This window comes from Drosophila serrata, unplaced genomic scaffold, assembly GCF_035046125.1.
Source record: "Drosophila serrata isolate PLE 108 unplaced genomic scaffold, ASM3504612v1 contig_240, whole genome shotgun sequence".
Classification (NCBI taxonomy): Eukaryota; Metazoa; Arthropoda; class Insecta; order Diptera; family Drosophilidae; genus Drosophila; species Drosophila serrata.
In genome coordinates, this window is record NW_028257138.1 from 1471082 (window position 1) to 1959862 (window position 488781).

At 39.6% G+C, this 488781-nt stretch overlaps 23 protein-coding genes, 7 long non-coding RNA genes and 1 pseudogene across 69 annotated transcripts; 13 read left to right on the top strand and 18 right to left on the bottom strand.

The window, feature by feature from the left end:
• Positions 1 to 9275: 9275 nt before the first annotated feature.
• On the bottom strand, positions 9276 to 10965 carry JMJD4 (jumonji domain containing 4). Its single transcript, XM_020945182.2, has 2 exons — positions 10124 to 10965; positions 9276 to 10060 (listed from the first exon to the last, which is right to left on the bottom strand). The coding sequence occupies exons 1-2, from the start codon at positions 10753 to 10755 to the stop codon at positions 9406 to 9408; spliced, it is 1287 nt and encodes a 428-aa protein (XP_020800841.2). The 5' UTR covers positions 10756 to 10965; the 3' UTR covers positions 9276 to 9405.
• A 215-nt stretch (positions 10966 to 11180) lies between these two features.
• LOC110178081 (ionotropic receptor 21a-like) lies at positions 11181 to 13927 on the bottom strand (annotated as a pseudogene). The gene is made up of 6 exons (XR_015271103.1): positions 13470 to 13927; positions 13042 to 13325; positions 12554 to 12984; positions 12305 to 12497; positions 11678 to 12245; positions 11181 to 11622 (listed from the first exon to the last, which is right to left on the bottom strand). The product of XR_015271103.1 is annotated as an ionotropic receptor 21a-like (transcript).
• Positions 12716 to 305062, top strand: Fas3 (fasciclin 3). Of its 11 annotated transcripts, XM_086830399.1 has the most exons (11): positions 12716 to 12995; positions 59366 to 59523; positions 94504 to 94833; positions 142930 to 143055; positions 180021 to 180378; positions 293393 to 293713; positions 294485 to 294844; positions 294944 to 295378; positions 298656 to 298686; positions 302517 to 302874; positions 303822 to 305062. In XM_086830399.1, the coding sequence occupies exons 7-11, from the start codon at positions 294625 to 294627 to the stop codon at positions 304026 to 304028; spliced, it is 1251 nt and encodes a 416-aa protein (XP_086686525.1). In that variant the 5' UTR covers positions 12716 to 12995; positions 59366 to 59523; positions 94504 to 94833; positions 142930 to 143055; positions 180021 to 180378; positions 293393 to 293713; positions 294485 to 294624; the 3' UTR covers positions 304029 to 305062. The 11 variants fall into 11 exon arrangements, with proteins under 11 accessions (XP_086686525.1, XP_086686521.1, XP_086686522.1 ...); XM_086830395.1 differs by lacking the exons at positions 302517 to 302874; positions 303822 to 305062 and adding an exon at positions 299788 to 301344; XM_086830397.1 differs by lacking the exons at positions 12716 to 12995; positions 302517 to 302874; positions 303822 to 305062 and adding exons at positions 22361 to 22376; positions 299788 to 301344.
• Positions 14820 to 22077, bottom strand: Zir (dedicator of cytokinesis). Its single transcript, XM_020945111.2, has 13 exons — positions 21917 to 22077; positions 21761 to 21842; positions 21533 to 21702; positions 18992 to 21477; positions 18352 to 18938; positions 17101 to 18297; positions 16308 to 17039; positions 16101 to 16232; positions 15856 to 16036; positions 15619 to 15797; positions 15191 to 15561; positions 15082 to 15120; positions 14820 to 15015 (listed from the first exon to the last, which is right to left on the bottom strand). Exons 1-13 carry the CDS (start codon positions 21955 to 21957, stop codon positions 14994 to 14996), a joined length of 6219 nt encoding a protein of 2072 aa, XP_020800770.2. The 5' UTR covers positions 21958 to 22077; the 3' UTR covers positions 14820 to 14993.
• On the bottom strand, positions 22383 to 162746 carry LOC110178111 (uncharacterized). 6 transcript variants are annotated; one of them, XM_020945125.2, is made up of 15 exons: positions 162204 to 162746; positions 157057 to 158065; positions 126469 to 126577; positions 85925 to 86000; positions 79949 to 80803; positions 79482 to 79858; positions 72771 to 73992; positions 70275 to 70373; positions 69771 to 69897; positions 69581 to 69677; positions 57370 to 57502; positions 51712 to 51932; positions 27188 to 27449; positions 26072 to 26147; positions 22383 to 24161 (listed from the first exon to the last, which is right to left on the bottom strand). In XM_020945125.2, exons 5-15 carry the CDS (start codon positions 80253 to 80255, stop codon positions 23933 to 23935), a joined length of 3150 nt encoding a protein of 1049 aa, XP_020800784.2. In that variant the 5' UTR covers positions 80256 to 80803; positions 85925 to 86000; positions 126469 to 126577; positions 157057 to 158065; positions 162204 to 162746; the 3' UTR covers positions 22383 to 23932. The 6 variants fall into 6 exon arrangements, 4 of the variants coding, with proteins under 4 accessions (XP_020800784.2, XP_086686512.1, XP_086686514.1 ...); XM_086830386.1 differs by having other exon boundaries at positions 160983 to 162740; XR_015271102.1 differs by having other exon boundaries at positions 24021 to 24161; positions 24254 to 26147.
• Ptp36E (protein tyrosine phosphatase 36E) lies at positions 44931 to 51694 on the bottom strand. 3 transcript variants are annotated; one of them, XM_086830391.1, is made up of 2 exons: positions 48467 to 51694; positions 44931 to 48226 (listed from the first exon to the last, which is right to left on the bottom strand). In XM_086830391.1, exon 2 carries the CDS (start codon positions 48140 to 48142, stop codon positions 46085 to 46087), a length of 2058 nt encoding a protein of 685 aa, XP_086686517.1. In that variant the 5' UTR covers positions 48143 to 48226; positions 48467 to 51694; the 3' UTR covers positions 44931 to 46084. The 3 variants fall into 3 exon arrangements, with proteins under 3 accessions (XP_086686517.1, XP_086686516.1, XP_020800772.1); XM_086830390.1 differs by having other exon boundaries at positions 44931 to 48229; XM_020945113.2 differs by having other exon boundaries at positions 44931 to 51694.
• LOC110178108 (uncharacterized) lies at positions 77602 to 78913 on the bottom strand. Its single transcript, XM_020945123.2, has 2 exons — positions 77887 to 78913; positions 77602 to 77836 (listed from the first exon to the last, which is right to left on the bottom strand). Exon 1 carries the CDS (start codon positions 78604 to 78606, stop codon positions 78046 to 78048), a length of 561 nt encoding a protein of 186 aa, XP_020800782.1. The 5' UTR covers positions 78607 to 78913; the 3' UTR covers positions 77602 to 77836; positions 77887 to 78045.
• Positions 94934 to 124434, top strand: LOC110178105 (serine/threonine-protein phosphatase alpha-2 isoform-like). 2 transcript variants are annotated; one of them, XM_020945119.2, is made up of 2 exons: positions 94934 to 118139; positions 118202 to 118323. In XM_020945119.2, exons 1-2 carry the CDS (start codon positions 117326 to 117328, stop codon positions 118321 to 118323), a joined length of 936 nt encoding a protein of 311 aa, XP_020800778.1. In that variant the 5' UTR covers positions 94934 to 117325. The 2 variants fall into 2 exon arrangements, with proteins under 2 accessions (XP_020800778.1, XP_086686533.1); XM_086830407.1 differs by having other exon boundaries at positions 94934 to 124434.
• Positions 141381 to 142839, bottom strand: LOC110178110 (uncharacterized). The gene is made up of 2 exons (XM_020945124.2): positions 141722 to 142839; positions 141381 to 141657 (listed from the first exon to the last, which is right to left on the bottom strand). Exons 1-2 carry the CDS (start codon positions 141724 to 141726, stop codon positions 141483 to 141485), a joined length of 180 nt encoding a protein of 59 aa, XP_020800783.2. The 5' UTR covers positions 141727 to 142839; the 3' UTR covers positions 141381 to 141482.
• Positions 172648 to 173541, bottom strand: LOC110178106 (transmembrane emp24 domain-containing protein 5). The gene has a single exon (XM_020945121.2). It carries the CDS (start codon positions 173447 to 173449, stop codon positions 172748 to 172750), a length of 702 nt encoding a protein of 233 aa, XP_020800780.2. The 5' UTR covers positions 173450 to 173541; the 3' UTR covers positions 172648 to 172747.
• On the top strand, positions 189791 to 192655 carry LOC110178082 (non-specific serine/threonine protein kinase). The gene has a single exon (XM_020945086.2). It carries the CDS (start codon positions 190518 to 190520, stop codon positions 192507 to 192509), a length of 1992 nt encoding a protein of 663 aa, XP_020800745.2. The 5' UTR covers positions 189791 to 190517; the 3' UTR covers positions 192510 to 192655.
• LOC147643963 (uncharacterized) lies at positions 209242 to 210569 on the bottom strand. The gene is made up of 2 exons (XR_015271108.1): positions 209866 to 210569; positions 209242 to 209667 (listed from the first exon to the last, which is right to left on the bottom strand). It is a non-coding gene; the product is annotated as an uncharacterized LOC147643963 (long non-coding RNA).
• On the top strand, positions 219454 to 230453 carry LOC147643964 (uncharacterized). 2 transcript variants are annotated; one of them, XR_015271106.1, is made up of 3 exons: positions 219454 to 229917; positions 229982 to 230077; positions 230134 to 230453. It is a non-coding gene; the product is annotated as an uncharacterized LOC147643964 (long non-coding RNA). The 2 variants fall into 2 exon arrangements; XR_015271107.1 differs by having other exon boundaries at positions 230187 to 230453.
• On the bottom strand, positions 261905 to 274024 carry Acp36DE (Accessory gland protein 36DE). Of its 2 annotated transcripts, XM_086830385.1 has the most exons (2): positions 262905 to 274024; positions 261905 to 262814 (listed from the first exon to the last, which is right to left on the bottom strand). In XM_086830385.1, exons 1-2 carry the CDS (start codon positions 266110 to 266112, stop codon positions 261997 to 261999), a joined length of 4026 nt encoding a protein of 1341 aa, XP_086686511.1. In that variant the 5' UTR covers positions 266113 to 274024; the 3' UTR covers positions 261905 to 261996. The 2 variants fall into 2 exon arrangements, with proteins under 2 accessions (XP_086686511.1, XP_086686509.1); XM_086830383.1 differs by having other exon boundaries at positions 261905 to 274024.
• Positions 279797 to 293026, bottom strand: LOC110178107 (uncharacterized). The gene has a single exon (XM_086830408.1). It carries the CDS (start codon positions 280499 to 280501, stop codon positions 279899 to 279901), a length of 603 nt encoding a protein of 200 aa, XP_086686534.1. The 5' UTR covers positions 280502 to 293026; the 3' UTR covers positions 279797 to 279898.
• Positions 305063 to 325831: 20769 nt separating the features above from the next.
• Positions 325832 to 326570, bottom strand: LOC110178179 (uncharacterized). Its single transcript, XR_002319333.2, has 2 exons — positions 326154 to 326570; positions 325832 to 326089 (listed from the first exon to the last, which is right to left on the bottom strand). It is a non-coding gene; the product is annotated as an uncharacterized LOC110178179 (long non-coding RNA).
• Positions 326571 to 367248: 40678 nt separating this feature from the next.
• On the top strand, positions 367249 to 368253 carry LOC147643966 (uncharacterized). The gene is made up of 2 exons (XR_015271109.1): positions 367249 to 367389; positions 367791 to 368253. It is a non-coding gene; the product is annotated as an uncharacterized LOC147643966 (long non-coding RNA).
• A 4747-nt stretch (positions 368254 to 373000) lies between these two features.
• RpS26 (ribosomal protein S26) lies at positions 373001 to 373705 on the bottom strand. The gene is made up of 2 exons (XM_020945139.2): positions 373635 to 373705; positions 373001 to 373548 (listed from the first exon to the last, which is right to left on the bottom strand). Exon 2 carries the CDS (start codon positions 373541 to 373543, stop codon positions 373199 to 373201), a length of 345 nt encoding a protein of 114 aa, XP_020800798.1. The 5' UTR covers positions 373544 to 373548; positions 373635 to 373705; the 3' UTR covers positions 373001 to 373198.
• A 799-nt stretch (positions 373706 to 374504) lies between these two features.
• Positions 374505 to 379355, bottom strand: ncm (pre-mRNA-splicing factor nucampholin). Its single transcript, XM_086830410.1, has 3 exons — positions 378658 to 379355; positions 377093 to 378401; positions 374505 to 377024 (listed from the first exon to the last, which is right to left on the bottom strand). Exons 1-3 carry the CDS (start codon positions 379225 to 379227, stop codon positions 374692 to 374694), a joined length of 4212 nt encoding a protein of 1403 aa, XP_086686536.1. The 5' UTR covers positions 379228 to 379355; the 3' UTR covers positions 374505 to 374691.
• A 1329-nt stretch (positions 379356 to 380684) lies between these two features.
• Positions 380685 to 383103, top strand: LOC110178138 (uncharacterized). The gene is made up of 3 exons (XM_020945166.2): positions 380685 to 380907; positions 381049 to 381214; positions 381309 to 383103. The coding sequence occupies exons 2-3, from the start codon at positions 381207 to 381209 to the stop codon at positions 382687 to 382689; spliced, it is 1389 nt and encodes a 462-aa protein (XP_020800825.2). The 5' UTR covers positions 380685 to 380907; positions 381049 to 381206; the 3' UTR covers positions 382690 to 383103.
• Grip128 (gamma-tubulin complex component 5) lies at positions 382899 to 387416 on the top strand. Of its 2 annotated transcripts, XM_086830412.1 has the most exons (4): positions 382899 to 382966; positions 383426 to 383594; positions 383653 to 384738; positions 384797 to 387416. In XM_086830412.1, exons 2-4 carry the CDS (start codon positions 383532 to 383534, stop codon positions 386846 to 386848), a joined length of 3201 nt encoding a protein of 1066 aa, XP_086686538.1. In that variant the 5' UTR covers positions 382899 to 382966; positions 383426 to 383531; the 3' UTR covers positions 386849 to 387416. The 2 variants fall into 2 exon arrangements, with proteins under 2 accessions (XP_086686538.1, XP_020800755.2); XM_020945096.2 differs by lacking the exon at positions 382899 to 382966 and having other exon boundaries at positions 383388 to 383594.
• Positions 386957 to 391959, bottom strand: bsf (bicoid stability factor). Its single transcript, XM_020945095.2, has 4 exons — positions 391708 to 391959; positions 389477 to 391314; positions 387684 to 389396; positions 386957 to 387627 (listed from the first exon to the last, which is right to left on the bottom strand). The coding sequence occupies exons 1-4, from the start codon at positions 391845 to 391847 to the stop codon at positions 387083 to 387085; spliced, it is 4236 nt and encodes a 1411-aa protein (XP_020800754.2). The 5' UTR covers positions 391848 to 391959; the 3' UTR covers positions 386957 to 387082.
• A 664-nt stretch (positions 391960 to 392623) lies between these two features.
• LOC110178186 (uncharacterized) lies at positions 392624 to 411977 on the top strand. Of its 6 annotated transcripts, none has more exons than XR_015271111.1 (5): positions 392628 to 392843; positions 395363 to 395497; positions 411506 to 411568; positions 411650 to 411691; positions 411752 to 411977. It is a non-coding gene; the product is annotated as an uncharacterized LOC110178186 (long non-coding RNA). The 6 variants fall into 6 exon arrangements; XR_015271110.1 differs by having other exon boundaries at positions 411506 to 411563; XR_015271112.1 differs by lacking the exon at positions 395363 to 395497 and having other exon boundaries at positions 392624 to 392843.
• On the bottom strand, positions 392632 to 393335 carry LOC147643967 (uncharacterized). Its single transcript, XR_015271117.1, has 2 exons — positions 393105 to 393335; positions 392632 to 392840 (listed from the first exon to the last, which is right to left on the bottom strand). It is a non-coding gene; the product is annotated as an uncharacterized LOC147643967 (long non-coding RNA).
• A 775-nt stretch (positions 411978 to 412752) lies between the features above and the next one.
• Positions 412753 to 414786, top strand: LOC147643968 (uncharacterized). The gene is made up of 2 exons (XR_015271116.1): positions 412753 to 413066; positions 413131 to 414786. It is a non-coding gene; the product is annotated as an uncharacterized LOC147643968 (long non-coding RNA).
• Positions 414787 to 414842: 56 nt separating this feature from the next.
• On the bottom strand, positions 414843 to 426703 carry LOC110178116 (uncharacterized). 6 transcript variants are annotated; one of them, XM_086830414.1, is made up of 10 exons: positions 425931 to 426703; positions 418330 to 418392; positions 418119 to 418257; positions 417606 to 417720; positions 417212 to 417550; positions 416125 to 416355; positions 415942 to 416061; positions 415412 to 415878; positions 415243 to 415346; positions 414843 to 415172 (listed from the first exon to the last, which is right to left on the bottom strand). In XM_086830414.1, the coding sequence occupies exons 1-10, from the start codon at positions 426016 to 426018 to the stop codon at positions 415060 to 415062; spliced, it is 1779 nt and encodes a 592-aa protein (XP_086686540.1). In that variant the 5' UTR covers positions 426019 to 426703; the 3' UTR covers positions 414843 to 415059. The 6 variants fall into 6 exon arrangements, with proteins under 6 accessions (XP_086686540.1, XP_086686542.1, XP_086686541.1 ...); XM_086830416.1 differs by having other exon boundaries at positions 417473 to 417550; positions 425931 to 426619; XM_086830415.1 differs by having other exon boundaries at positions 415235 to 415346; positions 417473 to 417550; positions 425931 to 426619.
• A 1117-nt stretch (positions 426704 to 427820) lies between these two features.
• Positions 427821 to 430414, top strand: grnd (grindelwald). The gene is made up of 3 exons (XM_020945191.2): positions 427821 to 428614; positions 429261 to 429581; positions 429649 to 430414. The coding sequence occupies exons 1-3, from the start codon at positions 428377 to 428379 to the stop codon at positions 429834 to 429836; spliced, it is 747 nt and encodes a 248-aa protein (XP_020800850.1). The 5' UTR covers positions 427821 to 428376; the 3' UTR covers positions 429837 to 430414.
• Positions 430415 to 430688: 274 nt separating this feature from the next.
• Positions 430689 to 449493, bottom strand: kon (chondroitin sulfate proteoglycan 4-like protein). Its single transcript, XM_020945167.2, has 11 exons — positions 449158 to 449493; positions 445768 to 446469; positions 438877 to 439073; positions 438577 to 438807; positions 438311 to 438492; positions 436627 to 438247; positions 434921 to 436320; positions 434708 to 434861; positions 433988 to 434651; positions 433011 to 433914; positions 430689 to 432938 (listed from the first exon to the last, which is right to left on the bottom strand). The coding sequence occupies exons 2-11, from the start codon at positions 445853 to 445855 to the stop codon at positions 431219 to 431221; spliced, it is 7161 nt and encodes a 2386-aa protein (XP_020800826.2). The 5' UTR covers positions 445856 to 446469; positions 449158 to 449493; the 3' UTR covers positions 430689 to 431218.
• A 3951-nt stretch (positions 449494 to 453444) lies between these two features.
• LOC110178164 (uncharacterized) lies at positions 453445 to 455474 on the top strand. Of its 6 annotated transcripts, none has more exons than XM_020945198.2 (8): positions 453446 to 453641; positions 453705 to 453772; positions 453848 to 454207; positions 454277 to 454505; positions 454578 to 454651; positions 454704 to 454872; positions 454932 to 455134; positions 455193 to 455474. In XM_020945198.2, exons 2-8 carry the CDS (start codon positions 453762 to 453764, stop codon positions 455266 to 455268), a joined length of 1122 nt encoding a protein of 373 aa, XP_020800857.2. In that variant the 5' UTR covers positions 453446 to 453641; positions 453705 to 453761; the 3' UTR covers positions 455269 to 455474. The 6 variants fall into 6 exon arrangements, with proteins under 6 accessions (XP_086686549.1, XP_020800857.2, XP_086686548.1 ...); XM_086830422.1 differs by having other exon boundaries at positions 453712 to 453772; XM_086830421.1 differs by having other exon boundaries at positions 453447 to 453641; positions 453836 to 454207.
• A 1292-nt stretch (positions 455475 to 456766) lies between these two features.
• Positions 456767 to 461677, top strand: Ugt301D1 (UDP-glycosyltransferase family 301 member D1). Of its 2 annotated transcripts, none has more exons than XM_020945142.2 (4): positions 456767 to 457091; positions 459636 to 459885; positions 459943 to 460389; positions 460444 to 461677. In XM_020945142.2, exons 2-4 carry the CDS (start codon positions 459636 to 459638, stop codon positions 461334 to 461336), a joined length of 1590 nt encoding a protein of 529 aa, XP_020800801.1. In that variant the 5' UTR covers positions 456767 to 457091; the 3' UTR covers positions 461337 to 461677. The 2 variants fall into 2 exon arrangements, with proteins under 2 accessions (XP_020800801.1, XP_086686550.1); XM_086830424.1 differs by lacking the exon at positions 456767 to 457091 and adding an exon at positions 457575 to 457782.
• A 532-nt stretch (positions 461678 to 462209) lies between these two features.
• On the top strand, positions 462210 to 485615 carry LOC110178113 (uncharacterized). 2 transcript variants are annotated; one of them, XM_086830426.1, is made up of 9 exons: positions 462210 to 462437; positions 479381 to 479961; positions 480026 to 480764; positions 480824 to 481099; positions 481163 to 481380; positions 481468 to 483000; positions 483064 to 483472; positions 483560 to 483713; positions 485045 to 485615. In XM_086830426.1, the coding sequence occupies exons 2-9, from the start codon at positions 479763 to 479765 to the stop codon at positions 485282 to 485284; spliced, it is 3768 nt and encodes a 1255-aa protein (XP_086686552.1). In that variant the 5' UTR covers positions 462210 to 462437; positions 479381 to 479762; the 3' UTR covers positions 485285 to 485615. The 2 variants fall into 2 exon arrangements, with proteins under 2 accessions (XP_086686552.1, XP_020800785.2); XM_020945126.2 differs by lacking the exon at positions 462210 to 462437 and adding an exon at positions 469035 to 469829.
• Positions 485616 to 488781: the final 3166 nt, after the last annotated feature.

Below are 488781 nucleotides of genomic sequence, written 5' to 3' on the forward strand. Positions count from 1 at the left end.
TTTGGTACAAATCGAAACTTAAGAAACTCATAACTAAGCCAAAAATGCATTAATTTTGATAATGAAGCCTGTTCTGTGCTAGTTTAGAATAGGTTAATAAATCTGCATACCCAAATTGAACACTTAAGGTATTACAAATTTTACTAATTTTTGAAAATTTTACAGATGTAATAACATCATATATTTTTTAAGTAAAAACTGACAAAAAAAGTATTTCCTTCCTACATGCCTAATTTTGATAATGAAGCCTGTTCTGTGCTAGTTTAGAATAGGTTAATAAAACTGCATACCCAAATTGAACACTTAAGGTATTACAAATTTTACCAATTTTTGAAAATTTTAGAGATGTAATAACATCATATATTTTTGTAGTAAAAAATGACAAAAAATTTATTTCCTTCCTACATGCCTAGAAAGTTTCGCCTGTTGCTGCTGATCAAGAATATATATGGTTTATAGGGTCGGAAATGACTCCTTCACTCGTCGCAAGCTTCAGACTGAAATTACAAAACCCTGAATATTCGCATTCTATGTGAATATTTATCTATATTTTGAAGACAATTTTTTGTACAAATCGAAACTTAAGAAACTCATAACTAAGCCAAAAATGCATTAATTTTGATAATGAAGCCTGTTCTGTGCTAGTTTAGAATAGGTTAATAAATCTGCATACCCAAATTGAACACTTAAGGTATTACAAATTTTACTAATTTTTGAAAATTTTACAGATGTAATAACATCATAAATTTTTGTAGTAAAATATGACAAAAAATTTATTTCCTTCCTACATGCCTAGAAAGTTTCGCCTGTTGCTGCTGATCAAGAATATATATGGTTTATAGGGTCGGAAATGACTCCTTCACTCGTCGCAAGCTTCAGACTGAAATTACAAAACCCTGAATATTCACATTCTATGTGAATATTAATCTATATTTTGTAGACAATTTTTGGTACAAATCGAAACTTAAGAAACTCATAACTATGCCAAAAATGCATTAATTTTGATAATGAAGCCTGTTCTGTGATAGTTTAGAATAGGTTAATCAATCTGCATACCCAAATTGAACACATAAGATATTACAAATTTTACCGATTTTTAAAAATTTTACAGATGTGATAACATCATATATTTTTGTTGTAAAAAATCACAAACAATTTATTTCCTTCCTACATGCCTAGAAAGTTTCGCCTGTTGATGCTGATCAAGAATATATATGGTTTATAGGGTCGCCAATGACTCCTTCACTCGTCGCAAGCTTCAGACTGAAATTACAAAACCCTGAATATTCGCATTCTATGTGAATATTAATCTATATTTTGTAGACAATTTTTTGTACAAATCGAAACTTAAGAAACTCATAACTAAGCCAAAAATGTATTAATTTTGATAATGAAGCCTGTTCTGTGATAGTTTAGAATAGGTTAATCAATCTGCATACCCAAATTGAACACATAAGATATTACAAATTTTACCGATTTTTGAAAATTTTACAGATGTTATAACATCATATATTTTTGTTGTAAAAAATCACAAACAATTTATTTCCTTCTTACATGCCTAGAAAGTTTCGCCTGTTGATGCTGATCAAGAATATATATGGTTTATAGGGTCGCCAATGACTCCTTCACTCGTCGCAAGCTTCAGACTGAAATTATAAAACCCTGAACATTTGCACTGTTTATATTTATCTATATTTTGTAGACAATTTTTGGTACAAATCGAAACTTAAGAAACTCATAACTAAGCCAAAAATGCATTAATTTTGATAATGAAGCCTGTTCTGTGCTAGTTTAGAATAGGTTAATAAATCTGCATACCCAAATTGAACACTTAAGGTATTACAAATTTTACTAATTTTTGAAAATTTTACAGATGTAATAACATCATATATTTTTTAAGTAAAAACTGACAAAAAAAGTATTTCCTTCCTACATGCCTAATTTTGATAATGAAGCCTGTTCTGTGCTAGTTTAGAATAGGTTAATAAAACTGCATACCCAAATTGAACACTTAAGGTATTACAAATTTTACCAATTTTTGAAAATTTTAGAGATGTAATAACATCATATATTTTTGTAGTAAAAAATGACAAAAAATTTATTTCCTTCCTACATGCCTAGAAAGTTTCGCCTGTTGCTGCTGATCAAGAATATATATGGTTTATAGGGTCGGAAATGACTCCTTCACTCGTCGCAAGCTTCAGACTGAAATTACAAAACCCTGAATATTCGCATTCTATGTGAATATTTATCTATATTTTGAAGACAATTTTTTGTACAAATCGAAACTTAAGAAACTCATAACTAAGCCAAAAATGCATTAATTTTGATAATGAAGCCTGTTCTGTGCTAGTTTAGAATAGGTTAATAAATCTGCATACCCAAATTGAACACTTAAGGTATTACAAATTTTACTAATTTTTGAAAATTTTACAGATGTAATAACATCATAAATTTTTGTAGTAAAATATGACAAAAAATTTATTTCCTTCCTACATGCCTAGAAAGTTTCGCCTGTTGCTGCTGATCAAGAATATATATGGTTTATAGGGTCGGAAATGACTCCTTCACTCGTCGCAAGCTTCAGACTGAAATTACAAAACCCTGAATATTCACATGCTATGTGAATATTAATCTATATTTTGTAGACAATTTTTGGTACAAATCGAAACTTAAGAAACTCATAACTAAGCCAAAAATGCATTAATTTTGATAATGAAGCCTGTTCTGTGCTAGTTTAGAATAGGTTAATAAATCTGCATACCCAAATTGAACACTTAAGGTATTACAAATTTTACCAATTTTTGAAAATTTTACTGATGTAATAACATCATATATTTTTTTAGTAAAAAATGACAAAAAATTTATTTCCTTCTTACATGCCTAGAAAGTTTCGCCTGTTGATGCTGATTAAGAATATATATGGTTTATAGGGTCGCCAATGACTCCTTCACTCGTCGCAAGCTTCAGACTGAAATTACAAAACCCTGAATATTCGCATTCTATGTGAATATTAATCTATATTTTGAAGACAATTTTTTGTACAAATCGAAACTTAAGAAACTCATAACTAAGCCAAAAATGCATTAATTTTGATAATGAAGCCTGTTCTGTGCTAGTTTAGAATAGGTTAATAAATCTGCATACCCAAATTGAACACTTAAGGTATTACAAATTTTACTAATTTTTGAAAATTTTACAGATGTAATAACATCATAAATTTTTGTAGTAAAATATGACAAAAAATTTATTTCCTTCCTACATGCCTAGAAAGTTTCGCCTGTTGCTGCTGATCAAGAATATATATGGTTTATAGGGTCGGAAATGACTCCTTCACTCGTCGCAAGCTTCAGACTGAAATTACAAAACCCTGAATATTCACATGCTATGTGAATATTAATCTATATTTTGTAGACAATTTTTTGTACAAATCGAAACTTAAGAAACTCATAACTAAGCCAAAAATGTATTAATTTTGATAATGAAGCCTGTTCTGTGCTAGTTTAGAATAGGTTAATAAATCTGCATACCCAAATTGAACACTTAAGGTATTACAAATTTTACCAATTTTTGAAAATTTTACTGATGTATAACATCATATATTTTTTTAGTAAAAAATGACAAAAAATTTATTTCCTTCTTACATGCCTAGAAAGTTTCGCCTGTTGATGCTGATCAAGAATATATATGGTTTATAGGGTCGCCAATGACTCCTTCACTCGTCGCAAGCTTCAGACTGAAATTACAAAACCCTGAATATTCGCATTCTATGTGAATATTAATCTATATTTTGAAGACAATTTTTTGTACAAATCGAAACTTAAGAAACTTATAACTAAGCCAAAAATGCATTAATTTTGATAATGAAGCCTGTTCTGTGCTAGTTTAGAATAGGTTAATAAATCTGCATACCCAAATTGAACACTTAAGGTATTACAAATTTTACTAATTTTTGAAAATTTTACAGATGTAATAACATCATAAATTTTTGTAGTAAAATATGACAAAAAATTTATTTCCTTCCTACATGCCTAGAAAGTTTCGCCTGTTGCTGCTGATCAAGAATATATATGGTTTATAGGGTCGGAAATGACTCCTTCACTCGTCGCAAGCTTCAGACTGAAATTACAAAACCCTGAATATTCACATGCTATGTGAATATTAATCTATATTTTGTAGACAATTTTTTGTACAAATCGAAACTTAAGAAACTCATAACTAAGCCAAAAATGTATTAATTTTGATAATGAAGCCTGTTCTGTGCTAGTTTAGAATAGGTTAATAAATCTGCATACCCAAATTGAACACTTAAGGTATTACAAATTTTACCAATTTTTGAAAATTTTACTGATGTAATAACATCATATATTTTTTTAGTAAAAAATGACAAAAAATTTATTTCCTTCTTACATGCCTAGAAAGTTTCGCCTGTTGATGCTGATCAAGAATATATATGGTTTATAGGGTCGCCAATGACTCCTTCACTCGTCGCAAGCTTCCGACTGAAATTACAAAACCCTGAATATTCGCATTCTATGTGAATATTAATCTATATTTTGTAGACAATTTTTTGTACAAATCGAAACTTAAGAAACTCATAACTAAGCCAAAAATGTATTAATTTTGATAATGAAGCCTGTTCTGTGATAGTTTAGAATAGGTTAATCAATCTGCATACCCAAATTGAACACATAAGATATTACAAATTTTACCGATTTTTGAAAATTTTACAGATGTGATAACATCATATATTTTTGTTGTAAAAAAATCACAAACAATTTATTTCCTTCCTACATGCCTAGAAAGTTTCGCCTGTTGATGCTGATCAAGAATATATATGGTTTATAGGGTCGCCAATGACTCCTTCACTCGTCGCAAGCTTCAGACTGAAATTACAAAACCCTGAATATTCGCATTCTATGTGAATATTAATCTATATTTTGTAGACAATTTTTTGTACAAATCGAAACTTAAGAAACTCATAACTAAGCCAAAAATTTATTAATTTTGATAATGAAGCCTGTTCTGTGATAGTTTAGAATAGGTTAATCAATCTGCATACCCAAATTGAACACATAAGATATTACAAATTTTACCGATTTTTGAAAATTTTACAGATGTAATAACATCATATATTTTTGTTGTAAAAAATCACAAACAATTTATTTCCTTCCTACATGCCTAGAAAGTTTCGCCTGTTGATGCTGATCAAGAATATATATGGTTTATAGGGTCGCCAATGACTCCTTCACTCGTCGCAAGCTTCCGACTGAAATTACAAAACCCTGAATATTCGCATTCTATGTGAATATTAATCTATATTTTGTAGACAATTTTTTGTACAAATCGAAACTTAAGAAACTCATAACTAAGCCAAAAATGTATTAATTTTGATAATGAAGCCTGTTCTGTGATAGTTTAGAATAGGTTAATCAATCTGCATACCCAAATTGAACACATAAGATATTACAAATTTTACCGATTTTTGAAAATTTTACAGATGTAATAACATCATATATTTTTGTTGTAAAAAATCACAAACAATTTATTTCCTTCTTACATGCCTAGAAAGTTTCGCCTGTTGATGCTGATCAAGAATATATATGGTTTATAGGGTCGCCAATGACTCCTTCACTCGTCGCAAGCTTCAGACTGAAATTATAAAACCCTGAATATTCGCATTCTATGTGAATATTAATCTATATTTTGTAGACAATTTTTTGTACAAATCGAAACTTAAGAAACTCATAACTAAGCCAAAAATGTATTAATTTTGATAATGAAGCCTGTTCTGTGCTAGTTTAGAATAGGTTAATCAATCTGCATACCCAAATTGAACACTTAAGGTATTACGAATTTTACTAATTTTTGAAAATTTTACAGATGTAATAACATCATATATTTTTATAGTAAAAAATGACAAAAAATGTATTTCCTTCCTACATGCCTAGAAAGTTTCGCCTGTTGATGCTGATCAAGAATATATATGGTTTATAGGGTCGCCAATGACTCCTTCACTCGTCGCAAGCTTCAGACTGAAATTACAAAACCCTGAATATTCGCATTCTATGTGAATATTAATCTATATTTTGTAGACAATTTTTTGTACAAATCGAAACTTAAGAAACTCATAACTAAGCCAAAAATGTATTAATTTTGATAATGAAGCCTGTTCTGTGATAGTTTAGAATAGGTTAATCAATCTGCATACCCAAATTGAACACATAAGATATTACAAATTTTACCGATTTTTGAAAATTTTACAGATGTAATAACATCATATATTTTTGTTGTAAAAAATCACAAACAATTTATTTCCTTCTTACATGCCTAGAAAGTTTCGCCTGTTGATGCTGATCAAGAATATATATGGTTTATAGGGTCGCCAATGACTCCTTCACTCGTCGCAAGCTTCAGACTGAAATTATAAAACCCTGAACATTCGCACTGTTTATATTTATCTATATTTTGTAGACAATTTTTGGTACAAATCGAAATTTAAGAAACTCATAACTAAGCCAAAAATGCATTAATTTTGATAATGAAGCCTGTTCTGTGCTAGTTTAGAATAGGTTAATAAATCTGCATACCCAAATTGAACACATAAGATATTACAAATTTTACCGATTTTTGAAAATTTTACAGATGTAATAACATCATATATTTTTGTTGTAAAAAATCACAAACAATTTATTTCCTTCCTACATGCCTAGAAAGTTTCGCCTGTTGATGCTGATCAAGAATATATATGGTTTATAGGGTCGCCAATGACTCCTTCACTCGTCGCAAGCTTCAGACTGAAATTATAAAACCCTGAATATTCGCATTCTATGTGAATATTAATCTATATTTTGTAGACAATTTTTTGTACAAATCGAAACTTAAGAAACTCATAACTAAGCCAAAAATGTATTAATTTTGATAATGAAGCCTGTTCTGTGATAGTTTAGAATAGGTTAATCAATCTGCATACCCAAATTGAACACATAAGATATTACAAATTTTACCGATTTTTGAAAATTTTACAGATGTAATAACATCATATATTTTTGTTGTAAAAAATCACAAACAATTTATTTCCTTTCTACATGCCTAGAAAGTTTCGCCTGTTGATGCTGATCAAGAATATATATGGTTTATAGGGTCGCCAATGACTCCTTCACTCGTCGCAAGCTTCCGACTGAAATTACAAAACCCTGAATATTCGCATTCTATGTGAATATTAATCTATATTTTGTAGACAATTTTTTGTACAAATCGAAACTTAAGAAACTCATAACTAAGCCAAAAATGTATTAATTTTGATAATGAAGCCTGTTCTGTGATAGTTTAGAATAGGTTAATCAATCTGCATACCCAAATTGAACACATAAGATATTACAAATTTTACCGATTTTTGAAAATTTTACAGATGTAATAACATCATATATTTTTGTTGTAAAAAATCACAAACAATTTATTTCCTTCCTACATGCCTAGAAAGTTTCGCCTGTTGATGCTGATCAAGAATATATATGGTTTATAGGGTCGCCAATGACTCCTTCACTCGTCGCAAGCTTCCGACTGAAATTACAAAACCCTGAATATTCGCATTCTATGTGAATATTAATCTATATTTTGTAGACAATTTTTTGTACAAATCGAAACTTAAGAAACTCATAACTAAGCCAAAAATGTATTAATTTTGATAATGAAGCCTGTTCTGTGATAGTTTAGAATAGGTTAATCAATCTGCATACCCAAATTGAACACATAAGATATTACAAATTTTACCGATTTTTGAAAATTTTACAGATGTAATAACATCATATATTTTTGTTGTAAAAAATCACAAACAATTTATTTCCTTCCTACATGCCTAGAAAGTTTCGCCTGTTGATGCTGATTAAGAATATATATGGTTTATAGGGTCGCCAATGACTCCTTCACTCGTCGCAAGCTTCCGACTGAAATTACAAAACCCTGAATATTCGCATTCTATGTGAATATTAATCTATATTTTGTAGACAATTTTTTGTACAAATCGAAACTTAAGAAACTCATAACTAAGCAAAAAATGTATTAATTTTGATAATGAAGCCTGTTCTGTGATAGTTTAGAATAGGTTAATCAATCTGCATACCCAAATTGAACACATAAGATATTACAAATTTTACCGATTTTTGAAAATTTTACAGATGTAATAACATCATATATTTTTGTTGTAAAAAATCACAAACAATTTATTTCCTTCTTACATGCCTAGAAAGTTTCGCCTGTTGATGCTGATCAAGAATATATATGGTTTATAGGGTCGCCAATGACTCCTTCACTCGTCGCAAGCTTCAGACTGAAATTATAAAACCCTGAACATTCGCACTGTTTATATTTATCTATATTTTGTAGACAATTTTTGGTACAAATCGAAATTTAAGAAACTCATAACTAAGCCAAAAATGCATTAATTTTGATAATGAAGCCTGTTCTGTGCTAGTTTAGAATAGGTTAATAAATCTGCATACCCAAATTGAACACTTAAGGTATTACAAATTTTACTAATTTTTGAAAATTTTACAGATGTAATAACATCATATATTTTTGTTGTAAAAAATGACAAAAAATGTATTTCCTTCCTACATGCCTAGAAAGTTTCGCCTGTTGATGCTGATCAAGAATATATATGGTTTATAGGGTCGCCAATGACTCCTTCACTCGTCGCAAGCTTCCGACTGAAATTACAAAACCCTGAATATTCGCATTCTATGTGAATATTAATCTATATTTTGTAGACAATTTTTTGTACAAATCGAAACTTAAGAAACTCATAACTAAGCCAAAAATGTATTAATTTTGATAATGAAGCCTGTTCTGTGATAGTTTAGAATAGGTTAATCAATCTGCATACCCAAATTGAACACATAAGATATTACAAATTTTACCGATTTTTGAAAATTTTACAGATGTAATAACATCATATATTTTTGTTGTAAAAAATCACAAACAATTTATTTCCTTCCTACATGCCTAGAAAGTTTCGCCTGTTGATGCTGATCAAGAATATATATGGTTTATAGGGTCGCCAATGACTCCTTCACTCGTCGCAATCATCAGACTGCAAGGGTATACAAATATTTTCGATGTTTTTAGGCAAAACCCATATGACGATATAGGTATATTAATATATACATATATATTCAAGTCGTCCCACGAATCTTGAGGACTTGAGAGCCTAGTGACTACAGGGAAAAAAGGCACAGAACAGAAAAGAAGCCCAAAACAAAACCAACTCAATCAGATTTTTAAGGCCCTAGAGGGAATAGCAGTCTGTTTAAATATTTTTATTAAAATATTGCAGCTATTGTCTGTATACTAATACACAAGATTTTTGGTATAAAAATATTATGCCAAGGCCTTTACGTGTGACCCCTAAAACTCCAATTGGCAGAGTAATTGCTGGCAGCGACTGTGTAGTGGAAGGGTACTATTCCGGATAGTTTGATCCTCCGTCATTGTTTTTATTATCTTCTTCAAGCACTCTAGATCGTGATGCACATGCCAATCGTTCATTGTATATCTATTGAATAGTAAAAACTTAGTAGCTGAGTTTTTCTCGGCCAACCGGCGAGCGGTAATGAACTCCAAGAGCTCTATAAAATCGAGGTAGTTAATGCCAAAACTGGCCCTCAGCATTGTCTGGCTGTGTGCCTCAAAGTTTTCCATTTGCTGGCAATCCGAGATCTCCTTCCACACGGCCGTCAGGTTGTTTTTGAGATTTTGCCACACCATAAAAATGTTGCACGCATTGAACCAATTGTGATTCACGGATATGGTGTCCGTCAAATTCCACACTTGGTGGAACCAGCCGCTGGGCACAAAAACAGCTTCGTTGGCCCTCTGGTTGATGGTGTAATATCGGACATTGTGTTCATCCAGCATTTGTTCATTGATGTTGAATGGCGGATTTCCCAATCGATCCTGGAGTTTGAATTCCTCGCCTGGTGGCATTATCAGCCATTTTTTAAGGCCCACAATATTGGTTGACCAGCTAAAGGAACCAAAGACGTCCGAGTGATATGAGGTCCTAAAAATAGTGGGTTAATTTTATTATAAAATAAAGTCTTAATAAGAAGTCCTAACCTCTTACCAAGAATTCTTGGGCCCCATATAGACGAATCTGTAGTCGTCCTTGCCCTGATCAATGAGCTGTTCGTTGAGCCAGTCGGAGGCAAAATATTTAGGCACCTGGTAGAAGCTATAGCTGGGCATCTGGGCCGCCAGATGCCAGTCCTTGAGGTAGAGATTGTCCCGGTTCGCTGTATCCGCGTTACTATTTACTTCTGGGGTATCGGTTTCGATTCTGCTCCGCCATCTCTCGAGGTAATCGTAGAAATTAAGCTCCAGCTTCGTATGGCTGTTAAAGTACGCTGAGTTACAGTCGGCTACGGGAACGGGGGTATTACCAATTTTGGTTTTGAGGTAGTCAAAGTTAATGGAGCGGAGGAACGAGGATTGTCCGGTATTAAAATTCACATCTATCGTGTTCTCTGGGATCTTTGTAGTCGTCCACTGCTGGCACTCCCAGCTGTTGGAGACATCAGTGATGATTACGGGCAAATTCTTGTGCATGTAAAGCCAGAAAAAGTCACTGTAACTTAGTTCCTGGGCACAACATCGCAGGATGTCATCGGGCAGCTGCTCCAGCTCGTCTTCGATTTCCTGGTAGGGCTGCAATTGGAGAATGGAGATAGCCCCGTCGTCCAGCTCCTGGGTAGCCATTTAATCTGGCAGTGGGGCTTCGATATCCCTAAGCTTCGACTCATCCACCGGCTTTGTAAACTATATTTATGTATTAATTTGTTTACAAAAGTCCAATTTTGTTTGGTAAAAGTTTAAGCCGTGTGCCCGCCGGGCTGTCCTTTCAAAAAGTCAACCATTCGTCGAAGAAAGAACGGATTTTCCTGGCACTGCAAGTGGTCACACCTAAAGAACACCAATTAATCGATACCTATCGTAAGTGAAGACACAACCTTAAAAGTAGGGAACTTTGCTAAAACTTGGCGCTGCCAGACTGATAGGAGGTTCGTGGCACCGAAAATCGATAACATATTTATTTCTCCCGCGGAAATCGTCTCCATTTTCTTATTGGCATTTTTTCGGTAGTGTCGCGACTTTGACGGAGCTCCCAAAAAAAGTCTAAAATGTGATAGTAATAGTCTAATTGTGGTGTTCTTTTATATTTTTTAAGTGCGGGCTTTCCGGTACGACTCGTCGCGCATGCCGAAATTCATGTTATGGCAATTCCGAGCGCCGTTCTGTCCTGCCGCCTTCCGTTCGGTGTGCGCCCACTGCTCAGCCTCGGTGCTCGGACTCTCCGCCCACGTCGGCAGAACTGTGGAAAGAGGACCAGGAACTATACGCTGACTGTCGGGTGCGACAGTTTGCCGGCGCTTGTAAGTTATGAGCACGACTTTGGACCTGCAGGCTGCGGCCCCAAAAAAAGACAGCTGATCGCAATGCGCAACTGGTGGAAGGGGTAAGTGCGATCGAATATCGATAAACTTATCCGCGAAAAGGATTTCTTATTGACAATTTGTATGTAGTTTCGTGTAACATCGCTGGAGCGACCAAGAAAACGTGCGCAAACTACATATACACACATAAATAGTGGTACTCTTTAATAATTAGGTGCTGTCCTTACCTATTGTGTTTCAGATAAATCGCGCGGCTCAGTGTGTGCACCAAACATTTCGTCCCGCAAAAAGTGCGGAGAAGACTCATCCATCTGCAAAATATAGTCGTCTAAACGGTGCAGCGACTCGATGGCCTTCCGGGACGACTCGTCGCCTTCCAAGGAGCTATATCTACTAGGGCATTCGAGTGGCCATGCTCGGTGAGCGGCTCTCCACCCATGTCGGCCGAACTGTGGCGGGAGGACCAGGAGCTGCAGGCCGGCTTTCGAGAGCGCTTTATGATCTGCCGGCACTTGTTCGTTATTCCGCCCACGATTTCGGACACGAGGGCCGTGGCCCCCAGAAAGAAGCCGAGCGCCATGAGCAAGAACATCCCTTCCGTGTCTGCCGTGGTCAGGCTGCATGGCCCAGCTGACCTCGTTGTTTACTTTGGTAATAAGACCGCTCTGTTGCGCCAACAGGATCATCGAGTCTATCTTGCTCTTGTAAACGGCCTCTCGGGGAAAGAGCAGTCCTATTTGGAAGAGAGCGAAGCACTCTTCGCTTAGATGCAGCGCCGATCGTCGTGATATGTTTCTAGACGAGGAAAAAATTACATACTTTGCAGCAGCAGAGGGGGGCATGTTCATGCTTACTCATCCGAGAAGTTCGACTGTACCAAGTACTCCAGTTGAGCCTTAGAGCCGAGAAAAGCGTAGTTCCAGAAGAAGCTCTGCGTGACGTTGCCGATGCCTACCTCTAGGGTCCCGACAAACTCCATCTTCTTGTACAGTCTAGAGGTTGGAATGTGAGTAGAGTTTTGGAACCATGTCTCCCATCCCCCATTATCTATAAGTTGCTATGAATTGAGTCATCCTTAAATTTCCTTTTTCTTCTCTGCTCACCCAGGGTGCCCACACGGAAGAACAGACCTAGGAGGTCCATCACAGAGTCCACCGTATCTGGAAAAGCTGGCAAAGTTACAAAGGCTATGATGGAGCCGGTGTAACAGGAAGTAATAAGTATCGTGAATAGCCAGTAGGCGCCGATCAGGAGACGCGTTGAGTTCTTCTGCGTGCTGCTCCATGAGTATTTGCCGCTGAATGTGAACGCGTTGGTAAACATGCCAAACACATACCAGAACATATTCTCCATCTCGCCCCAGTTGCCCCAGTTGGAAGCGATGGCCGGCGAAGCCCATTTGGAATTTTGGAGGAAAGAGATTGATGTGTGGTCGGGACAAAGCTCCCTTTATCCAGCTGGTGAGCACCACGGGAACATTAGAGCCGAGGCCATCTGCGTATAGCTTGTGGGTGTACAACACGTATGGACGTTCCTGTGGCAGGGGTAAGTGGACCTTAAATATTTCCTAAATCTTGGTATTTATACTTACTCGCATTGGGTCGGCCATAAGGGATTCTCCGATTACTAGCAAATTGACAATGTTCGAAGACAGTTCCGAAGACAAAAAGTCACGGAGCTTCCACTGTGTTGACCTAGAGACGAGAACCACCCGACTTTCTGTTTGGGCGCCCAGAATCTTACGCGTCATCAGTGGGTCCGAAAGGAATAGGATGTAACTTTTCCAATAACTATCTATAGGGCTTGTGAAGTGGGAGTTTTTTGCTTCATAGCGAGCATTAATCTCGCCATGGTAAAAAGTAATGGGGAGAGTCTGCGAAAAAACACAATGCTATAAGTGCTATAAGTATTGACTTAAAGCCTAAACTTAAATATGTGGGGTTTTGCAAAGAAACAAATCCTTTATGAATATATAAGTAACTTTTTTAAGCTAACCAGAGGCTGAGATATAACTTTCCTTGAATAAGTTCTCTAGAATCAGGCCATCTGATTTTTCGACAAAACTATCGTAATATATGATTGGCGGGCATTTTTTAAGGTACTCCTCGGCTATTTTCTTAACCAAACCCACCAAAGAGTTCGTCTGATCGAAGTTGTACGAATTTACGTGAAATTTGCCAGCCAAAAGATCTGCCCGCGGCTTGGGATTGCCATGGAAAGTTGGATCGACACGGCGCTTATCTCGATATTTCGTCTGATGATTATTTCCGCACTTCCCTTGTCCGTAGATTTCCTCATTTAACTGATAACGGTTAATAAGTCGCCGACTAACACATTTTTCTGGCAACTCAGTCTCGAAGGACGCTCCTGTAGCGGCGTCCCATTGGAGGGCCAATAGAGCTGCAAATAACCAAGCATTCAGCATAACGACTTCAAGTCCTCCGCTCCAAATGTTGGCAGTGGCGGGACTTGCAGCTTTATTTATACCATCCCAAAAAGTAGAATGGGGCTGCACGCTAGTGGTCGTCACCTCACCAAAGTATCGGCCTCCAAATCGAGTATAATAATTGTAACACCTGCGTCAAAAGCTTATCATAAAACCTGATGGGTTTACTTATAATTGTTTTGTTTTGGTTCGAAACAACAAATTCGATATGATTTTAAATAGTTAATTTTATTACAAGCATACGTTCACTCATACATACACTATAATTTTTTATAATCAATAGAAGAAAATACTATATTCACTCGTTTCTTGAAATATTTCCTATCGTGTGCCCTGCTGTGAATAGTTAATTTCTATTCCTTTATAGTAAATTTAGCTTGTTCGTATCAATTATCATCTTATTACGTTATTCCATTAAATCAATTGTGATTGACGGATATGGTGTCCGTCAGAGTCCATACTTGGTGGAACCAGCTGCTGGGCACAAAACAGCTTCATTGGCCCTCTGATTGATCGTCCAGCATTTTTTCATTGGTGCCGAATCGGGGGTTTCCCAATTGATCGAGCAGCGAAACAACCAAATCGCCTCTGACTGGGTTTTATACCCTAGGAAGGGTATTTTTACTTAAGTCTGGAGCTTGTGACGCTGTGAAGAAATCATTTCCGACCCTATAAATCCCATATATTCTTGATCAGCATCAAAAGCCAAATCTAACCGTCTCTGGCAGAAGAAAATTGTCATACGACAATATCAGTTAAAAAGAATGCGAATATTTAGAAGTCAGATTTCGGATTACAAACTGCTAGGGAAGTTATAAAAAATAAAAAATAATTTTGCTGAATGCTTCTCAGGCGAGCCAATATCTTAAAAAAAGTCGTTTTTATGTTGTATTTTCAAACGATTTATAAGATATAAATGCATATAGAATGAAGTGTATTTTATTATTAGTCACTGTTAATTATTTTTGGTAATAATATTTGGATTTGGACCTTATACGAGAGTTTAAAAGATTTGGTCTTATATGCCACCAAAAAGAGAGATCAATCAGTCAAAATATTAATATTGTCCAATTGAACTTTTAAAGATGACGCGCAACTTACTTAAAATAATCCGCCACGCTAGACATGAAATAGCAAGGGTTCTTTTAAAACAAAGTTCTAACAACTGTGTACTGCAGAATTTACCATTTCAGCGGAGTGCTTTTGTTATTGTTTGCATTAGCCCTGAAAGTAAGTGAAGGTACAATGGTTCGATTGAAGAAATAATAATAAAAAAAAATATTTTGAGACATACTTAACGATGCCATTGTTCTGAGCTGTTGTCAGAGTGATAAAAGGCGTCAAGCGCTCAATGAAACGATCGTTGTTGCGCTCCAGTTCCCGCTGGTAATCTTTCTGATCGGAAAGTATTAGGTTGCGATTCTTCTTCAAGGCATCTGCACAACGCTTCGAAAACTCTCGGAAGCAGAGCCGCAGCTTGTTTTGGTGCTTGGTTGGCACGGTGGTGCCGTCGGATAGGTTTGAGAGAAACACGCTTGCCATTTCCATGGGTCCTTGATTCACGGTGGTTCCTATGCACCCCTGCAGCACCATTTGCAATATTTTTGGGTCCGCAGGCTCTTGATTCGTAGCCGCCGCCAACTCCACTGTTTTCTTTTGGATATCCTAATTAGAAAATTGGTGTTAGAGATGTTTGTAAGGTATGGCCTTGACTAGACTTGCCTCTATTGCCACTTCAATGGGTTCCAAGACTATTTGCTGCCGGCTAATAACCATTATTCTAGTTTTCACGTACGGAAAGTGGTTGGCTGTGGTCAGAATCGTCTTCCGCTTGCACTGCTCATGGAGTTCGCCGTGTGCTTTTCCGTTTTTCGTGAACGGCGTCGCATATATGAAACGTTCTATTTAAAAACAAATAAAGCATTATTAGGAACATATAAAGATTAATCAAATACTTACTGATATTGAAATTCCTCTCAAAATATGTTTCTCGATGACGCATCTCGTAGGTTTCAAAGTATGGCTCCACATATGTTATCTGAATGTACGCCTTATCGGGATCCAAAGAGTTTATGTCGACTGCATTTGAGTCCTTGATGATATGAACTGAGTCCGGTCCGAAGCGTTCGGTGTAGAAGTTCTGCGGCATATATTGAATAAGAAATTAAGTTGGGTTTTTTTGTTTGCTATGGCTTATTGCCTACCTGGAGGCGGCTGAAAATCTCTGGTAACTTTGTTAAAGTGGGTTCTTTGTAAATAAATTCCTGCTGGTCCAGATCTCCGAATTTGCCTCCATAAAAACCCACACGAAAGTATGTGCCGAAAACCCTTTTTCCCTGTTGTACATATAAATAAATAAAATAATAAAATATATATGGCTGCAAGAAATAGAAAATCAATAAATTATAAACCTGTAGCTGGGCTATTCTGTTGAAAGCTTCCTGCAGCTTGCCGTGCACTTTGCTGAGTTTCTGAAAATCCCTGTTCGCTTCGTAAATGGGAATCAGAATCTTGTACACCTCGTTCATCGCTTCATACATGCCAGCAACTTGAAACGAATTGGAGGCTTCTTCCAGCAAAGCCTTCAGTCCAGTTTCCGTAAAGTGGTTTCCCAGGCAGATGCCGTCCTCCCCTGGACTGAGGACGTCATCTGACACCGCTGACTCCATAAGAGTGTTCGGTGAAACGCGCTGAAAAGTGACGGCGCCAACAGGAAGGTGGGTCTGTGACTCCAGCATGCTAAGATATTCAGAAACTAAAGCAGCTGCGTGCACATAGCACATTGCTGCCTCAGTATGGTTCGCACGCTCACGGTGCTTCTTGGCCATATTCTCCAACCAAGTCAACCTTAGATCAGGATTATTCTGGTAACCCTTTGCAATACGATTCATGAGATCAAGCAACATTTCTGGATCTTCTTGGTACTCCTTCATCTTCACAGTATCAGACAGTATCATGTGGAGATTGAATAACAGGTCCTGCACTTGCTCTGGGAACGACGTGTCCTGGAGATCAGAGTCTGACTCGGCATACACAAGAACTGTTTTCAGCGCGCGCCGCAAAGACTGTTCACTGAACACCGTGCTGGTACCAACAAGCGAACTTAACGACATAGTCACTTGCATCTTGACGCGGGCGAAATTCTGAAAGCACACGCGCAAACAAGTCAATTAATTAGAATCTTTAAACTAAACTTCAACTTACATTGCCGATTTCGAAGTTTTGTCTCATCAGGAGATAAAGGGATGCAGCTGCTTGTGAGCGAATACCAGGCAAAAGAGACCCGCAGTGCTTCAGTAAAATCAAACACAAGTCGGCACATATGTCGGTCTCCTCATCAAATAGTAGGTTCGGAAATTTGAAGATTAGAGCGCGCTGCGAGGCGAACAAGTTTTGTAGCGCTAGAGTTGATTGATTTCGGGACAGGGCATGCAGCAACACCTTGAGCACGGTCCCCAGGAGATTGTGGTGGAGGTTAGCGGCCACGTGAACAATAATTTCAAGGGTGTCCAGGAGTACAAGTGCTACTTCGGTAGCCAGAGAACCTTCAATGAAGTGACTCAATTCAATTTCATGCTCACTTTTGCCCGTGCCGTCCGCATACTGTGAGCGGTAGGGCATCTGATCCTTTCGCCAGCGGAACTTCTCTGTCGAATTGCGATCTTTCCGCCTGTTTATTAGATCGTAGCGTGCAGAGTTGGTGCCTCTTATACATTCCTCCAACTTCTCCTTCACGTCTGTAGACACATTTTTCCTAAAGCTTTGAGTATTTGTCCGCTTTAGGGTGGGGACGTGTCTCTGCCCCGTATATTCGAACGTTTTGAGGCCAACGTTTACAACCTGCAGCATTTGGTGCACTCTATGCGGGCTCAGGCCCAACAGCCAACGGTAAAGAATACTTCGCTCCAAGTTCTTTAACACCCAAAGAAAGCAGACCATTAAGTGCCGGGTGTTTTCTGAACTGAATGGAGACTTGCTCTTGACTTGCTCACTCATATAGGAGTAGGGACGACTGCCGGATATTGCATATGCCACTTCTGGATTTATGGTGGTTGTCGTCATGGTTTGATGGGGGCCTTGGTAATCTTCGAGCTGTCCGATCTGCTGCAAGCGGTCCTGTTCAAGTCCATGCTGATGCAACTGCGGAATGCTGTCCATGACTATTGAGAGCAGGGGGATGTACAAAGCCGCCACTCTGGCACGGGCTTCGGTATCGCTGTACCGAGTGTCCAAATCGTGCGATGTCATTAGGTTACGAACGCAGCGAATAGCCTTTCCGTGTAACTGGGGATTCGGAACCTCCATTACTGCAGCCAAGTCGCTGAGAACAAGTCCGACTAGAAAGTGTTGTTGGAGGAATTCCCGACTGAGGTCCGCGTGTAGAGCTCGTTCTAATGATCCCTGTCAGATAATATACAAATAAGGACACGTTTTTACGATTTCGAATCAACTTACGCATGAGGTCTGACTGTTGCACGATGTGGTGCTTGGAGTGGGGCTACATGGCGCAGAAACCATCGTGTACGAAGTTCCAAACGGCAAGTTAAGAGCTACAAAGTGTTCATGGCTACACACAATTCTCAAGAAGTCTAATTTGTAGTTCATTAAATCTGGTATGGAGGCGTTTTTAGAAATCAGAACCTTCGTGTAGGTCTTAATCAAGCCAAATACAAATCCCCGGTCCATAATGCTCAGGATGTCGAAAATAAAAAAGCCTAAGCTGGCATTCAGGGATTGTGCCAACTTGGGCTCGCTGCAATGGTAGCCAACTACTTTTGTAGTGACTAGATGCACCAGGGTAGACAAATCGTCATTGACCTGGTGTGGGAAACGATTCTTACGCGGCCCATTCAGGGTGTTGGAGTTGTGCAAGTGCTCAATCATTGACTTGATGATGAGCTCAAATAAAAACCATGAATTCGACATGGCGAACTCGGCCGCTTTCCCACTGGCAACGACCCAGTGGAGGGCCAGTTCTTCGTGTAGCAGGCGCACTTGAACATCCCGACCCACGATTGAGTGAATAATATCCATTGAAGGGTCTGGAATAAAAATATTTTAATAAATGGCGTGTGGATCTTAGAACCCGTTTTACCTTTTCGGTCTAGACTGCGACCACTAGTTATCACATCATCATACAGGCTATAGGACTCGCTCACTTGCAGCTCATCTGTTGTGCTGCGACTACACGTTAATCTCTGCTTGCTGTGGAAGGGATGGGGAATTTTACACTGAAATTGCACGTAAGTCGAAAGCAAACTCTGCCGTCCGTATTGGTCAACTACGAGATCGTCGTTTAATATGGACAAGAGTGACGAAACCAAGCACAGAACTTCGAAGACCGTAGAGCCCAGAGACATGGTTTGGCCACCAATCTTGTGGGTCATCACCAGCAATTCGATAAGTTTATCCAGGACCAATGGCAAATGCCTCACCAACGCCTCCCGACTTGCATTCTCGATGTCTAGTAAACACTTCTTGAGTTCCGCCTCTATATTTCCCTCACCGATATGGGACGGTATATTACGAGTGTCCAGATACTCGCAGATCAGAAAGAAACGATCCAGAAAAGCATCCAACGTATGAATGGCAGTCACTGCTTCTACATTGATAGTGAACACTGCTCTGTGATTGTCCAGCCATTTGATACCGGGGAGATGCACATTTGGAGGTATAAAGGAGTAGTTTTCCGGTGGTGATTCCACCATAACAGGCAGATTGAATTCTCCAACCTTGAGCTTGCCATCCTCCAATAATGGCAGCCATGTATAACCAATAGGTGTCTCCACCGACGGTTGAACGTCCTGAGGCTTCTTTTGACAGGACACATGGTAGATGGTGAAAAATAAGTGATGATGCTGCTTTATTGAGGCAGGCAGGGCAATTTTTATCTCATCATAGAACGATGGGCACTTGTTGTGGTAGTTGACAGCCGTGAATGCCTCTGTTGAGAATTTCGGGCAAGAAGACTTGCCGTAAATGGCATTTACTGCATCCTTTGGTGTTTCGCCCGCCATCAACTGTATGCGTACGGCAATATTACGTGCGGAACCAGCACGCGATGAGAAATTGAGTTCTTTTGGCGAAACGAACAGCAGATTGCGATAGGTGTAGTGTGGATTAAAAATAGCCGAGTGTGGAAATTCCAGCACTTCTTTAACAGGGCGTGTGTTCTCGGCGCTCTGCGGGTTTATTTTGGCCAGCTCTGGCGTTAGGGAGTTCTTGGCGTCCTCAATGCAGGGTGAGATCTCCAGTTTAATGGAGCCTGGAATGCATTTGTATTTCTTCATAACTGAGCTTGGTCGTTTTAGCTCTGGCAGAATTTTATACAAGTCCTCGTCCTTCATCTTATCTGCCTCTTGCTTGAAGAAGTTTGGAACCGTTATCGTAATAGGGCGAAAGTTTTCAACAACATTCGCGAAATCATCTGGCGACCACGATCGCCGCTTCTCCTTCCGCTCCAAAGAGCCGCGGCGAGTCAAGGTTCCGCTCACATAATCGGCTTTTCGTCTGAGCTGGTCAAAGCTACTTGTTGATGACTTCCGATCCAAACTATTAGAGCTCGGAGCTGTGCCCAATCCGCTGCTGCCGGCCCCGCTGGCAGCGGAATCGCGGTCATTCCCCCCGACGTCCTTGCCTTCAAAATTGTCGCCATTGAAAACGTCCGTCAAGTAGATTCCGGTCCATGCAAAAGGCATTCGATATTTTCCCAAACGCTCACAATAGTCGGCGGCGTTCGACTTCACCTTCTCTCGGTACTTATCCTTGTCCTCCTTCAAGTACGGTTCCACCGAGTTGTTAATATCGCCCTGCAACACCTTCTCCAGACGAATTACGAGGAAAAGGTCGTTGCTCGGGTATGAGATTTCAAATATGGCCGAGTGGCTCTGGGTGCTGACGTCGGCACACTGGACGTGAGTTGACAACATCCGCTTCAGACTATCCGAATTCATGTCGAAGTAAAAGTTCTCCGATATTTTCTGACGTTCTTTGGCGTCATATATTGCCATAGAGGCAAAGATTGGCTCCACCTCGAGTTCAAGACGGAGCTGAAGGCACTTGACTTGAATGCGGTGTCCCATGTGCTCCATGGGAATATCGGCCATCAACCTCCGCTCGATGCTTTCTTCCAATTCTGACTCTGGATACAGCGAAAAGAGAGCCACTTGACGGTCCTGCTGCCGTCGCGCTTCGTTGGTCTGATCGATTTGTTCCGGCGGAACGTTGTCCAGTAGGTTCGGTATGAGGGGATCATTGACCGAGCGCCGCAGATCGAAGCTGGCCCACGAGCCGCGAGGCGTTAAGGTATCCGTGCAAGAACTAACCGAAGCTAAACTCGCTATAGACTGTCTTGAACTGGGAGTGCAGCTTTCGCTCTTGTAGGCAAACGTCTCCTCGAAGGAAGCGAAGTCCTTGTCGATCTCAAACTCCTGTTGGTATGCCGACGGGCTAATGGCACCGCGATCAATCCGCTCGCGAATGTAGCACGAGCTGGAGAGGTGCCGCTGCGCGTACTCAACTGTCTTCCATGGCCGTGTGTAGCAGTTGACGCACTCTTGGACATGTTGCGGCAAATCCGTCCTGAAAAAGGTTCATAAGTGGCGTTCTTTAACTGGGCAATGGTTCGATAACTAACAGTTTTTCGCTGGGGACAATGTGATCAACAGTCCGGATTTTTCGGGGAATGACTTTTACAGTTACATCTCCTTGGGGAAAGTCCAGGATGTGCTTCAAGGGATCTCGGCTGATGATGTTCATATGCTGCGAGAGGAACTCCTCATAGTCGAGCGGCTCTGTCGGGGAAACCTGTGCCAGAGACCGGATTTGTCTTTATGTATGAACAATTAGCTCAAGCTTAACTCACCGTAGAAGAGCACAACGACGTGTCTATGGTCTTAGACAAATGGCAATTGGAAACATTTTTCCGTACATCAGCCGCCGACTGCCTTTGAGTATGAGGAGAAAATTGATATAGACACAAACGTTGGGCGTTGTTTGTAGCCGGTCGGGGCCAACTTACTTAGAAACCTTTTGCACAAACGAGCGCTGTGCGTTAGACATTTCGTGTGCTCGCTGTTGCCTGTTTTTGATTAATACTTTTATTAATTACTGATTACAAGAAATAAACAAAGCGTAGCGAAAATTAGAGATGTGAAAACTTCGATAAACGGATTCACTTCTGGTCACACTTAAATCGAATAAAGACCTGGTGGCGCTAAGAAATTGGAGAAGAAAAAGGTGTCTAACTTTGTTAAAAAAAGGTAGAGAACTTTGCTATAAACGAGCAAACGACCAAATCGGCTCTGACTGGGTTTCATACCCTAGCAAGTGTATTATTACTATAGTCAGGAGCTTGTAACGCTGAAGGAATCATTTCCGACCCTTTATATATATATTAGTATATATGTATATAGTTGAGTGTACGTGTGAAATACCAGTTACCTTTTGCGCATCCCGTACCATAATAATAAAATAAATCAGTAAACTTTTCTTTAATTGTTTTATATTTATCGCAATTTTTGTTTGCCATTTCAGTTTTTTTATTTGCTAATAATTTTACCATTTTTCAAGTTTTTAACTACAATTTGGTTTTACATATGCGTGTTTCTGTGTTTATGGCTTAGTTGAAAAAATAAACCAAAGATCAAATAAATACGGGGATATTAATGGAGGAGAATCGAGTTTCAGTGTATATATGTATGTATATGCATGTTGTGTATGTTGAATTTGGTTTAAATACTATAACTAGGCATATTTCGTATATGTATAAACATTACAGATATATTTATTTTCGCGGCCTTCTAGGTCTGACTAAGAACTAAGGGTGATTACCAACAAGTCTGCTTATTCTGATCCAGTACAATAATACGCTTGAATTGTTTGCTAGAAAACTATATAAATGAGAGCATAGGTAAAAATGCTATTTACAGATACAAAAATTGTACAAAAAACGTAACAATCGATTTTAATATGTATGTATATATAAATCTTTGTAGAGGATTATATGTTGTTCGTTTTCGGTTTAGAAAAATGTACAATTATTGAGTTTGTTTTGGGTCTTCGCTATAATTGGTTATCGTTCATGTATAATTGGTTTACTTAGGCTACAGACGCATTTGGCTAGAATTTTCTTTAGAAGGTACAGAGACAGAGCGATGTGGTTTTATGGGGAATATGTTGATAAATCGTGACTTCTATATGTGTTCATGTCTATAAATTAATACTATATTTATTGCATAGGGGTATATTTACAGATTACTGTGTGGCAGGCAGTGCCACGCGCACGCTTTGCTTACTGTCTAATTTAGTTGTTATTACGCTATGCATTCCGTCAGTTTTCTGTCGCCTTTAAACAGCTTAGAAATATCAACTAAGAATTTATTAAATTATTAACCTTCATCGATTGGTTCTCCTATGATTATTTTTTAATTTTAAGTGTATGCTTCCCCACTCGCAAATATTTGCATTGTTTTGAAATGCAAAAAAAAAACTAAGTACTCTTCACTAATTCAATATAATTTTTTGGTTTCTTTATTTAATACATACTTGATATGTAGTTTTCGTGTAAATTAGTGGAATATAATTCAAATGAAGAGGGGTACCAAATGAATTCTTGTTGGTCCAGTTTGGATGAGAGTTACAACAAAGTCTGGTTTACTATTTTCAGGGTATAAAAATGGTCATAGAAAGTTTTTTGTGGGCTTCGTGTGCTGTTTATAGTAAAGTTTCTAATTTTTTTTTGGTTTGTTTTTCTGGCAGTCTGTAGATTGTCACTAAAATGAAAAGAAATTCGTCTTCGGTTACCAAGGGGGAAAGGGGAGGAAATTACTTTGTCAGCCAAAGAATTGGGCTCTTAAAGATCCATATATATCTTACAATTACACGTACTTAAAGCTTATACAAATCTTAGCTTACTGGAAATTAGTTTTTAGAAAGTTGCTGTTTCATATAAGCCACTATACATCATATGAAGCGGGATTCATTCGATTTCTTGCATCTCTGGTACGACCTGGTGCTTAAGTCCGGTACTGATCAATTAGCTGGATGTGCAGTTGTAGGGGTCATCGGTGCGGAAATTCGGATGATCCTCGAAAGGCTTGACACCCGACGCCTTCTTGTCATCCCTCAGCTTTTCCACCTGCTGCATGACCCGGAGAAAATTGCCACCTGCCAGCTTTGTCAGTTCATCAATTGTCCAGCCACCGCCAAGGAGTTCGGCAAAGAGCGTCGGATACGACGAGACATCCTCCAGCCCCTTGGGGGTGCTAAGGAGCAAGATGAAGAGATCAATCAGTGTTATTCCGTTTTCTACCATGAAACATTTTCATAAAATGCACATAATTAAAAAAATTCTCACCACGCAAATTAAATCAATGTTAATTGCGTACTGAACTTAAAAAATAAATTGAATCGACAGAAACCTAAAGGCCGGGCCACTGGCAGAGACAAATACAAGAACTCGTGTGGGCAGGACATCATCCTGAGCAGAAAAACAAATAAATAATGAATATCATACACAAAGGGGAATAAATAATAAATAAACATTTTGCTGGCCTAACGCTCTCAAGTGCTCGGTAATCATATTTTATGAACAGACATTTCATACAAATAAATAATAATTTAGTTTTATATGCAGGCGTTTAGACCAAACACATTTAAATGGCACGAGCAAAAGCCGCCTGCGAATGTGTATATAATATATCGGAATATTACTGATGAAATAAATGAAGGCTTGAGCTTTAAAATATACATAATAGAGTTGAAAAATTTGGGAATAGCAGGAATGATAATAATATGTTGTGTGAATACGACAAAATATAAATGGGTAACCTAAAATAGTAACTTTTAAGTCGTTCCCTTACATGTCTCAGAAATAAGGGCAAAAACTTAAAATTAAATGCCCAATATACATATGTGTATGGTCAGCAGGCAGCGAACCTTTAAAATGGGAACTTATTTTTTTAAGCATTTCCCCTCTAACGGAATTAGGAACCAAACCCATTTGACATGTACTAATTTCATAGAATTTTAGATTATTTATTGTGTCATGTTGGTGTTTGTTTCGTATTCTGGTCCATAAATATTCATGTGTGTACACAATTTCAGTTTTCTTGTTTTTATTACCGCCGTCAGGCCTCCCAAGAGCAGTTTGTTGTTGTCAATTTTTGTGGTCTCCGCCAAAAACAAATTGTGAAGTTCATTTCAGTGGAAATTGATTTACATGGACACTTTTTTGTTGTTCTTTTATGCAATATGAAATGCCGTGTACTCGAAAATATTTAATTAAAAAACAGTGCGAGCCCCAAAAGGGGCACACGCACAAGTGGGTTTATCCACAATTTTTGCTTCACATTTTGTTTGTTTGCCCGTTCGGGCTTCCCTTCCTCCGATGGTGCAATGAAATGGAAATCTATGCAAATGCATTTTCCACCAGCATCACGGGAATAATTACAAGCGATAATGAAGACGAATGACGCTGATGGTCCTGATGATGATAAGGCTGATGAAAGAGGACCTCAAACTAGAACACTCAGCCAATGGGGCCGCTCATTGAGGTAATGCACATATTTTGGATGCAGCAATGGGCCACGTGCTTCAATTATTTTTGAGGAAAACTCGAATATTTTAATGGGGAGTGGTTGAAAAGCTTTAAATACTGAATATATAAGGAATATAAATGAAAACCTAAAGGAAATTACATTTACACTCTTTCTTATTACATTCTCTTAATTCGCATCCGATAAAGAGTATAAACTCGATATAATTTGAGATCCTTGTGCTCGTAGGTCTGAAAGCTTCAGATTTTCATAAGTTTTCCATCACAATGACTGGATAATCTTTTATTGTTTTTCCCTGATGAGAGCTCCTTAAATTATCTTAAAAATCTCATAAACAGACTGCACAAGTTTGGGGGAAAACGGGCCGCTCGGAAAAAGTAAAACGAACAAAAGTGGCCGTAATGAGCGGTAAAATAACGGTCTATCTACTTCCATCGCCGTACCGCTGGCAATATGCCAATGTTAAGACCTCGGCCTTAAATATAATCAATTAATATCTGAAAAAGTGAAGAGAAAAAAGAATGGCAAGCACCTGGAGGACTATACGGATACGTACAGTTCGAGGCGAAAGGGAAGAGGAAATGTGAATTTAAGTGAAATAAATGACTTTTACTTACTAATTAATGCCATCGTAGCCGGCGCCCAGTCCAACGTGATCGATGCCGGCGACTCGCTTAATGTGATTAATATGCGCTGTATCCCAGAGTGAATAAGTTTTTTGTTGTTTTTTTTTCGGTGTGAAGGATATCGGTTGGCAGTAGGACGGCGGATTGGCAGGGTTACCGAGTTCATTAAGGGCCATTGTTGGTGGTCCGCCACGCCATTGTTGTCGTATTTGCCATCATAAGTCAGCCGTTATTAAAATTTTGTGCCAATTTGAGATGTGTCCACGGCAGCCAAAAAAAGTGACAAAGACATAAAAGGAGAGAAAAGAGGGAACATTAGGGGATTATCTTACACTACAAGCAGTGGCAGAAAAAGTTATACATTACTTTAAAAAAAAAAAACGAAAGAGTTAAATTAATATTAATTTTATTTGATTCAAGACAGGAAACTAATTTCGAGAAGTTTATATACCCTTGCAATCGAATTATAGAATCGTATCGGAAATATATCATAACTAAGCTTGAAACATTCTCATTTTAATCAATATTTATAGATTTCTTTATTTAATTTATTTTTTCCATATTTAATTTTCATAGAATAAAAAAAGTTGTTGCAATATTAAAATACATATTATTATTTTAAACAAATATATTCTTTATATAATTTATTTCCCTCGATATGTTTTCCAACGTAATTTTTTTATCTGTTAAAGTCGAAAAGAAGTGGGGGAAAGTCTGAGGTGACTCGAAGGGATGAGAAGAAAATACAGGAAGTGATTGCGAGACCCATTTTGATGGCGCGTCAAAGACAATGCCAGAAAAATTAGAATAGGATCAGAAGCATTGGTCCTAGGAGGACAAAAGGGAGTGAAAGGGAGGAGGAGTTAATGAAGCAACTAAAACAATAGCCTGACAATCAGGGGAGCCTCTCAACAAAAAGCAACCGCGACCCAGTCAGTGGCTTTGATTGATTTCGGATGGAAGGGATATTTTTAAATTTATTTGCTAGCATACTTTTATGAGTTTCACAGATTTATTTAAATCTGTATAGAAAATGAATACATTTTTAAAAATACAACCTAAAAGGATAAATTCATTGGTAATTGGCAAACTTTCCCAACTACTTACCGACTGCATCGTGCACGGTGGAGTTGTCGCTGCAGGAGAGAAACTTCGAATAGAAGTTGACCATGACCAGGCCGCCGTTCTTGGCCAGGGCCTGCAGGATGTCGTCCTGGACATTGCGGCTCGTGTTGCATAGCTCGTAGGCTGAGGAGTGCGAGAATATCACAGGGGCCTCGCTCACCTCAAGGGCGTCCCGCATCGTTCCCTTGGAGACGTGCGACAGGTCGACCATCATCCCCAGACGATTCATTTCGCGGATGATTGTCTGCCAGGAGGGGGGATTAATCGGGAGGTGTGCATTAGTTACTTAGTTACTGATTAGTGTGCCGCTACTTTTACTATATGTGAGTGCTTACGCTATGGCTTTTCGCTTCGGCAGCTGGAAGGAAATGAAATGCCGACGGATATAAAACCCTAAGCCGCATGTCATAAAACATAAGTAATGACCACGACGACGAAGCCAAAGGACATCTGACTGCGAGCGATTTCCATTATGCATGGGATTTTATTTAACCTTTGACTACGCCGCTTGGCCTCTTCTTAACCCTCTGCCCCCGCTTTCGGGGAGTAAATTGATATTGCCGCTGCTTGTCTGTGTGTAATTTGTATTTATGCGCGGATTTATGGGGATTCATTGGGGCGAATCTATGTGTGTGGGTATGTTGAGGGTCTTACATAATTACTAATCTGATGCAAGTTTCCCCCCCTTCCCCCACAGCCCCCACCGCAAGCAGTCCCACAAGTTATGTGGACAAAATATATTACACTGTTAGACTCTAAATCAGGGAACCGCGATTAAACATTTCAATGGAGAAGTAATCGCTACATGCCACGTTTTTGTAGCTCCTTTATCAGGGACATGGACTTAAATCTAGGTTTATAAGAGAGTACAGTGCAAGGAAAAATAATCAGTTTTTCGTTTTGAGAAATTTGAGAAAACGCAAAGCTATGTGGAGAACTTGGATTTATAATTATGTGATAGCATTTGTTGAATTTCTAAACGAAATAATAATACACAAATAAATTTTAAACCTTATTTTTTTTTAATTTTAAATGTGAAGCGTTTTGTAATTTGTCTGCCATTCCTTTATCGTAGATTTTGCGATGTTTACTAAAGCCTGGGGATAAAGAAAACCCCACATTGAAAATTCCTTCCCTTTCCCCACTGCTCCTTAATTTCCAGACAGATTTACAGTGTATTTTATACCCGATGCCGTCTGGCAGATAATTTTTAATTGCAGGCACACATATATATATTTATTTACATATGTATATGTACGAATAAGGGCCGAGCTTCAAATATATAAATATGTATATAAATGTGCGCGTAAATATATATATGTATATTGAATATATAACAACCATACAGTCCATGTCAATTGAAGCCGCTTGGCATTTTGTTGTTTCTCAAATTAACCAGCAATTTGTTGTGTGTGTGTGTGTGTTTGGGTGTTGTTGTGTACTTAATGGGCGTGGCATTAAGGGCGTACACAAACATACACAGATACGCCGCCGAACTAATTGCAACTGTGCGAGGGTGGGTGTGGGTGGTGGTGTGGGTGTGTATAGGAAAATGTGTATTAAATGCTTATTGTCGCTTAATTACGTATACAAAATGGCAAATAGAAAAGGGATAAAGGGGCGGCGGAAGGCGTTCCCGATCGGCATTAAATCTTAATTAACGGTGCATTGGTACAAATTGGTTTCATGCCCTTGTCCGCGAGTGTGTGCAGTAAATTAAAATTACCAAATTATTTAGTGATTAATTACTTAGCCCAGGGAAGCAAATTTGCCAGCCAAAATATTTACCAATGTATATACCCACGACAATCACGTATTTATTGATATTTATTGGTGCTTATTTTGCATTTATGGAATGAATATATATAATTATAATCAATTCAGTTCGAAAGCGTTTTATTTCCTCTTCCGCGTTCAGGTTCAGGTTTCGTTGTTGTCCGTCCGAGGGGGAAAACTCGGCTTTTCAGTGTTTGTCGCACGAAATGATAGCTAAAAGCACTCGCTACACAACTTTAATTTTGGCAAATGTGAAGAATTCAAATTTTAATATTTTTGTGCAAATATTTTTACTTTCTTTACTTTTATTAGCCGACTTTTAGCCTGGGGCGTCGGCGGAGACGTCATGTATTTAAATGGGAATTCGAACAAAGCTCCTGGCGGACTCGGACATTTCAACAATGACACCGTGAGGCCATTTTCTTTCCGTCAAAAAAGGACTGGGGAAATTGCATAAAAAAATGTGCAGGAACTTTTCCCATTTGTTCATTAATGTCAGAAGCGGGAGAGCGGAGCTTCCGGCATAGTAATTTAACGTTTTCCGACAGGCTTTGTCAAGTGTCTGATAAATTGGCTGCGAAAATCCTTTATTTCCCTCTCTTGGCTCTCAATTGTTTTTAATTTTCTATCAACTGATTTTAAATGATTTAAGAGGCATTTGTTGTGTTAATTAGCACTGAGCACTCCATTCCTGTTTCTAACTCATTCAGTACATCGAAATTATCCAAGTTGAACCACGATTTCAGAAAATATTTATAGTGCAATTTTCGGTTCGGGGAAACATAAAAATTGCATGCACGTGGCACAGAGATTTTGTCTAAAACAGAGCAGTGGCAATTAGTTTAAGCCAAATAGCAAGAGCCGCATTTAAATTGAATTCGGAAATTAATTTAAAATTTGTTCTCAGAGGGGAAAGGCATGGCGAGAAGCTCGGAAACAATGGCAAGGGAAACTCTGCTCAGAATAATCGCTGTAAAGTGTAAATAAATAAACTCCACACGGAATATAAAATCCCAGCAAGTTTGTAGCTATAGCCTTTTTTTACATGAGAGGGCACACAGTGCAAAAACTCATTAAAACTTTTAAATTGAAATAAAATAAAATGCATATCGCATAACTCATGTGAATAAATATGGCAGTGCACAAGCAATTGTCCGTTTTTGTATTAAGATTGGGAAAAAGTATAAAGATGGATTCAATTTTAACTGAACTTAAACATCACAAATAATTTTAAGGGAAATATAGGGAAGGTTATTTCTCTTGGAAATAGATTTCAATTTACTCATAATACAAAATATTCATTTAAACGTGGTAACTATAATTTTATTAAGAACATGTTAAACAAATAAATTGATTAATCCCAGATATTAATTGTTCCATTTAAATTTATATCACCCTTAGAGAATTGCTCTCATGTGTAGTTCCCCTTTCATAATGCAGAGAATGGTGATTGTCCTGACCCAGTTATCAATTATCAATTACCGCTTATGCATGGCAAACAGAAGAAAATTTCCAATTTGTAATTCCATTAGCCCGGGACCCATAACATTTGATTTATATGTGTATGTATGTATGTATGCATGTGCCCTTGTGTCCTTTATCGGGATGCGTAAATGTGTGTGCGAATGCATTTAGGGCTAACCGAGGCGAGGTTAGGGAAACCGCCGTCGTCTTGGGCCCTGCTCTCCGGCTCTCGGTTGTTTAAATATTTGAAAATCCATTAAGCATATTGACAATGCCGATGTGTCTGTCTGTGTTTCGTATTTGGGATGGGTCTGGCCTGCTCTGTGTGTGTGTGTGTGTGTGTGGGGAAGGACAGTCTGCATCCCGGGTTCTTATTTAAATATGGCCGCCGTGGGGCTTTCCTTCTTTCGCGTTCCGCGATTTCGTTTTCCCTTTTCGATTTTTTTTTCTCCTTTGATTTTGCCCCTGCTGAATGGATCATTAGTGCAGCTAATGGCGCAGACATTAAATGGCGCGGCCACGCCTACAATTTGAATTTGAATATGAATTGAAAAGGGCACGGGAATGTGCACTGCGCGATAAAATGGCAATCAAGTTCAAAATTGCTTTAAAAATGCATAAGAAAATATTCCTACATCGCTATTTTTTTTTCTGATATGCGGGAAATGAATGTGTATTAAGAATCTTCGAGTATTATAAAAAGTCAAACCAATTATATAATAGTTTCAAATTACTATGCATGTTTGAACCCTGGATTTTCTCAGTGCTTAGGCTGAGTGTTGGGGAAGTCGAGAACGGGAAACGGAGGCTGTGTCTGAGGGGCTTTACCACAAACAGACGCCGCTGGCTTTTCCGTCCACGCGATTGGAGTCGAATGAAGGCGGCGCCAGGACCAAGACATAAAACGGATTTATTAGGTCATTGCTGGTTGTGGCTTCCAGGGCTTGTGTGTGCTTGTGTGTGTGGAGGGTCTGGAAAAGCGGAAGGAAGGGAAAGCCCTTTTTGGGGCGTGGAGCCTCATTATTTTGGCTAATAATTTTTGCAAAATGCCAAACAACTTTTTGTGCTGACACTGAACTTGTTATTTCCAAATTGAAAAAAAAAGAAAAACAAAAACAAAATACATTAGCGACCATTGATGTATGAAAATGGCCTCTACAACAAGCTAAGGACAATTTATTAGAAACAATTTTCTTTAAAATGTATTTTGAATAATTCGCTTATTTGTTATCAAGATCAGTTTCATTCCTATGAAAATAGGTCAGAGTTTTAAAGATTTTCTTATGATTTGTTTAGTGTTACTTAAAGTATTTAAGATTATTTTGTAGCTGGTTCCAAATCAGTAAAATAATCAGCAGAATCGCCTCTCATCTGCTTCATCCTTATCATCCTGATAATCTCTGATTCCCGCGGGTACCTTGCCCGGTATGATTACCAATCAAACGTCAAACTGCAGCGAAGCAAACTATTTACCGAGAGCTCAATTGCAGGGCATACAGTCTGGCTCGCTTCGGGATACTTAAGCACTGCTCATAAGCTGCTATCGTGCTGAGGGGATATCTCCACCTTCAACTCTGGCTTCCAACAATCCACGGTTTTCACGTCTTAGCTGAAAAATTCCCCCGTATTTGCTGGCCTGTCTCCCTATCCCTCTGTCTGTCTTTCTGGGTCTATAATTGAGGCGCTTACTTAGGGGCAGAAAAGCGCGGAAAAATGGCGGGGAATGAAAGAGGTAGCTGGCTGGCAATCAAAGAGCGTGGAAAGCGTGCAAACTGCAACTGAAATAACAGCCGAGGGGCACAAGGTGCAGACAGCTGTGGGAACATCGCTGGGAACTGGCAAAGATAAGCAAGGAAATTGAGATATAGGAGATGCGATGGGCCAACGCAAACAGCGAGCGTCGGGCGCCGAGAGCCGAGCAGCGGAGAAGCGTAATGAAAATGTGAAAGTTGCAATAAATTGCTTGGCAACCGAGGTAGAAATTAATTGGATAAATATTTCAGCAATGCCACAAGCATTTCCAACTAAAGCGGGGCAAGTTAATTACGACTGTGTAGCAACGTATTAAAATAAGGTTTCCCTCTCAGATTCACTTTAAAATCAATAGAGCTAAGCTCAAAAATTAAACAACTAAGTAAGGGGAAAGTTAGATATTAAAATTTAGAGAAACTTGTTTACCGATTTAATCAAACAAATATTAGTTTAAAAAAAAAATTGACTTGCACTTGTTATAAAATATTAAACTTGTTGTTTTGCCAAACTCGGCTTTTATACCCTTACACATTTCAGTCCGGTTCTATTCCGCATATATCCACCAAGTGGAAAATACCGAATTTGCATTGCAAATTTGATAAGCATGTTACTATATCCACTCTCTTGCAGACATGAGAAAAAAAGGAAAACTCTTCATACGCCTGGTTGGTCTTTGCAGTGGAAATTTCCCACTTTTCCGACTGTCTGACCTTCTGTGTGAGAGCTCCGACATTAAAAAGCCAAAGTAGAAGCTCCAAAAAGGCAGACTTCATTCCGCAAAACGAATCTGTCAACATTTCTCTGCGACATTGCGCATACGACGCGTTGAACACACGTGCCGCACGTTATTTAATGCATTTTTCAACTAACATTGACTTCGATTAGCTTGCTAAAAAATTCATTAAAAACTTTTAGCTGCCAAGCCAGCGGCAACGGCGTCCAACTAGCAGCAGCACACTCTGGCAGTCAAGCTGAATATTTTATAAACTGTCGTTAGTGAAAACCCCGTGCACCTTCCTCGCTTTTCCGAGCAGAGCAGAGCACACAATTTGTAGCAAGCAAGCAAAAATCGAGCAAAGGAAAATCAAGAAACGGCTAGATAAACGTGCTGCGAGGAAAAAATCCAGGAGCTGCTGTTGGCCAAGATTGAGACTGGGAAATGAATGCTCCTGTTGATGGCGACGTCTGAACCCGCAGGGAAAACGGTACCAGGGGTTGGAGCAGGGATGTAGGTAGGAGCTAAAGGATCGGGACGAGAAACTGGAGCTGCAACTAATAGACAGCGACGTGGCTGTGTTTGGGCTCCCGGCCCCAAGATGGATGACAAAATGTTTGGCCAAAGTATTTACAGGCAGAGGGACGGAGTTGCAGGTCGGGCGACAGCTCGGGAGGTCGTCGGGAGTTGAGAGGTCAGCCGGTTGCACTTGTCAGGTGCAAACGTGGGTCCGCTTAGAAAATTGCCAATGTGGAAATCAATTTCATCAATTTTCCCCAGCTAGGCTCCTTGCAAAGAAACTAGCTCTTCGTTGTGGGCAAAACATATAACCTCACTTCCCCATCCCTGTTAAATGGCATTAAATTGCATCGTCTGATCCCTGAAGTTTTGAATGGATTATGTAACTGGAACTTAAATGAAAACCAAAGACGATTTATGTGTACGATTACTGAAATGGAAGCTGGAATTGGGCGTTTTGAGGGTGACCAAAATAATTGTTATCCAATCGGAATGAGTATTAATCGATGTGGAAGAAACAAAATAAACTCCAGTCGATTTAGGATATTATTAGTTCGGGGAACTTGATGCTGCGTACAAAGTATTGTTATAATTTTTATGAATATAGTAATTTTATCTTTGGGAAACACTGCTCACGTATTTCCTTACTATTTTTTTCCTCGGGGAAATTGTCACAGTTTGGCCATTTGATTCGTCTCTAGGGTACTTCCTGGCACCATACTTAATCATTTCGACCTGAAAGGCGGATGCCTTCCAGCAAGCCCCAGAGATTCCGCGCTGCTTTTGGCAGCTGATTGAAAATGAGGAAATTGCTAAATGGATTTCGGCTTCGGCCTAGGCCCCCTTTCGTTTTTTGGGCGCACTTCAAAGGGCCCGGGGCTCACAAATCTTTTCGAGCAGACTGAAATTGTGTCTTAAGCTCGACTCAACATGCATTAGCAACACGCTAGGTCCTCGGAGTGTTAACAGCGGCCCAGGGACCGGGGATCGGGGATGAGGCTGTGTAGGGTTAAAGGGCCGCAACTGGGGGGCGAAGGATGCGCCGGGTTCTCGGGGCCAAAGGTTCCAAACAAAAGCAGCTTTTGCAGTTGTTGTCTCTGTTGAATTCAGAAGCAAGAAAAAATAAAAAACCAGCCAGGTGAAAGAGGCCGGTGAAAGAACGGAGAAAGGAAGACAAAGCCGTTACACATGTGTCAAGGTAATAACGACGCCTGAGCCTTAGCCAGGGAACCGTCGAGGGAGGGGATATTACCCATCCTTTCGGACTATTCCCATAGCCATCATTACCATCAAGGTCAGGATAATAGCATTACTTTCTAACATACTGCCTTACATATCTAAATGATTTATATTATTTAAGGGCTTATCTATTATATATGTATGTACATCAACTCAGGAACTATTTTTCAATTTAAAGCAAATCTGGATAGTATTTTAAGGGGATGTGCTACTGTACAGGCAATTGGCAGAAACAAAAAACGTTGTATTATCATTTTTTAAAATACTCATCATTTTGATACATATTTTTGCGACCACAGCTGTCCTATTGCCACATTTGTCCGTCGACAGGTGTGCACAATTTCCAGTTGAATCTCGGCCAGCTTTGGAATTGCCGGATTGGGCTGCAAGCGACCGAGTGAGTGGTCTGAAATGGGGATAGTAGTTTGGGAGAGACACACCTAAGCCCAAGCTGCCCATTCCCGGACTGTGACATTTTCAGCTCACTCCTACGTGCCCAGACAATGGCAGAAGGGTCAACACTATTTCGGGACCTGCCCCTCCTCGTACACCTTTTGCGGAGGGAATGTCCTTTTGCCCCAGCACTCCCAGACTCGCTCAGATTTGAGCTTTACTTTCAGCGCATGTTATTGGCCAGACAGAAGCTGTGTAAATAGCATTTAAATCCCAGGGAAAATCCAGCTCTCGCCTTCTGGTTGGTGTTTTGTTGTCGGCTAAGTCGCTGCCTTTGGCTTGTTGAAAACGTCCGAGCCAGGGAGCACAAAAAACGTGTTTGTGGGCCGCAAATGGAAATAATTTGAAATTGAAGTAGGTTCGACAGATTACAGCAGCAACTTGGCTAGCAGAATAATTTGCAAAGTTATTCTCCAAAGGTTGCACACGAATATATCAATATATATTGTTGCTTAGAGTAGTTTGCTCTACTATTCCGACCAGTAAGTACTGGAAATTTGTAACAAAATGCTCTGTCCATTATGCAACAATTTGCATTTAGGCCTACCTGCAATGGGCAAACAATTAAAGCCACACAAGGGACAACGAACGGGCCGGTGAAATGCGAGAAACATTTTTAATTGAATATTTGTTCATTTGACACGGCCAGCCGACCGCAGTCCAGTCCTGTCCGGTCCGAATATCAATTTAAGCCACCCGAAAATAAAAAGAAGCAACGTAAAGGAAATTGCAACGATACATTCCGGCAAAAATAAATGCAAAGCCGAATTTTCTTTGGGGAGCGCACAGGGCACACAGTTTATTGATTGTGCATTTAAATATTTTATTGCATTCTCCGAAAAAGCCGCAAACTAAGTTGCAAATAGATGTCCAAATATTTTACCATAGTTTATGGCATTCTTGCCGTCCCATTTTCTTTTCCCTTCCCATTACCACTTCCAATTCCATCCCAGCACTTTGCATGTGCCTTAGTGTTTTTAGTGGACACTGCCAAAGTTTTGAAGCCATCATGGTTTAATTAAAATTCCTGTATTCACCTGGCATCCCCTATGTACTGGGACAAAACGGTTTTGTCAGCTACCTGCAACTCTTTCGTTCTATTTGCCAAAGTAATCAAATTATGCTGCATGCTAAATTCTAGAAATTGCTTTCATTGTGCTGCCCAAATTCTTTTTAAAAAAGATAAAATGCGGATGCAAGAACACAAGACGGAAGGAGACACCTGCAGCAGCAACGAAAATCTTTCAGTGAAAAATTTCAATAATGCTAAAAGTTTTCGGCGGTTGTGCTGCCGAGATTACGTATACAACGTGTGGGCCAAATGGAAAATTAGAGCTGCTAAAAGTAAAGGATGAAGCATCAATTTGTAATGTAAAATGAACTTGAATACATATCACAGACCAATTAGTTATACAATTTCAAACATCTCCTGCGAACTCACATTATACTAGCTGTGAGATCTTATTGCTTTCTTATAAATAAACAAAAATTCAACTGACAAATACGAAGAGTGACAGACATAAACCCACTTTTTTATTCCACCCCAAGGAAATTCAATATTTTAAACCATTTCGTCTGTACTCTCTGTTTATCTGCGAACGAGCTCATTATTTCAGTGCCCAAAAATAAGCGGCAAGATCTAATGGCGTATACATAATATTTAACCTTTCGCTGGAGTGAACCCTCTAAGCGGCCGCAAAAATGCTTTCTGTGACGCCGGTGGTTGGCGACCTTTAAGGCGGGCGTGGCACATCCTGCGCCACCGCCAACGTCCCCTTAGCCAGCTCTGCAATTAATTAATGCTCATTAGTGGCGCCAAACAAAGTCCCTGGCACACACGCACACCCACTCGCACACACACGACCAGACAAAAGGGGCGACGCATAAAATTTGATAAGCATTTAAGCATGTAACTCTGCACTTCCGGTTCCTAGGGACAGACAGACAGACAGACAGACGTAAGAAACAGTCAACTAATGCACAGGCTGCAATGATTTATTATTAGGTAGCTAAATTATTCACGCGCCCGGTTTTTGGGGAAAAGGGAAGTGGGGAAATGGGTAATGCCGTGGGTGGCGGAGCAGTAGGCGCAAATAAAGATTAATGATGGCGTTGCTGAATTTTTGCACGCCCTGGCCAACCTGTCAGCTCCGTCTATTTAACTGTCTAACCGAATCTGTAGCCCCTCACTCGAGCTTTTCCTAACACACAGGCAAAAAGTATCACAAGGTATATATAGTACTTATACTTTTGCAGGTTATTATAATTTTATTCAGAAGCTTGCAACGCCTCAATAGAGTCATTTCCGACCCTATATTCTTGATTTGCATCAAAAGCAGAGTCGTTTTAGCCATCTCATGCAATTTCAACATAGTTAACATTTAAAAAAAATGTCAAAATTTGTAAATTGTAAATTTTTAATTAAAATTAAAATTAATTTTAATAAGTTAAGAATTAAGAAAGGAAGATGTACTGCAAATTGGTAAAAAGTCTTGGGCAAAGAAATATTAAAGTCTGAATTTAAGAAATTAGAACCAGAAAATGGTTCTAGAAATATTAAATAGTGTAGTAAATTTGTAGTACTTTTCGTAAATTTCTGATGATTCCCGAGTGTACGATCCCCCCTATCCCGCAATTCCCTCCCCCATAACTCTGTTGTTTTTGAACGCTCCTTGTGCAGATTTCCACATCCATCGCGGAACATATTACATTATATACAAGGCAGCCTCGTCATCATTCGCATCGTAATTCAGTTGTGCGTGAAATTTATGCATGCGTATATATATATTTTTTCATATACGTAGGTGTATACGTGGAGTTTTTCCATCTGGTTTTTCACAGTTGGTTTTTGATCCGCGATATGTTTCATTTACATATTTCCCACAAACCCTTATTCCCCCTCACTGCCGTTTCACCTTTGACGTTTTTAGCTGCGGTTGGTAATTCATATTAGAGGCAAAGAAGGTAACTAGCTCACCTTTTATTTTTATTTTTACTAAACGCTTATTTAAATCGTTTACAAGGAATATTATTCCATAAAAATGGTCAAAAACGTACGTTGAAATTAAACAAAATTTGAAGTATGATACAACTTGTATAAACTTGTATAAGCACACCCAAAAAGATTTAAAAGAGAGCTTCAAATTCGTATTTTTAATATGCACAATATGTTATAAGGATGGAAGTGATAAACATTTCAGCTATTTGCTAAATTCTCACATTAAATGTGTTGCACATGTTTTCCCAGATAGTTTACCTTTTCCTTTGCGCAACAAGAAAACATTTCCTCTTTGGGAATTACCTTCCTGCGTCTATATTCCATTAACTTGCTAACCAAAACACTATTTCCTTCATCTCTCATTTTGGTCTAATAAGTTCTTGAATTTTGAGTTACCAACCATGGCCAAGAAATACTTCAAACATGATGATAGCTCCCCTTTGCACCGAATAATAACAAACAATAAGGGGGCAACAATGACTCATTTTCTATGCCAATGGGCAAATATACATATGTATATACTTAATACAATCTGGGCTTATTAATTGTGTGGCATGAAGTCCCATGTTAGGCATCGAACCTCCGATTTGATTTGATTTTATTTGATTTACATGACTCGGAACCAGGCTTGCCCTCTGTTTAGTAATCAGTGCTGAACTGACTACAAATACAATAATTTTCAATTAAATTCGAAAAGTGTTTTCCCACATATGTCTGTACGTATGTATGTATCGACGTGGCCAGAAAGAGCAGCAATAACAATAAGTGACTGAGTGAGCCTGCCATGCTGGCAATTTAGGACACAACTCCGGTTTCTGACAGCAGCTGCCTCTGTGTCCTTGTCCTGGCATGAGCTCTGTAATTTTAATTAAGTGGGCGAATCTCTGGGATCGTCCAGCTCCTTGCTTTCTGGCTAAAATATTCATGTAGCTGGCCAACTGGCTGATGAAGATGGATGGCTGAAGCTGACTCCGAGGCTGGCCAAGCCAGCCAGTCAGGATTTGTGGGCAGTGTGATAAGTGGAGATTTCGCCAGTGAATCTCAGCTTAAAAATTAAGTTTACACGGCAGCCACTTAAATTCGTTATCGTGATCAGTAAAAAACCCCTCTTTTTTTATTAACGTTGCATAAAACATCGGTCTTTCGTTGATCGTGAAGTAGTTCACCATATAGACTTCAAAGTTCAAATTATTTCCCGTGCCCTCCAAAAAAGTTCGAGTTGAATTTAATTAAAAAGTCTATGAAGCACTTCGTCTCCTGACACCAAACAAAGAATCTTTTGTCCCGCAGTTAATTTTCTAGCGCCGAGGTACAAATTTCCAGATGCATTTCAACAAACTGCAGCAGCAACTGCTTTTGTTGTGCCGCTCACATAATGAGCTTCCGCTGCTCGGTTGTTAAACAAATTTTGAAAGGCTTTTTGTGCCTTCTGGGGGGCAGAGTCCAACCCAGCCCATATGAGACACATTTGATATGCAGCGAACTCGGCACCCAGTCCTCGCCGCTGCTTATATTTTGTTTGGCTCTTGTTCATTATGTATTTAATTACGCTTTTGTGCATTTAACAACAACCAACCACACGCACACACTAAGCCGCAAAAAAGTTTCGAATGCGAGTAGTTGTGCTGGGAAAAGTTTACCTGCCACGCCCCACATCCGCTCGTCAAATGCTCCGGCGACACACGCCCTCCACAAAAAACTCCCTTTGTCTACCTAAATGTCATTAACAATTTTTGTAACGCCACGGACAACTTGAAAACTTTATGTGTAGAATAATCAAATTATAATTTTATATTTAATTAAATAATTTGTTGAAGCTTAGTGTGCGAAGGGAGAGAGACCGCCGGCAGGCAGTTGTAAATAGGATAACTAAAAGGAGATACTGGAAATCCCTTCAAGTTGGGTTTATTTTATATTTCTTTTAAAGTGAAATTGTTAAAAAATATTTCAAATATTTGACATTAACTTATATCTCTGGTTACGAATTAACTTAGCTTGATGTCAGATCAAAAATTGTTACCCGACTGTGAACTTATAAAACATTTTTTTTCTCATGCTTTAGTCCCCGTAATCTGCTTAAAAAGAGAAAATGATAACAATTATAATTAAATTTTGTGCATTGCCTGGCTGTTATGAATGCATATTAGCAAAAACCCCTTATCTCTGCCTCTCATTTTTGCTATTATTTGAAAATATATTTTATGCGGTTTTTCGCATTACATAATTGCGACTAGTTACCGTAGCTTTGCACATATGCTGGTATAATCGATGCCGTTGCTATATAGCTTTTATTGATGGCATGTATGCCTGACATTAGGCAATCAATAAGTATTTGATTATAATTGTTGATTTGCAATTATTTGGTTGGATGTAATGAATAAATTACAAATCGCCAATCAATGCATTCAACCAGAAGTGCGTGTAAAAGTAAATAGAAAATTAAAATTCTTGCCTATTTGGGTTTCAATTGCCCGAAATTAAAAATTGAAAATTATTTATTGCAGAAGATTTTCGCCTGCCAGTTGACGAAATCTTAAATGGCTAAACATTATTGTGCTTTTTAATGGTATTTATATAAAATGGGAAATTTCAGCTAAAGTTTGTTTGGAATTATTTTAAAGTGTAAAGTAGAAAGTATAAAATTGATATTTTTGAATGCGCTGTATTTCGCTTTGATCCTTTAAAAATATGTTTTTATTTATTGTTCCGTTTTTCGACATTCTTCTGGGAATATTTCCCTGTATTTTTGTGCTCCCTGTGTGCTCTGTAGTCTCTAAAGTTGTCAGTAATTTCCGCTGCTGCCACTTTGATTTTCCTTCACTCCGCCTCCACCGCTGATTGCCATTATAATAAGCCATTCTTCATGGCGTTTCTGGTTCTGTTCACCACTCCTTGTTTAGCTAATTCAATTATGCGCCGGTATATGCCATGGTTTCCTCACCTGAAGGAGTGCAATTGCCATTGCCATTGCACTGGCAGTGGCTGTTGCAGTTGCAGTTGCAGTGGCAGTGGCAGTGATGCCTATTACACACCTGTATGCACACACTTCCCCTCACTCAGTCACCCAAAGGCAACCGCACTCGCACTCGCAACGAAACGAGTTTATAATATGTATAATAATAATATTAAAATGATGGCAGCATATTGCAAAAGCATGCCGCCATTTATTTGCGCCAGGAAAAAGGGGCGGCACGTAATGGAAATGAGTTAAAAAGTGTTGGCCTTCAGCCTTTACACACTCAGCACACACATAATGGCAGGAAACGGGGCCAGAAAGGTAGACGGGAGCTGACGCTGACTCCATGTACTCGGAGTGAAAATGAGTGGCACTAATTTGATATGACATGAAATTAAATTTAAATAATTAAACGAATGCTATATGTGCGCTCCTGGCATCGCTTTTCATAGCAACGATGACGACTAGTTTTCAATTCATTTAAAATAAGCCTGGCTCTGGACTGGAGTTAAGACGGAAAACAAAAGAAACAGATTTTCTCGGGGAAAGGTTATTTTTTAGAGAAAATAACTTAATTTAAGCTATAAAACAATGAATGCTGGTGTAGAAATAATACTGAGTATTTACGAATACATATAAAAATTAGTAGCTATTTACAAATAATCAAAATGGCTTGCAGCTCAGATTTCTTGATTATTTATTATTGAAAACACTACTTGCAAGGCCCCTCGGGGCCCAATTCAGCTCACTTCACTTAAATGTTTTTGAAAATGCTCTCAAATAAAGCCAAAGCTACTCTTTTAAGAGGAGCAAGGCGAAAACAATTATGTGAATATTAAAACACTTGTATTCGATTATTTTAGCCCCGGGGGACCTGGCATACTTTTCAGCGTGAGCTCTGTGGTGTCAATTCGCAATTAATACAAATGCGACTGTATAAATAATTATTTGCCAAGTGTGTCAATCAATATATATATTTAAATAGCTGCAACAAACTCCCCCTGGTTAGGCAAAAAATGGCAAATCAAAACCAATAACTCAATGCGGCGAGCCATCGACAATGACCTGTGGGAAGGGTGTAGAGTTGGATCCGTATTGTTGTGCATGTCAGGCCATAGATTTAATTAATGTTAACACGACGACTTTGACATGCACACAATGCAAATAGTTCGGATGCTCGACACTCACACAAAGGGACGACGAGCAGTGCTGACTCTTGGCTCTGTTGATGACTGACAAATTGAAATGGTCGCTCCTGGCCGCCTAAGAGAGTGACTTCGGCTCTGAATATAAAGCTGCAGCTCTGCAGTATATTGCTCTTGTGTGCTGCACTTGTCTAATAATATCTATTGTCTTGCACCCATACAAGGAATTTGTACAGAGAAAAACTCGGGGGAACCCAACATTGTTTTTTTTAGATTGTTAAATTATGTTCCCTGTATTGTATAATTATTTCGTTTTTAAAGTAATTAATTATATATTATAAAATTTCGAAATAATTGGTACATATTTTTCCACGGAGATTGCTTGATTGACTCGGCTATATCCGCCGATCAAGAATATATATATGATTTTTAGGGTCCGACTAAAATTATAACACCTTGAAGGGGTATACAAATTCTTTCTCTAAGTGTAGACTTTCTTTGGCTCAACGAAAGCTAGCTTGTCATGTCTCTGGTCCTTGCAGCTGCCATTTGGTTTGTTGGCACTCTCAAGTTGACTGGCCGGGTTTATTGTAAACATGTGTGATAACAACTAAGGATGTTTAAGGCAACAACATCAGTAACAACGCAAACGCACACTACGCTCTCATCCATTAAAACAGTGATTTACTATCACTGGCAATCCCGAGCAAGGCTAAAGTGTGACCAACCAGAAAACATCGTCAATGTATCTATGCCCAAGGAACAGTAAACATTGCTTTGTCTCACAAACTAATCAATCAAAAGACCCTCAAGCTTTTAACCTTCTTTCTAACATGTAAAAAAAAAATTAACTCATTGAATTTCTCATATTCCCTAACAAAAGTTCCCTTTAATTGTTATAAATTAATAAAAAAAAACCCAAATTTTGAACAGATTTATAAGCTTAGCTTGGCTTAGCTATGAATTTTCAAAGCTTTGGTTTGTAGAATAAATTGTCATATAAATATATGATCAGGAATGAGAATTTGTATACCTTTGCAGGGGATTATAATTTCAGTCTGCAGCTTGTAACGCAGGGAAGGAGTCATTTCCGACCCTATAAACCATATATATTCTTGATCAGGGTGAACAGATGAATATTTCTAGGCATGTAGGAGAGAAAACAATTTTTTCAATAATTTTTAGGGGCTAATTACGTTTTAAACACATTTGAAAAATCGTCAAAAATTTTAAAATTATAAAACTTATATTTGAGTATGCAGAATTATTAACCTATTAAAAACTAACGCAGCACTGAATACCTTATCGAAATTAATGTATTTTTGGCTTAGATATGAGTTTTTGAAGCCTTGATTTGTAGAATAAATTGTCATATAAATATAATAAATAATAAATAATAAATATATGATCAATTTTAGTCTTTAGTCTTTTAGTCTTTAGGCTTTCCGAAGTTAGTTCGCCTCTTGGTTTGGGATACTATCAAAAACTAATAAAAAAAACTTGTTATAAAACAATTTATTTAAACTTCTTTAACAGACTTATATTTTATGTTCGTTTTGTTCAGTTTCCGGTATTCGGAATTGCCATAAAAATTCCAATTTTGGCAATCCAATTTGATTCACTTTCATAACTTTATGTGTGGCCCCATAAATTTTCGAGCAAAGCCACTAAATTAATTGCCACTGACTTTTTAATTAACTAAAACTAAATGTCCTCCTCCTCTCCTTAAGCCCGCCTGCAATTTGCTGCCACGCGCTGGCTTTTGTATTAATATCTCGTAAAGATAAATTTTCCAAAACGAAAACCTAATTGGTTTATTTGTCTTGCATAAAATTTCGCCCCGCCATGGCAATAATTTCCGAACTGCATGATATTTCACAATTAAACAACAATGGCAAAAATTTTGGGAATATACATATATATTTAAGCGAAATGAAAAAAGAAAAATATTTTAATGGCAATGGAAAACTTTGTGCCAGACAGGGTGATATTCATTTTCGATTTCAGCTTGAATCGTTTATTCTCAATCGCTTTGATTTGTACACAATTTTTCAATTTCATATTGCGGATTTTTCCCGTTTTCCCAACCTCTTCCTCTCCGTCCTGACTTTTCCGCTGATGTCATTGCGCGCCACGAAGTTTTACTATTATTGCTGTTGGTTTTTATTGCCGACTAAAGCAAAGTGTGTTGTCATTTATCGATTTTATAGCAAACGCACCTTCCCCATTCTGGGTTCTGTCACCCCTTACCTCATCGGTTACCCGCCGTGCGCTCCGTGCCTTATCGAGAGACCATATCTATATGGACATCGCCTCTGTTTGATTTGCACGCATTAAACTGTAATCTGGTCAAGGTTTTATATGCCCTGTATGCGGCTTTTTGAGTTGTATTCCCTTCGGGATCATCGCTTAATGCTTTGTTTACACTCATTTCCATTTGCCAATTCATCTGGCCCCATTCATTGGCCAAATAATTTCAGTCGCTAAGAGCGGAATATATTTTGATTGATTTTTCGATTTTATGACTCAGCTGAAGAATGCCAAAAATTGTAGAGTATCTAGATCATCTGTCTGTATCCAGATGTATAGGCTGGGAAGGAACATTTTCTTTGTTTTCCTGAAGTGTTTCAAATATTTAAAATTCCGTTATTGGACTTGTTATATAAAAGATACCCAAAACCAACCCAACCAAATAATACACATTTCTATTGCATTTTCGTTTCGTTTCTTATATATATATTTTTCTTGGCTTATTCGATTTAATTCGTTTCGCCTGATCCAATACGAGTTTTGTGCTATCTGCTCACACATGTTGATTGGTTTATACAAAGGATTAACATGGACATACGCTCAACTATACACAGTTAAAAAATCAATTAATTAAGAGTTACAACAATATTTATAAATATATGTTTGTAGGTAGGTCTGTGTGTTGAATGAATAAATGCGAAAATAGTATTTTCAAAATACAGAAAAATCATGATACAATCATACATAATTATGTACTTTTCTCCGAGTGTTTTATATGTGTGTGTTTTTGTTTGTGTTTTGTTTTCTAAAAATAAACAATATATAAAGTTTGTTTACTTCTGTAGTGCGAAGTTGCCCCTTTTGGTGCTATAAATATTAGTTTTGTGTTTTTTCTTGAATATTTTTTGGATTTTAACATGAATAAAAAATAAAGTTCTGTTAACTGTTACATAGTACATAACATTCATATATGTATATATATTTTTATGTATAAATAGATCATTATAGGTATATGTAGTTTAGATATATATCAACAATTGCCCAGGTAGCAAGTTCTTTCTGTTTTGTTCTTTTTAAAGAGTAAACGTAATAAACTACAGATATAAATATAAATTGTAATGGTAATTGTTATCTTTCCTATAGTTTCCTCAGCTCCCCCGATATATCCCCAGAATCGCCATCACACTGTTCACTTCCTTTCTGTTTATAACAAACAACAACTAGGGTTACAAATGGCACATACATTTCAGATCAAAAAGCTTATACGGGGTATATATATAGCATATATATACCCGTAGGTAGTAGTATCATGTTTCGTGGTCATAAAACAAGTTTAAAAACTGGCGCGTGAAATTATATTTCTACGCTCATAACAAAAATGTATCCCTTCCTTGACGCACTTGCTCTCTCTTCCTTTTACCTCTTTGTGGACAACAAAAATACTCAGTATTATTGCTTTAAGGCGGCGTGTGTGTGTTGCTCCTAGGATTTTAAAAAGAGAACCCAGGCTTCAAATATATGGACCACAAGTATCGTTTTGTATCGTCTTCTGTTAACCATTAAAGCACCTTTCCAGGGCATCCAAAAAAATAGTAGTGGCCGACAGCCTCACTCACTCCTTTTTGTTGAGGAAGTGCAGGACGTAGTGCAGGACCAGGTCGTAGCAGTACTTGTACTCGGTCATGTTCTCCACCAGCTGCGGACGATGGCGGCGCACCGTCTTTACCGCTTGGAAGACATCGACCTCGCCGTGTTGGATGACCTGCTCGATGCACGCATTCGCGGCACAGTAAACACCGGCCCGACTGCGACCATCGGGCGAGACAACGCACACGGGTCCGTAGTCGACCTTGTTCCGCCAAATCTCCACCATGTTCATTAGGTAGACCAGCGAGTTCGTAGAGCTGGGCACCTTGTGGCCCATGGGCCAGCACGTCAACTGGAACAGTTGGACGGTTCTCGTGGGCGCCTTTACGCCGGCCATCATCTCTGTCAGCGAGACGATCTTCTTGTTGATCTTGAACTCCCACTGCTTGATGTTCGTGTAGCTCTTGGACATCACATAGTGCACGGAGAAGACAGGGCCGTACTTCTCCATCTTTGACTTGTTCGGCCAGAAGGAGGGATATTGTTGCGACTGCGACGGTGGCTGGCACAGGACCACCACTGCGGAGCACTCCTGGTCATAGACCAGGGACCAAAATTCACCCAGCGTGTGCTTCATAGGCCACTCCGTCACTATATACTCCCGGGGCTTCGTGTAACCGTCTACGAACACCGAGTTTATATAGTCCGTGAAGGCATTGCCCTGGAAGGAGGTCAGGTAGGGTCTGAAATTATCCGGCGGCACGCACAGGACGTCCCGGTTCTTCTCCCGATTATCCGCTCGATGACCGCCTGCACAGTCGCCGATGGTGAACCGCGGGGTCTGCTTGCAGATCTGATCGTACTCCGCCTGGTACTCGTTCATCTTGGTGCCCGAGTTGCGCCTGGCCTTGGCCTTCAGCCGATCCGATAGCTCAGAGACGGGAAACCAGGTTTTGCCGCAGATGATGTGCTCCTCCAAAGTGTCGTAGATGAACTTGTACTGTTCCACGTTTTCCACAAGGCCCTTCCGTGACTGCCGCAGCTTTTTGAGGTAGCCAAAGACATTAAAGCACTCCTCTTCCTCGGCCAGTTCCAGGTTGGCATCGATAGACATATAGACGCCGGACCTGCCACCGCCATCGCTGCAGTGCACCAGGATTGGGCCGCGCATGTCGTCGCCGTCCTTGATGATGTTACCCACCACCAAGCGGACCCTCCGACGGAACTCCAAAAGGGCATTGGAGAAAGGACACGAGTGGGAGTACCACTCGGTGTAGTGGAACTGCAAGATCAGGCGCTCGTCGGTGACCTCCTGTTTCTCGTTCATCTTGTACAGCCTGAAAGTCCTTATGTGGAAGTTGGCCAATTGCTCCTCCCTCACGATGTTTATGTAGATGTCGCCGTACTGCTCGTGGACCTCCATGTTCGGTGGCCAGTACTGGTGGCACATCACCTTGGCAAAGTCGAAGGTCTTCGTCAGCATTACGATGGCGCTGATGTTCTCCTGCCACACCATACGCCAGTAGGCCTGAACGGTCTCCTCCACTGGTCCCTGGGTCACAATGTAGGCATTCGGCTTGAGTAAGCTGTCAACGTAGGAGGCATTCACGTAGTCCGAGTCCTGCAGCCCACCGATCTTCTCCAGGACAACGCGATTGTAGTCGTAGGGAATGCACTTGGGGTTTTGGTTCTTCTCCTGGTTGTTCTTCTTCATGGCATGCCGACAGGTGTTCGTCTCCACCTTGGCGGCAGTCTGAAACTCCAGTTTGTAGAGCACCGGGAACTTTCTCCTCAGGTCGCAGAGCTTGAGGAAGTGCCTGATGTCGATGGGCCCCATGGGTATCGTCTTGGACAGGGAGTTGTTCTCGTCCCGGGCCTCCAACTTGATGCGATCGAAGGAGAGCAGGCCGCTGTTGAGCATGCTCAGCTTGATGGTGTTCGGGATGGAGACGATGGCTCGGCTCTTGCGCTGCTGTTTCTCCACATCGTCGTATCGGGCAGATGACCTCGACCTGTGCTTTCCACCACCAGCTTTTCCGCCGGCCGATGCCGAGCTGCCGCCCCCAGAGGTCGCCGCCGTCATTTTTGCACCTCCTCCCGCTGTGTTTCCCTCGTTTTCCGCCTCTGCTGCTGCTAACTTTCCCACAAGCTGCTGTTGCTGCTTCTGCTGCTGCGTTGTCATCATCAAATCACGATGCCAGAAAGTGTCGTCGTCGTTGTTGTTTTTCGATTCGTGTATAGAGGAGGAAGTAGTGTGTCGATTAGTCCACTTGCCTCTGCATTTTGAACATTATTTCCCTGACTTTTTCTTATTATTTTCTCTCGCTTCGGGTTAGTACATTAGTGGCATTCCAGCAAAACTTGGGGGTTAGTAATGGTTGCTAGTTTTGTTAGCTAATTTGTTCACCTTTTTTCTTGGGCTCTATGTGCGTTGCGATGCGCGTTTTGGTGTGGTTTCGTTATAAAAAGAATTTCGTGTATATTCTGTGTATATTCTTCGTATATTCTGCTGGTTTTTCCTTCCTCCGTCTCGTTCTCTCGCTGCCATTCACATTCACAATAAAACACAACGAGGCGATTTTCCTCGTTGCTGTGGCGAAAATCGTTCGGCGACTAAAAACTGCTGCCGATTTGCGTCGAGGAACTGGCGATTTTCCTCCACAGCAACTTCGTCGTTGTCGTTGGGAGCGCGGAATGCCGAGCCAGAGAGCCGAAGAGTGGGAAAATGCCGAGCGGAGAGCGCATTTTCACCATACAGCATTTTCACCCATGTGACTCTGGCGCCCCTTGTTGGGCGCTCGGAGCTGGACGGTGGGGTGCGCCGGTATTTTTAGACAGCGCGGGCGGACAGCGCTAATTGGTCACAGTGGTTTTTCTTTTCAATGAAAAATGTATTCCATTAATTTTTGGGAATTTTGTAGGTTAAAAACAAACTTTTGGTTAGCTGGAAAATCTTAGAACAAACATTTCTATAACTATTAAGAAATTTGATAATAATTCTTTTAATTTTAGATTTTTTTTTTTTGTCAAACATGGCAAAATCGATCCGGTTGCTAATGCCAATCAATAATATGACTTCTTCACTTCACACAAAACTAAAATTATAATAACCTGCGAATGTTTTTTTTAACTGTAAAAGTATAATAAAATGTTTATACAATTTTATAATTGCATTTATTTTAGTATTTAGCATTTCATAACATTGAAAAACCATTTTACAAACACTGTTCAATTCACTCTATAGTATGAATGAAAATTTCGATTTTCCCATTGCCTGCTCATTTCGAGCAGAGCTAAAATTTTCCATCTATATGTATTTCTCTCCTGATTTTTCAGACACTCTCTCTAGTTTGGGGAATTTCTCCTGGCGCCTGCGCCTGGTCGAGTTTTTCACTTTTTATTTTGCGTATTTTGTTCGTTGCCTATTGTTTTGTACGAGGCGATGTGTAATTGAAAATTCCGCAGGTTAAATGAGGAAGTGACGTGGATTCTTTTCGGTTAGCATTTAACTTTCCATATTGGCAGGGCTGGGCAGCGGAGAGGCGGGACCAATCACTCTCGAAAAATATGTATAAGTTTTGAGCGTAAATATTCGGAATCAGTAAATTTACATTTCCTGCCCGCAGCCAGCCAGCTGTGTGGTTTGTTTGATATTCTCTGCTGCCAGTGTTATTATCGCCCCCCTTTGTTGTTTTGACTTGACTTTTTCCTGTCTTTCTGCTGTTTTATTTATTTATTTTTTTTTTTGTTTTTTTTTTTTTTTTGTAAATTTTGTATTTCCGCATGCACTTTGTCTGCAAATAGCATTTTGGCACTGGCCCACGGAAAAAACAAGAGAGGAAACGGAGGCCCGTGAAGACCAAACAACAAATTGCAATTGCAATTTCGCGTAATCTTGTTTGAACCCCATCCCCGCGGTGGGATTCGAGGTGGCCAGTGGCCACCGAAAAAATTCGAATTTCAAAATAATTACATGAGAATCCGACACGAGTTTTAAAATAAGCCAAAGGAAAATAAATCAAATCGAGTGCCTGTGCCTGTGCACTGACTGACTGAAGAAGGTACTCTGGTTTTTTTTATACAAAAATTTGATTGTCATCTGGCCTTGATGCATGACACATTCAAGTTTGATGACCTCACGCTGATTTAGCGCCCAGAAATGCGACTGCAAATTCAAGTTCAGATGCGTTTGCATCTGTAATCTTGATTGGAAAAATCTTAATGGTATTTGCATATTGGGGAAAATTTATAAAATGTATATTATATTATTGGTGGAAGTTCTGTTCGAATAAAAAAAAGGAAATTTTTGATTGAGCATAAATTTGCCACGAAACAATATTTCTCTTATGCATTCAACTATCTATTTGCTATGCATGAGAAATACCCCTTTCGGGCTGAATTTTTGGTTTTAAAAACATCTAAATTGGGAATATACAATCATTCATAAATAAATTTAATCCTTGAATTAAAGATTTCATTCATATACACTCTTTTATTTTCATATAAATGAAATTTTATGCCTCGGATTTTTCAAGAATAGGCTTTCTTAAGGTAATACTAAATGTTATATACTTAAAATTAATAATATAATAAAGTTGTATAATATATTCTATTTTATTAAAAATACTCCCTTACAATGTTTTTAAAAATGACGATTAATTGTAACGGGTTTTATCTTTGTTTTATTTTATGGCTTGTTACCATTTCTCATCGAATTTCCTCTCTGTTTACCGTGATATCATCGCCAGATTTAGTCACTCTTCATAGATTATTTGGCAAGGATATTTGCATATATAGCCAATTAGCATCTTACCATGAAATCGATGCCTCGGCCACCCAAAATTCTCTTTAGTGCAAATCCATAATAGATTCAAGTATTCGCCCCATTAGGTCCAGGGAGTTGGCCACAGCCATCGAAAGCTCTCTGCCAGAGAGGAGTTGAGGGCCGGGGTGGGCCTAATTTAATATATATGATCCGGTCGGTCGGGTCACACGAAAATCCCGCAGCAAAGCCGCTTGGCAATTGTAAACTGTAGTAGGCACCTAATTTGCGAACTGTTGAGCCATTAGAGGGCACAAGGTGCCATCAGAATCCGCCCACAGACCCATTGCCTCGAAAACCCCTCAGAAAGGGCACTTAAGTACATAACTGCCGAGACACGACCACCTCGTCACCATTTTCCCATGGACACTGTGGAAAAAAAGGTGGGCAAATTTCTAAAGGGAAACCATTGAATGCATGAGACAAACATTAGTTTCGAAACTTTGTAACTAAGCATAGAAAAATGTTATAATCGTCTGCTTATTTGTGTGTCTAAAGCTTTTTAACACGTTATAGGAACTAAAAATATTATTAATACATTGAATTTCTTTCTGTGCCCACCCATACTTTCCTCTGCTGCACATGTTTATGGCTAAGCCAACAAAGCGTTGACTGCGGTTGACCGTAGTTACGCGTACAATGGAGTCGGGAAACCTGAGGAGGGCACCCGAGCGGGGGCGAAAAGGGACGGGAAAGGACCTCGCCTCATCAGCGACCAAAAGCCCCATGTAAGCTCCTCAAAGGACAAACAACCCTCGGACCCGGGGACCGTTCAACTAATTAGCATTAAATCAGCTGCAAGAAAGCGGAAAGAGTGGCTCATGACTTACCTTGCCAAATATGGTGAGGCCGCCGTGCTTCATGTTAAAGGTCGGGGCGTCCGCATAACTTGAGTCCGCCCAGGGGGTGTGGCAGGTGGAGGTGAGCGTCATGTACCTCACTCCGATGGCATACAGGGTGCGTAGTACTGCCAGGGATCCTCCGAGCGAATGACCGCCCTCCACGCCGGTCAGAGAGCAAAGTTGCTGATTCTTGTGAGCTTCGATAATGTCTGTAAAAGAGGTTGTAAGAAATTGTGTATTCTAGCTCATCTTTTTTTTTAATTTCCCTTCATATTTATTCTAAATAGAATTTGTCAGAAAAGTTTCTACATAAATTAAGTGCTACTTTTTATATCAAAGAGTTCTGGCCAAGAATTAAACAAAAAGCTTTTTAATTTCATGACATGTCTACTGATTTCCATCCCCCTGAACTGCACTCCCTGGGCAGACGAGTGGCTAAAGTGCTTGGGGTTTTGTGGATAAACTTCAAACTTGGCCACGACTGGCATTGTTTTTTTTTTTTCGGCCATGAGTAACATTTGTTGTTCTGCGGCCTGTCACTCGCTCGACTGCCCTGCCTCCCATCGAGGGCAGAGCTCTCAGGGCACGGTGCATTGTGGCTGGTCCTACTCCGGACTGAGCTAGCCCTGGTCCTTGTCAGTTTATCCGTTGGCCAACAAAGCATTTCGCTGTGCCATGCAATATTCACGCTTGTCTTGGCCCCAGAAAAGCCTTGATCCGTTTCTTGACATTTTATTCAGCTGTCAACGAGCACTTGTCAAAATCCTTGTGCATTGCTCATTCATTCATTGCATTCATTGTTTTAAGCCATCGAGAAATGTTATGCTTAATTTTAAAGTATATAAAATAACAGAATATTTGTTGGAGTGGTCAACAGTCAGTGGAAAAGACTAAATGACTTAAAATAATCATTTAGTTTAGAAAGGACTTCTTCAAGAGCCTCAACGATTTCGTTTTGAGTGTGTTCATGAACTTGAACTTGTGGCCGAAAGTTTAAGGAATTTTAAATATTAAAGATGATGTTCTGGGCTCATTTATACATTAAGAAAAACGATTTGTAATCGTTCGAAACCTTTTATTTAATTTAATGTGTTTCGTATTATGTACAAACCTCTTATTAATTTATTTCCAAAAGTACATGGAGATCCTTTGGAAAAAGGTCCAAATATGTCATTGATTGATGTGTAAAACATTCCCTTATTTTAATGGATTTGTCAATCACCAATGTTGTTCCGTTTTATCTGCAACTAATTGGAGAACCATGTTTCTGTACCAAGCTTTGCGCACTTTTGGGTCTCCGCAAATGGGTGTTGTTCCCATTCCCAGAAGCTATTCAAATCAGAGGTATTTTGTGTGCCCAATTTTGATAACATTTCGAATGTCTCGCACACACTCCACTCCCCTCCAATGCTCGGTAAAGGCCAAACGGAAAGCGGGTTAATAAATTTTGCCACATAACGAAGGCCAACAGGCATTATTTGCTAGGCGGGGGAGTCGAAGGAGCGGGGTAACTGGAAACTGGCAACAGAAAAAGGACTCAAAACCAATACACAAGGACTGGCGAAGTTTTCATAGCTATAAGCAAATAAGCTGCAACCAAAATCAAAGGCAATGTCAGGTGGAAGGAAGGAAGGGAATTGTTACCACGGATGCTGCTTACTATAGCATTCACTGCGCAAAAATCTAAATTTTATGTCGTTTAAAAAATAGTTAAAATTTGACAAAAAATTTATGTTTTTGTGATTTTAAAAAAGTGATTTCTTTTACCATTCTTTACAATGCATAAAATGTTGAGTATTTTATAATTTACTGCCCAATATGCTGGTATCCTAATACAAGTCAACAAAGAAAAGCTTTCGAACTTAAAATTAATGCATTTTTGATCGATTGTACTTTCGTACCCGATGATCTTATGGCAACTGTAAGGGTATACAAGCTGGTGCTCTAGAAGTTAGCTTTATTTCTTGTTTTATAATTTTTTTAGTGCACTTTTCTTATACATTTTCTTCGCTTGCTGTGCATTGTTGGGAAAGGCCAAAATACCTGCCACAAGAAGAACCTGGTCGATGTCGGAAACGTCGTAAAACCCTAAAATATGGGGCAAATAAACAAATGTACCAGAAACCAATACCAATACTAGGGAATCCTTCTCAGGAATCCTTCGCTGGCAGTCAAAGGCACTAAAATACGCCACGTGAGCTGAAGTTCAATTTTGTAGCCGGGGCTTTGACTCCGGCCTTTGGTTCTGCTCCTGCATGTAATTGTCTGTGACTGCGACTGTGTGACGGTGACTCCTCTTCTGTTGTTCCTGCTCCTTGTCCCCATCGGCTCCTCGATTTCTGGCGACCGGGGCCGTAATGTATAATAGATGGCCGTCCTCGAATCGGATGCGAATTGAGGCAATTCTTGCGGAGCATTCGCTCGCCTGCACACGCACACAGGAGAAGTGTTCCAATACATTTCCAAATGAAAATCCCTACCGAAATGCCACTTGACGCAATAAACCAAAAGCAATGGCAACAGCGAGCAATACAAAAGGGGAACAATGAAGGCAGTAGAATTCAGATTGCCGAAGCATTAGATACTCTTCAGTTGAGCTCCATTGAGCTCTGGTTAAAGTTTTGTGAGAAGCTATTAAATATCAGAGCTATTAAATAATACTTGATAATGAGATAATTATAGCCCTCGACTGACACTTATAAACTGTACTACATTTTAGTGAGTGTACTTTCGAGGGTGCCAAGCTTTTTGCGACCAAATGCTTCTTTCCTTGTTTTGTTTTTTGTTTTTTCTTCGCTGCAACTGAATGCAATTTTCTCAATATCCTTCTTCTCGAGGCGCTTCAGTGTGTTTGGACCTGTGTAAATTGAAGTTTACACTTTTGAAGGTGAAAATTGAAAATTGCAAATAAAAGCGATTTGCACATTGGGCTGTGCCAAATGTTAAGTAGCTGCAATGCTGATGCGACCACTGGCAGGGGACAGGAACGAGAAGGACAGTACTGCCACAAGGATATCATCCGAGGGATATGCAATCGCATTCCCCGAGCACTTTCTGCATGTCTGCTATGTTTATGGAGCGCTCATTTGTTTAGTTGGACAAGAGACAGGTGATGTGCACTTAAAGAAAATAATTAAAATTAATCAGGAATGAACCTAGTATTATCAAAACGTTTTGAAGCTATAGAATTAATAACTACAAATTTATATTTCTTTCTCTTAGGGAATTTTTGTATCCCGTGTAAAATGGGAACAAATTCCCCTAAAAGCTCAGCATTTACTTCCCATATTTAAGGTTATTTTTTCTAGTGCAACACACCAACTTGGACCAGGCGTGGACTTGGATTTGGATTCCAGATTCCGCATTCCGGAGCGGGAGCCAGTGAGTGACGCTGCCCGTCACTCGTCGCGTTGTATTTCGGTTCGTTAGGTTTGCATTTTTTACAATCACTTTGGCAGGAGTTGCTCCAGAGAGGACCCTGCCGAAAGGGAGTAGAGCACCGTCCTGAGGATAAGCACGCTTTGCTGCATTTGCTCAATAGTCACTCAGATTCGCATTTTATTTACACGACATGTGAGCGGGCGGGCCAGCGGACACAACAATTTCAGCTGAATTTATTTGCAGTAGTTAAAATAAAATGCTCGGTTTTATTTTATGCAGCGGCAGCTGGGATTTCACGAACCTCGGAGGCGAGGTCGGTTTATTTTGATTCTACTTTTATTTTGGTACTTTGCCAGTAACAGAACAAGCCAAGGTAGGTCAGTTTTTGTTTGTTGCCCCTGTGCCGGGTTTCACTTTGATTTCTTCGATTTCCGAGCTGGTTTACAGCCTGGGCTCAACGGGGATTTCCGTTTGATTATATGGAAATGTGGCGGGGATTTGTTTGGCAAGTAATTGGGAATTTTTCGTCTGCCAGTATAAAGTCGATTGCTTATCGGTAGTGGGTTAAAAATATAGGTTTCCACGGATTTTAATACGAGAAAGTCGATTTAAATCAACATTAATTGTGTTTGTGGCTTAAGAGCTGACATAAAACCAAATATTTTAAAAGTTGAGGAGATTCTGATGGGTAAAAGTAGTTTAGCATATGTTTCTTATCACACAAAAATGTTATATGAAACAATTAATTACTCTCCTTTAAAATCCAATACATTTTTGAAGGTCTGTCCCGCATCCTTTGGCTTATTGTCTTTTCTCTCCACTTTATGAGATGCCCCTCCATTATTTTTCACCCATTCTCCATGCTCCAATTTTAATCAAATTTATTGCTCAATTTGCCAGTTCACTCGGTTCACTCAATCCAATTTCCTTAGCACGAAAAAAACGGCATCAATTAAAAGGAAACATTTTTCTGCTGACCTCAACGGAGGCGAAGATCGGGAGAGGGATTGGGATGAAAATGGGGCAAGAGGCGGCCATCACGGAGATTGGCACAAACTGCTCGCTTTTATATGATTCCCATAGAGATGTTCATATTTGCAAGGATTCAAAGTTGTCTTTTGGCTTCTTCGGCAACTATCAAAAAGCACGGGAAAACATCCTTGGCCACTACTCCCCCTCACACATCGTGTACATATGCGCTGCGATTGTGCTAGTAATATTTCTTTGCTAAAAGTTTTCCTGCTTCATATTTCTTGTTGGGTTTTGCGGATGATTTTCCTTCTCAGCCATGATTTATTGACATTTCCATTTACGGCTACATAAATGTTTCAACGCAAATGCCGGAAGCGATTTGTTGCTTTTGCAGGCATTTCTTATTTTTATTTTTGTAGTTTCCTCTGTGCCATTTGCCCCGATTCTTTGTGTGTGCAGCAGCTGCAACACTAAAATATTGCCAGGACCTCGGAACACCCAAGGACCTTAGAGTCCGTGGCGCGGAGTGGGTGCAAATCAAAATGCAAAACGGAAAACCAACAAGGAAACTCAAATGCTGGCCGGGGAGTCAAGGCATAAGTCAAAAGCTGCTTCTTGCAACTCAGCTCCATTGCTCTCTATTTTATTCCATGCTGTTTTCTTTCACTTAAGAAAATAATGGATTAAGAATTGAGAAAATTGAGAATTAATTAATTTCCCATTTATAATAGTAATCATATAATACTAAAAATCCATTTAAACACGCAATATTTGATCTTGTGAACATATTCACAATTTTCTTTGAGTGCACGTCTGTTTGCTATTTGGCAAGTGGACCCCTTGCGGCCTCCGCCCTCTTTCCAACCTCACCCTTCCTCCACTCCGCGTACACAAGGAAATATGAACTGTTTTCCTTTCGCTTAAACGAGGCCTCTCCTCCTTTCTTGTGCCAACTAGGTGAGTGAGCAGCAGCGTATCAAAGGAAATGGTGCAAAAATATGGCACGCGGTAAGCAGCGGCACGAAAGCCGCCTCAAGGGCCGCCATCTACTCCGCCGAAACTGCTTTTTGGTAGCCGGCCAAGATACTTTTCAACAACTTTTTCGCCAAAGACTCGACTCGTGCCAGTCCAAGTTTTCCGGCAGAAAAAAAACTAGTGAAAAAAGAGCGGCAGCAGCAGTAGCGTCTGGAATTTTTCTCGTTCCCGGAATACTTTCAGTTTCCCAGCTGCTTTCCGGAATGCGCCCGTGTGCCTATGCGGCGTATGTGCGATATTTTTCGATGTTGAACTCACCCTGAGCCGAGGTGCAGGTGGTTAGCTGCGGGGAGTAGCGATCCGTCAGCCGCTTGATCACATCAATCTGCTCCAGAGTCAGCTGCACTGCATCGCGATGCTGCGCCTCACAGGGGACATAGGCGGCCCAGAACTGCAAAAGCGGGGAAAATAATTCAGATTAGGTTTTTGGGGACTTGAGTGGCACTTATTGCTGCAATATTGTTGCTTTTAAAAATATATATTTGATTATATTTAACGCTTATTGTTACTTAGTATGGGAGCTTGCCAATTAGTATTCAAAATATATTAAAATGTCTCAAACACTAGCCTCTTGTTTCATCAGTTTTCTTCTTATGTCCCAACAATGTATCATGTTCTTTTTTTTTGAGTCTGCGAATCTGAAAGTTTTTTGTTAATTGCACATTATTACGAGGAGTGATATACAACCTTCTATAAACAGAACCTCCTTGAAGAGAGCGTGGAAAAATAGGAAACAAGAAAAACTGAGCGGAGGCAGGAGCAAAACAGTTTTATCACGTTATATCATTAAAGGAAAATAAAGGCACGTACGTGTCTCCATGGAACTGAAGCCAGAATGAGGAACGAACGAGGACGAACGAGCTGGCAGAAGGCGAAAAGCGATTCGGAAAAAAGAGCAATTAAAAAGTTTTGGCTTTTTGTGCTCTGCACACGGAAAGGAGGAGCCGGGAAAAGTGAGGAAGCCCCAGTAATAAATAATTTTTAATATAAATTCGTGAGAGGCCTGAACCAGCAAACCCGGAAGAAAGGCCCTATTTCTCCAGCCACATTTTTCGTTCATTTCTTCTCTTTTTTCGACGTGCTAAGCACGTAGTTTAAAACCATTTCAGTGCCGGGCAGTAAATTAAAACCAAAAACAAGAGCCATACTCTAAATGTTCATTTGTTTTGTTTCTGTTTCGGTTTCCCTACCCCCCAGTTGATGATGATGATGATAAAGTTTGGCGTAATTCAGGGAGGAAAATTCGGTTTGCTTCCAGGTTTGGCTCTGATGTGCATATGAAATATGTAAAACTTTTCAATAAACGAGTCACAGAAAAACAATTACGGACTGAGATGGCATGAATGAATGGTTTGGAGTGTGCAGTCGCTCTGTGTGAGCTCTGTGTTAGTTGTAGAATTGGATTTGCGAGACTCGGGCTGTCGGACTCTCCTGGGAAACTCTTGGCCCCTGCATTTGTGCAATTTTAATTGCACAACAGACGAGGAAATTTTGTGGATTTCCCAGCACCTGCTCTGCGCCGAATAAACACTGAACAATAACAAGGACAACTGCACATGGAATTCCATTCCCTGCAAAAGGCAAAAGTTTATCCACAAGGCCCCTGTCCCCCACTCTATCCCCCGTCAGTGTTGATTTTTAGTTGAATTTTTCCGGGCAGCCCTCACTTATGCATACCGAGAGGAAAGCCCCGGAAAACCCCAAAAATGGGCGTAAGTTCCCGACTGCCAGACTGGCTGACTGCCGGACTGGTGGGGCTTATCAGGTGGCCGAGTACAGGGGCATTAGTTCAATTCGGGTTAATTGTATGGACCATGCAGTCGTAACTATGGCAATGCCACACTCCTCTATATTCATTACCATTTGTGTTCATTTGCGCTCCTGGACTTTGGACTCGAAGTTCCGGATTCGGGTTTCGAGGTGTGCCCCGGTGACCCCTTGCTGAAAAACTGAGGCTAAATGATAACCGTGCTAATGGTTGTGCTTGTTTAACGGCAAAAAATCCAGGGGAAAATATGATTGCAGCATTCGTATGTTTCTGGTAATTAGTTAATTACAAAGAATTATTCGACAGAATTTCGGCAAATTCAAGAACGGGTATTTGGCATGCCAATTTTTGATTTATTCTGCGATAGATAACTGACTTTCCACTAAAGTCTTAGAAGATAGAAAATACAAATATTAAGATTATTCCACATTCTTATGATTATAACATTGTCATTTTACTAAATTTAGTATTCGTATATTTTTTTAGATTTAAAAGAATCAAAGCATTCCACCAATAAAGTTCCAGTCAACAGCAAAATATTCCTATTTACGTGTTGTGCGAGATCACTAAAAAGTAACAATATCGTGATAAAAAAAAAATACAAGAAATACGCGAATAAAAAAGACATCACATTATAAAAACCGGTAAGTGAAAAATTCATTTCATTTTTATATTTAATATATTGTGATTCTGTCGAGTTTTTATACTCTTGCAAGTATTATAATTTAAGTCAGATGAAAGAGTCATCTTCGACCTTATAAAGTATATATATTCTTGATTAGCATCAATATCCGAATCGATCTAGCCATGTCCGTCTGTTCCACCGTCCGGTCGTCTGTCTATCCTTTTTCACAGCTTAATACCTGTAGCTAATCACCTTCGTGCTTTTCTCGGGGGTTATTTTTCTACATTTATGCAAGGGAATGAATATTTTACCCGTCAAAAACCTTGTTTTCTTTAGTTATTGGCATATTTAAAATCCCATTCTACCTATTAACAAACTAACATTCATCGATTAGAGGACAACTCTTTTTTGTGCTCATTAAATTCATAAAAGAGCAATTTATTAAAAGCTTCACCAAGTGGAAAAGGAAAATGCCCTATCACCGCAGACAACAATCTTGTGCCAAATGCGAGGGTCTAAGAGAAACCCATGGAAATCTCACTTTTTTTTTTAGCTTTTTTTTTAGCTTTTTTTCTGTTGCTTTGTTTGCTTTTTATACCCTTGCAGGGTATTATAATTTCAGTCAGAAGCTTGCAACGCAGTGAAGGAGGCACCTCCGACCATATAAAATATATATATTCTTGATCATAATCAACAGCCGAGTCGATCTATCCATGTCCGCCTGTCCGTCTGTCCGTTTCTACGCAACCTAGTGTCTCAGTTAAAAAAAAAAATTATAACATTTGAGAGAACTGAGAATGGCTGTGGCTGTTGTCGGAAGACTGACAATCGAGGTGGCGATAACATTTTCAGTTTTCAACAGAATTTAATCAAATTTGAGATATAGCCATTTTATGGTATTCTACAATTTTGTGTTTAATTTTATGAAAATCGGACTAATATATCATATATCCCATAAAAACGGTCGAGAAATTTGAGAGGACTAAGAATAGCGGTGGCTGTTGTCGGATGACTGACAATCGCGGTGGCGATAACATTTTCAGTTTTCAACCGAATTTAATCAAATTTGAGATATAGCCATTTTATATTATTCTACAATTTTGTGTTTAATTTTATGAAAATCGGACTAATATATCATATATCCCATAGAAACGGTCGAGAAATTTGAGAGGACTGGGAATGGCGGTGGCTGTTGTCGGAAGACTGACAATCGCGGTGGCGATAACATTTTCAGTTTTCAACCGAATTTAATCAAATTTGAGATATAGCCATTTTATATTATTCTACAATTTTGTGTTTAATTTTATGAAAATCTGACTAATATATCATATATCCCATAGAAACGGTCGAGAAATTTGAGAGGACTAAGAATAGCGGTGGCTGTTGTCGGATGACTGACAATCGCGGTGGCGATAACATTTTCAGTTTTCAACCGAATTTAATCAAATTTGAGATATAGCCATTTTATATTATTCTACAATTTTGTGTACAATTTTGTGAAAATCTGACATATATAACACATAGCTCCCATAGGACCGATCGCGAAATTTGAGAGGACTGAGAATGGCGGTGGCTGTTGTCGGCAGACTGACAATCGCGGTTGCGATAACATTTTCAGTTTTCAACAGAATTTAATCAAATTTGAGATAGCCATTTTATATAATTCTACAATTTTGTGTAAAATTTATGAAAATCGGACTAATATATCATATATCCCATAGGACCGATCGCGAAATTTGAGAGAACTGGGAATGGCGGTGGCTGTTGTCGGAAGACTGACAATCGCGGTGGCGATAACATTTTCAGTTTTCAACAGAATTTAATCAAATTTGAGATATAGCCATTTTATGGTATTCTACAATTTTGTGTAAAATTTTATGAAAATCGGACTAATATATCATATATCCCATAGGACCGATCGCGAAATTTGAGAGAACTGGGAATGGCGGTGGCTGTTGTCGGAAGACTGACAATCGCGGTGGCGATAACATTTTCAGTTTTCAACAGAATTTAATCAAATTTGTGATATAGCCATTTTATATTATTCTACAATTTTGTGTAAAATTTTGTGAAAATCGGACCATATATCCCATAGAAACAGTCGAGAAATTTGAGAGGACTAAGAATAGCGGTGGCTGTTGTCGGAAGACTGACAATCGCGGTGGCGATAACATTTTCAGTTTTCAACAGAATTTAATCAAATTTGAGATATAGCCATTTTATGGTATTCTACAATTTTGTGTAAAATTTTATGAAAATCGGACTAATATATCATATATCCCATAGGACCGATCGCGAAATTTGAGAGAACTGGGAATGGCGGTGGCTGTTGTCGGAAGACTGACAATCGCGGTGGCGATAACATTTTCAGTTTTCAACAGAATTTAATCAAATTTGAGATATAGCCATTTTATATTATTCTACAATTTTGTGTAAAATTTTGTGAAAATCGGACATATATAACACATAGCTCCCATAGGACCGATCGCGAAATTTGAGAGGACTGAGAATGGCGGTGGCTGTTGTCGGAAGACTGACAATCGCGGTTGCGATAACATTTTCAGTTTTCAACAGATTTTCATCAAATTTGAGGTAAAGCCATTTTATATAAGTTTGAAATATTGTGTCAAATTTCATGAAAGTCGGACGACTATATCACATAAGTGCCAAACAAGCGATCGTTTGATTTAGAGGAAAAATGCAAATCTGTGAATGTTAAACTGCAAATATAATAGGTACAGTCGAGTCCCGATAATTCGTACCCCGCTAAATCGAAAATCGCGATAATTCGTAAAAAATTCTGTCCCCTTGAAAAAAAACTCGTTAATTCGTAAAAATTCCATACATTTTGGTCCCCTCGTTAATTCGTATTATTTGGCGCAACGCAAAGAATATTGAATTTCTTATAAATCGTAATTTTGTTTCGTAACCACTTATAAATCGTAATGCAATGCGAAATTTTTTGTAGTTAAAGTACCGTTAGATTTTGCAGACAGCTATTATATTAAGGCTTGAATTTTTATTTTTTATAATTTAATGTTCCTGCTTAATTGTTTAATTTTTTGTTATTTTAATTTTATGTTATTCTTTAATTTTCCTTTAATTTGAAAAACGTACAAATGAATGTACATACTTATAATGTTTGTTTAATTTTAATAAAGTTAAATACATATGCAAACATGGTGTGAAATGTAAAAACCCCGGTTATTCGACTCTTTCATTTTTGAGCCCCGTTAAATAGAAATCTCGATTAATCGAATTCCCGTCTAATTCGTAAAAAAAGTGATCCCCTTGCCATTTCGATTTATCGGGACTCGACTGTATATATAGGTGCATGAAATTAAAGCAGGTATTACTTATTTGTTTTTAACACAAATATATATAATTTATAATGTATGGATTCCTAGTCATAGAAGTTCTATCTGCAAGGGTATATAAACTATAATAAATAATATAATATAAAGCGGCGTGCCGAAGTTAGCTTCCTTTCTTGTTTTTAATTTTTTTTGTTGCTTCTTTTCTTCGCAAAAGCCTCTTAAAACATTTGGTTAGACATTAAAACGGGGTCCTGGAGCCGATGGGATGAATGTCCGTCTGGATTTATGATTGGTGGCAACAGGTACACTGCGGCGTATACTCAATTTTCTATGTAAATGCCCACGTTTCTCAAAAGATAATTGCTGTGGGCCATTCCTTACTTTCCTGCACAATTTTACTTTGTACGTTATAAAGTTAAACTGGTTTTACACAGCAGAAGTCAATGTATTGTGAAATGATTAGTTTTTCAAGTTTTCGTTTTCCAGGTCTAATTCGAGAAGTAAATCAAGAACGAAACCATTTTTACGAAAATATTGACAGTAGAAGTTTTTATTGAATGCAAAATATATTCAAAAGCTATATGTATATGTTAAACCGTGGGAATTTTTTCATTTTTCTTTTCCCCTTTATATCCCCATTTTTCTGTGTATTTCTTTATTTATTTTTGTCCCCATTTTTTCTTATATCCCCAGCTCTGTTCTGCACTTGGTAAATTCAATGGCAGCAGTTGGCATTCATTTCTGTTCTCTCCGGGTAGCGAAAACATTTCATTTATTCTTTGGGTCTTCGGCGGGGCGTCACCTGTTGATGGTTGATGTGTGTGTGCCATTGTGGTACTGCTTTCAGTCTTCATTTTCGACCATCTTTCAGCCCATTTTTAGCCCCACTTTCCCCAGTTTTAAGTCCAGTGTTGCCCCCTTTTTCACCTGAGTTATCATCCACCTTTTCCACTCCTACCTGTTTTTGCGCATATGACTTCACAATGGCCAAGCCAAGCACCTTTGTTTGTCGAGAAGTGAATATGAAACTCGAGGGTGGCCTTTTGTGTATTTGGCTTTCTGAAGGCGCCTTCAAGTGTGTTTAAGCACGGCACTTGGCCATTAGCCCACAAGGCCGAGTAATCCTCCTCCTTACACCAGCAGTGCCATCATTATCGTCATCATCGTGGCCAAAAGTGTCGTCGCCTTTGGTGTCCTCGAACCAGGTCCCGTCCTCGTCATCGCCCCCAGTCCCCATTATCATCGTCACACATACACATCCTGTGCTGGGCACAAAGTATATTAATATTTAAACTGCTTTTCGGTGGCAGCAACGAAAACAGCAACTACAGTTCCCTGAGGGACAACATTTTGGCTTTAAGTTAATTGTGAATCTGGCCATGTTGTTTTCGGTGTTGTGGAGACGGTGGCCATATGCGTGATTTGTTGTCAATGGGCGACACGTGTGAATGTGTTTGCCTGATATGAACAAGAGAGTGTGTGTGTGTGCAGGGTAAAAAGCGAAAATAAAAACTAATATAAAAAAAGGGCCTAAACTAAAACAATGAAAGGCCAAGCCCTTAAAACCCTTGTGCATTATAATCCTAGCTATTAGATTTACTGACAATAAGTAATTAATTAATGACCTGCAGATCACAAGCTCTGTTCTAGTAATTTTCCTTTGTGTAATTTTACGTGCCCTTCTGTGGTTATTTGTGCAACCTTGTTGCTATTATTGTTTGAGCATTCATATATTTAAGTCAGCACACAACTTACAATAACAAAGCAGCTGGGACCAGAAGTTGCTCCAGAGTGGTCAGACTTATTGGTAAACATATAATATATACACACACCTATTCTTTGTATATTTAAAGTCAGGGTAAGGGCTTTAAGTTAGTTTCCAGAAGGAATTTCAGCCTTAATTTAATTGCAGGTCGTCATTAAATAATTTATTGGCTCGCTTTAAATTAATACCTCTCTCAGCATGACTTTTAATTAGAAACTATCACGCCGCAACTATAATAAATAAATTCATAGCTACATTTTCAAAGCAGATCTCGAGGCATTTATGCAACTCTATGCAAGGAATGTGTTCTTTATGAATGTAAAGTTATTTCCGAAGGGCAGGTCTGTTTTTGATTGCTTTGCGGCATTGCATTGCATTCCATAATTACTGCGGGAAAGTAGGAAGTCCAATTCAGGGAAATCTGGTCCATAAGCCCAGCAACAGCTTGTAGGCAGCTAGTAAAAACCGCAAGTCCAACACCTTTGCAATCCCACAAGAATGCAACAAGGGGCACATAACCAAGAGTCCGCAAAACAAATCCCCTGAAAATCCAGAATGGTTTTTTGGCCACAGAAAAAATTGTGTGGTGTTTCCTCTGGTTCCTGGTTTTATTTCGGCTTTCAGTCAAGAGACCCGGTGTCAGTGGCTACTTCCGTCTGTCTACCTGAGTGTCTGTTGTCTAACCAACACTAAATACATTTTTTATCCATGCATGGTATTTTAATTTTAGTCAGACGGTTGCAACGGTACACAAAAAAGTCGATCTACAAGTGTTGCTTAGAAAACAAATATACTAAATTTGTTAAAAAAATCGTCCATTAACAGTATCAAAAATTAAACAAACCTAGGAGAGAACTTTACTTCGGGAAGCTGGAGTTTATATACCCTGCAGTGGTATCAGAAATCGAGCATAACTAAGATTAAAATCGTTATGTTAAAAATGTTACAATTTTCAAATTTTTGACGATTATTAGCAATGGTTTAAAATGTAATTAGCCATAACAAAATTTTAAAATTTTTGCAAAACATAAATTTTTTCCCTACAAGATTCGCCTGTTTACCCTCAACAAGAGTATAAATGGTTTATAGGGTTGGAAATGACTCCTTCACTGCGTAGGACGCTGTAGGCTTAAGTTATAATACCCTGCAAGGGTATACAAATTCCCATTCTGGATCATATATTTATATGACAATTTATTCTACAAACCAAAACGTTAAAAATTAATAAATAAGCCAAAAATGCATTAATTTCGATACGGTATTCCGTGCTGTGCTAGTTTATAAAAGGTTAATAATTCTGCATACTCAAAAATAAATTTTACAATTTTCAATTTTTTGACAATTTTTAAAAATTGTCTAAAATGTAATTAGCCCCAAAAAATTGTTGAAAAAATCTTCAAAAAATTGTTTTCCTTCCTACATGCCTAGACAGATTTGCCTGTTCACCCTGATCAAGAATATATATGGTTTATAGGGTCGGAAATGATTCCTTCACTGCGTTGCAAGCTTTTGACTTGAAAATGAAATTTATTTATTTTTGTGTATTTTAAACTTTAGACTCAGTCTAATTATCTACAAAAAAACTAACTTTAAGGGTATGCCAACCATGGCTTATCAAAGTAAGCTTTCTTCTAATAAGTTTGTTTAAATTTCAGTCCGAAAAGGTCTTAATTTAATGCAACACAGGGCTGGAGGTTAAGAATTAAATACCTTTTACTGATAGTATGTCATGAAAAAAATTCCGTTTTTTTTAATATGTGCTGAACCTAAACAATTTAATTTAAACAATTGTGTTTCAAAATATGGTGAACAGAATGCCCTTCGTTTACCATAGAGGGTATGAAAACCAGATGCAGAACAACAGTCGAGCAGCGTATTTCCCCTACCATAACGATGCCATGTCCTCCGTGTCCTGCATGCCCCAAATGTCCTGGATGTCCTGGCCCAGATTACAGCCTTCTCGTCGTCGACGACGACTACTTCGTTGCGGCCACTTCCGCTCCAAGCGCGTCCGTCGTCGCCATTGTTTCCCCTTCAGCCGCTGCATGTGCACTTCCCATTAGGCTGTGTGTGCGAGCGAGGAGTTCAAGGATAGCTGTGCCGTAGAGTGGAGCAAAGGAGAAGCGCCGAAATGAAGGAAGTAGAAGGCAGAAGGAGCAAAGGATGAATGCAGGGCAGTCATGCAGCCGGACAAGGGTAACACGGCGTTTCCGTGTCCCGGCCCCGAAAAACAGTAGCCAACTTTTTGGAGCTTCATGATGTTTCAACATTGTTGCTACCTGTTTCTGGCTATCTTCTTACCGCTTACACGAAGAAAAATATTACAATTCGATAAGTAATCGTAAATCGTACAGTACTCAGTAGGGTTTTTGTTACCATTTTAAATGGAAAATAGTAAAAGAATTACATAAGTAGTTATTGTTTTTCAATATATAGTCAAAAACTCAAATTTAGTTTTTCTCTGTATATTATCTTTTGATGTTCTCCATTTCTCATCAAGGCCTCCGCTGTACAAGGGGCACAGATGTTTGGGTTTTTGTTTTAAGGAGAATGCCTGAGTCTCGGCCAAAAAGTGCAGCCAACATACAAGATTTTGAGTGCTTGATGGTTTCAACGTGATTCTCCCCCAAGTCTATTAAATGGATTTTTTTCTTCAAAATCCCTGCTCCCTTATATTTCTTAAAACTCTTTGTTTTTGGCTTTCAAAGCGCATTCGTTGCACGTTTGGCATTTTGGGCAACAAATTGTTGAAACATGTTGTCAACTAGTTAGTTGCCACGTTGTTCTGTTGTTGTTATTGTTATAAATTTGGATGTTGTTGCTCTAGTCGCTGGGTTAGTCAGTGGGCAGAGCAGGCTTATTAGGTTAACTTGTTTGCGGGGAACGTGTACATTTTTTCCTTTTCTCTAGGATACAACTAGTAAAGATACCCGTGAAAAAAAGGCATTCCAGTTATCCCCAAAGATTTGTTAATATACCAATTTCGAAGAATAAGGAGAGTGTACTTCTAGTGTGTTGTCTAAACTCAATATTGAAATTATTAAGTCAAGCATTCAGAAATAACTGGACAATTTTATGTCGCCCATAAATGATACTTTGAAGGGTATATATTATTTTACGCTCCCAATTAAGCGCAGCGAGTTACATTTTCCACTTTCTGACTGGCAATTAACTACAGCTTCTCCCACGTTGCACAATATTTTGCTGGCAGTCGACTGCCGTCTGTCGGAACTGTTCACCGGAAGCCATTCCCGTCAAGGCGTCAACAAGTTCAATTAGCTAACCGAAGGAACCAGAAATTGCCGCAATAACTTGCTGCGCGTTCATCGAACATGAAAATCAAGAAGTTTTCTCTGGAGTGTGTCTATGTGTGTGTGTGCAAGTGGAGTTTTCTCAGAAGGTAAACTGAAGCCATAAGAGTGGGGTGCATCGCACAGCTGCTAGAAGTGTGAAGTTTTAATAAGCATCACACGTTTAGTGCGCCATAAAAGCAGCCGAAGGTCCTCAAGGAAAGTTGCAATCTGTGCACAGAGAAAAATATCTCTTATTAAAGTGAGTAATATTTTTTCTAAAATTAATTAATTCATCACACTTTCCTTATCCTTAAAGATGACTGATTAAAAGGTACAATTTAATTTGATATAAATTATACTTATGCCGCAATTTCTCTATTTAAATCATGTGTATATTTTCGGTATTGTTCTCGGTACCTGCTCATAATACTCACTTCCTGCACTCCTGTGATTACAAGAGTCAGGACTCAAGCCATTTGGCGGGGTAATTAAATTGAGTGCTGCATAATTTTACTTTGCGGCTGGTTGGAGTTGGCAAACTGGTGCAATTACCTGTTAGCCCTCAACGGCGAAAAACACACACAAAACTGCAGCCAAATTTATGGGACTGTGGGGAGGGACATCGAGAATGAAAATGCATCGGGAAAGTTAATTTTCATTATGGTCGAGGCAGGTGGAAATGTGTTGTTTTCCCTTTTCCGCTATTACCTTTGACTCGTTCGCGGCGGACGTGAAAAATCGTCCTTGCGGTTACGAAGAGAGAATGAGGAAATAGAGGAAAATTCTCTGGACAATTTGAAATATTCAAGTGGTTTTCGGTTTTCCCATTGATTTATGAACTTTTCGCAGGTTAATCGTTTCTCTACTTCTACTATTTTCTAGCCAGTTTCACTCATTAATCCTGGCTGCCAGTCCCGGTCACGTCAATCACGCGGGGGGAGTACATTCTCCACTCTCTCTTTTTATTCTCAATTAGTTGAGCAATTTTCGTGAGTTTTAAATGGCAGTCACTCTATCTGCTTACTCACTTTAAATAAAGCTCACAAATTTCTCGCGTAATCGAACCATAAGCGAATCAATAACGGGCATCAAGTGGATATATTCCACCACTCCTGGTGGCCGGTCGCCTGGCAAAAAATAATTAAGAGCCTCATCATCGACAGCAGAAAGAAGAAGCTGTTATAGGAACATCCCTCGGCTCCAGCTGCTGGTGCTGCTCCTTTGCTCCTTGCCAGTGCTTCTGCTCCTTGTCGAGTTTTGTGAGTGGTCTATAATTAATATTTTTCTTGCCTTATACCGGAGACTCAAAGCAAAAGTCACCTCGTTGTCTGGACAACGACTTGCCTCCAGATAAAATATTAAAAGAGCATTTTCGCCCTTTGGCTAAAGACAATGAAGTTGGAATGCGTTTTTTTTGTGTTGTTATAACATTTTTAGTTAGATGTTTATTTTGTTTTTAATAGATTGAGGAAAATATTGTAATAAGAGCATGGGTATATGCTTGACAATTACAACACTTATTTATTTAAGCTAGATTAAGGTTCAAGTTATATGAAAGAATTATATAAACTTATCCTTGAATAAAATAAAATTAATCAATCAATTATTTATCTAATGGAAATTATTGAGTTCCTGTTTTTGTCTATTAAAGTGTTTTAAAATTTCCATAAGACTTTGCAGGTGGGGCCAAGGGGGACTTACCTGTGCTGATATGCGTCCCTTCTTCAGTCGCGTGAGGTCCGTGTGACTCCAATGGCTGCGGCCCCAGGGCATTACATTGCGCAAATCCTCATCAAAGCTGGTGGCGGGAGAGAGGCGACGGGGGATAATAACACAAAATTGATATTAAATTTTAATTGCATTTCCATGTGCGATGGATGGTCATGCTCACTTGAAGTCGTTGAGTTTGTTGTGCAGGAACTTGCGGATATTCCAAGGTAAATCGTTATGCCCATCGATTAAGGGCACTTGATCCAGCAGCTGAACAGCCACGCGCAGTCTCTCCTCGAATGGGGCACCTGCAAAGGGGGTTATGTCATGAGAAGTCATGAGAAAAAACTTATAACTTCTATTTACACATCTTTTTTATGTTTTTTATAAAGGCCTTTTATTGAAATTCCTTTCTTTCCCGAGTTATTTGGCCCAGTGCTTTATCAACAGTTGCTAACCAAGTTAAATACATCGTCACTCTGGCACGCATTCCGCATCCGACACTGGGTCCCAGGGATCCCTTGGACTGGCCCACGTGTCGTATGCGTTATGGTAATTGAATTATTGTCCATGGAGTGTCTGTGTCTCCACCAGGACAGAGTCTGTGGAATGCTGAGCTTCTGTTCAGTTCGGTCCGGGTCTGCTAGGTCTTTCTCTCCCCCATTCGATTCGAAGCGATACTCACTTGCTGCCACACGTAGCGCCAGTGGCACGGCCACACTGGCAGCGCCAATTATCAGGAGGATGGAGCTCACAGCCAGCCAGTGCTTGGCAGCATCGAATCCTGCAGGAGGAGAGCAGCGTCATCAGCATTCATGATGACCAGGGGTTCCACATCGGTTATTGTTGTTGCCGTTGTTATTGGCAGTTCAATGCCAAGTCGTTTGCAGCATCGTTGTCATCAACATCATCATCATCATCATCATCATCAGGGACAGGAGTAGGAGCAGGAGCGCCAGCATTGGGCGTCATAGTCGCAGTGGTTCCATTGTTCATTGTTCGATGTTGTGTTGCATTTTGTGTGTGTGCAAATTGCCGTGACAGTGGCATTGATTACAGCACCAGCAACAACGCCGCAGCATGAGTAGAAGCATCGAGAAAATCAGAAAAAGCATCAGTGGCAGCATCATCGACATCAATATCAAGTTGCGGCAACGGGTTCGCATCAAGGAAGCACAGAAAAGAAAACGATAATAAGGAAATATGGTTAGTTAAACGTTTAAAATTGAATTGCTGCACTGGCTTTTCGGTCTACGAAAAAAGGGGAAAGAAAAACCATCTTGGAGTTGGTTTTTCTTCTCCCCCCTTTCGAAGTAAATTGAGTTCGATCAAGCAGAACAACTTGTTGGAAATGTGCTGAAATTAGCTCAGAGCGAGGATTTCGGACTTCTAATTCAAGCAACGTTCTCTTTCCTTGAATAGTTTGATTAGGAACTTTACTTATTTGAAGTACAGGAAACTGGGAAAGTTATTTGCTACACTATGTGTGTCGTAAATACGATATATTTAATTGCTTAGCCAATAGAATTTAGAGCTAAAAAAAAGGAATGTGTTTATAATTATCAATGGATTTTTCTATATATTTCATTCGTTATTTTTTAAGCCACAACTACCATTTAGCAACTTTTTGATTATAATTAACTTACAAATTACGAAACATGTTTACTATTCTGTTGTCTGATTATTAAGGAAATGCAGTTGTAACCACAAATCCACACTTAACTCACATTATGTGAAGCTCAAAGATTTTCCATAATACTCACAGATATAAGCTTCTTACTTCTCCCGGGGTGAAAATCAAGACCACACAAGTCTGAAGCACAGCAAATCGACGAAAATGCCAATCTCATTATTCGATTTCGATTATGCGAGCTATCAATGACGAGCTGCTTATTTCTAATTGTAGTCCAAATTTTGATTATGCAAGTAAAATAGATTCAAATGGAGTTGGGAACTTGAAGCCGAAGCTAAGCAAATAAGCCAAGTGAGGCGAAAAACTAGCCCTGGGCATGGACTTGAGGCAGGAAGGGACGGGGATTGGATTCAGGCACCAGCATGAGCGATGGCTGCAATGTATCCATTTGATTACAGTGGCTGGCACTTGGGCGATTCCAAAAGTGAATTACCGATAAGCAACTGGAAAATGAAATGAAAGGCAATGTGCAACCTAACGAGGAAACTCTGCTCAGAGCGGATGAGTATAAATAGGTGTGCGGTGTTACGGCAACTAGAAATGTGTGCGAGCACTGCGACAAAACGGATTACGAAATATACATTAATGTGAAGATATTACAAGAAAAATTTGGAAATATAATAATTAAATAGAAGGTCTTTTGAAAATTGAAATAAATTGCTAAAATAATACAAGTTAATTGCTGTTTTTGGAAAACTACCACTCCTTTTTTTTTTTTTTTTTTTTTTTTTGTGTAAAAAAGGGGGTTCAGTTGGCTGCAACCGCAGTCAGCGATTTGCATAAATTTAAGGGAGGGGAGACACAGGACATCGTCCGCAGTTACGCAGTTTTTGACTGCTAACGAATTGCAGTTGCCAGGAGACATGACGAGGATGGGAATGAGCAGCCCGAGACTGATGATGATGATGGCAGGACCAGGACCAGGACCAGGACTAGGGATAGGACCACGACCAGAATGAGTATGGTGATGAGGATGACAAGGTTGGTGGATTGGTGGATGCTGTTTCTGCTGATGATGATGAGACCAAAGTCACGGGGGCATTGGCAACGTTTAACATTTAGCAGCCATGTTACATGAAGCGCAATCAAACGGCTAACGACTAAATGGCAATGTTCCCCGAAGGACGGCCAACGGGCGGCGGAATATTAAGTGCAATGTCATGTACAATGTCTGGGAGCAGGCCAGATCCAGGCAAATACCCAAATACCATTGCATACTGAATGCAAAACGTCATAAAATTCCATCTTAAATGAGTTCGGGGGGAGTCACTGAAAAGCCAAAAAACAGTAGCGGGATTTGCCGTATTTAAAAACGATTACTAGTTTCAACGAATCAGACAGCTAGAGATTTGTAAAGATACTTGTCCTATAAAATGTAATGAATTTAGATTGTCTAGATGACTCATTTATAAGACTTTTTTAAGCCTGTTGTTTTAAAAAAAAAAACATGTTTGTAAGTCCTGAAAGAAAATCCCTCCCGATACTTACGGAACGAGTTTGTGCCGGAGCTGGAGGATCCCCTGCTGGGACACTGGCGGTGCTTCCAGGGCATGATGCTCGTGACGCTCGAGTTGAGCTGGTGATGCTTTTGCGGCGTAACCGAGCCCGAACTGGGGCCCGGACCAACTCCTCCCATTCCGCCCGCGTGATAATGATGAGGATGCTGATGCTGATGCGCGTGTGGATGCGAGTGCAGATGATGCAGTGAGGTCTGCGATTCGCGCTCTTTGAGGCCATGCCCCATGTCACTGTCGAAGGAGGAGAGTGTGAATGTGGAGGATGCGGCCAACCCCGATGCATTGGTTGACATTTTTTGGTAGGGAACGCGGCAAGAGCCGCTCCCAGGTACTACTCCTCCGCCACCCCCATCGATGTTGACCAGGTTGTTAAAGCTGCGACTATTAACTGGCAGCGTCCAGTCCATGCTGCTGGTGTGAAATATTGCCGGCTGTTGCTGTGGATTGGGGTGTTGCTGTTGCGAGTTCTGGTGAGGATTCTCTTGCTGCTGCTGCTGCTGCTGCTGTTGGGGAAAACTGAGCAGGGACTGGGAGAAGCATCGACATCGCTGCTGCTGGAAGTGTGCCATCTGCTGCTGATGATGCTGCTTCTGCAGGTAGCGACTATAGTGCGCCAAGTGTCTGGCATAGTCGCTGCTAGGCCCAATGGTATTGTATTTCGACGACGACAAAAAGCACAGACTGGGATCCGATTTCTTCGAATGTGGTGAAAAGATCTCGTCCTCTTCGTGAGCGGCAAAGGGGGGCGGTGGCTGCTGTGGCGGCGGGTTCTGTAGGCTCTGTAGGTTCTGATGTGGGTTCTGAGGAGGCATCGTCTGCGGCAGCTTGTGCCTGTGATTGTGGGCATGTCCCGGCGGCTGGCAGAGATCTGGCTTGGCGGCCGACTGATTGTTGTTGCCAAAGCTACTGCCGCTGTGGTTACTGGTCGTGGTGGTGCACTTGAGCAGCGTGGCGGTGCATTCGTCCAGCGCCGATTTGGTGCACTCCTGCAGGAGATCGCTGCTGCACAGCTGGGACAAGTGATTGTTGTTGTTGCCACTGCTGCTGCTGCTGTCGTTGCTGTGCTGCTGCAGCTGCTGCAGATGTTGCAGCAATCGCAGGCTCCGCATGCTGCCATTGCGCTTCATCGAAATCGACGGCGGTGGCGGCACAGGCGGTATGACATCTACATCCGACAAACTGGGCGTGTCACTCTGCGGCACCGAAAAAAGAAAAGAAAGAGGGCAGGATGTGAATACAGTTGGATGTCATGCAAACAGAGGGGAAATTCGCATTAAATCAATATGTGGACATGAGCAACTTCCGGCGGATATGAGGCTACGGTTGGGTTAAATTCTATTTCTTCTATCCAAATGGTTTTTCTTTAAATACACTAAAAGCTACAATTAATTTGTCATGCATCAGTTTTATATTTCAACAAAGTTCTTGTTAAGAGTACAAATTGAAAACATTTTCATTCTTGTCTTAAAATTGTCCTATGAATATTATGCATCCTGAAGTACTAATCATCACAATTTTCCTTTCCCATTTTATTCAAGTAGATTAAGTTCTCCCTAAGAAAAAAGGGGTAATAAAAACTGGCCTTTTTAATATGGTGAGAATCAAGAGGAAAAATATGCAATGCACTTTTTTGCCGAAAAAAATTAGCAAGATGCTGGAAGATGACAGAGAGAAAGAGAGAGATTTAGAATTATCAGGCATGGCTGATGGAGTGAAGACATTCCTCTTTAGGAAACGCAGGACGATGCCTCTTGGCTACATAAAATTTAATTATGCCATAGACACCGAAGCAGACTAAGGAATTCCCACACTCACGCACAGGTTCACATGAAGGGAGCGCAAAAAAAAGGGCAGGAAAAAGGTTTATCCCGCACAGCTCCCTCGCACAATTTTCCGACACTTTTCCCAGAGAGCCGTGGCCATGCCAAGTGCCCTAATTGAATTTGCTTCGGTCAGCATCATCATCGTTCGTGTCATCATCATAATCATCGACAGGAGAGATGCTTTGGGACTTGAAATTGAATTTCAGTTACGGGAAATACATTTGCATTGATTTGCTTTCTCCATCTTACATTTTTTCCTTTTTATTTCTTTTTGTTTTGTGTATTTTTTCGTCCTTGGTGGAATTATTATTTTTATGCGTCTGGGGGCGAATCGAAACGCATTGCTATTAATAAAAATTTCCTTTGAATTTTGATTGCTTTATGCTTAGATTCAAAAAAAAGAAAAGTGTGCTGTTGTTGTCTGTGTGTCTCCTTGCTGATTATATTTTATTTACTTTGTCTTGTCCTTTTCAATGGCCGTGTCGTGTCCCTCGTCGCATCCTGCCCACTGCTTAAGTGGAAATTGAAATTTTCATATTTTCATTTGGTAATTTATTTATTCTTTTGGGCCCACCTCCTGTCCTCTCGTCCTCAAATAATTTATGCAAATATTTAGTGGCCGGCGTGTGCTGAATATTTTAAGACTGGCCAATTTGTGAACGCTTTTCTTTTTACAATTTTTCTTCTCTTTGAATTTTTTTTTGTCATGCGGTACTTTGTATGGGATGAACACCTTACGGGTTTCCTCATTTCAAACGAGATCGAAGTTTAAATTGTGAAATTTTAATTGAAATTGGGGGAAATTGTTTTTGCAACTATAAATAAGTGAAGAACACTCATGTAAATCTCTTGGTTTGAAAAGAGTGCCTAAATCTTTTTTTTTGTTAAATTTGAAAGAGGTTTCTCATAAAAAAGACAATATTATTCAAACCACATAATGTAATGCAAGAGCATTCAAGCTTTCATAATCCCGGAAGAAATATGTTTGATGATTAACATGTTCCTTTGAAGTTCTTCTTCTTCCTCATCGCTTTTCAGAACATTACCTTTTTTTGAACCGTGCTTACTATAAAAGTCTAGTGCAGCTGCTTTGACTGCGAATCAGTCTCTAATTAATCCTTGTCCTACTTTCTTCTGCTATCCTTTGCCCCTTCAAAAACTTACGTATTTCATTTAAGGAATAAATTGCTGCAAAATTGCATGCAACAGTATATGCTTAGTTGGCGTTTATGTCGCAAATTTTACGACATGTTTATGGCGGGGGAAAGAGGGTTCAGCGAATAGCAAAGAAATGGCGGAAAACTGAAGGGGTTCGGGGACCCGCGGGGAACCGCATCTCGTTGCGTTTTTGAGCATTAAATTGCTTGATATATCGCTTTAGTTTCTTCATCGCGCTGTTTTTTTTCGAATGGAAATTTTTCGCATTCGCCTCATCCCCGTCGTGTGCTCTTTTGAATTATGCTTTGCGTCTTTGTCTCGTTTTAAATTTCATAATGCACATTTTATAATAATTTTTCGTCTACTTTGCTGCAATTTTGTGCAATTTTTTACTATAATTTATGTAACTATACCCTTCTCTGCCCTGCCTGCAACTTTCTGCTACACTTACAGCATTTTCGTCATGGAAAAGCGAAGGGAAAAGGGTTTTCTGGAGAGTTTCTGGTGTGTCGGGCGTAATGTTGAGTTATGGCAGTTTTGTAGTTTGCGAAAAAAAAACTTTTACGAACGTTTCTCCCTCTTGCTCTGTCTCCGTTTCTCTGTCTCGGTTTTTCCCAATGCTGCCCGGGTATTTAGTTAAATGTTCGTAAAATTGAGTGTTGGTTATATTTTACTGGGAACTTTTCTCTTTCCCATCTCCTGCCCAAAAAGAGAAAAACAATCGCCTTTAATCGATTTGGGGAAAAGCAATAAGCAAAAAACTTTTATAAATACTCAAGTTTGTTTTAGTTTTCTGCAGCAGTCCAGGAAAAACTCTCCTTCCTGCCAATTTGTAATTATCCATCAGAGCTTTTAACTTTACGACTTTATCAAGGGCCATTTCGGCTTTTGTTTGTTAGCTTTAAAAGAAAGTTGTCCAAAAAATAAAAAGGAAAGTTCCCAATTATTAGGGCTGTAACGTGGCAAGTTTGGCCATAAAAACAGCGTGTGAGGAATTCGGTATGGCATAGGGAAAGATGTATGGCTACTTTCCATACTATATTACACATTTATTAATTTCGGAGTGTAATGATATTTAGGTGTGCTAATTATTTGTTTTATGCTTCAAGTGTGCACTGACCAGATCACAAATACTTGATACAAAATACACACATAGCTTTGCGTATTTTTTTCTAGTAAACTATTATCTCTGAACGGCGTTCAACAAAATAGCTTGAATAAACATATATAAAATTTGTCAGAATTGACTTTCGGTTGCAATTAATAAGTGACGATTGGCCAGTGGAACTTTTCATTGTCACAAGAAATTTCTGGTCACTTCGCTCAGCCAGTCAACCATAACATATATCAGTGCATCCATCTATCAATCCCGACTAGAAGGAAGTCGATAAATTTAAAGTTCAGAGGAGCGACTAAACAACTAAATGGAGCTAAATGTAACGCATAGCGTAAATAACGCCGCTAAAAACGATGCCGCTACTAAATTATGTTTGCCGTTTGAGCACTGAAACGGAGATACACTGAAGAGTGAATAAAGGGACAGATAGTCCCAAAAGCACAGGGAAAATCCTTCCGGCAGTTGGAAACGCACCCACGCATGCCGCCAAATTGCAGCCACAATTTGCTGCAACAAACTGAACGGAGAGCCAAACTGAAAACTACAAAACTGGAAACTGAAAACCAAAAGTGGAGCACAGGCCCATGGAAGGACATACATCAAATGTGTCAAAGAGATTTGTTGTGCATGACAGCGGCCCCTTTCCAGAGTGCTGCAAAAAGTTGACCAAAGAAAATAATCAGACTAGGGAATGCCCCTTTAAATTAATATTATTTGACAGACTTTTATTTAAAGTATTAAGTAATTTATAGAAAATTTGTACTTAAAATATTAAAAGGGTTAGAAAAGAGGTCACCAAAGTTTACTCTTTTCCATAAGTTAAGACTGTTTTTTTTTTTGACACCATACATATTTATGGTTATAAAAATTGAGTACAGAACAGGAGTGCGCAGAATTTTACTTCTAGAGGGGCTGTCATTATTGTAATTGAAGGACAACCTGTGATGACAAATCCAGGATTAATTGAAAGGGACAAAAATTGCATTTACATTGCCTTGCTTTAATGAACCGAAGCATATCCAAACTTCATCTAGGTGTTGTACTGTTAGTGTTGGTATAAAGTGGCTGTGTCAGGAAAGAACTTCGTTTCCCAGACATAAAAGGATAGACAAAAAAAAGAAAAGAAAAAAGAATGAATAATAAGCGTCCTAGATCAAGTTGGTTGTCTTAACGAGATTGAAGAACTCCTCCTTGCTGACTTCGCCATCGCCATCGGTATCGGCCTCGTCGATCATTTCCTGCAGCTCTTCGTCTGTGAGATTTTCGCCCAGTTCCTTGGCGACACGCTTCAGGTTGCGCAACGATATCCTTCCGGTGTGATCGTCATCGAAAAAGGAGAACGCCTTCATCATGTCCTGCTTCGAGTCCTTTTCGGACATTTTCTGGCGCATAAGATACAAGAAATCATTAAAGGCAATCCTTCCAGTCTTATCTTTGTCGATCTCATCCATCATGCGCTTGATATCCTCCTTTTTCGGCTCAAATCCCAAAGCGCGAATGGCCACGCGCAGCTCTTTGGTTTCGATAAATCCTGAGCACTGGGTATCAAATAAATCGAAAGCCTTCTTAATGTCCAACTTCTGTTCCAGCGAGAGGTCAAAGGTCGGCAGCTTTTGCTTCTTCGGTCGCTTCGTCTTGCTGTTCAGCGAGACCACCGAAGGCATAGCGCTGCCCGAGGACATTTGACTACCAAACATTCGAATGCTCATGGTGACCGATTGCCAATTAATGTACTAAAATTGTTAAGATCGACGTTCGTTGTTAGTGTGACCGTTGTCACAGTGTTAGTGTTAGCAAATTTTGAACACGATCTATTTCGTCGCAACAGTTTTTCTCTCACAATTTCACTGTAAATAATTATTTATTTATCAAAAACAGTAGGGAATGTCACGGAGGGGTTATCGAAATGATCGAAACTAGTGTTTCTAGTGTGAATGTTGGAAGTAAACTGATAACTTTGTGGGCGGGTTATTCAAACTATTCTGACAATTCGGAGAGACATGAGCCTTGACCTACTTGGTTGCGATTGTTTTCATGTTGTTACTATAGAAACTGTGGAAGTATACTAAAAATGTCAGTTCCTGACGATATTAAATCTTCATTATTCTTAATTTTAAGTAAGTAATAATAAAGTATATTGACGGGTAGTATATTAAGGAGGAAGTATATTCTACTAAGTTTATTTTCTCTGTCATTCTTGGCATCATTTTTAATAATTTTATTGATTTCGCATGAGTCCCCATGCACACCATTTGCCATTACAATCAAATTTCGAAGGTTTGTGTGTGGTACTCGAGGTAATGCTCAGTGAACTTCAACTCCTCTTGGTCCTAGGAGTAGCAGCTTGGGGGATGTGGCAATAGATGGTGTCGGTGTTCTACTCCCTGAACCTACACCCTACACCATGGTACGTGCCATGCTCCGTTTGCTTATCGCATTTGCCTGTTGCAGGAGCTCGAAACTCGGCAGAGGCTGAAGTACAGGTGGAAAATCAGGAGGAAAATCATTGAGGAGGCACGTGCCGTCGCTGGGTGCTCATGATTACAATTACAATTACACAAAGTGGTGCGGGGATTTCACTCACCTGGCTGGGGTCTCCGCCCCCGCCTCCAAATCCCACTCCAGATCCCGATCCTACTCCCAATCCGATTCCCAATCCCGTTTCCATGCCAGTCAGCGATAATTTACGATTACGCTCGCGCTCCAGTCTCATGAGTATCTGTGCGTTCTGCTCGCAGCTGTAGGTGTGCGTCTTACGCTTGCGTTCCAGACTGTACTCGTACAAGGGTCTGGCCGCATTCGGTTGCAGATCCAGCTGGGCCTCATCCCCGGCGTCGCAGCTGCACAAGGATTGATTGGAGCGACCCTTGCTCCGCTTGAGGGAACCGCGGTTCGACGACGACGGCGTCAGGCGCTGCTCGCTCACGAAATTAGAAAAGGTGACCACATTACCGGAGGAACCTTTGGAAAAGGCAGAAAATAATAATCATTAAACTATCTCTATAGTAGTTCAGAAGCAGTGAATTCTTGCATTCTTGGTGTAAAATCTACCTGTTGTGGCTCCTTTTCGCTTGGATGGCGAGACGTAAAAGATGTGCTCGTCAAACTCCACGCTGCGCTGGGCGGTGACCGCAGCTCCCTGGCCACATCCTCCACCGGAACCAGCTCCTCCTCCACCTCCGCCGAGAGCAGTGGTCGCTGTGGCCGTGCTGCTGCTGGTGGTGCTGGCCGCACTGTTGCCGCCGCTGCTCAGGTTGCAGCCGTGATCCGCCAGCGAGTGCAGCAGGGGATGCACCTGGCGATCGCCTCTAAGCGAGTGCTGCTTGGGGAGGCCATTAGCCCGTCTTAGCTCCGTCATCGTGTTGCCCGGTTTCACTCTTTCTCACTGTTTGCTATTCCCGGAGCCGGCTTATTGTCATCGAGAGGGGGGTTAGCTCGGGGTGCTCACTGCTCGCTGCTCATGAAATATTCATGCCACACTCGCTGACTTCTCCTTGGCATTAGCATATCACTTTGATTCCGATTCCGTCGCGCTGCTGCCTGCTCTATATATATATTTTTAATTTTAAATTTGGCCTCTTTGCTGGGCTAAGCCGGCTCTAACGATTTCCTTGTGTCAATATGCAGCTGATTCGCAATCCGATTTGCCAGCTAACTGTTTCAATTGCGGCGTTCGCGCCCCTTCTTGTCGTTTTGGCCTTCTCATTGCCGGCTTTTGGCTCACATTCTTTCGCCTTTTCGCTGAGTTCTGTTGGATTTTCCTTTTACTCGATTCTGGATTCTGGATTCTGGATACTTTCTGGTGATTCTGACGACTCCTCCGCAGTGGCTTTCTATGGCGGCTTGCCTTTGTTTGCTCTGTTAATAGACTTGGCTTAGTCGACGCCGGTTGTTTGTCTATAATAACTGCAAGAAGAGCAGAGAGCCAGAGATGAGATTAGGCTTAGGCGATATGTGTGTGCTTGCTAAAAAGTCTATTCTAAATTGATTTCATTGTTTGCCAGGACACAAGAGAGTGAAGCCTTGTAAATATGTGCAAATAAATTATGGAATGGGCTTTATTTAGTTATTTACGTTAACATTTTTCTCAAGCACCGAGCCAACTGAAGAGTTTGGGGAATTCTAGTTCGACATCAATCAAAATTCTATTTGGGTTTTATGAGTAATACTGAGTGCAGGAACTCTTTTGTAATGAATATAGAACAACTAAGAATTATTCTTTAATCTACGTTAGTGAATCGCCTTAAATAATTAAAAAGCTTTTGAAACAATCTTTTTAACATCAGGTAATGGGACCACCTTTTGCCAAATTACCGCAGACACCTATTTACCAATTAGCAGCTGCATTTTGGTCTATTGATTTTTGCGGCGCGTGTTGAAAAAGTTTTACTTTTTCTGGACCTCGCGCAGCTGATTGAAGTTTATATTTTATTTTTCATCTTTTTGCCTAGCAACCGTATTTCTTTAGTCATATTTTTTGAGGAAGCCTGCCCTTCCCTTCCTTGTTCCTTATATTTGGATGTCAAACTTTTCGCATAATCGATCGCAACTTTTTAATAAGCAAAAGCCAGGGTGAAACGAAAACAAAGCCAAAAACAAATATAATAATCAAGCGAACAGGCGGAATTTGTTTCGGAACGGAGAAAATAATGGGAATGGCATGGCAGCTAAGCTCCCCAAAAAGTATGCTATGTAATAATAACGTTAAAAGATAATGAGAACAGCCGAATAGCACCAACAAGTGCTTTTTGGCTGCGAACGAAGGAGAGAGTCTGGTGAGAATTTCATTAATTCTGGTTATAGGACGTACAGCTGCGGTCGAAATAATAGAAAATATGCGTTTTATTATATATTATGTATTTGCTACAGTTAATAAAAAAAATATTTTGTCCCATAAAATGACAAATAAGACTTAATATTTGTATATATCACATAATTATGGCATATTTTTAGAAACAAGTGGAAAACAAAGAATTTTATTTATTGAAATAGTGCTCTATTTGAATCACCACATCTGTTTAAAATGTGGGTTACGAGCATAAGCGAAACATAGGCAACTTGAGTCGACTTTCAAGAGTCAAATGAGTGCCACCCTTCGTGTGTGCGTGTGCCTATATGTATGTATGTATATTTTTGTATACATATATTTGCAATATTTATCGCTTCTTAAGTATTTAAAAAAAGTTTGCGATTGCCAAGTTTGCGTTGACAAGAAGAAGTGAAACAACCAAACACCGAACAAACATTTTTATCTTGGGCATATTTCGAGTGCCACTTCACTTGTCACAAGTCTCTCTCCCGCCAGGGAGCAAATTGTGTTTGTGTTTTTTTTGTTCGTCGGTGGGGAATTAGGGGAAACGAAATTAAGGGAGTGGAGCAGGAGAGCGGGACCTTCTCAAACATTCTTTTTTAACAAAGTTTCGAAGGCTTTAATCAACTTGTGGCACTTAATGAGCGCCTGCAATGAGTTAATTGTTTGCACATTGTTTGACGGCTCCCGAAACTGTTGAACGTTCCAGATAGTTGTCAGCGAAGCTGTGGGAATATTTCTTATTTTTATTGCAAGCCATAAGCGAAAGTTTATTAGTAAACGCACTTGTCTCAAGCGTAATAAATCTTACAATTATAGAAATTTCGAAATTTTCAACATATAAAGCTAAATTTTATACACATGTATCCTTATTTGGTCTCCGAATGATCTCATTCCACATATGCAACACATTTATCGCTCGGTTTTGGTTGACGGCTTATGACGGCTTCAACTTGACTGGATTAATTAATTTCAGCATTGATTTCAGGCCGCCCTTCCGGTAAAGGGTTTTATGTGCCGGTCGTAAAAGTGCGATAGTCCTTTTGGCTGATAAAACTAGCAAAGGAGAAAGGCTGTAAGAGAGAACTTCGCCTCCAAACACAAATGAAAATCTAATTTAGAGCAACACACACGCACTAATAGAGTGCGAGGGTATGAGACACGAAGAGCTACACAAGTGATACATGGGCTCTCTTGGCAGGCAGTAAAAGCTCGTCCTGCCTTTCATTTGCGTTTAAAGACCTCAAAAAGGACATCCGCTTGCACTGGCCTACAAATTAACATGCCCCAATCTGTGACTGTCTCTGTGTGCATATGTGTGTGGGTGCCAGTGGGGATTGTGTGTGTGTGTGTGTTTGTGTGTGTGCCGGGCATGAATTATGAGTAAAGCAGCTGCAAACTTAATGGGAAATTCTCCACCCGGGCTAAGAGTTTTTGGCCAAGAGCACACGCAAGACGAAAATTAGAAGTGTACCGAAAAAGAAAGCATCACGGGATTGTCGCTTACGTTATCAAACCGGCGTTCAAATACCCTCTTAGTGTCTAAAACTGTCAATTTCTGCTTTTTAACACAGTGAGAATATGTATTCAGAACTTTAACTAGTAATAGTAATATAGTTAGCATGTAGTACAATTTCAACACGCTTCGAGATGTCTTTGAAAAACAGTGCAGGCAAGTGGTTGAAATATATTCTTATTAAGAGATAATAAGTGAATTTTTTATGAAATGTAATATATTTCCTTAGCTAATGACACTGGTTTATTGGAAAATAAAACATCTTCCTGAAAGGGCTCCACAGCACCCACGTAATCACGCATGTGTCTATGTGTTCTGCGATGTAATAAGTTGTTGTAATGCTCGCGTTACTCATAAATTAGACACGATCTATTAGGGACGGATTTATATGCATGAGGAGTCAGGGACAACAGCAGGATATAACTTGATAAACTTGGCCTAGAAAGGACGAGTGGGTGTTATTTTTAATTTTTGACACGTAGCGTTAACACAAAAACCCAAGCCCTAACATGTGTTCCTGACATTGCTAAAATAAAATAAAAATACAAAATAAGGGAGCGTTAAAAAGTACAAGATTTTAAAATTCGAGAGAGGGATCGTATAATGAGTTCTCTGGCGGCGCGGCCATAAATACCATCTGGAGTGTATGCTGCCCCCCATAGGTGGCCCATAAAAATTTGTTTAACACGCACACGTACACTGCCACTCGAACACACACACTCACATACAGAGCTTATACAGAACCAAATCAAATTTATTTTATTCCACTTCTTTTTTTGTTTTTGCTGCTTCGCTTTTATGACAGCGCAGCAAATTAATGAAATTTACGCAATAAATCATTTCACCAGAGAAACCAGCAACAAAAAGTACTTGGAAACAGAGACAGAGATGGAAATCGGTGGAGGTGAGAAGGAAATAGTGGTAAAAGTGTGTTAAACAAATAAATGAATGGCTCATAGGCTGCAAAGTTAACCAAATATTTGCAACAATGTTATGTAAAACGTGAATTTAGTTACAAATGTTTGCCGTATGTCCTTAAATTTCTTTTTTACTGTTTAAAGCTTGTCACTTTAAATTTTAAAGTACTTATACCACTTTTCATTTTATGGTTATTTTTATAACAAATAAAATATATATGTGCATTTGTAATAGATAAATATTGAATAACTAAATATTAGCTTATTGAAATTGATATGTTTTAGAGATATTGTATTGCGGATACTGTAATTAAATAGTACCTTTAATCTTAGCATTTTTATTTAGATATGTAATTTTTGTGGCTTGAGAAACCCTCTGCTACTTTTTCAGTCAATATCAATTGTTAAACTTTGACGTCACACTTTCAAGGACTATTTCCATTTGGAAGCCGCCTCTAATCAATTTTAACGAAGCTCTCGCCACATTTCGCCTCATTACGGAATTATTGCCGCAGCCATCTAGCCGTCTGGCTAAGCTGCCACATTTATTTAAACGAAAACTTTCGCAGTTTTCGGCCGGCGAAACCCCTCTGCTTCCCAGCTCCCGTGGTCCAGTTTCTGCACATTTAGCAATCCCATTCGCAACTCATATTTTTAGACTTTGTTCCCCTTAAGTGCGTTGACTGCACTTTTGGCGCTCGCATAAAACTTTTCCGAGCTCACTGACCCCCAAGCCAAGGAAAGCCATCCCGAAAACGCATACCCCTCCCCACGAATAGTCATCTGGCTTTGTGAAGCCAAAAATACCCGAGGACTTCCCGAACTCCCCGCTTCTCTATCTCCAGTAATTCAGCTTGCAACCGTTTTTCCAAAAAGTTACGCTGGAGCCGAAAATTCAAGTGGTTGTGTGGACCAAAGGCTTTTAGCTGACTTAACACCAGCAAATGCGCATACCCTGAACCTCCTCGAAAGCACTCGGAAAAACTCTTGGTACCAAGATGTTGACTTATGGACATTGTAAAATTTCTCAAACCATAATTTAAATAAAATGAATGTAAAATATTAAATGCAAATTAATATAAATAAAAAATAATTAATATAAGTTTTAGGGTAGTTTTTTAAAGTGTTCCAAAGCACCCACACATAACACCCTCTAAAATATATTGCTGCTGCTGCACATCCCCTCTTCCTGTGCATCCACTTCCCATTTTTAGTGGCCTCATAAAGCTTGAGCTTAAGCATGTCGCCAAAGAAAGGGTTTCCTGCTCTTTTCCCTCAAAAATTTGCAAAAAGTCGCGCTTGAAAAATGTGCGTATATGTATGGGTGGGTGTGTGTAAGAGGTCAAAAATATAATAATATAAAAAGAATATTACTATGGAGAGCGTTCGTGACTTAAAATAAAGAAATAACTTACAGAATAGTTCCAGTTAAACAATGCGCGACATTTGCTTCGAAGCATTTCAAACACATTCACCCCCAACCCTCCAGAAGCCCCCTTTATTTCTATATATTTGTGGGAGTGGCATATACGCCACGCTAACAATGCACCGCACAGGGTCTTGGCCAGAGTTTTTGCATTTTTTAGCCACCAGAAATAGTCTGTCCCCTCTATGTCCCCTTCGAATGACAGTCAGCTCCAAAAGTTTAGCACTCGGCTCCGTTTTTCCCTTTTTGTCTTTGACATCTTTTGTGGCATCGGGCTTAGTTGAGGTCCTTGGCTCTTTGTTATTATATTTATTTATAGCCCTGCGCATTTTGAGTGCACTCTGACTTATTTACGTACCTTGAAATCGGTGGTCCCCCACTGACTCTGACTGCGAAATTGGTTTCGGTTGACTTTTTGGGTTTTCGTAACAGATCTGAAAATGGAAGAGCAAATAAATATTTAGTAAATTATTTAGATTTAAAGTACAGCAAAAGTACAAGAGTAAAATTCGTGAATGCTTCGCTTGCTGAATATTTTTAAGCATCAAAAAATAATTGCTTTTAATAGTTGTTCTGCAAACACCAAATATTTCCCCTTTGTTCACTATTTGTTTACCTTGTTTACTATAATTGGTTCAATTTCCATTTCCAATTCTACTGCTCAAGCATCTAATATCCGTTTTGATCCATTAATTAATTTCATTACGCTTCTTATTATTTAACCACCGCCCTTATCCAATAGAAGGCAAACAACAAATTTACCCAGATGGAGCTGACAAAACTCTGTGTGTGTTGCAATTTAATTTGAATAATTTTTGTTTGTTGGAGGAGTTGCCATGGGCTCTCTGGCTGGCTCTCTGCTGCATATTTGCATGATATTAATTTGCATAATTATGTTGGCCATAAAGAAATGCCTGGCCATGGCCAGCAATTACAAAGGCCACTAGAGCACACATGTACACAAACACACGCAGACACACTCGCTTTCTCGCTAGAACCGAATGCAGTTAGCTTCCAGAACACACAGTCGCAGAACTGTCATAACTAATACAGAGTTATTTATCCTCGGGGACCGATTTATATTACTTCCCCGTTAGCCATTCTCAGAGAGTGGGTGGGGGAGGGAGAGTGCAGGAGGTTAGGGCCACAAGGTCTCTGCTTTACTCTACTGCTCCGGTTGGAAATTTATCAGTGTCAAAAAATAATAGCGCGCCCGTTTTCGCTTTTAATAATTTCCCCTGCGAAGTAGAGCATTTGGAGCGGAAATTGCCGCTGCTGCTCGAGTTGGTTTTTGGGGCCATGGCGTTTGGGGCCTTGAAAACAATGGTCATTTCGTAGAGCTGCACTCGGATTCACTGGATGCCAGCCTCCTCTGATCCTTGAAGCTCTCTAAATTTCAACAGAGCGCCACGAGAACGCCTCCGAGGACTAAACAAAACAACATTCGTACCCTTGTTGACAGCATTAAAACGTTGATTAAATGAACGCAATTCACTGTCAGAGCTTGAAACTTTCTTGCTTAAGGACTTAATTGCATTGATTTTATTTTGTTGTCGCAACATCTGACATGCTTCAATAATAATATTATTGGCAGCTATTGACATTCCGTAAATAAATGAAATTATTCAGTTATTTATCTCCCTGATTAATGTGATTTTGTAAGCGGCAAAGGTTAATGGCGGCCCTACCTTTGAGCTAATTGCTTTCAGCTGTTGACGTAAAGCTTAAAAACAATTGAGTTTAAATTGATGGGTTTTCTCATTATTTATGTAGAACTTGCAGGATTTGCAACTGGTCTTGAATTGAATTGTTTCTTTTTGAAGATTTATTGAAAATTTGTCATATATATATAAACCTATAACCCCTATATAAACTTATAATACCTCAACTGACTAGCTTCCAGGTTATACTCCTCTTTTGGAAAGTTAAATAGTTTTTCGCTGCCTTTGGGCCATCCATTAAGATTTCATAATGTGGCCCGGGCCTTTGTTCAACTGTCTGCACATTAAGCGGGCTGAAACTTTCGACATAAATTCAGGACCTCACTCCCATAAATATTACCCACTCTCGTCGATAGGAGAGAGACGCCATGAAATATGCAGCCGGCATCGAAAAGTTTTTGTTGTTGGTCGGCGCTAAGCTATTGACTAAATACTTTGGCAAATTCATAAATTTAAGCATAGAGCGTAATAACATAAATATTTTAAAAATGCCGAACAAAAAATGTGGCAGAGCCAAAATTGAGTTGAAAACTTTCGGTCCCCAAGGGACGAAAGCGGGGGCATTTGTTCATGTTTCATCCCCGAAACTTTATTGGCTTGATTTTTGGAACGTCATAAAAGGCAGCAACTTGCCGGACTTCTTTCTTATTCATGGGTATGGCTCTCTCTCATCAAAGCCTACTTAATGCCCAATATTGGCCATGGCTTAAACAGTTTTGACCATTTCATGAGCTTAACTTTGCAGGCCGAAAGTTTTTCCTCTCACTTTTCTTTCTTGTTTCTTTTCCTTGGGATATTTATAAGGTTGTTTCTGGTTTGGGGAATCCGCATTGATATTAAATAACGGCGGCCAGCAGTGCCACAAAATTCAGGCATTAATATGCAGCGGTGAATTCGTTTTCAATGGCGAGGTGAGTCAATTAGGTAGGTATGGAGGTGCACTGGGAGAAACATTAGTATTTTATATACTCATTTTAAGTTTTGAAAATATTTTAACCAATAAGTTTTGGGTGCTAAAACTTTTAACATAGTTTTAAATATATTACTGGTTCGTTGAAAGCTTCAAGAATCAATTTGCTTCTAAATATTGCGGAATTATGACATATTTTTCGACCTGAAAACACATATACATCTATATTCGCTGTGTAGAAGTCCTTAATGGTTCATATCCAGTCGGAGGTGTTGTGTTTGCCCCATTAACACAAACACACGCCGTGCCGTGTAGCATTAGACTTTAATAAGCCAATAAGTTTGCTTTCAGGTATCCCGAAAACTGCTGAAGACATCCTTATCCTTATCCCTCCTTATCCTTTGCCGCGTGGCGTGGAGTGCATTAATATTTATGACCGGAGGACTACTACTACCCGGAGAGTTGTTCCTGTGCTCTGTCCATGCGTGCGTTATAAATAAAATTAAATGTATCAGTTAAGTTGAATTTTTTGTTAGTTTGAGCACCCCGATGAGGAGTTCGGTTCTCGGTGTCGATAATTTGCCTTGGTTTTCTCGGGGATAATGAGCTTGTGGGGTTGCAGATTGGCCGGAGAATTTCTACTTGGGTTAATAATGCAGTCGTTAGCGGGGGAGAGTCGAGAACACAAGTCCTGGAAGTAGCCTCCTTTGCCTTCGAATCGAAATCTCCACGGATGGGAAGTAATGTCTTATGACCGTAGCTGTAATTAGGTTTTTGGGCATAACTAAGTGAAATGCTGCATGCCATCGGTGATTCAAGGGGTTTTTCTCTTAATATTTAGGGACTTGGGCACTTAGGAACTTGGCTTTCCGAGAATCTTTCTTTCTTGGACGTTGATGCACTAAGTTCAGTACATTCAAGTGGCCCGTATGACACCAGGCACGTGCCTGTTAGGGTTAGGTGTTAGTAGGCGCGATGGAAAATATAGGACAGAATACGAGGAAAATTGAACTACCGGCGTGCTGCCAGATTGTTAGCTTGCATGCTTACTAAGTGTGTTAGTATTAAAGATTTTAATTTAGGAAGGGTATCTACATTGGAGATTAGTGTGTACAAATCATTATAATTTGCACATAGCACTCTAAAAGGTTCATGCAGTTCAAAGGAGGTCCTACAGTGGCGCAACACTAATGGGATATAGGATCTAGTAGTTCTACATGGTACATGGAAATTAAGCTGACTCAACAAGTCAGCACTTTCCACATCACCATGTATAAGGTTAAAAATAAAGGTTATCCCTAGCATCGTTCTACGATTGGCTAAGGACGGCAAGTTTATTAATAGGAGTCTACTAGAGTAGGAAGGTAATCTTTGGTTTGCATCCCAATTTAAACCGCGTAGAGCGAAAAGTAAAAAGTTCTTTTGAACCGACTCAATGCGTTTACTATGGACGCCGTACTGAGGGCTCCAAACGCAGCATCCATATTCTAGGATAGGACGAACTAAGGAAGTATATAAGGATTTAGTAACATAGGGGTCATTGAATTCCTTCGACCACCGTTTAATAAATCCAAGCACACCCCTGGCTCTATTCACCATAGACGAAATATGATCAATAAAGTCAAGTTTTGGGTCCAAGCGGACGCCCAAATCGTCAACAGAATTAATTCTTTCCAAAGAGCAGCAGTTCAGCGTGTAAGTAGCAAGCTTAGGAACGACACGTGAGAATGTCATTAGCTTGCATTTCGAGTCATTTAAGTTTAATAAGTTTACACGGCACCAAGTTTGAAAATTATTAAGATCTGTTTGTAAATCCGACTGGCAGGCAACGTCATTGTATTGCACGCAAAGCTTGACGTCATCCGCGTACATAAGTACTCTGGAGTTAGTCAAGACTTTGGGCAGGTCATTTATAAATAATGTAAACAATAAGGGTCCCAAATGGCTTCCTTGCGGGACGCCAGATGTAACCCTTAGAACATTGGATAAATTATTCTTAAAGAGGACCTTTTGCGTCCTGCCATTCAAATAACTTGAGATCCAATTAAGAAGATCACTTGGAAAACCCATTGAATCGAGTTTTCTAACGAGGAGAGAATGGTTAACAGAGTCAAAAGCTTTACTGAAATCAGTATAGATTACATCTGTCTGACAATTATTATGGAAGCCCTTTATAATATAGGAAGAGAGCTCCAAAAGATTTGTTGTTGTTGATCTTCGCTTAATAAAACCATCTTGACATGGAGAAATAACCGATCTACAAAGGTGCTGTAAATGAGGGGTGATAATATTTTCAAATAATTTTGGGATGGCCGACAACTTAGAGATTCCTCTATAATTGCTGGCATCCAATTTGCTACCTTTTTTGTGGAGAGGAATAATAAACGATTCCTTCCAAATAATGGGAAAGTGGGAGGTTTCTAAGGACAAGGTAAACAATTTCAGAAGGGGATAGCACAGGGCGTCGGCGCAATACCTGAGCACACAGCCAGGAATTCCGTCGGGACCTGGCGAATAAACTGGCTTGACACGATGAAGATCTAAAAGGAGAGAGCTTTCGTTTAGGCTGGGACAGAAAATTAAGTTTGATTTGGGTATGTCGTAGGAATAGGTCTGGTGTAGATACGAAGAGCTAGAATAGGTTGTTTGAAAAAACTGCGAAAATAGATCGGCTATTGCCTGATCATTATTTGCGGTAGTATTTTCAAATGAAAGCGAGGAAGGATTTGTTTTAGGTTTACGTTTAGTGTTAACGAAATTATAAAACTGTTTTGGGTCCTGTGAGAACTGGGCCCTACAACGAGTTAAATAGTTTTTATAACACTGCGCGTTCAGCACGGTAAAGTTTGACCGAGCTGATAAATAAAATGAAAGGGCAGATTGAGAACCGGTGATTTTGAATTTAGCATACAGTCTAGATTTTTTATTTTTAAGTCGGCTCAACTCTTTAGTAAACCACGGCGGTTTATTCGAGCTTGGCGGATAATATAACGGAACACATTCAGTAAAAAATGAATTCATGGCGCTGTAAAAAATATCCACGGCAACTGCCATGTCAGTGCACATGTATAGATCGGACCAATTGAACTCGTTTATAAAATTATTCAGCCGTTCAAAGTCCGTTTTGCGAAAACATAGGACTTTATTGGCTGGACGATCAGAAATATTCTGTACGTCACACCCAATATCAAGAGTCACATCGAAAGTTGGATGATAAGGATCTTCGGGCTGCGTCAGAGGCGCCACCCTTGCTAAACTGACTCTCGCAGGATCAGAGACGAAGCAAAGATCGAGCAAGCGCTGTAAGGAATTTCGAACATGGTTGACTTGAGACAGCGAAATGTCAAACAAGCCAGCAATAAAGTCATGTTGTGTAGGTGTATGGAGAGTATTGGTGGAATTATTTGAGCACCAAATAGCACCAGGGATATTAAAATCTCCTAGAACTACCAACTGGTCTCTATCCAAAAGTCTACTGGAAACCATCTGAATAGCGGAAAGGTGATTCCAATAAATAGGAAGTTCCGACAGTGGAGGTATGTAGGAACAGGTAATAAAAATGGAGCTACCTTTGATAGATAGCTTCACACAGAGGAATTCAACATCGTTACATTCCTCGAAGGTTAATAATTCTGACGTGAGTGAGGAGTCCACCGCTATTAGAACTCCACCCCCGCGTCTGACAGGGCGATCTAGCCGATATACCGTGAACACAGCTGGAAAAACTTCGGAGCTCAGAATCTCCGGCTTTAACCAGGTTTCTGTGAGCACAATAACCTGAGATACAAACGAAATAGAAATAGAAATATAGAAATATAGAAATGAGATAATAGCATAGTTATCCAAATAATTTTCTTTAAAAGGCATTAAAATAATCAATGCTATTTTATTAGCAGGAAATTTATTATTTTTTTTTTTTATAAATATGAAACTTCTCAAACCTAGAAGTAACCATCTTCTTTTATATTTAAATTCCTCAGAGCTTATATAAAGTTTCCAGTCACTTTCGGGAAACTGAATTACTATTTATGAACTTTCACATAGTTAACTTACTAGCTTCAGTTGGCAGCTACTTTTCTGCAATACTCACTTTTCACTTTGCCTTTATCTCTCGCACTCTCTCGGCAGCCACCATACACTCACGATGATTGCCCTTATAAGTATGCTACACTTTCGGTTTCAGACTTTTCTCCACTTTTCCATTCGCTTGCTCTGTGCTTTTCCCGCTGGCACAACCTGTTGTTGTTATTTCTCCTGTAAGATAGTCTGTGCAACTAATCTCAAATAACATCTTTGTCAGTCATATTTATACTCTTGCAGGGTGTTATAATTTTAGTCTCAAGCCACCGACGCACTGACGGATTCATTTCCGACCCTATAAACCATATATATTCTTAATTAGGGTAAACAGACGAACCCTTCTAGGCATGTAAGAAAGAAAAAAATGCTTTGCTAATTTTTTCAACATTTTTTAAGGTCTAATTACATATTAAAGAATTTTTAAAAATGGTCAAAAATTTGACAATTTTTATGTTTTAATCTGAGTATGCATATTAATTAACCTGTTCAAAACTAGCACAGCACTGACTACCGTATCGATATTAATGCACTTTTGGCTGAGCTACGGGTTTTTAAAGTTTTGGCTTGTAAGATAAATTGTCATATAAATACATGATAACAAATGAGAATTTGTATACCCTTGCATGGTATTTTAGTTTCAGTCTGAAGCGTCATACGCAGTGAAGGGGACATTTCCGACCCCATAAACCATATATATTCTTGATCAGGGTAAACAGGCGAATCTTTCTGGGCATGTAGGAAAGAAATAAATTTTCGGCCAATTTTTTCAACATTTATTAGGGTCTAATTACATTTTAAAGAATTTTAAAAAATGGTCAAAAATTTGACATATTTTATGTTTTATTTTGTATTTTAGTTTCAGTCTGAAGCGTCATACGCAGTGAAGGGGACATTTCCGACCCCATAAACCATATATATTCTTGATCAGGGTAAACAGGCGAATCTTTCTGGGCATGTAGGAAAGAAATAAATTTTCGGCCAATTTTTTCAACATTTATTAGGGTCTAATTACATTTTAAAGAATTTAAAAAAATTGTCAAAAATTTGACAATTTTTATGTTTTAATCTGAGTATGCAGATTAATTAACCCGTTAAAAACTAGCACAGCGCTGAATACCGTATCAAAATTAATGCATTTTTGGTTGAGCTATGGGTTTTCAAAGCTTGGTTTGTAAAATAAATTGTCATATAAAGATTGAAAATTTTAATATTCTAATCTGAGTATGCAGACTTATTAACCTGTTAAAAACTATCTTAACACTGGCTACCGCATCGACATTAAAGCATTTTTGGCTTAGGTATGAATTTTCAAAGTTTTGGTTTGTAGAAAAAATTGTCATATAAAGAATGAGAATATGTATACCCTAGCAGGGTATTATAATTTCAGTCTAAAGCGTTCCGCGCAGTGAAGGAGTCATTTCCGACCCTATAAGCCATACATATTTTTGATCAGGGTGAACAGGCGAATCTTTCTGGGCATGTAGGAAAGAAATACATTTTTTGCCAATTTTTTCAACATTTTTTAGGGTCTAATTACATTTTAAAGAATTTTGAAAAATGGTACAAAATTTGACAATTTTTATGTTTTAATCTGAGTATGCAGATTAATTAACCCGTTAAAAACTAGCGCAGCGCTGACTACCGTATCAAAATTATTGCATTTTTGGCTGAGCTATGGGTTTTCAAAGCTTTGGTTTGTAGAATAAATTGTCATATAAAGAATGAGAATATGTATACCCTAGCAGGGTATTATAATTTCAGTCTAAAGCGTTCCACGCAGTGAAGGAGTCATTTCCGACCCTATAAGCCATATATATTTTTGATCAGGGTGAACAGGCGAATCTTTCTGGGCATGTAGGAAAGAAAACAATTTTTTGCCAATTTTTTCAACATTTTTTAGGGTCTAATTACATTTTAAAGAATTTTGAAAAATGGTAAAAAATTTGACAATTTTTATGTTTTAATCTGAGTATGCAGATTTATTAGGATTTATTATTTGGGGATATATAAACTTTGGCTTCCCAAAGTAAGTTTCCTTTCTTGTTTTCAGTGTATTTTCATTGCAGTTGCTCCATAAGTAGCTACTTTGCTCGCTCTCTTTGCATTTTCACTCAAATCACTCCCGCGTTCTTTCGCTCTAATCACTCTTCCGCTTATTACTCATTATTGTCGAACTAAGCAAGGTGGTCTTATCTCTCGATCTAATATGTTTTGTTTTCTTTCTAGCGCCCTGAAAATGTTGTGAGCTGAGAAGACCACCTTATATAGGCTAAGCTTGCGCTCTCCCGCTCATCGAGCTGATGTAACGGCTTAAGCTCCTGTTTCCACCTTCACCTTGCTCTGCAGCTGTCTTATCTTGTCAAACGATCTTTGGAAGTGAACAAGTGAAGTGTTATAACGCGCGTCTGCATTTAATTTTAAATGCCAGCAATCCGGTAAATAAATCGATTGTACGGCTATTAATTAATCAGTGAAGAAACTATGAAATTTGGAATGCATGTGGAAAAATCTGAAACCGTAATATTGTTGAAGAAGACTGTGTGGCAATAATTTAAGGTAAGGTAAAATTCTTCTCTTTTCTGTTACACGCACGCGAGTGATATAAAAATAATGATTGGGCCAAGAGCATCATGAAATGGAAAACGAGAGGTGCTGGGTGGGGGGGATTGTTCGTGGCTTTCCTACTAACAGAGAGCAACAACAGCAATAAGACAATAACTACAGCATCCTCAACAGTCCAAAGAATTAACTCACATGCCCGGCATAATAAACATAACGGCTTTCAGCCTGGGGTTTTGTTTTTGATGCCGCCTATGTGCCAGAAATTGTAGGGTAAAAGGGGGATATTACCTCTTTTAGGTGATTATTGCAATTAAATAAATTTCAGGATTTTTAAAACTATACAAAAATATTCTAAAATTCTCTTAAATTCTTATTTTATATTTACTTATGCTTTTTTATATAATAACAATAATCTATATTAAAATATTCCATTGGAATGCATGTGCACCTTGTTGTGTCAAACCCTATATAACTTTCTTCATCTTAGTTTTCCTCTGAATTATTTTCTTTTCAAGTTAAAGGGTATCAAATATTGCGTAGCGCTCATCTCAGTCTCTGCTGACTGCTTTATGTTTACTTTACTGTCTTTGCCTTTGCCTCTGTTGTTGTTTATTGTCGGTGGTTCTTCTCGGCTGCCTTTGTTTGGATGGTTAACATGCTCGTCTTGCTGTACCACCGGCCTGATATCCCTCGGTGTCTTGCCGCCACCCCCAACCAGACTGCCTTGGGAGCCAAGGCAAAACATGTAGGGAAATGGCAGAAACTTGTAGCCTTTCGGTCTCGCTCGAGCAGCTATCCCCAAGAGCCTGAGCGAAAGAGCGAGCAGTGCTCAAACAACATAATTAGTGAAGAGCCTGGGGGGAATGTGCCACCGAAACGCACGTCTTCAAAGGCTGCTCCGCTCTGTTCTGCTAATTGAGCAGATTGTACTGCACAATCGAATTAATTTATTCCGAATTTCTTTTGGAAAAACTTCAATCAGTTCGCCCCTGCAATTTTCCCCACTTTCACAGCTATCTACCACGGAAATTATGACTTAATGCAGGCGAAGATTTTCGCCGTTCGGCGTTCGGCGATCCCAATGCTGAGCCAGAGCTGCAAAATTAATTTCCCAAGTGCATTATTTAGCGGGGGCGGGACTCTTCCAGTCCCAGCAGCGCATAAATCGACGTAATGGCAAATTGTAGCCAGCAGGAAAAACAGAAAAGTTTAAGCCGAAGCTTCGCGCATAATGCGAGTATGATGGAAAATGAAAGCCAGCCGGGAATGTCAGAATTTTTCGAGGACTCAAGAGCTCGTTCGACTTTTATGGTTAGCTAAAAATCAAATCAGGCAAAATCTTGCCGGGATTTCGTGGGAAGGCAAAGACTGTTAAAAGCTCATCCAAAAAGAATATTTAATGGGAGCGTGTAAGATTGTTAAATCTTGATTTTTTGATCTTTGAACAGTATTTATGATTTTTTTAGTTACAAAAATGTGTGTTGCTCTTTTAAACTGGAATTTTACAGGTTTACTTACTTGCCAAGGAAATAAAATTAAGCAAGTGTGTTGTCAAATGATAACAAATCTCATGAAGAATAAGTAGAACACTATATTTTATTAGGAATTCTCTATGCTTAACGTGTGACAATAGGCACAACTTCAATATATCTTCTTTTTGACAGACTAATTTTTTATTACCCCATGTCAAGTTCTATGTCCTATTCCCATCAGGAGCTTCTTAACCATCTATCATATTCTTTCCTTCCCAGAGTGTGGTTAAAAAAAAGAGGAAAATAACTTTAACGCTCATTTAGCCCGGAGGCTTTAAAAAAGGTTCTCCCAGGACAGACGCCTTCTTTGGTTTTTCGCCGGCTTTTCCCTTGCTTTTCACGACTGAATCTGTCTATCTGTCGCATTGTTGGCCTTTTTTCCCGGCCCTTTATATGTGTGTAAGTGTGGATGTGCATAGGAGTTGGTCTCACCGACTGACTCATTGACTCACTGACTGACTGAATGTGGCAGCCATTTTGCGCCAACGTACTGTGGCAAGGCACAGATAGACAGAGAGAGAGAGAGAGAGAGAGAGAGAGAGAGAGAGGGAGCATGCTCCACTTATTCGACTCTTGGTAGGCTCATAAAATTTTATGATTTCGATCAACTCGAGTGCGGAAATTATTAAGAGTCGAATCTGTTTCAACATCCTGCCATCCTTCGCCATCTCCTTCTGTCTCGCTTTCTGTAGGCTCTGCTCTACATTTTCACATGGACATGTATATCCTTTGTATATTTGCACAGCAGCGGTCGAAACGATAGCAGCTGGCCTTTAAAAATGTGATTTATATCTTAAATAAAAACGGTTTCACGTCAGGAAGCTAAAGGAAGGAATAGCTTACTATATTTTTATGTATTTATATTTTCTTATATATTAATATTTCCTTATGTATTAATATAATAATGCTTCGATACATGTACATATGACTTTGTAAGAGCATACAAAGACAGGTTCCTCGTTAAATTTAATCTTTAGAGATATAAAGCTATATATAAATTACTAAATTACTACTTGCTATATATAAATTATCAAATTATATACATTTTTTTTCGACATCTGTCACTAATACTTAACCCTCAACTGTTCATCTGTGTGTGTATGTACCCTGGATATATAATCTCATATGGCAGCTGCCAGGGGGCAAAGTGCACGGTATTGTAGGGTGCAAGGGAGAAGGGCTTGGGTTTCGGGGATGATTTCGCGTAAAGTGCGCGGCACATAAACTTCATTGGCCCCGTACCTGCCGTAGAGTGCCCGCCATTTTAATTTATATTGTAGCCCTGTTAAAGTTCGCAATAATATAAAAACACGCACACAGAGGGGAGATATGTAGCAAAAGGAAAAAGCAAAAGCTTGCATGTGTTTTCCTTTGCTTTTCCCACAGCGAGCCTGCACCTTTACTCTCCAACCATCGCACATTTCCTCCCCGTTACCTGGAAAGTGCGTTTTTATCTGTTTGGCAGCTGGAAATGGGGAAATTGTTGCCAATTTTTTAGGGTGCACACTGAGAACAGTGCTGTTGCAATATAACATTAAACACAAAACATATACAAATATATATTTAAGACCCTTTAAGATATTATTTCTGTACGCTAGACTCTTCTATACAACTCGATTTCATGTATATGTTTATAATATTTCATTAAATTAACAAATCTGTGATTTGAAACAAAAACAAAAACCGAATAAAATTCTTGACACCCTTGTCATGCACTTCACTAACTTTTAACACCCGCCCCTCTAAAGGTGCGTGAATAATTATCGAATTTAAATACCTATTAATAAATTGTACGGCGCGTGAGACCGAAAACCAGTTCAAGCTGAAGGGAAACGCTAACGGAGTTGGTCCTCTCCCCTTGATTAAAAGCCAACCCCTCCACTACCTTTATCACCGGCTTAGTATTTTTAACCCTTATCCACTCGACCACGGCCCGAACATTTAGTGATATGACCCCAAAAGTTATTTTTAAAATCATTTCCGAGCAAACACACGTTCGGTGGCATGGAGGAAAAAACTTCGGGCCAAAAGATAAGCCAAGAGCAGTTGCAAAAACGCTCATAAACATGCGTGCCGAGTTGGGTCGGTATGTATTTTTTTATTCATTTCGGGGGTCAAAACAAGCTGCCACGCCCCTTATCCAGAGAACCCAAAGAGCAACGCCTTCTCCTCTGGTTTTGTGTACTTTTCACTTTCGCTGCTCCGTTGTTTTGTTGTCCTTTCTGAGGCTACTTTGAAGCTACTTAAGCCGTTTTGAATTTTTTATGAGGCCCTTCCCCCTTTGGTCATAATGTTTTTTCGTGTATATTGATATAAATGCTTATACATGCTCAGGTGTATGCAGGATAATGATGATCGGGCGACGAAGCAGGAACTTCTTTCAATCGGAAGGGAGTTTTATGGCAAATAAAGGCTTTTAAAGAGGGGAATATAAGTTATTAAAACTAATCAATAAGGCGAAACTCCTTTGTGGATTATATGAACCAGTACTTGAACAGTTTTCTCGATTAGATATTAATCGAGCGTTACCTTAGAAAGGTTTCCCGCTAACAAGTTTTTTTATTTCCGAAAGTTTGCTTTAGTTTATTTTCTACTGTTTATCTTAGTTAACATAAGTTTATGTTTTTTTTTTTTTTTGATAAATTGAATTGTTTATCACAGTCGCTCAAAAGCAATTTTTCCTCTATTTCTCTCAGAATGCTCTATCACCTGCCAGGCTTTTAATAATTCCCTCTGCATGAACTCCCATGCAGGTGTATATATGTATGATATGGCATCATCAAATATTTATATTGTTTGGCTTGTATCTTTTGAGAGTTGGTAAAACGAGATGCATTATTGATTGACTTTGTCGCCAAAAGCACTTGCTTTCGACGGAAAGCTTTTATTTTTCTTGATTTCTTTGCCTTGACGGAAAAGCCTGGATGTACGGAAATGTGAGATAGGAAATCTTGAGAAGTATGGCTTTAAACAACATGTGTAGGTATTCTTGTTTTCATTTATTTAAGTCTCTTTTTATTTGTGAGCATTAAAAGTGTTTCTCCTTGAAGTAGTGTCGGTCGGGCTTAGTTTTGCATTGAGTTCCGTAGTTATTTGTGATTGTTCCTCCATTCCATACATTTTTCAATATTTCTGCCATGTATATCGAGCTGTTCTCGTTTCATTTGGCGCCCGTTTTGAGTTATGCATTGTTTCGCACATTTGGCGCGTCGATTTATTTACGGCACTCATAAATTTCCATGGGTGTGTGTGGTTCCCGAATGGTGGTAATGTGTGCTGTCCTGTGTTTCAGAACGCTCTGTGGGTCCTGTGGCAGGATTCTGTCACGTGTTGCATCACCCGCACAGCAGTTGGCATATTATTCATTTTTATTATATTTTGTCGCCTTAACGACCATAAATTGCATTAAAAACACGCTGCCATTGAATGGTCAGGTGGGCGGGAAGCTGTAAGAGCTAACCACTCTTTTTGGCCAGTGTAATTTATGGCCGAAAAATTTTAAATGTAGAAGCATATATGTAAAGCATTAAACCCAGCGGCGTTGACAGCGGAAATACTGCAGCATTCAACTGTGAAATATTTAAAATTCATTTTACCCTTGGCGGCGTCTATTTATTTACTTTTTTATGTGTTTTATCGTCTCGATTTTCATGGCTTCCGGAATTGAATAAGGAAGAAGACAGCAAAGTCTAGGCAAAGCCTTACAATATCTCTTTGATATGTCCACCAGACGTCAGAAATATTTTGGAATATCCTCCGGAGCCGAAACGCCAAAAGTTGGCGGAGCACCAAAAAAGAAAAAAACAAAAAGAAATCCCAGGCACAAATGAGGAATGAGCGGGGAAAAGTGTAACTTAACCCGCATCAAGAATTTGTCACGATTTGTAGTCATCGTCGTCGGCGTTGGCGTTGGCGTTGGCGTCCTCCCCGTTTGTGCCAGCCATGAAAAATGACCAAATCCAACGCTGCGTATACGTAACGTGGCAAAAAAAAAAAAAAAAACACCCCAACACCAGCCCCGACCCTTAACCCATCAGACCCCGTGACAATTGTTCGGTTGGACTTTTTGCTCCTTCATCTTAAGGATTTCTTAAGCAGCAGGAGCAGATTCAGCGACTCTTCACACATCGTTTGTCACATTGTTCGCAGTAGGATCTGAAAATCCCTTGCCAAAGTGTTTGATGTTGTTTCTGGGGCATAGTTGCTGCCAAAGGCAATGCCATTACTATTTGCCATTGTCACTGTTTTGTTTGTTTGCTGAATGCGAATGCGAATGTGAATGCGAACACTCGTATTTGTTGTGATTTTTCATCTCACTGTAGTTTGCTTTTTGCACATTAGTGCGGGTGGGCGTGTCATGTGTAATCAATTTTCCTTTTTTCCCTGGCAGCAGGTGTCTAAGAGATTTCCCCATTTTGAAAAGCTTTCGCTTTCACCAAGATGGAGAAACATCTTGGAAGAATAGACCTCAGAGGTATATCATATTGGTAATGCCTTTAAAATGCCTGCTGTTACTACAGAAACTCGGTGGTTTAGGCTATTGCATGGTAAATAGTAATCTTTACAACTTTAATTACCAGAAAAACTTAATTCTACGTCAGACAAATACTGCGAGGGAAATTGAAAAACGCGAAAATCAGTTTGCATATATTACATGGCACACAGTGCGTATGATTGACATTAAAACATTAATTATGCAAAGCGCAAGGAAACTTTTTTGCTGAATTGTATTTGCCTGTTAGAAAATCGAGCAGACTCTCCTTGTTTTCCCCTTTTTTCCCCACTTGCACCCCTTTACAATTTTCTTAACTTCGTTTCGCTTTCTGTGTGTGACGCAGCACTGAGAAAAATACTGGTTAGTATAAGAAATGGCTAAAAGAGGTCTATAGATTAATTTTTGGTTTAATAACAAATTAATATGTATATGTATATATAATATATATAATTTGAAAAGACATTTCAGTAAATCGAAAAAAAATACACATAATTTCTCTGCACTCAAAACAAGTGCAACAATTTCCCCAAGTGTCCATGACAATGCTTTCGAGGCACCCAGGGAAAAACTTTTGAACGCAGTTCCCAGCTTGGGCCACATGTCGTATGCGCAATGTCGGCGCATTGCTCGCTAAGAGACGGATCGCTGGGTCGCCGCGTAAGGGGGCGTGGCAGCGAAAGTCAAGTTTTTAATTGTTTTTGCGAATTGATTTAAAAAGCTTGTTGCTGCGGCAACTTGTTCCTGCGCCACCCTGAACTTCATTAATATGTCAGAGTTTCTGTGGCCCAGTGCTCTCGGTCGAGGCTCTGCTGCTAAATGGCCCCGACTTCCAGTAATCAAAAACAACAGAGGCAACAACACGAACACGAACTTTTGCCACGGCAAACCGAACTGCGACAGCAACTGATGAAAAGCCTGATTGACAGACGCCAGGGGTGGGGCGGGACGGGGCAAGGCGGGGCCGGGGTATACCGACCTCCATGGTCAGGCCATGGGCAGGGCATTAAGACAAACTCTTTGCCGGCTCACTTGGGCATATTTTATTTATGAGAAGGAGACGCCGGGCCAAGCTGATTGCGGCCTGTCCCCCAGCGGGTTTCAATTAAATGCACAGATTTTTCAACCTGCCACGCTTCCCCGCTCTGCGGTCCCCGCACTTTGCTGTTTTTAATTATGTTCTTTTTCGGGCGGGGCGGGGGGCGTGGCGGAAAAACATGCACGGGGCGTGGCATTTAATTGTCGACACAAGAGCGAAATAATTTTCATATCAGCTTAAGTTGTTTGCTCTGCGTTGTCCGCCCAATCGAGCATCCTTAAGAGGACGAAGCTGCAAGACTGGGAAAGCGTGACGGAAAATGGCGTATCAACTGTTTAATTAAGGGGCCAAGACAGCCAAATATTGATGATTTTAACCAGCTGGCGGTAGGGGATCGGGGTTGCTCTCAGGTGTTCATTAATGAATTTTAAATCCTTCATTGTGCTGGGAATTTATCTTCTGAGCTGCGGTTCACAAAAGTAAGCTCGTTCCTTCGGTATTTCCTGGGAAATAAGCTAATCCTGATAGAGAAACCCTTTGGTTATGGGACTACTTACCGATCAGGCTTTTGATAATTAACGAAAAAGTGTGCTTTAAATAAAATAAAAAACTAAATGTATTAATTTAACTGCTAATGCAACTTATGCTGTGTTATAAAGAAATTGCATTTTTTAGTTATTCGGACAACAAATTTTGCTTGCTACATGAATTGTTCAAGTGATTTATACATTTAAGACCCCTTTAATTCACAACAAACAGAGGCTGTCACAATAACTAACCTTAAAATACGGCAACTTTCTTATCATCCCCTCAATTAGCACAATTAAGTTTTGGAAAACCCACCGTCACTTATACACAATGACAACTGACCTAAATGTTGGGGACAAAGTTTCCGGTCGGGCCAGCTCTTATGTGCGAACCCCGGCACTTTGCGATCCCCCTCTCTCCCCTTTCTAAAAAGTTGACTTGGCCAAAAAATGAAAATTGTGTAAGCATTTTGAGAGCATGAAATATTCATAAGTTGCGAATTAAAATTTCATAAGGTAAATGAAACAAGGGAAAGACATTTAAGGTTCGCCATTCAAATTTTAATAAACTCAATTATGCAGCAATCCCCAAACCCAGCCCCGCGTCTGGTGACATCTTTTTGCGGCCATCAGAGAGAAATGCAGGGAAAGCGAGGCAAGAATAAATGCCTTTGCACTTTGCTGATTTCAATTAAAAGAACCGACGTGCTAAAGTTGTTGGCCAGCCCGAACCAATCAAAGTGTCAAAAGTTAATGCAGGCGACGATATTCGACACGATTTCGGCTGCCTGCCACTTAAGCTGCCACACGGAATGCCAAATTGAATAAAATGCAGCGTGTATCCTTACGTCAGCCGACCTCCTGCCTCCGTAATGAGTTTCTGAAAATTTTCCCCCGTCCGTGTTTTTCTGTTTCCTGTTTTGGCATCCGCTTGTCACACACTTCAGTCCCTTCCTCGCTCGGCCCCTAACTTTTGTTTATGATTTCCATGTGCCAGCCAGCCAGTCACGCCTCTGTATCTCCTGTTTCCGCCTCCTGCCAACACTTTTGCATAAATTCCTAGAACTTGTCCTTGGAGAGCGTAGAAATCAAAAATGAAACAAAAGCCGCCAGCCGGGTGACTTTGTTATTGCTGGCAGCAATTTTTATTTATCTTATAATTATGTAAATGACTGCGGCGGAAGCGTCGAGTGTACAGCAATGTGTGGTACGCAGGGGGAAAAGTTTAAGAGGCCTTGTAAAATTTAAATTAACTTTAAATATTTTGGGTTGTTTTAAAAGGTATTGTGAAATGTATATAAATTTAGCAAAATATCATATTACTTTGGGGAACACTCTTCTAGTGAAGAAGTAATTTCCGACCATTTATGCAAACTGCAAGAGTGTACAAGCGTCGGCTTCGTAAAATTAGCTTTAATTCTTGATTTGTGTGTTTTTTTCTGTTTGCCCTACAGCCTTCCACAAAATGATTGTTTTGCATGATTTCCCGCGCAGAGTCTTGTATTAAAAAGGGCGTTAAATAAACCACTCTCACTTTAAAATTGAAAAATCCCAACGAACAAATCTTAAGGAATTCCTGGGAAAAATGGCACCCAGAGAGAAGGAAATTTCAAATCAATCAGAAAAGTTTCCTCTTAAACTGCGCCCCTGTTTTATTTTTCGTTCTTCTTTTTATTTCCTGTATGTGGCTTCTGTTTAGGTTGACCCAAAAAGGAAGAAAATAAATAAATGAAATTATTATGCTCAAACACAGGCAGACGATAAAAGATGTTTTTTTACTGTGGGCTTCCTTGTTCAATTAACCGAATTTCAATTACTGCCCAGCAATTGTCCTGCTTCATACATATGCATTAGCAAATTAATTAGGACGAAGGCGCGCTGAGATCCTGATTAGTCGTCGCCGGTCAAGGCTTTTGTCAATCCAAAACAAACATTAACTGCCAAAGGGAAAGCCAGTCAAATGGAATTTGAAATGCAAATGGAATCCCGAACCGAAACGAAACACAGGAAAATGTGAGGAGAAATGACAAAGTCATTGGGGAAATCCAGTTGGGGAAAGCCAAGCCAGTTGAGGAAATTTGTTCAATATGTGCTCTTCTCTGCCTCCTGTATAATATTCTGTGTCAGCTTTAGTTGCGTTTTTTTTTTAGATTTCCCTCAGTTTGATTTTTCTTTAAATTAGGAAGCTCCTCTTCTTTTGTGACATGTCGTGTTTATGGGGATTTTGTTATTTCTTCTTCCTTCGGTTCTTACTTCTTCTGGGTCCAAAGCTTTTCATTTCATTTCTCGTATTCTCCTGCGAAGTAAGATATTTATTTGGTTCTTAGTTGCCTTCCCAGAGGCTTGCCTTCTCCGAATTGACAAATAAATAGCCGCTCAGTTGTCCAGTTCTTACTGGCTTTTTTTTTGCTGGACATTTTCAGGGAAAAGTCAATTGTTGTTGCAATGAGTGAACGAAGAGAGAGGCTTAGGCCTAGTCAGAAGGTTTGGCCCCATTGTCCGAAAACTTTTCCAGGGATTCGGGTTTGAAAATTAATTTTGCATAATATATGGGCAAAGCAGGCACTGGGGAGAAGCTATAGAAGCCAGAAAGTGTTGCAAAAAAGGATTTTCTTGTGGAGAAATTTGGTTAGAACAGAATTCGAAGACTTTAAACTCTACCTAGAGAATTTAGGAGCTTGGACTTATTAAAGAGCTAAAAATACATTAAAGAGGAAGAGAATTACAGAAAACAGTAGTTTGAATGAAACTGAAACAATAAATAGGACTTTTCCCATACTCTACCAAATACAAACCCACAACGAAGGCAAAATTGCATAGCAGCTACCCATAATTCATCCATTTAAGTTTCTGGGACTGCGCAATCTTACCCTCGCTGGCAAGCAGGCCTCTTGTTGAAAACGCAATCATTTCTCCCCTCAAACTCGCGCAGAGCTCCAAATAATTATCGCTTAATGATGTGCAATGGCAACACTGAAGCCGGCGGCGGAGCGAACATAAATTTTCTGCGTTTTTTGGCACTGCTTGAATGTAAAATCTCAGTTCAACGAACTCGCATACACTGTGGTGCACTTATTTGTTTATTTATTGCAACGGCAACGGCCGCCGGGGCCAAAAACGTGGAAATTGAAATTGTTTCGCAAATAAATTAAATTGCTCAAGTCGGGACTGGCCTGCCAACGCGATTTCATCAGGGCTCGTAATTGAAATGTGATTTATGGGGCATTATTTAAAGCAGGGACTGGCCGGGCGACAAAAAAACTCAATTAGAGCACTAATTAATTTATTTGCTCAACAAGCCATGTTTGGCCGCAAACTCATTAACTTGTCACATGTAATCAGTGTCCGAATTGTCCAAAAAAGAGGAGCGAAAACGGAGCAGAGCTGGGAGCTAAAAAACTAAAATTGAAACTAACTGACCGTCGACGAGGCAAGGACATGGTATCCAGACATGGACATGGACATGGACACTGAGCAAACTTTGCAACGTTGCAGAGTAGCCCCAACTTTTAAGTGAGTGACTTATTTGTTGCACCCTCTCACCTCCCTCCAGAATTTCCGGGCTGCCGACGAGGATGAGAGGGCGAGGCTTGAGATGCGAAACTTTTAAATCGATGCCCGGCCAAAGTGGCTTCGTCATCGTCATCGCCATCGCCATCGCCATCGCCATCGCCATCACCAACGCCATAGTTGCCCCTGACATCGCAAACACAAGGCTCTAACTTAATTGAGCTGGTCAATGCGGGCGGTTAAGCGAGGGCGGCTTGGTTCGTAGCTAACAGACCGGAAAAGCCCAAAAATAATACTCCAAACTATGCAAGGCATAATTAACATTAACAATATATATTAAAAATGCTATTATTCTCTCTGAGTTCAATCCCTCCTATTGTTATAGATATATCTGCTCACGGAGATGAAACTGTAAAAACTAAGAAAGGACCATAAAAAATGTTCTTTCCTCGATCTCCTCTCGCATTCTTACCTACCACTAAATATTCCTTTCCATTTGCTATTATAATTAAAAACCTACAAGTTTTTTGGTGGCATCGCATAAGTAGTGATGTCCACGAATGAAGCCTGGCAACTGACACGTGTAAGCGGGGACTTCACTAGTGACGGCGGGGGATAGAACTGGAGGCTGCGACAAAAAAAAAATGCCTTGTCATCGGCATTGAGTTCATCATCATCAGAGAGTGGAGAGTGGAACGAACATTGGAGGAGCTCCAGTGACGGCATCGCATGACCACAAAATTTAACCCCGTCCAGGGATAATTTTGTCAAAATGCAACGTTCGGTTATTGGAGAGCTCATGGCGAACGGAGGGGCATGGAAAATAGGGGGAGGGAATACGAGGGGTAAATATGCCATAGTGGGTGCCTCTCCTGCATATTGATGGCGTGATTTGCATTTGAATATGCGGCCAGCATGGCGACGTCCTCTCTCCCTCCCTCGCTCTTGGTCTTTCGCTTCCCCAACTTTCCCCTCAGTTTCTCCCCAACCCCTTCTCAGAGTGCTTTTCTTTCGCCTGTTATTGTTGTTGTTGTTGTCTGTGCATATTGCGCTTCGCAATTTTCACACGTTGATAAACTTGTTTCAACGTTGAACAGGCGCTGCAGAGGACCCAACAATAGCACTCGAAGAAAAAATGTGTGTACAAAATAAAGTGCGGTAATTTGCATGTTTTTTGTTTACCATGCAATATGATAAATTTTCTTTTTTCCTGGAACACCATCATAAATATTATGGCAGCAGAAAACTGACTATTTATGCACTATATGTAGTTATATTTTTAAGTAGAATATTTACGCGAACAAAAAGAATACATTGGAAAAATTTAACATTCAAACTTTGGTTACAAATCTATAACAAACGTTAAAAATAATATTTTACTTAAAACTGATGATATTTAATTAGACCTGTATTTTTCAAATATTACAGAGGACTCTCTGATTAATTCCTTCTCCTAATGATATTAATTTCACTTAATTTTTTATATATTCTGGTTCTATTTTAAACTATTTTTTATATTTTAAACATATTTTTGCATCTATAAAAATCCCCTTTTTCCGCAGTGCACCTGCAACAAATGAGCGAACTGTTGTTGCACCTGCTCTCGCACTCCTCGCTTATTGCTGCCTGCCTGTCCTTCGGTGGGTTCCATCCTTGGCACTCTGCATACTGCATCCTGTATCCTGTGTCGCCCGAATCCTGCTGCCAGTAGGCAGCATCCAGCTTCCTGCAACAACAACAGCATCCTGTGTGTGGGTGCTGTTCTCTTTCTGCTCGCAATTAGTTTTTTATCAAATGCATTTAATTGGCCAAGAAAAATGGGGCGGCGTTCGGAGCGATAAAGAGACCTCGTATTGTGTTGCATAATTTCGGGCGCTCTGTTTTATCGATGGCTGTGTCTGCGTGTCCTGGCCGTGTTTCCTGGCTGTGTGTCCTGGTAATATCGCCTAATTGCATTGCTTTGTCGTTTGTGCGCATTATTTCCGAGATTGTTTATTGCCTTCGTCGTCCTCCTCCTCCTGTTCCGTAGCTTTTTCTGCTTTGCACTCTCCGCCCTCTCTTTTTTGGCAGTGATTGCGAAATATATCCTTGTGGCGGCCGTTGATTAGAAAATGCCAAATTGGAAAACGGCGGGGTAAGATCGAAAGCGGTTATTGGCCAAACGTTGTTAATGCCGCTAATTGTTGATACGACGGGTAGTAGACAGATCCTGAGCGATGCAAATGAGTTTGTGGCTCTGATTGGTCCGATATGTGATGGCAATTTTGGGAGTACACTGTGGGGCTCAGCTTTGATTCGAAAAAATAAAATTCTCATTTATTCACTGTTAAAACATAATTTAAATGTACTCTAAGCATTTCAAGACTAATTCTCTAAGAGTGTCCTTTCCCACGGCAAATTTACGAGTTTATTTCCTCCATCAAAGTTTGCCCCGCGCCTTTTGGAACGCCTGGCTGGGCCATTAAGTCATTGCGATTCATCAGTTGGCAATCGGCAGCCGCATTTTTCTTTTTTTCTCCATCCCCGTGGAGAACCCATGCTGAGTGCCCGCTTATTGTCCTTTTTGCCGAAGTGGAACAATGACGATTCATCAGATCCTGGCGCAAGGACTTCCCGGGCAGAGAGAGGGACTCGAATCACCCGTCGTTCTCATTCTTTTTGGCCCGCTTTGGCCCTTTACCCCGCAGGTGAGGTGCTCAATAAACAGCATAATGAGTATCGCTGACCGCAGCCTTATTATGGAGGGGCGGAGGTCAAAGGTTGCGGCGGGTATATATATGGCCAGCTGGGTGCCATAACTCATGACAAAGAAATTACGGAGCGCGAGCAATAAAAAAGTTTCGGCAAAGGCGACCCGAGGAGGCGCCATTATCATTGGGCATATTAAAACTTTTGATGTTGCTCAAATTATTTTCGGGAAATTGATGCCCAAGGATTAACTTTGTCGGTGAAAAGACACGGGACTCGAGACAGGCGCAAAAAGTTAAGGAAATATATTAAAGGACATAGCGGCCACATCAAACAGGAGAGCAAAGTGAAGCCATCGACCACTGGGGACTCCACCGGACTTTCTTCTAAACACCTCCGACGTATACGTGATATTTTAGACGACGACGACAACGACAACGATGACGGTGACGATGATGATGATGGCCATCATCGCAACGATGATGATGTCGCTGCTGGTGCTCCTGGCTGGCGATGAATTCCTTTGCCTTTTGCGGTTTGGAGGTTTTCGGGTGATAAATTTACCGCGCTCTAGCATCGCCTTCGCTTTTTGCGTTCACTTTCATGTTGGCACCACCAGTCAGGAGGTCTCCGCTCCCACATAGTTTGCTTTCGTAGTCCCCAAAGACACTGACACTCGACTACTCATCAGCTGCAAGCGATTCGCGTTATTTTTTTTAGCTCAGGAAAAGGACGAAATTCACAGAGAAATCCGATTTCAGGGAGCTCTTTATACACTGTGTATTGGAAGGTCGACTACTATATATCGGTTATTTATGATAAAATAATATTTTTTTAAAAGTATTCACCGTCTTTTGTTTTAATATTTCTTTAAATTTTATTTTGCAAAAAATAATTTGAGCCCATAAAATTGAATTCTACCTCAATCTGAAAAGATTTGAAATACCTTACCGAGTAGAGTATCCAAAGAGAAAGAGAAAAAGGCAACAAAGATGAGTAACCGTCAAAGGCCGAGAGTCATACACATTACAAAGAAGTTTTCATTTCCCAAAGCTGCCGCAGGACATTATTCCTTGGACGCGACACCCTTCCTATATTTTCTCGTCTACCCAAGCCCATTTTTAGGCACCCTTATATGCCTGTCATCCTCCTGCAATGAATATGTCTCTATCTTTTCTCTGTGAGCTTTTGGAACTCCGTTTTTTAGACATCTTTATGTTTTTTTCTCTGCCTCTTCATTTTTTTCCTCAGCCTTTGGATTTTTTTCCTGGATTTATACTGGCCTTTTTCTGGCTTTAAATGCTGTTTTTTTTTGCAGTTGCTTCCAGTCGGTTGATAAACTTGCGATAAAACTTTTGATAGGTACGCCTCACTATCATTGCCCCTCGGAGAATATGCAATTATTCATTTCGCAGAACTAATGACGCAATTAGTTGGGGGCATCTGTACTATCTGGCAGAACAAATGAAAGCTATTACAGGTGAATATGAATGAAGTGCCACGGCTGCCAACTTGATCTGCGCGGTCCCGAGGAGGGATACAAATTGCACAATTCAGCGATAATTCAGGCTCAGTTCAGAAGGGAAAGTTGAGTGGGTAAGAGGGAAATTATGCAGTAAATGAGAGCTTTCTTCTGGATTAAATACATATTTTTGAAGTATCTTTTCGCTTAAATAAAGTATGCATACTTACATACCAAGTTTTACTGCATAATGTATAACATGTACAATAACTTATGTAACTGTGTATTTGCATTTTAGCTGAGTGTTTTCTAATTTATTCCCATAATTTACAACGCTTAAGACGGTTACATATTTTACTAACGGTATTTATAAATTTTTCTCTTATTTTTATCACTTAATCACTTATTTATTGCGAAAACAAAAGAAGAAATTACAAATAAATTTAATTTTTGTAGGAGCTCAAAGTAAAATTGTTGTGCTAAAAATATCCACTTCATTTGGGAATTTTCTCTTGTTTGCCATAATTTTGCCATGTTTTTCATAGAATTTACGATTATCCCAGGACAATTATCAAGTCCCTTTGATATCAATTCGCATACACTCGGTTTTTATAGGAGGAATCCGATTGTTAATCTCCATTTCGCCCATCATATTCATTCGTTCTGGCCGCTTGGCCATTTTTTATTGCAATTCTTCTGGGGTTTTGGTGCTCTCTCCTCACTTTATTTTTTCCAGCTTTGTTGATCTGTTTTTATAGCTGGCTGGCTGGCAAGGCCGGGGCCACTTGTGACTTTTGCCCCTCGCCTGTGTATATTTTTCCCGCTCGCCTTTGTTTGGGATTCTCTTGGTTACGAGGTGCTAAATCAAGTCAACGTTTAAGTGGCCGTTTAGTGCCTATGCCTGGACTCGTATCTGTATCTGCTTCGCATCTGTATCTGTATCTGCATCCGCATCCTTGTAGCCTCGTTTAATCCCCAGAACTCCCTTCGACTTCGGTTTATTATTATTTCGCCCTTTGTCATAAAGAGTTTTCTTTTAGCGTCTCGCCTTTTGGCGCTTTTTATTGACAGTAAAGTTTATATATTTAATATTTTCTTTATGCGCGCGCCGTCTCTGGTTTCTTTTTCCAAGACTTGTAATTGTTTTTTAAACAAAGTTTATAACTTTTTTGTTGCCTCGTCACGGTTGTTCTTATTGTGATTTCCCCCGCACCCCCATTGTTGTTGCCGTCGTTTTGTTTTTTCAAAATTTTCTCCACGTTGTTATGTGTGCATTTTAATTTGCTTGTCTGCCTTTTAATAGCAGTTGTTATGCAATTTTTGCCGGTAGAACAGACTCGAAAAGCAATGCAATTCCGCTTGCCCCGTTTTCCATCCTGTGAAAAAATACTTTTTTTTTTTTTTTCCTCTCGGGCACAAGCAAACAACTAATTAAAAATATGTTTGCTGATGATGATGGCGATGATGACGGGGCTGGCTGCTGTCATTAAAGTGGAACCCATGAATGTCCAAGGCAAACGGAGATGGGCAAATAAAGCGATGGCCATGAAAATGTTTTTGAGCTATAACAGATCCTGGGCCTCTTTTATAACTGACTTTTATTGTAAATGTCTCTATTAGAGCTATCATTCTAAAAAGGGAATAAAGTAGGGATTTGGTTGGTATACAAGTTAATTCTGATACTCGAACTTACCCACTTAGACCAGATTTCCAACACATTCCTTGTGTACTCCAATAGTGGAAGTGGATTCCCTCCTACGCAAGGTCAACCCCACACCAGAAAAGGAAGATTCTTTGGGTGGGTGGAGAGCAAAGGCCTTTAGCCATTTGCAATTTTCAATTTCAATTGCAGAGTGCTCTTACATTTCAATTGCATTTATGTAATCAACAAACAAGCGACACCCCTCAAAAGCACTAAGAAAAATTCTAGTAAGATTTTAGAAATGTGTCGGAAAAACAAGTGCAGGATTTAATTATACAGAATTGTATTAGCAGATTGGCCTTGCAAATTCGTGCGAAATCGTTTCAAAACCATTTCTGCCCTAGTTTTTATTGGGTAAATAGGTATTCCTATACAGGGAATTATAATTTCAGTCATATGCTTGTCAAGCTGATTAGCAATAGCAACCGAATCGAACTATCCATCTCAAGCTGAAAAAAATTTACCAATGTACCAATTGTTTTTTTCATTATATATATTTTTTTAATTGTCAAATTTTGATAAAAATTGCAAATCTTACCATTTAGAAATCAGTAAGCAAATTTTGTAAGCTAATAAGAAACGAATTTAGATGTGATTGTTTCTTAATTCAAACAATCTAATCAAATTGCAAAATTTAAAGATATACATAATTCGGTCTTCTGAAGATTATATTTCCTTCTAGTTTTAAATAAAATTTGTTATTTTAGTGTACCCGGCACAGCATTTCAAGGCGAATCCCACTCGAGTCCTTGCATTATTGATGCGTTCCTCTCATTCTGTACTGTCGTTGTTTTTGCAGGTTCTTGTGCGTGTTTTTTTCCGTGCTGTTTTGTTTGTCAAGTTGAATGAACATATTTTGCCTTGACATACATTGCATTGTTAGCAAACAAGGGTGTCAAAGGACCCCAGTTTGCCACGCCCCCGAAATCCACCGAAAGCCACCAGCCCCCTCCTGCCATCCCCTCCCACTTCAATGTGCAGCCACAGAAAATGCTCAAGCTCCTCGTCATGTACACAGGGGCAGTGGGCGTGGGGTGTTGCATGGCGTGCGTGTGGTGTGTGCATAGTTTTTGTTCAAACAAACACGCAGCTTGTACAAGAAAACCAACAGCGGCAACATCGGCTACATCGGCTACATCGGCTACATCGGCAACAGCAACAGCACCAACAGCAACAATAATGACGTTTTGACTGACAGACAGCAAGAGTAACAAGTACACAAGACCATAAGACAGTTGGACATAGGGCTTTGGAAAATGGAGAAAAGAGTGCACAGCGAAGGAACAAAAAACTTTATTGCTAACAAGAGCAACAGCAACACCATGAACAGGATTCCGAACAGGGGAAACCCTAATGTTTTTCACAAACTTGTCCGTGTTGCTTGTTTGCTTAGGATGTTGTTGCTGTTTTCTGGAAATTTTTCCGGCTCAATGTTGCTGCTAGTTTGTTTTTTCAATTGTTGCTCCTGAGTGGTTGCTTTAGTGTTAATCATTTCATAATGTTTTTGCTCCTGCAATATTTCATTTCTTTTTTCTATTGTTGCTGTTAGTCTATAGATATTTTAAATAAAAGGTTTTCTTTTATTTTAGAGTTCTCATGAACTGATTTGTTGGCGAAGAACTAATAAAAGTAGTGTTAATTTGAAATGTTATGGAAAGCTACTGCTTACAGCTTTTGACTTATATGTCTGTGACAGAATTATTGTTTTAAAAGAAAAAATCGATATTCCTGTTGTAAGTATCAAAATGCAGACTTTAACAATATAGAGATGTCAAGAAAATATGTATTTTTTCAACATACTTTACTTTATGTTTACTTGTTAAATTTCCTGACTTTTCACACATGACTTCACTTTTTCAAAACAATTGCGCATCGAATATTTCGCCACTTGCCATTGGTAATATTTTTAATTGGTTATTTACCTGGAAAAAATATAAAATAAAATATAAACCCATTATTTTAAATCACAAAAATCTTTACTTGCTAATTGCTGCATCGATAAATTGCAGAGCAACCAAAGATGCATGTCCGTTAAGGCTCCACCCCACTTGTGTGCATTTCAGAACGAATATATGATTCGGTCAATTGCAGAAAGCAATCAACTCTAAAGGCTCTTTATGGGGCAGATGCGGCTTAAGTTTTGGGAAAAAGAAAGGCGAAAGGATTCGGGAGAAAGGCTTCAGACTAACAGTGAAAAAGTTCTCGTGCCGAGAATGGCAACTGAGGTTGACTGACAGCTGCACTCATTGAGGCAATTTGCTTAAGTTACAAATTGAAATATTTGCATTTTATCTTAGAAATGCAAATTCCCTTTCTGCGAGATTTGCCCAACTCTGTCCGCCCACTGAACGAGAACGAGTAGGATCTGCCCAATGGCAAACAATGCCAAACAAATTGGCTATTCAAATCCGCAGACGCCACATGAACAGGGGCAGGGAGGTGGGAGCAGAAGTAGAACCAGGAGCAGGCTGTCTAAGAAAGGTCGTTTGTTGGGGTTACAATTTATGCGTTTGGCCCCAGGAACGTTGAATGCATTTTGCAATTTTCATGGCCTGCCCCTGGAATTCTTTTTGTAGCCCTTTTTCTGCTTTTTGCTGCAACTGCAACTCACTTGGCAGTGGTCCTGCAGCGAGCTCTCCGGCTCCTGATCCTGCAGCAACAAAAAAGCCATTAAGATTACTTTCTATGGGCCAGATTTAAAGGCGAGGTTCGGTGTGGGTTCTCAGTGGGTTTGTGGAGGCGGTTTAAGCCCATGACGAGCCTCATGCCAACGACAGACGGCGACGACTTGGGAGATTTTGTGATTCCGCCTCCTGGTCCTCTTGTAACTACGAAGCATTCAGTCTAGAACTGCAGGCGAAGATGTACGGTGAAAAAATATAATCATAAATATTTATTATTCTATTTTTGTATAATCAACTCCTTTGACTTGAAGAATTTAATTCATTTTTAAGCAGGAGTTCCCCGGAGAATTAACAATTTTATTCACTATTGCTAGCTCTGCTAAACTTCTTTTTTTCGAGTGCATTAGAAGAGTGGTGGTGGTGGTGCTCTTGCTGGATGGTATATACAAAAGCCCTGGCAGGCAAGCAGCTTCAATAAATGCCAAGCCCTTCCACCATAAAGTAAACGATTGATGAGGTTAGAAAACTGAACAACACTTCAACACAATGCCACACCCACTTCCACTCACACACCCACTCACACACATGCACAGAGACCACACCAACAAAGATAGGGAGATCCTTGCACACTTTGTTGGTTCATTTAACTGCAATGGCAGCAAATTTTTTACTCACAAATTGTTCTACGAGCTAAGCAAACTGCTTGAAAGGAAGAGATACTGTTATGGTTTTAAGAGAAGGGGGGAAGGAAAGGGTACAGGGATAACCGGACTGGAGTATCCTTGAGTGATGTAATTAGAAACATTTTATGAGCTGGGTGGAAAAGCAAGCCAGCAAAGAGACATAGTATGTTTGAATAAAGATAATCTGAAAGTGGCTCAGGAAATATATAATCATGTTCGTGATTGAATCTGATACACAATATATCAGCTAAGTCAAGGGAGAAAAATGAGTTTCGATAATACACATTTCTCTACCAATCGCTATGACTTTATCCAACAGCTCTGCTTTGACAAAACTTCACCAAGAAATACGTATACAGTCCACATAATTATTCTTCTTCTAGGGTAAAACCACAGATTTTCACCTAAGCTCTACCATTTTACATTTTCCTCACCCCCTGGTGAGTTTTTGGTTGTGTAATTTCAGGAGAATTTTCTTTAATGGCTTTCTTTGGAAACAAAAGGCAGACCAAACGCCACCGAAAGAGAAGGAGAAATTTTCAATTCAAAAGCAAATTGTCTTTTATTTCAAGCTCATTAGCTTTTAATGCAATTTTATGCGGACCAATGCCTCTAAATTTTTGCCACGTGCCAGGCAGATATCTAAAAAAACAAGGAAACAAAATATCCGCACATCGTTTGCATTTTCATTTTCATTTCACATATGTAAGTGACTGACTGACTGACTGGCTGTGGGTGCTGTTGCTGTCTTGCACCATATGTTTTGTGGATTTACAAAATTGACTTTTGTCGTCATGAATTAATTTTTATTCTGTGTTCTCTCCTGGTTGTTTCTTCGCCTCTGCGGCTCATCTTCCTGGTCGTAAGTGTGTGGGTAGGCGGGGCAATGTTGATGGCATTTTTTTGCGCCTTTAACATTTTATGTAAATTTTCTAAAATATTTATGGAAATGTAGCAGATTGTGACTGGCGACTGCCTCAAAATGACGGCAGACAAGTAAATACATTTACATAAGCACACACGAGAGTAGCAGCCTCTGTCTTGCTCTTCCTGTATTTGTGCACAGAGGAAAACTGGGGGAAAATCTAAAATTACTAAATAGGGTCAGTTCTCGACATAATTTTGATAAATAATATCTCAATTTAGTTACAAAAATTAATGAAAATATTGAAATATGTAAAGGTATCTATGTATCAGGTCATTTTGATACTTATGGATATCTTAGCATCGGCTTCCAGTGTAAGTGAGTGTCATTTGTGTAGCCCACAGACAGTCAGAGACATCAGCATAAATTTTAAATAAATGCTACACAGAAAAGGGAATATTAAATGTTGTTTTTGGAAAGATCCCTCAGTCTAAATGCCTGCTCCAAGGTCCTTATATTTTATTCCAGCAAAATCTTGCTGCTGCTCTGCGGCTCTTCTTTCAGCTCCGTCTATACTTTTCTCCTTTTTTTTGGCGACAGTTGAAAGGTTAAACCAATTTAAGCTGGGAAACCTGGTACCAGAAACAAGAGTTCACTTCCACTCGGTGGAGACCTTTCCTTCTGTTGTTGTCGATGACGTTTGCATTTTCCATTCAAGAGCTTGCCACGTTGTTTTTCTATTCTTTTTTTTGTTTGTGGAATGAAGGCAAAGCCCCACTGAAACTCAAATATATAAATGAATATTTTGCACATTTGAATATATAGGGAAGAGACTGGCTGGCGATAGTTGTCTGGCTATCAGTTTACTTTGCGCTGATTTTGCACTTTTCCTTTGTACATTGTACGGCAGGGAAAAGCTATGGGGAAATGGCGAAGAATGGAAGAGCATATGTAAATGTGTTTGCCAAGTGGCAAGGCGACAGTTTTATTGAGCTTATCTTGGCTTTCGCATTGTTGAAGAGGAGCTTGCAGCAACCAAAAACGACCCACTGACGGACTGACAATTGCTTCTTGAAGCTCTGGGTAAAAGAAACTAAAAAATATCTTCTAAATATGGCAGGAAACAAAAAAATGTATAAACATATATATATATGCAACACAAGCTGTGCTCAGTGGAGAAAATTATGATACTTTAAGCTCGGATTTTACGAATTTCAACTTCCTGTTGCTCGGGGCAATGAGGAAGCACTGGAGAAATTTTCACACTATTTGCCTGTAAAAAGTACCCTTTTGAAATAAAACAAATTTCGAACCTTTTTCGGCACCACCAACTATATTTCGTGGCACTCGCAACCAGGAAACATGGGGGACGTAATGAATGTGGACAGCATTATAACGCGGCTTCTAGAGGTCCGCGGATCGCGGGCCGGCAAGAACGTGCAGCTCCTGGAGGGCGAGATCCGGGCCCTGTGCCTGAAGTCCCGCGAGATCCTCCTCGCGCAGCCCGTCCTGCTGGAGCTGGAGGCGCCGATCAAAATCTGCGGTGACATCCACGGCCAGTACTACGACCTGCTACGCCTCTTTGAGTACGGCGGCTTTCCGCCGGAGTCGAACTACCTGTTTCTGGGCGACTACGTGGACCGCGGCAAGCAGTCGCTGGAGACCATTTGCCTGATGCTCGCCTACAAAATCAAATATTCGGAGAACTTCTTCATACTGCGGGGCAACCACGAATCAGCCAGCATCAACCGCATCTACGGCTTCTACGATGAGTGCAAGCGGCGCTACAGCATCAAGCTGTGGAAGACCTTCACCGACTGCTTCAACTGCCTGCCGGTGTCAGCCATCATTGACGAGAAGATCTTCTGCTGCCACGGCGGCCTGAGCCCCGACCTCACCTCCATGGAGCACATCCGGCGCATCATGCGACCCACAGACGTGCCCGACCAGGGCTTGCTCTGCGACCTTCTGTGGTCCGATCCCGACAAGGACACCGCCGGTTGGGGCGAAAACGATCGCGGCGTCAGCTTCACCTTTGGCGCTGAGGTAGTGACCAAGTTTCTGCACAAGCACGGCTTCGATCTCGTCTGCCGGGCCCATCAGGTGGTCGAGGACGGCTACGAGTTCTTCGCGAAGCGTCAACTGGTCACGATCTTCTCGGCGCCCAACTACTGTGGTGAGTTCGACAACGCCGGCGCCATGATGTCCGTTGACGACACACTCATGTGCTCGTTCCAGATCCTGAAGCCGGCGGAAAAGAAAAAAAAGTAGGATCTGGTACGTCACGACGGTTGCCACTCCAACCAAATTGTTTTACATCAAAATTTTTAATAAATGTACCATGTTATACAAAAATTTAATTAGTATCGAAGCTCGATTTACTTAATATACAGATTAGTGCGGGAGCAACAACGCTCTTACAACAGAATTACTTTGGGAGGTGTTCGCGATCTCCTTCTGCTTCTCCTTTCTTTCTTAATATTTATTATATATATTAAATTAAATATACCAAAATACAAGTTGAGATATAAACAAACATTTTATTTGTTACTTTATTAAGTAAAATCCGTTCTTTTTTTCTTTTGCTGTCAGAAAAGTTTGAAATGTTTCTCCTAAAACAATTATTTATACAAAGATGTCACCAGCTTAGACCTTCTTTCATTTAAACTTTAACAACTGGAATGGACCTCCTCTTCGTTTCCAACTCTCTATTGTTTTTCATTATTCTCCGCTTTATTTCTGTGTATTATTCCGGACTTTCTCCCCACTCTCTCCGCTGGCTCCTGGCTCCTTGGAAAAGTCTTGACTTGTAAAGGAAGAGAAGTTCTATTGTCGTGGAGCTGCATTTAGAATGCATTTTAATTTACCATCAACAACTTTGCCATTTCACTGCCTTTGGAGTGCTTCGTGTCGATTTGCATAGTTGTTGTTCCCAGGAGAACTTCTCAAAGTATATACATATGTACGTGGAATCAACAGTATATATGTATACGTGTTTACATTTGCCGAGAGCCATGTTAATATTTCTCACATCTAATAAAGTTTTTCCCGACTTGGCTCCGTGCCATCATCAAAAGTTGTTTTTGCTTTTTGCAACTATCCATTGGAGGACGAAGAAACATTACCTGCAAGGATATCTCTTCCCTCTAAGCCATCATTTTTTTTACCTCTTGCTATCCTCCCCCTCGTCTAATACGCTTAATCAAATGTTTATCTTTGCAGAGTGGGGGAAAGGGTGGTTGCTGGAGATTCTTCTGATTTTTTCCCATTTATTTTCGTGCGCGTAGATTATGTAAATTTTACTACTTTCACTTCGACATTTTCATTATGTCGGACCCATAGACAGAGTCACTGTCTCACCTTCTTTGCCCCAAAGGCTCCTCCTTCCTCTGACTGTGAAAAATTGCGCTCTCATTTCGAAGGAAAGACAGCTGGGGCGAACAAAAATATACAAAAAATGCTGCTGCTCAGTGAACGTATTTAAAATACTTGCACATAATTTATTTTCGCGCGAATACAAATCATTTCATTTTCGTGCCAGTCACGATGGTGGCAAAGTGTAGCATATCTTACGGCGCCAGGCCCATTAAAGGCAACGCCTGATGATGGTTATATTACATTAGCTGCAGGCAGAGCCGAGAGCACAGCCACTCCAGCGAATAGTATAGTGACTCGGTGTGTGCTAAAAAAAATAAGTAAAATGAAAATAAAGTGTAGCCTAAAAAGGGGACGTACAATCACCCCCGACTACAACGCAATGAATATGTAAGGAGTGGAAAGTGAAGAGAAGTTCAGAGTATACTCGACCCGGGAGTGAGTTCTGCTCAGGTTTCTGAATATAGGTTAAGGGAGAGATGGAAGGAAGCTCCGAGGGTAAAAGATTGGCTCGATAATTCCATATGTGACCTTTATTTATAAAACACTATGTTATAATTCTAACTAGGTTCTTGTGAAACATCATATGTCCACTAAATGAATCAATGAATGAATGAAAAGTAAAAGCAGCTTTTTACGAAAATTTCTGAGAAACTTTCTCCCAGACATATTAACCGTATCCTTTGATTCCCCAGAGCTACCCTTGTTAGTTTGGGGAAAAATTCAGTCAGGCCTCTGCTGCGAGAAACACTTTGTGACGCCTTTAATGGTGTGTGTGTGGGAAAATATTTGAGTGTGTGTAGACACTTGTATCTTGGCAATGCTCATTAGGATAGTGCAAGTAATATGAAGAGTTTACTCCAAGGAGAGATGGAGCAGCACACTGCTTCAAAATGTTAGGGCTTATGGAGTGAATGCGTAATTAAATTCCTTGCGAAAAAAACACAACAACGAACGAACGTGTCACCGAACGAAACCAGGTTGTCTGTCAGGTGTAAATTCAACTGAAGTGTGTGTGAGTGCGTGTTGTGGGAGAGCCACATTTGCATAGCATTTAATGGGAACTTTAAAGTGAAAGACCTGTGAAAAGTTAAGTGATTGGAAAATCCCAATCTAGATTTCCACTGTGAGTTAGGGATGGACAAATAAATCGGGCTTGAAACTCGATTGAAAATCGAAGCAATCTCTTAAAACTTACATAAGCAATATAGTTTAATATTGTACATTAATTATATATACAATTGCATTTTTATTTAACTATCGTTAATATAAATAGATCATAACAACATAAAACAGAATTGATTTAATACTTTAAATGTCAATACTTTTTTCATAACGTTATAATTTTGAAATCGATACTAAATATCTATATTTTTGCAACGTTTAAAATGTCGCTACCTATTTCGGTAAGATATTTCCTTTAAAGTAAAATCTGACTCGCATCACCTCTTGTGAGTTTGACTCTGGGGTCCTCTGACCCGGACAAACGCCCACACATGGATATTTAAGCACACACAAATCAAAGTAAAAAGCAATGCCTGTGTGAAATAATACCCTTATCTGTTATCTTATCAACCGATAAGGGGGGTTTCCCCTTTCCATTTTGTTGGACAAGCATCCACAACGAATGTCTGGCAGTTGGACAGGCAGGCGCCTGTGACACTAATTGCTTGACCTTTTTTCCTTTGTTGGCCCGCCATTGTTGACCTTTGAACGCGGCTCGAATTTGCATGCGACGACCCACCATCATCGCATATTTGCCCCTCGCCGCTCTGAACTTTCTATGGGACCGAGGCACCGCCGAGACCACGACCATGGCTGACCCCACCAACATTGACAAGGCAGCCGTGTTGACATGGATAAACCACTTCAAGTCAAGTGCACACAAGCCCAAGTCGAAGAGCCCCGGCCCATCGGGCTTCCCTTACCCGTACCCCCATTCTATTCCTCCGGGGAAAATCCATTAGAAATTTTCAAACCAAAAAAAATCGAGGAGAAAAAAGAAGTTGGAAAAGTCATGGTTGATATAAAGTTGAAATAAATGTTGTTGCTTCAACCGCTGTGACTGCGGCTGGCGGAAACTTTTTGCGGCTGCAAGGCTAACAAGAATTGGTCATGAAGTTTGTATTGCGCTTAATAAAAGATTGGTATAAATTTTAAATTTAATATAAATGCGAAATACCACTAAAGTTTAGTGCTCTATTCGGAGAGAAGTTCGAGTTGGAGAATTATGTATTGATGTATTAAGGTGGTGCCACAATGTCACCAATTTTTTCAGAATAGAATAAGAATAATTTGCTGGAGGAGTCTGGGATAAATTCCTGATGAAACTCTATATATTAGTTTAAAAGTAAGTGTAAAATATTTCCTTTATTATTATTTTTTCATGTTTTTTTTTATTTCCTTAAGATTTACAAGTTTTGCTGTAGAATGCATAAGATTCAAAAAAGTCTCAGAACTCCTACAGCTCTTATCCCCCCGATTGTGATTCTAATAAGCCAAGTTCCTTCCTCTTCTTCTGCCAGCTAACTTGCATTCGCAATCTCTTAACCCTCTTTTGCCCCTCCGAAACGGAGTCAGCAGCGGCAGCTGCCGGCGACAATATGCATGGCACTTATTGCCACTTCAGTTGGCATGCGAACCAGGCTAATAGCAGGGGCCACGCCCCTCGGGCCCATCTGTTTTCCTCACCGAGCTCACCTCGGGGGCACACCTGCAGAGCTTGGCAAAAATTTTATTTGCTCAAAGTTCTGCCTGGGGAAGCGCAACAGAATCTGAAGCTTCCTTGTCGTGTCGGCGACACTTTTTGGTTTTTTATGCGGCACATGCCTCCTGCCCCCTGATGTCTCCGATTTAATACACTGATAAATAATAGAATAAAATATAATAATACCATAAGCAATCCGAAATTCTTTTATACATTTCTTTGTTACCATATTTAAAATATCATTTAAATTAAATGCACTTACTTGGCATGTTAAAACCATAAAAAGTTCCTTGTCCGATACACAATAATATTTGTTTTACCCTCCCTACCATTTTACGCGTGAAAAACTTAGCTTGCTGTTGGAAAAAGAGAAAGCGCAAAAAATAAAGAAGGTTAAGAAGCATATAAAGTAGTAGCCGGGTGAAAAACAAGGGGAAATGCAGTGCAGCCATGTCCAAAAATCTCGGCAGGTGTAAGGGCACACATGCACAACGTGTTGCACAATGGCAGCTGCAACGTTGATATTAAATTTACCCCAAGCTTCCCTCCAAGTTGTTGCTATAGCATTATAACCCCACAGAATGCGCTTGAAAATTTATGCACTTGAGGGATTTTTTATGCTGCCCTTGCGCTTCCAGCTTTCCACTTTCCTCGCTTATATCCTTTATTTTATATTCATAATAATTATGTTGTGGCACCTTGATATATGAATATGCTTGCCACACTTTTATTAGATTTATTTCAGTAGAAGAAGAGTCTGTGATGGGGACATAAATATAAAGTTCAGCTTAGTTTTAAGGCAACCAAGAACTTTAAAGTTCTTTTTCATTTGGATTTTCCATCAAGCATTTACAGCATTAATGAAATTAATTCCATGTAAGCTGCAGAGCTTCTTAAATTATTAATTCCTTTTAATAGCTTGTGGTGGCCCCTAGCAGGCGATTGTTCTGCAATTGCTTGACCCAAATTCACACCACACTCTATAAAAAGTATTTAAAATACACGCACATACGATATGCACACGCGGCCAAAAGAAAAGCGTTGGTTTGGACCCGGGCTGTTAAAATTTTAAACAAATTTTTGCACATTTCCTGTTTGCCATTGTTTTTATTGTTACCCTTTGTTATTGTTGTTTCCAGCTGCACTTGCAGCTTGACACAGTTTTTACAGTCACACCCATTTATTTACAATGTCAACGCGAGGCACGGGAGGGTGCGAGAAAGCCCATTTTCAGAGGCCTTTGTTGCTGCCACTGCCTAGCCTGGAAAGCCCACCCCTCGCACAGCAGCTATGAAATTTGCATGCAATTTTCAGCACAAAGAAAATAGCGAAACAGGCCGAACAGGCGTGGTATGAAGGTCCCTAGGAGAGTGGGAGACTGATTGGCTAACGCCTGACGACCTTGTCAAAGGACCTTGAACTGCCCTAACAATGGCAGAATCCAGACATCCCCATACCCGTTCCCGTTCCCATTCCCATTCCCAACTACCATTCCAAACGCCCCTTTGCTGTTTTGCTAGAAACCGAGTAATTTCTGCGGCTAATTAGTACGCAATTTGTGGGAGGGAATACTTCTGGGAGTGGAAATGGGAATTAACTGCCAAACTGGAATTAACAGACGAAGTGGAAATTGAATTTTAGCGGCCGAAGGTGGAAGTCTGTCATACAAATTAATGAGAAATAATTAGCATTAAATTCCAAGAATTAAAATAACTAGAGCTTGTAAAATACCAGAGTACTTAAAATCAATTTAGGGAAGATTTCTTTCGAAAAAAAATCTATAGATTTTACATTTAATAAGATTCAAAATATATTATTTAATCCTTAGGTTGAAGTTAACAGGTTAGTTAGTCTTAACACCTAAATACTCCTCAGTTTCCTGTATCGACAGCCCACTGTAACTTAATTTTTCACCAAGTTCGCTTGTGCTTAGATGTGCTTTTGTACTTTATTGAATTTTAATTTGCACTTTGTGGTTTGCGGTCACCACGCCCCCGTTTTTCCCTTGCTCCCCAAGTAACGCCCTTTTGCTTGGACTTTCCACTTGAGGCACATCGTATCGCTTTGATTTCTTTTGCGATTTTCTTTCTGCACTCTATGGGTCTGACTTCTCTTTTGGGGTTTTTCTATTTTTTTTTTTTTTTTGACTGCTGCTCGTTTGCCGAAAACCGCAGAGCGTGTGTGAAAATTGAAATGTCACCAGCTCAGTGTCGAGTATGCGAAGTTTTCCTCCCAGTCCATCCCTTTTCCATTCTTGATACCCCTGCAACTGCAACGTCGTTCTTCGCTTTTCTGCTTGTCTGCCACTGACAGTCATTGACAACTCTAAAGGGGGAGGAAAGCTGGTTGGGGGAAAATACTGGGGAAAAGGCGGTGGGGGAAGGGCAGCGGGACCAGCTGCATTGCACGGATGCAGTGTTGCATGCCGGAGTCTGCACTTAGTGCTGACTCAACGCAATATAAGTTCTTATTTGCCAACAGACTTCACTCGGAGGATTTGTAATCGGGGAATCCCCGATATTTTGTGCTCTACTTGGATTAGGTCCAACTCAGCTCAGTAAACTTTGAGCTCAATTAGACGGATCACGACAAGCAATTAAAAATAAATATAGGGAGTTTCGGAAACTCTAAAGTAAATCGATGCATTAAGTTAGTCTCGATTTTTTACCTAATCGAAATGATTCAATTCCAAAACGATTCTGGCTTCATTTATTTTTTTATTTAATATTAATAGCAGTAAGAAGAGGTTTTTGTAAACATTTTGTAATTCAAATTTCTGACGTACCAAAAACTGTTGCCTACTTATGCGGGTCAACAGACAAGAAAATGCCATCTTGAATCATTTGAGTTCGTTATGGCCGAACCACACATTTTGTATTTTTTTAAAGACGTCAGTCGACTGCCATTAGTTTTTCTTTTCCTTTCCCCCTCGGACTCCGGCCCCCGCTGACTTTCTCATTTTCCAGTGCTTTTTAGCACAAATCCTTTTTATTCGCCTTCTTTGGGAGTTTAAAACGTTTTGGACAGGATTTAGTTGCATGACTTTTTGCTTTTAGCATTTCACCCGACAAACCTCAAAGCCCCCTTCGCCCCTGCCCGCTCTCCGGTTTTCTAACTAACTGGACGGACGTTCCGACTGACCCCGGTGGGTGGTGGATATATCTGTTGTGCAGCTCCTCGATTCCCAGGACCAAACACGTTCCCCCATGGTAGGACGTGCACGGCATTTCCAAATACAAATACTATACATGTCCGGTTTTTTTTTTAGCCAAAATACCCCTTGGCTTCTGCTGTAAAATTCCACTTTAAAATATATTTTGGATTCGTTACTATTTTGCTTTGGCCATAGATTCCAGCCTAAATGAAAACTATTTTCGTTTGGTAAAATTTACGAAAAAAATATTTTTGCAATGCAAATCGATGAGTTAAAATAGTTGCAGTTTAAATGAATTTAATGAAATTGATATTCTTTTCGAAAATTTAAGACCTAAGCTTTGGGAAACATTAATTTTGCTATTGAAATGTATAGTCAAGTAACATTTTGAAAGCACGTTGTGATATTTTCTGCTTTGATTTAATTTCATAAAAGCGCTAAATTCTGCCTGAACCTCGACACCTTATTATCTACCTTTGCCGTGTTGAAATTAGCTTAGTGTCAGTCATAAGTTTTCCGTCTGCGCGCGGAGTTTTCTTGCTCGCCTCGTGCCAAGACATGTTGACACTTGCCAGGACAGGGGCAGGACCAGGATACCACTTACAGGATACGCGGGAGAGGAGAGGGCCGCATTTGCTCGCCTTTGTTTGCGGCGAAACTTTCTGCAGCAGCTTTTGTTAATTCGGTCAATATTTGCGGACGCACGAAATAAAAACGAAAACTCAGCGGGAAAAACTTTCAGCCAAAGTACAACAGAGCAGCAGAGGGAAAGCTGGGAAAAAAAAGAGGAACAGAAGCAAAAACAGTTTCTATTTAACCCCTTAATGGCAGTTGGGCTACTGGATCTCAGGCTTGCTAAAATAAACTTATCAACAGTTGCTCAGTGGGGAACAAAAAAAAGAAGCGTGTATATATTATATATGCGTTTGAGCAACAGTTGCAGTTGTGTCCACCTGCGAGGCATGCAATATTCATGGAAAACGCAAATTTTGTTACGCGTATTTCATTAAGGTGACCCCCAGCCAACCCCTTCGCACCTTCCCTTCCCTTTCCCGCCCCAATATTGTTGCTTTGAGTCTTTATGCAAATACTGACCAGGAATAAAATTCCGAAAATAGCCAGGAAAAAAGAAAACCCCCAAATGGAATGAAATTTTTTCCCGAGGGCAGCCGAATTCCACTCCCAGAATCCAGAATCCAGGATCCAGAATCCGTGGGGCTTTCAGCCCCTCGAGCGTTAATTGCGATTCGAGTTGTTTATCCAACTTACCTGCTGTTTAGTTTGGCCTCACGCTCCAATTCTCCAACTCTCCAGTTCTCCAGTTCTCCGTTGCTCTTCTCTATTTCTCTGCTGCTCCCCGGTCTCGACTGGGTTAATTCTGAAAGCAACAACGGGGCAAAGTTGGTTTTTTTCGGCGTTAGTTAAATTTGTTGAAAATTATTTGCTTTTTGTGTTGTTGATGGGCGTGGGGATGGGGATGGGAACGGTCTCTGCAACGGTCTGGTTTTGCTTTGGTTGCTTCTTCGAGGAGCCTTAAGTTAATTAGTTGAATTTGCGTTGAAGAGTTTTGCTCTGTGTGTGAGCTGTGGGAATTTTTTCCTAGTTTAATTTAGTGGATGCAAAAGTTGTGTCTAGCTTGCGAAAGCTGGGAAACCTGGAAAGGTAGCGAAGACGAACGATGGCTGAAAAACTTGTGGGGAAATTTTCCCCGATGAGTTTTAGGAATCTCTGGGAATTTTCCTTTTGGAACGGAGACGGAATTCACTATTGTGGAACTTGAGCTCAGTTTTTATACATCTAAACATGTATTTACTCTACCCTACTACTACTTTTGTTATTGATAGTGAACTGGTCAACACGAATTATCAATATTTGTAGTTGGTCTGATCCTAAATTGTTATCGATATTTATTATATAAACTTTTGTCAGAAATTGTTAGTTGCTCGTACAAACAAATTGTAAGTTTTGCCTGCATTGAGATACATATTTTTATTGAATGTAATTTTACATATTTTCACAAGATTTCCGCTTCAACTTTTGAGGGTGAAACACACAGACAAATTTACATAAATCAACTCTGGGCCAGTATTCTCGCTATCTGGTTCTTCGCCTCTCCTTTGGCCCCCTCCAGTTGCGCCTTCTGCCTTGTTTTGTTAGCCAATTTTCAGTGTTGGCTTCTGCTGGCTGCTTGCTGGCCATAACAAACAACTGACCATAAATAATCAAATCTTATACACAATCTGCAAACAGATTTTGCGTTTCTAATAAATTTCACTTTGCCAGCCACACAGAAAAAAATATGTAAAAAACAAATAACAAAGAGAAAAAACCCGAAAAGGCACCAATACTTGGGCAAACACTTTTTGTGCGTCAACAGACGGCAAAAAAATATGTATACAAATTTATATTTATGGAAGATGTCGGTCACATACCACACAAAGAATGTATATTATAATATACAGCAACGAGCAAAATATTAGGAGTTAAGATTAGCTTTAGGGAGAGATTAAATTCACGCATTGTAAAATCTTCATATTTATTCCGCTTTAATTTAATTTTCAATTTTCCCCAGTTACAGTATTCAATTCTTTTCTTCAGCTGTATATTGTATAGTAAACGTTCTCTAAGATAGATGTTTATCTATAGTCTGTTTGCCTCGTGCTTAATATTGGAAAACCAGATAGGCCAGAAAACTATAAAGGAGAGTGGGCAAGGTGGAACCAAAACAAATTATGGCTCACTGAGTTTCTAAACGCTTTTTCTCTTACTCTCCCATCACCCAGTATTTATCTCTGCCTGCTTGTGTGTGTCCTTTCCTGTCAAGGACACGTATATTTATTTGGTGTGAAAATGTGGTTAGAAGTCAATAACATAATAAAAACGTTGACGTCGAAGGTCGAAGCCGAAGCTGAAGCTGAAGCCGAGGAATGGCTGCGTTAGACACATGAAACCGCAACGGGAGATGGTGGGCCCCGGGAAAAATTTATGAAAATTGTCTGAGCCGGTTATTGGAAGACCCAAAAAGAGAAACAGGGTTGGAGAGGGGAGAGCGCTTGAAATTGAGGTTAAGGGAGAGTTTCTGTTCCCGAAACTTTCATTGCATAACAATAGGCGCAATGGCGAACCGCAGGGCGCATTTAAATTTAAATACCTGCAGCCAGAGCCGCAGGCCAAAACGAGAAGCAAGCGGAAAGGCGAGTAAAAAGTTTTCTGCGTTTTCTGGCCATGTAATGAAAGTCCAGGCATTTTCCCCCCCTCCCGAACCATGTTTTCCCTTGGAAAAGTGGCTCGTGGTCGTTGGCACGTGAAAGAAAAAGTGCAGGTGGCTTTCGTCCCTCTGTTTCGCATTTCCCCGTGTCTTTGGTCCACTCTCCTCCATTCTCGCCATTCCCCACACCCACAGCAGAATAAATAAACTTCAACTTTTTGCTGGCCACAATTTCTGTTTCTGGTTTTTGTACCCGTTACGAGTACTGCGTTTACGGGTATACCACATTTTAAAGTTTAAAAAATCGTAGTCTACTTATTTAAAAATGTAGATATAGTAAATACTAATATGCATACTTTCAAAAGACAGATAATTAAATCGAAACTAAATTTTAAACTAAAAGTTAAGCGCTTCAATTGCCAGGTATTTTGTAGTCGTTATGGTTAAACCTAACCATTCCCTTTTTTCCTTGACCACCGACCAAAAGAAATATCTAAAACTGCGACAGAACGGGAAAGTACGTAAAACAACAATAACAAATGGCTCAGAAAATGGGCTAAAGCGTAAGAAGCCACAGAAATGGTAATAAGAGCTGCAAAAATTTCGCTTTCTCTTCTTTATATTATGTATATATAAGCATACATTTTTATTATTATTTTCCAGCAGCCAAGTGGGTGGAAAAATGCTGTTAAGCTTTAAAAACGTTGGCGGCACTCACGATGTGAGAGTAATTGAGAACGAATAAATGCAAGTGAGGACGACCGGGTGAAGTGAGGGGGAAAATGGAGGGGCAGAAAAAAAAACAGCTGAATAATGTGGGGAAAATCAAGCGAAATATGAGAGAATGAGTAATGAAATGGACGTATTAAAGAACGAAATTCTTTTACATAAGACAAGAAATAAATCAATGACATTTCACAAGGCAGTTTTCATTTCAAAAACACACTGTGAGAAATAAGCCAAAGGTAATTTTTTTTAAATCGCTAACGATTTAAGTATTAATGTTTTGTGACTTTTCAACAATTTCACTCCATTTTGCTAATGACTTTAATATTTACTTAACTTTGCTTCGCGAAATAAAAATTCCTAGAAAAAACTACTGTTTCTTTTTCGTTGACAACTTTTTCCAGGCAAATTAAAGTTTTATTCTCTCCCCCACGAGGAAATGTGAGCAGTCACCCGACTCCTATTTCGCTTTCAGTTTCTTTTTTTTTGTGTTACTTTCTTCAATCAAATTAAGTAGAGCCAAGTTCTGGGAGATCCACAGATTTATTTGCATGTTTGCGCCTCCATCGAGTTTATCCATTTTCCCGCGTCTCCTTGTTCTCTTGCTCATCCTGAAACTACACAGGATGCGTCCTGATAAGGTTTACAATTTGCTTTCCATTTGCTTTTCCGCTTCTCCAATTCATACATATAGATGGACTGGAGCCTGCTGCTCAATTTCATTTTTACGCTCTCCAATTTTCAGGTTTCTTTTCGCTTTTCATTTCTGTTTTTCTTGTACATTTGCGCTCTTTGTTTTTATTTACTTTCGTTTTTTTACTTTTTTTTTTTTTTGGTATATATTGTTGGTTCATTGTCTGCTTCTACTTTCTCTATGTCGCCGCCCCGCATCCGTCTGCCCTTCGGGTGGGTGATGATGCTGACATAAATCTCTGATATATGGCCTTGCTGCTGCTGCTGCTGCTGCTGAAGCGATAAATTTCCAGCTCGACTGTTGACGCTCAGTTCTATGCATTAAAATCCTTTCATCTTTCCCCCGCTTCCCTCTGTCTCTTAAAGCTTCTCTGACTTTTGATTCTAAATCAAATCAAATCAAAAGTCGCTCGTTCTTTTCCGGGGGCGTTACGAGTGATGGTACAAAAGTCATTATGAAACAAGTGTTGGCCGCTTTCCCGGCGGACACTTGAGCATAATTAATGCGATGCCACGCCCACAGACGACGCCCCGCCAAACAGAGGAAGTGGCTACCGGAATGGATCCTCCTACCCTGGGATTTTCCCCCAGCTTCCACGCTGTCCCCTTGGTTTTTCACTCGCAATTGTCGCTCCCAAATTAATTTGTATAATTTTGGAGTAACAATTTGGGGTAGGGAGGCGAGGTTTGGGAAATACAAGCAGAGGAAACTTATTCCCAGGGGTCTTAAAACCCCGGCAGCATTCAGATGAAGTTTGGCGGCCCCAAAAAGTAGGCAATTATTTTGTAGGCCAAAGAACGACCAAGGAAAATGAGAAAAATACGGGGCAACAGCAGGTAACACAGTTCGCAAAAGTTGTAAATAAGAAAGAAGAAAACTAAAAAAGCTTAGGTTGAAATTTAATTAAATCAATAAGGTCATTAGCAAAGTATGGAACGTCGAAGTAATTAATAACTTCGCTTAACCAAAACTATTTTCAAGTGAAAATATAAAAGTTCCAGCTTAATCCCTGCCTAACTATTTACCGAATGGCTTTCCACTTTGTAAATTGCTTTCAGCATCAGCTTCTCCGCTGGCCACTTGCAGTCTGATTAATATTAAATAGGAAACGGCAGGCGCTTTTAACTATCTCTCGTCCCCTTTACTTGCACTTCCGACCACCTATCAATTGCAATCAAGATGTAAATGCCGTTACTCAGGGGAAACTCCGGGAAAACTACGGGAGAAAGTGCCCCCTGAAATTGCATCGGATGGAAAGTCGATGTTGCAACACTTGATTGACTTTCACAGCACATTTATTTTAAAGCCCTTAGAGCTTCCGTTGGCCGCAAAGCCAACTTTTCAACGACTTGGCTTAACTTTAAACTGCCAGCAATGGCTAAAAAGTAATTCGTGGCCAACACACACACACACACATACACACTCCAAGCTCAAGCCCGAAGTTTGCAAAGTTTCCTCAAACTGAGCTCTCAAAAGGAGAAGGAGCGCCGCCAAGTTATTTAGTGCACCTGACTTTATCTACAGAAAATGAGTAAATAAGGAAAAAGGGAGAAATAAAATATATATAAAAACCGCATGGCAATAAAATGTAATTTTCTGAGATTTCTCTTTTGTCTGCTTGCCGCGCTGCTTGCAATTGCAAATTGATAAATACATTTACTGCGGCAGAATGGGAGTAGTTTTATATACATATCCGTACGTTTATAACATGTGCTGATTATACACACAGAGAAAGTGAGTTTTCTAAAGTATTTACGCATTTAAAAATGCATAAACCTAAGAGATTAGGCTTTTAAATACTTATAAAAAATATCCTTTGATAATTACATCTTTAGCCTCTATTAGGATTTTTTTAATCAACTTTTAAAATCAATATAGTTTATATCTTTCTTTTTTGGTATTAAAAATATTATTATATATTATTATTGGTAAAAAAAATATATTATTTTCCTTCTGTGCACATAAAACCTAGTACGACCTTTGTACGTATAAAGTGTGGGCACGTTTTACCCTCATGATTTGGTATGCTTCAGCGATTTGTTTCGCTGCGGCTGAGTTACACTCTGGTTGAAGGTTTTTCCGCCTTTTCCCGCTACTCCTCCCTCCTTCAACATTTTCCCTACTGCTTTTTTTTCCTATTTGCTTCAGTGACCTAATTTACGGCGCTTTCGATCGGGGCGCGACACATGTGGCTTAGTTGCTGTTTCTCTCGGGTTTTGCCAGTATATATTCCTTATAGGCAGCAGGCAGCAGGCTCCCTTATCCTTGGCCCTACACACGCCCGTCAATTTTTATTGCTGCGGCTTGGCCGCTTCCTCTCGATTTTCCCCTTAGAATTTCCCCCAGTTGTTTTGAAGTTTTGCATAGCATAGTTTCGGATTTTCTGCCACCCTCGCCGCTCGCTTCTTTGGGTGGCAACTTTTCGGAGAACATAAATCACCAGAGCATAGTTTTCATTTCAAGTTTTATTTTTGTGGTGTTTCGTCGGTATGTGTGTATTTTCTTTTTTTCCTTTCCCCCCAAGTTCCTAACTAATTGTGTCGGTATGTGAGCTCGGGGATAATTTGTTGCTCTCAGTTCGGTCTGGCTTTAAATTTATTGTTGCTGCTCCCCGGCAGAAAGTGTCAAATGCAGACGATTTCCACAATTGGATGATAAATGGCAGAGTGTCGCCCGTCGCTCTCGTCCTTAGTCGTCCTTCATGCGACTGCAATTCCCACACTTGTACACTTGCTGCACTTTTGCCACTAATTATGTCTGCTCATTATTAACCCCGAATGTCGAAAGACATCTCTCTGACACTCCGGACGAGGAAAAGAGAATGAAAAAATAAGCAAGGTGAAAATAAATTTTACTCACTTAAGCAAATTTGACGGACAGGTTTTCCATTAGCAAACATGCTTTTGTCATTTGCGCAAATTAATGCATGACAGGTGTAAGGAAAAAGGAATGGACCAAGGACAATGGAAGGGTACTGGGCAGCCAGGGGGTTCTCTTTCGGTGTACAAAAAGCAGATGCCGCCTCTCAGGGAAGGTCAACTGTACGTGTTAACCTCGCTCTTGTATAATTTATTATCTCCGGGAAAAATGTAAAGAAGAAATTAAAGGCCTAACGCCTTGTTCTTACTCTTCTGGTAGACGAAAACCAGGTGTTATTTCTTTAAATCAGAAAAAGCGGTTTAATTTAATGTTCTGATTACATTTTCCTGTCCTTTATTACAAGATTTCTTCATTTTTCTCTTTCTTTTTAAATTAACTTACTTTAATTGTTAAATTTTGTGTCTTTTCCAACCAAGAGTAAGTTAGTAAATAATAATAAGAATAGTTAGAATTTCGTGGCTCGGGTGCTCAAGGCACTTATCTGATTTCTTATTTAATTATAACTGCCTTACAAATTCAACAAATTTATCGATTTTCCCCTCTTACTTCATTGTGCCAATTTTCTCAAATAGGGAAATTGTGAGGCAAAAAGCTCCGTGACCATATTTTATCATCAGTCCCAGGACTTTGATTTCGGTTCGGTTCAATTTTTGTGGTCGCGCTCTCGCTGCCCACATTAGACATTCAATTATCAGCCAACCATAAACCATAATTGAAAGATCAAAAGCACAGCACATACGGTGAATGTGTGTGTGCTTCGGGGGTTTTTCCAGCTTGCTGCCACATTTGTCGCAACTGATAAAAGTGGATCTAACGCACACACAACAGCAAAACCCCCAGCGAAGGCGTAAGCGAAAAATGTGTAGAGCGTAAATAAATTACAACAATAATGACCCCAAACATGATAACAACGAATGGTAAAAGGGCTGGGTGGAAGTAGAGGGAGGAAACTGGGCTGGAAAATGATGGGAGTGTATTGAAGCTGCAGGGGACAGGCGATTGTTATTGATCATCGCAATATTTTGCGCATTAAGCAGTCGCAACCCAAGCCAAACATATGCAGCAGCCACTGACAGAATCGGAGGATGTTCTTGTTTGGAATAAAACAGCAGGAGCAGGGTGGTTCAAGGAGCAAAGTAACTTCTTTACACTGGAGAAAAAATAGTATAAGCTTTGGTGGCAAAACAAATTTTTTGAGAATATGCTATCAATACTTAATGTTTCAATTATAACAGCATTTATGACGAGAAGATACACACTGTTTTTTTAACATATAATATTAAAAGGGTCTTGATTTGTGTTTGGTTTTTCTCAGTGACCCGACTGTTTGTCATGGCTTTTTATCCAACTGACTTGTTTACGCCAAAAGGCAACACACACATGCAGAGCAACACCCCACACACAGGCTGAAGAAAGGATAACATTGTGAAGGCAGCCATTCAAAGTCCTGAAACTCCTAAGCCATTAAAGCATATTAGTTTTCCACGCTCTTCCATATTGTGTGTCTGTATGCGACGAAGTCAGCACTGTCTCATCCACGTATTTTGTACTAGTATTTATTTTTGGGCGATATTTTTTATTAACGCTTGACTGCACAATAAAAGTTTTTAAACGGGAACTGACATTGTTCCACTTTGGTGTTCTGCTTGTAGTTGACGCCATTTTGGATTTGCATTTTCTAATCGCCGTTGTTGTTGTTATTGCTCGGCTTTTGTGTGTGGTTTTCGACAACAACGGAAAAGCCCTTCCAAATATGCAACAGTTTTGCAAGGCTTCACGGCGTATACGCAATATTTATTGTGGGCTTACACTACTAAATCAATTTAAATGGTTCGGAAAAGGGAGAGATTAGAAATGGAAAAAAATGGACTCTAGTTCTTATTTTTACTAAGCTAAGACTTGGTTTAAATAGAAAGTATGCATATTATTTAGATTATTTTTTTTATTTTTTAGTAATTTACTGTCCAAATATTAATTACGGATACGCCACCTTGTACGAATCGGCTTCCTTTTCATGGCAAATTTCTGGCCCATTGATCCCTAATAAAGTTTATTAATATTTGCTTGCATTCACCATTTACCAAATTATTCTCGATTTCCATTCTTGAAGAAATTTTTATACCCTTGCATGGTATTATAAATTCAGTCTGAAGCGTCGTACGCAGTGAAGGACTCATTTCCGACCCTATAAACCATATATATTCTTGATCAGGGTGAACAGGCGAATCTTTCTAGGTATGAAGGAAAGAAAAAAATTTTTTGAAAGTTTTTTCAATATTTTTTAGGGTCTGATTACATTTTAGATCATTTTTAAAAATAGTCAAAAAATTAAACATTTGAATACTTTAATCTGAGTATGCAGATTTATTAACCTGTTAAAAACTAGCACAACACTGACTACCGTATCGAAATAAATGCATTTTTGGCTTGGCTACGAATTTTTTAAGTTTTGATTTGTTGAATAAATTGTCATATAAATATTTGATAAAGAATGAGAATATTTATACCCTTGCATGGTATTATAGTTTCAGTCTGCAGCTTGTAACACAGCGAAGGACTCATTTCCGACCCTATAAACCATATATATTCTTGATCAGGGTGAACAGGCGAATCTTTCTAGGCATAAAAGAAAGAAAAAAATTTTTTTTTAATTTTTTCAACATTTTTTAGGGTCTAATTACATCTTAGACAAATTTTAAAAATGGTCAAAAATTAAACATTTGAATACTTTAATCTGAGTATGCAGATTTATTAACCTGTTAAAAACTAGCACAACACTGACTACCGTATCGAAATTAATGCATTTTTGGCTTAGCTACAAATTTTTTAAGTTTTGATTTGTTGAATAAATTGTCATATAAATATTTGATAAAGAATGAGAATATTTATACCCTTGCATGGTATTATAGTTTCAGTCTGCAGCTTGTAACACAGTGAAGGGCTCATTTCCGACCCTATAAACCATATATATTCTTGATCAGGGTGAACAGGCGAATCTTTCTAGACATGAAAGAAAGAAAAAAATTGTTTGAAAATTTTTTCAACATTTTTTAGGGTCTAATTACATCTTAGACAAATTTTAAAAATGGTCAAAAATTAAACATTTGAATACTTTAATCTGAGTATGCAGATTTATTAACCTGTTAAAAACTAGCACAACACTGACTACCGTATCGAAATTAATGCATTTTTGGCTTAGCTACAAATTTTTTAAGTTTTGATTTGTTGAATAAATTGTCATATAAATATTTGATAAAGAATGAGAATATTTATACCCTTGCATGGTATTATAGTTTCAGTCTGCAGCTTGTAACACAGTGAATGGCTCATTTCCGACCCTATAAACCATATATATTCTTGATCAGGGTGAAAAGGCTAATATTTTAGTTATAAAGAAAGAAAAACAAGTTTTTGCCAATTTCTCAACATTTTTTAGGGTCTGATTACATTTTTAAAAATGGTCAAAAAATTAAACATTTATATACTTTAATCTGAGTATACAGATTTATTAACCTGTTAAAAACTAGCACAGCACTGACTTCCGTATCGAAATTAAAGTATTTTTGGTTTAGCTATGAATTTTCAAAGTTTTGGTTTGCAGAATAAATTGTCGTATAAATATATTGATAAAGATTTACTCAAAGATTGCGAATATGTTAAACATAGTTATGATTGATTTTCTTTACGTTCGTAAACTCCAATTCCAAACAATATGATAAACATTGGCTTCCCGAAATAAAGTCGCTCTTTTGTTTCGTGAGATTTTAAATCGAAATTTGAAAGATATATCTCACCCACAGGTACTATCCACACAATTTGACAAAAGGGCTAGAAATAAATAAATAAAACTATAATACATACAGAAGAGACCAGCAGCAGCCGAAAGGAATGCAATTTATTTTCGTAATAAAAATTCATTTTTATTACAATATCATTGCCGTGAAATCTAGGGCACGGAGCCAGCGGATTTATGTGGCGTTCATTATGCTGCAGGCGCTCCCTATTTCCCATATATATGTATGCAGATATATGTGTGCATTAAAAAAGAAGAAACCCCTGTATTAAGCTATTTGCATTTGGTTTCGTTTTTCCGTTTGTTTGCGAGCTTGTTTTTGTGTGCAGCTGCTGCACCTGTGCCCACCACGCAACGTGGCTCAGAATTTATGTATAAAATATAGAGAGCGTCAATAAATGCGATAAACTGACCCACGGGCATGGTTTCCGCATCCCCTTCCCTGATTTTCCATTGCCCGCTGCAGTTTTCCAATCGAGTTTTATCCATTTAACCAAGGCCATAGGCACAACCCTCTTGTTTTTTCGGACGTAGCTTGTTTGCATTTAATCCCAATAATCCAATAATAATTTGTGCAAATTTATATGCGACTGCTTAGTGCGGGAAAGTCAGAGGGGGGAGGCTTTCCATCTGGCCACTGGCAGATATCGTGTAAATAAAACAAATTGCCATAAATAACCCAGCTGGCCGCCATAAATCTCGGTGAAATGGACATTTTTGCATCTTCAAATCGTCGAGCGGGAGCCAAGGACGCTGGACACAAGATACGCAGGACATAGTACTCTGGACCCTGTGACGGGGACTCGAGGCAGAAGAATAAAATACGTCTCTGCTGGTACTTGAAATCAGCAGAATGATAAAATGCCTCCAAGTGAGGCGTCATCGTACTGTTCTGTGTACGAAATCCTCTCAAGGTCGCTGCCAGAATAAACTAAGAAGAGTTTTGGAGTGTCTGATTGTGAGACGCCAGTCCCATAGTTCACTTGTCTTATCTTCAAGTATTCTTAACTGGGATATGTTCATTTGTGATGGGTTTAATTAAACTAAAAGCTAGAATTACTATGGTTTTATTGATTGTGTCAACGATTTAAGCATAGCTCTTAATTTATTTATTGTATTTAGAATTGTAACGTATGTAAGAAGTAGCTTTTTAATAAGCATATTTATTTAACAGTATGACCTAAGAACTAAATTGTTGGTCTATAACTTTAAAAATAATGTCATATCTGAAAAAGTTAGCAATATTATTGACTTAGATTATGTAACAAAGATAAAGACCACTGTGATACAAGATATTTTTGAAGAAGAGATTCATATGTAGTTTTAAGGGGCTTTAATGGTTTTTAGTATATTTCCGCTCAGACTCACATGTAATCCGCTGTCGAAACGGTTAAAACTCGTTTTATTTCGCATTGGAACGTATCCCCTAGCTTAGTTTTTAACATAACATTGTCAAACCATCGGTATGCACATGAAGTGCAATCAAATTCAAATTCCGGATCACATATATGTATATTAGACAAATCCGATTTGGTTAACGTGCATTCAAGCGCAGCTCCCAATGCCTTTGACGATTTCCCTTGATCTTTGGCGAAACACTAACGATATGCGAATTCAATTTGAAAATAATAAAAATATCTATTCAACTCTAACGCACAGCTTCTTCCTCTGACGACCGACTATGATTCCTGATTATGATTATGACTTCAGTGAGTGCGCTTCGTGGCGTGCGTGGAAATAAGGATATCCCCCTTTCGTCCTGGTTGTGTTGTGATGTCGTTACCAGACATTGAACCGCATTAAACTCTGCATAAATACACATTGCGTTGACGACGTCGGCACATATGGAGCCTCCATATATCCCTATCCTTTGGCGAAATACCCCCGAGAAAATGGCGGTGTGGGTGTGCGTGGTGTGTGGGTGTGGGTGTGCGTGGTGTGTGGGTGTGGGTGTGGGTGTTGCGACTGAGAGTTAGCGACGACGTGCCAGAGGCGTTGGGCAAATGCAATTTGATGCAGACATTACGACTACATGACGATTTTATCGTCGAGTGTAGTGCACAGACATAAACATATATGTATGTATGAGTGTGTATGTTTCTACATATGGCTTACGGAGCGACGGGATTTCCCTCTTGCACACTACTCCTCCATTACCGTTGAGTGGAAAGTGGAAAGAATCTTGCACTCGCCGTGCTTCGATGATGCTCTTAAATATTTGCATAAAAAACTACGTGGAATATGGTAAATGGTCTAGAAGTTTACACCCCTTTCTGGCTCTTCTCCTTCTCCATCTCCCATATGTACATACTTGTATATGCCATTAACCACAAAGCCAGAAGCTGAGAGAAAGATGTTGCTGCAAAAATAATAATAGCAAACATGCTCCATAATCAACACGTACTTAAGTCCGTCCGCCGCCATTCTGGTTAGGATTTGCTTTGGCTTAGCTTCCACGGATACCCTTAATTTGAGCTAAATCCTCCGAAAAGAATGCAGTTCTCAGGCTAGGAGAATCTCATAAAAAAGTTTATATATAGGTATACATGATTTTCTATTTTTTGTTGTTGTTTAACAATTATTATATATTATTCAGTAATAACAACAAATTATTCACGCAATTAAGTGCTCATCGTCAAATAAACTTCAAAGGAAACACAGACTATTGTAATTAAAACAATTAGCAGGGAATACGAAAAAAATCAAACAAAATATAAGCATTAAAACACTATCAGGGGTTTCAACATAATTTGCAAATAATTTTCCGATAAATTTATTTAATTTTTATTATGAGTGTGTGTGCTTTATATTTTATATTTATTATAAATTAATGCCATCAATAGACGATGACAATAAAATTTAGGGATTTGCCAACAGTGTAATTTGTATTGTAAATATACCTGCAATTACCTAGACCTTCAATAATTGTGCAAAAGGATTATAAATTATTTTGAAAACAATAGTATAAAGAAAAACTTAATAAAATAACCCAATAGATTTCGACAGACAAACCTAAAAATCATCGAATTATCACTCTGAAAAAATTGCTTTTATATTTTGGCCAATACTTTATTCACTCTCGCTCAATTCCATCGGACAATTGAATTCATTTCAATTTTGATTTGTCTTCGAGAGGACACACTTCATTCCGGCAATCAACGAATGCAAATTGCACAGGCAGGCACTGGCATCACCCGAGAACCATATTTCATTTCGATAAACAATAAACAATTTGCCGCAGCAGAATATGATACGAACACGAGTGTAGTGGGGGATGTCCAATGTCCAGAGCCATCAATAACAAAACCCAGCTCTCCATGTCTTGCCCCGCCTGGCCTCACATTGGATCGAATGTCCTGAGCAGGATGCGGATTTGGATTCGAACTCGGATTCGGATTCGGCTGCGACTTCTATTGCCACTTGATAGGCAGGCCAGGCTAAAACAATTGATTATTGTGTGCCATAAGCATACAATTTCCACTCGACCCAAGGGCGCCCTGGGAAACTCGATTGGAAATGAGAAGAAAATGTACCGCGCTCAGCCCAGGTCAACTGTCAGTTGCATATTCGAGTCGTCTGGGCCACGCCAAAAGCAAATTTAAATGTTAATCAAATGCCGCAACACAGCGAAATAAGCATAGCGTGGCCGTGGAAATTCCCATTCCATCCGATTCCATTCGATTCGATCCGATCCGAAAAAGATGGAAACGAAGGAAAATCTCGCATGCATGCACAGGAAAATGAGTTTGATGTGGGCGGAACTCGAGGAAAAATGTAATTGACAGTTCAAGTGACAAGTGGGTCGGCGGCGAGGAAAGGTAAAAAGGATTCTCTTTTTGAAAGCCACAATAAAAACTCACCGTACAGAATGAAAAGCAACAACAAGGCTTTCAAAAATGCAAAATGCGCGCCACAACCAATTTTTAATTAAAAAATAAAAATAAAATCGAAACACAACGCAACGAAAAAGTCGTTGTTTCTCTTTCCCCTTCATTCAGTTGTTTTGCAATGCATTAAAATTAATGTCTTTTTTCAGAGACTTTTTGCCCTGCTCTTCGCTTTTTTCCAACATCTGCTTTAGCTTTGCCACATTTTTCTCTCCTTTTTTTCGTTTTTGCGGTTGAATTGTTGTCCTGGCAACGCCATCATAATAAAAAGCTGACCGGTTATTTCAGAGCTCTGGAAATTCATGAACAAAACCCATAATTGAGATACGAGTGGATATTTGAAGAAAACTCGTACCAATTTTCAAAGTAGTTTCAAAAGTTGTAAACATCTGGTCATACAAAGTATTCGAATACAAAATACTAATATCTTATAAATATCATAGAATCAATATTTAATTAAAGCAAATGTTAGTGTCATAAATCAATAATTTACAGATTTAAAAACGTATACATGGTATAGAAATACATACATACATATTATGAAGTTAATGTAAAATTAATTTTCCATGTCGCAAGTCAATTAGTTATGGATTTCAAAAAGTATATATAATTGTAGCATATGAACTTTTCAGTTCAATCTGCGAAATAAGTTCAAACTCGAAATGAAGACCCTTTTTATCGCCTTATTGGGAATTGTGGGCATTGGAAGCTTGTTCCCAACAATAGGTTAGTATGCCACATAAAAATATATTTTCAAGTTTCTAACATTAATATTAAAATCGTTTTGTAATAGAGCCCGCAAGGCCTTGGGAATAGTTAAATGCCGTACTTATATTTGTATTCAAATTGCAATAAAAATGAAGTATAATGAACATTAATAAGGTCCACTATTACGAGTTAAGAATAAAAATCAGGTAAAGGTTTTAGGACTTCATGTGAGGCAGAAGTGATATCCGTAAAGTAGAGTTTTCTAAATTGAGATACTAGTTGATGTCGGAACAATGAAACTATGCAAGGAGCAATTTATTTAAGTAACGGGGTGGGGCAATCATTGCCCCCCAGAACACACATATTTGTTGATTTTGATTAACATCTCTAGATCTTCTCCCTCATGAAACGGAAAAAGGCATCGTCCTTGCCGTCATCGATGCCAATACGACGACCCCAGCGAACGCCTGTGGCTTCGAGATCGGCGATCTTCTTTGTCAGACGCCGCTTCATGTCGTCCAAGTCCTTGAAGCTTACTCCAGACTGCAAATCAAACCACTCACTATCCGGAAAAAGCAGTCTTAGAACGAAATTTTAACGTGACTATATCGAATTTATATACTCACAACATTGTCGCAGTTTATTTTTGTAAAAATACTTATAATAATAAGAAAAGCTGGAGATCGATGTTGTTTTGTCTAGTTTCGGTGTCGAACTGAACTATTCCTAGGGCAGCCCCAGGTATCTTGGAAGAATTTCGGATCAAGGGCTACTTGATTTCGGAAAAATTCAAAGATTTATATGAATGTAGGGTCGTACTACATGAAGTTCCATAACGCTTTATCTGAATGATTTCTAGTTTTAAATAGAGTTTAACTAATAATATCATTAAGTAGAAGATTATTAAAACATATATTCTGTTGGTTCAATTAACAAATTTGTTTTTATTTTTTTTAAATATTAATATGAATATAATTTTACATGGGAAAGGGGAGTAGACTTGAATGCATATATCCCCATTTACATTCGATTAGATTAAGTAGCCGAAGTTTTATAAATCGTTTGGAGAATCCACCCACACCGCCTTATAATTCATTGTTGGCTGAATCATTATTTACACTGTAATTGCAACAATTTCCCGATTTGATGTCCAGTGCAGAGGCAGCTTTTCTTGCTTTTCCGGCCGCACTCTCCGTAAATGCGATATGTGGGAGGCGGTCGTTAAAGCATTCATGCCAACATAAAGTGAGCCGCAGTGGAAACAATGATGGTTCCTCCAGGAGGAGCCGGAACCGAAACCGAAACCGTATGATGTTACACTTTTATGTTCACCGAGCACACCAAAGTCAATCCCTGGGGGACCTCAAACGAAAAAAAAGCAAGTGGAGCCCAGAGAAAATCATTGCCATCATCGCTCTTACCAGTTTGTGCCCGCCAGTCAAATCAATTGGCTGCAAATAAAAAACAAACAAAAAGCGACCGAACACATGCGGACACAAGCGCCGCATAGTGAGCAGAAAAGACTCTACAAATATAAATAAATCGCAGCATTTCCGCAACGGTCATGCTCTCCTGCTTTTATGATTATTATATAAATTTTCCCTTGAAATGTCATAAAAGCCAACGCAAATAAAAAGCATCGAGAGGGGGCAAGGAGTGGTCTCATCTTTCTCTTTATATATATTTTTTGGTTTGCAGTACATATACCGGGTATATTGCTTTACAGAACCTGTTCAGTTACGAAAAAAAAGACAAATTTGTTTAAACAAAAAATATTTCGAAACATTCGATATTGAAATATTCTATTAAATTTTTTGTTTTTCTATCTCCACAGCAAAGAACATATTATAGAGGATAAATCCATATGCGATCTGAAGTTTTTCTCTCTAATGTTACAATTTATTTTGATAAATAAGACACTCGGAATGCTTTAACTGCGTATATACGAAATCAGCCAAAGGTATGTCAATGTCGACTTTAATATTATTTAATTTACTCAATTTTTTTTTGTGCTACAACATTTTTCCTGGCGCAATGATGAAGCAGGAAAATACGCTCGTCATTCGTTTGGAGAAGTGGAAAATATATATGTATTTTTCGGGCAAACAGAATGTTAGACACATGTCTGTCCTGTATTTCTTATCCCCTGGCCAATATTCAAATTTTGGACTGACTCGACTTATTAAGTTGTTAAAACAGGATACCTCCGCCCCAATTTCCACCTATTTTCTTCCCCAGCATATAAAGTGTAAATCCAAGTGTTGCCGTGTGCTTAGTAGACATTCTCAGCCCGGCTGGCAGGCAGTTTATTTCTGCAGCTTATGAATTATGAAAGTTCCTTTTTTCGGGGCCTGGGGTTTGTGTGAGTGTTGGCCAACACGCGTGTTGGCCATAAACGCCCCGCTTTATGGGCCGCAGAGCCTGGCAAATTGAAAGTGAAAAGTTAAGTTAAGTTGAGTTGCGTTGCGGTGCGTTAGAAGGGGAGGGGAAAGCCTCATTGGGGTCGCGTTATGGGGCATGAAAAGCGGGCCAGCATAGCGAGAGGAAAAATAAGCGGGGAGAGTTCGAGTGGATGGGGAAAGCAAAGTGAAAGTAAGGCAATTACCCACTTCCAAAGAGGGCCTAATATATCAGCTGAACGATTTCCACTTAAGGCCCGCTCATTTATAGTATCGTTTTAAATAACCCAGACTTCTACACCTTAAATGCATAGTTACATATAGACTGAATATAGTTTTCGATGTTAGTTTTCCTTTTACAGCAACCCTTAGAGCTCAGCATAATTCTTCAATTTGGAATTTAGCTGAATGCAGCCTTTTGTATTATTGTTATTTCTTTGGTTCTTGGTTATTCATTTGCCTTGAAGTCCGCACTTCCAATTCATTAGAGCTGTCGCGCTGAGAACAACTTGGGGGAAAATGGTAATGATTTCCGTAAACATGGCCAAACAAATAACGTGGCATGGGGGGGGGGGGGGCGGGGTGTCAGGCGACAGAAAGCTCGCTGATTTAGCTTCTTTATAGGGCTCACTTGAGGGGAAACGGAAATAGTGAAGTTAAAGGGGGGGGGAAGTGGGGGGGGAAGTGAGGAGCGGACAGCGAATTTTTAACGTGTTAATGCCAAGGCGGCTGCTAACAAGTAGACAAACAAAGCGGGAAAAAGGAGGAAAACGCTCGGAAAAGTGGCAGCCAATGGAAGGGGATGACAAAATGAAAAAAAGGACAAGGCGACGGGAATGAGAAATGAATTCAACGCCCGTTATTATTTGTTGTGTTTTCCCCTCCGCTTTCCCTGATAGACTTTCTCCCTTGTTGCTCCCCGCTTCTTGTCTTGTTTTTTTTGGTAACTTCTTTCAGAGCAATTGCTTCTTGCTTCTGGTTTCCCTCTGGCATTTGCTTTCCCCGAATGAAATTTAATTGCAAAAATAATAAAAAAAAATCTTGAGCAGTTACAACCAGAAGAACAACTTCATTTGCATTGCGGATACAGGAGAAATAAATTCCAGTGACTTGGGGAAATTGCTGGGATTCGTTTTTGGTCCGAGGTAATAATGTGGTTTTCATCCTAAATGAGAGCGAAGAGCAGCGATCAATAAATACTCAGGATTCGTAATAGTCATATGTATGGAAACAAATTTTTAAATCGAATAATCAGAAAATATGGGAGGGTCTACAGTTTGTAATACAATTTTTCACAGCCACAAATAAATTAGTTACGGATTTTAAAACGTATAAATAATTATAGCCTGTTTGTTCTAACATAAAATTAAGTCCCATTTTATCGCCTTATTGATAATGCTCGGCATTGTTATGTGATACCCAACAGAAAGTGAGTTTTTCAATTAAAAATATATATTCATTCACTAATTTTCAATATATCGTTTTTAAATAGAGCCCAATTTAGCTGTTGCTTTGCACCCGAATTATGGAAATATATAACTTAATTTTCGATATTATTAAACAAATTTAAATTACATTTGTAAAAACGTTTATTGAAACTCGGCTGTCGAATCTCAGTTAACGTTTCTCCATTGGCCAACTTTAATATTTTTCTAATATTTGCACGTCCTATCGAAACACTCTAAATTGACCCACATAAAACGCAATTCAATTAGTCGAACTAATTAAAATTTAAGTGGCCGACCCATTAAATAGGGAATAAATAAAAATAGAACAGAACGCGGACTTCGACAATGTTGGAAAATATCGCTAAAATGGCCGGTGGCGAATTTTGTGGCATGCTCACTTTATGGACTCACTTCAAAGCGAAGCTGCCAGAGAGAATCAGCACATTACACATACGCCCTGTTAGCCGGCGTTGAGCAATTTGGCTAAAGGCCAAATAAGTGCCAAAAACGGGTCGAAAAACAGGACGTAAAACATATTTTGAAACAGAGTAGCCTGAGGGTGGGGGCGGCATTTTAGCCAAACGGAAACAATTTTCAAATTAGTTGAGAGCTTGCCGGAAAAAAGAGCTCCTCAACCGCTCACCGCAGAAATTCAATGCGTTATAGACATTTATGGAATGTTTTTTTTTTCTTTTTGTTTTTGTGTTTTCAACTCTCTCTTTTCCACAAGCCGAAAAATGTGGAAAAATGCCAGAGCTAGTACAAAAGTTGTTAGTTTATTTTATATTCTATGTTTGTTTGCTTTTGCTGAGTGAAAATAAAATGCTGGTTATAAAATTTTATGTCGATTGAAACGTTTGGCGAAAGCATATTTCCTTTATGGCTTTATTTTATTTACCTACTGCCGCGGATCCTTTGGGTCGTCTGTCCTTCGCAGCCTCCTCCCTCCCCTCCTTCACCTTCTCGCCGCCTGCATTTCCGCATTGCGCGCCAAGGACATTATTCATTGTCCCCTTCGCTTCTATATATTGTTCCCCGTCCCACTCTTTGGGGGCCACTTGAGAGTGCACGGGCAGATAATAATTCTTACATGTCGCAGCAAGTTGCAACTTCTGGGTCCTTGTTAGCCCGCCTCGAATGTTAGTTCCTATTGCCTTTCCCTATCTGGTCCTGGTTTCTTTATTTCGCATTCTCGTTTTTCCCGTTGCCCGCCCGGGCCTTTTGTCTTTTGTCTTTTGGCGTCTTTTGTCTTTCACTTATGCATGTGCGTTGGCCCCGTCTTCCGTTTTCTACGATTTCCACTCACAGTAGTGGTCTGCTCACTGAGGGAAAAACTCATACAGAAGGTGTGAAAATTTCGATTGCGAATGAAACTTTTTCGATAAATAATCTTGTCTTATCGATGTACAGCCATACTTAGTTAAATCAGTCAGAACGGATTATTTTCATCAAAATAAATAATAATTTAAATGTACTACACATAATTTTTTCTAACTGTGCCTTCTGTGGAGCATTTTATGACGAGTCGAGCCTGCCACATGAGCCCCGAAGGCATTTGGCGAACAGGACAACGACAACGGCAACGATGTCCCATAAAGTGCGAAAACTTAGGAGCAGTCAAAGCTCAAGATGAAACTGAGACTGAGTCCGGGAATCAGGAGCCTTGGATATGAATCTAGAGTCTGTAGAGCTCTGCTCTTCTAATACTTTTATAATCCTTGGCTCCGGTCGAACACTCTCACATGAACGATAACTTTTGATACATCGCGAAGACCCCGTCCTTTCCTCCTCGGCCTGCAAAAGGAGACAGCCACTCAACTTTGTTACTCGAGCTTTATCGCATTTGTGTTTCTGTATGTGTGTGTGTGTGTGTGTGGGGAAAATTATATAAGCATGATAATATTGTATAACGCATGGGGTTCCATGACTTATACAATGGCAACTGTGGTGGCTCCCTGCCAATTCACTTTGTCTAGTTTCAATTTCAATTTGATTTCGTGCCACTCGTTGGCATCATTTTGATTTGCTTATTTGTCTGGGTCTCTTGTTTATTTCCCTTTCCCTTGGAGTTTTCAACTGCTTTGCCCTCCTCGTTAAACTGAAAGTTTCTATCCCTTCTTGGAGAAGTTGTAAAATTGATCACACATTGTTGAAAGGGACAAGTTTCTTATCGAGCTAATGTATGTGTAGAAATTACGTACATTAAATTTATAGTATTTCATGTTTAAAGAGCTGTGAGCTGTTGACAAATTTAATGGATTGGGCTTTGGGATGTCCTCTTATGTTGTTCAATATTAATCTCTTAATATTCAGTATTTAACTCTTTAAAAAGTAAATGTTTGGGGTTCATTTCCAACTACAGAATATAATTAAATTCTTACTTTGTATAAATAAACTGTGGAGACACATTCCCTTAGTGCTTTTTTACAGGGTATCGTTTCCTGTTGCTGCCGTTGCATTTAAAACGAGCTGCGGGGGTGTTGGAATCGCAACCGCAACAGCCGCTCCCAACCGCAAACGCTTTTTCATGCCAGAGCCCAACAACACTTTCGATCCAAAAACCAGCAGTAGGTAAAGCGAAAGAGATGGCAGATACAGCAGGAGAAAGAGATAGAGAGAGAGTTGGATAGAGAGAGAGAGAGAGAGAGGCAGTGATTCTATGGCTGCATGGGAGCCTAAGCCCCACAGTGGCCCTCTAATTACAAATTGATAACAATTTCAACGTTAATCAGTTATGGGAGATATATGTATATGCCATGGCGCATAGAGCCAGCGGAAAAGGACGATGCACAGGATGTCCGGAAATTCGCAATTTGTGCTTTATTTGTTAGATCAATAGGCCACTGATAGACAATAAATGCACTTTACAAATTTAGAGAAAGGTTTGTTGAAAGGGTTTGTTTAAATTTTTACTTTAAACTTGAGCTTTAAATAATCGTGAACAAAGCTGCTGTTTATATAATTTAAATGCTATACCAAGAGATAAAATATCTTGATTTAATTTATCCTTCCTTAAAACACAATATATTTAATAAAAATGTTTGAATTAAAATAGGTTTTTGATAATTTATAATAGAGATTGACGTTTATATTTCAAAGCCTAGTCAAAAAATAATTAAAAAACTGCACAAAACATAATTTATCTAAAAGCAGCACACTAAACTACATTACAAAATGTTATCCAATCGCTAGCAGGATTTGGAAATTTGCTTAGTTCAATTTTCAATTTAGCTTCCACGATAATTCAATAATAACAATAAATGATAAAACTATAGCATTAAATATTCATATTAAAAAAGCATCAAAGGAAATATAACAAAAATAATTTGTTGGCCATTCAGAGACATGTGCAATTGAAAAAATATAACCATTATATATTTAGATGACAGAGGAAACAGCAGCTAAATTGAAATTGAGTTTTGTGTATTATGAGCTTTAGCCACCGATGCTTTCAATTTTGTGAAGGGATTTAAGCGATTTAATTCGCAATATTTTTACGAACACCAACAGCATGTTAGGCGGCCTCATTAGACGGGCGGGGGGCTGCCCGTTGGGCTCATAAATTTAATTGATAATATTGTTGACAGGCGTGGAGTGGTTGATAGTTGAGGCTTATGACCGGCGCCAAACCCGGGCACAAATATTTGCTTATTTGCCGGGCAAACACCGAGCGGCGAGTGTGCCAGTGTGTTCGTGTCTGTTTGCCCATTAAACATTTGCCGTTTGACTTATAAATATTTTATCGCACTGCAGTTGCAAATTTATGTTTAATGCGGCGTCGACCGGTGGCAGTCCGCATGTATGAATGTATGAGGCAAAGAAACCCCTTGGAAATCCACTCAAATTATGCACAACGCGTGCAGAGAGCTCCGTCTTCCGTCCAAGGATCTCCCCTCCTCAGGCAGATGAGGGCGTGTCAGCCCGAGAAGTAGTGGGAGCCGCAGCAGAAACGATGTTGTATAACTTTACATAGACAATTATTTACAAGTGCGCAGTTAGCAAGCCAAACCGAAATAGAGAAGAAACAGACGACAGGTGGGTTTTTGTGACCGAAACTAGAGACACTCTAGAGGAAAGCGTTTAGATGCAAAAGGTTTATTTTGCGTTGAAATATTTATTATTGTAGAAGTTGATTAAGTTTTCTGGCATATTGTAGGATCTGTTGTTGGCTAACAATGAATTTAATTGGAAAGTATTTATTTTCAGGGAGTTTATAATTATTTTTGATTTGTTTCCTTTTCAAATTAGTTTAGAACTATCAGAAATAAAATGCCAAGCTCAGTGATAGCCAGCTCAGTAATATAGAACGACAATTATCTGTACAAGTTCCCATTAATTGTACTACAAAGGGCATTCGGAGGCTTGGGCAAATTGCCCATGATTTCGGGCACTCCTTCTCCGAATAATACACCAATTTCCAGCCACATTAAGAATACCCCAAAGGAGCGTATAGAAGAAACATTCCGTCCTCCGCATCCATCTCCCAAGGCATCCTCTGCATGTGCGAGTGCCAAAGTCTCAAGCTTAAGTGACACTAACAACTTGTGGGGGAGGACGGGCCAGAAGCTGGGCGACACACCCACTCCAAAGTAACCCGAAAAGCGCCCCTGCGACCCCACAGTTTCCTTCAAGGCGTCGGTGTTATGTTTTGGCTGCTGCTGGTGCTACTTTTAGAGAGCAACTCAATCTAAATGCGGTACAATGACATCTAAAGTGTGTTTGGGCTAGCTTTTTTCCATGATGCCAACTTGTCAAGCTACAGAGAGGGAGAGGGAAAGAGTAAGATAGAGAGAGAGGGAGAGCCCCTAAACTACCCCAGCTTTTCCGCTTCTCCGCCGTACTATATATCTGTGAAGCTTGGTGACATTAGTTTTGCTTTCTCAGAAATGTGTCACGTAATTTCCAAGAGGAGCCCCGAGTGGAGCTCCTCCGCTGGCCTGCTCTGACGATTGTATATGGCTTGCATTTAACTTAAATGTATGTAGAACATTTTGGCATTAAGCATGGCACACACACACACTCAGTCGTTCTTTGTATTCTCTCTCCCAGGACATCGCATCCTGCGAATGTGTGTCAGTTGACGTTTAAAGATCGTTTAAACAGTTTGCACGAGGTGCCGAATGAAGTTGGGGGACTTGTGGCGCCCCACTCGATAAGTCGTAACAAATGCTGGTTTGATTAACAAATTGTGTCCCTGAAAAACTGCTGTCGGATTTTCATTTCCAATGCTTTGCACCGGAATCTATTTTTTTTTTTTTTTTTGCTAAACGGGGTATTAAATAAAATCTGATCGAATTTTAGTTAAGCGAAAAACGGCTTTTAATTATAAACAAGAAAGGAAGCTAACTTCGGCACGCCGAAGTTTATATACCCTTGCAGATAGAACTTCTATGACTTGGAATCCCAACAATATAAATTATATTTATTTGTGTTAAAAAAACAATGAAGTAATACCTGCTTTCATTTCATTCACCTTTACATATTATATTTGCAGTTTAACAGTCACAGATGTGCATTTTTCTCCACATCTAACGATCGTTTGTATGGCACCTATATAATATAGTAGTCAGATTTTCATAAAATTTTACACAAAATTTAAGACTGATATAAAATGGTTATACCTCAAATTTGATGAAAATCTGTTGAAAACTGAAAATGTTATAATTTTTAATTGTCTTAATTTCTCGATTGTTCCTATGGGAGCTATATGATATAGTTGTCCGATTTTCATTAAATTTTATACAAAATTGTAGAGTATAGTAAAATGGCTATATCTTAAATTTGATCAAATTCTGTTGAAAACTGAAATTGTTATAATTTTTTTTGTAAAAATTATCCGATCATTCCTATGGCAGCTATATGATATAGTCGTCCGATCCGGCCCGTTTCGACATATATACGAGTGAGAGTATATAGAAGGCTAACTACAAAGTTTCATTCAGATAGCTTTAAAACTGAGAGACTAGTTTGCGTAGAAACGGACAGACGGACAGACGGACAGACGGATAGAAGGACATGGCTAGATCGACTCGGCTGTTGATCCTGATCAAGAATATATATACTTTATATGGTCGGAGGTGCCTCCTTCACTGCGTTGCAAACTTCTGACTGAAATTATAATACCCTGCAAGGGTATAAAAATACATATTCTAAAAATGTGTAAAGCAATACATTTAAGATTCCCTATTTCTGCCAGTGCCAGTGTAATCATAAACTTATTTCCTCCCCTGTAATCGCATGCATATATCCATTACCGCTTTTAATGATTTTCCGCGCATGAAATAACTCAGCACAAAATCCCCCATGTAAATTGTAAAATGCGCAACCTTCAATCGAAGCCTTTTCTGATTAAACCAATCGACCACAGGGCTGGAAATGCACAATAAAAAAAAACACAGAAAGTTAAGGCGACTCCCTCGTATTGCCAACAAATCAGCACTTAACGTTAATTACGATTTTTTTACGCTGATATGGCATTTAAAATGATTTGCTTCGTGGCATTAACTGTGGGGCGGCGTGGGAGCAGGGAAAATGGGAAAACCCGGGCAGAGATTAATGAAATGCACGTCCGTTCCGTTGGGAAACAAAACTTTTGCTGGCAATCGACTGCCGACTGCAGATTACAGACAGGAGCAGCAAAAAAAAAGAAATACACATGGGGCAGAGAAAGAGAGTGAGACTGCATTTGACATTAACTGTACTCTGCACAGCGGTGGGATCCCCTTGTTATCCGAGTATATATATGTATATAAAAAATGTCGCTCCAATTTGCCCGTATTCCTGGCTGCCACTGGATGCAGGATGCTGGATGCTGGATGTTTCATATGCAAATTAGTGCTAGAGAGCGAAGGCAGCGGAAGCAAAGAGTGCCCCGAAAGTGGAGGAGTCCTGCCTGCCGCTGCTGTTGTTGACTTAATTGTGCGCGCACTAAATTGCTTAACTAAAGAGCCCTTGAAGCGGTGCCCAGCCCTAAGGTAACCCCTTTTGCAGCTCCATCTCCATCCCCCCCCCCTGCTCTATAATTATTTTGCGTCACAACAATTCGCTACTTTCTACTAGTCTTGCCCCGAATAGAGAGTCTTTTGTTTATTGTTTAGCTCGGTGCTAAAATTTCAATTTCAAACATCATATGAAAACAATGTAATGTATTAAATACATCACTTAAAAGCTAAATATTTTTTTTAATGGTTTATTTCTCTAGTTTCCTATATATTTTCACATTTTCTTATTATTGTAAATAACATTCCGTTATGACTTATCGAACTTCTTTCGATTTCCCAACAAAAGATAACAAATCAACATATGTACATTGTTAAGCTATATTTAAAAGCAAACAGCAAATACATTTAAATACATAGAGAGACGCCTGGAAACATAATCCCCTGCTCCTGCCATTCATTTCCATTGTAATATTCGCTACACTTTCCTTCCTCAGTTTACATATCAAAACTGCTGTCTAGGCGTCCTGGCATTTTCTCACTTTCCCAGGGGTTCGCTGCCACGCCCCCGGGACCAGAGGGGCGCCGCCCACCCATCATTACATTTCATTAAGCTTTATTCCCCGCAAAAAGGGGGGTCACCCACACACACACACAGTCAAGAAGATTCGGTGCTCTTTGGGCGTAAGCTTCAGTTTCAGTTTCTGTTTCTGTTTCTGCTGTTGTTGCTTTTGTGTTTATTAAACGCTTTTCGGGGCGCGTGTTCATTCAATTTGTTTCGGCTCCGGCTCTGTTCCTGTTTCTCTCCACTGAATGTTATGTCTACATGCCTGCGTCTAAATAAACAGCAAAAACAAGGACTCTGTGTGTAGTGTGCTGGGGAAAATCGTTTTAATTGTTTTGTTTAAATAACAGACGAGCCTGAAGCTACACAGAAATTTGGGCCAGCTCACAAACACACACACGCAGACACAGACACTGACACAGACACAGACACAGACCCAGAGCGTGTGTCGCTTGGGCGTATACTTAATATGACGCATACGCCGCGTGTTCGCGCCGCCTTTGTATGTGTCAGTGCCCTCTTTGTGTTTGATGTCGTGCGACCGCGTCACATGAACGCTACAAGGAAACAACAGGAAGCATATAGTTTGGGGAGTTTTGGGGCCAAAAATGGGATCTTTGGAGAAAGTTAAATCAATTGGAAATATAATCTGTTCCGGGGCTATCACAATATTTTTGCTATGAATTATGCAAGCAGCTTTTCCAAGAAGCCATGAAATGACTTGGATTCAAATATTTCAATGAAATATTTTTTGTTTTTGTTTATTATTTAAGAAAATCTACCAAGAAGCTAGCAGTTACATGAGTGGAAGAAATCTCAAGTGGAAAGAAAGCATCTTATATTATTATGATGAATAAAATGTATATTACAATTTAAGATTTAGTCTTTATGCATCTACTGCGTATGTTTATTTATAAAGAAAGGAATTTGGGGTTTAATTAAATAATAATAAACTTTAAAACTATTTTTATTACTTTTAAGTTGGTGAAAATAATTTAATAATGCCCTGGCAATAATTTTCTGTACATTTTTTCAACTGTTTTTTTTTTTTTTATTGTACAGTCTAAGCTTTGACCTTCTATCGCCAGACCAAGTGCAAAAGTTTCTGCCCTGTTTTTATTAATTCCACGAGCATAGGAAAATTTATTGAAAATGCCTGTTGGCAGGACACGTAGCAAAGTAAAACTTTTGCCAGCCAGGAAACGCATTTCTTTCTGTATTTCTGTTTTTTTATATTTCTGTACGTGAGCTCAGTGGAAAAAAACAGCGTAATTAAAAACGAGAAGTCGTCGTCGTCGGCGCTTGATATGTGGTGTTTCTGTAATGAAACGGCGGGGGCAATGCCAAGGCAGTTGTGCTGCGGATAAATTTAGACAGCTTTTGCCATCTGATATGATAAATCTACTTAATCCAATAAACAAACAGCGGGACGCAGGCCAAAATTGAAGCGTTGCGATGCGAGAATGCGAATCGTGCGTGCGTGCGCTCAGACAGCCAGGGAAAGTGCCAAGTTTTAATTGTGAAAGTTTAGCAGCGGAGGAAAAGCTAGGATTGGGGGCGGTAAAAGCCTGCAGGGGAAACTGGAGGCGGAAAACATGGCAGGGAAGCTGTCACATAGACACACAACACACACACACATACACCCAGCAGGTGTGGCAAATTGCTGCTGGGAAGCATTGAAGCCCGCATGCGACAAGCCATGAATTCAAGTTGTTTTCTCCCTAAATCCAAGGATCTGCACCGGCAAAAATAGGGAAACATCCTACAAGTTACTCTTCTTTCTTCTGTCAATGCGAGAAATCGGCAAATTAGAGTGATATTTTTTCCTGTGTGCTAGAACGTTAGTCCTGTTAGTTCTGCCATTCATGCCAGCCGACTGTGCTGTCATTTTGCGTTACTTGTCATCAACTTCATGCGTTTTGACATTTTTATTAGTTGAATACTCCTAAGCAGCACGCTCCATTGCCTGGGGTCCTGGTCGGAAGCTGTGCGAGTAGGGCCTCGTCCTGGTTCCCATACCCATTCCCATTCCCATTCTCGTTCTGTGACATCTAATAAGTGTTTACTGCGTCATGGAGCAGCGGCAGTGCTTTAAAGCATCCCTTTTGTCTGTAAGGGGAGAAAGTTCTGTTTTCACAGAGTGTCAATTTCTAGACGATAAATATTGAACAAATTGTAAGAGATTTTCATGTTTTCGGGGTGTTTTTTTATTTATGCCTTCAGCCAAGGGATGTAATAAATAGATTAATACATTTAATATAGTTAATTGACAATTTCCGAAACCAGAAAACTACTTTCCTGTCTTCTTAATCTCTCTCGCAATCTACAGAAGACTTTAAATGTTAATCCGAGTTTAACCAATTTTCCCCCGGTATTGAACACTAAACAAATGCTTGATATATTTGCTCAACTCTTGCAAATACAACGAGTTCTCCGCAATGCCACTTAGTGGCTTTAATTTATGCAATTAAACTGTTTAATTAGTTACGCACAGCAGAAGCAACGAAAACATTGGAAACAACAGATGTTAAATAAATATGCGAATTAAATGCAGCTGAGGTGCATGGAATAAAAAAGCAATAACACTGTTTAACAATTTACAGTGTTTCTGTTTGTTTGACACAACGAAAAAAACAAAACGATCGAGAAGCAATTTAATTTCAGGGAACAACTGTAACCAACTGTAAAAATAGCAACGTTGAAAAAACACTGGAAAATGGCGCAATGCCAACGGCACGCATAGCCCGACTCGATGAGTTGAAAATTAACTTTAATCATAAACAAAGGGCAAAGAGGTCACAACAACTAAGTACTTCAAATAGTTCAGGTTAAGTGCAAACTTTGATCTGAGAATTTCCTTTCATCGTCGGGATTCCCAGCGATTTTCGCAACAAACTTCAAAGGAACATTAAAACGTCGCCAGCAGGAGGTGAGATGATGAGTTCTCCACCTTCTACCTGCCCCGCAATGCTAATAGAGTGCCACGGACCTGGGCCGGCGATATTTATGACGAAAGAATACCGAACCGAAAGTCATACAACGACCTCAATGTCCATTTGCTAAAGTTGCCATAAAAGAAATGCTGCGGCCCCAGTGCCGCCCAGAATGAGAAAGTTTTAAGCATCTGGCGAGGGTCCAAATGAAGGTAAAAGGCAGCAGCGAGAGCGAAACTTTTAAATGAAATTTTTGTGTTAAAGTTTTCTGTCAGGTGGGACGGTCGCAGAGCAGGTAAGCAGGGAAGCAGCCGCCACGCAAGGCGACAACAGCAAGCTGGCTTAGGGTCAACCGAGCTCGGCCAAGGAGCCCCATGGAAACCGATGGTGGAAAACCCCAGAAAACCCTGAAGCCGCCCACTGCGGTCCACCGCAGTCGCACACCAACGCGCACCACACCGAGAGTCGGGAGCCAAAAGGAGACAAAGTTGCAGCTGTATTGTCACGTAAAACGGTGACAGATTCCAAAGACGACGACGACTATGGCAATGGCAGCCAGGCAAATAACATTAAAACAACAAACAACAATGGGCCATTCCAGGAGGTCTCATCATCGTTACACCATGCAAAAATTATATTTGTTTTAAGGGTATTTAATAATTGAGTCTTTTTTTTATATTACCAATTGTTTCAGGACTTGAAAACGAGTTAAAATTATGCTATGAAATATTTTGTAGCATATTTTCAGACACTTTAATGGCGGATTTTGATAACATGAAGGCTTTTCATGGCATATTTCCTTGTCTTTCTAAATATGTTATTTGTGATACCTGAAATTCTTAAACTGTTTAAGTTAAACCATTTCTTTGAGTGTCCCATTATGGCAGGTGGATGTGGGAAGCGTCAGCATCCCTCCCTCATCCCAGGACGTGAACGAAAGTTTCGTTCTGTGACTCCTACGACTTAATGGCGGTACACACACACAGCCCCGTTCCCTGGCATTAAATTTCACCCACTGCGACTTTGTTCCTCTGTCCGCAGAAGGAAATTAGCAACACATGCCGGCCCAGGACACCGACCCAAAGAAATAAAAAATCTCCATTCAGCGTCAGAAAAGAACAGCGCAGCGCGTACGTCTGCATTTAAAGCAATTACAAGAATTTTGCCCCTGCATATCGTGTGTGTGCGCCGTCCTAATGCTCGGCTTGAATTATGACAGCCTCTCCACGACGGCGGCTGCTTAAGCCCCGAAAAGAGCTAATGCGTTTTTAAATATGCTGCAGCGGAAGCTCTCGGTTTTGGCATTAATTAACAGCCGGCCGGGAGTGCCGACTACGGAGTTGTTGTGGCTTAGGATCTGGCGGATGGCAAAAGGGATTACTAGAATGGCTTGTAGACATTGCGGAGGATTGTGCGAAAGGGTTGTTTGAGACTGGGAAATTATTGTACATTTTCAAATACATTTCAAAGTATGGCAGGACTTTAAATAGCTTTTTTAAGTTAAGATCTTGGTTAGGAGAATATTTAAAGACTTATTTTTTATATGTAGAAATTATTAAATTGATTAGTTCGTAATTTATTGATAGTTTTCCCCCACAAAAAACAAACAAAACCGTCCAGAATAAAAATAAATAAAATTGGGATAATTTTGTAGAACAAGATAAGATCTTGTACTTACCTGTTGCTATTTTTCTCTGCTGTGCCTTCGATAGTCTCTGTGCCAGAGGCGTATACGCGATATTCGGCGTTTTAGTGTACAAACAACACACACTCACAGGACACACTGGCACACAAAATATTTATTATTTAGCCCGACGACACTCACACTCGCGACACTTAATTCCTTCTTTAATTTCAATTTCTGGCACGCTTGTATGTGCTGTTTGCTTATCTATTCCCCGGACCCCCACAGGACACTCCGAAATAGAGAGAGGCTGGCAAAAAATCCTTGGCGGTAATCATGCAATAAGCCGCACTTGTAGCGCACACACCAAGCACACACACAACACACTGGGGTCAGCCTTCTTTCCCGTTCTTCCTCGGTGTTGTGGCAGTCCTTACGCTATCCTGTCTGGTCCTTGTTGGCAAAGGGAAACAGCTTGAAATGCTATTAAAATATAATCTTCTGATAATCTGCACTTAATTTCGTGCTCTAGAAAAGACGTTTATATGTCCTGGCCGTCAGCTGCCACGTTCTTATTGTGCTCAGCTCTTCGCGCTCCTTCTTTTATTTGTGGCTTAGTTTTCCCCAGCTTAAATCTTTTAATTTTTTTCGCACTAAAAACTGTTCTCTCACTTTGTAACTCTGTGTTGTATTTCTGTTTTTATTCGTTATTTGCAGCTTCTATTTGTTATTTCGCTTTTTCGTTCACTTAGTTTTATATAGAGTTTTTGCGAGCTTTTGTGTAAGTTTTACACTCCGCTGATTTTTAATGTTTTACCATGGGACGCCGTAGCCGTGCTAAAAACTCGCTCATGTGCGTGCGTGTTGATTTCCTTTGTCGCTTCACCTTTGATAGACTCGCACTTTTCGGCATTTCCTTCGCCAACTCGTCGCGTCTATTGCCTTTTCGAAATTTATCAAATTTTTCTCTGTTCTCGCTTCCGTTGCTCCCTTTTTTTTAATCAAATTTCCACTTGATTGGAGTGACGACAATTTAGTTGATTTCCGGTTGATGTTTGTGCTTCTGTTGTGGTGTTTGTGGAAAATGGTTGCAGAAAAGAGCAGAGAAGAGAGAGAGAACGAAGAAATTGTGTTAGTGAAACATATTTGCTTGGGGAGTTTGTGTATACATAGAAAATGTGTTCTATATATATTTTCTCTATACAGACTTGAAGGGAATTTCTTAAAACATATAATATAAATATCTTCATAATTATTATAGTTTTAATCAAAATTATTGTATCTTTGAAAAAAACTGCAAAACTACAAAGTAAAATCACTTGTTATTGTTATTTCTAAATTAAATGTATGGATTTTAATAATAGCAACTTTAATAAAGTCTGAGTGCATCGTCTTGCTCGATATTTTTCTCCTGTGGGAAAGTATGGGCAGTTTTTCCTCTATGGCCGCAGCTTCATTTCCTTTTTAATTTAATTTCCAGCCCCTCGCATTTCGCTTAATTTCCCTACTTCCGCATTACAGTTTCTCACACTTTCTCGCACTCGCCGCTTCCCCTCGCGCTTTTCCCACTGATCCTCTTAACAGGACATTGCCAGTGTGTATGGAAGCATTTTCATAAAACCAAAATGCAGCGCACACACGCACACTTTTGCGGCGAAAATAAGAAACAGGCAGGGAAAATGGTAAAATGTTTTCCATTTTCGCTGATTTCATTCCGAGTATTTTCATCCTGCTGTCGCCTGCATGAAATTATAATTGTGTTCTCATCTCACCGCAGAGACAGTAAAACATTTAATTTCCTCTTTGCGGGCGGCGAGGAGGCCTGCTATAATTCCTTCCGGTTATTTTTGCCGCCAAATGGCGCTTCGTGTTTCTAATTCCTCGCAAAACCTATTTGCTCCGTCTCCCCCACTTCCGCGTTGTTTGTCGCTTCGAGATTTACAAAATACGAAATAAAAAAGTGAGGGGACCATAAAGAAAATTACAGAAAAATTAAATCACTTCACCCCTCGTCAGCGGCACAAGGAATTTTCTTGATTTTTTTTCTTTATTTTTTGGTGTGTACTTTTGGCATTTATGCTTCATTTATTTTTGATGGTTTTTCTTTTCTCTGCCAACGCAAATGTTTGAGCAGAAACGTAAATGGTTTATTTGGAAATTTGGGTCGCAAAATATTATATTCACTTGTGTTTCTTTATGGCCCCGAAATACCGTAAAATATAATGGGGATTAAGCGGAATATACACATTGTGCTTAAATTCAATATTTGGCCGAGCTGTATTCGTTGCAAATAAATAAATATTTTGCACAAATAAATCAATTTGTTGGCTCTGTGTACGCCAAATGAATTTATTGATGAATAATATTTCCCAGGGAGAATCAAAGTCAAACGGCAGGCAATTAGTTCCCAGTTAAGTCTCAATCGAATAATAATTTCCCAGTCAAATAAATCCTTTGCGGCAATTATTTTAGTTTCCGTTTATTTGCTGAATTTTGCTCACATTGCCGGCCAAAATCCCCTTGGAAGAGCTGCCTGTACTTGTAAACCATTTTATTTCAGCATTTACATACACATATGTGTACACTGACAGAGCACTTCAATCGCCCATCGAGTCTTTTGAGCTGCTAATTAGTTTTTGCCCGGCCAGCTTCAGTGCATATTTCATTAGCTTTTCAGAATCGCTGACATATTTCCAAGGGCCGCGCTAATTAATTAAATTATTTTAAATACCTGTAAGGCCTAGAGCCCGCTCTAGGCGTCAAAATCTGTATTATAAAAATTCATCAACTGTCGTTTTGTGAGTTCAGGTTTGGAATTTTTTAAAGCCATCGTTGAGCCAGAGAGAGCTGCACAAACACAGAATGCCGCTCTGCCCTGCTCGTCTGCGGTCTCATTTTCGAACGCATTTTAATGAGGTTTCAGCTGGAGAGGCGGCGAGGGGCTGCTGCACAGACTGTATTAATTAAAAAAGGGTTTCCATGGACTCGACGGCTCGCCCGGGCTAAAATGTCAACCAGGCGTTGACCCAGAAAGGCGAAAAAATAAAGCTGAAACTCTGAGCAACGTTTAAGGCTTGCTTTAAGGTCCTTTTCAGACTTTGCTGAAAGTGTTACACGTGTCCTTTCGATCTGTGCCCGGCGCGTGGCTGTGGCCTGTGCTCCACTGTTTGTAGATGAGGCCGATGGGCCCAAGGCTTCGACGAGAACACAATTTCAATTTGTGCGGTGTGAGCGACAAAAAAAAAAGCCCAGCGGCCTTTTTCGTTTCCCTTAAAGACACGGACAAAAAAAAAATTCAATATCTAAATATTCTAAATATTCCATCACTTTTTCCTGGTGGAGTAATTTTAGGAATCGTAATAGGAATATAATAATAGTAAGTTTCTATTCTTCTGTTGTAAAAAAAAATACTTCTTTATTTTCAAGTTTTATGTTTCTCTGCCTTATTATTCTAAAACTATATTTCTTTGAATTCTATAACTCATTTTAAGATTTTACTATAGTGGAGAACTTTTTCCAAATTTTCTTTCCCAATATCTTCTTGAATTTCTCGCAGTTGCCTTCAATTTCCGCTTGAATGCAAAGCAAAGGTTTTTGGCCAAAAAACCAGCAAAAAGGTTCGCCTTTCGCATGTTGACTTGTCTTGTGAGTCAGAGCAAGATCTTGGGAGGGCTGCCATAACAATAACACAAGACAAAAGGCAGCCAACCGCTCCGAAGCGAGCCAAACCTGAGGCGCAATCTTTTGTGGGCGACCAGAGAAGAAACCTTTTCAACTTGATTAATTTCCCACAATTTAAGTTGATGAGAGAAGCACTCTACCGCTGCCCGGGAATTTTCAGGGCCTCCGCCTATTTCCACATTTCCCAGTTCAAATATCCTGCAGGGCTCCGTCGCCTGTCGACTGTCGACTGTCTGCTGGCCACTTTGTGATTTCGGCCCGGATGGCTTTGCGAATGTGTTGCGATTAGGTAAACGAACCTGCGATTTGATTTATCTCTGGAGATTTCATCCAGAAACCGAGTCCCGGGATTTGGTTCTCCTGGGCCGAGAAACTAAACAGTCTTGGATGCACATCAATTACTTTCAATTTGCATGGACGAACTTGAGGCACAACAACACCAATTGCACGTAGTTCTTCACGATGAATCCATCTCTCAGCATTGCTCAAACGACAGGTTGTCCAGCCAATATCCCAAAACTAATTCTTACAGCTTCCTCAAGTTTTCCAGCTCACCGAAGATGTGTACATATATACGGACGTATATGAAAACAGAGAAATAAGTTTCATCTTCTTCACAAGTTTTGTTTCGGTTCAGTTTTGCTGCTGCTGCTGCTGCTGCTTTCCCTCAATGATTTATTGGCCGAAATGGTTTTTGTTTGCCAGTTTGAGTCTGTTTGTTCGCCTGTGCTGTTGTTTTGGGCCAAAACACTGGGCCAAAGGTAAAAGAACTTTGCAGAGAGTTTGAAATGTTGCCAATATGTTTTTATGGCCATCGACATCGCTCGGCAAGCAGGCAGGCAGGCATTTAGAGGAAAAACTATGCCAACTATTTCGGTTACTTGAAAATCGAACACATTTTTACGGGAAACTCTTCTCAATTTATCAATAAAACGCTGCACCAATAAAAGGAAACTCCAAAGTTCTCATACCCGAAAATCGTTATTTTTGTTATCGTTACTGAATTTGATTTAGAATTTTTCATTTTTTTTATCACTTTCCTATTGTGGAATTTTATTATTTATGTTTGTGAAACTAATTTAATTGTGGGACGAATTTAAGGGCTTCACTTTTGAGCAGCTCGGTTTGCTTTTATTAAGTTTAAAAAATAATTGGCTGCTTTGTGATTCGCTTTACCTTATGCGGGAAAAGTTTTAAATTTTTTAAATTGTATTTCAGTGTTTGAATTTTTTTGGAAGCTTGGTTAATTAAAAAATGCTTAAGAATTCAAAGAAAATTTCTTCATTACCCCTGTGTTTATTAATTTCATTTATTATTCGGCTATTTGTACTACAATAATTTTGGTTTTTCCAAACTTTCACAAAATATTTTTGGCTTGGCATATCAATTTTTAGGGATTTGCGATTTCTAAAATTTTGCTTCAGGAGTATACTTGGACTTGATTATTTTTTAGTGGATATAAAAAATATATTTTTTTTCATATTTGTTCGCACTTTCTGCATTCCACAACTCGAGCTTACATTTTTGCCTTGGATTTTCGCAACTGCCTTGCGAATCTGCTGTATCTTTTTTTTGTGCACTTTCGACTTTGCTCTCTGGCCGTGTGTTTATTCAATTTGTTGGAAGTAACCGAGACCCGGAGCTCGCAGCCCGTAACAGCTTTACCGACTTTGTCCTGTGTGTTTACCCAGCGACTTTAAGTTCCGCCCGGTTTTTGCAACACATTGGGTTCTGGCTCACCGAAAATCGCTCATACGCACTGTTTTCACCCACTGAAGCACACACAAACACACGCCCGGTTCGAACGCGGATTACTCGTCGCCGTGGGTTTTCGTCTCGGAGGAGCGGCGTAGCGGCGTCGGGCTCCTCGGTGAACGGATGCTGGAGCTTGACTGAATCGACGTGACTAACTAGCCAGCACTCGACGGCTGTTTGGCAGGACCTAGTACAACACGGCCCGAGGACGAAGGCGAGTCGGAGCACAGGCAACGGGGAAATGGGGAGTCGAGGAGCAAACGAAGCTGCAGCACAATTCCGAGCGCCTCGGTGGCGAACTTCTGCCTATTACAGCATCCCTGAGAGAGCTTCCCAGGAGCAGCTTTCCGCCTAAGAGAAACGGGTTCTCAGAAGAGTATCCTTGGCAGCTTGATTTCCACATTCAGCGGGGCTGAATAAGGAGAGAGCTTTTCTGTGTCGCTGAGCTTTGCCGTATGACTTTTGTGCACTTTGTTTACAGTGTTTTGGTTTTAAAACTGGCAGTTAACGGGGTCACTAGGCATTAGATAATTAATTCGATTTTTTAAATGTTAAATGATAAATCAATCCATTAATATTTATGGAAACTCACTTTATTGTAAAATTGTTCAATATTGATGATTTTTCTAGCTCGGAAAATCCTTCTGAATTTAAATGAATTTTTTCTTAGTTCGATCGAATGAGTAATTTACAAACTTTAAAAGTATAGAAACATTGGTTTAACGCAGTTAACTTCCTGTCTTGTTTGAGTTTTTTTTGGTTTCTTTTATGGTTTCAACCAAAAGTTTATCGAAAGACTTGAGGAACTCTTTAAGCGAAATCTGTTAACAGTAACCTTTGCACCATTTAACCCGAATCCTTGTCTGCCAATTTATTGGCCCCTCCTCACCCTGCACCGAATATATCGAAGAGCCGCAAATAACAACCTAATCGCAGTTGCCTTGAGAGCCAATCAATGGAACCTCTGGTACCTGGAACACCGAATCCGGACAGGCAGGCAGGCAGGTAGGCAGGACAAATGAAAAGCTGGCCTAAACGCTCAACGGTGGCCAATGTACAAATTTGTCCACATGGCTGACTGACAGCGCTAATTAAACCACACCGATGGCGAGGCGACCGGTGGCGACCAAAAACCAGGACATTAAAACTGATATAAAGCCCTGGAAAATCAGTGGAGCTGCGGCTGGGCAGGGACAGTGGAGCCTCCATCCAGCAACACTGGCGCGTTGTTTCAACTTGCCGCCCATTAACTGCTTTGTTTGTCGGGGAAGATGGGTTTTGGTGTCGGGATTCGAGCTTAGGATGAAGGGAAAGTGGCGGGAAAAATTGTTTGGACCTTGATTGTATAATGGAAGGACGACGTTGCCTAAATACAGCCCCCGTGTCCTGCAATTGACACGTAGAGACAATCGAAATGTGATTTGTCGGCGGAGGGGAGCGGGTAAGGATCCAGGGCTCCGAGTTCCGAATCCATGTCCATGGGGCACTCTGTCAAAGTGGCAGCATCCAGCAGTCGGCCCGCCGTCTGCTGCTCCACTTCCTCGCAACTGATTTTGGCCATTAAGTGGCGCACATGTCTGGCCCCATACTGCCACTCTCCGATGCCTTCACTCCAGACTCCATTTGGAGCTGCCTGGAAAAAAATCTGGGAAGCTGGCCAATGCACAGGTGTCTTTGGGCTACAGAAAGAGAAATCAGAGGTATATTATCCCTGTTCAGTTAAAATTGAATATCAGTAGAGGGAACTTGAGTATTCTTATGATTTTCAAGCTTAAACAAAGTAGTTAATCGTAAGTAAAGTAAAGTAATTTTGAAAACACCCTTCAAGATATTTCTCCCCATTAGCTAGACATTTTATAAATACTGCGAAAGCCAGTGGGATGAATTAAAAGCGAGCGGCCATAAAGGAAAACTGAAGCCGACAAGCTTGTCAAAATAATTACCGGGGAAAAGTCACATGGCTACGGTGCTCAAGGCCAGAGGCTCACTTAACAACTTCCTTTTTGGCGCACACAGAGTCTCGAGAGCCACTAAAAAGGAAGCTGCGCTCAGTAGTTGGCCCGTTAATTTTGGGGTGATTCGAGGGGTACGAGTGGCATCGTAAAAGAAAATCTTAGAGATTTGTAAAAGTAAAAAAGGAGGAGAAATAAACATCGCGAGACTGTGACAATCTACATAAAAGCGACGGGACTCGGCGACTTCCTCATCATTTTTTTCCGCCATCATTGCTTTATTTTCCCCTGCCATGACGCGGATGGGAGGGACGAGGGGGAAAACTTTTTTGTGTGCGAGCGAGCGAGCGAACGCCAAATGAAATAAAAGCCGGGACGAGCAAATCCTCACAGATGTCCTGGCAACTGACGCACAGCTCTCACTGTCATATATCATAGATATGTGTCTTTTCCAGCTCCCAGTCTCTCCCCTTGTCATTGTTGCTTAGTGGTCAGTGTTCTCTGCCTCGCTTTCCTCGTTTTCCCGGGTTTTTACTTCTGTGCGAAGTTTTCTTACTGTTGTAATAAACTTAAATTGTTATTTTACCTTGAAAGCGCTACAAAAAGATTTACGGTCGTCTTGGCACCTACTCCTGCTTCTCTTCTCCTTCTCCTTCCTCCTTTGTGGTTCTGTTAGCATTTTTATGCTCATTACTCCGCAGTTGTGTCCGTACCGTCACCCCACCACTGCCTTCCTTATTCTTCAGCTCACTTCCAGCAGCTTTAAGTTGTGTCCTTCTTTCTTTTGATGGTCGAAAAAAAGCTTATTTGATATCCCTTCTCTCCGTTCGCTTGTTGTTCTCGACGCATATTTATTAGGCTTTATATATTATGATGTCTAGAAAATGTCCAGACAATTTATATGCCTCTTCTGGCGAGGGAGATGAAAACCAAGAAGGCCGGGGAAAAGGGGCCTGTGAAGGGAGGAATATTCTGGGTTTGGGCCCTAAGCAATCGAGTCCTTATTGGGGTAGGCTTGCTCTTAGGCTGGAACCTTTAATGACATTAAACACCTTCGCTAATTTCCATCCTTAATGGTGCTCTTTATGCAACAGTTTAAAAATGATTTCTAAAGAGCAGTACAGCAGTTTTATTTAATTTTAAATCACAATCCTTGTATTTATGTTCCCATTATCGATTACTCCCTTGCTGACCTTGCGTCCTCAACTATCGTTCCAATAAATAATTTTTCGAGTCCTTTGCTGTCGTTGGCTCATTATTATCGCATTACAAACCACAAAGTTGGACCCGAAGTTGGTTGCATACTTTTGTGGCCACTGCTGTCAACGGCGCTCCGTTTGGCGCATTATTAATTAAATGCAAAATGTTTACACTAATAATATCAGCATGAAATTTCCCTTCCAAGAGCCCGAGCAGAATGGCAACGGAAGGAGCCATAAATTTCGTCTTTGGTTGCCGGCCGCGAGATGTGCGCGCGTTGCAAGTCGCGCGTTGCGGGTTGCGGGTTGCCGGTTACCGGTTGCAAGTTGCAAGTTGCAAGTTGCAGGTTAATACACTGAACGAAAACCTAGTCAGAATGATTCATGTATGAATCAAAAAGTAAATCTTCTTAAGTACACTTTAAGCAATAAAACAGCTTTGTTTGATCCAAACACAAGGTTTTTTTCCTATTTACATTTTAAATTAGGAAATGTCTGAAAAGCTAAAACAACTATCTTAATAAATAATAGTAATTTCAGGCTGTTTAAAATTCACTGAAGTTTTCATCAGAATCAGTTTATTCTCTTGACTTTTTAAAAAGATCGAACAAAATTGAATTTAAAACTTACCCATTCTTGTTTCATGTGTATTTCCAACTGGCTCATTGCAGCGGCCACAAATTGTGAGTTATCTGGGTCCCCCAGAACGGCATCCTCCTCGGTTGTTAAGGTTCTTGTTGTCACTGCATGCAAACACATTAAATTAAATTATTGTCACTGGTGTGGCTGCAGCATCGTTGCATCCTGCATTGGCATTGTCCTCGCCTTAGTTCGGCTTGTCGTCTGCCTTGCCTGCCAGGCAGGCAGGACTTTTCACAGGGCGGGAAATGTGGGCGGAGTGGAGAGCGAAGGGAGGTGAAGCCCCATCATCATGCTAAGTAGCCCGCCGTCTCCCAAAGGAAGGACTTATTTTCGCGTTTTGGCTGGAAGGCGCGTTTCATTAGGCATTTACGCATTAGACGAAGGACATGGACACGGCTGGGAACAAAAACAAGATGAATAGTTCCGCGGGAGGCATTACAAACTCTCTCCTTTGAACTGGCTCCCTTTGCCGATAAGATAGCAGAACAACATGCAAGAACGTAATGGTATTTGATTGAACAGGAAGCGAAGTGAGAAATCATGAGGACAAGAAGTACAGAGAATGTTAAGACAAGTCTAAAGGATGTATGTTTCAATTAACAACCTTTTACGACTGAGATTTATGACGATTTAACACATAATCTGTTTACGATGTTTAAGCCAGCAAATTAAGTGCGTTTGAATTGTGTTAATCAGATGCTAAACTTTCCGCCGCGTTTTTCACTTAATGTGGTAGAGTTTTTTTTTTGCAGCTGAACTCATTCTCTGTGGCTGGCAACATTTTTTAATAGCCGCTAAATGCTGGAGCTAACAAAGCAACACGCCCACATACATTTCCCATTTATTTATTTTTTTTTTGTACTGTATTTTTTATGGGGGATGTAATTTGGTTGACGTTCAGTCGTGCGGGTCGCTGACTTTGGTCACTATTTCTTGGGGAAATTTTCAGGACAAGCTTTCGACAGTGCAACGCATTAGCCAACTTTTGCCACTCTTCCCCTAGAGGCTTTTCGTGCGTTTTAAGCATCGCGCTCCATTAGCATCTTGACTTTGGCGACTCAAAAGCATTTTAATGAGCCACCAGCTGGGGGCACGGTTTTTCCCCACATTGTTTTCCATGTCAAACAGCAATTTCGGTTTGCAAATTCTTCGTGAGTGACCAGAAGCTGAAAGTTGCATATTCATGCTGCAGAAATAACGAAGAGCCAGGCCCTAATGCATTTGCATGTAGGAATTCGCATTGCATATTACGAGTCGTCGTTGGGAAACAGGGAAATATAAATGTTAAAACATAAATTCACTCAACATAGAAATGCACTTTTCCACCGGGTGTGAATGGAAGAAACCATCAAAAGGATCTCCTGCCTGGACTTAGGCCAATGGAAACCAAACAAAAGTTGGAAAATTGTTTGAGAGGGAAAACCTTTAGGAAAAACCCGCAAAGAAAGTCCCGGAGAATAAGTAAAATACTCGCCAATAAAGTGAAATGGAAATGGTACAACTAAGAAAACATTGGACGGCTAAAAAGTGGGTTAATTTCGCCAAAGGATGTGTGGAGTGTGTGTGTGTGTGCGTAAGTGTGTATATGTGTTGGCCCACTCACATAATTGCCAAAGCGTGCAAAGTTTCATTGTTATGAGCTGCCTTCTGCTGCCAAAGTTTCCCTTTTGGAGAGAGACCGAGAAACTGGGCGACTGGTAATGGAAATAGAGAACCAAGAGCGAAAGCTTTTTTTTGTGCATTTTAAAGCGTTCTGCTCTGCATCGGCATCGCACACTCTCACACACTCACACACACACAACACAATCGCAGGAAGTACGCTTTGACCGGGGGCAGGACATTCCGGCGCCGGCAGATCGGTTGAAAAAGGGTCCACAGCCCCTTGGGAGGCTCCTCCTGTGACAGCATTAATAGCAGGCAACACAAAAGCACATTCCAGAGAAAAGTTAAATTAAACCTTAAATATTTACTTTGTTTTTCCATTAATATTTAACCTTCAGATATTATTAAGTGTAGGCATATTTAAAAACGGTCGCTCCTGGTATGATTTTTATATGCATTGATTACTTTTCTATAATAAGTTGAGAAAATAATGTTACATATACATACACCAACGTATATATAAATTAACCATAATTATATCACTTCAGAATGCTGAAAATTTTCGAGCCCTTTGAGGTAATAATATAACCCATAAATACCATTTAAGAACATTTGATATGTATTTAATACTATTATGGTTGAATGTAATTCAATAGAGGTTTTTAAAATATAAATATTCCTAAAACTTTTAGTTTTCAACCCACTATGCAAGACAAACTTCATAATTTGCCAGCGGTAGCATCAATGCCATTTAAACTGTCATTTTCCTTGAGGGTTTTTATATTTCCCCGTCAGTGGCAGCGTTTCAAGGGGTCACCAAACTAATGGGTAATTTATTTTTAGCATTGGCCGCAAAACTTAATTCATGTTGGCAGGCAGCTGACCGACCGGAACTACCTCCCCCTCAAGTGCTGGAAATGGCCGCCAACATGCAATTAATTGTGTCATTGTAGCCATTAACCAGACAGTTGAGCAGTAACCCAATTTGCTCGCCTGATTCCATGGCAGATGGAAGGGTGACCGCCGCTCCTAATGGCCATGGTCAAAAGGCAATATTAGAGGCGACTGCCACGGCAACTCGAAAGTGTTCGTTGTGTGTGTGTGCCAGTTTGCAATTAAAACGTCTTCCAGCTATATGACTCCTTCACTACGTGGCCATCGTCTGCCTAGAATTAAAATACCCTGCGAGAGTATAAGAAACAAAATATACGGCTTCGGCAGATGGAAATGTAGTGTAGAGCTGTCTCGGGTGTTTGGGTTCGTGCCAGCTTCCGCCATAAGTCTTGATATGTCAGTTGTCATGCATAATGAACAAGTCTGGCCTCCTCTGTTTTTTTCCCCGCTCGTCGGCGTGTGTGCGCGCACAACTTGCATTCTTAATGGGATTGCTTCCAAGATGAAAGGTTAAGAGAGGAGCACAGCCTGAGTGGAAAAAGACACAACGAAACTTTTGTGATTAAATGGAATCACAAATTAGCTGCTTAAATATATTTGAAACGGATATATCCGAGGGCAGGTAATGCTGTCAGGGGCGGTGCAAAAGTACCATGCCTGGTCCTTGCTTTATTCGTTTAATAAATCTGCATACCATTTTTAGTTATTTTTAAAATTAATAACTTCTTGACAAATATGTTTATATGACAATTTTTGGATAAATTCATGCTTAAAAAACTCATTGCTAAGCCAAATAGGCATTAATTTTAATTAGAAAAATATTTCTATGATTTTTTTTAGTCTAATAAATCTGCATACTCAATTTAAAAATTTAAAAAATTTAAATTTTTGGAAAATTGTTTGACAATTCTGACAATAAGTACAATTTTTAAAATTTTCAAAAAATTAAGTTTTTTTCTGACATAGCTAGATCGATTCGGCTGTTTACTCTTATCAAGAATACATTTGATTTATAGGGTCGGAAATGACTCCTTCACTGTATTACAAGCTTCTCACTGCAATTATAATACCGTCAAAGGCTACTCCTCTGCGTATACGTAATTTTTTACCTGAAATTAAATTGAATCCATATATGGAGCTTACTTCGACACGCCGAAGGTTGTATTTAATTATCGTTTGCAATTAAATTAAATAGGGTCGTATCGAATAAGCATACAATTTTCCATTCTTTTAATCAATATTTATTGATATATATATATGGCAAATTTTACAACAAATTAATGCTTTAAAAACTCATAACTAAGCCAAAAACGCATTAATTTGAATTCGGAAAGCGTTCCTATGTTATTTTTTGTTTGCTTAATAAATCTGCATACTTAATTTAAATTTATAAAAAAATAATATTTTGGCCAACTATTTGTCAAATTTTGGCCACTTAAAAACTGTCGAAAAAAAATTTTAAAAATTTTTTTGCCGGAGACGGCTAAATTGATTTGGCTTTTAATGCTGATCAAGAATATATATGATTTATAGGGTCGGAAATGGCTCCTTTACTGCGTTACAAGCTTCTGACTGCAATTATGGTACTGTCAAAGGTTACACCTCTGCGTATACGTAATTTTTTGCCTGAAATAGAATAAAACTAGAAGGGAAGGTTGTATACAGTTACCGTTTATGTTATTTATGTTTTAGGCTTATATTGAGTATGAATCTGCTCCATTAATTTAGCAAAAACTTTTGGTAATGAAAATTGTATTACAAATTTCCCCCTTTGTTATTTGAACTTAATAAAATTTTAATTTAAGGTAATTTAACTTTAGTTACTTTAACGGGAAAATAGTAGAGAAACCTATGGTTACTCAACAAAGGAACAAAATTACGATTTAATCCGCAAAGTTTTCCAAACTGATTTTGCAAAATATTTCTCTGAGGCAAAAATATGCATGTGAAAGCTTTTAGTTCCTGCATCTTTTGAATGTCATCTGCCTGGAAACGTAATCTTACCAAAATTCGTGTTGGTGATTCCTTTGTTTTCCGCAAATATATGCCAAGCTCTGCCTTAAACTGAATCGTGTTCTTACATATTCATATGCTTATTGCTTGTCCAGCACACTAAGACTTTACCTTTTGACCCCCTGGTCGACCAGTAACCAGTATTTAATGCTCGTTTTGGTTTGTGTGTTATTTCGACATGGTAAAAAAGGAATATAGAAAACATTTTAATTCGCATATTTAAAATAATTTCCTTTAAGGCTTCCTAATATATATTTATCTATACTTTTTTAATTAATTTTAGTATATTAATATAAAGAGAATAATATAAATACTAATAAGTCATTAAAATTCACTTCCATTTATCTAAATTATTGTTATTCGCTGTGTACTCTCCGCTTCGACTTGTTTATTGAATTTCATTTATTTGACTTTTCCATTAATATTTTGTCAATCGAGGACCAGCTCCTGGAAATCATATACATGCACTGCTGGTTTTTCCTTATTGAGATTTTCAATTTGCGAAAACACATTTTATCTGTGTCAAAAGGCTATTACTTAGCCATAATCTTTTACTTCTGCTCCAGGTAGTATTTCCCTACTGGCTCCCTCAGCGTGGTGGGGGGACGAACTTTAAATACATTTGTCACCCGATTTCATTTTGAGGCTCTTCTTTTCTCATTAAGCGACCAAAGGGAGATTTAAGCGCTGAAGGACGGTGACAGCTGGCGCGCCATGGTCCAAATGGACAGGACATTATCTGGCGGGGGATTTCTGGCTGCAATTGTAACTTTACCTCGTCTTCTCCACCCATAATTTGATCGTTAAAATGGCCGACGACGGCGGCGGCATCGTTTGGCAGCTGCAATAAAATGTCCTTTTTTACGATTGTCCCGCTAACAGGCCGCCTTTGCTGCATTCGGTGTAATGAAATTAACAGCGGCTTTTCTTTTTCATTTTCCCCTGGGCCCGTGCCCCATTATAAACGATCCCGCCGACGTAGGAGACCGTCTGTCTTTAAAGCTCCACTTAAGTGTTAAGTAAAACTGCCCGTTAAGGGGGTTTAATTACCAAGAAGTGAGCATGACACATATGTGCCATGTTTTCTGTTTTTTGTTTTCAGGACTGTGGTGGCAGTTTTCCTTTTTAAGGCATCCATGTCAACCAAAGTCGGGATGTTTCCACCAAGTTAAAGTGTCAGGTTCCGTTTTTAATTCTTTAAGTTTTCTGCAACCCATTTTTGTGCGGTAGATAGTGTAATTTTTCATAATCTGCTGTTAAAGTACACTCAATTTTAATCACACACACCTGCCGGTGTTGTGGCTCTTCACTGGGCCATAGGTGGCGCCTTAATTTGTACCTTTCGGTGGTGTTGGGGAGCGCTGCCATCGCCTGCCACCTTATCGCCGCTGGCCTCGCCCAGAAGCCAGAAGGAAGGACTCGCTCGCTCGGAGCTGGAAGCTCGAAGGCTAAGTGAGCCACTGTGTCAGTAGGAGTCCCAGGAGGACCCACAGGACTCGCTGGGGTTAAGGGTCATATATATGTACTCGAAGACGGGACGCCGGGGAGTAATTAACACTGCGACGCTGGCACTGGCGCTAAGTAAACATTGGCGAACAGTAACTCCGCAGTTGTTAATTACGTCAACAATGCACTGCAGCGTTTGGGCGGACCACACAGAAAAAAGGGGCGTGGCACAGCATAGGTGTGAGTGCAAGAACAAGGAGAGAGGAGCAGCAGGAAAAGCAGGAGAAATTAAACAAGGGAAGTGCAAATTGGCATTAGAAGGAAGCCGCCGACAAGGAGTAAAGCGAAAACAGGTGAAATTAGGAAGCAGTTAACTAGCAAGCTTCAGGATCCTCCTTCTGACTTAAGGGTTGAGCGGGGACAGCACAGGATCAAATAAATTCCGAATAGGTAAATAGAAGTCTTTTTCACACAACAAGAAATTCAGCTTATTTTATTCCCGCCTGTTTTAGTTGATTTAATTTTTGTCAATTCACTAGTTGCATCGATTTTCTTTGAGGCTCAAAAGCGTTTCCAAAACTCATAGAATCTCCCGCTTAAACTAAAAATACTTCGCAGCATTATCACCTGCATACAGCCCACAATAATCATGGCCGATAGCTGCACGAAAGACCAAACGTTGACCCTTTCGAAATTGCATTCGGCCACATGGCGGTCCCTGGCCTCGATGGTGCGTATGAAGTCTTGAGTTTGCCGCGATCTGTGAAAGTTAACCCGTATCTTGGCAATGTAATTGTCAATGCTGGTATAGGCCAGATCGAACTGGTAATCGGTGAGCATTTCCTTGCCCAGGTGCCGAAGATCCTGTTCCTCCTTGTCCGCTGCAGTCACCTCCAGAATAAAGGCCACGATCTTCTGGTTGAACGAACTAATGGTGTTGTCGAAGCACAGCTTGTAGGATCCCGTTTCGCGAGCCACCAGGTTGTGTCTGCCCTTCTCCTGCTTGACGTCGGTGATCAGGAGGCGTCGACCCGGATCCATCAGGTTGAAGTTGATGTGCGGCTCGCCGTGGCCGCCGTGTATCACCTGGTAATCGATTCGTATGTTCTCGGAAGCTGCAATCGGTTGGTGGTAGCACTCCTGGCGGCCCGCTTCGGCAAATATGGTTAGCTGCTTGTTGTACAGCTCGGCCTGCGAAAATTCCAGGTCCTTCAGCAGCAACAAGACCAATAGAGCCCAAATGTAACATCCGATTTGAAACATTTTCGTGGGATATGTTTCAAAGTTTTCCCACACGAAACTACACGACAGATGGTTCAACGATAGAAGTGGTGTGTGGGATTTTTCTTTTTTCGAGGTGAGAGTAATAAGTCACACTTAAACTTATTAAGCTCATGAATAATAACTTCGCTTTATATGTACATTTTCCAGAGATAAATATCAGAGACTGATATCATACAAGATTTTAATTGTATTATTTAAATAAATTTTAATAATACATTTTTGTACATTTTTAAACCCTTGCATGGTATTATAATTTCAGTCAGAAGTTTATAACGCACTGAAGGAGGCACCTCCGACTATATAAAGTATATATATTCTTGATCAGGATCAACAGCCGAGTCGATCTAGCCATGTCCGTCTGTCCGTCTGTCCATCTGTCCGTTTCTACGCAAACTAGTCTCTCAGTTTTAAAGCTTTTTGAATGAAACTTTGTAGTTAGCCTTCTATATACTCTCACTCGTATATATGTCAGAACGGGCCAGATCGGACGATTATATCATATAGCTTTTACAAAAAAATTATAACATTTTTAGTTTTCAACAGGATTTCATGAAAGATATAGCCATTTTATGTACTATAGAGGAAAAAGGCAAATCTGTGAATGTAAAACTGCGAATATAATATGTATAGGTGAATGAAATAAAAGAAATGAATGAATGTTTTTTAACACAAATATATATAATTTATATTGTGTGCATTCCTAGTCATAGAATTTCTATCTGCAAGGGTATATAAACTTCGGCGTGCCGAAGTTAGCTTCCTTTCTTGTATTTCTGTGTAATATTGAGTGCATTTGAGAGCATTTTCTCCCGACGTCCTTTATGTTCATTGCGATACCCCATTATGGTTTGTGTCTCTGATATTTCCCCTTGAAAACGAAATGCAAGTAGATCGCGTAATTGGGTACGTATGTATGTGTGGTCGGCAATTTATATGTAGAGAAACGAAAAGCGCTCTCTTACGGATTAAGATACTTATGTGTGGTCTCTAAAATAGATGTAAACAATTGAAAAGCGCTCTCTCACGGGAAGTCGATCCCGGATTAAGGTACCTATGTGTGGTGTCCAAATTAGATTTAAACTAACGAAAAGCGCTCTCTCACGGAAAGTTGATCCCGGATTAAAATACATATGGGTGGTCTCCAAATAAGATGTAAACAATGGAAAAGCGCTCTCTTACGGAAAGTTGATCGCGGGTTAAAATACACATGCGTAGACTGCAAATTAGATGTAATCAAACGAAAAGCGCTCTCTCACGGGAAGTTGACACTGATATATCGATACTCAACTCCTTTAACGATACTCCCTAAGAATAAAAGCATCGATATACCAATACCATAATCGTAAATTCACGGCAGCGTAATAGCCACGGAAAATTTGCGGACTAAAAACGTGCAGAAAAAAACCAAGTTAGCTGGTAAAAACTGATCAAATTGTTAATTAAACACGAGTGAAACAAGTGGAACAACCTATTAATCCAATTGGATAACACAACCGGTGTGTATCAACGAAATCTTATTATGCAATTAGGATCGAAGGAGTTGGTGCGTTCGCAGCTGCATTAATGAAGTACACAACTCATATATAAGTAAAGTGCAATAACAATGAAACAAAATTAGCAGCTCCGCGGACTTTTGGTGTAGCACAAGTGTTTAATTAGTGCTAAATAATATGTATCCTTCAATACGTACATACACAACGCCAAAGATCGCCATTAAAATGTAGCAGCGTGCGAGGGAAAGATAGAGAGAGGAGAGAGCAAGAATGCCTGAGTGATGACTCATGACTCCAATTCGCAATTTTCGGTATCTGTCGAGCGGGAGAGAATGAAGGAGACGTGAGAGAGTGAAAGAACGAAATGTGCAAGTGATTTAAAGTCCCGCTATTTTGTGGCTCGCTTTTGTGCGCATCTCCTTGCATCGATCGGTAAAGCTGTTTCATGTGGCGTATGCCGACACAAGGAAAATAAGAAGGAAGAAAAGTAAAGCAAGGGAAAAGCCCTCTTTTCTTAATTTTTTTTCGGTGGTTCAACACGTGCATATATACATGTGTATGTGCATATTTTGTTTAATTTTTTTGTCATTTTTTTGTGGCGCATTTATTTGTGATGTTGTTGAGCATTGTTTTGAGATTTTTTTAAGGTGCATATTTTTGTGAAAATTTCTGTAAATGAAGAATCGCAAAAAGGCAGAGGAAAGGCGCTGTCTCAGTTACAAATTCCACAAACAAATAACAAAGTGAGTGACGATCTCTTTTATTTTTCTTTATTTTATTTCAGTGTAGCAATATTAAGTGAATAGCATTTTCTACCCACCTCCTTTATGTTCCTTACGATTCACCATTATGGTTTGTGTCTGTGATATTTCCCCTTGAAAACAAAATGCAAGTAGATCCCATATTAGATTTAAACTAACAAAAAGCGCTCTCTCACGGGAAGTCGATCTCGGAGTAAGATACCTATGTGTGGTCTCCAAATTAGATTTAAACTAACGAAAAGCGCTCTCTCACGGGAAGTTGATCACGGATTAAAATACATATGGGTGGTGTCCAAATTAGATGTAAACAATGGAAAAGCGCTCTCTTACGGAAAGTTGATCGCGGGTTAAAATACACGTGCGTAGACTGCAAATTAGTTGTAATCAAACGAAAAGCGCTCTCTCACGGGAAGTTGACACTGATATATCGATACTCAACTCCTTTAACAATACTCCCTAAGAATAAAAGCATCGATATACCAATACCATAATCGTAAATTCACGGCAGCGTAATAGCCACGGAAAATTTGCGGACTAAAAACGTGCAGAAAAAAACCAAGTTAGCTGGTAAAAACTGATCAAATTGTTAATTAAACACGAGTGAAACAAGTGGAACAACCTATTAATCCAATTGGATAACACAACCGGTGTGTATCAACGAAATCTTATTATGCAATTAGGATCGAAGGAGTTGGTGCGTTCGCAGCTGCATTAATGAAGTACACAACTCATATATAAGTAAAGTGCAATAACAATGAAACAAAATTAGCAGCTCCGCGGACTTTTGGTGTAGCACAAGTGTTTAATTAGTGCTAAATAATATGTATCCTTCAATACGTACATACACAACGCCAAAGATCGCCATTAAAATGTAGCAGCGTGCGAGGGAAAGATAGAGAGAGGAGAGAGCAAGAATGCCTGAGTGATGACTCATGACTCCAATTCGCAATTTTCGGTATCTGTCGAGCGGGAGAGAATGAAGGAGACGTGAGAGAGTGAAAGAACGAAATGTGCAAGTGATTTAAAGTCCCGCTATTTTGTGGCTCGCTTTTGTGCGCATCTCCTTGCATCGATCGGTAAAGCTGTTTCATGTGGCGTATGCCGACACAAGGAAAATAAGAAGGAAGAAAAGTAAAGCAAGGGAAAAGCCCTCTTTTCTTAATTTTTTTTCGGTGGTTCAACACGTGCATATATACATGTGTATGTGCATATTTTGTTTAATTTTTTTGTCATTTTTTTGTGGCGCATTTATTTGTGATGTTGTTGAGCATTGTTTTGAGATTTTTTTAAGGTGCATATTTTTGTGAAAATTTCTGTAAATGAAGAATCGCAAAAAGGCAGAGGAAAGGCGCTGTCTCAGTTACAAATTCCACAAACAAATAACAAAGTGAGTGACGATCTCTTTTATTTTTCTTTATTTTATTTCAGTGTAGCAATATTAAGTGAATAGCATTTTCTACCCACCTCCTTTATGTTCCTTACGATTCACCATTATGGTTTGTGTCTGTGATATTTCCCCTTGAAAACAAAATGCAAGTAGATCCCATATTAGATTTAAACTAACAAAAAGCGCTCTCTCACGGGAAGTCGATCTCGGAGTAAGATACCTATGTGTGGTCTCCAAATTAGATTTAAACTAACGAAAAGCGCTCTCTCACGGGAAGTTGATCACGGATTAAAATACATATGGGTGGTGTCCAAATTAGATGTAAACAATGGAAAAGCGCTCTCTTACGGAAAGTTGATCGCGGGTTAAAATACACGTGCGTAGACTGCAAATTAGTTGTAATCAAACGAAAAGCGCTCTCTCACGGGAAGTTGACACTGATATATCGATACTCAACTCCTTTAACAATACTCCCTAAGAATAAAAGCATCGATATACCAATACCATAATCGTAAATTCACGGCAGCGTAATAGCCACGGAAAATTTGCGGACTAAAAACGTGCAGAAAAAAACCAAGTTAGCTGGTAAAAACTGATCAAATTGTTAATTAAACACGAGTGAAACAAGTGGAACAACCTATTAATCCAATTGAATAACACAACCGGTGTGTATCAACGAAATCTTATTATGCAATTAGGATCGAAGGAGTTGGTGCGTTCGCAGCTGCATTAATGAAGTACACAACTCATATATAAGTAAAGTGCAATAACAATGAAACAAAATTAGCAGCTCCGCGGACTTTTGGTGTAGCACAAGTGTTTAATTAGTGCTAAATAATATGTATCCTTCAATACGTACATACACAACGCCAAAGATCGCCATTAAAATGTAGCAGCGTGCGAGGGAAAGATAGAGAGAGGAGAGAGCAAGAATGCCTGAGTGATGACTCATGACTCCAATTCGCAATTTTCGGTATCTGTCGAGCGGGAGAGAATGAAGGAGACGTGAGAGAGTGAAAGAACGAAATGTGCAAGTGATTTAAAGTCCCGCTATTTTGTGGCTCGCTTTTGTGCGCATCTCCTTGCATCGATCGGTAAAGCTGTTTCATGTGGCGTATGCCGACACAAGGAAAATAAGAAGGAAGAAAAGTAAAGCAAGGGAAAAGCCCTCTTTTCTTAATTTTTTTTCGGTGGTTCAACACGTGCATATATACATGTGTATGTGCATATTTTGTTTAATTTTTTTGTCATTTTTTTGTGGCGCATTTATTTGTGATGTTGTTGAGCATTGTTTTGAGATTTTTTTAAGGTGCATATTTTTGTGAAAATTTCTGTAAATGAAGAATCGCAAAAAGGCAGAGGAAAGGCGCTGTCTCAGTTACAAATTCCACAAACAAATAACAAAGTGAGTGACGATCTCTTTTATTTTTCTTTATTTTATTTCTGTGTAGCAATATTATGTGAAGAGCATTTTCTACCCACCTCCTTTATGTTCCTTACGATTCACCATTATGGTTTGTGTCTCTGATATTTCCCCTAGAAAACAAAATGCAAGTAGATCCCATTTTAGATTTAAACTAACGAAAAGCGCTCTCTCACGGGAAGTCGATCCCGGATTAAGATATCTATGTGTGGTCTCCAAATTAGATTTAAATTAACGAAAAGCGCTCTCTCACGGAAAGTTGATCCCGGATTAAAATACATATGGGTGGTCTCCAAATTAGATGTAAACAATTGAAAAGCGCTCTCTTACGGAAAGTTCATCCCGGATTAAGATACACATGGGTAGACTGTAATGATGTAATCAAACGAAAAGCGCTCTCTCACGGGATGTTGATCCAGGAAGTTGTGGACTGTAAGTCCTAGTGGGTGAAAGTTATTTGTAAATAGCAATGAAAAAAAAAAAAATGAAATCCCTTTAATTATTTTCTTTTTAATATTTATATTTACATTATTTATATTATTTTTATATATATTTTACGGATATATGGATATACTCTTGCCCAAATTATTACAATAAATGCTGATTAAGTCGTTGCTCGTATTAGTATTCGATTCTATAGTTTATTTGCAAGGTGCAAGGGTATTTCAACTTCGGCTTCCCGAAGTTAGTTTCCTTTCTTGTTTAAATTTTATTTGTTGCATCTTAATCATTTTTCAAAACTTTTTTTTTGGCCAATTTTTTCAACATTTTTTTAGGGTCTAATTACATCTTAAAGAATTTTAAAAATTGTCAAAAATTTGACAATTTTTATGTGTTAATCTGAACATGCAGATTAATTAACCTGTTAGAAACTAGCACAGCAGTGACTACCGTATCAAAATAAATGCATTTTTGGCTGAGCTATGGGTTTTCAAAGCTTTGGTTTGTAGAATAAAATGTCATATAAATATATGATAAAGAATTAGAATATTTATACCCAGTAGGGTATTATAATTTCAGTCTGAAGCGTCCCACGCAGTGAAGGAGTCATTTCCGACCCTATAATCCATATATATTCTTGATCAGGGTGAACAGGCGAATCTTTCTGGGCATTTAGGAAAGAAATTTATTTTTGGCCAATTTTTTCAACATTTTTTAGAATCCAATTACATTTTAAAGAATTTTTAAAAAATGCTCAACAATTTGACAATTTTTACGTTTTAATCTGAGTATGCAGATTTATTAAGATTTATTATTTGGGGATATATAAACTTTGGCTTCCCAAAGTAAGTTTTTTTTCTTGTTTTCAGTGTATTTTCATTGCAGTTGCTCCATAAGTAGCTACTTTGCTCGCTCTCTTTGCATTTTCACTCAAGTCACTCCCGCGTTCTTTCGCTCTAATCACTCTTCCGCTTATCACTCATTATTGTCGAACTAAGCAAGGTGGTCTTATCTCCAGATCTGATATCTTTTGTTCTCTTTCCAGCGCCCTGAAAATGTTGTGAGCTGAGAAGACCACCTTATATAGGCTGAGCTTGCGCTCTCCCGCTCATCGAGTTAATGTAACGGCTTAAGCTCTTGTTTCCACCTTCACCTTGCTCTGCAGCTGTCTTATCTTGTCAAACGATCTTTGGAAGTGAACAAGTGAAGTGTTATAACGCGCGTCTGCATAAATAAATCGATTGTACGGGTATTACTAACAATTAATCAGTGAATAAATATGAAAATAATAGTCGTCTCGCGAGTGTTGTATAAAAAACATCTGCCTACTACTTTCGAATCTATGTGGAAAAATCTGGAAACCGTAATATTGTAGAAGGAAGACTGTACGACAATAATTTAAGGTAAGGAGAAATTCTTCTTTTTTCTGAAACACACGTAATTATCGGTCCAAAATCACGGGGAAATGGAAAGCGAGAGGTGCTGTGTGGGGGGAATTATCCGTGGCGTTCCTACTAACAGAGAGCAAGACAAAAGGTACAGCATCCGCAGCAGTCCGGCATAATAAACATAACGGCTTTCAGCCTGGGCAAGAATTGGTAGGGTAAAAGGGGTATATTTCTGTGTTAGGTGATTATATCAATGAAATCAATTTTAGGTTATTCAAAACTTTATATAGCAAGAATAAGAATATTTATACCCTTGCAGGGTATTATAATTTCATTCAGATGCTTGCGACGCAGTGAATGAGTCATTTACGACCCTTTAAAACATATATATTCTTGATAAAAATTATAATTGAAAACAAAGTTATAATAATTCGAATTACACGGTTTACTTATTTTAAAGGCATAATATATACTGGCCCTATGAAAGAATTTAGCTTAAAGTCCGATTTAGGTTTCAATTTTTCTCAGTGCATTGATATATGCACCTAGATGGCGTTTAGAGAGATGTAAAGCGAGCAAGCTGCTAAATGCAGCTTTTAATAGCCGGCAGCAATTGCTATGGTGGCAGCGTAGTGACAACAACAACAAGAACAAAGTGCATAAAGGATCCCCAACCCCCTCAGCCTCCCCGCTTCAATCCCAACCCCCCCTCGCCAGCCCAACATCCGACTGGCAAAACTAAAAGCAACAGCTTCAAAAGGAATATGAATTGAGGTCGATGTGTAAATATTTGTCAACGGTAATGGAAATTTATGCTACCGTTGCTGCTCGTTTCTGCTGCTGCGAAGTGTGGGCGGGTCTTCCCTGGTGGGGGCGTGGTACGAGAAGGGGGTGTCAGGACAGGTCCCTTTTTTGTAAAAACTGCCGGCGACGCTGCAGAAAACAAAAAGAAAACCATAGTAAATGTGGTCATTTCTAGTAGAAGATTCGATTTCCTTTAAAATGAGCAAAGACTGTTTTAAGACAGTTTTAATTTTAAAAATCTATTTTTAAGATTTAAAAACTTACTTTTGTTCCGAACAAATGAAATAAACTATTTCTCTAAACTTGGATATATAGGTATAGAAAATGAGCTTAGGAGATAAAATAAAATGAGGTTTTAGTGAATAGTTTTTTATTGGTATTTTCCAATTTTGTTTGGAATTGTATAGTGTTCAAACCAAAAAACTCGCTTTAAGGCAGAGTATGAATGTAGCACCTCCTGTAGTTTAGTAAGAGCAAAATATGCTAAAACAAGAATAAAAGGTAAAGTCCGGAGATCGAAGTTCGTATACCCTTATTAAAATCTAAATTGAAATTTTGTTAGGTAAACAGCCCAAAATCTTGCTAAAACTGGTATAATTTTATTTCTAGCGGACAAAGCAAGATAGAATTGGTTATTGAAGCTGATCTAAAATATATTTGACTTATAGGTTAAAAATTGCCACCTGTACTGAGTTGCAAGCTCCTGAATAAACTACTAATACCCTGCAAAAGTATATTAAAAGAAGTGCAACTAGCAAATGCTTGCTTTTGGCCAAAGAAACTTTACAAATAGATACACACACACAACACCATGCATGCAAACAGACACACCAAACACCCAAACCCAAGCACACACTCTAAACACACCCATACATAGTTGCACTTGTTTGCACACGAAAGCATCGGTTTTCATTCTTTTTTAAACCGTTTTCGGTTTACGTTTTTTATTTTCAACACTCTTCCTTTACACTGTTTGCAATACATTTTTTAATTAAGCATTGATTTTGAATATGCTTATATTCAGCTTTAATGTATTTAATTTAGATTCTATTAGTCTTGAAGTAATACCAGTAATTAAATAAGAGTTTTATAAGATGCAATAACTTGGTACCATTTTTCTACAACCCATATACAATTTAAAATTATAAAATTACAAGCCTTTTCCATGATCACATTTTTCATTTTAAGGATTGCTCTCTGATTTTATTGAATTTTTCAGTGGAGGTATTTTTTTGTCTATTTTAGGTTATGCATTAAAATTTCACCAGCCTTTCTGCACTTCAGTTTGGGTTATTTACCCCTAAAAAAAAAGCTTATGAACACCCAGTAGCCTCGGTGCCTCGGTTAACACTCCTTTTCCTATCCCTGCTATTTTTTACGCCCCTCTCCAGCCCTAATATTTTTGCAGAAAGGGCAAAAACTTGCAACTTGAAAGCTGCAAATAGGACGCATAAAAAATGTTACCCGGGGTCGACTGCAGGTGATGGCAGTTAGGTGAAACGGAGGCGGAAAAATTGCAAGTCCAAGTGCACGGAAGAAAAATTGGGGGACTGCAAAATACTATACAAAATTGCTAAAATATATTCTATTGCAGGATAGTAACAGAACATAAAAAGAGTACTCTTAAAGTACTTCCCCATACAAAAAAGACAATTTGGTATTTACTTTAAACGTAAATATATAATTACGCTAAAGGTATTTAGAGCCTTGACAAGATGGCATTGCATTCACATTAGCAGGGAAAGTACATAAATTAATTTGCTTTAGCCAAAGCGGAGGGTTCATAAGCCACATTTGATATAAATTCCAATTCCTTTTTTTCTTCAGTGTAGTTCAGTTCAAGTGGTAGGGTGTCTTACAGCGTGAAATGTTGATGGCGTTGGCAGCTGCAAAGTAGCCGACACCGGAGTCTGAATCATTGGACCGTGTGCAGAATGTGTGGGTGTGTGGGGTTGTGTGTTTTCCTGGCAGTCTGCGTGTGTGCGTGTTGCTTTAGTTGATTGTTTGCTGGGGGCGGCGCCAGGTGTTGGGGCGTGGCAGGTGACGGTGGAGATCAAAAACCAAGCTGTCGAGGAAGCCAATTTAATTTGATGAAATTAAGATGGCGATAAAAAGATGAGAGCGGCCAAAGGAGAAAGCAATAGCTTTTAAATCTCAATTTGCCGGCATCTTTAAATCTGAAGATAAATGTTAAATTTTAGAGACTTTCCATCCAGAAAATACTTCTTACAATATTATTTATTATTTTAATTGAGCTTTTCGATGCTGATTGTTTCTGAATAATTTTGGGTATTTTATTAAAGAGTACAAACAAGATTTAAGCTTGTATTACTACTATTACTATTCTATAACCATATTTTATATATATATATTTTTAATAAATTAAGCGTTTAAAACTTTGGTTACTTCCCTTATATAATTTTAAATGTTTTTATTATCTTTGGTGTTTTTTGCAACGCTTTCCTTGAAATCATTGATATGCTCTCATCTGTCTCAGTTTCAATAATCCCCATTTAAAAAGGAATATGTTTTTCTCCAGAATCCCAATACTTCGTAACCGTAATCCTTAATATTTTCTACCACTTGCCAACTATAGCCGTTCTTGGCCTTTGTCCTCCGATATCAAAATCACAGTAAAGCATTGACAAATGCAACACCTACACAGAATTATGGGCCCGACTTTCTGTCTGCTCCGAGCTGAGCTCTTGAGCGACTTTCGGCTGACAGATGATGGCTCGAGGAGTGATGGCTGCCGGCAGGATAAATTGACCCCAAAAATGGCGAAGGTCAGCCACGGCTCATGAATTATTAAAGACACAACAACAGAGCCAGTTGACCCTAATCCTCAAAACGGCTGCGGCTGCTCCTGCTTCTCCTTCTGCTTCTGCTGCCAATGATTGCAAAATGTTTAGCCAAACGGAACTAAAATTCTGTGCGAGAAAGTTTTGGGCCTCCCAAAGAACCAAAGAAAACAAAACCGCAATGAATTGACGACAATATGCTGGGGTGAGTCGGGAAAATTCCTTGACCAGTTCGGCGTTGAAAATTTCGTAGGTCCTGCCTGCAGCCAGGGCAAGTAGCACTTTAAATTAATGAACTGAGATTAAGCAAGACAAATTGTTCGTTCGGCCCCTCGGTCCGGGCTTTGCAAATTGTTTTTCGGTCTTGAAAATATATTAATTTGTATTTTGTGTTTGTCTCCTCCCAAACCCCAATAAATCTACAATTTATTGTTATTAATATTGGTGTAAACAACAGAATTTTTATGCTTCTGCCAGACCCTCGCAATTAAGAATTTAAGGCAGCGGCGGAAAATGGAATGAATTTTCCAGGAACCCAAGCACAGTTGACAAGTATGGAAATTTAGTGTACCTGCAGCAATCAATTCTCTTCCAGCTTTCTGCTTCTCCTGTTCCTCCTGCTTCTGTGACATGCAAAATACAGTTGAGCCACTTTCACTTGTGGGGAAATGGTCCAAAATCTCATGTGGAAAATGCAGTCACAGAAAATGGCTTCCCCGTCTCATTCTAGTTCCTGGTCTGCAGCCAAGAAAATATTCATTGAATTTTGTAGTAACAAATGACAAGTTGTCAGTCAGTCGGAGTCAGTGTCGTTGCAGTGTAAAAACAGGGCCATTTTCAGGGAAAAAATTATTGCCACACAGGACACTGGGGAAAACTCCGGCTTCGAGCCGGGAATTATGCCATTAGATGCCATTGATTCAGTTTTTCTGCTTATTTTTTTATCCCAGTACCCCTTAGTTTAGCCAAATAAATAAGCAATTTCCAACTACAACTCGAAGAAGCATAAAATGCTATGAAGCAACAATTTTCCAGAGGCGGCAAGGACATTTGCGGAGCGTTCGGAAAAGCTCCTCAAAGTGCTTCTTAAGTAAGCTTAAAAGCAATGCCAACGGCAACAGTAGAAACTTCGATATGGTGTGGAAATGCAGTTCCACCCATAGTTTTCCCCCCTGATTTCCCTTAGGTCTTTCCCCACAACTTTTTACAGTCCTTGCTGTTTGTTTTTATTTTCCTTGTGGCCTCATTGCAGTGCGACAAAGTCACAATTTGTACAACTATTAGTAGAGTTTAAAGGTGACTTCAGAGGTTGTCATTGCAAGAAGAAAAGAAAAGTAAAATGGAACTAATTCAGTTTAGGCCGGATTTGGATAAAAGATTTCCCGTTCCCAGCTGATTTTCTGTAAAGTGCAGCTTAGAAGGGGGAAATCCTTGTCATCTGTTAAACTATTTTATATTGTCGTTATATATTAACGCCCAACATATGACAAAATATATAATAATTTAAAAATAATGTTAATTTACAGACGCCTAAACACATCTCTTTAAAACGATTGAAAAGTATCCTGGTAGCTCCTATTTGCATCAATCCAATAATTAAGCATTCGAAATCCTTTTAAATCCAGCTAAATTTCTAATACTTTTAACTAATTCAATGAGAACCAGAACATTGGCTTAAACATGAAGCAATAAGGACCTTCAGAGCATAAGCCGCAAAACACCAGCAGACACTCATCGCATAATCGGGGATCCGGGAAAATAGGAGGGAAAGAAAACCGGTTAAGGGGAAAATCAGCGGTGGGAAACTTAGTACGAGGAAAATCAGCGGGAGGAAGGAAAACATCAACTAAGCTCATTTGTGGCCGCCATTTGCGGAAAGTGCCTGTCCAGAGAGGTAGCCGCCGGAATCCTTGTCCAACGAAGCGCGACATCCTTTTCACCTGATTCGGCGACGTCGCCTTTCGATGGGCGAAAAAGTTCCACACATTTCCCCAAACTGTCCTCATTTGTGGTTAATTTTGTGCCACAGCCTCCGCGCTTATCCTTTGGCAACTGTCACAACTTGGCCGAAACACTATCGAGCTGCAGTTTCGAGTTTCAAGGAGCAGCTAAGTATGCACTGTGGTTTAAATAGTAATATTTATAAGCAAAGTCGAGGTTAACAATTAAATAAGGTGCAATTCTTAGAGCTGTGACGATTTACTATTTGAATTAATTATTATTTTTTGTTTAAAACTTAGTATCAATAGCTTTATTTTAAAATGGTTTTCTCTGTGCTAAAGTCACTCGACAAGTGTCTAGATTCCCCTTAAAGGGAATAGAGAAGACATTGCAGCAGTGTCCTTGGGCTTCGTTTTATTCGCCTAATTTCCGTCGCTTTTCCCCACCGCTGTTCCCGAGCCCTAATTGGGGCTCACCGAAAAATCTATAAACAGTCCTGGCAGTTCCGCAGTCCTTATCGCGTTGTCCTTGTACTTGGTCCGAGCGAGTCGACGAGTCTCTGTCCCGTTTAATGTGCGTCCTTAAGCACAATAAATCTGTTTATCTCCGGCAATGTGCTGCTCCTCCCCCGGCTCCTAGTTCTCTCAGGCTAGGGATCCGGGAGTCCTTGTTGGACTCTGCTCAAAAAGTTAACCTGGCCGGCGATAAAAAGTTTCCCCTCTCTCAGTCGTTTGTGGTCGCCTCCTCGGTGTGTTGGCAGGCAAAATTTGTTAGCTATTTGTGCGGCATTATCCTTGTAGCAAGGAGTGGCAGATGGAGGAAAGGCAAAGGTACGACGAGAAGCCAGAAGAGACACACTAAAGAGTGAAGCCTCCACATGGTAGCATCAATCATCGGCGGGGAAATTAAATTGCACTTCGACTTACCTCAGACTGAGGCGCACGGAAAACGACAGAAGTGAATACATAGAGTTTTTGGGTGGCAAATAGTGGTATCCTTTTTAAGGATACCCTAAAATATAACATGTTTATATGAAAATATACAACAATATGGAGGTTTTTATTAAACTACGAAGAAATAATATTCGGGAAAGGATTCGGAATGATTAAGCGTTTACAATTGGGCGAATCAATACTGAAAATGTATTCAAGGATATGTTTTCATGTTTAATAGATATTATAAACTTGGTATTTATCAATTCATTTATATTAAAGAACCAATATGCCGTATTGGTCTTAAAAAAGAAAGCTTAAATATTGTGCATATGCATGATATCCCGTTATTCCATAGGACCCTTTGAATTTTAGGGTACATTAACTGAAGCAATAGGAATGAGAGGACCCAACAAAGGGTATAGTTAGAGTTGGGTCCAAAACGATCCAAAACCATATCCGTAACGGTTACGTTGCCCCTTTCATTTCCCGCAAAGTCAGAGAAATACCTTGGCCAATGGCCATTTTCCATGGTTTTTACCTGCTGACGGAGCCGCATCCGCCGCCTGTTGCCAAAAACTGAACTTTGGTGGGCTTTAAGACTTTGCATTGTGTGTTCCTAAATTTTCAAACCAATCCCCTCTGCCCTGTTCCGCCCCCTTCCGCTGCAGCACTGCGGTCATTTCCGAGGCTGGGCAACATTCTCCGCCACCTGCGCCATCAATTGCAACCGCAAAATGGCAAAACAATCAACAAGCAACAACGCGCGACGGGTGTTTTGCCTATACAAGGTTTTGAGTGCCTCAACCCCGTACCCCCTGTATCCACGCCCTCTCCGAAAATCCCCTTGGCGCACGCCTCTGCCAAAACCGCAACGTGTTGCGAGCAAGGTAAGCGAAATTGTTAGGCCAAAACGGCAAGACAAAGGAGCCGACTGTGCGGCCAAGGGCGGGGAGTCTACACTCGCAAATATAATGCTAATGGAAAATTAAATTAAATTAATTTTATGAAATCTTTGGAGAGGCTTAGACTTGTATGCCTTTTCCCGAATTTGAAATCGATCATGAAAAGATAGATTTTAGAAAGTTCGTTCAAAGTCTTTTATTCCAAGTGCAGCTCAGTTTTTAATAGAGCAAGGAGCGAGAAGTGATATAGACGGGCGGGCAATTTCTTAGACGGCTGCCAATCGAAATTGAATCGTTAGTCATGTGAAATATTAGTGACCGACCACCTCCTACGGAGCATTGACTCTGCTTAAATATTGAAATACATCCCACTAGACAGGCAAATTTTGAATTTTTAAATATATTAATAAATTCTATAAAACAACCAATAGTTTTCGGAAAAAATGTCTAAGATAAATAAATACCAGAGGGATTTAACCAAAACAAAAAAAGGAAACCATGATTATACTTTTCTCTCCTGAAAAATGTACACAATTACTGCACTTTTAACATTAAAACTCATTACGAATGTTGTGAAAACTTTGATAATTCCTATCCTAAAATCAAAAATATCTAGTCTAGTGTTAGAAATAGCCTCATTACCCAGGCACTTCTAGCTACCGAAAAGCTCAGAAACTATTTGTACACCGGCCCAATCTAAGCAAATCGTTTTGTCGAGCTTAATTTGCAGTTTCCAACTTAAACAGCCTTGGCCCCTGCCCCTGCCCATGTCCCTGTCCCTGTCCCCAGGGCCATCATCTCAGTTGGCTAATCCCAACTGACTTGGCTGGAAAAGTTTCAGTTGGTTCACTCGGCGGAAGGCGCCAAGGAAATTTGGTGAAAGGGAGTTTGTTGCTGGCTCGGGGATTCACACCCGCGCCGGCGACGGTGGAGAAGGAGGAGGAGGTGGTGGAGGAAAGGAAGCCATGCCAAGTGTTTGGTTGTTCTCGGCATTGTGTTTTGGCCATTTGAGAATTTTCCGGAGCGCAATTGACAATAGTTTTGCACGAAAAGTTGCACAGAGAGGGCCAGTTGCACTTGACTGCGGCGAATGAATAAACACGAAGGATTGGCCGGAAAAGCGCAGAGGGCGGAGGTGGGCTAGTAAGAAGGAAAATCCAAGGCGGAGGCAGCGTCAAGGAAAGCATTGGGTAATTGTAATTCCTGCTCTTAAATGCCAGTTAACCAGTTTGCCTTGTTGGGCAATTACTCCGCCGACCGAACCCCTTTTTCTCTCCTTGGAAACTCCCGAAAACTTTCATAATGAGTGAACACATTCAATTCCCATTTATATATTTTCGACAGCCAAATGACTTTCTAAAAAGGCTATTTTAGCCCCCAATTGATTTATACAAATTTAATCAGCAGTGCTGCTGGCTACACAAGGAGAAAGACACTCTACTTTTATTACTTTTTTAGAGATTTTTCTTTTTAGTAAATTTCTTTAAGTTTGAATACAAACTGTTGGAGTTAGTCTAATTATACTATTACATCGTTATTGTATTTAAGTCAATTCTGACCCTATAAATCATATCTTTTCTTGATCAACATCAAACGCCCAATTAAATCTATCTCGATCAGATTCCCGGTTCGATTCAATAATTAATTTAAAAGCTGCAAGTGTATATAAACTTCTGTTCACTAAGTTTGTTTCCATTTTTGTTTTCAATTTAATAGAAATATATTTCTCATTTTTAGTAGCTTCGTTTTTGCTAGACGCTTTATTGAAGCTATATTTTAATATATTCATTGTGCAAACTTACCCTTCAAGTGGCGCTAACAAATAAATGGACCAAAAAAGCGCTGCTGCCTTTATGATGAACGCCAGCTACAAAGGGAGGTCCACGTTGTGGGTAAAAAAGGGGGCAGCAAAGGTAAAAAGTGGGCGTGGATTTTGAGCTAGGTTAGTTACGCTCGCAATGGCAGCTGTTGCCGCGGGAAAACTTCGGAGCATCAAGTGAAAAACAAGTGGACGACAGGCAGCTGATGTTGACACCGTTTCGTATTTTTTTTTTTTTTTTGTTCGGAGGGGGAGTTTGAATTTTGGTTGGAATTTTTGACTGCGACAATGGGGTTGCTAGGGGAAAAGGGTGGACAGTTTTAGTGCCGAGACCTGTACAGGTAAATTGCATACAGTCGCCTCTACTAAGGGCAATCAAACTACCGACGAAAGGCAACATCTGCGATGTTTGGTATCCGTAAAGTGATTTCCACTAAAAACAAAAAAAAAACGGGAATATGAAAAGGTAGTAAGTGAGTCGCTTGTCATGAATATATGAGGTGCAGAAAGGTATGAAGGTTGGTATACTCTGTATAGTTTTCATGCGCTTCAGCTTCAGAGTTTACGAAAATTGCAGATAAACTCAAATAAATGGTATTAAACTCTAGCATTTATTGTGTTCAAGGGTATACTAGGCATATTGAAACTTTGGATATGCTTTATTATTTATATCAGAATTATTCAGCCATCCCATAGACTCCATTTGCTCTATTTGTCAAAATTTATGCCGAAAAAGCCCCACATCTCTATAGTTTTCCTTGTTTTTAGAAACTCGACTTTACAAAATTCGAACACAAAAAGCCCCCCAATATAAGAACATTCGAAATTATTTAGTTTATCGCGTACAGACGGGACGCCATTCTGATTTACGATATTGTTCCGAAAAGCAGCCGCCAAATTTGTGTCCCCTTAAATGCGTATCAAAAAAAAACCCATATATCGCATTTAAGAAATGGACAGAAAGCCATCGACTCACCGCCATCACCAACACCACCAGCATTATAGTAGCAACATTGAGCACAAAACGACAGATCAAACGCAGTACTATCCCTTGAGAGCGGATACCCATCTTGCGAATAAAGGACACGCTTGTGGTCCTTTGGAATCGGTCCAATCCTCTCGTATTGCCCAGAACCCCCAGGAACCCGGACATGCCTATGCTCAGCAGTATTTTCACAACCGGCAAGCCGTGATTGCCAATGCATCGGGCACGCAACGACGGTACTATCAGCAGCAGCAGCAACAGCTGCAGCAGCAGCAGCAGCAGCAACAGCATCAGCAACAGCTGCAGCAGCAGCATCAGGCCTTGCATATCAATGAGAGACTGGCCGAAATCGATCGTCGGAACGCCATCAAGAAGCTCTCGGAGATGCGGATGCAGAAGAACATGCAAACTGTGGATAAGAACATCGAGGCTCTGAAGGAGCTGCACGCCAGCATACCTGCAATCAACAAGATATTTGATGTCCAGTGTCGCATCGGAAGCGGCACATTCAGCACCGTGTTGCTGGGGACTCTGCAGGGCGAACGGTATCTGCTGGAGACGCAGCGCCGGAGGTTTGCCATAAAGCACCATAATCCCACCAGCCACCCGGAGCGAATTCTGCGTGAGTTGGAGTGCATGGTTCGCATCGGGGGCGTGGACAACGTCATTGGCATTAACTGCTGCATCCGAAGCAATGACAATGTGGCCTTTGTCATGCCCTACATGACCCACGATCGGTTCCATGACATCTACAAGGTGTTGAGCGTCCAGGAAGTCCGGGACTACATGAGGAACTTACTGATCGCCCTGCGACACGTTCACAAGTTCAACGTCATCCATCGGGACGTGAAGCCGAGTAATATTCTGTTTAATCGTCGCACCGGCAAGTTTCTTCTATGTGACTTTGGCTTGGCCCAGAGGATCGCCGAAGATGGTTCGGTTATCCAGGCGAATGACTTTGGGGCCTTCTCCTTTCTGAAAGACTTAGATGCGGTGAGAAACATCATGTTGCAGGACGGCAACTCGGCTCAGGCCGAGGCGGAGGATTACATGGCGAATCGGAAGATGAGGGCTCTGGGCGGCGGTGGCGGGGTGGATCATCCGCTAAAGGGACCGCCCAGCTTCCTGAAATTCCGCGAGCCGCTGACCAAGAAGGACCTGGCCAACCAAAAAGCGGATACGCTCAAGTTGCTCAATCGCTTGCGATTCATGAGTCCCCAGACAAATCCCGATAACTATGTAGTGCCCTCGGTGTCGGTGAAGAAGGATATGCACGCATCGCGCGCCGGCACCCCAGGGTACAGGCCACCCGAGGTCCTGCTGAGACATCCGCATCAAACCACCGCCGTGGATGTGTGGGCCTCGGGGGTCATTATGATATCGATGCTCTCGGCCCTGCATCCGTTCTTCAAGGCTCCCAACGACTGCAGCGCGCTGGCGGAGATCATGAACCTCATCGGCGACATTTCGGTGCGAAAGGTGGCCTTTATGATGGATCGTTTGGTACTGCTGACGCAGAAGCGGAATCCCCTGGACTTGAGGAGGGTCTGCATGCGACTTCGCTACGGTGACTACTTCCTGGCTCCCGAGATGCAGCGGCGGCATCGAAGAGCAGATGGCAGTACCGAGATGTGCCGGGGCTGCGATCAGCCGACCTTCAACTGCCTCTGCCGGAACAGTGCTCACAAGCTGGAGTTGTACGACGGGCTGGACATATTTCCATCAAATGCCTATGACCTGCTCTCCCGCCTGCTGGAGGTCAACCCGGAGAAGCGAATCACCGCCGAGGAGGCGCTGAAGCATCCGTTCTTCAGCGATCAGCAGAGAATTGCCTCGGGCGTCCCTCTGCATCAGCAGCATCAGGTGGTGGCCAGGGAATCGATGCCTGTGATGGCTCCCAGGACCCTCAAGCCTTTCGTATCATATCCCGTGGAGCTTGCCTCTACGACCAATATCTGATTTATTTGTAATTATTATACGCATTCCCCTGGCTTCCGTTCATTTATATTTCACTCAATTTAAAGCGTAAAAAAAGGACACCAAAACCTTTGCCTCTAATTGAATTGAGTAAATAAGAAAAATTACCAGATAGCTCTAAAAAGAAAGGTGCAAATATTTTTAAAAAAAGTACATCGAACAAATAGGGCGAATTTACGTTTTGTTTTGTTGATGTTTAAAATTAATCAAGGCAACAAAAAAGGTTCATTTCATATCTTTCTTTTTCAATTATTTCGTTTTGTTTGAGTTCTTTTGTTACCTATTCTGCTTTTTATTCAGGTTCTTTTAGCAACAAATTCTGAAAATCAAATTGGGCATACTCTTGCAAAGGGTATTCTAGGAAGACATATGATGTCGATATATCGTATATTTTCACGCGGTAAAATATTCTATGAAAAATACCATTAATTTTCATATGACAATATTCGGATTACATATTATATTTATTTATATTTCATTATTATATGTTTAAACTAAACCTAGGTTTTTTTTTTAATATTAATATTTCTTCTTTCCCAGATTCAGAACATTTTTTCTTCCTTCAGTTATTCCCATTAATTTCATTGTTCTTCTATCTTTAGAAACCCTTCTCCACCTTCCATTTTCACTTTTAAAATTATCTTGTGACAACCATGTTTCCATATCTCTTCTCTTTTGTAATATTTTGCCCGACAGCCATTTTGCGAATTGGTTTTTGTGCGAGCCTTTCGCACATAGAAATTCATTTCCCAGCTGCCTTATCAATTTGCATTATTGACGCTTGTAAAAAAATATTATTTTGTTGTCTCGTACACAGAGCCAAAGGTTATAGGAATACTTTTTTATTTTTCTCTTGGTTTCCCGTTGCCCTTTTGTCATTTCTTTTTGCTGCAAAAAATTCATGGCTCACTGCGAATTATGTTGACAATTTCATTCTGTGACCAAGAAAAGAAATCTGATATTTATCTGGGAATATGCGAGTGTGTGAGCTGCTGGAAAGTTGCCAAGAAAGAATGTTCCAACTGTCGACGCGGCAAAATAGTTTATTAAAAAGTTACCCGTTTTTACAAAACTTCTTTTTCTTCCATTTTTTCAATCAAAGTATACCATAGTTCTTTTGTGCCAATCGTAATTTCAACAGTTTTCATTGCCTGTTTTTAGGCCGCGAGCAAAATTGGTCCAAATTATTCGTGTGACCGGGAGTTAACCTTCATTAATTTGACATATAAAAAGGCATATAAAATATTATATTAATTATATACAACTAAAGGGGATTATAATTTTATTCAGATGCTTGCGACGCAGTGATGGAGTAATTTCCGACCCTAAAAACTCTATATATTCCTGATTAGGGTGAACAGGCAAATCTTTCTTGGAATAAAGGAAAAAAAATAATTTTTTGTCAATTTTTTCAACATTTTTTAGGAGCTGATAACATTTTAAACAATTTTTAGAAATTTTTATGTTTTAAGCTGAGTATGCAGATTAATTAACCTGTTAAAAACTAGCACATCACTGACTACCGTATCGAAATTAATGCTTTTTTGGTTTGTAGAATAAATTGTCATATAAATACATGATAAAGAATGAGAATATTTATACCCAGCAGGGTATTATAATTTCAGTCTGAAGCGTCCCACGCAGTGAAGGAGTCATTTTCCACCCTATAAATCATATATATTCTTGATCAGGGTGAACAGGCGAATCTTTCTATGCATGTAGGAAAGAAATTAATTTTTAGAACATTTTTTCAACATTTATAGGGTCTAATAACATTTAAAGAATTTTTAAAAATGGTAAAAAAAGTGATCATTTTAATTTTTGATTCTGCGTATGCAGATTTATTAACCCGTTAATAACTTTCACAGCACTGACTACCGTGTCGAAATTAGTGCTTTTTTGGCTGAGCTATGAATCTTCAAAGTTTTGGTTTGTAGTATAAGTTGTCGAATAAATATATAATAAAGAATGAGAATATTTATACCCTAGCAGGGTATTATAATTTCAGTCTGAAGCTTGACATGCAGTAAAGGGGAGTCATATCCGAACCTATATATTGTACTTATTTTGGTTTCCCCTTGATTACATTTGTTTAGAGCTCTAAACCTAATTTGGTTTAGAAAGCCATTTTTACAAAAAAAAAAAAATGCTTCAAATAAAGATTCAAATTATCGTTTTAATTTGAATAAAAAAATGTAGAGCTTTGTTAAAGGGAAAACTACACAAAAAGGCGGTCAAGCTACGTTTGTTAACATCTTCCGGACTTCCACTGTCCGTCATTCTGTAGAAAGGACAGAAGGCACAAAGGACTTTTAGGCGCTTCGTTGGGGATGAGAATGGCCACAAAAACTGTGGCACGGCACTTCCACTCACACTTGCACCTTCAAGCTGCCACACGCTTCGCCACACATATTCTCACATAGAAAGACTCCTTTACACTCAGAAAAGTGAAAATGAATTTTGAAAATTTTATTAAAACACACATTTAAACTCAAAACCTTTAAAACAGCTTAATACATCTTAGCAAAGGTTTTTTTTATTTTGGCTTATCATGGATTATTATTATTATTATGGATTTTTTGTAAGGTGTGGGGCTCACTCCACACACACACAAATACATACTGAGCTCCAGCTCCCCATGGAGCCATAAACATTTTGAGCGCTCGCCTGTCCGCTCGGCCACAAAAGCCGCGTGCGCAACTCACCGGACACAATGCGGCTTATCAACACGGCAAAAACGGAGGAAAAGCGGTTCGGAAAATCGTGGAGGTGGTGGTCGTGTTGGTGAAGGAGGACAGTGAGAGGGGAAAAGTAAAGAGACAGCTCTCGTATTGCCCCTCGCATCGCATCCCGTTTAGCGCTTTATGGCACATGATAGATTAGTCTGGCCGCAGGTGTAACCAGTTGCGGCTTTTTCGGTGGCTCTCCTGTTGGCTCCTGTTTGGCTTCTCTTTGTCCGGCTCCGGAAAACTCACTCCTCCTCGCCACAGTGCCTATTCCCCATTCCGCGTGTCCAGCACCATCGGGTTTTCCGCGATAGCGGAGCACGTAATTAAGTAATTAGAGGAGGCAGCAGTTTAAGCTGCCCGGGATGATGGGTGTGCGAGGAGTGCTGCTGCTGCTGTGTGTTTGTGTGTGTGCTGGAATAGCTGTTGGATTTAATAAAACATTTTTGCAGTCAGCTCCTAGGGAGTCATTTCGGTTTGGTGGTATTTTTAGGCACTAACCGGTGGATGCGATTTATAGAGAGAGGTATTTATGGGTTCTGGGAAAATGAGATTGAGTTGAATTTAAAGTTGCAAATTAAGTAGAAAATCAAATTAAAAATAATAAATAATATAATAAATTAAGTAATCCTATGTTGTGTATATGGTATAAATGGTTAGCTTTTCCACACTCTCTGTATTTCTCACCTCTCGCTTCAAAACTTCCGCTGCCTTACGTCTTTGTAGCGCTGTAATGTAGGCAACACTTTAAATGCGAAAAATGGAAAGCAAATTCCGCAGGGTGCAATGTCCTGGAAGCGCGAGCTCCCCGCTTGACTATTGACTGCGTGTGCATGAAGTCCTCCGAACCTCCTGCAGGACCTCCTCCCGCTTCGTCACCATTCATCTGTCTCAGTGGCGCATTTCTGCCGTCAGTTGAATGTTTGTTTGCCCGCCTGTCGCGCTTTGTTTGCTTTCCGCATGCGTTGCACATTCAACCGCCTCCTCTTCCACGTCCTCGTCCTCGTTCTCGTCCTCCGTCTCATTCGTTCTCCCAATGACATCAGGTCTCCCAACTCGACAACCCCAACCGCCTTTTAAAGGTGGCGCCAAATGGAGCCACATCGATGACGATGATGATGACGCCAAAGCTAGAGTCAGAGCCGGAGCCAACAGCTGCTGACATCCTATGCCCGTGTCGGGTCACTAAATGAAGAATGATGGACACAAGGCGGGATAGTGGCGGACCAAAGAGTATCCTCGTCTCCTTCTGCATTCTTGGAATATTTTGTCATCTTCAAATGGGATTTATGCTGCTTGGGTCTCGGGTGTCCGGAGTGTCATTGTCATTGTCATTCAGTGCTGGTGCAGTGCATTCGTGCACCCCGTCCCCAGTTTACCTTCTTCAAACTTTAAAGTTAATTGGAAATAGTTTTTACCCGCTTTTTTTTTTAGCAATTTCCCGGGCTTTCCCACCTATGATTTGCTTGTGTTTGGAGTTGTTGCCCCTGACCAATCGTGAAATTTGCCGTACAAAATATGGATTTATGTCAGCAACAATAGCTGGGCGGTGGTACAACAACAATGTCATCGCCTGGCCAACATTGCAGCTATTTTTACAGCCCTTTTTTACACAACAAAAAAAGAATTGATTGTAAATCAATGATGGATGATGAAATTTAGTCAAAGTATTGAAAAATAAAATATCTAGTAGTATAGTATAGCAGAAACACTCTGCTGCTTGTCTTTGATAAGATCTTGATGATTCTCTTAATTTATAAATATGAAATTAGATATTGGAGTCTAAGTAAAGTTTATTAATTGAAAGTATTTAATCAGCTTTTATTTCTAGAAAATATATTCGATAATACATCACACCAATGTGTGTGTGTTCTTGTTCAAAGGGCTCTCGTATTTTCGTTAAGTGCAGCTCCTCTTCATGGTTGTCAGCTGCTAGCTGTTGGCAATGCATCACTGATTATGAAAAGCTGGCTAAAAGCTGGACTCATGATATATTGCCTTTGTTGTTGCCCCTCGCAGCGTTGCATGTTGCTGATGTTGCTGGTGTTGCTGTGCTGCTGTTTTGCGGTATCATTGCCGCTGATGCGACTGCCAGATGTTAACGGCATTCTATTGCCATCATCGCACGTAAGCGACACGACACAATAATGAAGTTTTATGCTTTGCCACCTGCAATACAAACTCATCCCACTATGGGTATGGCCGGGATGGTTGGAAAATGCGGGAAAAGGAGAAGTATACACACACACACACACTAGCACTAGGCGCAATCAAACGGAAAACGCTGGCGATTTCTTTTGACTTTTATGTGCACGATAAGAAGGTGTATGAGCACTAGTGGGAGATATGTGAAGGCGCTGAGCTGTCTGGGAGTTCGTTAAGGGAAGCCTCATCATCAATAATGCCTGCAATGCAATGCCGGTCAGTGAGACGATAGTGTATCCCAAGATGAGAGTGAAGCAGAGCCAAAGACAGCAAGATATATCTAGGGATAATGAGAAATAATAGCCTGTGGATGCAGTCTGCTTCTGTAAAATCCCCTCTCAGTTGTATTTATGACAGTTTCAAGAGTCTGTTCGTTTAATTACTTGCGGGAAAGGTGAATGGCATATTTATTTGTAAAACAAATGTTGAGAATTGTTGTGGGCCAGATAGAAAATTATAAGTAAGATACGAAAGCCATTGAAATATTAAGTTTCAACGAGTAACCATTTAAACCAATTTAACCAATTGTAATTGTAATTCTTTTAACTGAATTACAATTAAATTGGCAAATCCTTTGGGAAAGTGTCTAAAACAAGTCTACCAATAAAGCTATGCTATTCATTGTAAAGTCTTAATTCAGTCTTTTAAAATATACTGAAATACATTTTATAAAATTGCAAGCCCTTTTTAATATAGCTCAGGCATTTTATCAGCTGTCAGATGAGTGATTATGGAATCCCTGGGGACTCCCCCCAAATAGTATCCACCATGGCGTACTCCATTAAGGTCGCTTGTGGGTTAACTCTCCCACCGTTATTAATTATTAACCCACGTTAACTCCGCGGCCGGCCGCAGGAGTCCGTTCATAAATTAAACAATTGCGGCCGAGCCCAATCCAGCTGCAAAAGGTGTGAGCTGTGACATGACGTCAGGTGGCATTAATGGAAACGGCAAGCCGCGCTAAGCCAGAAACTTCAGGTGACAAGTGACAAGATTAATTAACTGACGCCAGCAGACGAGCAAAAAAGAAAAAAAAAACAAGGAGAGAAAAAAATAAAGAACATAACGACACGAAACGAGGACAACACTCAGGGACAACAATGAAACATAACTGAACATGGCCATGAAACAGTTGTGAAATCACAAAACTCTCCTAACATACACAGGCGTCACACACGGACTTGCCACGTCACATGACAAGGTCCTCGAGGAGAGCCGAGAGCCGGATCTGGAATGGAATCCGAAGTCAGACAATCCCTGCGCCTAAATGACAATGGCGAAAGTTGCCGCCTCTGCCAGGCTTAGCTATCCTAATTTTAATTTGCCGCAACAGGAGACCACAACAAGTTGAGCTAAAATCGTCTGCGACATGACCTTCAAGTGATACTCTTTCTATGGTATATATGGACGATTTCTTAAAACTTTATTTTTATTACATATTGAAACGACTTGATATAAAATTTGATCCCGCAATAGGCAAGTAACTGGATAGAAATGGATTTATAAAAACATTAAGATACAGCTTTGAATTCAGTTCAATGAATTTATATAATTTTACTTATTTATATCACAGATTCTAAAGATAGATATAAGTTCGTGTCAAATAAGTCAATTTTGTAGGGTATTTTTGGGCGAATGTGTCTCCGCGCTTTGTTGCCACATGGTTGTGGGGGTCGTAGTTGCAGGTGCGTGTAGCATTTATGAACTCGTTACACGTAATTAGGGTCAGTGTGTCTCTCCCGTTATGCGTTACCTCTATCCCCATATATCCCTCGCTATCGCAGGATCTCACATTTTCCCTGTGTGTGCGGGTACGTGTGCGGAGTGACAATTAATTACTGAAACTCAACTGCAGTTGCTGGGATGAACGAACGGCAATTGTTGTTGTTGTTGTTGGGACCTATTGAAATATAAAACCTCGTTTTTTCGGCGCCGCCAAAGTCATGAAACTTCATTTTTTGGGTTGACTTTAATTAGGCGGCTTACACTCGGCAAAATATATCATTGAATATAATATAATGTAGGCGAATTCCATTAAAAGATCCATGCTTAAATGCTTGCATGAGGTTTTAAATTATCAGAACTTATACAACTTTTAGAATTTAATATTATATAAATATTACCCTTTCAGGGTATTATTGTTCTCTACAAATCATATAGATCACATGATTAACAGCCAAATCAAAAACGCTTAAAAATTAATTTGAAATAGTATTCAAATTTTACTTGGTTGTAATTATTTAAGGTTATATAAACTTGGATTCTCGATGTTTCATTCTTTCCTGTTGTGCTCAAAAAGTATGGTTTATTTTGCTTTGATTACAGATTACATTTCTGAAATATAAATGAAATTATAAATTAAATGTTACCAATATTTTTTCTCAGTGCCGTGGAGCACATGTAAATTAGGAGAAGTTCAGGTGCCACGCCCCATCGCCGCCAACGAGTGAACTATTTATGATGAGAAATTCATGCATGTTGAGTGTGGGTGTGTCCTCCCGGTCCTCTTGGCCACCCTAATTGGCAGTGGCCGGTCGGTTTTAATTAGTTTTCGCGACGCTTGAAGCCTACTCCTGTTCGGTGTTCACTGCTCCTGTTCCCCGGTACCTGTGCTCCCGGTTTCCATGCGTGAATTATTATGCCCCGCGTAATATGGCACATATAAAGAAGGAACGCCATATCCTGTCCCGGGGAAAATTATGCAGCAGCGAGTATTTAAGCCACACTGTAGCCGTCGATGCCGCTGAACTTAATTGAGTTGCATGTGGCTCGCAGCAACTCCCTATTCCCCCCAACGGTATATTGGGCCATGGATTTTGGCCTCGTTTTATTCAGTTTGGCTCGAACAGCAGTTGAGCTGTTAATAAACCGAACCGCCGCACCAAAGTCCCCGTATCGGGCTCATTTGTCACTTGTGCCCTTCTGTTTATTCCCTCTAATTACATGGCCACCAATGGTTTATTGTTTGGGCCAAAAAATTTGCATTGCATTTGGGAAACAGCGGGAGAGGGAATGGGGAAAATGTTGGTACACATGTTTTTTAAATGCGAATGAGGGGAAATGCACCAAACTCATTGAATGAATGCATGAACTTGGGGAATAATGTATTTACTATATACTTGACAATATAAAGGTACTAGAAGTAAAAAATACATCATCATCATATTCAATTAAGAAATGTAATTAATTGTCATGAATTATCGAATATGAGATGTTATGGCAACTGAAACAGAATTGAATGTCAAATAGTCCGAATATTTTTTCTTGTCAGGGGTGTGACTTAATCAGAAGTCGAGCCAACTTGCCATGTCAAAGGTGAGAAAAAGAGTTGACTTCAGAAGTCTCTGTTTGACTTTAAAATACAACCAATTATTGGGAAACCAAATTACCAAGTAAACTGGACACAGAAGTGTTATTCCCAAACAAACTATCCTAGACAACAAACGAAAAGGTTTGGAAAAAAGTGAAAGAACCAAGTCATGAAATTTAATGAAATTATTTTCAACTGCAGCCCCGGCAGGCGGATGCTAGAATTAGAAACAACTTTCTGTAGAAGATGCTGTGCATTCAATTAGAAATATCTCCGAGACCGGAGGCCAGAGTCATCGTCCGGGGTCCGGATCCGCAGGCGATGTCAAAATGATGTGGGAAAATAAATATATTTTACAAGCAAATCAAAGCCGAGAGAGTTCTTGAACCATTTTAATATGGAAATTGATATGAGGTGAACACTTTGGTTCTGCCTTGCCCTGCTCTTCCCTCGCTATTGCTTTGCTGGCGAGCTTATTTATGCATGAAGATGACTTTACATTCCCTGGCAACGGCTACGGCACCGGCAACACTTTTACGGTTGTCCGTTTGCTCATCTGTTTGGTTACGGACTGTTGGACACTGAAATTCCAAGAGATATATATTCAGGGGGAAGAGAAACGAAGGTGGTCGAGGGGGAAGGGGCTTGGGGCCGATCTGAACGAGTTGTGTCTGTGAAAAAAATATTTATTTGACTACCTTGAAAGAAGACAGCCCTGAAATCCCTCCTGCACCTTATTATGCTGCACTTACAGTTTAAAAAAATATTGAAAAATTCGAACACAAAACAATCAACTTTGTTGTTTTTTGATAAAGAAATCATTTTGTTTTTTTATGAACCATAAATTCTTTATTAACCATTTAGAGCTAATACGGAAAAGTAGATAAAGGTCGATAGTTTGATAATGCATAGATTTGAAATTACTATTTAGTTAATTTCTCTTATTAAAACATATTACAAATTTAATTTCTCTTTACTTCCCTCATAAGAACAACTTATTTTTTCCTGTGCTGCTCCTCTCGATATATTTTTCTTGGGGAGCGTCGTCGTCTTGACCTTTTTGTGGTCAAAGTGCACACAAGCATGAATCGAGAGAGGTCTTACCTGGAAATGTTTTCCTCTCGGCTCGACCCTCAGCGCTGTCGCGGTGTCTGTTTGCTCTCGCATAACAGGTTTCCCGGTTTCCCGCTTTCCACTGGGGTTTTCTTCTAGGCTTTTCATTCTTTGTTCCCTCTTTTTCGACTGCTCACTTGATAGATGGTGGGTCGTCTGCTAGTCTTCTGGCTGCCTGCCATAAATATTGATTAATAATATAGTTTTACATTCGGCGGAATGCACTTTGCGGGCAGCTGTGTGTCCGGGGGTGAGATCATCATCAAAACAACTTCATTGTGCAATTGACTTGAGCGTTGAACAGTGGTCTAAGTAGCTCTTGGATAGAAAACCCTCTCGGGGGTTGCTCTGCTGCTCTCCATTCCATTCACTTGCAGGTGTCGTTTCCTTCACACGGTCTTTTCTTGAGGGTTTTCCTTCTGCCTTCTGGCCTACATCTTAATCCGGGGCTGATGTGTATTTATTACTCGATTCGGTTTCTAGCCAAATAATTGGCCCTGGCTTGTGGCCTGGCTTCTTAGGGAGTTTTCCGGCTTGGGTTCTAATGTGTTTTGGAAATGGATCTGGGATCTACGTCAAGGCGGTTTATGTAAGTGACCCTTTGTCTTGGTTGTCAGCTCGGTTTTCTATAAAATGCTCCTCAAGGAGTATTTGATTGCAAATAAGTTGTCTTTTTAAGGAAAAACATATTTTTTCCGCTCAAATCAACCCTGCCAGAAAAGAATTCCATTTACTGTGAAGCTCTTTAATTTCTGCAATTATTATATATTGCAGGATATTAATGCCGGGACTTAGCTTGATTTAATTTCCAACTGCAAACTAACTGACACAATAAACAAACTTTGATTTCTATTCAAATCCCTTAAATGCCAAGATCACTGGGAAATTCATGCGTCCTGAGGAGGTATTAAAATACTACAAAACGGGAACGTGGAGCATTGGCAAGAAGTGGAAAGGAGGAGAAATCCTGGTCAGCACGCATCAATTTATGTGCATTTATAATTCAAAGGGACACAGCAAACGGACCAAAAAAATAAAACAGCAAAAAAGCTAAATAGAGAAAAACCAAGGCGAGAAGAATAGGAAAGGATAGACAGACAGACAGACAGACACAGGCGACAACAGAACACAAATTGAATTGGCTAAAAAGTTTTAATTAATTTATTGTTACTCCAGGCAGTCGGCAGCCGTCGCAGCAGCTTGTGATTTCCCCCTTTGCCTTTACCCGAAAAGTCAACTCATTTAAATTGTTGTCCTTTCGTTAATGCATGGCTGCGAAAGTTCTCTAATTGTTTAGAGCTTCCCATTCCGAAGGGGCCAAGGGCCAGCTCGATTGGGGTGTTGAGTTCAGGGGTTCTTATTCCGACTCTAAACAGGAGGGATCTCAAATTTGGGGCTGGGTAATGGCCAGCAGTGAGTCAGCCTTTTAAACGGCCAACAGGAGCTTGGGGGAAATCTCGGGGAAGTGCAGCGACAAGTTTCATATGAATAGGTTAATAGTTTACTAAGCTGGGACAATTAAAATTAAAATAGTTAAAGGTTGTAATTGGAATTAGTCTTATTTTATTTATTCGAAATAACAAGTAATCGCTTGAACATTTATTTATTTCCAAATGCTCGCTTGTTTAAAAATCTTGCTTCCACTTGCTTCATTCTGCATTTTTACATTTTAAAATCTTCCATTTGTTTACCCTTTTTTTTGAGTAGTTTCGTTTTGTCATCCCAGTGGGAGCCTCAAATCAAAATGCAATTGTGTCTGGACTCCACAAAACCCAAAAAAAAAAGAAATCAGTCTGAAAACCCCTTGAAAAAAGGGTCTGCTGCAGTGTTTGTGTGTGTTGCTGTGACATTTTTATTGAATTTTAATTTATGCTCCGCTCTCAAGTGTCCGCCGTCCGACAAAAAACACACAAAGCACATCAAGTATTTATTGTCTCAGAGACCCGAAAAAGTCAATAACCTGAGCTAGATTTTCCTTTGGATGCTGCGGCGAGAGGAAAACCAATTCCAGCTCTTGAAGCGTGACATCAAATGACAACGAAAAAAAATTTCCATTGGACACACTGCTGCCACACCATAGAAAAAATCTCCTCTACCTGGACCCAGATCCGAGTGAATCTGGGTAGATTATTGACATTCTGTCTCCCATGGTGCTGAAATAGTTACCTCAGAGTTCAATCCCCCCGACACTCTCAGATCGAAGAAGATAGGGAAATTTATAGATACCCGGGGTCCAGGCTAGCTGAGAAATTAAATATCTATTCATTTCTTTGGGTAATTATGTAAATTTAACAAATCCATCCACTGGACTTTGGATTGACGGGAGGAGTTGGGAAAATTCAATTCAATTTTCACACTCTGCCGTTCTGCCGTTGTGCTGCTCTGCCGGACGGCTGGGCAAACATGTGGCATTGGCTAATAACCTAAGCAGCAAGTAAACAAGTGGCAAAAGTCGTTTGTACCGCCCTCGTCTCCCCTTATTGCTAAATCTCCTCATAGCTGACGCCTCAGCCCTCTGAGCGAAACCCCAAAGTATGTCCAATGCACTTTATCCTGATCCTGTTGCTGACACGAGAAAAGGAGACGTGCACTTGGGGAAAAGTCTTAATAATTCAACAGGAAACTTGCGTAAAAATATATAATAGTGAATAAGACTATTGTATATCATTTAAGTCCGTTTTAATTAAAAGTACATTTCTAGCGTAGTGTTAATAGATTTTTAAAGATATTATTTACCTCAGTAGATTTACGAGCAGTGCATGAGGAGACAGGAGCAAAACTCGTCCGAAAAACTAATAAAGACAAGTGGCAAGTCAGCACCAGCAACAGGACACATAGTCCTAACTGCGCCCTCTGATTTTCCCGCCTTATTTCCCTTCCTTTCCCGTCGGATAACACCCGTCCCTGTTTTGTGGCCAGATCCTTTGAGCAAACACATGACTCTCGGCCATGTTTCTGGGTTTCCCCCATTAGTGCCAAGCGCTAATCGCCATTGTCCACCCTTGTCAAAAAGGAGCAGCAGGACTTCCAACTTTTCGCTCCTTCTCCACTCCTTTTTTTTTTTGCACCCCTCGGTTGCTGTCACAAAAATCGCAGTTAGCTAGCAGAAGCTTCTCTTCACAAAAAAGAAAAAAATAAAAATAGAATGAGCGTGTGTGGAAAATTTATCTCAGTGTGTGGCGAGCTAAAAGCGCAAATAAATAATCAGCAACAGTTGCCAAATAGATCGGAACTTTTTCCCCATCAGTTCTCGGGTTTTTATACAGGGAACTAGTGAGGCATATTTGATTTGAGTAGATTACAGGACCAATAAGATTTCTTTACAAAATTAACAAAATACAATATTTGAACTCATTTTAATTTTAGGCTGTATAAAAAAATTTAAAAAAAAATATACTTTCGCAGTAAATATAATTTTAGGATATATATTTTGATTGATAAACATTTCATTTGGTTTTAAGGCCCAGGTATTCTGTAGTCGGAACCTTACAAGACATTCTGACTCCTTTTTTCTGTGGCGTGTCTGAGGGGAGCCACTTACTTTCTTACGCGACTTGTCCGGGCGGTTTGTCACCATCTAATCCGTGTTGCCCCAAGGCATTAGCCATCCCGACCAAAGCCCGGGCGCACATAATAAATTGCCAAAGATTATTGTCAGCAAGATTGCAGGAGCAACCCTCGCATTTGTCACACTTCCTCCTTCTCGTAATCTCTGCATTGCATGCACACACTCTGCGGAATACCGAAAACTATAAACCAAATATATAGTAAGCATCGTATATATTTATTGAAACAGATGTAAATCGGCGATAGGCGGCGCAGCGAAGCCACTTAAGGGAAGCCAATGGTCCATAAGAGTGGCTATCGGGCTTCTATGGCTTTGCTAATTGTTTCCATTTCGGTGGAAGCCCCACAATTGAATGCCAAACCCAAAACAAACAAATCTCTATTGAGTTTTCGTGAGAAATCAATGCTATCCAGCATTTCGATTTGAAGTAATTTCGATGGTTGAATGAATTTAGAGGGAAATTCCCAAAAGAGATTATATTTTATGATAGGAATATATGATGCCCCAAACATGTGATTTATGTTAAATACGATAAATTGAAGTATAAATTTAAAATATTTGACTTATGCCATAACAAAGAGTTGTTCCGTAATTTGACAATTTCCTTATATTTTCCTAAAACACCATTTGTTTACTATAAAAATAAGTCAAATATCTGCTAAGCTACAAAACCCATTTAAATAAATTATGAAAACTTGAAAAGCAATCAAAATAGTGAACATGACAAACAAAATTCTGGGCTCTACTTGCCTTTCCCTCCAATCTCTTCAAATATTCCAACCGGAAAAATAATGCAGGCAAAACTTTCAGCCTTAATACATATCATATTGTCCTGGAACAAACTTTTTGCAGCTGCTTATTCCGGGGGAAAACTTCAGCTACTTTAGCCACTACTCGGGCAGCAGCAGCAACTTTTTTGTTTTACATAAAATTGAAAGCCAAAAAGCAAACACAGTTGGCTAATGTATCGCCCCCGGATCAAAGGCACTCGCTCCCTGGAGCTGACCAGTGGATATTGGCCAGGCCAGATCAGGCCATGGAGCCCCTAATGCTCCACCCGGCCCCAACTATGTGGAACTTTTAATTGCCATCACGGATTTTCTGCCGGAATCCTGGACAAGACAATGGGCCCGGGCCACGCTTCTCTCGCAACGAAAGTTGGCGCGGAGGCCCTCGGCTCAACTTGAGCTCCTGCTAACTTCGACTGTGCGCGTAGACAAAACTACTAAATGTCAAAAGTGTCAAAATTTCTTAGAATTATGTCTAGCGAACATCAAAAGTTGCCCGGGAAAAGCTGCTTCATGTTGCTGGCCTGAACAACCCGTGGTTTCCGAATGCACTGTGAAAAACTCTAGAAGACTAAAGGACATTACTTAAAGGTTTTCTGTAAAAGATTTGTATTGCAAACTTCTCTTGATTCTTATCCTTGATTTTTTAATCAAAAATAGTGCCATATAATTTAAGATCCCCTATAATTTAAGATCCCCTATCCTTGATTTTTTAATCAAAAATAGTGCCATATAATTTAAGATCCCCTATTTTTTCATCCTTGGTTTATCTGCAATACCGAAAAAGAATTTTCTGTTTAGCTTAACTTTTTAAAGGCTTCTCACATTTCTCTCCTTCGAAATGTATTCAAAATTTGATATTTATTCTTTAGAGAAAAATGCGTTATTTTTCTCCAAAATATCGATTATTTTCCAAAGTGTGTTTTTTGGTATTTTGGTTTTACCGCTGTTCAGTTTGCTGGAACTTACAAGCCACATGTTTCTGTTCGTAACATTTTCGACACATTAAAGGAGTCTGGCAGGAGCAGGAGCAGGAGCAGTGTAATGTGGACTGTGACTGGCTAACAGGGTCGCGAGGTAAAGCCACCCGAAGGGCAGCACCATAGGATATAGTGGCATATAGATGTAGTATAGCATGTTGCAGGCAGCAAAAAAAGGATTCGATTGGATTGGATTTTTTAACCGCCCTGAAAAATAACAACAAGGAAGCCTGGTGTCTTTGGATTTTTCTTATATATATGTATATATACATATTTTTTTGCTTGTGCCATGTGATATATGAAATTGAGAACAGTAATGACGTTGTCAACGAGGCGGCGGCGGTGGGGGAGGCACGACAGTCATATCGGAGCCAAGCAGCAACACATCACATCTCATCACGTTCGGAGGCCAAAACCAGAAACAAAAGTCGGCCCAGAGCCCGGGCGAATCGAGAATCGGAGAATCGAGAATGACGAATAGTAAGTGGCATTGGCAACATGACAACTTGCCTGATTTTGACCGGGCTTAAAGGTAGATCCATCACGAATATTGAATGTTGCCGAAACAAGCTCGACAGTCTTTCACAGAAATCATTTTAAATACATATGTATAAATACAGCAATGGAATGATCTTCTGCAGAGTGAACTTCTAAAAGGATTTTACCATTACATATTGTGGAAACGGGCACAAATATTCTATGCTAGTCTCATTTATGTAAGCAACACGCACAGCCAGCAGAAAGGTCTTGCCACCAGCAGTCCTGCAACATGTGCCTAGTGCCCTTCAGCAACACAGCCAGAGGAGGAAAGGCGAGTGGGTGGCGGCGAGTCGTTGGTCGCTTCGATTATTTCTGTAACATTTTGTAAATGCGGCAATAAACGCCGCGGGTATCACCAAAAATGAGACACCTACGGTGCAGGGCGAAGCAATAACCAAAAATGGGAGCCCAGAACTCAGACCTCAAAAACCAGACCCAGACCAGACCCAGGTCCAGATCCAGCTCAGTGTTTTAGGCCAATAACCAAAGGGCAGAGGAAAACGCATTGAAAGCGAAGCTTTAAGAAAGCAGCGGGAGATCCAGAGTCTCTGAGGGGCAAGATGACTTGCTTGAAGATGGAGTTCCAAGTGAAGAGACTCGGCTTGCAACAGTAGACGCCTGTGTAGAGGGGGCTGGGGCAAACCTGTTCCACAAGGGTCCCGCGGGGGGCAGACTGGCGACTTTTAGTGACGACACAAACGGGTTTTTTCAGGGGGTTTTGGGGAGATAGGGGGACCAGGAGGAGTATAAAGTAAACTTCACACTGCCTTCTTATTGTTATGTTTTATAATATTTTTTAGAGAGACAAAAGACCGAAACGCAGACTTGGAGAGTTTTGGAGTAAGGGAGTTGTTGCACTGCTGCAAGCTGGCCTTAATGCACATATTTTGAGGAATTATGAATTTATATTTCGTTTTTAATAGAGTAATGTAATTACTCAGGTTCTCAAAAAGAGACCTTGTGACTCCAAAAAGGTACCTTTAAAGAAGATCTATTTGTTAGCTAGATTTTTGGGAATTACAGTCACTTCTCGACCCTTGAAATACTTGAAGTATTTGTTGAATTCCCGAAAGTATCCCTGATTTAATAGCGATTTATCGCAGTGCAAATGTTTGGTCGTTGAAGGTCCGAGTCTCTGAGGCGACACTTTAGTTATTTTCCACTTCTTGCTGCACTCCAACTCCAACACACTCCACACTCCACTTCACTTTTCAAAGGCCGCATTAAAATGCATGATAAAAACGAGCCCATGAGCCACACGAGTTGGATGAATAAAATGATGACGGCCTCGAGCATGATGATGATGATGATGATGTTGTTGATGCGGATGATGATGATGATGATGATGATGATGATGGAGGTGGCATAAGATGGAGGAGTGCTCCGATGATAATTCTCGTACTGATGAGGCTGAAGCCTGCCCCTAGGCAGCAACTGCTGCAACTGGTTGGACCTTGATAGTTGCATACACACGTCGTCCTGGATTGTTGTGGGTGCAGCCGCATATATATTTTATACATTTTACATGTGATACACGCTCCTCCTCAGAAGCCTCCTGCTTCTCTGATTTTTCCCCGACTTTATCCCCACTCTTCTCTTATCTTGTGCTCATTTTCCTTTGGTCTCGCGTAGGCGTGTTCCCTGGGCAATTGTTGAGCTTGAGCCTGACTCTGACTCTGACTCTGACTCCGGATCCCAGGCTGAGTCCAGGTCTGGCGTTGGCGGGTTAATGTCAGTGTCGGGACTCTTTTGGGTTCAGGTTCCCGGTCCCTATCCTAGGTCCTATCTGCCAGGCATCATCTCTCGGTGAAGTTTGCTGGCTTGCTCAAAAGGTTAAGTAGTTGGGACGGACGAGGACGACGCCAACGTCAACTCTGTCCGTTCTGTCCTCGTAATTCTTAACTTTTACACTGTGAGCAAATACAGGACAAAATAAATTGTTAATATATTAGAGTATACGTAATTAAAGTTTATGAGAGGATAAACTATATATATATTTGGGAATTTATTCTTGCTATTTATATATAATTATACAAACAAAATCAACGGAAAATGTTCTTTAATCTATTTCTGAATTGCTTTCGTTACTTTTCTTTAACTGCACTTACCCTTAGCCTTGAATCAACACATGACAGACTTTCCTCTCCGTTTTCGGCCAAGAACTTGGCTCAAGTTGTGCTTGTTTATTATTGTTATTCTGCTGTTTTTCTACGTATAATTATTAGATTGCATTTTAGTGCAAGGGCTTGAGCGCGTAGTCGCCGTGGGGCTATCGTTTGACCTTTTTCTTTCTCGAAAAAGAAAGAAAAGCAAACAAGCCACATGTAAGCAAGTTTCCCGCATCACTCGCATCCGTATCTTTGTATCTTTTGTATCTGCATCTGTATCTAATCTAGCATGGCGAGGGGAGAGGAGAACGTGAAGCTGAAGTGAGAGAGAGAAAGAGAAAAATGATACAAAGCTCTGGACAAAAACACGTTGCACGTAGCTGCTGAAAAGGAGAGTAAACTGGAGGCCAAGTCAGTGAAACAGTGAATAAATAAAAGGTTTCTTTCTCGTTTTTAAGTTTTGACCGTTTGCTGGCCGCTTTTGGTACAGAAAAAATACAACAAATATGTGGTAAATGGTAAAGAAACGTGTGCATGGAGGTAGCAGCAGAAAGAGCAAACAAACAAACGAACAAAAGATACAGATACAGCTGCAGATACAGATACAGCTACAAAGACACGGCTCACACAGATACGAAGCACACACACGGATGACGGGGCCAAAAGCGCGCGCAAAGAGCATTCGAAAAAGCCAAAGAAACAATAACAACAAATCTGAGGCAACAACAGGTACAAAAAAAAGGTACAGTCACAACTGACGTCGACGCACGGCGACTGCGACGCCGCCGACAGCAGCGGTGAGTTAACAGTGAGTTAACAGAGTTGGTAACATCGAGTTGTACTAAAAGCTCATTTAAACGGCATTGTAAAGCAGGTAATTTAAAAGTAACGATACTAATGGATAATGTATTTTATTCAAAGAAATATTTAAAGGAAGAAAAGTACTCCAGTGAATGAATTCGGGCCCTATGACAGCCTTTATTGCGTACTATAACTTTTCAAGGGGGAAATAACGTAATAAATGTTAGAGCCAGAGAGTGGGAAAGGAGAGAGCGATAGCGAAAAAGAGGGAGAAATAAAGAGAGATCACCTAAGCAACAAAAAATGAAATGTTGCAGCCTCATTGCTTATAAACACTAGCTGGCAACATTTAAGAAACAATGGAAGAGCAACACTTGGCAACAAATCTAGCAGAGGCAACAAATGTTGCGGCCGAACTTGTTGCCAAACAAAAACACTTGACAAATAGCTTAAATGAAATTCGAAATTATTGCCTGGTGATTATATAACTAATACAAAGGTAACTGGGATTTAAAGACACATATTTGTTTAATATAATTTATCAATATTTTATTTTGAGTGTCAGCTGTAACCGCGATGCTTTCACTTGAGATAAGTTCAGTTTTCCTTTCACAAATATCCATAATTTGCATCTCCTTGATTGCCTCGATGAAAGGACGACGAGTCCCGGCGATGTACTTATGCACTGGCCAAAAAGCTCCCTTAACCCCTGGCCAGGAAACTTTACCATGCCTTGCCCTTAACCCCTTGGTGCCGACCCAAACCCCACACTGAGCTAATGTTGCAGTGCCAAAAGGCGACAAGTTGGCAAAGTTTTTAAACCGCAGCTGAAAACTGTTAACCCAATGCCAGTTGCCATTTTCCATTTCCCAGCTTCCCAGACGGTCACCAGGCCACCGCCGAACTCACTGGGAAAGGGGGTGGGAGTGGGTGAAATTATGCGAGGAGATTGGGGAAATGCAGGCACTCACAGAGACACAATTGGGCTGAGGTTGGGCAAGTTTCGCTCACACATAAATCTCAATTTGTAGCAACACCGAGAGTGCGAATAGTTTGCAGTTTGCTGCTTCAGGGGCCGGAGGCGTAGAGCAGAGCGGAGGAGTGGGCAGGGGTGTCCACCGGCAAGGACAACCAACTCATAAGCTCTCTTTGGCGCGCGCTCCGAGGACGACGTCGCTTTTTAATTTATGCTCACTCGAATCCCAATTGCAGGCAGCCGACCGCAACATGTTGCACTGAATCAGCAAACTTTTGTTTCAAATGGGTGGCAGTGCTACACTCAGCGAAAAGTCCATACACTATTGTGTTTAAGAAACTAGGCTCAAAAACTGATTACAATGCTAAGACGAAGAATAATACGCTGATGAATCCTAGGAGAAATACATTTATTTACAAATGTTGTTAGATTTTTATTCTTGTTGGTGAATTGCCACGGAAACATAGACAAGTTTAATTAAATTATATTATCCCACAATGCCTTTTAATTATTTAAGGAGTATACATTTTTAGGTTTTTTGCCATTTATTTTTCTGGTAAAGAAAATTGTTTCGTGTCTGTAAACACTATTCTCTAATACATTCTTCTATCCTTCTGAAGTGTGTCATAAAATCCAAGCTCTGACCCGATACCTGTGCACACTCAAGCACAAGCATCCACACCCATTCCGCACAACAACAAAAGAGAGGGAGAGAGAGGTGTGGCTGGGAAAAAAAGCAAGCTGACTTTAATGTAAATTGCCACCGGCTCAATCCCAGTCCCAATCCCTTCCTCCACCCACACACATGCCACGCATGCTGGTTGCACCACCCCCAGAATCCGGTCCAACGATCCACCTCATCATCATCGTCCCCTCCTGATGATGTGGAGAACAGAAATTCTCATTACAAGGGGAGTTTAATCTGTACCCATCGGGGGCGGTATGATGAGGGGCAGTCGGGTGTTAAAGTGGGCAGTGCACCGAAGAAAAACACTTTGGATTTAAAATCCTTATGCTTTATAGGGTCGGAAACGACTGCGTTTTCAGCATCTGACTGAATTTTTGATACCCTAAAAGGGTATAAATATTCACATGTGACAAATTTACTACAACCATGAGTTTTAAAGCCCAACAACTCAACCAAAAAAGCATTCATTTCGATTCGGAAAGCTCTTCTGTGCTAGTTTTTAATAGGTTAACAAATCTGCATACTCAAATTGCAATTTTAAAGCATTTAAATTTTTGCCGATTTTTTAAAATTGAAAACATGGAAATAACCCCATAAAATTTATGAAAAAAAAATTAAAAAAATTTTGTTCTTTTCTATATGCCTAGAAAGATTCCCCTTTTCATGCTGATCAAGAATATATCTGATTTATAGGGTCGGAAATGACTCCTTCACTGGGTTTTAAGCTTCTTACTGAAATTAGAAGGGTAGAAATATTCGCATTCTTCGGGCCGATATTTGTATGACGATTTTCCTATAACCACAGCTTAAAAACTCCTAACTCGGGCAAAAAAGCATTAATTCCGATTCGGAAAGTTGTTCTGTGCTAGTTTTTAATAGGTTAACAAATCTTTATACCGAAATTGCAATTTTAAAGCATTTAAATTTTTGCCGATTTTTTAAAATTGAAAACATGGAAATAACCCCATAAAATTTATGAAAATTTTTTTTTTTTAATTTGTTCTTTTCTATATGCCTAGAAAGATTCCCCTTTTCATGCTGATCAAGAATATATATGATTTATAGGGTCGGAAATGACTCCTTCACTGCGTTTTAAGCTTCTTACTGAAATTAGAAGGGTAGAAATATTCGCATTCTTCGGGCCGATATTTGTATGACGATTTTCCTATAACAACAGCTTAAGAAACTCCTAACTCGGGCAAAAAAGCAGAGATTCCGATTCGGAAAGCTGTTCTGTGCTAGTTTTTAATAGGTTAACAAATCTGCATACTCAAATTGCAATTTTAAAGCATTTAAATTTTTGCCGATTTTTTAAAATTGAAAACATGGAAATAACCCCATAAAATTTATAAAAATTTTTTTTTTTTAATTTTGTTCTTTTCTATATGCCTAGAAAGATTCCCCTTTTCATGCTGATCAAGAATATATATGATTTATAGGGTCGGAAATGACTCCTTCACTGCGTTTTAAACTTCTTACTGAAATTAGAAGGGTAGAAATATTCGCATTCTTCGGGCCGATATTTGTATGACGATTTTCCTATAACCACAGCTTAAAAACTCCTAACTCGGGCAAAAAAGCATTAATTCCGATTCGGAAAGCTGTTCTGTGCTAGTTTTTAATAGGTTAACAAATCTGCATACTCAAATTGCAATTTTAAAGCATTTAAATTTTTGCCGATTTTTTAAAATTGAAAACATGGAAATAACCCCATAAAATTTATGAAATTTTTTTTTTTTAAATTTTGTTCTTTTCTATATGCCTAGAAAGATTCCCCTTTTCATGCTGATCAAGAATATATATGATTTATAGGGTCGGAAATGACTCCTTCACTGCGTTTTAAACTTCTTACTGAATTAATAAGGGTGCGAAGCCCATATAGGATTAATACAATATTTGCTTAAACTACATTTAAAAGTATATATTGCATGTATAGTTTGAATTTCTGTTCTTTAACCTTGTTTTTTGCTGTGTGCACTGTGTTAAAGTAACTTGCTGGCAACGTTTGAAAAGAGTCAAATGTGTTAAGCTGGCGGAGAGTGACCCAACTCTAGTATTTCATTCTTTCGCTCCAACTGCTGTTAGTAACTTCACTTTTCCAGCCCGAAACCCCCTCCCTGGTGTTTATGTAAAAGTACAGAAACATAACTCAAAACGAAATAAAAAGGGAGGGAATATAAATTCATTGTTTCGCACAATATGAACATGGCGCTCCTACAAACAACTCCGAACTTGCTGCTATATTTAACACCCTAAAACCCACAGGTCCTTTGCTATAAAGGCTGCACAACTGAAACCGTAACTGTAACTCAATTGTAATGCAAGGTCTTACTCGCTCATCCGTTCGCCCTCCGCAGCCACATTTTTGTTGCTGCCTGACGCCCCTACTGATGCTTAATTTACATGTTTTTCGGGTAACTTCATACGGAAAAGCTCCCTTGGCTCTTTGGCTTTACATGTTTGCCATATCACAAATACCAATGGACCGCTCTCCCACCTCCCCTAAACTTCTCTAGGTGCCTCGCATTTCATTAACTTGGCTCGCTTATTGTTTTGGCCCCGGTGTTAGGTTTTTCGGTAATGAAAGTGTCATGGAAGTGACTTGCAATGATAATTTGATAAGTTTAGGTTGCTCGTTGATAGCGTGTGAAAGAAGAGGGGAAATGTGTAGCGTCAGATTATCAAATATATTTTCCATTATATTTTTTTACATTTTTCCTCTGCTTGTTTCAATTGAGGCTTCCAGCATTTTTTTTTTATCAAGTTTCTCCCATTTAAGGTTCGAAGAAAATGTACTAAATATGAAAATGCTTTAAAATTTAAAAACAAAATCTGTGGAGGATCCGAAAAATAAGGATTCAAAGCAAAAGTTGAAAGGCAGCACAAGAAATAGCCTTAGTATGTTGCTGGCTGTTGCTGTTGATGCAGCCAACACATATGGAAAATACTCGTAGGAAAAGCTGAGCTCTGTAGAAATGGGGGACGACGACGACGACGAGTAGTTCCTGAAGCAGCCGGAAAATGGCAAAACCAAGGAGATGCCACCGGCTGGCGGCAGGGGAAGGTGGAGGGACGAAGGGACGGACGGACGGACGCCTGTTTGTTTTTGCCGTCTCTTCTGCCTGATGCTATTCCGGCTGCTTTTCCGGGGCTTTTCACGCCGCACTCAGCTACGTCGCCCCCATTTTGACCATTACACATTACGTGTAATCATCATTTTGTGCTGGCAATAAACACATGCTGTCTGCTCTCAGCAGCTCCATATACACACCATATACACCATGTAGTTCACTCCCCTTTGATATCCGCTCAGCCTCCTTCGGCAGGACACCCTCCCCTCTGGCACACACACACATAGGACTGGATTTTACAATTTCCAGTGCTCTGCACACTGAACACACACTCTGTATATCATGCGATATTTTTATTGCATGCAAAATGCACTACTCAAAAAAAAAAAAAAAAAGTAAAAAAGTTTGCAGCTAAAGGAAGACTGGAAAGAGTCAAAGGAATAGTGAAAGCCTGGAAGAAGGGTAAAATAAAAACTTAGAAGCGAAAGTTTTTATACTCTTACGTTAGCCATAGGACATAGGAAATTTATTTTTCCACCAATCATAATATATATGGAATGTAATGTCGGAAATCTGTTATAATGCCCTGCAAGGCTATACAAATTATTAAGTTAAAATTAAAAAAAAAATTCATAGAACTTATATTATTTTAGTTTTTGAAGAGTATTTAATTCCCCGGCGTTTGCCTTGGTCTACCTTTTCATACACAAAATGTTGGCCCCGAAGCTTATTGAATGTGTGCACTTTGATTATATTTAAAATGCTTGATACTATTTGCATCCTGGTTTTCGGTGGGTAGAGGCCAGAGCAAAGGGTGCTGGCTGGCGAGTGTAATAACGCAGAAGTAAATACATTATAGAGCAATGAATCGAGAATTGGGGAAGGGCGACAGCGGTGCTCAATTCAGGACATTTTGAGCAATTTAAATGCTCCCCAGTTGCGAGTTATTCGAATTATTCGGAGATGTGACATTTTTGGGCAGCAGCTGGTACAGTAAAGCACTACCCAATGGTTTATTTTTCCTGGAAAAAAAGGGATACATTTAATTTTTTTTATTAATATTGTATTAAATGTATTAAATTTTAATGAGTAATACAGAGACAATTTCCTTAAAGGACATCTTAATAAGAGGCCTTGTATAAAGTATGTGAGACGTTGCGCTCTTTTAAAAATAGACTTTATGTCGGAAGTCACTTAATTTTTGTATAATTTTTGCTTAAGTTTTCTAGATCATTAAATTTGTTTTTATTTACTTAACAAATGTAAGCCAGCGTGTCAAATAAATAGGCATTACTAATTTCCTTAACTTGACCGCTGTCTGTCCGTTTTGTTTGCGGACTTGGCCATAAATCGGTTTACATCACACTCTAATCAGAGTGGGTCAGGTCGTCGCAATTGAAAACTATTCCAGAGATCTGGGACAATGGCAAACACCCAGCGGGAAGCTCTCGATATTTGTGGTGGTGGAGGAGCGAAGAGCGAGGAGCCACTGTGCCAAAGATTCGGTCGGTCTCTCTGTCGGAAAATTGTGTGTCTGTCTGCCTGTCTGGGAGTGTGTGTGCCATTCGAAAACACGACAAGCAAACAAAAGCAGCCAAGGGAAGGGCATTGGTGGCGGGGTGTGCAGGGGGTAGATTATCAAACGACAAATAGACAGAAATCCGGCAGACGCAGGCAACATCGGCGACAGCAGGCAGCAAAGCAAACTTGGCCAAATCAACAAAAGCAACAACAACGGCAATAACAAGGGCGAAAACTACAACTGCAATACACAAGAGACGAACAAATTCAAATCAAACGAAACAACAATAACAACGGCATGCAAAGAATAATCATTGTTTAGAACCGAATGATACCTCTATTTTACTGTTACAGGGTAATATAATTTCATTCAAAATGCGGTAAAGAAGACTAAAGTCGATCTAGCCATGTTTTGTTATAAAAAGGCTCAATATTTTTAAATTATCAAAAACTGACCCAGAGTATCTTTTAGAATTGAAATGAATGCATTTTTTCCTTAGCTATGATTCGTCGAAGGATCCAATTGCTAAATGCAAGGGTATAGAAACATCGGCTTTTCGCTTCGATGCCTGTTTTCATTTGTCGTATTTTTGGTTTGCATTTTGTTTGGTTGCCCCAATTAGTAGCCCTTTTCGGCACTCGTGTTATATTAATTTATTGATCAGTTCCACTAGAACAAATGATGTAAATTGAGGTTAAATAAACCATGCGAATGTGACTTAAGGAATTTGTCAAAGTCCATAGGCCGTCTTTACTGTGTGATCTATGAGTTATGGTTAAAGTTTCTCTCTTATTTGTATTTTATTATAATGTTTTCTACTTCGCAAAAAACATAAGAATATATAACTAAAAATTCCTAGAACCTGCCTAAAGCTTCTGGTTTATGGATTATTTGACTACCATTATAAGTAGCCCATACACTCCTCTGATTTATGAGTACCTCCTAAAAAGGCATGCAAAGTTGCTGCAGAGCGTAAACTAGAACAGGCAGCCAGCAACATTGACTCCTGAATACAGCAACATGTACCCTAGCAACACTCAGCAACATAAAATGTTGCTAGCTTGTCGCGCATGTAGCAGCAGAAACATTTACAACTTGCTTGCAGCAACATTGCACTCTGATGCAGCGCAGTTGGCGTCGCACAGTGGGTCATTTGAGTTTTTCGCTACAAATGTTATACTACTACCTCAACCAAGTAATGATTAAGATTATTACGATACATACTACATAAGTCATTGTTTAATCTACACAAAAAACAATGGAAGAGTTGTTTTGTTTCAAAATTGGATAATTAATTTTACTATTAATTAACTGTTATTAATTTTATATCAGGAAGTTTAATAAAAGGTGTCATAGTCGGTGTTATCTATCTTTGTGAAGAGGTATAACTGTTAAATTTAAAATAATGTATATGTATGTCTTCTATGAAATGATTGTATTGAAAATATCGTACGCAAAAATTAATAGTTTTCGTTCAGCGATGCCGTTTATACTCCATAGTACGCCGATTGCTTACATGTTAAAAAAAAGGCATACGCAGAGTGTTCGCATATGCTGGTGGGCCAAGGGGGGTGGTTCTACGGCAGCCGACGTCGCTGCCAGCGTCGCTGCCATGCTCCATGGGCCTGTTGGCAACCTTATCAACACGGCGACTTCAGTCGTTTCGTATAGAGAGAGTAACATAATATTGCCTTACAGAGAGAGTAACAGAATGTTGCTTGTGGAAATGTACAGAGAGAGTAACAGAATGTTGCTTATGGAATCGTACAGAGTATCTTATGGATTGAAACTGCATTGTATCTGAGCCTCAGCTGCCAACTTCATTCAGTTGCCTGCCGAGTTTGGTAGCTGTTCATTCAACGCTTCGTTCGCTCCTCTACGAACCAGCTTCGTGTTTTCAGTGTGTTGTGAGTTCGTGAATTCTCGAGTTCGTGCGTCGCTCATTCGCTCGTCCGACGTCGTTCGTGTATCGCCCCCGTTCGTGTACTGGTGCATGTGTGTGCGTCTGGTGTGTGGGTGCCGGTAGGCAGTGTGTTTGAGCTCCATATATTTCCCGCAAATCTTCGATTTTAGTTGGAAAGCACACAGCGATCGGATATATAGCTCATAATCGAATTAATAACCCAACAACAAAATTATATATATATTGCTAAAAATAATAAAAATAAACAAAATCCCAGTGAAAGTCACACACCCCAAAACAACACTCACACACATAAAGTCTAAAGGCGGGCCGTAAAGTGCCGCTGGAAAAGTACTTCCACGTTTTATTTTATGCATGAAAAGCTAAAGCAAGTGCAACCGCAACAACACACAAATCTCACCCCTCACTCCTTTCAAGTCCCACAAAAAATAAGTCCGAATACGGAAAAATAAACCTGGGATTACAGCGCACACAAACAAACAAAAAAACACAAAGTAAATAAAAGGAAGCCAAAGGAAGTCAATACAAAATCATGTCACGGATCGTTTTTATATTTCTCGCAGCCATCTTAACAGGTAAGAATAACACAACAAATAAACCAAAGAAGCAACGAGGGAAAAAATCCAGTTAAGAGAAAACGTTAAGACCCAAAGACCCGCTCGTGGGATGATATCACGCGCTCGTTTAAGACTCGCCTCGCATGTGTGAAAAAGTTAGCTCACGAGCTCACAAATATTTAAATCTTCATATTTATAAATAAATAGTGAGATACAAAAAAAGTTTTCCCTAAAACGTGTTCTCACCTCTTGAGCTAAGAAATAATAATATCAAAGGTTGATTGATGAGACAAACGCGACACATTTCTCCCGGAGGGCCGGGTGAAAGTGTCCATCACAAAATCCACGAAATTGATAGTTATTCTTCGATTTGCGATGCTTGACCCCGTTTTTTTCAACCATAACTCCCATTGCGCATGCTCAGAGTGTGACCGAAGCTGCGTTTGCAACCTGTGCCCCCATCGCGAGCATCAAGTGTGACCTTTTGCGTGGAGAGTACAGCTGCGTCAGCTGACATTTGCCATGCGCCGACACCGCACCGGCTTAAAAAGGTCAACAACCAGCATCTAACACAAATAGAGTTGGGCTTTTCTAAAGATTTTTTGGCTTTGAGGTGAATAAAGGGTGTTTGCTTGATGGGAGCAGGTATTTTAATTGATTTCTTTTACAAGGTTTTGATTGCATAGTTGTGCTCAGTTTTTATGACTTTTGGTAGGGTCTATAAACAGTTTCATTGAGTTTTTTATAGGGGAATGTTTTATGGGTTTTGCCATTTTAATTGAATTCAAGATCGGTATGAGGGGCTTAGAACGTGAGTTTTAAAATTTATTATATAAATTGTTATTGAATTTCTGCAGTAATTTCTTAACATTGTATTTGAATCTATTTATTGGGTAAAGAATATATGAAGGGAGAAACATGATTGCATAGGTGGAGAGGCTACATTAATATTTTGATTAATTACATTCGTGAAAAGTATTTATTTCTTAATTTCCCAGCCTTTAATTAGTCTCAAGTCAGTTTAGAAACAATGCCGGCTACTTGTGCCATCATGCATCCTTGAAATTAAGAAACAACATCAACATCCACTTGAGCATTACTTTCATCTCAGTATTTGCGACGAATGCGGATATAAATTCTATGCCTCATCATCCCGGGGCCCAAAAAACTCCATCTATCTATCTGTCTGTCTGTGTGCTGGGTGGGTCGTGGGTCGTATTTAATTAAAATCCCTCAATGTCCCTACACACACACACAGCCTGTGCTTATTATTTTGTACCCTCTTATTACGCCAGCGAAAAAAGGACAGGGAGATGGGCCTGGAGCTGAAGCTGTAGCTGTAGCTGTAGAGAGAAACAGACAGATTTCTCATTAGCTGAAAAAGAAGATGCTGGTTTATGCTAAAGCCTAACAACATTAACACAACACACGGCACATGGAGCCGAGTCGAGCAGAGCTGTTGCGTTTGCTTTTGCTTCTGCAGCTGTCTCATTACCGCCACAACCCCTCGGCAGGAGCACCCACTCCCGCCCGGCCCCTCGAACTCCCCCGTGACGTGACTTTAAGACAGCGCAACATTTTATTCAACTCGCTAAGCCTTCTGCTGCCGCTGCAACCTTTCAAAGGTTCACGAAAATGTAAATGCAAAAACTGCACGAAAAAAGTGGTGGTGGGGGTGGGGCAGAATAAAGTCCTGCAGCAAACCGAAAAAAAATAAAGCAGGGATCCACTGCCCCCTCTGTCCCTCTCCTTTCTAGCAGGGCTTTGGCACTTCACACTGAATACTTTTACATTTTTATAGGACTGACGCATCGCAGACATCGCATCAGTTGCCGGCTGCCTGGCCTGGCCTGTTGTCTTGCAATTATAAATGTTTAATGCTGCTCCGGCCCTGGGTCCATGAAACCATTTTTCAGCTTTGAAACATAGCTAGCCGATCAATTGATACCCTAGAAAGTTCCCAGCAAGATACAATCATTGTAGTTCCTTAGAAAATAGTTTCAAAACATTTAATTTAATTTATTAAATATTAAAAAGAGTTAAAAAGGATCTTTTAATTATGGATGTGTGCTCTCAAGCAGTAAAGGGGCTCAAATTAAATATTTTAAATATTTAATGTTTAAAAATGTACTCTTTATTTTTATTTCATCTTCAACTGCCATACAATCAGATGAGATATATATAGCACAAAATTTTGATTTTAACTGCTTAGCTCAACCAAATAAGTACTTGTCCCATTATAAATCCACCCACAACATCTTTTTGCAAACTTTCCCAGCTTGGTTTTATAGCCTTTGTGCAGGGGGACAAAAAAAGTAAAATAGAAGACATGTGCAGCATGTAAATAAGGCATTGCATCCGAAAAACCCATTCACAGTAATTCAAATGGCCGAAAGGAACTCCATTCGTGACGTATTTAGTTATGACGAACAAAAACGGTTCAGCATTTATGCATTTTATTGGGCACCAATTGAGGCATGTTCCTATACTAGGAACTGTATGTACTAGGATATATAATACCAGCTGGTAACAAAAAGAACCAGGGCATTGAATTAAATACGTGCAATGTTTGCCCAGTTTGCCGGCATTTTTCCCTCGTTCTCGGACAGTGACTGGTGGGAAACTGTTACTGTTACTGTGACTCCAAATGTGACTGTGACTGCGTCTATACTACATATATATCTTTTTTGGACAATCCAATGCCACCCAAACCATACCCATGACATACATAATTTTCAACTCTTTTTCTACCTATGGTAATTGCAATGGGAATCGTAGAGAGATGCAGGCAAGAAGGGCTGGGCTGCCCCCGTCTCTCATTCATATTCATAACATCGTTTCATTTTGGCTTTTTGCTTGGGCTAGCTACCTGGTCCAGTGCAGAGTCCAGTCCAAGCGACCGACTGAACACTTTTGCAGTAACTGTGAAACGTTGCAAAAAGCGTACAACCAAAGCCAAAAGGACACAAAAGCTTTATCGCGCTGCGGGGCTATAGTTTTTTCGGTAGTGAATTCCCTTAATGAAAATCGGGTGGGAGAGCGGAGGAGAGTAGGGCATGGGCAGCGGCTCCTTTCAAATTCATTCTACTATTATGCCCGCCTTTTAATTGTTTGCTTTTGGATAGTGCCGGGTCTCTCATCAATCTATTATTTATTGACTGCTTGGGAATTTCCTAATAGAACTTCGGCTTTCCCGAAGTTAGCTTCCTTTCTTTTTTCTACTTTAATACATTTTTGTATCTTATATTTAAATTTAAACTAAAACAGAGTTTAATTGGCCCATTCTGACATTGATAGTTTCTCTGTTTATCTGTTTCGACAATCAATTGATTTGTGTCGGTAGAGAATTCGCTTTTATCGCCATTCAATTCAATTTTCGCACATTTCACACTATATTTTCGTGAACACGCAGTTTTATTTACGAATTGTGCCATTTTCGGCCGACACAGAGACAAATAGAAATGCACAATTTCATGACTAATTTGCTGAAAAATGACTGAACAATGTCAACAGCAGAGCAACAACATTTGCATGCATCCTTTGTAGATATATATTCGTACATATGTATATATAAATGCACATCTTCTATGAAGGAGTGTGCGGCGCTGCACAGGAAGTTGGCAACGCTTTGGGCCATGTTGGAATTTTCGGGCCAAGATAGCACGAGAGGGGAGTGGTGGGGCGACAAGTGCGATATTGACAAAGCGTATGCCAGGCAAATTAAATATAATGGGGATCTACCCTACTTATTCTGCTCCCTTTGCTCTCGCCCCGACAAAACAGTTGAAAAGACAATAAAAGAAAGGAAAGCGGGAAAGCCGGCAAAAAGTTGCCTCGGCTTATGGAAAAGTTTCCCATTTTCCCCTCGTTTTCCGCCACTGCTGCTCCTGTTTTTGGGGCTCTGAAAACTGCAAACAAGTGTGTGTACACGGGAGTCTCCGGTCTCTCAGAATGAGACAAACTTGTGATCGATTCTACGGCACTGAATTGTCTTTACGAGCACGTACTAACAACGTGGAAACGTGGCCAAAAATTTTAAGAAAAAATCCGTAAACTCTGGGTTCTCAAAAAGGCATTATGAAGCTGAAAAGTTATATCCAAGTAGTTCAATGTTTACAGAAAGATCCATGTAAACCTTTATCAGCACATTGCTGGGATTTAAATTATTTATTATTCATTAATTAAATCGCGAAAAATGTGTACTTTTTTTTAGAAGAAAAAGTACAGTTGAATCAGTGATTTGGTGACTCTGTATGTTCCGCTTGAAATCTCTTTCGTCCTTAATTTTTGTGGTTATCATCACGTACCATTGTGCTTCCCATTCCCCGGCCACTTTCCCGTTTTCCCTTTTTCCAAAGCACACAAAAACTGCAGCTCGCACAACCCATTTTGTGATGTCGATTGTTATTTTTAGTCGAACGTACGCGCTCGCTCGAGTACTCGCTTGATGATAATTGCAATTATTGTTTTTCTTTATATTCAAACGAAAATTATTTATTTATTCTGCTGGCGGGGCAGCTGAGCTGGCTTGGCTGTGATGGTGGTGAATCACACATAAGCTCTGTCGAGTTGTTACTCACCCATGCAGGTTGCGTACGGAGCACAGTTGGTCGAGCCAAGTAATCGACTAATTTGACGTGAATAGAAATAAGCTCGCTTGATTGACTCAACTTTCCCATATTCTCTCGCACGATTTCTTCCCCTTTCCATATCTTCTATATCTCTTAGTCGGTCGCAACGGATCGGATCGGGGGAATTGTGTCAGGTTTGTTTGGCCATTACACACATTTCCATTGCTTCTTTTTATTTGGAGCTCAATGCAGTTGGCTTTGATTTGGGTCATGATTTGGGCTCTTGATAAAATGCACACAGAAAAATTTGGCTTTCATTTGATGAGATAAAAAAGGAATAATAATGCACGAGACTAAACATTTTAAAAGAATATTTATTAAAACGATTTGTTTCACCTCTTCCAGTAATTAGAAAATATTCAATTTATTCTCTTTGAATTCTATGAATTTCTTACACATCTTAATTACTCTTTAAATATAAAATATTCATAAATTCCTTTTAATAACTATATGCTTAATTACTTAATTATAAAAAATAGCAAACTTATTTCGTTCAGTGCATTACTAGCTTACAAATCCACCTGCAATTCCAGTTGCATGAATATACATCCAGAAGTTGCGCTGGGTTTCTCGGTTCTGTGTTTTTGTTTTGGGTCTCATGGGGAAAATGCTGGCGATTAGATAAGCTTTATGTGGGTTACTGGCCGCGTGGGCAGGTGAGGAGGCATGGGCCACAGTATAGTATACAAGGTGTTCCTTATCAGTCAACACAACATACACATACGAACGCTCCACTAAAGTCTGATAATATTTCCCTGAGTTTTATTTGGTCAGTTATAGAACCGAGTGAAGGGAAGCCAACATGTGAGGAATGCAATTTGAGTTGGACAAATTATATTGTTATTTCGCATAGAAAATAAATGTTACAAAGATTTTTCTAGAGCACGCTTAGATGCTGTTGTAAAGTAATAAACCCAAAATCTTCTCAGATTCTTTCCCTCGTCACATTTATATCCCTTTAGACATTAGCTAATTGGAAATGTAAAATAATTTGCCACACACAATATGGCCGGAATTATGATCTCGGGGCTTATGGCCATCATTCATAACAGGGCATACCACACATGTTTCCATATTTTAATACTCTTGCAGAGCATTCTAGTTTTAGTCAGAAGCTTGTCACGGTGTGAAGGAATCATTTCCGACCCTATAAATCATATATATTCTTGATCAGCATCAACAGCTGAATCGATCTAGCTATGTCCGAAAAAAATTAAGTTTTTTCAAACTTTTTTAAAGTCGTTAAAATTGTCAAAAATTTATAAAAATTTGTATTTTATTAAATATTAAATCGAGTATACAGATTTATTTACCTATGGAGTTTTCCGAAATAGAAGTAATGCATTGTTTTATTAGTTATACGTTTTTTAAAATAAATTGAAGTTGGGGAAAGATCAGTCATAATACGAATAGTTTAGTTTAGATAGATTTCCGATTAAATCCTTTAAATCGATTGCAAACTGCAAGGGTATATAAACTTCAGCATGCCGAAGTTAGTTTCCTTTCTGGTTGGCCATAAATTCAATTAAAATTTCATCAATGTCGAAATTGCCGAACGCATATATACACTTACATCTCATTCTATTCAGGCACGCCCTGGTCCTTCGTAATTTAATCAATATTTGAACATCGTTTTTCTATTCTATTATGGTTAGCTTTCAAATGGCATTCGATTGAAGGAAGAAAATGCCCTGTAATTGCAGCATTAAATCATAATCAGTGAGGGGGCGTGGCGAGGTTGGCCTAACTGTGAATATTTCCGTATTTTAATTAAATGTGCAGTTTTAATTAAATTTACATGACTGACTAAATTGAATGGTCGAACCAATGCAGCAGACTGACTTATTGGCTCGGTTTTTGGGGCCTTCGGACTGGCTGTTTCCGGCTCTCGATTTTTTCGGTGGCACGGGGCTTCCTGATGACCCCGAAAGTGCAAAATAATTGAAAATAATGTTGCGCTGGGCATTATAATTATTAATTATATCAAATCATAATGCATTTGTGCACTGAACACACGGGTCGAGGTTCGACACGAACGTAAATAAGCATCGGTAAGCAGATGGGAGTGCGAGAAAAATTAATGACGGCAAAAAATTACTGCCATAAATTAACCAATCATTTAGGATGCAAAAACGGTTTAAATAATAAGTAATCAAGCCGTATTCACATGGACATTAATACGGCTAAGCAAATCAATCAACAGACAGAAGTTTTTTCTCCGAGATACTCATTGGAAATTCAACAAAAGAAAACTGGGTAAAAGGAATTATCGAAAAGATAATAATAATCAGCGGGGAAAAAAGCCAATCATAAAATGTATGAAACAGATTGTGTGTTGTGAATGAAAACATGTCTTGCTGAAATAAATAATTGCAATTATTAAATATTCATAATCAGCTTTAATTGGTTATGAATGCACTGCTTAATATAAAGTGAAACGTGCCTTAAATAAGATTTAAATGGGAGAAAATACAAGTATATAAATCGTTAAAAGATATACATTGCATTTTTTATAAATAATTAATCAAGGCAGAAATGGTTAAAGAGAAAATAAAGGTAGAAAAATAACTGTATTCCCTACAATGATTTATTTTTGAAATAACTATGAGTAAGCTGGTGTTGGAGGTTGACTCACTGTGGAAATATTTACTTTTTTACAATTTATTTTTGTGTAATTTATAGATATTCTTGACTGTAAACTTAACTGCTTAAAATATAAAAAATTACATTAGTTATAATTAAATTTATGTAATCCATAATTCAAGCTTCAACTCGCAAAAAACCAACCCCTTCCATTGTTCTGACCCAAAAATTGTGCTCATTTGTAGACCTTAGCAACAAGTCTAAGCCACCAGAAAAAAATACGAGTTCAGAGACTCGCATTCGTGCCATGTTTTTCTTGGTAGTAACTACTACGCCCTGGCTTCATCATCAGCTACCTGCGAACAAAAGCTTCGAACAAAACGAACAATCTTTGGTTATATATCTCTGAAATGCTAAAGTTTGTTCGCTCTCCGTTCCCCCCTCTCTGCCGGATTTTTAATTTCGTATCTCACGGATACAACACAGAACCGGTTTCTGTGTGTTTTCAGTGTTTTCAGTGCTTTTTTCGTATTTTATTTGACTTTTCGCTGTGTGTGTTGTTTCCAACTAGTTTCCATTTTAGTTCATTATTACTTGGCTGTTTTTATTTCCCAACATTTCTACAAGTATTTCTACGTTTTTCTTTTACCTTGTAGTGTTTATGTTGTTGTTGTTGTATATTTTTTCCCGACTGTTCTCTTTGAAGCGTAAAAAACCAAAGCACGCACACATGCGTAATGGCTGGCAGTGTGTTAATATCTTTAACTGTTATTATTGTTGTTGACTTTTGTTGCCTTAGCTGTTCTACATTATTGCCTTTTATTTGGTTCTGTTGTTGTTGTTGTAATTTTTCTCTCGTTTATGTTTTTTGTTTATTCAATGGGTGTTGGCGGAGAGAGAGAGAGAGAGAAAGAGAGGGAGCGAGAGCTGAAAAAAGAGAGGTAGTCAGCGACCGAGTGTATGTGTGGCTGTGTGAGAGAATTGTTAAAGTTAATTATTTTATATTTGTAGTGCTTGCACGTTGTATTTGCTCAACTTTTTTCATTCGCTTCTTGGCTGTTTGACTTTTAAAAAAAAATACAAAACACAAAAGAAGTAACCAACGGAAAAGGTCTGTGTGAAAAGCGAGTTAACACCCCGCACAGAACCCCCTCGAGGGAGCCGCCAATTTGACAGTTTCAGGTTTCAGGTTTGACCCATTTAATTTCATTTTATTGCTTTTTTGAGTCTGACTGGAGGGGGCGTGGTGCCTGAACTCGGATCCTCAACAAGTCTGACTTGCTTGTCACACAAAAAAAGTAAGGGAAAGGAAATGGGGAATAATACTAATTAATTAGTTAAAGAGAAGCTAAAGATTATTCATGAATTCATCATTGAAAGTATGGTGATTGATTTCTGTTGTTACTTGTAAGAAAAACACCCACCAAAAGGCATTAGCAATTGTTTCTTTATTGTAGAGTAATATACTACACTTAAAACTCTATGTATGATTATACGTCATGTGCGTTTACGCTTTTCCAAGCCATAACTAATATTTGCACACATCCCATACACATAATTAAAAGCTGTTTGTTGTCTTCCATATTTTTCTGCTGCTAATGATAATTCCGGGTGCGGACAGGCACTCACCATAAATGTCTAAATTTGTTTGGCTGGCAATTAAGACGGTTAGAGACACTGCCAATTTGTGGAGTGGGAGGACAGTGTATGGTGGTTAGTGGACAGTGTAGATGAGATGCCATGCCAGGGGCTCGTTATACGTCCATTGTTGGGCTTAGCTCTCATTTCACACAGTGGGCAGTGAGGGGAGTGTGGCAATCATGGGTTAACGAGGTTGGGAGGGGGTGTGGATCCTACACCTTGGCCACACACAAACAAGTGCTCCTGCGGCTAGGCAATCTCGGCTGCCATCTCCCTGAAAATTATGTTTAATTTGATAAATGTCTTATGTTCGTGCAACAAAACAGTTGTCAGCTGGCAGGCTGGTTACTGTTACTGCTGCTGCTGCTGCTGCACTGACCGAAAATTGTGTAAAAAAGATATCTTACAATTAAAAATATTAAGAATTTGTACAAGTTGTTTCTATGCAAATGAGATGAAGAAAACAATTTAAAAAAGAGAATATCTTAACTTAATTACTCTTATTTCTTCCTGTGAACAGGAATTGGATATCCCGAAACAATACTCTCTTTAGGTGTGTGTGTGTCTCAATGAGAGGGGGTGTGTGCCAGTCATTTACTCATTTATTGGCCAGACAATAGCCTCCATTGAACACAAAGATTGACAGACTGACTCGACCGAGATTAGGATTGATGTTAGCATATTAACATGTCAATTCGAAGGGCTGGCAGCAGGTATGTTGGCCTGGCCAACTCTTTATTCGGTTTGATTGGATGGCCTGTAAAGGGCTTGCTTCCCTCGACTTTCGTTCACGTCTCTTTATTAAGTTTTCATTACGGCCTAATGGCGTGCGTGACTAGGCCCTTATCACAACGAAAGAAATGCAGGAAAAAAGTGAAAAGCTTCGGCAATAAAAGCGGCCGAAAAACACATAGAATTAAAATTAAATTTAAATAAATTGCACAACACACGCACTTCTACTGGGAATAACCCTACCCCGCTTGCCCACACTTTTTGGCCATATTTTTTTAAGGTAATTACTTTCTAAGTGAGCGTGTGAGTGCGTGAGTCAGGCCGACAGGCAGACAGACAGGAAAGTTTTTCACTTTATGGCATTTAATATATAAAAGTTGCGGAAAAGGGCTTGCCAAGAAGACGGGGTAACTATAACTATAAAAAACTGTACAGAGAGAGAGCCAAAGTTTTTTCCCCTTAACCAGCTTTGGGCTTAGTCACGCCTGTTAACTTATCGCTCGGAATGAATATTTCCATTTATTCTAGACTCTTTTCTTTTGCTAGTCTACCCAAGTCAGATAGTGTGCGGGATTTATCAGTCAGCGACTTGACTTTATATAAATACTATTTTTTATTTGCCACTTTTGGCCCCAGTAGTAAGACGGTCTAAATAAAAAAACGTATTCTTGGTAAACAAAAATGGGGGGAATGGCTGGTAAAAAGTTCAAGTGTGTCGCTGTGGATTATACGAGGATGAACACGAACTGGAGGGCGGGGTGAAATGTCTCTAGGGTTAAATAGTGCCAATTAATTATTAATGCCAAGTTAAAGCTCTAAAAAGGCAGGTAAATAAACTCTGTCAAGGCATTCTCGCATGGTTTTCTTGATAACGAACTCACCTTTTGGGGCTCTCGGTGATAACAGCCATTAAAATAAAGTCTAAGGTATTGAGTAACATTCTCTGATTAAATTCTTGCATCATAACTATTTTATGTATTAATTTTCTAGCAACTTTACCACTTGAATTTCCAATTTCCCCGTTCTCACAATTTCGTTTTCTACGCCCTTCAAAAACTGGTAACTTTCACCGGAGCAGAGAATCATGTCTGTAATATAAATTCCCATATAGAGCGAATGAAATGTTCTCATATTTTATACAGACAAACATTTGACCCATCGCTTTCCATCTTTCTAATTTCCGCATTTAATTCAGTAATTAAAAGCGACGGCAACTCACAGAAAAACACACGAAAAACTCTCTTACACCCGAGAAGCAGAAACAACTTTCACCTATCCAGTCGCTTGGCATTTACAGTGTCGACGAAAAGTTTTTAGCACCGATCACGACGCTTGGAGTGAGAAAAATGTGGAATTAAAGCCATAAACGAACTTTTGCGTAGCAGAGCAAACTATTCGGCAGTCGAAAATGCATTTTCCCCCTCCGACTAGGAGTAATTAAAATGTTTACCAACAAAATAAATGCTATGGTGAGCAATAAGTGGCGCGTCATTCACAAATTTTATAATTTCACATATTGATAATGAATTTTATTTGTTCTATTAACTGGCAATATTTGGTCAAATTTGATTGTTGTAATTATGCCTGTAACACGATAAAATTATGACCATTACCACTGCCACACCGCCCTTTTCGTATATAAACATAAGTGAAAAATTATTATTTTCATAATCCAATTATGGCAAATTATTTAATGCATCCAGTCCCTGTGTGCAAAATTATTCTAGTTATAGCTCTATAATGTGTGTTTTTCTGATTTTCCATTGTTTGGCTTAAATCACGGAAATAATTCTGATTTTTCGCTTAATTTATGTATCCATAAACGAATTAATACCTATGTGTTTCACATAATTCTCTCTGTAAGCCTCCAGGCTAAAATCTTAATTTTGAATGCAATTATTTGTGTTTAATCATTGCGTATTTATACGAAATTGTTATGTTTAAGAATCGCTACTAGACTTGATTAAAGCCTGTCCGCAGATATTTCAAGGTCTGGCAGGCAGCATTTAGAACAAGTTTTGCTGCCTCTCTGGAAATCTAGTTTGGCTTAACTTGCTCTGCAATCTGTGCACTCCACAAGTTGCTTTTTTGTTGTATTTTTTGTTTTTCTGCCCCAGACAACGGATGCCTCGTAAATGGTTTACAACTTTGTCGCCAACTAAGTAAAAGCCGGCTTAAGTGAAAGGGCAAAGAGGGGCGACTGCTGACCCGGCCAGTAGAACGTCATTAGGCGCCCAAATTCAATTTTCCTGCACTTAAGTGATTGCAGATGGCTTAGAACTTGGTAGGACAAAAACGAGGGCATTAGCAGCACCAGCAACTACTGCTAAATCAAGGCCAGCCAGACAGTCGAATCTTTAAGCGGCTGCTTAAAACTCGACAAGCAGAAACACCAGCAACGCCAGCAAATATTGCACAAAAAATCGCTTATGGATCGCTTAAGCAGCAGCAACATCGCTTGTTTAAGCAGCAGCCGAGCAGAGCGGCAACATGGTTACCGACAGCAGCACAAACAGCATCAGCAACATCGGCTACACTTGCAGCAGCAACGCCAACAGCTGCAGTGGTAACAAAGCCATGCAGAGAGAGAAATTAGTGCTTATTTGCACTTATTAAATACTGAAATTTAGTATTTAATTGCTCGATTTTAAAAGAATTTAATCAAGAATTATCTCGTTTTCTGATTACTTTAACAATGATTCCCGGTTGAAGAAATTACAAATTGCAGGGTATTATTAATCACGGCAGAATCTTGTTACGCTGTGAAGGAGTCGTTTCCGACCCTATAAATCATATATATTCTTGATCAGCGTCAAGAGATGAGTAGATGTGGCTATGTAGAGTAATTAACACAAAAACAACAAACTTTAAGAAGTTCTCCACTTTGAAATTAATGATTTTTTGGCTTGTATTTTTAAACTTTAATTTGTCGTAAAAAATTGTTATAAGATATCGGTAGATATATACTCCAACAACAACAAAAAACACTCTATAATGATTCCAATATTTCCTTCAAATCATTCAAAAACTCCCTCATTATTAGTCAAAGTTTCGTTCAAGTGTTTCTTTCTGTGTAACCATTGCCTGCAACTGCTTCTACGCCATTCGAGCAACAAAACTCCGGCTCAAAAGCCATAGCCAGAGCAAATCGACCCAGTTTGAAGGGGCCCAGCCCAGTTCAGCCCAGCCCGAAGCCAACTACCACTGCTCCGGCGGTAGTGGCAACTGTAGTTGGCTCTTGACTGGGTCAAGTAAAACCTTTTTGTCAGCGATAAACAGCGACTGCAACCAAGTCCAATTTAACGGTTGGCCATAAACTGAGCGACCGGCTTGACAGCAGCCCAACAAAAGCCAGCAACTTGCGGACTAGAAGCACTTTAGTTGGGATTTCGGTTCTCGGTTCTCGGTTTCTGGTTTTGGCCTACAATTTTCGTGACGTTCTGTGGCGCCCATAAAAGAGAAAAAATCATAAATAAATGCGATCGTTACAGCTGGGCCCGGAAAGGCAATGAAATGTTTTTTGGGCTGCCTCCAAATTAGCAGTTTTTGGTGTAATTATTATTGCCACAGTTTGCGGTTATGCAAAAATGTAAAAATAAAGTTGAGACAAAACAAAGGCAAAGAAAGAGGCAAATGGCAATGACATAAGACCCTGCCTAAGCGACAAATAATTGCGATTCTCTGAAACCGTTTGTAGTATTCGAGTATTTCGCTTTCATTTCGCTGACATTGAGCATTTTTATGAATGGCAGCGCGACTGACTGACTGACTCACCCGCCTCAATTGCACTAATTGAAAATGATTCACGAGGCGACGAGTGCGGGTGTGAGTGTGAGTGTGGCTCGCTCTAATCAAACGGCCTGGTGGCCTGTTTTTGGTTTTCGCCAATTTCCCTCCCCTCTGAATAAGTCGCCACCGGCTGTGGGACTCGTTTTAGCCGAGATTGCAGGCCATGGAAACGTGTTCTTTGGCAGGGCCTTTCGGGGTTTTCCCAGAAAATTGAACGGTTAGTACGGCCGGTCAAATGCCTGTGTGTGACGATGTATTTTCGCTCCAGTAAAATTTCTGTATTGGATTTTTGGGGGAAATGTCTATAAATTGAACAGACGTCGTCGTTGTCGTCGGCTGCAAAATCAAATGAAATTTTGTTTGGCGCCAGAACGAGAAGCAGAGGAAATGCAATGGATTTTGCTGACCAAACTGATAGATTAGTGACAGATATTCTGAGTGAATTTTTGGGGTGCAGGCAACAAATTTCCCAAAACAATTTTTCAACCTACAAATTGAAGAGAACATTTGTGCTAGCAGTTGAACACTGTGACTCTTTAAATTGGAAAGCTGGGAAATTCGTTAGGTTTTGTAGATATTTCGACATTATACGGAATATGAAATGATTGATAATTATTTTGATGTGTGTAACTTGTGTAATTTTAGCTTAAAAACTGTATTGCTAACTATTTTTCTATACAGAACTATTTATATACTGAAATAGAACTTAAATCCTTAGTTCCTTCATAAAATTCCCCAACTAATTCCCAAATTTTCTCTGCTTTTCTCATTCTAGGTAAGTTTCAATTCAATCCCATGTGATTTCACGTAAGTCGAATCGAAATTTATGCATCTGAAGCAAACTATTCGGGATGCCCGGCACGCAGTCCCATAGACGTCACTTGTTGGCCCGCTCTCTGTGGCTGCCGGAAAAACTATTAAAAAAGAATTATCACCTTCTCGAAAATGTCATCAGCTTGCCGATGGCGACAGACACGCCGAACCATGAAAATTATAGATAAAAGAAAAACAGAAGCCGGGAAGAAAGAAGGAAAAGAAAAGAAAGTTGCTGTCACAATTGGTAAACAGAAAACGGCCTCGAAAGCGGAAGCCAAATTGTAAACAAAAGCCGAGAAAACTTTTGCGCTTCCATGCGTATTTTTATTTGGCTTTTGTTTTTGTTTTTAGAAACTTAATTTTTTTTATAATTTAGCGTTTAGTTATTCGTGCTGTTGACGGGCTCAAATGTTTCGGGCCGTTGACAGCTGGTGGAAAGGCACACCGAACTCCGCGCTCCACTCTTCGGAGTCAGGTTCAAGGCGATTTTGTTTACGTTTTCCGTAGGGAGAAGTTCAACCCGAAGGTGTGAGAAAAGTAAACAGACACGCCCTCCCTTCTCACTCCCCGGAGTAATAGCAAATGCACACACACCACACGCCCATAATTAAAGCAAAACAAAAGGCGTGTGGCCTGCACACAGACACACAGGGGCCGACAAGACAAGAGGGCAGGTCATAAATATCTTCTGCTGAAAAGTCGGAAAATCTTTTTGTTCATTTTCATTGACAGGAAGGTTGTGGCAATTAACACGTCCCGCTGGGAGTTTTCAAGAACTTTCAATCCACTCAAATCCGCAAATACCAATCGGAATTGGTAACAGTTAATGGTTGTTTAACCCTGAAATATACAAAGGAAAATAATTTAGGTTCATAATTTCATAATTTGGTTCAGAAAATATTTAGTTTTTTTTTACATAGCTTGCAAAGCGCACAGAAGTTTATCGAAACTATAACTATTGCTAAAATAAATTGTCCCACACAAAAAATGATTCCGTTTACAATTTTTATAAACTACCACTCAGTATGTGAATTCCAAAAATATTTTTCTTACTGTATATCAATAAATAGTTTATTTTCTGTGTTCCTTTTTTCATCTCGTGATCGCTTCCTACTTTTATATATAATTTTCTGGCAGTGCACCCTTCAATTACTTGCAGCACGTGTTTGTTACAAGTGCAGGCAAATTGCAATCCGATTACGATTACGAATCAACTGCAATCAAGTACAACAACTGCAAATGTCATTGGCCTCGCCTGAACTTCACTTCTCTCCGTTCACGCTGTGAGTGTTACCTTTCCATTTTCCCCTTACATTTTCCTGCCCTGCCCTGCGCTGCCCGCACTATTTCGCCAAGAGTTTCCCCCGCTGGTGCGCTTTCATCAAATTGTTTTCCGGCTTTTGTTTTTATTCGCTCCCTAGCCTGCCAATTTTTTTGTATATTCCACTGCTTTGCGGTTTTCGTGATTTTTAGCTTGTGGTATGGTTTAGGTACATTTTTTGTTTGGGGGCGTGGCCAGGACGAGATAAAACTTTAAGGCAATTTTCTGCAATTTCATTCTGGGACAAATCGAAAGGTACAAATGCAATTTCAACTAAAGTTTTAACGTTACAAACTCTAATTGAATTTCAAACGTTGGCCACTAACAGTGGGCTTGGACATTTGGTTCCTTTTTTTGGGGGGCGTTTCATGACAAATCAATTGACTTGCAAACCGAAATGAAATCAAATGTTTTGCGGCTCAAAAACCAAAATCCGCAAATGTTTTCCAATGTTGTGTGTGTGCGCCTATGTTTTTTTTCATTAGGTTTTTCATCTGTCGATCCGAATGCGACACAAAGTGCAAACCAGGCGAAACAAATCCACAGAATATTCTCCAATCGAGGAGATTTAGATATATATATATATATACAGCCATGGCTACTTTCGGTGGTGGTGGTGGGGGCGGTGTGGAACCACAATCTGTTGCACACATGATTTCATTTTTATTTCCCATTAAAAGCGCATAAAAATCAAACAATGGACAGAGAATAAATAGTAGAATTTCTAACTGAAAAAATATTTATTTGCTGCTATATAGTGTATAAATATCAGAGTAGCGAAATTGGTCCGGGATTTGTGGTGGCCTCACACTCCCTTCCCCAAAACTTTTTATTGGGTTAGTGGTTGGACGAGGGAGCGTCGTAAGGGGTCTATTATTATTTAAATTGAATTGTGTCCTCGTGTGAGCCTTAAATAGAGTTTGGGCGTGGTTATGCCTGATGTCTGAGTGCAAATTGGGTTCAGTTATGTTAAATAATTAAATTGAATTGCTAAATGAAATAGACATGAGTATTTTTTTAGCTCCTTTAATATGGATTTCATTTAAAAATGTTAAGAAAATACTCGTTCCTCATTTGAAGTGTTTGTCGTGATTGATCCCAAACACTTTCCCCTGATAAACTCTGCACACACATTTTCCTAGTTATTTATAGCAGAATCCCAAAACTGAAACGATCCCGAAAGTGTAAACACTTGAGGCAGACAGACAGCTTCCATTCTGCCTCTGAAGCTGTGCACCATTCAGTGCCCTTTTGTGCTCATTATTCTTCATTATTTGTAGTTTGATTGTTTTACTGATGCACCGCCTGTACCCCTCCCATAAACCCTGTTTAATTTCAAGAAAAAATATTTATTGATTGCACACACACTCCCAGGAAATGGTGCATGGAGTATACACAAAGCTGCCGAAGGGAGGATGTGTGGCATTTTTAAAGAATGCCAATTGTGACGGGTATTGGGATGGGTGTGGGTGTGGGTGAGGGAACGGGAAAGGGCAGGGGTTTGGGGATGGTAAAGGGAGCCAAAAGAATCCAGGAGTGATGCCACTTGAGTGCCAGACAAGTGCCGAGCTTTGCATGCCAAGTAGGGGTTTTGCATCTGTCAGATGCGTGGATACAGTGGGAGAGAACTCATAACTAAAAACAGGAGGGTAACCAAGTAACTCATATTTCGAGGTGATTTAAGAGAACAAAAAGTTTTTAAGTTTCTTTATTTTTTATTCCAATTAATACATTCAAATTAAATTAAATAATCGTCAAATATTCACTTGGAAAAATGTATATTCAGTGAGTACTGACTGTGTTCCATGGAAGTTATTGCTGCGAAAATTTATTACAGACTAATTAGTCATGCTGATAAATCTCAACTAGCTGCAGTCTCTTGAGCTCCCAAGTTTCTGTGCATTCTCCTCGGTATTTTGAGTGTTTTTCTTTTTTTGGTTTTTTTTTAGAGGGCGTATGCATAAATCCCTTAATAAAAAGTGGGGGTGATGACAATTGCAGAGGGTGGAACAGAACGTATCCACGCCCCAAAGAACCACCTCTTATCGTAGTGAACATCACTGGAGTTCCGCTTGGCAGGCAGCCGGAATCGCTTCTCGGATGCAGTTCGACGTTCACCAATCGATGTCGTTCGCATTTGCTCCATTTCTCCATCTGTATCTGTTTCTGTAAATGTATCTCTAGCTGTAGCTGTAGCTGGATCTCTCCAGTCATTCCAGCAGCAGTGGCATGTGTGGCACACACAAGTGCCTTGCCATGCCTTTCTCTCAAGTGGTCTTGTTCTTTTTGTTTATGCATCTCGCTGGCTGTCCCTTTTTCTGTGGCTTAGTTTTGCATTTCGCTTTGTTTATTCGTCAATGACGAGTGACAAGAAACATGCAACACCACTGCCAACAATGAGACCTACAACAAATAGGGATAAACAATGGCTCCTGCCTGCCTAGTGCCTTGTGCCTTGTGCCTGCTCAATTTAATTTCCTTTAATTCCTACGGCTTCTGCGGTCGTTGTCATTGTTTATTCAATTTACTCTCCCTCCATTGGGTTTTTGAATTTTCGTTTTATGAAAACGTTTGGAAAATATTTCCGTTTTGATTTGACAAGGCGTTGATTGAAATGGGTTACAGCATTCATTAGCCTCCTCAAATGGGAATTCGATTTTAAAGCAATTGATTTCTGTGCGGTTCAATCATCGAGAATTTTAAATGTGTGGAGGTGAAAAGCTATTAAATGTTGAGTTGAGTGATTTGCTAAAAAGAGAAAATCAAATTAGAATAAATCTAGAAATTCTTTAAACGTATCAACCAGTTGGGAACATAAAAAGGGCTACAATTGTAATAAATTTAAAATATTGTAGTAGAAATACTACAGTTTATTTTAGGAAAAACAAAACCAGAAACCCCACTAAATATCCATTAAAAATCCCAGGAAATCAAAGCTCTAAATAAGGGTAATTAAGATGGATGATATGTGGTTCCAGAAACGCACCGTTAGGATGCGTGGAAAGATCTCTTCAATAGCAAATAACATGACAAAGCCTAATTTCATCAACTAGCTACTTATGTGAGTATGTGAAATTGAAGTCACGGCTTTAAAAAAGAATACAACATTTTCGCCTTCTCATCTACACAAATATTGGAGGAAAAAAGAACACATCTCAGGCAGCATTTTCAGCTTGGCTTTCCCAGGCTTGTCCAACAACTTGATGTTTTCATTTTACCTTTTATTCTTGGTCAATGATTTACATTTTCATGTAAATGTGTGAGTTCAAAGAAAAACAAAAGTTAATTGTTAAAAATGAGTAAGGGGGGGAAGGGGGAGGGGAATGTACAAAAACCCATACAAATTTCTGCATAATAATTATGAGAAAACACAAGGAAAAACGACGATTTAATAACAAGGAATAAAAAATAAACAAGAAAACGTGCGGGGGAAAAGGTACAAGCCGAGAAGAGTTCCCCCCCTTGTGCAAAAGTCTAAACATACAGTTATGAATGATTTCCGCCTAGTTTTTTGAGAGGGAGAAAGTTGGTTTGTGCTTTTTATCATTTTTTTAAGTAATTTCGGAGGTTGACTTGGTTTCATTTGAAGCTTTTTTCTCTCTGCAAGTGACATTGATTAAGTTGACAAGTTGTTTCGGTCCCAAGAAGGCCAATTATAGGCCCTCTCGCATGTACATTTTAATTGACGTAAAGTAAACTGTTAGCCTTTTATTTGTTTCTGTCATCTTGGCACCCTGCGTAGGTGTTTATTTCTCTCTGCTTTGAGATCGATTAAAGCCGTATTCAAGGTGGAACCGAAAATGCTGAGAGATCTCAGCTCCACTTGACAATTTCCTGCAATTTTCTCAGTTGGTTTGTGTATTTTCTGCCTGAATGAAGTTTTGCGCAGAGCTAGGGAAAAAATAAGCAAAACAAAAAACTAAAAAACAATTAGGTTGTTTCGAAAAATCCATAGAGAACTCACTTTTAGAGTGGGGGCTGGGGGAATGTGTGATGTTTGCTGTTGTGTTAAACTTTTTCTCTCAGTTCGCTCGGCCGTTGTTCATGTTGTTTCGCTTTGCTTTTGCGCTGCTTTTGTAATTGCAACATAATTTGCTATTACATGCTACTTTTTGTGTTTTGTGTTTTGTGGGTCTCTGGGTCTCGCAGCTGCTTCAAATGGTCACGGAGAATCGGGGGCAGGCAGCAGGAGAGGCACCGGGGCATAGAAGACAATTACCAGCAATTAGAAACGAATTGCTTAAAGAATGAGGGAAAAAAGTCCAAGAGTATTCGCACAAGTGGAAACAACAACAGGAAATGGAGTGAGCTCAGCAAACCGAAATTTAAAGTTCAGCAAAAGAAATAAAGAAGAAATATTTACATTTAAGAAGAGTTTGTAAAGATAAATAATCAACCAACGTTAGTTGCTACAAAAATAGAAAAATAATAATAATAACACATAAAGTTTCGGACATTTATAAGTGAGTATGTCAATGTTTATTTTAAATACTCGGGGCATATCTTAATTCTTTGCTGGTCTCCAATATAATATTTATCTTAGAATATCCAATAAAAACACATATTTTAAAGTTACTTGAAAAAGATATCTGTGTTATGCAACCAAAGGACGTTTTGAATTTATTTAAACCTAGCATCATACATTATAATTGGAGGTATGTTGTTAAATATACTCATATATCTCTTGCTCTGCCTGGAAACTGCCAGATAATTCCCAATTAGCAACAAATTTTGTGCTGGTCCTGGCAAAAAAATCAACCTGCACTTGTATCTCTGACTTTCCGGAGGCCCGAAGGCAAGGCTGCAGATACGGATACCCCTACCTGCATATACGTATATATATGTTTGTACGCTTAGTGGTAAATACCAAAGAAAAAAGCCAGTTAAATGGCAATTCGTGTTTTGCGTTTTGTACAAGGCGCACTGGGACATACAAATTGTAACAATAAATGCAACACGGTTCGCCACGGTTTTAGTAAACTATTTTTCGCTACACACCAGCAGACTGTGTGTAAGGGCTGCAAATTGCTGTTGTTGCGTATGAAAACGTAATTAACAACATTTTACCGTATATAGTGCATATATTTTTGTAACTTTTCAATTCGCTGGAGTGAGGGCAGGAAAACGGGGAAAAACTGTGGGGGAAAATGTGAGGGAAACTGGGAAAAATTGCATAACTTATGGCCTCGTTTGCGTACTCTCTTTTTTCCCGTTGCTGCAACGACTGCTGCCTGCGACAATTAACTCACTTAAAATACTTTTGCCCTAGAGTCGCATTTAATGATTAATATTACCATTTTTTCACTCACTTTTTGCCTTTCTGCTTTGAGCGGCAGCAAAAAACAATTGCTTTGATTGCCAAAACAGGAATTAATAAAATTAATATGGAATGGCCCATCAAAGTCAATTGAGGCCCATCGTAAAAAAACGAAAACTATTTCCATGCTCAATTGATGAAGTTCATGCCCCCAGAAACGACTGCCTCGAAAAGGGAACTTGCCACTTGAACTGAGAGTAGAATTTTAATGAATATGCCAGAGGGCACAAGCCGCAAGCCACAGAAATAAAATACTTCTCAAGTGACTCAGTTGGAGATTAAGCCGATTTCACTTATGTTGTCCGAAATTCAAAATAAATCAAGTGTATATAGCGGCTTTTGACCATATAAATCTATTTGAGGTCTTAAAATAGCGCATAAGCATAACAACAAAATATGTAGAACAAATAGTAAATAATAATCTGAGTATGCAGATGTATTAATCTGTTATAAACTTGCACAGCCTGACTACCGTTTCGAAATTATTGCATTTTTGGGTTATATATGAATTTATAAAGATTTGGATGGAAGGAAAATTTGTTATAAAAATATATATTGATAAATAACAATTAAAAGAATGCTAATATTTCAATCTTGGTTATTATCTATTTCCGATACGATCCTTTTCAATTCAATGCAAATGGCAATGGTATACAAACTTTATTGTGCCGAAGTAAGCTCCCTTTCTAGATGAAATTTTATTTTAGGCATTTAGAGTACCAAAAAATTACGTATACGCACGTAAATTATATATATTATGGATCAGAATCAACAGCCGAGTCCATCTAGCTATGTCAGACAAACAAATTTTTTTTTAAAAATTTTTATAATTTTATAAGGGGTACATTGGTAAAGTTGTCAAAAATTTAAAATTTTAAATCGAGTCTGGGAGATTTATTAACCCTATTAAAATCTGACATGAAGAGCTTTCTAAATTGGAATTAAATCTTTTTTTGGCTTAGTTATGCATTTTTTATTTTTTATTTATTGCAATAAATGTAATAAAAATTCCGACTATTGTTCTAACGGTTAATTATAAAACTGATTGATGGTGAACTGATGAAAGAGATTCTGTCCAATATATAAACCTAATAATATTTACAGTCATAGGGTGATATTTCGTGTTCATGTTTTTAAACCAGCTTTAAATTTATTCAAAAGTTAAAATATTTATATATTCCACTAGTTTCTTGCCCTGAGGTTCTTTTTTTAAATATTTTGTTATATTATGTCCTGGTCTTGCCTACCTGGATATAATTATGCATATGTCCTATATGGGCCTTACATTGCTATGCCTGCGCTGCCCTTACCTATATATATGTTAATGCATTTGTATATTTTTTTAATGCCACTTAAAATACAAATTGCCTAGATCTCCGTATGCTGAAGGGCTTCAAAAACCCCCACGACCTGACTATATATGTATGTATATGCTATATGCGTAATTGTCTCAATTATTCACCAAAATGAGCCGCCATGCAAGCGGGTTGTGTGTGATTTCTGCAGAGCAACCAGCCGGGTGCCCAGCCACCCCCCTTAACCCCATAGTACCCATGCCGCACTCGTCCCCGTTAACCCTTCTCTTATCCGAACGGTTTGCATTTAGGGGCAAGAGCGAACGCGCGTTGCAAATTACATTTGTATGCGTTTTGTGCACGCATTGCAATCGCTTGCATATAAATTGCGCCGCAAATGCAAAGCCACAACAATTGTTGCCTCGTGGTCCCCTTGCAGCCCCCTCTATTGCTGCACCCCTGCGCCAAACAGTAGTGCACCCCTCATTGCATTTAGGGCCCCCTCCTGCCCCCTGCAAAATCCACTGCAGCCCCTGGGATCGCCGCTTTAGGCAGTCATTAATGCGCCCGCCATGATGATGACTATCTTATGCTTATGCATGTTGACTTCAACTTGGGCGCTTCGAACACTGAGAGAAATCTAAATATCGTTAAAAATAAATATTTCAAACGTTATAGGAGGAATACAAGTATTTAACAATATATGTATCTGTTGTGATTTATTTCTCGCAACTTGCTTGTTGGACTTGAAATCAAAGCGAAACAGAAGCATTCACTATATATCACCGCACTATTTTGCTCCTTAGCTTTCTTCGAATGGAATCAAGTTTATTTCACAGTGTATGGGTGGAAGGAGGCAGTTACAATTGCAGACGGCGCCTGCTCCACATTTGGCAGCTAAAACCGACTCGGAATGCTGTTTGCTGTTGGCTGAACGTTGATGACTTGATGTTGACTCGCCGCTCGATTTATTTGCTGAGCTGCGATTTACATGAAAATTTACCGCACAAAATTTAAAGCAACTCTGTGGCGGTTTCCCCGAATCCTTAACAATGGCACTACCTCAACCCACACCCCCTTTGGCACTGCAATTAAACCATTTTTTTGTGCCCTGACTGGCTTGCTAACTGGAAACTGGCCAAGAGTGGTCCGGACTTTGGATTACTCGGGGAATGTATGTAATTAGTGCGGCTTCGAAATTCCCCTGACTCCGAGGGCTGTGGCTAACTTTGTCTGATCTGCGGTTTATTGCCGGTCTCGAGCTTATGTATACGTAATTTATGAATTTTAAGCAATATCCGGTGGTGAATTTTGGGTTTCAAATTGTAGACAATTGAGTGTAATTCAGAGGGTGGATAGTAGGGAAGATGTGGGTTTTAAGAGAAAGTGTGGTGAGGCTTAAAGAATTGCAAGATAACACTTTAAGTGAAGTTGGTACGAAGTGGTTTCATTTAAATTTAAACAAATTATATTTTCATAGGGTTGAAGTTTAGATGAGGCCTGTTTTATTACTTTGCATTGCACTCTTTTTTTTATCACAAAACGCAAAATTGTATCTCTAAATACTTTTGAATTAATTAAACATATCTGCTGCTGTCAAGTACACTTTTGTGCGTAATTAATGTAGAATGTTTTGTTTAATAATAATTTTCCCCCAACAAGCGAGTTTTATCCTAACGGGAAATATTTCAAGTCTATCAACACGTGTCTTTGAAATTAATTGAGTTTCAAATTATTAACAGCAAATGCCACGCACATTGCGAACATTTTCAAAGATAAAAAGTATTATAATTAATATGTAATTAAAAGCCAATTAAAAGCCGCGGACAAACGAAGAGCGGTCAGAGCGGGTAACTTGTCGTCGTCGTTGACTTTCCCCTTAAAAGCCCCGGGACACGCCCGTTCCCCTTATAAAAGGTTAAATACATGAAATATGAATTGTATAATTTGCACAGCGCAAATTACTTTCGCCAGGTGAATTAATCACTGCCACAAGTATGAGCAGGCTATTTGCATAAAAGCCACCACCGTCGGCGTCGTAATCAATCTAATTACTGTCAATTTCCAGGGGGTTTCCCCACTTTGGAGATTTCGGAACCCGCATCTTTTTCTGGCCAGGTGAGTGCAACGCACCGAATTCGAAAACTGGAAAATGCTGTCAACTGAAAATGGAAAGCTAACATCAATTATGCAGCGGGCTCACTCGCCGGCCCGGCCAGTTTTGCACTCTCGGGCTCTCGGACTCTAAAAACTCTGCGAACTCGAACCGAGGCAATTAATTTACGAGCTCAGTGAGCATTGGCTTAGCTTTCACATCACTCTGGCAAATAGATAAGAGCCAAAGCCGAAGCCTGAAGCTGAAGCCTGGCCAAAAGCGTCGCACTAATCCATGGCCTGGCCTACACACAGTCTCACACAGATCTCGCGTCAGTTTTATGGCATTTAGCTGTTGCTTTTTATGATATTGCCTGGATATATATACGTATTTTCTGGCAACGGAGAGCAACTAGCCAACTGGCCAACTGGCAACTGGCAACTGCCATTGCCATTGCACTGCAGCCTGTGTAAGTGGCTCTAATCCTGTCCAGCAGTTTGGCAGCAGTGACCCGGCTGCCAGCCATATCAAAGTGAAAGGGGTTTGCCCCCCGTAACCGCAAAACAAACACTGGCCAACACAACAAAACACAACATATCACCCGAAACACACACGCAAACTTGGTCTGAAGTCACTTTGCATTTGGTAGCATGATTTTCCTAAAGCACCGAAGGTTCAAACCGTTTTCCCACTGCACTTAAGCCCTCTGCCCAGTGTTTTCCCACTGCCAGATAATCCGCTGCCATTTTTGGGGCCAGTGAGCACAAAAAGCATAAATAGCCAGCACTTAAATTATAGGTCTAAATCCATGAAATTAGTTAATAGCCAAGAAAATATATGTAGGTACCTTGACCTGAGGTCTGAACATTATTGCAATTTGTTTTGGTTAACGAAATGTTTCTAATTTGTAAATCAGGTTTGAAAAAATGATTTTTTTTATTAAAATTAAAAATCGTTTACGAAAACCCTTGCAGGGTATTATAATTTCAGTAAGAAGCTTCTAACTTGTGAAGGAATCATTTTCGACCCTATAAATCATATATATTCTTGATCAGCATGCACAGGGAAATCTTTCTAGGCATATAGAAAAGAACAAAATTTTTTGAAATTTTTACTCATAAATTTTATTATGTTAGTTCCATGTCTTTAATTTTCAAAAATCGTCAAAAATTTAAATGTTTTAAAATTTAAATTTGAGAATGCAGATTTGTTAACCTATTAAAAACTAGCACAGAACAGCTTTCCGAATCGGAATTAATTCTTTTTTGGCTGAGTTTGGAGTTTTTAGTTATAAAAATATCGTCATACAAATATCGCCGAAGAAGCAAAGAATGCGAATATTTCTACCCTTATAATTTGAGTAAGAAGCTTAAAACGCAGTGAAGGAGTCATTTCCGACCCTATAAATCATATATATTCTTGATCAGCATGCACAGGGGAATCTTTCTAGGCATATAGAAAAGAACAAAATTTTTTGAAATTTTTATTCATAAATTTTATTATGTTAGTTCCATGTCTTTAATTTTCAAAAATCGTCAAAAATTTAAATGTTTTAAAATTTAAATTTGAGAATGCAGATTTGTTAACCTATTAAAAACTAGCACAGAACAACTTTCCGAATCGGAATTAATTCTTTTTTGCCTGCGCTAGAAGTTTTTTAAACTTTGACAAGTAACGAAAATTTTAAGCTAAATATTATACCTTTTCGATACGATCCTATTTAATTTAAATGCAAACGGCAGCGGTATACGTGTCGAAGAAAGCACCGATTCTGGAAAAAATTTCATTTAAGCAGTAATAGTTCCAAAAAATTACGTATACGCACAGTTGAAATTTTTCTCTTTGCAGAGTACAATAATTGTATTTATATTTTTCAATATTTTAAAAATTTTATGAGGGGTTGTTACATCGTTGAAATTGAAAATTTCTTAAATTTATTAAAATTTTTAAAAGAGTATACAGATTTATTAGCCTAATAAAATCTATTTTAGGAAAGATTTCCAATTTAAAATTATGGCCTTTTTGGCTTATGCCATAAAAAAATGTCGGATCCCCGAAGTTAGTTTTCTTTCTTGTTGAACATAAATATTTATAATTTACATTGTAATAATTATTAATGATCTAATTGCAATCTGCAAGGGTGCAGAGTTCTAAAGTTAGTTTCCTGCCTTGTTTTTAAAGTGAATTTCAGGAATTGAAAACAATTTCTCCTCAAATTTTCGTGACCTTACAGTTTCAACCTATATTGTGCTGATCATGATGAGGACAAAAACTCTCTTTTGATTTCCTACAAAACTTTTACAACGGAACTCTCTAATACACCGCCGCCCCTTGAATTTTCCCCCACCCCGCCTCCTTCTGCATTTTCCGCCTTGGCAAAGTGTTGGGTTATGTGGGCGTGGCATCAGGTGGAAATGGCAGCCTTTGTTTTCCCATTTGGACATGCAATGCTGCACTTTTTTGTGTGTTGTCTCCCGCTCTTATTCGGTGTTGCTTTCAATTCTGTTTGTTTTGTTGCAGTTTATTTTTGTACTTTTTTTTGGCCTTAGTAGTTTCCTTTTTTTTGGCATGGGGTGTTGTAGTCGAGTTTGCCATTTCCGTGGCACTCATGCGTATAATTTTGCTTGAGGCTGTCGCCGAGTACGGAACAATAAGGCCAAAGCCAGAGCCAGAACCGGAGCCAGAGCCCTACCGAGCTCCTAGCCTGGAAAAGTTGAATGTCTGAAGTAAAGCCAAAAACTGGCACCCATACTGTGACGTATGCGCCATATGACAAAACAAAAAGCCAGCACAAGTAACCGCAAAAACAGAGACAAAAAATCATCGAACTGAAATTGGAAAAAGTGTAAAAGCTTTCCAGAGGAAAAGGGGAGTAAGCCTTCTTCTTCTGTTAAGTTTTATGCAGAAATTGATGTTCATTTTTGCATTTTGTTCTCCCTCTTTGATTACATTTTACTGAAAAATGTTGGGAAAATTCCCTCAGCGACTTAAAGCCTTAAATTACGGGCTCGAATTGACAATTGTCACATGGCTGGGCACAACACGGAGAGGAGGAGTAAAAATTTTCCCCGCTCGGGGTTGACGATTTTTCCACGCTTCAATGCCCCATTTCATGGGCTCCGTTCGTGAGTGGACAATGGACAATGCTGAAGAATCCAATCCGTTCTTCTTTATTTTTCGTATATTTTTTTTTCTGCTGGATTTTATTCGCCGGTCTTTTGTTCGCGGGCACAACAACAACGTGTTAATGCCGCTGCACAAAAATGTGCATTGGAAAAACCTTTAAATATTTTTCTTCGATTTTGCCCCTCTCTTTTTCTGCCCTCTTTTGCCTTCCGCTGAAGTTTATTTATCTAAGTTTAAGATCAACACGAAGGCAACCCCTTGAGAAAGTCCCACTGCTCGGCCACCGCCCCAACTCCTTTTGCAACATGCAATCATGCCACCACCTGCTGCTGCTGATGTTGCACGAAAGCCACATACTAAGGGCACTTGAAAAAATGTAGTTTTCTTTAAAATAAATCGTATTTATATACAGGGTATTTTATTTTTTAAATTGTCATCACTAAAACTATATATTGAAGCAGAGTTCAGGAGACTGTTATTGCATTATAAATAAACAACGTGTTGTGTATAGATCACATTATATATTTTTTTGTCAAGAACACAACAATTGTTTTAAAGATTCCCTTTTTCAAAACACTATTCCTGTGCAAAATGCAGGAGCAGCAACAACAAGTGCCTTCATCGCCATCATCATCCTCGTCGTCGTCATCATAAATGGCCAGTGCACAAAGCTCACGTTCTACTCGTTACGCGGGTCTGGTTTTTCCTTCTCAGCTTTCCTTGGTTTTCGTTTCTTTTTTCCATCTACTTTTTTTTGGTTTCTGCAAGCTTGGTTTTCCCTTTACTTGCGGTCCCATATGCCTCAAAGTCGTTGCTTCTGGTTAAAGGTTTTTAGCACGGAGCCACTCTCTGCGCACTTTTGCGGCCTGGAATTGCCTGTCAGGCAGTCAACCATTCTTCTGCTACCTCTTGCCACCTCTTTTACTCCGTCCTCCTGCACACTTTCCCCCCTTTTTCCGGCCCATGCTGGGTATTCGGGGGGCATTAGGCAATTTCTTGCAGGCGCACATTACACGATTTACTTTTCCATTTCAAATTCGAATTTCAAGCCATGCAAATTGCTGTGCGGCGCACACCGGGGAGAATCCCCTTAGAGAGAGAGAGTTGGGACGATGGCTAGATAGAGAGGACTGGAGAAAGGCGAGTAGGGCTCTAAAAATGAAAGAAACAAATAAGAATTTGTGGCTACCACAATGCGGCCAATGATGCATGCACAGTGTGACGAGAGCGGGAAACGTAAAAGTACAAAATAATTATGGAAAGTTTTTCCAGCTAAAAGTATGAAGTAATGTAAGGGTTTAACAAGTTATGATTTCTTGGTTTTGTGTTCCCTAAAACATATTACATATATTTTATGTGAAATCACAAGTATATGTCAGGGCTTAAACCACTGTTTCCGCAGTGGCTTTGGCTCGGCTTCCCTCGCTGCACTTAATGCACACACGCTTGAGGGAGTTTATTGAAAAGTCTGTCGTGCCAAAAGCATTTCCTGTCCCCTTCTGCCTGTAACGCGGCGTTATACAAAAGACAGGTAATATGTACGTCGAGCATATTTGGTCGGGGTTCATTATTGTTGCCACTCCAGCACACACACACACACACGAGGCAGTGGAAACGGCCTCACGTAAGTAGCTCTGCGATTTGGCGGCCATAGCTTTCGATTCAGAGATCTTATGAATGCCAAGCATGCCGATAAGATTTCCCCACGCAGCCCGCTCTCAGCCGGTGATAAGCGAAACGTGTTCCAGAACACGGCACGGGAGTGGAAAATGGGGGTTTGTCCATGGCAACGATGATGGCGATTATGAAGATGCCGCGCGATGGTATTGGAGATGGAGATAGAGATGAAGATACGGATGCTGCCGCTTCTGCTGCACTGGGGATTCCTTAACCTTCTCAGGACTCCACTCGTAGCACAGCTTCCTTTTTTTATTGATTCAGTGTAAAGTTTCCAGCCATTGTTCGGCCCTTTGTTCGCCATTCGCCATTCGCCGGTCGCCATCCAAAGTGATTGGCTGCGTATGGGAATTGAACGCGAAAATAGCTTCATTATTTAAAGTAGAGGTTCCCCAGTGCAGACTGCCGGGATGTGAATAAGTTGGCAATTGAGCTGCGCCGAGGGGACGGACTGAGCTGAGCTGTGACTGTTCCTGTCCCTGGCCCTGTAAATTGCCTAAATAATTTGTATGCTTTGGGGAAAACGGTTGAGAGCGTGTTGTGTGTGTGCTGGCCAAATGCAAGGTAAACTAAGCTGGGGAAAAATGGGTTAAGTGGCAAGTGCGTGGTGAAAGGAAATTGAGCGGAGAAAAGTTTGGGAAAAGCAATGGTAATTCAATTTTTAGAAACATGTTCACAAGGAGAGAATAAAATTAATTATTACTAATACATTTTAGAGTAATCGCAGCCGATAAAAGATTCATTTCACCAAAGCCTTATCGGTATATTTCACCATTAATAAATCACACAAAAATCTCCATTGCACATAGTCCATATTTATTATTAATAAGTATCTGGCATATTGTGAAACCACCGATACAAGAACAAAAAACTGCCTGCATTTCTGTAACCACAAAAAATGGAAAACTTTGGCCAGCCAAACAAACAACAAAAAAAAGTTTGTCAACATTCGAAGCCAAAAGTTCAACTGCCAATTTTGAAAAAATGCAACGTGCAAAAAAAGGAAATATAAACAGAAACAAAAGGGGGCACATCAGCTAAAAAACAAAAAATGTCGAAGGGCTTGCACAAAAATTTGTCATCACGGCAGGAAGCCGGAAACTAGCAACAGTTGCTGTATCTGTATCTGAATAACTTTTTTGTGTTTTGTTTGCCAGCAGCGAACACCAGAATTTCTAACACCAGCAGCCAGCTTCTGGTTGCCCAGAAGCCTTTTTTGCTGCCTCTGTGCTGCAATCATTGCAGGTTCAATGTACCTGCGAGATACACAGCGGCAAGAACATGCATAATGTATGTAAATTATGGCATAACAAACGGCAGAGAGCGCGACGTGGAAAATGTCTAGGAAACTGCATGCGACGCTAAGTGTGAAAGTTACCATATTAACCACCTGTGGCGGTTTTTCCAACTAGTGCTTCTCCCTCCTATCGCTGTGCAGCGAAAATGATAAAACACGAAATAATTGACAGTGCAAAACAATAAGAAACCCTGTTTATTGTGTGTGTCTGCTGTCTAATGGGGCGTATGTGTGATGTACACAACGTTAAGTAAATAAATGCTCCTTAGCGGAGACGGAGCCGCCTGCGGCACAGCATCTTAGCATAGAAAAATAAGTTTGCTTTGACACGAGATGGGGTGTAGTTTCGGGTTCTTTTTGTCCATGAATACTATATTAAACTAAAGAAATTACTTAAAGGCTATGGACGGCAGCAGGGCATGACGGAGCATTTTATGGGGAAACTCTTACCTTAAAGCAATAAACATATAAAATATCAGAACGTGTTTGGCCCAAGAAAAATGATTTTATTGAAAGGGTAGTAAGGGGACAAGGAAGTTTTGTTATAAAATTTTTTAAGAACAAACAACAAAGGAAGCTTAATACGGAAAGCCGAAGGTTATATATTCTTAAAGAGTCATAGGATCATTGGTTCGAATGTGCAATCAATCATAACTAAGCCAAAAATGCATACATTTCGATTCGGAAAGCTTTTCTGTGTTAGTTTTTATTAGGTGAACAAATCTGCATATCAAATTCAAACTTTTAAAGAAGTTTAAATATTTGTCACTTTTTGACAATTTTAACGATGTAACCCCCTAAAAAAATGTTGAAAATTTCGAAAAAAAATAAATTAATTTCTTCGGGATATAGCTTAATCGATTCGGTTTTTAATGCTGATCAAGAATATATATGATTTATAGGGTCGGAAATGCCTCCTTCACTGCCTTTTAAGCTTCTTACTAGAACTAGAAAATAGATAATAAGTAAGCATAAAATATTAGCATTATTTTCATACATTTTTATTGATATTTTTATATAAGAATTGAAATTTTAAAAAAGGTGATTTTGATCAGTTTTTGATAATTTTAACGATGTAACCCCTTATAAAATTAAAAAAAAATTAATTTCTTTGAGACATAGCTTAATCGACTCGGCTGTTGATGCTGATCAAGAATATATATTATTTATAGGGCCGGAAATGACGGCTTCACTGCGTTTCAAGCTTCTGACTAAAACTATGGTACTATAGTTACACCTGTGCGTATAAGTAATATTTTAGGACTATAAGTTAATGCTTATAAAACTCAAAACTCTTCCACACTTCCTTGTTAGTTTTTGTTAGTTTTATAAATCTGCATACTTAATTTAAAATTTAAATTTTTACCAATTTATTTATTTTATTTTAAAATCCTTTTCTTGCAGGTATGTTCATCATTTCATCTTATCTATTTCTCAAATGAAAAGCCCTTGCTGAATGCAAACAGATTCTCTTCAATTGAGTTAAATGTTAGTCAGGTAATCTACGCGTGAAACTCAAACATTTGCTCGTCGCAAACTTGAACTGAAACTTCCAGGTGAGCCGAAAAGCGGAAGCAAAAATCAAAATTGCAAAAAGGGGGGACGACAAAAAACTAGTAAGAATTATAAAGAGGAAATCATAAGTGCAGGGAGGCGGCAACGCCACTTTCCTGCCCGGAGGGGGCAGCGATAAAAGTGAAAAGGAAAGAAAAAGAAAGAAAAATGCTTAGCACCAACAATTAAAGCGCCAGGCCAAAAGGAAAAGTGAGGAGGGGGATTTCCCACCCAGACACTCAGAAGCTGCGAGCCATTTCTGGACAATTGGGTCAACAGGGGCCATCATCATCAGCATCGCCACCTAGCGGCGTTAAGCGAATTACAAGCTGAGGAGCCGAAGCCAAAGTGGCATAAAAATAGACAAAACCATTCTCAGACAGCGTCGACAGCGATTGCATACAAAGTGCAGTCTGCACTCCGCACTTCCCCCTCTTTTGCAGCTCTATTTCTGCTCTCTGCCCGTCTCTGTCTGTGTTTGCAATTAAAATGAGGCCAAGAATGGCGCAGCCATAAAAATGGGGATAGCCAGGAAAGTAAGTTTTCAGGTCTGCAGCTCGAACAAATGAAATTAGAAGAGGAACGCAGAAGAAATAGTGTATATTTTGTCTATCTCTGGTCATGCTTGACCGTAAAAATAGCGCTCCTGACACAGAAACGTGCCAACTGGTCCAACACGCATATTCTTGGGGCTCTTCTAGAGCCACGAACTCGAACACACTTGAAAAACTTTAACTCCGGCAGCAGCAACTTTGGCTATGATTGCGGCAATGACGATGGCTTTCACATTCCAGCGGCTGCTGCGACAGCAGTCCCGCTGCTCTTTACTTGGCCAAGTTAACTGCCATCCACTTGACAGGCATAGTTTTTTTTCTCCACAGGGAGAACTTGGGTCAGAGAAAATACGGGTTTTATATTTATAATTTATATTTATTAATGGAATATTAAATCAACTCACAGAATATGGCATCTTTTGAATATAAGTCATTGTCCCTAGATTTAGATTTTATTCTCCGTGCAAATTCCATTTGGGCCTGAACACTTGGCCTGAGTGCTTGCACTCTGGCCACTTTCCTTACCAATCGCCATGTCAGCCTCTTTTTTAACCATTCAACCACTCAACCACTCCCACAGACAGACAATTGCAGCTTATTGGATTCCATTGTCGCCTGTCGCCGGTTCAATTTTGTATTTTCTAAACATTTTTACATTCCATGCGAATGCCGTGCCGCGATATATCCGCGCGAAAACCGTTTAACACTCTTTGTCCGAATCAAGTTTAGTGGAAGAGTTCAGCTCGCCGGTTGGCGGTCAAACACTCTCTGTTTGCATTTTCCTTTTTGCACTGACGGACAGCCTTCCCCCCCCCCCTCGCTTAGCGTAATTAAAGTTTTGAGGTTTTCCCCGGGCCAAAAGGCAAATGAACATTTTCCTTTTTCCCCAGTTCTATGTGGGGCCGCTTGTTAGGGGAATTAAGGAAATGCGAATTGCTTTTTCGAGTGAGAACACACTTTCAATGGCAATGGCAGCGATTTTCGGAAGGTGCGGCCTGCATGTTATAGTGAGGCAGTAACGGTAAAAGTTGGTAATGAAAACATAATTAATTCAGTTTAGTTTAGTATGGTAAATGTGTGTACTTAAATCTGTATGCTAAAGTTCAGCAATTAGCTGTTGGCTTGATTAAAATTAATCATAGTTGGTGAACTTACTTTCAGCTCTTGTTATGATTTTAAAACGAGGTTTCTTTAGGGTTTCTTCAAGAGAAAAACTTGCCAAAAACTGTCTGCTCTTAGATCCCTCGTAAGGTTATGCAATGATAAATTACCTCATAAAGTGTACCAGAAAAACGCCAAGGAAAAATTAAATTAATTTAACTCCCTCGCTCGCTTTTTCATGAAGACGACCGAGTCATTAATTAGAGTTGCTTAGTTTTGGCTAGACACGCACTTTAATAAGAGACCAAGAAAAATGTACGCTCATAAATTAAACTCGGCTTAGAGCGCAGTCGCCTCGAGGAAATATTATAAGCTAAAAGGCACCGAAAGAAGAAAGAAACAATCGTCGCGGCAAATTGACTTTCACTTTAATGATGTCTTTTAGCAATAGTCTTGTAGATTAATAAGAAAAATAGTATTCATAAGGCGGTGCAAAAGAAAGGGGAAAAGCCACTGACTGCTAACTGCCGTCCATAATTTATTTATATTTTTACCCCAAGAAAAACTTTCAAATTTAAATGTATGTAATGCACGTGCATCGAATGCAGTCTTCTGTGGCTGGTTCCCTTTTTTGTTTACTTGGCCGCTTTTTTGTTTTTTGTTTCTTTTTCGAAGGCAGGCCATGACTTTCAACGGCGGAGAGTGGAGTCTGGCTTGGTTTTGGGACCGGCACTAGGGGCCTGCATTCGTTTCGGGTTTGCAATCGGAGTCGCCATTGTGCGCCAAGTTAAACATGCAAATGTTTCGCCCGGAGAGTGTCTGCCATGAGTTTGCCATTTGTCTGCCGGCTCTCGTTGGGCTTTCATTGGGTCTTCCGTGAGTTTGGGCCATAACCATAACCATAACGATAACCCCAAAGCCGGGCAGGCAGCCGGGCGACAGTGTCATAAATGTCTTGTCCATCAAAGTGCACAATTTGGGTCACAGTCCACAGTTCACAGCTTACAGTCTCCATGTCCGACTTTGAGGACGCGCCTTCCTTTGGCCCTGCCCCTGACTTCTACTCGGAGTCGGACTCGGACACGGACTCTCCCCCTTATTGTCAAGCATTGACGCTTGGACAATGCAAGAGAGTCCCGGGCTTTGATTCGGGCCTATTCAGTGGATTCCCGGGGATTCCCTGGGCCATAGACATGACTTTCCACCCCGCACACAAATTGAGTTATTAATGCTCATTTGGAACCAAACTTTGGTTTTTGTGTTCTCTCCGGGGCCCATATTTTGTCGAGATTTATGACTCTAATTAGTTAAATATTTTTCTCTTTGTTTTTGTGGCTTCGCAACATGCAATCCCCGATCCGCGTTCAGGATTTTATTTGATTTATGGGAATGCAAGGAGAACACATGCTGAGAGGCGCCTTTCTTCCATAAACGGTTCAACTATGGTTATTTTGGCCCGATAATATAACCCAAAAATGTTGTTAATTGCAAATAGCGCTGGAAATGGTCGGCGATAAAAAGAAACGATTTAAAAAAAAAAAGCAAAAAATTGAGAAGGAAAAATAGAAAAACATCTCTGACAATGCTTTGAAGTAATTTCGGGCAAACATGCCATTAGAAACTGGAAACATTTTCAAAGGTGTTTGTAGTAAAAGTAAATGGTAACCCGTTTATGATATTGGAAAATACTCTACAAGAGAGTCGGGTCTAAAAGCTGATTCCTGCATTCTATAGGCTTTTAAAATGTTGTATAAAATAAATTATTTTATTATTCATTTTAAAGATTTAATTAGAATGCATAATGCAACGTTTTCCTTATTTTCCCATCTTTTTTAAATAAAGGTTTCTATTATGTATGATTTAGTTTAAGAATTCACTTAATTTGAGCACAAATGCATTATTCACTTCCAAAGTTTATAACAAATACCTAAAATACCTGATAACTGACAAGGCAACAAGGTAAGCAGGAAGCATTCGCTGCAGCCGCCAGCATGCAACACTAGGCGAGCTGTGCCACGGGTTTTGCTTGGGAAATGCAGTCACAAAACGCTGTGTGAGTGCTGTGGCAGTTGTATTATTATTATTAAATTTTCCCTCGGCTTCATGACTTTTCGCGGAGCGTATCTTAGGGCTATTTGCTGCTCGCTCGCTCGCTCGCCGGTTGGTTACCATTATCATTTGTTGGCTGGCTGCATTTTAAATAATCGTTGGCTCTTCAGAAATTGTTTTGTGTTTTGCTGGCATTTTACTTTTATTTTGTGTCCGCTCCCTTCCTGCTACCTTAGCTGTGTAATTTTTATCAAATTTCTTGCCGCTGCTGCTGTTGCACAATGTTCGAGGGGGGACAACGGAGGGGAGAGTCTGACGTTGATGAGCTTTTTATGGCCAGGCCATTAGGGGGCGTGGCCGAAACAGAGAGGGGGCCTTGTTGCATTGTTTCTTGTTGCTTTTCTTTTTGTAGCACTCGCAGCCGCCGCTGTTGCAACATTAGCTTCTCCCTGTCATCTTGATGCATCTTTTTCCTCGGAACTGGTTTTGGGCGTGCCCCTGTGCCAGTGTGCTGCGTGTGCCAGCAATTTGCCCCGAACGTTTAACGATCTGTTTATGGATTCAGCTCCTATAAAATACCTTTATTCCACCCTTTACTCTTTCTTTTTTTCGTTTCGTGTTTTGTTTTTTTTTTTTTTTTTTTTTTGTTGCAATCAGCAACTCGAAATCTAAAAATCTTCTGGCTCTGTTTTCTCAAGTTCGCTTCGGCGTCTCCTTGCTTTTCTTATTTTGGCATACTCAAGTGGCAACGGCTTTAACAAAAAAACTCAAGCCGCATAAATTCAAATGAAGTACTTCAGCTTAGAGGGAAAAAACATATGTAGAGAGATTTCCTAGGGAGATTTCCAACAATAGTTTTTTCTTGTTCGGTTTTTCTGAAGCCCATTGCTACCTCTATATAGCCTTTGTCATTCAAACATTCCCTTCTTATTCCTTATCCTGTGATCTTTCTAAATCAAACGACTGGCAGAACATGAATTTCTTGCTAGTTGCCTGAGGAGTTTTTTACCTCTTTTCTGGGGGACTTTTCCAAACACTTTGTTGGCTAGTGCTGGGCCCAAGTCAATAATAATTCTTTGAAAAGAAAAGAAATCGGTTCAGCTCCAGGGTAGCGCCCACATCCAGTAACACGCTCGATTAAAGTTGCAGAGGATAAATATACAAATGTACATATATGCTGCATATAGTCCTGCTTTCCATTCATCTTTCATTTTCATGCACTTGGCATTTTTCTGCCTGCTTTTTTTTGTTTGCCTCCGATTTCCTCGGCCACCGCAACCCTTCCTACTGACCGCATTCAAATGCTCTTTCAATGCCAAAGCTGCCTCCTTTGCATTCCGGCGGCAACTTTCGAATGCCCGCAGTCAGACTTGTCGGCTTAGGCCGGCCAGCCCTCTTTCTATTCAGTACAACCCTTCGCCACACTTGTTTAGCCATCCCTTCTTGATTTGGTTCTGGCTCATTCCCATGCTCTTTGCCTCACGAGGGGCACATACTTGCTCTTCATTTCGAATGCCTTTCCGGCAGCCGTCTTACGTTTACGCCCTCACTCCTACACAGTGAAAAGCGAGGCTGCACTTCTTGAATAAATCTGAGTAAACTACTTACTTACCTAATTAATCAGAAAAAAATAATTAAGTTAAAAGTCAGAGAGAGAGCAACTAATAAATCCAACACAAGAAAGTTTGTATATCCTATCAGTTTGCAATTGGATCATGGGATTAAATTGAAAATCGATCATAACTAAGACAATAAACTATGAATTTCACCTCTGACTAAAATTATAATTCCCTGCAAGGGAAGACTTAAGTGGATATCAATTGACTGACTTTTATTTTTGAATTCTTTCATACATTTTTTTAACCTTGTCAGACTTTTTTAGATAACTGTCCTATTTGAAAACCCTTCTTTTTCTGCTCAGTGTTTCGGCTCAACCCGTTCGGTGTCGTGCAAGTTATGGCAGTGCCGTGTAGGCCTTGTAGGATTTAACTCCTGCAACTCGTAGCACTTCCTTCCTGGCTGAATTCCGGGCCCGAGGACTGCTAAATTCTGGTGTCTGTCCTGGCATGAGGGGCCTGAGGAGCCCGAGGCCTTCCAGCAGCAGTTTATTCGTCACTCGACCCAGAGGGGACTGCGGAGAGGCGGAAGCGTTTAAGTCTGTTGATTGATTGCAGTCAGCAATTGTTTGTTCTTTATGCAACATTTATTTGCCGTTATGCGGTTAGTCACAGGTCTCACACGAAGTCTTGTCGCATTTTTCTTCGTTTTTTCTCAGCTGGGCTTTTCTCTTTTTCGTCCAACTTTTGTTTGGTTATGCTAATGCATTTTTTGTTGCTTTTCTTTACGGAGTTTTCTTTTTTGTTGCCTCTTGTTATCTTTAATTGGCTTTCAGACTCATTTTATTGTTGGTCGTAACCACTTCTTGTTGTTGTTCTCTGTTTACACAACATATGTATCGGCATAGCTATAGATCAAGTTACACACACTCCGCACACAACAATCAAATGGACAGGAAGAATACGCCTTCGGAGTCCGCCCACAATATTTATAATTGGTTGAGGGGAGAGCCATCCCCTAGATTTTCGCTCGCTTTCAACGTGATCAATGATTCATGGCCTTAGGATTTGATTTTGTTTTCCGGCTCGGAAGAAATTTTAAAGATTTTCTATTGGCTTACAGAATTTTAAAACGTCAAGTGCATTTTGTAAAGTCAAGCCTTGGGATTGGTCTTTTATATTCGGATAAACTTTACATATTCAAATGCCAGGTCAAGAATCTGTTAGAATATGCAAAATAAATACAAGGAAATACCAGCACAAATGTGTTTTAATTTGCTTTCACATGTTAAAGTTGTGTTTAGCCTTATTGAAGGATATAAATAATTCTAAAAAATATATGCACATGTACTTTATAAAACGTATGCTACTTCTTTAAAATTCTTCCACTTTAGTTTAATGAAGCATCCAAAAGACCTTCCATTTCAATTTCCAACTTATTGATATTTCTCCTTCAAGATCCAACTAAATGAGTGAAAATAAATCTAAGGACCTTAGAGACCGATTAGCAAGGTCTTCCTTTTCACTGTTCCACTGTTAGCAGTGTCAGCCAATAAAGCAGCATCGATTAAATTCAAGATTTAATTAAATCCCGCTTCAACTGCAGCACCCCATAATTAAAAGGTGACTAGTAAAAAAACTAGAAAAACAAAGCGCACTAAAAAAGGGAGTGAAAAAATAGGGGAAATTAAACAGGAAAGAAAAAAAGGAGGACGAACTCTGGTCAGTAGCTCAGTTTATTGGTGACTTTTTAGTTACGGAAATTGATTGACATAATAAAATAATCCTTGAGAGTTAATTGAAATGGACGAGGCGGCAGCGACGAGTCATTTGACAGACAGCTGGATCCAGGTGAGAGACAGGTGCGCAAAAAGGGCATTCAGCAGAGAGACATAAAAACGGGGAGGTCAGTGAGGAACGCAAAAAAATTACAGCAAATAAATGAAATTAATGCGACTTTTATTGAAATGAAATTTGCCGTAAAAACGAAGCTAAAAAGGCGAAACAAAAAGCGGGAAAACTCTCCCGTGTCGGAAAAAATGGCGCTAATAAAAGACCAAGTCCGGGCTCGTAAATTCGATTAGTTGCCTGTTCGATTTCACTCTACTTAGCAACAATGTAATCTTTAATGCGCTCCTCCAATTGAATTTGAAAATTTATTTTCCCGCTTTTCCAAAAGGGTTTCCCAAATGGTGGGAAAAAATGAAATGAGGAAGCCCCGGCTTATTTACCATCAATCAACGGGGCAAACAAAGCCAATAGCAAGTTCCTGCGCCGAACTTGGCTATAATCTGCCCGAAGGCTTACAGCACGAAAATTTTAATTATGCCCGGCTTAATGCTGGAAAAACTTTTGCCACGGTCAGTTTTCCTCCGACGCTGCGTCCTTCGGCCGGCTCCACTCCGCCACTCTACATTTCCCATGACAACACAACTCAAATAGCGAAACTTTTGCAACATTTTATTTATTTGCCAAATAAGCGAAGGAAAAAACAGGGAGCCAGAGAGCGAAAAGTTTAATTTAGGTAACCCTTTTTTTGTCGGAGACTAAGCCCTGGAGATTTCTGCTGGGGAAAACTGTCAAGCAATTTTAATTGACTCGCAACCCCCCGAAAAGCAACTGCTGCTTAAACGAGACAATATCAAATACGCATTACTTTCTGCACCCAATTTTAATTGGCCCTCGGAATTGGCCCAAGAACAACGATTCGAACTCAAACTCTTCGACTTTACCCGGGGAACTGTGTGCTGCCCACTCTGGCGTTAAATTAAGGCATAAGAGCAGGCTGTCTTGTGCTCCTCATTTTTCTCTGCCATTTACTTTTTATTTCCGTCTCAATTGCCACACTAAATACTTTGCACAAAAGTGAAGCGGAGCGAATGCGGTGGAGAAAACCAGTTTTTGCAGGCTTAGAGACATATGTTAATTTCCTGCCCTCCACTGCGGACGCATTTAGGATGACATGGGAGGGATGTCTCAGTATATAATTAGCCAGATATGCTTATTCGCTGGCATTAGCCACGCCTGAGTGGCAAAAACCGTGGCTAAATCAACATTTGATGGGTATTTGCAAAGTTAACAAGCAGCTGCCTCGGAACGAGGGTTGGATTGCCATTACATCAGTTGTTAGTTGATCCGTGAGGACTGGCTTTCCGATGTGAGGGGGGTTAAGAGCTAATCAATTATCTTTGACAAACCTTGACATTGTCCCTTGTTCTCATTTCAGTTTAGTACAATATATTTAAAATATTATTTTTATACTCATGCATGGTATTATAATTTAAGTAAGAAGCTTGAAACGCAGTAAAGGAGTCAAATCCAGCCGAATCCGATTTAGCTATAACTGACAAAAAATTTAATTTTTTCAAAACTTTGAAAACTGTATCGTTAAAATTGTGAAAAAATAGGCAAAAATATAAATTTTTTTGCCTTTTAAATTAGGTATGCAGACTTTTTAGCACTAGGAAAATAAACATAGGAAAGCTTTGCAAATTAAAATTAATGCATTATTGGCTTAGTTATGACTTTTTTAAACATTGATTTATCAAAAAAAAGTCATCAAAAAATATCAATAAATATTGATTAAAAGAATACAAATAGTTCATTCTTTTTGTTTATCGATTGTTTATACAATCTAATTCAATTTAATTGCATGCTTCGGAATTGTTGATTCTGTTCCTGCTGTTGCACCTCACCTTGCTGTCGTTGCTGCTGTAGGAATTGTTGTATTGCTGCTGCTTTTGCTCTTGTCGCTGCTGCTGCGTAGTGCCTGCAGTAGACCAAGAACTTGCTGATTCTGCTGCTGCTGTTGCTGTTCGCCTTGCTGTTGTGGTTGCTGCTGCTTTTGCTCTTGTCGCTGCTGCTGCTGTCCTAGTGCCTGCAGTAGACCAAGAACTTGTTGATTCTGCTGCTGCTGTTGCTGTTCCCCTTGCTGTTGTTGTTGCTGCTGCTTTTGCTCTTGTCGCTGCTGCTGCTGTCCCAGTGCCTGCAGTAGACCAAGAACTTGCTGATTCTGCTGCTGCTGTTGCTGCTCCTCTTGCTGTTGTGGTTGCTGCTGCTTTTGCTCTTGTCGCTGCTGCTGCTGTCCTAGTGCCTGCAGTAGACCAAGAACTTGTTGATTCTGCTGCTGCTGTTGCTGTTCCCCTTGATGTTGTGGTTGCTGCTGATTTTGCTCTTGTCGTCGCTGCTGCTGTCCTAGTGCCTGCAGTAGACCAAGAACTTGCTGATTTTGCTGCTGCTGTTGCTGTTCACTTTGCTGTTGTTGTTGCAGTTGTTGTTGCAGTTGCTGTTGCAGTTCCAGTTGCTGTTGCAGTTGGTCTTGCTGCTGCTGTTGCTCCTGTTGTCGCCTGTTCTGATCCTCCAATCCTACAACAGCGTTCCGATCAAAATGATCAGAAGCTTCATTTAAAAAGAAGCTTCCGAGTTTGTTCATGTACTGCATAGCGCAAGCGAAGCAGGGCTCTGCATCGCTAGGTACAACTGAAGACCCGCAGATGAGTAGGAACGTAATGAGTTGAACAGAGGGGATCCACATTATGCAGCCGAGGGGTACTTTAGATCGTTTTAATATTGAAAAGTATCCGTTGCCTTATATAGGCTTCTAGACGTAACACCGCAAAATATGGAATGTCTCGCTCCAAGTGGATATCGTAAGCGGAGATAATGCGTTTGTAACGTTAAAAATATAAAATATAGGCAAAAATATTAATTTTTTACCTTTTAAATTAGGTATGCAAACTTTTTGGCATTAGGAAAATAAACATAGAAAAGCTTTGCAAATTAAAATTAATGCATTTTTGGCTTAGTTATCAGTTTTTTAAGCATTGATTTATAAAAAAATAAAGTTATCAAAAATATCAATAAATATTGATTAAAAGAATACAAATAGTTCATTCTTTTTGTTTATCGATTTTTGATACAATCTAATTCAATTTAATTTCAAACTTCGGGTTTCGGAAGTAAGCTCCCTTTCTGGTTTCAATTTAATTTCAGGCATTTATAGTCCCAAAATATTACGTATACGCACAGGTGTAACTATACCGTTGAAAGGTACCAAATTAAAAGAGGCACTTCCGCCTCTATAAATCATATATATTCTTGAACAGCATATCTGACAAAATTTTTTTTTCAAAATTTTCAATACCGCCGATTTCCCGATTTAAATTGACTGCTCTTATAGATACACATTGATTGAGAATCTGAAACTTAAATAATAATAACATGGTTATATAAATCATATGTATTCTTGTACAGCATATCTGAAAGAAATTTTTAAAACTGCCCGCTTATTTCTCGATTTAAATTGCCTGCTCTTATAGATACACATTGATTGAGAATCTGAAACTTAAATAATAATAACATGGGTATGCAATTGGGAACTCTAATTTATTAATTCCGAAACATTGTATAATGTTTATGCATTAAGAGTTAGCTGCACAATAAAACAAAAGTGTATTTATTAATTTGGCCCCAGTGTTTCTGCAGGACCTAATTTCTGAGCCAGTGCGATCGGGTTGAGATCTAAGTCCAAGCCAGAGAGCGGTAGCTGGGAGAGATTATGTGTTTCAGCCTGCGATGCATCCACAATATTAACTTTTCCTTGCTGGTGTGATTGGGAAAGATCCAGTAATGATCCAGAAAGGTTAAACCCAGTTTTAAGCTGTCCCCCCATCTGATGATTTTCCTGTCTCTGATACTGCTTCTGAGTCAGTCCCTGTATCTGGTTTTGAAATTGATTTTGACTTTGGTTCGAATTCAGAATCTGACTCTGAATTTGATCCTGACTCTGTTCTAGATTCTGACCTTGTTTTTGACGCTGACCCTGATTCTGTTCCAGATTCTGATTCAGGATCTGATTCTGACTCTGATCCTGTTCCTGATTCTGATTCTGACCTTGTCTCTGACGCTGACCCTGATTCTGCACAAGATTCTGATTCAGAATCTGATTCTGACTCTGATTCTGTTCCAGAACCTGATTAAGGATCTGATTTTGACTCTGATTCTGTTCCAGATTCTGATTCTGACCTTGTATCTGACGCTGACCCTGATTCTGCAGAAGATTCTGATTCAGAATCTGATTCTGACTCTGATTCTGTTCTAGATTCTGACTCTGGATCTGATTCTGTTCCAAATTCTGATTCTGACCTTGTATCTGACGCTGACCCTGATTCTGCTGAAGATTCTGATTCAGAATCTGATTCTGACTCTGATTCTGTTCCAGATTCTGACTCTGGATCTGATTCTGACTCTGATTCTGTTCCAAATTCTGATTCTGACCTTGTATCTGACGCTGAACCTGATTCTGCTGAAGATTCTGATTCAGAATCTGATTCTGACTCTGATTCTGTTCCAAATTCTGATTCTGACCTTGTAACTGACGCTGAATCTGATTCTGACTCTGATTCTGTTCCAGATTCTGATTAAGGATCTGATTCTGACTCTGATTTTGTTCCAAATTCTGATTCTGACCTTGTATCTGACGCTGACCCTGATTCTGCAGAAGATTCTGATTCAGAATCTGATTCTGACTCTGATTCTGTTCCAGATTCTGACTCTGGATCTGATTCTGACTCTGATTCTGTTCCAAATTCTGATTCTGACCTTGTATCTGACGCTGAATCTGATTCTGACTCTGATTCTGTTCCAGATTCTGACTCTGGATCTGATTCTGACTCTGATTCTGTTCCAAATTCTGATTCTGACCTTGTATCTGACGCTGAATCTGATTCTGACTCTGATTCTGTTCCAGATTCTGACTCTGGATCTGATTCTGACTCTGATTCTGTTCCAAATTCTGATTCTGACCTTGTTTTTGACGCTGACCCTGATTCTGCACAAGATTCTGATTCAGAATCTGATTTTGACTCTGATTCTGTTCTAGATTCTTATTTTGATTCTGATTAATTTTCTGAGTCTGTTCCTGATTCTGTTCCAAATTCTGATTCTGTTTCTGATTCTGACCCTGCATCTGTTCCAGACTCTGATCTTGTATCTGACGCTGACTCTGCCCCTGATTCTGTTCCAAATTCAGATTCAGGATCTGATTCTGACTCTGTTCCTGTTTCTGTTCTAGGTTCTTATTTTGATTCAGATTATTTATCTGACTCTGACTCTGTTCCTGTTTCTGTTTCAGATTCTGACTCTGATTCTGTTCCTGATTCTGAATTTGGTTTTGATTCAGATGTCCCGGTCCCTGTGGCTCAATCACATTTCCTAATTCTTCTTGCACTTTAACCTTCTCTTGTTTCAACAGTGTCTCTGTAAGCTTCAACCTTTCTTGGGCAACCTCTAGCTCTCGCAACCTACGCAGCAGTGCTAACCTGTTTTCTTCCTGAGTTTTACGCAAACCGGCCAGCCTTATTAGATTCTCCAGATCCCTTTGTCGTGTGCTCAGCTGATCTTGCACGGATACACCATCTTTTTGTTGTTCTTCTGTCAGCTCCAACTGGTATTCCAGTAGATCCAACTGGCGTTGATATTGTTGCTGTAGCTTTTGCTGCAACTCCTTTTGTTGCAGCAACTGTGCCCTCAGCTGTTTGATCTCTAGCTGGTGTCCGTCCCATTCCTTTTGCGTCTGATCTTCATTAACTGGAAGAATAGGGGGCAGTATAACCACAGGCTTGTTAGTTGTGGCTTCACGAGGAGGCAATTCGGGACTAGGATTAGGTAAAACAAGTAATTTTACAGAAGGTTGACGTGGTCCCTCTGAAGCATTGGGTAGAACGATCTGCTCTGGCGGTTCTTGCCTCTGTTTTAGCAGTGATAGTAGCTGCAATTCCAGTGCTTGCAGCTGCTGACTCTGTGGGTCCTGACGCCCCTGTGGCTGTTGCAGACGTTTTATCTGATCCCGTAGTGCGAGTAACTGCTGCTGCAATTGTTGGCTTTCTTTCTGCAGTTCTTGCTGTTGCTGTTGCAGTTGTTGTTGCTGCTGCAATTGTTGGCTTTCTTGCAGCAGTTCTTGCTGTCCTAGCAGTTGCTGGTTTTGCTCTTGTCGTTGGTTTTGCCCTAGTAGATGCAGTTCACCAAGAAAATTTTGATTCAGTTGGCGCTGTTGCTGATCTTGTTTCTGTCCTAGCTGTTGCTGTTGTTGACGTTGCTGCTGCTGCTGTAGGAATTGTTCTTGGAGTTGTTCCTGCTGCTGCTGTTGTTGCTGCTGATTTTGCTCTTGTCGCTGCTGTTGCCCCAGTGCCTGCAGAATACCAAGAATTTGTTGATTCTGTTGCTGCTGTTGGTTCTCCGCTTCCTGTCGTTGTTGCTGCTGTTGTTGAAATTGTTGTTGGAGTTGTTCCTGCTGCTGCTGCTGCGTTTGCTCTTGTCGCTGGTGCTGCCCTAGTGCGTTCAGTATACCGAGGTATTGCTGTTGCTGTTGTTGCTGCTGTTGGTTCTCCGCTTCCTGTCGTTGTTGCTGCTGTTGTTGAAATTGTTGTTGGAGCTGATCCTGCTGCTGCTGCTTTTGTCCTTGTCGCTGATGCTGCCCCAGTGCCTGCAATACACCAAGGAATTGTTGATTCTGTTCCTGCTGTTGCACCTCATCTTGCTGTCGTTGTTGCTGCTGATGTTGTCGTTGCTGATGTAGGAATTGTTGTAATGGGTCCTGTCGTCGCTGCTGCTGCTGTTGTTGCAGCTGCTGTTGTTGCTGCTGCTGTTGTTGCTGCTGCTGTTGTTGCTGCTGCTGTTGTTGCTGCTGCTGTTGTTGTTGCTGCTGTTGTTGCTGCTGCTGTTGTTGCTGCTGCTTTTGCTCTTGTCGCTGCTGCTGCCCTAGTGCCTGCAGTAGACCAAGAACTTGTTGATTCTGCTGCTGCTGTTGCTGCTCCCCTTGCTGTTGTTGTTGCTGCTGGTTTTGTTCTTGCCGCTGCTGCTGGCCTAGTGCCTGCAGTAGACCAAGAACTTGTTGATTCTGCTGCTGCTGTTGCTGTTGCTGATCCCCTTGCTGTTGTTGTTGCTGCTGGTTTTGTTCTTGTCGCTGCTGCTGCCCTAGTGCCTGCAGTAGACCAAGAAATTGTTGATTCTGCTGCTGCTGTTGCTGCTCCTCTTGGTGTTGTTGTTGTTGCTGCTGTTGCTGCTGCTGCTGTTGCTGCTGCTGTTGTTGCTGTTGCTGCTGTTGCTGCTGTAGCTGCTGCTGCAGCTGCTGTTGCAGCTGCTGCTGCTGCTGCTGCTGCTGTTGTTGCTGTTGCTGCTGTTGTTGCTGCTGCTGCAGCAGCTGCTGCTGTAGCTGCTGCTGCTGCTGCTGTTGTTGCTGCTGCTGCTGTTGCTGCTGCTGCTGCTGCTGTTGCTGTTGCTGTTGTTGTTGCAGTTGTTGTTGCAGTTGTTGTTGCAGTTCCAGTTGTTGTTGCAGTTCCAGTTGCTGTTGCAATTGTTCTTGCTGCTGCTGTTGCTCCTGCTGTCGCCTGTTCTGATCCTCCAACCCTATAACAACGTTCCGATCAAAATCATCGGGAGCATGACCTAAAAAGAAGCTTGTGAGTTGGTTCTTCAACTGCCTGGCGCAAGTGAAGCAGGGCTCTGCATCGCTAGGTACAACTGCAGACCCGCAGATGAGTAGGAACGTAATGAGTTGACCCGAGGGGATCCACATTATGCAGCCGAGGGTTACTTTAGATCGTTTTAATATTGAAAAGTATCCGTTGCCTTATATAGGCTTTTAGACGTAACACCGCAAAATATGGAATGTCACGCTCCAAGTGGATATCGTAAGCGGAGATAATGCGTTTACTCTATGGGTATTGCATCATCAATCTGCTTAATGATCAAAGGTTATATCAAAGCAAAAGGACCTTGAGAATTTATTGTAAAACTAAGACCGAAATCTCTTGCGGTCCCGTTAAGTTGTAACTGTAGAGAAAAAAGGAAAACGAGTGTCTCTCAGAGCGCAGCTAAGAAAATTTTTGTTCGCTACTCAGTGGATTCTAAAAGCTGCTTCAACCTAGCAATATAGATAGGCAGATGGATGATTCAGAGGGAACCGGTCTAATACGTCCTTTTTTTATCCTGAAAACATACTTACCAACACTGGCTTCCGTAAGCTAAAATTTAAAAAAAGAAAGACTCAATCTCCATGAAAAACGTAATTAAATTGAAAGCATTAAGCGATGCAACAACTTGATAACACTTTATGTGATAAATGCGTAAAAATAGCGTGTAAAAAATACATATATAGATATATATATATATATTGATTAATAAAAAGGTCTGAAACAAAAAAAAAATCGGAATGGAATATACATATATGATGAACTCGCCTGCTGAAAATGCAGAAAAGTCTGCTGCTGCAGACTCAATATATTTTCCTGAAAAAGTTTTTTTTTATTGTAATGTGATAGAAAAGCAAAGTTTTCAGCTTGATTGTTTTTTGTTTGAAAAACTATTCGGCGATGACAAAAGTCGCTTGGCGTTTGTCTGCCGCTACTGAGACCCAAAGGCGTTAGTCTATTGTGATTATGCGATGGCAGGCGACCCAAGGGGCAATCTTCAGTCAACTCAAGCCACGCGGAAGCAGCAATAGCAAGCGGCAGCAGTTCATTACAAAAGTCTGGCCGGGAAAACAGGCGTTTCCCAAAAGGGACCGTTGCAAAAGGAAAGAAAGGCAATGGCAAAGCTGCAAATAGCAAAAGTCTCAGTACTGCTCTGCCTTCATCTCTCATCTTATCTGGCAGATACAATTTTCCAAATTGCCGGAGTTGCTCTCTCACGACTGCTGGAGAAAAGAAAATGAAAACAGTGTGAAAAACAGACTGAACTCGGCGGCAGGTGGCAATTGAAATTATGCAACAGTTTCCACAGTTTTCAGCAAAGTTTAAGTGGGGAAAACTCTCTGGGTTTTCCCGCAAATCATTATGCAATTTTCACACTTATTTCGGATTTTCCTTTTTCTCTCTCTCTCTCTGTCTCTCTCTCAACACTGCCTCGACAGTCTGTGAACCTTGACACACTTTCCCTTAATTGAGGGGAAGAGCCCATACAATGGTTACCAAACTCCACAGCTGCTAATCAGCCCCTATCTGATGGAAATGGACAGGATAATGAAAGGGAGTTGGATCTAGATAATGTTGATGCCGAGTCTTTCAATTAAGAGACTGCCACTTCTTGGCATTTATTAACTTGTAGTTGTCGGCGGTGACAGCAGCTCCTTTCGGGTTTTAGCCTTGCATTTGACTTTCAATTCTAGTTGGCCCGTGAGGACTCTAGGTTTATGGTTATGACTGGCAAAATCAATGCGGGTTTTGTGGTCGGAGCGACTTGGAAGTGAGTGGAAAATGTGGTTTAGGGGGTTGAGCACCTCAACGGTGCTCATGGAAAACGGAAAACGCAACGGGGAGGGGGAATGCCGGATGACCGATGTCTCCCGATGGGCATCTCGAATGAGTGAATGTCGTAATGAGATTATTGAGTAGAGCCTTTGGCTGAGCCTTTGTAATTATGATAAGCATCTTGTGTAGAAGCCATAATCAATTGCCATTGAAATCGAAGCGATTTGATCGAACAGGATAATTTAATCAAGCAAGTTTGAATTAATTCAGTAGAAAAAACGGTTGAATAATAAAATTAGAACTGAAATCGTACTTAAAACTTTGAATTTATGTTGAAATGTTTGAAAAAAAAAATATTGGTTGGTCTCGGTTAATAAAACTTGATAAACGAACCTAATTAGATTAGTTTAGGTACTTTTTTAACCGTAAACCACGCACAATCTATTGGATTCGGTGAAAAACATATGTATTATTAAGCCTTTCGATGTCGGTATGTCTATATCTTGGCACATAATACACATATACATATGCATATATACAGGGCTCTGCTAAATAGTCGTATCGACAGTTTGTCTCCGGTTTCTGCGGACGCCTCTCCCTAATCGCCGGCCTCCAGCTGCGGCAGAGAGCACATTTTTTGCCCGACGCCGCCACTTCCACTTCAGCAGCGATACACAGCATGTTGCACACACTGCACTCCCTCTAATTTTCCTCTCGGCTTTCCTACCCGCTTTTTCTCGTAATATTCGACGCTGTTGCCGTTGCTGTTGCCAGTGTCATCTGTCAATATTGATTTAAAATCAATTCATCTCCCGTTGCGCCAATGTGTGATTTGCCATGGTCGGTCCGAGCGCACAGCTTGAGGTTTTCATTAGCCAGGGGTATTTTTCACCGAAATTTTCGCCGTCTTCGTAAAGATTTGCTTTTCATAGGCGAGAATGCCTCCTGATTATTGATTTTATTCTTAATTTACGTCGCCTTTCATGGTGTAAAAAACCACGACAAGTTTTGTTTAATTTGAAGGCATAACAATACATTTAAATGTTCACAACTATTCTTTATACCCTTTCAATCAAAAGCTTAAAACGCAATAAAGGAGTCATTTCCGATCCTATAATCCAGTTATATTATTGATCGGCATCAACAGCTGAGTCGATCTCGCCATGTCCGTTAAAAAAATATTTTTTCGAATATTTTTCAAAAATTTAATAGGGGGAGTTTTTTTAATTCTAAAAGTCGTTATGCAGATTTGTAACCCTCATAAAAACTAGCATAGAAATACCTCCCGAATTAAATTTAATGCATTTTTGGCTTAGTTATGATATTTGAAATACTTTGATTTACATAAAAATTTGAATATAATTCATCAAATATTTAATTATTTTAAATATGAAAGTTCTATATGCTAATATCGTAGTAAAGGCCTATTCAGAAGAGCTTTCCAATCGGAGCTAATGCATTGAAAGGATATACACACTTTATTTTCTCGAAGTTAGCTTTCTTTATTATTGTAACTTAAAAACATAAGACAATCAATTAATTAAGGACACTTAAAGCTTGTTTTGCGTTTCCTTATAAAGCATTTCTGAACAGGTCGCATTACATGGGCAATGGCCTTTTGAATTAATCAAGCTTAGAGCCCTGCAGACGCACCTAGAAAATAAAGGGAAAGGGAAGGAGGGAAAATGTGGCAAAAAGTTATGCATGTGCGGTGGGCGATGGCCAATCCCTCATTCTCTATGTTCATGACACTTGTCCGTCAGTTTGGCCAAACAAAACGCGCGGGAGGGAGGCGTCATTCGAGACGTGTTCGCTCCGCCCCAAAACGACAGCAGCGATGACGATTACATGGGGGCCAAACTACTGCTGGAACTAAAACAGCAAAAAAAAAAACCAAAAGGAAAGAAAAGCAGCCACCAGAGTTCAATGCTCCTTGGCGAATATGCAAATATTCTGAAAAACGCGACGCGAACGCAACTCTTTTTTATTTTTTGGGGGGCGAGTGACGCACACGCACGGCACTGGAAACTTGAAAAGCGGCTTAAAGTGTTGGCCTTGTTATTTAAGAATTACTGGATAAAAATAATGTAAACTTGGGGGCTTACACACAAGCATGCAGGCGCTCGGCCTCGAGGACCAAGGACGTAAAAATGCGCTTTTAAACGAATGGAGTCCTCCTCATTTCAATTGCATTCAACAGCGCTTAACATTTTTACTGCCAACCCGCCCGCCGCCACTCATATCAATAAATTTTCGCACACAAGAAAAGGCAGTGGCGGAAAAGCCCTGAATGACATAAGAGGCCTACCAAGCTGGAAAAATATATTTTATTAAATGCATTCGCCGTCATTGGGCAGGCACCGAAAAACAAATGTGAAGCGAGAGAACTTGCGAAAATTAAAACGGGGGCGAGCATATAATAATTCGTTTTCTTTGTCCAACTTTCCGATCTCTCGATGTGGAAAGGCTTTTCGTAATTGGTTTTTGATTTAACAAATTTAAACTTCAATTAAGAACAAATTGTATTTGTGTAAAGTAGCGAGATTAAGTTGCACTCTTAAATAAAATTTACCAAATTATTTCTCTTAAAGTGAGCCAATAAATTCAATCGCCCTTAATTTGCACAATTTATTTAAATATATTCCGAGTAACAAATACGATTTGAGCCAATTTTAGACTGATTGGCTCTATTTTGGTCAGCCGTTGATTGACATTGGGATATAGAGGAAAAGCGATTTTTTGTCCCAGGAGACTCCTGGAACTTACCCTTAAATTATTTAAAAGCCAAGCCTCTATCCGGATAAAATTTTGACAAATTTGACCACAAAGTTTTCCGACGACAGACAATAAACCAAAATGACAATTATAAAGCAAATTGTGGGCAAAAGTAAATGAAATTAGTTTACTGGTTTATGGGCCTAATTCGAATTCAAAATGCCTACGAAATACAAACACACACACATGTTTTGGCCATAAAATTTGCATACACTCACAGACAACAACAGCCCTTTATGAGTTATAGAGACCCAAAAACAAAAATGTAATCAACAACGTGTGTCGTTCCATGTGAATTTAAATTTGCGATTTAATTAAATCAAAGCATAAATTGCCAAAAAGCTACAATTGTGGTTTGGGGGCATCATCATCCTCATCATCATCATCATCATCATCGTCATGACCTCAAGGAAGGCGCGCCCACACGTGTTGTTCTTACAAATGACTTTCCATTTAACCGAGAGACAATTGATAATTAAAGTTTAATAGCCTGGCCATAATTATTTCGGTGCGTGCTCTTTGTTGACAATTTGATTAGCTGCTGAAGATTGTCCAATAAGTAGGAAATTCCGGTGTGCCATCAAATAGTAAAGTTTTCCCTTAGTTGACAAAAAACCGCCAGCAGTCCTTAGATTTCTTGAAGACATTATAGATATGCGTGCATTGCTTCGCTTTGTAGTTTTAACTAATTTCTCTGACAAGTTTTACAATAAATAAATAGAGAAAAATCTAGCTCAGATCAGGCGTGTGCCCTGAGCCATTTTCCGGAAGACAATTTAGCTTAAGTTGTTGCCACCTTAATTCACTTAGACGAAGAAGAAACTTGGAAAAATAGACAGATAGACAAAATGTAAACTAGTTTCGAGTTGGAGAACAAAAGGGGTGTACGGGGTTAAGGTGCACAGTGCACACACGTCCGTGTGTCTAGGTGACAGTGGAAAATTTTAAAGTTTTACTCTTCTAATTAAATTAAGCAAGAGGCCAACTAGAAAAGTTTGCCCAACACCTGTGGCAATCCCTTCTGTGTCCTCACCTACGCGGCCCTAAAAAGTTCTCGAAAATTTTCACACAGCAAGAAAATGCAAATCTCTGGCAAATATTCATAGTAATTTCATATTTTTTAAGTGTCATTATACTTAGATACTATAAGGTTAAAAAACCATTTATCTTTCTTACTGTGCATCTGTCTTTAAGGACTTTCGTCACCTGTTTCATGCCAGCTTCTGGCAGCGCAGTTTACTTGCAGACATTTGAATAATTACTAAAGTTGACTTGCTCCAGAGAGAAAAAAGTGAGATTTATGTGTCGTAGCCAGCTCCTAGTGCTAGAGGAATTTTCGGAGTCTTTTTCCTCCATTTTTATATTTATCCCAAGTTGTTTTCCTTTTCCGTTTTTGTGCCTTGATGCATGGATATACTTTGTATATACATTTATTTTGGCATCAGCAGTAGTCGCAGGCAAAAAGTGTGAATTTATGTGTGGCGACAACAAAAAATGTATTTCGAGTGAATTAAATTTGGGTAGCCTGCGCCAAAGTTCCTAGCAACATCACGGCAACGGCAACATTTCCTTTGGCAACATTTCAACCCCCGCCAACAATGTTGGGCCACATGTCTGAGGAACATTGCAACGACCAATGGCAGCCAAAGATATTGGCAACTAAGTCCCCGTTGGTGTTTATTCGTGACGACGATGATGATGGTTCTGATGAGGTTACAGGGCGAAGGATTGCTCAGCCAGGGAAAGCCACAGGAAACCCGATGGCCATCACAGGTTTCTCCGGGGCCCTTCAACCCAAAAAGTAAACGCAATTTGGTAAGCGAAAATTTCATTAGAGCTGGAACGAAATTTAATAAACCCATCATAGCGACATCGAGCGGATGGCTAAGGTGCGGTAAAAAAAAAAAAAAAAAATGAATGGCACAGCACAGTAAACATCAGCACGAGGTGAACATTCAAGCAACCCTTGGGATAGAAAACCATACAGGAACCATGTTCAACAGTGGAAATTTAATTTTTCCGAGGGTGGTTTTAGTTCCTATCTCTAAAAAAAAAGGGGATAAAAAACACACATATATCTCTAAAAATGTTCATGGCTAAATGCTTCGCATATTTTTGTGTTCCATTTGCATTGAGGTCATAGGTCACACACACACAGAGCGGCCATTTTTGATTTATACGACGTGCCCCCCGTCACAGCAAACACAAAATGGAAATTTATTGGTTGCACCGCACCATTTTCCGCCAAAAAGGTAAATCACAGCAAAAAAAACGCGGTAATTGTACTTTGGATTTTTAAAAGCGGTTCGTTTTTTTTTCTTTTGAGTTGTGTATTTGGTATTTAATAGCATTTGATGTGGGCTAGAAATAGCATAAGCTTAGCGTAAGCGTTATAGTAATGAATGGTTTTTAGGTATCAATGTGGAGTGAAGGTCATTTTAATCTTGCAAATAGTAAGGAGTTCAAATATATTGATGATATTTAAGTATATGGTAACATTAATAACAACAACAATTAAAAATTTTTTATATAATTTTTAAAGCCCCATTAAAAAATGATGTACAAAACACTTGAAACTAGTATCATAGTACCACTCTGAAGATTTCAAATATAATATTTATGTACTTAATTGGGAAATCCCTAGATACATATAATTCAATAACCAATTAATTGCACAAATACTATTCCGACAAAAGCTAAAAATCAATTATTAATTTCCGAGTTTTCGCTTACTGCGGTTAACAAGCCGTCGAAAATTCGTCAATCAATTGTTTTGGCTGCTCGACAATAACACTGCGGGAGGACAAAGCGCGACTTAACTCCTTGTGGCCCATTTAACCCCCCATTGGCCGCCCTGTCAGCTGCCATTCAACAGCTATTTAAAATTCCATTCGCTTTGGTGGGCGCTATTCAACTATCAACTATGTGTATGTGCATCGAACAAGTTTTGGGCACAGGAATTCAGCAAATTTCAACGGTGACTTCATTAATTTAGCAGAATAATTAAAGGCGACAAACGCAATGCAAACTCACACATATATTTTGTGAAAATATTTGCGGTCTTTGCTCTTGGCTTCATTTGTAAATAAACGTAATTTATAATGAAAATCAAACCAAAAGCCGACAGACAAGAGAGAGCAGTCGGTGTTGCACAGTGTTGGCATTCCCATTGTTTAATATTTTTGTGAGAATAAAGCCCTTCGGCTTTCTTGCTCCTCTTTTTGCATATGAAATATTTCATGATGGCACTTTAAAGCTTTGTGTATACGTAGGTTCATATGCAAGGTAGGTGTGTTCTGTATGGCAACGGAAGGGTAATAAAAATTCCGCAATGGCGTCAGCTTTGCATTGCGCCAGCGAAAAACCCGTCAACCTTTTTGGGCCAAAAGAATGTCGCACAAATAAAAATAAAATTAAAAAGCATTGCATAAATACAATTTTTTTTTGCACTATTTACTTTACTCTCTCCCCGGCTGTTTCTATTTCTCCGTAACTCTATGGAAACTGTATTACCGCACGCGATTCCCCTGAAAGCCATTAACTCGAAACAAAACCAAAAAAATAAAATATAAGGAGATATAGTATAGCTCTATATATCTCTATATCTCCCTTAAGCCGCAGAAAATTTTGTTTTTTGGGGGAGCAGAAGAAGGAGAGGCAGCCGAAAAAATTGTCTGTGCTGTAATTAGTGTAATAGGCCGAGATGTATGGTCCATGTGTGTTTGTTTTGTGTCGGTATTTTGCACTCAGTCTATTATATATTTAACCAGAGTCTAGCCTGTGAAGTCAGTTTGCATTCCCCAAATATTTCATTTAATTAAATCCCGCTTTAATACAGTTTTTTATACATTCTTTTTATCTTTCGTTTATTTACAGGTAAATAAATTAATGCATTTTCCCCTTAACTAAAGATGAGTGAGAGTCGTGTGACGAGGTCTTTGTGAGTATAAATCGGGGTTACCCTTGTAGTTTGCAATTGAATTACACGCAAAAATCAAAGCGATGAAGTCAATGTTAAAAAACTCTTAACTACTTCAAAAATTCATTAATTTAAATTCGGAAAGCTTTCCTATGTTAGTATTTATTAGATTAATAAATTTGCATACTCACTTTAAAGTTTACAAAAATGCAAAATTTTTGTCAACTTTTGGTCAAGTTTTGGATAGATGGATGGATCGATTCGATTGATGCTGATCAAGAATATATATGATTTATAGGGTCGGAGATGACTCCTTCATTGCATCTAGCTTAAATTATAACACCCTATAGTAGTATAAAAATGTTGAAAATTCAAATACAATTTGCCTTTTCAATATCTACATAAATTAAAGTGGGGAAAAGTTGCGGAAATCGGTTGGAGAGCTTAAAAGAGGCATTGGAGAGGCCCTCTTTAAAACAGTTTACAATAAACCGAGCAAAGAGAAGAGGAAAAAGCCCCACATCAAGTGCCTCTTGCCTGGATTTTCCATGTGAAAGGCAAAATCAATGAACAAGATAAACGTTTACTAAATATGAGTACGAGCTAGGTACCATTTTTTGTGTGGTTTTCTCAAACGAAACTGTAGAAAGCAAGGCTTGAAAAAGCACTTCACACAGAAGAAGCTCGGTTAGGTGTAAAACTATGTATGGTTAAAAGGGAAATTGTAAAACTTATAAAAATGTCTCTGGGAAAAGGAAGAATTGAAATAAGAGGTATAGAAGATAAAATGTTTATAACGACTACCAGCTTAGGGCTTGTGACTTACCTTTAATTGCTGAAATTAACAAAAAGATTAAACTAAAATAAAATTTTATGAGATCTAAAAGTTGTCATAATACAAAAACAAATAATAATTTAGTAAAAGGTAGTACTTTTATTTCGCACTTGTCATGTGATTATTTCCCAATTATCATTAATTTTCTTATTTTTCCCAATTATTTTCCGCAATCCTTAACCTTTGAATCATTTTTATATCGCCAGCTGTTTGCTGGCTCTGCCATTTCTGCCTTTTCCCCTGTCGAACAGGAGAATTGCACTCCTGGCAGTAATTACCCAGGACACACGGGCACACAGACAAAAGCAATCGCGGCCCATAATAAATTCATAATTGACAGGGGCTCGGCGGAAATGAGGCCCCCTTCTCACGCTTTTGGGCTCGGTCTTTGACAAATATCCTTGCTGAACGTCGGGCGAATTTCACGCATAAACAGGCTGTTTCCACTGGCACTTCCTACCACGTCCTCCACTCGACGTCCTGTTATCCCCTCCACGTTCTACACGCCTCTCCAGCGGCACTTCCGGCAAAGCGACCCTGACACAGGGCCCTTTTCCAAACCCCTTTCTGGGTAATTGCGAAAACTATTAAGCCAAATTATGGGTTTTACTTTACGAAGCGGCAACCCTTTTTTGTACCCAGCACTTGAGAGTTAGAAGTGCCGTGAAAATCAAGAGCACGCGAAATTATTATATAGATTTAACCCCGAAAATATAATATTTGCTGCCCTTTCAGGCGGTGGCAGTGAGAGTGCATCAAATATACACTTGTGTGCGTATGTGTGCCGGGGAAAAGGTTAATATTTGTGTGTTTGCCTTCCGCCTCCCGTTCACATGGCGGCGCATAATCCCCAATGGTTCTCCCTAGCATTCCCATGGCGCCCTTTAAATGGCCCGTAAAAAAATTGCAAACAAAATGAGGGAAACTAAAAGAAATACGAATAAAAACAGAGCCAATTGAGTAGCTATTACCGAAAAAAATTCAAACAATTTACCATGAAATACACTCCAAATGCTGCGGGGGTTAAAAAAATGAAAAGTCATTTTCACGTATTTTGTGGAGCCAACGAAACATTTTTCACTTTTCAATAGTTCATTTTTCATGTACTCATACATAATTTAAGTGACCGTATTTACGGGGAATTATTGGCTGCAAATATATTCGATGTTCGATGGTTCGATGAGGTGAGAAACACATTTGTCCAGCCTCTGTGACAAATTGGGGAGCCATTTGGGTTTGGCATTTAAATGTTATTATTATTGCTGAAATAAAAACATAAACTTGGATGAATTTTTGTACAAAATAAAATAATACTATTCCAATCAATCCTAAATAATATTGAAAAATATTGTATATCTTTAATTTAGTTATAATTCATTAAAAGCTTATAATAATAAATATTAATCGTAACACTCAGTTTTACAGCAATTGTAAACTTTTATGAATATTGAAGCTTTTAAAATTATCCTTCCTTTGTATACTTTTGATCTTCTCTTTTTATTGTTTAATTAAATATTTCACCACCTTTTTCCAAGGTGGAACAAAAAAGATACACTGCAGTGCATTCCGCCCATAAATTAAAATCAAACTTTTTCGTTACCATTGTAACTCAAGCGAAAATCCTCACATGAACGCCTCTAAAGTATTTCCGAATTGAAATTCCTCAAATGCATCACACGAACGCATAAATGTTTGGTTCCGCCTAAGGGGTCCGAAATTTTAATAACTCAATTACGCACATATTTGAATTCATTAGCGAAAGGATATACATCGGGAGGGATAGCGCTGCTAAGGGTAGTCCGGACTCCGGAGGCAGCTCACAATCAAATGTATATAAATCAAATTTAGCGCCGAAATGTGCAAAAGGAGTGGCGCTGAGAAATACAGGGGTTCATTTTTATTATTGTTACTTTTCCCTATGCCAAAGATCCGCAGGGGTGCATATATATATATGAATTTGGGAAATTATTACCTCAGCACCCGAAGAAAAAACTAATAACCATGTAAGGATTTAATAATAAATCAAGGACGCGTAAGAGGCAGAGTGAGGGAAATCGCAAACAGGAAGTAGAATAAGGGATTGGATTCATGGCACAATACGAATTTCAACTAGACAAATGAACGGCCGACAGAGCTCCTGTCTCTTTGCATATAACAAAGGTCCTTTAGCCGGGCATTATATTCCTCGCATTTATCATCCGAATTGAATAATACTTCCCGGGATAGCAGTTACATATGTTCTCCCATTCATAGTTCGCGCGAGGATCCCCCGGAAAATGCTCACAGACAATGATCTCGAATGGTTCTTTTCCAGGTAGCTAAGTCCCAGTTTTTTCCCTCTGTATAATCCTCTTTTCTGGACTGTTTCCGAGTGGAATTTGTGCTACCCTCGGTTGACAAGAACCTCTCGTTAGGTGGGATTAGCAAACTCAGCTTGACTGCTATTATTGTTATTTTTGTTGTGTTTTGTTCAAATGTTCAATGAATCGAAATTGGGTTGTTCGAGGCGCTAATTGACAGCCCAATTGACGGGGCTGCTTTGGACTTATGAGGTCACTTAAGGGTCACTCGAGGGGCTTATCCGCATCCCATAAAGTGGCTACAGGAGTGGTGGCAAAAAATGTATGCAGATGTGTCGTATAAAGATTGGCTTGATACTCCTCTTATTTAAATTATATTTCTTAAATAAGCGTATTTAATGATAAGTTAAAAACCATTGCAAAGTGCGATTCTCTTTTCGGAGGTCAAATATTACCACTATTACCATCGATTTTTATTTAAATACAAGTATACAAAGGTATCCCCACTGTTACGGGGTATTATAATTTTAGTCAGAAGCTTGCCACGCTTTAAAGGACTCATTTCCGACCCTATAAATCATATATGTATATTCTTGATCAGCATCAACAGCCGAATCGATATGGCTATATCTGACAAAAATGTAATTTTTTCAAAATTTTCATAAGGGGTTACAATGTTAAAATGGTAAAAAATTTGAAAAAAATAAATTTTTTCAACATTGAAATTGAGTATGCAGGTTTGTTAAGCGAATAAAAACTAACATAGCAAACCTTCCGAATGAAAATTAATGTTGAAAATATGTTCATTTTTAAGCTTTGTTAGTTTGTTTCCTTTTTAGATTTTATTTTTTCTGTAATTACATTAAACGTTTTTTATTCTTTTTCTTAATAAGTAAGATAATTTTCATACTTGATGATTATATTTATTAACTTTATTTTTAATCGTAACTCTCCGGGAAGACCCATTGAAAAGTGTGTACTTCAACGTTAAAATTCACCGAACTCTACATAAGTTGATAGGGAAACAATTCTATTTGCGAAGAAACCTAATTACTTATTTAATTGAACCACTCAGCCATGCCGCAGAAACAAAAGAAACCATTGAATGTGTCTGAGCATAATCGGCATTAAATAAGGCCGAAGGGAACAAAGGACACATGCTCTCATGTAAATTAAGTTGCATATTTCGGGTAACTAATCTCATTAACACTTCACTTAATTTTGTCGCCTCCTCCATTTATAACACAATGCCGACCTCCCTTGCACTCAAAGTCTCTAATCAAATTTTATAAATTTAGAAGCCGCGGAAGTGTTTGAATTTTTGGCTTGAATGCAATTTAAGGTTTACTTTAGCTAAAAGTGCATTTCGCCCTAAAGCTAAGAGTATCTAGAGAGTTTTATATTCTCTCCAGCCAACATCTGTTGGCATTTCTCCCTTTTGTGGCTCGGATAACAGATTTTTTCCTGGGCTTGCGGCTTCTTAAATCCAACCCATAAGTAGCCCAAAAATCTCCGGTTCTAATCTGTAAAGAAGAAGCCCCTAGGCGGCCCTCTCGACGTCTCAATTTCCAAATGACCAAGCTAATCACAAAAGGCAGACGGACTGGCAGAGCAAGGCTTTTTCTTCCTTTCTTTCCTCCTGTACTGCATTTGTTTTTCCCCTCCTGTTGATGACATAATTCCGCAGCGCTCGAGTTTCAACCGCCTGACTTTACACACTCTGACATAATTAGGGTGAACTACCTACCCCTACCCCCGGTTCCTGTCCCCGTCTCTTTGTCTTGTCAAAATCATCCCAATGCCGACCCCAGTCCCTATATCACCCGGCCGGGACACACCCCTCAACACTTGTGTGCACAGCTGGCAGTCTTCGCAGAAAAAAAACCAATTCAATTGCCAAATGAAAACTTTAATAGTTTTCTCTTCCTTTTGTGTGCTGTTTAATCTAAATTTATGCAAATTTTGTAGAGCATTTTTAAGCATTAGGTAGGGGAAAGTCATTGGAAAAGCAGGGAAACTCTGAACCCTGTCTGGAGTGGCATTAACTTGGCATGGAAATAGTTAAACCTGGAAACTTAGGGTTACATCTACATATATAAAAAATATAATAAAAATATCTATATGAAACGTTGCAAGAAAGTAATTTTCAGAAGACTTGTAGAAGTACAAATACCCTTGTAATATTTAAAAATAGTTACACAAATAATTTAATTATCCATTCAGTTGGGGGAAAACATACATATAAATTTCGAAGTTTGCTAAAGGCCCTGGGGATCACCTGCCTCCTACTTTTCGCCGGAAACTGCAAAAGCGGTAAGGATGAAAAAGGCCGACCAGGAAATATAGTTGATCGGGTCGCCGCTGCCCTCGTATACGTGCTCCTCACAAGGATCGGCCCCGAATTTGGCCACGAAGGCGAGAACGGCCATGCCGGCCATGTACCCGCTGCCCTCGTTTAGGGCCAGGAAGACCAGGGAGGTAATATTGCCCAAAATGGTCAAAACCTTCAGGGTGTGTACGGTTCCGAAGACCTCATCTTCACCGCCCTCGGTCTTCCAGAAGGCCAGAATCACGCTCAAGGTCAGCGGGGCCAGGAACAGGCCATGGCCCAGTGCAATTTTGTTACACTCGCCAGCCAGAAACAGATCTACATTGACCAGGGGCAGCGGTACGATCTCAATGATAGCGGCGGTTGTTTCCTGAATCTTCTTTGCGGTGTCATCACCGGCCAAACCACTGACCAGGCCCACAATCCCGTGGGTCAACCCTATCAGGCATGAGGTAAAGGCCCAGGGATGCTCTGAAGGCCCGATCTTAAAGAGACCATAGCCAGTGGCTCCGCATAGTAACGCGTTGAAGACAATGTTCACAGCCACATTGTCCGACATCTTGGAAGTGATTCGAAAGGAAGAATACTTTCACAATTGAATTAGATTGGATTGAATTTTGCTTGCCAGTTAAAAGTTCTAGATTGCTTTGATGCCTTACTCTTAGATTGCTTTGCAACTTGGTTGCTAAGTTCTAGAGGTTTCTTTAATAAATATTATCGAACTTCTTTATATTAATTATTAGGGATCTATTATAAGGGGAAAGGGGTCATATCAATAAAAAGGAAGTGATTCGAACTATTTTTTTGAAATACCTATTTAAATATAAAATTGTATTCTATAGAGTATACAGAAATTGCAACAGTATGCTGTACATTTGTGCCAACGCGTGTATGATTCCCTCTGGTATATGCTAGGCTAAGAGCATACTCTACCAGAGAGAGCCACTGTTTCCTTGGCAAAACTATCCACTTAATGCACTAAGATTTAACACTCACCTCAACCACAATTCAGTTAAGGCGGGAAGGGAAGGGGAATTTCCCACAAGGAACTCTGACATTTATTATAGCGCAATTTCCCTTTCGAAGAAGAAACGTCCTGCCTTGCATAGAAATGCAAGGCTGTGGAGTCGTGGAAATCCACAAGGATTTGCTTGGCGATAGCTGAAAGCTTTTCCCCATCCCCTCGGCCTCATTTTCCTGAACGGATTTCCCTTTCGGGGATTTTCCACTCCCGCTTGATTGTTGTCAAAGGTCATGAAATATGCAAACAATATAGTACTAGCGCACATTGTTTGCTTCCTTATCCGATCCGATTAGCTAATCGAACCCATAAACTGCATATAAAAATCTGACTCCGAGCTTGACCACCTGCTTTCCATTTTTAATGACTTGTGAGGAGGAGGATGAGAAGAAGGTGGAGGAGGCCCCAGTTCCCTTGGCTTTTAGGAGATTAATAGTTGCTCCGCAAGCTTTTAGTCGAATCGAATTGCCGGTAAGTAAGCTAGCTGACTTTTCAATTGTCTGCTCTATCGGCTAATGGAAGGAAGTTCGGTTAAATGCTAATCACCAAATTGCCCTTTGATTGATAAACTTACACACATTCAAGGGAAAAGCCGCAAATGCCGCACAACCTCAAGTCCTAAGCCGAAACCATAATTAAATATTGCTCCCCAGTGGAGTTGGGGTGCAAAGTCCAAACTGGTTTCGACAATAATTACTGAAACTTGGCACGAAGTCGGACCGCAATTGCGAGATTTGCAAGGATAAAGGGAGGAAGCATTGGATGCACTCAAAAAAGTGCATAAATCTATCAAAGTTTTAATTTTTGCAAATGAAGTTTCAAATACCTTTAAAAATATTTCAAATAGTTTTAAAATATTTCAACCTTGAATTCTCACATTGTGTAGATTTTCCCTCTAGGATTTTAAATTGTATTCTAAATATTCTATCTTGGAGTGTCATGCGAATTTGCTGAGACTTTTTGCGAGTGCAACACTGACAGGAACGTGGACAGGGATAGCTCATCATCATTAACACCCGTCCAAGCGATTCCCGTCGTCAATGGCAATGGCCTGGGATTGGGACTGGGATTGGGATTGGGAGACGTAAGGGACGTGGTAGAGCCGTCGAGACGCTGAGATCCCTGTCGCTTTCTGCTGGTTGACGGTCGGAGAATTGTCGCTGTGCCAGCATAATAATAAGGCAACGACCGGGACCAGGACCAGGGGAATCGATGACAACGTAAATCAATGCTCCTCCTAGCTGGGAATCGAGTCGAAACAATCATTAATTAATGTCAATCGAATCGAATTGAGGCGAACAGCTGAAATGAAATTTGGCGACAAACGTTTTCCGCTCGGAATCAGCGCAAATGAGCAGAGCTGCAGGTCCTCCCAGGTAGTCGTCGTCGTCGTAATCCTTGAAATATGTAATTCGGTTTCCTTCGCAACTGCCAGGCAACTTTTCATTCTCATTTTCATAGCAAACGTGCTCGTTTGGGAAATCTGCACACAAGTCCTGCTCGGTCCGGAAACGGAAACGGGCTGAGCGGAAGACTTGACAGCCATTTTTTTATTTTGCAGAACATCAACAAATGTCCAGCAATTAATTACGAGGAAAATGGTTAGTCAAGATGAGATGAATATTAAATGGAAGAAGTTTTGGGCAGCACAATGCAGGAAATAACAAGGCAACTTTGGTTGAGGTTTCAGAAATTCAGTAAACAAAATTTTTAAATAATAATAATATTTTTACAATGAATAAACTAATGCAGTTTCAGGTTGATAATTTAATAACAAATATAGAATTCAAAAAGTTCATTGGAAGACACATTTAATTTACTGGCGAAAACGTATTTCTTGTGTAAACTTATTTCCAAGCAATTAACTAGGGAAAACATTAAATACCGATGATGGATTTTGCAATACAAAAGAACGCTCGAACGCCCAGAGAAAAGACCTGCAACCAGACAACAATATGCTGCCAATATTAAAATGCATTTTTAATGCACTTTTGCAGTTTGTGGTTGGCCAACAGCGTTTACCCTTTTTCCTGTCCCCTTTGGATAACAGCAAGTTGACTTTGTTTTAATTAAAAAAAAAAAGAAAAGCACACAATGAAGGAAACAAGAAAAAAAACTGTTTATAAGAGCAACCAACAGACGGACTGACGGTCAGTCCGAATGCTGACGAAATATTCGCAGCCATTTATCAGGCTCTTAGCGCTGAACACTCCGTGTTCAATGCAAAGTGTTTCCAGCAAAAGCGACGAATGGCAGTTTAATGCACTTTTATTGGCATCCAATGGGCTGCTAAGGGCAGGGAGAGCGCCAGGCTCAGAACTCATTAATTAAAAACACTACCTCGCTGGCGGTGTTGAAACAAAAAGTTTTCATCCCATCAACTATTTGTACGAGGCTTCTGGTGTGTGTGCATTTCTCTCATCTAACAATATTCTCATTTCATAATTTCTCCTACGTATGGAAGGAGTTGATCGAGTTTCAGATACCGTGTACAGACTCCTTTAAGGAAAGCTTGTTTGGACCCCGAGTCCCACAAGAGCTCTAAAAAATAGATAGATTATTCTATGATTATAGTATATATTATAACCGAAACTGAATATACCCCTTAAACTCAACAAATACCCTGGGAAAAAAGTGCAAACATACGCAACAGGAAGTTAAGCGAAGCCTTCCCTCGGAGGCATGTCAAACAAAATCATAAAATTTATTAAAACTGCCCCCAAAGCGTTGGAGCTTTTAATTAGACAGAGAGGAGCCGAACCTACCTGGACGAATCCCGTGTATCCTTTTCCGTTCTCCTCCCTGGCTGCATTAAAAAGTTATTCCATCATAATAAATCTTTTTGGCCTGCGCTAGGTTTGCATAATTAGCCAGGAACTCGGACAACTTAAACTCCTGTACACCTCTCGGCACACCTCCGCAGACTCCTTGCCCCGGGGGCCTGTCATAATTATGCAAAAAGTGTGAAACTGAAGCTGTAGGAGCAGAAAGTTAACTAAACAAATGCGCTGCCGTTGTTGTTGTTGCTGCTGATATCCCTGGCTCAGCTTTCACAACATAATTCGTTATTTATGACTTCAATTATGTTTGCCCGTGGCCAGACACAACACACCCAAAGGTTAAATGGGCGCAGTGAGAGCAAACTTAACCTCAGCTCAAGGCGTCGTCGCACCTTTGACCCCCAGTGTGGCCCTATACCCCCTCTTTCTCCCCCAACATACACATTTGTCGTTTGTCGTCACCTCCTCAGTTTTTAGTGAAGTAAAAGCCCGGAGTGACCCCCTCAGGAGAAAGTGTGAACAGCGAGCAAGAGAGATAACATTTTAATTACAGCTCCAACAAAGGGTTCCGCCTCCCCTGAATATTCTTATGATAAATTGATGATTGATGATTTGACAGTTTGGCCCAAAGGCAGGATGTCGCAGGATAGTCCGGAGAGAGTGGAATTCTGACGGAGTTCCTTCAGAAATGTATACCAATGTATACCATATTGCAAAGGGGTCATAATAGAGTTATAGGAATATGTTTATGGCATAATATAATATAACATATTGTAATATGTTTAAAAATGTTATCCATTTATTTCTGATCAATTGTCTTATTAATATATGCCAAATAAATTTCCCCATCTTGAGCATTTTTCAGAACATTATTAATGCTTTTTTCCTCTTCACAACATTTGTTGACAATTTGCGACAGAGTTTTATTTGGTTAGATAATGTCATCAGGGTTTATGAATAATAAATGCACGTGGCATATAATTCACATCCAGAAACAGTCTGTCAATGGATATTAATAACAAAATAGCCAGCAAAAAGGAGCATTAAAAAGTATATATAATATACAAGTGCATTGTTTTTGTTACAACATTTGTACAGTTAATATGAAAATGTTATTAATAAACTGTAATTACCAAAGGTTGCCCGGCCAGCACGTCTGTCATTTAAAATTTATACAATAAGCGCCAGAGATAAAAAAATAAAAATAGTATAAATAAATGAGTTTCCACCAGAAAGAATGCATGTGAAAATTTAAAGCTAGTTAATCGGTGGTCACAGCCACGGAAAATCAACATCAGAAGCCAGTGGCAAAGTGGCTAACCTTGGCCAAGACGGGCCACGTCTTGGAGATCTAATGCCGAGTTGCAGCTCTGACCACTCTCAGCCTTGGGGGCTGAGAAAACACGTTTCTGTTTTTCCCACTTCTATCCGTACTTATGTATGTGTATATATTGCCGATTTGCATGTGAATGGAAACTGAGTCACGGACGCCGGCAAGTGTTGCATTTTGTGATGATTTTCGTGAAAAGCGCTTAGTTGCCAAACTAAGTTGCTGCCTTCAAAGCAAAGGCAATTAAATTAAAGGCGAAAAGCAAACACAGATGGCCAGCAAGCTAAAACTTATTTCATCTTTTAGCCAGAAAGTTTTTCAACTGCCATTGTCAGCATAATATTTTATGCTTTAATTAGCAAAGCATTTCAAACGTGTCTGAAACGTTGACAAACAATTAGCTCCTCTCTATATTTTCAAGAATATTGGGTCAGCAGAGAGACACTCGTAGTCTGAGTCAGACTCAGATCTCGGATCAGTGCGAAAAGCAAACAGAAAGCAGAAACGCCATAAACTTGGCAAACTTTAAACTGGAAACCGGGCTCGAACCGTTAAGGGCAATACACACATGATTACTCATGGCCAAGTAATTTGGTTTATGGACTTATGGGCAAATAAATACAAAAGAAATTGTATGCAAAAAGAAATTGCAAATGTAAATAATCGCATATTTAACATACAAATTAGTTTTGCATATTAATTATGCAATTAAAGGGTGACACGCATATGGCAACTTAACTGGAGAGAGGAATTAAGGCGAATATAAAGCAAAAAAAAAATGTCAACAAATTGTGTGTAAAGGCAACGAAGTGTAAATATTATTTATAGATTGATGGATATGTAAAGAGATGAAAAAATCAACTCTAAAAGTAAAAAATAATTGGTAAATGTATTACTGGACATTGGGTTTTTATTTAAATTATTTTTAGCAGCTATAAAGAAAAAATAATATTCATATACAGGCAGTTTGTAGCTGATCTTTATTATTGATTATCCTTGCACTGCGCCTCATAAAATCCATTAAGTTAACTCTAACAGTCGTAAATTAACGTAAATTAATTGCTTCAAAGTTACCTAAACACAAAGCTCCGCGGTTTCAGCTTGTTCCCCAAAAATTAAAGTTTCGCTTTAAACGGGCAGACCATGTAGATATGTCAACACCAATAGGGATCAATATATATACATACGAAGGTATGCCTTCACAGCAACAATAATTAATTGATTTCGCTTGCCAGTAACATAAAATTAATGTCATTTTCGTTAACATTTACAAGAAGACCTTTTGTTATTTTCTTTTTCTGTTTTCCCCCGCCTTTTATTGGCAGGGGAAGTCTGCCATTTTGTGATTTCCAGCCATTTGTCAAATTTCGCATTCCACCTCCGCCTCTCCCAGCATCTCTCGCACTCGGCACATAAATTATGAGGCCAAAAACCGCAGATCAATTTATTTTGTTGCCCGAGACAAGTCCTCCCTGCCATAACATCCTGTGACAATGTCAGGGCGAAATAGGAAAAACAATTAAAACCCACTCGCAGACTCGCACCGGCGACGTCGTCTGCGTCTGGCTTCTCATACTCGCAAAAATATATACTCAGTTGACTTTATCTACCTTTGGCCTGGCCGGGTGCTGATGCTGAATCTGATTCTGTTTCTCGAAAATTTCCCTCTGTCTGCATAATTTTTGTGCTGCGGCTTGATAAATGTCTCGCAAATCGCTGGCGACACTTCTTGGCGGCCATCCAAACATTTATCCTTAAAAAATAGGCAGCAACAATTTGGGGACCTCCTCCCTTTTTTTTCTTTTTTGCGAATATATTAATAACTGTCATTCGGTTGGGCCGCTGTCATTGTCTCACTCTACCCAGAAGAAAAAAATAGGCACACACAATTTCTTTGATATTATTTTTTACTTTACTTAGGAAATTCATGTATCTCTCAAGGCCTCTCCTCCCTCTTGTATTCCCTGCACTTCGTTTTTTATTCCATAATTCAAAGGGGCGTGGATCCTGGATCCTTCATCCTTCCAGGTCCTAGGTTTAGGTGTGGTTGCAACTTTTAGCGCGTGTATATGAAAATTATGTTAATTTATACTCCGCTTCGGAGAGAGTCCTGCTGTTACTGCCTCGTATTCTAGCCGGTTTCGTAGGCGGCGGCTTTCCCCTGGGGCGTCTGTTTGGGTTAACTTAATGTTCTTCAAGGTGTTACCGGGGTGTATACGACTTTTGGTCAAGGTTTGACTACTAGACATATTTGGATCTGACATAGGCTTCCAGCATGGTTTATTATTAAATGGAGTGCTAACCAAATACATAATTTGTTGAAAAGGAAAACAAACAATCTTCCACATAAATTCATCAAATGGTAAAAACTATCTAGCGGAATCTCCGAAAAACTTGAACTATAAAATATTATTAGAAACATATTGAAGCTAAAGGATATTCAGGCAGTCGACTCCCGTGCTGTTAAACTCCTCCCTTGAGCTGTTCTTGCCACGTCTGTTGCTTGCGTGTGCCTTTTTTTATGCATTAAATTAGGCAACCTTCGTCTGGTGTGGAATATGTTATATTTTTCTGTCTTCAACAGTTTGGCAGACGCTGTCAACGTCACAAATTTGTATAAGCTTCTTAAAGGGTTAAGGCCAAAAGAAAGCGAGTTGCACAAGCCAGACAGCCGCATAATAATTTTTGCCCAGAAACATGTTGCTCAACGAGAAATTATAGAACCTGCCGCCTGGCTTCTGTTTCCCCAACTTATGAGGAATAAAACCGCAATATTTATCACATGTGTCCAGTGCCAACTTTAACGCTTTGGACTCTCCGAATCTGTCTATATATGATATAATATATATTGCTTAATAAGCCAAACTTTAGCATACATTTATACTGAGTATGCGGACAAAGTTTTGCGGTCCGAATGTCACTTCTGGCTGGGGCATTGGGCATTAATTATGATAATATTCCTTCGATTTTAATAAGTCGGAGTGCCTGGAGCAGGAGCCGGAGCTGTTGAATATGCAAACTGTTTGTCCTGGCTGGCATTTTGTACACTTGTCCACTTGTCCTTACTTGTCTCCACTTGGCTGCATTGTCAGGTAATTACACTAAGACGCTTATAAGCCCTTCGAAAAGTAGAGGGTGCTCAGTGCAAGATGCAGATAGAAATGAGGTGCCCAAACCCATTGTCTCCGCTCGCATTAATTAACTGGCAGCTGGGAATATCTGCCATGTTTCAAGTCCTCGAAGCAGCACATTCATAATATGGAAAACAAATGCAGACTGTTTGTAAAGGGAAACTCACTCAAATTGGGCCATAAATAATGCAAATGTTCAGTGTCTGTTCCTGACTTGAAAGTGAAAATTCGGCTAATAATTCAATTGGAAATTTATGCGTATTGTTTATTGATTGAAAGACATAGCGAAAGCATATGATAATTTTTATATTTATATCAATATCAGGCCTTGAATTAGGCAAACATGAGTAAATAAATCAATATTTGGTAGTGGATACACTTACTTAATTGTTAAGCAAATACTTGCGATAAAAGTAGAGAGTTTATTAATGAAGTAATAACTGTTATTAAGTCAGTAATCCTTGACTTATTTCATAATGTTTATAAAAGTATTCGTTAGGGGGATACAACTTGCCACCATTTGGTTTCCTTACGGACTTTGAGATAAGTTAATCAACTGGGGGATCAATACTATGTACAATTGTCAATTGTCAACTTCCATGGGGAGGATTCGTTGCTCAGGTCCCATTTGGCTGAAGAAGGTAACATCACGGGATGAAGGGCTGGGACCGCAACATAAACGGATATATTCCCTACCTTTCCTCCATTGAATTTCGGCTAACTTTCACCTAGGGCAGGCTGATATCTAAATCTTGGGAAAACGAAAAAAAAGAAAAAGGAATATCGAAATTACAGGGAAAAGCCCTCTAAAACTTTCGCCTAAAAATGCACCTGTGTGCCACTTTTCTACAGACTTTCCTTTCAACTTTTCGGCTATGGCTTAACACATTTGCACCTCTCTGCTGCATAAATGAGGGGGGAGAAGAGAAAACAGAGGCCAATAAATTTGTACACATAAACTTGATTGATAAAGGCCATAAATAATCGCAATAATAAATAGAAAATGGTCAAGACTGGTCAGCAAAAAGTAAAAGGCCGCGACACGGCAATTTGATGTAACAACCAATCATTATTAATAGCCACGAAAAATGAAAAACGAAAACCCGAAAAAACGAAAAAATCGAAAAGGTAAAAAGAAATTGCACACACACACACCACAAAAAAAAGTGAAGTCAGAAGTTTAACAATAACAAGTTTTGGCGCTCTGAACTCTGTTGTTTAACTCCCATTGACTTCCAGCCGCTTCGAGATGGAAAGCCACCCATAAATCAGCAATAATTATCTTTTTATATTGATCTGCAATTGCCCGAATGCAGGTAGCTGATAAATCGATGCTGATATATTGGAGCTTATAGAAAGACTCCAGCTCCAGTTGTGTTGTCCATACATACATATACATAGATACATAACATACATATGTACCTTTGCTCGCTCGTTCATGTGGCATTTGATTTTTCCTTTTATTCTGCGGAAATTGCATACCAATTTGTGGTAGACAGCAGCCCCAGATTTGCACTCACATGTGCTGGCTTCGCCGCTTTTCTTTGCTCTATTGAAATCAACAAGAAGGCTGGCCACAATGGGATAAATCTGGCAAGATAAAAAGAACATTTTGCTTAGAATTATTTCTTTAAATCTCAAAAATAAAATTTAAAACAAGTGCCTACACTCACTTGTGATAAACAAATTCAAGCATTATTGGAAAGGCATAACATTAACAGTAACAGTAAATATGCCTATTTCTGTAATTGACAAATATTTGGGAAAATCAAAGTCTTAAAATATAATAAGTAAGCCAAAAATACATTTATTGCAATTCAAAAAGCGTTTCTGTGTTAGCTATAATTTGGTTAACAAATCTGCATAAAATGATCGGAAATTTAAAATACATTTTTTTTCCATTTTTGACAATTTTTACGATGTAAAAAATTCAACATTTTGAAAAAAATAAATTTCTTTGGGATATAGCTAGATCGACTGGGCTTCTGATGCTGATCGGAATATCGGAAATTACTCCTTCACTGCGTTTCAAGCTTCTGACTAGAACTATGGTACCCTGCAAGGGTATAATTACACCAGTGCGTATACGTAGTATTGTGGGACCATAAATGCCTGAAATAATATTCAAACAACATAGGAAGCGTACTTCGGCACGCCGAAGCTTGTATTCCTTTGCGATTTGCAATTAAATTGAATAAGATCGTATAGAAAATCTATAATAGCTAAGCTTAAATATTTGCATTATTAAAATCAATATTTATGTCATTTTTATATGGCAACTTTTACGACAAATCAATGTTTAGAAAGCTCATAACTAAGTCAAAAAAGCATTAATTTTAATTCGGAAACCTCTCCTATGTTACCTTTTATGTGAATAATAAATCTGCATGTCAAATTTAAATTTTTAAAGAAGTTAAAATTTTGGTCAATTTTTGACAATTTTAACGATGTAACCCCTTATGAAAATTTCAAAATTTTGAAAAAATTAAATTTCTTTGGGACATGGCTCAATCGACTCGGCTATTGATGCTGATCAAGAATATATATGAATCATAGGGTTGGAAATGACTCCTTCACCACTTATTAGAAAAGATTTACCTAACTAATAATACATTTTGCGCCATTGTTCCCGTTGCAACATGGGACACAGCTTTTAACCAAAAATATTTCCGTTGGAAAATCAAAACAGGCAAACACAAAATTCAAGTAAAATCACGTTCGGGGGCAAAAGACGCTAACGTAGCCAAAAGAGAAGCAGAAATTGTAAAGGAAACAATAGCCACAATAATGGGGGCCGTGTGTGTCTGCGATGGGGATTACCGAAACCAAAGTTGATTTTTATTGGGAATCGAGTGAGGGCATTAAATGAAATCTATTTGTACAATTTACAGACGGGGACACAACTGAAGGGAAATGGGAAATGGGGGTGAAAATCACTTCAAGTTGGTCCAATGCTTTCCCCGCCGAGGCATGGCCAGTGAACTGGACAACCGTTCCTGTGAAAACTGCAGACACGGCATCAAATAAAACGCGGAGTGGCGATCTGAGAGCCCCGAGGACGGCGACGACGATGACGATTTTTTACCAGCTACAAAAAAGAGCTAAATAAATAAATATCACCAGCAGCAGCAGCAGCAGGAAGAATGGATAAAAAATAGATTTGTGCTGTGAATAAGCACACATGGCTATGGAGCGTATGTCGACACAACGTCTCGAATGTTGCCCGTCGTCCGCGCTTTTTCTTTTTTATTTTCATTGCTGTGAATGTGACATTGTTCAGTTGCAACAGTTTCCCTTTTTTTCGATACCCATTACTCGCAGAGTAAGAGGGGCGTCTAGCATTTGTCCAGATAAAAATCTAAAGAAGCCTTTTTCATAAAAAGGTATTCCCAACCTTCTGATGAAAAACAATGCACTTATTTGCATTATTATTTCTTTAATTTCTTTCAGAGCAAGCTTTTTTACTGAAGGATCACTAATGAATAACTATTAATTCCTTAACTTTCCCTCACAAAATACCAAGGTATTTTCAAGGGCGGAACTTCTTTATTTTCGGTTTAAATCCACTCCACAGTTTGTAGCAATTCCCTTGGTTTTATTTGTGTGGGAAGTGTGAACCGATTCTTGCTGACTCTGGAAATTCAAGCTGCAGCTTGAAACTTCTTCTCGGAAGGAGTGAGAAGGGGATCTGGTCTATGCGGTGCACTGGCAGGGAGCAAAGAGATCTCTAAGTGGTTTTATGGGTTTTATACAAATTCGAGTGCGAATAACTAAACTAAAAAAAAAACAGTGGCATGCTGCGAAAATTGAGAAAAAATCTCATTGCAGCACAACTCAATTGTCAAAAGTTAAGCGACATCTCATGGGGCGGCCGAAAAGTTTCACATTACATGGAACGAACGGCCTGCTGGCCAGCTGGCTGACCCGATTTTTAAAGTCGAATGCGAACGCAAATGCATCTCATTCCGTTTTCTGTTGGCTTTCCGCACGTTTCCGGCTGACCAAACAAAACTTCACTCAGACCGTCAGTCAGTCATGCAAGAAGCTAAGAAATCAATTCACTTTTGGCCGCAGCTGCACATTTTGGGGCCTGATCTCCTTCTGTTCCTCACTCCTGCTCTTTAATCCGCAGCTGCCCGGACTTCACTTCATGTTTATGCCACAATTTGCAATTTTGCGGCTTTCATCAACGGAAATTAGTCGGGGCGAAGAGCAATTTCCCAAAAGTGTTGCTCGAAATACAAATAATAACAGGTCGTTTCTATTCCGAGAATCATGAAAAGCTGTGAAGCTGATTATCTGATGTCTGAGTCACTTTTAGACATTGAGTGCTATTTGATATTATTATCTTATTGAAATTTATAGACAATTTAAATTAAACATATCGAAATAAACATAGAATAGAATATAATTATCTGCAAGTAAAGGACATTGAATACCATTCAGACTATCTGATTTTAAATATTTATTTATTTAGACGCAATATATATTGTATTTCACTGCATTTACATTTACTGCTTGTCTCATTTATTCATTGAAGACAACATTAATCCATTTTTAAGCTCAGTTTATAAATTTAATATAAAATAAATTAAAAATCGCTCTCGGTAAACTCTGACAAAATTCATTAGAAATGAGAATCTCTCCTCCGCCACATAAACCGCCAAAGCCGAAGCCCAAGTCAGGCAAACAAAGACTGACTAACAAACAAGCGGAAAGTTCCACTTTGGCTCAAAACGTTTAATACTCAAATGTCTTAATTGGTAAATAGAAAACGTTGGAAAAAGAATGGCAAACAAGCTGCAGCCGGGAGAACTTTTCCAGCAAAACTTTTTAACTGCGAACAAATTTCCACACAAAAACCAAAGGGAAAAAAAGCCAACGAAACTTATAACTTAATTGAAACTTAATGAGAAAATGCAGCCGCATTGTTTGCCAGTGGCAATACCTGGGCAGATGCGTATCTTAAAGATGCAAACGTGCAGGTGTCTGTCTGCTAAATGCGACAGTCATTTGCCTGATTGCCACCGAGACATTAGGAGCCCTGTTGTGTTGCAAGGTGGAACGTGCCCCGAGACAAAAATGAGAATACCTCAGTTATGCGATACTCTGGCACTCAGCTATTAGATACTCCTAAGGGAATTACGCAATTCTTTTGTTAACATTTGCCTCTGTCTTTTTCTTGCAGATGCGCTCACCTGGTCGCAGCAGGTGAACGTGGAACCCAACACCGCCCTGCTCAACGAGGGAGATCGCACCGAGCTGCTGTGCCGCTACGGGAGATCCATCAACTATTGCCGCATCGAGATCCCGGGCGAGGAGAAGGTCCTCAACCTGTCGCCCGAGTGGAGCAAGACCCCCGGCTTTACCTACTACGGAGCGGGCCTGACCGCCGGCCAGTGCGGCGTCAGCATCGAGCGGGTGAAGGCCAGCTATAATGGCCAGGTCAAGTGCAGTCTGGGTGTCGAGGGCGAGGAGCTGTCGGGCACCATCGATCTGGTCGTGGCATGTGAGTATTTCAAACATTCAATATATTTACAATATCTTGAAAGCAAGAAAGGAAACAAATTTCAGTATATATCGAATCGAAAATCGATCATAAATAAGTTTAAAATATTTGCAAGGGTATAATTACACCGTGCGTATACGTATTATTTTTGTACTATGAATGCCCGAAATAATGTTCAAATCGAAACGAGAGCTTACTTCAGCAAGCTTGTATTCCATTACCGTTTGCAATTAAATTGAATAAGATCGTATCAAAAATCTATAATAACTAACAATAATAACAATATTTATTGATGTTTATATATGGCAATTTTTACTACAAATCAATGTTTAGAAAACTCATAACTATACCAAAAATTCATGAATTTAAGTTTGAAAAGCTTTCCTATGTTACCTTTTATGAGGATAATAAATCTGCATGTCAAATTTAAATTTTTAAAGAAATTAAAATTTTGGTAAACTTTTGACAATTTTATAAGAATTTAAAAATTTTGAAAAAATTTAATTTCTTCGGGACATGGCTCAATCGACTCGGCTATTGATGCTGATCAAGAATAAATACGATTTATAGGATTGGAAATGACTCCTTCATTGTGTTTCAAGCTTCTGACTTAAATTATAGTACCTTGCAAGGGTATAACAAGAAGTAAACCAGCTCGTTGTAATTTAAAATTAGTTTATTGACGGTTTTTTTAAGTTATTTTAAGTTCTCACCTTTGAACCCTTTAAGTTTTCTAAACAAAATTCCTTTTATTTCTCCTCAATTTAACAGTGCGTCCACAGCAGCCCATTATTGAGCTGCTGACGCGACCAAATCGCGAGGGTTACTTTAACGAGAACACCGAATTCAAGGCTCGCTGCACCGTTCGTGATGGTCGCCCGCCGGCGAACATCTCATGGTTCATCGACAGCATGCCGGCCAACAAGCGCACCACACCCCTGGACATCCGTCCCTCCTCCAACACCAACAGCAACTCCAGGGACAACGTCGAGCTGTCGACCTCCGAGCAGGAGATCCAGTGGCATCTGTCGCCGGAGGATAGCAACCGGAAGCTGGTCTGTCGCTCGCACCATCAGACCGATCGCGAGAGTTTGCCGCCCCAGGAGGCTGCCTACATTATCAATGTGCGATGTAAGTGTATAGATATAGTGTCATTAAATAATTTAAGGAAAATGTAGGATTTCCGCCGTTGCAAATATATAGCTCTAACCCCAATTCTGTGTTATTCAGATGCCCCCATCCATCAGGTAGATGCCGCCGTGTATGGATTGTATCTCGACCACACTGCCATTGTGAATATCACCATTAAGGCCAGCCCGCAGCCCAAAATCGAGTGGACTATCGATGGAGCGATCGTGTCACAAGGACGCACCGACGGACGCTACTCGGCGTACGAGCCGCAGTATTTGGGCAACGACGAGTACAATGTGACTTTGGCCATCGCCGGACTTACGCTGGAGGACACCACGAAAGTGTACCAACTGCGGGCCACCAACGAACTGGGCATGACGGACTACCAGGTGCGGATTAGCTCGTCGAGCAAACCGCCGAGCAGCAGCCTCGACGTGGCCGCCATTGTTGGCATTGTGGTGGCTGTGGCTGTCTTGGTCCTGATTGTCCTACTGATTCTCTTTGCCCGCGCCACCGGTCGATGGTGTTTTGGCGGTAAGTCCAGCCACTGCTCTACCTTTTTACTATTATTTTCCATGCACACATTTTTGCTTTAATTTCGTGGGTGAACAACAACGCAACGCAATGTCATCATCATTAGCCACTCAGCCACATCAACAAAAACATCATCATCATCGTCATAATGACCACCACTATTGTCTCATCATCAGCTATGCTAACAATAATTTCTGGCTTTAGGTTCTCCACCCACCACCCCCTACCCCCACTCCCCAAAAAACCTCCGAAGCCACCCACTTTTACATACACAACTCCACCAAGAGCCACCCATCCATCCTGCAATTCATATATGTACATATGGGTTTCGGGGCCTGAGGTTCGCCGCAAGCCGTTGTTAACTTTCGACGCATTGTGCGGCTTTTAAATTTTAATTAGCGTTAACCTAGCAGAAGGAGGACGCTCCTCCAGCCCTTCCCTCGGATGAGCGAGCGGCAAGCCCTAGAAAGCTCATCTAATTAAAAAAATTTCACTTGACTTTCGCCAACAAGTTTTGGGGTAAAAAAAAAACACAACTCGTAACTGAGCCGGGAAAAATGTGTACGAGTATCAAAGAGATAATAAGATTACAACTAGAACTTTGTTGAAAATAAAGATAAAACTAAAAGAAATGGAATGTTAAAGTTAATTTAAAACAAAAGAAGTTTGTATACAATTATATACAAATTGCAATCGATCTTCACTAAGCCAAAAACAAATTAACCTCAATTTTGAATGTTTTTAGTTAAAGCTTTTTAATTAGCCTTCTATACCTCAAAGAAAACTTAAAATTTAGTAATACTTATGCTTATGCTTATTGTTTGGGTAAATTACAGTTTTTCAAATATCATAACTAAACCAAAAGTGCATTGATTTCAATTCGGAAAACTTTTCTGTGCTAGTTTTTAGTAGATTTACAAATCTGCATACCTAGTTGTAAAATTTACAGAAATGTATTTTTTTTAATTTTGACAATTTTAACGATGTAACCCCTTTTCAAATTTTGAAAAATTTGAAAAAAATAAATTTTTGTCGGACATAGCTAGATCGACTCAGTTTTTAATGCTGATCAAGAGAATATATTGTTTATAGGGTCGGAAATGACTCCTTCCTAGCTTTTTAAGCTTCTGACTAAAATAATAGTACCCTTCAAGGGTATAATAACACCTGTGCGTATACGTAATATTTTGGGACTATAAAATGCAGTCGAGCTACGAATTAAAAATTAATAAATTCATTTATGAAAATATTATTGGAAACAAATACAAAATGTAGTTTAAATGAAAAAAATAGTTAAAAATTAGATACAGTTTAAAATAATAACACAATATTGTAAACAATGTATTTTACGAATGCATAATGTTAAAGAACACATGAATGTGTAACAGGGGGAGCGGGCGATGAAAACTAAAGCCAACAATTAAAAATAAATAATTAATAGACGAAGAACAAAGATTGAAAACACCTATAAGCTAAAAAGGTTTAAACAAAATATATATTTATACATATAGGCAAAACACAAAATACTTTTTTTGGTTGTCGCTCATGCGCCATAACTCGTTCATCCCAAATGATTATTTTGAATTCTTGTATTTGTAGATTATGTATTGGATTATTTAAAATTATATAATACAGAATATACACATATAAAAAGAATAATATATACATTAGATATTTAAGATTAACAAAGACAATTGTGCAATTCTCTTTCTTACTCTCGCTGAGCAAAAGTGTCTACAAATGACAACAACAAGAAGAGCTAACATTTAAAAAACCGAAAATTGGTCACTAAATTCTGCAAAACAAAATCAAGTACTTTTCGTTGCTTTTAATGTTAATTTTATGCCTTTATGTAAAATGTAATTCCCTGTTTCTCTATATTCGATTCTTATTTATAAAATCTCCTGTACTTTCCGCTTGATAAGCATTACTTTGGTAAATGGACTAACCTCAACTTTATTATGGAAATTTTGTGGTATCTTCAAGATCGAGTCGCGCTCTGCCTCTCTCTATAACTATCTTTCAACCTGTCTCCCCCCCTCTCTTTCTGCACAAGAAGCTAAATGTTAGTTCTTTTTGGTTGTTTTCGATGTTTTTTACAGGCGCCACTTTGAACACGGACGTGGGCCCCGATTCCGAGGCCCAGATCCATCCGGAATTCCAGGACGATGAGGAGTTGGATGGTCGCGATAACGGCGATGAGCATATCGATACCACGCAACAATCGGAGGAGGCCACGCCCCCCGTCACCGATAAGTTGGAGGCGCAAAAGAAGGCCGATTTGAAGAAGAGTGCAGCTGCCACGGCGGCGGCGGTTATAGCCGCAGGCAATGGCAGTCAGCACAATTTGAATGGAACGACCATTGAGGCTCCCAAACCGCCAAATACGTCCGTTTAGGCCAAGCGAGCCCCTTAAAGTTTCCAACCAATTCTTTGGCCAGTTTACCGGCACGCACCTTGTAAACCCAACTATTTTCTTGGGTTCTTTCTGCTGTGTGTGTGCCCCAGTTTGCTAAAAGCAAGCCGGAAAAGAAGAGAAAACACGAAATATATATAAATATCTCCTACCACACTTTGCTCTCTCGTAAAATATAAATAATACTTTAATGCAAATCTCAAAAAGTGCACAATTTAATAACGAATAATAAAAATAATATATAATTATACAAAACAAATGAAACCATTACCTTAGGCCAAATAATTTTAAGTGACCAATTTTCGTAAGTCGCGAATCTCAAATCCTTTAAACTTGACTCTGTGCACTCGAATATATATCTCAAACGTTCATATACACATAATTATAAATCAAAATAATCCAATGTATTGTATAATATTTTGTCCAGCACATATTGGTTTTTCTCGTCCCCGTATTTATTTAAGCTATTCGACCTGCCAGCAGTTTGCATTTTCAATCAGAAACTGTATTTTTTCTTCATTTTTGTTTCGCGTATCAATCAAATCAAATCAATGCCTATGATTTATTTTAATGCGTTTTTATTTTTCTAGCTGTTCTTTTGTAATTTTAGAGCTTTGTAAAGTAAACAAACGAAAACAAAATAAACAACCACAAAAATTGACAAATATGTACGTTTTGATGTTAGCAAAAGTAACAAGCTGATGCTGATGATGATGAAGATGATGATGTTTTTAGGGTTGGGGAAGTCTTATCTCTTTTCATCTATCATTAATCATACAAAATCACTCTTATATAGTGCAAATGATTGTCTTGTATTTGAAAGTATTTTTTAATTAACTTTATGTATTTTCTTCCAAATAGGCAAATCAATCAAGACGCCCACAAACGAAACGTAAGTACAATGAACGCAGAAAGCGTAAAAATTGATTCGGGAAAGGTTAACAAAACAAGGCCACATTTAAAACATAATTAACCCAACAACGGTATCTGGTTTGCTTAATTTTTGGTTTTAATTTTCCAATGCCATTAATCCGTTTATCCATTTTACTAAAATAATATTTGCGTATGTAGTTTCGGATGTGTGTTTGTTTGTCGTCTACTTGCATGTGACTCTTATCTCCCTCGGTCTCGAGGGGCTTCAATTTAATTTTCGTTCATTTACATCATCTCTTGATATAGAACAGCTCTCATTATCTCATCTTAGGTTACATTTTTGAGAACACAAATTTAAGAAATTTACAAAAACCTAGCTTAAGCACACGCATACCCCACCACACACATACACGAAGTCCTGTGTTTCGTCTTGTATTTGAATGTCTTGGAGCTTAAAAAAAAAGCTTTAAAATAAAATTCAAAATTCCATTGGAAAAATATAAATCATGCTGCCACACACACACACACACACACATTATACACTCTTAAAAATGCTCGCTAGTCGCTCTGCCACGCCCACTTTGCTCGCTCGCCCGCCCACCAAAAAAGAAAAAAATTACATAAAATCGTTGTTTGTCAGCCTCTGTCTCTGTCTATCTCTGTCCTACCCTCTGAATACCATACCAGCGCTCTCTTGCTGTCTCTGTCTCACGCATTTACTAAACAAAAATGTTAAAAAATTGTCGCTGTCCAATAAATCATTCCAACAAAAAATATAGAATCTAGAGGTTATCAAAAGCATAGAAAACAACAACATAAGACTCTATAGTTTTAGAGCCACATTGCTAATGCATCACAAAAAACAAACAAGAATAATAATAATAATAGAGCATAATATAAATAAATAAGCAAAAAGAAAGAAACGCAAACCATTTTCTTGCCATGTTTTGTCTTCTTTTTCTACTACTTTCATATGTGTGTATGGACAACAACAAACAACAACACTGCGACAACCCCACAAAAACCCCCACCAAAATACCTTAAATACCGTAAACGAAAAATATAAAATCTAAAATATTATACAAAAAATTACCAAAAAATCACTAAAAACTCCGAGCAGTCAGAGCGATAAGCAACTGGAATTGGAGACCCAACAGAGCCATGGCCAAAACGTGGCCCTACTGGAGACCCCCAATGGCATCACCCTTCTGGGCGCCAGTAAGTTGCGAGAGTCCAATGGCGCCCCGGCACCCAATGGCACCCAGGATCGCCTCTCCGTGGAGACGAGGCGCAAGCCTAATGACGACGACGACAGCTTCGAGTATGGGACAGATCGCGAGAGCAGTGTCTATAATCCCACGACTCGTCCTCTGAAGAGTATCCTGATGAGTCAGGCAGGAGGTCGCAACTCGAGGAGTTCCGCGAGCGACAAGGAGGACGGCACTGAGCATGCTGATCTCCTGCAGAAGGGGAACCAGCTGGGCATACCCGAGTCGCGGTTCTCGCGCTGGCTGCCCAAGGATCAACGCGAACTGATCGAAAAGCAGGCCATGCTGCTGTCAGGACGAGGCAAGGCCAAGGCTCCGCCAGCAACGCCACCGAAGCCACAGAAGCTGCAAATTGGTGACACAATAGCTGCAAATAGCCATACGACGACGACGGCAGCCACACCGACGACGCCAAAGATACCACAGGAAACGGAAATCTGAGCGTACCACGTGTCCCTGTGTCTGTGTGCGCGCGTGTCACATCCATATTTATTTATTTTTACTCTTTTGGGAACAGGAAGCGAAGCGCAGCAGGATTAGGAATGCAATGGAGCAGTTTTGTGGCGAATCGGGGAATTTTTGGCAGGGAAGCCGAGGTAGACATAGCAAACAGAATGAACAGAAAAGATTATTTTAGCATTTTTCAGAAAGATGTACCAAAAATATCTAGTTTTCTGGGTGTTGCTATCCTATCGCTAAACTGTGTTCAGAAATATTTATTTCCAAATTAAATCATATCGGTGTCCTAAAGAGCAACGAGCTATAAGCAGAGGCCCTTAGAACGAATCAACTAATACAAGTGCCTTAGGATAATATATTACATAAAAATAAAAACAATTAATTAAATAATAATAACAGTTAAATGTTAAAAATTCCCCAATAGTTACCGAGACGAAAAATTCGTATAAATCTTGCAAACCTTTAAGCCTGCCACAAAACTGACTCCAAAGATTGTCTTTAAGCTTCGTAATAAGTCATAAACGTTTCCTTACACCCTCAAAAACAAAACCAAACTGCAGACATTTAAGACCTAAAACCAGATCAATGAAAACTGATTCATATCATAGAGAGATTGATGCCCGCGTGAAATTAAGTTATTATCGAATACGTTCAATCGAAATGCAATTGCATGGCAAGCATGAAGCGACAAAATCATTGTTTTTTACACGTATTTATATTGTAGTCACTCTGTACTAGTGGAAAGTGTACATCTTAAGCCGAGCACTCTGTACTTTATCACGTTAGTATTTAATTTCAAGGGCTGAAAACTTTGAGTTAACATTTAGCGACACAAAAACTATAACTGTAGCTTAGGACCTTTTGATACAAGTTGTTTTCCCTTTTTTATTAATTTACACAAAACGTATGGTTAATATTTAATTAACGAAAATAAAAACGGTTAAGATTAAGAAGGGTTTCATGGTAGTTTTTATGGTCTGTATTTATTTATATTTACCCTGAAAACGTGTGAGTGTGTGTGAGAGGAGTGTTTTGAATGAAATGGCATTTTGTGTCTGTGTGAGGGACTTAAGCTGAAAGGAAAAATTCTAACAATGGTGCACACATATCAAAGCGGAATTTCCCCCATTCAGTTTTGCATTTTGCGAGCATAACAAAAGCAATATCATTAAAATACAATAGCAATTTCATATATTTATGCATACATATATGAGAGACTAACACGCAACGCCAAATACATGTGGAAACATACAAATACAAGCACAAACACAAACTCAGATATTTGTAGGTAGGAAAATGTATCTGGCAGATACTTGTTGAACTTTTCCAGACTTCAGGCAGACTGACATTCAAATGAGGCGAAAAATATTTATAGAATATAAATGGAACTCGTTTCGGCCAAAGCAAAAGCGAACGAAGGTTGAATGGGAGCCTGAAATGGGTTAAGAGTCGATAGGAGCCCTTAAAGCCCTTAAAGTAGCTTAAAATGAATTATTATTAAGGCCAGTAAAGACCTGTTTCAGGGTAATTGCCTTGCAATTCTATTTGTTTAATATTACAGGCACCCTCCCCCACAACAATTTGCCGTTTAAAAAATTAGTACAAAGTGGAAAACTTTAAACTCGGGCTATCGAATTCTTTGGCCAACAACAATTTGTTATTTAAATGAGATACAAAAGTTTGCCCTCTTGGAATATTTTTGCTTTTTGCTAACACAATTTGCCGGTTTTAATGGATCCAAGCATACACACACACACACACCCACACACGTACACAACACACACAGCGATAACAATTACGCCACTTACCCCAACCAAAAACAAAAGTTCGTTTTAAGCCCACTAACAACCAGAGATAGTAGTGAGCGGGGGGAGCCTTTTAATAATCCCAGAAAAGTGCCAAGTTAAGACGACTCCTAACCACACACAATCGACTAACCCGAACGGTCACCTGGCTTTTAATTTAATTTTAAATATTTTCAATGAAAAGCAGCAGTAATTAGTATCGAAAAAAGAAATCAAATCAAACATAAATATCATGCTCAATCCATAAAAAAAATACCTTTCACCAATTTTCACACACACACACACACACACACACGCATACTTCAACCGACAAGCAGCAGCGACACCGAGAGCGCCGATATAAAGGCCACCTCAACGGCCACGGCTACCACGACCATGGGCGGAGTGGGCGTGTCCGGCGAGGAGGGGGAAGAGGAGGAGGAGGAGGATAACGAACCCGTTAACGAACAAGAGAACAGCCCAGAGTCGCAGCAACAGCAGCAGCAGCAGCAACAGAAGAAGACCAAAAGATTGCCCGCCTTTGCCGTGGCAATTCTGAAGCGTTTCAACGAAAAGGATACAAGGAAAAACAAGGAAAAAGATAACAATCAGGAGTCAGCGAGTATTGTGGAGAGCAACACCACCGAACAGGAGGGCAACAATGCCGTCATGGATGGCAATGACAATGAACCAAAGGTATTAAAAACGTCTCAACGACACTCACACAGTTCTCCCTTCCTTTTCTTCTGAATACATTTTTCTAACGCCTCCGACCACTTCTGTGCACATACACTCTCAGAAAAAATTTGATAAATTATACACAAACTACAAATGACTCAGGAATAGTCTGTTATAAATAATGCTTTAATATAGGCAAGCGTAATATACCCAGAAATCACTACGAAAATACCTCTAATTAAAAGTTATTCAGTGTAAATAGCGTATAGTATTCTGTGTCTTAGGACTTGTACGAATCCCTGAAAACTTTTATTTCAATGAGTGCAATAAAAGATTGTGTAGCACTGTCACTTGTATAGCATACTTTTAGAGACCTTTTCAAGAGACGACCCCTGAACAGTGGTCTTTGAAAAATATTCATAAACTATAAAATATATTAATCTTATAAACAGTCTCTATAAATCTGAAATACGGAGCTGACATAATTAATATTATTCTCCCGCTGAAAGGTTTTTCTCATGTGTGTGCGTGTATGTCTGACTGAGTGAATTTTAGTTACCTACCTTTAAGCTTAAGCCTAGTTCCTTTATCCTTAGCTGCAAGCTTCTAAGCCAAATATATAAATACATAATTTTTTATAATTTTCTTTTTGCTATTATCACAAAAATCTTTTCTACATAATTTTCTTTGCCATTTTCTGCTCTTTCCGTTCGAACAAACTACAAAAACAAAAACGCATGCAAATAAAACTGTTGTTGTATAATACATATAATATATATGCAAATAAAGGCTATAGTTTGGCAGAGCACCTCACCAGTGTGGACATTTAAGTAAAGCGAAGTAGAAAAACAAGGTATATCAATTTTCCCTATTTGATAAAGAACCTCACAATCAAATTTCTCAATTAAATTATATTCGTAAAAGGCAATGATCACTAATAACAATATTTTCATCCCATAATTTAGCAAGACAAACAACTCGTCTATGCTGAACTTGTACTAAAACCAGCAAATGAATCAGCAACAGTAACATCACCACCTGTAACAACAACAACAACAGCAGCACCCACAACAACAACAACAGCAACAACACCTGATGGAACAACCGGCAAAAGTTCAACGGAATACGCCGAAATAGTCTATGTGCAAAAGGAAGGCGAGGGTAAGAAATAAACACCGCGGGAGGCTGACGGGAAAACACAACAAATAAATGCACAAAAGGAGCAGCAAAAATAATAAACAAGAACCCAATGCAACAAAACCTAAACATAAACTTTACAATGATATTAAGAATGCAAGAAATAAAGAATTAAATGTCGTAAGTGGTTTTCCAAAAACTTCTTGAATGTCTGTGTACTAAAATCTAAATGAATTGTGAAACTAAACTCATAAAAGTAAACGTAAAAGTGAAAAATATTAAAACTTAATTCTCCGCACAGAAATCTAGACACAAGACACGCCCCTATCCCCAAAAATATGTAGGCCTCCCTCCTCCCACATTAAATCAAATTTACAACAAACATAAAAAAATGAAAGAAAGATGGAAAACCTTAAAAAGCTAAAAGAACATTTGCAAAACAAACTATATATAAATAAAATTTACATAAAGATAGGCAAGAGAAAATAAAAAGCATTTGAAAAATCTCAATTATTTACATAAATGTCTCGCATTTAAGCTAAATGTAAATTTAAGGCAGAACAGAACACACAACAAAAACAAAATCCGTATACAACAAAATTAAGCAAAGTTGAAGTAAAGATTATTTAGAGCAACCTTGAATTATTTCTACGCAGGAAGATATATACTACTGACTATAACATTTTAGGCAGCCAGAGCAAAGCATTTAAACAATTAAATTAAAAGCAACAAATAAAATATATACAGATAGGAGTATTTTCATTCAGAGAACCTCTTGCGATTCCGAAAGTATTTTATCACAATTAATTTCGATTTTACTTGTCTCTTTCCCTCTTAAAAAATTTCCATTCATTTTCACCAAACAGCACTGGCAATTAATGTTATTATTTAAAACAATTTACGCAATTACATATTAATGGATAATTAATTAAGTTAAGTGCATAAATTAAATACAATGTACTTTCATGATGATGATTGATTTTTGTATTTCGTAAGATATAATTTGTATAAAGTTAAGCTGATCCAGAAACATTTTTGAATAAAATTCTTTACCATATAAAGTGTGAAAGTGAGTTGTCCTTATTATTGCATTTTAAGCTATAATTTTTAATGTGTCATAAATTTTGTAATTATAATTAAATTATACCCTTTCAGGGTATAATAAATTTGGTCTGAAGGAGTCATTTCTGATTTAATTTGTTCAAAAATGTCAAACTTTGACATCGCTTAGTCGCTTCCGACCCCATAAATCATATGTATTCTTGATCAGCATCAACAGACAAATCTTTCTAGATATATATATATATATATATATATATATATATATATAGTAAAAGAGTGACTTATTTATCGAAAATATTGTCATTTAAAAAATCGATCCATAACGTCAGCACAGCTGGTACAGCTTTTTGTCCGCTTTTTATTTGAAATGGGTCAGGCGAACAATTTGCACTGCGATCTGGTCCCAAATCTGACTTTGCGCGGCTCAAATTCTTCAAATTCCCGATTTCAGATACCAGGCGAACATAACGCCGAGAAGGGCGACGCTGAACACAATTCTTCTGCGCTTAAGACAACGCTTAATAATGGCCGATGGGAAGCCATTTTGCCGATCGCACCCATTATTAAAGATAGTTGATATCCCTTTCCATCTCTTTTAGAGACTACTGCTCTACCGGCGTATACAGCAGCTGTCCCCCCCTAACCCACGAACTATTGCTCTCCCGGAGTATGCAACAGCTATCACCCCTTAGCATACAACGTACTGCTTTACCGGAGTATACAGCAGCTATCCCTCTCTGGCAACCGCAGTACAGATCTACCTTAGTATGCTGCAGCTGTCCCCCCCTAGCAAACAAAGTACCGATCACCCGGAGTATGCAGCAGCTATCCCCCCCTAACCAACGAAGTTCAGCTCGCCGGGGTATACAGCAGCTATCCCATTCTAGCCAACGGACTTGCCCAAATGCATTTTATTCAGCGAGCACTGATGTCAGCACTGCTTGTTTTGCATTCTGTTCGCCTGTTATTTAACATGGGTCCGGCGAACAATTTGCACTGCGATCTGGTCCCAAATCTGACTTTGCGCGGCTCAAATTCTTCAAATTCCCGATTTAAGATACCAGGTGAACATAACGCCGTGAAGGGCGACGCTGAACACAATTCTTCAGCGCTTAAGACAACGCTTAATAATGGCCGATGGGAAGCCATTTTGCCGATCGCACCCATTATTAAAGATAGTTGATATCCCTTTCCATCTCTTTTAGAGACTACTGCTCTACCGGCGTATACAGCAGCTGTCCCCCCCTAACCAACGAACTATTGCTCTCCCGGAGTATGCAGCAGCTATCCCCCCTTAGCAAACAACGTACTGCTTTATCGGAGTATACAGCAGCTATCCCTCTCTGGCAACCGCAGTACAGATCTACCTGAGTATGCTGCAGCTGTCCCCCCCTAGCAAACAAAGTACCGCTCACCCGGAGTATGCAGCAGCTATCCCCCCCTAACCAACGAAGTTCAGCTCGCCGGGGTATACAGCACCTATCCCATTCTAGCCAACGGACTTGCCCAAATGCATTTTATTCAGCGAGCACTGATGTCAGCACTGCTTGTTTTGCATTCTGTTCGCCTGTTATTTAACATGGGTCCGGCGAACAATTTGCACTGCGATCTGGTCCCAAATCTGACTTTGCACGGCTCAAATTCTTCAAATTCCCGATTTCAGATACCAGGTGAACATAACGCCGAGAAGGGCGACGCTGAACACAATTCTTCAGCGCTTAAGACAACGCTTAATAATGGCCGATGGGAAGCCATTTTGCCGATCGCACCCATTATTAAAGATAGTTGATATCCCTTTCCATCTCTTTTAGAGACTACTGCTCTACCGGCGTATACAGCAGCTGTCCCCCCCTAACCCACGAACTATTGCTCTCCCGGAGTATGCAACAGCTATCACCCCTTAGCATACAACGTACTGCTTTACCGGAGTATACAGCAGCTATCCCTCTCTGGCAACCGCAGTACAGATCTACCTTAGTATGCTGCAGCTGTCCCCCCCTAGCAAACAAAGTACCGATCACCCGGAGTATGCAGCAGCTATCCCCCCCTAACCAACGAAGTTCAGCTCGCCGGGGTATACAGCAGCTATCCCATTCTAGCCAACGGACTTGCCCAAATGCATTTTATTCAGCGAGCACTGATGTCAGCACTGCTTGTTTTGCATTCTGTTCGCCTGTTATTTAACATGGGTCCGGCGAACAATTTGCACTGCGATCTGGTCCCAAATCTGACTTTGCGCGGCTCAAATTCTTCAAATTCCCGATTTAAGATACCAGGTGAACATAACGCCGTGAAGGGCGACGCTGAACACAATTCTTTAGCGCTTAAGACAACGCTTAATAATGGCCGATGGGAAGCCATTTTGCCGATCGCACCCATTATTAAAGATAGTTGATATCCCTTTCCATCTCTTTTAGAGACTACTGCTCTACCGGCGTATACAGCAGCTGTCCCCCCCTAACCAACGAACTATTGCTCTCCCGGAGTATGCAGCAGCTATCCCCCCTTAGCAAACAACGTACTGCTTTATCGGAGTATACAGCAGCTATCCCTCTCTGGCAACCGCAGTACAGATCTACCTGAGTATGCTGCAGCTGTCCCCCCCTAGCAAACAAAGTACCGCTCACCCGGAGTATGCAGCAGCTATCCCCCCCTAACCAACGAAGTTCAGCTCGCCGGGGTATACAGCACCTATCCCATTCTAGCCAACGGACTTGCCCAAATGCATTTTATTCAGCGAGCACTGATGTCAGCACTGCTTGTTTTGCATTCTGTTCGCCTGTTATTTAACATGGGTCCGGCGAACAATTTGCACTGCGATCTGGTCCCAAATCTGACTTTGCGCGGCTCAAATTCTTCAAATTCCCGATTTCAGATACCAGGTGAACATAACGCCGAGAAGGGCGACGCTGAACACAATTCTTCAGCGCTTAAGACAACGCTTAATAATGGCCGATGGGAAGCCATTTTGCCGATCGCACCCATTATTAAAGATAGTTGATATCCCTTTCCATCTCTTTTAGAGACTACTGCTCTACCGGCGTATACAGCAGCTGTCCCCCCCTAACCAACGAACTATTGCTCTCCCGGAGTATGCAGCAGCTATCCCCCCTTAGCATACAACGTACTGCTTTACCGGAGTATACAGCAGCTATCCCTCTCTGGCAACCGCAGTACAGATCTACCTGAGTATGCTGCAGCTGTCCCCCCCTAGCAAACAAAGTACCGCTCACCCGGAGTATGCAGCAGCTATCCCCCCCTAACCAACGAAGTTCAGCTCGCCGGGGTATACAGCACCTATCCCATTCTAGCCAACGAACTTGCCCAAATGCATTTTATTCAGCGAGCACTGATGTCAGCACTGCTTGTTTTGCATTCTGTTCGCCTGTTATTTAACATGGGTCCGGCGAACAATTTGCACTGCGATCTGGTCCCAAATCTGACTTTGCGCGGCTCAAATTCTTCAAATTCCCGATTTCAGATACCAGGTGAACATAACGCCGAGAAGGGCGACGCTGAACACAATTCTTCAGCGCTTAAGACAACGCTTAATAATGGCCGATGGGAAGCCATTTTGCCGATCGCACCCATTATTAAAGATAGTTGATATCCCTTTCCATCTCTTTTAGAGACTACTGCTCTACCGGCGTATACAGCAGCTGTCCCCCCCTAACCAACGAACTATTGCTCTCCCGGAGTATGCAGCAGCTATCCCCCCTTAGCATACAACGTACTGCTTTACCGGAGTATACAGCAGCTATCCCTCTCTGGCAACCGCAGTACAGATCTACCTGAGTATGCTGCAGCTGTCCCCCCTAGCAAACAAAGTACCGATCACCCGGAGTATGCAGCAGCTATCCCCCCCTAACCAACGAAGTTCAGCTCGCCGGGGTATACAGCACCTATCCCATTCTAGCCAACGGACTTGCCCAAATGCATTTTATTCAGCGAGCACTGATGTCAGCACTGCTTGTTTTGCATTCTGTTCGCCTGTTATTTAACATGGGTCCGGCGAACAATTTGCACTGCGATCTGGTCCCAAATCTGACTTTGCGCGGCTCAAATTCTTCAAATTCCCGATTTCAGATACCAGGCGAACATAACGCAGAGAAGGGCGACGCTGAACACAATTCTTCTGCGCTTAAGACAACGCTTAATAATGGCCGATGGGAAGCCATTTTGCCGATCGCACCCATTATTAAAGATATTTGATATCCCTTTCCATCTCTAATAGAGACTACTGCTCTACCGGCGTATACAGCAGCTGTCCCCCCCTAACCCACGAACTAGTGCTCGCCCGGAGTATGCAGCAGCTATCCCCCCTTAGCAGACAAAGTACTGCTTTACCGGAGTATACAGCAGCTATCCCTCTCTGGCAACCGCAGTACAGATCTACCTGAGTATGATGCAGCTGTCCCCCCCTAGCAAACAAAGTACCGCTCACCCGGAGTATGCAGCAGCTATCCCCCCCTAACCAACGAAGTACACCTCTCCGGGGTATACATCACCTATTCCATTCTAGCCAACGGACTTGTCCAAATGCATTTTATTCAGCGAGCACTGATGTCAGCACTGCTTGTTTTGCATTCTGTTCGCCTGTATTTTAACATGGGTCCGGCGAACAATTTGCACTGCGATCTGGTCCCAAATTTGACTTTCCGCGGCTCAAATTCCTCAAATAAAAAAACCCATTTATTTTAATGTTATTGTTAATTAGACATACATAAATCGATAAGTATTAATTGTGATATGTTATTAACATGTTAAATTATAATATACTTATCATTACAAGTTTTTTGGACTCGCTTAGGCTACGACTCGGTCGAGAACTATGAAGATCTCGATCGTGCATTGGACAAGTCATTAGGTAAGCATTAAACAGCAAAGAAACGTATGTATGTACATCTTGTTTATAATAACTTCTATTTCTGCTGATCCGTGGCTTATAGCATCATTTCTGTATCTTTTATAGGGAGGCTATGTAGGGTGTCAGGTCGGAGAACTTGAAGAGGTTCTGCTTGCGGGATCGGGTCACACGGGGCTGGGCCTGGCCTTGACGCTGCTGGGGATTGAAGCCGCTGCACAGTGGTCCGGATGCTGCCATAAATCCAATTTTTCAATAGTCTTGGATTTAAAAATTTCTAATGCTCATCAATTCTTGAATATTTGAACTATAATTCCCCAAAGTATTAGCTAGTTTCAATTCCGTTTACATACAAATTTTTAACCTTAAAAGTGACAAGTGGCGAAAATCCTATAAAAATATAATGTAATTTTTTTTTATTTACGAACATTTTTTCGATAAAATTTTTCGTGTAACAGTTCATTATTACTGTAAACTATATCATCAATAAAATTTGTTATCAATATGCATTGTTGTATTGATGGGATTCTCATTTAATTAGCAAAAAATTGTTTTTTTTTTGAAAATAATTTTTTCGAATCGAATATTTTCAGCCTTCCATCAACTTCCAACGAAAGACCATATAGGTAATATTAGTATACATCTATACTACAATACCCAATTTAAAACTTTTGCGCAAAATTGCGGAAAGGCAATTCGAACATTTTTTCCACAATAAGATAGATTTTTTTGCTAAAACCAATTTAAGCGGTGACATTGATAGGAGGCTAGGGTAAGATCAATTGATTACGAAATTTCAAAAATAATGACTTTTGCTCCAACAAAGAGGGATTTATTCCTTTTCTTAAAGCTTTCTGAAGCTAAGAGGTATGATGCCAAAAGAATTAATTTGCAAAATTATGTAATTGAAAAATTGATGAAATAAAAAAAAGGTTTTGCAGATTATTCATAATTTCTGTAAAGAGATTTTTCGAACACTGATTAATTGTAACAGACACTGGAATTGTGTTTTAGAAAATAATGCAGCCTGGTTAAATGAAACAGTCACTTTTCCATGCGAAACATCCGTGATTGAAAAAGGTATACCTTCTGACGATGATACCATACGCAATGGCGGAACCAAGAGAGGACGACCGCCGAAATCCTTCGAAGATATCAATGAGCGTTCTAAAAAACGAAGAGTTAATAGTTTACTCAAGTCAACCGGATCTGAACTAGCATATGCTGCATCTGTGAATCTTCGATCGGAAGGTAATAGTTTTGGTGCAAATTTGGTATCGAAAGTGGCATCTTCCAAAGTGGGTGATGGCTCTCAATCTGTGAGCCCATTCACATCTTATACTGAAGATGAAGCCTTGGCTTTAATGATATCCAACAAATTGACAAAACACCAATATCTTAATATTAGATCAGGTATTAAGGAAAGACGCATTGATCTGTATCCTTCTTATCATAAGATTATAGAAGCTAAAAAAAAATCAATAGCAAAAAATTTGAGGTTTATGCGCTCGATACAGCAAAATTGTATGTGGACTTGTATAATTGGTATAATATGCCAGCTTCGGTCCATAAAATACTGATTCATGGTGCAGCCATAATAAAAACTGCTTTGCTGCCTATTGGCCAGCTCTCTGAAGAGGCACAGGAATCATGTAATAAAGATTTAAAACTATTTCGAGAAAATAATACTCGAAAAATATCTAGAAAAGATACTATGATGGATTTGATGCATAATTTGTTAATTTCTTCAGATCCAGTGATATTATCAAAATCAAAATGCTTTCAAAAGCACACAAAGCCTCTAGCAAAAGAGGTTATGGCACTTTTGAGGCTGCCATCTAATCAGAACGTCTCCTCAGAATCAGATAGTGATTCTTAGTGAGCCGATACTTTTTCAAATTGATATAGTTAAATTTTTATTTAACACTTCTTTAGTTAAAAAAAAAAAAATTCTTAAAAATAAAAAAATTAAAACAAAAATTCAAAAAAAAAGGAGAGTCTAAATTTACCGTAAACCTCCACGTGGTACTCTCTAAGGTCGTGAAAAATAAGATAATATATTCACCAGCTAATTACGGAAGTCACAACTGCCATATTGAAGCCGCCATTTTGAATTTTGAAATTTCGACTTCATATTCGAAATCAGCTACCCCCAAAACCCCCGAGTACAAATTTTGAATTCTCTTCGTTGAGTTTCTGATTTATGACCACTTTTTCCATACAGCCGGACCACTGTGCGCTGGCCTGCTGGCCGGTCAGGTAGATGCCGCACTGTGAGTTGCACACCTCGTCGCGTAGGATCGCCTCCTTGGGCCACTGGCGGATCAGCTGGCCGCAGTCGGTGATGCGCACTGGGCCTGGGTAATAGGGAAAGGAAAATATATATTAGTTATTAGTAAAAACTATCATCGGAAAGCTTTTCAAGCTAAATTTACCTTGCCTTTGCCTTTTGGCTTAGTTATAATATTTTTAAGGTTCACTTTTCGCAAAAATTATCATATAAAATTGTAGATAAGTATTTAAATTTTCAAACCTATTTGACGGTATTTTAGTTTCAGTCAGAAGCTCAAAAAGCTGTGAAAAAATCATTTCCGACCCTATAAATCATATATATTCTTGATCAGAATCAACAGCTAAATCGATCTAGCCATGTCCGGAAAAAATTATTTTTTTTCAATAAGTGGTCAAATTTTAAAAATTTCATCATTAAAATTGTCAAAAATTTGCAAAATTTTAGATTTTTAACTTTTTAAATTGAGTATGCAGATGCTTTTTTGGCTTAATTATAAGTTGTTTACATTTTGATTTGTCGTAAAATGTTCATATAAAAATATAGTTAATATTGATTTAAAAATGGTATTGCACCTTCAGTCAGAAGCTTAAAAGAAAGCGAAGGAGTCATTTCCGACCCCATAAATCATATATATTCTTGATCAGCATCAACAGGCGAATTTTTCTGGATATATAGGGCAAAACAAAATTTTTTTAGAAATTTTCCATTTTCTGAAAAAAATGAAAGGGGTTACATCGTTAAAATTGAAAAAAATTGGCAAAAAATCACATTTTAAATGGAGTATGCAGTTTTATTAACCTGCTAAAAATTAGCATACGAGCGCTTTCCGAAATGAAATTAATGCGTTTTTGGCTTGGTTATGAGTTTTTTACATTTTGATTTGGCCTAAAATTTTCATATGAGAATATAGTTAATATCGTTTAAAAAATGGTATTGCACCTTCAGTCAGAAGCTTAAAAGAAAGCGAAGGAGTCATTTCCGACCCCATAAATCATATATATTCTTGATCAGCATCAACAGGCAAATTTTTCTAGATATATAGGGCAAAAAAAATTTTTTTTAGAAATTTTCCATTTTCTGAAAAAAATGAAAGGGGTTACATCTTTAAAATTGAAAAAAATTGGCAAAAAATCACATATTAAATGGAGTATGCAGTTTTATTAACCTGCTAAAAATTGGCATACGATTGCTTTCAGAATTGAAATTAATGCGTTTTTGGCTTAGTTAAGAGTTTTTAATATTTTGATTTGGCCTAAAATTTTCATATAAAATTATAGTTAATATCGATTAAAAAACTGGTATTATAATTTCAGCCAGAAGGTTAAAAGAAAGTGAAGGAGTCATTTCCGACCCCATAAATCATATATATTCTTGATCAGCTTCAACAGGCAAATTTTTCTAGATATATAGGGCAAAAAAATTTTTTTTAGAAATTTTCCATTTTCTGAAAAAAATGAAAGGGGTTACATCGTTAAAATTGAAAAAAATTGGCAAAAAATCACATTTTAAATGGAGTATGCAGTTTTATTAACCTGCTAAAAATTAGCATACGAGCGCTTTCCGAAATGAAATTAATGCGTTTTTGGCTTAGTTAAGAGTTTTTAATATTTTGATTTGGCCTAAAATTTTCATATAAGAATATAGTTAATATCGTTTAAAAAATGGTATTGCACCTTCAGTCAGAAGCTTAAAAGAAAGCGAAGGAGTCATTTCCGACCCCATAAATCATATATATTCTTGATCAGCATCAACAGGCAAATTTTTCTAGATATATAGGGCAAAAAAAATTTTTTTTAGAAATTTTCCATTTTCTGAAAAAAATGAAAGGGGTTACATCTTTAAAATTGAAAAAAATTGGCAAAAAATCACATATTAAATGGAGTATGCAGTTTTATTAACCTGCTAAAAATTGGCATACGATTGCTTTCAGAATTGAAATTAATGCGTTTTTGGCTTAGTTAAGAGTTTTTAATATTTTGATTTGGCCTAAAATTTTCATATAAAATTATAGTTAATATCGATTAAAAAACTGGTATTATAATTTCAGCCAGAAGGTTAAAAGAAAGTGAAGGAGTCATTTCCGACCCCATAAATCATATATATTCTTGATCAGCTTCAACAGGCAAATTTTTCTAGATATATAGGGCAAAAAAATTTTTTTTAGAAATTTTCCATTTTCTGAAAAAAATGAAAGGGGTTACATCGTTAAAATTGAAAAAAATTGGCAAAAAATCACATTTTAAATGGAGTATGCAGTTTTATTAACCTGCTAAAAATTAGCATACGAGCGCTTTCCGAAATGAAATTAATGCGTTTTTGGCTTAGTTAAGAGTTTTTAATATTTTGATTTGGCCTAAAATTTTCATATAAGAATATAGTTAATATCGTTTAAAAAATGGTATTGCACCTTCAGTCAGAAGATTAAAAGAAAGCGAAGGAGTCATTTCCGACCCCATAACCCATATATATTCTTGATCAGCATCAACAGGCGAATTTTTCTAGATATATAGGGCAAAAAATTTTTTTTTTGAAATTTTCCATTTTCTGAAAAAAATGAAAAAAAATTGGCAAAAAATCACATTTTAAATGGAGTATGCAGTTTTATTAACCTGCTAAAAATTAGCATACGAGCGCTTTCCGAAATGAAATTAATGCGTTTTTGGCTTAGTTAAGAGTTTTTAATATTTTGATTTGGCCTAAAATTTTCATATAAAATTATAGTTAATATCGATTAAAAAACTGGTATTATAATTTCAGCCAGAAGGTTAAAAGTAAGTGAAGGAGTCATTTCCGGCAAAAATTGCAATAATTTTAAATTTTAAATGGAATATGCAGATTAATTAACCGAAGAAAAATAAACATACAAACGCTTTCTGAATTGTAAGAAATGCTTTTTTGGCTGAGTTATAAGTTTTTTTTTTTTGATTTTTTGAAAAAATTTTCATATAAAAAAATAGAAAAATATCGAATAAGTGGTATATTAATTCTAGTCAGAAGAATAAATTTGCCATTGATAACATGCGAATCTTTCTGGGCATGAAAGATATAAGAAAAAAGTATTGGCCTATTTTACAACAAAATATAAGGGATTACATCGTTAAAATTTTTAAAAATTGCAATCAATTTTAATATATAAAGATTTTAATTTGGGTATGCACAGTTATTAACCTATTCTAAACTACCACAGAACAGGCTTCCGTATCGAATTCAATCATCAATAATATTTATTATGTGCAGTTCTATTAGCTTCTAACCAACTCCTGTACTTAATCAAACGCTAACGATTTCACTTATCCTTCTGATGCTTAATGAAATGCTTAATGAAATGATAACATGCGAATCTTTCTGGGCATGAAAGATATAAGAAAAAAGTATTGGCCTATTTTACAACAAAATATAAGGGATTACATCGTTAAAATTTTTAAAAATTGCAATCAATTTTAATATATAAAGATTTTAATTTGGGTATGCACAGTTATTAACCTATTCTAAACTACCACAGAACAGGCTTCCGTATCGAATTCAATCATCAATAATATTTATTATGTGCAGTTCTATTAGCTTCTAACCAACTCCTGTACTTAATCAAACGCTAACGATTTCACTTATCCTTCTGATGCTTAATGAAATGCCAAATTTATGACGAATAAATTGAAATTCCGGTTGCGTCTGTCACGCAAAAGTTTCCCCTTTGTTGGCCGGAAGACTCAGACGCCAAACGCTCACAGCATGACAACGTCAATTACACAAAATTATGTAGCACAGTTCTAAGGGCTGATCTGCCACAGGGCCGCAGGAGAGATAATCAGGGCCCCATTATTATTATGATTATTATTATTCACAGCCGCAGTGCAATTTTAAACATTTCCCAGCTAATGCCGAAAAAATGGAAAACAATAATAATAAAATATGGCAAAGTTTGTGCAGTTGACTTGGCGCTCGGTATCTGGCTCTGGCTGCTTGTCAGTCAGTCAGTCATTCCCTCAGTCAGTCAGTCTGCGCTGCTGCGGCTCCCTCAACTTTTTCTGACATTTCAATTTATAAAGCTCAAAATCTGCGCGTTACCCGAAGCGTCGCAATTTTACATTAGACAAAAACAGAGAGAATCTCGTATATTGTATTTTTTGTGCCAGTTGTAGGAAAAGGCTCTTCTCTTCCACCTTTTTCTTTTTTTGTTCAGAGTCCGCGGCGACAGCTTAAAAGTAAAATACAATTTTGCAGTTTTTTGCTTCCTTTGTTTTATGCCGAAGGCAGTACATTGAAATTGACTTGAGGGGGAGAGCCAGCGAATAAAATGAAACTCTCAAGGCTGACATAAAATGCACTCCTGTTGAGATATAAAGTTGGGGAACAACTATCAAAAAAATATCGCCAAAGGAATTTATAGGAATCTGAAATTAGGGCATAACTATTTAGTTGAATTGTTATTGATGTTGAAGGCAAAATAAAAAGGACATAAACGAAAATCTTAATAAAGAATAATTTAAAAATAAAAATTCAACAACATAAGTCATTAAAATTTGTATAAATTAAAGCCCAATATATGTTGGTAGCAAAATAGAACTCAACAAAGAAAAGAATTTCCACTTGAGATTTATGCATTTTTGGCTTAGTTATGAAGTATTAAAAATTCGAACCGTTGATCCTGTGGCTAACTGCAAGGGTATACACACTTCGTTATACAGCAGTTAACTTCCTTTCTTGTCTACCGATATTTTCTATATTTTTATTTAGTTAATAATTTGACTCTTTTTCATCTAATATGCATAAAACAACATTCGAAGCTGAAGCGTGATCACATGAGGTCTCCGGTTTCCTTCCTACCTGCCAAAGACAACTAGTTATTGGGTTTTGAATTGAAATTCCTGCCCAGAAATCTACCTCCCGCTTGGAGGGCATTCCGTTTACCTGTAATCTATAGCCTGGTGGCCGCAAGGCATTTTGTTAATTATGTAATCAGAGCCGGACTACGCGGGCGCATTAATTTCGCTTAATTAGGTTGCCATTTTGAAATCGGATGACTAGGAGCGCAGGCGGCTCAAAATTCTGTCCACGTTCCTGCGCCCCTCTAATTGCATATTAATAAACAATGTCCCGGGCATTGATTCAATTACCAGTTAACCTACCGAACAAACGCACACCCACTTGGCCCATGAATATGTATGCCTAAGTTCATGGCCCACTAACGAACCGAATGCGAATATAACTCCTTCGTTTTAGAGGCGTTGCAAACTGCAGTTTGCTTTCCTCAATCTGCATACATTTTACGGGCAAAAGACACAACTGTTGTTGCAAACTTTTCGCATTCCCAAAACAATAATGGCAAGACTAACAACAACACCCATTAGATAAGCATACCAAGCTGGGGAAACTGAGGAAACTGAAGGAATAGGAGAAAACCTGAAGACGGACAGAGTCAAATAGAAATCAAACAAAAATTCAAAATCAAGAGACGTGCAAACTCCAGGGAACAACGGTGGGAAATAAACAAAATCCACAAAAATATACAACACTCAAAGTTGTAGCTTCACAGCTTTTGTAATTTTTGTTTCCTTTTTTTGTGCAGTAGCAGCAGCAGATGTTGGTTTTACTCTTAGATGGCAACGTTGCGTATACGCAATGCTTGTTCTGGTGTGTATGTGGGGTTTTTCTTTTGTTTTTAGAATGTTTAAGGTAGTGAGGAACAATTTTATTTTTATAGACTTAATTATTTAAATTTTAATTACTTTAATTTAATTACTTTAAATTGTGAATTGAAAATGAAATGAAATTGCTATGGAGTTAACAAAAAGTTTTTTAAATAAAAAGTATCTGAAAAACAACCAGTAAATATACAATTCATGTTTATTCAATATACAAGTTCTTTTAATAAACCTTTTATAATTGTTTAAAAATGGCCAATATTAAGTTCTTGAATTTCTTTATCCTTTTTGTTCGTTTTGCTTGCGTGTTAGCCAGCAACGTTGCGTATACGCAATTTTTCACAATGTGTATTGTAGGTTTTAAGAAATTAAAAAAATATCATTTAATAGATTTTATAACATTTGAATTGAAAATTTAATTAAATATTAAAGGTATTAATTTTTATTTGTCTTATGCTTATTTTGTTAGCCGGCAACGTTGCGTATACGCAATGGGCAAATGATAATCGGAAAATAAGGACGGCTGGTGTTTGGGGTTTCTTTTTTTCAGATTATATTATATATATATTTTATATAATAAATATAATTTAAATATTAAAAATCTTGAATTAAAGTTTGCTTTTTTATACTCTTGCAAGGTATTAAAATTTCAGTCAGAAGCTTGAAACGCAGTAAAGGAATCATAACCGCCCCTATAAACTATATATATTATTGATCAACATGAACAACTGGGTCGATGTAGCTCTATGCGGGCAATTTTTTTATTTTCAAAATTATAAAAATTTTAAAATTGTCAAAAGTTAAAAAAAAAAATTAGTTTTTTAAATCTTAAAACTGAAAATGCAAATTTGCAACCCTTATAGGACAGAAATATTTTCCGAGTTGAAATCAATGCATTTTTGGTTTAGTTATGATATTTGAAAAACTGTGACGTACCCAAAATATTAGCATATCAAAATTGATTTAAGACACCTGAATTTTAGGTCTCCTTAAAGGTATACGAAGGTCAAAAGCCGATGATTTTTTGAATTCACAGTGAATTTTTCTTCAATATCAATTTAAATTCAATCTAAACACGTTAAAAAAAGAAACACTTCCACTTAAAGCTCTGACGGGAAATCAGCTGTTGGCGTAAAATCCTTATCAAAAGCTTGGGGTCCACAGAAATGTGTTACTGCGCTGAATAAGGAGAGCAGATAAGAGAGCAGCTTAAGAGAGTTTTGAGTAAGCGGTAAACTTTATCGTTCTCTTAGTTTGAGAGCTTTTAAGAGAGCAGTGTCCTTAAAGGCTTAAAGTGAGTAAATAAAAAAGGAGAAAATTACAAAACCAGAAAACCTAAACAATTTTGAACAATTGTGACAATTACGCGCACACCAAAATTGGTTGAGCTCTTAAAGTTGCGCCGTTTGGCTGCCCAAAGAGCATTTCGCAGGACTCCATACTTAGTAAAAAAAAGGTGAAAAAAGAGACATTATCCTGGGAAAGAAACCGACGTGTCACTTGAGAAGAAAACAAGCTTTTCCACAGTGTCCTTCATCATTTCTACCGTTCGTTGTTATTTGCAGCAACAGGTCTGAGTTTGGAATTATCCTTTTTTAGCTCATTTGTTGGATAATTATTTTGTTTTAATTGGGGATTATATTGTTACAATTGAGAATAATTTTTAAATTATTTTGCAAGACTGAAGCGAACATTTCAAACAAATATTGAATATAAAGAAAATCTAGTGCCTGAAATATTTCTTTTATTATTTACTTTTCAATATACTATACTATACTATAAGTTTAGTCAAAGGCGTATAACGCTGTAAATTAGTCATTCGAGACCCTGTAAACTATATATATTACTGCAGCAGGAACAGACGAGCCAATCTAGCAATGTCTGGTAAAAAAAATAAATTTTCTAAATTTTTTCAAAATTCCGAAAGGATTTTATTGTTAGGATTCGGAATTTTAAGAAAAAATTTCATTTTTTTAAATTTTGTATTAAATATGCTATAATAATAATTTCAACAACAAAACTCACAATACAATTAAAATTATTAATTTAATTTAGTTTCGTGTTTTTTATACAATATAGAAAACTTTTACCTTCGACAAATAACCCCTTTGTAAATTAGCTAAACTTCCAGGCGACTTTTCTGGTTCAGTCTCTCCCTCAGCTGCAATTACGCTTGATTGCCATGAAAATGCGTAAATTAAAACTTGAAATACAGCGGCAGCGAGTCCGAAGAGGAGAACAAAAATAATTCTGAAAAAATAAACTTTTGTTCTTTTGCCTCCTCAAAGGTTCAACAGGACGCATACTTAATTATATTTCAAGCTGTTTACATTTCCAACTCAGTCCCCTTCAGACTTTTGTCTTTTTTGTACAAATTTGTGGTTACAATAAGAGCAAAATAAAAGTATACATTGCGTGTATATTTTTAAATGCTTCTTCGCAGAAAGGACACAATTAATTACTGCGTTGGGCAGGAAAAATCCCAGAGAAAAGTCAAGAAACTGTGCAACAAGTCCAACTTTTCCAGGCAAGTTTTCGCTCAGCTGAAATTTACTTTATATATGTAAATAAATACAAAAAGAGAAAGCAACGACAGAAGAGGAATAAATGTTAGGAAAAGTAGCAAATAAACTTTGGCGTTTTTTGGGTGTGTGTTCTGGGAGGCCAACACCTGGTCAGGTGAGAATAAGAGTGATGAATTTGATAGCCGAACTTTTTATGGGGCAGCGAAAAAGGTTTGTATTTGAATGGGTAACATTGATGGCTAAAAAAGGTAGGTAATATTATTTTACTGATTGTGATGAGGGAATATTTCTGATATACTTAAATTGTAATATTTTTTGTTATTTCTGTAAGGTAACAGAACCAAAGCCTGATAAGTTACAAAAGTATAAAGTGAATGTTGACACAGTTTTAAATGAAATATCCAAGGTCATATAGATTCGTTATGTTAAATAATAATTAACCAAGTCATTTTTAGTGTGCCAAAAACGAATTCAATTATTTTTGAACCACTGAAAATACACATTTGTAATGAATAAAATCGGATTTAGATTTTTAAACATTTTCAGTTTTCATTAATTTTTTTGGTGCTTGTCCAACGGAGCGAATTTGGAGTAAGAGGGCAACCCATCGTTCAACTCGACAGACACTTTCGTTAGCCATTCGTAAAAGAGCCCTTTCCCTTTTTCACCTACTCATTTCATGGCACATTAAATATTTACACCCGAAAAATGTTTGACCCTTGCCGCATATTTGTGGCTTTTCAGTCATTTTTGGGCAGATTTACATACACATATAGTTTATATAACATTTGCATTAAAATGTCGAGTGTGCATGCAAATATTTATAATGAAGAGCGCGAAAAAGGAAAGGCCGCGAAATCTAGAACAGTTGCCGTGGGGGGGTCGGGTCACAGACACAGCTTTTCCCACTTTTCTGCGGCCATTTTCAGTGACATTCAATTTCTCGAAACGAAATTGAAAATGCTGCGCGGCGAAAGCCGCACCATTGTCGGGGCATGTCGGTTAAACCATTCTCTGTTTGCTGATTCCCAACCAGCACCGGCAACTTTTATGCTCTGCCATTATAATTAGGCTCAAATTGCTGCACTTTGCTTTGCATTTTAATTACTCAACAACGACTCGCAGGAAGAAGAAAGGCATCTCGGAAATGTTGCACAATTTTCCCAGCGAGAGTGAAAGCGAGGGGCGCTAACAAGTTGCTGCTCAGCTCAGCTGCCTCGCTGCCTTGTCATGGGGCTGCCTGCCTGTCCTTCTGTCACTACCAAAAACCTCCTGCGCCTGGCCGTGCTCCTGCTTCTGCTCCTGCTCCTGCTGCCACGCCTCCGCGCTCGACAGTCGTCGGGGATAGCATTTCAAGCAAAGTATTTAATTTCCACATCATACACACGGCCGCCCAGGCAAACAATGGATGGGGCGAAACATAAAATGTGTGCCAAGGCGAAGGCTGCTGGCTGTTTGGTCCATTCAACTCGGTTGGAGTAGTGCACAGAGGAAAATATTATGAAAGTATACCTCAAAAATTATTATTTTATTTAAAGCGTTTGTAATACCAAAAAATTACGTATACGCACTGGTGTAATTAAACCCTTGAAGGATACCATAATTCTAGTCAGAAGCTGTGAAGAAGTCATTTCCGACCCTATAAATCACATATATTCTTGATCAGTATAAGCAGATGAGTCGATCTAGCTATATGCGACATGAATACATTTTTTTTTAAATTTATAAGGGGTTACATCGTTCAAATTTACAAAGAAATTTACAAAAATTGTAATATGATTAAATTTAAAATCTGAGTAAGCAGATTTAATAACCCATTAAAAACCAACATAGGAAGGCTTTTCGAATTAAAATGTATGCTTTTTTGGCTTAGTTTCAAGCATTGTTTTGCAGAACAAATTGGCATGTAACATAATTCGATAAATATTGATTCAAACAATGCGAATATTTTAATCTTAATTACAATCGACTTCTTGACTTCTTAACCCTTTGAAAACTAGCACAGCTTTACTTTCAGAATGGAAATGAAATAATTGGTATTTTATGCTTTTATTTTAGAGTTCATAAAAATATAAATATAAAATATAATAATGTAGGGATTTTTTTTAGTGTGAGAAAAAAAGTTACCATTCTCGAGCTGCAAAAAATTATATATAAAAGCAAAAGGTAAGCAAGAACAGCTGCCAAGCAGAAAACTATGCCATACCTTTGTTATTCTTTTGGTTTTACTTTGAGGGGGACAGAAGAGTCTTCAGGTGCCATTTTAAAAGCATGCTTGTTAGCGATATGAGCAAAAAGCTTTGAAAGGACAGCGGAATGTTAAATGAAGACTCATAAACCGAAAGCATTATTTTAGGGAAAATATTATAGGTATTAAAATATATATTTTAAATATTATTATATTTGTTAACAATAGTAGATGATTTTTTAAAACTGAGTTTATTTATCAAAGTGTAATTCCCGAGTGCAAAAAATACTAATTAGAACCAAGGCTATCCTTGTACTTGTTGTACTTGTTGATTAAATATTTACACACTTTATTAAATAAACAAAATTGACTACATTTATTTGTAGGTAAAAGTTTTATGTCATATCTTTAACTTGGGGATTTCTGTGCACCTTTCTGAATTGTGTTTCTTGATTCATATGCTGTCGCGGAGCTTCCTGGTTCTCATCAATTTTATTGGTTTAATTTTGTCACGTTTTCGGGGCGGTGAAAGTGTGCCGCCAAAAGAAAGGAAAAAAGATGGAAAGCAGGGAAAATGGTAGACAAACAGACAGACAGACAGCGCGGAGCAAAAGGTTCTTGCAAATCATTTCCATTTCAATGCTGCTTTTTATTTCCATTTTATTTCTGCCTTTTCCGAATAAATATAAATAGCAAAATTTACCATTTTGTGCACCGAGCAGCGACTTTCGAAAGTTTTCAACGAAAGTTTTTCGTTTTCAGGCAATTGTTTTTCTCGATTTTCATCTATATACATATATATCCCTCTGCCCTGATGCCTTTACCTGTCACCCAAATCAATTTTGGATCCTTAAAGCTGATGATGATTTAAAGATTTGCCTGGGATTATAAAGGCATATCCGACCTTTATGTAGCTGCAAGCGGCGAACCGAACAAGCTGAGACAGGTGGAAAATTCGGAGGGGCGAAGGGACAAATGTCGACGGTGACCCGCTGCCAAGTCAATAAATTCTCATTGCCTAAGCCATAAATCAGCATCATGGCGCGCTAAGTGTCATTTTTTGTGACGTTCGGATGGCTTTTTACCAGGTGAAACCACAACAAGGGGCGGTTCGAATCGCCAAGATAGAGATGACGAGGCACTCAGAGAAAAATTGTTTAAACATGAAGTGAAAGCTCACAAGAAAGAATACAAGAGCCTGGTTATCCGTGAAACTTAAAAGGATTAAAAAGGGATCTAGAGGACCGCTCAATCTAGATCTTTCCCTCTCTTTCGAGCTTTGCCTTAAATGTACAAGCTAAATACCAATGACAGTTTTACTTACTTTACATTACTTTACTTTTTCTTAGTTTGTAAATTAACTTAAACTCGAGGTTCTGTTTTGAATTTAAAAAAATTTTCCTTTAGTGTAGATTGGCTCGGAATTGGATCTGTTACTGGCAGCTTCACAATGCGCGTTATAATTTACACCTGGCGAAAAGCGAACGGCAGCAGGAGCAGCCAACAACCTCAACCAACTACAACTGTCATTTGACCTTAACCATACAGGGGGGGGTGCTTTCTGTGGGGCAACGGAGGAGGGTATAGAGGTCATTCACGGGGTAGAAAAAACGGGGCGAAACAAAAGTGGAAGCCGCAGTTGCTGCGGTTGGCTGAATGTGCTCCGGATACGGATCCAAACAGTTCCATTCTGGTTATATACTGCCATGTTATATATTTTAGTCAAAAGCGCAATTGCTTGATTTGAAAATTGTCAAACTGACAAAGTGCTAGAAGAGAAAAGGTGAAAGTTGTGGGGAAAAAGGAAAAATAAAGCTAATCACAGATAGTGATGGATGCTCATGCACAAAACTCTTTCGTTTGTTCACAAAAATAAACAAAGTTGTCTTCGTTTGTATTTATTTCCATTTTAAAACACTTATATAAATAGGAAACAAAATCAAATCATCACGCTTAAGTCTTTGTTAATCACTTTTCTTTGCAATCGATTATCCTCAAAAGTTTACTAGGAGGCCGAACTAAGTTTTCAGGACTTTTAGCTGCTGCTAGCCCTTTACCAATACGGAAATCGGTGGGCTGTAAAAGGACTAATAAAATGTTCCAATTAAACCCCGATTCGATCAATAAAGGACTCACAGTCTATGGTAAGGACAACTTAAAGCTTTACGCTCTTATTGGAAAGCCCATCTATCTGGCTCTTACGGCCGTGGAACCTCCACTTCGGAGGCGCCCCAGGCAGCTGCGTTGATTGCCGTAACAGCTTTTGAAATTAAGTCGCTGCAAGTCGGCTGTAACGCAGACTAGGGGTCGAGAGACGGGGGATGAGCGAATGATTTCAGGACCAGGGGACATTTGCCAGCAGAAGATGGAATGGGACCCGGGACAAGTCGGTATTACACCGAGGGAAACCACATGCACTTTTGCATTAAAGATCATTTTTCTTCTTCGTTCTCTTAAGCTCTTTCTAATATATGAATAGGTTTTGTTTTTGTACTTCTAAGCACTAGCAGGTAGCCTAGATTATGACGCTCTCCACGTAAGCAAATCGAATCTTTAAGAGCCCCTAAGCTAATTAAAACTTATCTTAATTTCCCATAAACTAAACTCCACACACAATTTAGCAAACATTTCAATCATTTTCATTTTTTGGAAGACTCTCAATGTTTCTTTTAGACTAATTACATGAAAATATTTGATATTTTTCCAGTGCAACGCGCAGCACACTCGCACAATTGACGCAATTGGAGCGATACTTTGATTTTATTTCATTTGCCGGCAACATCTGAGGAGCGGATGGGACGAGGCTCCTCGATAGGGGAAACGAGTATAAAATGCAGGCACACCATGGCCATGGGGAGAGACCGAACAGAGGACAAGGACGAGGAGGAGGAGGGGGATGTGGAGGAGCGATGAAGAGCCAACCGGCGAAACAGTTGCCAATAAAAATTGCATCGAAAACGCTTAACCAAGCAGCGTGCATCAAATTGATTTCATGCTCGTGAAACGTTGACTGTAGTTTTACAACGTGCATCATCCGCACTCACAGGGAGCCCCAAAAAATATGCTACGCTTCTCCCCGAGTCGCACAAAAATATTGTCTGTCAATATTCGAATACCGCACATCGCAATCCACACCCGAAAACCCAAACCCAAATTCGGAAAACGAAGCGCAAGCAACCCAAAACCCATTGAGAAGCGAACGGTAACGAAATGTAATTTTTGTTTTCCCTTCCCTTCCCAAAAATAAAGGAGAATACAAAAAACAACAATGGACCCAAGGCAGCAAATCGAAAACGAGCCACGACTTGTGTATGCTCTGCCTGGACACTATATTTCAAAGTGTATTCTAAGCTGTTTCATTCATGCATTCGGCAAAGCAGTTTTCATATGTTTCAAAATAGTTTTTGGTTTTTCCACATCCATTATAGCTGATTCCTACACAGCTCTTTGCCTTGAATACAAAAACAAGTTCAGGTTTAATCTTGCACTTACCGGGCACGGTAGGAGCATCATTACATTTTTCTGGAAAACAAGAAATAAAGGTAAATTATATAGAATCTTATAACTTAAATGTTAGTATGTTTACCTTTATTATAGCCATCAATCAAAGTGCAAAAGGTGAGAACAGCAAAGATAAAGAAAATAAATATAGATTGCATCTTGTAAGTCCGCTCTCAAAAAGTCCTCCGAGTAGAGATTTATATAGTCCAGAAACTTAATCAAATTTAACCATAATTCGATTCAAGCTGAAAATAGTTACAGCCGAAACGGATAGATTAGTTCCGCATAATAGAATTTGCGAATAGTGCTAGGTGCCACACAAAAGGGTATTTAAGAGCGGAAAAGCAAAAGTGGCGTGCGTGAAAAACGTGAAAATTGCCGCCGCTGTTTTCGATTTTTACGCTCAATCCCTCAATCAGCAACTACCTTCACGCCCCGTCGAGCCCCCGCTCGCATGTGCCAACGAATTCATGGCGCCAAAGAGGGAATCCAGTTATCCTGGCATGGGAATGGCGCATGCCTTTAAACTTGTTATTTCAAGGATATGCACATCGCGCGCCCGCTCGCTCACTCCGGCTTCAAACCAAGAAACAGACAGGGCTCTCCCAGCTCTGAGCCCCCGAAAAATCTGACAATCGGCGGCTTTGGCAACAATTTGGCTGTGTTGTTGCCAGATATTTCTTTATCTCCACATAAGCATCGCGTAAGAATGAACTACATATTACGATTGTGCTCGCAATAATAGTGATGCTGTGTGTTAACTCAAACTCATTACCACTTGAAGATTAAACACATCAAAATGGCACCTAGTTGTACATTTCAATTAGCATGCAATTTTTTTTATTATTATCAAGTATTAAGTACCTTTAAATTTGTCAAATAAATTTGTTACGCAATGAATGGGAAGCTGTAAAAAGCCGTGACAAACAATTTACAATATGTAAATTTAGTTTCGAAAACCGTATTTCGTTTTAGAGCCGTGCCCGTGTGCAATTGAATCGGAATCGGGTAGCTGTATCATATCTATTCAATTTGCAACTCTCAGCATTGTTTGGCATGTTTAGCAGCTCACTGAGCAATTTGCTAGATGCCAAGCCCGAGAGCCAGAGCCAAAGCCAAAGCAGTTGCCAATTGCAATGTGAAACTTGCCGAAAAAAATGCGCTTGATCCCAAGATGAAGGATTCAACAGAAGGGCACTTAAAATATATAAGCATATATATTCGGAAAATATTTAATATGCGCTCTTTCCAGGGATAAAATGGTTCTTGAACTTTAATCTCCGCTCAATCCGTCTGTTAATGTTCACGATTTTGTGATATTTTTCTTCCTTTTTTGTGATATAGTAATAATAATAATACCTTATGTGTGGCTTTGGTATGTAATCGCAGCTGGAAACAAAGTGCAGTTTGGCATTTTCACTTCAGGAGGCTGAGAAGCTAGCACTAAGGCTAAAAGCATAAGGAAGTTTGTTATTTAAGTTGAAATTATTATTAATCTATGCTATCATATTGGTATTAAAGCCAATAGGAATACGGGGTGCAAAAAAAAAACACTTGATCTGTAAAGGTTTCTGCTTTAATCCTTTAAAAAATAATCATTTTCTGTAACTGGCCGATCAGCCAACAAGTACTAATGAAGAAACACCTTTGTTTTTAAACCTTGAGTCTCTTAATAGTTACTTTTGTGCAATTATTCAGCAATTAGTTTCCAGTCGCTTGGCTTTGATAGGTAGATTGGCACACATACTTACTTACACACCACACCTGTGTGCACACATGCACATCAATCAAACCACAGAGCCCAGAGGATCGACCGCAAATTGGTTGTGGCAATCGATGGCTAATCGAAGGAGGTAGGTCCTCCAATCGCTGAAGTGTCAATGGCAACATTCCATAAAGCACAACTGACACTTCGTAGGGAAAGGCGGTCCCCTGTGCCCCCTTTCCCTTGTTCCTGTGGCAACTGAATGTGATTTAAGGCCCAACTAGTGCTGGATTTCCCGGCAGCAGAAAAACGCGACTGGTGTGAAAAAAAAAGTGAAACACAACTGGAACACACAAGTTCACACGCATATATGGAAACGGGGCGGGCGGAAGAGTGTTTTTTGGGGGCGTGGCGCGTCAAAGTCAGTCAAAGCGAAGGCAAAACCTTTAGTCAAGTTTGAAAGATTGATTAGTTTTTAACAACTTGTGACTGGAAAGCGGAGCAGGGCGGTAGGAGCTGCTGTTGCGAAAAAGTCGGTGAAGGGTCTCGTTCGGGGCTCTAGATCTCGTTCTACGTTATGCGTCCTGGTTTTCCCTAGGCTACACTTGCGAAAAAAGTAATGGAAAAGGAGATATGTTTGCAATATTAAATTGAGTATTTAATGTTTAGAAAATATATAAGCTTTGAAGATGTAAAAGGAAATAACAAGTCCTACATAATATATCGAAAGATAATGTCGAGCTCAATTAGAATAAGTCTAAACTTGAGCATATATAATTTTAAAATACTAAAAATTATTAATGCCGTATTTTAAGTGTATTTATTTCTTGAAGTATCTTTTTGATATAAAGAAAAGGAAAACCAAATCTTTTGATTTTGAACAGTGCCAAGGATGAGTTCAACACGTGCACTGAATTAACACAGAGTTTGAGTTCTGGAAAGAGAGAAGGGCAAAAAGGTGGCCAAAGGAGAATGATATCCTGGCTAGGATATTGGCCCAAGCCAGCAGCCGGGTGAACGGCAGCAATTAGCACAGGACCAAACGCAAAGTTGTCAAAGAAGCTCCGGCAAAGGATAGGCAAGCACCATCAAATCCACTTCGATTTCTGGTTAGAAAGTGTGTTTAAGGTCCTGACTGTGGCATTTTCCACTTTCACTCCCACCTCCCACTGCATGTGTGTCACCCACCCACACACACACACACTCACGCATGCAGAGAGAAAGCGGAGAGCTGCATACTGAATCACATTTGGTATTTGCATACGAAATGTATTTGCGCTCAGCGAAGCACAACAATAAACATTGTAAATATATATTTTTTTTCTCCACTTTCTTTCCATGTTTTTTATATTTTTCATTCTTCATGCGCTGCCGTATTTTATTTTATTTATGCTGACTGTATGTTGTGGTTCCTTCGCCACTCCTTTCAGCCTTCGCGTGTCGTTTATCGTCCTGCCTGGTGTTAGTTTTTATTATTATATCATATATTATTCAATTGTCGTTGCCTGCATAGACCACGAAATATATGTTTCTCTGTTGGTGTTTGGTGGCCGGATTGAAAAAATATTTTTGATTGGCAACTTTAACAGCTTTTAACATTGGCCTTGTTTTGTTGTTTTTTGTTTTTAAATGTCACATATGTTACAAATGAAAATCAAAAACAGGAAGAGATTACATAAAAACCATCTGAGCTTTTAAATGGTTTCAAAATTTAAACAAAAAATTTGTTTAATTAGCAAAAAAAATTGAATAATCCCAATATTTTTTTAATATAAAATAACTAAAAATAAAATAAACATAGTTTGATATCTTAATCAAAAATCTTTTGATAAAAAAAAGCACCAACGGAAAGCAAAAATTTTTATTAATTTAAAGCGTTTTTAAAGGGTTTATTATTATTTATTTTTTTGATTGCCGCATTTAGTTAATTCAACTAATTTGCTTTAGTTCACATTAACTTCACTTGCAGTGGCAACTCCAACAACAACAACAATAACAATTAGCATCACGTGGATAATTGAAAAAGCAAAAAAAAGAAAAAACAAATAAAGAAAAAAAGAAAATATGGAAAAGGGCACAGAACCAACATCGACCCGGTCAAGTGAAACAGATCCAGCAGATAGCCAGGCTCAAACCCAAGGAGCGGATTCTAATTAAATTCGCGCTCGCACTTTCATTTAAGCAAATTTGCAATGTGGGCGTGGCGCGAGTGCAGAAAAGAGGCGGCGGGGCCAAAGTTGAAGGCAACATTAATTGCAAATCCGCAGAGGCCGCCGCACACTGCAAGAAAAACAGGCAGAAACGGGAGGGTGGGCCGTGGAAAACCCAAAGCATGAGCCTTGTCAACCGGCGTTGTCCTTTCCGAGCAGCGCGGCAGCATCCTTGACCCGTTTTTGTGTGCTCTGCTCTGCTCTGCTCGCTTTCCCTCCTTTTGCCGCGCCGCAAATGCCGCAATATTAAAATGACTTTTTCTTACTTCATTTCATTGCATTTCATGAACAATTTAAGCCAATTGTGCAGTCTTGTCCTTGCTCCAAGCCTTCCCCAGGACCTTATAAATTAATTTCGCAAAATCGGTTTACTGCAGCAGCAGAGTCATTGGTGAATCGTCGTGTTGGCCCTTGCTTCAAATTAAATAAATATCTAAAAAGGATTTTTCCAGGCAAATAAAATACATTTAAGAGCCATGGAAGCAAGAATAAAAAGGGAGACTTTAAATCTTATTAAATCTGAGACAACTGCTTATTTATTTATTAAAAAAATAATAAAATCGATATTTGTATATTTTGATTTTTAGGTAAATCACAAATTTTTAAATATCATAACTAAACCAAAAATGCATTAATTTCGATACGGTAGTCAGTGCTGTGCTAGTTTTTAACAGGTTAATAAAATTAGCCCCTAAAAAATGCTGATAAAAATTTGCAACAATTTTTTTCTTCCTACGTGCCTAGAAAGATTCGCCTTTTCATCCTGATCGAGAATATATATGATTTATGGGGTCGGAAATGACTCCTTCACTGCGTTGCAAGTTTCAGACTGAAATTTAAATACCCTACAAGGGTATTTTCAATACATTTTCAGAGTTACACCTGAAACTCTTTTCTTTAATTCAATTATTGGCATTACCTTTGTTTAAAAGCCTATCAAAACATATTTAGTGATTCTCTTATTTTTCCTAGCAATATATTCATCACAAACACAATTGTACAGACCAATTAAGCATTATTTTTTTGCATTTTCAGCAATCTCAAATTATTTTGGCCTATAGACGACGCTACAACCCATCACGTCGCTGGCACATACGATTTTTAATTAAATTCGAGCGGCACCTTACGTGCAACTTAACATGAAAATCTTATTTACACGCCAACCGCAATTTAATGTAGCATACATTCGAGCGCGCCCGGGCGGCAACCTTTTTATTTACGACTTCAATAACATGAAACGCGCGCGCCTACTGCCGAGGGAGGGACTTTCCCCGAAAGAAGACATGAGTGTGTGCGTGTGTTAGGAAAGGAGGCGTCAAAAAGTTATTAAAATGTGCCAGCTTCGAGCTACGAGGCACAGTGCCGCCTCTCATTCACTCCCGCCGACTGTCTGCGACTTATTTATTGGGGTTCCGCTCGCGACAGGTGGTTGCCCCACCGATTCACTCCGCGGAGCCCAACCGCACATGTCGCAAGTGTGCTTCAGATGGCGGGTACGGTGGTAATTCTGGCAGCACCGGAGATTGCAATAGGGCTTAAGCCGGGAGGTTTCTAATTCGGAGAGATTATTTTTGTGTCTAGAAAAACAAATAATCGATTTTGGTAACTTTTAAAAGTAAGGCTTAGTCTTGCATTAAGGTTAATGAAGTCTAAATACGTAAATAGCGTAGAGAAAGGTTATTATATTATATCAAAACGTTTTAAAATACTATTTATGCACCAATATACATAGAAAAGGCATAGAGACAAATAACTTGCTTAAAAGATGTAACTAAAAATAGAAATCGTAGTCTACCACCCTGGAAGCAACGGAGCTGGAATGGTTTTATTCCAGACACAAAATAAAACCGTGATTGGACAAGGGATTATTGTGTAATTGTTTAGGAGAAGAATTTCTTTACGTTTTTTTTCTTCATCCGCTTCATTTGCATAAATCATAAAAGGCACACAAAAACACGACACAAATGAAGTGCATTTTCTGAAAATAATTGTCACATTCTGGGAAATTTCGTCCAGAGAAACTACATTGCTTTCGTTGCACCTGGCTGCCGCTTTCGACCTCGTATTGACCTCAACCTCTTAACTGAATTTCCAGACGTGACACAAAGAGATATTTGCACAGCACTTGCAGCTAACACAAGAATAACACACATACACACAGAAAGAGAGGGAATCGTATGGGAAATGCCATTGAAGTTGGCTTTCCAATTGCCAAGAAAAACTTTTGCCAGAAGTTTACTCCTTTTCCCTACTTTCCCTTCCCTTCCCGCCTCTCTTGCATTTTTATATAATAGCTCTGACTTCCAGTAGACCGGATCTGGAGAGCGAGAATTAAAATAAACATCGCAGGTCCTGTAAAATATATTTGTCGACAGCTGTGGTCACCATAATAGGATACGGGAGAATTTTTAAGGAATATCTGACCATAGTTTTTGGGGGAATTAATACATAATGTTTCGTTGTAAAATTAAACGTTTTAAAATGGAATAAACCCTTTTCAGATTCTGACCCCATTTAACTTCTGTGGAACTATAATTCCGAAATAGGAAGTCGTCTGGCTTAGCAAACGTTTTTTAGTAATAAAGGAATTGTTGACTGCTCCTAAAGCATCTCTGAATCATTTCTTAGATATTAAATCTTCTTTGTTTTTCCTATTATTTTCCCGTCGACTGTGTTTATGTAAAAAGTTTTTAAAAGGCAAGTTCGAGTTGACTCCTGCTGTTGCAAAAGAATTTGAATATTTATAAAGATTTTTGCATTTTTGGCAGGGATGTAGAAGGGAATTTCCTTCATTGAAAAATTGTTTATTTGCCCGACTTCGAGATCGTCAACTATGCCGCGGGGTGCTGGGCAACAAGGGGTTAAAGGGGGGTCTAACAAAAAACTTTCGCCTAAGTCATGCAAATGCAACTTTGGAGTTGTATTAAAAAGTTCGGGCCCGTACCTCGTGTGCTCTCCCAAAACTTGGCTGCATTATGCGTTCAAGCGTTGCGAGTCTATTAAAAATTACTTGTGCATTTTCTTTTCACAAAATATACATACAATCGCCACCATTGCGTTAAAGCTGTCCCGCCAATTTGACGGCGGGCACGATAATAAACAGCAAAGTTTTCCCCAAGTCACTGTGCTGTTGCGCTTTTCCGGGGGCAGATTTTCAGTAGAGGTCCTGCCGGATGGCTGGTTTTAATAGTTGTTTGGGTTCAACAGTTGTTTATAATATTTGTTTCCCTCTAGTTTTGAAGAGTGATTTAAGTTGAAGTTCTTTAAGTTCGTTGTAGGTTTTACTTATTTATTTGTGTTCAAATGCAGATAGGATTTCTTTAGTTGGTTTAGTTGGAATTTAATTCCAATAAGTGAAAAATCTATAATATTTATCATAGATCAGAAAGTTACACAGAGCCAACGAGAATTGTGTTTATTGAAAAATAAAAATATATGCGCACAAAGCGTGTTATTTTTACACCTTAACTAAACAAATATTCAATATTTAAACAACAAAATCCATAGAAACTAGCTGGCAACTGGAGCACGACCCATTCAACACTTTCAATTAAAATAAAGCAAAGGTATTCCCGGTCCGTGAAAAAGGAAACAACAAACAAACAAGCGACAAGCAAACGCGCGTAAAAAAGCAACAAATGCGTTTAATCAAACATTCAGGGGATCTAAAAAACAGAAACAGAAGAATATCATCATTCTATATAGGACGTGGGAGAGAGGGGTTCAAAGCCCGGAAGGGTATTTCGGTGGCAAGTCAACCTACATAGTTGCCCCCAAGCAATAGCAGCCGGGGAGGGCGGAGAAAAATAGAATGCGATCTGGGCATAAAATGCAGAAAAATCAAAAACCAACAAACAGCCAGCGCAAATATTTGTCAACTGTAATGAACATTTCATATTTTTGCCCCCCGCCGCCCCCCGAGTTTGCTTTTAGAATTCTTCTTTAGCAGCAACTTCATCATCAATGTTTTTCCTGCCAGCCTGCCTGCTTTTCATAGCCCATTTTCTTTTCACATGCAAAAATTGTGTTCAGAGTCCAGAACTCAATGAGCGAAAAGGTTTCTCACACCCAGACACACTTTTTTTCTCCCTCCGCTCTTACACTGGGAAATATTTCTTTAAAAACTGAAAGAAACTGCTTGAAAGTTATGAGATGTTTGCTTGTAAATTATAACGAAAGATAGATATTTCTTTCACAAAACAAGCTCACGCAGTGCAAATGGATATGTTGTTCGGCATCCTTTACAGGACTTGCTATGCAATAATTTCTAGTAATTTCACTGCAATATAATACCTTAAAAAATAAAGCAATCAATTTGATTTAATAATGTAATTTGATTGAATTTCTCACAGTGGTCCATCACTCGTCATAAATAGAAATGTGACACAACACATGTTGCTGTCCCGCAGGCACATTTCTTCATTTCCCCTGGCCGTCTCTCCACTCGTGTGCCACGTGTAGACATTCCCACACACAAGCCCCCCAGAAACACACCTCCTCCCAGCCAAAGTGATGGGGCACACACACACCCATCTATCTCTGGGTGTACGCCTGGCTGTGTTATCACTTAACAACACAAATCGGTGCGAAATACGTAGCCAGATTCTAATTTATTTTCAATTTAAAAAGGTAAATGTGCCAAGCAGCAGACAGAAAAGAGGTTTGCGAAATAGGAGATGGATGCCGGGTGGTTATTCGAGTGGTTTCGATGCGGTGGTTGGGCTGGTTGGGTGGGTTTCATGGGCCAGCCAACAAGCAATTGCCCTGAGGCAAACTATTTGAACACAAAAATTGTTGCCAGCAATTTTGCAGCATCAGCATCAGCAGCAGGTGAGCAGGAGAAAAGGTGAGCAGGTGAGAGAGAAAAGGAGGTAAAAAATGTGACACAAAGCAAATGTTTGTGTGAAAAGCAGAGGCCTTCAGCAAATACTAGTAGCTGAGAAGGGGAGCCTCCAAATGGCGAATGGTGTTGGTGTTTGAGCATTAACAGACATCGGGGGATCAGGCTTTGAGAGCTGAGCAAATTGTTTAGCCGGTTAGAGAAATTAAAACGCTTTGCACCATTTAACTTTGGCAAAAGCGAAAGTCGGTGGGAAGTTGCCTCAATCCTTTTCGCTCTTTCCTCTTGTCCATCACGGGGCAACCCGAAGGATACTCGGACAAAGCTGCGTTTGAGAATTCTGAACAGGTTGCAAGCTGCCTTTGGAAGTGAGATGCAGGAATCCGATGGATTCTTGGGTGGCTGCCAGATCCTTTAGATACTTCTTACGAATAATACACATTTTAAATTGGGTTGTAATTGTTTCTAATTTATTTAAAGCCAAATTGGAATTTATTTGAACTAAGTTCTATGCTGTTTTAAAACTTCAGGCTGATAAAGAAAGCTTCAACGAAAAAGTCCACAAGTATTTTCTTCTGGTGAATAAAAATGTTAAGACACCAAATGGCAATCTCTTTCGGCTGAATTTATAATCCATTTGCCTAACATTTCATCAGCTTTGGCGTCGTGTGTCCTTTTGCAAACACAACTCACGTACTTCACCTGCCACTTTTGCCTTCTGCTCTGTCCTCGGACGGCTTTTGGCCAAAAAACTGCTTTAAAGCCCTAAAACACTGACAGGCGACAACAACATTGAAATGGCAACAAAACAGGACGAAGCCAAAGCGGCATAAGTAACAGCAGCGACCTCAACACGCGGCCTGCTTATCGGAGCAACAACAGCTGCGACCGAAAAACACAAATACAGGGTATATCCTTAACGGAGAATTTACAAAAAAAAAAAAAAAAAAAAAAATTTGAAGGGATTTTGTTTAAATTTAATTCCTGTTTTACTATTACTACTACTAATATACTATATTATATACTATGCTCATAAGAAGAGTAGCTTTGTGAAGGATATATTTACATTATTTCATTTGTTGGTACCTTAAAAGGAACATATAAATTGTTAAGTAAAAATTCTTGGTATAGTATAATAGATATTATATAATCCAAATATACTCTCCCTTTTAACTTATTCCTCAGAAGAGTAACATCTTTATCCAAGTTCTACTGTTCATGCTCCTGTGTTACGTTTTCTATTGCATAAGCCAAGGCGCTAGCGACTCTAAAACAGCCAACAGCCATTTTATTATTATGTGCAAAGTTTTTCAAGCGCAGCGCCACGGCAGAATAAAACACAACAAAAAAAGAGGGAAAATAAAAATAAATAAGAATAAAAACAAAAACACACAGACACAAATTCTGTGAAAACTGAAAATACGAGAGAGGAAAAGCGCTGGCTCATTTATAACAGGGGCAAGCGGGGGAGGGAGGAGGGGCGGGAAGCGAGAGTGACAACGTCGTGATGCATGATGACAGCAGCAGGGTAATAATGACAACGACGACTGCAATGGAGCAGACAACGCTCCAGGACGAGCGCAAGACGCAGGACCTGCTCCTGGCACAAGGTTGAAAGTTGAAAGCTAAAAGCCAGCCAAGAAGATGGAGTGCATGGGCGGCAGGTAGGTGGAAAATTTTAGATGCATTTCGCATGCAAATGCTTGCAATGCCAGATAAAAATGACTTCTCCAGGACTCCTCAGCGAAAATGAGCAGAATTGCAGGTATTCCGCAAAACTATTGTCACTGCGACAAAACTTGAAGTTTTTGATGCTTTGCAATAATAATGGCAAAGCGACAGAAGCACAGAGAGTTCACATTAAGGCACTTTTTATTTTCAGTGTTCCCATTAGCAGAGCCCGCATTGACCCTCCACAAATGACAATCAATGAGACACAAAGCAAACTTTTACTTAGCACAAAAATGTTGCCTCAACAATTGCGATAAGGGATAGTGAAAACTTGGCAGAAGAGACAGAGGGAAATCTTAAAGGGAGGTGGGAAAACTTTTCCACATGCTCAGAGAAAAACTTGATAGAAAAGATAGTATTCAGATTTGGCTCTTAGACCATTGATGGATTGTTATGCCCAAGTTCGCTTAGTTAGGCACAAGTTTGGCCTGGAGCACTACAAGTAAAATTTAGATTGATCTGGCTAAGGACTTGGCTTATTAATTTGCATCGACTAAAGAGGAGAAAGGAAGGGAGGAGAAGGGCGGGCGAAGGCAGCAGCTGCTGACTAAAGTTTAAATGGCATTGAAATGGCGGACTAACTTTTTGTCAGCTAAAACATTTTGCAAAGCAGCCAGGAAAAGGGGAAGGAAGAGGAAGCAGGGCGACAGGTACACTTCAATCACTTTAATTGAAACACGAAGTCTACGCATTTATCTACATCAGCTGCAAATATTACTTTTTCGCCCAGGTCGCTCGCTTTTCCCCCTGCAGATAATGATGGAGATGAAGGTAGCTCTCCGTTTTCCACATCCCCAGTTGTACGTGTGTGTGGGTTGCGTGAAAAGACTTCAATTAGGCGAATTGTGAGAGGCAACGGCAACGGCAAAGGCAAAGGCAGAATTTCCCCAAATATGTTTATCTCACAGACAGGAAATTGACACAATTTTTTTTTTGCCGAGAGAGAAGTAAAAAGGATGCAGGATTCAACAAGTCTGTGTGCTCGGTCTGGAAGGAAATCGATTGTTTAAATGAAAGCGCACTGGAAATAAGTGAAATGATAATGAAAGCAGATAATGAAGGGCCATCAAAGGCAAAAGAAGAGTAATCAGTGTCTCTTAGAAAGCTAAGTATATTACTTTCCAAATAAATGCATAAGTAAACATAGGAATAATTAAATGTGTAGCATAAAGTAGTATTACCAGTTTGAAGGCAGCCATAAAAATAATTCTACACATTTATAGCAATCAAATTTCTATATTGTTTTTAAAATAAAATAAAACCTATTAAAGATTTCCAAACAAATCGCATGTATTATGGGTATAATACTAGCTTTAGTCAATTTCCCCTTAAAGTATTAATTAAATATTACCCCAGGAACTATCGTTACAAATCAGAAATGTAATCTAAATTATCCAGTTCATTATTTCCACACCGAAATATTTTTCACGCTGCATTAAACACAAGCCCATAAGAGCTAAGCCAAAAACAAATTGTTGGTCACTAAAACTACATGAATTTAAATGTGCATCTAATTAAATCGACTTAATGTGGTAATGTGGGTAAAAAAAAGCAAAAAACCAATTTGCCAATTCAATAGTAAGTAAAAATAACACAAAAAAGGGTCGACTATATGAAAATAAGCTACACAACACGGAGTAATGACACATGCAAATTGTGGTTATCAAATGGTAAAAATGCATATGCAAATTAATTACAAAAATATTATAAAATGCATGTAGATATTGTATAATAAAGGCCATACAATACTTTGTGGGCCAAGGGGTTGTCCTGAATTATAATTGGATTTAAGTAGAGATTGAATCTGTTAAAGAGTGACGAACACTTTACAAATAAATAAATCCTTCGGTTACGGAATAATGGCAAAAAATCTCCCGACCTAACCCACCATCTGCCAAGTTCTCCCGCCATTAATTCTAGCCCCCGAGGGGCTTTCCAACTTCGGTTTATTCGTGCTAAATCCTTTACTGGTCGTTCCAAAAAGAAACCATTCCATTTATGGCCGTCAAATGATTTCGGTTATAATTTTATGTTGGCCAGAAAGGAGGTTGACAGCCGGCGGCGGCAGCAGCTTCGCCCAAGGTGCTCTGGCCTTGTCTTAATGTCTGAGCCATACATTGACGGTTTTAGACCAGAGAACGAACGAGGGGAAAAGAGAGGTCACCGACGAGCTTTGTCAAGGGTGCAAGATGTAGCGAAACTGGTACCCCTAGCCACAATAATCAAATGAAATTTACACACAAAATGGAGCTCTTACTTAAAATGCCAATAATTTATCACACAATTTTGTTGCAGGCAGCACGAGAAGAGCACAGAGAAAAAATTAAATCCAAAACATATAAAATATAAAATATATTGAAAACTCTTGCGTGTAAGTGTTAATATAGAACGAGAAACAAAACTAGCTTTGGAAAGACGAATTTCGTATACCTTTGCAGTTTGCAGTTAATTATATGAGCGTATTGGTATTTTGATATCTTTATATGACAATATTTTCAAAAATTTAATGTTTTAAAAACTACATAACTAAATCAAAAAACAATTAATTTCGATGCGGTAGTCAGTGCTGAGCTAGTTTTTAACAGGTTAATAAATCTGCATACTCAAGTTTTAATTTTAAAATTTTTAAATTTTTGACCAGTTTTAAATATTGTTCAAAATATAATTAGCCCCTAAGAAATGTTGAAAAAGTGGGCAATTTTTTTTTTTCCTACATGCCTAGAAAGATTCGCCTGTTCACCCTGATCAAGAATATATATGCTATATAGGGTCGAAAATGACTTCTTCACTGCGTTGCATGCTTCTGACTAAAATTATAGAAACCTACAAGGATATAATTACACCAGTGCGTATACGTAATTTTTTTGGGACATTCAATGCCTGAACATAAAATCTAAAATCTACAGTTTAAACTTTGCATATTCTTCAAGAAATCCTAAATGCTATTTTTTTCTGGCTGTGCCATGGCGATTTCCCCATTAGGGGCAGCTGCTGAGTCATCATCAGACATCTGCTGGCCCTCCGGCTCATTTGTCCAGGAGCTGCAGCTCCTCTCCAAGGTCTGGCTACTATTTTTATCACTAATAGATGCCACTTTGTTGGTCGGCGTTGGCCGAAAAAGCGGTAAAAAGAATCACAAGTTTCGTTACGGCCAAATTGTTGACAAATTTCAAGGCGCACCTGGAAGACAAATTATCAAAAAAGGTGGAAAGCGGGTGGGAAAACTTTCAGCAAGGTAATGAAATGATGACAAAGCGACCTAGGGGAAAATCAGGAAACTCGAAAAAAGAAGAATTTCCTTTGTTTTGTTGACTCTGCTGTGGGATGTAAATTTTCATCTTATTCTTCGTTATTTTTTTCCGTCCCCCTCAGCGTCATTAATTACACGACGCCTTGCAAGGTTGGACAATGTCAGGTGGGCAGGCGTGGCAGGGCCATCGGGAAGGTTATGTACCTTCGAATCAGTATTTGTATTTGCTCGGCAGTCTCCGCCTGGACTCGTAAAAGCCAAATGTCTGTCATTTAGTTGATTACAAACACAATTAGCCAAAGGTTTATTTGATTTTCAAGAGGCTATGCAAAGAATGTCCAAGATTGAATGTCTGGAGTGGCTGGGACGGACGGCGAGCACTCGAGAAGCGCAAATATCAACGTGTCTGCCAGGTAGCAATTTTCGATCAATCATCGCAACGGAATTCTCGTGATAGCATACTCCGCTGACAGTTGGAAATCAACAGAAAAAATTGTCATTTAATGGGCATTTAAGCGAATAAAGAGCCCTGGAAGACCTCTCATAATATTTATAATATCGAATCTAAGCAGTGACAGCTGAAGAAGAGCTTAATGCAAATTGAATTTGGAATTTAATGTATTTTATTTGGGACTTTTGCAAAAAAATATTGACATTTGAAATTTAAATACAAAACTTGTTGAAGTCCTTATTGCAAAATTATAAATAGTATTCAAAATATAATATTTATAGTCTTGTGTTTTAAGAACTTTAAATTTTATACACTTTCTTTATTTAAAATCTCAGCTTTTACAAAAAACAAATCAATCAATCCATTTAGCACACTGCACTGCGAATTCAATAAACAATTTCACAGGCAACTCAAAGTGCAATCTATCAGTGCAAATTGAAGAGGCCCCAAGGCCCCATTCTACCGCGAGAACACCACCTTCTTAACCTCCACTTCCTCCTCCTGCTCCTGCTCCTGCCAAAGTTAGTAATCCGGAACTTTATCCATCCGCCGGCGGACAACGAAACCAATATCAATTTCAGGCTTCAAACAAGTGTTGCCCGGACGGACGGACAGGGCTCATTTTTAATGCGCGACGACAGCGTGTTTGCATAATTATGCATGATCCTGAGGCGAGAGTACGGCCATGCCACGCCCCCTACTCTTGGGAGCACTTGGAGAAAATTCAAGTAATTATATCTATACCGCAATGATGCAATTGTTACATCGAAAATAAATCGATGTGAAAATTAATATGCAGTAGTGTTTATAAGTTTATAGCTTCACTACCCTTAATTATAACATTAATAGTGGTTAGATTAGTTTGTTTGGAACTCGATTTAAAAATTCATTTTATATTATATATTTATATTCTTAAAACTCCCCACTAACTACCCAGTTAATTAATTTTTTCCAAGTGAGTCCTGGACGTTTCGCCTTCCCTATTTGTCCCTCCGCAGCCGTTTAAGCCACCAATCAGCGTCATTGGCAGCAGCGCACAGAGTCGCTTCAGTTGCCCGGCTAATGCCAACACGGCTGGCGCCTGTTTTGAATTTTCAAAAAGTACGTGAAGGACTCCCTTCCCTTGGATCCTTCTCCTCCTCCTCCTTCATACCTCTTAACCGCCGACTGCATTGCTTTGGTCCGAAACTGCACCAAAGTATGGCAATCATTTTTGCTTTAAGGCTCTTTCGCTGAGCTCCGGGCTCAGGACGACGACGGTCTATGGACTCCAGGACCATGGACTGTGGCTCCATCTCTGCCCCATCTCGGAATGACCAACATTTTCAATTACAACAAAGGAATGCTGGTCATTATTTATTATGCCGACCGCATGGCCTCCAGACTCCGACTGGAGGCGGCGACTCTACCTCTCATTTCCGTGCTTTCAACTTGAATCGTTAAAATATGCACCGGCAAAAATAATTAGTAAATAATATACTTCTGATATTTTAAATTAATATTTTAGCCAGATGAAGTGAAGGTGTTGTATTTGACCCTATAAATCGTATGTGTTCTTGATCAGCATCTGAGCTTTGATCTATTTTTGATTTATTTTGTTATTTATTATTTTCAAGTGTAACTTTGCTTTTCAGCCTTTACTGTGTTCCACAGCTCATTTCAGATGGCGCGGCAACTTAAGCCAACTGTCCTTTAGCCTTCCGAATCACGAGTCTCCGCCCCGCCGTGATCATCCGATATTCATGAAGAAAATACTGGCTTTATAAATACATATATATATATATATATATATATATATGTGCTTCCTGCAGTCAGTGTCTGTGCTTCGTCATTTTTCACTAACAGACGGGGCAGCCTCTGCCTCGTTTTCCCCTCACTTCCTAGAGGCTTTTCATAATTTTCCGTTTATAAGACGTGCAGCAAGTTGCAGCACTTGCCCCCTTAGCTTACCACTCGAAATCCTCTTTAGTCCTGTCAGTTTTATATGTTTATGAAATTTTTACGCTGCATATTTCCGTGTGTATATATATATATTTACTTAATTTCCCGAAGCCGAAGGGAAAACTCTCATAAATCAAAAACAGGCGGGGAAACAGAACAGATCTTCCGTAGTTCGGTTTTTGTTTTTCTGCCAAAAAAATAAAAAATAAAATAGGGGGAGGAAAACAAAAAAGAATGCGAAGTTCATTGGCTTCCACTCCGAATGGAAAACATTTTAATTACATTCTAAAAGCCAAGTTTATTTCCCTGCTGCCAAACTCTTCAATTGCAGACGACCAAACACAGAATACCACCACTATGTTCTATCTATCTGTCTGGATGAAAGGACAAAAGGTCAGAGACATATTTTAATATTCATGAGCCAACAACAACCGCAAATAAAACATAACTGGAATCTGGCCTGGCCAGGACATTCAGAAAGAGCCAAGCCCAAAAGGGCATGTGACCCTCTGACTAGATTAAGCTGTGTTTATGCCCCATAAAACACTGCGTGGCGATAAGGCTTAAACTGAAAAGTTCTGCCTAAATAGAAAACTCTTTGATTGGAATATTTGTGACTTCTCGGCCAAGAGGCTCTTTGAATTGAGCTCACAAGCACAAGCAGTGCCTATGCCTTTGGCCTTGTTCTCCTTTCTTTGTTGTTTTTGTAGCCAGCTTCTCGCTTTGGCTTTACCTAGATTTCTCCATTCACTCATTGTAAATCCAACAAGTAGGTCGATTATAGTAGAATGCATTCAAAATACTGATTGACAAAAAAACAAAACAAAGTCAACATATAAATAGGACAGAAAAAATTTAAAACGCATCAACGAAGCCATTGATATACTAGGTTTTGTATATTAAACAAATAATACAAAAGTATATTAATGAAAATGTTTAAGTATATTTTTAAACCCCATTTATAATATTTCAATTATTACAACATTTATTTATTCATGTCTCTAACTACCCTTTCATAAATATTTTTTAATAAATATGCCCTAAAGTTTGTAAGGACAAAACTAAAAATATATGCAAAGACAAAGAAGCGAGACAGTATCTTTTATTAGTGTGTCCTGGTTTCTTTTCTTTTGCATTTCCTTATTTGTTGTTTTCCTATTTTTTTCTGTTTTGTTCCCTTTTCTGCACTCAGTGAACGGAAAATTAAGTTGTACAAGCCAGCCCCAAAAGGCAAATGAAAACAATGATGATGATAATGACGAGATGATGATGACAGGCCAGAAGAAAATGCTGCTAATTTGCTCGTTTTCATGTTGATATTTTCTCGGACAGTGGAGCCTGCCTAATTGTGGACCAGCCCTGACACAGATCCCGACAAAACATCAACAATTGGGGCAGCAAACAGATGTAAAACCCCTTTTTCGGTTAAAGTCAAACAAATGAGCTCGGTCAACAGCTACGAAAGCAGCAGGGCAACGTGGCGTATGCGTAATATTATTTGCTGCTGCGGTCTCTTCTTCTCGAGCTCTCGATTTGATTATGTAACAAATAAGCCGCACAAGTGGTTACCCCAAGCAGAGGGCCTTCTCAACAATGGCTACACAATACATATAACATAAATATATTTTTGATTTATTTGAGCGTGCAAGGACAGAAAAAGGGGGACACAGGAAACGAAGGCAAACAGAACAGAAGCGCCAAAAAGTTTGCTTTTCTTATTTTCTTCGTTTTTGTTCGTATCCTATATTTGCCTTTTGCCGCAGGGTATATTTTTCAGAGAGTTTATGCCTCCATGCAATATTTTGTTTAATGGACACTTACATTGCTTTGTGAATTTGTTTGTTAAATTTAGCATTATACGCTTTAAACACCATTTTATATTGAATTATATATTTTATTCTGTGTGGTAAAAAATAAATTCATAAAACCCAAATCTTAAATATAATAAACACTTAAGGGTTCTTATTGTATGATTAAATACCTGGAAAAATATGTGTACTTTCTGACCTAAAATAATATATATTTCATTAATTAGAATTAGTATTATTTAAAACTGTTTATTGAGTATTTTCTATTCGATTTTGATCCTTTCCCCAGTTTGTTTCTTTTGCACCTAGTTTTTATTATATTGGGGACAATTGTTGGCCTGGGTCGCCTGGTTTTATTCCTGCAGACACACCTACGATAATCCTGTTAAAATTTGTTTGTTTCAAATCGCGAAAAGTTTTCCCTGCGCGGCGTTTCGCAGCAAAACAAAAACTTTGGCAGGTTAACCAAACTCAAATCGATTTGGGAACGGGAACGAGAGCGGGCAGAGAGCTATGGCAGGAAATTGATTTCGTATGCCAAGAACCCATCACGTATTCTTGGTCCCCCGAGTCCGGGTGTTTCTTTTAGCAAAATGGTGCAATAAAAAAAGAAACAAAAACAAAACAAACGCCTCAAAAATCCAGGGGAAAATGTTTCTTTGATTTGCCAGCGCCGTCGAAGCGATGAGCAAATTAGCTCTAGCCGCCATGGTTCAAAATTTCCCAGAGCACAGTTTTCTTTATTTTCTACTGCTGTTTTTCTTTCCCTTGTTTTTCTTTTTATGTCTGACCATAAAATGTTTTTGCGCGAATTTTAATTTTTGCTAAAGAATGGTAGAAAATGTTTGGCGGGGGAATACGGGTGAGTATATTCCCCCATCACCATAAATTTTCGTTGCTCCCGGGATATTTTCATTGTTTGGCTGTAACTCATTTGAGCGTAAAGCATTTCTTCTCTTCTCTACTTCTTACCATAGTTGCTTCGTTTTTCCTGGGTTTTTCCTCGGATCAATCCGCCCCGAGCGTTGCACATGGCGCACTTGTAAATGCAATCGATGTGATTCAATTTACTCGGGCATTAGATTCGATTTATTAATTAATTTTGTTAGTTCGCACAAAGGAGCAGAGCTTGCGGGAAAAGTTTTCCCAGTTTGGTAAACTAAATAAACGTTCGGGAGAAATTGAAGTTGAGGAGAGGTCTTGGTATGGTTTTAATATATAAGATTTTTCTTGGAAAAATAAGACATTTATAATGGGGTTTTAATGAGCTTATTCTGCAAATTAATATCCCAAAAAATATTATACGAAAGATGTTGCTGGCAATCAAATTAAATAATAATGCAAAATGTTTAACGAGAGGCTTAATTATAAAATTTATTTATCCCTAACAAGATTGTTCAAAGAAAAGCGATATACAATTAATACTATTGCCATATCAAAAATCAAACATAATTCATCAAAGTTGCTATTATTCACTTGCTAAAGATTATGTCTTATAACAATGGCTAACAAGTGTGCCAGAAATAACTAAATAAATAAAATAGGGCTTTTCCCGGGCCTAACCAGTCTACGCCCTACTTTATGGCCAACTTAAGGATGGCTTAATAACTTTGGCACAAATGTGAGTGCCATAACGGCTGTCTTTCTGTTTATTAAATATCCCGGCCGTCAGCGGACCGAAATTGCTTGCAACATATTTAACCAACAGACGGACGAAAGGAGCTGCATAAATGTTTCACTTGAAAGTCATTAACTTTCCCCCTTGAGTTCAAGCAATTAGATGATGATGAAACGCTTTTCCTTTTGCGCAACTATTTGGCTCTGTTATTAAAAACAAATTATGCAACTATTTTCACACTCAACCTGACACAAATTTATGTAAACGATAGGGAAACGAATTATTATTATTTTGCACAAAAACACCTTCAAGAAGCCAAAGCATAATTTCCTTGCTTGCTTTTATTTTTTCTTATTCTGAGTTGCAGGGAAAACTTTTGCAGTGCGGGAAAACTAATCAATCTTAATGTCGCAAATCGAGCAACAAGCAACCAATTTACGTGTGTTGTTGCCACGCTTTGATGTCATTAGAAAATGTTGCAGGTAAATGAATGTTTGCAATCCATTTTGTTAACGGGAAAACACGTAAAAATAAGTGAAAATCGGACTATAAGATACCCAGTCTTATTTTGAATACAATTCTTGTACAATACCGAAAGGCCAGGAAAATAATAATTATTATTTTCTTAGCTTATATAGTTTCTTGAATCCAGAGATCGTTTGCCATAATGGTCGCACTAACAAAACATTTATTGCCACAAATATACCTTAGATATGAAAGAGGACACAAGGTACAACAACATTCTTACACGAGTGCAGAAAAAGAAAGGAGAAATGTTAAACTTTAAGGGGGGCGTGGCACTGAGTGAATTTGACAGTGGGTATTTTTTGGAGCGAATGACAAACGCGCTGTTTCGTGATTGATGTCTCATCATTCAACTGGCAAAAGCGAAAATTCTTTTCTTTCGGCGAACAAATAAGAAAGAAAGAAAGGTTTTGCCCGCCTTTCCCTTCCTGTTTTCCTTCCATGTTGTCTTGGCCCTCCATCGTTTTTAAAGCAGTTTTACAAATGTTTACAATGTTGCGTGATTTGCAATTGAATGAGAAATGGGGCGAGGGACTGGAGAAGTCACTGCAACACGGGGAAAACGGAAGGTCTTGGGAAAATCTTCTTTCACGCGGGAGATGGATTCGTGTTGGGTCACTGAAAGGTGAGAAGTTCTTTACGGCGAACATCGATTTTAAGTGCAAAGAGAAAACGCAATAGGAGGTGGCGAAAATAACTACAAATATTTATAAATAAATGAACCGAAATCCCTGGGAAATGAATTTCGCAGCTTCCCTTTGGATTTCTCTTATTCTCTGCAAATTAGTTTAAATAAGGGAATTCGTCTTTTGTGCAAATGACCTCGACTGGGTTTCCCCCCACCTGCTGCCGTCTGATTTAACCCACTTATCCAACCTTTTTTTCCGTTTCACTCGGGGAAAACCCACTCCCTCCATATTTCCCCCCATTTTTCCTCACTCTTTAGACCATCTTTGGCAACTCCTTTCACAATCTCCCATCGATTACGTGTCCCTTTGGCTGAAATGTTTTGTAATCCAGTCAGCTTCTTCTGTAAATTGCCAAAAAATAAAACCGAAATCGTTTAACCTTGAAAGGCATTCAGGCAACAGTCAAAAAAATGGCAAAGAAACTCGAATTTAAAAGCTTCTTTTTTGACGCAATTTTATGGTTTTATTTGTTCACAGTCCAACTTAGGTAAATACTTAAAAATAATAAATAATATGTATACATATTTTAAGCCTTTATTAGAATATTAGCATTGGATAGTATAGTAACATTGTTTATTTTATTAATAATATTTGTAAGACATTTCGGAGACATTTTCATTTCATTTCGTTTAATTTCATTTCTGTTCTCTAACACCTACTTTAGCTTTAATTTAGTTTTTGCAGTAATTTCCATAAAAATATTATTTTGAGTTATTTCATCACAAAACAACACAAATGAAATTGTTAATGTATGTTCCCCTGAAAGTTTCCCTGTATTTTGTTTATATTTTCTGCTTATATTTTGGCACTACTCCCCTTTATTTTCCGTCACAGCGAAACCCAATGAAAATTTCACACGCAAATCCCATAAATACAAGTGCCAGCCCCGCCGAATGCCAAAATAAATTATCTGAAATGTTCTCAGACCTACACCCGTACACACACTCATACTCAAACAAATACACACACACACGATAAACAACAACAAAATGTGGAGGCAAATACATACTCCAAAATGAAATTGGCATGCAACATCCGGTGGCGTCTGCGCTTAGAATTGCAACACAACAGCAGCGCGGCGGAGCGACCCCGAAAAACAAAAAACAACAAAAAAAAACAAGAACAAATGTCGAATTGAATGTCAGGATATTGTTCGCAGAGGAGGAGGCGAGCGAGCGAGCCAGGATAGGACAGCAAACAGGATCCCGACAAAACCAGCTTTTGTGTGTAAGCCAAAATGCATGTCAATGAAGAATATTTCTGGCGTGAGATATGCAAACATGAACCAAAAATGAATTTACTACACACAGGCGGACAAACAGCTCCCAAATATTATGACTCCACCAGTTTCCACATTCATTTTTATGCATTTCTGCGGGCCATTCAATTTAACTAAAAACAATTCGATTTGTTTTCAGAACTTTTCCAGACAGGAGATGGAAAACTGGCTGACGTTACGAATTCAATTGAGTCCGCTAGGCGTTTAAATATTTTCCAGTTTTTGTTTTGGAGATAGATAACTTTTTTTTTAAAAAAAAAAAGGACACCTACAAATATGTAAATATTAAAATTAAACATTTACTTGAATCAAGGCCAATTTCTCTAAATGTAGAGTATATGGAAACAAGATCGAAAACTATCTTCAGAAAGTCAAAGTTTGTATCCTTGAAGTTTCCAATTGAATTAAAGGATCGTTTTGGAAGTCACTCATAATTAACCTTAAAATATTTGCATTCGTTGAGATATTGATATTTTTATATGACAACTTTTTCGACAAAAAAATGCTTAAAAAACTCATATCTAAGCCAAAAATTAATTAATTTCAATTGAGAAGGCTTTTCTATGTTAATTTTTATTAGCTTAAAAAATTATGGTACCCTTCAAGGGTATAATAACACCTGTGCGTATACGTATTATTTTGGGACTATAAATTCCTGGAATATAATTTAAACCTCCCTTTCTGGTTTAAATTATATTATTACTTCGGCAAACCGTTGCCGTTTGCAACTAAATTAAATAGGATCGTAATCGATAATAACCAATCATAAAATTTTAGCATTCTTTAAATAAATATTTAGTAATGTGTTCATGACAATTTTTTCGACGCTTAAAAAACTCATAACTCATGATGCCGATGAAGAATATATATGATTTATAGGGTCGGAAATGACTCCATCAATGCGTTTAAAGCTTCTAACTTAATTTATAAAACTCCTCAAGGGTATACAAATAGGTCAACATTTTAGTGCTATACTTAAAGGAACACTAAATTGCGTTCTAGATATGTCCGAGAACATAGCACATGATTTAGCCAAAATAAACCCCTTTTGAAAGTTCCACAAATAAAGCATTGTTTAAAAATCCAATTAGACTGCCCTGAAACATGTGCCTCGCTCAGTTGCATTCAAAATAAACATATATTCTCCGAAATTCACGGCATTTAATTACAAAATCAGATGCAGATAGGAAGAGGGAGAGAGACACCATTTTTCCACATCAACAACAACAGCAGCACAAGTGGCCAAGACACAACAAAGTTCCCTCCACACACACTCAACACACAGAAAAACTCTGTCGGGGCCAGCCCTTTTTAGACAGTTTGAGCTGCTGCAGGCTTCAGATACAAACAGAGAAGCGAACAAGCTGCAAAGGAATGAGAAAATTCTCTCCTAACACACACCCTCACAGATCCTCCTCGAACAGGGCGAAATACTTTTCATATTACGTATACGACTCACATTTGTGACCTGATTTCGGCCTTATCAATGCAATGCTTTTTGTTGTTTGCGGTTTCTGCTGCTGCCTCTGTGGCAGCCACATGACAGTGTGTGCCATTTTGCACAGAAAGAAGCATTTTGGAACCAGCTTATATTATTATAAAAAAAGACAGAATAAGACCCAAAGAAATTGGGGAATGTATATGTGTTTATCCACCTTTTTACTGCCCTTTCTGAACTTGGCAAACCCTTCAAAGCGTATCAAAAATGCAGTTGAGGCAGTAAAAGAGCTTAAAAACTATGAAGTGTAATGTATTATCGATAATTTATTGTATAATTTCAAAGAATAACTGAAAAAGGTACAGGACATGTATAATAATTTAAGTGCTTCTACTTCAAGACCTACATACATGTACATAATTGATTACAACAATTAATCCTATTGTTTCTTTCGGTGCATAGAGATGGAGGTGCAATCTGCAACACAATCTCTGCTCAACAACGGAAAAATGAAGTTATTGGAAATGACTGTCAAGCAAAACGGCCACCAGCTCGGTCTACAAAATCACAAGTTTCCCGGCATCTCCAACATCCCAGCATATTTTTCTTTCCATTTATTTTCTTTTCTTTTCTGTTCCCATGGCTTGGATTTCTTTTCTGCTGGCCAACACAACGCAAAAGCACAAAATGTTTGGCATCTTTGGATTTCCTTTCTTTGGCATTCGTTGTTGTTTCGGCTTGGGCTGCCACATGGCAGCACTTTTTACTGGTAAGCAACAATCCCGGAGCCGTGTCGATAATCAAACGTCAGCATATAAAACTCAGGGCTTTACTATTCCTGGCATCTCCTTCGCTCTACACTCGACGGGTGGACACTTCTCTGCGTTATTCTGAAGGGTTTTGGTTGGGAAAATTGTTGGTTTCTTCGGCTCGAATTGAATTTGGGAGAAACGAATTGAATTTGGAGGCAGAGCAGAATGAATGGGTTCAAGTAGGTGCTATATGAAGTGCTGATTTTATTGGTTTTCCTCCTGGCAGAGGTAAGATACCGGATTTTGTCTAACAAACGTGGTAAAATTAGAGAAGAATCATTTGTTTTATTACCCAAATAATAAAACACTTGACCATAAACCACCATTTCTATCTAATGACTCAAGTTTCAGGTCCCGTTTCTCTTTCCCCTTCAAAATCCCCTCTCTTGCAACTTGTTGTTAATTTTTATAGTATTTTCCATTGAAAATACTTTCACTGCTTTGTGTTTGTGGACACTTTGATTACATTGTCCATTAAATCTGAATGGAAAACCGCAATTATACATATTCCAGTCACGGACGCCCTTCCCCCTATCATCTTTAATAATGTTTAATTGATTTTGATCAATGAAAATACATTTTACATTCATTTGGAAGATAAGCAAAAAAAAAACAAGACACGGCTTGAAATAATATTTAATTAATTAATAACATATTGACAATGAATGGAGCAATTAACACGGCTGTGATTATGGGACAATTCTATATTGATTATAGCAAGGGATCCGTATAAACCGATAAGTGTGTGTATATATGCTTTCATTCCTTCATTTCAATGCAAATACGTATCTGTGGAAATATATATTGGTTTTATATTCTGCCATCGTTCGGTGCATTAATGGGCAATTAATTTTTTATTTGTCAAACCAATGCCAATTGAAGCGTTAACATTTCAATGGATAAACCAGAGAAGAGCATTTTGCCCAACCGACCCTGCAAAATTCTCTACCATAAACAATATGCAATACATGTGCATTTGGACAAAAAAAAGGAGTCATTAAATAATTATTTAACAACAAAAATAGGGGGTGCCCCCTGCTAAATTGCATTACAATTTTGGCTTAATCAAAATGTCAGGAAAAGGCGGAAAACGCGACTTGTGTACTGCATTTAAAAGTGCATCAATATGCATTCAGATGAGTTTTCCATATATTTGCAGGCATATTTAAATTAATAATGCAACGCCCGACACCAGATCGAAAACAAGTAAGAAAGTTGGCATGAGTATGCTCGACTTGGAGATTCCCGGTAAGTAAAGATTTGTTTAAGGTATGATCTTTGGCCTTTCTTTCTCTTGCTCTCTCCTGATCTTTAATGCATTGCCTGCAATAAACAATTAAATCAGACAAAACTGCCTTATAATTTGGTTCAGTAGCGAACGAAAGAGTTTTCTTAAAGTCGAGAGTTTTTCTTTTCGAGCTATAAAAAACAGATTCGAAAGGATACGCGCTTTTATTTAACTCCTGGGAGAAAAGCCGAACGAACCCTGGGTTTAACGTACGAATTATAGTTACAAATCTTAGACGTGCAAGATCAATCTATTTCTTCAGTTGACGCAAAATTAAAATACCCTGGTGCCCTTTGGGCAACGGGTATAAAAAGAGACAAATCCACACAATATATATGCGTAACTCTGCCTTATCGGATGATGCATTTTACAAACCAAAAAATATATATATTTCATACGTTTTTGCCTGATTTCACTTCCGTTTTCAACTGTCGGTGCGCACGTACAATGTTTCTTTTTTTTGTGTTTATTAATGAATTAATTGTTGCACCGGATATTTCAAACATTTTAGATTTGTGGTTTTTAATTTCCTGCAAAATAATCGGCCAATATTTATATATGGCTCCGTCCTGGCCTGAAAATCAAATGAAATTTTATATACAAATGTATACATTTGCGGTAATTTCGGTTTCGTCCTGACTTTAAATTGCCAATGGAGGAGGCAGAAAGGAAAATCGGTCGATGGAGAGCGCCGAGGAGGTTTTCGCACATTTGTTGTGACAATGGTTTGGCCAGGGCTGCCAAATGACTGACAGACAGAATGTGTTTGTACACACATTTCGGTGTCTGTTTTTTGTGTTTCCGTTTAGTGGTTAAATTAGACTAAGTGCTGCTGCAGTCCGCCAAACGTCAGTGGCGGCGACATTTTTACGATCCGCACAAAACTTTTCGCGCTAATAGAAATTATAAATTTGTGAATATGCTAACAGTCTGTGTATTTTCTATAAAATAAAATGCCAAACTGAGTGGGAATTAAGGCAGCATGACCAGCATGACAACGAAGATCAGATGACCTATGACTTGATTATTCTATCACTACTATAAAATTGTATATTTTTTTACAAGACTGCAGACAAAACTGTTAGACCTAAAATTGTTTAACACGAATCAGGAGCTACTCCTCTTAATATATATTCTCTTCATGTCATTAAAATTTCAGACAGAGAGGAACACTTATACCCACAAGACATACTAGTACAATAATATTTTAATACCATTTTAGAAAGCATATTTTCCCTCTATTAACTTCACTTCAATTGCCATAAATTTAAACCGAAACTTAGGTTCAGGTCCTGCGCAACCAAGGACCCTGTTCTTCCTAGAATTTCTGTTGATTTACCTTCCTCAGATGAAAGATGATTTCGTTAAGCCGCTTACCAAAACAGTTTTTGGCTACAGCTTTTGGCATTTTCTTGTGAGAGCAGTGGCAAACTTAAAGGCTCTTTTTCCCCAAGAAACTTGGCAGGCTAAGGCCTGGAATTTCAACCAAATTTTCACCCGAACTACGAGTTGTTTGTTTGCCATGTGCAGCAGAAGCAGCATCGGGCCTACAAAACATATTTCCGTTTCATTTACTCGCCAACATAAATATATATGTATAAAAACTGAACCAGAAGAGAGAAGAGGAAAATCGCTGGCCAAAAAATACCAGAACAACAAATTGTGGAGTTTTTTTTGGGGGGGTAGAGGAGGCGGTACTGGCGAAAAATAAACTCCATAAACTGGTCGGTCGACCCCAAGTAAAAATTGCTTGTAACCTATTTGGCAGCCAAATTTCATCATCGAAGCCCAAAAATTTGCTCGACCACAAAAATGTTCGCTCAACTTTCTTTTTGGCTTTAGTCTTGGCTTTTCCTTGTTTTCCACCGCCCCCTTCCGCCTGGGGTTTCCGCCTTGTGTCCTTCTCTACTGTCACCCCGATGTTTGCATGTCCTGGCCAGCGAAAGGGGGATCCTGTTTTGGCTGGCTACTTCATTTTCTGCTTTATATTTTCCATCGTTAGCACAGGACGACGCCAGCGAACAGAAAATGGCTGTACACAGGAAAAATTTGTATATACGATTTATAAAATGGGATTATAATTTTCCATTTCCTCATTATTATAGTAGTCAAAACATGAACTCTTCAATTTTTATTAGAGAAATTTGTTTCTGTATCTCTAATATATATAAATTATTATTTTTAATCATTTATTAGAATATTTTCTTCTGTGTACGTCGCTTTTCTGGGATTCCCCGCTTTTTCCCGATGGGTTTTTGAGTAAATTCTTGGCACCGTTCGTAGGTGCCGGTTGCTATCTCCCTTGCACGCCCTATCGCCGTCTCGTTCATGGGCCGAGACAAGATAAACAGCATTTTAGGCAAAGGTCCTGTGTCCAGGAATTCTTTTTTTGTTTGTTGCCGCTGCCTTTTGTCGCGATAACTGCAATGACTTTTGTGCTTTCGTTGCTCGCTGGCCCGTGCCACACATACATATGTGTTCATTGACCGCATTTTTTGGGAAACGCTTTTCCGCTTTTCCCTTGGCTTTCCCACCACTTTTCCACGCCCACCAACCAGCGACTCGTATTGAAAGTGCATATATCTAAATGGGTTGTTTCACATTGATTTCGGTTTCGCATAAAGTTCAATGAGTTTCTGGAGCAAACAAAAAATGGGAACCAAACATTTTTGGTCAGCCAAGAGTTTCGGTTAAATGAAGCTGCATCTGTATAGATAGATACACAATAATACAGAGTTAGGCGTTTCATGTGAAAGATCATTAAACCTTTTGACAAAGTCAACTAATTAATTCTTACAAATTCCATAAGAATTAAAGAGCTGAAAAATATGAAAACAACTCGTAAAACCTTTTGACAAAATCAACAAATTAATTCTAGCAAAATCAATCAACATAAAAACCATCAAAATCGTATTCAATTTATTATCAACACAGCCTTAAAATGTTATTCCAGCATAAGTATATTAGCAAATTTTAGCAAAACTCGACCACAATCAAAGAAGCAAAGCTGGTATGGCCAAAAACATATGCCCAGCTCAGCCAAAAATAAATATAATTTTATGATTAAACTGCACATTAATGAACACAAGACAAAGCTAAGGGGATAAGGAAACTGAGACGAAACCAACTGATAAACCACAACGAGTCGAGAGCAATTCAGCTGCTGCCATTAAAACCGAAATAACCGAAAAGCCATGAAAAGACAATAAATAATTTTAAAGTGACCGCAAAGAAGGCAAACACACATCTTCGCTGGTGGAAATTTCTTAAGAGATTTGCCCAAGTGTTAATGGCTCATAAATATTTGAAAATGTTTTGCATTTTCTTTGGCGCTTCGGAATCCTTTTAGCAAGGACTCGCCCTCGCTCTCGCCCTCTCTATTTCTCCCGTGTGCGGTCATAAATGGAGGACACAACGTCCCCTAAGTGTGACATAATATCTAAAATATTTTGTGCAAAGTTACACAAAAGGCGAAGACGAGAAGCGAAAGCGAAGAAGGGACCGCACACATGTGCTTGCCTTGCATGGCCATTTAATTTTGCAAAATGTTTGTTTGATGTCCTTAATAGGCTTAGAGACGACGTCGTCGAGGACGGCTACCTTGCAACCGAAAAATGATGAAATATTCAAAAGTTCCGTGGCAAGCGGGCTGGCTGGCTGGAGGCAGTGGACGAAGTAAGCCAAGAAAGCTGCAAGTCAAACACAAGTTTTCCACCAAGATTTTTTCCACTTCCTTTCCGTTTCACATATTTCACTTGATAATGCCACGACAAGCAGTCCAAGACCAACCGCCAGATATCCTTTTAGCCGAACCTTAGGCTCCTGCTCTCGAATTGCATTTGCTTTCTCCGTACGGGTACACAGAGGGAAAATCCGTTTAACCAAAAGGATATAGCAAGGAAACGCCTATAAATTTCAGTTTTGGTTTTAAATAGAATTACTTTAAAATGTCATTCTTATTGGTAAACAAAAGTAGTTATGTTAAATAATGTGGGGTAAATTTTATTTTCCCTGTGCATCCATGAGATTTGTGTGCAGTTGGAGGACGTTGGGGACCAAGCAAAACTTTTGCACATTGAGGTTGTCGAAAGTTTGTCTATTCATTAACCCAAATACTTGGGGACTGAGAGTGCTGCTAGGCCCAGGTTTAAGCTGAAGTTCCAACAAGCTAATTTGCATATTTGAGTGACTGCACATATACATACACACACACAGGACTCTCACTTTCTTCTTATTTTTCTTTTTCCGCCTTTTGTTAAGCGATGACAGATGACAGTGATAAGGCAAGAAGTCTTAGACTAAATGGGGTTAATCGCCTTTGCGGTTTTTGTACATGACGTCAAAGAGCACCAGGCACAACTAATTCAATTATATTCCCTACAAACTTTCGCTCTTAAACTGCAATTTAAAGTAGTTCCTAAATAAGGCATATTTAGTTTGAGTTGTGTAGGTTACGTGCTCAAAATGATTTGCAAGCCTCGGTTATAATGTTAAGTTAAGACCTTTTAAAACAACCCAAGATTTGTTACGATTTTCAAGCAACAAATCAGCGTCAGGACAATCAGAAATATTAAAAACTTCATAACAAAAATGTTATCTTATAAATTCTAGATTTCTTCAAATATTTTTTACAATAAAAATATATATATTTAAGGTGTTCATACGTTTAGTTCCATTCCCTTCTTAAGGCAATATGTTATATGTTTTTAATAGCACTAACAAAAAGTGTCCATTGGTTTATATCTTCCTTCAAACTATATTTGTCATAATAAAGCGAGGCAATTACCAATAGCCTTGCCGGGGATTTTAATTTCAGTCTAAAGCTTGCGAAGTAGTGAAGGAGTTTTTAAATTTGAATCTTAATACGCAGATTTATTAACCAGTTAAAAACTAGCACATCACTGACTATCGTATCGAAATTAATGCATTTTTGGCGGAGCTATGAGTCTTCAAAGTTTTGGTTTGTACAATAAATTGTCATATAAATATATGATAAAGAATTAGCATATTTATAGCCTTGCAGGGTTTTATAATTACGGTCTGAAGTGTTCTACGCAGTGAAGGAGTCATTTCCGACCCTATAAAGCATATATATTCTTGATCAGGGTGAACAGGCGAATCTTTGTAGGTATGCAGGAAAGAAAACAATATTTTTCAATTTTTTTCAACTTTTTTTAGTTGCAAATTACATTTTAAACAATTTTTAAAAATTGTCAAAAAATTGGTCATTTTAATATTTGAATCTGAGTATTCAGATTTATTAACCTGTTAAAAACTAGCACAGCACTGACTACCGTTTCGAAATTAATGCATTTTTGGCGGAGCTATGAGTCTTCAAAGTTTTGGTTTGTACAATAAATTGTCATATAAATATATGATAAAGAATGAGCATATTTATACCCTTGCAGGGTACTATAATTACGGTCTGAAGGTCCTACGCAGTGAAGGAGTCATTTCCGACCCTATAAAGCATATATATTCTTGATCAGGGTGAACAGGCGAATCTTTCTAGGTATGCAGGAAAGAAAACAATTTTTTTCAATTTTTTTTCAAAATTTTTAAGGGGCAATTTACATTTTAAACAATTTTTAAAAATCGTCAAAAAATTGATTATTTTAATATTTGAATCTGAGTATGCAGATTTATTAACCTGTTAAAAACTAGCACAGCACTGACTACCGTATCGAAATTAATGCATTTTTGGCGGAGCTATGAGTCTTCAAAGTTTTGGTTTGTAGATAAAATTGTCATATACATATATGATAAAGAATGAGCATATTTATACCCTTGCGGGGTACTATAATTACGGTCTGAAGTGTTCTACGCAGTGAAGGAGTCATTTCCGACCCTATAAAGCATATATATTCTTGATCAGGGTGAACAGGCGAATCTTTGTAGGTATGCAGGAAAGAAAACAATATTTTTCAATTTTTTTCAACTTTTTTTAGTTGCAAATTACATTTTAAACAATTTTTAAAAATTGTCAAAAAATTTGTCATTTTAATATTTGAATCTGAGTATTCAGTTTATTAACCAGTTAAAAACTAGCACAGCACTGACTACCGTATCGAAATTAATGCATTTTTGGCGGAGCTATGAGTCTTCAAAGTTTTGGTTTGTACAATAAATTGTCATATAAATATATGATAAAGAATGAGCATATTTATACCCTTGCAGGGTACTATAATTACGGTCTGAAGGTCCTACGCAGTGAAGGAGTCATTTCCGACCCTACAAAGCATATATATTCTTGATCAGGGTGAACAGGCGAATCTTTCTAGGTATGCAGGAAAGAAAACAATTTTTTTCAATTTTTTTTCAAAATTTTTAAGGGGCAATTTACATTTTAAACCATTTTAAAAAATTGTCAAAAAATTGGTCATTTTAATATTTGAATCTGAGTATGCAGATTTATTAACCTGTTAAAAACTAGCACAGCACTGACTACCGTATCGAAATTAATGCATTTTTGGCGGAGCTATGAGTCTTCAAAGTTTTGGTTTGTACAATAAATTGTCATATAAATATATGATAAAGAATGAGCATATTTATACCCTTGCAGGGTACTATAATTTCAGTTTGAAGCAACATACGCAGTGAAGGAGTCATTTCCGACCCTACAAAGCATATATATTCTTGATCAGGGTGAACAGGCGAATCTTTCTAGGTATGCAGGAAAGAAAACAATTTTTTTCAATTTTTTTTTTCAAAATTTTTAAGGGGCAATTTACATTTTAAACCATTTTAAAAAATTGTCAAAAAATTGGTCATTTTAATATTTGAATCTGAGTATGCAGATTTATTAACCTGTTAAAAACTAGCACAGCACTGACTACCGTATCGAAATTAATGCATTTTTGGCGGAGCTATGAGTCTTCAAAGTTTTGGTTTGTACAATAAATTGTCATATAAATATATGATAAAGAATTAGCATATTTATAGCCTTGCAGGGTTTTATAATTACGGTCTGAAGTGTTCTACGCAGTGAAGGAGTCATTTTCGACCCTATAAAGCATATATATTCTTGATCAGGGTGAACAGGCGAATCTTTCTAGGTATGCAGGAAAGAAAACAATATTTTTAAATTTTTTTCAACTTTTTTTAGGGGCAAATTACATTTTAAACCATTTTTAAAAATTGTCAAAAAATTGGTCATTTTAATATTTGAATCTGAGTATTCAGATTTATTAACCTGTTAAAAACTAGCACAGAACTGACTACCGTTTCGAAATTAATGCATTTTTGGCGGAGCTATGAGTCTTCAAAGTTTTGGTTTGTACAATAAATTGTCATATAAATATATGATAAAGAATGAGCATATTTATACCCTTGCAGGGTACTATAATTACGGTCTGAAGGTCCTACGCAGTGAAGGAGTCATTTCCGACCCTATAAAGCATATATATTCTTGATCAGGGTGAACAGGCGAATCTTTCTAGGCATATAGGAAAGAAAACAATTTTTTCCAAATTTTTTCTACATTTTTAGGGGCAAATTACATTTTAAACAATTTTTAAAAATCGTCAACAAATTGCTCATTTTAATATTTGAATCTGAGTATGCAGATTTATTAACCTGTTAAAAACTAGCACAGCACTGACTACCGTTTCGAAATTAATGCATTTTTGGCGGAGCTATGAGTCTTCAAAGTTTTGGTTTGTACAATAAATTGTCATATAAATATATGATAAAGAATGAGCATATTTATACCCTTGCGGGGTACTATAATTACGGTCTGAAGTGTTCTACGCAGTGAAATTCGAAATTAATGCATTTTTGGCGGAGCTATGAGTCTTCAAAGTTTTGGTTTGTACAATAAATTGTCATATAAATATATGATAAAGAATGAGCATATTTATACCCTTGCGGGGTACTATAATTACGGTCTGAAGTGTTCTACGCAGTGAAGAAGTCATTTCCGACCCTATAAAGCATATATATTCTTGATCAGGGTGAACAGGCGAATCTTTCTAGGCATATAGGAAAGAAAACAATTTTTTCCAAATTTTTTTAACATTTTTTAGGGGCAAATTACATTTTAAACAATTTTTAAAAATCGTCAAAAAATTGATCATTTTAAAATTTGAATCTGAGTAAGCAGATTTATTAACCTGTTAAAAACTAGCACAGCACTGACTACCGTTTCGAAATTAATGCATTTTTGGCGGAGCTATGAGTCTTCAAAGTTTTGGTTTGTACAATAAATTGTCATATAAATATATGATAAAGAATGAGCATATTTATACCCTTGCAGGGTACTATAATTACGGTCTGAAGTGTTCTACGCAGTGAAGAAGTCATTTCCGACCCTATAAAGCATATATATTCTTGATCAGGGTGAACAGGCAAATCTTTCTAGGCATATAGGAAAGAAAACAATTTTTTCCAAATTTTTTCAACATTTTTTAGGGGCAAATTACATTTTAAACAATTTTTAAAAATCGTCAAAAAATTGATCATTTTAATATTTGAATCTGAGTATGCAGATTTATTAACCTGTTAAAAACTAGCACAGCACTGACTACCGTATCGAAATTAATGCATTTTTGGCGGAGCTATGAGTCTTCAAAGTTTTGGTTTGTAGATAAAATTGTCATATACATATATGATAAAGAATGAGCATATTTATACCCTTGCGGGGTACTATAATTACGGTCTGAAGTGTTCTACGCAGTGAAGAAGTCATTTCCGACCCTATAAAGCATATATATTCTTGATCAGGGTGAACAGGCGAATCTTTCTAGGCATATAGGAAAGAAAACAATTTTTTCCAAATTTTTTTAACATTTTTTAGGGGCAAATTACATTTTAAACTATTTTTAAAAATCGTCAAAAAATTGATCATTTTAAAATTTGAATCTGAGTAAGCAGATTTATTAACCTGTTAAAAACTAGCACAGCACTGACTACCGTTTCGAAATTAATGCATTTTTGGCGGAGCTATGAGTCTTCAAAGTTTTGGTTTGTAGATAAAATTGTCATATACATATATGATAAAGAATGAGCATATTTATACCCTTGCGGGGTACTATAATTACGGTCTGAAGTGTTCTACGCAGTGAAGAAGTCATTTCCGACCCTATAAAGCATATATATTCTTGATCAGGGTGAACAGGCGAATCTTTCTAGGCATATAGGAAAGAAAACAATTTTTTCCAAATTTTTTTAACATTTTTTAGGGGCAAATTACATTTTAAACAATTTTTAAAAATCGTCAACAAATTGCTCATTTTAATATTTGAATCTGAGTATGCAGATTTATTAACCTGTTAAAAACTAGCACAGCACTGACTACCGTATCGAAATTAATGCATTTTTGGCGGAGCTATGAGTCTTCAAAGTTTTGGTTTGTAGATAAAATTGTCATATACATATATGATAAAGAATGAGCATATTTATACCCTTGCGGTGTACTATAATTACGGTCTGAAGTGTTCTACGCAGTGAAGGAGTCATTTCCGACCCTATAAAGCATATATATTCTTGATCAGGGTGAACAGGCGAATCTTTCTAGGCATATAGGAAAGAAAACAATTTTTTCCAAATTTTTTCAACATTTTTTAGGGGCAAATTACATTTTAAACAATTTTTAAAAATTGTTAAAAAAATGATCATTTTAATATTTGAATCTGAGTATGCAGATTTATTAACCTGTTAAAAACTAGCACAGCACTGACTACCGTATCGAAATTAATGCATTTTTGGCGGAGCTATGAGTCTTCAAAGTTTTGGTTTGTACAATAAATTGTCATATAAATATATAGTTAAATATCTACTCAAAGAATGAGAATATGTCAAACCTTGTTTTGATTTATATCCGATACGATGGCAAGCTTCAAGGGTTTATAAACTTCGACTTCCAGTAGTTAGTTCGCTTAAGTATGCTGAGATATTAGAAAAATATCCTGGAACCATTTTGCGGAACACATAATTATCGTTCCATTTCTGCCGCAGAAGCCATTATCTAATCATCCATTTTTATCCCACACATCGCACAGACACACACGATTGTTGCCTTTAATGACAATCAAGGCCGCAAATCAAATACGCCCAATTAAACATTGCCTGTTTTTAATCCTGCCAGAGCCTTTTTTGTAATTATTTTCCCAACCAAGTGAATTGACGACGGCCAGAGGGACGGCGGCGTTGCGTTAAACGTTAAATGTTCATTGAAAGTTGAGATAGATTGCGTAAAATCAGCGCCAACCAATTTCGAATCAATCACCGAAAACACAGCCAGAGAAAAAGGCAGCCCCAAACGAACGAATCTCGAGGACCTAATCGAGCGTAATGATTGCGTTGGCCTTAAAAAAAAAAAAGAAAAAGAACAAAGTTTCTATTTCTTGGTTCAGAATTTGTGCTAAATTAAGCGCTCATTATTTTAAGTGTGTACCAAGAAAAAAAGGAACAAACCAATTTTTGTCTAATAGAAACGTTTTCAAGGAAACTCTAAAAGATATTAGACTTAGCTTTTTCGTTAGAAATATTCAAAATTAAATAGGAATTGAATATCTAGAGATTTAAAATCTTTTTTCATTTTCGGCTGTTTTCTGAAAGTCTGTAATACTATTTAATTTATTGAAAAGTTGCTTTTCGACTTGTTTGTGAACTCGCTCTATTTCTTTTTAAACATAAAATACATTACACCAAGATTTATGCAGTTCTGAATTCTGTTATTTGTGTTCTTCAATAACTTAAATCTTATATAAATTTTGCATTCCCACAGCTTTAAGGGAATCTCGAATGGAATTCAAGATTTTGGGTTTGAGGTCACCAGTAAACATTAATGAACACATGTTCGCAAAACATTAAAATTAAATGTACCGCTCATTAAAATTTGAATCATTCCAAGGGCCAGGAGGAGCAGGAGCCGAAGGCCGGCCGACCGAGTTTCGAGGGAAATGTTGCTTGACATAAACGCCATTTAGTATTGGGGTTTTGGGAAAGGGCTTTTGGGCTTTGGGCTTTCGCCCACCCAGTTTCGGGCATGCATCATATCACAATAATAACGAAGCATTTAATGTTAAATGTGAGGAAAGGGTTTTCGAGTCTCGGGTTCCATCATCATCAGCAGCCAGCCAGCAGCATCGATAAAGTCAAAGTGTTTGGTCACTCATTTCCCCGGACGAGGGGCTGACCTCTAGGCGGGCAGGGCCATATAACAAAACCGACATATTGCCGGACGAGAGATGGGAAATAGAGAGAAACAGGAGCCGGGAAAAAGGACACCCGCTGAGTGACCGACTGACTGACTGACTGACTGACATGGACATTGTCATGGACATGGGGACAGGGAGACATCCCGGGACACACAAGTTCAATTCAATTTTTCGGCCATGTTTTTGTCATTTCCATATATGCAAATGAATATGTTGAAAACCGGAAAATCAACCAGGGGGTGGAGGAGGATGAAAATGCCACCTCCGAAGGGAGAGGCTTTTCGGGGAAAAAGGAAAAAAGGAAATCCCGTGAACTTTTGTGTTTTAGCCGTGCCAACAATTTACTTTTTCAACTAATAAAGGGGGAATCGATCTAATCGATTTCTAAATTTAAAGTAATATTTTTATATAATTATTTAATACTTATTAAAACTGCCTGATTGGAACAAACGAAACGTTTAATACTTAAAGAATACCATCAAATTACTACTTGTTTATTAATATTTATAAACCACAAAGTCCATTTACAGATTTTAAGAGAATCATTTAGACCTTATAAAACCATCTAAGCTATTTCCTAAAATGAAATTTCCACAGTTGAGCAATGTTGGACATGGGGAAAAACCCGAATAGCTCATAAATGTTGACAAAACGGGTTATATAGAAATGAAATGATGTAGAAGGGGACTTTTAAGGGGGTTTAAAAGGGCGGATTTACAGAAACTGTGTTCGTAGAGAGCCCCGTCCCACTACAAAGGGTCGCACTCTGGGCTTTGGGCAAACATTTAACGCTGCCAAATGATTTGCAGCTGACGAAAGGCTAAACAGGACACAGGCAACAGTTGTTGTACACAAAGGGAAAAAGTCTTTAATAAATTACAAAAAAATATGAAATATATCCCATATAATTCAGAGAGAAAATATAAATATATATATTACCTCAAACACAATTTCATTTTAATGAATTTTAAGATATTGCCATTAAAGTGAGATGTTAGTTTTGGGAATCATTCCGTTTCCCTTGGTGTAGGGAAGGAGGAGGTGGAGTGGACGCAGGACAAACAGCAGGGAAGGATATGCAGAGTGAGTCAGATGGATAGATAGATAGTTAGATAGAGAACGATACAAAATACAAATGAACATACGCAATGCGGCAATCAAAAGCCAACACGCACAAAAGAGAGGAGAGCGGCTAGAAGGGGTGAAGAGAATAGCGGAAACGGAAGGGGGTCCTGGGCACCGGAGGGAGTTTAGAGCCAGCGCCTGCACAGAGAGGAGAAGGACATCCGGTCTTTGGCCGTACAACGACAAATGTCATCAAGCAGTCCAAATAATAATAAAATATACACTTAAGCCCCGTTTTGTCCGCCTGTGCGTGTGTGTACGCTTTCGGTCGCATGTGGGGGTGCTGCCCCTCCTCCTCCTCCTACTACTAATACTACATCCTAGTAGCCATCACTGTGGCCCCCGCAATTCTCTCCCGACAAAGCCTCCTGCATCCCGGCTGTGCGTGGATTTAAATAAAACGGAAATTTATTTCGACAAATGGCATTTACTTGCAACGGATGTGCCGCCATTACAATGACACGGAAGGGCCACACACAAATATGCAGGCACTGAGAGAATTTTGACTTTAAATGAATTTTGTTTATTTATTTAAATAGCAAGGCTTTGATTGAAACCTTTTTGACCTATATCTAAATGGACTTTTATACCTTTTTAGTATTTGTACGACTTAAGTATTTAGGATAATACACTTCGCTCAGTGCACATATACACACAGGACTCCACAGGATCTCCGCTCAACTCGTGCGCAATTCAAAAACGAGAAAGCTGGCTGGGGAAGCCAGCGTGAAGCCAAAGGAATCGCAAGGACCAACCAACCGACCTGACTCACTGAATGACTGACTGACTGAGTGACTGACGGAATGCCTTCAATGTGCATAAGTGGGATAATGGGTCAGGCTAAGCCACAAGATATCCAAGTGGCTCCCATCACGATGATGATGCTGATGATAATAATGATGGGGGATAATGCCTCGTACCGGAAAAGAAGGAAGGGGAAAACCAAGAGAGAGAGACTCGGAACACGCACAGTTCTCAGTTCGCAGTATGATAAATTGTAGAAGATATCACGGCACGACTCCTTTGCATATATGTATGTACATTGTACTTTATAATTTGACACTGCGGAAAATGTCTTAGAGTAAGGGAAACAGCAAGGAAAAGTTCCATAAAGGTTCGGTAGGTTCTTCAACCAAAGCAGCGGTAAAATAGTTTAAATTATGTTCTGCAGCAAACGAAAGAGTTTAGTTTTAGCTGAACTCTAAGAGAACTCTAAGATCCATAAAGTTTATTATGATTCAGCTTAATGTGATATTTATATTAATTAATCAAAATGCTACATTTATTAATACACTCTCTTTAAAGTCCCAAACAATGTGGCCCGGTGTAATCACAACTGGAGGCATAAGGGCGGCATCCTCACTTGCTCCATAATGTCCTGCTATCATATTTTCCCGGCAGACGCTCAGGGCATTTAGCATTCATGAGATAATAAGAACAGCAAAAAAATACACAGCCAACAAACTGAAGCCAAGTGGACAGCAATAAATGATTTCGAGGCCAGGCCGAAACATGTCATGATTTTTGGTATTCTTTTTGTTTTTTTATCGTTCTCTAACACAACACTGCGTATACGCAATCGTAAGTGAAAGTCTGGGGTTTTCTTTTTTAGCCAGAGGCTATGGATAATTTGGGTTAAGCTCACGCACTCACTCCCATCGCACATATGCCGGACCATAATATCTTTCGGGGCAATTTTTACTTTGATCCATTTATGGCCCTGTGTTTGTTTGGCTTTTTCCGTCTTTTTTCTCCTTTATTAAAAACAAAATGTTTTATTTGACTAACTTGTTTATGTTCGGCCTTAAAGCTGACCCGCCCGGCAAAAAGGTCCTTCTAACTGGGCAAAAAGGGTTTCTGATTGTGCGTATCAATTTTTATGGAGCGGCGGCGGCGGCGGTATGGGGGATTAAACGGTGGATGAGTGTGAATAGCATAGGAAATGAAATTCTTATCAAGCCATTTGGGGATTTCCCCTTTACGTTATGTGAGATAGCCCCATGGAAAATTAAATTTATTAAAGCGAGAAGCTCGTATTGAAACTGGCAGAGAAACGTGTGAACTATGGCACCGCAAAACCACACAAAAAATATATTTTTATCTAGAAGGAATCCTGCATAATTTTCGCATTTTTTATTTCATTTTATTAATTCACTAAATATCTCAATTAAAATCTTATTATTTTGCTGAGCCCATTCTCTTTGTTCTATAGAAACCCTTGGGTTTTTGTAACTCAATCAGTTACTACTTTTTCAATTAAAAGCGAACCCTGGCCCCAACACTTTCACCTTTAAGAGCCGTAAACCGAACGGTAACCACAATTTTCCATCACCTCCATCAACCGGGTGGATTTCCCCCCCCCACCAAGCGGGCCAAGCAACCAACATGCCCCACGATAATTGAATTATGAAACATCATTTCGCTGTCTGCGTTAACCATAAACGCATTAAGTTCGCGTTAATGAAGAATTATGCAGATGATGTCCAGGTCCAGACCTCAGACTAGACTCCAATATAAAGGCGGACCCGTATAAAGGCCAAAAGCCTTGGCCCATTAGCAAGTCTGGTCCATTAAAAACTGCACACGCAAACAAAGGAGAAGGGAAAATGCTGCAGAGGAAAAAGTTCTGCAGTGAATTTGCTGAATTATTAATTAACCTCAAACAATTAAAAGGAAAATATTTTACAAATGCACGGGTAATTAAGCCGGCCAACGGCCAAAGGATGGGGTGCTCTCGACTTAAAGATTTAAAAACCCTATTAAGACAGCCAAGGAATGCGTTGGCTCAGGGTTGAGAGTAAGCTGAGCAATGGAATGGTTTCGAGACCGATAGACAATGAAGATTGTAATTAACTTGACCACCCGCTTTTCCACCTGCTCGTGTAAGACGGGGCGTATACTTAATTGCATGCACAAAATGCAGGACTCGGTCTCGGACTCAAACCCGAACGCGAACTCGACATGAATGACATTCATTTTCGTTGCGCCTGCAACTGTCTTTGCTGCACTTCCGTTCGGCCCCCAACAGGAACACAGCCAAAGGATTCATGATAAAACGGGGAAACCGGATGGGGAACAGGGGATCGGGATCCATGAATACATTGAGCCATTGGGTCGTCGTATCCCTCTCTTCTCTTGAAATTCATAAAGCATTTATTCGTTCCCATTGAAAATAATTAAAATGCGTCAAGCGTTCAAAATCAAGCAGCGTGGAAATTTAATTGTATTGAAACGAACCCGGTTCCCCGTACTATTTTCCACGCTTCACCCTATTTTTTAACGTTGCGAATGCATTGAGTTCCATTTGGCAATTGGGCCAACAAATGAGTTCATTTCTTTCTTTCTTCTGCATTTTTCCTCTTATTTACCTTCACAGGTGAGGGCGTCGGGGAATGAATAAAACAAATATGAAAGTTGAAGTGCTTAAAAATGAGATTGATCAAAGGAAGCAGGTGGGAATTAATTGCAAAATAAAATAACGCCAAGGTGCTTGATATTAAGTTTTATGGGAATTTTTAAGCCGCAGTTAGTTGTGTAATTTTTGGTAGTTGCAAACTCACACGGTTTGCATTAGTTTAAAAGAAAATGTACATAGAAGAAGGAATTATTCTAGAGGTAACTTGAAATATATTTTTATACTCCGTTTAAAAACCCTTGACCTGAACCCTGAACCTGAACCCTTGATCTGATCAAGAAAATAATAATAATAAATAATATTTTAAAATGTTCAGCTCTTTTTGCTATTAATATCCATTGTGGCCCCCACACACTCACCCAACATTCAATTACAAATAAAGGCTTAATTTTCATATGAATATAAATGTATCCCTCTCGTATTTTCGTATCCTTTCAGGCTCCACTTTACAGAGGACACATGCTACATTTCCCATGGTCAACAGAGACAGTGGAGAACGGCCAGAGCCCAAGGCCACTGGATACAGTGGGCACACAAACAGTGCAAGAGGAGGAGTAAAAACTCGGATCGCAGCTGTCAGTGGCAATACAAATAATAACACCCAAAAAGCAAAAAAGCAGCACACACAGTTCGAGTTTTTATCAATCAGAAAATAAACACAATGGAAAGGGCCATAAATACATGTTTATGCCATTTTTTACATTATCATATTTATATTTATAGGTAGTACATGTGTCCCGCAGGAAGCCCGTATCACTTTGATATTGCTCAACAGCGGGTAACACATAAAAAAGAATTTTAATTTTCACAGGAGGAGAGAGCAATGCCATAATTGAAGTAAAAGCAAACGCCATTTGATGATTTTTTACACAATAAATAAAAGAAATTGCGTGTTCTTTTACGATTTGTTTGACAAGAAATACGTACGACTTACGAGTAACAAGATGTGAATGTGGAAAATCTCGCTCTCCTGCCGTGTGTTCAACAATTTTTCATTTCCACAGCGGCGGCGAAAGGTCCTCAAAAATATGGCTGTCTCATAAATAGGAGAACCAGAAATCAATTGACAATTTATTGTTTGAAACATAAAAAATGAGCGACCGAAGGGGCGGGCAAAAATCTATATTAAATTACGACCCAGCCAACAAAATGTCAAAATAATAATAATAAAATGGGGGCATGAACATTGGGAATGAGGGGAAAGTGCTAAAAAAACGATGGATCGGATTGGATACCCTCTAAATGTATACTGAAAGGAGTTTTAAGGAAGATAAAACAAAAAATAATTAAATTCATAATTTTTAGAATAATTATTATTATATATTTGTTTGTTTTATCGTTTTATATCGAACTTGTGGAGTATCACCTACATCGATTATCGATTTACTTACTTGTAAATAACTTCGTTCAAATTAAAATAAAAATCTAATTAATCTGTATATCTAGTACTTGAATATTTTAATATTTTAATTGGATATAATAACGCAAAAACACCCATTTCTAAGGCTCTCCTTTAGCCTGTTGCATTCAAGGATATCAAATATACCCACTCAGCCTTTATTTAAAGAGAATGAATCCCCTGACATAGACATATACGTATCGTCCACATTTATATATGTATGTACATATATGTATATAAAGGGAAAAAAGAAGAGATATCGTATGTGCATTGGCTTGACTTTTTGTGGCCATTGTTGCTCGGTTGCCATTGCCATTGCTGTTGCTGTTCTCTGGTGTGCCCAATTGCCTTTAAATTGTACGGAGTGTTAAGTGGCGCACGTTAAAAAAACATTTAACGTTTTTATTTACGATATACACAGAGAGCAACAAAAAAAGGAGCCACAAAAAATGGCAGGACCCGTGACAGCGGAGGAAGAGGCAGTGAAAGTGTTTTGTTCTGGCTCTGGCATTAGGTGCTCGCAACAAAAAAAAAGAGAGAAATACATTTAAAAACAAGAAAGGAAACTAACTTCGAGTAACCGAAGTTGATATACCCTTGCTAAAAAACTATCGCATCGAATCGGAAATCGATCATAACTAGGATTAAAAAATATTCCCCTTCATGATCGATAAATACGATTTATATGACAAATGAAAAAAAAAATTAAAAACTTTCACAACTACACCAAAACTACATTAATTTTAATGCGGAAAGCTTTCCAATATTTCTTTCTTTCTATTTTCTATAGATTTTCCTGTTGATGCTGATCAAGAATATATATGATTTATAGGGTCGGAAATGACTCCTTTACAGCGTTACAAGCTTCTGACTGAAATTATAATACCTTGTAAGGGTATAAAAATAAAAAGGATATTGGAATCGCAATCGAATGGGAAGGCTCAAAACGGAGGAAAAAAACGGAAATTAAAGTTAAAATATGGCAGGAGCCTCATATCGAGGGTTAGAAGTGAGAGGAGAAAGTGGAAAAGTGAGCGAGCAAGTGCACAAAAAGCCATCGAAACTATGAAATATATATAATAGAATGTGCTATCCGAATGAATGTCGTGTGTCCCAGTCGGTAGTATGAATAGGACACCATTGAAGCGGAATAAGTGGATATGCATGTGTGTACGGGTTTTAAGTGTGCTTTGTCAGTCATAAAATTAAATGAAAGGTCGCAACCAGTGTAGGAGAGCTTTAACCGAAATAAAAGGAATACTCAAAAAAAATTTGCTGGGAAAAAACAAAAAAATTAATATATATACTATACACACGTTGGGTTTTATTCTTATTATTAAACAGGAATACGAAACCTTTTTATTATATTAAACTTGTATTTTTAAACAATATATATTCAAAACAAGCAAAGGAGTCGTTGCCATGTTACAAGGATCAGCCCATTCTCTTTGAATTCGGCAACGTTAGATTCACAGTCCTTTTACCTATTCACATTACAGGAAAAAATCACAGATTTATCTTAAGGAGAAAGAACAAAGGGAAACAAACTCTATTTCCCTAAAATACTGCCTGATACTAAGGTGATTCCTGAGATATTCGAAAAGGATAACAACATTTCTGGATATCACTTCAGGCTGAACTCACTGGACACCTGAAGGATTTTTTTGTAAAGTATATTTTTATGTATTTAATATATGTGTTAAATTTCTCTCTTCTCAATTTAATGCTTTGTTGCTTGTCAAAATTTTAGTAGTAAATTATATTTCTTCTCTTGCTGAGAATCAATTTCAACTTTGACCCCTGGCTCCTTCCCATCGCAACTTTCATTTACACTTGTGTGCCTTCTATTTAATTTATGCTAAATTACCAGCGACTGCCGCTTATGTGTGCGTTTTATTTTTATTTTCCTTTGGCAAAACGAAAATAATAATTCAGACCAACAGCAAGTCCGGGCAGCTGAAACAGCAGAAAGCCAAGGAAAAATCGTGAAAAAAGGGTAAGCCGGAACAGGAAGTGTACACACGTACATATATACGACTCATTGGGAGGCCTCGCACACTCATTTGCCTTTGCACTCACGTCTGTGTAATTTATGCCAAACATGAAAGGATGCTTACTTCGGCACGCCGAAGTTTGTATACCCTTGCTAATTGCAATCCCATCATTTATAATAATTTCTATAAAAAACAACAAAGTAAAGCCCAATTTCATAACATTCACAAATACATATTATTTTTACAGTTTTCAAGATTGTTTTAAATTTTTCTCTAGATTTGACAATCGTTTCTTTGGCAGCTTTATGATAAAGTCTTCTGATTTTAATAAAATAAAACCAAAATAATAAGAAATTGGCTATATCTCAAAATAAATTATAATATATTAAAAACTGGCAAAGTTAAAATTTATTTATAATAAAATAATTAAGTGCCGAAGCACTAAGAACTATGGGAGATGTGGAATATATTAAAGAGAAATTCAAGAATTTAATTAAAATTTGTTATATTTTGTCTGCATTTACCTTATTTTTTTATGGATTTTAAAGGAAAGAGGTGGAAGCAGGAAAAGAGATATTCCACTCGAGGTGAGCGCCTCGCCCCTCTCCCACAGATGAATTAACAGTTAAAATTGACCACACGAGAGAGTGCGTCGCCCCCTCTCTTTACCAGAAAAGTTAACCGTTAAAATAGACTCACCAAAAAAATTGGTTAAATCCCTGCCACAACGTTCTTCTTATTATTATCATTTACGAGGTTTGTTGTTTACACTGTTTGACTTTTTCCCGGTTCACTGTTTCTATTTGCGGCATTTCAACGATAATAATTCGCTAATTACACCCACTTGGACACTTGCAAAATTTAAGCTCTTTTCGTGTTTTTCGGAAGATCAAATTAGAGATGGACTTTCGAAAAATTAGAGATGGCAGAATGGTCGTCAAACATCGACAGCTTCTGCAAGGGTGCTGATCGCTATCCGATAGCAGAAAACTAGATTTAAAAAAAAAATAACTAACTATTTCGCATGATGGAGATTTCTAAGCACAGAATCTTATTCAACTTAACTTTTTTGTATTTAATTAAATACATGTTCATGAAATAAGTGAAAGTTTCTTCCACAAATACAAATTTTTGAAAAATATCGATATTTCGCCAATTTTCATATTATATTCCTATTAATTCTGAGACAGCTATTATAAAAACATAAATGAAATGGACATGTTAAAGATCAAATATTATAATCGTTGACGATATTTGCAGTGAGATATAGGGTCGCCTCGGCATTTTTAAATATAAAAATGTAATACCTTAAATAAACTATAAAAACTATTGATAGCGTTTCTTTAGATAAATACATGTTCATGAAATAAGAGAAATTATCTTCCATGTATAACAATTTTTGAAAAGTATCGATATTCTGCTAATGTTCATATTATATTCCTATTACTTCTGAGACAGCTATTCTGAAAACATAAATAGAGATGTTCAAGATCAAAAGTTATCATTTTTGACAATGATTGCTGTGAGATATAGGGTTGCTTCGGCATTTTTAAGTAAAAAAATGTAATACCTTCAATAAACAATATAAACTAATGATTACGTTTCCTAAAATAAATACATGTTCATGAAATAAGAGAAAATTTCTTCCATATATATACATTTTTGAAAAGTATCGATATTCTTCTAATGTTCATATTATATTTTTATGACTTCTGAGGCAGCTATTCTGAAAACATAAATGGATGGATATGTTCAAGATCAAGTTATAATTTTTGACAATGATTGCTGTGAGATATAGGGTCGCTTCGTCACTTCTAGATATAAATATTTAATAACTCAAATAAACAATATAAACTATTGATATCGTTTCCTTAGATAAGTTAAAAGACTAGTTTTCTAATTAATTTAGTCAGCCCTATGCTCCTCATATTTGCACTGGAACCCTTCATGATTTCATGCCGTTTACCTACTTTAATATTATAATATTGCTGTTATTTATTTCATATATGTACATATTTGTACGAAAAGCGTGGTAGCTTCGATATCAAAGACTAGACTAGTCAGCACATAGCTTCTATATCATATACTCGGGCACTTCCTTTACTTGGACAAATCCAAACCCCTTTTGGGTACAAACTCATGGGGAGATGTCTCATCTGCTGCAGTTGAAAGGTAGCATTGATATGCTTGCGGATGCCCTTTCCTGACAGGCCTTGTACATACATTCATAATTGTTTCCCATTGAGCACACACTGTTTATTTCGAATTATAAAAAAACTGGATGCATCAATATATTTCGTCTGCTTTTCTTCGCTTCGCCGCGTTCCACAAAAACCAAATACAATTTGCATGAAGGAAACCCGGCTCTAGATGGACGTGGTGGTGGAGTCCATGTCGATGTTGCTGCATCCAGTGTTCCTACTTATTCCTTCAGCTATTTAGGGACCAAATATCTACTTCCTATTCTGGTTGTTGCGGGCCATGTCCTTGGGGAAGGAGCGCAGTGGCGGCGTACGGATGCGACGTGCCTCGCGAGACCGATTGCGCACCACCTTGGAGTGAATGGCGCACGACACACAGTAGTGGAGCTTCGCGTAGAGCTTGGGGAGCACGTACGAGTCCCAGATGCTGGCCTCGGTGATATCACGGACGGCGGCTGCCTCCACAATGTTGCGGATGACGAACTTCTTGATCGCCTTGTCCTTGGGCACGCAGCGGGCGCAGTTGGTGCAGCGCACAGGCTTCACATGGCCGCGGTTGTGCTTGTTGCGTCCTCCGTTACGGCGCTTCTTGGTCATCCTGCCTGATGTTTTTCATCGAAACGAGATACACCGCATACGTATTAGCATTAATAGCTGTGTTAACCGGGCGGATGGCTGCCATAATTACCTTATTTTTTGATTTGAAAATCCACCAAGTGAAATCCGCGTGTTCACGCCAGGCGAAACTAGTGCGAAAAGGGAGTTGCCAGCTCGAAATTTTCGGGATGCCAGATCGACTTGCAGCCGTGGCGCTTCACAACACTGAACAGGGTTGATTCCTAGCCGGCAGCAGAGTCGCATTGCGATGTTTTCTGGATGTGGCAGCCTTGTCTCTAACAGCTGTTAAGCGGCTAGTATAAATATTTTAAAATTATACAACAATTTGTATTAAATAACATTAAAGATTGTAAATAAACAAAGTATGTATTATTACTTATATATATAAAATTAGCTGATGTTAGATTGAATTTTGTTTACTCGTAAAGGGAAATCAAACTATAGAAAACTAAATAAGGTTTAGTGTGTTTATTTATTGATTTAATTTTTTTTCAAAATAGTCCTTGCTATTTATTGTTTAAATTCAAACATTGTTATATTATTATTATTATTAAATTTTATAACTTTATAAAACCTATATAATTACACAAATTCTGTAAATTTATATTTATAAAAAAATATTGATATCGGGTGTCGATAAATTTTGTAGAATCTATATTTGTTATCGTAAATTAATATTTAAGAAATTCTTTACAATTAATGAATTACACCAATGATTTTAATTACATATTCGACAAAAATAAATTTTTGAAATCCTAATACTGTGGAGACTAGTAAAATTTAAATTTTCATTAGAAAATTTTAAATAGAATCGAAAAACGTTAAAAACCTTTTATTCTTATTCCGCAAAATTTAAAACAAATAGTATTATACAATAAAAAATATGTAAAACCTTTTAAAAAATACACATAGAAGATGCAAGTAAATAAATTTGTTTAAATGGTGTTCATTATTAATTTTTTATTTTTTTTTTATAGTTGCATTTTGTACAATTATTTGTTGTTGTTTTGTCAGCTTAGTGGGTTTCTCTTTGTACACAGTTTTACATGTTTAATATTTAACAAAAATATTGTAATGCCTTTAGAATAAGTCTGTCGTCGTCAACGGTTGCAGTCTCATAAAAAATATTAGCCGCGTCCCTTGGATACCCTGCGGTGTGAGCTGCGCTCCCTGCGAGAACGCGAGCGGTCCCGAGATCGTTCCACTTCCCGGTCGCCACGCTCTCGGTCACGGTCTCTTTGCCTCTTCAGATCCCGATCACGGTCCCGGTCTCGGGAAGAACGATCGCCGCGTCCACGACTGCTTTTCTCCGCACGCCGATCTCTTGGAGAGGAGTTTTCCCTTCGGCGTGGTTTCTCGAAAGAAAGGGATCTGTCGCGTTTTTTCTGTCTGTCGTAGGGGGAATTGTCACGTTTCCGATCTCTGTCAACTGGAGAAATCTCTCGCTTTCGGGCTCTTTCTGTGGAAGAATTCTCTCGCTTTCGGACTCTTTCTGTGGAGGAATTCTCTCGCTTACGGCCTCTTTCATTGGAAGAATTCTCCCGTTTTTGGCTTCTTTCATTGGAAGAATTCTCTCGCCTTCTACCACTGTCTTTGGTAGAATTCTCGTTCTTTCGGCCTCTTTCATTGGAGTAATTATCCCGCTTTCGGCTTCTTTCATTCGAAGAATTGTCTCGTTTTCTGTCTCTGTCAAAAGGATTATCATGCTTTCTTTCATTGCCAAAGATATTCTCCCGCTTTCTCTCCTTATCGAAGGAACTCTCTCGATCTCGCTGACCATTTCCCTTTCCGTTTCCATTCGATTGATAGCGCTGTGGCGGTCCTCTGGCCTCAGGACCTTCCAGATTAAACTCGTCGCTGTCGATGGGTTGTCCTTTGAATTTATTTTGTGTTTTGTTGATTTGCTCCTGGCGATAGACCTTGGCCTGGGGCTCCGCATCGCTTGCACCGCTGGAGGAATCTGAAGAGTCGGAAGATTCATCCTCAGATGAAGATTTATCACCGCTTCCTTCGCTGCTGCTGTTGCTGCTGGAATCCGAATTCCCCTGGCGTTCCTGCCTTCGTTTGGACTTCTTTTTAGTTGATTTCTTTTTGGCCTTTGAGCGCTTCTTCTCCTTGTGCCGCTTCTTTTCGAGTTGCTGCTCCTTTTCCCGTTCTTTTTCCTTCTCCTTTTGCTTCTGCCTTTCTAGATCCTTCTCCGCTTTTAGTCTCTCCTTTTCTCGTTCCTTTTCTGCCTTTAGCTTTTCCTTTTCTTTTTCCATTAGTCTCTCCTTTTCTTTTTCCTTCTTTTCTTTTACTTTTTCCTTCTCCGCTTTCTTTTTCTTTCCAGCCTTTTTGTTCTTCGATTTTTTTGACTTTTCCTTACCAGATTTCTTGGCTTTCTTTTTGTCTTTACCCTTGCGCCTTCGTTTCTTTTTCGGTTCGGAACTTGAATCTGAGCTTGAGGATTCACTGGAAGATTCAGAGCTATCCTCTTCGCTTGAACTATCACTGCTCGACTCTGAGGACGATGAGGAGGACGAGGAGGAAGCAGACGATGACGAGGAGGGAGTTACCTTGGCATTAGATTGGGTGGAGGCGGGGGCAGAGCCATCCCTGAAAGGATTCCCACTGGCAAGGATTTCGGCATTAATTGCTGGCACAGCCTTGGGCGCAGTTTTCAAGAACATCCGCAGGTCGTCTGTCAATCCACCCAACCCAATGGAAGTAAAAAAATTGATGGAGAAGCGGGTATTCCTGGGATTATCCTTGGGAAACAAACCGGCCAGACTCTCCACCAATACCTCCTCCTTAAGCTTTGCATTCAACTTGCCCAAGCCCATGTACTCGGCCAGCTCCTGGAACAATATCTTGATAAATATTCTGCTCGACGACGTGGTATCATCCTCATTCAGCTGGATGCACTCCAGAACGTCCCAACTGATGGCATCGGTAAACAGGAGATGGGCGAAGAACTTGCTCACGTTCCTTAGGCGATTCGTGTCCAACCGGTGTGTGGTTTGATACGTGTCCTTAAAGATCTCCTCGAACGGCGGTATGTAGATCTTATTGATGTTGCAAAAACGCTGAGCGAGCAGCCCGTAGAACTTCTCATATGTTCTCTGCTCGGCGCAGCAATCGAGGAACATGTGGCAGAGCTCTATCTCCTGCCCAGGCTTCAATTGCATCTTCATCAGCTTGTGGGCGCACTCCTCGTAGTCCAAACTGGAGTTGATGGTTAGGTAAATGGTGCGACGGAGCGCAATCAGATTGGTTTCTGTGCTATCGATGATCTCGCCGGCCTCAGTGGTCTTTGCTTGGTTTTCCGCATCCGAACCAGACTCGTTATCCGAATCACTGTCCGAATCTGAGCCCGATCCCGAACCTGAACTTGAGCCGTCGTCGCTGCCTAGGATTTCGCGGCTCAAACCCTTGTATTTTTCCTCGTTTTCGGCATAGTTCTCATCGAACTTAAAAACATCTGAAAGGAGATAAAAAAAAAAATGGATTAAAATGATTCAAATCGAGAAAATCTACCGCTATAGGTACTTAGTATATCCTCCGTTTCGGTGGCCTCGTCCAGCATCATGAGATGCGTAAACTGATCATCCTCCTCGACCAGTTCCAGCTCCTCTACTACGGCCGGATGGTCCTTGAAGCCATCCTTGCGCACCTGGAACAGCACCTCGATCATGTACTGCACCCGCTTGTCCAGCTTTCCCTCGTGCAGGATGTTCCTCAGCATCTCGAAGATGGCTCCAATGCCCTTGGAAGACACCTCCGTCAGCTTCATGCCGCACTCCTTGAGAAACGCGATAGCCACCTCCACGGAATCATCGGTGGGTGTCTCCACCAGAAGGGTGAGGATCTCCAACGCCAGTATCTCGTGAGCCACACGCTGGTTGACCAGGTGACCGATGAAGCGAGTGGCTGACATGCAAACCAACTTGTCGTTGCGCCGGAAGGCCCGTCGAAACTGGATGACCAAACGCTTCAGCAAAAGCTCTCCAATATTCGGAAATTTCGAATTAATAATCCCCACGAGAGCCGCGTAGACATGGGTAAAGGTGGGCGAGGCAGCCTGGGCCTGGATTATGCTCCGGCTAAGCAAGCCGCGACCGCGGACGATGTTCTCCCGCAGGAGCTCTCGAGTTATAATGGCAATATTCGTCACATTGACCTTGTTGATGTAGCCATGGATGGACTTCTTAAGGGCCTCCCAGGCGATTCGCTGATAAGCCGCCGATGCCTTGTCTGTGATCTGTGCCTGCATCATGCGCAGCTTTGCTGGGGGAATATATGCACCACCCGTCCTAGAGGTCAGCACATCCACCGTTTTCCTCTGACGCTCGGTGATCTTGGCTGCAGGTTCGGTCACCGTCTCATTATCTGCATTGGTTTTCGAAGACTTTGTTCCGGGACTGGACGTGAAACGATCTTGTGTCTTGCGTTCTCCAGATCTCTTTCGGGATCTTTCCTGAGAATCATCGCGTCGCCTGCTGCGTGATCTCTCACGCTTCTGCTGATGCCGTTTCTCACGCTCCCTCTCCCGCTGTTTGTCTCGCTTATCGCGCTCCTCATGACGCTTCTGTCGCTCCTGGCGGCGTCTTTCCAAGGAGGTCGATCGTCGGCTGCGACTGCGAGTTCTGCTCTTCGGGCTTCTAGAGCGACGACGACGCCGGCTACGCGGCGAACGGCTGCGGCTGGAGGAGCGTTGCCGACATCTCTCATGGCTCCGGCTACGCGGACGTTGGGCGGGCACTTTGGCTTGTGGACTGTCGTCCTTTCTGGGGGCAGCAGGTAAGGTTTTGCTGTCTTCCTTGCCAGGCGCCACCTCGAAGCCTTCATCGTCGTCTTTCTGTGTAAATGAATTAAAAAAATCGTTTTAGTTTTTAATTATAAATATTTTTGACTTTTTTTTTTTATACATAAACACATACCAACTTGCATCAACCATATAATTACAATATATATTTTTTTAAAAAGCTTGTATGTCTGCTGGTTTTGCACCAAAAATTGCGTGCACCATTCGAATGTTTTCTTAATATAAAAATTTCAAAGATGGCGAAATTTAACTCAAATCTTTCATTGTTGTATAAAAATGTCAAACTCACGTCAGTTATTTCGCCTTCTTCAACGTGGTTGTCTACTTTGGAGGCTTCTGTTGTTGCCTTAGGGGAGTCCTTGTCATTTCCATTGGTGGTCACCGGCGGCTGCTCTTCTACCGCTGCCGTTGATTGTGGCATTTTCTGCTCATTGGACACACCTGCGCCGGCTTCCGCCTCTTTGCCAGGAATGGATGTCAATTCTTTTGGTGCCTCAGTTTCCACTGATTTTTCCGGTTCATTTACTTTTTCCGCTACGACTGCTTCTTCTTCCCGCTTTTCCACGCCAGCAGAATGGGAAACTGACGCTAGCTCTTCGCCGGCCAAGTTTTCCTCGGATTGTTTTGGCTTCTTAGGTTCCACCTCCTTCGGTGGGGCCTCCACCTTTTCCTTATCATCAGTTTTATTCGCATCTTTGGCAGATTTCTTCGACGACGGCGCTGCTTCTTCTTCCTCGCGGTCACTGCTGGCGGAGGACTCACTCCTGGAAGCGTCGCTGTCGCTGCCGCTGCCGCTGCCACTGGAGCTGCTGCTGCTAGAATTCCTGCTTGAATCACTTTCGGCGTCGCTTTCCCCCATCGCGAGAAAATGTTGGGAAAATGCGGAAAAACAACGATGAAAATTTTTGACTGAACTAAAAAAAGCAAACGCGGCGAACTAGAGCGGAAAGTAAATTCGATATGTCCATCTTACTGGCAAGCTATCGATATATCGACATGGTCACGATAATGTCACGATACTGTCAGGAAAGGGGTGTCAAAAAATAACCCACTGAAAAAAAAACTAGTTTAAAATTATATCTGAAAAATATATGTTCAAAAAAAATTAATATATATATTTATTAAAATGATCTTTTATACATATATTGAGTGTGTAATTAAAAATCAGAGTTAATTATTTTGGGGAAGATAAAACTATAACATTGCGTAGCCTTCTAAATGTATTAGAAAATGAAAGTGTACAGTCAAAAATTAAATAATTTCAATTCTCAAATATTTCCTGTGTTCCACGCTTAATTTAGTATTTAATATACCAAATATATTATTTACATTTTTTATTATTATAAAATTAGAAAAATTAATTAATTTTAAAATATTTATTTTGGGTAATTATTTTGGAAGGGACAAAACTATACCATTACATAGCCTATTAAATGTATAAGAAAATATTTGTATGTAAGTAAAAAAAAAAAAACTGTGAAAGTCTACAGTCAAAAATTAAAAATTTTAAATTCCCAAATATTTCCTGTGTTGCACACTTAATTTAGCATTTAAAATACCAACTACATTATTTAAATTTTAATATTTAAACAATATGAAAAATTAATTCATTTTAAAATATTTAATTATATATAAACGATTTATGCAAAATATTTTAATTTAAATTTGTTGTCATTTTGAAATGATGAAAAATCAATTAATTTGTTTTGTATTTATTTATATATATAGCATTTTTTATAAAATATAATTTTAATGGCAAATCTACAATATTTTAATATCTTTCTCTTATTTACCTTACCACCAAGGATACCTAAACTAAAATCGGAATAAGAGTGATATAGAGTCAATATTTTTATATATATTAAATTTTTTGTTAATAAAAATGGTTCAAATAACTAATCAATCAAAAAAGTTTCTATTACTCCCTATATAATTGAGCGAACTTTTTTAGATATATCGGAGTTATTTTTAGGCCGGTAAGAAATAAGGAAATTCCTAATTGATTCCAACAACTAAATTTTTAATTAAATCGACGATATTGTTAGCAGTATAGAAAACTACCTAACGTATTCATCCGCTGCATACGAATTATGTAGTGTGGCTTTTTATTTATATTATATTATACTTATTATATTATTAATTTTATTATATTATATTTATTTTTTACATCAGACCTTTTACATTTAATATTCGTGTAAAAACCCTTAATTTTATTAAACGTTTATACCTTTTACTACAAAATATAAAACGGAATACCCTTAATGACTTAATAAGTGTCTTAAACTATCGATAAGGCGCTCTTTGTGTTTAACGATCAGCCACATATCGATATATGATAACATCGGCCCAGCTCTAAAATTGCTAAAGAGGGAAATACGCTGCTAAATTTTAAACCCGATTAAATTTCACGCGTTAATCACTCATTTAACCATCGGCGTCGAGCAAATGCCATATATTATTCCTTGAGGACATCAAACTCTATACATTGTCAAGGCGATAGTTTCATACATTTAAAAAACGCAGCCGGTGCCACATAAATGCAAGTGTTCAGTATACAAATGAATGTATATGTGTGTGTAACACTCTTGCATGCAAATGCACATATGTACATAGATACAGATCGCATCTCAATATATTTTCTGCAAAAACATTTTTTGATACGAATATTTCTTTATTTCAGGTACAGCCGTCGCTCTTGTCTTGACGTCATAGCAAAGTGATCACGCATCAGTCCTTCGGTGCCGTGCCGTAGTGTATTATTATTTTTGACGGACATTGATATCTATCCATTTGCAATACTTTCATACACTTCAAAAATAGTAGCGGGTTCCATCAATCATGGAAGTGTGAGTAAAAAAACACTAAAATGTGGATACAGACTGGATCTCAACATGTTTCCTGGCAATAGTTTTGTTGATTCGATAATTTCTTTTATTGTAGGCAAATCTGTCGCTCATGTCTGGACACCTCGCCGGTCATGATCAATATATTCGACAACGTTCCGGAACTGGAGATCTCTATCGCCGATATGATAACCCAATGCACGCCATATCAGATTTCTAAGGGTGATTCCTATCCCGAAACCATCTGCGAGAGCTGCCTACAATGTGCACAAACGGCATTTGAGATAAGGCAAACATTGGAGAAAAGCCACGAGACCTTTCGCCAGCTGAAAAAGGATAAATTGAAAGGGGATGATTCCAACCCTGATACGGAAGAAAAACAGCACAAGTGTCCTCAGTGCCCAATGACATACACCAAAAAAGGACGTCTTCGGGAGCACATTCGATCCCATAAGGAACCGCGACCGTACAAGTGTGCCCAATGCCCGAAGTCGTTTCGCGACTCAAAGGGACTTAGAGATCACAAGCGAACTCACACAGAAGACCGACCCTACGAGTGCTCCCAATGCTCGAAGGCGTTTTCCCAGAAAAGTCATCTTAATGTACATTTACGGACTCACACGGGAGAGCGACCATATAAGTGTTCAGACTGCACGAAGTCATTTACACAGAAAACTCATCTTCAGGCTCACAGCCGAACACACACGGGAGAGCGACCGTTCAAGTGTACTCACTGCTCGAAGTCATTTTCTCTTGACTGGTATCTTCGTAAACACATCCTAGCTCACGAAGAAGAGCGGCAGCGCAGGCATAAGTGTTCTGAATGTCCAAAGTCCTTTTTCGAGAAAAGAACCCTTCTCGCACACATCCGAACCCACACAGACGACCGGCCGTTCAAATGCTCCCATTGCTCGCAGTCGTTTTCCCAGAAAGTTAATCTTCAGACCCACATCCGCACTCACACGGGAGAACGGCCGTTCAAGTGTTCCCAGTGCTCTCAGTCATTCTCCCGGAATGATCATCTACTGGCACACAGCCGAACTCATATGGAAAAGGGACCGCATAAGTGCTCGCACTGCCTCAAGAGGTTTTTCCAGGCAGATGAGCTCAAGGAACACCGTCGAACTCACACAAAAAAACGACCGTTTAAGTGTTCAAAATGCTCAAGGACATTTGTCTGTAGAACTAATCTTGATTCGCACCTCAGAGTTCACAAGGGAGAGCGACCGCACAATTGCTCGCAATGCACAAAGTCGTTTCCCACTAAAGGTCAACTTAAGGTGCACATGCGCACTCATACGGGAGAGAAACCATACAAGTGTTCCCAGTGCTCAAAGTCGTTTGCCCAGCACAGTACTCTCAAGACACATAGCCGAGTTCACACGGAAGATCGACCATTTAAATGTTCCACCTGCTCAAAGTCGTTTCGTTTTAAATGTAATTATCAGGACCACCTTCGAATTCACGATAAGAAGTGACTGGAATTAGTATTCCGATTGTCTGAATCACATGAAGGATCTTTTAAAAAACATTTGGCATTTCCACAAACAATGTCATACAATTATAATATTTGTGCTGTATAATTTTTTTTTAATTTAAAAGAGTATCTAAAAATTACTAAACCAAATTAAATATAAGCAGTCCATTCGTGTAAAATAGGAAGCTACGCTATAAATTTCCCTTTTTTTATATAATTTTTTGATTGTCAACATTAATCACTTACTTGTAAAAAAACAAAAATATTTGATTTAAATGGTAAATAATTGTTTCATCGCTTGTCTGTATTTATATTCCAAATGTACAAATAATAATATATATAATTATATTTTTCTTTAAATTGTTTACTATTAGGAAAAATGACCAACAAATAAAAATAAATAAGTCGACTGTAATTTACAGTGTCCCCACAAAAAAAGAGAGAAAAAATATACGGAATGTTAAATTTATTTCAACCATTATTTAAGATTTATTTTTCAATAAGACGTGTTTTAATTGGTTTAATGTCAGCTAATTAGAGATCTTTAGAATTGATATGTTATTTTATTATGGGCTTCAGTGTAGAAACATTAAGTATATATCATCGATTAACATACGAGAGATAATTTGTGATAGATCGGTTATTTATAACAAGGTCTTTTCATATTAATATTTAATTAATTAACATCTCAAAATATAATGCCCAAATCAAAATTTCCCTCCAAATGAAAACGATAGTGTGAGCATATCGATAGGTCTGGCTGAACCGCCATCAAACAAGCGATACTATCGCAACATCTATCCGGCGAAAATTCTTCGCCAAAGAAATTTGTTTTAAGCGCCAATGAGCGAAGCCAGTATCACGGAGAACTTGCAGGAGCTGATCCGGCAGCTGTCGCCGGCCGAGGTGAGTACAAAATCGGATCTCGGGAATTATTGACCAGATTTACTGACTCCTCTGGCAGGCGACTAGCCGGGAGCTGCAGCAGAGCGAGCAGATGGCCTCGAAAACAATCCGGAACCATCGCTACCTGATCACCAACAGCCACGAAGTGAGCCGCAACTTGGACGGTCTAGTGGAACGGTTGAGGGTGGAGGACATGCCCGCCTTCGGGGACGCTATTAGGGAGCTAAGTGCCAAGGTGCTGGAGCAGCCCGAGGGGCAAGACCATAACAGCCAGAACATGCAGTGGTCCCTGCTGGACTTCCTGCTCAGCTTGACCTACGAGCCCATTCAGAATATCCGAAGGAACTGGGTACTGATGAACCAGCACCGGGAGTCTGCAATTGCTGCCCTAGAGGTGGCCGAGAGTAGGAGCAGCAACAAGCACGCAGCAACCGCAGACAATGATCCGATTGACATGGAGGTGGATTGGGCGTCGTTGCTTAAGGAAGACTTCATTCAGCCAGCCCAATCGCTGGGCGGCAGTTCGGACAGCCTGAGTGAATGGTCGGAAGACGAAAGCGATCCTGTCGAAATCGGAGTATTGGAGAGCGATACCAGGCCGAATATAGCTACGGTGTACGAACAAGCAATGCAGGCGGCGATTTCCAGCAGTACCTCCGCACCCCTCCACTTGCCACCGGGGAAAGTGGACAGACCTACCGGCAGCAATTTTCGCATCATTCAGCCTGTGGTTTTCGGCGAAGGGAACCGCCAAGGGACGGACCTCCGTCGAAATAAATTGCCCCAGCTGGCACCACCGCTGCCTCCAATGGCGGCCAGCCCGTACGAAGAGAGTGTGCTGGATGAGAAACTGCTGCCGCGGACCATCCATGCCTCTTGGTGGCGCCAGAATGTGCGGAGCTTTGCCCTGCCTGCGGACGCCGATCACCTGGAGAACTTTGCGGTGAGCTATGTCCAGTTTGTGAATTTTAAAACCCTCGGCCTGATGGAACTCCGGCCACCGAACACCGTTACGGAGGCTTGCCTGCTGCGGGAGATCCTGTTCATGTTCGTTCGGCCGGCGACTTGCGGATTTTTCGACTTTGACAAGGAGACGCGATGCATCCAGGTGCTCGGAAATATCAGCGTCCACACGGTGACTGCGGTAGGAGAATGAGATACATGTTTACGCATTATCTGAGTCTCTCTGTTCCCCGTTTCAGGACACTCTTAAAGGTTTTTTGGAGGCCAACGTGGTGCCTGCACTGGAAGACATGCTAAAGCTGCGACACATCATCGATGAGCACACTCTGTTCTCCCACGACTCCAGCACGGGCACCCTAGAGTGCTTTGCCTATGGCCTGCGAGATCTGGTTCAGCCCATTTCTCAACTCCTGGTCGAATACGAAGATCAGGAGAGCGAGGCAAGCCTGATAAGCTTTGTGGCCGAGTTTAGGCAACACTTCAGGCGACTTCACTTGCTCCGTAGTCTGGCGGAAGATGCGATTTTGGGCGAGGGACCCCCGCACTTGCGCAGCTCTTACTTACTCTCCCGTCTCTATAGACAAACGCAGCCCCATGTGCCGCACCAGAAGCTGGCCACGGCGTTGCTCCTGGTCTCCTTGAAGCGCTACTGCAGCATAATCGATGCCTGGTGGCGTCGGGCCACGCTCGAGGACCGCCAGAATGAGTTCGTTGTGGAGAGGTGTGAGCCAGGGGACTCGAATGGCTATGTGCGCAGGCGTTCGGTATCTTCCAAAGAGAGTCCGACGGTCATAGAAAGCTTCAGGAAGCTGCGTCACTGCCCATTCTATCAGATATTGCTGGAGCATGCCTTGGAGTCGGGAGACACACAGGATCTGTTGGCCAATGTGAATCTGCTGGGCGAGATGCTGGCCAACAGCAATGAGAGTCAGCCTCGATCTTTGTACGATGAACTGGCTGCCCAGTTGTTGACGCAGGTGAGGATCTACTGCGGAGAAGGTAGACTTCCCGAGGAGGGGAAGGAGAAGGAAGAGGAGGAACAGCAGAAGGAAAAGGATGAAACGGCGAAGGCTGAACAGATGGCGGATGAGCTACTGCTGAGCAGTGTCCAGGGCATTCGGAACTTGGACCTTCTGCACATATTCACGCGTCCAGCAAGAGAGCGTCTTTTAGAGAGCCAGGAGCGCCATAGATCTCCTCCTTCCAGTGTCCAGGTGAGGGAAGTACTGTCCCAGCTGGAGGACTCCACCTGCCTGCAGCTCAAGGCTGAGCTGCCGGACGCCCTGCGCGAGATCCTGCTACGCCGCCAGAGCCTGGCCAATGAGTATGCGATGCGGGCGTATTGCGAGGTCCTCCACTTAGGCGAAACCATTAGCTTCCTGCGACACACCATGCTCCTGGAGGCCTACTATCTGCTTTTTCCCTTCTACAACACACTCTTCGTTCGCATCGAGACGGAGTCTGGTTGGGCTCGGGAAGCCCAGCTCAGTTCGGATCTCTACGAGGCCCTGTCGTCCGCCTACCCTCAGTGCGCGGGCCAGCTGCACGTGCAGGTCATCTCCCAGGTGGCTTGCCAATCGCACAATGCCTACGAGGCGTTGGAGGCCCTGGAGCTGGTCTACGACATGCCGGTGGCCCTGCAGCGCATTGTCACTGAGCGCCACATGCAGTCCTACAATGCGGTGTGGCGGCTGATGTTGAAGGTCAAATGGGCGGTGTGGAAGCTGGAGAATCTCGCCTTCCTGAGGCGTCCCAAAACCGAGGCCTATGCTCCGTTGGACCTCCACGACCTGACCATACGACGCCTGGAGATCCTGCGCTTCTGGCTGATTTACCTCACCGACAGCCTTCACAGCCACATCATGGGCGCGTTGGCAGTGAAGTTCGAGCGGCGGATTTCCGGATGCAAGAACATCCGGGAGCTGAGCGTCCAGCACGATGATTATGTCACCAGGCTGCTGACCCGCTGCCTGCTAACCGAAGACTTTGTTCCCTTCCGGGTGGCCCTCGAACAGCTCTTCTACTTGGTGTTCGTGCTGCACATGGAGTGGACAGCCTGCGCAAGGCATCTCGGCGACAACGATGCCCTCAGCCTGGCCATGGAGGACGACGACTCGAGTGGCGGCGCGAGGGACGAGTATATGGCTCACAATCAGGTGGCGGAGATCGAGGCCACCTACATTCGCTGCCATCAGACACTGGGCGATATTCTCCACAAGCTGGTCTACCAGCAGGAACACGGCTTCCTCACGGCCCTGGAAGTGGCCGTCAACACCAGTGTTCCGTACTGAGATTGCATCTTGTTTAAGGTATTATTAGATATGCGGATCCTTGCTACGTATGTAAATAGTTTTCTAATTATTGCACTTGTTTTCGGTACTTTTCTAGGCAATAAATCATTTTTGCAACAAAACAACTAAATTTATTCTTTAGTTTAAAAAATTGTTTAGCCATTAATCGTAAATACTTTTAAAAATAGACTTTAATCACGACGGGTTTTAACTAGATAAGTAGCAGGAGTAGAACTAAGCCTTGCTGTCGGGTTTTTGGGGAACGGTTTCGGGTATCGATGGCGACACATCATCGTCGCTGGAGGATGAGGACGACGAGGAGCTGGAGTCGTCATTCGCCTTGGCTCGCTTCTCGGGAATCGTGTAGGGGAACTTCTGGGACTTCTCCTCCACTGCCTGCTTTAAGCGGAGCAGCGCTGTTCTGTTGATATTCTCCAGGGAGACGTCCTTGATCGCATTGGCCAGCACGTCTAGGGCCTTGTCATGGTGGCCCTTCGTCGTTTGGATGTCGATGAGGCAGGAGTAGGCGTTACCGATGGCACCCTCGGAGATCTTACTGTCCCTCAGCTGGGATATCACCACGCCGGCTAGCTTCTCATCCTGCTGCTCCCGTGCAGTTTGCAGAACACGCTGGAACATCAGTCGCGGGGCACTGGACAGGTACTTGTCCCAGATCTGCTTGGAGGCAGCCTCCTGGTTGCTGGAGATCAGATGCATCCACAGCACATTCATGGGTCCCAGCTGGTTGTGAGCGGCGTACTTCTCCGCCAGAATTTGGTCTGCAAAGGGGGGATTTATTATGAAAATGCCTAATGTGGATTCTTAATAAACCTACACTGCGGCACCAATTCCGGGTGCTTGTCCAGTATGCCCACGGCGCCACCTCTGGGGAACTTGCCGGCCTGCTTGGCCGCCTCCTCGGGCGTCTTAACGGACTCGATCTCGGCGGTTAGCCTCTGAAGGAACTGCTCCGCCTTGCCGGCCACGATGTTGGCATGACAATAACGATTATCAAACGAAACGAGACGCTTCTGCTCCTCGTTCAGCTGCTTGCCAATTCTCTCCAGAGTCTCCAGATCCCCGGCAGCCGCTATTTTGTTTAGATAAAACTTGAAGATCTTGGGCTGCGGATGCTGGTTGCCGGCAAGGAGTTCATCAACGTATTTCGAGGCCTCTGCGAGACGGTCGGCGCGAACGAGGAGCTCAATCAATCGGGAGGTGTCCAAAGCGTTCACTTTGTCGCCGCTAATGAACTTGTTCTTGTACTCGATGGCTGTGTCGGGATCATTGGCCAGGATGGCCTTACGGAAGCCAGACAGCGCGGAAATGGTTTTGGGTGCAGCTTCCGCCTTAGCTTGTGGTTCTTTCTTGGGCGGGAGCTTCTCCTTGGGGGCTTGCTCCGGGATCTTAACTTGTTCCGTCTTTGCCTGATCCTTAACCTTATTTTTCTTAGCCTTGGCAGCTTCCTTTTGAGTCTCGGGGACCACAAACGGCACCTCCAGGTTATTCTTCTTCAGGATATCGGCCAATTTTAGAAGGAAAGCATCGTTAGGCGTCACAGCCTCCTCCTGCATCTTCGTCCACAAGCCCAGAGCCTTTTCCGCTTCGTTGGCCTTGTCGTAGCTGAGGAGGAGCGTGTAATAGATCTTGTTCCGATCGATGTGTCCCAGGTCCTTGGTGGCCTCAATGAGACCCTCCAGCGGCTGCAGAAGTCCCTCGTTCTTGTACCGATCGCAGGCACTGCTGATCCGCTGGGGACGTGTCCGCAGCCCGGGTGTTTCCAAGATCTTCCTCGCCTGTCGCACGCGTCCGCATTCCACGAAGGAGAACACCAGGTCATACAAGCTGTTGACTTCCCCGTGAATCCCGGTGCTAAGGTCCGTCAGTCTCTGGAGATTCGCCGCGTCCTCCTTTTGGATCAACCGGCAGGCGAGCTCATTCTTCCATGGCGTTGACTTGTGCTTCTTGCAAATTTCCTCGAAGGCCTCAATGGCCCTGGGTATGTCATCCTTGACCAGGTGAACCTTGATGAGGGGTCCCAGGAGCACATTCGTGGGCACAATATAATTGGCAGCCACCATAGCATCGAATAGCTTGCGCAGCTTCTCCGCCTGTCCCGCCTCCGCCAGGGAGTTGAGGATTCTCCACACGGTGCTCACATAGTTGAAGCTTCCCTCCGACTCCGAGATGGGAGAATCCTTTTTGTTGTCCTCCAGGACTTTGTAGGCCTCCGCCTCACGCTCCTCCTGCAGCAGCAGATCGGCCAGTCGAACGGCCTTTAGGTTGTCCAACTTGAAAGCTGCATCCTTGGCCTTCAGCTTGCCGTAGGCCTCCAGTGCTTCGGCGCTCCTCCTGTGATGCGTGTACAGATCGATGAGCTGGGCATGGATGCCGATGGGAATCTGGAATTTCTCTGTATCCAGTTTCTCGATGACTTGCAGAGTCTTCTCAAGGTTCTGCGATCGGAAGCAGGCATTCAGCAGTTGTCGCTTGATGTTGTTAGCATTATCGCCCTTTGCCTCTACGGTGACAATGAAGCGTTCAAGTTCTGGCAGGGGAAGGAGAAAAGTCAAGAATTAGTTCAATATTTTATATGATACATCGGTTCCCAAAGGGTCAACCACTCACCATCGATGGACAACGAGTCCAGGCTGCGCTTGCCACTATTGGGCAGCGGCACTGGTTCCAGTTCTCCCGAGCTCAGCTTGCCCAACAGCTCCGAGATCCTTGGCGTCAGCTCGGAGCCCAGTTGCTCCGACAACTGCGTGGCCTTGGCGCTGCTAATGGACAGACCCTGCTTAACCAGACCCTTAAGGATCTTCTCCAGCGTGACCACGCGATCGCGACGGAAATAGGTGGAGGCCTCCTGAACGATGGTGCCCACGACATCAGGAGTGCTGCGTTCGGTGGGCACTGCAGCTCCTCCCTCTGCTCCTTGCTCGGCCTCCTCCTCCTTGCCCTGTCTCACCTGCAAACCGTCGTGGATTTGGCGAACGCAGCGAATGAAGGAAGCGTAATCGTTGGTGTGACTCAGGGCCAGGATCAGAGGTTGCCTGAACAGGTAGGGCACGTAGTAGGCCTTGTTTTGCTCCATAATCTTGGCAGCATCGGCAATCTGGTGAGTGACCAAGGCGGAGTACACGGCGGAGGTCACGGCCGTGGAGTTGGGCACGCCAGCATCCCTGAGAGCGGTGACAATGCGTTCCCAGTTCTTCTCCTTAAGGTTCGGAATCACATAATCCCTGATGGTCTCCGAGTTGGGAAATACGGCAAATTCCTGCTGCATGCGACGGACAATATCCAGAACTTGGTTCGACTCTGCGGAGCAGATCAAGGGCCAGAAATAGTGCTGCCTGATGGGTAACCCGGCGTTCTTCATCTCCTGCAGCAGGGGAAGGGCATTGTTCACCACCCCGTTGGTCAGTCCCGCCTCCGTGGCAATGGTCAAGGCCTTGGGATTCAGTCCCTCGCCCTGGAGGGTCCTGCAAATGTTGAGTATCTTCTCCACCGGCCGGTTGGCCTTCACCATTTGCCGGATAAAGAAGGCTCCCACATCTACAGGTTCGCCATTCACGCGACTCGTTCGGGGCATTACACGGAGCAGCTTCATGCCGACATCCTCGTATCCCTTGTTGACAAGGCGCAGGATCACGTTTACGGCGTCCTGATTGAAGCCCGGGGAGAGACGCAGCTTGGCTAGCACCTCGTCCACGTGCTCGCCATTGCCATTTATTGTCAGTGTGTAGACGACGTCCAGGAGATCCTTATCCAGCAATATAATCTCCTTCTGCTCACACTCGGCAAGGGTTTCCTTCAGGGCAGCAAGGTCTCCGTGCCGGGCAAAGGCACATAGCAGCGTCGTATAGGTATCCGCACTGGGCTCCAGGCCAGCCTGTTTCATCACGCTCAAGATGCCCTTGGCGGACTCCAGATCGTTGGCCTGCGAATGTCCCAGGATCAGGGAATTGAAGACATTCTCGTTCACCGGCAGACTCTTTGCGCGCATAAACTCTAGGATCCTGGTGGCGCCCTCGATGTCTCCCTGCTGGCAATATCTCGCAATTAGCCGCTGGTAGGTGACTCTGTTGGGTTCAATACCCTTTGCCTCGATCTCGGCCAGGAAATCGGTGGGTGCAAAGCCGTGCTCGTTCTCCAGGTAAACCCTTAGCAAAGCATTGTAGTGCGAGATGTCCATGGGAACGTTCAAGGCGTTGAGGGTCTTCCAGATCTCCTGCACCAAGGCCGTTCGCACCTCGGGCAGCTCTTCGGGCACCAGGTTGCCGCAGCAGCGAATCACCAGCAAGGACTGCGAGCTGGTGGCCGTCCGGTGCGTGCGAATCTCGTCGAGCACCTCCTCCAGGTCTCGTCGCGAAATGCGTCCAATGCGGCGCACATCCTGGTCCAGGCGGCGGATCTGTTTGTCCAGACTTAGCTCGGCTTTGGCAGCGGCATTTGTGGCAAATCCGCTGAAGTTAAGGAGAATAATAATTAGTAATGGGGATCGATTTGTACATGCAAAGAAGCATCACAAGTAATCAAACATAACTATATTTTCCAATTGAAATAGGATGCTTTAAGAGAGTTATTGTGAATTTCTCCCACTCAATGATATAAAAAATGTATAATATCACTCGTAGGTCTAAAAACAGCTCCCAAAAGTGGGCTCCCTCAGCCTGGATGAGGTTATGTAAACATTAGGTATTACATTTACCGCAGGTGGACCTGCTATTATGGGGCTTCTAACCTTTTCCTTAAGCTCCCATCAATGGGAAATTTATTAAATCCACCCCACTATTTACATAAATCTAAGCAGACATTGCGTAATGCCGGCACTTTGTAGGCGATTTTCTAGAACTCACTGCTGGAAGCCTCCGCACATGCAGGGAGCATTGTTGACCAGGCTGCTCGTCTCGTTCTCTCGCACCGAGTTCACCACCACGTTCCGCGTAAAGCCGGCAAAGTAGCGCAGCAGTTTCCCCGTCCTCAGGATGGATGCCATTGCGGGATTTGTGCGGTTTTAATTAATAAATTCAATTTATTATTAAATTTCGAGCCGAGCACGAGAGTTAGGGATGTAACTGCATCGATGGCACAAAACCGATGACATCGATGGGCTCTGACAGGAAATATCGATAGCGGCACGATAAAAAAGCTTTCAGTATTTTTAGGTTTTTTTTTCCAGTAGTCGTTTCCAAAGCTTTAAAGACGATATATCGATAAGAGGATAATCGTTTTTGCTTGGCGGCAATTTCAAACTGATTTTTATTTAAATCTAACCAAATGTGAGCGAAATATATAAAAACGGATACACAATAATTAAAAAAATAAACTATAAATAATAAAGAATACTAAATATTGTGTGTCGAATCATATTTTTAAATTAAAATACAATTAAATTAAATTATTATTAACGGTTTTAATGGACTTTGGAGACAGTTTTTCATTTTAATTATCGAAAATTAACAACTAATTTTTAAGTATCTGTTTAATAAATTTTCTGAAGAGAGAAAACTAAACCAGTTTTGCGTTTGCAAACACAAAAGGGGAAATGCAACTGCACCCATACACAGCGGCAGCGAGAGAATGATGCACAGACACACATACATAACGATTAAGAGAAACTGCAAGCTTCGCAAGTTCTCTTCAGTTGCTTGCTTCATGTTGTTGTTCTTGCTGGTGCGCGTCATTCCATCACTTTTGTGTTTTTGCAGCGCATGTCGACGCCGCCTGTGCCTCAGCTTTCTTTTGTCGCCGGCCAAAGTGAATTTTGGAATTGCATTTCATTTGCGAAAGTTTCGTTGCACACGTCGGTTCGCGACTTTTGGATTCCACCTCCTACTCTTTGGCGACGCGTGTGTCTGTGCAAGTGTGCGTGCGGTCGTCAATACACTGCACTTTGTTGGATTTTTAAGCACTTTGCAAGCTAATTTTATTACATATTAGCCTTTGACAGGTGCGATCGGTGTGCGCGTGCTGGCGACGTTGTCCAACACTGGTAAGAAAAATGATTAAAAATTACAGATTATTAAAAAGGAATATGTATGTATGTAAATATGCGTATGTGTGTTTATAGCTTAAATCTTGCGAGAGTGTGTAGAGCGGAGAGCGAGAGAGTGCAGCCAGAAATTGCAATACACACAAACAAATTGCCACGCAAAAGGCGGCCGGCGTTCGCCCCCTGTCTCTCTCTCTTTTCGGCCGTTCCCCCTTCCCCAGGCTTTGGATGCACTTGGTGCGATTCATTTGCTTTTATTACCATTTTTGTCCCGTCTCCGTCTCTCCATGTCGCTCGCTCGTACTTTTTCGCCCCCGTCGTCTTCTTTGCACTTGGCACTTTGCGCGACGGTGGCAACCCTGGACGGCCAAGTGCGCGCCGCTGCTGGTGAATAAAGTTAAGTTCTCTACCCTTTTTATTCAGTGCGGAGCACCACTTTGAAATGCATGCATGCAACGTCATGTCGCGGAAAGTGCACAATTGTGGCAGTCTCTAAAGTATATATGTAAACAATAAATTTCAAAAAGAAATGCAAGAAATAACTCGCAAAAGACGGATAGAAACGACTGCAAATCAACTCTGTGTGTCAGTTTTCGGTGTGTGCGTGCAAAAAATATACATACATACATATATATTAATCGCAAGAAAAAATGATCAAGTGCTAAACAATATACTTTTAAATACATTTTAAAAAACCAAAGAAAACACGTTGTTTTTCTAAAAAAGTGAGTGAAAACCAAATTTTAGATACAGTTCTTTAAAAAAGCCCCGAAATACAAGATTAACTGTAAATTTATTGTACGAATACAAAAACAGAATAAAAAATATATGTATGTATATGTATAGAATAGATATAAATAAAAAACAAGTGATAAACGAACTTTTTCTTTATTACCTAAAAAACTAATATAATTTGATGTACTGTACTCTACGCCGAAAAAAAGCCGTCAACCGCTTTAAGACATTTTGAACAGCAATTCTAACTTAAAAAAAAATGGAAAACCAATACTAAAACAGAAAAACCATCTAAAGTTGCAGATTTTCACAAAGAAAACGAATTAAAAGCAATTAAAACGCATTTTTCCTTGCAATTGATGATGACCTACGACAAAGGAAATGAAGTCATACCCATACATGCACACACGCGTACACACACACACACACGCATATAGACTCACCGAAAAAGCAAAGTGCAGGCCAAAAGCGAATGAGCAAAACAACAACAAAAACGAAACAGAGGGGGCCCTACGACAAGCAACAACAACTTGAAAATTGCACTGCGCATGCACACACATACCCACACAGCGATCTTGCAGTTGTGTTGGTGCGCTTTTGTTCGCTGTCAAGAAGAAGAGAACGAAGAGGAAGCAGCGAAAAAAAGCGAAAAATAATTAAAATTGGAAAACTAAAGGGTTTTAGGCACACTTACTATCGAAAGCAAAGGTTTTTTTATTTTTATTTAACAGAAATTTCGAAATTTCCTTCTTGGTGCTTTGCAAATCTTTCTTATTCTCTTAAGGTATTTTATTTTATTTATTTTTAAAAAATACTCGTCATGCCAACGGCAGTTGAATGCACTCGGCCTTTGCCTCGAATGGCTTCCCCTTTTTTGCCGCTGATAATGATAATGGAATGAAGCGGAATAATCGTTCTTTTCCAATATATATAGATTGAAAATAACCAACATTTATTTTCTGTATTCATTTAATTGTAATTTAACTCTACTTTTTTAAATTAAAACTGGGAAATCTTAAGCTCTTAGATCCATTTATATTTTTTCTTTTATCTACACAGCACCTATGTTTCTTTGTTAATTTTTATAAAAATAAATAAAAACAGCATTTTCTAACCATTTCTCTTTGACCTTGAAGTGCAGTAGCTTTAATAGAATGGGGCTTTAATGCAAATTTTAAATTTTCACACACAAACATTCCTTTGCAGTTGGTGTTTCCTTTTGTCTATTCCGCAATTTGAATTACTCATCGTATCAGCGGCATTTCCATAGAAATCAAAGCTCACAACAAAACAAGTGAAAAGAAAAAGTGGGGGGAAAAATAATTGGTTAACAGGAATCTAAACTATAAAATCGATGAGTGCAATAATAGAAAGGTAATCCACAGAACAAGACTTGAAATGTTTATTTCATAGAAAAAAAAAACGTTGGGAAATAGAGATTTTATAATAATTACCTAAAATAAAATATAAACATTTTGATTTATTTATAAATAACATAGAAATCTTCGGGTCCTTAATAATTTTCCACACAATAATTCAATAAAAGGTTTTTCAAAGTCAAACTTTTGCACTTGTACTTTTCTCGTCCATAAAAAACAGTTGACAAACTATAAAGACAGGTACTTATAAGTAACAGCTTATGGCAGGATTTAAGAACTTGACAAACAAATATTGAAAAGTGTGAAAACCCAGAAGCAGTGAGCACTTTTCCCACTTTCCTTCATTCGCTTCCTTTAAATTTCGCATTTTCTTTTTTTTTTCCGCTTGTGTTTGTGACAAGGAAGAGAGGGATAGCCAGCTGTGGGCGATGGACGATGGGTGGCGGTGCCAAAAGGACAATGGTTCAAGTGCAAAGAGGATGCCAAGCCGCATGCAACAACGAACGCACGAAGGACATGCTATGCAATTCCTCTTCTGTGGTGAGTTTCCGCATATTGCGTATACGCCGTGTATGGTGTGTAGAGCGACAGGGACGGAACGTCCTCAGACAGAGCGACAGAGAGAGGGAGAGAGGTGCTATTTATAGAAAGGGAGCTCCGAACCGAGCTCAGCCTTGATTCCGCCCTTGAACTAACATTGCTGCCGAACTATTCCTGTCCCGTCTCCTGTTCCCGTGCCTTTTTTTTGTCTGTTTCCCCTTCGACAGTCCCAGTCGGCACAGCTGGAAACCAGTCGGCGGAAGGGATATATAGAGTATCGGGGGATATCTCATCATCATCAGCCAGTGCATATGTCGCCAGTCAAGCAGTGATTTTGTGTTTGCGGTTCGCTCTTTCATACTGCCCGATGCATGTCCTTGCGGCTGCCGCCTGTGAACTCAGCGGGCCTTTGACATTGATTTTGTGCATCCTGCGAGCCCCAAACCCCAAACCCCAAAAGCAACTCAGCTGTCAGTTGCTTATGTCATGCCAAATTTATTTATATGCCGCCCCCCCAAAACACAGCAAATAATTTGATTGTTTAGCAGACAAAATTAAAAGGAAAATAAGCGGAAAAGATGCAGTTGAAGGGAAAATATCTCAGAAATAAAAGCTTTTAATTAAATTACTATAGTAAGTGGTATATCCTTGAAATAAACACAAATTGGTGATAATGATAACCATATATAAAATGACTTCGCAAAGTTTATTTGCAATTTGAGGAGAGCCTTGATTTGCTATTATACTCTGTATTTGCTTTGATATTAGAGATATGGGAGGCATTGATGACATTGGAGAGGTCTTCGATGTTTAGACAGCAGTTGAGATATCAATATGATATCATATTATGATATGCCAGCAAAGAAATCTTAGTTATATAGGTTAAAATTAAACAAAATATGAATTATCTAAAAGAAATCCACATTCGAAAAATGTTTATAGAAAAAATAAAATCTTATACCATCCTAACGTATTTCCTATAAATAGATTTTAATTTTTCTTTATTTTTTATATTAACTTCTTTTGATTTAAAACTAATAAAATGCTGAAATAAACTTCCATTATTTTATAAATCTCCCAGAAAGGGAATATGCACAGTCTGTCAAGTTTTTCCATCTGCATTTCCCCCTGTTCCTGGCCATGCATTTAAAATTGATGCGTAATAAATGCAAAAATAATATGCAAAAGGCAGAAAAAGAAGATTTTGAGGGAAAAGAAAAAGGAACAAAAGGGGGAAAGAGAAAAGGAGAGGCAGCAGCAGCAGCGAACTACAATTGAAACTTGAGCAAACAAAGGGCAGCGTAAAATGTTTGCAAATTGAATTTCAAGTAAATATGAGCAATGCAATGTGAAAAGTAAATACACCGAGAGAAACACGGATGCACAGACACAGAGGCAAAGCGCTCTCAGCCGTAATAGTTTGGTGTATCTGTGTGGGTTTTAGTATCTTTTCGTGTGTGTGTGTGTTCATCTTTGTATCTATCGAATGCAGTTTGTGCGCTTTAAAAGGAATTTTGTAGTTTATGCATGGGATGCGTTGTCTATATAAAGTTCTGCCTCACTCTCTCTCTCTCGCTCTAGTCTTCTAGGCCCTCTCTTTCTGCTCCCTCTCCCCCTCCCTCTCTATCTCTTCCTCTCGCTCTCTCTGTCTCTCCCTGTTTCTATGACTGTACTGTACGGCAGCCATGGCAACGACGTCATCGCATCATCGCATCGTCGTGCGTTGAGATGCCGAACCTAGTCAGCAATGGCGGCGGCGGCAGCCTCTCCGCCACTTGCCATCTGCGCCCATCCTCCCATCCTCTCCGGCTCCCATCTTCTCTCTGTCGCCAGAGCGAGGCGAAGTGCAAAGAATAAAACAGAGTAAAAGCGAACAAAATAATGAAAATGAAATGAGTAAAAAAACTACAGTGCAAGCTCTAAATATTGAAAATGTCTTTTATAGCAACTAATGGAAGTCTCTAGGAGTCCAAAGAAAGTTGTTAAATTAATAAAATTATTCTGTAGAATTAATAAAAGTAATTGAAAGTGATTTTCATCTAGCTGATGATCATATGTATTATAAAAAGGATAACAGTATATAGTTTCTATTAGTTACCTCTCTGCAGTGTGCAGTTAGTCAGGCCAGAAACACACCGCAAACAACAGAAAAATAATGGGAAAACAGGCATAGAAAATAAGAAAAAAACTAGCCGCAACAACAATGCAAGTACTTAAACCTTCCATCTCCTTCCCTACTCTGGCCATTTGCTCACTTGCTCCTGAGTCAAGTCCATGTTCTTGGTGGCGTTCTATGGGCTCTCTCTTTTGTGTATCTGTATCTATAGAATGCGTTCTCCTGCCTCTTCTCCAGCTGCATCTGCTGGAAACTACTAGATTTTCGCTAGGCAGAGTAGGAGAGGAAGGTAAGCAGCTTAGTGCACAATTAAAGCCTTCTTTTTGTGCCTTCTTGTGGCTGAATATTTCAATTAGGGAGCAAAAACATATGCACATAACGCATACGCCACGTTGGCAGATTAGAAGGACTTATAAGATGAAGAACCACAGGGAAAGGCAATGGGTTTTAAATCTGTGAAAATTATGGCTAAAATTGGTATGGGATGTTGATAGAAAGTCTTCGAAAAAATTCTTTTACAGTTTTTATAGGAATTTATCTATAGTTTTATTGAAGTTGTGTAATAAATTGCTAGGCCCAATTAAGTATTTTCTAATTAAATCACGTATTTGTATTAAAAACCCCTTAAAAATTAATAAACATTAGTCGAATTGGCCAATTCCTTGTACAAAACCTATTCAAAAGTCATGACATTTCCTTTTTGAAAGTACAACCCTGCCATAAAACACTGGCAAACTTATAGCCAAAACTGTCAAATGCTGAATTTCCCAGTGAATGTGGCTGCATCTGGTGCTGTTTTGCTGGTCCAAGTTGTGTATACGCCATGTTGACAGCCTGCACCTGCGGCCAAAAGCTGCTGGCGCTCCGCTCTCCAGCTGTGCCATCAATAACTAACGACCATAATCCTGGTCACCCGTGGCTAGTCATCCTTACCCCGTTCCTCCCCTGTTTCATTGCCCATTCCACATCGCCATGGCAGCGCGACCGAGCGACTAATGCCATTTGGCGTTGCCAGGCAATTGGAGCGCAGATGAATCCACAGTTCTTGGTAGCAGAAGGGCCAGGAGAAGAGATTAACCCCTCGGCGAAGTGCTCGACTGACTTTTACGGCGGGTTGAGTGCGCATGTGAAGGAGGATCGGGGTCATCATCTTTCGCCCAGAAAGGGTACCCTCCTAACTGTACTCGAAATAACGTATTCAGAGCATGACAAAAGGGGGAATCCTCCACGGAAAGGAAACTACTAAAACAAAAAAAATAAATAAAAATAAGAATAGGGGGATACACGCAGATATATAGAGACTGCATTCCGCTCACCCACAAAGGGTTAGCTTTGTGTCTACATATGCAAAAATAAAAAATGCATATGTGCATCGCTGCCTCGTAATGAATGTCATCCGTTTCACTTTGAATTATGTCATCCCAGTGTGACACACATTTTCAAAGCTTAGATACACTCCACAGCTGCATAGATATACATGTACATATATGTATACAATTGTTGAATATATAAACATAAACATGGAATGGTCTGACCATTATTCATTTTGAGAATTATTAATTTATTCTTGTATTCTATAATCTATAATGTAATCGTCATTGGTTTCACAAAGCCTTTGTATATATTTGGTTTGTATTTTATTCTAAAATTGAGATGCTATTTAGCTGAAGTATTATTTAATTGGGATCTCTCCAAAAGGAATGCTTCCCTATAATTTCAATTAATTTATAGTTCTGCGGATAACATTACAAACTCATTTTAATAATTGTGTAATCCGATATGACTCAACAATTACGGCAAATTGCTATAAATTACAGAAAATATTCCAGCCCCAGACAACAATAGAAAAAAACAGCAATGTTTAATCGTTGAAATATAAAAATGGGACAAATAAATAATTTTCTCACCAAGCAACAAGCTAATCAAATGTAGCAAATTGAAATGAATGTGAACAAATTCAGCTTTGAGCTTACAAGATCATTTATTCCATAATTTAAATAAATAAAATGTAAATAGTTTTCATGAAGTTAAATATAAAATTCATAACACAATATATAACTTTGCTAAAGTAAATGGAGTAAAGGGAGAATTTATAATCATTCCTGTTTAATTGACAATACAGCAAAAAAAAACCTTTAATTTATTCTGCAAAAAATTCCCTACACCAGTATCAGTAACTCTGTTGCTGATCGCTGTAGCCATTTTTTACGGGTCTTAATTTCACAAAGATTTTATCATAAACATAAAACCAAAATTGCAGCTCGATATCAACACCAGCAAATCCCATTTAATACTGGACAGCACTCGAAATTGCTTGAAAATTATATGGTAGCTGCGCGTTAACCCCTTGTTGCCCCCCTTGCAAGGGGTCTGAATTTAACGGTACAACTAATTTATGCCGCCAGCCAAGAGAAGAAACTTCTAAAGAATTGGCCCGAAACAAAACATGAAGAAAGAAGTGGAAAGCAGAAAATGAACTCGGGCTGAAAGGCGGAAGTTCGCCAAAGAAGCCAATTGAATGCAGCAACAAAGTTGAAGAACAAAAATAAAAACGAGGAGAATTGGAGAACAAGTGCAGTTCAGCGAAGCTTTAAAGTTTTTGGGCGAAAGGGAAAAAACAAAAATATATAGTACCCTTACCAAGGGTATCAGCACTTTTTGAGGAATCTTCTTGATAAAATTGTAACTTGAGGTATCCTTGCAGGGTATTCTAATTTTAGTTGGAAGCCTTTAAAGCTGTGAAGGAATCATTTCCGACCCCATAAATCATATATATTCCTGATCAGCATCAACAGCCGAATTAAAACTTTCCGAATTAAAATTAATGATTTTTTAGCAAAGTTAGGAGTTCTTTTGTGCATTGATTTCTCGACAAAATTGTCATATAAATATATAGAGAAATATCGACTTGAAGAATGCGAATATTTAAAAATTATAAATCGAATTTCGATTCAATCTTATAATTCAATTGCAAACTGTAAGAGTATATGAACTTGGGCTTCCCGAAGATAGTTTCCTTTCTCGTTTTGTTTTTTTTTTTCTCTTTTGACCTCTCATTTGATTAAGAAAGAAAGACAGGGAGAATGGGAATTGCAGTTAATTGGCAGCTGCCTTGGACAGGCCACCACCACAGGGAAGACGACCGAAGGAGTTCGAGCTAAAGAGCAACCGGTTTGCGCAGACACTTTTCCTCAGCTTCTTCGCTAAAATTTTGTGTTTGTTTGGACAACGCGGCGTATGCGTAATTAGATCTGTGAGTGTGTTTGCATTAGCTTCGTTTGCTAATTGGACTAAAGCCCAGCCTTAGCGCACATTGCACTCGGAAGCTAAACAAAAGGAGCGATATAAAGCTGGTCTAGTGCTAACCAACAGTTAAACACTGGGAGAAATTCGAGGGGAAAACGCCATTGAGACTGAAAACTGGTGCAAAAATATATTTTTTTATAGTTTTCCCTAAACAATCTCTTAATAATATCAATGCAAATATGTTCATATATAATTTGACATATAAAATATACATTTTAAAACAAAAATAAAAACTAAAAGGCAAGGCAATATAACAAAATTTGTAAAAAAAAGAATATATATTAAAAAAATATTCCCAAGTTTTGTTGTTTTCCAGTCAACCCATATTTAATCATATTTTTATGTTGCTATAAAATATTTTGATGGCCTTGCTTGTTAATTTATGGGATCGTTACGCCTTTTGATTTGTCTTGATTTTTTTGCTCAGTGATAGAGACAGGCATTGGCATTGCTTTGAGGCTGATAATGAGGATGATGATGATGATGGAATTCAGGTTTTGGACTCTAAACGATCCTCGACTCTAGGGTGCGATGGCAATATGTTGTTGCCATCTCTGTCTGTCTGCCTTTCGGGACACCCCACCCCTTTTTTAGCAGTGACGTTGCATTCTTTTTTATTCATTATTATTTTTTTGCAAACGAGCATAAAACGAGTTTTTGCCACTGTTCTTCCCGGTTTTTTTTTGCCGCTTCTACTGGCTTTCCCCTGCTGCTCCTTTATCGCCTGGTTTCCCCCTATAAAAGCCCCCCCCTGTAACCCCTTTAGAACCCCCCGAAAGCAACGTTCCACTCACCACGCTCTATTGGACTCTTGATGCGCCACGACTTTGGTTCGTCTACCTTCTGGCTTTTGTTTAGTTGCCATGTTGCATAGGATTTTGAACTCGTTTTGCGTTGCATGTGGCGGCGTCCCTAACCTAACCTAACTTTTCAGCTCAAACGGCCTGTATTTCTCCCCTTTCCTCTGCGGCTTTTGTGTTGCAAAAACACACTCACACACACAGATGGGAAAACAAAAAACACAATATTTTATGGGCTTTCATTGTTGAAATTTTATATACATATGCACATACGTCGCTATCTCTTGTCTGTCGGTCTTTCGTTGCATGTGCTAATTGTTTAATTAACCCGATTTGCTCAGAAGCTGTTGACATTACGACTCTCTGGCCTAAATGGGCTTGAAAAGGAAAAATAAATGGCTAATCGGTGGCATATTACGTAAGGGAGCATTCTAGGAAAGTTTGTTTCCATTAATGTATTCTAAAATTTAGTTATAGTGATTACACTTTAATTTCTATTCTTAAATAATTCTTTACCAAAGCAATTAAGTGTTCCTTCTTTTCTTCCTTTGGAAACTTTGCACCTTTTGTGGTTTGTCTTCAAACATTCTTGTAAACTTAACTCTCTTTCATGCCCAAAAACTTTTCTTGTCAACCGAGAGCAGTGTGTGCGAGTTGCTCCCACATGAGAAAGATTTCTTTTTAATGGAAATAATTGCAATTTTGTGCATAATTTATGACTGGCAGCCCACGCACACTGGCAGAAAAGAAGCGGAGCACTCATAACTCACTCAGGGCAAAAGACAAACGGATGCTTACGCTCTTTCCAGACAGCAGCGGGTGGTTAAATAGCATCTGGGATGTCTCTAAATGTTGAAACTCAAATAAAAAATAGAAACATACAAGTACAGAAATACAAAAAGTGTATGCTGTTATAGATTGCATATAATCAATCAAAAACGTATTAATTTCGATTCGGAAAGTTGTTCTGTGCTAGTTTTGAATAGGTTAATAAATCTGGATACTTAAATTTAAATTTATACTTTTTAAAATTTTTGACGATTTTTAAAAATTTGCCAGATGCAAATAGGCCCTAAAAATTTTTTGAAAAAATTAGCAAAAAATTTTTGTCTTTCCTATATGCCTAGAAAGATTCGCCTGTTCATCCTGATCAAGAATATATATGGATTTTAGGGTCGGAAATGACTCCTTCACTGCGTAAGGCACTTCAGACTAAAACTATAATCCTATAATCTATAAATGCATTAATTTCGATTCGGAAAGTTGTTCTGTGCTAGTTTTCGATAGGCTAATAAATCTGCATACTTAAATTTTAGTATAAAAGTTTTTAAATTTTTGACGATTTTTAAAAATTTGCCAGATGCAAATAGTTCGTACAAATTTGTCGAAAAAATTGGCAAAAATTTTTTGTGTTTCCTATATGCCTAGAAAGATTCGTCTGTTCTTCCTGATCAAGAATATATATGGTTTTTAGGGTCGGAAATGACTCCTTCCCTGCGTAAGACGCTTCAGACTTAAACTATAATCCCTAATTTAAATCGATATTTATCATATATTTATATGGCAATTTTTTCTACAAACCAAGGCTTTAAAAACTGATAGCTAAGCCAAAAATGCATTAATTTCGATTCGGAAAGTTGTTCTGTGCTAGTTTTCGATAGGCTAATAAATCTGCATACCTAAATTTAAGTTTACAAGTTTTTAAATTTTTGACGATTTTTAAAAATTTGACAGATGCAAATAGTTCGTAAAAATTTTTCGAAAAAATTAGCAAAAAAATTTTTTTCTTCCTATATGCCTATAAAGATGCGCCTGTTCATCTTGATCAAGAATATATATGGTTTATAGGGTCGGAAATAATTCCATCACTGCGTAAGACGCTTCAGACTAAAACTATAATCCCTAATTTAAATCGATATTTATCATATATTTATATGGCAATTTTTTCTACAAACCAAGGCTTTAAAAACTGATAGCTAAGCCAAAAATGCATTAATTTCGATTCGGAAAGTTGTTCTGTGCTAGTTTTCGATAGGCTAATAAATCTGCATACCTAAATTTAAGTTTACAAGTTTTTAAATTTTTGACGATTTTTAAAAATTTGACAGATGCAAATAGTTCGTAAAAATTTTTCGAAAAAATTAGCAAAAAATTTTTTTTCTTCCTATATGCCTATAAAGATGCGCCTGTTCATCTTGATCAAGAATATATATGGTTTATAGGGTCGGAAATAATTCCTTCACTGCGTAAGATGCTTCAGACTAAAACTATAATCCCTAATTTAAATCGATATTTATCATATATTTATATGGCAATTTTTTCTACAAACCAAGGCTTTAAAAACTGATAGCTAAGGCAAAAATGCATTAATTTCGATTCGGAAAGTTGTTCTGTGCTAGTTTTCGATAGACTAATAAATCTGCATACTTAAATTTTAGTTTAAAAGTTTTTAAATTTTTGCCGATTTTCCAAATTTTGCCAGATGCAAATAGTCCCTAAAAATTTTTCGAAAAAATTGGCAAAAAATGTTTGTCTTTCCTATACGCCTAGAAAGATGCGCCTGTTCATCCTGATCAAGAATATATATGGATTTTAGGGTCGGAAATGACTCCTTCACTGCGTAAGGCACTTCAGACTAAAACTATAATCCTATAATCTATAAATGCATTAATTTCGATTCGGAAAGTTGTTCTGTGCTAGTTTTCGATAGGCTAATAAATCTGCATACTTAAATTTTAGTATAAAAGTTTTTAAATTTTTGACGATTTTTAAAAATTTGCCAGATGCAAATAGTTCGTACAAATTTGTCGAAAAAATTGGCAAAAATTTTTTGTGTTTCCTATATGCCTAGAAAGATTCGTCTGTTCTTCCTGATCAAGAATATATATGGTTTTTAGGGTCGGAAATGACTCCTTCACTGCGTCGCGTGCTTCAGACTGAAATTATAATACCCTAAAAGCATATACATTAAACTACAAATATTGATTAATTTGTGGAGATTTTGTTAAACTTGTTCTATTTTTCTGACCCCAACTGTAACTCTTTGGAGCTCTCTCTATCCCCCTGTCCTCTTGTGGCAATATGAAAATGTTGAAAAGTAATTTGTGGCACACATGTGGGTGGGATTTGAATAAAAGCCAGTTGGGCGACGGAGATGACACAGGATGCAGTGTAGGGTAGGGGTGTGGTGTGTGTGTTTGTGTGTGGAGGGTGTAGAATGCAATCAACAACAATGAGAAATTACAGACACCGAAGAGTAAAGGCAACAACAACAGCAGGAACAACCACAACAAATGTGTGTAAGCTGCGAGTATTTCCTGTCTGTATCGGTGTGTGTGAATATGCAAAATGAATGAAAATGTCAGAAGGGCAAGAAAACAAAAAAACAAAATGCACTTGGGCAAAGTTTAGTTCCAGTATTTGGTTTATTTGTTAAAATAAATGTTAAAATACCATAATTCCTATGAAGTAAAAATGTTTCTGGTTTATAGCATACTTATATGCGCAAGTTTCGGGGATTTCATATTTGTAGCGATTACTTTCTAAAATTTTAATATACAAATATCTATTATTTAACCAAACATAATTTTTTACAATTTCAAATCGTTATAGATTTATTTTGATCTTTACTTTAATATGTTAAAACATTAACTAACACATCTTTTTAATTAAAATTGTGGCATGAAAAAATGATTTTGCGAGTGCAATTAAAGTTCAATTTAGATTTCTGCAATGCAAATGCAGCGGGTGAAATGCGAAAGAGCAAAGCCAAGGCAAAGGTGTTCTCAAGAGCGACAGAAAGAAAAGCTAAAAACGGGGTAAAGCTTTGCTCTTTGTTTGCTAACTTCTCTCCTCGGCGCTCTTTGTGTTTGCGGGCTCTCTTCAAAAGCATGGCGGTTTTTGTTATTGCTGGTGGTGCTGCTGCGGCGCTGCAAGTTGCGTGTCATTGACCTTTGAAATTGCATGTTGCTGCTGCTGTTGCTGGTGCTGCTGCTGCTGCTGCCGGCGTCGCCTATGTATGGTGCTGCGCTCCTCTGCCTCTGCGCCATTCTACGCTACTTCGCGTTGAAACTGCCACATGAGGCAGCCTGCTGTCTGGTCGCGCTCACGTGCATCCCTTCTCTGTCGCTCCTGCCTCTGATGCTCTCGCTCTCGCGTGGGCTTGTTGTTTGTGCGAATTATATTAAGGAAAAATAAAAAAAAATACTCGTAATGCGGCTTCCTCTCTTTCTGCTGCTTATCTTCCGCCTTCTTCATTGTTGTCATTGTTGTTGCCCCCGAAAGTTATTTCAATATCTTTGACGGTTCCTTTCCTCTCTTTGGCCCTTTCTCCCGTTGCCAGAAATCGGAAGAAGGTCTGCTCTTTCTTATTTTAATAAATTTCTTAGCCAACATCTGGCTCTCAATGGGTATCAATAATATAATGATACAATTAGTTGGTTATTTCAATTTAGATAAACAAAAATATCTCAATGGATCCTTACCTAAGGTCTTTACAGCACAATGTGCCCCTTAAACCCTACGAGAATGTTACAAGTTTAATTCCCAAATGGAAGTTTAGGCAATATCCGAAGGCCTATGTCTTTTAGTCTTAAATCTTTGAAACTCTTCCGATTTCAAATATGATCAAGTTTAGAAAATTCTTAAGTTGATAAAAAGTATGAAATAATTATTTATTTAGTTAAGGTCACAGAATTCAATTCAGAATAATGTGGGCCTCTGGTATAATATTTAATTTCCATAATTAATTCCAATGCAATTCAAAATTAAATAACGACATTGAAGTATTTCCTGCTCCACCGACTTCTCCAGCGACAAACTCCAAACATGACATTAAAATGCGAGAAGGGAGAAGCGATTGTCTTGCCTCAACATCTCAGGGTCCCAGAGATTCAGAGTCTCCGGGCTTGCAGAGTTTCCTCCTCCGAGTTCATTGAACGCCTTCGCCAGACATAAAGCAAACGCAAACTCAATAAGCGAACGCGGCGAGCAAATAAACAGCAGCCAATAAGAGATACGGACTGTGCAGATACAAATCGCCACCGAAGATACTCTTCTTTCCAAATCCCAAGGAACTGGGCACAAAATAAAGTATATATATAAAGGTGGAACAGGAACAGGTTGAGAGGGTCCAGGTTCGGGTTCTGATTCAGCTACAAACTCTAAACGATTGATCAATTTTTGCTGAAGGGATAGATCGTTTAGGACTCTTATTTAAATAATTGTTAACCTTTTTAGAGTTATTTGGATTTATTGTAAATTAAAGCTTTATGAGCAAAAGAGATTTGTATCTATGGGAATTATCGGTAGTTATGGTATTTATTTACTTTTATTTCTTCCAGATTTATTTAATAGATATTTCTTATTTTGAAGAGATTTACTAAATAGATAGTTATCTATTATATATATTAAATGCAATGTTATTAAAATGCGAAATAAAATTTAAAGATGGTAGGAAAAGAACGGAAATTATTATTTAAAGGCAATTTTTATCAATGCCCCAGAAAAGCTTTACATTTAATCGTGAAATTGCCTTAAGCCCCAAGTGCACTTCCGTAATCCCCAAAATATAAGTTCTTCCGCGTCATCTGCCAGATGATTTAATTGCTTGGCGGCCACGGCGACAAAAAATAATAATATTGCACAATCTCGCTGGTCAGTCACCAACAAAGAAGGGATCAGGACAGGCGGAGGCAGTCAAAACAAGGCAAGTGACTTTGGCTTAGGCGGGGGAAACGATAAACGAAAAAGGGGAAATAAAAGAAGAGAGAACAGAGCCAGACCAAGACCCAGACTCGGCCATAAAAAGGAGCAGTCAATGTACCCAAAAACACAAAAAAGAACAAGAACTGAAAGAGCGAGGGAAAGGACGGAGCGAAGTGAAGTGAAAAGGAACCGTAGCATGACGCGGCAGAAAGAATAATAGCAACAACCACAACAGAGGCAGCCATGACCCACACCAACAAACAGGAAGAGCAAAGCGAGGAGAATGCCAAAACAACACAGCTTTTGCCCAAAATGAAGCGGCAACTGTAATAAAAATGCAGGCGCACTATGAGAGGGAGTGAGGGGGTGCAAGTGCAAAAAGAGTGTGCATAGAGAGCGAGCATTTACTCGCTTCAACGCCAAATTTCAATTACAATTACCAACACGAAAGATAGAGAAAAGAGTAGAAGGGAAAACTAGGAAGTTAACAACACCGGACAGATAGTGGGAGCGAAGAATGCACAGAAGAAATGCTGTTTTTAGAGAAGCAACTCGTAAAGTACAAGCAAAAAGGCAACGCCAGAAGGTATGCAATGATTTGCGCTATTTCCCACTCATGCCCTACTCGAAAAATTTACTAATTTACATTTATATATAATATTAAAAATAAATTATAAATAATTTGTGATTGTTATTATTTCCTAAATATTAGTGCTAAATATTGTTGTATATTTACTTTATTCTGGCTTATTTTTAATTGGATTTATTAAGCAAAGAAAGTACATTCAGATAGTTCCATACTTTTTCGCTCACTGCTGTAAGCTTTGAGGGAGCGACCAAAAGAGTTCTTCGTCGGGGAGCTGCTCAGTGTGAATGGAGCAGAAAGCAAAGTGAACGGAATCGCGGAATCGAATGGAGATGGAGATGGATATGGGATATTGGAGAGGAGACCTTTGGAGACTCGCTCTCTTTCTTCTTATTGTTGGGACCATCGTGTATGGCCATTAAAAATGGCTGCTAACATGGCTGCGAACAACACTCACAATCGCACACACACACACACTAGGAGAAGAGCAACAGACACTGCAGAAGGAGGAGACACATAACACACACACACAGGCACACAGCAACTCCATTTAAATCGGAGCAGCTCCACGAATGGAGTTGCAAAACAGAACGCCCAAAGGTTAATCAACTCTGCAACTCTGGCACTCGCCAAAACTCTCCCATCTGCAATAGGGTTGCCTCTGCCGCTGCCACTGCCACTGCCACCGTGCAGCGCAACTCCACATTTTGTTGTTGTCTGTGGCACGAAACGGGAAGCGGCAGCAAAGGAGTACAGCGAAGGCCAAGCAGCAGCGTCTAATTGAATTGGATGGATGTTGTTGACTCTGATTCACTCTCTTCTCTACCCCACTCTTATCGTTGCTCCCATGGCAATGGCATTGAGTGAGAATCAACAAGAGCCACGGGCAGCGCACCCTCTCTTTGAAGAGAGCGTTGAAAGAGTTAGAAGAACCAAAGAGTGCAGTCTATTGCATAATTCTGTGCAATCTGCCTACGAGTAGGTGCCCTTCTTCCATGTGTGTGTGTGTGTGTGGCATTGGCTTTGACTGCATGCCTGTGCTTGTGTGTGTGTTGGTGATTTGGCCTTGGTTTTTTTTGCCAAGCTTTCAAGTTGCCATTAATCGGGAAATTGTTAAATGACACAAAATGCATTTCAGCAATTAAGCAGAGCAAGAAAATTAATTAACTAAACAAAAGCGATATAAGGTAAAAAGATTTGTAAAATTCTTCGTTTCCCATGATCATTTGTTTTCTTTTTATCAAAAAGGAAATGGGATGTTTAACATCAGAACTTTATAATAATATTAATCCTTAAATCTTATTTAACTCAACATATATATAATTGGTTTTAATTACTTACCGAGTTTCCCTTCAATAATTTCCACCAATCACTGCAAATTGCCATTGAAATGTCGCAGTTTTAATTCAATTTTGTGCTGCCAGCGCGATAAATGAAAATTAATGGCAAAAATGCCATTTGACAAGGCAGAGAGTGAAGGAAAAGCAAACAGTTTCCAGATGATTGCATCCTGCCGACTGGACAGAAATGAAAATCAACATGCATATATTTTTTGTGATTAATGAGCCAGGACCAAGGGCCACGCTGCGTATACGCAACGTTTCCCATAAATAATGAAGTTTAATGTAATTTCAGGACAACAAATGAAATATATGTAGCGGGGAGTGAGTGATATTTATATTAAATAGTGCAAATTTTAATTTATTTCAAGCTGAGCTTGAAAAAAAATAAAGCGGATTTCCTACGTGTCGTATGAGTGATATTTTGGTTAAAGTATTATATTTTTTTCTATTTCTATTTTCTATTACGTTTTTTTTTTTACTTTATTTGCATATTATATTCCGAACTTAAAAACCCCCCACATTACAACTTTACTTATTAATAATATAATAGTTTAGATATTCCGAAAAGATTAAATCTTATGAATTTTCTTCAAGTGCACTAAATTGGTTATGTCCATGAGGCTGAGAAAGTAAACAAAAAGAGAGAATGCCCCGAAGGCCTAAGAGAACCATCAAAGAGAAACAGAACGGGGTTTGCGGAAAAAGAAAAACGGAAAAAAAAGATTGCAAAAATATTTGCAGCGCTGTGTTACCGGTTTTTATGGTAGGAAGGAAACCCGCTCTCGCAGCGCATTAGTGTGTGTGTGCATTGTGAGTGTGTGTGTGTGTGTGTGTGTGTGTGTGTGTGTGGCATGTGTTGTGTGAGTGACGACGGCGGCAGCGTCTGTCTGTTGTTGAGGCAGGTCCTGGCCGGAATACGCGAAAATAGGTACAGCCAACGAACTGCTGCGCTCCAGACGACGACCGACGACGGCTGTCTACCACCGAACGAGCGGCGGGCAGGCAGCAGGCAGCAGGCAGCAGCAGCTCCTTCCTTCTAGCTGCAAAAACATGTGGCAGCACCAATGGGTGAAGACGCAGCAGTACCAGCACCAGCACCAGCACCAGTACCAGCACCAGCGACATCATATACCATACATATAGTATGCTGCAACATGGGAACCGAACGCGGCGGCAGCACACATATAGCCAAAACACTCGATAGATACAGCCGCCGTCGCAGTTGCCGCTCTGCGCTGCTCTGCTTACAGCTAGCTTTGGCCATGGCTTCAGGTTCGGCTTCAGCCTCAGTTTCGCTTCTGAGCTTCAGCTGCAGCAACCGCTTGCCACATAAATACATCTGTAAACAGTATCTATATACAGCTACAGCAGTCTATATAAATGCTTTTATTTTTCGGCTTTTTCGGATACGGGAATTCCTCCTTCACCTTTGCGAAAAGGAGGAAAAGATGAATATGTAATGCAATTTCTCCCAGCGTTCTGGCTTTCCTTTGTTGCAAATTCAATCTGCAGCGGCAGCGATCGGCTTACGTGGCCAGAGGCAATGGGCAGAGAATCCATCGGGGATTAGGCCAAGTCAAGTGGAATTGTCTCTAGCCACAAAAGGAGCGCGGTTCATAAGCGTGCGGTTTTGCCAAATGTGTAATCCAAATCCAAATATTTAATCCAAAAAGCATTTCTAAACAAATCAATGGAGGATTTTGGTTCCGAGTCAAGTGGCAGCAGCAACCAATTGAGGAAAATCCACAAATATTTCATAAGGAAAATCAAATTACGAACTTTGAGGATTTATATTGTCCTCAGGACAAAGTATAATAAAACAACAAAGGTTTGCACTTTTGGAAAATGCAATTTAATGTTTAATAAAGAACAAAACTGGGGAAGAAATTACATATCAATTGTGGAACTATTAAAGTGTATTTGTTTTTAAGTTTAAAAACGATTAAATGTGTTTATAAAGTGCAGTAAATAAAGCAGTATCGTATACGTAATACGAAATAATATGTCCCAAGTCAGGGAGGAAATAAAAACTAGTATGTCTAGATTTAATAGAATATATTTCACATCAAACTTGATGTTAATTTAATTGTATATTTCGCAATGATTTAGTAACATTCAATTATTAAAACATATATTTCCTCTTTCTTCCAGATATCTTACAAGGCTGCATTGATGACCAGGACGAAGAGACTATAATTGTATCAAATATGCAAAGTATCACTCATTTATTTACACTTTAAATAAATTAAAACTCTAAAAGAATATAAATATTAACATTACTTCTTTATCCACCAGATAAATTCCTTAGAGTATACCCAATAAGACAACAAAATAATCGTAAATATAAATAGGAATAAAATGCAAAGCAATTTGGAATACATTGTGAAACTATTGCAGAGATGACTCAGACGAGATCCAGGAGTCACTCCTTTTATCCTGCAGGAATTTCACAACTTCACGGAAATGGATTAAACGCGTCTATTCCCTCCCCCGGCACATGGGGTTGCTTTTTTCCACATCCTTCCTCGAGACGAATGCAATTCCTACAACGACTTCTAATCCAACACAAAAAAGAAAAGAAAAACGAAATGGTGCATACTTACATATGGACCATTAACAGAAACCCGTAAATCCGAACTTGTGCTGTTTTATATCTGTTACAAGACCGGCATTATGGGAGTCTGTCAATGCAAACAACTGGTTTTTGGCAACAAAATCACAACTCACAAATTTGAAATCACATAATAATGGAGGAAAATCAATCTATTAAAACTAAACCGATATAAAACAATACGATACCACAATTAAGGGAAATAAATTCTTTGAGAAATAACAAAGTAGATTACAAAACACATAAACACATCAAAGTAATTTATATTAAATCATATAAAAAATTAAATAAATGAAATCCAGCCTTGAATATAATGGAATATAAATAATAATTTAACAATAAAACAGCCTCTCTGCAAATTGTGTTTAATTAAAACAATTATAAAATATGGTAAAAACCATTAAATAAACGGAGATGTTAATAAAATATTATAAATAAATGAATAACCATCTCAAAACCTTTCTTATTTGATTCATAACTAAGTATCAAATTAAATTCTACATTACTTTTTATTCTGAATTTAAAACAAGCATTTAATGTCATGTATAATTTTTCCCCATTATTGTTCTTTTTGTTTGCCAACCACATACATTTTTTTTGTTTCACCGAAAACGAAACTTAAACCGAAACACACCATGTAAAAGCCAACCCGAAAGATCCTTTAATTTACCAAAAAATCCACCCAGCAAAAGGGACTAAACCAAGGACCTTTTTCTCTCTGGCAAATTGAGGTAGTAGGTTGTATAGTAGTAACTACAAATCATACTATACAATGTGCTAGCTTTCTTTGCTTGACTACAAGCCGCAATTTAATTCAAGAAACCACCAAAATCACAGCCAGAAAATTGTGAAAATTACGAAGAAATAAAAGAGAGAATAGTGAACCATTTACTACGTATATATGTTAATATATTGGCATTGTTAGTGACATGTGCAAATGTTTGTATGGCTGATTCCCTGAGACCCTAACTTGTGACTTTTAATACCAGTTTCACAAGTTTTGATCTCCGGTATTGGACGCAAACTTGCTGATGTTAGAAAAAAAGAAAAGATAAAAAGAAATACCTGCAAGTACTCTATTGGAAATATGCATACCAGAAGGTAAAGGTCGCCATTCTTTAACGAATACTATTTCAATTCATTGACTTTCAAATTTCTTCAACAGAAAATGCAGCAGTTCTGGTTTTGTCACACTTCATGAGGTATCTTGTGGATTATATTTGCATTGCAGACTTTTAACCATTGGAATAACCAGGAATAATCAAATAGTTTATTGTATTAGTATCTATTGTACTTTATTTTGCTTTTGATTATTTTATTTATAAGGAAAACACAACTTTGCATCATATTGTATCTGTATAAGTAGCGAAACTATCTGAAACTATATCAACTATGGAATATTTAATTAATGAATTATTAAATTTAAATGCGAATGGGAATATATATGCTATTTGGCAATCAGTTGATATATGTATCATAAACTTAAAGGATATTTCGTATATGTGCACCCTTTAATATTGGAGGAACCAAAGTTTAAAATAGCCATAACTACGCCAATAATCCCTCGATTTCATTTCGGAAAACATTTCTGTGCTAGATTTTATTAAGTTTACAAATCTGCGTCTTAAGTTTATAAATCTAAAAACTTCAATTTTTGTTCCCATTTTTGACAAAAATTTTATAGTCAAATTTTTGTTTTAATTTTTAAAAAATTAAACTTTTGTCGGATTTAGCTAGATTGACTCAGCTGTTGATGCTGATCAAGAATATATATGATTTATAGTGTCGGAAATGACTCCTTCACTCAGTTTCAAGTTTCTGACTGAAATTATAACACCCTGCAAGGGTATAATAACGCCTTTGTGTATACGTTATTTTTTTGAACTATAAGTGCCTCAAATAAAATTAAACCAGAAAGGAAGCTTACTGCGACAAACCAAAGCTTCTATACCATTGCCTTTTAGAATTAAATTGAATAGGGCCGTATAGAAAATCGATAATACTTAAGCATATAATATTCGAGTTTTTTTAATCAATATTTATTGATATATTTATATGACCATTTATTCTACAAACCAAGGCTTAAAAAACTCATAGCTAAGCCAAAAATGCATTAATTTTGATGCGGTACTCAGCGCTGTGCTAGTTTTTAAGAGGATTATAAATCTGCGTACTCAAATTTAAATTAAAGCATTTTAAATTTTTTGACAATTTTATTTAAAATGTAATGAGTCCCTAAAAATGTTGAAAAAATTTGCAAAAAACTGTTTTCTTTCCTATATGCCTGTTCACCCTGATCAAGAATATATATGCTTTATAGGGTGGGAAATGACTCCTTCACTGCGTAGGACGCTTCAGACCGTAATTATAAAACCCTGCAAGGGTAGAAATATGCTCATTCTTTATCATATATTTATATGACAATTTATTGTACAAACCAAAACTTTGAAGACTCATAGCTCCGCCAAAAATGCATTAATATCGAAACGGTAGTCAGTGCTGTGCTAGTTTTTAACAGGTTAATAAATCTACATACTCCGATTAAAATATTAAAATGATACATTTTTTGACCATTTTTAAAAATTGTTTAAAAAGTAATTAGCTACTAAAAAATGTTGAAAAAAATTGCAAAAAAATTTTTTTCTTTGCAATATGTCTAGACAGATTCGCCTTTTCATCCTGATCAAGAATATATATAGTTTATAGGGTCGGAAATGATTTTTTCACTGCGTTTGACTAATATTAAATTAGCTTGTAGGTAAGCCATTTATGTATTTATATGAATATTTCAAGCTTACAATTAATAAACAACTTACCAAAACTCTCCCGAGCCTCATTCTGTCCTTCCAATAACAAATTAACCTACTAGCTATAATATTTTAGTTTTGCTTAAAAATTTTTATTGCAAACCACAATAAACTATACACGGTTTCGGATGAATTTAAACTACAGACTACAACTAAGTTCTAGAGATATCATGTTTTGTGAATAAATCGGTGAAAGTATGAACAATTTCATTGTCAAAAGGGAGAGTACAAAATATATATGCGCATATAGAATTTATAGATTTGATTGATTGCCTTTTGCTGATCCCTCACTGATGCGTGCACTTGTTGTCCTTGGACTTCTTTTTACGATCTTCACTTGAATTTGATCGTCGCGTACCCTGAATTGGCATGTAAGGCGGCGTGGGGCTGGCACTTTGATCTGCGCAAAGGATATATAAAGATCAATATATAGCGGGCATTTCCACGAGGAGCTTTAAATACATATATACCAAAATTGCCGCCGGACTTGGAGTATTTCATGTGCGGTGAGATGTCCTGGCCACTGTGATGGGAACTATCGTGGGAACCGGCTTCGGAACCATAGTGCTCAGATCTATTGAATTTTGGGAAATAAATATATTGAGTTTTCTAAAATAAATCAAATATTTTTGAACGTACCTCGTCATGGAATTGTGGGTTTGGAGCTGCTGCACCGCCTCCGCGGCCATGTGCAAGGACACAGGCCTCTGTCCCGGCCTGCAACTGTCCACCGGCAGTGTGTAGATGTCATCCTCCCCCCGGACTGGAGCCATGTTGAGGCTCCTCTGTTGCTGCTGCTGCTGTCTCTGCATGGAGCTGTGATTGGATCCGCCATCCCGGGTGAGACTTCCATTGGTCAAGGGGCCGTTGTGCGGCCTCTGTTCGCGACTATTGTTGAGCACATCGATGGGATTCGAGTAGGCCTCCACATCAATGTCTGCGGCCTGCGAGTGATTGGAAAGGCAATCCTGGGGCAGGGCCATCAGTGGACCACAGTGGGAGTTGGTGCCACAGAGGAGGCTGCCATTGGCGGCGGCGGCTGCCTCCTTCTGCTGCGATTTTCGCAGACGAGCTTTCTCCTTGGCCCGCTTGGCTTTGGCTTTCTCCTGGAAAGAATTCGAAATATTAAGTAAGTTTTTCCCTTGGTATTAGTTTGTAGAGTTTCCTACCCTATCCTGTAGCATTTTGGCCAGCTCCTTGTCCTGGGCCTCAATGGCCAGCATGCGATCCCTGTGCTCTTGGCGGACACAATCCTTGGATTCGATTGCCTGCAATCTCCGAGCCAGCAACTGCAAGGAAATACATACAAATATGAGTTAAGTTGGTCAGGAGCAGCATTCAATTAAAGGTACCGCATCTTTCTGCTCCTGCTTGAGTTTCTTGCTCATCTCCTGGATCTCCTCCAGCGGCAGTCCGATCTCCCTCAGGCTGGCATAGTCGCAGGGATCCACATAGAGCTCAATGTCGTCGGCATGCTGCTGCATGTGTCGCTCCGCGGCCTTGGCTGATCCCGATACCGATCCCGATCCCGAAACCAATCCGAAATTCCCCACCAGTTGGTCGTACTTCTCCGGTGACAGTTTCTGAAATTTCGGTTCGGTTCTTAGGAGATTTTCATGGGAGGGAGAGCGCTGTTTCTGGAGTGACGACGACGCGGATGTCTTGGCAGCTGCATCGACCACGCTAGCCGGTGTTGCTGCTGCCGGCGACGGGACAACGGCAATGTTGTAGTCGCGTATGCTGTCAGCAACATCGGCATAGTCCACCACCTCGTCGATGCCAGCCAAGTTGTGCTGTTTGTGTTGTGTGTTGTTGTGCTGTGGAGTTGTGTTAGGTGTAGCTGATGATGGAGTTGTGGAGTGTGTTCCAGCAGATCGACGTGCCGGCGATGATGATGATGGATGGAACTGTTGCTGCTGCTGCTGCTGCTGTTGTGCCTGATGAGGAACGTGACGATGTGAGTGCACAGAAAGGAATATTTATATGTTATGAGGTCAAAATGTATACATTTTTTTAATAAGATAAAAAGATATAGTATAAAATAATGAAAATATATAAAGTTAGATTTGTTAGCAAGGAGCTATCAATATCATTTTTATATATTAGAAAGCCAACTTGATATATTTTCATATCAATTAAACACTAAATAAGTTTCTATAGCATTATTGCAACAAAAGTTAAAAATTAATAATTTATGATTTGTTGATGTTAATGTTTTGTCTGTATTTATATTTAAACCAAATGATATAGATGTATTAGCTTTATGATATATGAAATGATATGATTGAATATTTCTTCAACACTATCAATCATATTTCAAATAAAATGTAGGTATATCAAAGTATATGATGTGTTTGATATGATATCGAGTGCAATACACTTTTCCTCCTAATATATATATTTGTATATATACATATGTACACCCTAGTTGGCACTCACCAACAGGGAATGGTGTGCCTGTGCGTTTCTACTGGGACTGGGAGTGCTGGTGCTTGTGGTCGGTGTGGCCGCTGTCCCTGGCAGGTCAACGATATTTGGTATTAGCGATAATCCTACATAGTTGTCTGTTTGTGAGAAGTGTTGACTGTGACTGTGTTGGTGGTTGTATCTAGCCTGCTGCGAGGTGCTTGGCTCTGAGTGTTGCTGCTGTTGCTGCTGCTGCTGCTGTTGCTGCTGTTGCTGCTGCTGGTGTATACTTGCTTTGGCAGGGCGGGGCGGCGGACGGCTCTTGTCGCGTGTGGCTGGTGGCGGTACAGGTGGAAGATTTACATAGATTTCCTGAAATTAAGATGGTTTAAGAACTTTATTTTGCTAAAGGAACACTAACACTCACCTGCATTTGCTTGGCTATCAGTTCACTTTGCTGCAGCTCCTTCTGCTGCTGCTCCTGTAGATCGCGTTCCAGCTTGTCAGCTATTTCTTTGGCCACTCGCTTGTCATGCTCCTCCCTGTGGAGATGCTATTGTGATTAGTTTCTATTGGAAAAGTTAAATTGCAGCAGCATGACTCTCCAAATATTTAAAAAAAAATTCATTAACAAAAGAAGGTAGAGGGAACCATAGAACAAACATAGAATCAATGAACTAGGAAAAATGAGTGTTAATTATGAGGTGTTAAATTGTTTTTAAGGCTAAAAATTATATGGATTTTTAAAAGAAAGTTGCAAAAACAAATAAAATCAATTGAAGCTAAACTCTTTTCGTTACAACTATGCTTTAATTCCTCTTTAGAATTATTATAGTTTATCTTTAAATACATTTGTTTGTCTTTCCCGAAACGGGAATTGTTTATTTGTGATTTATTTTAATTTAAAAGCAATTTTATTTAACAATATATTTAAACTCACTGCTCGGTCAGGCGTCTCCTGTAGGCATCCACTCGTCGCTGGGCCTGCTCCTTCTCCTTGATCTGCTCGTGCAGGGCGGTGGGAAAATCTTCCCGAACCACTGCATTTCTATACCGATTTCCCTTGTAGAAGTCGTTAACTGAGGAGGAGAAAATAAAGTTTTTAATTAGTTGCTCATCCCCACTAGTTTTCTATTTAATTCAATACTCACTCTCCTGGGACTGGAGCTTGTAGGCCAAGGCGCCATCCTCTCGCACGAGCCACTCCTTGCACACTGCAATGCGGAAGCAATAGAAAAAGGTATTTGGTTAGATTGTGAGTAGCTGGAAGCACCTTCTTTATGGCCAGGTAATTACGTGCCAGAGTATCTATAACAAGTGATATTTAATGCCTGCATCTTCTCCGATTACCCGCTCTCGAAACTCTAATGAAGCCCCGCAAGATCGTTAAAATCGGTTGTGCTCCACTTGATGTTTCCCCCTCCCGAACTATGATGATGATGAGTCACCTTTGGACTGCTTATTGGGGACATAACCGAGCATCGGACAAAGAAATTCCATTGAAGATGTAATCCCCAAGGAGGAGGAGTTGGATTCGAAGGGAGTGGGAGCTCCATTTTGATCGATTTAACCGAGCATAGAGCGATCCCACTCGCTGATAAGCGAAAGCGTAGTCTTCCCATTAATTGTGTGTGCGTAGAACTTTGAGTTATTTATATGTTTGTAGTTTCCCTTTTTGTGATTCCTATTCCATGTGTTTACACCGAGAGAAAAAGCCCGCTTGAAACACTAAAAGTTGGAGATATGGAACAGTAAAGTCAGCATTAATATGAACTGCAATACTTTTCATAGAGTAAATATATCCAAATATATCTCAGTGTTCAAATACACGATCCAAGCAATTGGAAACGTCTGTGATGTCTGGTTCTCTGGGTCTGCGGTCTGCGAGTTGCCGTCATTTATCATTTCATTTGGTTCGGGGAGTCCACGGAGCAGCGACGACTCTCAGTCACTGTCACCGGAAAGTGGAAGTGGATGTGTGGCCAAGTGGGAAAGTGGTGGCTCCCAGTGGCATCTCAAGTGCGTTTTGTTACCGGGATTGATAGTTGATATCTAGGTATCTATACGAAAGTGGTTTTTGATTGGCAATGACAGGGATTTATGATTTGGGAAAGTATTGACTAATTTGTTATTTAAGGAAAGTGGAAGTATTCGAAAAATATGGGTAATTATAGTTAAGTTGATGAGGTATTTTCAACTATTTCCTCACTAAGTTTCTAAAGAATGCCAATATTTAAGTACAACGCTTTAAATGACGAATCATTCATAAATCTTTTAACAAAGGTATTAGTTATTTTTCCTGCAGTTCCGTTATAAATTATCGTTCTGAAAAATTATTTTAATCACTATTTCCCTTGACTTGCCACACTTTGCCCCCTATTAACATAATTTCCTTATCAACACACTCGAACCCCAAACTCCGCTTAATTTAAAGGTTCTTTGACTCGACAGTTGTCAACGGGCAATTAGCTGAACTCTGACCATAGATTTCCTAGTGCAATTAGAGAGCTTGCAGGCTGAAAATGAATTATTATGGGTCAGGAACCTTCCGCTCCTCCCTACCTCCGGCTCCCTCTGTTAATGCACTTAATTAAGTGCAATTTTAAAAAGAAATTGCAGTGGTGTTGCCACTGCTGGGCGTCGAACTGGCGGACATAATCAATTTAGTTGCTTCTGATTTCTGACTGCACATAGACATTGTACATATAGCTAAGAGGATTCTATATACATATACATATGCATATATGTGCGAGGTTTTGAAGTATAAAAAAAATATATATACGTTGTGCCGCTGCATAAACTAAAACACAAAGTACTCTCATATTTTTTTTTGCCTACTCGCACTTTTTCTTGGTTCGCTGTTTGGTTTTCGCCGAGTTCTTGTGTTGAGTGGTTCGGCCTGATTGCTCAGCTCAGGTTGCTTACCCCTCTTAGGCCCCCCTGAAAACCCCCTCTTTTTTCGGAGGCAGCAACACCATGTTTATACTCTTAAAGAGTGCGGTAATTCTAGACCAAGATTTATGCAGAAAGATACGAGTATATATGATCAGATACATGAGTAAGTTTAATATGATCTTGGTGATTTGGCACCAATTTTATATCTGCTTTTATTTAACAAAGAAAAGAATGTTTTCTTTAAAAAAAGTATAATAAATAAATAACTTGTAGTAATTTTTAATGAGCAGTAATTTTGTGTAACTTTCAAATATATCTATAATATTCCCAGATGTTTGAAACTATGTACATATGTTAGCAAATCCAAGTTGATAATTACTTTAAGGGTATATAACTCGTCGTTTAGTTTAAAAATACTGAAACAACCTTTTGTTTCTTGGTATATTTTGTGCATTCAGCATATTACTTACAAAGTCTCGGCACTTGCCAGTACCCATATATGTTGTATATGATTTTTTTCCTGCTATTCTTACGTCTCTGCGCTTTTGCTGTATAATTCTCCGGGCAAGCGCGGCTTTTTATTATGCACAACGGGCAACGGGGCAAAAATACGAAAACAAATTATAAGGCAAAAAAAGCTAAGAAAAACCTGTGCTGGAATTGCCTTACTGTACGCTGCCCGTTAAATAATGTTTCGTTTTTTCTTTTTCCAGAGCCAGAGGAAATGGCCAAAGCATTAAAATTGTGCATAAGACTAGAAAAATTATAGCCGTGTCACTTGAATTCGCAGAGTCACACGACAAATTTGACATGGAATTCTTTTCGATTTCCTGTGACAGCTGAGTTATTGCGGCTCTCCATATGGGGACGAGAACGGGTTTTGTTTTGGCACAGAGAACTGTTAACCTTTGCAGCCGAAAATAAACAAAATAAATTGGGCGGAGTGCAATGTGGGTCACACACGAAAAAGTATTTTATTGACTTGACCAGAATAAAAAAGAAAAATAAAACAGAGAACGGATTAGTAAGTCACTCAGCGAGGGCGCGTGATTCACAAGCTTTGGGTTTCTTTGGGAATTCTTTTTGAGCCAAGAAGAGAGTGCAGGTGCGAAATCAGCTGAGCGAAGGTGGATTGAAATTTGCTGATATCAAGGAATTTAAAAAAATAAAAGCATAATTTAAACAGTTAGTATTAAAATGCTCACAGAGCCTCAGAGACTTGTAAAATTATTATATTATATTTAGGCAGAAGTTTGAAACGCTGTGAAGGATTCATTCTTGATCAGCATTAACAGCCGAGTCGATTTCCTTTTTGCTATAATAATATTATAATACATATGGTAATGGCAGTGAATAGCTTTCTCCCTAACTCCCCCTCTCTCTCTTTCTCTGGTTTCCGGTATGTCCATCTCCCACTGTGCATCTCTAGATGCACTAAGCATCTGTGCATCTCTAGAGATAGCTCTCTCTCTCTCTCTCACTTTCTCTGTTCTCTTTTCTCGAGGAGTATAAATACAGGCTCAGCAGCAGCTCTGGCCTCAGTCTGTTCGCGGCCTCCGCACTGTACACATCTATGGTGATAAAGGAAGTGATAGTAATTGCCCTTCGATCTTATCAGGCCTAGGTCTAGAATCAGTTTTGCTAGCTATGTATTTATTTTCCAATTCTTTCCCTTTTGGCCTTGGACATTAATTAATTAATATCATTTAACAGTGATTTGTAATAAGGACAAACTGGATAACTTAATTATTTACTGATATTGATTTTTTTAGTCTTATGAAATGTTCGAAAACTGCCTTTGGCTTCAACCTTTACTACATTATTATTATAGTTTCAGTCAGAAGCTTGCAATGCCGTGAAGTTGTCATTTCCGACTCTATTAATCATATATATTCTTGATCAGCATCAACAGGCGAATCTTTCTAGATATGTTTGTCAGAAAATAAATTAAAAATTTTGTTTTTCAAATTTTTATCGTTAAAAATAATCATTGTTAAAATGGTCAAATTTTGAAAAATTTCAAATGTTGTTAATTTTAAAACTCAGTATGAAAATTTGTTAATTTTATAAAAACTAACACAGAACAGCTATCCGAATAGAAATTAATGCATTTTTGGTTTAGTTATGAATTTTTTTAATATTTTGGTTTACCCAGAAAATTAGTATATAAAAACATCGAATACACAAAATGTTTCCTGTCTTTTAGGTATACGAACCTTTAGAAGCTTTCTATTTTATTATTATTTAATAGTTTTATGCTAAAAACTTTATTTTCAAGAAACAAATTGCAGCTATTGCTCGATATCCTCCCAGCGAACCTCTTTCGTTCCCAGAATTGAGCCATTAGTTGCCCAATTTTTGAGCTGGTTGTGGCGGCGCCTTTCATTTGGCCAAAACAGTTGGATTTGACAACCTCAACCAATTTCGCCTGCCACTTTCAATTAACCTTGCGGGGCCATGTCGATTCACAATTCACAGAACGCCAAAGTCTGGGCCCCTTTTCTGCCCTTTCTTGTGGGTATTTGCAGGGCTTCGCCGCATTTTACTTTGCCATTTCTTCTGCCACATTTCTCCCCCGAATCCAAGCCCGAATCCCATTCCGATTCATGACGCCAAGTTCAGTTTGGCTTTGTGAACACGCATGAATGGCGCGCTCCCCGGCCGATCGCGTGAAGAGTTACACAACCCGAATGGTAATTCAAACTCGTAATTATGCATAAAAACAAAAAATTCCATACGATGGAAAGCCAAAATTAGAAAGCAGTTTGACGGGAAAATTTATGATCGAGCTGGAAAATACTGCAGTGTGCGTGTGTGCCTGCTTTTCCTGGGGAAAAATGCTGTTGACGCTGTGTTGACGACTTGCAGTTGCAACAAGCTGCAAGCAGCGGCGCCGAAAGTGGAAAAACCTGACTCAAGGTTGTTGAACATGCCACTGCCACCGAACGAGAAATGTGGCCCGCAATGCCGACTATTTGAATGTTGCATCTGACAGATACAGATACGGATACACACACACGGCAGCTGTATATTTAGCCAGCCTTACATTGACCTTAGCCATGGATGCCATGCCCCATCATCGCATGGTTTCGTCTCCATCTTGCAGTTATACCCTCTTAAGGAGGGTATTGTAGTTTTAATGCAAGAATTTGTGTCATCAGCCTACTCAATTTAACCATTTTTATCTGCTCTAGAGCTATTGGAATGACTTCTTAATCTAGATATATTCCTTTGGTTTCTTAACTACTCTTAAACCCTATTTATATATATATATATTTTTTGTTATTGTTTATGTCTGTAATGAATGCAAATTCTTGAATCTTTTCATAACGCCCACTTGTGGTTATTAATTATTTTAATTAAAAAGTAGAATTTCATTTAATCGTCTCTTCTAAGTGAAGTTCTTAAATGTTAATGTATGTAAGAGCACTCATTCTGCACACAACTTGGCTGTTTATTTAGGCCAGCATTTATTTAACACCCAGTGGCAGCAGCACTGCCTGGCTTGGCTTGGAGATCTCCCCATTATTTGGGCATCTTAAAGATGAATGTTTTGTAGGCCACCGCAAGTCGAGACAAAGGCGGTCTAAAGAAAGTGTTTCAGCAATGCTGGAAGCTGGAATGGAGTGGGATCTGAGTTTCCTTTAAGTGCTACGGCTCCATAGAAATCCAAGTGGAGGAGCAGGAGGCACTGCCACATCCTGTTGTCGTGGCGACCTGGCAAGTGAATCATTCCAGGCATGCAGAGAAATAAGAGTTGAAGAGCGAAAAGGAAGCTGAACATTGGATACCCTTGCCTTTGTAATAACAAAAACATTTCTTGTGAGACTTATAATACCCTGTTGAAGGGTATACAAATGCCGAGAAACTGCATTTAGGCTGCAGCGGCTCGTCATGCAACTGCCGCTGTTTTCTGTTTTTGTTGCTGTTGATGTTGCTGTTGCAGCAGAAACCCCCCTTCACTTGTCAGTCTCTGGCAAAAAAAATAAGAAATAAAAAATAAAATAAAGCAAAAAGAGGCCAACAGTTGAGTGAGTTCGGAACGGAGATGGCGATGGAAATGGTGGCTATTTCAAAAATGAAACCGAGGGGGTCTCTTGGTCTTTTGTCATGCGTGCTTGGGCGCAAATGAAGCGGCTGCTAAATCCCCCTTCGGCCAAATCCGGCAAAGCGTCAGCTGGTGCTTGCTGCACGCGCTGTATCTTCAAGATACAAATGCTTTCTGCATGTGCATGTGCACTAGGGGAAAATATAAGTGATAATCGGTCATAAACTAAGAAGACCCTTGAACGGATTGAAGTTACTGTTGAGTTCATGAGAGATTATGTTGAACAACGCTCTTACTTTCCATCAAGATTTCTAGAGCCTTGATCCAACTCTAAAACCAGCAGATAACGATTTTAAAGTATTTCAATATTAAAAGATAACAAATCACTAAAGATTTTCCCTTTTTTTTGCCGTGTAATCATTAAATGGAAAGTGCCAGAGGGGGCAATCATTTTTTTTTGCACCTCCAAACAAAAATGAGAAGCACTGTGGCTATATATGCAGATATTTTCCCTTTCTGTGGCGGCTTCCCCGCCACTATTATTGCTCCAAAAGCGAACTATGTATAACAGCCCCAGCGTTTGTTTATTTTTCAGCTAAAAACTGAAATTTCTTCTTCACAGTTCGGTCGTTGGTCTCAGTCTCACTCTCTGTTTTCGGTTTTTGTGTTTTTGTTTTTGTTTATCGTCTTGGGGAGACTTTCAAAACCAAATTTGAGTCGGAAGCAAACCAAAGAGGGAACTTCTGGCGATTACGGACTGCTGCCAGTTGAGAAAGTTTTTGCTGCTGGTCGTCTTCAGTCTTCTGTCTTCTTTTGGGCAATCTTTTTCATTAGCATAACAGCAAAGTCAGCGAAAAAGATACATAGTATCTGTGGCACAACAGTCACTTCTTTGTCATCGCATATGGATTTCAATTAATTGAATTATAATGAACGAGAGATTTCCATGTTGTAACATTTTCCTATGCAAATGAAGGGACTCAGTATTACATAATTTGAAAAACTGTAAGAGATAAGAGTTGCTGGTGTTTCTTTCCCGTCGACTTTGTTTACATCTGACTTGACATAAGTATGCCTGGCTTTCATTTGAACTTCAGGGCAAGCAGCAGATACATGAAAAGTTCTAGGAAATTCAGTGTTTGTTTTGGCTGATGTTCGCATTCGAAGATATTGGATCGTTGGAGTGAATGGAGGTGTAGGAACTACAGGAAATATGGTTGTGAAAAAGTTCTTGAAACGAAATCGGAGGAGGTTACTCTTTGAATACTCTGAAATTTCATACTTTAAATATAATGGATCAAAGATTACGAATTTCATATCTAAGATATAAAGTATACAATTTTAGCAAAGTAATTTTAAATATCTTACGAAATATTTATACGAAATTTATCAACATAAAAACTTGATTTCTTGAAACGAAATTCATCCAAAGAACTAAACAAGAAGAAGTTAAAGATAATCAACAGTTAGCTGAGCTTTATAAAACAGAAGCAAAATAACGTAGATAGAACAAAAGAATCTTTAAATACATTTGGGAAACAAAGAAAAGAGTTGCTAAAAAATATTAAATTAATTCTTTATAACAAAAACAAGAGCTGGGAAGATTCTAAAAGGAATTCCAATTCCTCGAGAGCCTTAAATTGAGGGTAGGGAAAACGTCAAAGAAGAATTTGAGAAAAGAGAACCGAAATTAATCACTTCTATGCGGTTCCCGATTGCCCCACTCGAACCCAATCAATTTCCAATTATCCACTGTTCATGTTCGGGCAATTTGAGAGCTCCGAGAGCGGGACCTAACCCATGGCTTACCCTCATTAACATGTCCTGATCGGGGCAGCGATTCCTTTGTGGCTGTTGGCGGAGGAGCGGCTGCAGTTGTGGTTGTGAAATTATTCATCTCAAGAGAGTGCTCTCTCCTTCTCTCTCTCTAGCTATCTCTTTCGGTTTTTATTTATTTATTTTTAATTTTTAATTTAATAGATATTTAATGCTTATTATATTTATGTTAGACACGTGTTTGAATGGCCCGCTCAAGGACGCATTCCACTTGAGTGACTTTTGTTTTTGCCTCACTTGTTGAGATACCAAGATACAAAACATGCACAGATATTGTATCTGAACGATTTTTACTTAATTGCGTTGTCGCTCTAGAGGCGGCGGCGGCTATTTCACTTTCACACTTTTGCACACACGATAAATAATTGTTATAATTCCACAGTTTTCATTCGGAAACACGCGCGCAACGCAACGCAACGCAACGACGACAGCTGCATTTAAGCGCTTCAATTGGTTTGTATCTCGCAGATACGCTACAAGTACGTTCGAACGGCGGGCGGAAGGCAGCTCATTCCACAGCGAAAGCCGCTCAGCGAATGCTTACAATGAATGTGGATGGACGGATGGATGGATGTTGTTTGACTCAAAACTAGAAGCGGGCAGCGGCGGCAACAACACTGCAAGCTGGAACGAGATACAAAAGTATCTGAAGCCGTAGGTGCAATGGGAGCGAGCATAAATACAGAGAGGAAAACATCGCGAGAGAGAGAGAGAGAGCGCGGGCCTGGAAAGACTGGAAAAAAGTGCTGCCAAATCGAAGAGAAGTTTTAAATAAAAATTTTTCAATTTGTTAAATAAAAATGATTATTTTTAAACATTTAGATATATTTTCTGAATTTGCAATTTATTCATTTTATTTATTGAAAATAAGATTTATTTTTTTGCAGCTTTTAATGATTTATTTTTTAAATATTACATTTTAAGGCACTTTTTCTGAACAAATATCAATGCTACCCATTGGCATTTCCTTTATAAAGCCAAGTCGCACACCTCTATCAAATATTTAGCGCAGCTCCGAACCCTGAGAAAATCGACTCTCAAAACAGGTTTTTGAGCTAATGAAAATTACAATAAAAAATGTTAAAAAATAGTTACAATAACCAGAACTATATTGCTGCTAAGAATTTATAATATGAGTCTTTTTTTTAGCTATGACATCAAGTGATAGTATTTATTAGCTAACAAGACTGAGTACTTTATTGTAATAGAAAATTAATATCTTTTTTTGGAAGTATATATTATAAGATTCGTATGAATTAATAAATATAGAATTAAGTATAATAATACTTTTTATAATCATAATTTTTGAATCTGTACTATAAACAATCTATTTTAAGTAGTCAAAATATATCTAAGAGATTTAAAATATCTTACACACTTGATATGTGTTAACCTAAAATTCGAATTATTTAAAAAAAAGAGTTCTTCCCTAACTTAATATTTAATTTATATTTTTTTGCTGTCTACTGTTGTTCCCATGAATTTATTGTTTTACGCATAATGTAAATAACACTCAATGGTAAATCGAAAAGAATTGAATTTCCCTGATAAGCTGGCTGAAGTGTAAACAAATATTGCAGTCCTCTGAGTGAGTGGAATTCGATATTTGTATTTATTTGCTGGCCAGTTTCTCGCTGATCTCTACCTTCATTAGGCGAAATGCTGCCGAGATTGGAGGAACCGAAGCTGGGTTCAAAGTATTGCGACTTTTGCGCCTTCGGGAGTTGGTTTTCACTCAATGTAGCGCAGAGATCGTTGTTGCTTACCTGGAAAACATCATAGATATACCGAGATACTTTCGATGTGAAAAAGGTAAACAAAAGTCAAGTTGCACTTACCAGTGTATGGGTTTCGAGAGCTGCCAGTGTGTAGGTGCCTGAGTAATTGGTAACAGCGAGCGATCGACGCGACGAGCCATTTCGGCCAGTAACGAGTTGAATGTGGCTCAAAACGCTTCGCCAGACACGCACAAACAGAGAGTGAAATCCGTGAAAAGTAGTTTGTTTCATACAACAAATAACAATATAAAATGATCAATATGACATCGAATAAAGGATTTTAAAAATTCTTTTGGCAAAACCCAGTGAAAATGTGAAAAAACACTCAGCGAAAAGCGTTGAAAAATGCTGCGAAACCTGGCCAAGATAAAACCCGTTTTGCACTAATACCAATAAAGAGACTCAGACTCCACAGAAGCCAACAATTAAAAAAAGAAGTTAGTCAGTCAGTCAGCGTCTGTGGAGCATGAATCACACTCACCTTTGGGCCTGCATTTAAAAAGTTATAATTAAAGGCAAAACAAAACAAAACACAAAACCTGTGGAGGAGAGTGGACGCAAGTGTTATGCAAACGACAGTTGAGCGCAGCGGAAATATCACTATATTAATGGTAAATAAATACTAAAACTACGTCACACACATGTCCGGCAAGGAAATGCGCCCGTTATCACTTTCCATTGGAGCCTCACTGCTGCCCAGCTTTTCCCTGGTAACGGCCCTGAATAATGGCATTCCGGGGAAGAGTTGCCACGGCAAGCTGTGCCATCCGGTGGACGAGTACTGCTCCACCTTTCTGGAGAGCTGCGAGCCCTGCATCAATGTTTGCGATAATAAATCGCACAATTATCACCCGGAAACCTGTGCCAAGGAATGTTCCGGTAAGAAAACTGATATAGTTTGATAAGAAAATTGAGAGTGAAGGGGAAACATATAAGAGAAAATATTGTAAGGGGAAATTTGCATTGTCTTCCTATTCTTTTAGAAGTCAGGATGGATTTTTTCGAATATAAATTAAAAATGACACACCGTCCGTCTTTGTGTGACTTTCTTATGGATTCCCAAACGATTAGATCAGCTTTAACATATAATCGATAGGGTAATTTGGAAAGTTTATTATTATGTCTGGTTTTCTTCAAGCAGACTTCAATTGTATTGTAATTACAAAGCTTCTGAGCAGGTTTCCTCAAGCTTAGATCATCATTCATGAGTTTGTTTTTTAGGTAAAAGAAATGATCACTAGAAAATAAATTACACTTAATTTTAAAGTATAATCCTAATAATTTACTTATATGTTTAGTAAAATAGTATTTCAAAGAGATAATATTCAAACCTGTGATTATGGGTTTTTAACTTTTTCACCCTGTAGTAACTCACATTTAGAAATAATTTATCTGTAAGATACTGCCTGCAAATATTTACAATCATATTACGGTTCCCCGCTCGCTGCAAACAATTACAAAGTGCATTTTATGATTGTTTTCATTTATGTATTTATCTCAATAATAATAATTCTCCTCACCTTAGATTTCAACAGATTCGAGCCTCTGAAGGCGGAGATCCATGACATCCAGAGCACCCTGCACCTGACCCTGCTACTGGTGACTATCCTGCTCGTCCTGATTGCGCTCCGCTACGCTTTCAAGTGCCTGCGCTGGACCTTCCACAGGAGATCCATCCAACGGATGCTGCAGCGCCTGCAGGCCAAGGCATTTCCACATCCGCATGTGGCAACGGCGAATGGCAAGGATCTCAATGCCACCACCATACAGAACCTGAATGCCATCAATCGCCATCACCATGGCAGCGACATTGAGCAGGCGCACTCGCAGATCTACAGTGTGGCAGGTAAGTGTACGGATTGATACCTGGATGAGGAGAAAGCAGCTAACTGATTGTCTCTGATTTATGGCAGGTGTCGCCGAGGGTTCGGTCCTCACCATGACGACGCCGGTGAGCACTCGCTATCCGGCGGAGAACAGCACCACGCCCACCACCATAGTCACGGAGGTGGGCTACGGATACGATAATCAGGCCATGGTCGTGACGCCGGTTTCCGAGAAACCCAGCAACAACGCAGCCGCCTCTGTAGTCGCTTTCTAAAGCCATATTGTGCACTCAAAATAATCTCATCACCTTAAATGAGACCAGCGAAAGCAAAATGTGCATCACATTGAATCGTAGTGATATTTGTGTTAACTTTTAAGCAAGATAAAGTATATTTAACCCATGTCCCGCTTCCGATTCCGATCAAACCAGAAGGATTTCATTTTAACCAAGCATTTCTTGAGATTCAAAATCTCTTTTGATGTTTAGATGATTTGATAGGAATGGAATGGGTACTAGCATATAGAAAATAAGTATCTAAATATATTAAGCTATAGGCAGTACTTAATTCCAATGCGGCCTCAAATACTTAATTAATTCTTAAATGTATAAAATATTTAATTTTTAGTAAACGAAATACTTCCATGAAAGGGAATGCTATTCAGTGGGCAAAAAAGGTACATACATCTTAATTTTTAAGCGAGTAAGCATACAAATGCATGTTTCATTTTATGATCTTCCTACTGTGGCCTTCTATACTAAATAAACTAAATATCTAATATTTATCTTTAAATATATTACTATAAAATATATAAGTGATTACTATTAAATAAAATATCTTCATTTAAAATATACATTTCTAAAATTGGTTACTAAAACAAATAATATAGAATTTACGTGTAACACATATCATACAATGTTTTTCAGATTAAACTGCAGCAAAACTATTTCAAATGGGTTAAGTATATGAAATAAATATAATAATATTATTATTCTGAAGGCAATCCACACTTAAACTTTCCTAACTAGCTTCCTTTCTTCTTTGAATTAAAACAAACACCCAAACATTTTCTTTTTATTATTTATCCCTATTCCCAATTATCCCAATCCCAATTAAAACGATAAAAATCCTCTTAAAAGTATTGTCATTTATTTTTATAAGTATTCAAGGTTGGCAAACACAATGTCTCTTAGTTTTAAGTTATGTTGGCTTTTTGAGTATAACTCTCGATTGCTTTTCTAAGTCTAATCTTTTGTTTTGTATATGACACGCCAGATATGTTTTAATTGCATATGTATATATAGAAAATATATATTGAAATACATATCAAAATTGCTGTAAGTTTTTATAAAATGCTTCCACTTTCTAATCCTTAACGAATCTCATAAATCAGCCTTAAATGTAATCCTTAAACTTAAATAAATAACTTAAATCTAAGAATTCGGATCCAATTCGAACCATTTTGATCGATTTTGTCATTCTGTAGCGGAACTTGTCGAGGAAAAACTAAATTGTTAGGCAAATATTTGTTTTTAAAAATATTCGGATGAAAGTTAAGTTTTTATAGATTTATCGGAAATTTCTCGGAAGTTCCGCTGTATTTTGATCCCTCTTTTTGTATACGCTTCTGTTTATATATAACATATATGTTTGATCTTTAAACCCAATACTGATTCCTTCGCAGCAATGGATTCGTGGGCGGAGCTGAAGGCGGCGAACTGACCGATCCGGAGATACTCTGCGGCACCGAGGCATAGCCCGCAAAGTCGTTGGCCATGTCGCAGGACGAGCTCCAGGCATCGTGCTCCATGTGGTAGGGATTGTAGCGCTGAGGCAGCATCATCTGCTGCGGGTCGCACTGGTCATCCGTCTCCTCCTCGTCGGGGTCGTAGTCGGGGAACTCGTGCTTGTACGACTCCACCGGTATGATCTTGCAGTGCGGAATATTGCTGAAGCCGGGCAACGGGGTGGAGTTTCCGGTAGCCGGCACAGAGTCCGCCTCGGAACTGGCGTAGTGATGGCTGCTGTGATGGTGGTGCAGGTGGTGCTGCGGACTCACGGAGGTCAGGTCCGGGGGACAGGGCAAGGCCGGCGGTTGGTCCTTCGATATGTCCGCCTTGTGCTTCCGCAATTTACGGATTTTAAGGATCAGCAGGACGATGAGAAGGCAGATTAAAACGATGAATATGGCACACCCTATGGCCAGGTAATTGATGGACAAGCCGCCGGCATTTCCCAGGTGGACCGTCTCTGTCTCCTCAATCCTGCTTCTGTACTCTATCAGCACAGAGGCCTGTGCCGGCTGCACCGTCTTGATGAGCAGCTGATAATCAAAGGTGTCGCTATCAGCCTCGGTCTCCTCCACCGCCGAATGAGGCACAAAGTAAACCACGCCACTTCTGAGCTCCTTGTACGAGAATATATTCGTGGACCTCTCGTTCTGGCCATCGGAAGTGAGGCCCGTGCTCCGGATTATCTTCCTGATCTGCCCCGTTGCCGGCATCTTGGTGATCACAAACTTCGGATTGAACTTGTTCAGCTTCAGGGACAGCGGATTATCGTTGTCGAGCGAGGGTAGGAGCTTCACCTTGCCCCCCGTGGTGGTGGTGTCGGCCTCCTTCATCACTATATCAGCGATTTGGATGACGGGCTCCACCTCCATCACCACGTCCACCTGGGCGGCATAGTTGGTGCCCGGGACATAGGCGCTCACCTGGAAGGAGTCATTGGACCGATTCAGATCCGTCTGCATATAGCTGATCTGCGAGGTCTCCAGCTGCTGCTGGTTGAACCTCAGCGTCGGCTGGTGCTTGAAGACTATGATCCCGTACAGCGGGGAGTTGGTGACGTTGTAGGACAACCTCTCCACCTGCGCATTCGTGGTGACTCCAATGTGATCCAGTTTCATGAGGGCACTGGTAGCGCCTTGCTGGACCTTCACCGGCACCTGAACCGCCGATGGATGCAGACTTATGGGAGCTATCTTGATGGTGAATATCTCGTAGGCGGCATTCGATTGCCCGTCAGATACAGTGAAGCAAAATGTGGTGGACTGCGGCGTGCCGAAGTGCACATACACGATCCTGTCGTTGTTAATGTCCGCCTGTGTAAACTGATTTGAGAAGGCTAAAAGGTCTTCTATTTGGCCATCATTGGAGATCTTTTTGAGCACTCCCAGTGTGGGTCCACTCATCACGTCGTACATGATCTCTTCGGGCGGCGTATCCGCATCTTCGGTGAGCAGATCATTCCTGGTTATGGTACGATTCTCTCCCTCGACCACGGTCATCTGAGGCAGATGGGTGATCAAGTGAAAGGGTTGATCGTTGATGGGATTTATGGAGACGGGTATGGTCAGATTGCACAGGAAAATGTTACTGGAAATTAATAGAAAATTGTGTTAAATATTTGTCCATCTTATTCATTAAATTGTCTTGGCTGCTACTCACCCCTGTGTTAGGTAGACGGACATCAGTATGGTATCCTCCAAGGTATCCGAATGATCGTGTATATAGTAAACTTTCTTGGTGAAAAAATCACTTGGATGATACCTCTGCATATTCCTAAACTCATGACCCAAACCAATATTGCCATGCGAGGGTTTCTGTATCGCTTCTATAAACAATTCCGGATTATTGATGCCAGCCTTCGTTTTTAAATACTCCAAAATTTTTGAGAAATCCAATTTTATGGGTACCGAACCGCCCTCGTCCACGGTGAGCTTATTCACAGGCAGGAATCTCAGGAGGCCCCCAGAAGAGACTGAGATCTCTATATTGAACTTTTGATCCAACAACCGGTCACTCCGCTCGGCCACCACGTCGAAGTAGAAGGAATCGTTGATGCGAAACTCCATGATGACGGCCGTATGCTCATAGAATATGTGGCCATTATCCACATCGGTTTGGGTAAACTCACTGACCTCCTTCGTGAAGCCATTGTCCAAGAACTCATTCACTATGCGACCCAGACTCGGGGGAACTGTGATATTATAGTGAATTTCCCGCTCCTCATCGGAGCACTTGAAGTGGAGATGATCGCGTAGGATCTGCTTCTTGGTCAGGGGAAAGACATGCAGGTTCTCATTGCGTTCGGCCAGGATTTCAATGGGCTTGATCTCGATGTTCAGCATCTGAGTCGAGGTGTTGAACAGGCCGTCGGTGACTACGAAGGATAGTTCGTTCCGCCGGGAGTTGGAGTCGTGCATAAAATAAATATCTTCTCGATTCACCTGAGCCTGGGTGAACTGTTCGATCTTGCGCTGAGGTGCGGACTTCCGGGCCAAGTAGCCTCCGTAAATGTGGTGTACGACAAAGGTGAGATTCTCCGGTGGAGTATCGTAATCCTGGGCCACTGCAAGGGAAATATGTACAGATATTAATTACTCACTAAATGATTTTCATAAAATAAATCATCCTAAACTTACACAAATCGGTATTTCTGATGACATAACGACCGCCATTCCACACCTGCAGACCCGTATTGGTGACCATCATGGGCTCCTCGTCGTTCACCGGAATCACCGCTACCTCCAGCTCAAAGGGCACGCTCTCCTTGTTCCTGGCCATGGCCACCAAAGTGATGGTATCGGTGGCATTCTCACTGCCATTGTGCACATACTGAATGCTGCCCTGCTCCAGTTGCTTCTGGGTAAACCGCTTGACCTTCGAGTTCCCAGCTACAATGTGACCCGAGTTCGCTGCGATAGTGACGATATACTCTAGGATCTTGCCCCGATAGTACTCCGAATATGGTTGTATATCCGTGGGGTTCAGCTGGATTGTCTTGCCCTCAACAACTGAAATAATGTTCGAGTGCATGTAGAGCTTCTCGGGTATGATCACGATCTTGAGCATCAGCTGTCGGAGCCAGGTTATTCCATTGGTGACATCGAAGACAAAATAGTCTGTGGATTGATTCACACCAGCTTGTATGTAGAACATCTTTTCGGTGTTGACCGAGGACTGATCGAACACCTTGCAGTTGTACTCGTCGTCGAAGGACATGGATTGCATCTCCAGATAGCCATGCATGGGCGAGGAGGTCACCAAGAAGGTGATGTCTCCCGGGGAAATGTTGGGATGGACAACCTATAAGCAGGGTTAAATCTTTAGGGTTTAGTTTCGGCTTCATGGTCTAAACTCACCTCCAAGACATCTCTGGATATGAGCACACTGGTGGACTCCTCTACATAGAGTGTGTGGTTTTGCTTTACTTGCAGGGGTTCCCAATATGCCGAAGGATATATGCGGAACATGACTTCGCCCTCGGCTGTTATGTTTTTAATGTGAACTCGATATCTAATTGTAAAATGTTAATAAATATAATGTAAAATTACAGATAAAGCTCAAATCCTCACCTAACTTTGTCCATCGAGGCAATCTCTGTGTTCCAGTAGACCAATCGCTCGCGCTCTATATCCAGGTGGGTGAAGTTGCTCAGCGAAGTGTAGTTGGTGGCCTTGTAGATGGTGGTGCCATTCTCCCCCTCATTAGCCTTGCTCAGGTACATGAGGATGCCGTAGGAGGGAGGCTTAATCACCTCGTAGTATATCTCATCCAGCTTCATGTCCAGGTTCGTCTCCAATATGAAGTCTTTGTTCTTGAGAACCACAAACTTGCCTTCCTGAACAATGGATGCATTGGTGGCCAGCATGGAGACAAAGGGATCCGAGGCACGGATCTCCAGCAGGCCATTGACCTCGTGCTCCCGATCGGTTACTATAAAGGAAGCGGTGCCTGCATCCGGACCCGTGTGCTGGAACATTATCCTCCGGTTGGCTATGTCGTCCTGGCTGAAGCTATCGATAAAGTGGCCCGACTTGTAGAAGGCTCCATTCGTGCTGGACACATGGATGAAGTGGATGTCGGTGTGGTTCGTATTCACATCCGCATCCAGATATTGCAGCACCGTGGGATTGAGGGTCCTGATGCCATTCCTCACCACATGGAACACCCTTTCCATGGCCGATCGGTAGGGTTCATTGTCGTTGACCAACTTGATGTGCACCTCCATGTTCGAGACAAACTGGAGGTCCGTCTCATCGCCGGAGAGAATGAGCAGCTCGAAGGTGTCCCGCGTGGACTCCGTGTCATCGTGGCAATAGTAAATGTCGTTCCGGAACAGTTGATCCAGGGTAAACGACTCCACAGGAGTAGTGAGACCCGTCTGCTCGTCGTACTTGCAGATTACTCCATGCTCGGGTCTGGTGCTCACCTGGAACTGCAGGCTCTCGTAGATATTGAAGCGAATCTCAAAGTGATTCTTGGTAATCAAGGCTCGTTCGCCCTCCTGCACCTGGAGCACTTCGTGGGTTTGGTAGCTCAGCTTGTTGATTAGTTCCTCGGGCGGTCGGTAGTTAATCTCCAGCGATCCCGCCACATCATCGCACTCGGCCACCGAGACCACGAACTCTAGGTGGTCCGTGAACCCAGAATAGCTGGTGTGGTGCGTCTGGTAGCGGATCCTCCGCTTGTCAATGTCCTGCTGGGTGAATGAGTCCAGCTGCTTGGCCGCCTTCCGGGATCCCTCCACGTAGATGCCGCCATACCGAGTGGGCTTCGTGATCTTGTAGATCACGGTCCGCGGGAAGCTGCCGATGGGCGTGGTCTCATAAGAGAGAATCTCGCTGGTCAGCGGTATCTCCCGGCTGCCGTTGATCGCGATCTTCGATGGACTGTGGCTCTCTATGACCAGGCGCGTGAAGGTGATGCGGAAGTCGAATGTTTGAGTTGTAACAAACCCAAACGAGGCAATAAACTGTGGAATAAAAAGTGAAATCAATGCAAATTTTATAGTGCCTTCACTGGCCAGCAAGTATTATTCTGAAAAGACAGCAAACAATCAAAGAGGGAAAACCCCCTAAATTTAACGGCTCCCAGAGAAAGTTAAAAGTCTCTACAAGAGTCTCTACTGAGTTACACCTTCTGGAAACCTTGCATGTTAGTGTTATTGGCTCCCTGCCCATTTATGGCTCAACTTTAGTTGGCTTTTATGCCCATTTTTTCCACCTTTTCCTATTTTTGTTTTTTACCATTTTCCTACTTGTATTTTTACGATACACACCTTGAATTCATCTTGCCAAGGGAAATCGCTGCTGTGCAGATAGCGGATGTGGCCGAGCAGCAGCTGGTTATCGCTAAACCAGTCCACGTTCACCCAGGAGCCATCGATCTGGCGCAGCCTCTGGAGCACTCCATGCTGCGGTGCCTTCACCACGTCATACCTGATGTCTATCGACGGCTCATCCAGGGCATTTGTCCCCATGGACAGGTTGGCGGGACTCAGGAGCAGCGAGCTCTTGTGGATCATTATTAGGCCGGTGTTGTTCACCAGTCGCAGCTCCAGGGGATGCACCGACACCGGCAGATAGACCGTATCGCTCGTCTCTATGCCGTCCGATACTTGGAGTTGGAGCTGATAGCTAAAGGATTCCGGTGTCGTAGAATTGTACAGATACGAGACCTTGCCCACATTGACATCGGCCTGGGAGAAGGTGGATGTGGTCACTCCGCCGACCATGAAGCAGCCAAAGCTCTCCTGGGGATTCAGGGGCGGCAGAATGGTGTATATCAAATTGCTTGGCTCACTGTCCGGATCGTCTATGTTGAAGAGATCCACATCGAGGACTCTCTCAATGCCCTCAATGACGCGGAGAATCTTGTGCAGATGCAGCTTCAGCTGTGGCGGATCATTCACGGGGGTAATATTCGCGTGGAGGAGGAATCTGTGTTTCCCCAGAATATTCTCCGGAATCTTGTGTATGTCCCCAAAGACCTGCATGTCAAGCGTGGCATGGTCGTTGAAGTTTTCCTGGCCATTGTGCACATACTTTAGCTTGTCGGTGGCCAAGTCCACCAGATTGAAGGTGCGGCAGGGCACGAAGTTCGACTTCTCGGGAGAGTACTGCAGCAGCAGGCCGTACTTGGGCTGATGCACCACGTGGAAGATGATGGACTGCTCGCTCAGACTCGGATAGCGGCGGAGATCAAGGATTATGTCGATGAAGTGGGGCGAGAGGAAGGCTGTGCCACCCTCCAGAAGCTGCATGGGGGAGACGTAGAGGAGCTCCATCTCCGGACTCGTTTCGGTGAAGATCTTAAACGGCCCCTGGAAGTCGGCCTTGATGCAGTAGGACTGATCGCAGTAGCAGATGAAGCCGTCCACCCCGTGCTGGCTGCAGACGCCGCTCTTCAGGCAGGGATTGTGCTCCACACAGGGGTACTGCCAGAGGCAGCCCAGGGCCAGGTGCCGCGAGATGCTCATCTCGCCGAAGCCCAGCGGCTGATCGTTCACCCGGATGTCCCGCATGCAGCCCTTAAAGCTGATCTCATTGATCCGCAGTCCCTTGCCGATGAGCCGGCGGCGCATCTCCTCCTGCACGCCGCCAAAGAAGACGCTCTTCTCGAGATTTATGCTTGCCTTGGTCTCGTTAGCATGCGTTCCCCGATAGCCGCCGGCGGCCTCGTCGAGGATCAGCTCCGCGATAGCGGCGTTGTAGCGCAGCAGGACCCGGTGCCACTTGCCGTCCGAGACGGACTTGTTGGTCATAAATTGCACCAGACTGCCGGCCTTGTTGAAGGTAACCTTCAGGCGCTGGTCCTCGATCTCGAGAAGAATAAAGTCAAAGCCGCCGTTAAAGAATATTATGCCAGCCGTGGCCATGGTGCGGAATTGCAGAGACAGGCTGCAAAGGAATAGAGATATGTTATATATTGATTCAATGATTTATATCCGCCGAGTAACTCACGTTTCTCCTATGGCATGCGACTCCTTGAGCATCAAGGCATAGGAATCGTTCTTCAGATAGCTAATGCTATCCTGCGTCGTTCCATCGAACTCACTGCTGCAGGTCCAGGACACTCCAGTGCTGGTGGTGTGACTTGTCCGGTCCTTGGCCCTTTTGATTATGTTTATGTTGTTGTAGAAGACCTGCGCATAATTGGGTTAACATTAAGTTGTTGTTGATATTATATTGAGGTATTTTTGTAATGTTGCTCTATGTTTCTGACTCACATCCGATATGCAGCCCCGAAATCCAATTACATCGTTCAAGAACTCGGCCGTGAAGTCACCAACGCCTCCCAGAAACGTTCCAAAGTGTATATTGAGGGCACTGAGATCACCTGGCAACTGCTTTCGCATTATATAGCTGTCCACCTGCAAGGTGATGTTGTTCTCGAACCGCTGCACCGCCACATCGTGCCACTCCAGGTCGTTGAGCTTTTGCTTTTTGGGTGAGCGCAACTGCAATCGGTATTCGGGTAATGGCAGTCATATGTAAGGGGAAGCCACTCGTTAGTAATCCCAACTCACCTGCACCACATCCCGTTCGATTTTATAGCCGAAGCTGATCAGGCCGTTCTCCAGGCGCAGCAGGCAGTAATCGGTCCGGCCGGCGGCCAGGAAGAGCAGAGCGTTCTCCTGGCGGGTGCGAAACTTGACGCGGATGTTCGTTGACATCTTGGCCTCCTGCAGCGGCATCGATATGTAGCCATCTCCGAACAGGGAGACTGCGAGTGGGAGGAAGGGGAAAATGGGAGTTGGAAAATTGAAAATGCGCCCATTTAAATTGGAATTTGTGGGATATAAATGAGAAAGATAGTTGGGTTAATGGGAAATAATTATTGGGATGGCTCAAGACACTTTTTAAGCATTAAAAATATGGGGATATAATTTATTATTGATTTTCATAGAATGTAATGATCTTAATTTTTCGTTTTTCTATTAGCAAATTGTAAAATCAATCTGTATACTGTTGCAGCTGGCTGAGATGGATACACTAACCAGTCCGCAGAGCTCATAATGTTGCAAGAGCTGCCGCCAATTTGATTGGCAATCGCGTTCTTCTCTTCGAAATCCATATACAAATTTGTCCAGATCGTTACGGATCTGGGTTCGTGGAGATCGGGCCATCAGCTGTCTGTCTGGCTGTCAGTCAGTGTCTGTCGAGGTCACCCTGTCAGTCAGTCAGTCATTTATCTATTGAGAACCATCTTTGTATCTTGATTTTGCTTAATTAGTTGAGAACGTGCTTTTCTTGGGACCCGACTCGGAACGTGTTCCCTGGAATATTTTTCCAAATTTCTCGCCATGAATCCCACCTCGTCGAAATTGCATGATTAATGCCTTTTCATATTCTCGGCTACGCTTGTGCAATAAATTATTTTCGAGGCGAACATTTGTCAAAACACAACATATATTTTAGGAATTTCCCTTTCCAAAGGGAGAAATGCTTTTTTAAATTTGTTTATTTTCGCTGCTGGTAGGACACACGCATATTGACCTAACCCACATGGAAAAATGTCTGGGGAAAATGTAGAAAAATAGATATGTGGAAAAACAGTTGCATGCGAATGGCAGACAAAGAGCAGACAGATGGATAAACAGGCAAACAAAGCGGACAGCCATTGATGCGTTGGCCGTTGTACCATTTTGCCGCCAATTAGCAGCAATCAGGCGTCAAAGAAGACGGCGGAAAAGCCCGAAAAGTAAACCCAAGAAAACCATCAAAACACTTTCCCATCGGCCTGCATCTGACCCACATTAGGAGTAGCAGTGGTGGCCCCTGTCCGTGCCCGGCTGCTGTAAATAAATGCTCTTGGAAATGGCTACTTCTTCCCATGCGCGTGCCTCGAAACCAAAACAAAAGGCGACACAAAGATGCGGAGGCGTTATCGTTGGTTAAACAACAATACAAAATGCAGAAGTTGAACAAAGGGAATGCTCACCTACGACTTGAAATACTCTTCAAAATATATTAAAAATTACACGATTTGCTTTTAATTTACTATAACTAAGTTATGGACTTTAGATATACAAGTTTTTCAACGGATATTTTAATGACAGTCTTATAGTACTTATGAACATTTTGTTTGCTTATCTATTTTATTTATTCAATTAGGAAAAAATAGAAAGGATGCAGACAGGAAATAGGTCATAATATATATATATTTTTATACCACAATTTTTTTGGCAAATCAATATTTGAAAATCTCATAACTCAGCCAAAAAAGCATTAGTTTCAATTCGCACAGCTTTAATATGTTAATTTTTATTAGGTTAATAAATCTGCATGACAAATTTAAATTTTTAAAGAAGTTAAAATTTTGGTCAATTTTTGGCAATTTTAACGATGTAACCCCTTATAAAATGTTCAAAATTTTGAAAAAATTAAATTTCTGCCCGACATAGCTTAATCGATTCGGCTGATGATGCTGATCAAGAATATATATGATTCATAGGGTCGGAAATGACTCCTTTTCTAACTACAATCTTTTGACTAACCTGAAAGGGTATAAAAATGTCTACTGAGCCAATGTATAATATTTGTTTTGGTCATGTTCTTGAAAAATATTTAAAACCATTAGCATTAACAATACTCGCACGGAACTTTTATATTTATAGATGGAACTAAAGAACAAAAAGTTTAAAACAAATGTTCTCCACAATTGTGAAATATTTAAGTGCTTTAAAGGGGATTTGAAACAATATACTAATGCTTGTCGATATATTTTTTGTTTTGTTACAATGCCCGAGCAATTAGAATTAAATGAAAGCCAAATGGATTAACAGCTTAAGTCCTTAACTAAGAAGTCCAAAAGCGAGTCAAAAATTCCTTTTCTCCTGTCAATCTTCAGGAAAGACACAACAATAAATGCAATTTGCATCAACAAAATGTGGTCCAGCGTCAACAATCCGCATCAGTGCTTCAGCATCGGAGTCACAAGTCATTCCGAGTGTCGGGCAGAGAACAAATGAGACATCATCATCATCATCACAGTCGTGGGGGGAGGGAAGGAGAGTCTGTCCAAAAATGGGAAAAAAAACATCAGAGGCGAGCGAACGGGCACACGTCGGAAGACTTATGGCCACAGATGCTGCAGTCGCCACCCACTGCTCCCCAGAAACTCCTCCCTGTCCTCCCTATCAAATGCTAAATTTATGTTTATTCTCCTATTTTATTTTTCCCTCTTTCTGGCGACTTGACTAGGTAGCCGGCGAATATTTATGTTATGGCCAATGTTTATTTTATTTGAGTTATATGCAGCGTTGACTCTTTATGGCTGCAAAGTTATTCGGTTTTACGATCGTGTTTTCTTCTTTTTTTGTGTCTTTAATTAATGCTCCTTTGGTGGCCCGCCGTCGCCACTCCACCATTTGTGACATTGGCAATTTATAAATTATTGTTACCAATTCGTAGTTTTCATTTCACTAATAATGTCAAAGTTTATTAGTGGTGCCGCTGATTTGTGGGCTTATTACGTGATCTTGAGTGGATTTCTCGCTGTTGGAGCTCATATTTATGGAGCTCTGCGAGTGCCAACAAAATTAATTGGGATTCCAGTTGTATTGGCCAAGAAATCGAGACGATCGGGGTCTTGAAACGGTACTAAGAAACTCTACCAGGAACAGGAATATTTATTAAAATAAACCAATATTTAATCATTAATCCCTAATACAAGTTATATAGACCATCATCAAATTTAAGAAAAATTCCAAGTACTTTCTGGCTTTTCTCAAAAGCATTTCCAGCAGATTGAAGCCATCACAGGGATAGACCCAAAAATATTTCCTTAAATTTATTCTCTGCTCGTAATCTTTGCAGTAATTCCTGTGGTCTTCCCCAAGTACTCCCATTAAAATAGTTTTCTTCACCCCTTTCGAGTATTTGTCACATTCTCCAGCTTAAGAGATCAATCTAAATCAAATAAAAACCAAATTTCCCTGCGACTTCCCATGGTTTTATGGCCTCCATGTGTTGTCGTTGCCATTGGCATCGAACTGAACCCTAATTAGGCTCCGGGGCCGCATTAAATTCAATTATATATTTGCCTTTGTCATATCCCGATCAGTGGGATCTAACTATCCATCGGCAATTGAGCAGCGACATAGAGTCATAAAGAGACATGACTCAGGGGTAAAATGTCGCCAAAATAAATTGTTTTTACTGCGCCTGCTGCAGTTAGCATCGAGCATGTGTTGATATTTATATTGGAAATGCAAATGAATAATAAAGAAGCGCGGCAGATGGCGCGCACCAGATACAGATACAGATTCGGATACGTATACAAGGGTATACATAGCTATAGATACATTTGTATCCACACACGTCTCTGTTAAATTTGGCACAACGCTCTCGTTGCGCGTGTAAATGATTTACATTTCTCGTAGACAGAAAAGAAATATATCTTAAATACACCGGAAATGTATTATATTTTTTAGTTGTTTGCTAAAAAATACATTTTTTCCATGAGTTCTGGTTAGCTAACTACCTGTGCATACAAAATGCTTTCATATTTTATTAGAAACTTTAGATTTATCAATTTAAACAATTACCTATTTATCTCTGTGCATTTATACAAGTCTTAAAAAATAGTACAAACAACTGATGATTCACGTATTTTGTCTTCTTAGACTCCCAAGTGACGTCACATGCCAACTAAAAATATCATTAAAAATACATTTGCGCTGAAAGGCCGAAAATAAACGACGAGCAGAGTACATACAGCTTATTGTGTATGTGAGTGAGTGTCTCCTATGGAAGATACAACGAAATTAAGAGCACGCCTTGCGGTGCACCGCACAGATACTCGTGCTTTTTGCTTGCAGATACTTTTGGAATCCCTTGGATACACCAGAAAGAACAACAATAACGAGGGAGCGGACAACGACAATGACGACGAAGACTACGACATCAAGAAAAGTGCGCCCCAAGTCAAATGTCAAGCGTGAAAAATGCGTTAAGTGCACCGCGGCGGCGCATTGCAGTTAAGTAGTTGGATTTTATGGGCCGAGGGCCCCGAGGGTTACCATGGAGCATTGCGAAATCACTAGGGGAATATATATATATATATATATGTATATATATACTTATATCCAGGTAGAAAGAAAGCGGACAGGAAGGAAGTCGAAAAAATGGTTTGACATAAATCTTGGAAAGTTCGAAGTTCAAACTACAATATTGGAGGAAATAAATGCTATTTAAAATTGTTATAAACTTGTAAATGTATTTAAAATAGTAATTTAGACAGTGTAATTTATGTAAAAGTGACAGTTTGTACTTCTGTAAGTAAATTAACATTACAAAAATTTAACAACAACAATTTGAATGTAGATCCATTTTATACCCTTACAGGATACCATAATTTTAGTCAGGAGCCTAAAACGCAGTGAAGGAATCATTTCCGACCCTATAAATCATATTTATTCTTGATCAGCATCAACAGCTGAATCGATCTAGCTATGTCCGACAAAAATTTAATTTTTTCAAAAGTTTGAAAGTTTTACAAGGGGTTACATCGTTAAAATTGTCAAAAATTGGCAAAAATGTAATATATTTATACCCTTGCAGGGTATTATAATTTCAGTCAGAAGTTTGCAACGCAGTGAAGGAGGCACCTCCGACTATATAAAGTATATATATTCTTGATCAGGATCAACAGCCGAGTCGATCTAGCCATGTCCGTCTGTCCGTCTGTCCGTCTGTCCGTCTGTCCGTCTGTCCGTCTGTCCGTCTGTCCGTCTGTCCGTCTGTCCGTCTGTCCGTTTCTACGCAAACTAGTCTCTCAGTTTTGAAGCTATCTGAATGAAACTTTGCAGTTAGTCTTCTATATACTCTCACTCGTATATATGTCGGAACGGGCCGGATCGGACGACTATATCATATAGCTGTCATAGGAATGATCGGAAAAGTTTTACAAAAAAAATTATAAAATTTTTAGTTTTCAACAGAATTTGATCAAATTTGAGATATAGCCACTTCATATTATTCTACAATTTTGTGTAAAATTTTATGAAAATCGGACGACTATATCATATAGCTCCCATAGGAACGATCGAGAAATTAATTCAATTAATAAGTATAACATTTTCAGTTTTCAACAGATTTTCATCAAATTTAAGATATAGCCGTTTCATATTATTCTACAATTTTGTGTAAAATTTTATGAAAATCGGGCTAATATATCATATAGCTCCCATAGGAACGATCGAGAAATTTGAGAGGAATGAGAATGGCGGAGGCTGTTGTCGGAAGACTGACAATCGCGGTGGCGATAACATTTTTAGTTTTCAACAGAATTTCGTCAAATTTGAAATATAGCCATTTCATATTATTCTAAAATTTTGTGTAAAATTTTATGAAAATCGGATTACTATATCATATAGCTCCCATAGGAACGATCGAGAAATTAATACAATTAAATTTATAACTTTTTTAGTTTTCAGCTGATTTTCATCAAATTTGTCTATATATAAGTCTTAAATTTTGTGGCAAATTTCATAAAAATCAGACGACTATATCATATATGTGCCATACAAACGATCGTTTGATGTAGAGGAAAAATGCAAATCTGTGAATGTAAAACTGCAAATATAATTTGTATAGGTGAATGAAATAAAAGCAGGTATTGCTTCATTGTTTTTTAACACAAATATATATAATTTATATTGTATGGATTCCTATTCATAGAAGTTCTATCTGCAAGGGTATATAAACTTCGGCGTGCCGAAGTTAGCTTCCTTTCTTGTTTTAAATTCAAATAAAGTATGCAGACTTATTACCCTAATAAAAACTAACAAGGGAACGCTTTCCAAATTAAAATTAATGCTTTTTTGGCTTAGTTATGGGTTTTTTAAATATTGATTTGTCGAACAAATTGCGAATATTTGAAGCTTAGTTTGATAAATTTCCGGTTCGATTCTAGAATTCAATTGCAAACTGCAAGGGTATGTAAAAATCGCAAGCTTTCCTATTCTGAATTTTATTTTATATATTTATTTTTAATCCAAGTATTACATTCCATCCTACAATTAACCCACCGTACCTTGGCTTTTTTTTGGCACACGCGAGTAATACCAAAATGTATGTGGCATTGCACCGTTTGCAACTCTTTATTTTGACTTTTATTTATGTCCGCTTCGATGGCAGGCAAAGTAAATGCAATTTGGCGGCAGCTTCAGCAGCTGCCACAGCTTCTGCCAGTCTGGACCGCTTTTTTGTCGGCCAATTCCGTGGCTGGCCATATTTGTAATGAGCATAAATCGTGCGTTGATCATTTGCCATGATAAATCTGGTGTTTATGCCGGGGTATTAAGTTCTGGGGCGCGCTACCTGACTGTCCTAACATTTAATTAACTGTACACAGAGCAGTAGCTTCTTTATTTTAACTCCATTTTTTATGTTTTAGTTTTGGTTGCACTCACCTTTCATGGCTGCCACGGATGGCAATTGCAGCAGCATGGCGAACAGTGCCAGAAGGCAGCCTAAAGCCAATCCAAGGAGGCGCGACATCTCCGAGCAGCTGCTTTTGAAGTTATATTATATGGATCCGGGAACGGGAATGGGAACTGCAAGATCCAAGATCCGAGATCCCAGTTCCAAGTTTCGTTCGGTTTTCGTTTACTTATTCGACGCTGTATGTGTGAGTTTTTCGTCTTTAATAATTTTGCGTGTTAATTGATTTTTCATGGGGCCACGCATCCGTCGTCGTCGGCCGTAGTCTGGGGCCTCATAAAAATAGCCTCATCGGGAGCATCGGGAGCATCGGGTGTTCCTCTCTAGCTGCGACACAGCATCACGTCCTGGCCCTATGGCCGCATCATAGACAGATGCTGCATGTCATTCCGCTGACAGAACGTTCCCCTCGAATACCCAAAGCGACTGACAGACGCACACGAGTTGGTGGCCTGGAAAACTGGCTTCCTTTTCCTTTGAAGCCGCCCAGTGCTCCTCTTGATTTCCTATTTTCCTATTTGCGTATTCACGCACTTGGCCAGACGACTTTCGCCCGATTACGTTTCAATTTCGTTGATTTCTTTGGCGTTCATCATAAACACATTGGCACTGACGACCAACCAACCGATGGTTTGTTTGTTATTTTTCTTGGCAACCGCTAACGCACTTCACTGTAATTGGAAATAGATTTATGGCCATTACATATTTGCTTTCCATTTTATTTAAATATTATTTCTGGTTTTTATATGGAGCGTGTTTTATGAATCTTTAATTGGTCACTAGGGGAAAATTCATTTTTTATTGCCATAAACTGTATATATTTATTTAATACTCCTTTAAAGAGCTTATTTTAAACTTAAAATCATGGGATTTTAATTTATGACACTGTTTACATTGATATTAAAGTAAAATTTATATTATATTTTATTAAAATTTCATTCTCTGTTTCTCCCAATTTTCATGCTTTACTTTGCCTGTGTTTAGCCGAGTTTATTCTCAAAGATTTTACGATCAATTTAATTGTATATTTCTGGATTATGTACGCAGCCTCCACTTGAGTCATTCACTGGCTATTTTAATTGCCTAAAATCTTAAAGCTGAACAAATCTCTAATAAATTGAACGAAGATTCAAGTACACTTTGTTATATTTGTATATATATCATTGATTAGCGTATCTGCAGATACTTTATGGGGACTTAATTGAGTTGCTGCCCGAGATACCACGACATGTCCACTTGAGTGTCCGCCTGGGAGTTGAGTAGAATTTATTGTATTTTTCGTCTGATGGGGGATCGACCATAAAAAGTGGCCTTAAGTGGCTTAAGCTGCTTTTCTTGAAGTGGAATTTCTAGTTCGGGATTTTGCAATGGCCCCAGGTCAAAGTTCAGATGCCGAAAATAGGCCGCTTTCAAGTTTAGAATGCAGATCTTTTGGGAAGCAGGGACTTCCCCTGGGAGAAGCTCAAAATCCCCACCGGGGGAAACGTCAACACAACTGTGACTGGAAAATGAATTATTTACGCTGCGCGCTGTCTAAAAATACACGCGTGCAGTCGAGACATTATGTTTATGCATTTTTATTTTTAAGGGAAAACGATAAATGCTGCAGCAGCAGGTTCGACACCACGAGGTCAATTGCACAGAAGAGGCTCCCCCTCTCTGCCTCAACAGACACTGACACAGGCTCTGGTTCTTGTTAAGTTCGCCCTTCTCGCAAATTCAGCTTGTTAATTTTTAAATGCACCGCCCAAAGATCTTGTCGATTCGAATATTTTTATAGCAGCAGCGACAGCAGTCAAAATACAATTCGAAACGCCGCCTTGCCGCAGACGACACCGAAGGCAAAAAAATATATATAAAGTGACAATCGGTAGGGCGCATTTTATGACAGACGCGTGTTGCCTTTTCCCTATTTTTCCTCCACATTTACATAAAAATTAATAAATGTATCTACCGGATAGCAGCCAGTCTTTGCCAACTGCCACTAAAATGCAGTTCTTTTTGGGAAAGTTCTGGGAAAGATACACCGAAAGAATTGAGCTTTATGATGGTTCAACGTTAAAAACCAAAAATACAATTCTTGAAAATGTTATAAAAAATATTGGAATCATAGAAAAACTTGCTTCCAACATTTCCTGGGTTTTCTAACTCTAAATCTTCTAGAAATTATCAATTTCTTTAATGTTAATTACTCTATTGTAGATACATCTATCTATAATTTTTCTTCCTCTGCACTACTTTGTATATATTTTTTATGGTAATTAAAATTTGGAAAATAAAAGGCCAACAAAATACCGCTGATTTCTTCGGGGGCTGACCACTTGAAATCGAAAATTGATTTGATAAGGCATGAAAAGGCTTATTTTCATATGGAAAATTGGTAGGCGTCACTGCCCACGCCGATTTGAACGCTTTCCTAACTCCAAGGTGTGCGGAGTTTTGTTACCACTTTGTATTTTTTCCTTCGATGGTTTAGTCACACTCTTTTTTGGGCACTGTGATTTATGATCGTCAAGCAGGGCGAGATTGATAAATGGAGTTGTGCGATTTCTGCGCCATATGTCACAAATATGAAGTTTATTGGATCATTGGGGGTACAGTTTCCGATTCATTTAGTTCTTTAAACGATTTTGTTATACTATAATTTGTTTTGTGTATTTAGGTAGTAAAGAATATTTTCAGATGGCTTTCATAGCGTTGAAAATGTTATATATTTTGAATTTATTTTCTAGGCATTATATTTTTAATCTTTGAATTAATTCACATTCAATTTCTTTTAGTTTTGTTTGTATCTGTGCATGCAGATTTATTTCTGCCAAGTATATTATAAATAAGATTTAGTGCCATTCAAATCGCATGTATTAATATTATTCACTTTATATCACCGTCTAATTTTCACAATTTCCTCTTTCTCTCACAGGTTTCCCGGCATATACATATTTATACATATCTCTCACAATTTAATTTCCCTCACTTTCCCGTCAGCAACTCATTTTTCACACTTGCTGTTGCCTTCGAATTAAATGATTTATATCCCTTGATTTTTGTAGAATCTTCTGCTGATTTTCGTTACAAAGCTCATTGATTTTCTTGGCTCTTGGCCCTTAGGCTTATTCCTTAAAAAAGTATCACAGATTCATCTGCTAAAGAGCGGTGTTCACGATCAATTTGCAAAGAGTTCTGTATCTTTTTAGATAGCCAAAAGACGGAACCACAACAAACGCTTCCATTCACAATCGCTTTTAACCAGAAATCTTGACAGAGAAAAGTGCCGACCAAAAGAAGAGGAGGGCAAAATAAAAACTTAAAAATAAATTAAGTTTTTCCTCTATTTTCCACGCACACACACACACACTCACGCCAGTTCGGAAAAACTCTGAGGGGGGGCGCCGCCTTTTCCACCCGCCGAAAATTTCAAAAAGAAAACAAATTCTCCGATAGGCAAACGAAGCAAACAACCGAACACGCCGACGATTTCTCACAGACTGAAAGAAAATTCCGCACGCAGCACAGCGCTCACTGGCGGGCTCCCCTCCCATTTCCCAGTCCCAGTCGCAGTCCATGTGCCGCGGTCTTAGTCTCGGACTCGGATTCGGATGCCGCGGATGCCCCTGTCGATTTCAGGCCCACCACCACTCCATGGCGCACCCGCGAGTGACTTTTGTGCGCTCCGCTCTGCTCTGCTCCGCGAACTCGAACGCAAACGCAAACGCGAACGCGAACGCGGAGGGGCCAGGCCCAATAAGTATCTGTATCTAGATAACAGTGATGAGCCACCCGCTGGCGCATCCATGGGATACCGAAAGGGATCCTCCATGGATCATGGAAAATCATATCATTTTTGTTGGAATTGATTATTATGGGGGGAGGGTTTAATTAAAAGGTAATTATTACAAGAAGCTATTTCTGCTCTTTCTTTTTATTTACAACTAATAGTGAATGTCTTTAAAATATAATTTTAACGTTAACAAGAAAGAAAACGAGCTTAGGGAAGCCCAAGTTTAAATACCCTTGCAGTTTTTCTTACCGAAAATTAAGCTTACAATATTCGCATTTTTTTAACTCATAACTCAACCAAAAATGAATTAATTTTAATTCGGAAAGCTTTCCCATGTTTATTTTTCTTAGGCCAATAAATCTGCATACTCCATTTAAAAGTTTACAAGATTTATTTTTTTTTTTTCAAATTTTTGACAATTTTAATGATGTAACCCCTTATAAAATTTTCAAAATTTTGAAGAAATTAAATTTTTGTCAGACATAGCTGGATCGATTCAGCTCTTGATGCTGATCAAGAATATATATGATTTATAGGGTCGGAAATGACTCCTTCACATTGTTACTAGCTTCTTACTAAAATTAAAATATCCTGGAAGAAGGGTATAAGGGTATACTTTCAGACTTCTGAGTCACATCTCTTAAATACATGTGAATCATAGTTTATATATATACTTTTTTATTTCCTTGCCTTATTTTGGCTTCATTAATTCTATACTAGAAGTTATTTTTCGAAGAACCATTCACCTTTTACCGAAATTCGATTGGCTTGCTCATCACTGAGACGTTGGGTTGTTCATTTTGTCGGTGTGTGCTTGGGGTGCTCCGCTCTTCTCTGTGCGAGTGGCGGGCATTTTCCTTTTAATTTTCCTGCGCAGCGAGCAGCACGCGAAAATACGGCGTGGATTGAGCAATTGCGAGTGCCAAGAGGGGCTGAGGACTTGAGCATTTTTCAATTTGTTTAGCGGTCCCAGCTACTGCCGCAACTCTCTCTCTCTGTCTCTGATGATGATCTTCATCTTCATTGGACACTGGAAAAAATTACAGAATATGGTCAGCATAGAAAAGGTATTTTTCAGTTAGCAATCTCTCTAAAGAAATACTATTCTTTGGAAAAACTAAGGTGCTGCTAAAATGTTTTTTTAAGTGCATCCACACATGTGGCTGCAATTTGGCCGGGGCATCGCCTTTTGCCTCTGACTTGGACTTGGACTGCGATTCCGACTCTGCCACATGTTGTTTGCCTTCCTTCTGGATGCCCCTGTGTCTCGTTGTGTGATAAAAATCTCTCAACCATTTTTCATCAGCCTATTAAGTTACATAAGTCACATGGTTCCTGCTCACTCCTGTCCCGTTGTTGTGTAAATATCCTTTCTGGCGTGCTAATGAACCCCTTTACACCATGGAAGGACCCGCACCCAAGGCACTCTGATCGACCTCCGTGAATGCCATCACTGACAGCAGATGCCACATAAATCAGAGGCAACGAAATGAGGAATTCGCCGCGGTTAACTCATTAATAAATTAAATGCACAAAAATCACACAGAAAACACCTAGAAAAAGTCAGAGTAAAATGGGCGGGAGTAAAGGCACAGAAAGAAAAATATATGTCTATAACATTTATTTAAAATTATATTAATTTAATATAAGTTTATTCCATTTCTTATTGACATTAAAGATTAATAATATATTTAAATTTGATCGTACTATATTATGATTGGATATTATTAGATATATATATTTGTAATTTAATTCTACAATTGATGGGATTCCAGTGTATACCCCCGTGTGTGTCTGTGCCTTCGATTACACACCCCTTTTCAAGGCTGAAGTACAACTGCATCGGTTAGAAAAAGGAACCCTTAGGGGCTGTTTCGGTCTCTGTTCCTGTTCACGATAACGACGACAGCAACGACTTCATATCACGCACAATTTGTGTTCCGGAAAAGTGTTTTCGGAGGAGTGCCGAGTGCTCACTGCGTGCATATATGTAGGTTAGGCCACACAGCTGTGGCATATGTAAAAATAAACACATAAAACTGCACTTTTACTAATTGCACCAGGGAGCTGATGAGGAGCCACCACAATCGAAAAAATGAAATGAGCATGGCCCAAAATCCAAAAAAACATTCTGAAAGCAAATCGGCGATAAAGTCCTCAATCCCAGGATGTACAAAATATGTTTCGAAATTCGAGAGCCAGAGCAGGTCACACATATGTTTATTTCAAGTGACTATCTTTATCATGTTTAGTTGTATTTATTTGCTGTTTATATCTTTACTTATAGAGATAAAAAGCAACCCTCCAGGGGTAAACTTTGTACCCTTAAATTCCCAATATCATAGGGGGATTATGATCCTAAGTTCCTATAACTAGTTTTGTTATAAGAATGTTCTATTTAACAGTATTCCAAGTATATAATTATAATTCTTTTATTTAAACTTAATCCTCTTAATTTGCATTTCCGGAACCCCTTGAGCACCTAAGAAATATAATGCCCTCATAAGACACATAGCTGCTATCTCTAAAGGAAACGTTGAGTACCATCGACAATTACTGGAACATCCTTTTACGCTTCAACAGTTTTTATGGTTGTGTTTGCCTATCAAGAAAAAAGATTCCACAAATTCCTGGTAAATATTGGGGGAGTTTCTCAGGGCAGTGAATCACTTGGAGGGCGTGTCGTTTAGGTAGTTTGTGTTAAGGTTAAGTTGATGAACTTGGAGTTTGTAAGGGCGAAGACCATGTAATTTGCCCCTTAACAAATTGTTTAGGAAGTACAACAGATAGTGGTTTCTGGAGAAGGAGAACGGTCAACCCCACTTGAGTTCTGTGACGTTTCCAACCCCTAGAGTACCCCATCAGTAGTCTTCGTGTGTCGGCTTTTATAGCTCAATTTTAAATTGTGCTGAATTCTGCTTTCGACATATTAAATTAATATTGACACATTGACAGCTGCCAAAACATGAGATTCTCTGCCCAGACGACGAGTCCGAGTCCCCGCTGATATTTCCCGATGCGGGTTCGGATCTCAAATTCGTTGACTAATCATGCGCATCGTTTGCTATTTGGGTGAAAATGTTTTTAATTGCTCCACGCAACGCAACACGATCGCATTGAAAGGCCAATAGTTCCTGGGAAATTGTCAGTGTCATCGTTTTGCAGGGGCGGATTGGTAAACAATTCTCGGAGGGATTTTTCTTACTCTTTTTCATAGAAATTAGTTTTTCAAAATAATAATAAAATCATTTGTGTATGTTATTATTAAGCCCAAGAAGGGGAGTATTTATTATATTTAAATTATCCAACGATAAGTTGGATATATAATCCCTTCAAGCCCGCCCCTGATCATTGGGTTTGGTTCTTTTATTTTATCTACTTTTTGTTCAATGGTATCTTTATCTAAAACGCGCCTGGGAAAAGCGCACGTTCACTTAATTGATTGATAGACGGAGAATCTATTTCATTAGACCCATGGGATACAAAAGGTCTCGCTGCTCTGCGTATCTGTATCTGTATCTGTTTGATTTACCCTAATTTGGGCTATGGAACTGAAGTGCAAAGTAAACATTAAATTGGCGCAAACAAACAAATACATGGTTCTCTTGTGTTTCACTACCATTTTTGTCTATATTTTTTGGGGCTTGGCTTATTGTTTCATTGATCCAGAAGCTATGTAGCTTATATGGGCTTTGGGGTTTAGGGCAATTTGTCGTTTGCACCTCGTAAATGCTTCACTGTGAATCATAGTGTCGATCTTGCTAAAAAATATTATTCAGAATCTCTTATTTTTTATATATTTAAGGATAAAAGAAGTTTTTTTTTGCCTTAAAGAAAGACCCCCGATCAGAGTGGCCTCTGATTTGCATCTCTAAAGTTATTCTATTCATTATTTCAGTGCTACTCTAACACTCTATGAAATTAACATTTTCGTGAACGCGTTTAAAATTTACTTTTAAATATTTTTTCAAGAAGAACGCATTGTATCCAAATTCATAACTTCATATCTTACATATACGCGTCAATATTTTTTATTTCCTAAACTAACAATGTATGCTGTACGCGGTGAGTTTAATGCCTTAAATGGTTTCAAGATGAGAATTTAACCGACTGACTTACGGTTTTAAGAGACTAGAACTTCAATATTGAGGGCCGCACGTGGACCCATGCCTCACGCCCTGGAGCATGTCACTAGGGTGAGTAGAAATCGAAGGAAGGGATGTGTCCTTCCAAGTCACAAATAACATTCTTCAGCTCAGCAACGCCACTAGACTCCGTCTCTCGGGTGAGCAAGCGCCCAGCTCTTGTTCCGACCGACGTGCCAGTGTCGGGTCTCAACTGAATCCGGAAACCCCTCAAGACTCCCCCGAGCTAGATGTAACTGGGTCACAATCAAGCTCAACTGAATCAGGCTCCACCGACTTCCGTCACCAAGCCATTGTTATCGAACAGAATCTGGTCCTCGAGGCCCATATTGCCGCCGAGCTGGCCAGCCGGGACAAAGAGCTGGCCAGTCGAGACCTGACAATTGGTTTACTGCAGAGCAAGCTAGAGCAGAGCGAGAAACTGGCCTCCGAGCAGGCCCTTCAGCTGTCCGAGATCCGTTCCGCCCACATTGCCAAAAAAGAAAGGTTCGTCAACTTGCCAAGCAAACCGGGATCGAGCTGAGACCTGCCTTTAATTTTCTTATTTTCCTGTAGCTTCGATAGAATTCTAACGAGTTTGGAGATGACCAATGCAAAGAATATCAAAGTTGGAGCTGAGCTCCAGGAACAGCTCGAAAGCGAACAACAGTGGCGGACCGAGCTGGAAGAAAGGATCCAAAAGCTGGAGAAGGATCTTGAGCTCGCTGAAGAGACTATAGTCACCTTACAGGAGCAGCTGGAGGAGACCACTGTGCATGCCGAAGTTCGGATCAGCGAGGAGGAGGTAAGGATGCAGCAGGAGCTCTAGCACAACCCCAAATAGCAAAAGCATTTCGATACAAAAGAAATATTACAGAATGACTTCGAGCAATCGCAAAATACCATCGACATCCTGCAAAACCAGCATGAAGCAGCTTTGGTAAAAATAAAGTGAGTGTAATAGAACTTACTTTATTCCCGGCATAATCCTCCCTTTGCTCAGAGAGCTGCAGCAAAGTGCTGAGGCAGCAGCTCAGCTGCGCCAGGATGTGTCCAATTTGAAGGGGCAGCTCCAGAGCAGCCAAGATTTGCTGAAAAACCTACAGGATATAGAACAAAAAGAGCAGGATTTGAGGGAAGAACTAGCGAAGAAGGATATGCTATTTATTCAGGTTTGCCGAACTTAAATTATTAATAAAGCCGCCTGATGTTATCCTTAAAATGGTCACAGGTGACCCAGGAGCTGGCTGCAAGAGACGAACAGTTAAAATACTTTGCCGAAACCCTAAAAGAGGAACAGAAGAAGTGGTTAAGCCAGGAGCACACCATCAAGCTGCTTCAGGAGCGAGTTGAAAGGTTTTCTTGCCTGCGGTCTGAGTTGGAGCACCGGAATTCCGCGTTGGAGACGGAAATTGTCCGCCTCAAGCATGAAGTGTGAGTGCACTTCTTTGATTTGGAATAATGTATCATTTTTCTATGTTTCCTTTTTCAGTCGTAATTATGCCGAAATTATTGTTGGCAATGAAGGTGAGCCATTTTACGAAGTTCGGCAATCGAAAAGTGCTTGAGCTGTTGCCTCCAATAATGAAAAGAAATGTAAAGCCAAGGATTCTGCAGAGGTGCCGGGATGCTGCCAGTCAGCCTGCACAGACTTGGCTTCCAGGGGGCCAGGATTCTGATCTTTTGGGTCCCTTCAACATCTATCGGATCGACAACTAATACTAAACTAATATGCAATATAAAAATTTTATTAAATGTGATAGTATTCCTATAATTTTCCATTGTTTTAATACTGTTTTTTTCTTTATTTTTTTGTTACAGACAACTTGCTGCCACTGTGGCATGTCCACAATCTTTTATGAATGAACATTTTTCCGGTGGCCTACTCTGACGATCTTCGTTGTTGGCTTCAAAAGTGCCGTTCCTACCCAGGGCATGGTCGTCCATCATCGTCGCCAGCTTGGGCAGAACGCCCACGCCCTTGCCACGCCTCTCGTTCTCTTTTTTTCTCAAAGATTTTCCACGGACTGTGCGGTTCCCGGTTTTGGTGCTTCGCTTCAATGAAGCGTGCCAATTTTCAATGAAATGTTTCGGCATCTTGTGTGTGTTCCCTTTTAAGGTCACTTTTTTTGGATTTCTTTTGGTTTTCAGTTGGATTTCTTTTTTTATTTTTTAACTTCCCAAATGTGTTTAATGTAAACAAACATTAATTCTTATTTGAGAATGTGTTGGCCTGTCGGGCAAGTGAACTTGACCGAACGCTCTCCCCTTAAGGTGAATGAACAGAGTATAATATGTAATACTTATTTACTTGTTATACGGAAAGTAATTCCCAAGCCCAATAAAATGTCGGTTTAAGATTCCCTTTTGTAATATTCAAACACGTTTTTGTTCCTAACCTTATGCAATATGAAAGGGTCATTGTCTTATTTCTGGGTAAAAAGGAAATATTAACAATTGCAGTGGAAATTCCACAGATAATTTTTGTTCAGAGAGAGAACTTCGTGAATTAGTAAGATCCTGAAACGAATTTTTCTGCGAAAAGATGATTCCCATTTGAATTAACATTTATATTATTTGGTTTGCCCAATTAATGTTCTTTGTTTTTTTTAAATAAAAATGTTGCTACACTTCATTGTTTGTTTTTATTAATAACAATTTCCAGGTTAGTCACATTTTGCTGATAAGAAAAATATCTATTTTAGCTGATTCATGTTGTTTGTTGCCAAAACTCAAGCTTTTAATTGATTTATGATCTCAGATCTGAAAAGTTCATTGGCCAATTCTACGTCGCCATATATAGTATTTCTCCAATTGCTAATCTTTCCAGATTGACACGTGAATCGCGGATCATACGGGGATTCGAAGCAGACAGAGTGAGAGAAGACAGCTAACAATTATTTGGCAACACTTGCAATCAATTGTAACAATATTGTAATTATCACAGCCACGAGCGAGACAGTCAAACAATGAGATTAAGGAGGAGGCAAACAATGAGTATGTATATCTGCCAGCCAGGGCTGGTTCAACACGCGCACATCCAACGGATACAGATACATCTAAGCATTTCTCGGGGATTTATGTGAGTATCTGTTGACTGAGACTGAACCGGAGACGGAGACCGCGACGTCGACGGCGGCCAACGCTGATTAAGTTGAGGTGTTCGTGGTTCGACTTTCCGAGTTTCAGTGATAAGTGCACTTTGGTGCTCAGCGGTCGCGTTTCGCGCTGAACTTGACTTTAAATTCGAATTTTTAATTCCATTTCAAATGTGCTAATTATTCTGGACTGAACAGCAAGTAAACACAAGTGCAAATTAATAAAAGAGATAAATAAGAAACGTATAAAATAATAAACGCGACAAGAGCTCTGTTAACTCACAAATTTAAAGGTGATTTAAGTCATTAAGAAAGTCTTTTCTTCAAGCGGATGAAAAATAAACATGTTTCAGATAAACCTGAGATTTTCACATAAAAAATACTTATAAGACAAGATATGCTTGTATGTTTCATTTTATACAAATTCAAAATAAATTGTTTTTAGTGCCTGGTTTTGTTTATATATTTAAACATATTCAGACCCGTATTTAACTAAATAAAATCTTCAATTCATCTTCTTAAAACAATACAAACCTTTAAGTTATTTATTTATACAAGTGTAATTGCGACCATTATATATTTAAAATACAAAAGCTCAACAAGTTTTTATGGCTGTAAACATTACAATTGCAAATACATTTTTTTTTTGTAACATAAACTGGTTCAAATTTGTTTTGGAAAAAATTAAAATAAAATAAAAGAGCATTAGTTGCGCAATCTCTTACTTTCACATTCACCAAGTGACTTTTACTTTTCCTTTTGACTTCAAACACTAGTTTAATTACAAAATTAAATCTCAAATCTTTACAACATTCACCGAATTTCCCAACACTTGAAGCCAATGTAATAAAATATTGTTAATGGCGACAAGATTAACAATTAGCTGCGGTGGGCTTTAAACAAATTACAAAACAATTATGATTAAACAGCAGCAACCTTGGCCCCAAACCCCACACAAGTTTGCTGAACCAAATTATTTTCAGTGTAAGCAGCTGTAATAATAATAAATTATTTAATTATAACAGTAAACTACACGAGAGAAATAGAGAGAGAAAGAGAATTACAATGCGAAATGCGAACTGCAATGACAAAATTACTTCCACATGCGATTTATCAGCATGCCTCAATGACAACCAGTAGCAAGTTTTATTTATATTTCAGTTAGCTGTCTATATAGATCTTTAAAAGTAATAAGGAAATCCAAGTGAAATTGTACAAGGCAGACGCTACCCTGTTCGTATTTAATTATATTAAATGAGGTAATAAAAGCGAACCGTATCGGGGAAGACCTTGAATTACTTTCTTCAAGTTTAATGATACAGCGATAAGCGACTCTATATATAAATAACCAAAGGGTATTTAAATTTAGCCTTAAACTTGAAAGCCTTTTCTACTTTTGTTAATAAATTTCTTTTTAACTATAAATAAACATATTTTAATCCCCATTTGCCTTTTTATACCCATGCAGGGTAGTACATACTATTGGTCAAAAGCATCCAACGCAGGGAAGGAGGCGTTTCCGACCCTATATTCCTATATATATATATATATTCTTGATCAGCATCGATAGCTTAGTCGATCTGGCTATGTCCGATAAAATGGCAACGGTTTAAAAACTTCGGAGTGCCGAAGTAAGCTCCCTTTTTGGGAGCAAGCATTTATAGTCCCAAAAAATTACGTATACGCACGGGTGTAATTATACCCTTGCAGGGTACCATTATTCTATTCAGAAGCTTAAAACGCAGTGAAGGAATCATTTCCGACCCGATAAAACATATATATTCTTGATCAGGATCAAAAGCTGAATCGATCTAGCTATGTCCGACAAAAATTAAATTTTTTCAAAATTTTGAAAATTTTATAAGGTGTTACATCATTAAAATTGTCAAAAGTTGGCCAAAAATTAAATTTTTTTAAATTTTGAATTGAGTGTGCAGATTTGTTAAACTAACAAAAATAAATATAGGAATGGTTTCCGAATTGAAATTAATGCATTTTTAACATAGTTATGAGTTTTTTAAAGTTTGATTTTTCGCTAAAAGTGTCATACAAATTTGATAAATATTTATTAAAATTTTAGTTATGATCGATTTGATCCTATAAAATATTTGCAAACTGTAAGTGTATATAATCGTTGCCTTCCCGAAGTTAGATTCTTTCTTGTTTAAATGGCACTTGACTCGTGGCCAAATTAAATAAAATAATCTCAGAAGGGCGACCCATTTCAGGCAGCGATAAGAAATCTGATTAGAGCATGAGAATAGCATACAAAATATAATCTTTAAAAGCTAAATAAGCTTTATAAAGTTAATAAACATTAAGACAGTGGGAGGTATCAACTTTATATGGCGCGTAGACAAGAATGCCGTCTAGTTTAAAGTATTTAATATTAATTGCGAATTAAAATGATGAAATTACCTGGCTGCATTTCAATCAGCTTCAATCAGAGTCTTTAAAGGTGTGTTCCGCAAAAAAAAACACTTGTGGCATTAATGCGAAGAAAATCCGATCGCAATATGATTTTCAAATTAATGCAACTATAATTTAAATATTTATTTATGCCAAGCAAAGATCAATCTGGACATGGAGGGTGTTGAATTTAATCAATTATGCGCCTTCCTTTTCCTCTGAACAAGAACTCTTGCCATTAATAACTGAGCACTCATTGCAATCGCACTTCGCTTTATGCAAATGGAGAAATCAAACAGCGAACATAAACTGCGGCTAATGCCAATCTGACGCTAATAACCCGACTTTTGCCCCGTCTCCCCGACGACTCAGACAATTTAATTGAGGCTTTTAATTGTCACATTTGTTGATTTCGAATGTACACACAGATGGAGATGAAGCAGCTGCAATTGATGTGCCTGCTGCTGCTGGGTCTGTCCACTTGTGGCTCTGCCTCTCGGATACTGTTCATGGGCCCCTTCCCGGCACCCAGTCACTGGCTCTGGCTGGAGCACTTTCAGCGGGATCTCTTGCGTCAGGGACACCAGGTGACCAGTGTGAACAACCATCCCACCAAGCAGCCTCATGAGAATCTCACGGAAATCATCATCAATCCCTCCTTCGATATACCCAAGCATTGTGAGTGTATAATCTTTCTAACTTAATTATTATTTAATTGTTCCCTTCCCTCCTTAGTTCCCAAGAAGAACATCTTTAGCATGAACTTTGTCAGCGATTTCAATAACCTTGAAATGTGGTGGACCGTGGGAATGCTGACCACGGAGCATGCTCTTCGGGATCCTGGAGTCAAGAAGCTTATCGAGAGCCAGGATGATCACTATGATCTGGTCATTCTGGAGCAGTTCTTCCACGAGGCCTTCCTCATGTTCGGCAAGAAGTTCAACTGTCCGGTGGTCACCATTGGCACCATGGGCTACGCGGACAACATCGATCATGCCATGGGCATCCTCACCCCCTGGTCTGTGATTCCTCACCTCCTGTTATCCCACACGGATCGCATGACCTTCAGCCAGAGGGCCTACAATGCTTACCTCTCCCTATACGATGCGGTGATGCGGCGTTGGTTCTATCTGCCCAAAATGCAGGAAATGGCGGAGAAGTATTTCGGTGGGGCCATAAAAGGTGAGTCCTTCACATCTTAGATGTCCCCAGATATATAAGAACTTTTCTATGAAGGCCCCTTGCCCCATGTCCATGATCTGGAGCGCAACATCTCTCTGGTGTTGATCAATGCCCATCGGAGCGTGGATCTGCCTAGGCCCAGTATGCCCGGCCTCATCGATGTGGGCGGGGCACACATCCAGCCGGCCAAGAAGCTGCCTGCCGATCTGCAGAGCTTCCTGGACAAGGCCACCAACGGTGTGGTCTACTTCAGCCTGGGGTCGTACGTGAAAAGCACCGACCTGCCGCCAGAGAAAACGTCTCTGATCCTCAAGGCCTTTGGCCAGCTGAAGCAGCAGGTGATCTGGAAGTTCGAGAACGATTCGATCAGTGATCTGCCCCCGAACGTGATGATCCGGAAGTGGATGCCCCAGAACGACATACTGGCGCACCCGAACGTTAAGCTCTTCATCACCCACGGCGGCATCTTTGGCACCCAGGAGGGCATCTACTGGGGCGTGCCGATGCTGTGCATCCCCCTGTACGGGGATCAGCACAGGAACTCCATTAAATCAGTGCGCGAGGGCTATGCCCGGTCCCTGGTCTTCTCCAAACTCACCACCGACGGCCTGGTGCGGAATATCGAGGCGCTGATCAGCGATCCGCAGTATAAGAGGAGTGCACTGGAGGTGTCCCAGCGCTTCCGCGATAATCCCATACATCCGCTGAAGGAGGCCACCTTCTGGATCGAGTACATAATCCGGCATCGAGGCGCAAGGCACCTCAAGTCGCAGGGCGCCTTCCTGCCCCTGCACCAGTACCTCCTGCTCGACATCCTCGGATGCCTGTTACTGGGCGCCTTCCTCACCATCTGGCTGCCCTGGAAAATGGTCCGAAGGGCGCACAAGTGGTGGCTAAGCGGGGGAGGAGCCGCTGATAAGTTGAATGACAGCAAAAAGCGATTGTAGGAAGAGGGAGAGAAATTTAATTTTAAGCTGTTAAGGTTTTCCATGCCTTTTATAAAAATAATATTCTTAAATATTTTGTAAATTAGAAAGTCTAATGAGGAGAATTTTCTAAGATTTAGTGTACGTTTTCTTGTGCGTTTCTTTCTAATGCTGTTGAATCAGGGCTTATTGATTGTGATATATTTTTAGATCACAAAGTGAATTGTTGTGCTATCGGTGTTATTTTTAAGATTTTTAATATGTTTTTGGTTAAGCAAAATTTTCAATAATGTTTGCTCGATCACAAACTAGCAGAGTCTAGTGTAATAAATGTTTAATGCGTAACGAAAGATTAACCAAAATACTTTTCTGTTTCTTAATTATTATTAAAATATAAGAATAACAATAGTTTGGTATTTATTAATATGTTTGTTAATATAAATCTGGTTATTAATGTTGAGTAGCAGTTTCTGCAGATGTAGCCCTTTCTAACGCTCTCATTGCACATCCACTCGAATAATCACTCAACAGCAGATTCTCCCAGGTGTAGGCATCTTGCTCTCAATGTATTTTCACTCTAATTACTCATTAGCAGTTTCTGAAGAACTAGTGTTTAGTTTGTTCTCTAATCTCTAATCGCTCTGTCAATCATTAATCACTCCACCGCTCTAATCACTCTTGCGTTCATCACTTTACATGGTGAATATATGTAAGGTGGTCTTATCGCTAGATCTGCTTCTTATTTGATCTAATTATAGCGCTGAGAACATGTTGGGAGCTGATAAGACCACCTTGTATAGGCTCAGCTTGTGCTCTCGCACTCATTGCGTTGATGTAACGGCTTATCCTCTCGTTCCCTTCTCCACCATGCTCTGGAGCACTCTTATCTTAGTTAGTCAGTTTTCAGTCTTCAAAGTGAGTGGACAAGTGAACAAGTGCCCGGAAGATGGTAAACAATTTGTATTTTACGGTGAATCTTAAAATTATTCAGTGGAAAAATATGCAACAAGTGTTGGTCTCTGTCACGAGTGTCGTATGCAAAAAGTATTGCCTACTTTTGAGAGCCTGTGGAAAGAGCGGAAACCCCTAATATTGTGGCAGATCTTACGGCGATAGTTTAAGGTAAGTGCTGTCTTTAAAATTGCTTAAAGCGCTAGAGTTGGTTTTATCCGCTTAATGCGAATGTAAATTTTAGTGACACATTTAAACACAAAATTAAGGAACCAATTACAAAAAGCCATTACTCTCGGTGTCACATTTCGAAAGTGGTCTTTGCTGTTTTCAATTTTATAAACACTTCTTAAATGGCTTAGTACATAAAAGATCAGTTACATTATCTAACATTATATCTGCATCCTCAATTCATAATTTATGTGTCAATTAATTAAGCTGAAACAGGGAAATGGATGAAAACATCAGCAAAACAATGGGAAAAAATGCCAATAAATTCCTTATGGCTAAAAGTGTTTTGTTTGTTCGCCGCCTCAATCGAAAAAATCACGAAGTGTTAGACATTCTTGGCTCTCATCGAACTCCCACACAAAGCACGTTTCTCGTTTACTTTTAGATTAAACATTGAAATGGTGCTGCCGTTTTATGATTAAAAGCAAAGAAGAAAAACATCGAAATAGTACAAACATAGACTAAATATAATATATTAACAGAAATTGCAACTCATTTTGCTCACTTAAAACTATATTAATAAGACTTTAATTTACCTTATCAATATGTATTATGTTTAAGTCACTCGATATTCTTTAAACATATTTTCCAGTGGGATCTTGTTTATGAGCTTTAATGAAAATATTAAATACTTTCTCTGCCTTGGCTTTGAGTAGAGTTCAAGTGCGAAAATATATAAAATTTTAAACAATTTTTTCCTTAAACGAGGAACCGGTCTCCCATAATGTGAGAGCATCTTCAATTGTGGCTATCACTGCCTGCCGTTTGTCGCGGTTCGCCGATTATAAATTGTAAATTTTTATATTTAACGATACATAAATTACGGAAAGACCGAAGCCGATGCCGATGTCGACCCCTTCGCCCCATCTCTCTGTCATTGAAATGTGCTTTGACATAACGTGGACAGCACACGATCAACACTTGAGCGACTTTTTTTAAATTTATTTTAATATACCCTTGCAGGGTATTATAAATTCAGTCAGAAGCTTAAAACGCAGTGAAGGAATCATTTCCGACCCTATAAATCATATTCTTGATCAGGGTCAAAAGCTCCATCGATCTAGCTATTCCTGACAAAAATGTAATTTTTTCAACATTTTCAAAATTTTCTAAGGTTACATCTTTAAAATTGTTAAAAATTGACAACAATTTTCAAAATTTTAAATTTTACATGTAGTCTGCAGATTTATTAACTAAGGAAAAATGAACATAGGAATGGTTTCCGAATTGAAAATATTGAATTTTTGGCAGAGTTATGATCGATTTTCAGTGCAAGGGTATAGAAATCTCGGTTTCCCAAAATAAGCTCATTTTGTGTTTTTTATTATTTTTAACTAACGGAATTTGTGGCTATATTGTTTTCAATATCATTAAAGCGATATTTATTTATTTTTCGGTGTGTGTGTGTGTGTGTGTGTGTGCGTTCGTCTCTTTTACGTAATGCGTTAAACCGGACCTCGAGACTTGGCAGATCTTGACGCCATTTGAAGAGCCGTAAAAAGATCGATTTAGTGCCAGGCACACGATATTCTCGAGGCTACAAAAGTTTGGCCAATGGCCAGCAGAGAGACTCTTCTGATACCAAAACAAAAAAAAGTAAAAAGAAACCGAAACTGAAAAAATCCCAGTTTCTGGTTCGTTAGTTTGGCGCCAGACACTATGAATAGATAAAACCGTCTTTTAAGTTTCCGTTTAGCCCTTTTTTGGACTGCAGCTAAATATATTTATATGACAATTTTTTGCGACATATCAATGCTTCAAAATCTCATAACTAAGCCAAAAAAGCTTTAATTTTAATTTGGAAAGCGTTCCTATGTTTAATTTTTGTAGGCATATAAATCTGCTTACTCCAATTAAAATTTAAAAAATCTTTAAAATGTTCTAATATTTGACAATTTTAACCCCTTATAAAATGGTCCAAATTTTAAAAAAATTTAATTTTTGTCGGGCATAGCTAGACCAATTCAGCTATTGGTACTGATCAAGAATATATATGGTTTATAAGGTTGGAAATGACTCCTTCACTGCTTCTTAAGCTTCTGACTAAAATTATAATACCATATTTTATCTATTTTTACGCCAATTTTTCCTAAAAATCAAATTTTAAAAAATTCATAACAAAGCCAAAAATGCGTTAATTTTAATTCGGAAAGCTGTCCCGAGCTAGGTTTTATCACTTTAACCAATTTGCATACTCAAAGAAGATGATTTGTAAATGAAAATGACTGAAATTATAATCCCATTCTTTGAGAAGGTATTTTTTACATTTTTATGCCAATTTTTCCTAAAAATCAAATTTAAAAAAACTCATAACTAAGCCAAAAATTCATTAATTTTAATTCGGAGAGCTTTCCTATGCTAGCTTTAATTGGGTTAATAAATCTGCATACTCAATTTAAAATTTTAGAAAATTGAATTTTTTGCCAATTTTAATGATGTAACCCCTTATCTTTTTTGCAAAAATGGAAAAGCTGGTAAAAATTTCGATTTCTTCCAGACATGCCTAGATTGACTCAGCTGTTGATGCTGATGAAGAATATATATGATTTGTAGGGTCGGAAATGACTCCTTCACTGCTTTATAAGCTTCTGACTAAAATTATAATACCATATTTTATCTATTTTTACGCCAATTTTTCCTAAAAATCTAACTTTAAAAAATTCATAACAAAGCCAAAAATGCGTTAATTTTAATTCGGAAAGCTGTCCCGAGCTAGTTTTTATCACTTTAACCAAATTGCAAACTCAAAGAAGATAATTTGTAGATGGAAATGACTGAAATTATAATCCCATTATTTGAGTAGGTATTTTTTACATTTTTATGCCAATTTTTCCTAGAAACCAAATTGAAAAAAACTCATAACTAAGCCAAAAATGCATTTATTTCAATTCGGAGAGTTTTCCTATGCTAGTTTTCATTAGGTTAATAAATCTGCATACTCAATTTAAAATTTTAGAAAATTGAATTTTTTGCCAATTTTAATGATGTAACCCCTTATCTTTTTTTGCAAAAATGGAAAAGCTGGTAAAAATTTCGATTTCTTCCAGACATGCCTAGATTGAATTAGCTGTTGATGCTGATCAAGAATATATATGATTTACAGGGTCGAAAAGGACTCCTTTACTAACTACAAGCCTTTGATTCAAATTATGGTACCCTGCAAGAGTATTAAAGACTTCTTCAGGGTCTAGGGTAAATTAAGGGGAATCGGTTTTCAATGAAGATCAAAATCTTCAGCAACTAACTCCAGTTGGGGGTCAATTCAGACACATAAAGCCTGACATCCGCGTTGACAATTAGCAAGTGTTTTTGGTCAAAAAAAAAACCGAAAGTAATATACGATATGTGAGTAAGCATCTCCATTGCATTTATTAATTGTTGTTAACCAAAACAGACAAGAAAAATAAGTCACCATTCGACGCGACGCTGAGATCACATGAGACTTTGAAATCGAAACCGAACCCGAAAAGCAAGCAAACAACTTTTGGTTCGATGTTGCTTTAGTTAGAGCTTTGGGGCTTGGTTCCTGTTACTATGTTATCTATGTGTGTAGTATGCAGAGTCAAGATTAGCATTAAGCACGTGATGCCATCTCTTGTGATGCCATTTTTTGAGCGGAAAAACATCTCTGGTCAGTGGCCACTGCCATGGAGTCACATCCATTTCGCTTGCAATTAAGCGGCGAGTGGCCGCTGAAATGGTCGTTTAAATGTAATTTAAGCTTGCTTTTTTGTTTTGTTCAACTTTTTGGAGAGGTGACAAATTAAGGCCCCCCGTGCAAGGTCATGTGAGGGGCGTCCATTAGCCATGAAAGCCAACGCTGAAGGGGCAGGCCAGCAACAACACCAACGACACTGGCTGCACATCTGAAAAACGTAAAATGTCGCGGCAAGCGCTGATTGATTGGAAAGCTGAGGGATATCTATCATCATAATCATCACCATCGGGGCATCGGGGCATCGAAATGAGGAAAACATAATGCCAGCTAATGTGAGATTATGCAAATCAAAATGCGCATCTTCAGCTCTCGATAAATACATTGACCTGCTTGCCTCCGGCTCTGGACAAAATCAACTCAACACAAATACACTATTTTCTTTTTGGGATTTTAACTGATAAAATTATTCCCCAAAAAACACAAAAAGGCGGAGATCTCACTCTCAGAATGCACTTTCTACAAGGGAACATGTTTACGATGTTTTTGTTTTGTTTTTATCTTTTTTTCGAGTTGTTAACGCTTCAAGGAGGTTGTCTTACAGGTGTCACGAATTGTTTACAATTTTTAATGTGTGGGAATTTATTGAATTTTCTTCTTATTTTTTACCTATGTGGATTGTGTTTACCAACGTATATTTTGTTATTATTTGATTACCTGAATTGAGAGTCGATAGTATCAATTAATTGGAGATCGAATACAGCCGATGTTTAGTGCCTTACAGAAGTCTAAAGTTGCTTGCAACTCGATTTTTAATGGGTTTGGAATGTTTTAAATATTCAATATATATTAATATTTTCTAGTAATTAATTATTTATATTAATATGTATCTTGGATTTTACCGCTGCAGGGTATGTTAATTTTGGCCAGAAGCTTGTTACGCTGGGAAAAAATCATTTCCCACCCTATATATAATATATATTCTTGATCGACATCAACAGCTCAGTCGATTTAGCTATATCCGACAAAAATTTAATTTTTTAAAATTTTTACAGTTTTTTTTAGTTTTTTTAAGTTTTAAATTGAGTATGAAGATTTATTGGCCTTTACAACCCAAAATTGAAATGCTTTCTGAATTAAAATTAAAGCTTATTTGGCTTAAGTAAGTTTTCATTCTTGGTGATATAGTTATTGTAGGTGAAACTAGGTGTTTATAGTTTCAATAGAACTAGGCTAGTTAATGCTTAGTATGTGTTAAAAAATGTTAGGGAATTCCCCCACTGGTTATATTTCGTATTCTTGGTAAATCCGTGCTAAAAATTCTACTAGTAAACTTAGTCAGAATTATTTAAATTAATAAAATGTTGTGACTCATTTTGAAATATTGTAAAATATAACCGGATTTTTGATAGACACTTGTCCTTTGCAATGCAAATTTCTCTGCACCCGAAGATTATGTATACCTTTAATTCGAAACTTGTGCACAAAGGTGTCTAAATATTTTCAAGTGACTTCAATTAGCAATTCAAGTGTCTGATACCTACACCCTTTGTTTATTTTTATTTTTTATTTATTGGCTTATGGGCAAAGCCTCCTTTTTGATGACATTTAGCTGTCCAATTTATGGCTGCTCGACATGCGCCACCTGTCTGCGCTATTTGCTTGGCATTTTAGCACTCGGCCACTAACCGAATTGTTTGGCCAAACCATTAACTTGGCCAAGACAGCTACACTTTTTTGTTGTGTCTGGACGTCGGGGGGATGCCCTATCGCTGATATGCTGCATTTCGATTTCTAATTCAGACTTACAGAGAGAGAAAAAGGGGAATGGAGTGTTGCCCCAATTTTAATAAACTCAAATTAAGTTTTATAGAAGCCTTAAAGATACTTGATTACTATATATGGCAGGAAATATATTTCTTTCTGTGTACATAGATGGAAACCGAAGGCACTTTGGCGTTTGCCCAATGGCAAGACCTTTGCAGCTGGGTTCGGAATCTGAATCTGAATCTCAGACTGGAATTGGAACTAAGACTGGGTCTGGGGTCTGGGAATGGGTTTGGGTTTGGGTTTGGGGTCTGGGCACCGGCACTGGGGCTCTGGGTGCTTACATCACAGCAGGAGTCTCAAGACCCGAGACTCGTCTCACAATGAGATGAAACTTGTTTCCACTCGACTCTTTGAAAGCCGTAAATATTTGCCTCTTCACTCGGGTTTTTATTTCTTCTTACTGTTGGGCATCTTCTTTTTTTTGGGAAGCAGCTGCTGCTGTGCTTATTTATTTTTGTTTCTTGTGCAAATTACAAAAATAATAAGAGAGACACAAAGCGCGTGACTCCTTTCACAAGATGCGATTTGAAATCAAAAGTGCAGACAAAAGGTGTCAAAAAAAAGGAAAATAAAAATAAAGCGGCATGCCAAAGTTGGCCAAAAAATTGCCTCTGACCGCAAAGCGAAACAAAAGCGTGATTTTTGGCCTGGATTGTGTTACCCTTTTCTGGTCAGTGTGCACAGAGGGAAATTTGATTTTTGGACGTCTATTTCATATTTTTATTAACTTTTTAGTAGTAGTCACCTTAATATTTGATATTTAACTTTTAGTAACATAAATATTTCACTATAATATAATTATCAGAAAACTAAAGACAAATGACCTTCCGATTTCGTATTGATTCCGAATGCTTTTCCTTATACATTTTTCTCAGTGCATTCGTATACTGTTTGTACCCTGACCCATGCTGGGCAGTGTAGCGTTTTTACTTTCTCCCCTGGGAGAGCGTGGTCTTGGCCCGGAGAGCGAGTGAGCCGGAGATCAAGCGGCAGAGCGAGCGGGAGAAGAGCCGGTAAAGCTCCGTCTGCGTTACCGGTTTCGCTGCGGGGCTAAGCTTGGATCTTGGCTTACAGCAGATCCGTTTCGGTGTCTGTGTTTTGCGGCCCTGCCTTTTAAGCCCGGTCTGCTGGCCGACAGCTTTCAGATACGTTTTTGCCTCTGCCGCGTTCAGAGTCAGAGTCAGAGTGTGGCTTTGGGTCTGGAAAAGATCTTGGCATCGGTTTCGGTTTCGGTATCGGTATCGGTTTCTGTTTCGGTTTCGGTTTCGCTTCGGTTTGGTCCCGACTCGTTTTAGCGGCCAAATCAGTTCGTTGGCGCGTTCACACCGATCGAGTCGTGTGAAACGCACAGGAATCGGTTTTTCTATCCCCATTTCCGTGGCCAAGATAGGCTCGTCGCTGTGCTATTCGGGTCAATGCTGTGCTCTGCATTGCCAACGTTATGCTAATTACCGAAAGGATACAAATCATAGCATACATCATCGGTTACAATCTCTTTGGCAAGACTCCGTCGCAGTCGTCCACTCGCTGGTGATAAATTCCTCGCCCAGCGGGCACTCACATCCGAGAGATTCAGCCAGGAGAATTTAGATAGAGCAACCCACACACCCACATATATACAAATATATTTATTATATACTCGTGTCAATCAACAAATTCGCAAAACGTGCCAAATATAATTTAAACCTATTTATTTTGTTTAACAAAGAGCTAATAAGTCTAACTATATAAATTAGTAAGTCGTTTAATTTAAAACAAATAAGAGAACCTCATAAGAAAGTTGCCGCAGGAGCAGCCCTCTGCTTCAGCATGAAGAAGCAATCAATGCTGTTTAGTTTAATTCTATGGTGAGTTTTATTGCATTCTTAATCTTAGTCAATTAAATAATTTGTAAAGTTTTAATGCGTGCTTTGTGTGACTGAAACAATTAAAGTGTGAAGAATATATTGACTTTAGGGCCTTTGTTTGCTGTTTAAGCAATATTCTTTTATAGTTTGTTAACTATTTTGTAATATTTTTCCATCTTAATAAATAAGTTATTCAAACTCAAATTTATGTGCCTTAGCACTTTTGCTTGCCAATATGTAAATCTAGCATAAAACATATTGCGACCTTAGAAACAAGTTTTAGATTTTGGCATATAATTCCGAAGGTTAAGCTGCATTTACGACTTTATTTATACATTAGCTCTGAGCCTAACTACAAAACGCAGATGGCCATTGAGGCAAATTATAGTTTGTAAGACAGGCGAATACGCTTTAACCTGGCATCATCAATCATTAATTTTCCACAACGAACTGAGAAAGAACAAGAAGCGCCAACGGAAGTCGCAGATTGACAGATTCAGTCAGGTTATCACTTCCCCTATTTCGCTGGTCCTTGAGGCAGCATTGAAATGGAGAAATAAAAGAAATAAATGTAGATAATTTAGACAAGAATTTGCATTATGACAAAGACGTGAAATTTATTCAAGCTATGAATATTTATGGGTCGGTGGTGCGATCATGTAATATCGATATTCGAATTGGATTTCTTTGCTCAGCGACCGAGATGAAAAATCAATTTTTAACCCGAACTTCGAAGCTGAAGCTGACAAGTTTCACTTTCATTTTTCACCCGGCTCTCTTGGCCTGGGAAGATGCCAACAATCGAAGAGAAAAAGCCACGGCGAGTTGTCAGCAAACAAAAGAGTCTTTTCGCTTTTTACGAGTGTATGCCGTCGTGCCAGGTGGTGATTTTTTCCGTTTTTTATTTTTATTTTTTTTGGAACGATTACACAATCGTGACTTTATTTTCGTTTTCAGTCCGCGCTCGCTCTGGCTGGTTCGTGTTAACCGCATTGACATAATTTCCACCGTAGGCATCCCAAAAGAAAACTTTACATAATTCGGCGGCAGGCGTAGCCGATTTATAGGCCTGCAATTAATCTATCCGGATGATGGGCCCATCATCAATACGACGATCGCCGCCAGATCTCCGCCAGACTCCGGTCTTAATTAACAGATTCCGTAAATCTAGCAGGCGGCCGCTAAGTGTAGAAAGTTTTTCTCCCCACACTGCCGCCTGCCTGCCTGCCTGGTCGCATTAATTTGGCGCTTTGTGTTAATCAGTGTGTGTAAGTTATGCAAATGGGAACCCTAACTCAGAGCTGCTTATGCAATCTGCGTTGGATAATCTGCCCGGAATTTTGGATCTGGTGGCGACTCCGATCCATTCCGATCCGATGCCAGGCGAGGCCTTGGCCGCCGCCAGCGACTTCTTTGGCTTAGTCATGCGGCAAACATACTCAATCGAATTCTGTGCTGGCTTCAAGTCCACTCCTGCCCAGAGTGCAGCCGAGCAAGCCGACTGCTCAGGCAAATTAAGCACAAGTGCCGACGCCGACTGCGTCGACTGAGCGCTGACATTGTCTAGTTGACACACTTAAGTCACTTAAATCCAACTCGTGGAATTCTTGCTAAAAGTTGCGTCGAGTGTTTTACAGCATACGAACATTTTTGAACACTCTTTTGACATTTTTTCATTGACTCGCGCACACTCGGCGTCAAGGCTTTGGCTATTCGCCCCCCTAATGCGATGTCAACGCGGAGGCTCACCGCCGGCTTACTGGCACACAAATCTATGTTTTTTGTTATAATTATGATTTTTTGCAAAGCCAAAAGGTATTCGGTGGCGAAGTGGAGCAGTGGCGTGGGTCGTACTACTGAAAGACTTAGGCAACGAACTTGATTTGACACTGAGGCGCATCGACGACAGCAATGCGGATGTGGGCTGTAATTATAAGATTAAGGAGAAGATTAAAGCATTAATAAGGGATAGCAAAGATCAAAGTATAAAATATAAGAATATTTTAAGGATTCTGCAAATTGATAGCTATCGATAATTTTCCAACAATTCAATATTTTAAAAATGCATAACTCGGCCAAAAAACCATTAATTTCAATTTAGAAAGCGTTCGTATGTTAATTTTAATTAGGTTAATAAATTAGCATACTCACTTTATAATTTTAAGAAAATCAATTTTTTGCCCATTTTTGACAATTTTAATGATGTAACCCCTTATAAAATTTTCAAAAATTTGAAAAAAATTAAATTTTTGTCAAACATAGCTTGATCGATTCAGCAGTTGATGCTGATCAATAATATATATGGTTTATAGGGTGATTCCTTCATAGTTTTACAAGCTTCTGACAAAAATTATAAAACCACTCTGCAAGGGTTAAAAATACTTATAAAATATCTTCTGAGCTTCAAAAGTGTTGTTCTTTACTCCTAATCGTTTGATCAGACAACAGAACAACTTCTTTTTGGCAAAAATCTTGGCATAATGGCATAATTTTTCTTTTTCCGACATTCAATTTCAACCGAAATATTTGGTTTCTTGGCCAAAGCTCTCCCATCATCATTTAAGTGTTCTGGTTGCGATTAATCCACTTCAGACACCCATTTATTAGCACCCAGCAGCTGGCAGAGAGGAAAACCGAAATTTAGATTAAAACTGGCGCCGCCTCTTCTATCTCAATGTTGTTTTTAAACTTTTTGCTTGCTAGAACTGCTTAAAAATCAATTAGCCAGCGTGTATATGATAAATAAGTAATTAGCTGACCAAACAGAGTGGCGAGTTCAAGGCTGAAACCGAAACCAAAAATTCTCTTGGTCGAGAATACGCTGTTTTTTTTTTATGTGTTTTTGTAATTTAATTTGCAAGTCTTGCCCGTCTTTAGGTGGTCCGTCATTTATCATATTTATTTCCAACGTGTTTCGAGACACGTTTCTGATTAATGCCCGAGTCTAATATATTGACAAATTAATCATCCGATTGTCTGGGCTGGAATCTCCGAAAGTCGCTCAGTGAAAAGTTGAATAAACGCTTGGCAAAGCCAAGAACTCCTTTTCTTCCTCGGGTTTCTTCCTGGTGAAAGGCAATTATAACATGTTATGTTATGTTATGTTGAGAGATCTTTAGATCTCCGCAGTGGTTGACCCTGAGGAGAGCATGCATAACGCTGTCGTTGGCCAACTTCAATTCCAATTCCAATTCCAATCCCAAGTGATTCCATAAATCAAGAAGCCGTTGCTCAACTTGTTTCCAACTTGGCCAAGAATATTCAATCCGCACAAATATTTCTGATTTCTGCGAGTGTCCACTCCGTCCTGTCTGACCACTTCTGCACCAAAAAACGGGTTAACCCGAAAAATAAATAAAAGTACAGCCAATATGCACAGTCGCTAAAAGCTAAAGATCGAGAAAAAATCTAAAAAAAAGCGGGCCGTCAATTGTCTTTTTTTCTGTCTCCCTTTCTATATACACCAAAAAATGTGACACAATCAACCACAAACATATATGAAATATATATACCCGTGTATACATCTTGTTTACGACTGGTTTATTTGGGTTAAAAAGAAATTTTCGAGCTCTTCTCTTTTCCAAAAAACGGTACAAGGCATCTGTGAAAAAAGGAAAAAAAGAAGAAAAATGAAGCTGAAAGTGAAATCAACGACGTAATCAACTTCAGCAGGATGAAGTGGCCAACAGGCTTGACTGGGGCCACGTTTTTGAGTAATTTTTTCGTCCAACAACGGAACTAAATATTTGTTAATGTGCCAAGCTCTTCATTTTGAAGCTTAAAGAGCCTTTTCAGGTCTTTTTTTTTCATTTTTTCAGTTTTTGACACTTGGCGGCTTCCGTCATTTCAAGGTGCTGCAACAGGTTGCCTTTTTACATAAGTCCAAGATGAGGATGGAAGTATTTATTATGATGGAAATGCAAATGGAAGAAGAAAGCAATGACACTAATTCGCTATTTAAGCATAGTTTTAATATAAAATCTTTCTAAAGTCTTACTTAAACTTAACCTAATTTATATTCAGAATACTTAGTGGGATATAACAATCATAAAGCATATTATATTATAGCCATTTTGAGCTATATTTCCCCTGCTCTTCAGCATCACATAATTTGGGATATTTATCTCAATTTACATATCCAAAAAGACCCCTATTCACTTTCTCACATTTCACTTGTAAATTGATTTCACAGCTTTTGACGGCTGCCCTTAAAGAAATGCTCAAATTACACAAAACCCACACCTGGGTGCGTTTTCAAAATTTCTGGTAAATTATCCCGCAATTTCAAGGTGATTATATCGCTGTTTTCAGCTTACAAGAGCCATTTAGGGAACCCTAAACATGGTCTAAATGCGGGCTAGCCTTTTCACTTGCCGAAATGGTCTTAAAAGGGGGTCAAAGTGGTTGCGGCCGGCTGTCGGCGACCTTGGTGGCCGTAACCGACTGCCATTTGATCGCAAAGAAATGGTAAAGCAAATGAAAATTGCACTCGAACCCATTGCCAGTCAGAGTCCGATTTGCATGCAGGCCACAGCCTTGAGAGAGAGACACCACACTGTCTTGGAATTGTTTACCAATATCAAGTTGTATGCACTTTCGCAATGAAAACGAAAGTTAAATGCTCGCCGGTGTGTTGGTCGGTGGCTCGGGCGCGTGACTTTGCCAGCGTTTACACTTTCTTGCCATAAAAAGCAGCCATACGGCCCCATGGGGACAGGCATGTATGTAGAATTATGATCTTCACGCCTCTTGGTTTGCGTCCAACGTTCAACAGCTGCAACTGCAACAGCAGCCGGTTTACACCAGTGGCGTAGTGACCAGAAAATATATACATATGTATATTCCAGACTAGGTTTATGGAGAAGACAAGGCTAAGGCTATAAGGAAATGCACTTGTGAAGAGTCATTTGAAATTGTTATGGAAAGTGATCCAAGGACGTATTTTGAACCCCCCTCGAGGTTAATTCCCCCCTATTGCAACCCTGGGCCACAGACTTGGCAATGTAACCAATATTTCGAAGCCACATCGAGGAACGTCACTGAGAAAAGACGAGAGGCAAGAGATGAAAAAATTGCATCATGGCTGGCAGCATTTGACGTTGATGTCGGCCCATGATCATCACTGCAACGATCGTTGTATGCTAATGAAGTGCACTTGAAAATTTTCTCTTGAGTCGGCCCGTTTCTTGAGCAAGTTGCCTCATCCTTCTCGGCACTCGTAAATCCATCCTGCACCACAGAAGTGGAATGTGTCTGGGCATAATGTATTCAATCACGAGTATTTCCCTAACCTTTTGTCTACGGCTTACTCCAAGCGCTCCATTGTGTAATGCTCAGAGCCCAGAAACCGACTCTGTAATGAACATGACAAAGAAACAGCCGCAACGTGAAACAGAAAATGTGTTGTTTTATGTTTTGGGGAGTGTATAATGTGTTGATCACATCACCATCACATTCGAGAGCTGAGTTTGTTAAAATATTAAGGAGGTTTGTGCTGCAGTTTGATAGTTATTAAATTGTAAGCCATATGATCTGGCAGTATTTTTGACACTTTATATTTACTTCAACTCGGTGTGTTTTATTTGTTTTGACCTAAACAACCTTTGATATTATTGATTTATATATTCTTCCTGTGGAAATGTGCAATATTTCTTGAAAAAACCATTAATACCGGTCGCTTAAATTTGATTTGAAGTTGAATAATAGGATCAAAACGAAAATATATCAGCTTTAAGCATAAAACATTCGACACAGCTAGATTGATTCAGCTGTTAATGCTGATCAAGAATATATATGCTTTATGGGGTCGGGAATGATCCTTCACATCGTTACAAGCTTTCGACTAATGTTACAATCCCCCATAAGGGTATAAATATTGGAACAGTTTGAGTATCAAGCACTCAAGAAGAGTATATAGAAATCCCCTTTGGCTACGAATATCTTCGCTTTCTTGTTTTTTTCCAAGCATTTCTGGTAGTAGTGGCTGCTGGTGTCGGTGGTATTACCACTGTTGGCAACGGTGTTGGTGGTAGGAAATCATGTGCAAAGTCACATGACGATGACGCTACGTGCCGCCGGAGTAATTGCAGCAAGACATGGATGCCAATTGGGTGTTGCCAGCGGCGAGTGTGTGTCTATACATAAAGATGGTCAGGCGGATGGCTATATACTACATATATATATGTATATGTATTCAGGCATCTGTACAGTGAGAGTGTTGATAATGAAAACGACGACGTCAAACGGTCGAAGGCATGAGTACATCGCATACCAAACGCTCGATGGCTTCCGTAATTTTTGTGTGCCTGTTTGTTGTTTATAATTATTATTAATAGAGCTGGTGGTGGGTGGGTGCCACAGTAACCCATTTGGGGTGGCAGCTCACTAAGCTGCCCGAATTGCCACAGCCGCCACTGCTGTGTGTGTGTGTGAGTGTGTGTTGCTGCATGATTTGGCAATTGGCGGCAATTGGCGTCAAGTTTGTTGCCTCAGTCTTTTGTTTAGCGATTGCGCAAACTCGATTGCGGGTGTTCAGCGACTTCCATTTGCACTCCCCAGCACTGTGTGTGCGGTGTGTATGCTTATCTAAGGCCACTTTAGCTCGTGAACAATTAATTCGTGACTCTCGATCTCGCCTCTCCCGGCTACCGAACCATCGGCACTTGCAAATCGAACATAAATCGAACATAAGGCTTATCGCAAATATATATGCAAATGCAAGCATAATTGCCTTCAGCCATACTTATTAAATAATGCCCATTTAACAATGATAAATTGCAAGCAATTGTTCGCCGGTCCACTGATGATAAAGTATGCCTTATGCAAGCCCCTCTTTATACAACAATTATTTAGGATTGACACGCGTTCATCAGCAGTAGATCCGAGGAGCAACTGGTTTTACTTGTTGGCAATAATATGGCAATTGGTATTTTTACAGTTCTTACTCACGTGTTTTGTAATAAGCAATCGATCTGTAAACAAAATGCAAATGCTTCAGGAGTATATAGTATATTAATAATATAATATCGAAACCCAACAACCCTGAGATCTTCGATATGACCCATAATCGAGTGCGAACTTTTTACGAGGAATTTGACTCGTCGAAGTTCTGAGAAGAAATTTCCATACTGGCCGCCTGGCGTTTCCGTTTTTGCCAACCAGTCAGCTGAGCCGCGTTACTCAAATCAAAATGTCAAATGCATTTGGCCAAAAACGAGTTAAGCTCTTAACTCTTTGAAAATTCCCAAAAACCCCAAGTGAAGAGCTTCCGTTTTGCCCACACAAACTTTCCTTTCCTTTCCTTAATATTTGATTTATTTAATCGCTGCACCATTTGGCAAACGACGTTCAATAAAAGTAAAAAATAAAAGAAATGCCAACTATTGGATGTCATAATGCTGTTAAATAACGTATACGCCGCGTGTGCCGTGCATTTCTATTTGCGGTTTCGACCGTCCGTCCGTTTGTTTTGTTTTGTTTTGTTTGTTGTGGCTTTTATGGGTGCCATCATGACACATATTTTTGCATGTTCAGGTACCAGCCAATAGCCACAGGTGACATAAATACCAGCATAAGAGGCACAAACAAACGAATGTAAATGCTCGAGCTACTTCTCTGCTTTCGCTTTTAGATAACTTACTTATATATTTGTTTATTTATTTATTTACAAGTTAGCGAGATACGTGAGTAATCGGGTTCTGCTGTAAGTTAAGTTATGTGTGTACTCACCTGAAGCAGTTACCTGCATTTGTATTGGCCAATGGAAACCCAATTAATATAGATTACCAATTATTTCTGGCATTTCTATTCATTACTTATTTCGCTTCGCTAGGTGTGAATCCAATGTAATAGCTTGACCCAAATTACCTGCATTTGAGCAAAAGTAATATTGGTAACCGAGATTTCACCACTAAGATATGGCACACCCGCAAAGAGCACATTTCCATAATGATGCCAGACGTTTCCTTTGCTTTGTTCCGCCAGAAATAGATTTATGTGGCTCTTGAACTCTGACAAACATAAGTGGTTATCTCGCATCTCAAATCATTAAAAATCGACACCAGACAATAGCCTTGAATATATCGTCTAAACAAGTCGAGCGGAATACCACAAATTACGTTAAACTTTTAAACAAAAATATATACGTATGTGTATATAAGTCGATAAAATAAGCAATTAAATTGAAACCAGAAAGGCAAGTCGGGGAAGTTCTCCAAAATTTATGTAGGGGAAGGTGAGGACGATTACCCAAACATTTTAGCGAGCTCATTAGGCGGATTCTAAAGCGGATCTTCAACGCCCACATCCACAAATCAGAAATCTAAAAGAAATACTGCAGGCTGTTGCATAATCTTCGGTCTTGACGTCAATTGCGGAGTCTCCGGTGTTGACAAAAGACTTCAATTCAGAAAATTAATGTCAATGCAACGTCGCAAAAGAAACTCCGTCACGTGACGCGGGCCAAAATCTTTAGAAAAACCGAAGAACGGGCATAATGATGGAGCTTAATAAGCTATAGTCAGTCATTCAATCCCTCAGTCACTCAGTCAGTCAGCCAAAGCCTTTTGGGGGCAGTCATTGTTCATAATTCGAAATTGATTAGTTCGACACACAGACTCACATCCGGTTAGCCAGAAAAGCTCTGAGACTTACGAGGCGTATACTCCCCTACTTTATACTATATTTTAGTACACACATTTGTATACATACCTTCATTCCATAGGCAAATCCGTAGGTTTTTATCGCCGCTTCGTTTTTGCCTCGTTTAATTAACAGTGTAAGCAAACGACGGCAATGTGAGAAAAGCTTGTAATTAAATGCCGGAAAATGCACACAGCCCGCGAGTTCATGAATGAAAAAATGAAACGGAGACTATATCGTGTGAATTATAAACACGTGGGTTAAACCGAAATTATAATAACAGAAATAAATAGGAAAAACCTGGGGAAAGTTTTTGGGTAAAGCCAAACAGCATGGCTTTAAACTATACATGACTAAACCTTTAATATAGGCAATATAAAATATGGTAGAGTCTAAGTTTCTGGTTCTATATTTGAATGATTTGATGATACAGCTTAACTGTATTGTTTACAGTTAGTTTGTAGCCTTGCAGGGTACCATTATTCTAGTCAGAAGCATTTTACCCTGTGAAGGAGTCATTTCAGACCCTATAAATCACATATATTCTTGATCAGCATAAAAAACTGAATCGATCTAGCTATGTCCGAGAAAAATTTAATTTTTTCAAAATTTTGGAAATTTTATAAGGGGTTACATCATTAAAATTGTCAAAAATTGGCCAAAAATTATATTTCTTTAAATTGTAAATAGAGTATGCAGATTTATTAACCTAACAAAAATTAACATAGGATCGGTTTCCGAATTAAAATTAATGCATTTTTGGCGTAGTTATGAGATTTTTAAACATTGATTTGTCGGAAAAACTGTCATATAAAAATATCAATAAATATTTATAAAAGGAATCCGAATATTTTGTTTCGTCTTAACAAATAAATCTTAAAAATAATATACCATTTCTCTCAAATTTCCAGGTGCCTTTGTGCCCCCAGTCTTAGCCTCCGTATCCCCGAAGACCTTGAGAATGCCTCCATCAATGCTCTGCGCTCCGAGCGTGCCCGCTCCCTGACTCCATGCGACTCCTCCTCCACGTCGGAGGGCAGTGTGGCCAACGAGTACGACGTGTGCCCGCCGAGCAAGTACCGCCAGCCCACCGCCGAATGCAACAATGTGTCGCACAGGAAGTGGGGCGCCCGCGGCGACATCTTCCAGCGCCTGCTGCCGGCCGACTACGCCGACGGAGTAAGCCAGCCGAGGAGCTCGCGGGGCACCCACGCCCTGCCCGACGCCGAGCTGGTCATCGAGCAGCTGCAGCGCCATGTGGAGAGCGAGCTGCGACATCCCCACATCACTGCCATGCTGCCCGCCTGGGGCCAGCTGCTGGCCAACGACCTGGTTGAGGTGGGGCAGCTGCCGATCTCGGGCAGGTGCTGCGAACGCGACTCCGCCGTCAAGGATCCCAGCGAGCTGCAGCAGTGCTTCGTTCGGGCGGGACCCGACTGCAAGGAGTACAAGCGATCCGCGCCCGGATTCGATGCCGAGGCCTGCCAGAAACGTAAGAGATGGAACAGAAAATTACCATGATCCTGCAGTGCTAAGAACCTGCTTCCTTTTTACAGACACTCGCCAGCAGATGAACATCGCTTCGGCCTACATCGATGGCTCCGGACTTTACGGCTCCACGCGTCACGAGTTCGACCAGCTGCGCACCTACATCAGTGGCGGCGTCAAGGTGGAGTCCTGCAAGTTCTGCCAGGCGGCCGGCGCCACCGGAGCTCTGCATCGCGCCCTGCTGCAGCAGCACAACAACATTGGCGAGCAGTTGGCCCACATTAACCCCGAGTGGTCCGAGGAGGACGTGTTCCTGGAGGCCAGGCGCATCATCACGGCCACCATCCAGCACATCACCTACAACGAGTTCCTGCCCCTGGTTCTGGGCCAGGAGACCACCACCGCCAAGGAAGGTCTGCGCCTCACCGCCGAGAAGCATGCCAGCAACTACTCCAGCTCCGTGAGGGGAGGAATCTACAACGAGTTCGCCACCGCCGCCATGCCCGCCTTCTGGAGCATGTACCCGCCCGAGATGCTGGCCAAGAAGATGTCCGCCCACGAGCTCCTCTCCATTGCCGCCCTGCAGAAGTCCCTGGTTCCCAGCCAGATCAATGCCGAGGGCTGGTCCGAGCTGGCTCTGGCCGTTCACCGGGGTCGTGATCACGGCGTGGCCTCCTATGTGCATGCTCTGGATCTCTGCGAGCGCCGTTTCGCTGATCACGGCGCCTCTAATGTCAGCTTCGATGCACTCAGTCAGCTGTCCAAGATCCCCGAGGAGTACATCACCAACCTGCGTGAAATTTACCAGTGGGTTTTTGCTCTTCAATTATTATTTAAATTGGTTTTAATTGGTTTTCCTCCTTCAGAAACGCTGAGGACATCGATCTGCTGGTGGGCGCCCTTCTCGAGGAGCCTGTGATAGGCGCTCTCTTCGGACCCACCATTAGCTGCCTGCTGACCCTGCAGTTCGAGCACTTGAAGCAGACGGATCGCTTCTGGTACGAGAATGAGATTCCGCCCTCATCCTTCACTCTCGAGCAGCTGAAGAGCATTCGCCAGACCTCGCTGTCTGGACTACTGTGCGGCTCCCATCAAGTGAGCACCGCCCAGTCCAAGGCCTTCATTCTGGAGGATAACTACTTGTGAGTGAGACCCTGGAGCTATATATAGAGACAGATCTCCATGTAATCCCTATTCACTTACAGGAACTCTGTTTTGGACTGCGAGCAGCTGCCAAAGTTCGATCTGAAGGCCTGGCAGGTGAACCCCGAGGATGAGGTGCATGTGGAGCATGTGGAGGTGGAGCCAGCCACCAAGGAGGCCATTGCCGAGCTGAGTCCCGAACTGATCGAGGCCGCTGTGGAGCGGGCCAAGCAGGAACTGGAGGAGCGCAAGCGTTTCGAATACGAAGTATGGCGCACAAGTAAGTTTTCTAGCGATGACATAGCCTTCTTTTTACCCAACTTATAAAGGAAGCTTTATTAATAAATTCTCTTCTTCTCCACCACAGAGGGTGGCATCAGTGCCCGCTCCCCTGATGGCACAGCCGCCTCCTTTAGCAAGGCCAACTTGGCTGCCCTGAACTTGGCCAACTCCTCGCTGATCTTCGAGCTGACCTCCAATGAGATTGTGAAGACCCTGAACCATATTACGCGGCGCAAGCGTCAGATCTTCAATCCCAACCAGAATGCATTCAATCGCAACGAACTGACCGACACCCTGCAGACAGTGGACATCAGTGGCCTGCTCGGCGGAGCCCAGAAGCCACAGGACGGATGTCCAGAGCCCAACACCGCCTGCGATGCCAACTCCCCCTTCCGCACGCTCTCGGGCAGGTGCAACAATCTGAGGAATCCCAACTGGGGCAAGTCGCTGACCACCTTCTCCCGCCTGCTGCCCGCCCAGTACGAGGACGGAATCTCGGCGCCTAGGGTCACCGGCGTGACGGGAACACAGCTGCCCAACCCGAGGACCATCTCGACCACGATCCACCCGGATATCTCCAACCTGCACACCCGCTACTCCCTGATGGTGATGCAGTTCGCCCAGTTCGTCGACCACGATCTGACCCTCACGCCGATCCACAAGGGCTTCCACGAGTCCATTCCCAGCTGCCGTGCCTGCAACTCCCGCCAGACGGTGCATCCCGAGTGCAATCCGTTCCCGGTGCCCGCCGGCGACTTCTACTATCCGGAGGTGAACGTGACCAGCGGGGAGCGCTTCTGCTTCCCGTCGATGAGATCCCTGCCGGGCCAGCAGTCGCTGGGACCGCGTGACCAGATCAACCAGAACACCCACTTCCTCGACGGCTCCATGGTCTATGGAGAGACGACGTGCCTCTCGAACAAGCTGCGTGGCTTCTCCGGACGCATGAACAGCACCCAGCTGAGAGGCAAGGAGCTGCTTCCGCTGGGACCCCACCCCGAGTGCAAGTCCCGCAACGGTCTGTGCTTCCTGGGCGGCGATGACCGCGCCTCCGAGCAGCCAGGTCTCACCGCCATCCACACTGCCTTCCTGCGCGAGCACAACCGGATCGTCGAGGGACTGCGCGGCGTGAACCCCCACTGGAACGGGGAGCAGCTCTTCCACCATGCTCGCAAGATCGTTAGCGCCCAGGTGCAGCACATTGTCTTCAACGAGTTCCTGCCCCGCATCCTCAGCTGGAATGCCGTCAATCTGTATGGTCTGAAACTGCTGCCCCAAGGCTACTACAAGGACTACAATCCGTCTTGCTCGCCCATTGTGTTCAATGAGTTTGCCGCCGCCGCCTTCCGCATCGGCCACTCCCTGCTCCGTCCTCACATTCCCCGCCTGAGTGTCCAGCACCAGCCGGTGGATCCTCCACTGCTGCTCCGCGATGGCTTCTTCCGGATGGACAACCTGCTGCAGCCCGGCATCATCGACGAGATCCTGCGCGGGTTGGTGGCCACGCCCATGGAGACCTTGGATCAGTTCATTACCGGCGAGGTGACCAACCATCTGTTTGAGGACCGCAAGATCCCCTTCTCGGGCATCGATCTAATCGCTCTGAATATCCAGAGAGGTGAGTTTTAGCTGTGATTATTTCTACTTTAAGAATTACAATAATTTATACAATGTTCCGCAGCTCGTGACCACGGTATTCCCTCTTACAATAACTACCGCGCCCTCTGCAACCTCAAACGCGCCACTAACTGGAACGACCTGAGCCGCGAGATCCCCACCGAGGTGATCAACCGCTTCCAGAAGGTCTATGCCAGCGTCGATGACATCGACCTCTTCCCCGGCGCCATGACCGAGCGTCCGCTGCAGGGCGGCCTGGTGGGTCCCACCCTGGCCTGCATCATCGGCATCCAGTTCCGGCAGCTGCGCAAGTGCGATCGCTTCTGGTACGAGAACCAGAACCCGGAGGTCAAGTTCACCGAGGCTCAGCTGGCTGAGATCCGCAAGGTGACCCTGGCCAAGATCGTGTGCGAGAACCTGGAGATTACCGGAGACATGCAGCGAGCTGCCTTCGATTTGCCCAGCAACTTCCTGTGAGTTTAACTTTACTTCTTTAACCTATTAATTGAATTAATTAAAATTATATTATAAATGACTTATTTCTCAACATCGATCTGCAGGAACCCCCGAGTGCCCTGCGCCTCGATGCCCCAAATTGACCTGAACGCCTGGCGCGAGAATGTCCAGGGCTGCCAAATTGGCAACCGCAACGTCCGCGTGGGAGACTCTGCCTTCCCTTCGCCCTGCACCAGCTGTGTGTGCTCCGCCGATGGGGTAAGTTATCCCAAAAGACCTTTGAGTAATATCTACAGATAAGGAAAGCTCACATTGGGCAGCCGAAATAAACTTACATCGACTCAGCTGTTGATTCTGATCAAGAATATATATGATTTATAGGGTCGGAAATGGTTTCTTCACTGCGATTTGAGCTTCTGACTGAAATGGAATTCCCTCAAATTTAAATATTTAACTAAAATGTAATATGATAATTTGTAGGAAAAGTGAATCTTAAAAATGCATTAATTTCAATTCGGAAAGCGTTCCTTTGCTAGTTTTTACAAGCCTAACAAATCTGCATACTCAATTAAAAAAGTTTAAAAATCAAGATTTTTGTCAATTTTAACGATGTTAACCCTTCTGACTGAAATGGAATTCCCTCAAATTTAAATATTAACTAAAATGCATTAATTTCAATTCGGAAAGCGCTCCTTTGCTAGTTTTTACAAGCCTAACAAATCTGCATACTCAATTAAAAAAGTTTAAAAATCAAGATTTTTGCCAATTTTAACGATGTTACCCCTTATGAAATTTTTAAAATTTGAACACTTATTTTAAAAAATTCATTTTTGCCGGACATAGCTAGATCTATTCAGCTGTTGATTCTGATCAAGAATATATATGATTTATAGGGTCGGAAATGATTTCTTCACTGCGTTTTGAGCTTCTGACTGAAATGGAATTCCCTCAAATTTAAATATTTAACTAAAATATAATATGATATTTTTTAGGAAAAGTGAATCTTAAAAATTCAATAACTAAGCCAAAAATGCATTAATTTCAATTCGGAAAGCGTTCCTTTGCTAGGTTTTACAAGCCTAACAAATCTGCATTCTCAATAAAAATAGTTTAAAAATCAAGATTTTTGCCAATTTTAACGATGTTACCCCTTGTGAAATTTTTAAAATTTGAACATTTTTTTTTTTAATTCATTTTTGCCGGGCATAGCTAGATCGATTCATCTGTTGATTCTGATCAAGAATATATATGATTTATAGGGTCGGAAATGATTTCTTCACTGCGTTTTGAGCTTCTGATTGAAATGGAATTCCCTCAAATTTAAATATTTAACTAAAATATAATATGATAATTTTTAGGAAAAGTGAATCTCAAAAATTCATTGCTTTTTTAGCTTATGACTGAAACTATAATACCGTCAAATAGGTTTGAAAATTTAAATATTTATCTACATTTTTATATGATAATTTTTGAGAAAAGTGAAGCTTAAAAATACTATAACTAAGGCAAAAGGCAAAGGCAACTTAAACTTTTTTCAATGTTAATTTTTACTAATAACTAATATATATTTTCCTTTCCCTATTACCCAGGCCCAGTGCGCCTCACTGCGCATCACCGACTGCGGCCAGCTGATCCGCCAGTGGCCCAAGGAGGCGATCCTACGCGACGAGGTGTGCAACTCACAGTGCGGCATCTACCTGACCGGCCAGCAGGCCAGCGGCTTCAATCCCCAGCAGCGTCAGGGCCAGGCCCAGCCCCGCGTGACCCGATCCCGCAACCAGAACCTCTTTAAGTTCCCCGACCTGACACCCTTCATCGCCTCCCTGTAAACGAAACAGAAATCAGGCTATAACCCATGGATGAGCAGGAACATACGTTTCTTTGATGTTTAATGCTTACCTAAAGACTTGTCCAATGCACGATCGAGATCTTTATTGCTCTCGGTCGAAACTCGAAACTCAACTCTCGGCCCTGTCACAATCAGGCGTTAGCTATCGCCGCCTAGTTAAATTCTGTCTAAGGTTTTCCAAAAAGCCTTTGTAAAGCATAGGATAAGCGATTCCAGACAACTAATAATGCTATATTAAAACTAAACATATCACTGTACGATTACTACATATCGATTTATGTATGTCTAATAAACATTACCATTTAAATAAATGAGTTTTTATTACCGGCATATTCGGATTCCACAGTCACTTGTCTTGTAATCGTAATACGTTGGTTAAGGGGGGATAGCTGCTGTTTACTTCGGAAGAGCAGTAGTAGCGATCAGGAATGGAAAGAGATATCAAACATCTTTTATCGGCAATATGGTTTCCCCCATCGGCCATTTTAAAGCGTTGACAACAACTCAGAGGTCAGCGTCGACCTCAGCTGCGTTATGATCCCCCGATACAAGAAATCGAACATTTAAAGAATTTGTACTGCGCAAAGTCAGATTTGGGACCAGATCGCAGTGCAAATTGTTCGCCGGACCCATGTTAAATAACAGGCGAACAGAAAGCAGTAACAGCAGTGCTGACGTCAATGCAAGCCGTATGAAATGCATTGGCTAGAATGGGATAGCTGCTGCATTCACCGGGAGAGCTCTAGCTCGTCGGTTAGGGGGGGATAGATGCTGTGTACTCCGGTCAAGCGGTACTTCGATTGTTAGGGGGGGGCAGCTGCTGTATACTCCGGGAGAGCTTAAGTTCGTTGGTTAGGGGGGGACAGCTGCTGTGCACTCCGAGAGAGCTGAATTCGTTGGTTAGGGGGGGACAGATGCTGTGAACTCCGGGATAGCTTTAGTTTGTTGGTTAGCGGGGGACGGCTGCTGTTTACTTCGGAAGAGCAGTAGTCGCCATAAGGGATGAAAAGAGATATCAAATATCTTTAACAATGATGGCGATCGGCAGTATGGCTTCCCATCTGCCATTATTAAGCGTTCTCTTAAGCTGAGAAGAATTGTGTTCAGCGTCGACCTCTGCTGCGTTATGTTCCCCCGATACAAGAAATCGAACATTTAAAGAATTTGTACTGCGCAAAGTCAGATTTGGGACCAGATCGCAGTGCAAATTGTTCGCCGGACCCATGTTAAATAACAGGCGAACAGAAAGCAGTAACAGCAGTGCTGACGTCAATGCAAGCCGTATGAAATGCATTGGCTAGAATGGGATAGCTGCTGCATTCACCGGGAGAGCTTTAGCTCGTCGGTTAGGGGGGGATAGATGCTGTGTACTCCGGGCAAGCGGTACTTCGATTGTTAGGGGGGGACAGCTGCTGTATACTCCGGGAGAGCTTAAGTTCGTTGGTTAGGGGGGGACAGCTGCTGTGCACTCCGAGAGAGCTGAATTCGTTGGTTAGGGGGGGACAGCTGCTGTGCACTCCGGGAGAGCTGTATTTTGTTGGTTAGGGGGGGACGGCTGCTGTTTACTTCGGAAGAGCAGTAGTCGCCATAAGGGATGAAAAGAGATATCAAATATCTTTAACAATGATGGCGATCGGCAGTATGGCTTCCCATCTGCCATTATTAAGCGTTCTCTTAAGCTGAGAAGAATTGTGTTCAGCGTCGACCTCTGCTGCGTTATGTTCCCCCGATACAAGAAATCGGACATTTAAAGAATTTGTACTGCGCAAAGTCAGATTTGGGACCAGATCGCAGTGCAAATTGTTCGCCGGACCCATGTTAAATAACAGGCGAACAGAAAGCAGTAACAGCAGTGCTGACGTCAATGCAAGCCGTATGAAATGCATTGGCTAGAATGGGATAGCTGCTGCATTCACCGGGAGAGCTTTAGCTCGTCAGTTAGGGGGGGATAGATGCTGTGTACTCCGGCAAGCGGAACTTCGATTGTTAGGGGGGGACAGCTGCTGTATACTCCGGGAGAGCTTAAGTTCGTTGGTTAGGGGGGGACAGCTGCTGTGCACTCCGAGAGGGCTGAATTCGTTGGTTAGGGGGGGACAGCTGCTGTGCACTCCGGGAGAGCTGTATTTTGTTGGTTAGGGGGGGACGGCTGCTGTTTACTTCGGAAGAGCAGTAGTCGCCATAAGGGATGAAAAGAGATATCAAATATCTTTAACAATGATGGCGATCGGCAGTATGGCTTCCCATCTGCCATTATTAAGCGTTCTCTTAAGCTGAGAAGAATTGTGTTCAGCGTCGACCTCTGCTGCGTTATGTTCCCCCGATACAAGAAATCGGACATTTAAAGAATTTGTACTGCGCAAAGTCAGATTTGGGACCAGATCGCAGTGCAAATTGTTCGCCGGACCCATGTTAAATAACAGGCGAACAGAAAGCAGTAACAGCAGTGCTGACGTCAATGCAAGCCGTATGAAATGCATTGGCTAGAATGGGATAGCTGCTGCATTCACCGGGAGAGCTTTAGCTCGTCGGTTAGGGGGGGATAGATGCTGTGTACTCCGGGCAAGCGGTACTTCGATTGTTAGGGGGGGACAGCTGCTGTATACTCCGGGAGAGCTTAAGTTCGTTGGTTAGGGGGGGACAGCTGCTGTGCACTCCGAGAGAGCTGAATTCGTTAGTTAGGGGGGGACAGCTGCTGTGCACTCCGGGAGAGCTTTAGTTTGTTGGTTAGCGGGGGACGGCTTCTGTTTACTTCGGAAGAGCAGTAGTCGCCATAAGGGATGAAAAGAGATATCAAATATCTTTAACAATGATGGCGATCGGCAGTATGGCTTCCCATCGGCCATTATTAAGCGTTCTCTTAAGCTGAGAAGAATTGTGTTCAGCGTCGACCTTTGCTGCGTTATGTTCCCCCGATACAAGAAATCGAACATTTAAAGAATTTGTACTGCGCAAAGTCAGATTTGGGACCAGATCGCAGTGCAAATTGTTCGCCGGACCCATGTTAAATAACAGGCGAACAGAAAGCAGTAACAGCAGTGCTGACGTCAATGCAAGCCGTATGAAATGCATTGGCTAGAATGGGATAGCTGCTGCATTCACCGGGAGAGCTTTAGCTCGTCAGTTAGGGGGGGATAGATGCTGTGTACTCCGGGCAAGCGGTACTTCGATTGTTAGGGGGGGACAGCTGCTGTATACTCCGGGAGAGCTTAAGTTCGTTGGTTAGGGGGGGACAGCTGCTGTGCACTCCGAGAGAGCTGAATTCGTTGGTTAGGGGGGGACAGCTGCTGTGCACTCCGGGAGAGCTTTAGTTTGTTGGTTAGCGGGGGACGGCTGCTGTTTACTTCGGAAAAGCAGTAGTCGCCATAAGGGATGAAAAGAGATATCAAATATCTTTAACAATGATGGCGATCGGCAGTATGGCTTCCCATCGGCCATTATTAAGCGTTGCTTAAGCTGAGAAGAATTGTGTTCAGCGTC

Excerpts from the sequence above, each read along its gene's own strand:
- JMJD4 (XM_020945182.2), bottom strand. The coding sequence starts at position 10,755 with ATGGCTACCCAGGAGCTGGACGACGGGGCTATCTCCATTCTCCAATTG. Across the intron at positions 10,061-10,123 it reads ATGGGGCCCAAGAATTCTTG|GACCTCATATCACTCGGACG; the intron begins GTAAGAGGTTAG and ends CACTATTTTTAG.
- Zir (XM_020945111.2), bottom strand. The coding sequence starts at position 21,957 with ATGTCTAACGCACAGCGCTCGTTTGTGCAAAAGGTTTCTAA. Across the intron at positions 18,939-18,991 it reads TCGCAGTCTAGACCGAAAAG|ACCCTTCAATGGATATTATT; the intron begins GTAAAACGGGTT and ends TTTTTATTCCAG. Across the intron at positions 16,037-16,100 it reads AGATTTTCAGCCGCCTCCAG|AACTTCTACACCGAACGCTT; the intron begins GTAGGCAATAAG and ends TATATGCCGCAG.
- Ptp36E (XM_020945113.2), bottom strand. The coding sequence starts at position 48,244 with ATGATGACAACGCAGCAGCAGAAGCAGCAACAGCAGCTTGTGGGAAAG.
- LOC110178108 (XM_020945123.2), bottom strand. The coding sequence starts at position 78,606 with ATGAGCATTCGAATGTTTGGTAGTCAAATGTCCTCGGGCAGCGCTATG.
- LOC110178111 (XM_020945125.2), bottom strand. The coding sequence starts at position 80,255 with ATGACGGAGCTAAGACGGGCTAATGGCCTCCCCAAGCAGCACTCGCTT. Across the intron at positions 26,148-27,187 it reads CACCGTGCACGATGCAGTCG|CGCATATTAATCACATTAAG; the intron begins GTAAGTAGTTGG and ends TCTGGGATACAG. Across the intron at positions 24,162-26,071 it reads GGCTACGATGGCATTAATTA|CACCCCCAAGGGGCTGGAGG; the intron begins GTAAGTAAAAGT and ends CTTGCTCCTTAG.
- LOC110178105 (XM_020945119.2), top strand. The coding sequence starts at position 117,326 with ATGGGGGACGTAATGAATGTGGACAGCATTATAACGCGGCTTCTAGAG. Across the intron at positions 118,140-118,201 it reads CTCGGCGCCCAACTACTGTG|ATCCTGAAGCCGGCGGAAAA; the intron begins GTGAGTTCGACA and ends TGCTCGTTCCAG.
- LOC110178106 (XM_020945121.2), bottom strand. The coding sequence starts at position 173,449 with ATGTTTCAAATCGGATGTTACATTTGGGCTCTATTGGTCTTGTTGCTG.
- LOC110178082 (XM_020945086.2), top strand. The coding sequence starts at position 190,518 with ATGGACAGAAAGCCATCGACTCACCGCCATCACCAACACCACCAGCAT.
- Fas3 (XM_020945114.2), top strand. The coding sequence starts at position 219,380 with ATGTCACGGATCGTTTTTATATTTCTCGCAGCCATCTTAACAG. Across the intron at positions 219,423-293,392 it reads TCTCGCAGCCATCTTAACAG|ATGCGCTCACCTGGTCGCAG; the intron begins GTAAGAATAACA and ends TTTTTCTTGCAG. Across the intron at positions 293,714-294,484 it reads CATCGATCTGGTCGTGGCAT|TGCGTCCACAGCAGCCCATT; the intron begins GTGAGTATTTCA and ends TCAATTTAACAG.
- Acp36DE (XM_086830383.1), bottom strand. The coding sequence starts at position 266,112 with ATGTGGATCCCCTCGGGTCAACTCATTACGTTCCTACTCATCTGCGGG.
- LOC110178107 (XM_086830408.1), bottom strand. The coding sequence starts at position 280,501 with ATGTCGGACAATGTGGCTGTGAACATTGTCTTCAACGCGTTACTATGC.
- RpS26 (XM_020945139.2), bottom strand. The coding sequence starts at position 373,543 with ATGACCAAGAAGCGCCGTAACGGAGGACGCAACAAGCACAACCGCGGC.
- ncm (XM_086830410.1), bottom strand. The coding sequence starts at position 379,227 with ATGGGGGAAAGCGACGCCGAAAGTGATTCAAGCAGGAATTCTAGCAGC. Across the intron at positions 378,402-378,657 it reads AAGAAGGCGAAATAACTGAC|AAAGACGACGATGAAGGCTT; the intron begins GTGAGTTTGACA and ends TCATTTACACAG. Across the intron at positions 377,025-377,092 it reads CGAAACGGAGGATATACTAA|ATGTTTTTAAGTTCGATGAG; the intron begins GTACCTATAGCG and ends ATCTCCTTTCAG.
- Grip128 (XM_086830412.1), top strand. The coding sequence starts at position 383,532 with ATGAGCGAAGCCAGTATCACGGAGAACTTGCAGGAGCTGATCCGGCAG. Across the intron at positions 383,595-383,652 it reads GGCAGCTGTCGCCGGCCGAG|GCGACTAGCCGGGAGCTGCA; the intron begins GTGAGTACAAAA and ends CTCCTCTGGCAG. Across the intron at positions 384,739-384,796 it reads GCGTCCACACGGTGACTGCG|GACACTCTTAAAGGTTTTTT; the intron begins GTAGGAGAATGA and ends TCCCCGTTTCAG.
- bsf (XM_020945095.2), bottom strand. The coding sequence starts at position 391,847 with ATGGCATCCATCCTGAGGACGGGGAAACTGCTGCGCTACTTTGCCGGC. Across the intron at positions 391,315-391,707 it reads ATGTGCGGAGGCTTCCAGCA|CGGATTTGCCACAAATGCCG; the intron begins GTGAGTTCTAGA and ends CCTTAACTTCAG. Across the intron at positions 387,628-387,683 it reads CCCGGAATTGGTGCCGCAGT|ACCAAATTCTGGCGGAGAAG; the intron begins GTAGGTTTATTA and ends CCCCCTTTGCAG.
- LOC110178116 (XM_020945132.2), bottom strand. The coding sequence starts at position 426,018 with ATGAATAATTTCACAACCACAACTGCAGCCGCTCCTCCGCCAACAGCC. Across the intron at positions 415,347-415,411 it reads ACCCACAATTCCATGACGAG|ATCTGAGCACTATGGTTCCG; the intron begins GTACGTTCAAAA and ends AAAATTCAATAG. Across the intron at positions 415,173-415,234 it reads GCGGCAATTTTGGTATATAT|ATCAAAGTGCCAGCCCCACG; the intron begins GTATTTAAAGCT and ends TCCTTTGCGCAG.
- grnd (XM_020945191.2), top strand. The coding sequence starts at position 428,377 with ATGTCCGGCAAGGAAATGCGCCCGTTATCACTTTCCATTGGAGCCTCA. Across the intron at positions 428,615-429,260 it reads CTGTGCCAAGGAATGTTCCG|ATTTCAACAGATTCGAGCCT; the intron begins GTAAGAAAACTG and ends TCCTCACCTTAG. Across the intron at positions 429,582-429,648 it reads GCAGATCTACAGTGTGGCAG|GTGTCGCCGAGGGTTCGGTC; the intron begins GTAAGTGTACGG and ends GATTTATGGCAG.
- kon (XM_020945167.2), bottom strand. The coding sequence starts at position 445,855 with ATGTCGCGCCTCCTTGGATTGGCTTTAGGCTGCCTTCTGGCACTGTTC. Across the intron at positions 438,808-438,876 it reads TCGAACGGGATGTGGTGCAG|TTGCGCTCACCCAAAAAGCA; the intron begins GTGAGTTGGGAT and ends TACCGATTGCAG. Across the intron at positions 433,915-433,987 it reads CATCAGAAATACCGATTTGT|TGGCCCAGGATTACGATACT; the intron begins GTAAGTTTAGGA and ends TTTCCCTTGCAG.
- LOC110178164 (XM_086830419.1), top strand. Across the intron at positions 454,208-454,276 it reads CACATTGCCAAAAAAGAAAG|CTTCGATAGAATTCTAACGA; the intron begins GTTCGTCAACTT and ends ATTTTCCTGTAG. Across the intron at positions 454,652-454,703 it reads GCAGCTTTGGTAAAAATAAA|AGAGCTGCAGCAAAGTGCTG; the intron begins GTGAGTGTAATA and ends CCCTTTGCTCAG.
- Ugt301D1 (XM_020945142.2), top strand. The coding sequence starts at position 459,636 with ATGGAGATGAAGCAGCTGCAATTGATGTGCCTGCTGCTGCTGGGTCTG. Across the intron at positions 459,886-459,942 it reads CTTCGATATACCCAAGCATT|TTCCCAAGAAGAACATCTTT; the intron begins GTGAGTGTATAA and ends TTCCCTCCTTAG. Across the intron at positions 460,390-460,443 it reads TTTCGGTGGGGCCATAAAAG|GCCCCTTGCCCCATGTCCAT; the intron begins GTGAGTCCTTCA and ends TTTTCTATGAAG.
- LOC110178113 (XM_020945126.2), top strand. The coding sequence starts at position 469,792 with ATGAAGAAGCAATCAATGCTGTTTAGTTTAATTCTATG. Across the intron at positions 479,962-480,025 it reads TGCCGAGGCCTGCCAGAAAC|ACACTCGCCAGCAGATGAAC; the intron begins GTAAGAGATGGA and ends TCCTTTTTACAG. Across the intron at positions 480,765-480,823 it reads AACCTGCGTGAAATTTACCA|AAACGCTGAGGACATCGATC; the intron begins GTGGGTTTTTGC and ends TTCCTCCTTCAG.